Source organism: Macrotis lagotis, chromosome 4 (genome assembly GCF_037893015.1).
Source record: "Macrotis lagotis isolate mMagLag1 chromosome 4, bilby.v1.9.chrom.fasta, whole genome shotgun sequence".
Classification (NCBI taxonomy): Eukaryota; Metazoa; Chordata; class Mammalia; order Peramelemorphia; family Peramelidae; genus Macrotis; species Macrotis lagotis.
Window position 1 is genome coordinate 120,637,078 of NC_133661.1, and position 576,716 is coordinate 121,213,793.

General features: G+C 36.3%; 4 protein-coding genes and 2 long non-coding RNA genes across 8 annotated transcripts; 3 read left to right on the plus strand and 3 right to left on the minus strand.

Moving 5' to 3' along the window:
• Positions 1–50,815: 50,815 nt before the first annotated feature.
• Positions 50,816–80,977, plus strand: LOC141520010 (uncharacterized). Its single transcript, XR_012477503.1, has 3 exons — positions 50,816–50,892; positions 80,572–80,711; positions 80,798–80,977. It is a non-coding gene; the product is annotated as an uncharacterized LOC141520010 (long non-coding RNA).
• A 23,462-nt stretch (positions 80,978–104,439) lies between these two features.
• On the minus strand, positions 104,440–111,703 carry TLNRD1 (talin rod domain containing 1). Its single transcript, XM_074233998.1, has one exon. The coding sequence runs from the start codon at positions 111,064–111,066 to the stop codon at positions 109,987–109,989; it is 1,080 nt and encodes a 359-aa protein (XP_074090099.1). The 5' UTR covers positions 111,067–111,703; the 3' UTR covers positions 104,440–109,986.
• Positions 111,704–115,898: 4,195 nt separating this feature from the next.
• Positions 115,899–136,210, plus strand: LOC141521440 (uncharacterized). Its single transcript, XR_012477940.1, has 3 exons — positions 115,899–116,029; positions 118,141–118,267; positions 135,767–136,210. It is a non-coding gene; the product is annotated as an uncharacterized LOC141521440 (long non-coding RNA).
• Positions 136,211–146,679: 10,469 nt separating this feature from the next.
• Positions 146,680–166,134, plus strand: MESD (mesoderm development LRP chaperone). The gene is made up of 3 exons (XM_074233999.1): positions 146,680–146,905; positions 152,508–152,740; positions 164,708–166,134. The coding sequence occupies exons 1-3, from the start codon at positions 146,705–146,707 to the stop codon at positions 164,955–164,957; spliced, it is 684 nt and encodes a 227-aa protein (XP_074090100.1). The 5' UTR covers positions 146,680–146,704; the 3' UTR covers positions 164,958–166,134.
• Positions 166,135–177,614: 11,480 nt separating this feature from the next.
• On the minus strand, positions 177,615–408,008 carry CEMIP (cell migration inducing hyaluronidase 1). 3 transcript variants are annotated; one of them, XM_074234000.1, is made up of 34 exons: positions 405,652–407,773; positions 402,821–402,984; positions 374,203–374,365; positions 367,176–367,336; positions 331,294–331,408; positions 305,780–305,884; positions 284,765–289,477; positions 277,802–277,951; positions 276,687–276,825; positions 273,831–274,067; positions 268,168–268,347; positions 256,878–256,948; positions 255,661–255,756; positions 254,912–255,033; positions 252,717–252,849; positions 251,685–251,876; positions 239,472–239,647; positions 236,955–237,164; positions 226,777–226,982; positions 221,139–221,208; positions 220,221–220,349; positions 216,907–216,992; positions 215,064–215,195; positions 211,018–211,053; positions 209,926–210,081; positions 206,324–206,504; positions 202,897–203,112; positions 198,114–198,325; positions 196,836–197,021; positions 191,401–191,605; positions 191,060–191,146; positions 189,838–189,995; positions 182,288–182,388; positions 177,615–180,749 (listed from the first exon to the last, which is right to left on the minus strand). In XM_074234000.1, the coding sequence occupies exons 7-34, from the start codon at positions 284,961–284,963 to the stop codon at positions 180,622–180,624; spliced, it is 4,194 nt and encodes a 1,397-aa protein (XP_074090101.1). In that variant the 5' UTR covers positions 284,964–289,477; positions 305,780–305,884; positions 331,294–331,408; positions 367,176–367,336; positions 374,203–374,365; positions 402,821–402,984; positions 405,652–407,773; the 3' UTR covers positions 177,615–180,621. The 3 variants fall into 3 exon arrangements, with proteins under 3 accessions (XP_074090101.1, XP_074090102.1, XP_074090103.1); XM_074234001.1 differs by lacking the exon at positions 305,780–305,884; XM_074234002.1 differs by lacking the exons at positions 305,780–305,884; positions 331,294–331,408; positions 367,176–367,336; ... (1 more) ...; positions 402,821–402,984; positions 405,652–407,773 and adding an exon at positions 407,781–408,008 and having other exon boundaries at positions 284,765–284,883.
• A 40,659-nt stretch (positions 408,009–448,667) lies between these two features.
• Positions 448,668–520,123, minus strand: ABHD17C (abhydrolase domain containing 17C, depalmitoylase). The gene is made up of 3 exons (XM_074234003.1): positions 519,467–520,123; positions 456,445–456,624; positions 448,668–452,559 (listed from the first exon to the last, which is right to left on the minus strand). Exons 1-3 carry the CDS (start codon positions 520,063–520,065, stop codon positions 452,340–452,342), a joined length of 999 nt encoding a protein of 332 aa, XP_074090104.1. The 5' UTR covers positions 520,066–520,123; the 3' UTR covers positions 448,668–452,339.
• Positions 520,124–576,716: the final 56,593 nt, after the last annotated feature.

Consider the following 576,716-nt stretch of genomic DNA (forward strand, 5'->3'; position numbering starts at 1 on the left):
CCTGGAGGAGGCAAAGAACAAATAAACCTGAAATCTGCTGCAATTAAGAATTTTAGACAGTAAACCACATGGGCTTACCTGGAATTACTTTAGTGCAAGTTAGAAACATACAGTATAGGCCAGAAGAGATATTTTGCAGCCCTATCTAACTCAGGCCTCACTTTCCCCAGGATGAGATCACCTGGCATGATAACTTTTATTTTCTCTTCTTCTTCTTTCAAAGAGTTGAAATTTGTTCATTTGGTGTAGCCAGGAGATGAAAACATTTCCACCTTGAAAATTAAGAAAAGTGTTTGTTATTACCTCAGAACTTTTTGACAGCTGTTCTGACAGAAACACCCAAAACTGTTCTCTCCATCTCCTCAAATAATTTTGTAGCCCATATAAGGAGGTAGAGCAAGTAAGGCTATGAAAAAAGCTACAGTATCAGGAGGCAGATTACCTGACTTCTTGTCCGGGTTCTATCACAAATTAGTCACATGACTTTGGCCAAGGACCTATACCTTCAACTTGATCATCTAGAAAATAAGGGAAATAACACCTACCCTGTCTTACCTCATAGAGTTGTTTTAAAGATGGATAATGGAAGTAACAAAACTTTAGAAGACTAAAACCATATATGTGTACTTATATGGCACCTAGATGGTTCAATGGATAGAGCACTGGGTCTGGAATAAGGAAGACCTGAGTTTAAATTTGGCTTCAGACATTCACTAGCTGTGTAACTCAGGACAAGAGCCTTAACCTCTGTTTACCTCACCCAATCTGCTGGAAAGAAAAATTGCAAATCACTCCAGGATTTTTGCAAAGAAAACCCCATGAACATTATTAGCATGCTATTATCTATGGAGTCACAAAGAGTCACTGAAAAATAAGAATAATTTCAAGGGCTTGATGACCAATGCAAGGGAATTCAACATATACTATCCAAATATTTATTTGAGATTCTTGAGAAGGAAGGAAAGAACTTTTCTCTGAAGTCTTGCCTCAGTCATTTATGTTCTCTCCTTGCGTAGACCTATGCATGTATCTTTCAGAATCTTGCCTTCTTGAAAGTAGAGCTGTTTCATTTTTGGTTTTGTATTCCAATTCTGAGAATAGGGCCTTGAAAGTAGTAGACCCCTTGATAAATGACTGCTGAATAGACTTGTGTTGGAAGTCAAGCCTAAGTTCAGAGAGGCTCATCACCAAGTTGCCCAATTGGGAGAAGAGTAAAAAGTTTCAGCCACAATAACCTTCAATGATCTATCAAAGATTAAGTTCTATGCTCTTCAAACTAAAAGCAACTTGAAAATGCTTTCACATATAGTTTGTTTTGGTTTTTTTGTTGCTTCTTTTTTTTGTTTTGATGTGATTTTATTAGAGAAAGGAAGAAAGGGAAAAGAGGAAAGAAGGAAAGAAAGAATGGAAGGAAGGGAGGAAGGAAGAGAAGAGGAAAGAAAGGAAGCAGTGGGAAGGGAAGAAGACCATATTGTACATCTTTATCTTAACTTCCTGCTATCTTCTCAAACTTAATATGTACAAAATGGAATTTTTCATTTTCTCCCCTAAGTCCACCCTTCCTCCAGACTAGCTTTAGAATTGGAAGGAACTTTAGAAACCAACAAGTCCAACCCCTTCATTTTATAGATGGTTAAGTGACTTGCCCAAAATCACATAACTAATGAGTGAGGAGGAATTTGTAAGGACCTGTTCCTAGATCTGTATCCACTATTTCCCTAACTGCTTTCTTTTGCATCAATGTAATAATATAAGAAAAAGTTTCCTGTTTCAAAACCCAAATCATCTTTGAGCCTCCACTCCTTCTCTTTCACCTGAATATATGACAAATATGTCATGACCTATTGATGACAAGATCTATTGATACTACTGCCACAATATCTCTCGTATACATCCCTTCTTTTCACCTACATTGCTAACATTCTATTGTGTATGTTTATCACCTCTGGGCAATTACAATGTCTTCCTAATTTGCTTGTCTTTTTGCTTCCAGTCTCTTATACTTTTCAATTCATCCTGTACATAGGAGCTCAGTTTTCCTAAATCACAGATCAAACCATGTTGCCTATTAAAAACATTTAGTGGATCACTATTGTCACCATGACAAAGTAGAAACTCCTTACCCTAACCCCTCCCATTAGAACTACCTGGACTCTATGTCAGTGTCCCTAAACTCTAAAGGTGTTTTCAACTTTTCTCCACATCACTACCTGGTCATTTTCAAAAAATGCTACTATACATCCTCATTTCTATCTTCCCTTTATTATTGGTTGCCTTCCCTCATTAGACTGCTGCTTCTTGAGAGCAGAGACTATTTAAATTATGTGTATTTGTATCCCCAGAAATTTGAACAATGCCTGACTACCTATAAATGTACTTAATAAATACTTTATAATTCAACTTGAAGGAAAAAAGAGTTTGATGCAGAGGTGAGAAGGCACTGCATTCCAGTCATTGGGACAAATGATAAGGATGGAAAGTAGAAGATTATGGGTAAAGAACAAAGAGAAGGCCAATTTGCCTCCCCATTTTGGTAAAATGAGCCAACTCTCCATGAGGTCTTTCCTGTTACTCCTAGGTATTAATGCCCTACCCCTAAAATAGTATTTTATATTAACTTTCTCTATATATAGTCTTTTCTATTTGTGGGTTTTGTGTTCTCTCCTCCAATAAAACATGAGCTCTTGGAAGACAAGATTTCTACTTTTCTTTAAAATATGTGTATCACTCCCACCTAATATAGAGTCTGATACATGGGAAGGATTTCTTCAGAAAATTAAGGTGCTCTAAAAATAAGCTCTGAATGAATTTAAAAAGCAAATTTAAATTCAGATTTCTTTTCCCACTATAAAATTATGTTTAGTAATATGTTTGTTCTACTTAATAAATGCTTGTTGGTTGATTGATGGATTAATTACATCTTCTCTGTCTGCTATGACTTAATATATAAGTGTTGACTTTTTAAACACTTTGATGTAGTCTGATGTCCTTGGTTTTTAACCACTAATGACACACACCTAAAAAAGAAAATGTCACCATACCTCATAGACACATTCAGAGGAGAAGTTTAACTAAAGCTTTCTTTGCAAGTTTCTTCATTCATGAAGAACATCTGGAACTGAAGGGGAAGCATGGGGGAAAAATATTTCTTTTTTCTGATATTGGTGGCAATTTGGCAAGTTATATCTTCTTTTTTTTTAAAAGAAGCTTCCAAAAATAACTAGTGAATTACACATTTGGGATACTGCTATCCCTTTTTCCTCTTCCCTAGATAAGACCATGAAGAACTCCAAGGCCTTTTGCGAAGCTGGTTTAAACCAAGGGATTTACCTGGCATTGTGAATACCAGCTCTTGAATTTTCTGCCAAAACAAATGTTTAAAATTAATTCTGTTCCAGGCCATTGCAGAAACAGATTTTTGTTCTAACTTAGGAAGGAGTAGGTGTAAATGCTGAGTCAGAGAGGATGCCTTGGAAGTTGCCAAGAAGGAGATGGTACTAAAGCAAGAGATTCATATTAAAAATACTTTTAATAACACTTTGGACATTGCAAAACACTTTCATATATATATATGTGTGTGTGTGTGTGTGTGTGTGTGTGTGTATAATTTAATCCTAATAACAGTTTGTATAATTTAATCCTAATAACAGTTTGCATTTTTAATTTTGCTGTAGTTTAGTTGTTCCAGTTATAGCCAACTTTTCGTGACCCCATTTGGGATTTTCTTTGCAATGATACTAAAGTGATTCACCTTTCCTTCTTTGGGTCATTTTACAGGTGAGAAAACTGAGTAAAATAGGATGAAATAACATGCTCAGGTTCACCCAGTTAGTGAGTGTCTGAGACCAGATTTGAATACAAGAAGATGTGTCTTCCTGACTCTAGACCCAGCATTATATCCACTGGACCACTTAGCTGCCCATCCTTAACTTATTGATGGAGAAACTCAAGTTCAGAGGGCTTTACCCAAGATCACATAGCAGGTGGTAACAAAACTAGGAATTAAATCCCTCTCTCCTTTCCTGTCTCTATATCTATGTCCATTCTCCTTTTTCTTCTCTGCTAATATAAGCTGGCCTTCCTCCTTTCCAAAGTCCACCCTCTCTCCGGTGCGCCTTCAGTCCTATACCCTCCTATAGTTTTTAGGACTTTGTTCCCGTAGTCATCTCCCCTCTTCTCATTTTCAGGCTTTCCTTTTCTATTAGCTTTTCCCATCCATTTGTAAATATACTTAGTTCTTCCCTATCCCAAACAAAACAAACAAACAAAATAAACCTTTCCCTTGACATTGCTATATCTTAAGCTACTGCCCATTCTTTTTCCTCTCTTTTTCACTACCAAATTTCTTGAAAAATATTCTGTTGAAAAGAGATTACTCTAATTGACTATACAGAGGAGAATAACAAGCAATGAGGGAAGGAAAGAATCATAAATAAATAAATTTTAATTCAATATAAAGAAAATGTTCCTAATCATTTGTCCAAAAATAGAATAGACTGCCTGAAGATAATGGGTTCTCCAACATTGAAGGTCTCCAAGCAAAGAACAGATGATCACTAGTGGTCATGGGACCAGGGAGATGTTGTAAAGTGAATTCCTATTTAGATTAGGCTGAATGATATCCATTCAAATCAAATCTCTATGACTATCATTTTTCCCCCATCTAGAACCTTTAGCTAATGAAATTCTTCAAGGACTTGATCAGATTCTACCCACTCCAGAAAAACTTCTCTTTACACCCAAAAGAAGGTTTTGCATTTCAATGTAATTTATGTCCATAGCAAAAAAGTTGTCTCTCTACTATTTCATAGCACTCTAATTGACTTCTCTTAATATAGTCTAACTTGGAGTTATATACATTTCTCAATCCCTACAAACATGCACACAAACACATACACATAATCATCATCTAAACCCCTTGAGGGTAGGATCTGTGTAATCTTTCATGTTTGAATTCCAAGGATTAATTTCTGTATGGTACTTTGCATATGGTATCTACCTCATAAATAATTATGAACTCAAATTGAATCCAACTCTTCTAAATCCTTAAAGTTTACAATTGTCTTCTGCACCAAATTTGCAAAAGTATTTTGGAATTGATGCAGAATTTTTGTAGAAAAAAATATATAGTGAATATCTCATCACAATGAATTCAATGAAATTTTCAAAATCAAGTCAATAAAATTTACTAAACACTGAGTGATATACAAAAACAACACATCCTTACCCTCACAGATCTTGCAATCTAATCATCTATATAGCACTGAAGTTTTGCTAAAATAAAAGTTCCTATTTGCTTAGGTTTCTTGTTACAGACTTTTGTTGTAATTATATTTCTCATAATGATATTTGACTTTAATATAAATATGAGAATCATCTAGTCATAGATTTGTAGCTTTTATTTTTCTGTGTTATTTATAATGTAATATGTAATAATATATAATTTATTATAAAGAAATTCTCTGCTTTGAAGAGAGACCAGATCTTGGAGTCAAGAAATACAAACTCCAATATATAACTTTCTGGCTGACTCTAGACAAGTCACTCTCAGTTCCCTAAGGCAATTCTAAGAATAATTACAGAGAAGGTGCAAGCCTCTATTGATAAAAGGAGTTTCCTCATCTGAGAATTCCTTTTATCAATGAAATCACAGGTATAGTCCCTAGCCTTCTCTAATTTACTTTAAATCAGGGAAATGATGGTTTGCTGGTGTTCAGTCATTTCAGTCATATCCAACTTTTTGTGAACCCATTTGGGATTTTCTTGGCAAAAATACTGAAGTAATTTTGCCATTTCCTTCTCTGGCTTATTTTATAGATGAGAAAACTGAGGCAAACATGGTTAGCTGACTTGCCCAAGGTCATACAGTTAGTAAATGTCTGAGGTCATAAGAAATCAGATCTTCTTGACTCCCAGACTGGCATTCTCTTCACTCTGCCACCTACTAGCCCATAAATGAGGTTTAAGTAATGTCTTTGCTGGCAGAATCACAGTGGTGACATACACCACTCTAGATTGCTACTGCCTTAGTTCATCTGCTTACATTCCAAAGAAAAAAAATTTTTCCATGGAAAAAGATAGTCATATACTGTGAAACCTCCAGGGATCTCAGCTCCCACATTCTTGCTTATAGGAATTTTTCACTTTCACAACATATTACTTAGTCAATGATCAGAAGCAAGAGGTAGATTATTAGAAGTAAAAGGTAACCAAATCATAAGTCAACAAGCAAATAAGGACTAAAAGCAAGAGACAGATATAGCCACTATCTAAAAAGAACAAGTTTGAATTGTATATCAATCAGACATGCAAACAATGAACATGAACTTGGACAGACTTTGAAAGATAGTGGAGGAAAGAAGAGCCTGCCATGCTATGGTCCACTGGGGTCAACAAAGAGTCAGACATGACTGAACAGCAACAGCAGCACCAATTAGAGCCAAAGTACAAACATGGTCAAAGGTCAGGGAAGAAACCCAGAAATAAGTGTTTGTGACATTATACTCATTTTCTTCAAAGAGTGCTATCAACTCCAAACCCAATGTGAATAATGTCATTCTGCTTTTAGGATTTCCCAAAAAAAAGAAACAACTGGTTGTTGGTCTACTGATGAAACAAAAATCTAAAATGAATGTTCTGCCTTCAATCTTGTTTGCATTTCACATATATTTTGATGACCACAAGAATTTAAGTCTTTAGGACCCCTATTGTGTTGCCATCACTACACCTCACAGTTGCTATTTGTCTTAATTAGTTTCAGTGAACATGGGGATGGCCAAAGGGAAAGAGTAATCAGAACTCCTCTGTCTCATAGAAAGCTTCTTGGGAAGTCAAATGAGGTATTATTCTTCAGCCCATACCCAAAAAAGAGATCTCTCCCTATCTCACCTATTGTTTGACAGTTATCTCCACAATGGCCTAGCACTCTATTATTTCAACCAGGTTATCCTTGCTTTCAGCCTCTAGATTCTCTATTCCCATTTTGTGTTTGGCCTTGATCTGGTCAATTTTACTACTGTTAAACTGGTATTCCCCTACCAAAGTGATATCCCACTTGTGTTTGGTTTCTGCTTATTCCTTTGAATTTGAAATTTCCTGTGCTTGCCTGCCCTCCCCAGATCCCTGTTTACTCACCTGATTTCTTGTTGACATATTCTACAGTCACAACCTTCTTATAGGGGCTCTTCCAAGCAGGCAACCCAGATGCTAAGTATTAATACTTTGACTCCTACTATGCTTTGGCAAGGGTCCAGGGCTCAATGTAAGTTATTGATCACTGCAGGATCAGACAGATTGAAGCAGGTCACTGATGAAAATCTAGGCAGATTTAGTTGAAGGGAAAAAGGTCAGTGAGCCGAGCCCAGAGCCAGAGAACAGGGTAAAAAAGAAGGTTGCTGTGTCTTCAGCCAACAGCTGGAATCAATCTCTGAGAGTTTTATTGTACTACCTCAGGCAAATATACATCCTTTTCTCTGATGGGGCTCAGTAATCCTGTTAGTCAATAGAAAATTATAAAGTGTCTTTTTGTAACAGGCAAAGAGGCACTGTGCTAAATGATAAGAAACAAAGAAAGGCAAAAGACAGCTCCTTCTCCCAAGAAGCACACACAGTCTAATGGTGGAAAAAATATGGAAACAGTTATAGTCAAACAACCCATAAATAGGGTAAATCTACAGAGGGATAGTACCAACAGGTCTTAGTCTTAAAGATCAACCAGTCAATGGATTCTCCTCTCCCAGGTTAGTAGTCATACTCTGTGAATCTATGCTATAGAATAGAGCAGTATCCCCAGGGACAGATAGTGAACAAAGCAAAGAGTATATTAGAGGCTATTTCTTCCCAATCAACGAGATCATATAGAACCCTAGATTTTAGAGGTGGAAAGCAGACTCTGAAGTCACTTCATTGAGGATCCTCATTTTTAGAGTTGAAAGTCAAAAAAGGTTAGTTAGGTGATGGACTTTGAGTCAGGAAGACCTCAATTTGAAACCTGCCTCTGATGCTTATTGGGTGACCTTAGACAAGTCAGTCAACTGCACTCAGTCTGAGTTTCCTTGTCTGTAAAATGGGAACAATAAAACCACCATAGAGTTGCTCATGAGGATCAAATGAGATAGCAAAATTATACAGTATGAGTACTTCTATATATTTAACTATATAAGTCCTCAGTAAAGTGAGACCTGTGTTAGATGGGGCTGCAAATCTTAAGGTGAAGATAATCACAGAATTCCTCTGGAAGAATCAAAGGTCATGAATAACAAAGAAATGGAAAACATGTAAAGGAAGGTAAGCTTAGCTGCACCAGATCATTAACAGCATCATAAAGGGATAATTATCAAAACTATTCAGTGCTCCTAAGAATTAGAAAGGTGGGTCAGTGGCACAGAGTAGACATATAATACACAGCAGTAAATAATTATAGTTATCATGTGTTTGACAGATGTAAAAATTTAAGCTTTGAAAATAAGATATTTGATAAAAATTTTGGGAAGACCAGAAAACAGTCTGGCAAAAACTGGATATCTGGCACCATTTACCAAGAAAAGGTCAAAAATGAATAGATGACCTAGGTATAAAGAAAAATGTCATAAATAAATTAGATCAGGGAACATATTATCTATTAGACTTTTGGATAGAAAGATGTATGAATACATAAGAGATAGTAGTGTGAGATGTTAAATGGACAATTTTGATTACATTAACTTCAAAGGGTTTTGTACAAATAAAATCAATGTAGCCAAAATTAGGAGGAAAACAGAACATTGAGAAAAGATTTTATAAACAGTTTCTCAGATAATGGTATAACTCAAATAGATATAGAACTCTGTCAAATTTATAAGACTTTGAGTCACTCCCCAGTTGATATATGGTCAAAGGATATGAACAGATAGTTTTTAGATGGAAAAATCAAAGCTATATATTGTCATATAAAAATGCTCTAAATTATTATTGATTAAAGAAATGCAATTTAAAACAATTTTGAGATATCATCCCACAACTATCAGAATGGCTAAAATGAAAAGAGGGGGTAAAATGACAAATGTTGAAGGAGATGTAAAAATTTGGGTCACTAATACACTGTTAGTATAAACTATGAAGTGATTCAATCATTTTGGAGAGCAATTTAGAACTATGCCCAAAGAGTTATAAAACTGCAACTCTTTGATCCAGAAATATCACTATTAAGTATGTTTTCCAAGGTGTTTGGAGTGGGGCAGAAAGAAAAGAACCTTTATGTTCTAAAATATTTATAGCAGCATTCTTTGTGCAGGCAAAGAACTAGAAATTTGTGGAGGAGAGGTGCCCATCAATTGGGAAATGCCTAAACAAGTTGTGGTATGTGATTGTGATGGAATTCTACTGCACTTTAAGCAATGATGCGCTGTTTGATTTTAGAAAACATGGAGAAACTTGCATTAAATAATGAAGAGAAAAACAAGAAGAAGCAAGAGAATTCTGTATGTAATATCAGCAATATTGTTTGAAAAATAATTGTGAACAACTAAACTATTCTTAGTGCTGTAAATATTAAAATCAACTACAGAGGACCTATAAAGGAAGATGATATCCAACTCCAGAGAAAGAACTGACAAGTAGGTGTACATATATATATCTATCTATCTATCTATATATATATATAGATATATAGATATATAGATATATAGATATATAGATATATAATTATGATAGATAGATAGATAGACACACGCATATGTAAGTTGTCAGTCAAATGGTTGCCTTCTCCTTTATAGGGTGGGTAGAGAGGGAGACAGTTCAGAAAAAATTAAAATTTAATTTAAAAAATGTTTAAACCTTAAGGTACTATAAAAGCATATAATACTATGCTATATATATCATATATAAATATATAATTATGCATATATAATATAATGTTATATATAATATGCATATATTATACAAACATATATAATAGTACTGTAAGATACTATACTATAAGGTACCATAAACCTATCATTATTGATGTTGCTAAGTGACTTATCCAAGGTTATACAGCCAATAAACAACAAAGACAGAATTTGAACCCAGACCCTCTGACTCTACAACCAAGTAGTCATTCCATTATATCATTCTACTAAGTTTCTTCTGTTGCCTCTAGGATTATCTCCTTTTTCTCTCTCTCACACTCTCTCTCTCTCTCTCTCTCTCTCTCTCTCTCTCTCACACACACACACACACACACACACACACACACACACACACACCAGATCCATGACTCAGTTCCACCAACTGGACATTAATCAAGCCTCAACAATTTTAAGATGTCAAACAACAAAAATGATAGGGAAATATTTTGCTGTTTCTCCCCCAGACTGTGAAAGATGAAAATACTCCTGTAGCGTCTTGTTCAGCTCTCAAGTGCCAGTTTTAAAAATACTCAAATGTGGAAATTTTTTTTTAAGTTAATAACTCTAGTTTAAGACATTTAAGAAATGTTTCACCATAGTTAAAGTTCTCACGTATGGGAGTGATCCAGAACAGAGCTCTCAAAGGAACCAAGTGTAGAAATGCCCAGGAAAGATGTCAGATCCCCGGGCAGGCTCTTTTCCTTGCTCTGAGTCCAGTCTAAATTGCACCAAAAATGCAGGGCTGAAGCCACCAGGGTGATTTTACTACCCACCTGTTTCTGCTGACAGTGATGACTTCTTTCCTCTACCCTCCCTCAGGGCAGGGACTTGAACCCATCAAAGTACAGAAATGATGGTGACAAGGTTTTATATTTATTAAGTTTCATAACTGATTCCAGGGCAGGCGGTGCTCATTAATAGTTCTTTAGAGGGTGCCGTCATTTCCTCAGACACAGCTGGCTGCTGGAGTGGGAAGCCAGAATGTTCGAGAAACTTCCCATTCATTCATGGCTTCATTTGGAATGAAATTCACTAGACTTGCTCATTCCTGCTTTAATCCTTTGCCATGGGTCTCTCTGTGGGTCTCCAGCTTCCACTTAGGAGACAATTTGAATGTATAAATTCATTCATTCTTTCATTTAATAAGCATGTTTTGAATCACTACTTTGTACTGGGTTACTTTGGAGAATAAAAAATAGACATGGACTCTAACCCCAAGTCTTTTACAGTCTATAAGAGGGAATTGATCTAAAAGTATTGTAAGACAGGTGGTGGTAAAAAAGTCAGAAGACAACTATCAAGTACAAGGGGAGGTTCTAAGGAAGATTCCACCAGAGAAGGAAGATCAAAAGGAATAACTCACATTTCTATATTTAAGGTATGCAAAGTTCCCTCTATTTTGTCTCATTTGAGACTTACAACAAACTTTTATCATCCTTGTTTTACAGAGGAGTAAATAGGTCATCCAGCTAGTGTTTGAGGCAGAATGAGAATATAGTTCTTTGACCATGGTGACTCTCTAAAGGAAGGCTTCATGATGGAGGTGGGCATTCGAATTGGACACTGAAGACAATAATAGGAGTTTGATATGGCAAGAAAGAGAAAGAAGGACATTTAAGGCAAAGAGAGAGATAAGAAGACATTGGACAAGCTTTAATATGGTTGAAATAGGGTATTTGTAGGTTTAGAAAAGATTAAAATAGATTTGAACATGAGTATAAAGTTCCTAGAGGCAAAGAGGCAATATAATGAATAGAGCACTAGACTTGGAGTCAGGGAGACCAAGTTTGAATCTTCCTCCAGTTTCTTGAGCAGTATGGGCCTGCCCAAGCCTCCTTCTCAGTCCCCATTTCCCCATTTGTAAAAAAAAAAAGGGGGGGGGTAATAATAATGTTGAATTCGAAAGGATGCAGTGAAGATCAACTGAGATAACATTGCTCTTAAGAACTATGTAAACAGTGACTATCATTACTATCACTGAAAGCCAAAGTATCTGAACTTTACTTCATAAGCAATGGTCAGCTATTCACAGTTTTTGAGCAGAAGAGGGCATAATCAGAAACAGAAAGATTAATCTAAGGTCAAAATGGTGAATGTATTGGAAAGAGAAGAGTCCAAAGGCAGGTAGATCAGAAAGAAGTTTATTGCAAAAATTGGGGGGAGAGGTAGAATAAACATTTATATATACCTTCCATAGACTGGTTACAATTATTTTCTCATTTGATTCTGTGAGGTAGGTGCAGCTACATCCCTTTCTATAGTTAAGGAAATTTAGGCAAACAGAGGTTAAGGGCCCTATACTCAGAACCATACAACTAATAAGTGTCTAAGGTCAAATTTTAATTTAGGTGTTCCTCCAAGCAACATACTATCCACTGTGCCACCTAGCTTCCTCTGTTAAGATCACTGATCTCTCAGCTTTTGAGATCATATACTCATATCAGTAAAAAAAAAATTAAATAAAAGTTATTTGAATTAAATATTAAATGCTTAATAAAAATAATATAAAATTGTTATCCTCATTATTTTTAAATTTACTTACTGACAAATTATAAAAATTATAAAAAAGCACTTAGCACTATGCTTAGCAGATGGTGGGTATTAAAATCTTGTTGACTAATTATATATAGGTAATAATGCTATGTTAGTACTTATATGGATTATAAAACAGGATAATATAAATTTTAATGAGATTATTACTTTATATTCATTTATCTATTTAATAAATATTTGTTAAGCATCTTCTATGAGTACTACTATACTAAGTGCTGATATTTGATTCTAGAGTCAATAACAAGCCTTTCCTTGGCAGTGTCCTTTCCAAGGAGGTACCCATTGACAGTGAGGTTGACACACGCATTGTCAGAAATAGCTCAGTAGTTGGGAGACTCTGAAAGAAAGAGTGGGACATGATCCAGCAATACCACTATTGGGTCTATATCCTGAAGAGATCATGAAAAAGGGTAAAAATATCACTTGTATAAAAATTATGCATAGCAGCTCTACTTGTGGTGGCAAAGAATTGGAAATCGAGTGAATGTCCATCAATTGGGGAATGGCTGAATAAATTGGGGCATATGAACATTATGGAACACTATTATTCTATTAGAAACCAAGAGGGATGGAAATTCAGAGAAGCCTGGAAGGATTTGTATGAACTGATGCTGAGTGAGATGAGCAGAACCATAAGAACATTGCACACCCTAACAGCAATTTGGGGTTTATGATCAGTCTGAATGGACTTGCTCATTCCATCAGTGCAACAATCAGGCACAATTTGGGGCTATCTGTGATGGAAAATACCATCTGTATCCAGAGAAAGAATTGTGGAGTTTGAACAAAGACCAAAAGACTATTGCCTCTAATTTTAAAAAAAAGTTATATTGTTATGTAATTTTGCTATCTTTTATATTTTATTTTTTTTCCTTAAGGATGTGATTTCTCTCTCAACACATTCAATTTAGATCAAAGTATAGCATGGAAACAATATAAAGACTAACAGACTGCCTTCTATGGAGGGTGACGGGTAGGGAGAGGGAAACCAGATTAGGGGAAAAATAAATTAATTAAAGTTTTAAAAATAATAAAGTGTGGGACATAAGAAGTATTAGACTAACTACCATTGTGCTGACCTCATTGCTATTTGCCTGTGAAACCTGGACAGTCTGACAGCACCATGTCAGGAAACTGAATCACTTCCATTTAAATTGTCTTAGGAAGATTCTGAAGATCACCTGGCAGGAGGGGACCAGACACTAAGGTCCTTTTTCGAGCTAAACTGCCTAGCATTCCATCACTACAGAGAGTGCAACTATGATGGGCTAGGCATATTGTTGGAATGTCAGACATACGTTTGCCAAAAAAAAAAATTTTTTTATGGAGAACTCACACAGGGCAAGCACTCACAAGGGGATCAGAAGAAGCAACATTGAGACACCCTGAGTGTCTCCCTTAAGAACTTTAGAATTGGGGGGCAGCTAGGTGGTGCAGTGGATATAGCACCGGCCCTGGAGTCAGTACCTGAGTTCAAATCTTGCCTCAGACACTTAATAATTACCTAGCTGTGTGGCCTTGGGCAGGTCACTTAACCCCATTACCTTGCAAAAAAAAAAAAGAACTTTAGAATTGACTATACAGTATGGGAGACACTAGCACAGGACCACAAGCATGGCATGCCCTCATCAGTGAGGGTGCTGTGCTCTCTGAGGAAGGCAGAATTGAAAAGCTCAAAGAAAACATGACATATGTAAGTGAAGAGTACTCACCCCAGGTGTTTACATGGATTATTTGAGCCCGACCTGTGGTAGAGCATTCCAAGCTCATATTGGTCTGATCAACCACAGTTGCATACGCTGTCATTTGTCTCAAACATAGTGATGTTATTTTCGCCTTTTTCAATAACAAAGGACAAGAACCAACCAACTATGAGTTGGGCACCATGCTAAGTACTGATATTTAATTCTAGAGTCAATAGGAAGCCACCTGAATTTACTGACTAGAAGAGTGATGTAATCAGACCTTCATATTAGGAAAATCCTTTTGGAAGCTGGAGCAGAGTGAGAAATGATCATTTGGGGAGACTGTTTAGGCTTTTACAGTAGTTCAGACAAGAGGCCATGAAGGTCTGAATGGATAAAAGGGGAATAGACATAAGAGACATTGGGGTTATAGAATCAACATGATTTATCAAATGATTGGATGGGGGTGGGGAAGAAGGTAATGTTGAGGGTTGCCGCCAAGGTTGCAAACATGACCAGAAGGATAGCAGCACCCTTGACAGAATTAGAGAAGTTCAGAAGAGGTATGAATATAGGGGAAAAAGATACAATATTCAGATTCATGGTTCAGACACTATTCATCCAAACCTGCTCATCCTAGGCTCCTCACTCTGACCCACTGAAATAAAAGGGAGAAACTAGGCCAGGGCTCTTCTTCATAGGTCAAGGACCAGGAGGGTAAAACTGTTCCCAACAATAGTGCCTGACACAGCCATGAGTTGATTTGAGGGTAGGGTGTGGATTCACCAGGAAAGAAAAAGAAGTTGGGTCTGGGCAGCCCAGAAATAGGACCTGCTAGTGCAGGTGGAGTGAGGAAAGGGATTGTGATTAATCCCCTGAAAGGATTCCACTAGGACATAAGTTGGGGAACTTGAAAAGTCTCAGCAGGCAGAGAGTAGCAGCACTGGGTGACAAGGAGTGAAAGGAGGGTGGGGAGGGGAGCACTGACCCATATTCTTACATTCTTATAGGTTACCCTTGGGGTCATGTCACAGTCCCCTTGGAGCCACTAGAATGAGTGATGGTGACCCACTTTGGAGACTACTGACCTAGATGAAAGGTAAAGAAGTGCAATGAATCAAAAAAAATTTTAATTTCAAGGTTTGGGACTTATTCAATATAGTTGCCCTTTCCTTTTTGAAGTATAGCATAAGGTACAGAATACTAGATTTGAAATCAAGAAAGTTTAGGTTCAAATCCTCAAAATCTTTGATGTTTACTAGTTATGTGACCCTAAACAATCATAACTGGTTTGGAGTTTCCAGCAGTTCCCTAAGAATTATATACTAAATTATAGAATGAATATAGTCAATATTGTTGAAGGAAGTCTCCTCCTAAGAGGTCCCTGACCTGCCCCAATCAGGGATGCAGTGATTTATTTAACTTCCTCTCTATGCACATATCCATACAACACAGCTGCTTATAGACATAGAAAAGAAGTTTTTCAACTTAGTGAGGAGGATAAAATAAATTAACCTAACTACTCAATATGTAAATTTATAAAATAAAAAGTCATTTGACCAATTTTTCAACTACTTAAAATTTATTGTATTACATAAAGAAAAGTGCAAAGTATTGGTGGAAATAGTGATTTAAAGTACACACATCAAGACCTTGAAAAGGCTGATTATTGAAAAAGGATCACCTTCCTTTTTTAAATTTTTTTTAATTTAAGGCAATGGGGTTAAGTGACTCGCCCAAGGTCACGTGGCTAGGCAATTATTAAATGTCTGAAGCTGGATTTGAATTCAGGTACTCCTGAATTCAGGGCCAGTGCTCTTTCCACTGCACCACCTAGCTGCCCTATCATCTCCCTTTTTGAATTCACACATAGGAAGTTTGGGGGCTTGAGGAGTTGTTTGTTTTTTTAAGAAACCACTTTTGTTGAGTTAAAAAAGTGAGATTTCTTTTTATTTTTTGCTATGGAATTCAGTAAAAATATAATATTTTTTAATTAATCTTTCTATTTTTTAGTATGTAAACCAAACTTTTCCCTCTACTTGGTTAAATTACTATAATCTCATGTTTGAGCAGCAGGTATACCACATTTCCCCATGTATAAGATGCACCTTAATCTGGGGGCCTGAAATTTGAAAAAAAAAAGTATTACATGAAGTTGTTGAATTCAAGTTTTATTCATCATAAAATTCATACAACTCCTCATCACTGTCAAAACTCCCATCCATTAGTTTGTCCTCATCACTATCTTAGGAGAGACTCTGTCAGCTCTCCTGCCTGGCCCTTTACTCTTCAATCCATCTTTTCGATTCCCTCTCGAACTCAGGCTATTTGGCTGACTTGCTGCTCTCATGGCCTTCTGCCAAGGTATTTTCAGTAGGTTTCGTCTTCCCATAGTCAGTCCCAGATTGTTTTCTCAGTTGGAGGAGGACCAAACTGACATTCAGCAGCACAATTTCCATTCACTTTTGCAAACCGGATCACTTTGAACTTGAATTCAGCACTGGACAAAAATCTTTTCTGAGCCATTTCTGGGCAGAACAAGGCAAAAAGTAACTTAATATACTGGTTTAAAAAAAGAGGAAAATGCAAGTAAAAAAAATCTACAACTTAAGAAGACGTTCCCAGTTTTTAGATCCCAAATTATTTTTAAAAGAGTGTGTCTAGGGGTGGCTAGGTGGCACAGTGGATAGAGTATTGGCCCTGGAGTCAGTAGTACCTGAGTTCAAATCCTGCCTCATATACTTAATAATTGCCTAGCTTGGGCAAGTCACTTAACCCCATTGTCTTAAAATTTTTTTTAAAAAAGAGTACATCTTATACATGGGGAAATATGGTAACTTCCAGAGTACCTGCTCTGTCAACTCTATTGACCAGTCTTTGGTCTCCCACTCTATTGTCTGAATTCCCTTGTCATTAAAGGTTTCTTGGGATTGATCCCTCAATCAGCCATTGTCTCTAGATTGGCATGATGGACCTCTCTGGATAACACAGTAACAAATAACTCTTGACAATTAGTTCATTTCAGAAATAAAAATAGCATAAAATACTTCTGATGATGTCACCCAAGATCAGAAGTGAAAAGTCTACTACCTGGAACATTCTATTTTCAAACATTTTAATGGTGCATAAATCTGAAATATGCAATACTTATCATCATCACCACCATCAACATCATTCATCATAGTGTCTTCATAGTCATCAGTAGCTAGAGATAGCTACATGAGAAGAACATTGGACTTGAAATCAAGTCTGAGTCTGAATCTTACCTTAAATTCTTACTTGCGTCTCCCTCACCTCACTTTCCTTATCTGCTAAATGAAGATAATAATATCTATCCCTCACAGTATTGTGAAGACCAAATGAGAATATATATATACAATATACACATGTATATATGATCTATGTATGTGTAAGCACATATATACAAACATGTTTGTACACGTGTATGTATATTTATATGTATATATAAAGCATTATATAAATACTAGCTGTTTTTATTATACTATTTATCACACTTAATGAATAATGAAGCTATTAGTATTATTGCTGGCATTTATATAGTCCCTTGCAGTTTACTAAAAGTTCAACATCACATTATCTTTTTTGTTCCCCACAACAACCATGAGATAGGTACTCTCATTAGCCCCAATTTTCATGAGGAAATTAAGGCTGAGAAAGGTTAATTTGTCTTGCTAGCTAGGGACCAAGGCTGGGTTTGAACTCAGGTCTCTCCTGCTTCTAAATCCCATATTCCACTTGCTACACTACCTAGATTCCTCTGGCACAGACCATTCCATTCCAGTGATTTACAGGCTTTGGCTGTGGTTGGAGCCACAGAGTCCACAAGCATAAGTGTAATGATTAAGGTACTCAAAATTAACCAAATAAGTGAAACAAACCCTTATGAGTTACGCTTTGAAGAATAACCGACAAAACACTTTTGTGTTAATAATAATGGGTCAGGAAGGATAGTAAATTTCCATATTACCACCCGAGGTGAAGAGAATGACTTTTTCCTCCTTCAAAGTTATTTCTGTCTTCAATTTCTCTTAAAAAACCTAACAGCAATTTAAAATGTAAAACCTAGTTGAAAGACGACTTTCAGGCTAGCGTATTCTCCTGGGAGTGTTTTGGCATTAGACTTTATTAAATAGCTTTGATTTCTTTTCCTTTCTCTTTAAGTGGATAATGATATTGCCAATAAATACAGTGTACTATGTTTTCTGCCAAAAACTGTCTTTATGATCTTGTCTACCTCTTAATATTCATTTTAAAATATGGTTTAAAATGAATGTAGGAGCTTTAGTTAATTTAGATAGCAAAGATTTCTGTTTATAATAAAATTTTAAAGTGTCAAGAGACATAAAATTCAATTCAACAAACCCTTAAGAGTTTCCTGCATGCCTGGCATTGTGCTGGACACTAGGAGGAATAAAAGAAGTAAAATATATGTATATATGTGTGTGTGTGTGTGTGTGTGTGTGTGTGTGTGTGTGTGTGTGTGTGTGACTGGTATACTGAGAAGACAGTTGGGCAGTGCTGGGTCTGGGTAAATGGTGTTCCCTCTCTGGACTTTCATACCTTGAAAAGTTTGGGAGCCAAAGAGGGACCCTTAAAAAGGTCCTTAAAGTGAATTCCCAGGGATATTTGCACATCTGTATACCTACTATATATATATGTGTGTGTGTGTGTGTGTGTGTGTGTGTGTCTGTGTATATTCATGCAAGTATGTACACATATATGTGTAGATAGATATAGAAATATACTTGTCATTGCAAACTGGACATCTGGAAAATTTTTTAAAAAGACAAGAAAGATAATTAGAATTGTTGTTCCCATTAGCCTGGTATATAACTTAATGGGATTCTCTCTCTCTCTCTCTCTCTCTCTCTCTCTCTGTCTCTCTCTCTCTCTCTCCCTCTCCTTTCCTGTGAACTGGAGAGTTATCTACAGCCATGATGATGTAGGATGCCGAGAACCTACAGGAAGTTTAGAAATGCAGAGATAGGCATACCTATATGGCCACCTCAAGGAAAGGCTCTCCCAGAGCCTGCACCTAGGGAATTGGACCAGGGAGCTTCCTATTCTACTAGCCTACAGTGGTACACAGATCCTGATGCAAGTAGAGGATACGGGAGGTCTGAACAGATTGCAAGGAACAGTGGAGAAAAAGATGATGAGGTTTATGGGGACCAGAACTTACCATAGCATCCTGCATCTCAAGATGCAATACCTACTTGTTCTTGAGTTTATTGATTTAAGTGATTACTATAATAATTCCCTGTTCCAGCTTTATGTGGAGATAAGCAGCTTTTATTAAGGAAAGGAATTCATCCTGCCCTTTCTGTCTCTCTCTCTGTCTCTGTCTCTCTCTCTCTCTGTCTGTGTGTGTGTCTGTCTGTCTGTCTCTGTCTCTCTTTCTCTCCCCCTTTCTCTCCTTCCCTTCCTCCTCTCTTTCAGTTTCTTTCTAAATCTCTTTGTCTCTCTGTCTGTCTGTCTGTCTGTCTGTGTCTCCCTCCTTCCTTTCCTCCTCTGTCTCTTTATCTCTTCCTGGCATTCTATCCACTACAACTTCTGGCTATCTTATGTACCTATGTGCCCAGACACTTACTATCTGCTTTATAAATATTTTTGACTGATTGACTGTGGATGTAAAACAAATGTATTCTAGATGGAGACAAGAAGGGATCTAGTCTTAGGAGCTCTCTGATAAAACTCATAAGCTAAGTACTCTAACTAAACTTTCCAGAGATGGAACCCACAAAGGGACCCAGTGAGGCAGTTCTCCTACTCAAGGTAACCTGGAAAAAAGCAGAAAGGCTCTGCACCCTGGGGTCGGAGAGACGGCCTGCCAGAGGGGTGGCACGACAGAGCCAAAGAACTTCAGCCTCCTGGAGGCAGCCCCAGGGTGCTGGGAGCACCGGCTCACAGCAGAGGGGAAGTCTCCTGAGCTACACCCCGAGGATCACCAGGCACAAAGTGGGGGAACAGTGGGGGACCTCTGCCAGAGCGAGCACGTGGAGCCCGGCCCTCAGGGCACACAGAGAGCAGCATGGCCACCCCAGCCCAGATCCGGAAACAGAAGCAGACTGAGCCTGTAAGCAGGAACCTCCAGGGCATGAGCCTATTGAGCTGAGGGAGGGGAGTGAAGAGAGACTGCAGAGTTCTGTCCTCTGCCCCTGGAACAGGACTCTGGGGCTCTGACCACATTCAGATCCTGATCGAAGTCTAGGCCCCCCACATAGAACAGCAGGGCCCCCCCACCTCAGCCCCGTGGCAGAGGGGGGCGCTTATGGTCATTCACAGACCAGGAGGGAGGACAGAGCTTCACACACTGAGACCCTTGTGGGAGTGTCCCAAAAGTTCAGAAAGCACCCCCAAAACAGACCTAGGCTGGGAAAATGAGCAAGCAGAGAAACAAAAGGAAGACTATTGAGAAATATTTTGCAAATGAGCCCAAGAAGGATCAAAATACTCAGTCTGAAGATGAGGAAGCACAAGCTCCTGCATCTAAAGACTCCAAGAAAAACAGAAATTGGGCTCAGGCTATGACAGAGCTCAAAAAAGACTTTGAAAACCAAATGAGGGAGTTGGAAGAAAAACTGGGAAAAGAAAGGAGAGAGATGCAGGAAAAACATGAAAATGAAGTCAGCAGCTTAGTCAAGGAAATCCAAAAAAATGCTGAAGAAAATAGCATGCTAAAAACCAGCTTAGGTCAAATGGATAAAACAGTCCAAAAAGTTATTGAGGAGAAGAATGCTTTAAAAAGCAAAACTGGCCAGATGGAAAAAGAGATAAGAAAACTCTCTGAGGAGAACAAATCCTTCAGACAAATAGAATTCAGGGAGATTGATGAATTTACCAGAAATCAGGAATCAATACTTCAAAACCAAAAAAATGAAAAATTAGAAGGAAATGTGAAATATCTCATTGAAAAAACAACTGATATGGAAAACAGACTTAGGAAAGATAATTTAAAAATTATTGGAATACCTGAAAGTCATGATCAGGTAAAGAGTCTTGACATCATTTTCAAAGAATTACTACAGGAAAATTGCCCTGATATTCTAGAAGCAGAGGGCAAAATAGAAATGGAGAGAATCCACTGATCCCCGGCCCCCCCCCAATAAAGAGATCAAAAAAAAAACCAACCCCTAGGAATATTATAGCCAAGTTCCAGAACTCCCAAGTCAAAGAGAAAATATTACAAGCAGCCAGAAGGACACAGTTCAAATATCATGGAGCTGCAGTCAGGATCACACAGGACTTAGCAGCAACTACATTGGAAACTCATAGGGCTTGGAATACAATATACCAAAGGCAAAAGAGCTTAGAATGCAGTCAAGAATGAACTACCCAGCAAGGCTGAATGTCCTCTTCCAGGGAAAAAGATGAACTTTCAATGAACCAGGGGAATTTCAAATGTTCCTTTTGGAATGGCCAGAGCTGAACAGAAGGTTTGATGTTCAGAAACAGGACTCAGGTGAAGCATGGAGATTGGAGGAGAGGGGGGAAATATGAGGGACTTAATGAGGATGAACTGCATGTATTCCTGCATAGAAAAATGACACTGATAATACCGATGTGAACCTTCTCAGTTAATAGAGCAGGTAGAGGGAGCTTTTACAGTTGAAGCACAGGAGAAAGCTGAATTCGAAGACAAAATATGGTGTAAAAATGGAGTCAATTAAAAAAAGGGAAATGGAATGGGAGAAAGAAAAAGGAGAGGGGAATAGGACAAGATATTTCACACAATAAATTTTTTTATTACAGTGAGCTATTGCAATGATATGGAAGAGGGGAGGCAAGGGGGAATGAGGGAACATTTGCTCTCATCAGAGATGGCTAGGAGAGGAAACAGCATATATACTCAATGGGGTATAGGCATCTGGAGTAAGAAGGAGGGGGGAGCAGGGGGAAGGGGCTGGGATGTGAATAAAGGAAGAGAGGATGGATCATGGTGGGAGAGTGGTCAGATATAACACATTTTCTCTTTTACTTCTTGCAAGGGGCTGGGATTGGAAGGCCTGCCCAGGACCATGGGGCCAGGCGGATTCTGGGCCTAAGGGGTGGTATGGGGGCTCAGGGCTCCTTGGCCCCAGGACCAGGGATCTGTCTGCTGTACCACTCAGCGACCCTATGGCAGAGTCAGAGTGAAAGGAGAGAGAAAATATAGCACATGGCAGTGGAGAAATAAGAAAGGAGGGAGTTGCGATCAGCAATGGCAACGTTGGAAAAATATGGAAGTAACTTTTGTGATGGACTTATCATAAAGAATGTGATCCACCCGTGACAGAGTTGTTGATGTTGGAACAAAGACTGAAGCACATTTTTTGTTATTATTTGGGGGAGGGTGCAGGGCAAGTGGGGCTGGGTGGCCTGCCTGGGGCCACATAGCTGGGTGATCTTTGGGTGTCTGGGGCCAGATTTGGACCCAGGTGCTCCTGGCTCAAGGGCCAATGCTCTGTCTACCACCCAGCCACCCCTACTATTATTACTATTTTATTTTATTTTGGGTCTTTTTATTTCTTTTTTTTTTCTTCTTTTTTGGTTTTTGCAGGACAGTGGGGATCGGGTGGCTTGCATGTCACACAGCTGGGTGATTGTTGGGTCTATGAGGCTGGATATGGGTTCGGGTGCTCATGGCTCCAGGGCTGGTGCTTCATCCATTGCGCCACCTGGCCATACCTACAATTATTACTATTATTTTTTTAATGTTAATTTTTTCTCTCTCCCCTTTACTTTTTTCGCCCAAGCAAGTCTATCTATATTCATGGGGGGACGGGTATTTTGTTTACTTGTAAACAAGAATATTTTATTAATGTAAAAAAACATTTGTACAAAATGAGAATAAAAAAAATAAATTTAAAAAAATTTAAAAAAAACAAATGTATTCTATCAGACTCAATTGGTGTGTTGGTTAGTTTCACTAAACTGTATTTTTTCCATTGTAAATGTTTTGGTTGTTACAAAGGACAGTTACAAAGAATGGGGGAAGAGGATGAAATCTAACTGGAAAATCAAAAATTGTTAATGAAACTCAATTAAAAAAAAAAGAATTTTTAGGTGTCTCGGAGTCATCAGGATGGGCTTCAGTTGTTCCCATAAAACGGATGTATAGACCTGCTATAGAGAAAGAAAACTAACTGTACCAGTTAAGAATAGGGATTTCTTCAAAGCCACCAGGTTCCTGGTAAGCTCAGTACATATAGCAGAGGATGCCTTGAAAGATCTCCAGAGATAATGCTCTGAATCTGCAATCTGCCATAAGTCTTTCCCTGCCTGGCATGCCCAGGTCTGTTTCTAGTCTGTCATCACTCAGCCCCTTAACAAATGCCATCTAGAGGGACAACTGGGAGGCACAGTAGATCAAGCATCAAACCTGGAGTCAGGAGGCCCTGAGTTCAAATCTAGCATCAAACACTTAATAATTTGTCTAGTGTGTGGCTAAATCACTTAATCCCATTGCCTTGAAAAAAAAATACCATCTAGAAACTGAATTATCCTCAAGGACCTTAAGAATATCAGTTTTTGGTTGCATAGTACATGTCTGATAGGACTAAATACTTAAAGAGAATTGCCAGCGAGGGGTGCTGGAGCAAAGAAATTGTCTCCTTTCACATCTGGCTCCAGCTTGCTCCTGGCTCCATTCCCACCCTCTATGCCACCCTGCATCCCTTCAGCCTGTTTTGGGAACATGGTTCCTACTTTTGGATGGTTTTCTTGACTCACCCTCATAATCTTTTGTCCAACGGTCTTCCTGGCCTGGGGGGGCGGGGTGTAGTAAATGCTACCTTGACCCTTGTGACTTCTTTTTTTTTTAAATTCACCTTTCTCACCAGTTTCTCCACAGTCTGGTTTGGCTCTAAAGTACTTTGGAGCCTACATTGATTCCTCTAGCCCCTCCTTAACTCTGTGTGTGTGTGTGTGTGTGTGTGTGTGTGTGTGTGTATGTGTGGAGTGTTCAGGGAGTTCTAGAACCTCTGGTATGAAACTTGCTGAATCCTTTTCAGGGTTGCTCATCCACCTCTGTGGCTCCAGGAAGCTGTAATATGCCCAGAAGCCACATTCCAAGAAACCCATCTGACAGGTGAGCTGAACAAGGTTGAGGGTAACCAACAGGCCGCAGACTTGTCCTTGAGTTACGGGAGTGTCTACCCCCAAGCATGTAAAGACTTTCCTTGGAGGAATGGGCAGATGAGAACTGTTTGTTCCAATCCATGAAAGCAACTGGAGCAGGCACTGTGGACCACATAGAGCTTGGTCAGATATTGAAGATACCAAGACCATCCACTTTTGGCTTCCCATTGGACCAATGATTGTGGAAGAGAGAGTGAAAGTGATGACTTTGAGTGACTCTGCCTCCCTAAAATCCAATTTACACACAAGTTAAAACCTCACCCTTGTTGTCACTGATTTTCTTCAAGTCTTCAACAAAAGACAAACAACCATTTCACCAGAAGATTCTTAGAGTCCACTGTAGGACTGCCCAACAATGCCTGCTCCAGATTTAAAAATTGACAACCTACACATTTTGCATCTTTCCTAGAGTAGTGAATGGGTGGACCCCACCATCTTTGGAAACTTAGACCTAGATTGCTCAGTGGAAGCTATCCAGCTCTTGTTGCCAACACCAAGTTTCCCCATTCCCTGGATTCCAGCTGCTTTCTGTCCAGTTTTTTTTCTACTTTTACTTGCCAAAGCTATATTTTTATAACCCGGGCATCGTGGGGGATTTCTGTAAGGTTTTCACCTGCATCAATGGCTTGACATGCCCTCTATCTATATTCTTCCTGAATTGATCATGGGCACATGAAGATACTACATCTGCCCCCAAAACTACTGTATTTAGCTACCTGTGAGAATTTTATATACTTAGGTCCTAGCAAGGAAAGAAACTATAAACATATAGTAATCAGGGGGGGAAGCATAATTCCAGTATGAATGGTGGGGAAAAATTATATGCAAATTGATTTAAAAATTTACTCCTGGCCATACAAGAAATGATCTGGGCATCTAGGCAAAATAGTGAATACAACACTAGATCGGGAATCAGAAAGACATGAGTTCAAATCTAGTCTTATATACTCCCTCCCTATGTAACCCTGGACAAACCACTTGAGCATTATTTGCCTCAGTTTCCATATCTATAAAATAGGGATAATAATAATAATACCTACCTTCCAGGATTAATGTACAGTTAAAATGAGACCATTTGTGTGTATTTCTATATGCAACATTTTGCAAACCTTAAAGCACATCCTTAGGGAGGTGGCCACCAAATTGGTGCCAGGTTTAATAAGAACACCTACTACCCTCAGCTTAGCTCACTGAAATTTAAAATTCACAGGCTCCAGTAATCCATTAGCCTCAGTCTCCCTGATGTCAGGGATTACAGGTATGTATAATCAGACTAGTCCATGTGTCAGTAATCCAGGTCAGAAGCACAATAGGTCAAACTTCCCTTGTGATCACTATGGGAAAATAAGTGACCACTGCACTTGCATCGTGGAAGAAATAGAGAGACAAAGTTTCAAAAACAAGAAAACAAAAAATCTTAAAGTATTATAAAAGCTAGCCAGTAGTAGTAGTAGTACTCAATAGCTGTGCTTAGATAGATGTTTCATCCATTAGACAATGTCTGAAATTGTGCATGAGAAGGACAATCCTGTTATACATTTTAGTATTAAGATAATTCACACAGTCTGACTCTTTTTATGCAGAAAACTAGAGAGAATGTTGCAATCCAAAGAAAACTATTTAAAGTCCAAACAAACAGGCAGGATCTGAGCTTTCACCCAACTATTTTCCTTGGCAAAAGAGGGAGGGAGGGATTAATTCAGGGGAAAAAGAGAAATTAACTGGTGGTTCAAGTAATACCTGAATGGACAAGTACCAGAATCCTAAACTCAGAAACAAAAACTTAGAGAAAAGATCTCAAAACTTTGACCCATTTGACTTCAAGTTCCTCCATTAGATTGTGAGTTTTCTAAGAACAGAGATTGTTACTGCTTTTCCATTAATTTGATGAAAGTACAGGAGACACCACCCAATATACTTCTTAACTCTTTTATGAGAGGTTCACAAAGACTGAGGTTGCCTCCTAATGAATAGCTAACTAAAGCTTAGGAAGACAGACCCTTATTGAAGGAACCATGCTATATTTGAAGAGAGCTATTTAATAACTTAACCCTCTTTCTTTTTTAAAATTTATTCACATATTCCTTTTTATTTCACAGGATATATTTTTAAAAATTTGTGCATTTTATTTATTTATTACTATTGCTATTACCTTTATCCTCTTTCTTTTAAAAAAATATATTCACATTTTCCTTTCCATTTTATTTGGTACATTTTAACAAATGTGGATTTTCAGACAAGAGTTAGGGAACAGATAATGTGTAAAAAATGAATGACCATGAAGCCAGTTTTGGAAAAATAAAACAAAAAACACTATGACCCTCTCTAAGATGCCCTTAAGTTTCATAGCTTTACTATAGTCAAAAGGGAAGAATGATTTTTATAAAATATTTATACATATAAATATACTTTAAGATTTAATAAATTGGAAAATCGTTAACTGGTCATATAATTAAAAATGAAGCTTTATCTCCCTTGTAAAACAATAACTCATAAACATTTAAATATCTATTTTCTCTAAATATTTTCCTTTCAGCAAACTGATTTCCAACTTTCTAATTAATAGATTTTCATTTGATTAGGGGAATTGAATTTTACTGCCTAGTAAAATTTGTTTTCACTTAATGCTTGCAAAACTAAACTATGAAAACAGCTCTATCAACTATGGAATATTACTTCTTTTTTTGCTATTATGAAAAAGTTAATGATAAATGCTATGACTTTATAGTTTGAACTATCAAAACTTCATCACTTTCTCTGACAATCATCTCTTCCCAGCAGCAGATGTTCTGTGAATCTGTGAATTCTAAATTTCAGTGAGCTAAGCTGAGGGTATTAGGGTGTCCTTATTAAACCTGGCACCAATTTGGCGGCTACCTCTCTAAAGAGTTGTATTTAATTTTTGTATAACTACAGGTTGAAATATAACAATTCTTAGAAATTAGAAAAAATTTAATTTACAAAATTGAAAAACAAAACCCTTTGGTCAAAATGAGATGTGATATTCAAAGTAAATATTGAGATGATAATTTTTAAAAAATAAAGCACTTGGGGTGACTAGGTGGCGCAGTGAATAGAGTACTGGCCTTGGAGTCAGGAGTACCTGGGTTCAAATACGACCTCAGACATTTAATAATTGCCTAGCTGTGTGGCCTTGGGCAAGCCACTTAACCCCATTGCCTTGAAAAACCTAAATAATAATAATAATAAAAATAAAATAAACCACTTGTCATGACTTTACTTTCATATTTGCTGGTTTTTAGTCATGTATTCGGGGCGGGGGGGGTCTAATTTTGTTAATGTGGAATAGAAGTTGGAAATAAACAATATTAAGTGAAGAGTTCATTGAATTCTTGATTAGAGTTCAACCTAAGGCTTCAACAGGTTCAGCTGGACACTTTTTTGGAAGGAGAGAAAAGGGAGAAAACATATTCGCTTTCTTTCACTAATCCCTTTCTTTTTGATTTCCTCACATATATTTTCAATCTTCAGTCTGAAAAATTGCTCTATATAAGGCATCTCATTTCCATTTTCTTATTTCTTATTGATTTTTTTTTTTTTGCTTAGGTACTAAGGTAATGGCTGTAGGCTTGTATTGTGCCAGAGGAAGAAATGTCTTTTCTTGAGGTACCTGATCTAGTTTTTTCTTGACTTGTAAAGACGTCTCAGAGCATTATCTCTTTCCTGAATAACGTTATCTAAAGTATTCATAAATTCTGACTTTTTTCTAATCATCCTGGATTTGGTATTGGCAATCTTCAGTGTTTGGCCTGCTGTTCTAAAGTACTGGGTATATTTCTTTCTTTCAATTAGACAAACCAAAGTTTATGTCAATCTTCATAATTCTTGTGTTTAACTATCCACAATTCCATGATTTGACTAATTCTTCTCCCCCAAGTCTATGAATCATCATAAAATTCCTCTAGTCTTTTCCTTGAAAAAAGCATTAATTTAATCTATTTTAATGAATGGTGTAATGTCTCATATATTTTTAATTAGCAGAGGTCAGAGCTTACAGAGAAACAGAACCCCACCCCACATCTTTCATTACCTTCATTTCTTTCCAAAGTTTTTTCTTTCTTGTATTTGAACTTGTATAGCAATGTAGGAGACAAATTTCTCTTCCACCATCCACCCCACCCAAGAGCCGAAAATAACAGGAGCTGAGTAAGCTATACTTGTCCACATGAATCTGAAAGGGGAGTTCCTGGACTTTAAATACCTAGAGGTCTCTTCTACTTTTGTTTCCTTTGGAGTCAAAGTTGGGCCCTAGTGATCTTGAGAATGCCCATTTCCAGTCTTGAAATTATTTCCTTGCAGGTAAATTCCTGAGGACAAATATAATTGAGTTTGAAAGTCACCTACCAACTTCCCAGAATGAGATTTCCTCAGTAGAATAATTTTTTACACCATGAACCCCTTCTATAGAATACTTCTTGGAGGAAATAAAAGAATTCTCAATAGTGTATCACCATAGATGCCCTGTCACAAGGAATTAGGAACCTTGAATTTTGTCAGTCTTCCATATTTCTGGTCATTGCTCAGACAATGTAGGTCCAAGATAAAAGGGAAATATTTGTTCATTGTTAAATGCCTTTACTTTCCTAGGGAACTTAATGAGTATGATGGATTATTTTTTGTCTTTTTATGTTTCCTGTGTTTACTCATACACTTGTAAGTCCTTTGACTCATGCCTTTTCTTTTCTGTAGTGAAAGAAATGAAAAGCTATTCTAAATGCAGTACCCAAATTGTATATTGATCTGCAGACGAGGAACCTGTCACATCTATATTAAAAATGTCAGTTTTGTGTTTGAAACTTCCCAGGAATTTTATCTGGAGTGAACACAGACACAAGAAAAATGACCTTTGAAAAATGTTCAAAGAATATGAAAAGGCAATTCTCAGATGAAGAAATTAAAGCTATCTATAGTTATATAAAAATGATTTGAATCATTATTGATTAGATAAATTCAAAATAAAGCAACTCTGAGGTATCACCTTATACCTATCAGATTGACCAATATGACTAAAAAAGAAAATGATCAATGTTGGAGGGGATGTGGGAAAACTGGGACACTAATACATTGTTGGTGGAGTTGTAAACTGATTCAACCTTTCTGGAGAGCAATTTGGAATTACACCCAAAGGGCAATAAAACTGTGCATCCTCTTTGATCCAACAATATCATAACTAGTTCTAAGTCCCAAAGAGCTCACAAAAAATATAAAAAACCCACATGTACAAAAAATATTTATAGCAGTTCTTTTCATAATGGCAAAGAAATGGTGATTGAGGGGATGCTCATCAAATGGGGAATGGTTGAACAAATTATTTTATATGAATGTAATGGAACACTATTGTTCTCTAAGAAATCAGAAAGGGCAGGACCTCAGAATAGTCTAGAAAGATTTGTATGAACTGATGTTGAGTGAAGTGAGTAGAACCATTTGGATAGCCAACACACAGGATTGTACATACTAACAGCAATATTGGGTGATAATAAACTATGACAGACATGTTCATTTCAGCAGTATAATAACAGTCAATTCTAAAAGACTCATAATGGAAAATACCATTTATTTCCAAGAAAGAAGCTGTAGAATTTAAATGAAGAACAAAGCTTACTATCTTCAATTTTCAAAAGTTATCATGTTTTGTTCTCTTTAATTTTTTTCCCATTCCAATTTGATCCTTCTTTCAGAACATAATTAATATGGATATATCTTTAACATATTTTAACACAGTTAAACATCTATTATATTAGATTGCTTTCTGTCAGGGGATAGGGGAGGAAAGGGAGGGAAGGAGGAAAATGTGAAATTCAAATTTTTATGAAAAAATGGTTTTTGAAGATTATCTTTGTATGTAGTTGAAAAAATATTTTTAAAAAGAGGAAAAAAGAAAACATAAAAAAGAAAAGAAAACTGATCTTTCTAGAGTTAGGTTCTCTAGAATCAAGCACAGTACATATAAACCTAGAGCATTTGGGCATCAAGGAGAGGGAAAAGTAGTCTTAGCTTTCAAAAATTATACTCAACAACAGAACACAGCTTTAATGGCACAACTGAAAGATAAGGAGAATGTGAGGTTATACTATGCTTATGGCTTATTGACTATAAAAAGTACCTGATTCAGTAGGGCAAAATATTACCATAAAGCATATCCTCCAATGAAGACATTCTTATACATGTGTTTAAAAAATCATACAAGATTCAAAGCAGGGAAGAGTAGAGATAACTTTTTTCCAATGATCCTGTGGTTATTATTATTATCAAACAGGTCATAATAGAAGTGCACAACACTGCCATGATGGAAGGCCTATGTGGAATCTAAATAGATTTTCTATAGATGGTAATGTCTTATAATGCTCCTTTTTTTTAGTATGACATTGTACTGATTACATCAATCCTCAGAACATCAAAGGCCCTCCAAATGAGATCTATAATTACTCAAAATAATGCAGTCTAATTATCCATAATGGAGGGGGAAAAGTATCTTACAAATACTTGTGGTCTAGAGAGACTGAATTAATACATCAGTACACATATATTGGACAGGCATTGCATATGACTGGAAAATTCAATTAGAGGAAGGGAGATGGTTACATTGTTTTTAGGAAATTACACAAGTTTTTCTCTAAGAAGAGCATCTTTTTTCCAATACTGACATTCTTTCAGTAATATTATGTGACTATAAGTCATGAACTATTACAGATTTTACAGAATTAAAGTTGTTATGAATACATGCATGGTCAACATGAATATACTGCAACATATCATCGATAAAGAAAATGCACAGGAGAAAAAGTATAAAGACATATAAAATATTACTATAAATTTAATTACAGAGTATTCAAAAGAAATAAAGAATACCTTGGAAGAATTCAATACTTTTGGCTGAAGAAAAAATGAAGATGCTATCAAAGTTAATTTATGCTTCTAATACCAAGTCAATTAAATTACCAAAGGAATACTTTACTAAATTTGATCAAACATGAATAAAATTGATTTGGAAAAAAACAAAAGATCCACACTATCAAGGAAAATGATGAAAAGAAATAGGGAAGAAGGGGAAATAATATTTCCAGATTTCAAATTATATTATAAAGTAGAAGTCCTCAAAATCATCTAACATTAGTTGAAAAATAGAGATAGAACAATGGGACTGATTTTTCCTTGTTTAATCAGTCTCACTTATCTACCTCTATTTTTCAACTAATGTTTAAAACTAATTTTCAACTAATGTTTTCAACTAATGTTGAAAAATGGCCTAGAGTTTGACAAAATAGAAAATAGAAAATATAGATTACCTAAAAGGAGCTACTTACTTTATAAAACCTTCTGGGAAAACTAAAAAATAGTTGGGCAGAAATTAGGCTTAGATCAATACCTCACATCATATTTTATAACAATTTTGAATGGATACACAATCATAACTTTAATGTGCACTTAAATTTTCACTATCTTCTCAAGAAAAACATTTTTTCAATTAAAATACAAAATTTCATAGAAAAAAAAAAGATCTTGGATGAAAGGTAACACAACCAATTCTCAACTAAGCACCCTCCAACAACATGATAATAAATAGTCATCCAGCTCCCTCTGAAAGATTTCTGGCATAGCAGATAGATCACTAGACTTGAAATCAGAAAGACTTGAGTCCAAATCCTTGCTCAGATATTTATTAACTTGGCAAGACTCTTAATTTCTCTCTCTATCTCATCTGTAAAATACTGATAATAATAGCACAGTATTACTGTATGGGTCAAATGAGATAATATGTACAGAGTGCTTTGCAAATCTTAAAGTGATATATAAATATAATATCATTATTATTAACATCATTACTACTGCTGCTGCTACAGTTTAGAGTGCTGACTGGCACTGTATAAATGTTTGTTCCCTTTCCCCGTCCATTCCACTTGCAGATAGTTAATTGTTGGGAAATTTTTCTTTCAATAAAACCTAAATTTAACTCATGGTTACCCTTTGGTTCTAGTTCTGCCCTCTGAGTTCTAGCAAATTAACTATAATCCCTTTTCCATGTGATACTCCTGCATTTCAAATATGGGAAGATAGTTATCACATGTTCTTTAAATCTCTCCTCCAGGCTAAATAGGCCTGCTCTGAAGTCCCTCACTGTCTTCTCTGTTGTCCTGTCCAAATTGGTGCCAAATTGTTGTCAAATATATCCAGTATCTAGAATTCCAGATGTGATTTAATCAAGCCATAAGAGAGGACTATGCTCTTATTCTCTAATTCCAGGTATACAGTATTGATATCTTTATGCAGCCTTAGTAAGATTACATTAGAGTTTTGTCTTTTGGCCAGCCCTGTCACAAAGTTTATGTGTATTAAACTTGTGATGCATTAATGTTCTCAAAACTGCAACTTATTTACACCTCCCATATACAGTACTTGTGAAGTTGATTCTTTGAAAGCAATTGTAAGACTTTATATTAATATGCATATATGAGCCTTGTGGCTTCAGGCTGCAATCACCATCCTGGTCATGTTCTTTTGAATGACCTAGTTTCTCAAAGCATTTCCTAAAATATACCCAAAACTGAACATCATGCTCCTGATGTAATTTGAGCAAGATATAATAGTAGCAAGTCAAATAAAGTCAATAAATATTTATTACTCACCTACAATGTACCAGGTCCTTTGCACAAGCTAGAGATTTTTTTAAAAATTCAAAAAAAAACATTCTCTGCATTCAAGAAGTTCACATTTTAATGAAAGAGACATGTAAATTATCCATAGCATAGTTTGGAAGTGATCTCAGTAACAAGGCACAAGTGCTAAGGGAACTCAAAAAAGTCTTCTTACAGAAGGTGGAATTTTACTTGAAATTTGAAGGAAGCCAGACAAGTCAAAGAGGCAAAGATGAGGAAGGAGATAATTCAGCCAGTGAAGATGCAGAGTCAGGAGTCTCTGGATGCTGTTTCTATTAAAGCAACCTAAGATACTTTAGGTTTTTTAGATCTTGTATCATACTGTTGACTCTTTATAGCCTGTCTTCAGATTCCTATCCAAAATCCCACATCTCCCCTCTCCCCCAGCTCCATCAACAACAACCTGCTGGATAATATTATCTGAATGTGCTATAGGCATCTCAAATGTAACATTATCTTCTCCAAAAAATGTGTTTCTCTTTAAAATGTCCCTGTTTCCTCCTAGTTAGCATAGTTTACAAAGTAGGATTCATGTTCAACTATTCCATCTCCTGTTCATGACCTTCTCTCCCCTCAAAAGACCAATACTTTAGATTCAGTTCTCATCACCTCTACTTAATTATTTTTGTTGGTATTATTGTTAAAGTCATTACAGTGACTCCTTAGTGATCCCATTTGGGGTTTTCTTGGCAAAGACACCGGAGTAGTTTGCCATTTTCTTCTCTAACTCATTTTACAGATGAGGCAAATGGAGTTAAACAATTTGCCCAAGATCACATAGATGGTGTCTCAGATTATATTTATACTCAGGAAGAGGAATCTTCTTGAGAGATGCCCCATACTCAATCCACTGTGCCACCTGACTGCCTTTGTAGACTATGGTGATCTAATTTTAACCTCCCTGCCTCCAGGCTCTTCCCTTTCCAAACTAACTTTCACACAGGTATCAATTTGATATTCCTAAAGCACAGGTCTGAGCAAGGCATTCCCCTGCTCAGTGGCTCCCTACTAGTCTATGATAAAATATGAAATTCTGTCTTGTATTAAAAACCCCTTACAATCTTTCTTTAACATAACTTTGCAACTGATTCCACTTTACACCTTCTGGCACATTCCACATTCTCATTAAAAAATGCTATTTGCTACTCCCCCATATGTCCATTCCATCTCTGATCTTTGTACCTTTACGTAGACTATCCCCAAGATCTAGAACACTCTCTGGCCTCCTCTCTGCCTCTGAGCATCCCTAGTTCTTTCCAGGACTCACCTCCAGGGTATAGAGAAGGCTCCAGGAACCTGGGTATCTTTCCAGGACTCACCTCAAGAGCCATCTCCTAATGAGACCCTTCAAGATCCCTAAGTTCCTGAAGCCCTCTCTATAGCTATTTTTTTTAATGGACAAGTGATTTCATTGGTACAGAAAACTGTAGCAGGGTGGATCAACAACTACTCTGCAACCTCTACTATTAGAGAGTTCCCTACAGTGTGAGAGATTGAGGGACTGCCCCAGGGTCACACAGTCAGTATGTGACATTCAATCCCAGGTCCTCCTTGATTCCAACACAGTGTTCTTTCTAAAGCCTTGTATTTACTTTGGAAAAGGACAGACAGACAGACAGTCAAACAGATTGGATACCTATAGTTTCCCTTTTGTAGAATGCAAGCTCCTTAAAGGACTTTTAAAATTTTCTATATTCACAAAGTGTCACATAGTAAATGCTTAATAATAATAATAATTAATAAAAATAACTAATATTTACATAGTGCTTCAAGGTTTGAAAATTACTTTGCAAATATTAACTCATTATTAATTTTAATAATTAATATTAACTTTCATAACAACCCTGCTATTAGTTTTTCCATATGACAGCTAAGAAAATTGAGGCAGAAAGAGGCTACATGACCTATCTAGGACCATTCGATAATCTAAAGTCAGAGATCAGATTTGAACTCAGATCTTCCTGACTACAAGTCTGGGGTTCTATTCACTATGGCACCTACCTACCTCAATAAATAATAAATGTTTATTGAATTGAATTGAAATGATTCAAACTGAATTTATATAAAGTAAAACTGCAGTCCTTTGTCACATAAATAATCATATTTATGCATTTAATTGTTTGGACCTGAATAGAAAACTTTACATTTATTTCTATTGATTCTTATCAGTTTTACTCTATTTTTCCTATGAAAATCTTTCAAGATTTTCAATCTTTCCTCAAAGATTTTTTATCAAATTAATGTCATAAGCAAATTTTATTGATATTCTATGTATATCTTTATTCAAGTTGTCACTAATAATGTTGAAAGTGATAGTTCTTTTTTCAGCAATATCTGAAAATCATACTAGGGGATTTGTATAGCTTCAATCTAGAGGAGAAAGTAAGTGTTAAGTCTCTCCTCAGGGGCAGCTAGGTTGTATAGTAGATAGAGTACTGGCCCTGGAGTCAGGAGGATCTGATTTAAAATCCAGCCTCAGACACTTAATAATTACCTAGCTGTGTGACCTTGGGCAAGCCACTTAACCCTATTGTCTTGTAATAAAAAACAAAACAAAAAAAAAGCCAAAAACAAACGAAAAGTCTCTCCTCAAATCTTACACATTAGGAAAATAAATTGTATTATGCAGACTTGCATAATAACAAAAAAAAGGAAGTCTATTGCTCATTTTCAATTAAAATTCATTATTTAGAATGAATGAGGAAGCAGAGGTTGAGTTGTTTTCATATCAATTGATCTGGCAATCTATCTACTAAGTCTGACCATTATCTCAAAGTTGGTTAATTCAAGCCCATCTTGCTCTGAGACAAACTGTTTGATAATCTCATCTGTACAAATATCAACATTCTATCTACTACTTAAGTAAAACAAATAGGAACAAAAGATACATATTTAACTGGAGACTTAAATATGGCATTCTAAAAAATGAGCAGAACAAAGGACAGGTGATAGGACTAGTTATAAAATATGTTAAACATATTGACAATAATGGCATGATTTCAAAATTTATGGGATTCAAGTAAAGCAATCAAGAAAATTTATACAACTGAATATGTACAGCAAGAAAAGATAACTCTAATGAATTTAGGGACCTTAAAGATGATGTAGATCTAAAAGTTACTCTCACAGTTATTTAACATAATTATACATTGCTCCCTATAATGATAAACTATTTGAGCAACAAGATGGCACAGGAGATAGAGTGCTGGGTCTGGAGACAAGAAAACTCTTCTTCCTGAGTTCAATGCTGGTCTCAAACTCTCACTAGTTTTGTTATCCAGGCAAGTTACCTAACCCTGTTTGCCTCAGTTTTCTCATCCATAAAACGAACTGGAGAAGGAAATGACAAACCACTCTGATTTCTTTGCCAAGAAAACCCCAAAGGAGTCATCAATTGTTGAACATACATTGGAAAATGACTGAATAAATGAATAGTAATAAGATAAGAAAAATAAGTTAATGGAATGACCATTGGCAGAAAGGAGCCAAGACAATCAACATCAACAAAATTAATAAAAACAATAAATATCATTATCAAATTAGCACTGCTCACAATATTTTCAGAATTAGCACAGATTTATAAGCATAACTTTTAATCCCAATAGATCAATGGTCAAGGATCCACAAGCAACAAGTATATGAAAAGTGTTCAAAGTCAATAATAATCAGAACACTATGAATTAAAACACTGAAAACATGGCAAAAGATGAAAGAAAAATCAATTCTGGTGGAACCATGAAGGAAAGGTGATTTGACAATTGAAAAAAGCCAATATAGAATTATACACTTAAAAAATGCAATAAAATTGTAAAAAATATGCAATCAAAGATGTCTCTATTGGTTTATATTCCAGAGAAATTATTAACATGAAGAAAAATGTCTATATGTATTTATTATTTATTGATTATTTATTCATATTTATTCATAGCACAACTATTTCTAAAAAGCAATACGTGAAAGATAAACTTTGTCAATACATTGCAGGATGGCTGAGGAAACTGTAGTGGGTAAACATAATAAAATATTACTTCATCATATCAAATATGAAGTCAATAAATTATGAGATTTCTCTGAAATGGAGTAGAGTGAAGAAAGTAGATTCAAAAAGACAATATACACAACTATGTAAACAAAAGCAACATTAAATGACAACAAAATCCTATCAAACTCAATGGATGGCATCAGAGCTAACTAGTTAATAGACTATGACTTTGAACTATCTGGTCTAGAAAATGTTCGTCTAACCATTAATGGACCAATATTTCAAAGGATTGACAAAAACTGTAGGAATATCTTTGGCATTATCTTGTAAATCTGTGGCCAATTTTTTAAATGAAAAAAAAATTTAATTTGAGGACTATCAATTAATTCCTCCATTCATTCAATAAATATTATCTTATATGCAGCCTGTAAGGTATTTTGCTAGGCCTTGGGGATACAATGATACCAGACCCTGCTTTCAAGTAGTTTACATTGTAATGGAGGGAAAGACAAATTTACCAATAATAATGATACAAGGAAGAGTTATATAAGTGTGCTAAAAAGAAATGAAAAGAAAATACTATAAGAAATTGTAAGAAAGTAAAATACTTTTCTCCTTAAATGTTGAGGAAAGAAACATTGTAGAGGTGATATCTTTATTGGATCTTGAAGGAAGGAAATGAATCATTAATAGGAGGGATAGTAATGGCACTGTAATATTGAGTATCAGATACACATATTTCATAATCACAATATAGTATATTAAGATTTGTGAAGAACTTATAAACATTAACTCCTTGTACCTTCACAGCAACCCACAGCAGTAGGTACTATTATCATTTCCATTTTACAGATTAGGAAACTGAGACAACCCAAAGTTTAAGTGATTCACCCACAGTCACACAGCTAGTATGAGAGTGATGCTAGATTTGAACACAGGTTCTCTTGACTCCAGGTCAGGAATTCTTCAGTTATCTGACATGATAGGCAGAATAAACAAAGTCACAATTAAGCCTTATACATGTAAGAATTTTCCTCAAAATCTCTGTAAGACTTCAAATAGTTTGAATGTTTCTGTATATGAAGATCTAGGAATTCAACTCATAAGATGGAGAAAATAACCTTTCCCCTAGGTTTAGCATTCTAGCTTGCATTTTTCCCAGTCATATAATCTACATGTAAAAATGGAAAAGGCTTGGGGTTTAAAAATTGAAGAACTCCAAATACCCAAACTAGTAGATATCTATTGAGAGAGTAAATATAATCTGAGTTTATTTTTGGTTAGTCCCTAGCAACTATATCTCAATAGATACCTAAGTCATTCAATAAATAAATATTGAGTGACTTTTAATTGTGAAACACATTCTATGTAATGTATTTCCCTACATCTAGGGTATGCACATCTTATAGCCTGAACTTAAATTGCTTTAAGTTTCCTTCAAGGTTATATCTGTGAAGCTAGGTGGTGCAGTATAGGGAATGTAGACACTGAAGTCAAGAGGACCTGAATTCAAATCCAGATTCAGAAACTCACTACTTATGTGATCCTGGGCAAGTCACATAACCCTATTTGTCTCCATTTTCTCATGTGTAAAATGAGTTGAAGAAAGAAGCAGGAAACCCCCTCTAGTTTCTTTCCCAAGAATATGTAAAATGGGGTCGTAGAGTCAGACACGATTGAAATGAATGAACAACAAAAACAAAATTATAGCATAGTGGTATTTTCAATAATTCCTCAAGTACAGTATAGTATATTAGACTGCTGCTATACTGTCGAGCCATATGAAGAGTAAATCCTTGAAAAGAAAAGTTAAAGTTATCTTCATTTACTGCATTCTGTTGTTCTGGCTCCTAAAGTCAATAATGAGTAGCACAGGAGTTCTGGTTACATCAGAAAATACAGAAGCCCTTTTCTATTAATATATGTTTTGGATTTTTTTCCTTTTCAGTTTGGAAAAAGCAAAAACAAAACAACAAGCAAAACCTAAGATGATCTTCCATTTCTCTGAGGGAACATAAAATATCTCTCACTGTGGGTAAAGAAATGAAATAAACAGACTTATTGGAATCTTCTATCATAGTTGAGTAACAAAAAATAACTTTGCAAGATTAATGACTGCGTTTGGGGTGTTTTTGTTAGAACACTATTTGTCTTTGTCATAATTACTAAAAGTAATTAACCATTTCTCAGCTGTCAGTTTCAAGGCATACCATCAAGGGATACCATCACTGATTCCTATCACATCTGAACCAAAACTTGGATGAGTGACTCTTGAAATATTTTTAGTTGGCACAATGGGGAGATGATTACTGGATGAACATGTGATATTTAGTTTTTCCTTAGAAATTAAGGATAATCCATATATTTAGAATGTTAGCCAGGAAATGAACTAGAAGATAGCATATGACCTATGGAAATATTTATATTATTTATAAGAAAGCATGAATATATCATATCCTATAACAACATGCAGCCTCCATCTTATGAAATATCATTTGACTCATGTAGTTCTCTAGTTTTTATTCTAATGTATCTAAGTTATTCATTAAACATTAAAGGAACAAATCAGATGTTTCATACCTCAAGAGCCTTCTACAAATTCTTCCATTCTCTTTTTCTTAAGTGAATCAATGAACAAGCATTTTAAGTGTCTACTATATGCCAGCCATTTTACTAGACTGAGATCATAAGAACAAAAATTAAAAAATTCTTTATTTTAAAAAGTTTATATTTCTTCAGCAAAAGCATGTTCAGAATAATCACAAAAGAAATATATAGTAGTTTAGGGAGGGACACTATCAGCTTGGGGGAAATTATATGCATATGACCTGAAGGATTGTAACAAGAAGAGATAAAAATAGAATGCATTTCAGGCATGGGTAACAACCAGTACCAAGGTAAAAATGTGGAAAGCGGAGATGGAATAGGAACAAGAAGACCAGTTTGGTTGGATTGTAGATTTCAGGAAAGAAGGAGTACAATAAAATAAAAATGACCAATCTCTTGGTCCTCAAATTTTTCAGTATGTTACATGAAACTCTCTCTCCCACATTTATTTCACTTTTCCTTGTATCCTATTTTTATTTTCTCCATAATGCCTTGGAGGTAGAAGGTACCTTACTGAATTGTCTTGAAATTAAAAATGGCACTATCCCTGTCAAGAAATTTATAGTCTAGTGTAGATAAAACACATATGAAAATAACTTTAATAACTACTATTCATTTCTCACCTGTGACTCCAAGAAGCTGTATGTAGTATGCACAGTAGTCACACCCTGGTAATACTATCTTGGCAGATGAGCTAAAATAGATTAAAGGTAACCATCAAAAGGCATCCTGACTTTATCCCTGCCCCTAGCCTTTGACAACTCTAGAAGAGAGAGTGAGGTTAACAACTTTATGCAGCTCTGCCTCACTTAAATCCAATTCACCAGCCAGTCTAGATATCACTCCATGATATCATTGGTGATCTTCAAAGACTAAGTTTGAACAGCAATGATAACCTGAGTTATGGTGTAGTCTTCAGTAAATAAAACTGAGAGGTATTAGAATTGCCTATCAGAATCTAGAATATCTCTGATAATAGAATCAAGTCAAAAAACTATGAAATTAAGTCCAGTAAAAAATTAAGCATGAAGGCACCAGCTAACTGAGAGGCCAGCTTTTGTTTGTTTGTTTTGTCCATTTGTCAGTTTGTTGTTCTAAAAGGCTTGCTACCTGGAGCTGAGAATTTCTTGCTTGGGAGATGAGAGCTTCACAGTCTAAATGCTTAAGTAATAAGACATAAAAACCCAAAGGGAGGCTTATTGCTATTACCTTGTAAACATTTTAGTTTATTGTTGATTTTTTTCCTAAATGAGCTATAGCAAGAAAATGCTTCTGGTCTTTATAATGTTTTGTCTTTCATTTTTTTTTTTTAGGTTTTTGCTAGGCATTGGGGTTAAGTGGCTTGCTCAAGGCCACACAGCTAGGTAATTACTAAGTGTCTAAGGCCGGATTTAAACTCAGGTACTCCTGACTCCAGGGCTGGTGCTCTATCCACTATGCCACCTAGCTGCCCCTGTCCTTCATTCTTGAAGAAGATCATGACATCAGGGAGGTGATGCCAAGACAAGCCCATGAATTGGATTTAAGTGAGGGGTTTCTGGGTTTTAAACTAAAAAGAACCCAGCAGTATCCAGTTTTTCCCTTGAAGAAGCAGCAGCTAAGAATTTCAAATAGCCAGCATTTATAAAGTGCTTACAATATATGAGGCAACATGCAAGAACTTGGGATTATAAAAGAGGCAAAAGATAGTCTCTGTCCTCAAGAAGTTCACAATCTAAAGGGGGTGAGAATGTGCAAGCATTTATCCAAACAAATCATATATAAGGTAAATAGGAAATAATTAAGAAAAAAAGATACTAGAATTAAGGTGAGTTGGGAAAGGCTTCCTATAAAATATAAGATTTTAGCTGGATCTTGAAGGAAGTCATGAGGTGGAAATGGAGAGAGAGCTTATTCAGGCATAAGGAACAGCCAAAGAAAATGTCCAGAGTCAAGAGATGTGTCTTGTTTGTGGAACAAGATGCCCAGTGTCACCAAATGAAAGTGTATAAGGTGAAAGATAGATAAGGTGTAAGACTGAAAAGGAAAGCATTGGGTAGAGATGGGAGTTATGAAGTGTTTTGAATTCCAAAGAATTTTTTATTTGAGTCTGAAAATTATAGGTAGTATTGGAGGTAAAATAGATGAGACAGTTGTACTTATCCTTTAGGGAAATCATTTTAGTGACTGAATGGAGAACAGATGGAGTGGGGAGAGACTTGGGGCAAGCAGACCCACCAGGAACTGTTGCAATGATTCAAATATGAGGTGATGAGGACCTTCTCCAGTATCAGAGGAAAGGAAGTGTATTTGAAAGGTCTTACAAAAAATGAAATTGGCAATAGATTGGATATTGTGAGGGCTTGGGAGAGTGTGGGGGGGGAGTAAGGGAGACTGGAATTGAGGATGACTTAGGTTCTGATTCTATGGGGCTGGGAAGATAATGATACCCTCAATGATAATAAAGAAGTTTAGAGCCAGGAGAGTATTTAGGGAAAAGATAATGAAAAGAGTTTTAAACATGTTGAGATTAAATTGCCTAGTGGATATACAGATCTCTGACCCTAGCAGTACCTGAGAAGTTGTTACTTGCTGTATGATATAGAAATCTATATAACTTTTAGATCTTTTCAGTTTCCACAGGCTCTTTCAAAATTCAGAGCTAAAATGATGCTGAAACTCTTCAGTCAAGATGATCTAATGATGGATTTGTTGGTCTGTGACTTTTTATGAAACTGACTTTGAAGTATTACTTACCTTTGCCCTTGGAAGCTCTAACTTTGCTCTGTTTTGAACATTTTAATGCATTTAAATTGTCATGTTGTACTTGTTAATTATAATAATTTTTATTAATAAGCTTTGATCAAAAGTAATATATGCCCCTGACCTGAAATTCAGTTAGTCAAACCTGACTTGGCTGCTGTCAATGAATCATTAATTAAAAGGGAGGTTACAAGACACTAAGCAAGTTCATTTTTCCTTACTGGTTTTCTCCAAAGAGAAACATGAAGACCATATGTCTCTACTTTTTTCAGGATAGCTGACTACCCTTACACTTGCATCAGCAAAAAGGATGTTTGGGTTGCAAATCCCAAAATTTCATTAGTCATCATAGGATTTAGAATTGAAAGGGTACTTAAAGCCATTTTAGTCCAATCCTATCATTTTAAAAATGGCAAAACTGAGGCACAGAAAAGTTTGAATGATTTGACAAAGGTTGCACAAGTACCCAACAGCAGAGCTGGGGAATTCAAACCCATGTCATTTCACTTCAAATTGAGTGCTCTTTCCATTGTCCCACTCTTGAATGAAAGTCACATAAAAAATATCCAATTAAATATCTAACAGGTGTATCTGCCCCCACCTTAAAATCTGCATTTTTGTAAAATTGTCTATAAAGCAATTCATTCAGTTGCTACTGACTTATACTATAAACCCAAAGTTATTTCCAAATCAGAATAGGAATAGGAGGTTGGGAAGAGGTGTCCATAATGTAATATAAAACATACTTAATAATTCAATTACCCTTTCAAAAATAATCTATCTAAAGAAAAAAATTAGAAAGTTTAGTCTATGTATGTACTATACAGGACCAGAATATGGTTTTGGGGGGGAAGGGCACATAAAAACAAGTAGAAAAGGAACTTATCCTATACCTTCCTTATTCCTTTAAGATGGACCTCTATATTTCATTCTACTTCTTGAAATCCAAATCTCTCCTAAGGCAAATAATTCTTTTCTAAAGCTAAGGTTTTAGTTGGTTGCATGTGCTACAAGGTGTATCTTGTTCCTTTCTGGTATCCTTAAGGGTATGTTTATTTAATAGATCAGATTGAGCTGTTAAGGGGCATTTCCTCCATTTATCTGTGTGATATCCTTTGTAATGCTCCTTGAAGTCAGCAAAGAGAGCCAAAGACTGAGTCATCTGACTTAAAACAGGAAGGGACAATAGAGGTCATATATTCGACTCCATTTTATAGATGAGGAAACTGAGATCTGGGAGCAAGAAATGAGAAGAAACATCAAATGAGAAGCAGCAAAGCCCACATCTGAGCACTTAATCTAGATCTTCTAAGGTCAAATTTAGTATTGTTTTTACCACACCATGTGACTTCAAGAATCCTCTCTACAACTTAATACAATAGAGATTTCTTTTTTCTGTCTTTAAAAAATAAAGTAAAATAAAAATCATGTTCCTTTTAATATTTAGTGGATAGCCTAGGAAAGACCTGAGTTCAAATCTTCCTTCAGACACAATAGTTATAAGACTGTAGGAGAATCATTTGACCTCTCTGTGGCTCTATTTCCTCATCTGTAAAATGAAGATAATAATAATAGAATTTACCTCAAAGGGTTGTTTCAATGGATTACCATATGTCATTACTATATGTATGAGTTACTATAGGTAAACTACTTCCTAAACTTTAAAGCATTATCTATTATTAATAAATGTTAAATTAGCATAGTAATACCATGTTGCTATGATTGTATGGATGTATTGATATATGGATATGTATGTGTCACACTGATCTTCTTCTCTGGCCTCCTATGTATATTTTTAAAACTTTTTATTGATGCTCTTTTCACTTTTTTCCCTTCAACTCTCTCCCTTCTCAATAAAAGCCCTCCTTTGAATCAAAAGTATCATCAGGTAAAAAAAAATATGTTGCAATTATCATCTGAATATACATGTCTCATTTTGCACTGAGGATCACTCACTTATTCAATAAGAATCAGTAAATATGTTTAATCACGTCTCCTAAAGTCTTTATTGATCTTTACATTGATCAGAATTCTTTTTTTTCCCCTTTTTCAATGTTGTGGTCATATAAATAAATAGTTGTCCTGGTTCTGCACACTTCATTTTCCATCTGTATCAGGCACTGTTCATACCAGTCTTCCACAGTTTCTCTTCCATCAGGAAAGTGTTCATTTTAATCATTTTTATGACCATAAAATGGCATTATATTCTTTTTACCCATCCATTCCACTTCATTATTGGGCATCCAGTTCATATATGATCCTTTGCCGTAACAAAGTGCTTTTGTAAAGGCAATGTAACTGTAAAAGAACCTAGACAGAAGTAGGTTAGCCCTGAACATGGATCCTGAAGCCCAAAAGTTGTGACATATGATTTACCTCCTGAGTGAAAGAGTTGTTTCATTTTCCTGTATAGGCATGGTAATAACACTAGTAAAACAGATTTTTTGATCATAGAGATCAGCAATACCTCAAAAAGGCAAATTGCAGTGGATAAAATTGTTTCAAAGAATTTGAAAATGCAAACTAGTAAGCTAGGTATCTCAAGCCAGATTGTTTTGGCAACTTCTTTGATTCCTCATGAATGAATTTGGGTAAGCCAATAAAGAAGGTGGCTATTATTTTCCAAGGCTCTCTACTTTCATAAAATACTACTGCAGACTAGGAGCTAGAAACTTGAGTGTTTCTTTTTTTTTTATTTTTGGTGGGGAGGAGAGAGGAGGAAGTGTGTGTGTGTGTGTGTGTGTGTGTGTGTGTGTGTGTGTGTGTGTAAATTAGACTGGAAGAGATGTTATTCCATTTGCACGCCAAACTCCTATTGAGGAAGCCAACATAATTGTAGAGATTTGCCTGAGGCATTGAGATTTTCTAAGAACCATGCCCATTGCCACACAGTGGATATTGGGAGAGGTCAGGTCTGAACTCAGTTCATCCTCAGCTAGCTCTCTACCATGTTTGTAGGATTTATATAAAAAATAAAAATGAGGAAATGATACAGCATACAACTGAAATGACTTAATCATGAATTGTTTCTAACAAAACAAGTTTTAAATGCATTATGATTATGTTTAATTTATATCAGCCATAAAAGGATGGTTTAATATTAGGAAAATAATCAGCATATTAAATGATGCTAATATTCAGATAATTAAATCCATGAGATTATATCAATAGGTTTTAGGAAAGCCTTTAATAAAATACAGCATTCATTAAGTTTTTAAGAAAATAAAAAATTTAGTAGGAATGGAGACTCTTTCCCTACCATGGCAAAAAAAAAATCATCTATCTAAAATCAAGAGCTAGCATTATTTGTAAAGAGAAAACACTAAAAATGAGAGACATAATGCAGAAATTACTCCTACAATGATTACAGTAATTTTATACAGAAGCTTAGCCAATATAAATCAACTACCAAAAGAAGACAGTCGCCCAGAAAGAATTTTAGTCCACAAACACTTACTTGTCAAGTAGAGAGAGATAATATCCAAAGGCAAAACTAGTAAAAAATATGAATTTGTTTATACACTCTTGGGAAGAAGGCTGAAAGATGATTATGTGAACAGTATTACTTAATAAAACAGAAAGAAACAGTGGAGTCTAAAACCAGTTTAAAGAAAGTTTTTCAAGAAATGTAATTAAGCAAAGCCATCACAAGAGCATTTAAGGACAAAAACAGAATGAGGCTAATAAATAGGAGAAAAATGGAAAAGATCTATAAATATTATTATAACAAACTGTTCATAATCAAGGACACAGGAGCCATCACACTTAGACTCTGGTAAAATTCTTAGATGTACATATAATAGAAATAGTAATTATCAGACAGAGTAGATCAAGTGAATTTAAGTAGTTAAGTGGCAGGGTGGATAGAGTGCCAGTTTTTGCCAGGCTGGCAAGAATGAGTTAAGAAAACTCAGTTTACTGAATTCAAATCTGTCCTTAGACACTTTACTAACTATATAATTTCATAAGTCATTTAACCCTATTGGTCTTTTTCCTCCTCTGTAAAATGAGCTAGAGAAGGAAATGGCAAATCATTCTAGTATCTTTGCCAAGAATACCCTAGATGGGGACAACTGGGTGGAACAGTAGATAGAGCACTGACCCAGGAGTCATGAGAACCTGAGTTCAAATCCAGTCTCAGACATTTAATGATAACTTGGGTGTATGACCTTGGGCAAGTCACTTAACCCTATTGCCTTGCAAAAAAAAGCAGGGGGGAAGAATACCCTTAATGGGGTCATAATGAATGAGACATCACTGGAAAAAACTGAACAATAACAAAAGGGGCAATTAAAGTTCCTACAATCCACAGGAGCTTTTTAAAAGAATATGTTATATCTGCCTTTGATCATGGCAGTAAGCATATTTTGGAAATTACCATGAAGATTTTTATGAATTTAAGAAAGGTAATAATAACCAGGTAGAACAATCTTCTTCACTTTTCATTATCCTAAAGTACCTAGAAAAATGTATTTGTGTACATTTGTCTGCGTGTGTGTGTGTGTGTGTGTGTGTGTGTGTGTGTGTGTGTGTGTGTAGTTAGGTAGCCAGATAGTGAGAAATGGATGGAGCAAAGTATATAGGTTTAGTGGAGATCCCTAGTCCACATCCAAATGAAGTTCATGAATCCCTATTCAAAAACAGTTAAATGTAAAAAAAAAATTATACCACCAAAAATTGGAGAGGAAAGGAAGGAGGTACCTTTCACAATTATGACTAGTGGGAAAATTCTTAATTCAACAAGGAATAGATAACAAAAAAATTAAAAATGAAGAATTTCAATTTTACAATATTGATGAGTTCTAAACAGATATGTTGATAGCACCTAATATAAAAAAAGACCCACAGCAGGGCTTCTTAATCATTTTTGTAACACGGTCCCCCTTTTCAGCATTATACTTTTAAATTCATAAAAAAAAAAGAAAAAGGATTAAAAAGGAAATAAAAGGTTAGTAAAACTAAAGATGTATTTTTCCCCATCTAAGGTGAGAGAACCTCTGAAATCTAGAACCCTTGCTTTTTCATAGACTCCAGGTTACAAACCCCTAAGTTAGAAGTTTTTGTCAATTACTTATTTGATATGGGCTAAAAAGACAATACAACTGCTAAAAAAAATTTTGAAAAAAAAGCCAATGAAATCTTAGACTGTACTAAAAAGATAAGATACAGGAATGATTCAAATCAATTCTAGACTAGGCAGATCATATTCAAGTAGAGATATTATTTAAGGTCCAGTTAAATTTTAACTGCCTGAATTCATTTCACAAGATCTGTCTTGGAGTTTCTATGATTTCTTTATATCATGTCTATAAAAATGTGCTTTGCTTCCTAGAATAATGTAACTATGAGTGCCATTACTCCCCATTCTGGGAAATCACTACAACTTGCTAATAGATATTTATTTATAAATTTATTAAAAATAGGTCAATCAGTATTTTACTATTTACTATGTGCCAAACATATAATAAATAAGTCCTTGTTAGGATATCTGTGCTAGTTACCATCCCAAGAGAGAAAGCCATAAATACCCTTTTAATCAGACTTTTAATCCTACTTTGTTGGATTTACCAAGGTCATCCTCTTGGCATTTTCTACATAATTTAAGAGGCAGAACTCCTGGGAAAATTCATGACCTTATTAATTGGATAGCATCCCATAAATATTCATTGTTTCCTTAAAATCAAATCTCTTCCATCTTTATCAATAATAACTTAGAAGGAAACTAGCTTTTATTTAACATCTACTATAAAATAGGTGCTGTGCTAACCGTTTTAAAGATATTTGATGCTCACAAAAAGCTCATTAGATTTTCCTGACTCCAGGTTCATTCAGAACTCTAATCATACTGATAACTAAGAATTCATCTGGGTATTTTAGCCCCTGGCATTATAGTTAAGACCTTCTTGTTGCCAACATCCTCATATCTTTTTATTAGTTATTAGTTAACTCTAAATAAATCAGGTAACATTTCATTATCTTTAACTGCAATCAAAGATCTCTAACTGAATGTCTAAAAACAGAGATTGCAAAGAATACCTTGATATTTATCCATTTCTATCCTGTAAGAATGGAAGAAATTCACAAAGGGGAGAACATCTTTATTAACCCTATGCTGGAGATGAAATTTCTCCAATTCAAAACAAGAAAAGCCAGGGAGTCACTTTGGAGCAGGCACATGCACCAACCTGGACAGATTTGGAAGCAACATCATCCCATTCCTTTGCAATCTGCTTGTTAAAATTTAATGAATATTTTACCATTTTCTTTTGGATATGTTAAATATTATTATCTACTTTATCCCTTTCCATCCCTAATGCAGATGTTGAATTACCACACAATCATTCATTTGGATAGCTGTTTGCAGCCAAGTGAAGAAATTTAAATGGATAGGAGAAACTAAGTCTTCTCATTTTTTAGTTTCATACAAATGCTGTGATGCATAACCCTAATTTACATCTCCATCCAGAAACTGGTGATTTGGAACTACAGTTCAGGAAAGTCCTTAGCCTTGGGTATCTAGATTTAGGAAACATCTGCTTAAAAATTTTAAAAGATGAAAGCCCAGAAAACTGATCAGTTCAACTAAGAGAGAAAATGTAAAGAGAAAAGGAGACCCAGAAAAGTGTTTGGTAACAAGCCACAGTTAAAGAGTGGGATGTACATGATGATCCACTAAAAGAATGGGAAAGAAAAATCATGCCAGAAAAACAGATATCCCAATGCTCTGCACATAATAGATACTTAATAACTTTTCCCATTGAATTGGAAAATCAAAGAAGGAATGAATATTCAATCTAATTGCAATACCATTTCTTTTACCTTATTTTCCAGTAGTTATTTTCATAGGTTCTACTGTCCAGCCAAGCCTGTCTGTGAGATGTTGTTTGAACTAGCCATGCTAACCTCTCATGTCTCTACATTTGTGTAAGTCATCCCAAGTGCTTTAAATGCTGTTCTCCCTTTTCTCCACCTTTGAGAATCCTTACCTTCTTTCAAGACATTTCTGAGTTTCTTTCACTGATCTTCCCAATTGAAAATATTCTCTCCATCCCTAAAGTTTCCCTAGAGCATAAGATCAGGAAGATTGTCCAATTTTTCTCTTTATATTCCCAGCAACTAGCATAGTGCCTTCTACATAAGAGATAATAATCATGTGTTAAATTAAGTCAAATGAACAAAACTTTTTTCAATTTTATTATCTTTTCTCAAGTTGCTTCATGACATGAACTTGCCATTTTTCATTTCCCAACTTGAAGTAAGAATACTTTAGATTGTGCTTCAAGGTATTTTGAGCACATCTTATTTGGGTTAAAAAAGACAGAATTTTAGAATTAAGATGGACCTTGGAGATTACCTAATGCAATATTCTCATTTCTCAGTTGAGCAAATTAAGGCCCAGGAAGCTTGATAAACTCAACCAAGATTAGATTAGAGCCTGGGATTTTGTACTCCCAACCCAGTGGTTTTTTCCTAACACTCAGAGTTAATTAATTAGTTAACTAATCAATACACTCCATTAATTAGCCAGAACATCAAAAAGAACCCCGATTAAGCAAATTAACCTACTCACTATATATATATATATATATATATATATATATATATATATATATATATATATATATGTAACTAAACCCAGTTGAATTTCAGTAATAGTGAAATCAATTCCTCATGTTCAAGAAGAGAATAAACAACCATCTATTCCTGATAGTGTCATCATTTAATCTTTTTGAAAGCACAGGGTTAAACAAATAGATCTCTGGAGATCCCTTTTGACCCATTATTTTATGGGAATAAAATTACCACAGGGAAATTCTTGTATCTCTTTCTCTACAACTCATGAAATACTAAGTTTGTCAAACTGGAAAGGTTTGAGTAGAGAGATGGAAGAAGAGAGGAAATCTGACTAACAACAGTGGCACAGAATCAATGATCCATTAAGATTTGTTCCTACCTAACAAAGAATAATGATAATGGCTCTCCTCACGGCAAGGACCAATTGGAAAGAGGTAATAAGAGGTCTTTCAGTTCAGAAAGAGAAGTGTGAAACCTGGGTACCAGTGTGGCCCTTATTGACCAAGACAAGCTTAGCTCCTCTAAATATCACCAGTAGTGTTCTTTGAAAAGGTTGTCCATTAACCCTAGCACATCCTTTTATTATGTGTAAAGACCTCACCCTTTGTAGGAAGAGCCACACCAACTCCTAAACACAGGATGCCAGATTCAGTTCTGTTGAGGGAAAAGATCCATCTCTCCAGTGCAGAAGGCATTACATCACATCAGGGATGGAAACAAAGAGCTCTGAGGGACAGGGATAGGCAAATTTACCTCCCTTCACAGGAAATGGGTGAAGCCTTGCTTGAAATTATTACTCAGACGTTTTGTGCTGTGAAGGAAATGTCTCCTGATAGCACAAGCTATTGGTTTCCTGTTGTGAACTAACAGTTTCTGGCATACCCAAGAATGGACAGGAAGGGCAACTGATTGGGGTGTGGGGGAGGTCATGTAGGGAAAGGGAGGGTGTCCCTAGGAACTCCTTGTTAATGAAAAATCTATATCAAATGAGTCTGGAACATTGTAAGGCAAAGAATGACCAGGATAAAGGAAGTTGTAACAAGGGGTGATAGACATCAAGAAAAGTAAGTACAAGGATACTGTCACAAGTCTAATCTAAAAGAATGTGAGTAGCTATGGCCATTTTTTTGTACCTGAGACAAAAGACTCAAAATATTTTATGGAAAATATTATAAAAGATGCTTTCAAGTCAACTTTGCAAGACTTCTTCAGTTTTGCATTTTTTAAGAGGAAGATGAGAAAGGAGAGAAATTCCCTAGTCATTATGAGTTAAGGCAAGTAGGATTGACAAAACTGAAGAAGGACTTCACCTGGGGTGTGACTACCAGGGGGAAGACGGAAGCTGGCCATCTGGTAGCTTCTAATTTTAACTAGTTATGCTCGTTGACTGGGTGCTAAGTTCTTTAGTTTCTACTACTGCTCAAAGACCAGTTGTAAGTTCGGTAACATCTAAATTTCGATATCTCAGCACAAATTTCTAATCTCCTCTCTCTAGTTTCAGTTCTGATAAATAAGTAAGTATGAACAGTATTGAAGAGTCAGTGCTCATAAGAAGAAAATCTTGCAACTAAAGGTTTAGACTACACAGAATGTATTCCAGTTTCTGAACCATAAAGAACAATTTCTGGGAGCAAGGCCAAGTCCCTGTATACAGATGGAAAGAGATACTAAGAGCAAACTTTGCAAAAGCCAGACATTTTACTGTTGATTGAAACACTCTTGAATATTACATGTGTTATGCTACTGTTTTGTGGATAGAATTAACCCCAGAGAAAAGAATAGGCTTACCACATCTCTCTCCTGAATCTATTTTCTCACAAGTCTTATCAGCTACTGACAATCAGCTCAATATCTTCCCAACATGAAAACAAATTGGCCAAATTGAGAGGAGTCTTCCCTATAGCAGGTGGGAAAAGAAAAAGTTAGACTATGTGCTTTGGAAATTTTTGCATTCTGTTAAGAACTGGAGGGAGAGGGATAATGGCATCATCAAATCATCTTACTATGACTGCTTTTTGGAAATGGTGATATGGAAATGATTGCTTTAGAAATTTCAAACTAGAGAACTATCCAAGTCAACAGAAGTAAGATGATTTATGTGCTAATTGGTAAGCAAGCAAGAAAACCAGAACTTTTTATCCTCTCCCCACCAATGCAGGCAAGAATATATTTTTAAAATAAAGATTCCATGTCATTTTTAAGAACTTTCCAAAGTCAGGTTCAGTAATAAAATTTGGCACTACTAATTAGAAAAAAATCAAATTAAAGCAATTCTGAGATTATATCTATTGTGTACATGCATTTGTGCATGTGCACATGTGTGCGTGTATGTGTATGTGTATAGCTTTTTTGTGGTGACAAAAACACTGGAAACTAAGGCAATGCCTATCAATTGAGAAGTAGCTGAATAAGGTATGATATATATGTGATGGAGTACTCTTGTACTGTAAGAAATGAGGAACTATTGAGAAACCAGGAACACTTCAAAAATACAGGGAAAGACTTCTATGAAATGATACAGAGTAGAATAAGGGGAATCAGATTTATACTAATAACATCAATATTATTTTTTAAAAATTTTAAAGACTTTTATAACTGATAAAGAATAAAATAAGTAGAACCTGAAGAACGATTTATATGACAGCACTGTAAAAACAATTTTGAAAATTATAAGAATTATCATCAATACAGTGATTATTCATTATTTCAGAAGTATGATGGTGAAAAATTCTATCCACTAGGGGCAACTAGGGCAACTAGGTGGCACAGTGAATAGAGTGCCAGGACTCAAGTCAGGAAGTTTCATCTTCCTGAGTTCACATCTGGTGTCAGACAAAAGATCAAAGTCTAAAATAATTCCCTTTTTTTAATTGATAAGAAATTTAGATTCAGAGACCTAAAGTGACTTGTCCATTATTGGTACTTCCAAACTGTGAAGGATCTATGATGTCATTCATTTTAGAATTCCCTCCACTAATCCACTGATACATCCTCATTCTGAGCAATTCCTGTCTGTGTCCTATAAATTCTACATAAAGGATTTATAGGCTCTGAGGCACTAAGGGACTTTTTTCTGTATGTTTTATTAAATATTCAATATTCTACAGATCAGCCAACAGGCACTCATTAAGACCCTGCCATGTGCCAGATGCTATGATAGTTGGTGGAAACACAAAAGGAGGAGGGAGGAATTTCTGCTCTCAAAGAGCTTAATTCTACTCAAATGTGCACTTAGATTATTTTCATGCTTGTTACATGATTGGACTGCCATTTTTCAAGTCATTCATTTCTTGAATAATTTTCCAAGAGCAAGATCTAGAATATCAAGGGAACTGGTGAAAAGAAGTAGGGACAAAGAGAAAATAGCACTTCCAGATTTTATTTTATATTAAAAGCAGCAGTCATCAAATCATCTGGAATTGGTTAAAATAGACTAGACAACAGAGTAGACTCAGAAACAATGGGATTTAGTATTTGATAAGATGAAAAACAAATTACCTGTGGAAAAATTCTATATTTGATTAAAAATTGTTGCAAAAACTGCAAAACAGTTGCAATATCTTACACCATTTTCTACAGTACATTCTAAATAAATACTTGACCTTAATATTAAAGATTATATTTATTTAAAATTAGAAGAGAAATAGATATGCCTTTCACAGCTATGGGTAGATTATTCTTAACCAAACAAGATGTAAGAGTCAATTACAATTTTGATTATTTGAAACTGAAAAGTTTCTGCACAGATAAAATTAATGTACCTATGATAAGAAAGTGGTTGAATGGGGGGAAACTGTCAAATTTTTCTGAAAAGCATTTGAAATCTACACTCTATAAGCAATTAATAAATACATATATGACTGGGAAGCTTTCTGGCACAGTAAATAGAGTGTGAGATCGGGAGTCAAGCAGATTCATCTTCCTGATTTTAATCTGGCTTCAGACACTAACTGTGTGACACTAGACAAATCACTTAACCTTGGTTTGTCTCAGTTTCCTCATCTGTAAAATGAAGTGGAGCAGGAAGTTGCAAATCAACTCTAGTGTTTTTACCAAGAAAACCCTAAATGGAGTCATGAAGAGTCTGAAAAAGATGACTAAAAAAATGACTAAACTACAACAGGAAGAGCAACAATAAAATATAAGATTAATAGTCATTTCCCAAAAGAGAAATGGTCAAAGAATATAGAGAAACAGCTCTGAAAAAAATTGCAACATAACCTCAAATACATGGGAAAATATTCCAAATCATTAATGATAAGAGAAATATAAACCAAAACAACCCTGAGGTTTTACCTCACACCCTGAAAATTAACAAAAATAACCCCAAAATCGCAATAGCTAATATTACAGAGATTGTAGAACAATAAACACATAATAAATTATTGGCAGAGTTTTAATTTGGTGCAACCATTTTGGAAAGCAATTTAAAATTATACATATAAAGTGCCTAAAATGTCAATAAACTTTGAAATTGAAACTCCATTATTGGACTTAGACCCCCCCCCCCCCAAGGAATTCAATGATAAAAAAGAAAGTCCCTTTACACACCAAAAAGTACTTTTTTGTGATAGTTGAGATTTGGAAACAAAGTAAATGCCCGTCACTTGAGGAATGGTAAAATAAATTGTGGTACATATCTATAATGGAAAAAATCATTGTGCTGTAAGAAATGATATGAGTAATACAGAAAAGCATAGAAAGCCATATATGAACTAATGCAGAGTAAAATAGTCAAGAAAATAATATTCACAGTAATTACAATATAACTAGAAATAACACCAAATACACCAAAAAATCAAAAGTGAATGTAATAAATTATAAAGCTCAAGTATGACTTAAATGAAGATATATGAAATAATATTCTGAATTCACCTCTTCTTTGAGGATGAAAAGTCCATAAGTTTTATTCATATTGCATATTTTTCAGACTTTTTCAGTTGTACTGATTTTTTCCCTCTAAACAATATTATGTTTTTGTGTGAGATGCCTCTCTGAGAAGAGAAGGAAAGGGTTACATGGGATAATTATGATATAAAAACAGAAGATATCAATAAAACTAGTTTTTAAAAATAATGCACCTAAAATTAAAAGGAATTAAATAGAATTAAATCAATAAAAAATTAAATAGGTTTACCACTAATATTTATAATATTTACAACCAAAATCTAGAAGGAGTTCTCATAAATTTATAAGAGTTAGATCCATTTCCAAATAAATAAAAGATCAAAAGCTATACTAGGCTTTGAAGGAAAAACATAAATCATTAATATTCACTTAAAAATATTCAAACTTTCTAATAAAGAAATGTTACTGAAAATACTATTGGATATTTCACTCTCATTAAATTGACAAATAGCTAAAAATCATATAATTCAAGGTTAGTGGATAGTGAAGAAATTCATACACTGTTACACTGCTAGAGGAAATTTCTTTTTAAAAAAATATGATTATATAGGATAAGTGCTTTAAAACCGTTTATACCCTTAAGAAGCTATGATCCCATGGCTAGTAGTACCACAGTGAATAAAAGGTGTAATTATATAAAAACTACTCCTTTCAGCAAGATTCCTAATAATAAAAAAAAAATTCAACAGATTATGGAATATATTAGAATATTATTATTATACCATAAGGAATACTATCAGAAGACTGAAATGAAGGTATGCAAAATAAAGTAAAATCTAAACAATCTAAACATTGAATAAAATTATATAAACAATGATTATATAAATAAATAACAGCAGGAACAAAACCCACAAAAATTATACAGATGAAAAGGACAAGAGGAGATTTAGAAAACTAAAATATTTTTGCTATTATCTTGTTAAAGTTAATATATTTTTAAATTGTCAATAAAAGATACATGTAGTTTCATGTGCAATCTATTATTCTTACTTGCAAATGTGTTTTACATTTTATTAAAATTAAGGTTTTTTTAAGTTAGCAAAATATGTGGAAACATGTATATTCCTTTCTCATGCTTTCAACTTAATATATGGATAGGCCATTCTCATAAATATTTTATAGAAATGAAAAAAATGACCAGTTTTTGATAATGTCTTAACAAGGTACTTCTTGAAATACTAATACCACTCCTTCCTAGATCTCTCTGCATTGTCTCGGTGCAGGGAGATTTGCATAGCTCATGAAAACTATACCAAACTATTACCAAAAACAGACAGATCATAGTGAAGCATTCTGACAAGAAGGGATCATTTGGAGAAGAAGATGATAAACCACTCTAGTATCTTTGCCAAGAAAACTCCACAAGCAGTACTAAAATAATAAAAAAAAAAAAAGATGACACCAGAAGATGAGAGCCTCAGTTCAGAAGGTGTCCAAATGGGGAAGAGAGAAGGACAACTGCAAATAATTCTACAAAGAATGAAGCATCTAGGTCAAAGATGGAAAAAAGCAGTGTTGGAGCTATGTCTGATGATGAAAGGAAAGTCTAATGAAGTAAAGATCAACATTACAAAAGAATCTGGAACATAAGATCTATGAAGCAAAGTAGGCTAAATGTAGTCAAACAGAAGATGGAAGGAGTAAACAAACAGTGACATCTTGGGTGTCAGTGAACTTAAATAAATATGAATGGCTTAATTTCATTCAAATGATCGTTACATACACTACTGTGTTCAAGAATCCCTTAGAAGAAATGGAGTAGGTCTCGTAATCAATAAAAGGGTTAGAAGGGCAGGACTAGTGTATAATCTCAAAAATGGTGGAATGATACCTGTTTGAATTCAACCAAACCAGTCAACATCACAGTAATGCAAATCTATGCTCCAACCACTGATGCCAAAGGGGCCAGAGTTGATCAGTTCTATGAAGACCTGCAGCATCTAGAAATAACATCAAAGAAAAAAGATTTAACATTCAACATAGGGGATTGGAATGCTAAAGTAGGAAATCAAGAGATAATTGGAATAAGAGGTAAGTTTGGATTCAGAGTACAAAATTCAGCAGGGATTAGGCTAATAGAGTTTTGTCAAAAGAATCATAGTAAATAAATATTTTCAACAACCCTAAAGAGACTCTGTATGTGGATGTCACTGGATGGTCAATATGTAAATCAGATTGATTATATACTTTGCAGCCAAAGTTGGAGAAGCTCTTCACAGTCATTTAGAACAAGACCTGGACCTGACTGTGGCTCAGATCATGAGCTCCTTATTGCAAAATTAAGACAAATTGGAGAAAGTAGGGAAAACCATCAGACTGCTTAGGTATGACCTCAATAATATCCTTATGAATATAAAAATGTAAATTATAAATAGATTTAAGGGATTAGATCTGGTAGATAGAAGGCCTGAAGAACCAAAGACAGAAACTCACAATACTGTACAAGAAACAGCAACAAAAATCATTTCTGGGGAAGCACAGTGGCGCAGTGGATAGACCATCATCCCTGGAGACAGGAGGACCTAAGTTCAAATCCAGCCTCAGAGACTTAATAATTACCCAGTTGTGTGACTTTGGGCAAGTCATTTAACTCCATTGACTTGAATAAATTTTTTAGAAATTTCCTCCATTAAAAAAAGGAACAAGAAAACAAAATAACTGTCTGATGAGACTTTACAAATAGCTGTGGAAAAAAAGGAAAGCAAAAGGAAAAGTAGAAATGGGAAAGATATACCCAAATGAATGGATTCCAAAGAATAGCAAGGAGAAGTAAGGTTTTCATAAATGAGCAATGCAAAGAAATAGAAGAAAACAATAGAAGGAAAAGACAGAAAATTAGAGATATCAAGGGAACATTTCATGCAAAAATGAGCATGACAAAAGATGAAAATGATAAAGGACGTAAGAGAAGTGAAGAGATTAAGAAGAGGGAGCAAGAACATGCAGCAAGAAAGATCTTAACATCAATAACCATAATTCTGTGGTTACTAATCCAGAGTCATACAATCTTAAGAATGAAATCAAGTATGTTTAGCAATAAGACTAACTAATAGAGGAAATGAAATTCCATCTGAGCAATTTAAAATCCTCTAAGATGATACTGTTATAGGGTTGCACTCATATGCAAATATACCAGCAAATTTGGAAAACTCAACAGTGGTCACTAGATTGGAAAATATCAGTTTATTTCCTAATTCTAAAACAAGGGTAATGCCAAAGAATGTTCAAATTATTGAACAATTGCATTTATTTAGCATGCCAGCAAGATTATATTTAAGATCCTGAAAGCTAGGCTTCAGAAATATGTAAACTAAGAATTACCAGATGTACAGGCTGGATTTCAGAGACAGAGGAACTAGAGACCAAATTGACAATATTCACTAGATTATGGGAAAAGCAAGGGAATTCCAGAAAAAATCTACTTTTGTTCCATTGACTATATTAAAGCCTTTGACTGTGGATCACAACAAAAGTTGGCAAGTACTCAATTCAATTTGTTTTCTGAGAATCAATATGCAGATCAACTAAATATGAAACTGATTGGTTAAAGATTGGATGACAAGGTTGCATATCCTCCCCTTATTTATTTAACTTCTATGCAGAGTATATCATGATAAATGACAGAGTACAAAATCAGAATTAAAGTTTTCCTTCTATCCTTCATTCTCCCAAAGCCTGTATAGGCTCATGTTCATTACTACCATGACATTATCAGTCTCATCATCTGCCTTTTGCCTTCAATTTTTCCAAATATTAAGGTCTTTTCTAAAGAGTCTCATCTTCTCAATATATGGTCAAAGTATTTAAGTTTCAGCTTCAGTATTTGACCCTCATGTGAAGAGATTGAATTACCTTCTTTAAGTATTGACTGATTTGATCTCCTTGTTTTCCAAGGGATTGTCAAAAGTCTTCACCCACATTACAATTCAAAAGCAGCAATTCTGTGGTGCTCTGCTTTCCTCATAATCCAATACTTTACAATCATACATTTCTGGAAAATACTGGAAAAACCATACTTTTGATTTTACAGACCTTTATCAACAAAGTCATGACTCTGCTTTTTAGTATGCTGTTCAGATTTGCGATGGCTTTTCTTCCAATAAGCAAGTGTCTTTTAATTTCATGCCTGTAGTTGCCATCTACAGTAATCTTTGAGTCCAAGAATATATAATCGAACATTGCTTCCATTTTTTCCCTTTATTTGCCAGGAAGTGATGGGATCAGCTACCATGATCTTAGTTTTATAAAGTTAAGCTTCTTTTAATGTTGTCATCTTTTACACTCTCCTCTGTCACCCTCATCTAGAGATTTCTTAATTCTTTTTCACCTTCTTCCATCAGAGTGATATTATCTGCAGATCTGATATATATCCCAGTAACCACAGTTCTGGCATTTGATTCATCCAAACTCTCTATATAAGTTGTACTCTCTATATGAAAGTTCAATAAATACAGTGACAATGCACAGTTTTGCTACCTTTTTCTAACCAGTGACTCAAAGCTCATTTGCATTAAAACTTTCTTCTTTGTTTTGTCCCAGAAGGAAAAATTCAGTGTAATAGGTAGAAGATACCAAAAAAAAACAAAAAATGATTTAACCTTGATAAAAAAGACAAAATTGCTAATAATGAGCTTTCCTCAAAAATAATATGCTGCTTCTGATGCTAGAGTGTACCTCACTGTAGCTCATCAAGTGGGATTGGATCACCATATGTTAGGGAAGTGCAGATAAGATGTAGAGTCAGGTGAGATTTGAACTAGATGGTTTTTTGAAATCTCTTCCAACTCAGAGTCTGTGATTCTCTGATACATTTATCATCAGTTCTGGTCATTTTAAGCTCCCATTCACTAGATTCTCAGTTTCAGTCAAATTGGATTTCTTCTATCTGTTTTGGTCCCAGTCATTCTATCTCCTGACTTTGTCTTTTTTGCTTGGGTAGATAGGCCCCTGGTTCTCATTTCTACCTTCACAACAACATTTTAGGTGCCACCCACTAATTGGAACTTTTACTAAGCCTCCTGATTGAAATTATTCTCTCTTTTATATATATAGTAGTTTAAATTTACTTCTATGGGCTCATATTGTTTTCTCTAGTGGTATGTTAGGTCCTTGAAAGCAGGAACTGTAGGAGTGACTAGGTGGTTAGGTAGTTCAGTGGATAGAGCACTGGCCATGGAGTCAGGAGTACTTGAGTTCAAATCTGACCTCAGATACTTAATAATTACCTAGCTGTGTGGCCTTGGGCAAACCACTTAATCCCATTGCCTTGCCACAAAAAAAAAAAAACCTAAAAAAAAAGCAGCAACTGTTTTTTGTCTATCTCCCTAATATCTTAACAAAGCACCTAGAAGACACTTAAATGTGTTGAATTTAATTCTGGTTAACTTTAGCAATCAGACTCTAGCTGATTATCCTGAGAAAGTCATTTAACATTGCACTGTGCCAATTTCTTTATCTACAAATTAAGGATAAGGATAAGAATAACACCCACCTTATATAGGTGATAGATAGATAGATAGATAGATAGATAGATAGATAGATAGATAGATCTCCAGAGATTTAAATCACTTCACCAACCTAAGCATTATATAATATTAGTTATTGTTATTATTATTATTATGAGACTAGACCAAAATGTATGCTGAGGATTATCAAAATTTCCATTTCCCTTTGTTATCCAAATGATAAAATGTCAAATGAAGAAAAAGTATGAGCCAAAGAGAGACAGAGAGACAGAGAGACTGGAGAGACAGAAAGAAACCAAGAGAGACAGAGAGACAGAGAGAGAGAGAGAGACAGACAGAGCTAACCTCACAGTTAAGAAGACCTGACTGGGTTCATGCCCTGTCTTTAACTCATCCTGACTGCAAAACTAGTCATTTAATCTCTTAATTTCCCCACACAACTCTCTCAAACTATAAATTGCAAAGAAACTGATAACCTGCATAACTTAAACAGCAAAAATCTTGATTACTACTTATATGAATCCAAGTATAAAACATTCCCTTATAGTGATATTTAACCTTTAAACAACATAACAAAGGGCTATATATGTATATATATATATATATATATATATATATATATATATACACTTAATTGTTTTCCCTACTCTAGAATTCTTCTATTTGTTCACCACTGGTTTTCTTACCAGATTAAGATTTTCTTTTGACATTAATAATAATTCAGACTATGAAGTCCTGACAGAAGAAATTCTACACTGATTCCTTCATTTCCTCAGCCCTTGCTCAGGCTGACATCATCTCCCAGGCTAATGCAAAGTGACATTCTAAAGTTGCCTGCTCAGCATTGTTTTTTGTGATTTTCACCTTTCTTGGTTTGAAGAAGGCAATGGAGGGTCTTGGACCCAATTGCCTCTTATTGAGTTGCAAACTATTTGAAGACCTAGAGAGGAAAGAAATGATGTCTGTAGTCTCAAAGAATCACACACACACACACACACACACACACACACAGAATCCTTTCCTAATTATATCATTTAAAAAAAATGTTATGCGATATAGCAGGAAGTTTACTGGGCTAGATGTTAGCTGATTTAAGTTGGATTCCTAGCTCTGATCATTGTTAGTTGTGCAACCTTAGGCAAACCACTTGTCCTCTTCGTAATCTGTTTCCTCATGTATAAAACAGGGATAATAATACCCTCACTTCCTGCTTAACAAAATTGCAAGCCAAATGGGTTAATGGTAGCAAAAGTTTAATGCCAGGACTTCACTCTGCTTCTTCCTAGTCTGCCTCTCCCAAATATTGGTTGATGTAAGTTCATGGAATGTTAATTAACTTCAATAGTAGCCTAAGCAAAACATAATAAGGAAGGTGAATTTCCTGTCAAAGAACATTTTATTATTAATTCCAAAACTAAACCCAAATTATTTTTGGATTGCTCATGTGATATCTTTCTTACATTAGTGTAGTTGAAACTTCATCTAATTTCTTTGAAGACAGAAAAAAAAGTTATGTTTAAGGTCTTTGTGATACTTAGCATATTATTGATGACCATTCAAGAATTATCAAATCACAATATGTGTTTTTAAAAATTCCTCACATAATTTTTTCTATTCTATTCCTTATTCTCTAAGTAATTTAATGTCATATGTGTAAAATAATTGTGAGAAATGGAAAGAGAAATGAGGGAGAGGGAAGGGGAAGAGAGGAGGAGAGACAGAGAGAGAGAGAGAGAGAGAGAGAGAGAGAGGAAAGAGGACAGGGCAATAGGGATAGACACAACTTTTCCATGCTCTCCAGGCACATCCTTGTGCAAAGGATGTAGTCATATGAAACCATGGCAAAATTATATATCTTTTGGGGGGCAATAGAAAGATTCAAACATTCATGATAAATATAATGAAACAATGCAAGGAGGAGATGACCAGTAGCAACCATGTCACTAGTAAACTTGAATTAGGGTCACTTGGAGCCAAGATGCATTGGAACCACTGTAAAAAAGGTTCTTGGGTCAAGGTGAAATGATTTCCATGTCATTTGTATGGTATGTCTTTTGGGGGGAAGAGCAAAGTTGTCTCCCTACAACTGCATCCATGCTTGTGAATTAAATAAAAACAATTGGCATTGATTGGTAGATAAAAAGTTATGTTTTGGGGGGGCGGAGCCAAGATGGCAACATGAAGGGATCCAGTCTTGGGAGCTCTCTGATAAAAACTCATAAACTAAGGACTCTAACTAAACTTTCGAGAGAACCCACAAAGGGACCCAGTGAGGCAGTTCTACTCAAGGTAACATGGAAAAGAGGAGAAAGGCTCTGCTCCCCCGGGGCCGGCGGGGAAGCCTGCCAGAGGGGTAGCCCACCAGAGCCAAAGAACTTCAGCCTCCCGGGCGCTGGGAGCCTCAGCTCACAGCAGCGGGGGAGTCTCCTGAGTTGCACCCCGAGGAGCACCGGGCACAAAGTGGGAGAACAGTGGGGGACCTCTGCCAGAGAGAGCACATGGAGCCCAGCCCTCAGGGCACACAGCCAGCAGCCTGGTCTTTCTGCAGCCCAGACCCGGAAACGGAAGCAGGCAGAGCTGGTAAGCAGGAGCCCCCAGGGCATGAGCCTATTGATCTGAGGGAGGGGAGTGAAGAGAGACTGCAGAGCTCTGTCCTCTGCCCCTGGAACAGGACTCTGGAGCTCTGACCACATTCTGATCCTGATCACAGTCTAGGCTCCACCATAGAACAGCAGCCCCCCCCCCACCTCAGCCCCGTGGCAGAGGGGGGCACTTATGGTCATTCACAGACCAGGAGGGAGGACAGAACCTCACACAGAGACCCTTTTGGAAGTGTCCCAAAAGCTCAGGAAGCACCCCCAAAAAACAGGCTTAGGCTGGGAAAATGAACAAACAAAGAAACAAGAGGAAGACCATTGAGAAATATTTTGCAAATGAGCCCAAGAAGGATCAAAATACTCAGTCTGAAGATGAGGAAGCACAAGCTCCTGCATCTAAAGACTCCAAGAAAAACAGAAATTGGGCTCAGGCTATGATAGAGCTCAAAAAAGACTTTGAAAATCAAATGAGGGAGTTAGAAGAAAAACTGGGAAAAGAAAGGAGAAAGATGCAGGAAAAACATGAAAATGAAGTCAGCAGCTTAGTCAAGGAAATCCAAAAAATGCTGAAGAAAATAGCATGCTAAAAAACAGCTTAGGTCAAATGGATAAAACAGTTCAAAAAGTTATTGAGGAGAAGAATGCTTTAAAAAGCAAAATTGGCCAGATGGAAAAAAAGATAAGAAAACTCTCTGAGGAGAACAAATCCTTCAGACAAAGAATAGAATTCAGGGAGATTGATGAATTTACCAGAAATCAGGAATCAATACTTCAAAACCAAAAAAATGAAAAATTAGAAGGAAATGTGAAATATCTCATTGCAAAAACAACTGATATGGAAAACAGACTTAGGAAAGATAATTTGAAAATTATTGGAATACCTGAAAGTCAGGATCAGGAAAAGAGCCTTGACATCATTTTCAAAGAGTTACTACAGGAAAATTGCCCTGATATTCTAGAAGCAGAGGGCAAAATAGAAATGGAGAGAATCCACCAATCCCCCCGAGAAAGAGATCCCAAAAAACCAACCCCCAGGAATATTATAGCCAAGTTCCAGAACTCCCAAGTCAAAGAGAAAATATTACAAGCAGCCAGAAGGACACAGTTCAAATATCGTGGAGCTGCAGTCAGGATCACACAGGACTTAGCAGCACCTACATTGGAAGCTCGTAGGGCTTGGAATACAATATACCGGAAGGCAAAAGAGCTTAGAATGCAGCCAAGAATGAACTACCCAGCAAGGCTGAATGTCCTCTTTCAGGGAAAAAGATGGACTTTCAATGAACCAGGGGAATTTCAAAGGTTCCTTTTGGAATGGCCAGAGCTGAACAGACGGTTTGACCTTCAGATACAGGACTCAGGTGAAGCATGGAGATTGGAGGAGAGGGGGGAAATATGAGGGACTTAATGAGGATGAACTGCATGTATAGAAAAATGATACTGATAATATTCATATGAACCATCTCAGTTAATAGAGCAGGCAGAGGGAGCTTTTATAGTTGAAGCACAGGAGAAAGCTGAATTCGAAGATAAAATATGGTGTAAAAATGGAGTCAATAAGAAAAAAAGGGAAATGGAATGGGAGAAAGAAAAAGGAGAGGGGGAATAGTCCAAGATATTTCACATAATAAGATTTTTTTTTATTACAATGAGCTATTGCAATGATATGGAAGGGGGGGAGGCAAGGGGGGGAATGAGGGAACATTTGCTCTCTTCAGAGATGGCTAGGAGAGGAAACAGCAAATATACTCAATGGGGTATAGACAACTGGAGTAAGAAGGAGGGGGGAGCAGGGGGAAGGGGTGGGGATGTGAATAAAGGAGGAGAGGATGGACCATGGGGGGACAGTGGTCAGATATAACACATTTTCTTTTTTTACTTCTTGCAAGGGGCTGGGATTGGATGGTCTGCCCAGGACCATAGGGCCAGGTGGATTCTGGGCCTAAGGGGTGGTATGGGGGCTCAGGGCTTCTTGGCCCCAGGACCAGGGATCTGTCTGCTGCGCCACTCAGCAACCCTAAAGCAGAGTCAGAGTGAAAGGAGAGAGAAAATATAGTACTTGGTAGTGGAGAAATAAGAAAGGAGGGAGTTGCTATCAGCAATGGCAACGTTGGAAAAATATGGAAGTAACTTTTCTGATGGACTTATCATAAAGAATGTGATCCACTCACGACAGAGTTGATGGTACTGGAACAAAGACTGAAACACATTTTTTGTTATTATTATTTGGGGGAGGGTGCAGGGCAAGTGGGGCTGGGTGGCCTGCCTGGGGCCACATAGCAGGGTGATCATTGGTTGTCTGGGGCCGGATTCGGACCCAGGTGCTCCTGGCTCAAGGGCCAATGCTCTATCTGCCACCCAGCCACCCCTACTATTATTACTATTTTATTTTATTTTGGGTCTTTTTTTTTCTTCTTTTTGGTTTTTGCAGGGCAGTGGGGATCTGTTGGCTTGCATGTCAGATGGCTGGGTGATTATTGGGTTTACAAGGCTGGATATAGACTCGGGTGCTCGTGGCTCCAGGGCTGGTGCTTCGTCCATTGTATCACCTGGCCATACCTACAATTATTATTTTTTTTAATTTTAATTTTTTTCTCCCCCTTTACTTTTTTGCCCAAGCAAGTCTATCTATATTCATGGGGGGAGGGGTATTTTGTTTACTTGTAAACAAGTATATTTTATTAATGTAAAGAAAAACATTTGTGCAAAATGAGAATAAAAAATAAATTTTAAAAAAAGTTATGTTTTGTGTGAGGTGAATAATAAATAGTACCACTTCTCATCAATCCTTTTATTTTATTATTTTTCTATTAATTTAAACATTTATTCTAACTAGCCATGAAAGCTTGAGAATTAGAAAACAGTGGAGGTGGCAGGATGAAATAGAGTTGTTTGGGGTTTTTTTTTATTTGAATACAATAGGGGTGATATCTGATTGAATAATACACACCCAAACCCTAGATCAATGAGAAAAGAAGCAACATTATCTACAAAGGAATGGAAAAGGAAGTTTTCAGAGAGCCAGAGAGAGCATGTGGCTGACACCTCAGAGAATTTTCTGGCCTAACAGAAAGGGAGAAAACTTGAGTGATAGTATACAAGCACTGATAACAACTCCCTTATCTATTACATATATCCATTATTCCATTCCTTTGATAGCTTGAATTTTTCCTCTCCTAGTTTACCAAAAGAAAGTCAACAGTAGTACAGTGGAGAGAGCCCTAACCTGAGTCTCTTTGTCTCTCTGTTGCATTTGCACGTGGTAGGTGCTTAATGTATATTTTTAAGAGGATGAAGAATTAGATTTATTGTGCTTGGCCTCATAAAGTAGAGCTAGGAACTACCTATTGACATAGGACAGATGACATAAAGAGACAAATTTAGGATCAATATTAAAAAATATATTTCATAACATCTATCCAAAAATGGAAAGTAGTAGCAGTATGATCTCTAGCTCACTAGATCTCCTTTCCTTATCTGTAAATTGAGGGAATTATATTAGGCAGTACATAAGATCTTCTCCAGTCTAAGCCTATGAACTTTCTGTTCTATCAACTTGCTCACTCCATAGCTCATAAGCTGTCTTTAGCAGGTGGACCCAGCTGTTTACCCTAAAGGTACTAAATCTATTCAGACAGCAGGAAGTAAAATTCAAGGAATTATCACTTCATCACATAACCCAGGCAAACACATCATATTTTGCAATTTTTCAGCACACCAATTCCTAAGAAATACTATATGGAAATGTTCTAGTTAATTCCATTAATCTTTTTATTCAGGTTTTTTTTTTTGCAAGGCAATGGGGCTAAGTGGCTTGCCCAAGGCCACACAACTAGGTAATTATTAAGTGTCTGAGGTCAGATTTGAACTCAGGTACTCCTGACTCCAGGGCTGGTACTCTATCCACTGCACCACCTAGCTGCCCTAATTCCATTAATCTTGCATAAAATGTTCTGAGATGTTCCAAAGAAACCATCAGTGACAACATGACTAAAATACTTCCCTTCCAAACTTGCTTATTTCAGTTTCCTAATTTCATCTCTTACTTTTTAGTCTGATTTTTTTTTTAATTCTGGAATTTATCCTTCAGTGACATTGCTAATTTGAGAGGGATGGTTTAGTGGCACAGTGCTAGGCTGGGAATTAGAAAGATCTGTGATCAAATACAGCCTCAGACACTTTCTAGCTGTGGCAGTCTGAGCAAGTCATTTCACCATTTCCTCAGTCTCCTCATGTGTTAAATGAACTGGAGAAGGAAATGGCAAACCACTCCAATATTTGCCAAGAAAACCTCAATTGGGATCATGAAAAGTTGAACATGACTGAAACAACTGAACAGCCACAACTACATAAGAAGGTCGAGTAAAGGCTGTGTATGTGATGGAGAGAAAAACAAAGATAGTGAATAAAGGAGATGATTTGTGAAAAAAGGCATTAAATTTTACTGTATTAGCTCTTAATAAAGAAAATACTAAATAATATCCATAATTTGTTCAATAATATTTCATTCATTCTATTAAGTGGTTATTATATGCAAGGAATGTATTGTCAGATGGAAATATATCAAAGATGGAAATAACGTGAGGCACAAAGTTATATTCTAAGATAGTAGAAAAGAAAGAAGGGGAGGTCATGGCATTATGTAGTAGTAGTAGTAATAGGAAAAAATAAATGTAGTAGCAATAGAAAATAGAAATAACATAATAGAAATTATGTAGTAGGAACAAAAATATTGTTGCTAAATAGTAACTAAGATAAAGATGTGACTGATACAAGAAAAATAACATTGAGATCAATATATCCTTCACCTTTCATTCAGAAGTCAATATGCTAATTGAATGGCACTAAACACTGAATAACAGATCACACAATTAGTCCTCCTGTTCAGTCTAGACCTTTGGACTCATGTTTCAAAATAAAGCAAAACCTTGCTGCTTTAAAATATTGTTCAACCCCTGATATTTTGCTTTTCCTGTGAATTTCTGGTCATCAATACCTCATAGAGTTGATGGACATGAAAAACAACACAGCTTCCTGCCTCCTGCCCTCCAGGAAAAAAAAAAAAAGACTATCATTTCCCAGACCTATCACTGGCTCCTATCTTTCTTAGACATTGGGCCCAGAGAAGCAAGACCTGTCAGCACTTATATGTTGGACAGCACTATGTCAATCACATCTTCATCCTTCCTATCCTCACCCCTTATTCTTCTTCTATGACAAGAGTGTAGCCCCTATAAATTGAGAAATTTTTGTTTATTAAAAAAACACAACTAATTGCATGATTATAGGAGCTTCATTTTCATAGAATTCCTCAACTTGAAATATCATTGTAGAGGCAATATTCCAACTCTGCCAGTGAATTTCTTAGATCTCAGAATGTTTTTTCTAGAAGGGAAAAAAAAAGTTGTAGTGATGTTTATGTACCCAGTTAGCTTCTCCCATCTGTTTCATGTATAATATAGATGGACTATGGTACTAATATTATAAAACTTACTCACCATTAAAACATTGTTTCTATAGGGAAATGTGTTCTGAGTTCCAACTCAGGATCCCAAAAACACATGACCTCTAATGACAGCAGAAGTAGGAAGGGTTCCCAGGCTCTTATAACACAAAGCCCCAGAGGCAGGGTCTCCAGTTGTTATGCCTTTGGATACCTGAGCCCTGGATGACCATTCTCCCCAGGGAAGCCTATGTTGACATAGTACCCTATATCACTACCCTATATCATTAAGGGAGCCATCACTTCTCAAACCATAGCTGCTAAAGCCCTCAACATAACCAAGACTACACAAATCTGTGCTTAAATCTGGTTTTTGTGGTTACCTTATGGGTAAGCAAATAGTTAATACTTTAATTTAACTCTTTGTCTATGCTGGCATTAGCAGCTTCACATACATGGAATCTAAAAATGACAGATTCAAAGCAGCAGCTTCAGTCTCATCTTTTGACTCATTAGTATTTATAGTTAATTGATAAATTAGTTATTTATACATCTGAAACTTCATATTCCTTCAAGTTTCAGATTTAGGGATTATCATCTTTAAGAAAAGAATAAGGCAGCTACTTTCAACTATAACTAATTTCTATTCTCTCCCTACAGGGGAAAAAGTGTAGTAGAGACCAACACTGTAACCCAAATAGCAGTGAGTGAAAGGATGGGACATTGTGCATAATTCATGCATTCTTTCTGATTCTGTTCATATGATTGTCAATGGAAAATAGTTATAAATTTAATACTTTGTCTATACCAGAAAATCTGCTAAAAGAATAATTGAAATTATAGAATTTTAGAACTAAAGTGAACTAAAGAGATTCATTCATTCAATCAACAAAGATCAAGAGTGGGTAGGAGTTTCATTCAGTCTCATTATTTTATTAATTTAAAAAGTTAAAGGGTATTTAAGCCTAAAAAATTTAGATAAATAGTTGATAGATTAGATACATAGATGGATGGATGGATAGATAGACAGACAGATGGATGGATGGATACATTATTAACTGCACACACACACACACACACACACACATATAAAACCACCTCAGACCTTTGTAAGATGTATATGTGTTTATATGTATGCATACATATGTGTATGTGTGTATAATAAAGTCAGGGTTTGGAGATAAGGAATTAAAAGTTAAGTACAATGCTCCAATAGGAATAGCCTTAATACCTTTTGTCCCTCTTTCTATACCCTCTCATACTCTTTTACATAAGAAACCAAGAGAACCCTGCAATTGAGAAAACTGAAAAGACAAAGAAAGCCACTTTTTTTTTGGTAATGATTCTATATTTATTGAGCAGATATTATTCAGGAAATTTTAGAATGTTCTAACTCTAAGTCAGATAAAAGCTAGAGTCAGAGACTACCTTTGGTGAGGTTGTAGTTAAAAATACACTTAAACCCCACAGACACTGCTTAGCTTCCTGGTCTGTATTCCAAAAGCTTAACCTTTATGGAGAGCACTTTCCTTTTGGAGAGAAAATAGGTATCAGAGCCAAAATTCTGAAAAAACCAAAGTCAAAATTGGGGAGAGAAAAAAAAGTATTTAAGGATTTTTCCCCAAGGAAAAAATGAGTACGTGATGACCCTGCCTTTTTAAAAAAAAAAAAAAAGTTTTAAGTTAAAAAGAGGTTGCTAGAGACCATTCTTCCTCTTTTAACTCTAACTGAAGCCAAAAGCTAGAAGTAGATACATAACTTCACATCCAGTGAAGTTATACTAGGTATCAACCACAGAACCAGGGAACACCATTCAGCAATGGCCACCTGAGACCAGCAGGGAGCAATGCCCAGCAGAGAATTCATGTCACACACCCTTCTGCCTGGCAAAGACTACATTCCTGGCAGAGATTTCATGCCATATGAAACCAGTAGGGTGTAGGCAAGAACAAGACAGTGACATCACCAGCAATTATTGGCAGAATCGGAGATGTCAGTTATTCTTCAATGCATATTCCTCCTTAGACATATTTGTTCCCTAAATGTGAACCATGATCACATGTTCTCTAAATATATTCTCTCTGTGTGCCCGTAGTCACATATGCTCCTTACTTGTGTGTATAGATAGTTATACAGATAGATGATAGATAGATAGATAGATAGATAGATAGATAGATAGATAGATAGATAGATAGAGATAGAGATATATCTTCCTATTGGTGGCATATTTTGTAGGAATGTGGATTCCAAGTTTATGAGAGAAATGTTCTATTGCTACTTTTATTACCATAGCATTTCATTCAATGACTTTCATTTGATCTAATTATTTCTGATTGAATACTAAAAGTAAATACAGCTTAAAGTTATGAACTATGACTTTGAGTAGATATGGGTCCACAGAGTACCTTAAATGAGTAGTTTGTCCAGGAGACTTACGTGAAAGTTGGTGGGTGATACATATGTAGTATGTTGAAATGGGTAAGCCTAATTGGTCATTTCAGGTCAAGACCTTGGGAGTATTATATCCAGATAGGGTCAATATGGACCCAGGTTCTGTTTCTTGGCTTTAGAAATTCAAAAACTTATTTTTATCAATTCACCAAGGATTAATCCAGTTATATCAAATTTACAAGAATCTGATTTACTAATCCAAATGGCAGTTACTATTCCTCATTTATAGAGCAACAGCATGGTTGGTACACTGGAAAAAAGCACTGGCTTTCCAGAGATGATTTCTTTTACTATCTATGCCACTTTAAGCAAGTCTCCTAACCTCCCTGGGTCCTGTTTTCTCATTTATAAAATAGGGATAAGGGATGTTATTAAATGGCCATTGAGATTACTGCCACCTAAAATAATTTAATCTAAATGAACTGTGATATAAAGTAATACTATGATCTTGAGAGAAAGAGTGAGATGTAGTGGATAATCTTTCTGAAGGTAGGCAGATGTGGTTTCAAGTTCAACCTCTAATACATATTATCTATGAGATCACGGACAATTCATTTAACCTTTCAGTTTTCCAGATAACTCTGAAACATAACTTAGAGGAAGAGTTCTCCATTTGAAATGATGGAAGGATTACCTCCAGAGGGAATGTCTTATACCAACATTATATCCTAGTGAGATCCTAATGAAGTTTAGTTTACCTCATTTCTAGTTTTATTATTATTCTCTTTTCTAAAGAAGGCAAGAAATACAGGAGTAAAATAATTCTATTTTCTCTGTCTTTCATGTTAACATTATATTATCTGCCCCAAACATCAAGTCTCTCCCTCCTTCCTTAGTCTTCTTGCTCTAAAACTAAATTTAAACTTTTGTTTTGTTGTTTTTAGCTTTTTTCACAAAAATAAACTTATTCAGGACTTTAGCCATCTCAATATTTGTAAATGTTTGAAATACATTTCCGTGTGTATGTCACTTTTCAGTCTTCCTTGGTTTAGTATTCTTTTTTTATCTCCATCTCTTAAGTCTGAGCTCATTAGATTTCTTTTCCTGCCACACAGATGTTATACTTTTTCTTTCATCTAGATCATTCACAATTATATAGTCAAAATCTCATTTTCATATTTTCCTATTATGAAACTAGCCATCCTCCCTTTAAAATTCTTTTGCCATAAGATCACATCAATCTTTTCTTGCAATTTTTTGAAATCTGCATCTCTGAAATCTAGGGTTCATGTTTAACTATGCTCAGCATTCCCTTCCTTTGTTATGAAATTTAAGAAAATGTAGGGGCCTGCTTCCAAGGTTCCTACAATTACCACATTGCCACCCATTCTCTTCTATGTTTGCTCAGTTTTCCAGATCTCCCTTTTTCTAGATGTCATGTAAAACATCAGACTTATTTTTACTCTTACTTTTATAACTTTTTTCCATTTTTACTGTAACATGCTATTATTCCAAAATGTATAAATATATTTCGTAATATCTGATATGGCAGCTTAGTAATAATACTCAGGCATGCATCAATATATCCATAAACAATTTACAAAATATTTTTACCTACCTGTAAAAAAATTTCTTTCATGTAATTCCTTCCAATATGTATGAATTGTTGTCAATTCATACCACCAAGTGAAGCATTTTCTAATGTTGCTTTTAGAAATTGTAATCATTTTACTTTTTGGTCCTCTTCTAATTTCAATAGTCCAAGGAAGCTATAAGTTCACTAATAGGGACATTATTTCCAGCAGTGAAAATTGTAATCATTTGTACCTTTCTTATCCTGTGCTAGTCTTGTCCATATCTCTCAGATGGGGTACACTCAATGTGCAACTGAATTTAAGACTTCTCTGGGTCTCTTGACCATATATAGCAATCAAATCTCAAAATATGACCAAGGCATCTCCCCTTCTATTGAGAAATTTCTTTGACAATCTCTTTTATGTCCCTTCTCACTTGTTAGTCATTACTGATAATACATTGCAACCTGTTTACACTCATCATATATCTCTCTCCATTGTCCAGGGGACCTGCAATTCAGATACCCAAAGATGGTGATATTCCCTCATTTACAGTCATATAAAATCACCAGAAAAATATTGGTGTTAAAATGAGGTGGGGTTTTTTTTTGTTTGTTTTAAGCAGGAGTCTGGGACTGTCAAAAGCTCTACACAAATATCCTAAGTACAAACCAGCCCACTCTTGTTCCTACTTAATTCATGTACGCTATGTTGCACAGAGCTAGTCAATCTGTCCAAATGAGATTCTACAGATTCTTTTTCTTTCCCCTAATAGACTGGATACTACATTGTGACCAGCCTAGAGGTGAAGCAGAGGCTACTCCCACTAACTGATCAGCATGGCAACTTTAACTGCGTCCATTCCAACCTAACCAATCCACTCCTCCTCAGAGAGAATGGTCCCTCCTGCCAGGGGCTTAACATTTTGATGCTGGATTAGGGGCAGATACCAAACCAGTTTAACCCAACTAGAAACTGCCAAGCTCAAGAGACCTGTCAGCCTGAGCTTCCCCAGTATCTGGGTTTGCAGTTGTGTTCTACAAAGCCCCACTTCTACTGGAGATCTTCTGACCTGACACTGACAGATTTCTTTTGGAAACAGCCAGAGGCTGTTCCAGGATGGTGGGAAAATGAATAGATAGAACAGAATGACCTTCCCATAGAGTTCTAGGGCATTTCATATTTATCTGGGAAAAAAAAATCATCAATTGTTTTCAGTTATATGGAGCTAGTGTATGCAAAATGAGTCATTCCCCAAGATACTGTTATTTTAGACAGTGTGTATAATAGAGAAAGAGAGAGAGAGAGAGCTCAGTTTGACCTCAGAAAACTTAGATTTGAGTCTCAGCTATGTTATATATATATATATTGCCTAGGCAAATTTGTCAGTTGACCTTACAGCCTCCTTGTTAGTGAAATGGAGATTGTATTGGATGGTCTCTAAGATCCCTTTGATCTGATGAGATTTCTCATCCAACAATTGGTGAGACTGATAATACAGGTGTCTAGATAGTAGATCTAGGGACCATCAATAAACAAGGGACAGAACAGCTCCAAAAAGACAGAAGCCATGCCTTGTTTCTTTTGCAGCTCCCAGAAAAAGAGACTAGGTATAAAGTAAGTGATTGACACATTTTAACAGAGTATAGAAATACAGATGATTACAAATAATAAAACACATATCTATTATTCTTCAAGGTTTACAAAAGTGCTCTTATCAGACAGACAGACAGACAGACACACACACACACACACACACAGAAGTGTGAGGGAGAGAAAGAACACTAGATCTAAAGTTAAAGGACATGTATTGACTGAAGTTGATCAGCTGTACGATTGCATGACCATAGGCAAATTGCTTCAGTTCTCTGTGCTTCAGTTTACAAAATGATAGAGTTGATTCCAATCAGATAATCTTTAAGGTCTCTTCTAACTTAAGATTTTATATGTATGATGGTATGACTGAAGATGGAATTCCAAGAATGTTTGAATTTACTGGGAATAGAAACTCTTATGAGAGTGTCCATTAATCTAAAAAATAAATTATTTGGTAGAAAAAAGGAAAGGGCCAACACAAACATAATGTCCTGATCAATGTAGCTTATAACCTAAAAATAGACATTGTATATGCAGCATGAATATTTGTATGTGCTTTAAAATAGGTTTAGTGCTAAAGACACCATACATTCTATTACATAGTTGAAAGCACACATTCAGCATTGCTGCTGGGTATCTAGTGTTTCCTGTGTTTTCTTGTAGTGCATTTTAGGAAGGAAAGAAAAAGATTTTGATGCTGAATTTCTGAAAGGTGCTACCCAGAAAACTACGAAAAAAAAAAAGAATCTGGAAGGTATGGAAAAGATTGCGATTTTATCACAGTCTTTAATGGTATTCTTCACATAGCATCTTTTAGTTTAAAAGATTCTAAGCATTTTTGTCACAGGTGTGTTAGTAAGTGGGAGACAAGTTGCATCATCATTTCTCTTTCAAGAATAGAAAAGAACTAGAAATGGCACATCCACCCCCAAAATGGCAGAATTCTAAATTCCTCTAGTTGATTAGCAAAAAGACTGGTTTTAAACATTTGGGGAGGATAAAAGGAGAAGATCTCATAAGGTAATCAATTTATTTTATCAAACGTTTTTAAGGAAACACTATGAGTAAGGCATTGGTCTAAGAACTGAAGATGCAAAAAAACAAAAATGAAACAAAACAAAACAAAAAACCCAGTGTCTGTGCCCTTGGAGAGTTGTAATTCTACTTCTGAATAAAGTCTATAAATATATGAATATAAATAAATAAAAGCATGATAACATAAAGAGGACAAAATAACTATTAGGATCTGTAATTTCCTCTGGTCACCACAGTTTGGGGCAGTTAGGTGGTGCAATGGATAGAGTACCAGGTCTGAAATCAGGAAGACTCACCTTCTTAAATTCAAATCTGGTCTCAGACACTTATTAGCTGTGTGAACCCAGCTAAGTCACTGACCTACAATTGCCTCAGTTTCCTCTTCTATCAAGTGGGGTGGAGAAGGAAATGGTAAACCCCTTCAGGATCTTTGCCAAAAAAAAAAATATCCCAAATGGGACTCATGAAGAGTCAGACAACAAACAAGAAGAACAGAAAATATTCAAGAGGGAGTTGCCAACTTCTTAACAGTACAAATGATACATGTTCACAGACTTAGAATAAAAGGAACCTTAGAAACCATCTGGTTCAAATCTCTCATTTTGAAAGTAAGTAAACTGAGGCCCAGAGAGCTTAAATGATTTGCCCACAGTGACACATAGGGTACCTGGTAAAGTGAGCCTCTGAACCCAGGTTCACTACCTGAAGAGCTAGCACTCTTTACTGCATTGCTTTCAGAGGACTCTATTCTTCAGTGATCCACTATCTAACAAATGGATGCCACCATCATAGAGCTTGTAGATCCCTTTTTTCACCCCTGCTGAAATCCATGACTTGCTCATTTCTAACCAGGGATAAATCAATCCTCTTTGGTCAAGGGAAGTGAAGGATTCAATATACATCAGTACAATTACTAGACTACATCTCAAGGACGATCCTTAATAAGCCAATAATCTACATCTCTGATAATGATTTTCTAAAAGAAGATGTTTAATATGGTATGCAGAAGAGGGAGGTTTTGATATTATATTCATTTTTTTAAAATTTCCTATATTCTGTATATCCAAATTCTTCTGAAGCTTTATTAAGACATAAGGGTAATTCAAGATTTTCGATACTATGATACTCATTCTTTTTTTTTTAGTTTTTGCAAGGCAATGGGGTTCAGTGGCTTGCCCAAGGCCACACAGCTAGATAACTGTTAAGTGTCTGAGATCGGATTTGAACCCAGATACTCCTGACTCCAGGGCCAGTGCTCTATCGACTGCACGACCTAGCTGCCTCCTAATTCAAGATTTTCTAAAAGCATGCCAGACTATTACAGATTGACAGTGTAAAAAAAAGTTTCAAATAAATTCCTAGCAATATTCTACATTGCTATCAAAGGATCCACCTAGTTAGTACAAAGAGGTCCAGCATTTAGCAGATTGATATTAGATGATATAAATTCTACAGAAATGAAAATAGACTTTAAATCTTTTCTTTTTTAGTCGTATATATGTAGATAGATGGATAGATAGACAAATTTGATGACTGTATTAAAGGAATTATCCCTGGAGGATCTGAAAATCAATGTTTCTAGTGTTTTCAAAGAATATTAAGTCATGCTTGGTGGTATGTCAGTAGTTGCTGTTACTAGAGAGACTGAGGCTGATGGATCACTTTAACTCAGGAATTTTGAGCTAAAATAGAGATAAAGTTGATCTTACAGGATCTTATAGTGAGACACTTTCCTCCCTCCTTTCCCTGGAGGTATAGGGTAAAGGGAGGGGGTGGGGGGAATACCAAGCTGCCTAGGGAAGATCAAATCAGGTCAGAAACAAGCAAGATGAGTAACTAGGGCCCTGGAGTCAGGAGGACCTGAGTTCAGATTCAGCCTCAGACACTTACCTAGCTGTGTGACCTTGGGCTAGTCACTTAACCTTAGCCTTGCAGAAATAGAAAGAGGGAGGGAGGAAGGAAGGAAGGAAGGAAGGAAGGAAGGAAGGAAGGAAGGAAGGAAGGAAGGAAGGAAGGAAGGAAGGAAGAAAGAAAGAAAGAAAGAAAGAAAGAAAGAAAGAAAGAAAGAAAGAAAGAAAGAAAGAAAGAAAGAAAGAAAAGAAAGAAAGAAGAAAGAGAAATAAGCAAGTAAAAAGTTTCCAGATTGAATGAAATAGGAGAAGTTCACTCAAAAGGGAAAAAAAGGTGCATTAAACAAAACAATCCTTGACATTAACATGTTAATGTAATCATAAAATGAGAAGTGTCTTAGGCCACAAACATGGTTTGCTTTTGTTACAATTTTATGTAAAACCTATTTCAAAATTATTTTTATTCAATTAAAAGAACTGCATGCATAGAATACATGGAACATTTTTTTAAAAGCTGCATTTAATATTCTGAAAACTAATTCTTTTGTTTCTATGTATAATGCTTACTCTAGAGAATGCTTTCTATACTCCGAAAATGTTCTTTTTATAGCCAAGACCCTCACTGTTTTGGTCGCTTGCTTGCATATCAGATATCTGTTGGGTAAAGAATTCTGTCTCACTCTATTATGCCATCAATTATTCCTCATTCTCAATTGTCCCACAATACCCCACCCACCTCTTCATTCTAGAATACTAAAATTACAATAATCATGAGGATTACTGTAATAAATGCAACTGTGAGAAACTGGTTTGTCTGAAGCAACTTTCATAAGCTCAAGAGACATCTAGTTTTTGGTGCAGCTTGGGTGGAGCCCTACTTTGCTTATATTCTGGGAAAAGGGGAAAAAAACAAACTTGGCCTGAGAAACATCAATATATATATATACATATATATATATATATATATATATATGCATAAATGAAAGCTTGGATCCACTTTCAAAGACTTTTGGCAGTTTTCTAGTGGAAAGAGGAGTGGTCTGTTTTCTAAAAGCTTCATCACACATCTCTAGGAAAACCTTTTCAAGCAAAATGACTGTCAAGCTTCATTTCATAAAAATAAGATGTCACTTCAATTTGTACATTATTTGATCTCAACCAGTCCTATGATCTACTTTTATCCCCAGTCTGACTTCTCTCCTCAGTTCAGATCTTACTTTTCCAGTTGCCTACAGGATATCTTCAGCTAGATTTTCTTGATATTATTTCAAAATATGTCTAAAGCCAAAATCATTATATTCTCCCAAAACCTGTGCCTATCTCCTGACTTCACTGTTTCTATTAGTAGTACCACCATAGAGCCTGAGAGTTTTGCTCTTCCATTCTCCCTATATCTCAAGTAGTGTTGCTTCTTCTATCCAAGTTTGTTATATCTATCTCTTTCCCTTCCTACTACCATATTTAGTAATTTTTCAGTTGTATCTGACTCTTTATGAACTCATTTGAAGTTTTCTTGACAAAGATATTGGAGTGGTTTGGTATTTCTTTCTCCAACTCATTAGACAGATGAGGAAACTGAGGCACAACAGATTAAATGACTTGCCTGGGATCGCACAGCTAGTAAGTTTCCTTGGAACAGAGATTCTGTTGGGGCAGATTTCTAGTGGGACATCAGTCTCTATGCTCCAAGAGTTTTATGGTTTCTATACTTTCTACTAGGAGCCATGAGTAAATCAAGGATTGATGCTTTTGATTCAGATTCAGAAAAGCTGACTTTTCACTGAAGTTTATTAGAAAATGATAGGAGAAGAAAGGCTAATTTTCATAGAAGTCTGAGTCACCTGCTGATTGAATTAAGGCTATCATAGCCAATAGTCTTCTGTCTAATCATGCCCTTTTATAGGAAATAAAACATTTCATCCTCCAAGAAAATATCTTCTTATCTGGCAGGAATCCAAGATCTGTTTTCTTTGGTGTTTTATGAAAAGTTCATTTGAAAAATAAGTCTTTCTGACTCCATGCTGTACACCACCTAACTGACCTCATACTACAATAATTCTCATTTAGATTTGTCAACTCAAGCCAAAATAACCACATTTGTCTTTAAACTAGTCTCCCAACTTCAAATTTTCTCCTCTTCTAATACCTGCCCTGCACATCCCTACTGGATAGATCTTTCCAAAACAAAACTTTCACTGTATAGTGGGGGAAACATTGGTTCTGAAATCAAAAGACATCTGCATTCAACCCCACTGCTAAACATTTTACTACCTATGGGACCTTGAGCAAATCACTTAACATCCTGCGTCTTGGTTATCTCATCTATAAAATAAGGGGGTGAGACTATATAACCTCTGAGATCCCTTTAGAACTAAAATTCTATGATCTAAAATCAGGTTACTCTCCTGATCAAACACAATGTCTTCTCTATCCCCCTGCTCCATCAGTCTCCCCACCACCACTGGCTACACCATAAAGGCCAAATTCCTTAACTCCTTCAAGGATCTTAGCAAACTGGCTCCAATCTTATTGTCCATTCTTCTGTCCACTATTCCATTACAGAAACCTTGTACTTCAGTCAAATCTTGATTTTTTTCAACTTGTACTTTTGCCTACACTATTCCCCTCACCTAAAAAGTCTACCCCTTTCCTCTTTAATGAAAGCATACCTATCTTTCAGAATTCATTTCCTCCATGAAGCTTTTAAAAGCCATCCCAGTCTGAGTTACCAAACTTCCTATTAAAACTCAATAGTAATGAAGTCCAGCACTATAATCTCAGTTAAGTCGCAACCTCCCTGTGCCTCAATTTCCTTCTCTGTAAAATGGGGACAATAACATCTCACACTTACATAGCTTTCATCACAACAATGCTATTTGCTTGTGAAGCTCATGAGAGGATAAATTGTTTTGCAACCATAAAGTATTTTTGACCCAGAAGCTATCCTAATTATTAGGAAGAACATTACTTAATGGCTGTACTCTACTGGGCACTTGCTTTACCTTTCCCTTAAATCATCTTTAGGTTTCTATTTTGTTTCTCTTACTAAACCAAAAGTCCTCAACCTGGGGTCCACAAATTTGTGAACTTGTTTTATATTTTGTTTTTTTAAACTATTTTGATAATTCTATTTCAAAATAATTGGTTTCCTTTGTAATCTCACTAGCTTATTTTATGCATTTAAAAGCATTGCTCTGAGGGGCGGCTAGATGGTGCAGTGAATAGAGCACCGGCCTTGGATTCAGGAGTACCTGGGTTCAAATCTGGCCTCAGACACTTAATGATTACCTAGCTATGTGGCCTTGGGCAAGCCACTTAACCCCATTGCTCTGAGACATCCATAGGCTTCCAGACTAACAAGGTGGTCCATGAAACAACTTCTGAGACTAGACTGTAAGTTCTTTGAGGGCAGGGTCCACACAACAGAGCCTTTTCCACTGTAGTAAGTGCCCAATACCTATTTGATCAATGACAGTAGATTGATTCACCCCTCCCATTCTAACAGACCAAACTCATGGCTTCCCAATCATTTCTTTTTTTGTTGTTTTTTGTTTTTGCAAGGCAATGGGTTAAGTGACTTGCCCAAGGTATTAAGTGTCTGAGGCTGAATTTGAACTCAGGTCCTCCTGACTCCAAGGCCGGTGCTCTATCAGCTATGCCACCCAGCTCTCCCCTTCCCAATCATTTTTAAAGGAGGAATGGTAGGAGATGAAGGGAAGAGGGACAATGAGAAGGGGAGGCAGTTGTAAATAAAAACTTGAGCTCATTGTGTCCATATTAAAATTCAGAAAAAAATTTTAATATCAAATACCAAAGCTTTTGTGTCCATAAAACATAAAACAATGCTTGAAACCCAAACTGACAGAAATACTTTTGTTTTTCAGAGATTAAAACACTCAACTGCTCACTTACTCCTAAAGATGACAAAGTATGACTATTCATTACCTCAGACTGCACCATGGAGAAGCTGAGTAAGAAATGACCCTCACTCAGCTCTGTGGATTGAGATCACAGGGGTTTTAAGGTCAGACTGAAACTCCCTTTCCATTTTTTTCCTTATCCTCTTGGGTAAAAAACCACTCTGAGAAAATTGTGTTCTCCCCTAATCAGGATTTCAGAGTCACTGCCACTCACCACAGTTGCCGTTCCTGGCCCGACCGGCTGTGTTGGGAATTTAACTGATGTCTCCACCCTAGCAGCATGTGGAACCAATGTAACGGGAACAACTCAAGGATGAAAATGGAGCAACCCTGGCAGTTCCAGTTGCCTTGAGGTAGCCAATAAAAATGATCCCTGGTTGCAGTATTAAGCATTAAAGGGAAAACAAATTAGCAGAAGCAAGTTCTGGTTTGCATCCAAACAATGCAAGCAAAACTCATCTTCCTGACAGTTTGCACAGAGGATTACTGCTATGAAGCAAATTTGCAAAATAAGTAGAGAAGCTGCAAAATAAGTAGAAAATCAAAAGCCATGTAATATAACTCCTTCATTATAAAAATGAGCAAGCTGAGGTGCAGGGAGATTAAATAACTTCCCCAAGGTCAGACACATAGAGAACATAAAAAAGGCAAGATTCAAACCCAGAACTCTAACTCCATAATTGATGAGCTTCCCTCTACACTAAGCTTCCTCCCACTTAGGATATGGAAGCAAAATTCTGAATTTTACTTACACTTTTTAAGTTTTATGTAATAGAAGCATAGTGGTTACAATAATTGAAGTAATGAAGACCCACGTTCAAATTATGTACCTAATACTTAACTGAGGAGGGAGGGAGGGATGGATCTTGCTTATCTTCAGGTACTTGGAGAGCTTTATTTTGGGAGAGGGATTAGGTCACATGGATAGAGCTAGGAACAATGGGACTTTACAAAAAGGCAGATTTATAATGAACTTTGAGAACAATTTCCCAACACGTATCCAAAAAGTCCAATGAGCTTCCCCAGGAAGCAGTGGAGTCTCTCTTGCTAGAGACTTTCAAGTAAAGGTAGACTGACCACCTGTTGAGGTAATTGTAGGAGAAATTCCACCTCTCATAACTAGTAATTCTGTTTTCAGTACATCAGGTAGATCCTTGAAGGAGGATTTATGAAAAAACAGGAAGAAAAAAATAGAGGGATGAAAAGGTATAGGTGGAGGGGAAACTCCCAGGTTTATGAAAGCTTTGGTTTAACTAAGAGTTCAACAGCTTTCTTATATGCTGATTGAAATTCTAACAATTAAAAATTAGTTTTGAGTTTTTAAAATGTCTCTAGGAGGACCATCTGATCATAGATTTAAAATTGTAAGGAATACACACACACACACACACACACACACACACTAGAATCAACTACAATAAGGGCTTTGATGGAAAAGGAAAGAGAATCAGAGATTATTTTTGGTGCTAGAGTATATTTAGATATGGGCTCAATGAACCCCACAAGATCAAAAGGTTTCTGGGGGCACAAGGAGAGAAGTTTTAGGAAGTGAGAGAATGTCAAAGAAAAATCTCACTTATTTCAAAACTTTGGCTAGGACTAGCTTTAACTTCTTTTTTCTTATACCAGCAATGTCCTTTCTTCTAAGATCCAGAAATCAATACCCTGACTTGTGACAAACTAGAGATGACCTCTCCATTTTCTGATCTCACATCACTTTAAAATCCTATTATATGTTTATCAAATTCAGATTTGTGTTCTATTTAGCTTAGAAGAAGGACCAACTTTACAATACTAACATTTTACTGGTACTGCTATAACTCTGAAGTATGGACCACCACTGCCTCCAAAGAACTAAAATTGTTCATTACATAGAAAGCATTGAAGTGGTACAACATGGACCTGAGCAGACTGCAATATTATAAGGAACTCTAAAGATGTAACAAAAGCAAAGAATGGCATCAAGAATGTATATGATAAGGAAAAAAAAGTCTTAGTTTTGTGACCAGAGAACTGGATGACTGAAGGACTTCAACAATGTTCCTCTGGTTATGTAACCATATTGGGAGAAACTGAGGTCTTCCAGAACACTGGGTGAACCCCTTGAGGTGAATTTCTTGGGAGCAGGTCAGTGGAGACACACAGGATGACTGAGTAGAGAAGGGCAGATGTGGATGGATTGGAATATGTCTTGTTAAAGAGAAATCTCAGGCAGCTAGATGGTACAGTGGGTAAAGAGCTGACCCTGAAGTCAGGAGGACCTGAGTTCAAATCTAACCTCAGACACTAGTTGTGTGACCTTAGGCAAGTCACTTAACTCTGCCTCACATTCAGGCCTATCACGAGTTGTCCTGATCACATCTGGCCACTAGAATCAGATGGCTCCAGAGGAGAAATTGACCCTGGGGACTTAGCACAGAACCCTCTTGCTAAAATACAATTCACATGTTTGTCATGACATCATCTCCCTGATGTCAAGGTCTTTCTCAAAAATGGACAAAAAGACTAGTATTTTAAAGGGTACTCTCTAATAAGATCACAGATCCATTTGAATGTCCTTTCTACATTATTATATTGAAAACCTATAATGTCTCATTTATTTCAGTTACTTCTCAAGATCAAACATATTAGAGTAGTGCCTATGAAAAACTTAATGATGATTGTCCTTCATTTTCTTTCTTTTTTTTTTTGCAAGGCAGTGGGGTTAAGTAACTTGCCCAAGGACACACAGGTAATTAAGTGTCTAAGGCCAAATTTGAACTCAAGTACTCCTGACTCCAGGGCCAGTGTTCTATCCACTGGGTCACCTAGCTGCCCCTTGTTCTTCATTTTTAATGAGGACTGTGATCTCAAGGAGGTGATACCATGATGTACAAATGGGTCGAATTTGAGTGAGGAAGTGCTGTGCTAAATCACCAACCTCAAATTCTCCTCCAGAGCCATTTGGGTTCAGTGGCCAGGATGCTGGAGATGGCCCTGGATGAGAGGCAGAGTTAAGTGACTTGTCCAAGGTCACACAATTAGTAAGTGTCTGAGACCAAATTTGAATTCAGCTCTTCTGACTTCAGAGGCAATGCTCTACCCACTGTGCCATCTAGCTGTCCATGAAAAACTTAATGAATTGATGAACCAACTAATATATATAACATTCATAATTAGGGACTCAAATGCCTGTTTCCCTCTTATTCTTAGATATGAATGCTTATTAGGTAGAGTAAAACATACTTTGTGGGATGAGGTAGTGTATTTTTATTTCATTCAGAGAGAGTCTCTTCAATCTCAACTACTTAGTAGACTATTAAGTTCCTAGAGTCTTTAAGAGCAGGAACTATGTTTTGGGTACAAAGTGTGGCCATTCTCCTGATTAAGGTGATAACACAAACTTCAGTCCCCAGGACTATGAAAAAAAAATCATACTCCCTAATTTAGTAGCACTTTATTATGGAGGTTCCTCTTTATGCCACACTGCATTATTAAAATGAACTACGCTGGCACATTTAAGATAGTAGATGATGATATTATACTTTCAATATATGGGAGAATTTTGGAACTTGTATTAAGCTGGGGTCTACCAGTGTGGAACTTAGGAAAACATGAGGACACATTATCAACAACATTATGAGTTGATCAACCTTGATGGATGCAACTCCTCTCAGCAATTCAGAGAGCTAGGACAACCCTATTAGACAAGCTGTGGACAATGCTATCCCCATTCAGAGGAAGAAAAGCAAAACAAAACAAAAAGTCTTGAGAATCTGATGAACATTTTAAACATTGAACATTCACTTTTTTAAAAAATTTCTCTTATGTATATCTTTCCCTTAATCCCAATTCCTCATATTGAAAATGACTAATCTGAAAACATGTTTAACACTAATGTGTATGTACGATATTCACTTGACTGTTTGCCCCTGAGGGGAGGGGGTGGGAAGGAAAGGTGGAAGAAAATATGCAATTTAAAAATATGCATATGTATGTAGATGAATGTTAAAAACATCAATTAAAAATTAATTTCAAAAAATCAACAAAAAATAACAACATGAGGGCACTGAAAACCTAGAGGCTTGAAGAGAGAGACAAAGGGATGGGAAGTTATCCTATATCCCTTTTGTATTCATTAGCTGATATAGGGCTATTTTAATACCTCCCCTACCTGGGATGAAAAATTTTTTCCCTTAAGAATTTTGCATGCCACAATATGGAAAATTTCTAGGAGGCAAGAGAACTCACAAAATCCACATCAATTTGGAATTGTCTAAGGGCATTTGGCATCAGAAACCTAGATGATATGATGCATAAAACATTAAACTTGGAGTCAGGAAGACCCTGTATTCATTCAACCTGCCTCTCAGACTCTCAGATGAGATTCTAGACAAGTCATTTAACCTGACAACCTTAGTTTCCCTATCTACAAAATGAAAATTAATAGTACCAAATTGGCAAAGCTATTGTTGAATCAAATGAGATAACATTTATGATGTCCTTTGCAAACCTTAAAGCACTATATATGAATATTGGCTATTAGACAATATCCTGCACCTCGTCTAGAGAATTGTATGGAACTCATCAGACTGTTCCATGAAACTTTCCCTTAACATAGGGAAGCTACTTTCTGAAAGAGGGTGCTCTGGATAAATATGGATACAATTTCTGTAAAATGATGATTACTTTAAAATTTTTCAAAAAGAGTTATTGATAAGGGCAGCTAGGTGGCACCAACCCTGGAGTCAGGAGTACCTGAGTTCAAATGCAGCCTCAGACACTTAATAATTGCCTAGCTATGTGATCTTGGGCAAGTAACTTAACCCCATTGCCTCACCAAAAAAAAAAAAAAAAAAAGAATTAGAGTTACTGATAAAACCTATTTAAAAATACCCTTTGCATCAAGTAGGTAAGAAGGTGCCATAGTAATATAAATGATTTCATCTTTTCCTCTGGCAGAGTGAGGGGAAGCAAAATTTATTAGAGTAATTAAACCAGAAGTAATTCTGTTTTAAGAAGCTTATCTAGAAATGGTAATACAGCACAGTAAAATAGAGGGTAACCACAACATTCATACTTAGTTGTATTTTCTAGAAGGTGGAAATGTGTTGCTCATGTTCATCTTGAATTGCTGAACAAAAGCATGCCCATATACTGTGGATTTTCTTGATGTTGTATTTTAAATGATCACATCCTGCATAGAAAGGCAGGGAAAGAAATAGAAGTGATGTATTTCAATTCCTAGGCTGAAAATTGATGTCACCTACTGGCATTTCAAATAAGATCAAAGTTTTTCAGTTTTCAGTCACAATTATAAATTTCAGCAATTTGCATATTCTTCAGTACCAAATTTCTAAAACTCATAATTTTGCATGTCTTCACTATCTCCTTTTAAGTGTCACAGGGAAGTTAATTTATTTCCATAGGAAATGGACCCATTTTCCCCTTTAATTCTCACTTAATCTTAACAATAACAATACCAAAGTTCTTCAATTAATAAAGTCTACCAACAGCAGCCATGCACAAAGATAGAAATAATTCCAAACATGATTCGTCTCCCTTCCCCCTAGCATTCCCCTTTCCCCTTGAAAACAGGCCATACATAGTCATTACCCTCTATGATTTGAGCCACTAAATATAATCTCAATAATTTCTTGTGAAATTCAGTTAAGAGCTGGATGGATTGCCTAAAAGCCAAGGATTGTATACCTCTTTTTTGAATTAATAGAGACTGCTAACCAGGACTAATTTTATGAGTAGATGGAGCTGTTTATGTTTTAAGAGCAACTAATCAACAAGCATTTATCAAACACCCATTATATACAAGCACAGTACTAGGTACTAGGAATAAAAATAAAAAGTAAATAATCCCTACTTTCAAGGAATTTACATTCCAATGTCCTAATGTGCTAAGATTTGAGGTGGGTCTCAGACCAAATCCTATCCTCAAACATCTCTCCCACCTTGCCACAGAAACTAAAACTATAAAATTTGAGATTAATTCCTTTGGATCTTCAAAAACCCAAATAAATTTCAAGATGGGAATAACACTGTACACTGGAGGAGGGGGGAGTAAACATAATCTATAAAGTGGAGCAGATTGATTACAGATTGGCCCTTAATGACATGGTTTCATCTCTTTAAAAAAGGCTGGGATTTGATCATTTCCATGTTAAATTATATATCTTCTTAAGTGATCTTTTCACTTAAAAAAATGAAAGGTAGGTCTCTTAAAATATCTGGAGATCTGTCTTAAGTCTTGATTTCAATTTAGATGAAGAAGATAAGACCCAATGGTGACAGGCATAAGAAAGGGGGAAAGTAGGGAATGTTAGAGGGGTTAAAAAAATTGAAAAAGGAATCAAGAGGGTGCTAAAGTTAAACTTCACCAAACTTTCAATTATGCCTAACACTAATCCTGTTCTCATTGTTTCCTTCTTTAAGAGGACAGGATTCTTGGGATAGGATTGTGTGTCTGGCACATTTTCTTCAGTTGATGATACTTTAAACATTCATTCTATTTATCATTTATATAGTGCTTATAGATTTACTACAGGGGTACAAGTCTTTTATTTGTTCCTTGCATATCTTACTGACATTTTAAATCTACTTTCAAATATGAAAACAACAGATCCAGAGAAGTTATCATTTGTTGAATGTCCTACAATAAACCAGGATTACAATTCAGAGAACAGTAAAAATATAGATTCCAATTATCTTCAGGAATAACTATCAGAATGTCATTCTTTGCTGTCTTTTTCAGATGTCTCATTCAGCAACAGAATTTTATAGGTAACTCATTTCTCAGGGTAAGTATTATTAAAAAGTCAGAGGCGAAAAGTCATGAATGCTTGTCTTCGTGCCTCTTGTATTTTCAATTTCTTGAAAATCAGAGTTGAGAAGGTTGTTAGTAACCTGAGAGAATGGAGAAAAATATTAAATATTTATAAAGTAACAATAAAGCAACATTTTATTGAAATTGATAATATATGTATAGATAAATAGATTTATATAAGCATAAATAACACAACAGTTCTATATGCTTCACAAAGACACAATCAACAAAAATACGCATACAAAAATACATTCAACTAGTCAGGACTGAAGCCCAGAACTCCTGACTGGCAGTTTGTTGCCAGACAATGCTGCCTCTGAGAATTTCTTAGTTCCACCCTTTGGCCTAATTACATCTTTTCCTCATTGTCTAATTCTTTGGCTTCCTTCCTTCATTCATATGAATCTAAAGCTAGAAAGGTTAGAATTAGGTAAAGGTGGTTGCTTACCACTGTCACTTTATTTGCTCCCTATTGGTATTACACTGAACATTTTACCCTTATCAAAATGTGTTTATGGAACAGCAAGAGTGATCTTTGTGTTAAAAACAATGGGATAGATGCCTAGGATTTATTCTCAGGCAATTCCCAAGCCAAGTGGTTAAATGGTCACTTTGACTCTAAATGAACCCAATGGAATAGCTAAAATTCACTACGTGAGGAAAAACAATTCCCTTACCAGGTGGCACATCATTTCAAATCTCCCCACAAGGGTGCAAAAATGCTTGTTTGTGTTGCAGAAGATGTGGAAATAAATGATCACTCCTCTTACACGCTCACATCTAATCAGAAGTATCTTGTTACTGCTAGGACTCAATCTGATTTACTGTCCTGAGGAGTCTAAGGTTTAGAGAGAGAAAGTAGAGCAGCTCAGGGCTTCCCAAGAGCCCTCCTGAGACAATCTAAATCCTCCATGAACCTAATTAATCCAGGTCCTCAGGGGCTAGAATTAAGGTCAGCTGGACTTCTTGGAGACACATTTGGACTGTCCTAATATAAAAACATGTTCTTAAGATACCAAGAGCCAGGAATTTGTTAAGTTGTGCTAACAGACTGTCTTGAATATCAGTTGAAGCAATATCCCCAGGCAATCAGTAGTATATGCTATAGATATGTCAACAATTTTATTGTCCCCAGAGTGGAACTAGAATGTCTGGCTAGGTCTTCACTGTTGTAAAGAGTGGGGGGGGGGGGGGTTCTATTTAACTATTATCCATAAATAACCATTTTTACCTGAAAGTGTCTTATTACTGTTGCCATTATTCCCCAAGGCAGTTTTAAATATACTGGGGGATGAGGAAGGATTAGCTTTTTTTCTTTTCTACCCTTCACCCTTGCCATATTAATGTCAATTTTAACCCAATTTTAACCCAAATTTAACCCAAATTGAGGCCTGTCAAACTTTAAGCCATGAATAATGAGTGACAAAGAGGATATATTGTTGTACTTGAGAGTCAAAAAGGTCATTGAACTTCTGGCTGTTACTGGTTATATGACCCGGGGCAAGCCATTTAATCTCTATAAGCCTGTTTCCTCATCTTTAAAGGAAGGGAATCATACTACATGGCTTCTAAATAATATTCTAGTTCTAAACCTATTCTGTATCTGATGTACATTTAAGAAAATCTATCTATACATATATATATATATACATATATTATCAATTTCAATAAAATGATGCTTTATTGTTACTTTACAAATATTTATATTTTTTCAGTCTCTCATGTTACCAACAACTTTCTCAACTCATATTTTCAAGAAATTGAAAATATAAAAGGCATGAAGACAAGCATTCATGACTTTTCACCTCTGACTTTTTGAAGTCTATATTTTTATTGTAGGACATTCAACAAAGAAAAACTTCTCTGGATCTTTTTCATTTTTAAAAGTGAATTTAAATGTTAATAAGATGAACATTTCTTAAAAAACAACTTTGCTAACATTAAACTTAGCTTGAAAGAAAGGTCTTGGAGTACATATACCATATACTATGTATACTATGGACATACTATATACATATAATATATAGATTCTATGAATTTCTAGTTGGAGGCATTGGAATTAAATGACTGGCAATATACTTGACTTGGAGTCAGAAGACAAAGATTCCATTCTGAATTTGGCCACTTAAACTCTAAGCCTAAACTTTCTCATTTATAAAATTATAATAATACTTATTGTACCTGTTTCATGGGGTCAAATGAAATAAAAGATATGAAGTGCTACATGAGTCTGAAAGCCTAATAGAAATATAAACTGTTATTACCATTAGTTAGTCACCATCCCATCATTTGTAAAATGAGGATAATAATGGCATCCACTTCATAAAGTTTTTGTGAAAATGAGATATGTGCTTTGTGAAACCTAGAGCACTATATAAATGTAAGTTATTATTTTAGCATTATTAAACAGATATTTGAAAAATATAACTAAATGATGGTCTTGAGTAGAGATAGGAGGTATCGATTGACTAAATGTTGTGTAAATACCAGAAGTATAGCATATGAGCAATTTTCTTCTATTTGCTTATGAGTGATACCAGCCCTAAACTTAGGGAAGGGGCCTTAGACTACAGACATTGAGTTCAATCCTCTTCTTTTACAAATGAGAAAGCAGATCTAGATAGGTTAAATGGCTTGACCAGAGATACACATCTAGTAAGTGTCTGAGTATTTTGAGTCTATCTATCTATCTATCTATCTATCTATCTATATATATATATATATATATATATATATACATACTATATATATATACTATATACTCTAAATGAGACTTGCCATTTGGAACAGCTGAAAAACAATACAAAGTGGGTTGCAGAAAGATGCCAAAATAAGTAATAAATATAACTACTTTAGACCATCTCAGAAGGGAAACTGAACCAAATTAGAAAGGATTTATGGAAAATTTAAATAAAAAAGATTGGGAAAAGTTTTCTGGGTGAGCAGTCTGCTCATAGGTTCCAGAATGAGCATGATTTGTTTGTTGAATAATGGGAAGATAAGCATGAAATGAACAGAGGGCTGGTGTTGGAGGATATAACGAGAGATAATATTGGGTTGGTAATATGCAGCCAGATCCCTGAATGTTAAGTTGAAGAATTTACACTGTGGAGGAACTTTGGCATTTTTTAAGAAGGGAGTGTACCATGATGAAAGAAAGATTAATCTATGGTGAGGTATAATATGGATTAAAGTCAGAAAAAATTAGAAGAGAAAAACAGTTAAGAAATCATATCCATAATTCAGAAGCAAGATGATGGGGCCCTAAACCAAGGACTTTTTGAGTCATTGCCTCCTTTTGCAGCCTATGAATTTCTTTTCAGAATGTTTTTCAATGCATAAAATACATAGGATTGCAAAGAAAACTAACTATATTAAAATGTAATCATTGAGATAGTTTTTAAATCCATGAACCCAGGTTAAAAAACTCCTGTACCAGACCTCTGTAGTGACAGAAACACATTTCAAAGGAAATATTAATAGAACTTAGCAATTCTGAATAAAGGAAATAAAGGGAAAAGAAGGATCAAAGTATGTGCAACAATTTTGAATCTGGATAATTAAATGTCCCCTTTTCCAATGAGAAATTAGACTATGAGCTCAACCAAGTTGATGGAAATTTCTAGAAAAAATGACCTATATTTCTTCAAGTGGAGAAACTTCCCCAAGTTTCACTCTCTATATGGGATTGCAGAACCTTACAAGTGAAGGACAGCACCTATGAGGAAATCCACTCATATATTCAATTTCAGTCAAGATTTGAGTCAAGACCTTACTTGAGATCTTGAAACTTGAGGAAGATATGACCAACTTGAAAAAAAATCAGTAAATAATCTAAACATATACCATGTTGAATATGAGAGAGTCATAGACAGTGAGGAACACTATGTAAAATAATACTAATAATAACTACTATGTACTAAGCAATGCGCTAAGTGCTTTACAAATATTAACTCATCATTCCTCACAACAACCCGAGGTATTGTTGTGCTATTATTTGTAGGTGCTATTATTTATCCCCATTTTTATAGTTGAGGAAATCGAGGTTAAGTGAATTGTTTAAGGTCACACAGGAAGTATCTGCGACTAGATTTAAATTCAGGTCTTCCTAACTGTAGATCCAAAGCTCTTATAATACCACAATATCTAGCTGCCTATGTGCTATTAATTAGTAATAATTATGACTATTAAAGCTAGAAACTAAAAGGTGTGGAGGTAATTTATAATATAATTGCATTGGATAATTCATAAGAGTTTTAATTAAATGTAAAGGTTAGGGAAGGCTAGGTAGCACAGTGGACAGAGCACCAGCCCTGGAGTCAGGAGTACCTGAGTTCAAATCCGGCCTCAGACACCTAATAATTACCTAGCTGTGTGGCCTTGGGCAAGCCACTTAACCCCATTTGCCTTGCAAAAAACTAAAAAACAAAAAACAAAAATAAAATAAAATAAAATGAAAAGGTTGAGAAACCCATAGTGAGAGACTTCCTATCATAGATTTAGAGCCAGAGAGATCCTTGTTGTCCAACTCTCTTGTTTGACAGATAAGGAAAAAATACCATAAGATCATAGCAAGTAAGCATCAGAAGTAGGAATAGAACCCAAATACTCTGACTCCAAGTCCAGAGTTCTTAGTATAAAGCCATTCCCCAATTAACAAATAGTCAAAAGATATGCAAAGGCAATTTACAGCTGAGGAAATCGAAGCAATCTATAGTCATATGAAAAATTGCTCCAAATCATTACTTATTAGAGAAATGCAAATTAAAGCAACTATGAGATACCACCTCATACCTTTCAGACTGGCCAATTTGACCAGAAAGGAAAATGATCAATGTTGGAAGGGATACAGGAAATCTGGGACACTAGTGCATTGTTGATGGAGCTATGAACTCATCCAACCTTTCTGGAGAGCAATTTGTTGCCCAAAGGGCAACAAAAATGTGCATACCCTTTGATCCAGTAATACCACTACTGGGTCTCTACCCTGAAGAGATAATAAAAAAGGATAAAAACATCACTTGTACAAAAATATTTATAGCAGCCCTGTTGGTGGTGGCAAAAACTTGGAAATTAAGTAAATGCCTTTCAACTGGGGAATGGCTTAACAAACTGTGGTATATGTGTGTCATGGAACACTATTGTTCTATTAGAAACCAGAAGGGATGGGAATTCAGGGAAGCCTGGAGAGATTTGCATGAACTGATGCTGAGTGAGGTGAGCAAAACCAGAAAAACATTGTACACCCTAACAGCAACATGGGGGTGATGATCAACCCTGCTGGATTTGCTCATCCCTTCAGTGCAACAACCAGGGACAATTTTGAGCTATCTGCAAAGGAGAATACCATCTGTATCCAGAGAAAGAATTATGGACTTTGAACAAAGACCAAAGGCTATTACTGTCAAATTAGGGAAAAAAGCATTATATTATTATGTAATTTTACTATCTCATACTTTATATTTCTTCCTTAAAGATGATTTCCCTGTCATCAGATTTAACTGAGATCAACGTATAACATGGAACCAATGTTAAACACTAACAGAATGGGGGGGGGGGATTGTAAAGCTCAAAATGAATAAAATCTTTCTTTAAAAAAAAATGGAGTTCCCAGTATAAGGAAACTAGCCTTTCAGCTTATTAAAAGCCCTTCTAGAAAACTACAGAATAGAAAAGATTAAATAAAAGACATGCCAGAGAACTTGAATAGTCTCCCTGGTCATCCCAGGACATGTCTTCTCTTAGGTGAAGCCCATACCCACCCCAGAGAATCTGCTCCAATGCAGGCCAGCCTAACTTTAGGATGAGCACCAGAAAAATGGATTGGTTTTAGGAATTATATTTAATGACAAGCTTCTGCTCCTCATCTCTTCCTACTATAATTTTAGATTCAAAGATGGCAGCTTGAAAAGAGAGATCTTAAGAAAATGGGGAACTTTCAAATTTTTGACATAATTCTTGAAACAATTCAACCTCTGGGCAAATGTAAGATTAGAGAGGCCCCTCAGAAAAGTTCCAAACCAGTCTTATGAAGGCCTATAATAAGATTAATACAGATATCACCCCACCCTACTCCACCCTTTGTTCCACTCCCTCCTACCAGAACTATTTATCTTTGTACTTCTGATGTCTTGCACAATGACTTGGATATGCCAGGAACTTAAAAGTGTTTGTTGCTTGATAGAGGAAATGGAATTAGGAGATATGATCATCAGGAGTCATTGATCTAGACCTGGGTGAACCACAGAGCCCATCTAATCCAACTCCATTCCCCCAACCTATTTAACACATAAAGTTACTGAGTCCCAGGGAAGTATGTTGCCCAACATCACAGAGATAGCATCAAAGTTGGGATCTGAAGATGTCTTTGCTTTTTTAGTACATACATGAACCACCTGTATTTTCTGATTCAAATCTACCAATTTACCTTAACCCAAATTCCCTTTTCCTCAGCCAATGAGATGAAACTTACAATTCTATCTAGAAGAATATTGTCTGGTGGCAAAGAATGAGAGTATTCAAAGAACCTGCATGTTCAAGACTGGTTATTTATCTTGTATTGGGCAGTACCTTCCCAGAATTAGATTGTCAATGGCAAAACAAAAGGATCACCATAACCCTGCCCAATGGAAAAGATTTTGAACTGAGTTGATCTGTGAGACTTAAAGAGCAAGAAGAATGTACAATAGGAAGTACAACACAATTCTTAGGGTTATGAAACATGAAATGAACTTTTTAAAAAGAGCCTCCATGTGAAGTTATTTGAAAGAATAGGTTGAGCAATTCATCTGGAAGTTCCAAACCAGTTTTATGATCAATCCCTCCAATAAAGGACTAGATTAAATATTCCCTGAAGAATTTAGCCTAAGAAACTTTAACAATTTGTAACCATTCTCTATAACATCATGAGTCCCTTTAATTATTGACCCACAGGAAGAGACTGGATGTCTTTGATTTATTTCTGCAATTACATGCCTTTGCTCTGTGATATTCAGAAAGTCCAAGAGACTTTCAGTGGCCAAGTCATTAATCCCATAACTTTCTAATGTGGTATACTAATCTTAAAATAAATCATTGCATAATGTTTTACTTGTCTAAAGAACAAGCTACTCTGCCCTCTTTATATTGTCCAGGAAACTACATGCTAGGAATAGTTATCTCCTGAACAAAGAGCCATTAAAAATTAAAGATTTTTACAAGAGACAGTTTGTTTCAGTGTAAATATGTCTATTAACAAATATTTCTAGAAGTGATATCTGAATTTCCTTTACAAGATGAATATTTTTCAAAACTGATTTTTATTGATTATTCTAAGACTTTATCATATTTTATTTTCAGTTTTATTAAACCTAATAGCACTATCAACAAAGTGAATAATATTTAACTTTTGCTATTAACAAATTGAAAGTATAATAGAAATTCTTATAATAGAAATAAGTAGACCGGCTCAGTGCCTTTTCATTGGTCTTTCCATACCACCAAATTTCTGTGGTGAAACAGTGAAAACTACTTGGTTGTAGTCGAGGTAAGATCACCAACTCTTTCCCCAAAAAACTTTACTTAGCAAAATGCACCAACATTTAAGAAAATATCACGATAGGGGAAAGAATTTATTCTAATACTTGGTCTGCTTATCTAAGATTAGTCTGGGAATGATATAATCTGCAAAAATACTATCACTCAACAAACATTTTTTAAAATATATATATTATGGCTGGCACTGTACTATGCCTACAAAGAACTTATATTCTAATAGGAAAGGCAACATGTAAACAACTGTGACATAAAGTTATATGTACATATGCATATATACATCTCTCTATATATGACTGTATACTTATACATACCTACATATATTAGATTGGAGACCATCCCAGAAGGAAAACCCTAGCATTAAGGAAGAACAATAAAAGATAATAGCATAATTTTTTTTGTTGTTTCTCCTTCTTACTAGAAGATGGCCAATGACATCATGATGAGGGTCAAGGGACAGTGTGTTCAGCTGTGGCTGATCAGACTAATATGACCTTAGAAGACTCTACCACAGGTCAGGCACAAATAATGTTTGAACATTTGGGATTGAGATGTCTAGATATGCACATCTCATACATCTTTGTGCAGTTTCTAACTGAGGAATTTTAAACTGAGACTTGAAGGAAAAGGACAGGTAACCAAAAGATAGGGGTAGAGAGGGAGAGTAGTCAAAGCAGAGAGGAAAGTCGGTAAAAATACACAGAATTAAGTAACATCGAAAAGGCAAATAAAGTATAAAATGATTTGGAAAGTTAGGATTCAGAATAGAATTTTCTTTTCAGTAATGTGTGTAACCCTTTCCCTATGAATTACGATATAAAAAAAGAACTTAAATTATATTGACCCAAGATACAAACATAGGATGTTAGTAGGGATTTGAACCTTTGCTGCCACCACATTTGTACTCCTTGCCTGTGATCCTTGTCAGACACCTGCTTTAGCATTAACTATAAGTTATAACAAACTGCATAACACAGTTTGTGGATTTTAAAATTTTAGGATTGGATACCACCAAAATAGTAATCTAATTTGGAATCAAACTGATATTTAAAAAGTCAATAATAATACATTTATATAGTCCTTTAAGATTTGCAAAACACTTAACATTATCTCAAACCTCTCAATCATCTTATGAGGTTCCTATATAGTATTCTTTTTCTTCATCTTACATTAAAAAGAAATCTACTCCCACCCCCAAATCATTCTCCATGATCAAAAAACTCCATTTCTTGGCTCTGGGCATTTTCTCCTTCAGATCTAGAATGTTGTCGATCTGTTGATCTGGCTTCTATTAAGTCCCAACTTAAATTGGATTTTTTCTTGAATGCCTTCCTATACATAGCTTGCTTTGTATCTACGTTTGCACATTGCCTCCCCTGCTAGGTTGCAAATTCCTTGGGTTGGGGACTGTCTTTTGTCTCTTTTTGTAACCCCAAGGCTTAGCAAAAGGTTCTTAAGTATTTGATGTGGGTATATATGTATTTCCAAAGACTTTTAAGCTCCAAGGGGGAAGAAAAGGTAGTTGATTTGTTCTGCTTGGCCCCAAAAGGTAGAAAGAAAAGCAATAGGTGGTTGTCAGAAACATTAGAATTCATGAAAAGAAAAATTCTTCTAACAAACTAAAGTGAAATGAGCTACCTCAAGAAGTAGATCATAGGGGTGGCTAGGTGGTATAGTGGATAAAGCACCGGCCCTGGAGTCAGGAGTTACCTGGGTTCAAATCCAGTCCCAGACACTTAATAATTACCTAGCTGTGTGGCCTTGGGCAAGCCACTTAACCCCATTTGCCTTGCAAAAAACCTAAAAAAAAAAAGTAGATCATAGAATCATAGGCTCAAAGCAAGAAGAGACCTTAAAGTCCATTGGTTCCAATTCTTTAGTTTTATAGATAAAGGAACTGAGACCCAGAAAGGTTAGTTGATTTACTCTAGGTCCCATGATTAGTTGTCTCACAAGACTACATATGAACTACTCCAAATCCAATTCCCCCTATTGGAGGTATTAGAAGCCAATCCTAGATGATCACTTGTCTGCTATGTGGCAGAGGGGATTCTCTTACAGAAATGAATTGAATAATAGGTGATCCACTAAAATCCTTTCCAATACTGAAATTCCATGATTTAGTGCCTTATATAAGGTTTTTTTTCCCCCCCTAGAATTAGTCTTGACAAAAATGTGCTGAATTGAATGGAAATGCTTAGGTTCCTTTAAGATAAAAACAGGATGCTGATAATTATGGATGGAAAGTTAAAATGGAAAGGATTCTTTCCTTAAACATTGAACTGACCTAGAATTCTTATTACAGTACTTATTTTTAATTTCAACCTTGGGATTTCAGAGTCAAGTCTACATCTTCAAGAAAATCTCCAGAAAATGTAATAAAGGTAACTCATTGTTGTTCTTTCAACTGAACAGTATATTGAGTAACATTTTAAATTCAAATTAAAACAATGACAGCAAAAAAATGCCATTGTTTCATTAACAACCTATGCTTTCAAGAAAAGAAAATCATATTTACCATGTTTCATAGTATCATAACAAATGATTTTCCTACTTTCTGAAACAGGTATGTTTTTCACTCCAGTGTTTGACATATTACCTTTATTTTTGGTTCATACTTATAATTTCATCTCCAAAGGCTACTCACAGGATGGAATCCCTTCAATGATGCAGCTCTGCATGTACTCTAGAATTTATAGCTGTAAGAGAACTGCCAGGGCACTAAGATTTGAATAGGCTTGCCCATGATCACATAACTAAGATGTATAAGAGGCCAAGATTTGAACCCTGTTTTTCCTGAATCCAAGCCCAGCTCTTTTCCTACTACTCCATAATACCACCACCATAACTTGTAACTATTATATAAGGACTTAATGAAGAAACAATTTCAGTGTGTTTGTCCATTAATCTTGTTAATTCTCACATTAGACTATCTCCCAGCATGCAGAATAATATTTTATACCACACAGTGAGTAGTGATTTAATATTCCTACTACCCTACTCCCCACATTCAAATAGCTAAGGAAAATAGAGGTTAAAAATGCACATATTTTGTCCAAAGCAAATTAGCAGCAAAGTCATCACTGAATCAAGGACATTGTAATTAAATATAGAGTCATTTTATTTTTAGTTCTTTAAGTCTACCTTAAAGGGTGTATTTTTGGAGAACATGTACTATAGGTTTTAACTGATTTTTTTTCTCCCAAAGAGTCCTGAAGTGTTCTATACAATTTAAGTGCAGTTAACCATAACAGAAAAGGAAAGCAAAAGAAATAATAAAGATATGATGTTGGTATTTGTTGGGGTGGGGAGGAACAGAGTGGAGAGTGAAGGACAGACAAACACCTCAAAGGATTAGTTTTTGATTCAATAGTCCCTCACTTTTAGAGCACCTGAATAAAAGTTAACCACATTAAAAATAATCAGGAATCACAATACTCACTTTAAATTCTGACTTAGTTCAATTCCTAGTTGAAAAGCAGAGGTGTGTTCACACATACACACACACACACACACACACACACACACACACATCCACCACCACCTACAAGGGCAACAACAATCACAACCACCTACAAGCTATAACAAGAGTACAGCTTCAGTCACCCATACCTATCCAAACCACACACCCCCAAGGGGCAGGGGAAGGTTGGGGAGAAGAGAGAATGACTGGGGCAACAACTCTCTACAAATTTTTTTTTCTACAAATCGAAATTGTACTTGGGAGACAAAATGAAACATCCTTCAGTTACTACCATGGGGACAAGAAGGGAAACAGCCTATAAAAGCTCTGTAGGGGTCACTACAAATAGCTAGCTATAAACCAACCATGAAAAATGGTACTATTGTTCCATGAATTACTAAGCTAATAATGATGCAAAATTTTGCATAAAGCTTTATGCTTTCCAAAACACTTTTATATTTCCTAAGTCAAGTTAAGCTTTGAAAACACTCTGACAATCTATCTATACAATTTGATGATTATTAACCCTCTCTGATGGCATAGAATCAGCCTGGAGGAAAAAGTGGCTAGTCAGCCCCTTGGGTGACTAACCATTTATAGCAAAGAATGTAGAAAGTTTATTTTTTTATATTTATATATATTTTATTATATATTATAATATATAAATATTGCTAAAAACTATAATTGGGGTCACAATATAATAATAAATAATATATATAATATATTTATATATTTTTTTATATTTAACTATTGACTCAGTGGATAGAGCACTGGTCTTGAAATCAAGACTAATACATTCCTGAATTCCAATTTGGTCTCAGATACTTACTTGTGTGTGACCCTGGGCAAGTCATTTATCCTTGATGGCCTCAGTTTCCTCATCTGTAAAGTAAACTAAAGAAGGAAATGGCAGACCACTCCAGTACCTTTGTCAAGAAAACTCCAATTGGGATCACAAAGAGTTGGACACTGGGGTGGCTAGGGGATGCTGTGGATAGGGGTAGCTAGGTGGTGCAGTGGATAGAGCACCAGCCCTGGAATCAGGAGTACCTGAGTTCAAATCCAGCCTCAGACACTTAATGATTACTTAGCTATGTGGCCTTGGGCAAGCCACTTAACCCCACTGTCATGCAAAAACTAAAAAAAAAAAGAGAGAGTTGGACACAACTGAAATGACTCAACATAAAATGAACAGTATTTATTAGAATAAAATGTAATTTTATATTAAATTGTTGATATCATTCAGTAGAATGCTGAATTCATCCACAATAGAAGTTTATAAATTTCTTTGGAGGGTGTGTCCCAAAAGTCTTCATGCAGTTTAAAGCTTTGAAGTTTTTTTAAATCACTTCAAAAATGTTACAAACTTAGAAAAATATGACTTGAAAGAAAATTTAAACTTCATTTTCAATTTTGTAGTTTTATGAATTTTGAATAATTAACTTTTTTATTTTAATACATGGATAGCATCCTCTCATTATGCTTCTGGAAGATATTTCCTCAGCCCAGTGGAGGAAGAGACCTTCTTGGCCATCTATTTCCATTAGATTTCCTTGTGGGGTCACGTCAAACCTGTATATATGTATCAAAACCTCATTCCATGAATGAGACAAGGATTACAAAGGCAATATTTTCAGTTACTGGCAGCTGCTGAAGGTTTTGGTGAAGTTCAGAAATCAAAGAGAGCAATTTTGAGCCCAAGTCATGTTGAATTTTAATCATACATTTAATAAGAAATATTTTAAAATTGTAAATCACCTTTTAAATTTTGTTCTGTATGAGTTTGGAACATTTATTTTGAAACTATTAAAGCTTAATATTTCACTAAGACTTTTTGAATACTCTGCTTTTGGACAGGCAAAAAATTTTAGAAGCAACAAGGATTATTACTGTTTCCTGGGGTCTTTGTTGTTTGTCCTTCATTCTGGAAGACTATGACATCAGCGAGATGATGCTATGACTTTCTGGGTTCAGGTAAAACTGAAACTACAAATCATCATTAGAATTTTCCTTTGTTATGTTATCAAATATCCTTTTGGAAATGTTCAAAGGAGGACCAAGCATTTATTAATCAGACACTTTAAAAATATAGAGATATTATCTCATATATATTATTATATATATTATATATATATATATATATTATCTCATATATATGAGATATTATCTCATTTGTTCCTTACAACAACCTTGGGAGGGAAGTACTATGATAATACCCCAATTTTACGTTCAAGAAACTGAAGCCAGTAACTTGCCCAGGGTCACGCATCTAGCAAGTGACTAAGGTTAGATTCAAATTTAAGTCTTCTGATTCGAGGTCCAAAAGTCTATACACTGGGCCATGTAGCAGTCTTGTAGCTTTGTCTACAGTAAATATCTGCTGATCAAAGTCAAGATTTTGACATAACCAATTAGTCTAGAACTCCCAACTACTCAAATAATTTTTGTGTAATTGTTGCTGCTCAGTTATTTTTCAGTAATATACAGCTCTTCGTAGGTCCATTTGGGGTTTTCTTGGCAAACATACTGGAGTGGTTTACCATTTCTTTCTCCAACTCATTTGACAAATGAGGAAACTGAAGCAAATTGGGTTAAGTGACTTACCTAGGGTCATGTTGCTAGGCTGCATTTGAACTTGTCTTCCTGACTCTAAGTCCAGCACTTTAACCACTACATCACCTGGCTGCCCATTTTTGTAGGGCATTTGGGGCTCTTAATGGCAATTAAGTAGAATACTGGATGGAGTACTGAGTCTAGGTCAGGACAACTCATATTTAATAATTTTGTGACTCTGGGCAAATCACTTAGCCCCATATGCCTTAGTTTCCTCATTTTAAAATGAGAAAGAAATGGCAACCCACTCCAGTATCTTTGCTAAAAAAAAACTACAATTGGGGTCACAATAGCTGAACATGATTGAAAAATAACTGACCAAGAACCAAATAGGACTCTAAATAGAAAAAAAGTTTCTTTATTATGTAAATAGACATATGTTGGAATAAAGAGAAAAATATATGCCTATTTCATTTTCAAGGAACACAGAAAGTTAAAAAATATTAACAATAATTCACACTTCTTCAGTGTTTTAAGGCCAGGTTATAGAGCCAAAAAGTACATCAAGATAAAGAAGATCAAAATTCCATTTTGTCCTCAGTTACCTAAATTAACTTAATCCCAACTATAGCTATAGCTATGTAGCTCTGACCATAATGTATTCTTTGTCCTAAAAGTGATCATGAAATATGCCCAGCTCTTCCATAGTCAAGATTACAATTTTTAAGGACACTGTTATTCCTTAAGATATCTTGGATTTATTTTTCCTTATTTAATATTTTATTTTTCCCAAATTGCACATAAAAAAATTTAACATATTTTTGTCACATTTTTAATTCCAAATTCTCACCCACTGAGAAGGCAATTTGACATGTGTAACATATTTCCCCTATAAGCCATTCTGTGAAAGAAAACAAAGAAAAATAAAAAAGTAAAGAAAAAGTATTTTTGATCTGCATTTAGGCTCTATCAATTTTTTCCTCTGGAGATTGGCAGTACCTTTCATCATAAATCCTACAGATCTCTGATCATTATATTACTAAGAATATTTAAATTTTTATAAGATCATCATACAATATTGCTATTACTATATACAATATTCTCCTGGTTCTGCTCGTTTCACTTTGCATCAGTTCATATAAGTATTTCCATTTTTTCCTGAAAGCATATTGCTTTTTCTTTTTCATCTTTTTTTGGGGGGGGAGGGGGTTAGGGGTTGCAAGGCAATGGGGTTGTGACTTGCCCAAGATCACAGTTAGTTAAGGATATATAGGCCAGATTTGAACTCAGGTCCTCCTGACTCCAGAGCCTGTGATCTACCCACTGTGCCACCCAGTTGCCGTGCTCATTTCTTAAAGCACTTAATATGGCATCACAATCATATACAAATTTTTTCCCTATTCCTAATTTTTCAATTCTTTGCTCACTAAAAGTATTGTAGAAATATTTGTGTACACATAGGTCCTTTTCTTTTTTGCTTTTTTTTATCTCTTTAGGATAAAAAGTAGTACCTAGTAGTGGTACTAAATGGTCAAAGGGTATGCTTGGTTTTATAGCCCTGAGGACACAGTTCCAAAATGCTCTCCAGAATAGTTGAATCAATATATATCATCACCTGAAGTACATTAGTGTCAACAGGTGTAAAGTAATAGCTCAGTTTGTTTAATCTACATTTCTCTCATCAAAAGTGAGTTTAGAACATTTTTTCTGATTACAGATAGCTTTGATGACTTTTTCTGAAAACTACCTGTTCATGTCTTTGGCTATTTATCAGTTGAGGAATGGTTTTTATTTCTATAAATTTTTAATTTATTTTTATTTATTTAAGGCAATATGGTTAAGGTGACTTGCCGGAGGTCACACAGCTACGCAACTGTGAAGTGTCTGAGGTCTGATTTGACCTCAGGTCCTCCTGACTCCAGGGCTGGTGCTCTATCCACTGTGCCACCTAGTTGCCCCCCCCTTATTTCCATAAATTTGATAGTTTTCTATTTTTGAGAAATGAAGTCTTTTTCAAAGAAACTAACATTAAGATTTTTTTCCCACAGGAATGATTACTATGTATTCCCCTCCATTCTATTTTCTCCTTTTACCTTGTACATTGTCAAAAGTATTTTGCTTCTCACTTTGCTTCTGACTGCCCTCCCCTTTCTCTTATCCCTTTCCCTTCCTACTTTCCTGTATGGTATGATAGACTATACACAGGAAACTGTATATTATTCCCTCTTTGAAGCAATTCCAATGATAATAAGGTTCATCTGCTCCCCTCCCCTGATTTCATCATTTTCTCCTCCACTGTAAAATCTTTCAGGACTCTTATATCAGATACTTTTTCTCATTCTACCTCTCCCTTTCTCTTTCTCCTAGTGCTTTCTTCTTTTTCATCCCTTATTTTTTAAATCATCATACCATCACATTCAACTGATACCTCTGCGTTCTCCCTGTGTGTGTGTGTGTGTGTATGATCCTTCTAACTACCCTAATAACAAATGGTTTTAGGAATTATATCATTTTCCCATGTAGGAATATAAAAGTTTAACTTTCCAAGTAGAGTTTAGTATTTCCTGTTCACCTTTTTAATGCTTCTTTTGCATCTTGGTTTTGAAAGTCTTCCACTTTATTAAATTTCCTTTTTTCCCCCTGAAGGATTATACTCAATTTTGCTAGATAGGCAGTTCTTGGTTGTAATCCTACTTGTTTTGCCTCCTACAGTATCATATTCCAGTCCATCAATCCTTTGATGTAGAAGCTGCTATGTCTTATGCTATCCTGACTGTGGTTCCATATTTGAATTGTTTCTTTTTGACTGCTTTACAGTATTTTTACCTTGTTCTGAGAGGTCTGCAATTTGTCTATAATTTTCCTGGAAGTTTTCATTTTTGGATCTCTTTCAGGTGATCAATGGATTCTTTCAATTCTGCTTTACTTCCTGGTTCTAGAATATCAGGGCAGTTTTGTGTGATAATTTCTTGAAGGTGATGATGTCAGACTCTTTCGGATCATGATTTTCAAGTAGTTCAATAATTCCTAAATTATCTCCCCTGGATCTATTTGATGGGTCAGTTGGTTTTCCAATGAGAGTTCATATTTTCTTCTAGTTTTTCATTCTTTTGATTGAGGGGGGAGAATTGTTTCTTGATGTTCTATAAAGTCATTAGCTTTCACTTATCCAACTCTTAACTTTTAAGGAATTATTTTTTTGTGTCACCTTTTCTATTTGTCCAAATCTACTTTTTAAGGAATTCTTCTCTTCATTAAATTTTTATATACTGGGGTGGCTGGGTAGCATAGTGGATAAAGCACTGGCCTTGGATCAGGAGTACCTGGGTTCAAATCCAGTCTCAGACACTTAATAATTACCTAGCTGTGTGGCCTTGGGCAAGCCACTTAACTCCATTTGCCTTGCAAAAACCTAAAAAAAAAAATTTACATACTTTTTCTCCATTTGTGCATTGGTTTGTGAGTAACCACAAGCAGTCCTCTCAATCCTGGAACTGTGACTGGGGTCCTTGCTCCCCTGTGGCAGCAAGTTTTGTGGTGCTAGTGTTCCTTCTTTCATTAAGAGAGACAACCAGAACTGCAACCCAAATCCAGGCAAAGGCAATGCAACAGAGTCCTGCCCTGATGCTGGTAAAAGGGATCCCTGTAATGTCCTGCCCTATTGTCTGATCCCTTGCAGGCTGGGAGGTCTAGAAGCTGCTGCTGCTGCTTCAGTTGCCTCAAGATCTGCTCCTAGTTTGCTGGGTCCTAGTCTGCGTGTGGACTGCACTGAATTGGGCTTCTTTCTCATCCTGGTGCAACAGACCTTTTCTGCTAACCTTGTAAGTTGTCTTAGGCTGAAAAAAAATATTTCATTCCCTTTTTTTGTGGGTTCTGACAATCTAGAATTTGTTCAAGGTCATCATCTCAAGGTATTTGGAAGGGTTTGGGGGACAGCTCGAGTCCTTTACTCCATCATCTTGGTTCTGTCCTCTGAGACCTCAGATTAAACCTCAATTCTGCCAAACCTATCTTTAGGTTCTTAAGCAAATGATCTTAACCTTCCTGGCCTTTGGTTTCCTCATCTGTAAAATGAATGAGTTGGATTACATGGACCACCAAGAAGACCCTTTTAGTTCTACACTTATAATTCTATTAATGCATCGATCTTGTAATTCTCACTCAAACAGTTTGAGTTTTATTGGAGTCTTTTTTAAATTAAGGTAATGCAAAGATAATGCAAGCCAGAACTAGAGAATCTTAGACAAGTCCAGTGAATGTTACTGATAGGGCTATCAACTGGTCTAAGTATTCTGTAAAAGTCTGAGATTCTTGAGAAGTCATTAAATGATTCAGGCCCCCTGATCCATAAATTTACAAGTTTCATATACCAAGAAAGTCAAATCCAAGGAAAGTTGTATCTGTTGATAAAAAAAAAATCTCAACAGTGATTTTTGTGACACAAAAATCGAAAACAAAGTCAATGCTCAATGGATGAACCAACCATAGTCATTAAAGAAATAGACTCTGTGTAGTTAACAAAAATGAAGCAGGAATTCAGAGAACTATGTATTTGAGGTGTGGAATGTTATATGTAGAAGCCTGATTTGTTTAACTGTTTTTGTTACTTAGAGTGGGGAAACAAAGTGGGGGTAAGGTAGAGGGTGCTAGGGTGTGTATCAGGAAAACAAAGGATTAGCAATAAAACTTTAAAACAAAAACTCAGGAACAGCTTAAAAAAATAAAGTATGTATTCTTTAGCTACAGGAGTGCATCTGAAAACAGCAAAATAACAAAAGACTACACATAGGGAGTTTTCTCTTAGCAAAGAAAAGGGCACTTTGAAAAATAGCAATTCACATTTACATAAGGATCTTCAACATGGGTAGTAAAAGTATTACCTCCACTTTACAGTTGAAGTTCTGAGGGAAAAATGATTTTGCTTCAGATCTAACAATGTATCTATGAGGCAGCCTAATGGATGGAGAGCTGACCTTGAAGCTAGAGAAGATCTGAGTTCAAGATCTGGCATATAAAGGATTTATGACCCAGGACAAATCACTTAGCTCTAAATATCTCTTCCAAGGTGCAGAGATGTTGACCAACATTGATGGAAAGAATTTCCTCACCTATGCAAATAATCTAGCTCCTATGCCTATCCCTATCTCATATAGCCAATAATTTAAATCTATAATTTGAACCATATCCTGACTTGAGGATTCCAGGATTTATCCATCATACCACAGTTGCTTCAGACAAGTGAAATACACCAGCAAATTTCATTCTAAAATACCTGTTGGAATACTTCTCTATTCATAAGAAAATCCCAGTGACATAGAGTAGTACATCTATTCCAAAAACAAAATTTCAGAAAAAAAACCCTACTCTAATTCTTCAACAGAAAAATTTAATTCAATGGAAGAATCTAAAAGTAAGCTTTTCTCAGTCTCTCCAGTTTTATCTCAATTGGTTATTTTTCCAGCTGAAAAGGATGTATGACATGCTTTTTGTTCAGATACAAATTCAGGGTTTAGGTATATACAAAAATATATTTAACTTCTCTGTCTCATTTTATTCATGGCTGGGAATGAATGGTTGAAATGGGAAGATTAAGTGAAACGTATGAGTGTTGTAAATCTTAAAACATTATATAAATGCTGTGTTTAAAATTTATCTTTATTAGAGATACTATGAATACTTGTGAGAAATATCCTCTACCTGAAACATTTCTAATGACAAACAATATAATGGAATAAAATAAAAGCTTTTAGTGTCTTAAAGTTTCAAGTAAACATTTTTAAATAATACAAAGTGATATAGAAGTTGGGTAATTTTCTAGTTAATATCAAAAGTCCTCAGTAAAGGAGATGCAAATTGTAGTGCTAATTGCCTCAAGACTCCTCAGTATGGTCTGTTTGCACTGAACTGGCAGATGGCTTATTTGATTCATCTAGTCATCCCATATTGGCTAATGCAAGACTAGAGCAATAGAGGTTTCAGACTCGAAAGCCCTAGTCTTTGCCAGAAGAACCTAAATTAACCATATAATTGCTAAACTTGTTTATCTTTTGAAGACTTACTCCCAAGTAAAAAGAATGGGTAAATACTTAAATATAGGTAAAACACCATCTTTTGAAACCATTTTTTACAATATGTGGAAATGTAATATTTTATAAAGAAAACAAAATCCCTTATCCAAGTATGTTTTCATGTTTAAAAAAAGTTAAATGATGTGTCATCAAACACAAAATAAAGTAGAAAAACAATTGGAACTAATGTGAAAAATGTCAAAGAAACCCATCCCATAGACATTCTCTCACCTTTCCAACTAGTATATTCTGTCACTATTAATAACAGAGTCTTAAATTCAGGGCACAAAATCAGCACCATTTTTACGTAACCATACAGTTTTAATGAAGTTTTATGTATCAAGGGCCTGTTTTTCTTATGATGACAGTACTTACTAAGACCTCATTGGAGAGGATGAAAAACACACACACACACACACACACACACACACACACACACACACACACACACAGCCTTTTATGGATAGATGGAATGCCTACATATACATACATATAACATGCATGATATTTAGAAGAATACATATATGCATATCACCTTTGGATGGAAGACATATGTAGCATGTCTTCCAATCAACAATTTTAAAATTCTTTCTAATGAGCTCTCAGTAAGAGCTATCATATACACATATATGATTTTTCTGTCTTCAAAGGCATAATACAGTGGGATCTTGTGAAAATTTACTTTTACACCTAAAAATATAATTGGGATTTTTAACATCACAGAAATCTTAAAGGAAAAATAAAAGTAAACATTTGAACAAGCCTAAAAATATTGTATTCATATAGTTTTAACTAAAATGTAATAGACAACAAGGATGAAGTTAATCTGAATTTTTTTATGTATCCAATGAAAAAATGTTTAAAATATAACCCAGGTTCACTGAAACCACATAATCTCTTAAATGCCATAAAACACAGTAACTTCTAAGTTAACATAAGGAAAAATACATACTGTACTCACAGTCCTTATTTAAAAGGATCCTAAATTTTAGACCTTATAAGTCATTTACTCCAACCTCCTCATTCTGAGGATTAGAGTTGAAGTGATTTGTCCAAGGTCACAGAAGTTGTCAATGGCAGAGTGGGCATTTTTGAATCTGGTGGTCTGACTCCAAATTGAGAACATATTCCACTACCTACCTAGCTAGCTTGCTAGCTCAGTGGATAGAATGCTGGGTCTGTAGAGAAAAAAAAACTTGAATTCAACTCTGGTCTCAGATATTTAATAGCCTTGTGGCCCTGGACTACTCACATCAAAATCTGTTTATCTCAGTGTTCTCATCTATAGGATGGATTGTGATAACAGCACCTACCTCCCAGGGCTGAAAATAATTTTTTGTGAGATAATAATTATAAAGTGCTTAGCAGAGTGCCTAGAATATAGCAAGTGCTCCATAAAAGTCAGCTATTATTTTTTTATCTCAGAAGATATTCTTATTAAGTCATTTAAATCTATATTGAATATGTTTTTATGCCACAACCAAACACTTGACTACTCTTATGCAGTAGTAAGCAGCAAATTCAGAACATTCTGTAACTCCTCCTAATCCATAATTAAACAGTTTGGGATATCTCAGTTGTTCCCAATCCCCAAGCAATTGTGCTTAAACATATGCACCAAGAATATTTCCAAGTTTTGTCAGTTTGAACTCTGGTTCAATCTATGGGTGTCTGTGTGCAAAGCACACCCATTTTGAATGAAAGGAAAACACAGGTGCCAAACAGAATAATACACAACATGCCTTCATTTGAAAGGCAACAGAAGACAGTCAACAGGTTCTAATTGTCCAAGACCACCCTTGATTAAAAGCAGTTAAGTGTCAATTATCAATCCTTCTATTATTTCAAATGAGGTGGAAGAAAATGAGGGTTAGGAGGAATAAACTTAATTTCCCACAGAAATTAGACTTCAATACTACACACAAGACAAGTATCATTCAGGAGCTATAGAACTAAAAAAGCTAGAATCCAGAAATACTGATCAGTCTTCATTTTTCCACACGGACCTTCTGTACCCAATTTGGCATTCTAAAGGAACCATATGACCTCATTTTCACATAAACTCAAAGGGAAAAGTAAAAATGGGTGAGATGGGATACAGGCAGAAGAGAAACCAATTCAAAATTCTTTGCTACTGCAGCTGTTGAAAGGGTAAATTTCAAAGATCTCACCACCTGCGCTTATCACCAAAAAAAAATTATTAAAGAGGTAACAAGAATGGCCAAAAGACATCTGAGAAACATAACATTTTAATAGATGAAATAAATACTCCAGTACATGCAAGATAAAAACTGACATTGGGAAAAAAAATCACTTTTGTTATAGTGTAAATTTTTGAAAACACACTCACAGTAGCTTTCCCCCAATTCGCAAATCACATGGTAAAAAAACTCATAACCTTCACTCTTTCCACACCAAGTGTACTTCTAACCCAACATTCAATTAAAAAAAAAACCACATACAAAAAAAGGTAGCTACATCCATGTCTAATGTGTGAAACTGAGGTAACCTTTAAAACAAAAAAAAAAAAAATGAACAAAAAAATCTATAATCTCCTTCCTGCACAATTTAACGTTTAAGATGTGGATGGGAATTTCTGAAAGAATGGTGGCAGAGATGGGAATGGGGGTGGGGGGGTGGCAGTAAAGAAACGAAACCGCACCCAGCACGGTTAGAGCTCTCCCACGCCGGGGCCAGGGCCAGGGCCAGGGCCAGGGCCAGGTCTCCAACTCCCCGAGGCCCGACTCCCTCACCCGGTCTCTCTACTGAGGGTATTTCTCTGGTGAATTTCAAATGAGGCGGAGAGGGAGGGGAGGGGGTGGGGAGTGAACCTCATTTAAGCGATCTCTTTGGTATAAAATGGGATGGGGAAGTAGTTTTCCTGTAGTCACAATCGGGGGTGGGGGGGTAAGTGGAGGAGGGGGTGCGGGTCGGGGGGGGGGGGGTTAATTCACAGAATTAGAATTCACTGGCGGTAAAGTCCTGGGCGAAGACCTCTCCCTTAGTGCCTGAGATAGCAGGTTGCAGCCGTCCGAGACGGCGCAGGCCGAGTTCCTCAGCCTTTCCCTGTGGTCCGTCATCTTGGCGCCCCCGTCGGGGTGCTGGGCGATATCCCTGAGGCATTGGGTCAGGAGCACGCTGGCCGACACGACGCTCATGGCCCCCCCGAGGATGGCGGTCTGCACCGCCTTGCCCTCGGGGCTGACGGAGGCGGCTCGGCCCAGGAACTGGGGCTCGGTGGCGAAGCCCACCAGGGCGCCGACGGCCTGCACCAGGGGCCCGCTGAAGAGCGCGCAGCGGCTGCGGGCCAGCTCGCTGGGCGCCGCCTTCACCTCGCGCACGCAGGCCAGCAGCGCCGACGCGCTGGTGCTCATGCACTTGACGCCCAGCTTGAACTGCTCCCGGGCGAAGCGGTCCCGGGACTTCTCGCTGGCCAGCGCGCAGGCGTCCGTGAGGAACTTGAGGTTGCGCGACAGGCTCTGGGACACCTCCAGCAGCAGCTGGGGCGTCATGTCCGCCAGGGGGGTGGCGCGGAGCAGCCCGCAGCCCTGCTCCACTTCGTGCCGGCAGCGGGTGACTCGGTAGCGGTCCACCAGGCCCGGCTGCGCCGGCTGCGCCCCCGGGGTGGCCACGGCCGCCAGGTAGGCGGCGTGGGCCGAGCACTCGGTCAGCGAGACCACCAGCTCGCCCAGCTCCGCCAGGCTGTCCCCGGCCTCGCCGAAGCGGCCCATGTTCAGCTGGCTCTGCACGTCGTGAGTCAGGATGGACAGCCCTTTGGTGCGGGCGATGATGGTGTCCCGGCACTTCTCGAAGGACTCGCCGCCGGCGCCCGCGCCCTCCGCCAGCACCGGCCGCGCCTCGCTCGACAGCAGCAGCAGGTCGGCCACCAGCTGCATCCTGCCCTTGCAGTGGTCGCAGACGGACACCAGCCTCTTCCTCGGCTGCGAGCCGCCCCCGACGGCGCTAGCGGGAGCCGGAGGGGAAGCCGCCTCGCTGGTGGCCTGCCCCGAAGTCCCGCTAGCCATCGCGCCGGGGGGGCACTGGCATGCCGCTGGGGAGCCCGCTACCGCCGCCGCCGCCCCCGGAACCGTCCCGACCGAGCTGGGCAGGGCCGCGCTGCCTTCTCCGCACCATCATGCCATCCACCGCCGCGGGCGGACGGCACCGGGGCTGCGGCGGGCCGGGCAGCCGGCCGAGGACGGGGTGGGGGGGGGGGAGAGGTGGCGCTCGGGGAGGAGGAGGGGAGGGGGGGGTGGGAGACGAGAAGAGCCACAGTCAGCGCTCCCCGCCCGCCGGGTTCCGGGAAGGTCGGCTCTGGTCGCGCCTCCGCCGCGGGGCCGCAGCCGCCCGCTTCCTGGGCATGGCCCGCGCCGAGCCGGCCGGGGCGGGGTGGGGGGAGAGGCTGGGAGTTGTCCTTCCTTCCTTTCTTTGAGATCCGAGTCCCGCTTCTCAGGGCGGAGCTCCGCGGACTGGGCACCGGCGGGGCCCGGCTCGGGCGCCTAGGCAGCGCACGTGGGTCTGGCAAGGCTGGCGAACGGGAGGCCGCCGGGCAGCCCCAGGGGCGGCGGCGCGCGCGGGCCGCCCCACATCCCTCCCGCCGCGGGCTGCTCCGGCTCTCAGGAAGCGGCGGCGGCCCCGGGCCGAGGGTGTGGCGGGTCCGCGGGGAGCGGCGCGCGGCTGGAGCGCCGCCGGGGCCGGGAGCGCGCCACGCCCGGGCGCGCCTTCCTTCCTCCGCGCCTCCCCAGCGCCCCGCACCCGGCCGGCCCCGCTTCACTGCCGGCGGCCGCGCTGGGCGGCGGCGCCCCTCTGCGGACCGTGCACCAGACCTCCCCGGGCTCGCGCCCGCGCCGACTGCATCCTCTCCAACGGCTGCTGCGGCTTCCTCCCGAGGCCCCGGCCCAAGCGCATCCCCCCCGGAGGCGGCTCCCTCCGGCGGCGACGGCCTCTCCCAACTTAGAAGGTCCCCGCGCGCAAGGGAGGGGTCTCCGGGTGGCTGCGGGCACCAGCGCGGGCCCCGGCTCCTGCCATTTTGGGCCACCACCAACTTCCGAGAGAGGGATGGGAGGGGGCCGCGAGGCCGGGCGGACAAACAGCACGGCGGGCCGCGGCCGGCGTCGGAGCCCCCGCGGGCGCAGTCCTGGGCGCCCCCGCCGCGCGGCCGCCCCAACGCCGCCCGGGCTGCAGGGAGGCTTTTCCTCTTCCCTTCCCCCGCCCCGCCGCGCTCGCCCCGCTGCCTTCGCCGTAACCTCGCTGGAGCCTATAGAAATCTTTTGTGTGGCGTCACCGCCCTTCGTTTAAATCCGGCTTCCTCCTCCGGCCCGCCCCGCCCCGCCGGGCATCTCCCGGACGCCTGCGCGATCAGCCGCCGCTCCTCCCCTGCGCTCGGGGCGGGCGGCGCCCGGGGCGGGGGGACCGCCCGTCCCATTCATTTGGGGCTCATCCCCAGGCTCTGCCGATCCAGGCGGCTCTGTGCCCCGCCCAAGAGCCTCTCCCCCCCAGAAGCAGGGAGAAGGAAAAAAGGGGGGGATGGCGGGGGGCAGGTCCTCTAAGACACTCTCCGTAGGAGGGGCTGCGGCTGCCCCTGCGCGGGAACCCCGCTTCAGCCCGGCCAGAGTCGCCCGGAGAGGGTCCCGCGCTTCCTTCAGGCGGAGGGACCCGGAGAGGGTCTCCAAAATGCGACCCTTGGGAGGGGGGGGAGTTGGGGGAGGGACGGGAAGACCGCAGCAGGTATCTTGCCCCCTGGATCCATAGTGGCCCAAGTCTGCCACATCCCTGGGTTCGAATGATCTAATCAGACCTGATGGATGATGCTCTGCTAGAGCCCTATGGGGAAGCCTGCGTTTCTTCAGAGGGTCCCGAGCTTTCAATTAAGATGTTGAATTGAGTTCCTAACACATTCCTAATCCCATTCGAAATAATCCGGACACAGAGGTTCTAAACTGAAACTGGGGAGGAAGAAGGAAAGAATCTGGATGCTTTGCAAACAAGCAGCGGTGTTGCAGAATAATCCAAAGACCTGAATGAAATGAAACTACTATTAGATGAATTAGTTAACTTGGTAGAAGATTAAAAGACAGACCCCCCACCCCGAGAGAGATTCCCACCTCTAAAATTTCTTTAGTGGCTACTCCTTACTGGGAGGATTTTTTTTTCTAAATCCAGCGCCTCTGTTATTCATGATCTTTCTTTTCCTCTTTTACTTCTAAAGAGCCTCAGTTCTTCCGGTGTCTCCTGCAGCAGTAAGAAGAGTCTGCACACGTATGGTCTAAAGAATATGTGCTCTATCATAAAAATCTCTCTCTACACACACACACACACACACAAGTATTACATATACACACACGATTTTTGCATCTATATATGCTATATTATATTGATATATTTTACAATATGCAGAATGTGAGACCTATTTGATATATTGAAGTGGTTATTGTATAAAGTTCAAATTCAATGTTAAGATATCGTATACAGTGAAACATTAGGGGCAGCTAGGTACAGTTGGATAGAGTACCGGCCCTGGACTCAGGAGGACCCGAGCTCAAATTCGACCTCTCACACTTGCCTAGCTGTATGACCTTGGGGAAGTCACCTAATCCCATTGCCTTGCAAAAAAAAATACACTGAATCATTATAGAGTTAGCAGATATACCACAGGTGCATATATGGTGAGATGTATTGTTCTATTTCTCATGTATCTGTATATGAGAAGTAGATATTACAGGTAGAAGGTTTCTCATTCTAATATCTTATTTTGGTAAAGGTATTGAACTCTCTCCAGATCCCCAACACCACCATCTTGTTTACTCTTTTAAATAAGACATCCCTCCTGACCTAATTTTTGTTTTTTGCAAGGTGACTGACTTGGCTAAGGTCATAAAGCTAGGCAATTACTGTTTGAGGTCGAACTTGAACTCGGGTCCTCCTCACTCCAGGGCTGCATACATTGATTCACCTAGCTGCCTCTTACCTGATCTTTTGAATGAAGATCCCTTACCTCCCCTCCTTTGCTAATTCACTCTTACTATTTAATCTTAGCCCAGAAGAATCCCCACCACCACCACCACACCGCTTCCCCACATCGCTGGGACAGTAAGGGGTCTTTTCTGCTCGAATAAATACAAAAACTTCAGTTCAAAATTCCTCCGCTTGAAACTTGAACTTTGGAACTGAGTAGACAAAAACTCTTTGAACTAGTTTCTCTTCTCTATTTTGGTCTATTTAGTGTGAGATCAGCTTAAAGGGAAAAGGAGACAATCCAGACTCTCTAAGCATCAAGTAAAATCCTTTAGGCATTGTTCCTCCCAATCGTGTTAATAGGACTATAGACAGGTATTAGCTCTAGCCTGGTGCCCAATCAATCATAGCTGTATCCCGCCACCTTACCTTTCATCTCTTTTCTACATACTCATTCCTATGGAGTTGATTTCCAGGGGTCTATTTAGTTACTCTTCACCTAGGCTGGGTATCCCCTCCCTGGGGGCTCTCTATCCTGCTCTAGAAATTCCAAGGTCTTTTACAACTCTGCCCCCAGGGTCACCACGCAGGGCTCCCAACTTCCTATCCTAGATCACCACACCCGACCCTCAGGGAGTCACCTCTCAAGGCCCACACCTCCCGGCCATTGTCTCTTTATTGACCTCAAACAACAGCACATCTCCCATTCAATTACACTTCATTCCTCTGACCCCACCCAAAATTGAGAATGATTCAAATAACAAAATTTTCTGTGAGTTGTGGAATTGTTCTTACCTTCTCTTGCACCTTCCATCTTTTTTTTTTCTCTTAAAGCTGTGGTTTTATACTGCCTGGGAAACCTTGGTTTATCATGTAATGTTGTGTAGTTAGGAAACCAAGATTCTAATCTCAGTTTTGCCCCTAAAAAAAACAAGTCCTGCTGAGCAAATTAGCCATCATCTTTGTGCCTCAATTGTTTCTTATGTAGAATGAGGGGACTGAATCAGATCCTTTCTACAAGTTTCTTGCTGGTCCTAACCTAATATAAATCCAGAAGCATAAATGGTTTAATGAATGGTTTAATCTACACTTCCAGTACCATCAACTTAAAATACTTCACTTTAAATAAGCCCTTATATTTGACTCTGTGTTTCACAATATGGCAATACTCAACGATGGAGATATTTTAAGCTTCTTGAACAAAGCAAATGGAAAGGAAAGCCTATAATGAAAATGTGCTTGAGAACGAATAGAGAGAGTCCCATCCTTTCTTTATCACTCTATAACAGGCAGGTGCAAAGCAATCAACTGAAAACTTCATTCTCTCAGATCTTCCATTGAGTAGGGGAGGTAGTAAAATATTTAGCACAGGGATTGCCATCAACACTACTCATGGAGGAAGACCCCTTGCTGCTAAAGAACCAGAAAGACACTGCCATCACCATATGAAGTGCCCAGCAGCCCACTTTTCATTGGGATTAGGATGAAAAGTGAGTGTAAAGAAGTGGCAGTATACTTCCTAGAAACCACAGGTCTCTACCACAACACCTTTCCTACTGCTCTTAAGATCAAAGTTCTAATAAGAATGGGATAATTAGAGTTTTGTCCAAGGATGTTGAGTATAAAGAACCTCAATAAAAATTTCAGTCTTTCAGAAGTATAGAATCAACAAAGTTTAATATCTAATACAAGGCTACTAGATGCCTGCATGATAAGGTCCACTATTCCTTTCACCATCTATCTCATAGACAGGATCTGTTTCTCTACCAAACAGTAATACCTCACCCCCTTTTCCTAACTATACCTCTTTGGCCCACCTCAGTTCGAGATACTTTCTGAGCACAAAAATTCCTTATTTTGGTTCTGATTGCTTTTATTTTTTGTTCTTAGTTTGAAGAGAACCAATGACATCACAGATGATATCTTAAGTTGTACATAAATTGGATTTATGTGAAGGCCATTTGCACAAAATCATCAGCCTCACTCTTCCAGAGTTATTGAAGTCCAGTGACAAGATGAAAATTAGGATGACAGGTGATGGCCCAGGATGCAATGAATGAATGATCTTGATTTCTTCCATGTCTGGCCAAATTCATCTGTTCATTCATAGTATTAGGATAGACATTCCCCTGACTCACACAGGTTTCAGGCCCACCAGTTCCCTTCAATCTAGTTTAACCTGTCAGCCAAGACAGTTTCCACTGGAGTGTGTCTATGAGACCTGCCATAGCTTCTTCGAGCCATGGGTGAGAGTTAGGTGAAGTTGGACACCAAAGGTTGATGAGCAGCCCTGAAAAGGACTCAGTAAGCCCTCACACCAGAGCCACTAGTCCTCCCTGAACACCCCAAACACCCTTGATTCTGATTACTGTCAATCCCAACATCCTTAGGTACCAGCCTTTCAGAAAGATTGTCCTATCTCCTTTTTAAACTAGCGAATAATCAGAAATTCAAAGAGATTAAGTGATTTGCCAAAGACTACACAGCAAACAAGTAGCAGAATAAGGGTTGGAAACCCCCCCCACACACACACACACACACACAAATGTCCCTTAAAGCAAGCCTCTAAGACTTGTACTACTATGTGACCATCCTGTTGTTACTACATGTACTTAAATATTCTACAATTTCGTTTCCTTAATTAACCTAATCATCTTTCTGCCATTCTCTCCTTCCCCATTAGCATGAGTTAAAATCCCAGCAGACTGTGCTGGAACCATGGTAACACTTTAACATATTTTTGAGAAAAGTAGGAATTAGTTATCGAAGCAGAAAACTGTAGGCAAAAAAAAGCCTAGAAGTATGTTTTGAAGGTAAGTTGCATTGTATATAATCAAATGGAGCTGACAAGAAGGAATTAAGACCAAATGTGAAAATACAAAATAAAATATTAGCAAAGAAGCTATAGTAACAGTCAGCATTGGTTCAGTATTTTTAAAAACCATAAATATAATCAACCATATTAATAAAAAAAACCCAAAATTGATTATATATCAAAAGAAGTAGAAAAACTTTTAACAAAATAAGATTGTTAGACACTTTTTTTAATGCCAAGAAATTAACAATCATAGGATAAATGAGTTCTTCCTTAGTATGTGATAAATAATTTCTAAAACCAAGAGCTAACATCTGTAATAGAGAAACACATGAGGCCTTTCCAATAAGTCTGGGGGGGGGGGGGGAAGAGTGTCCATTATAACCACTAAAAGGTGATTTAGGTCTGAACATACTAGCCACAACAATAAAACATGAACAAGAAATTGAATAAGCATTGACAAAAATGAGATTTTCTTGCAAATGTTTATTTTATTTAAATGTCAGTGTTCTAAGAATATTGAATTTTAAAATTTTTTTCATTGCCAACATACAGTCTTTCTACTTTATCCCTAGAAAAGGAAGTGAACCAAGTAAGTAGTGAGAGAGCAGAATGTACCAGATGGATAGCTCAATGGTACATTAGTATCCACAAAAAAACTAAAAGACTTTCTAGGGAGGCCTTCAGTGTTAAATAGATCTCTATCTATGTTAAATAGAATTTGTGGAAGGAAGTGGGCAAAGATCAAATAGGATGAGAATACATAGATTGGTTGTAAAAACCTAGATTTACCCTGGTGAAAGTAGTACCCACATCTGATAAGGTCAGTAATCCATTAAAATATCAAAGAAGGATGAGTCAACAGGGCCTTTCTTTTTCTTTTTAAAAATACTTTCTATACATTTAGTTTCTTTTTCTAAACCACCTCAAAACAATTGACAAAACCTTTTGAAACACAAAGCTTATAAATTGGACCGTTTCTGTGTACAGAATTAAACTCTTACTAGCTACTTTAATAAAAACAGCATTTCTAACAACCTATTATTCTATATTAATAAACAGCCCATACTTACATAGTACTTGAAGGTTTACACAAAAAAAAGCTTTCTCCAGAGTACTACTATAAGATAGAGAAAGTCTATTATTAATCCTTTTTTTTTAATCTGTGATTCACTATCTAAGCGGAAGTACAAAGACTACTCATAGACCTGGCCTCGCTTTGACTATCAGTGGAGCTTGACCTTCTCCATTTCTCACCTGAATGGGTTCGATCACTTTTTAGATTTATGTCTCTTATTAATACTGAATTTAATGATTTAATTCATTACAGCTCAGAACTTCCAACTTCAAGAGATCTACCAGCCCCAACTCGGATGCAACCCCACTTGCAAGCACTACGGTATTTGCTGGTATCATTATCCCTATTTTACACATGAGGAAATTGAGGATAAGAAAAGGTAAAGTGACCTAAATATTCAGACCTGGTTTTGGACCTATTCCAATGCTTTTGACTATGTCAGCCTGCCTTCTCACTATAACAATGGCAATATTTTACTGTTCTGAATAATTGTGACCTTAGCAGCAACTCTCATCTTTGTCTAATTCACAATTCAAACTGTTAAGTGTCTTTATTTTCCATTGATCTTGCCTGCAGTAATACTATGAGAAGGGTATTGTTCACTTTTTTGATCTTTTAAGGGATCCACAGTTAGAGAACATAGATGAGCCAAACACTTAGGTAGAGGAAGGGTGGAACCCAGCTCACATTTTATGGAATATACCATGTTTTTTTCTGATGTAATCCAGACAAGTGGTTGGAGGGAAGAACTAGGATTCCTGTTTATGTTGAGCCATTCTTATCAATTTAGTTCACCTTAACTCCTCTCTAGTCATTTGGAGTTATGAGCCAATTGAAGTTAAAGTAAGAGAAACAATATCTTCAGCAAGGGTAGAGACTGAGTGCCAGTATGTCTTCATTATTTTTTTCTTTCTCTCTACTAGCCAAAGCATGCTTTGGTAAAGCAAAAGTAGTTTTCCAGGTATCTCAGGCAATAGATGCATTTTTCCTCTTAGAGAAATTCAAACCTCTTTTCTGAAATATGAAAGCAATTCAGAATGTAAGATAATTAACTTAATCTGTTCACTTTAACTAGACTCATACCTTTCACTAGGGTCAGCTTCTCTTTTTTTTTCCTGTATTAAATGAGTAAAAATATTTTTTGGTAATCAATGTGCTTTAGGCAATGTCAAATGCCTCAGTTTTTAGATATGCTTCTCATTTGATCTACTTAGAAATTGAAATCAAAGAGTAAAAAAAAAAAGAGAATTAATCCTCTTTTAGACTTACTCGGGTCTAAGAAATCCCAGAAAATACAATGCTTCATAAATAAAATCATCCACAAAGAACTTACCAACTAACTTGAATTTTAAAAGACATTTAAAGAAAGTAAAGTGAGGGCAAGTAGCAGAATTAATATGAAAACATGCCATGGTACTTTAAGAATAGGAGAGCAGGGGACAGCTAAGTGGCACAGTAGATAGAGCACCCGTCCTGGTGGACCTGAGTTCAAATTCTACCTTAGACACAATTATTTAGTTGTGTGACCTTAGGCAAGTCACTTAGCCCCATTGCCTTAAAAAAAATAGGAGAGCAAAAACATGGAATGAACCTCAGGATTGGCAGAGAAGACCAAGATAACAATGTGATTTTCATTGAATATGTATATATTTGTATGAATATGTTTACATGTATGTCTATGTACACACATGTTCATCTTGTGTACATATATATCACATGAATGTTTAAATTTTGCTGTGTATTTGCATATTTCTAGAAATATACAAAAAGAAGAGGAGAGTATCCAGGTCATCTTAAAGGTTTTATTCACCAGACCCAGACTAACTATATCCCCAGGGCACTGAAAAGCTGATGGATTTAATTGATGATTAACAGTTAACAATGGTTGAACAATCAGGGATAATGGGAAAGTTGTGCAGGGCTGAAAGAGAGAAAGTGGCATGGATTTGGACTTATAAGATCTGGCCATTACTTACTATTTCTAACTTTTATCAAGTCACTTCACTTGTTAGCCTCATTTTCCTGGACTTTAAAATGAGTCCAGAAGATCTCTAAGGTCTCTGAGCTCCCTAACTACTGTATAAGAGGATGTTGGTAAAATATCTAGCATTGTAATTGGCCAATAGGAGTCATCTATGCTTCTATGAACCTACAACCACTAGGGACCCAAATGATCAATGTGGATTTATCTATTGGCTAAGACTGACCATCCTAACAATGAAAGCTAACAAAGCCCATGCTATCATTACTTTGTAGACACAGGAAATCTCATCTCTCTAAAAGTAAAGTCAAGTACAAAACAGAAATTATAGGATCAAGAGATGGGAAGAGCCTCAGTAATTATCTAATTGAACTCTTTTTTTATGTTACCATTTGAGGAAATGTGAAATACCCTGTTTTATCAATTAGTATGAGTCAGTTACCCAAATTATGTAGATAATTGCCCATATTCTCCACTTTCCCTAGCAGTCTCTCAAATTAAACCTTTTAATAACTTCTTGAATCATTACTATTATTGTTGATTAAAATAGACAAATGATCATCTAAATACACAAAATGATTATATGAAATTTCAAAATTTAGTTGGTTGTTGGGTTTTTTTAAATAGATCTTTGAATTCATGGAAAGTTTGGGGTCATTAAGTGAATTTTGTAATTTCCCAACAGCAATTCAGCTTGCTCCCCTCTTTCTCCTGTTTAATTCTGGCTCCAACTTGTCTTCCATAAGTACTTTCTATTCCAGGTGAACATACTGAGCAGAAAAATCTACAGGTTGCTCTTCCAAAGGCATGTTGAAATATAAGCAATAGATCTTTCCTTCTATATAGTCTTTCCTGTGTAGAGAGGGACATAATGCACCTTTAAGTGATTACAGATAGCTTCTACAAGACTCTATAATGTTCTGGGGGTTTAATGCAATCAGCATATGAACAGAAGCATCTGAAGGACTTCAGAATCCATAAGAAATTGTTCTTTGATCTGGACATCATTTTTCTGATTTATGCCTCAACATATTATCAGGAAGTCATTTGTCAGCATTATTTTCTGTTGCTATATCTTCTAAGTATAGTGTTTCCTTAGGGGCCTGACAGTTTCAACTATTCAACCAGTTTTTCTGAGACTTAGACATTCCTCTTAGTTTTATCCACCTAGTAGAGACTCAGTTTAAAAAAAAGTTTCCATTAGTCTCAAACAAACTATGCTATGTTTTAGGAATTTTGTCATGGAAGGATCTTAGCTTATTTCTGCCCCTCAGTGTTCATTGTTGAGGCAAGAGAAATAATATGTTCATAAAATGAAGTAGATGATTCCAGTATTAAATGTTTTTGTTCCTTGGAAAGGTGTTTTAATTTTATTTTGTTTGCTTAGGTTTCTAATTGCTTCTTCTCTTCTCTTGGAGTGAGCATGCACAGTCTACCACAGTCAGGAGCATCTAAGTTCAAATATGATTTCAGATACTCAATACTTACTAGCTCTATGACCTTGGGCAAGTCACTTAACCTTGATTGCCTTACTTTCAGGGTCATCTCCAATCCTCCTGATTCATATTGAACAATAGACACAGATGACTCCAGAGATGAAAGTGAGTTTGGTGACTTAGCACAGCACCCCCTCTCTCATATCCAATTTTTTTGCTTGTTATGGCATCAATCCCTAATATCATGGTTTTCTAGAACGAAGGAGTAAAAAACATCATCACCAGGCCACTAAACTCAATAGCATGATTGATTGAGTTCTTTTGTTGTGTTGCATGGTCAATAGCCTTTTTAAGGGATGTCACGGAATTCAAGAATTGAGAGCTCAGTTGCCATCTAAGCCAACTTCTACTTCAAAGGAATCACTACCATGAGATATTTGATAAATGATGACCTCCAAGGATGGAGAACTCATCACCTTTGTTAGCAAATTTCTTCTAACTTTAAACCAAAAATATTCTCTTTGCCTACCAGAGTTGAATGTAGCAAGTGTGATATCTCCTGATTGATCCGGTCTTTCAAATACCTGAAGATAACTATAATATATTTATTCCCCACCACCACCACCATGCACACACACATATACACACATAACACAAATTCTTCTTTTCTCATCCAATTCCTACAAATAAATCTTATATCAAGGCAATGAAGATCTCTATTATCCTGATTTCCTTCCTCAGGTCCTCTCCAGTTCATTGATGTTCTTCTTAAATCATGGCAAACAATACTCCAGATGAGGACATCATGAAGTAGAACCATGACTTCCCTGTTCCTGGAACTATACCCTACATGGATGCAATGCAAGATCACATTAACTTTTCTGACTGCCACATAATATCACTAATTTATACTGAGCACATAATTCACTAAAACTTCCAGATGTTTTTTCAGAGCAATTGCTAGACTATGTCCTAGATCATCCCTGATGCAGATCTTTCCCAAAATCAGGCAAATATTTACTGAGTCCCTTCTTCCATCCAAGAACATATCTAATGATGTCATTTCCATCATTTTTATAATGTCAAATAGACAATGCTTCTCACTTTGCTTATATTACCTCACAAATCGTCCAAGAGATTGTTTTTAGCTATTATTGTTAGAATCTCCAGAGATTTGGCAAAGTACAAACAAAGTAATTACCTATACTATATCAGATAACTTACCATCTCAGAAATGGGATTGAGGAGGGAGGGAAGAAAGAATTTGGAGCTAAAAACTGTTTTTAAAAAAAATTTTTGCTTTTATATGAAAATTTGGGGAAAAATAAATTATTTTGAAAATTGATTGGTATTAACCATTTACCATTCACCCTATATATATAGGTATTCCTGCTTATAGCACTGAAAATCAAACTATTTCAATCTCCACAGCTATCCCTGGGTTTGGTATTAATAAATTATAATAATATATTGCATTTATGTCATTTTTAATGGTTTCCTAAACCCTTCTATTTCATGTTTATTTCAGAGTAGTAAACCGTAGTTGTGAAGTCCAAAAGATAAATTCGTTGGACTAATCAATGTTTATTAATTTGAATGAAATGAAACTAATTTTCCTCAGAAGATGGACTTAACAAGAAACTTGGGGAATATTTTGACAGTGTTTCATTTCTCAAATACATAGGGAACCACCAAAGTACAAGAATCAGAGCCATTCCTCAGTAGGTAAATGGTCAAAGGATATAAATTGTCAGTATTAGGGGAAGAAATTAGAGCTACTTCATATCAAAGTGCTTCAAATCACTAATGATAAGAGAAATTCAATGATTAAAAGAAAAAATAACTCTTGGCTAGGTGGCACAGTAGCTAGAGCACTGGTCCTGGAATCAGGAGGATCTGAGTTCAAATGTGAGTTTAGATACTTGATATTTAATAGCTGTGTAATCCCTATTGCCCCACAAAAACAAAATTAAAAAAAAAAAACAAACAAACAATTCTGAGGTACCACCTCCTACCCAACGGATTAGCTAACTTGAGAAAAGAGGAAAATAACAAATGCTAGAAGGAATGTGAGAAAATAATGGAGCTATGAACTGGTAGTTGGTCCATTCTGGAAAGCAAATTGGAACTATGTCCCAAAAAAGCTTTTGAATGGTATCTTAGCAATACTGCTACTAGGTCTGTGCCTCAAAGAGATTTAAAATAAAAAATAGAGGAAAGGACTCAGATGGTCAAAAAAATATTTATAGCAGCACTTTGGGTAGTGGCAAAAGATTAGAAACTGAAGAAATGGCATTAATTGAGGAATAGCTGAACAAATTATGGTATATGAATGTGATAAAATATTGTGCTGTAAGAAATGATGAAGGAGATGGTTTCAGAAAAACCTGGGAAGACTTGGATGAACATACAAAATGAAGTGAGCAGAATCTAAAGAGCAATCTACAATACAACAATATTGTAAAGATAATCAACTTTGAAAGACTTAGTAATTTGTTCAATACAATGACCTACAACAATTCCAAATAACTAGTGATTTTATATATAATTTATTAGAGTGCAAATGGAAGCATATTTTTTTCTTTTTTCTGGAATGTGGATAATATGGAAATTTGTTTTGCATGATTATATATATTCATATATATATGTATAGTTAAATATTTACTATTTTGTTTTTCTTCTTTACTTAGTGGATTGGTGAGGGAGATAAACTAGAACTAAAAAAAAAGTTTCTGTGATAGAAGAAAAACAAAGAGGGATTTAAGATAGCTTCAAGATATAGGGCAAAACATTGACAATGAAGCCAAAGAAAAAGTTTGTTACATTTGCAGATATTTGTGTGCAAATGAATTGGTATGTGTGTTGTATCTTCCTCAGAAAATGTATGCATTACTTCAACTAAGCCAAAAACCTATGTTAGAAAGGCATATAAGTTGCCACAGGTCATCTTGAAGGCAAGTGATCTTATTTTTGACTGTATACTTTTTTCAGATTTAAATATTATTCAAATGATCTTAAAATGTTTCATACTGTGCAACTGGCTTCAGGAAAGGAGCAAAATAACAATGGAGAATCGAGGGTATTTTCTAACATATTGCTGGGGTTTCATTATGTTAATGATTCATTAGGTCTAGACAAGTCAGTTAACCTATTTATATCCTTTTACCAGTCCCTTAATTAGGAACACTATCTCTTTCCTAATAGCAGAGGGAGAAAATAAGGTAATAAAATGGATAATGAAGAAGGGGAGAATATAATGTTACTTAGGCATCAATGGGATAACAGGTCAGTCAGCTCTCCTTCCACTCCTACAATGATACACCTATCTATAGTCAATGTTTGATTTCCTATATATTCTTGCTTTTCTTTTTGCCTGATTTCTTCTCTAGTCTTTTCTTTGTTATTTGAAAAGTTAACCATCCTCCAGGAAGGGAAATATGACTGGTCACAGTATGGAAAAAAAAAATCTACATTTATAATTAGAATGAATACCTCTTTAGGGTTAGGGACTGGTTTTTGATTCATCTTTTTAGCCTCACTGTCTAGCATTAGTGTCTTAAATATGGTGGACATTTAATAAATTCTATATGGATTGTTTTGGGCTTCAGAAATCCCCAAATGAAAAACTTTTGAATTATCCACCACAGAGCTCTTAGATATAGAGCAAAAAAATTTTATTAAATACTTAAGAGTTATGTATGGGGCGGCTAGGTGGTACAGTGGATAGAGCCCTGGCCCTGGAATCAGGAGTACCTGAGTTCAAATCTGGCCTCAGACACTTTAATAATTATCTAGCTGTGTGACCTTGGGCAAGCCACTTAACCCCATCTGTCTTACAAAAACCTAAAAAAAAAAGAGTTATGTAATTGTTTTTTCTTGTCATCAGTCTGGGACAGGCTTAAGGGGAATTGAGAAGAAGGGTAAGGTCTTTTTCTAACTCTTTCCTGTTTTGGTCTAATCATATTCACTTCTTCTCACTTCACCTGTTTCTTTTCTTTAAATCACAATCTGCAAATCAGTTCAAGGACCCTAGTTCAAGGACCAAAGTTTTCACCCAAACTGAGGAAGATGCTGAGGAATGTGGATGGCCAGTTTGGTTGTCTGTGCATGAACAGCCTGTAAAACTAAGAAAAAAGTTAATATTAGAACTCAGAGAAATTCAAATCCCACTAGAGAAAGATATTATGAATGATTAGCCTTCATTTTGCTATGTCTACACAATGCCAAATGTCCAGATAAAAGTGAAAAACTTAGTCAATCCAGATGTTCCCAGATAGTCATAAACTTAAATGATAGACTAAATCCATTTTTAAAAAATAGTTCAGATGACAGACAGTTTTGGGCGTTTCACACAATTCTGAAATTCTCTGTAATATCAGTAGATGACTTCTAGTTTATACAAGCAGGTGCAATAGGCTTACAGTTCCAGTAAATCTGTACCTTAATTTAGAGGCCAGAAATTTGGATTACAAATATGACCTCTTCCAGCAGTACAGATGATCAGCCACAGCTGTACATGTTTTCTAGTATGACTGCAACTGGATAGGGCTTGGAGCCATTGGGTGGAGCATTGAGTTCAGGGGAGAGAATGTGATATTTTTCCCTATGGTTTCAGTAAAAGTCTCTCATTTCCTTATTAGTTGATTCTGCTCTGCACTAGAAATGGTACAATTAGAAAATGTTGGTGCTGATGAATTTTTTTTTAAAACAACAAAAAATGTTCAATCACTCCGAACAAACCAAAAAACTGTCTTGGATTTTGAAAAAAGTTTCTGAATCAAAATTTAAAATATACAGAAACCAGTGGACTTCTCATAATACTGAGTGTCCTGAAAGTCTTAAAACAATGTTAAAAGCTACTAAACCTTAGAAACAGCACCAAGACTTTTGAGATATTCCACATAATTTTCTTAGCATAGTAAACCCAAGGTGCTGGCCATATAATATTCAGCATTTAAACTTGGTGGTGTTTTTGAATTGCTGTCTTTTACATTACATATTTCACATGAGAGGTTCTAAAAGAGGAAATATATTGAAAACATTTTTTAAAAATTAGACAGGCAATAGCTGATTTATAGGGGAAAAAATGAGAGACAAAGGCAAACCAAAGATGTAGAGGAAAAGAACACTGAATAATCCAGAAGTTGAGGGATTGTATTGTTGTGGTCAGTTAAACCAGAAGAAATTCAGTCGGATTGGTAACCCCTCTTAGAGAGTTGTATGTTCAAATATATTGTGATATATGAAGTACTAGTATAGTTGTAGTCTTATCCATCCTTAAAGGGAGAGTAAATCCTTTCTTTTCTTTCTTTCTTTCTTTTTTTTTTTTGTAAGGCAATGGAGTTAAATGACTTATTGAAGGTCACACAGTTAGGTAATTATTAAGTGTCTGAGGCCAAATTTGAATCCAGGTCCTCCTGACTCCAGGGCCAGTGCTCTATCCACTGAGCCACCTAACTGCCCCAAAATTTTGTCATGAGAGTAAATTATTTCTAGAAAAACTCAATAGCATGAAAGATAAGGATTATTTTTGAAGACTTCTATCTCCATTATTATTTTTAAAATAAAAGTATAGATAACTGCATCTTCAAACTTGACCAAATTAATTGATTCATGGTTAACAAAACAGGTTAGCCAATAGTGTATTTCTAGAATAATTACCCATGGCCCACACTGTAGCTTTTAGTTTCACATGTCTGGGTTTTAATCTTGAGTGAGATCACTAACTTTTACTCATTTTGCCCTCATCAATGATTTCCTTTGGGAACATCAGAATTTTGACTTCCCTTTATAAAGAAGGGAAAAGAGAGTAGGTTTCTAGAGATGTTAGAAACTAAAGGGCCTAGAGGAATCTGAAGTAGATGCAAGATCACATAGGAATCACAAATTAGTCTTGGTTTGTTAAGATGTCCCTTGCAAGCATTCTGGTTAACAGTTCTTCAATGAAGGACAGATTTATTTAATCCAACCAAAAAAATGGCATAAAATGCATGGGACTCAATCCCACATCTTTTTCTTGCTCTCTTGTAGGACACGATTTCTCTACTCTAGGAGAATACCACTCTTTCTCTAGCAAGGAAAAAACATTCAGAGTTGCTGGAGAATAAAGTAACTATAGTGAGTCCCACCTCCAGGAAGGACCAAAATGATTAAGTGATTTGCCCAAACCATACAAACAGTAAACAGGGATTCAAACACAAGTCCTCTTTCTCCAAATTCAATGATAGAATTCCACTCCTTGTCAAGGAATTTCCTACTGTCAAATTATCCACAGCCCTCATGGATATTTCTGAGTTTACTCTTTTCTCTTGTGAATAGCTTTTTTATTGTTCTTCTGTTGTTTCAGACTAGCTTGGTTGGACTGGATTAGTTTGCTATTTCTTTCTGCAGTTCATTTACAGATGAGGAAACTGAGGCAAATAGGGTAAAGTGATTTGCTCAGGGTCACATAGCTAGTAAGTGACTAAGGCCAAATTTGAACTCAGGAAGAGGGTCTTCCTGATCCAGCACTCTATCCACTTTGCCACCAAGCTGTCTCTGTTGAAGTCCTGCCAGTGGAGAAAGTCAGGAGGGGGGAGGGGAAAGTAATAGAAAATTTATTGCCTTTTTGCCCTTTTCACCCTCAACCCACATCGCCTCTATATTTCACAATATTAGTGGTGAGCAAGGTTGGGATTAGCTCTCTCTTTTTTATTATACCATAGCTCTAGCTCCTTCTCCCTGGTTTGTTACTCTTTTACTTGGTTCAAAAATTTGGTATTGTCCAGGAACTTGAGTTCCTCTTTCAGAATTTCTTTTCTGGGAATACCTCTTTTATGTCATCAAGACTTGGTCCTAGGATTCTTCTGCTTGTCCAGGAATTCCTGTACACTCCATCACTGTCTCTTTCTACTGTTATCTATGAGACTATATAGTCCCTCTTCTCCAGAGAACTATGTATCTATGTATAACCTTTCTTCAGTCTACATATGTCAGTTTATAACTTCTTCCTATCTCTAGCTTTCCTTTTTAAGGGCCTAGTCCAAGAATATAGTCCAAATTCTCTGCAGTTGGCCTTGAATTAATCATTTATCCTGATCAGTGGACCAATGAGTAACCCAAGTGAAGAAAATTTATACTCTATCAAGGAAAAATCATTTGCAGGAGTATGTGTCAGTAGGAATGACTAGGGAGAAAGTTTCAATTCAAGAACAAAGGTCACATTTTGTCTTCTGGTTCCAGGATCCTGTAGCAGTATGGTCTCTAGAAAAGGCTTGCGATGTTACACCACCCTTCTTGACCCATTAAGGAGCTATGATTGAGTGGACTCTGTGGTCCTGATTAATTCTTCCTTGTTTGGAGTGAGAGGAAAGTTTCAGACATGAAGATCCTATATGGGGAAGGATCAGAATCAGTGGGGAAAAGCCAAGATTAAAAACTGGACAGAGAGGTCTCAGAGATGAAAGGTCTAAAGTTGATGGAAGTGGGAGTTAATTCAAATAGGAATTATATACAGTAAGGTCTAGGTTTAGAGAAAAATGGAAATAGGAATTAAGCTTTGAGATAACTGGGTTCAGGGCAGTTAGTGTATTGAGCTAGAAGAGTAATTTTAATTTGTTACAAAACAATTCAATTCAACAAACATGTATTATTTATTTATAATAAACTAGGATCTCTATTGGATATGCGTGATACAAAGATTAAAAATTAAATAGTTCTTACCCTCAAGGAGCTTATAGTCTAGTGAAGAAGCAACAGGTATTCAGACAATGCCAATATAAACAAAGTAAAGTAAATGTGGAGGGGATTGGGGGAGTAGAGGTGAGAGTACTAACCTCAGGTATTAGAAAAGGCTATAGGAAATGGGAGATGGTAAAGAGGGAAAGTGCTATAGATATAGAGGACTTGTGTAAAAACTACACCTAGGATGTGGTCAGGTATGTGATATTATTCCCAGTCATGAGTTAGTTTCTCCTCATGTCTCTTGTTGCTGCCTTCATCCTCCACAAAATAGTGGTTGAATTTTTAGGAATGTGGGTGCACCTAACAAGTCAACACATTTATTGATAAGTATTATATATATATATATATATATATATAGTCCAATTATAGCATTTTAGAGCTATTGTCATAGAATCTCAGGATTGGAAAGTATCTATACCTGACTTTTCTACTCAGCCCACCCAATCTCTACTTATAGGCCTTTGGTGATAAGGGACCCACACTCAGTGGCAAGTCATTCTACTTTTCAAAAATTCAAAATTTTTCCTTACATCAAATCTTAATTTTCTTCTCTAAAAATTTCAGAAAGAAGCTATAAACTAAATTGATATGAATTTTAACTTCTGAGGCTGTGCAGGAAAAGTCTCTCACATTTTCTTCAGGATAGTTCCTTAAATACTTGAAGACATCTATCAAATCAATGCTAATTCTTCTGTCCTACAGAATAAACCTTGGGCAGGTTAATTCAACTCTCTGGGCCTCAGTTTCCTTATTGGTAAAATGATGGTATTGGACCAGAGAAGCCCTTAGGCAGCATAGTGGCCTACTACATTCCCCACTGTATGTCAATATGTGATTTTATAATTCAACATGCAGCCCATTCCATAAAGATCCTTATTTGTGGTTCAGTAGCTACATTTCTTTTTTAATTTTATACTACTGCATTGGAGGGCCTTCTAAGTTTCAACCTTCCATATCTGATATTATAATGCCTCATTTTGAAAGTAAGAAAACCAAAACTCAAGAATGTCAACTGAATTGTCTGGTTCCCCTTGTCATATCATAGAACTATTAATTTATTCAGAAACCTGATTTAGGTAATTATCTCCTTAGGGGCAAAGATAATACCCTATTACTGCTTTTGAATTGTTTTTCAGTCCTGCCCAATTCTTTGTGGCTCCATTTGTTTTTTTTTGTTTGTTTTGTTTTTGGCAAAGATACAGAATTGTCTTGCCATTTCCTATTCCAACTTGTTTCACAGATTAAGAAGCTGAGGCAAACAGGTTTAAGTGACTTGCCCAGGGTCACAAAACTAGTAAGTGTCTAAGCCTAGATTTGAACTCACAAAGGGGAATCTTCTTGACTCCAAATCTGACACACTGTTTCCTGTAACACCTAGTTGCCTTATAGTTAAGTATCCTCACAATACTTATGGCTGGAGATCTCCAATATATCCTATGATAGATACCACCACTCCTCTCCTGTCCCCATTCCCTCTGGGCTCAGGCCTTGATCTACCCACAAAATTTATACCTTATTTAATTCCCTTCAGCCTGCTCAACCAGGTAAAGATGGATTAGAATTATTCTGCTTTATTTCAGATAGCAGAATCCAGAGTAACAATTAAAAATTGAAGAGGAAGATTGAGGAGTGATGTAGTATAAACCTATTTTTATTTAGAGCTCCATTTCACTACAAGTCAAGTAAAGTCTGTGTTCACTTGTCAATTTTGTTGGGAGACGGGATGATAGAGTAAAACAATAGATATAGAGTCAGAGGACCTGGGTTTATGTGTCCTGACTCTGCTCTGTGTGACCAAGAGCAAATCAAGTAACCTCTAATATTCTTATTTGTAAAATTAACAGAATGAACCCCATGATTTTTAAGGGTCCTTCCAGCCCTAAATATAAGCTCCTATGTTATGTTGTACAGATGATTCTCTCAGGTCTTTTTATTCCTCTCCTAGCTCCATCCCAGAAACCTTCCCATCTGAAAGATGCTCCCAATATTACAGCCCTTGGCGAGTTCCTCCTTCCAACCTCCATTTGAGGAAGTGCCCAAGTCAGTCATTCTTCCAGTGGCTTGAAGACTGATTGTAGGGGCTTCACTTTACCACTCCCATTTCTCATCTCATTTTTTATTTCTTGCCTTCTTTCATTAGGATGCAAGCTCCTCAAGGGCAGGAACAACTTTTGTGTTTCTATTTGTAGAACTAGGCAGCTAGATGACAAGAGGATAGAGCACTGATCTTGGAGTCAAGAGGATTGGAGTTTGAATTCTACCCCAGACACTTGATATTTACTGTGTGACCTTGGGCAAGTCATTTAACCCTGATTGCCTTGCATCCTGGGTCATGTCCAGTCATCCTGACTCATATTTGGCCACTGGACCCAGATGACTCTGGAGGAGAAAGTGAGGCTGGTGACTTAGCACAGCACCCCCCTCACTCAAATCCAGGTCAATTGCTTGTCATAGCATTACTTTCCCTGATGTCATGGTCTTCTTCTAGAACAGAGGACAAACATCATCATTTGTAGCACAGGCACTTAAAGTGCCTGAAAGTAGAAACAGAAAATAAATGGTTTATATTAGATGACCCCTGAAGTCCAGACCAACCAAGTCTTTGTGATTCTGAGCTAAGGGCACCAACTATGATTATGGGAAGGGAGATGAACTTCTCTCCTATTCCTCTGTTTTGGAACTGGACCCTGCAGATATTCTGCTACATAGACATAAGACAGAATAAGCACTGAGGGAAGATGTTCTTAAATCAAAGAGATCTTAGAGTATAGTGCAAGTCCTTCATTCTAACCAATGAAGAAACATTCAGAGAGAAGTGACTTATTCCAGGTCACACATTCAGTTAGTGGAAGTCAAAATTGAAATACAGTCACTTGATTCCCAGGTCAGTGTTCTTTCTTGCTCCTAACTCTATGAACCCTCCGGGTATAGAAAGCATGAGTGACTCACAAAATAAAATATTATTGAATTCTCAATTTTATAAGTTGAACAGAGGAATAAAAACAAATTTGATAGATTTCCCCCTTAAATTAATTGCAAAAGTCAATCTGATCCTGATTATATGTTACAATTGATGGTATAAACCTACATCAAATAATCATTATTTAAGAAAATGAGTACATTCTATATAAATAAGCTCTTTAAAGTTGTCCTGGTGAACTTGGATTTTTATCTGCAAAATTATTAAAATAAGAAAATGCCATATGAGAATAGTCATGTCACCCACTAAATACAAAACACTGTCTCCATAAAGAACTAATATCAAATTCACTAATTAAGTTCTTGTTTATATGTGCTATTAAGACCAAATTACTTTCCAAATGAAGTACAGTTTTTGTTTCAATTAAATTGTTCAGAATTTCATGTTTATCTCTACACCTGTTGTGTGACATTCCCAGAATAAGTTGACTCACTTTGACTTAATTTAGTGAGAATGAATGGAAAGGCATTCATGAACTGCTTGTAGTATACAAAGCACTCTATCAAATATTGGCTGTACAAATGGAAAAGCAAGACAATCTCTGCTATTGAGATTCAGCATATAGAATTTCAGTGCTGGAAAGATCCCATGATTCTTAGACTTTAGCATCAAAGATAATGGTAATGAAAATTTTTAATGTCATTTATGCTGATGATCTTACTAGTTTCTGATGCTGAACCATTTGACAATGCCAAGAACTTTGGTGGTGAGAATTATTATCTATATCTTTAGTAGTCAGGGCTGCTGAGGAGACAGAGCCTCTAGTACCACCACCACCACCCACCCACCCACCCCCAACAATTTCCAGGACACATCTCAGAAGGGGTTATTTCCTAACATGATGACTCTAGGGGCTGAAGTTGAAATAAAACTGGAAGTCTGGGAGTGGGGACAGGAAGGATGCTGCCATGTCTGGGACTCTGGGACTTACCTGCCTAGGAGTAGCAGTTGGTCAGCAGATGGTGTTGGTGATAATTTGGCAAGTAGGATCCTTCTCCACAGTGACTACTCTCCTCAGTGATGGAATCCTGGGCTAATGTATTTAGAAGTACTGCTTTTCCCAGTGGGTCTTGGGTTTAGGATCTGTGATATCTCTGTCAAAGTCTGCAATTAGATAGTGATAGAGAGAGTGGCAGTGGTTTGACTTGCCTGGCACCTGCCATTCCTTTCTCTTTTTCACTTCCTTCTTCAGCTAGGCTAGCTTGTTTGCCCTCTAGGAAGCAATTATCTAGTAGTTGGTGAGGATGATTAGTCCCTTCTTCACAGGATTATTGTTTGCATGACTGGGCTGAAAGTTAGAAAAGTTGTTTGGGTGGTAGAAATGCTATTTCTGTTCCTAGTGTCCTTGGATCGACCTGTATAAGAGAGATGTCTTGAGGTCAATGACTCAGTTGGCCTCCAGAGACAAACTGAAGAGAAAACCCTCCAATTACACTCCTTCCTTGTTCTCTATACTAACACATCTAGATTGAGTAGAGGACTTGCTTTCCAGTAGCCAGTGGGACCATATCATATACCTGACAGCCCTCTTTGCTTTCTTTCTTTCTTTTCTCTTTTCTTTTTTGCAAGGCAATGGGGTTAAGTGGCTTGCCCAAGGCCACACAGCTAGGTAATTATTAAGTGTCTGAGGTCACATTTGAACTCAGGTACTCCTGACTCCAGGGCCGGTGTTCTATCCACTTAGCCACCTAACTCACTCTTTGCTTTCAAGAGAATTGAAGAGATTAAGAAACTCAAGGAGAAACCAAGAGCTTTCTAAACAGCTAAACAATCCCAGACAATTCTTCCTCTCTTCATATTACTTAAGGTTTATAGGATTAAGAGCTGGAAGGAATTTGAGAGATCACTGAGATTAATTCTTCTCTGCCTTTTTTTCAGGTTAAAAAACTGAGATACAGAGAAGTTGTGTGGAGAGTAATTCTAGGAGTTCCTAGAAAAGCCAGGATTCAAACCCAATTATTTGATTTGAAATCTATTGTTCCTTCTGAGTAATTCAGAGTTGGAGAATTAGGTTCCAAGCCACTTACATGTTATTATGTATTTAGAGCATTTCTACATTTACTTTTAGAGTTGGATTCCTTTAACTGGTGACTAAACTATCCCTATGGATAGTCTGTATATAAATGTTTTTAAGCTTATGTATAATAGGGCCCTGAAGGGTGGAAAATGTAACCGACACTGACACTTATTGAAAAAAGCTATTATTGTTCCTTGGAAGGGGAAAAATATTTTTTCACATATAGAGAGGAAATGTTAAATATATTCATGCATTAGGTAGGGATGCAGCAGCACATTCTTTAAGATATTAATGGAATATTTTTCCATTGATGAGTATAATTTTAGAAATCTATAAAACTTTCTAAACTGTTCCACAACTTTGTTTGTCATATCTCCTGGAATGAATTCAAAGCAAGTACAATTGAATTGCCAAAGTTAAGTAACTATAATTGATAGACTGTCACCAATGTAATATTATCAGATATGTGGTTATATTATATTTCTACAAAGGAGGGTTGAGTATCAACTAAAAAAGTGTGAGAATGTGGCCTAAATAAGCAATTTACACACATTCTCCTGGATAAAATGAGCACATGCCAAAAAAAAAAATTTTAAGCAAGGAAAAGCTGACCTTAGGAAACTTAAAATGATGCAATCTCTAATCTGTCCTAGATATTGCCAGAAAGAGGGTTGTTTGGTTATTTTGGGTTTTTCCCCATGTTTGTAGCCCCTGTTGAAAAATGGGTATTCACAGAAGAATGCATAAGACCACAACAATTGAAAGAACACTAGCACTAAACTGTATAAAGAGCTGGATGGTATCTTTCTTCTAGGGAGATTCCCCTTCTCTTTACTGCCTGGGATGTGAAAACTCCTTGATAAAAGGTGGGAGAATGAAGGGAATAAGAAGTTATTGAACAGGCAGAGTACTAAGTACTAGTTTATTTGATAAAGACATATAATATTCAAGACCAATTGGAAGGGAGCCATCAATTAGATCCTCTAGTTTTGTTGGAGCTATTAGATCCTCCAGCTTAGTCCAAGCTTCATGTCTAATAAAGATTCCCTGATTCCAGAGAGATTACATTACTTGTCCAAAGTCACATAGTTGATTAATGACAGTCAGAACTAGAACTCAAGTCCCTAAGTTCCCTATTTCCACCTGATCATGCTGCCTATTCTCTAATTTCAACCAAGACTCAGTTGCTTTTTTTCAAAAAGAATTTTTAGGGGCAGCTAGGTGGTGTAGTGGATAAAGCACTGGCCTTGGAGTCAGGAGTACCTGGGTTCAAATCCGGCCTCAGACAATAATTACCTAGCTGTGTGGCCTTGGGCAAGCCACTTAACCCTGTTTGTCTTGCAAAAACCTGAACAAAAAGAACTTTTACTAATTAAAAAAAAACCAAAGATGTTGAAACAGGCAACTTTACAGAATATAGTTTTTAGTCCTTATATTCATTACATCTTATTATTGCTCAACTCAGGAACCATCCAGACCCCCCACCCCACCCCAGTTCCTTTCACTCATGACTGTCAGTCTTCTCTTGTGGTATCTATCTCCCCAGGTGCAGGTATGACTTCCCTTCTTCAGTAGTTTTGAACAGCCCCTGTTTTTTGTCAGACTACTTTCTCCTTGGTTGAAATGCAGCCATGGTATAGACATGTGAAGGGTCTATTGGGTGTACTGACTGTACTAGGCATTGTTGTGGAGACCAAAGAAACTATAGAAATATAACCCCAGCCCTCCATTCTTTGCTTTAGGGTGGAGATATTCCTGTGAGAGGGACCTGAGGACATACTGATTCATCTTTCTGGTCAGCTACTACCCCCCTGAGACTTCTTCCTGGCCAAGTCTATGGGTGATTTGGCTCAATAACTTACTGGGTTACAGCCAGCTAGGCTTCTGACCAGTTCAAAGAGCCCATCCCTTCCTCCCTCATGTAAAGTTGTAGGAATTCTGGGGAGTGAGCTATCCCACCATCACATTTACCTTCCAGGATGTTAAATGGATTCTAATCCCACTTCATTCCCTGACAGATAACAACTAAGCAGAAATACCACTTGCCACTTTGAGGTTCATCCCCATTTGGCCCAGAGGTTAACCTTCTACAAGTCTCTCTCTTCAATTTCCACAGACAGGTTTTCAGCTCCTCATTAAAAATTGACTACCTCTGTAGTCTTCCTTTTCTTGTTTGCTGCTCTATTAAAAAGTAACTCCCTGGGGCGGGGGGGGGGGGGGGGGGGGAAGCAAGATTAGGAGGAAAATTGTAAAACTCAAGTAAATAAAATCTTTCTTAAAAAAAAGTAATTCATACCCCCATTGTTTATTTGGTTGCATGACTTACCCTATTCATCTCCTTTAACATCCTGACACTCAAGCTTGTTCTCAGAAGCAAACTGTTTATATATCATAGAATCTCAGGGTTGAAAGATACCTTAGAAGCCTTGGAGACCAAATTGTAACCCAATAAACATTCTCTTTATCGGATACCTAACAGTCCTTCATAGATAATTTTTGTTTAAACACTACATTAAGTACAGAGAAATCTATTATTTTCCCAAGAAGTCCATTCTTGTTTTGGGTAACTCTCATGTTTAGGAAGTTTGTTCATGTTTCAGGTCTAAATCTGTCCCTTTGCAAGTTATATCTATTCAGTGTTTCTTGATGAGGTGAAATTCCTGACTTCCAACAGAAACACTTCCTTCAAATCTCACCAAGTATTTGACACTTTGTCTGGTACACATAGTAGACACCTAACAAAGTATTTAAAATAAGTATAAGATATATTCTTTAAAATAAATTCATTGTTAATTTAATAACTGCTTACTGTAACAAATATTCTTTGAATAGTATCAAGATAATTGTTGCCATTCATCTGTCCATCAGGTTTTGAGTATCAGGAAGGGACAAGGGAGCCTGGATCACAGACTTAATACTGTCTTTCAATACAAATATTTCAATACAAATCAAAAAACCATTATTAAGAACCCTTAGTGACTTTACACTAGCCATATTTGGAGTGTTTCCCTCTTCACCTCCAACATATCAAACCCTGGGTTTCCTTCATAACTCATCTAATGTCAGCTTCCACATGAAATCTTTCCTGGTCTTCTCTAATAGCTAGTACCTTCTTTCGCCAAACTACTTTGCATTAATTTTGTACATATTCTCTTATGTTTTGCATGTTTATGCTGCCTTTTCCTCTATAATGTATCAGTCATGGGAGCTAGGTGGCACAGTAGATAGGACACTGACTTTGGAGTCAGGAGGATGGGAGTTTGAATCCAGCTCAGGCACTTGCCACTTACTAGCTGTGACCTTGGACAAGTCACTTAACCTTGATTGTCTCACATCCAGGACCCTCTTCAGTCATCCTGATTCATCTCTGGCCTCTGGACCCAGATGGCTCTAGAGGAGGAAGTGAGACTGGTGACTTAGCACAGCCCCCCTCACTCAAATCCAATTCATGTGCTTGTCATGGTATCACCTCCCTGATGTCATGATCTTCCTCAAGAATTAAGGAAAAACATCATCAGGCACTGCAGGACCCTTATATTTTCTCATGTGGCATCTTTACAATTCTCCCACCAGGGCAAATTATTTGTTGGACAAATCTTTCAGATGGTTTTCCTAGGCCTACTTTTCTTTTGAGGCTCAACTTGACTCTGTCCTTGACTCTCTGGGTCTGCCTACTGCTGGTTGTTAGATTTCTTTCTTTTTTTTTTAGGTTTTTGCTAGGCAATGGGGTTAAGTGGCTTGCCCAAGGCCACACAGCTAGGTAATTATTAAGTGTCTGAGGTCAGATTTGAACTCAGGTACTCCTAACTCCAAGACCACTCTATCCACTGTGCCACCTAGCCACCCTCTGTTGTGAGCTTTCTTTAGGGAAAATTGTTCTGCTGAAAAAAGTCCATGATGATAGGATGGATGGGAAAGAAGTTCTTTCCCTTTCCCAAAACCAGCCAACCCTAATTCCACTATATTTTGCAACATGGAAAAGATAGCTAATGAAAAAAATCATTCCCTTCAAAGAACTGAACATTTCTTCCATAGTTAGCTCTCAACTGCCAAGGATCAAAAATTTTTTGTTCTGTTTAAGAATATTGGTGTGGGGTAGGAAAACTAGAACTTCATGCTTTCTAAAGAAATGAAGAATTATAACTTTCTTTATAAGATTTATCTAAATCTGAAACACCTGAATGATTTACAAGGTGTGAATGGGCAATTGTTAGCTTCACATCAGGGCATCTAGGTGTCAAAGTGGATAGATAGAGGGTCCAGTCTGGAGTGAAAAAGACCTGAGTTCAAATCTATATGCTATCTGTGTCACTTGACCCTGTTCATTTCAATTTTCTCATCTGTAAAATGAGCTGGAGAACAAAATGACAAACTATTCTAGTGTGTTTGACAAGAAAATCTCAATCAGGATTACAAAGAGTCAAACATAACTCAACAAAAAATCTTTTACATTATTTATAACCTGAAATTGGTCAGTTAGGATATGAGTAATTAAAGTTTTCACCCTTTTATAATCTATGAATGCTAAAGTCTCATTGTCTTTGTTATCTAGTCCTTTCATCATATAATTTAATCAAGGGATTTGGGGAGTCTCAATGGATGAACAGAACCTAGGTCAACACAGTTATTTTCATGATTCAAAGTCTCCCATTCCTATAATATGGAAATATTAAGATCATTGAACAATAAATGTAATTTGAGTTATATTGATATATTTGTACTTTTAACCTCTTCCACATTTTTGGCCATAGAGCAAATTTACTATATGTTATATAAAGTAGAACTTTTTTTTTTGGTTTTTACAAAGCAATGGGATTAAGTGACTTACCTAAGGTCACACAGCTAGGTAATCATTAAGTGTCTGAGGTTGGATTTGAACTCAAATCCTCCTGATTCCAGGACCTGTGCTCTATCCACTGTGTGCCATCAACTGCCCAGTAGAATTTTTTTATAACTCTCCTAAATTTACCTCTCAAATTCTAATGGATGAGCACTGATTTTAGAATTTTTGAGTTTGAGGAATAAAAAAAACCTCATCAGCATTTAGTGTTTATTACTCAAGGAATTGTAAACATTCATATTTCTTTATAGACTTTGTCTTATTAAATAATCTTAATCTCTCTTCAGATGGAAATCCCCTTCTCTCTAAATCCATTAATTAATATGGTTATGTCTCAGTGCCTTTCCCAGTTGCATTATTTCTCTCTTATAGCCTGCTCAACTTAAGTTTATGAAAGCATGTTTTCTTATTCTTAAATTTCTCCAAAGCACATTTTCTAGGGAAATATATATATATGCTATATTTTCTAGTATGACCAACCCACCTAATATTATAGTGTTGGAAACCATTGAACCTTGAAAATAGCTTGCTGAGAATTATATCTCTCCAATAATAGAATGGGCTGTCTTGAGAGGGAGTTTTTAATCTTCCATTGAAAGTGTTTAGGGCCAAAAACTTGATCTCTCAAGGATATTGTAGAGGAGAATTTTGCATTTGGTAAGGAGTCAGAATAGATATCACCTCAGAGTTCTCTCCAAATGCTAAAAGCATTTTATTTATTTTTTTAAATTTTTTTTAGAAATATAAAATTTAAAACCACACACAAAGTTTTCTGTGTAATCAGGAATGATACAATTTGCAACTCATGACAAGATTTAAAATATATTTAAAAACTCATGACAAGATTTAAAATATATTTTCAATTACAATATTTGTTTAACCTTATTTAGTTAGGACAATGAAAGATGAAATTTAACTTTTTAAACATGAGACACACAAGAAAATAGAACAGAACAGACAGATTCCACAATAACTATCTTTACATGTATGTTTCAATACTATTATCAACATTTAAACATGGAATCCTGTACAACTGTTGTGCACCAAAAAATTTAACTTAATTAGATCTTTCAAGTAACATGCAGTAACAACTCAAAAGTCTTCAAGTACTGTAAAAGCATTTTAAATTAAGAAAAATATTTCATACAACAATGAAAAGCAGTAAAGGTAAAACAAAATTTCAAAAACCCTGGTAAAAGACCTAATTAAACCAAATGATAAGAAGAATATTTAAAGATGAAACTGGAATCAAGATATCAAACAAATGAGAGATGGTGTTATAAATGGTTAATATTAATAATATTAAAGTATTCCTCATCAATGATAGAGTTGCCATATTTGAACTGTTAATAGGACTAGAACAAGTAGAACAGGGATGATCTAGAGTATTAGGATCCATCACTTTTCTGACTTATGTTAGATCTGGATCTAATATAAGTTAGAAAAATGACAGAGTCTAATACTATTTTTTTTAGTTTAGTTTTTTTTTTTGCAAGGCAATGGGGTTAAGTGGCTTGCCCAAGGCCACACAGCTAGGTAATTATTAAGTGTCTGCAGCTGGATTTGAACTCAGGTACTCCTGACTTCAGGGCCAGTGCTCTATCCACCTACTACTTTTAAATTGATCAAAATATCAAAATTAAAATATTAAAAATGGACTCCCTAGTTCTCATAGGCGGGTTTTCACAAACCTATTTAAGTTGGGGTTTTTTTTGCAAGGCAATGGGGTTAAGTGACTTGCCCAAGGTCACACAGCTAGGTAATTATTAAATGTCTGAGTCTGGATAATGCCACCTAGCTGCCCCCACAGACCTATTTTTTAAAAAACATATCAATCTGTTAAAAGAAAATTTATTTTTATTCAGAATTACAATTTCATGTTGTAAAGTGAACTTCCAGTAAGGAAACTTCCTCTATTAATGCAGATATTCAGTTATTATGAAATTTAATGTTTTAGAGAGTTGTCTGGAGATCAAAAAGTTATTTGACTTGTCCAGAAACAAATAGCTAGATGTATCAGAGTTGGACAATCAACAAGCAATTATAAAGTGTCTGCCATACCTCAGATACTGTGCTAAACTCTGGAGATATAAGAAAGGCAAAATACAAGCCCTGCTTTTGAGCAGTTTTTAATTTAATGGGGAGGAACTTACAATCAAATATGTACAAATAAGCAATAAAGAGGATAAATAAGAAATAATCAGCTGAGGGAAGACACTAGAATCAAGAGGGATTGGGAATCCAAGTCTTGTGATAGTCTATATATCCCACTATCTCACTACAGTTATGTAATTGACAGAAATGGAGAGAGAATAAAAGATCCCACTGTGCTTATTTATTGACTACGTTTACAAAGAAAAAATATATTCATTTGATTTAACAAAAAGGCTCCTCAGAGGCTGTCATCATACCAGATCTCTTTGGAGACATAAGTCAGAATCATTAAAGATTCCTTAAAAGAAGTGGCAGCAGAAATGTAGTGTTGTTCAGTGACACTGATTACTATTATCAAGGGAGGCCTGAAACAGGGACATGTCAACTTACTAAAGGTATTTGAGTGGCCATATTTGAACTGATGTCACTGACATGGTGCTGACTGCATTAACCTACAGAAATGCAACACTTCTTAAATAAGATATACATTCTGATGGAACAATATTATTCTACAAGAAATCATGAGGGATGGGACTCCAGAAAAACCTGGAAAGACTTGGATGAACTGATGCTGAGTGAAATGAGAGTACTAGAACAACATTGTAAACACCAACAAGAATGGATGATGATCAACTATGATGGACTTGTTCAATTCAGCAGTACAATAATCAAAGACAATTCTGGAAGACTTGTGATGGAAAGTGCCATCCATATCCATAGAATGAACTGAGGAATTTAAATACAGACCAAGGTTTACTATCTTCAATTTTTAAAAGTTATTTTATGTATTATGTCTCTTTTTCCTCTCTAATTTTTTTTCTTGCATTTGGATTTGATGCTTCTTTCATAACATGATTAATATGGATCTATGTTTAGCATAGTTGTACATGTAGAGCCTATATTAGATAGTTTTCTTCTGGGGAAGGGGAAAGGAAGGAGTAAAATGTTACACTCAAAACCTTGCAAAAAAAAATGATTGGTGAATACTACCATTGCATGTTATTAGAAAAAAAAAGGAAAACCATTAATTGTTTTTTAAAAAGATACACATTCGGGGTGGCTAGGTGACAAAGTGGATAGAGCACTGGCCCTGGAGTCAGGAGTACCTGAGTTCAAATGTGACCTCAGACACTTAATAATTACCTAGCTGTGTGGCCTTGGGCAAGCCACTTAACTCCATTTGCCTTACAAAAGCCTAAAAAAAAAAAAGATACATATTTAAGAGAATTTGACTTATCTCTTCCACACAGCAAACAATAGATGAAGAAAAGGTTATTTTCCAGAATAGTGTAAAGCTAGAGTTTATAATTGATTTCAGCATCCTTTCTCCTATATATAACAAAAAGTAAAAGGTCTGGAAATAGAAGTAAGGAGGCATTATGCTAAAAAGGTGCTGAGCTATAAGAATGTTGCTGATCAGTTGTTTTAGTAATTTCCAATTTTTTGTGACTCAGTTTGGTGTTTTCTTGACAAAGGGGCTTGCTTTTTCCTTCTCAAAACTAATTTTACAGATGCTCTGCTTTGGAGATCATCTTCTAAGTTCAATCCCCTTAATCTTTTATATGAGAAAACCAAGGGCATGGAATTTAATTCAATGTCACACAGGTAATCATAAGATCATAAATTTAGATCTGAAAGGGACCTCAGAGACCTTTGAATCCAATCTCTTCACTTTATAGATGAGAACAAAGACCTAGAGAAATCGATGCATTCTTCCACCCACGCTACTTCTGCAACTATTTCCCACACATACATGGAGGTAGATTATATGGACAAATATCTGCACATATTTGGACTAAGCTACTTTTCTTGCAAAGTACAGAGGAAAAAAAGATAATTGATTCAGGACTAACTAAAGGATGTTTTTTAAAATGCCAAAAACCTTTTAACATTCAAATAAAAATGGCAACTTTGAAAATGTCTATTTAAAATAATTTTTCTTCCCGTGTAGATTATGAAATTAATAAATTACCCATTTTTTGAAGAACTAATAAAAAAAGCAATAACTGACTTTTAAAGTGAGTTAGTAATTTTTTTTTTTATCTTAGAGACATTAGGGGAGGTTTTTTGTTTGTTTCCTTTTTAAAAAAGATAATTCTGCTCAAGAGTAAGGATTTCCTAAGTGAAAAGGTACTTTTCTAGATGTCAGTAATGTGACTGAATCAATTTGTAGTTGGTGCCAACTGCCTGTAAAATGAATTCTCAAAGTCTCATTCTACTATGGGCCAGGCACTGTGCTAGGTCTTGTGGATTCAAAGAAAAAAAATGAAAACAATCTTAACATACAAACAAAAAAAGGAGATGGTTTTTGTGCATTCTATGGTGTAATACTTTCACAGTTAAATACAAGGTAATTTGAGGAAGAACCAGCAGGAAGAATTGGCATTAGAACTGAAGAAGGTAAGATTTGGGAAAGCATAGGGGGTATAACTAAACTGAGATAACTAAAGTGAATTTTTGGGGGGGGGGTTACAAGGCAGTGGGGTTAAGTGATTTATCCAAGGTCACACAGTTAGGTAATAAGTGTCTGAGGTCAATTTTGAACTCAAGTTCTCCTGACTTTAGGGTCACTGCTCTACCCTTAACCTAAACTTTTAGGGAGAAAAAAAGGTTTCTAAGAGGCTTAAGATGAAGAGTTAGATAAGATAAACTTTTAAGATCCACTCTGGAATAAAGAAAATTTAAAGCAGTCAAGTGATTTTGGTTGAACCTTATTTTAGAGATGAGGATCATATTTTATAAAGGAGTAGCATTCATTGATGACATGTTCATGTCACTATTTTGTTTTACATAAGGCAATGGAATTAAGTGACTTGCTCAAAGTCACAAAGCTAGGTGATTATTAAGTGTCTGAGGTTGGATTTGAACTCAGGTCCTCCTGACTCTAAAGCCAGTCCTATTCACTGTGCCACCTAGCTGCCCCCAGCCATGTCACTATGCTATTTGGGGGACATAATTTAAATTGTTAGGGGGCAGAGCTTCAAAGTTTCCAAAGTCTTGAATACATTATTTCTTTTGTACATTGAAACAAAACTGTGAATTAGGTATGATAGCATTACCATCTATGCTTTACAGATTCAGCGACCACTGCTGAGAAACAAAGATTATGATCCTAAGGATGAGTAGCTCTACATGGATAGAAGGTGTACCCTCAGCAATGGCATTACAACTCTATTGAAGGGATGATTTCCAGTTGGGACCTTGTCTTGAAAAAATTCAGAAAAGCTAGTCAAGGTTTTGTTTTTTGTTTTGTTTTGCTTTGTTTTGTTTTTTACCTAGTAGACCACCTCCTTAATATCCATGTAGAAGAAACAATGGGTGCTTTCCTTCAATCAATTGAGGAGTATTAAGTTCCTACTTTTGCCAGGTACTGTGTTAGTTTTCAGGGATGCAAAGACAGAAACAACCCCTTTAGTCAAGGAGATTATATTCTTTTATTTATTGTTTTAAATTTTTATTTATTTATTTTTCTTATTTTGTACAAATAATGTTTTTTTATTCATTACTAAAATATTTTTAAGAGTAAACATAATACCCCCTCCCCCAAAAAATATAGACCTGCATGAGGGATAAAGGGGAGAGAAAAAAAATTAAAATTAAAATAATAATAATTGTAGGTATTGCCAGGTGGTGCAGTGGATGAAGCACTGGCCCTAGAGCCAGGAGCACCTGAGCCCAAATCTGGCCCCAGACACCCAACAATCACCCAGCTGTGTCACCCTGGTCACGCCACCCCAATCCCATTGCCCTCCAACCCCCCCAAAAACGATCCAAAATAAAAAAAAATAAGTAATAATAATAGTAGGGGTGGCCAGGTGGCAGACAGAGCACTGGCCCTTGAGCCAGGAGCACCCAGGTCCAATACGGCCTCAGACACCCAACAATCACCCAGCTGTGCGGCCCCAGGCAGGCCACCCAGCCCCATTTGCCCTGCAACGCCACCCCCCCCAAAAAATAATAATAATAAAAAATGTGCTTCAGTCTGTGTTCCAACACCACCAGCTCTGTCACGGGTGGATCACATTCTTTATGATAAGTCCATCACAAAAGTTACTTCTATATTTTTCCACTGTTGCCATTGCTGATTGCAACTCCCTCAATTCGTACTTCTCTACTACCATGTACAAGGAGATTATATTCTAACAGAAGAAAAAACATGTGTGTGTGTGTGTTTGTGTGTGTGTATGTGTGTATACATATATATATTTTCTAAATAGTATATACAAAACACATAATTGGGGGATGATGATGCTTATCCTTCCTTCTCAAAGAAGACTATGACATCAGCGAGGTGATTCCATGACAAATAGAACTGGATTTGAGTGAGGATGTGCTGTGCTAAGTCACTAGCTTTATTTTCTCCTCTGGAACCATTTGGGTCAGTGACCAGTTAAGAATCAAGACCACTAGAAATGGCCCTGGAAGGAAGGTGATCAGGGTTAAGTGACTTGTCCAAGGTCACACAGCTACTAAGCTTAGTGTCTGGGATCAAATCTGAACTCAGGCCCTCTTTATTCCAAGTCTGCTGTTCTATTCACTGCACCTTTGAAGGAAATTAGAGATTTTAAGAAGTTGAGGTGAGGACAGAATGTATTCCAGCTTGGTGGTACAGCCTATGCAAAGACATGGAGAGAACACAGAAACAGGTTTGAGGAACAATATAAAGGTCAGTTTGACTGAGTGAAGAGAGGAATCCAATGCAATGAGTGAAGATTGTTGGCAGGCTGTGCCTCACAGAGAAGGTTGCATTTGATCCTAGAGCATGGACATTTACTGAGCAGGGGAGGGATACCATCAGACCTCTCTTTTAGGAACATACTCTTATCAGCTATGGGGAGGATAAATTGAATAAGGTGCTCAATGAATGTTATTGACAATATTGTCATTATTGTCGAGTCCTGGCTTCTCCTGAAATACTTTCTTCTTTGTCTTTATCACCTCTCGCGGTGTCTGTGTAACTGTGCCCCTTCCTCTGTGCATGAAGAAGTATTTTCTCCTTCAAAAATCTATTTAGGGGTAAATATTTCATTTCTATCTCTACGTAACCCTTCTGAGCTAAGTATTGTGGATACAAAAAAAAGGCAAAAAGGATCACAGTTTAATAGTGTTTAAAGGTGTCTAGCGACTTGTTTGTGTGATTTCATTTGATCAACAGCAAAGAATGCCGAAGAAAGTTCATTCCGGCCGGCGGACCCTAAGGTTGGGGGGCTGCGGAGGGGGAACTTTTGTCTTTTTTTTTTAAGGCAGCAAATTGGAAAAAAGAATGAAAAGTCATTGGGCGGCAAGGAGGAAGCCAGAGAGGAAGAATGGATGGGCGGGTGGCCTAGAGCGGGCTGAAAGAAAGGAGGGAAGGGAAGGGAAGGAAGGGCGGGGCGAGGGAGGGAGTGGGGGACGTGGGGGTGGGGCCGGCGTGGGGAGCGGGCCCGGCTGGGAATTGGGGAAGGGGGCGTGGCGAGTGGGGGGCGGTGCTCTGTGGAATGTGGGCGGGGAGAAGAGCGGAAGGGACGCGGGAGACGGGCTAGGGAGGGCAGGCTTCGGCCGGGGGCTATCGTGGGGTGCGGTGGGGGAGCGGGCGGGGCCGCGAGCCGGAGGGAGACAAACGGACCTGAGGGAGGCGGGGCGAGGGGCGGGCCCAGGCCTCGGGGGCGGGGCTTCGTTCGCGCGGCTGCTCAGTCCGGCCCCGAACATGGCGGCCTCCAGGTGGCTCCTCCTGGCGCTGGCTTTCCTCTGCGCCTCCGACCTGCTTCCGCGCTCGGACCCGCGGCCGCGCCTGGCCGAGGCGAGCGAGGACACGAAGCCCACGGCCACGTCGCCTCCCCCTCGGAAGAAGAAGGACATTCGCGATTACAACGATGCGGACATGGCGCGGCTGTTGGAGCAGTGGGAGGTCCGTTGCGGCCTCGGCCCCGCACTTCCCGCGAGACCCCCCCCCAACCTCCCGGCCCCTTCCCTCCTTCCTTTGTGTCCTTCTCTCCATCCCTCCTCCTAAGCCTTCTCCTCTCCTTCCTTTCGGATCTGCCCAAAGAGGGAGGAGGTGGTCATTGTTCTTATGCCTTTTTCCCCTCGCTCCCCAGAAACGTGTTTAGAAGTTGTCCAGGTCCGTACTTTGTTCTTTCAAGTTCAAGGCAGCCGCAGGTGATCTGTGGAGGAAGAGAGATGAGCAAAGGAAAGAAAGTTGTTGCTACATTGTTTCTCTCCAGGAGTGCCCGAGCATGTGTCAGAATACATTGTTTCTCTCCAGGAGTGCCCGAGCATGTATCAGACTTCATTCCAGAAGGAAACCCGCACCTCTTGCCAGTCGTTTATTCTGACACTGGGTCTGGCTCTTTCTTCCTCCCTCTTGTTCTCTCTTTTTTAAGTCCTCACAAATGAAAAAACAAACAAACTATTGACTTGTGGGCAAGTTATTTCACTTTTCTGCTCATGAAGGGTTCTGAGTAAAGCTTTAAGATCCTTTCCAGTCATAGCACGCTTTGATTCTTTCTTGAAATATGCCACGAAAATATGAAGATATAAAATTAAGTGTGCATGACTTTTGGACACTTGTCATTTGCTAGTTAAATGTTGGAGCATTCTGGAGGGTGGCATGTGGAAGCATGAAGTTCGCTGACTTTTCACTGAAGCTTCTGTCCACTTTATAGGAAACTTCTTCTTAGCTGGTTTAGCAAAAAAAGGATTGTACCTTGAACAGAACCTACCTTGTTCTTCTCTAAATAGCTATGTGATATTAAGCATTTCCTTAGCTCTAGTTTCTTCATCTGAAAGATAAGTTCTTAGGTTAGATAATGTCTAAAAAAATTTTTGACTCCAAGGATCTGTGATCCACGTGATTGTTTTTCAGTAGTGTTATAAATAATAACTATGAACTTCTGATAACTTTGCAGGTAATAATGTTAATTATTTAGTGTGCCTTGTCCAGTGAGATTAGACTTCTCTTAACAGAATTTTTTTTTCTTCACTTAGCTGCCAGTGAGTTGATATGGATAAAGTTAATTGTAGTATAGTTTGGGACTTCTAACTAAAATATAAGGGTACTGTTTTTTAAAAAAAAAAACATAGAGGGGCGGCTAGGTGGCGTAATGGATAAAGCACCAGCCTTGGAGTCAGGGGTACCTGGGTTCAAATCCAGTCTCAGACACTTAATAATTACCTAGCTGTGTGGCCTTGGGCAAGCCACTTAACCCCATTTGCCTTGCAAGAAAAAAAAAAACCTAAAACCCCCCCATAGAAATGTGACCAAAAAAATTTATGTGCCTGACTGAAAAATTTTCATATATATGTATATATATATATCTGTGTGTGTGTGTGTGTGTGTGTGTGTATATATACATATATGTGTATGTATAAATACAGGGTGTTATAAAAATCTTAGTAGAGTTTTAAGCTACTAAAGCTTAATCAGTGCCTGTCCATACACATACACATACACACACATGCATACTTGATTAGTAAATGTTTCTAGTAGTATATATGTGTATGTAGAAATATATGTCATATACAGCAACAGTATGTATATATATATATATAGATATGCTTTTGTTGCCAAAGATAGATATTTTTATGTATAAGTAAAATCAAAGTAAAGACCAGCTTTTCTTTTAGTGCCTTTTTTTTACCATCTGCATCTGTGACGGAAAATACATAGCCAATCTTTGTTTGCTGTTAAAATACAAAATCATAGGATGTAAGGACTGAATGGAAACAAAAAGCCTTTTACTCCAGAATCCCCAAGTTATTTCTCCTATGCCATATAGTCTTCTAGAATGTCAAGGACCTTTGAAATCATATGGTACAATGCAATTATTTTTATGCATGAAAAAAAGGTAAGGTCCAGAGAGTTTAAAATTTAATTGGTATTTACTCAGGATTACAAGGATAATGACTTTAATCCCAGTGTCCTAACTGCTAGGATGTGAAAAATCATGTGTTTACATTAATTTATGTAGAATTCTTTTTCTTTCTAAGACTCTTTATGCAGTATAAGATCTAATAAGAGCATTTTCTTTTTCATGATTACAGTTCAGGTGTTAGAGACTTGGAAATTTGCATTAAAAGTTTTCCATTTTTGGGCGTCTAGGTGGCGCAGTGGATAAAGCACCGGCCCTGGAGTCAGGAGTTCCTGGGTTCAAATCCGGTCTCAGACACTTAATAATTACCTAGCTGTGTGGCCTTGGGCAAGCCACTTAACCCCATTGCCTTGCAAAAACTAATATATATGTTTACCATTTTTAAAAAGTTATATCCCAAGTATAATATTATTTCATAAAGAAATTTTTGCTCTAATAGAAAGTAAGTTGCTATCCTAAAAATACCTGGGCAGTTTTCAAAGTTGAAACTCTTGTGCAGATGTTGTAGGTTATTTTCCTCTGCTTTATTTATTCATGCCTTTTGTAGGTTAACCACAATAACTTATATCAAAAATATTTAGAAGATTCAAGACAGACAAAATCTAAATGATAGCCAAAGACCCTATTATCTTTGCCAGTCTACAAGTAGTTAATTAGATCACAATCTGACATCCTTGGCCTGGATAAGTATTTTTCAAAATATTTTTATTTCTATTTCTATTTCTATTCTTTTAAAATCTGTGTCATCACTAGATTCTATTGTGTATCACAAAGAATATAGGATTTGGAGTCAGAGAACTTGGATTCATTTCTCAACCCTGCTACTTTTGCTTATCTCTGTATACATGGATATTGTGGTCTTCTGATCATTAAATTAGGTCTTTTCATTTTCCTTGAAGAATAAGCTTTCACCTCTTGATCACATTTAGCTTTTAATCCTTCTATATGTTTAGCACCAGAGATCTGATCCACTGGCAAGGTTTCAACTGACACCTTTGGTCCAAATGGCCCTGAGATTTCTTTTGAGCTCTAGTCATCTGTTTGGATGTCATTGAATACCTGGATAAAAGTAGATACTTCCATGTCAAATTTTACATTTTAAAAAATGAGCTCATTATTTTCTTCCTTCTATCCTACTTTAATGTTTCCAAAGTCTTCTTGCTTTTTCCCATCAGAGATCATAGACTTCTAGCTTCAAATGCCTTTAAAGGTCATTGGTCTAAACCTATCACTATATTGATGAGGAAATTGAGACCTTAAAAATCGTTAAGTATCTGATCCAAGTTCACAGAAATCAGAAGTAAAAGGTGAAATTTGAATGCAGGTCTTGTGATTCTAATCCTATGTCCTTTGACTGCTACCTGTCTGGTTTTTTTTTATAGGTTTTTTATAAAGCAGTGAGGTTAAGTGGCTTGCCCAAGGCCACACAGCTAGGTAATTATTAAGTGTCTGAGACCGGATTTGAACTTAGGTACTCCTGACTCCAGAGCCAGTATTCTATCTACTGTGCCACCTAGTTGCCCCTACCTATCTGTTTTTATTTTTTTCTCCTCCCTCATGAGAATTCATTTCTGTGGTCATGTTTTTTATTGCTCCCATAACAAGCTTGTTCCTTTCATATTTTCCAAGTCTTTTAGCCTGAAATGCCTTCTCCTCATTCTTCTTGGAATCATATCTATTCTTCATGGCCCAGCTTTGGTCCCACATCCTCTGTGTAGCTTTTTCTCATAACTCCAGCTCATAATGATGAAATGATCTGAATGAATCTAGTACCTTCTAACACTTGTTTGATAGTTGTCTTAATTATATCTTTAATGCATATGATTTGTCTATTTTGCTATACTGTAAGGTCAGAGATTACATTCTATATGCTTTTGTGTCCCATACAAAGTCCCTGTATGTAATTATTCACTTAGCAAATAGTTACTACACATTGTTGGTCACTATGTGAAAAACACTTGTTAGACTCCGAGAATACCTTTCACAAGTTTATGTTCTGCTGGTAGGGATGGACAGACATAAATAAACAAAGTAATTTCAAGAGGGAGAATGTACAAGTGATGAGGGAATTAGGTGTTCAATAAATATTTGTTGATTGAACCATGTAAAAACATGATGGATTTCATGTTATAATTAAATGAGAAATTCTGAACAATGCTATGCTTTCAGACTTTATAATAAATATCTAAAATAGATTTTCATTTCAAATCCAAATCATTTCAATTTGTATTCACAGAATGTTAATGTGTACTTTGCTTCATAAAATTATCATACTGACTTTAGACCATTGAGAGACAGGTTAGCTTTACCATGTTGTCTCAAGCTTGTCACCATAAATAACTTTACAGGTTCTCTGCCTGGCATTTATGGAAAATGGGTAATGCCAGGGTGCCTCAACAATATGAGAAAGACTCCAGCCAAAAGACCAAGGTCTCCTACTGTATCCAGACCATCACAAGAAGTCCTATTTGCTTTTAGAATTGGAATGAAGACCATTCTGGATGAGGCAGTAAGAAGGATGTCTTTGCACAACACTCTGTACTATAATCAACATAGTGTACAAGTCATGCCATTTCCATATGATGTCATAGTCTTTGAATATGAAGGACAACCATCAATCAATCTTTGCCAATTAGTTCCAGATGCCTTGGTGGCTCATTCTTCTATTTGTTGCCAATATATGCTGCTCCTTTTTTGCTAGGGTGATTTTTTTCTTTTGTAAATTGAAACTTAAGTGTCATGCTAAAGAGGGGAAATCTCTGCTGTACTTTAATCATTTAAAGGGTAAAATGGATATAGATCATATAACATTTTCCCTTGACTAGTGATTTGATAGTAGTTTGAACTTGCCTCTGGTCATGATTCTTGTTACCAGCTTTTCCTTCCTCTATATTTTCTCAGTCTCTTATCCTGGAATGTCTTTTCCTCACTGCCTATCTGAATTGTTTTCTTCTCATAGTGTGAAAAATTTCTCATACATTGTTGAGGTGTTTAACCAATATTTTTAGAATTTAACATTACACAATAGGATTGTAAAATATCTTTTGGATCCAGTCTTCAGGAGACTCCAGATTACTCTCCTGAAATTTACTATGGGTTATGAAGTTAGACTCCCTGAAACTTGGCACTGTAAAGCTAAACTTCTTTTTTTTTTTTTTTTAAGGTTTTTGCAAGGCAAATGGGGTTAAGTAGCTTGCCCAAGGCCACATGGCTAGGTATTTATTAAATGTCTGAGACCAGATTTGAACCCAGGTACTCCTGACTCCAAGGCCAGTGCTTTATCCACCTAGCCGCCCCAAAGCTAAACTTCTTAAGAGATAGGTTTTCCACCTTCCCATTATAGTGTCAAAAACCCTTCTTTGACCTTATGCGGAAGTGGGTGAGCAATGCTAAATTTTTTTTTTAGGTTTTTGCAAGGCAAATGGGGTTAAGTGGCTTGCCCAAGGTCACACAGCTAGGTAATTATTAAGTGTCTGAGACTGGATTTGAACTCAGGTACTCATGACTCCAGGGCCCATGCTCTATACATTGTCCCACCTATTTCCAGCAATGCTAAATTTTAAAAAGAAAATAGAATCAATAAGGTTTGAAATGGTAGTTCTTGATAATACATTTAAAGTTTTCCTATTTTCTTCTTAACAGAAAGATGATGATATAGAAGAAGGGGACCTTCCAGAACATAAAAGACCTTCAGCACCAATAGATTTCTCTCAATTTGATCCAGGCAAACCGGAGAGCTTATTGAAAATGACAAAAAAAGGAAAAACCCTTATGATGTTTGCAACAGTGTCTGGAAATCCCACAGAAAAGGAGACTGAAGAGATAACCAGCTTATGGCAGGGGAGTCTTTTCAATGCCAACTATGATGTGCAAAGGTAAAGTATACAGATTTTTATCAACTGTATATATGTGGTTTACCTTTTATTTCTGCCTTAATATTTTTCTTCCCATTCTTAAGTAGTGTCTACCCAATTCCCCATTTCCACATTGATTAAACAAATATTTTACTAAGTGCCCACTATTTACAAATACTGAGTTTATATTCTTGCAGGGTATGGAAAAATATTTTTTTAACTCTTCCTTCTTTTTTTGTCAGTAACTTATTTAATAGAAAACTACCTTTTATTGTCTCTTATCTCTCCTCTCCTCAACGTAACTCTTTGAGAAAACCATTTGCAGTAGTTGCCTTCACTCCTTTTCTCACTGTATTCTAAATTTTCTGCAGCTAGCTTCCTACTACATCATTCAACTGAAATCTCCAAAATTACCAGTGATCTTTTCACTGCCAAATCTAATGATCTTTTCTTAATCTCCAACCTTCTTGACCTTTCCACAGCCATTGACACATTGACACACCTACCAGACACTTCTGGGTGGACTCTCTTTCCATGTTCATTCCTATTTGTCTGACTTCTCCAGCTCAGGCTCCTTTGCTATATCTTTATCGAGGTCACCCATAGAAATATTCCCCAAAGCTCTTTCCTGGGGCCTCTTCCCTTCTCCTCCTATACTGTCTTATCTGGGGAACTCATCAGTTAGTCAGCTAGCATTTACAATGTACCAGGCTCTGGAATAAGTGCTGGGAAACAAAAAAAAAGGCAAAAATTTAGTTCTTACTATTAGAGAAATCACATTTTAATGTAGACCTAGAGGATGGAGAGAGAGTAGATGTGGTGAGGAGAATAGAAAAAGGCTGCCATGAGTCCAGTTATCAATTCTTAGATCTGGATATTCGAATCTGACCTCTCTCTCCTGAGCTCTAGGCTCTCTCATTGCCAGATACCTTTTAAACATCCCTATTTGGATATTCTCTTGGCAACTCAAACTCAGCATGTCTAAAATAGAAATTATCTTTCCCCACATACCCTTCTCTCTTGCAACTGTCCTATTATGTCCAGACATCCTCATCCTTCAGGCCTCAACTAGGCTGCATCCTTGGTCAACTTCTTGACTCCTGCCTCAAACCGAGCTCAAATATCCAGTCTCTTGCCAAGGCTTGTTTTGACCTTCACATCAGCTTTTAGATACATATCCTTTTCCCCAATTGAACAATTATCATCTTGATACCAAGGTCTTATCACCTCATGCCCAGATCACTTACTGAAATTACCTTCTAGTTATTCTCCCTGCCCTGGTCTCCCAGTCTTATTTTACATTCAGAACCTTTCACAACCTGTCCTTTCACACTTTACTGTCCATCTCCAAATCGCCCTCCCTCCAAGTCAGTGACACCAGCCTTCTTTCTTTTTTTTTTTTTAATAAATGACATCCCATCTCCTTTCCTGGAATTACTCTCTTTTCTCACTTCCCCACTTTGTCTGGATTCATTCAGGTTTCTGCTCCAGGCCCACTCTCTGCAGGAGATAGTAGTCCTCTGCAGCTCCCCCATACCCCATGCTTTCTCTATGCCTGCACTGTACATATCCCATATGTACACACATTTATTTGCATACATGAAATCCATGAGGGCAACGACCATGTTTTTACCTTATTTGTATTACTAGTACTAAACAAGTGCTTAATGACTGGATACACAATAAGAGATTTAACAAAATGCTTATTGATTGACTTTGGTTTCTAAACCAGTTCTTTTAAAAAAATCTATTCAGTTAATAATTGTTAAGCACTCTTATTTTCAGTCCTAAGAAAGATATAAAAATAAATAAGACTTTGTCCTCAAGGCATTTATATAACTCTTATCATTTGTATTTGTAAAAAAAAAGCAAAATTAAAAACAAAACTAAAAGCTAAAAATCTAGACTCCCTTTTCTAATTCTATTTGTTCTTATTTTATTTCTCTCATGTTGTTCAATGTCTTTGTATAACCCATGTTAAATTCCTTAAGAGTTAGCAGTTTTCTTTTTTCTTCTTTTAATGTCTACATAACAAAAATTGTCATGTTTTTCATTCTAGTTATTAAAGTTTTTATTCTTTTAATCATCTACATTCTCAACCTAGGAACATCTATCACCCTCTTACACTTCTTGGAGCTAGTTAGTCACTGAGCCATGATAAGTCCTTTTCTCCAGTCTCTATCTCATCTGGCCTTTTGATACACCGCAGCCACTCTAGTTCACATTATCTTCATCTTTTGTTATATTGCTGCTGTGCCACTTGCTCAATGGATTCCCACCACAAAGCTTAATCAAGACTGAGCATGTCACTGCTCTGGCCAAGAAGTGGCTCCTCATTACCTTGGAGGTAAAATACAAATTCTTCTTTTTGGTTTTTAAAGGCCTTTATAACCTGGTTTTGGAATGTCTTTTCAGGATAATTACATATTATATCCTTGTCATAAATTCTGAATTCTAGCCACACTGGCTTGTTTGCAGTCCTTCTTTTCCCCTTCCACTTTTATAGCTTGATTTAACTCTTTAGGCTTTTACAGTCTATCCTCCTTATATAGAATATCTTCCCTCTTCCCCTTCACTTTTGGGATTCCCTAGCCTCAAGCTCCACCTTCTATAAAAAGTCTTTTTCCTGATTTTTCCTCAGTTAGTACCTAGCTCTCCCACCTCCTAGCCCCGCTCACACTTTTATTTATATCCTTCATTGCTTTGCACTTAGTAGGTCAATACTTGTTGATTTCAGTTTAGTTATAACTTTAGAATTTAAAGGATGTTGATCTTTTATGGTTCTATTAAATAAAGTACTAGTAGATAGAATACTGAAAGTACTAAAATTTAGTCTCTTTGATGTGTCCTAATAACCTGAAACAGAAAGGCCGTTAAAAATAATTGAGCGAACATTTAAAATAGTATATAGTGGCAAAAATAAGAATTTACTGGAAGTATGGGAAAATGATGTCAAACCTGTTTTGAGAACTAAAGAAATAGCTTAGAATTGTTTGTAAGGAATTGTTCTAAACAAATCACTAGGTACGACTCAGGTATTGTATAACTGTAGGAATGACCAAGCAAGGACATCATCCAGGTCAATCTTCTCTCCCCTTCTGTTTCTATGGGACATGTTGTGTAAGGACCACTGGGGGATTTATTCCAAAAATATTTGTAGGTTTCCTTTTTGGAATAACACAGGCTATTCTTGTTTTTCTGATGCTTTTTGATTTCCTTTACTGTGTGTTTATATAATAAGAATCTGTTTCTGTAGTTTTTAGCTTTGTGATCATGATCTTTTTATGGTCTTTTAGTTCTATTTTTGTTTGTTTTGCACCACTTCTTATATCCCCATATTTCTTTGATTCTCTGCCTTAGTTTCTTATGGAATAGCCTATTATTATGTTTATATACCATGTTTTGTTTAGCTTCATTAGTTACCTACTTGGGACATAACTTTAAGAAAGTAGCAGGAAAATGGGGTGTAACATGGGACATGTTTTTATTTCTTACTGAGTAATTTAACTAGTTGAATTTATGGTTCATAACTTAGTAATTTGTGTTTTTTTTTAACCACAGTCACTCCAGCATTGAATTGTTATCTTTTATTATCTTTACCACTTAAATAATCAGATAAATGAAAATTACAATAACTACAACCTCCATCACAACATTTTTTATGTGGTTGTTGATTATTTACATGTTTTCTTCTCAGACTTGTTTATATCCTTTGACTTATCAGTTAGAGAATTTTTCCTTCTGACAAATTTCTTTGTAAGTTTTAGATGTTATATTTTTGTTGGAATAGTTGGTACAATATTTTTCTACAGTTTGTTTCTATCCATTTTCTCTCTCTTAATTTCTCATTGCTTAAGACTGTTCCTTCTGTGTAGTTATAAAAATATAATAATTCCTTGTCCTCACATTAAAATAATGTTTTAAGAACACAGAGATTGTTGGTCCATCATCCATTTGGAATTTAATGGGGTTTTTGCTGTGAGATTGATCTATTCCCATTTTTGGTCAAACTACCATCTAATTTTGTCAACAATTTTTTGTGATCCAGTTTGTATTCAGTTCCACTACATATACTTAATTCTAGCTTATTATTCTAATATATTTCAGTGATCGTTTTTTTTATCCAATATCAGATAGTTTTGATACTTAACTATTTACAGTATAACTGAAAAATGTTATGGTTCAAGTTCTCCTTCTCTTCTGCCTCATCCCTTAAAATATTTTTCCCTTTGATATTTTTGACATTTTGTTCTTCCATATAATTTTTCTGAGAAACAGCATGACTTAGTGGATAAAGAGACCTCTTTTGAGGCAGGATGAGTTGGATTTAAGCCCTTCCTCTAATTTATATTGACTGTGATCATGGACAAGTCACTTAATATTTTAGTATCTCAAGCAAATTTTTATAACTATGAATTATAGAGATTTGCTATCTTCTTGGTATTGTTTAGATTAAATCAAATCTGGGCCCCACCCTTGAGTTTTGATATTTATATAATAAAGAATGTCCTTGATATTTTGAAAGCTATCCCAGAAAAATCTGTAGATTAATTTGGGAAGTTTTATTATATTATATCAGTCCAATCAATTCTCTTGTTCCTTTACTTAAAAAATTGTTTTATTGTTGGTTTTATATAAGTATTATATATTTTGGTAGGTTAATTTCTACATATTTTGTCCCTATTTTAGTGTATTTTCTCTTACTTTTTAGACTTATTGGTGATATAATCTCTGATGAATTTGTTATGAGTTTAATTAATATTAAATTTTACTAAGTTGCCTATTTTAAATTAGTGTTTTTGTTGACTTTTTGTTTAGTTTTTCTAAATAAACTATTCTATGATTCATAAACAGAACTATTTGAACTTCCACTTTAATAGTACTTAGTCTATTTAATTTTTCTTGCCTTATTGCTGTAGTTCGTATTTCTAGATTAGAGATTTGTTTAATATATATTCTGAGTAGAAAATTTTAAAGTTTATTACATTGTAATGTTTGTGAGTTCAATTAATTGTTTTTGTGTTAAGGAAAATATCCTTCCATTCCTAAACTTTTTTAGTATTCTTCATATTAATGGTATTATATTTTACCAAAGGCCTTTTCTGTAGCTGTTGATATAATCATATGGTTTTTGTTATTTTTTATTGTTAATCTTATTTATTGTACTAATTATTTCCCTAATAGTTAACTAGGAGAAGCAGTGTGGTGTAATGGTTGGAAAATTGTTTGGAGTGTCAGGAAGACCTTGGTTCAAGTCCTACTTCTGACACATACTAATTGGATGATTCTGGGCAGATAAATAACTTAACCTCCAAGTGTCCCAGACAACTCTCTTAAGACCATAAAGTATAGGATGGTTGCAGATCTTCATTGTTTACAGATTTGCATGGCGCTTACTTATTAGAAATTCCTTAATAGTTAACATTTATATAGTGCTTTAAACTTTGCAGAGCACTTCACAAATGTTATCTTATTTTTGTCTTTAGCAACAATTCTATTAGGTGCAATCATTATTATATGTTTAAAAGAGATCCATTTTACAAAAATGGAAACTAAGGCAGAGAGTAAAGTGACTTGCCCAGGGTCACACAGGATGTGTCTGAAACCAGATTTGAATTGAGATTTCCAGATATCAGGATTAATACTCTATCCATTGTGCCACCTTGCTGCCTGTTCTAGTAGTGTCACAAGGGGTGAATCAAAAATGTATTGAACCTTATTTGTATACCTGATAAATAAGGCAATTGAATTAAAATGGATCTTTTGTATTTCTTTTTTCTACCAGAATTTTACTTAATGTATATACATTGATGTTTACTGATGATTTTTTTTAATAATTCTCCCTTTGCTTTTGACTTATACCCACTTGGGAATCAAAACCATATATGTCTCAGAGAATTATTTGATAGGTTATCATGTTTCTTTACTTTTTAAAATAGTTCATGTATATAATAATTTGTTTTTTAATATCTTATTTTGTCAGTGTTGTATTTTATATTTTTGTAGATATTTATTTACTTAATAGTCTCATTTTCATCTGTATATCATTATGTATGATATTCCCTAATAACTATTTCTTCATAGCTTTTTATAATTCACCTCCATCAATTTTATCTCTTTTCTCTTCTTTTGTTTGCTGGCTAATATTTTATCTATTTTATTGCTATTTCTAAAAATTGACTCTTTGCCAGGCAGCTAGGTGGCACAGTGGATAGAGCACCAGCCCTGGAGTCAGGAGTACCTGAGTTCAAATCCCCCTCAAGTCACTTAACCCCATTGCCTTGCAAAAACTTTTTCAAAAAATTGACTTTTTGCTTTGTTTTTCATTTTCTTTCTTTCTTTTTTTCCCCCACAAGGCAGTGGGGTTTAAGTGGCTTGCCCAAGGCCACACAGCTAGATAATTAATAAGTGTTTGAGGTCAAATTTGAACTCAGGTACTCCTGACTACAGGGCCAGTGCTGTATCCACTGTGCCACCTAGCCGCCCCTGTTTTTCACTTTCAATAACTTCAGTTTTAGACATGCTAATTTTTCTTCTTTTTTTAAAACAACAAATTCAGTTCAGGTCCTTTTCATTTTTCTCTTTCTTGATGTGTCTGTTATTTGATACTGTTGACTACTCTCTTCTTTTCTGTATATTCTCTCCCCTGTTTTTTCCAGAAACCTTTCTTACTTGTGTCTCCTCTAAAGTATACTCCAATGTTTTGTTCTGGACTTTCTTTTTCTCTCTCCTTTATTTCTTTACTATAAGTTCAGTAGTCATCTTTCCTTACTCCCACATTCATTCTTCCTGAGATTCTCCTGAGTATCACATTTTGAATTAGATGTTCCATAATCTTCAACTCAGCCATGTTCAAAACAGAACCCATTATTTCTTATCCATGCTACAAATTAACCTGCTTTTTTTTAATGTTTACCCCTTAGTGACACATTCATATAGAAGTAAAATATATTTTATTTGTTGCCAATTTTTGTTTGTTTCACCTCTACAACATTGTTGCATCATCTGCCAAAAGGATGTTCATAAAGCACAGATCTACTTAGATATGCTACTTTCTTGATCAATAAATTCCAGGGATTGAAGATAAAATACAGATTCCTCAGTAAGACATTCAAAGCCCCTCACAACCTGGCTCCACATTACCTTTTCAGGGTTATTATTCATTACTCTACTACATGAACCCTCATCCTGCCAAACATTGCTTATGCACAACATTCCATCTTCTGGTTCAGTGCTTTTGCCTCCGACCTTCCCTTATGCCTTGAATGCTTGTCTTTCTTCTGCTTCTCAGACTCTCTGGTTTCTTTCAGTTTTCACCTGAAATGCCGCCCCATAGGTGAGGGCCTCTCCTGCCCCCTGCCCTCTGCCCCATCCCCCGGAAACTGTATGTTTATTTCTTGAAAGCTTCTCCAGGGCAAGGATGGATCCCTAGTACCTAGTGAAGTGCCGGCACAGGGCAGATTCCACTAAATGCCTGTTGATCGATTAGTCCCTTCATCTTTTATTAATAGGATCATTCAGAGAAATGCATCTGCCTCTGAGCTCTGCCTTAGTCACATCCCACAGATTTCAGTTTGTTATTATTGTGGTTATCTCTGCTATGATTTTAATTTGGCTTCAGTTTGGCCTTTGGCTCAGTCATTCCTAAGCAACTAAGTTTTTGTTTCTAGTTAGGCCTTCATCTTTTGATCTTTTTTCCTTCATTGATTACTGTTCTATTCACTTGATTGTGTTATACAGTTTTTAAAAGTTCAGTTACTCTGTATTAATTTATAAACTATCACCTAAGAGTATAATGATTATTTTTGTAAATGTTTCATGAATATCTGAATAAAAAGTAAGTTATATAATAAATTATTTCATTTTCATCATATAGCTCTCATTTCTGTTTTTCATAGTATTTTGTCCAATCTTTTAACTTTTCTTATTTCTATTAGAAATAAGGTCCTTTTAACAATTTAGTTAACTTTTTTCTAAAAATTGAGTACCCTTATTAGGTACTTATATATTGAATCTTGATAACTTGTCAGTGGTTCAGTTCAATTCATCAAATATTTATTAGTGCCTACCTTAAACCAGGTACAGTGGATACAAAGACAAAAATCCTCTATTCTCTTTCTCTCAGATACTTGACATTTACTTACTAGCTGTGTGACCTTGGGCAAGTCACTTAACCCTATTGCCTTGCCAAAAAAAAAAGTTAGACTTATGAACTTAAAAATTAAAAGATGAACATTTCCATATATTTAGAACACAAGAAGAGTTTATGAAATCATGACTCACTATTTTATACCACTTGCTTTAAAATATATGCATATATGCATGTATGTATGTACATACATGTATACACACATATACACATATATGCATAGATTTTAAAAATTCAAAAATATATTTTCAGAAATGTTTGACTTATCTCTCACTTATATCTTCCATGTCCCCTTCTCTCTTCATACAACCTATACCTACTTTAGGCCCTTACTATTTCTTGCCTAACACTATTTCACTGGTCTCCTTTTTGGTCTTCTAAGCATCAAATGTAAACTTCTTTTTTTTTTGTTTTACATTATTCCTCTCCATAGTTAGTAAATTCAGTGATACACAAGCCTTCTTGTTCTTCACACACAATGCTCCATGTGCCTAGCTAGAATGAACCCCCCCACTCCCCCACCCCCCACCAACTGCTTTTGGGATCTCAGATTTTCTTTAAGATTCAACTCAAGCATCATCCTCTCCTTGAAGCCTTTTCTGATCTACTTCAGCTGCTAGTAAATCTATACTTCCTCTCCCCCTCCCTAAATTAACTTGAATTCATGTTATATTTATTAAGAATATGTCATTTCCCAATTGATATTAATATATTTGATATAATATGGTATCAAATGATATTAACTGCCAGTTTTCAGATTAAGAAATTAAAACTGTCTACAGTCATGAAAAAATGCTTAAAGTCCCTACAGATTAAAGAAATACTAATTAAAACAACTCTGAGCTACTACCTCACATCTATCAGATTAGCCAATATAACTAAACAGGAAAATGATAAATGTTGGAGGGGACAGAGGAAAACTAGTCCACTAATGCACTGTTGGTGGAGTCACAAACCAATCCAGCTATTTTAGACAGCAATTCAGAACTTTACCCAAAGGACTATAAAACTGTACATACCCTTTGATCCAACAATATCTCTACTAGATCTGTAGCCCAAAGAGATTATAAAAAGGGGGGAAAGACCCAAACTGCACAAAAATATTTATAGTAGCTTTTTTGGTAGTGGCAAAGATTTGGAATTGAGGGGATGCCCATCGTTTAGGGAATGGCTTAACAAATTGTAATATATAAATGTAATGGAACTATTGTTCTGTAGGAAATAAGCAGATGGGTTTCAGAAAAACCTGGAAAGACTTACATGAACTGATGTTGAGTGAAGTGAGCAGAACAGAACACTCTACTTATCAGTAGCAATATTGTGTAATGATCAACTATGATAGACTTAGTTCTCAGCAATGCAATGATCAAAGACAATTCTAAAAGACTTGTGATGGAAAATGCCTTCTACATATAGAGAAAGAAGTAAGTCTGCTTGCAGACCAAAGCATACTATTTTTACTTTTTTAAAATTGCTTTTTTGTGCTTTTTCCCTTTCTCATTATTTTTTCCCCTTGTGTTCTGATTCTTCTTTCACAATATGACTTATATGGATATATATTAAACAAGATTGTACACTATAACCCATATCAAATCACTTGCTGTCATAGGAATGGGAAGGGCAGGAAGGGAGGTAGAAAAATGTGGAACTCAAAATCTTGCAGCAAAGGATGTTGAAAACTATCTTACATGTAACTGTAAAAAAATCAAAATTTTTTAAAAGATCTTTTTATTAGTATTTTGCTCATTGTATTTGAAGCTTTTTCCTACTATTTACTAATTTTCTTTTTCTTTACTTTTTCTTAGATGGGAGAACCCATTTAATTACTCCTCTTTTTTTCTTCTTCCCATTGATTTAAGAGTATTTTTATTTATTCATGGTGGAGATGGAAAAGAAATTGAGGAAGATGACCTCTTCACTCCCACTGTCATTCTGAAAATCCCCCTTATTTTTCTTTTTTTAAGGAATATATTAAAACTCATTCTAAAACTACCGTGTTAATATAATATACTAAATTCTATATGTTTACAGGAAATGCAACATTTTAATGTCTGTCCTAATTTCTATTCCATGTTAAAATTGGCTCAACAAATGAATACTTTATTTTTTCAACCATATACAAAGATCATTCTCAACAGCCATTCCTACAAGATCCTGGGTTAAATTAATACTGTATTTCCCCATGTATAAGGCTCATCTTTTTTTCAAAAAAGTTGGGGTCTAAAAACTGGGGGTGTCTTATACAATGGTTGTAGATTTTTTCCTTGCATTTCCTGCTTTTTTGTACTTGTTGTCTTTGTGGTCATTGTTTTGCATTTGTTACCAGTATATTAGGTTATGCTTTGCCATGTTCTGCCCAGAAATGGCTCAGAAAAGATTTTTGTACAGTGCTGAATTCAAGCTTAAAATGATCCAGTTTGCAAAAGTGAATGGAAATCATGCTACTGAACATAAGTTCAGTCCTCCTCCAACTGAGAAAACAATCTGAGCCTGGCTATGGGAAGAAGAAACCCTACTGAAAATGCCACAGAAGAAGAAAGCCATGAGAGGCAAGTCAGCCAAATGGTCTGAGTTAAAGAGGGAATTAAAGAGATGGATTGAGAGCAACGAGCCATTGGAATTCCTGTATCCACCAAGATGGTTCAGCAGGAGGCCAGAAGAATTGCTGGTGAAGAAGAAGTGACTAATTTCAAAGGAGAACACAACTGGTGCTTCAGGTTCATGAAACCAAGTAGACTAAGCATACATCAATGCACCAGACTTGCCCAGGGAGTGCGTGTGGTCAACCACAGACCAGAGCACATGCAGGAGAGCAGGCACAGCCTCTACTATGACAGTGCTGAGGAAAAGCTAATGAATGGGAGTTTTGACAGTGATGAGAAGTTGTTTGAATTTTATGATGAATAAAACTTGAGTTCAATAACTTTATGTAATACTTTTTTTTCAACTATTGGGCCCCCAAATTAAGGTTCGTCTTTTATGTGGGTGCATCTTATACGTGGGGAAATATGATACTTTTTAAGATTTAATTTTTGTTTCTGAATTTAATGAATGCTCCAAACAGAATATTTCCATATACAAAGTAGAACAGAAAAAGAGGACATATGTGACAAAGTAAATTTTTTATGCAGTTTGATTTTTTAAAAAGTATATAATAAATATAACATGTTAATTTCAAAGCTGCACTGCTTGTGTTTCTTTCTGAACTTTCTTCCAGTTTCCTTAGGTGCATTTTAAAAAATATTCAATTACTTTTTTCTTTCTTTGCTTTTTTTTTTTTTGCACTGGTCCTAGTGTAGCTCTTCCTTTCTTTTCTCCAACCAATACAAAAAAAATGCAATACTTGTCAGAAATATGAATAGCCACTACACATTTATTTCCTCTGTCAAAAAATTCTCTATGTTGCTTCCATCACCACTCACAGAAGGTGGGTAGTGTGTGTCTTCATCAGTTTTCTGGACTCATGTAGTTAGTCATAGCATTGAGCAGGATTGTTAAATCTTTCCAAGAATAAACTAAATTTCAGATATGTTGTATCCTCCATTAAAATGTAAGTTCTGGAGGTCAGGGACTTCATTGATTTATCTTTATACTCCCAAGACCTTTGAACTCCAGCTTGGTTCCTTGCACACTGTAGGTTTGTAATAAATGTTTGTTAAATCAAATTGATTCATATGTATTTCAGTAATTAGAATCTTTAGTAAAAGACTTTAAGATTATACATTTTACTATTTTCTAAGGCATATGCAATATTAAAGGAAAAACTTTGCCCTTTGCATTAAAAATTCACTATAACTTGTTAAAACCATAACATTAATTGATGTTTTCTTTTTCTCTAGGTTTATTGTTGGGTCAGATCGTGCTATCTTCATGCTCCGGGATGGGAGCTATGCTTGGGAGATCAAAGACTTTTTGATAAGCCAAGAGAGATGTGCTGATGTAACTTTGGAGGGGCAGGTATACCCTGGCAAAGGAGGAAGTAAAGACAAAAATAAAACAAAGCCAGAAAAAAAGAAAAAGGAGGGAGATAAAAAAACTAGTTCCTTTAAAGAAAGTAATCGATCTTCAAGGCAGAGAGATGACCTATGACAAACACATTAATGGAACTTTGAGAGGAGCAATTAGGAAGACATAAGTATTTCTACAGTAACATTTGAGGATGGGGAAATAAAACAACATGGCTTACATTTATTTCTATGAAATTCTCAATGAGTCAACAAGGATTTTGTTATTTAAGGACTCTAGTGTAAAGGTAGAAGTTTTGAGTAATTTTTAGTCACAGAAAGTTAATAATATAAAAGTCATTTAAATTGTGACATTTACATTCCTTTTACCTGTTTAAAATTGATGTCACTGTCTACTGTGAACTTCCCTCCTCAAAAACAAGAGAAAACAAGATCATTACTCTTAAGTATTACTTTGCTTGCTCTAAAAATTACTACTGGAATCCATCAAACCAATAATTCATCTTTACAGTTAGGAAAAAAAGATTTGTTAGAAGGTTTTGTTTGCATAAGCCATTAAAACTTTATTGACTTAATTGAGTGAAATTTTTAATGTTACATACTCCTTTCTTTTGTTGCTTAGAGACTTTTGAGATTAAAAAGTGTTCTATAAGGAATTGATTATCAAAGTACTGTAGCTTGGTCTTTATTTACATTCTTGGGAAATAAGTGATTCTAGGATTCTCAGAGGGTTTAATACAAGAGAATAAAGGTTTAAGTTTGTTAAAAGAATCCAGGATACTTGCATGTAGACTGCTACTGATTTGTAAGAAGAGGCAGTAAAAATGATAAAGCCTTGAAGTTTCTTTGCAAAGTATAAGAAAGGTTTCTCTTAACTTTGTTTAATTTTTCCTTTTTTTTTTTTAAAGAGATTATGGTCTAGGGTCAGTATTGTCTGAACTGCTGTGGATCATTCATATGCTTCTCTTGTTTCCTCAGCATTTAGAAAGTAACTTTGAAATTTGTCATAATTAATGAACATTCATATTTCTACAAAGTTGGGAAGCTTTTTAAAAGCCTGTAAATATTCTTGAACAGCAAAGTCCATTCCTGGATTCAGCACAGTATTGTATTATTTCATTTGTTACTAAAATGTTTGATTTTTTTCAAAGTGCCTAATTCTTTTTTTTTGTGGTTTTGTTTTGTATGGTACATGGTACTTTGTTATTGGCTGGCTTTGCTGTTGATGCCTGCTCATGAATAAAATGTGAGATTTATATACAATTGTAATTTTTAAGAATTAAAATCATCTGAAGAACCTGGAGATTGTCTTTTATTATTTTTGTATAACTTATGTCTGACTTAATTTCTATTTCAGTTAAAGTTTGTTTTTATGTATATCATAAATATATATATATATATATATATATATATACACATATATAATATATATATGTAAATTGGATTGTATCTGTGCTTTGTTAAAGGAAACCCTTGGTAAACATTTCCCCTCTATAAATGCAGAACTCCATCTATCCTGAAATTTAAAATTTTTTAGTCTTATAGGGTTACTTTTAAGAGGTAAAATGACTTTTCCTAGGTCATATGAGCTAGAGTGTCAGAGGTACTAGACCTTGAGTCCAGGTCTTCCTGACTTCTGTGAGCTATGCTAAGGTTGTGACTTCAAGATATGTTACTTATGGAGGGAAACTTGACATAATCTATAGTAATCTCATAATTTGAGTTCTCAGAGTAAGGCTGACCCCATCTCCCCATCATATTCTTAAAAGTACACCTGAGGGCTAGTGGGGTTCTTTTAATGTTTTCAACATGAGATCATATTCCCCTGTGTTCCTCCCCTAATATCTTCACCAGGAATTAACACATCAAAACAATTTAAACCATTGATAGCCAATCCATATCAAGTATCTTTTACAAAATGTTATTTACCAAGAAGATATAACAAGAACTGGAGCTAACATAGTACATGGGGAAAAGTGAACTCAAACACTACTTGCAAACATTTCCACCAAAGAATTCCCATCTGAGGGCAGCAAAGCCAAAGGACAAGATGGACTCTTGTTTCCTAGGCTCTTCTAGTCTCACCTAGGTCAGGTCAGTTCTAAGGTCCCCTAGTTATGACTAGGTCATAACCTGGTCTGGTTTGTCTTCTGCACTCATTCGTCTAAGAGTGAAAAGAATGAGCACAAAGAATTAAAGGAATGTAAATGCTATTTGTTCACACATCACTGTCACACGGGGAGATGGGGATGAAGGCTTCTAGTGTATCTTTCCTTAATCACTACCAGGAAACAATTTTCTCTGATAGTCTCCTGTAGGTATTCTCAAATTCTCAACAGCTAATTGAAAGGTGCTGCTTCACAATGCAGGAAAGTGTCTATAGGCAGGGCCCTTTATTTTCATTCTGAGAACCGAATACTTATTAACCAGTCTTCTGAAACTCATTTCTGTAGCATTTCAAGGCTCACAAGTACTTTCCTCACAACAACCCTGTGAGATTGGTATTAATAACCTTGTACTTAATGAAGTTTAGGTTCTGGAAGACTGACAAATCACATTCATATAGCTAGTATGCTCTTCAACAGAATTTGAATCCAGGACTGTTGAGCTCACTTTCAACCCTTTTTTCTATATCATATTTATGCATTCTCTATTCTGTATAAATTGCTATGATATTCTCTTTTGAGAGATTGGGAATTTCACTGATATATCCCTTGATAAGTTCAATGCAATGTCTGTCATCAGGAACTTTTGTAGAACCTCTCCATCAATAGTATAAAAAGTATGCTGCTTAATCAGGGTTGAACTCATTGGGGGCGAATGTTCAAAACAGAGTGGAGAGATTCAAGTCATGACTGCTATTTTTTGCCACTTTTGTATAATTGATCAATAGGCAATTATAAAGCATCCATTATATGTTAGGTACTGTGTTAGACATTGAGAATGTAAAGACAAAAATGAAACATGCTAGTTTATCAGCCACAATATACTTATCTGAATTTGGCAAAATCTAGGCTTTGTCACTTTAATACCTGTGTGACCCTGAGCAAACCACTGAACCTCTTTGGTCCTCAGTTTCTTCATCTTTCAAATGATGGAATTAAACATAACTGAGGTCCCTTCCTGCTCTCTATATATGATCCTAACACTTAACCTACCAATATATAGCAGCTAGATTTAGAGTTAGACTACTTGGGTTCAAACCCCAGCTCTACCACTTGTGCAACTTTGGGTCATCTATTCACTCTTGGGTCAGCTATTCAGCATCTTTGAAGCTCTGTTTCCCCACATGTAAAATAAGGAGATTGATTCACATGACCTCTCATGTCCCCATTAGCTCAGAGATCCTATGAGTCCATCCTATGAGTGAAAACAATTTACTGAACTTGAAGAGAGAGGACCCTGAAAAACGAACTCACCAGTAGATGGCAGCAGAGAATAGGGAACAGTTGATAGAATAACAGCCCTAAAATGCACCTGAAAATGGAATTCCAATCCGTTTACTTTGGAGCAAAGAAGTATTCCCTTCCATGGTTCATATCAATTGATCAGTATGATTTATATTAGCTTCTTAGAATGTGATTTGGATTTAGGCACTCTGCATTTTTTTTCTGAATTTTTTTCTTGAAGCCAGCAGGTGCATTGCATGCTATGAGTGATGTTTAAAGAAGAGAGTTTTGAGCAGCTAAGCCATAATCCACACATTATTATAAGAAATGATTTAGAAAGTCATGACTTTATTTTTACCAGAAGGGAAAAACCAAGACCAATGATGAAGGATGCAAAGAGGCAAATTCAGTCTTGATGTCAGGACTGAGTTCTTGATAGAGTTGTTCAAAGTAATGAAACTCTGTAAAGACTTGCATAATGATATTGAGTGAAGTGAGCAGAACCAGAAGAACATTAACATATTAACAGCAACATTGGGTGATAATCATCTATGATGGACTTGTTCATTTCAGCAGTATAATAACCAAAAACAATTCTAAAAGACTTGTGATGGAAAATACATCCATATCAGAGAAGAAACTATGAAGTTTAAATGTAGACTAAAGCTTGCAATCTTACTGTCTTCAATTTTTAAGTTGTCATGTATTATTTTTTCTCTATTTTTTCCCATTTTGATATGATTCTTTTTTCACAATGATTAATATGATTTATGTTTAACATAGTTATACATTTACAACCTATATGAAATTGCTTTCTGTCAGGGGTGGCTAGGTGGTGTAGTGGATAAAGCACCAGCCCTGGAGTCAGGAGTACCTGGGTTCAAATCCGGTCTCAGACACTTAATAATTACCTAGCTGTGTGGCCTTGGGCAAGCCACTTAACCCCATTTGCCTTGCAAAAACCTAAAAAAAATTTCCTTCTGTCAGAGAGAGAGGGGAGAAAAGGAAGGGAGGGGGGAAAATATGAAGCTCAAAACCTTGCAAAAATTGATTGTTGAAAACTATTGTTACATGTATTTGGGAAAATAAATAAAATATTAAAAAAGTTTATGTTTAGACAATAACAACACAGAGACAACAGACTGAAGACCGTGGAGAGTTAAGAGAATTCTTTTTCTCCTTCAGTGATTGTGTTTCTCAATCCCAGGGAAAACCTGAATTTTTTTGTGATTCACGATGTTATCCTGGGTAAGGTTCCATCAGGGGACAAGATCAGGGTTTTCTTCTCCACCATGGACCACAGTCTGATCAACATTTTGGCTCTCTCCAGTATTGCTTCATCTCTCATTAGTTCTCCACTGTCTCTCCAACTCTAGGTTGCTTCTTCTGCAGATTCTCTTCAGCAATTGCTCCTGATCCCCAGGAGATGGTGCCAGTTCTTAAGATGTGGGACTAATAAGGAATTTCACTGGAGTGTCAGTTGACAGGTTACAGCTTTTTCTTGGATTCTAGGACCAGAACAATTCTTTGATATTGTCTTCTTCTGTTCTTTACACTAGACTCTGCAGTCCTAACCTACAAACAAGGGGGCCTCTACAGACCTTGTAGGAGCCTCCTTCTATTCACTTGACCCAAGAAACTTTCCATTACTCACTTCCCCACAGCTGAGATAGGGGAATCAATCTCATGTGCTTCCTCCTTCACTAGCTTCCTGGTGGGAGTGTCTCCTCTTCATTCAGCATCTCCCCCGGGCCTAATGAATTCCTGTTTTTCTCACCATTTGTCTATTTCCAGTTTTCCCTTGGAAGAAGGGAGTGAGAACAGTATCTTGTTGCATCAAAGAATCTTTGTAACTTTTGCACTTTAGTCTTTTAAGCTACTTCCCCTCCCCATCTTTCCTTTTAGTGCCTTAAAAATCAATATTCTTTTAAAATGGAAAGGTGGTTTTGTATAGAATAGTGGGAAAAGCAATAGATTTGTAGATAGTACCAGATCACTCAACAAATATTTATGAAACACTATATTCCAAATACTGAGAATATAAAGGACCACAAATAAGCAGAGACCCCACTTACATTCTAATGGGAGAGATAGCACACAAAGAATGACGTTAATATAGAATATATAAAGTGCAAGTGGCAGAATAGAATTTAAATCCCAGCTTTGATATTTATTAGGTGAATGACCATGAAGATGTCACATGGGGAACTCTTTGTGCCTCATTTTCCTCATCAATAAAAAGAACATCACCATGTACTTCAAAGGGTTTTTTGTGAGGAAAGTCTTGCTCTATAAAATGTTTGTTCTTAAAGTGTTCCTTTGCTCTTAAAGTACTTTATTTGTGCTACAGTTGTTTTCATTTGTGTCTGACTCTTGATGATCCCATTTGGGATTTTCTTGGAAAAGATACTGGAGTGGTTTTCCATTTCTTTTTCCAGCTCATTTTACAGAAGAGGAAACTGAAGTAAACAGGATTAAGTGACTTGCCCAGGGTCACATGGTTAATACATGTCTGAGGTCAGATTTAAACTCAGAAAGATGAGTTTTCCTGACTCCATGTCTGGCACTCTATCCACTATGCCACCTAGATGCCCAAAGTTATTGTTATTCTTTGCAAAGTAAAGAAAAGAGAGAAGAGAGAAGGGGAAGGGAAAGGGTGAAAACCTCAGGCTTTTCCCCTTTGAAAAAATCCAGGGAAGAGAAAGAGAGAGAGAAAACTCAAGATCAGAAGAGAAAAATCAATAGATGATATTGGGATTGGCTGGCACCAAATTGTAATGGAATAAAAGGTAGAGAGAGACAGGTGATGTGATGTGATGGTGGCTTCCTCCTCCCAGGATAAAGAATTGTGTTTCTTACAGACAATAAAAAGTAAGATGAAGGAGAAGGATGTAGTAAGTCTGTATGCTAGATCTAGGAGAGAATTTGTCATCACAAACTTGTTGAGCATAGAATAAGTTCCTGAGGAAGCTGTGAGACTCCTTTATTGGAAAAGTTTGGGACATGCTTGCCAGGAGACAGGTGGATAGGTGAAGCATAGACTTTTGGGAATTGCTGTCAGATGTATAAGTATCCTCACTTGAAGGACTTTTTAAGATTGAGACACAGAGCAAATCCAAGGCTATAGACAGAGTTTCAGAAATAAGAGAGATTTTAAGGGAATTTTCTGTGGCTCTCCTCTGAAGCCAGATTTATCATTTTCCAAGCAAAGGTTCTGAAACTGCAGAATCCACTGCTCCTGGTAGGCCAGTGGAGAGTTTAAGCTTAGAGGAATTTTTGAAATTCATGAGGATTTCTGTTTGACTTTTTTGTTTGCATTTATAGGACAGGCCCAATTTTTATTGTTGATGAATGTTTTTGAATACATTTAGCTCTGCCTGTCTCCCAGACTGGAAACAGAAGGAAATTTTTCTTACTCTTAGCTCAGTCCAGACTCTTTGACCTTAATGGAATGACTTTGCTCCCCTGAGACTCTATCTCCAGAAATGAAAGAAAAAAAGAAAAAAAAAGACACGTAAGACCTGATTTTTGAACAGATTCAGACTGCCAGCTCCAGAAGAAGAGCACTTGGGTCTAAATCCCATTTCTACTATTTACTCCCTCACTTGGGCAAGTCACAACTTCTCTGAACCTCATTTTCTTCATTTGGAGTTCTAGGGTTGGACTGGTTTTCTAAGGTCCCTTTGAGCACTAAATCTATGTTTCTCTTTGATTAGAAAAGTACCTGGGAAGAGGACAAGTATGACCAGAGATTCCCACAGAATGATCAATTAATAGAGGATTTCTCCTTAAAATTGGATTAGACTTCTTTATCCAAGATATAAGATATTAGGTCTTTTCCAGGAAGGGACTGAGCTTTCTTCATTTAAAGTAATTAAATCAATAGTGTTAATTTTAAGTGGTAATTATTCCTTATATCTATATACTACTTTATACAGTATTTTCATACTCATCATCTCATGTCCTCATGACAAAAACCATGAGAGCAAAGTAACTTTTATTATTTCCATTTTAAAGATTAGAAAATTGATACTAAGGAACTAGGTCAAGTTCATGTAGGTAACAAGTAGAAAAGAAAGATTTCAAGTCTTGTTCTCTGCATGCTGTGCCCAGTGCTCTTTCTCTTGTGTCATACTCCTTCCAATGATTGATTTACCACCTATATGAAGTCAAAGCTCTGGGGTTTAAATAAAAGGAAACTATACAGAGAATTGAGATTGTATAAAGTCTACCTAGAAAATTCAGTTACTTTCTCCCTCTCCCCCCCTTCAAATATTCCTCTTTATCCTCATTCTTCTCCATCTTTCCCTTTTCTCTTGTTTTTTTCATCTTAACTCATCCATACTTCCATACTCCATTTATAGACTTTTCCTTCAGTTGTCTGGATAATTCAAGCAAACATTTCCTCCTCTCTTCTCTCCTTAAATGATTTAAGCCAATATCATTATGTGCACATGGAAGGGCCTACTTCAGAGAACAATAGTATATTCAAAGGGTAGTGCCATCTTAGTGGCCAATTTGAATTCATTTTAGAAGACATTTTTTTCCATTTCCTTTTGCTAAAATATATAAACTTTCTCTGGACTTGAGGCCTGCTGTCTATGTGGAGAAGAGGGCAGTACAAACCTGCTAGCACATTTCCAAAACTCACTAACTTATGATTGGCAAGTTTCTCTGGCCCTATTTGGTGTTTTTAGCATATGATTAATAGAGAGAACAAGGCTTTCCCTCTAAAGCCCAGAATGTAGCCTGTGAGCAAAGGAAGAGAATGCTCTGTTCTCTGGTTTGACCATTTTTCCACTTGCAATCTCCAGCACTGGCTTGTCCAACCTGAGACCAAAACGTGGGGAGAGATTTTTGTAGCCAAACTGGGTCACCCAGCACCTGCCAGGTGAAGAGTGATACTGATTAGTGAAGAGTAGGCCTAGTGAGCCAATGGCTCTTGAACAAAGGGGCATTCTTCCTGAGGAATGAGGAGGAGTTTGTTCTGCTCTGTAGTCTTGCCCATTACTCATAAAGTTCTGGCATTAGTTAGCTTGGGGAGGACAGCCTCCAAAGGTTTGGGTGTGTATTTACCCAATTACATCTTCATTTTAGGCCCCATCTGCCTCCACAGTAGAGGAAATAGCAGGCTCTAGGGTCAGAGAGGCTCTGGGTTCAAATGTTACCTCTATGCCACAAAGCCCTGGATGCCAGTCACTCTATGGACCTTTATACATGTTCCAAACCCTCTATTATTCTCAGTTTCTCTTATTCTTGCAAAAAATAGAAGCTTTTCTTTCCTTTAAGGCTCTGTAGTATAAATGAATGGGGGGGGGCAGAGGGAAAGATCCAGTCCTTCCTGGGGGGGGGTGGTATTAAACCCATAGTTTCAGTGATCTCTTCCAAAAATATAATTTCAATGAAGTTTGCCCTATGTGTGATTTCTCCCACTCTTCCCATAGACTGCACTATTAGCCTCTTCCACTGTGTCTTATGGAATCCTTATACATTTGGAAGCAAATTCCCCTTTATTCTCAATCATCACCTTCTGTCTCCTCAATTTCCTGCTAATGATAGTATGCATGTGCTTTGACACCATTTCCCATGGGGATTTTGGCTTCCCAATTCATGTCAATTCAGTTTTCTAAGTCCTCACAATTGTCCTCCTGGAATCTAAATATTCTCCTTGCTCTGTAACATCCTTACTTTTTCCTTTCATTCCATCCATTATCAAACATGGAATGGTCTCTCTTTCTCTGAAAAATCCTTTGCTTAACCCCCAAACAAGTCTGATAGGAAGTTTAGACCATACAGCTGCAGCTTCAGTCTACCTGGTCTGGGAGCCCTTGGAAGAAGCCGGTTCTAGTAGAAGATATCAGTGGCCAAGAACTGTATTTAACATTTTCTCCAAAACTAGAATTCAGCTTTCTTAGATAGTGTTTTCATCATTTTCTCACCCACCCAGGCTAGGGATCTGACTCATCCCTGCCCTACCATTATCCTCCTCCTTCCAATTAAGTCTTGTTGACTTTTCCTTTATAATACCTTCCATATCTATCTCTTCCTCTTTTTTCCTCTTTTTACACACACACACACACACACACACACACACACACACACACACACACACACACACACACACACACACACACTCACAGCACTTCCACCTTCCTTTTGCTTGTATCCCTAGACTATTGCAACAGCTACCTAACTGGTTTTTCTGCCTCCAGTCTCCTATCATCAATATCACTATGAGATGAATCTTCCTAAAATTATGTTCTCATGAGGAAACTCATTTAAAATTTTTTAGTTAAAGCTTATTATTATTATATGGTAAACAACCACAAAAGGCAGGTACTTTCTCTGCCTTTCACCTCCTCCCTATCTCCACTATCCTCCATTTCCTGAACCCCTTGACAAAGAGAAACAAATAAATATTACAAATATATATGAATAGATATTCTATATACTCCATGAAAAGATATTTTAGTCTTCCTGCATTGATCATGTTTAAAAAAATATATCAGTCTACATTGAGTTCATCAGCTCTGTGAGGTGATTGGTGGCATGCTCTATTAAAGTTTTGGTCATTGCATTGAAAAATTTCTGTTTTTCAAAGGTGAAACTTTTTTTAAGAAATTCTTTCTTTTACTCACGATGGAGAATGCTATCCACATCCAGATAAAGAACTAATGAAGTTTGAATGAAGATCAAAGCATACCATTTTCACTGTCTTTTTTTTTCTTTTGTTCTGTTTCTTCTTCACAACAAAAACATGAATATTGTGAAAATATGTTTAACATGATTGCACATGGATAACCTATATCTCTTTGGGAAGGGGGAGGGAGAAAAATTTGGAATTCAAAATCTTATAAAAATGAATGTTAAAAACTAATTTTGTATTTGATTTAAAAAATATCATTTACATAAAAAGAAATTCTTTCTTTAAAAAATTTAAAATTTGCTTTTCCTACAAATCCAGGTCACATAGTTTAGTTGGACATTCAAGGTCTTCTGCAGTCTGGTCCTAATGTCCATTTTCTACACTACCCAAGTCAGATTAGTCTGTTCATAATCCTTTAGAAGCATTTAAGAGTGCCTCCTTTATTAGTCTCAGCTAAACCCTTCATTGACCTGAAATGCCCTTTTCTGCCTTCTCTGTATCTATTACATAAAATCAAAGTTAAAGTTGAATTTAGAACTTATCTCGTTTAATACCCTTGTTTTACAGATGTGGAATCAGAGATCTTAGAGAAGTGGTAACTATGACCAAGGTCACCTAAGATAATAAATTAGACTCTTTTCTCTGCTCCCCTTTCCCACTTTTCCACCTCAACAAAACCCAAATTTGAAGCCAGGATTCTTTCCCCTACCTTTATCCTACCTCTCTATCTTAAATTTTATCTTCCATTTAAAACCTTCCAGAATCTCTCCAGAAATAGGATTAATTCCCAAGGTTGTTATGAAAATGAGATATTTGTAAAGTGTTTTATAAACCTTAAAGTTTATATTATTATATTATTATTTTATTAAAGTCTGTCCTACTTAGTTGGCATTCATGTTATCTAATATAGTTAGCATTTATTTACCATTCATGCTATCTATTCAAGTAGAATTCAAGGGTTTTGATGTCAGGAACTATGTTCTTATATATGCATCATTGTACAAGGCATGGAATCTATAACAGTGCAGGTGTTGAATATTTGTTTTCACTAATAAGCACTGATGATAACTTTAATAACAGTTTATACCAAATATTTTCTTGAAATGTCATGTAATTGGGAGGATGGGTCATTAAGTTAGTCCATCAGCATCACAGATCTGCAGCCAATGACCATGGTCCAGAGTTGACTAGAAGGAGAAATCCATGTGGAAATCTTGAAGTGTTTTTAAGGATCCCAAGCTCTTCTCTGGTGCAAAATATGCTTCTTTCCAATGCAAAACGTTCTTTTAGGGATTCTTTGTGGCTGTGAATTATTTCTAAAATTCAGGTGACCCAAAGGACTTTAGAGAAATGGGTGATGAGTGCAAGAAAGCTACAATGTATTAACAAAAATGACTTACGTCATTGTCAAAGATATCAAGGAAAGAGAAGTGGGCCTGTCAAGAAAGATAACCTGAGTTGCTTTATGGGTATCCATGAAATGTTAAAAGACACAGAGTAGGGGTTTTTTAACCTGGAATATGTGAACTTTTTTTAAATAATATTTTGCTAACTACATTTTGATGAAATTCATTTCCTTTCTAATCCCATTTACTTTGTGTTATACATTTTAAAATATATTTTTTAGAAAGGGTCCTTCAGGTGTAACCAAATTGTCAGAGGTCCACAAATCCCTACCTAGAGGTAGATTTCTAGCATGTTAGACTCGGGGAAAGACATAGACAAAAATTACACTGAGAAGGCATGGGTAAGCTGTGATATGTACAGGGAGAAGGGATATTCCTTTACTTGTGAATCTATGGATGTATCAAAATAAAACTTTCTGGAATTCACCAAGAAAATTAACAACATTGTCATTTAGGATTGATAGTGTATATTTAGGTTGATGTTAGGAAGACATGGGTTTGAAATTCATATTTATAGTTGTGGGATCCTGGGTGAGTCACATAAGCTTTCTGGGGCCTCAGTTTCCTGACCTTTAAAACAAGAAGATTGAGCTCCTTGACAGCTAAGGTCCTTTACAGCTTTAAATCTATGATACTCTGATAATTTTATTTTCTTTTATTTGCACCTACTTAGAAATGTGGAAATAACTTTGCTGGATCTGGTTCCAGTTGTGTTTAACTATTGAAAGCTCTAAAGAATGAGGACTCTGTGTATATGTTGGGGGTGGAGAGATTAACAATCTGGGGGTTCCCAACAAAAAACACAAAAAATTAGTTTCTATCAATTGTTTGTCCACTAAAAACCTGGCTTCACTGTACCTCAGAAATGGGACCACTGGCAGCAATGACACTCCCAAGTATAGAAAACAGATTAAAATGTAATTGGGAAATATTTAACAAAATAAATATTCTGCAGAACATAGATAATATTGCATTTTAAAACTAAACTAATAGGTGGCCCTCAGAGATCTTCAAGTATGAATTAGTTGTCCCATTTCTATTTGAGTTTGATAACATTGCTGTACATTGGAGAATTATAATGACCAGTCTTAGAGAAAAGGTGGAATAATGTGCCATATTCTTTCTTTGGAAAAATGGGGCAGGGGTTATCTATGAGTGTAGAATCTTGCACTGACTGTCCTGTGATCTCTCTTTTGGTTAATTTTGTTGAATTCTTTACCTTTAGTACAATGAAATGTCCAATAGGTGGGTGGGGTTACTTGTGAATGAACATTATATAAAAATAAAAGGTTCCAAAGGCGTTTTATTGTAATGAAAAATGAAAGGAGACATAATCATGATACAAATTTGAATATTTATTATGCAACAATTATTCCAAACTATAACAGGGTAATTCTCTTGTAAACTACCATTTTTAGAACAATGAAGTCTTCAAATGGGTTCTTGTATTGTGGTCCATGGAAAACTTTCAAATGAATATTCATCTGACTGAATGTGAGTGACACAAAATTTAATACAACTTCATTTCTTTGAAAATGACTTCTAGTAGTGCCTTTATAATAAATAAATAGAAAATATATCTTTCTTCTTGTGATGTCTATAAGAAATGTTTACATACAAAAATTATACATCTACTTCCGAAAAAGGACCAGCTATTTCGGGCAACATGAAAGAGAGGAGGGTTTTAGAAGAAATTTTTTTCTTTTAAGGAAAAGACCTAATAAGTTGTATACCTTACTATTGGAGATGAAAGGAGGAGGCCCTTTCTGGGAAATTAGGAATAAAATATGAATATTATGAAAAAGATGCCCAGATATCTGGTCTTTATGAGTCGTTTGTGCTAGTTTAAACAAACAAATGCACAATCATCCACTAGTTACTATGTGCTACATACATGCAACTCACTATTTTCCCAATATCTACTCTTGAAAAGACTGACATAAATTTTTTGAAGCTATTTATAATTTCTGGCCACTTTATAGGGATCACATCCCAAGTAATTCACAGTGGGAGACCCTTTTTTAAAAAAAATCTGGAAAATAAAGAAAGTGAAACCATGAAGGAACAATGAACTTTCAATGTTTTTAAATGGTATTTGTTCACCCTTCCTCTTCCCCCTCAAAAAAAATTTCAAAGACACATAAGATTTTACCCTGAGAACTTGATAATTGTTAAGAAATATTCATCCATGCAGATAACTTTCTTACTGGGTGAGCTGAAGCAATGGTTGAGATTTGATTGTATGATCCCCAGTGGTTGACAAATGCTTGGGGAGGTGGCTCACTACTGTAGTCTAGAAGAAACAGTTTATACAGGGGTGTGACCAGCTCTTTTCAAAAGGAGTAGAGTGTAGTTTGGAAGAAGAGGCAAAAAAGTCCAGATATCAGAATTTAGGGGGAAAAAAAGAACATTGAAGGTTCTTGTGCCCACAAATACAGAACTCAGAGATAAGGACAGTTTCAACCACAGCTGAATTTTTCCTTCAACAGGTTCATTCTAAGGTTCTTTATAAAGAAAGAAATTAGGGTGAGAAGTGGGTAGAAGCCCCCAGGCGGAGACAGGTGCATTTAAGACATGGCTTATCAACCCTTTGAAATCCCCAGATATAGAGTCAAATGACTTATAGATATATTTGGTCCCAGAGGAATGCCCTAAAGCAGAAATGTCAAAATCATGGCCCCAGCCTAGAGCATGGAACAAATCAGATTAAAATATAATTGGGAAATGTTTAACAAAATAAATAAAAATATAACACAAGACAGATAAAGTTAATTTGCGATTTCATGAACATGAAGTCTGCTGGCAGAGATCTTTCTATTTGTATTTGACACCACTGCCCCCCCCCAAAAAATCTTTCCTTGCTGAGTCTACATATCAAGAGCCCTTGAAAGCACCAGATGAATTCCTGAACAAAATATGGCATCTGAGGCAGAACAGATAAAAAGGAAGAGGACAAGCCCTCTCAGAAACCGAGAATACTTGTTTAGTATCAGGCTTGAAGGTGGAAGAGTGGTGCTTGATCATTGGCCTTGCCTGGGCAGTGTTTCTATGTCAGAAGGACATTGAAAATCATTTCAAGATTAGAAACCATTTCAAAGTTCCATGAGAACATTCAGCACTAAAGTTTGAGGCAATGAGAGGACAGATCTGGGTTCTAGTCCCAGTTTTGCCACTAACTAGCTGAGTGACCTTGGACAGTGACTTCCCCCCGCTTCTGCACCTCCCTGTTTTAACCATTTGTAAAAGGGGGGATTATATTGGATGATGTTTATAGTCCTTTGTAGCTATAAAATTATACAAAAGCATTCAGTAGTTTCACAGGGTGATTCCCTATTGAATATCCTAGGCCACAAGAAAGCTAAGGCACCATTTTAGGAAACCTAAAGCACCATCTCATGGGGTCAGTAGTGGTGGTGAACTTTAGATTCCTGATATTCAGTGCTCTGGTTATTCTTTATTTCAGATGCTCAGCCTATACCAAGTGACCTTTCCTATGGTACAGAGAGCCAGACTAGAGTTATCCACTAATGATGAGTAAATACTAGGGATAAAAGTTTACCCTCCAAAAAATAATCTTCCTCAGAACATGGGATGAAAACCCCAATTTTAGAGTACAAATGTGGATTGATAGGTATTTGAGGGGCTTTTGGGTGGTCATTAATGCTCCTCCACCCATCTATTAAAAATATCAGAAAACAATCATTATATGCATTTCAGCTACTGCAACTCTACTGACTGGTGCTCTGAAAGTTTTTGCTGAGAAAGATGCTCTTAGTATCAGTATTTTTTTAATATATCCAACACTCTTGGACTGCTTATTAGAGAAAATGATCATCAGGGGTGTATTGCCTTATTCCTATCAGCTTTGAGAATTATTACAAAGCTCTTCTTGCAATTTCCCATTTGGATTAGGGTAAAGCCCAAAATTGACCTTTCAGGTCAGGATGATCCAGAACCTCCTTTCTATGCCACCAAAAACAAACAAAAAAAACCAAAACAACCCTCTTGAGGCACAGATAGGAAGAAGAGAGACGTAAAAATGTACAAGAAGACCACAGTACAACTGCAAGTCTCCCTCAGGAAAGAAAACATATCCAGCATTAATCAGCTTCTAAGGAGCAGCAGTCAACTGGCCTCACCAGGTGGGCAGCACTGAGAGTTTTGGTTCCTAGTGGCCCCCTTGGTCCATTGGTGATAAGACGTGCCTATCACGTGTAGCTCCTGAATAGGCCACATCTCTCAAGGGCTGGAAGAACCAGCTTGTTTCATCCTCAGGAGGGTCAGTAGTAAAAAGTCCACTCAGGTAGTGATAACAGCAGGATCACAAACATTGACAGAAGACTGGTCTCACAGACTCTTCCTCTTCACCACAGGGATGGGTACCACTTCAAAGACTTTGGCTTTGTCTTCAGCAGTGTTCATTGTTACCCATGTTGGCCGGAAGTTGCCCTTGAAACCCACAAAAGCCATTTTTTCTGAAAGGCAATGAATTAGAATTGTGTGAACAGAGGGAATATCACCTTACAATCATATTCCCTTCTCTTTTACACACATACAGATTCTGGGGATGAATTCCTTCTACCTCTTATATAACTGCAATCTTCTATTTGGCCCTAATTTCAAGCCCAGGTCTTTGTGAATTTTGCTGACTTCTTCTCCTTTCTCTTTTTATACTTCTTCAGCCTCTGTTTTTGGGTAGTTGCCCTGATAGCCATATCTAGTTTTTCTATAGGGGAAAAATACATAACTTTGTGACTGCAAGGCTCTTTTGTGCATACTAGAGTCAGTATCTTTCCTTAGGAAGCACAAAATAAATTCTATACCCCAAGACCAACCTGATTATATATCTATGAGTATTTTGCTGATTAACAAATTCAATTTTAAAGAAGTGTTAGCAAATCCAACATACAGCTATGATGTGGCTCTATGATGTGGCTCTTGATTCTCTATAATTGGAAGAATGGGGTAATAGAAAGAGAAATTTAAAATGGGGTAATAGAGAATCCTAGTTCTTACATTTTTACCAACTAGACAACCTGGAGGGCTCTTAGAGGCTTCACCTCTAAAAGACTGTAAAATAGCTAAGTTCACACATTTTTATAAAAATCAAATAAAATTCCTTTGAAACTTTGAAATATTATATAAATGAAACATATTGCATTATTGATCATTTCTTTTATGAGTTCTAAGTTCCCTTACAACTCTACAATTCATAGATTCATGTTCTTTGAAGGTATGCCCAGATATCTTTAGGAAGTAAACTTTCTTTCATGAGCCCTGAAGCAAATAAAAACAGTGAACCTTTTTCTTCTTTGGTCATTTTATCACCTTTCCTTAATCTTTTTAGTTTTACAGGTTTTCTTTGTTAACAAGGGTTATATTTTTTTCAATTCATGACTAAAACTTCTCAAGGGTGGAGATGGCATCTTTGTGTATTCTTTGAAAGTTTTCCTAGTGACTAGGTCATAAAAATAGTTTAAATTCTATAATACTATAATATTTTTGTACTTTCTTAACAATCCAATTATAGAGATAATATAAAAATTATCACTTCCATTTTAAGATGAGAAAGCACAGGTTAAGAGAGTACAAGTTATTTGTACAGTGTTGCATAGATGGGATTCAAATTTAGGATTCTTCCCACTGTACTACCCTGATCCTGACTTCTATTTACTCTATATTGTACTCAATGATAGCTTGATTAACATGATTAAAATGATTAACATGATTAAAAAAAGATGATACTGACATCTCTGGCATGGAATGCCATTTTATTATTAGGTGAAAAATGTTGGACTACTCACTGATCAGTTCAGAAATAAGAAATGGAGGCATGGTAGGTAGAATTCATTTTTTAAGTAACTATTTTCTTTATCATGGGTCTATTTGGTAAGTGAGTAAATAAATCTGTGTTTTTTTAATGGGTCTTCATAAGTTAAAATAAAGTTTGTTTCTCTGTGTGTGTGTGTGTGTGTGTATGTGTTTTGCTAAAAATCTCAATCAAAATCATTACCTTTTAATCTAAGATTGTTTTCTGCTCCCATCTTTTCTAGAACTGTAGTCCATTGGCCTCTGGAAACATATCTTCCCTTTGATGCCACCAGCACTATGGAACTAGAAGGAAAAATTATTTAGTTGAATATATTACTATTTTTTAGTATTTATTATCAGAGTAACAATAAGGTAATTGACATGAGTAGTCATAGAACTGGGAAAGGGAAGGAAGAAGACATGACAAAGATAAGCTTAACATTCTTAGGACCATCTCAATAAATTCAATAAAACTCCCCCACTCATCTGAGTGTAGCCATGAGACTACGCAAAAGACTCCACCAAAATTGGAACTCATCTAGCTCTTATCCTTTTCTGGGCTCTTTCTCAAATTGAACTCAAATTGAACTGAATTGAACTCTCAAACTGAGCTCTTATCATGTAGCACATAGATTGTAAAACTGGTGATACTGTACGCTGTACCTTATGGTCCCAGACCCTTTTTACACAAGGTTCCATGAACACAATGTCACATAATAAGTCAAATTTCTAACCTAATTCAGAATAGAGGAAGAAAGGGAAAGAAAAGGAAGAACAGAAGGAACTGGAAAATTCTTATATAATCTTTTAGACTGTAAAGTGTAACAAGAGCTCTGTAGCTTAGTATCTTTTAACTGACTACTCAGTGAACCTAAGATCTTCTAAGACATCCAATAAATACAATAAAGAACAACACTTCTGAGGCCAGTTATAATTGACCACTTATTTCTCCCATTTAAGGTCATCTTTTGAGCCCACATAGTTTTGGAAGGAATCTAGCCCCAGCTCAGCTACTTATTTCTCTTATAATCTCCCTTAGGAAATAAATGAGTGAAATTTCCACTACCATTTCTCAGGGATACAGTTAGAAATAAATACATGGGAAAGGAGAAGAGCAGTCATCCTATTAGTCTGATGTGGATGGTTCTACATTGCATAGCCCCACCCTTTGGCATTCTTTTTCACTCCATAGCACAAAGGGGTGCTTCTCTTCTGTTCTAAAAGGGAATCCTCCTATTCCTCTGTCAAACTTCTAGTAGTGATCTGCCTTTCATAATTCAATTATTTTCCTACAATCTCACTTCCATTACCATTTTGCATTTCTCATTCTTATCTATCTATCTATCTATCTATCTATCTATTTATTTATTTATTTTTAGCATGCTATCTATGGTTACTTTGACTCTGATTCCTCCTTATACTTCTGTTTTTTACCATTTTTTCTTGACCCCCTTTTCACTGGGTTTTCTACTTCTTTCTATTCTCTAAGTGTGGGTATCTTGCAAAGTTATGTCCTTGGCCCTCTTTTCTTCTCTCCAGGAGCTATATTGTTCTGTAATCATATCTACTTACAGAACTTCACTAATCACTTCCATGAAGAGGGTTCCCAAGATTACCTCTTCACAAGTACCTGATGAACAGTTCCAACTGGATGTCCCATCAACACTTCAAATTCCATGCCTCTAAAACTTAATTCATCTTCTGCTTATAACAGACTTGTTACTACATGTAATTTCTGTAGATGCACAACTTCCAAATTCATTTCAGTATAAAACCTGGGCATCATCTTTGACTTTTCCCTCTTTCTAACTTTATGGATCCAGTAAGCTATAGTCTTGATTTTGTTTAGGTAACATTTTTTATAAAATACCCACTGTTACTGCCCTCATTCAGATCTTCATTACTTTTAATTTGGACTCTTATAGCCACCAGAATGTTTTCCTCATTTACACAATCTCCCTTCAGTAATTCATCCTTCACATTGTTGCTAGGGCTGATAATAGCAATTCTTCACCATGGTTTCCCATCCTCTACACTGGCATTCATATCCCTCCATGGTCTAGTCTAGGCTATCTTTCCAGTCTGGCTTCCCCTCTGCTTTCCTTCCTTCCTTCTACTGTCCAGTGAGATGGACTAATAATTCTTCCCTGATTTTCTTCTGTGCTCTCCCATTTCTATATATTCACACATGTTATATTCTGTCTTTGGAATATTCTCTCTCCTGTCTCCAACTAATAATATCTTCTTTACTCTAAAACCCAGCTCAAGTGGGCTCTGCCATTGTAGAACCTTTCTCTGATTCCCTAGCTAGAGGAGAATCTTCTTTCCTCATTCTTCTATGTCTCTCTGACTGTTTCTATGTATTTTTAAAAATTTTAATGTATATTATTTTGATTTATGTACAAATCTCATTTCTCCCACACGCTCCATTAGACTTCAGGCTCTTTAGAAATGGTGTCCTTTTCCATCTTTGTCTCCTTGGTAACCAGTATGGTACTTAACCCAGAGTAAGCGATATTTAATAATGTTTGATGGATTGAAATAATAATGAAATTATGTGCATGGGTACCTATCATATGATGTTACATATTTATGCAACATGGTACATGATAACAAGACATCTTGGCTCTGAGTCCTCAGGGAAGATAAGACTTTTCAAATGCTTGACATCCCTTTATATGAATGAAGCTGCCTGGTTGCAACAGATGTCTCCCTCCCTTCTCTATGTTTTTCCTTCAATCAGAACTTCATACAATCAGAAAATGAAACTTGTTGAAATGTTACTTTATTCACATCACCCTTGTGCTTAAAACTCAAGATGAGTCTCAATGCCTAAGGATCATCAAATGGGCTGTCATTCAAGACTCTGCTTAATTGGATTTAATATACTTTTTCAAATTTATTTCCCATTTTTCTTTTTTTTCTGCAAGGCAATGGTGTTAAGTGACTTACCCAATATCACACAGCTAGGTAATAATATAGTGCCTGAGACTCAGATATGAACTCCAGAGGCAGTGCTTTATCCATTGCACCAACTAGCTATCTCCCATTTTTCCTTTATAGAAACTTCTTGGTTCACCAGAGTATTCTTATATTTTTTGGTACATCAGATTATTCTTACATATTTGTCTCTAAGCCTTTGCTCATGCCATTTTACTGCCTAGAATCCCTTATAATCATTTCTCTCCCCCTCCCCCTCTGCTCATCTTAATGATACTTATCTTTCAAGGCTCAACTCCTTTGTGAAACCTTCCCAGATCATCTCAGACCTCAGCAATTTCATCAGTCTTTGAGCTCCTATTTTCTGTGTCACTCAAATATTTTCTTGTATCTGGGATTTATGTGTATTTGTCATCAAACAGATTGTAAGCTTTTGGCTCAAGAGGAATCTTAAGCATCTTTGTATCCCTCAGAATTGCCAGTACTGTGCTGTGAATGTGGTAAGTGCTCAGTTATTATTTGATGATCAGATTATTGTTGAGGTGATTAAAGTTTCTATTCAAAATTTTCAGAGAATGAGCAGCCCAGATTGGTAGGTAAATGAAGCGAAATTCAACACTCACTTCATCTAGTTGGTCCCAGACAACATTTTACATCCTGTCCAGCCATCCACCAGGAAACTAGAAGTTATCCATGCAAGCATCTTGCTTTCTGTCCTATACTACCTTGCCCTTCCCCTGACAGTCTCCCAGTTCTAAACCAATGCTTTCATTGCAATGGAAAGGGTATGACAATTGACTGCTTTCTGACTCCACTTGTCCCTGAACCTGGAACTCCACAAATTGGAACTCTTTTCCCCAGCCATCACTCCCCCAATCTGTTATTTCTTCTACTGAACATATCAAAATGGTTGAAACATCTCAAAGTCAGGAAGATCTGGGTTCAAGTTCTACCTTTGATACACACTGACAAGTCACTTCATTCCCTAGATAACTCCCTAAGTTGCAGAAAAGGTACCAACTGCTTTGGTAGGAGGGTCTTCATGTCTTTCTGAAGTCATAGATTCAGTTACTATCCTATCACCGTTTTCTTACCAGAATGGAAGATTCATGATTATTCTAACAATAGACAGGTCAAATTCAGTTCTCTCCTAAGGCCTCACTAAGATGGAACAATGACTTTCCTCTTCTGCAAAGAGGAGAAAACTATATCATCGTTCCTTCTCTGTAAAATTCTTAGTTGCTTTCATGGTTTCTTTTGGGATCACAGAATTAGAAAGGGACTTAGAGATCATTATTATTAACAGTTGGGGAAACTGAAACCCAGAGAGGTTAATTGAGTGATCCCAAGTTCAAATAGAACTGGCTTTTGAAACCAAGCCTTCCAGTGTTTTTTCCTATGCATCATGGTGCTGAATATGAGTCAAGTAAAGCATGGGCTCTGGATCAAGATACAGAGATAAAGCACAATAGTCCCAAATGGTTATTTATACATTTCCTAAGACTAGTGGATTGCAGTTCATCTGTCTCTTAGCTAGTTTTCATTTATTAATTTTGTGCCTTCCTTTGGACAAATCTTAAACTCTCAGAGTCTCAATTTACTCATCCCTTAAATAAGGTAAATAACTTTTGTATTCTTTGCCACATAGGACAGAGGATAAATTGAGATAATTTATGAAAAGTTCTTTGTAACTCATAAATTGCCAAATAAATGCTAGAAATTGCAACTAACAACTATTGTTTCTACAACTACAGTTACAATTGCTACTATTGTCTTCCAAGTTGATGTTAATGAAACTCATAGTTAAATCTCTCCCTTAAGGGGAAAGAGAACAAAGGAGGGCATTGGTCAGGAAAATTTCCAAAGCTTAAAAAGGATTTTTGGGCAAATTTCTCAGAAGGGCTGAAATAAACAATAAAAATATTTCAGTTGGTCCCATTTCTGGCTAGATTAAAGTTATCCTAAGGATAACATCTCTGTTCTTTGTAAAGAATATCTATTTCTATGCTTGTGTAATTTGTTTTGTTTTGTTAATTTTCACAGAAAAATCCTTTGGAAAAATGTCATTCTTCTCCTGATTCAGACAAGGGCGAACCCTTGTTCACCCATACCTAGGCCAAGAGGATTGGGGAGAAATATCCTAGACTCTCCAAGCTGGCTATGGTAGTGTTAGTGGCTATCTTGGTTGCTGGGAAGGAAGATAGGTAACTGGGTCTGTAAAGAAATGATAACTGTGGAGAGGAATAGTTAAAGGGTCAGTTGTGATTATTGATCTCTCTGCCATTGTGTTCTAATAAAGTGTACTATTGAGTGTATACTTTAAGGAGAGGTAGATGTTAGACTTCCCTACATACATGTTATATTAACACATGTTGAACATTTGCTGAGGGGAACAATTTAGGTTCTATATCTCATGATCTGTCTCTGAATTGCAGAGAATTAGAGCCAAGTATTCATTGGGCTGTATGATCTGTGAAATCCCTTTCAAGTCAGAGAATATGGAATTACTACCATTTTGAATATGAGGAAACTGAGGCACTAGAGGCTAAAAGTGAGTAACAAATACCTTGGCACATATGCAAAATTTCCCCTGATTGCTCAATAGTAACTTTGGATTTTAGTTGTTATTACTGAGAGAGAGATTTCCTCATACATTTCACTTTTTTTTAAAGAAAAGGAGAAAAAAATGCTTATTTTTTTTCCTTCTTGTCTAAGTCTTTCCCATGAGTGAAGCTTCTAAAACAAACAATAACTGCTATGTACTCCGAATGGGGATTTTCTGAAATTTGCATAGTCAACTCGGTTGCTTTTAGGACCAAAGGTCTGGACCCTGTCTAGGGAAACAACAATGCTCTTTTCTCTCTCTCCTCTCTTTCCATCCCCATTCCCCTACATCCAACCACTAAAGTGAATACTCCCTCTTCCTGACAGGCCCTCATTGCCTGACATTTGCCTGTCCCATAAAGATGGCATATCTTCATCTCTCTGCATCCACTTCAATATCTAGTGGGCAGGAAGAAGGCAGAGGACCTGGGAAGGTGCCAGAGCAAGGATAAAGAGACAGGAGGAGTGTTGCCCTGGAGGTGGGTGGTGGTGGAGGGGGGATGTGGGGGACTGCAGGGGGTGAAGGACTGTCTCATGGTTTCCCTGATCTGAATGATTTGGCAAAGGGAACAAAGAGATGGGAATGGCAAGTTGGAAAATGATATGGCTGTGTGGTCCAAACACCCAACTTGCCAGCACTGAATCTCAGATGAGATGATGGGATAGAACAGTTTCTCATTTTTGAGACTGTTGGCCTCACAAGCCTTTCTTTTTAGAAGAGTGGGCCTACCCCTCTCCCTTCTGTGGCGAGGAGTTGTGGCCTCCCCTCACCTGAAGCCTCATGATTGAAGAAGATGATTATGATAGCTCACATTTTTGTAGTGCCTACTATGTAATCTCAATTGATCTTCATAACAACTCTGGGAGATAGGTGCTATTATTAACATCATTTTATAGATGAGGAAACTGAGGCAGACAAAGGTTTAAAATGTGGCTTGCCCAAAGTCACACAGTTATAAAATATTAGGCCAGAACGATTCTAGATCTAGCATTATTTACTCATTGAGTCTTCAAGCTAATGCCGATGTTATGAACTAAGCATTTGGATAGATTTTGACCCTATAGTCATTTATTCCAATAATCTTTCGGATCAGTGTTTCATTCTCAAATTAAGAATCACAGTTAGAGAATAATTTACTAAAACTGAGCGTATCCCATGAAGTGAAATAAGACATAGGAAATATTTTGATTTATTTGAGTGAGGGCTTTCTAAAGCACAAGTTTAATCAAGTTCCTCTGGTGCTATAGTAACCCCCCACTGACCTCAGTTTATAAGACAAACTCATTTGTTTGGCATTTTAAACCCTTCATAATTTTACCAGAATGAGTCTATACTACCTTCCTCCCCATCTCACCTCAGTTTTATTGACCAACTTAATCTTCTTTGTAAATGGAATTCTGTAGCCTGTCCGTCCATTCTTCCCTGAGGCCTTTTCACCCTGGATTACTCCTCTACCACCCTGATTCCATTTTTCCATTGGCAAGTTTCTTTCAAGGTCCCCATTTTAGGAAGGGACCTAAGCATTGCAATTTCTAACTTTCTGGCCACTTTGATGTCCTAGCTACTGGAAGAAGCTGAAATTTTCCTCAGAACCTGGGGGCCTCCTCTCTCTAGAACATGTTATCTAACCCTGGAATGTCCCTGGCATTCAGGTGCCCTTCTCTCATTGCTGAGTTCCTCCTGGGGCCTCCATTTTGAGGAGAAAAGCCAAACTTTATTTCCCTCCTGGATCTGTTTCTGATTTTGACATTGTGCTGTTGCATGGTACTTTTGCCAATTCATTGTGTGTGTGTGTGTGTGTGTGTGTGTGTGTGTGTGTGTGTGTGTGTGTAGAAAGAAAGATCTTTGGGGGGCAAGACTGTTTAATTTCACCAAGTACCTACCACAGAATCTGGCATATAGTAGGAACTTAAGTTGATTGGCTAATTCTCATTCTTAGCAAGTGACCTATTTTGTCACAGGCTAACCTATGTTTAGAGTTTCTGAAGTCAACCTATGGTTTAAAATTAAGGCAATTGTTCAGGGCACAAACTAGTATCCAAACTAGGCTATAGCAGACTCCTAAATAAATATCCCAAGTTATGACTGTGGTGAATAGTTTGATGATAAAAGAGTAGAAAGCCATATTCTAGAACAATGGGTAGGGCTTCATAATATTAAGAACAATTCATAAGGTAGATGAAGTTCATGGAATAGGCCACACTTACTTGTCAGGAAGAGCATCCACATAATTGTGAATCTGTGCTGGAATTCCTTGCAGAATGGTGTTCCTGAAGTGAACACGACCCAAAATTTTCCCTTTGTTCCCATCAATTATGACCATTTGGATACCATCTTCAGAGAGAGAAAACTTTTTACCATTAACCTGCAGACCAAAGACAACAAAAGCATGTTGAGTTGAAGGGTTGTGATAATTTAAGCCTATTTGTTCACCTTTAGGAGATTGCTCCCACTTGGATTCATGTTGAGATATGTCCAGATTGTATGAAATCTTACACAGAAATTTACTCTTTTACTGTCTTCATGCTTCCCTGAATATGTCTAATCTTGTCTAATCTAGCAAGCTAAGCAAGGATGTCCTGGTAATTAATTTGAGGGGAGCCTGCCTGGGAACACTGGGTACCATAATTAAGGCTTGGATTAGATGCCTATGAGGTTACTTTCAGCTCTGAAATTCTGTGACTATTTTAATCTACCTCTGATAACAGATTTGTTACCATTTAAAAGCCCCTTCTCTCATGCAGTTTCCACTGTTCACCTAGTTTATATTTAATGTTCTGCAGACTAATGAACTGACAGATAAACTGATTTTTTACAACTGAATAAAAAAGAGTAATCTTTTGTAGTTTATTAAATGTGTTTTTTGGTCAACTAAAAGAATAGGACAATAGATATAACATGTGCTTCATCTTCTGATTTTTACTAAGTCTCTATATTTTAAAATTTTTTCATTCCATGGAGTTTGGAGATGATTAGTACTGATTATGATGATATTGACAAAGAAATATCTTATTTTTTATCATTGCTTTGCTCAGGAGACTATGGACAATAATTTTCTCTATGAAAATATCCCAGTTTAGTATATTTTATTTAATGAATTCTCAAGAATATTTCAGAGTTTGTACTTGTCATAGAGATTTGTCACCTGGTAATATATAAACAAGAACACATTTATTGTTATGATTATGATGGCTTGTGGTTTCATTATTGTACACAACTCATGAGAGCTGAATTTGGAGAGAAATATTTTCAACTTGGTTCTGCCACTTACTGTCTGTGTGACTTGGAAAAATAACAATCTTCCTGAGCTTTAGTTTTCTCATCTATAAAATAAGCATCTTGGCCTGGATATCCTTTAATATCCCTGTCAACTTCAAATTATGATCTTTGGATCAATCCTGGTTATGTGGAGTTAAAAGAGTTACTTACTTCAATGTAGGCAAAGTCATTCAGAAGATGAAAGAATCTGCTTTTAGAGGTTTCTATCTTTACTTCCAGAAAGTGGTCATTCGTTTTCTAGAAAAAAAAATCCCAACACAAAATAGAATTATATGTAGCTGTTAGGTTGTGGTTGACATGATTTTAGGTGTGGTAGGTACCAGACTCTGAAATTCCAAGTTTTGTTAGACTTATCAGTGGCTGAGACAGGACTTTTTAGGGTTAAGCAGGTTGAGGGGGATGTTTTTACTAGCAAACACATAGTAGCTAACATGATTTACAACTAACTGGAAGAAGAGAGAACACACTGAAAAATCTCAATTATTCCTTACCAGCTGAGCACCAAGAAGTTTCTTTGGCATGGGTACATCCACAACAGCTTTCTCAGCATACTTTGGGTAAGCTCTGACTTCACAATCACTGATGACAGAGTTCTTTGGTATTAATGCTTTAATCTTGATCCTCTCACAGCCTCTCACAGAGCAAAAGGCAAACTTCTCTCTCTCATTCTGGGCTTTTAGTTTCAGGAAAAGCAGCCTAAAGAAAGCAAGTAGAATTGGTACATTTTACATTTATTTTGAGATACTAGGAAGAACAGATTTTAGCTACAGATGGATAAGCCCAGTTTGGACTGAATTCATATAAACAATTCAACAAAAATTGATGAACTTCCAAAGTTTCATCATTTCCTTTGTTCCCTGAAATTCTCATGGATAGCAGAATCTAGTAAAGCCCTGAAAGTAAAGGGAACTCAATTATCCATAGTTTGTCTATGATAGTTTCCCAATTCCAGGATAGTTTAATGATGAATTCTCAAGGAGTTTTTAGGGTTTGCTATATAGGAATTTGCCATCTGTAAGTATAGGAATAATATCAAGTTTACTGTTATGATTATGATGTCTAGATTTAAAATTCAATTTATCTAAACTGAACCAACTGAAGATGATGGGTTATCCCTAGCTGAATTTCATCACATAATCTTTCCTATGAAAAGTAGTATGACCTAGTTAATTGAGAGTCAGGAATTGCCTTGGGGCAAGAAAACTTTTGTTCAAGCTCCTTTTTTTGAAAACATGTTGACAACCTGTTCAAGTCACTTCCTGGAGGTATCTCCTGAAGATTGTAAATAACCATAAAAGTTATAAGATCATGATCTATATTAGCAGAGGAAGTAAAAAAATAAAATCCTTGCTACATTATACTTAGAAGGTATGCTCAGAAATATAGTAATGAACCATGACAGAAAAACTGTTTTGGAGAGCCTAGGAAAAGGTTTTAGTCTTTAGATGAGTGAAGGGTTGTTTTCAACTTGTTCTGCCTGAGCTCACAGTACAGAATTAGGAGCAATAAGAGGTTAGGAAGGGATAGATCTTATTCGATGTAAAGAATAACTTTTAGAGATATCAATAAATAGAATGAATATAGAATGAATTGCCTTGGAAGGTAGCACTGTCCTCCCTACTGAGGCCTTTTGTTCCTCCCTAGATCTGTAATTTCCTTGGTGTAGGGAACTCCAGGTGAGGAAACTGTCTCTACCAGTGCAGATCAGAATAATTCATCTGTAACTGAGAGAGAGAGAGAGAGAGAGAGAGAGAGAGAGAGAGAGAGAGAGAGAGAGAGAGAGAGAGAGAGCACCTTGGGGCTCTAAGAACTAAATATTTTCACACAAATGACTACCTGTCATGGATATTGTAGAGAAGATTTTTATTCAGGTGGCAACCGGACTAGATGAACTTTGAGATCTTAGATTTCAAGCTGGAAGGGGTAATCTAGTTCAAAATTTTCACTGACAGAAAAAAAAAGATAAGACCTAGAAAGAATCTGAAGTGATTGACCCAAAGTCACATAGATACTAAGCAGGTATGTACTGGTAAATGTTTAACAGTTAGCTTTCCAAAAACTGTGACATATTTTAGCTTAATATGCACTATTTTTTCTATCATATTTTGAGCCAAGACAATCAACAAAACAATAAATCAAGTCTTGATTTATCACATTTGAGATCTGCAAAGTATAATTATTCGTATTGAAAATTTAACAATTTATTCTCTTAAGCCAGTAAAAATTGGTTCCAGCATATTCCTGAGGAACATACCCTGAGCCCCTTTTAAGTTTCTGTGATTCTGCAGTAACATTACTTCAGTAATTTGAATGAATAAGAAATGTATTTCCTGGAGGTCTTCAAATACAATTATACTTCTGGTATTCTGTCCTATTCCCTAATTACCTGTTAACATTGAGACTGAATATTTTACTGAATGAGCTGACATCAAGGCAGGAAATAAAGGAAAGATGTTATTAAGGAAAGTGTAGACCCATGGGGCAGTCAACCCTAACATTTTCTTGCTCTATTATTCACTCTCAGTTGGAGCCAAATGACATCAGAGGTTTTTTAAAAATGATGTTGGAGAAGTTCATGCAGGATTCAACAGTCCTAAAAGTGTATAATATAGTTGGAATGGTATGTAGAAGTGGTAGCATCTCATGTTGCTAATCCAGTTAATTAATGTTCCTACAACTTAAAACAGGTAGGGCTGATTTTCCTTAGTTTTCACTCCATGAAACCTTCTAATAACTCCTTCAGTCCAAGTCACTTGGCACAATTGGGCGGTATTTGGAAAAAAATGACAATGCTTTGATTTTTCTAGTGCAGCTACTTGCTCTAACATAAAAGAATCATCCTGATCTCAAGTCATGGAAACTAGTGATTTTCTTTAAAAAAAAATAATACAAAAGAACAGAAGGTACCAGGTTTGAGTAGCCAAAAATTCAGTTACTGAATGACCCATACATGACTCCAAGGAATCACAAACATGATTAAATTTACCAGCAAGGTTTCCTCTCTCCTTACATAGGAAAGGGCAGTAATAAAAGGATGTTTGTGTTTTCTAAAAAAAAGGATCAAAGAGTCCCAATTCAAACTTCACTTTTTAACCAGAGACCTTGAGTGTTCCTAAATGTTCCAATATGATTAAGTAGATACATGCCACTAGAGGAAGAATCAAAAAATGCAAGTGATAAGGAGTACTTCCCAATATTCTTGGGGATGGAGAAGTAAGGTTCAAGTTGGGAGGAGAAAAAGCAAAAACTGAAAATCTAGGTTGGGTTCATACCAGTATACATAAAGCAATTTGGTGTCATTCATTTTAATTCAACTCCTTAAGCATTATAAAGATGCTTACTGTTTACCCAGTGTTTTGCTAGGTGCTGAGATATGAAGAATGAACCAATCCCTGCCCTCAGGGAGGTTACTTTCTACTAGCTGAGCAGAAGTATCAAGTTCTCAGGCAGAGATTCAGAGTCAGAGGAATTGATATAAAACTTAGAAGTCAAAATATGACACATGTCAGGGAGAGGATTGTTTGTATGACAATATGATTCCTCTAAGTTTCCATATTTTTGTTGTGGTTGCTGATTTTTCTTACTGAGATATTAGTGAGGTTATGAATGGGTTACACCAAACTTCCTTCTGACTCAGCTATCCCTATATCTAGCCATGTGCACACACATTATAACCTACATACATTATCATCCACTACATCAGCCTAGTCTTTTGTCCTGAGGTATACCAGCAAGACTAAACAATATTCAGAAGTGAGGTAGACAGGACTAATTATTACATAGGAATATGAGGAGGAAAAGGTCATGGGATCACATAGTTCTAAAGTCAGAAGGAACCTCAGAGACTTTCAGTTTACAGCTGACAAAACTGAGATCTAGAGAAGTTAACTGACTAGAACAAGGTCTTTTTTTTTTGGTTCTTTATCCTCAAAGAAGACCCTGACATCAGGGAGGTGATGCCATGACAAGCACATAAATTAGATTTGAGTGAGGAGGGTAGGGGGCTGGGCTAAGTCACTAGTCTCACTTTCTCCTCTGGAATCATTTGAGGCCAGTGATCAGATATAAATCAGGATGACTGGAGATGGTCCTGGATGCAAGGCAATCAGGGTTGCCCAAGGCCTCACAGCTAGTTAATGTCAAGTGTCTGAGCCTAGATTTGAACTCCTGTCCCCTCCTAACTCTTAAGGTTAATGGAGACAGGATTTGAACCTGACTCCAAAATTATTGTTTGTTGAGTAGTTTCAATCATGTCCAACTCTTCATGCCTCCATTTGGGGTTTTCTTAGCAAAGATACTGGAGTGATTGGCCATTTCCTTCTCCAGTCAAAGAAACTAAAGCAAACAGGGTTAAGTGACTTGGTCAGAGTCACCTGGCTAATATGAGCCTGAGACCGGATTGGAATTTAGGACTTCATTACTCCAGACCTGGTGATCTATGCACAACATCACCTAGCTGTCCCGACTCCCACTCCAATTAATGGTGAAGAAAAAGAATATAAGACTATGAGAAAGGGGAGGAGGAATATGAGGAGGAGAGAGGATAGGAGGGGGAGGAGAGAAAAATGAACACAAAATTTTCCAATCTTTTAAAAGTAGGTAGTACTCAGTCATGATTATCACCATTACTTTTGAGGAGGAATTCTACAGTAGGACTGAAGTCAATCAGGTGACTTCCTCCTTCCCCAGGAGGAAGGGGGTATCTGACAGTCTAAGGAGGGGCACCTCAGACCTGGTTGGAAGCAGGACTGGTCAGAGCTTCTGTGTGGATCAATAATGGGATCAAGTCACTAACAGCTATTGAATTTCCAATCTGGGTGAGATGAAGACCAAGTCTCAAAAAAAGAGGGAGCATAGTATTCCTCCTTCTGTTCCCTCATAGCACCAAAGAAACTGATTATTATCTGACTTATCAGGTTATCTTGGATCTCAAGTAGCAGAAAGTATAATTTTGCTTTTAATACTCATGGGGAGTTGATTGGCATTCTGTAGAGATCTTGATCAAGGGACAAGACACTTTCCTTTAGAACTCTCTTATGCATCATCTGACTAGGTCATAAAGAGATGAATATTACAACAACAGTGATGATGATGACATCTCTATCTTACTCTCCCCTCTCCTCTCTTTGTTCTATCTCACATATTCACACATACGCATTCCTTTTCTCCCTTCCTCTCTCTCTTTCTCTCCCCCTTTCCCTTGCTCAATGTGGAATGAATAGTTTCCTGATGTGAATGTATAAATGAGGTAACAGTACGCTTACATAGTTTATGTCAGATTTTTAGCTTGATCAAACTAACAATTAAAATTTAATTCTAGCTATTTAATCTTTAATTTCTCTTTTTATCAGAGCTAAATCTATTAAACATATCTTTATCTTAATAAGTTTTAGAAGTCACATGAGGCTCAGAGAGGTTGAATAACTTGTCTATGGTAGCCTAGTAAAGGAGGCAGGATTTGAACCCAAGTTTTCCTGTTTCCAAGGCTAGTATTATACCCACCACTGCCTTAGATTTTTCAACATTTAGTCTACAAAAGGCACTTTATGCTTTTGCTCACATCTGTGAATTTCCACTGATTTCAAGAATTAAATAGAAATCAAGACCACAAGAAAAACTTTTTTTTGTATTTCAAAGGATTTAAAATAGATAGTAGCAGCATCATTTTGTCTTCCTTACCACTATAAAAGTTACAGCCCCTAAACTTCATTCCAATTAACCATTTCCCCAGAATCAAACTTTCTGTTTAGTTTTTTTTAACTTTTGAGGCTCAGTGGGCAAAATGGAAGACTCATCACTGACAGTCAGAAAATGAAAGGTTGGTTTAGATAACTATTTGTAATTGAGTTTTATGGTTCCAAGGAACCCAAGGAATTATAGTTTACACTGTCATACATGCAATTTGAGAGGGTCTGTATTTTTTTACCCTGTGTCTTCATCCCAGTAATAGTGATTCCTGCCAGGATAGCTCTGTTCCACTTTTTCCATCTGCATGGTCCTCACAAAGGTACCTGTCTTAGAGGTTCGCTTCAAGAGACGATTATGGACATCTGAGAGAAGGGAAAAAGTTGTACCTCTGGGATAGCAAAATCCAACCCGGATCCAGTCACCCCTAAAGAAGGAAGAAGGGTTCCAATGAGAATCATGTCATTGAACTTTCTGGATGTCTTAAAATATTCTAACTGCAGAGTTAATAATATATAAGGTGACCCAAAAGACTTAGTGAAGATTTAAGCTACTAAAGCTCAAGTAGTTGTTCAGTCATCTCAGTCATATCCAACTCTTTGTGACCCCATTTGGAATTTTCTTGGCAAAGATATTGGAGTGGTTTGCAATTTCCTTCTCCAGCTCATTTTACCAATGAGGAAACTGAGGCAAGCAGGATTCAGTGACTTGCCCAGGGTCATACATCTTGTATGTGTCTGAGGTCAGATTTGAACTCAGGTCTTTCCGACTCCATAGCTCAAGCTATGAAAGCTTAAAATCTCACTAAGACTTTTGTTTAAACTTGCTAATGGTTCAAAAAGGTAGCAAAGATATAAGTTTCAATCAGCTTTGCCAGCTACTTGGTATCTCAGGCAAAGTAATACATGTGGTAGTGTCTGGACATAATTATAAGCCAAGACAAGTAATTTACTAGGAATTGTCTTGAATGATTTAAAAAATATAATTTTTCACTTGGTAATGACTCCATCTTAGATAAATCACAAGTGGGCATATTGGACACAAATAGCCAAAATGCAAGGAGAGGCATAAGAGATAAAAAGGACAAAAGACTTGAAAATGGAGATAGCAAGGGATGGGGTAACAGATGAGCATTCCAAGGGTTGTTCCAGAATTTATAAAATATCAAAAGACTTAGAGGAAGGCCTTCAGTACAATGGGTAAATCTTCATGGGAGATTTATGGAAGGATACAGATAAGTATGGCAGAGAACAAGAAAATTGGTTGTAATTTGCACTGATGGAAGAAATGCTGAAACCCATGAAATCCCAGATTCATCATATAAAGTGAGTTGTGGGAGAATCTTTTATCATCTGAGCAAGGTGAGTGATCAACTTTCATGGAATAGCTCATGGGGGAGATAAGACCAAACAAGGATACATAAGGAGATTCTGTCCTAAGTGAAAATTGGGAAGATTGTCACAGTCATTAACTTAAGGTCCATTACCTAATTAAATTCAAAGGAGTAAAATTAACTTACTTATTGAAGTTGATGAGCCAGATGGTTAATTCTGCAGGTGCTGTCTGATTCCAGTGGATGGTATAGCCCTTCTTCAGGGTGATGACTGGTTGGTACTGCTGATAATGAGTGCTCTTTGTTAATGCCCCTTCAAGGTGGAGAGGATGGTCATGGTTGTCATTTTTGATTATTTTCATTCCCAGATTATTGGTTTTATAGGCTTGGATGTAGATCTTTTTTTTTAACAAACAAAAAAATCAAAAACAAAAGAGAAATTATTAGGATAACTCTAAAAGCTTCTGGTTATCAACTATGTATATTCTTTGCTTTCAACCAAGTTTTCTCTTAGAAACTGAACTACTTAAGATATTAAGCAAAAGGTCAAATCTGAGGCATCTACTATTTTGAAAGTAACCAAAGCTTTCTCTGGTTTACATAATGGCTGTGATATATCATCCATCTTCAGCATTGTGTATATCCTGGATAACAGAGTACTCAGATTTGGAGCCATCAGTGACGCCAGGAGGAGTCTGTTTAACATTCAATCTATATGTTTTGAAAAAGGGAGTCAGGCTCCTTTTAAAATTCCATCTGCCTTTGCCTGAGAGTGGGTTCACCTGAATTCTTCAAACTAATCCCTTTTTAGGTCATTAACATCCAAACGGCATGACTGGGCACTCTATGAAGTTGTTTTCAAGAGAAATAACAGAGTAAAGCTCAGTTATTAGACCCCAAGAAAGGATTTAAGAGAAAACTAAAAAATATGGAGGGCAAGAAACAACTCATTACAGAGGGGCTGTGCCTGCCTAGTAGATAAGACCATGTGTACCATAAGATGTATATGACATTCTATATCAAAATTATTATTCCATAGAGAATTGAATTCCATTACTGACATCCATTAGTGAATGGAATCACAGCTGGTACCTCATAGAAGATTCTGTGTCTTTGAGCTACAGGTTCGATGTGATAACCAAAGATAAGGAGGAAAGATAGGAGCTTCTAGCTAGTATCTAAAGTGATCAGTATATGACATAGTATATAAAAATACTCAGTAAGGATGGAATGAGATAATGATTATAATATGCTTAGTACAGTGCTTAGTAGGCATTTAAATGTTTACTCCTCTTCTCTCCTTTCAATATTTGTTAAAATTAATTTAATTAAATATCAACTTTCATAAAGATATATGATAGGTCATTGGACCTGTAATTTTATTGGTCCAGTAAATTCCCTTGAAAAAATTCTTTCTACCCATGCAGGTCACAGTAACTTAAACAGTTAAAACAATTATATAGAGCACTAAGAGGTTAAGTGACTTGCTAGGGTTACAAGGCTTATATATATATATATCAGAGACAGAACTTGAACTCAGGTCTTTCTGGTTTAGAGACTCCCTTTCTATCCCCTACATCCTGTTATAGCAGCTAGGAGGCACAGTGGAAAGAGTGCCCCACCTAGAGTCAAGAAGACTCATCTTTCTGAGCTCAAATATGGCCTCAGACACTTACTAGCTTTGTGACTCTAGGCAAGTCATTTAACCCTATTTGACCTGTTTTAAAACTTCAATGTCCTCATTTATAAAATGAGCTGGAGAAGATGGCAAAGCACTCCAGTATGTTTGCCAAGAAAACTCCAAATGGGGTCGTAAAGAGATAGACATGACTGAACAACAACACACCATGTTGCCTCTTACTTAGGATATAATGCATTATATTCTAGGCAGTAATAAAAATGTCTAATGTGATTTACAAAACACTTAGGAGATCCTCTCAAAGTTCTTGTAAGATAGGTAGAGTAAATATTGTTATCCATATTTTACATGTGAGGAAACTGGGGACAGAGAAATGAAGAGACTTGTCTAAAATGGTTGTGAAAGGAGGTAGAGAGAGGATTCCAGATCTGCTGACCCCAAATTCACATCACTACTTGGCCCTTCATTCTAAGAACACAATGGATATTCATTTCTTGATTAGGAAAGGCTTAAGAAATCAATTGGGGGAATACTTATATCTATTATTTAAACATGCAGAATTCTAAAATCAAAACTGAAGAGAAAAAAGAGATTTTTCTTGGAATGTCTCAGTTTCTTTATATGTACGAATTCAGTAATTGGATCAGTGGGCTTTTTTGTTCCTTCCAGTTTTAGAATTTTGTAATAATCTATCAACATGCTATCTGTGAAGTTTAAGAAACACATGCCTCTTACAATTGAAGGAAACATCCAGAAATCTCAGTGATGTTACAAGACTTTTCATCATTTATTACAGCTCAAGAATATTAATTTATTGGGCTTAACTATGCCTATTTATTCAATTTTTTCTTTTAAATTGGGGGTGGGTAATGCTTGTTACTTGTAAAAAATGCTTTTTTTTCTTTTTTACAAGGCTATGGATTAAATGACTTGCCCAACAGCTAGGTAATTATTGTGTCTGAGTCTGGATTTGAATTCAGGTCCTCCTAACTTCAGGGCTAGTACTCTATCCACTGAGCCACCTAGCTGCCCCTAAATGCTTGCTAATTGTGAAGTAAAATAAAATAGATAAATAAATTTTTCCTTTCAATTAATTGATATTTAATATTAAAGGTGATCTGGATTTTATACCTGACTATATAAGTCACTTAAGCAGTTAGGTAGCATGATAGATAAAGCACTGGACCTTGAGTCAGGAAGATACCTTTTCCTGACTCAAATCCACCCTCAGTCAATTACTAGCTGTATGAGTCTGAATAAATCATTTCATCCTCAGCAAAACAAGTTGGAGAAGGAAATAGCAAACCACTCCAGTACCTTTGACAAATAAACCCCAAATGGGGTCATATAGAATCTGACATGACAGAAACAACTCAATAACAAAAGCAACAACATAAGCCACAGCATCAAAACTAAGGTTAGTGAAAGTTCAGAATTTGTTACTAAAGTGTTCTTAGAATGAAGGGCCAAGTAGTGATGTGAATTTGGGGTCAGAAGATCTGGAATCCTCCCTCTACCCCTTTCATTTTATCTTCATATCATCATCATCATGGCCATGAATTAGAATGGTTAAGTAGCTTCAGTGGCAGTGTCCTTAGAAGACTGAAGCCTCACCCATCATTCACTAAGTATGAACAAAGGAGAATTTCTTAGCAGTCAAAGAATCTCCTAGACCATATGCAGTATGTGTCTGATACAATTGGAAAGGTTTTGGAAGAAGGGGAGGACAATCAGTAGGCTGCAGAGAGTAATTGCCTTCAGAAGGCTGAGAAGTGATTTGGCCAGGAGCACAGAGCTAGCAGAGGTCAGAGATGGGACTTGTTCCTATTCCTCTGTCTGTCTGTCTGACTGACTGTCTCTCTCAGTCTCTCTCTCTCTCTCTCTCTCTCTCTCTCTCTCTCTCACACACACACACACACACACACACACACACACTTTAGATACAACAACCTAAAGTAAGCATAAATAGAAATGTGTGTATGCATTGAGGCTGGAGGGGAATTGCATCACAGAGCATATCTTTTTTTAGTTTTTTGCAAGGCAATGGGGTTAAATGGCTTGCCCAAAGGCCACACAGCTAGGTAATTATTAAGTGTCTGAGGCCGGATTTGAAGTCAGGTACTCCTCACTCCAGGTCTGGTGCTCTATCCACTGAGCTACTTAGCTGCTCCGCAGAACATATCCCTTAAAGAAATGCAGTTTAATTGGATATTCACTGAGGACAACTTTTTATTGTAAATGAGGGCAAGCAATACTAAGGTAGACATTTTGACTAAAGCTGCTGAGATAGGAAGAAGGAGATGGAGGAAGAATGTTAAATCCTAGCATTAAATAGTGTTTGAGAGTCTGCAAAGCAATATACATACTATCTCATTTGAAGTTTATAACTTCCTAGTGAAGGATGTGCTATAGGTATCGTTATTCTAATTTCCATAGGTAAGGAAACAGTGGAAAGAACACTAGCTCTGGAGGCAGATATTTTGAATTCTGCTTCTGAAGCTACTTATATAAAGTGAAGAAAATTATTTAAACTCCATGGACCTGTTTCCTCACCCATAAAATTAGGGGCTCTAGGTGGCTCTAAATCTATGATCCTCTAACATATTCATTCATTTATGGCCAATTGGTCATGGATTTTTAGAAATGGAAGGTACCCTTGAGGTTATCTTGTTCCAATAGACCTAGAAATGATTGTCTTCATCATAAGGAAATGCATAAGGGGGCAACTAGGTGGCAGTTGTGGATAGAGCACCAGTCCTGGAGTCAGGAGAATCTGAGTTCAAATTGGGCCGCAGATCCTTGACTTTTACTAGCTGTGTGACCTTGGGCAAGTCACTTAGCCTCATTGCCCCCCCCACAAAAAAAGTAAATACATAAGTCACACAAGTTATAAGTGGCAAAGTTAAGTTCTCTATTGTATGATGCTACTTCCATGTTCATTCAAGAAATTTGTTATTTTTTTAGATGAGAAAATTGTATTTAATTTCTTATCCATTATTTAATAATATTTTGTTTTTCTCTCAATTAAATGTCAAAACAATTTTTAACATTTTTTTTTAAAGTTTTGAGTTCCAAATAATATCTTTCCCTTGTTCCTCTCCTCCTCACTCCTGAGATGGTAAACAGTCTGACATAGCTTACACATGTGCATCATGCAAGATACAAGAAATTAATTATTAAACAAGACACTGTGCCAAACAATGACAAACGATATATCATGCAGTCTGAACCCCTCTTGCAAATGATGGAATGAGAGGCTTGATATTATAAAAGAAAATAAGCAAATAACCCACCCCTATGAAATGACCATGTGAAAAAGATGCTTCTCACCTGTGCATACCGTCCACTACAGATAGCACCTCTCCAGTCTGGGACATTGACACAATCAGGATGCTTGATCAGCCAGTTGTCCTCCTTAATGATATAGGACCCAGGATATTCTGACACAGAGCCATCAACATCATGAAACACGGATGTCTTATCTCCATCCATATTCAGCAAGTTGAACCACGGCCCAGGTTCCCCAAAGAACACTCTGGAAGTAATCTAAACAAAAAAGCCAATAAAATTATACTTGGAACTTTAGGTGAAAGATGATTGCAAAGATTATTGGGTCTGGAAGACTCAGAAGGAAAGTTTCTGACTTCAACTGACATTTTAAAAAGTCTCAGACCCAAGAAGCTATTTGGCAATTTAGAAACTCACATGACTGACCCACAGCCAGGCAGCCATATGAGACCTTGTTCTTTTGAACTCTCTAATCCAGAAAATTCATATTCACAAGATCAAGTAAAGAGAATTTATTTGTGCATCTGCTCACTATATATTATTTCATTCTGTTCTGTTGTTGCATGTTACCAAAAAGGTCCCAGGGTCACTTGTTTCTGAGGTCAGATTTGAACATATTTAAGAGTGTTCTATACATGTTAGTTACAATTATAATTTGGAAATTTCATCAATTTTCCATTTTCTAGAGAGAGATAAAACACTTTAGTTCATGTTTTATAGCGTCAGATTGTTAGGAAAATGCCATTTAAATACTGAAATCACCTGGAGTATGCCTGGGGAAAATCTCCTCTGGAAAATCCTGTCCTCTGCCTTTTATCACATTAATTTTGCTAGAGGAAGCACCCTTAGTCACCTGACTTGATAAGACAATGCCAAAGTATGATAGAAGAATGGCATTTTGTTTATTGGAATCTTGACTTTGAGTCATCTAAGTTTTGAAAGAGTTTTCTTACAGGCTGAGATAGAAGAAACTAAGTACAAAATTATTGCTAGGTTTCTTGAAGGTTTTTTACAAAGTAACTTGCTTAGAAAAAGACTGAGGGAAATTGAATAATTTTTTTTCAGTGACCCAGATTTATGAAATCCTATTTTGGTACTATTTTCTCTTCTAAGAAAAATAATCTTTGCACTTATGTAAGAACAAAAATGATTATCAGGAATGGAAAAACTAAGACAGATGAGGAGATGGAAGAACAGAATCTCTGTCTCCTAAATGAACCTAAATGGTGAACCAGCTTCTAGGGTACCAAAAAAAAGAAAAAAAACAGTTGACAGTTGGGATTATTAAACTGTTCTGCCAATTATCTGTGGAATCCTTGGAGAACAGGAGAGCTGCCACCAGTCTGGAGAAGGGAAGTGTTCCAGTTTTCAAAAAAGGGAAAAGGTTAGAGTCTGACCAACAAATTTGACTTTGATTCCTGGCAAATATGTAGAATAAATTAAGGGGATGATTTGTAAGCATTTAGCAAGGGAAACAGGAGTCACTAAAAGCTAACATGTATTCATCAAGCCACAGTCAGGTCAGACTTAGTTTTTTTCTTGTCTTTTGGACAGAATATTTAGACTAGTAGACAAGGACAATAATGGAGAAAATGCTTGAATTTCAAAAATCTTTCATTTTAGTTAAGATGAGAACATGTGCTATATGATAATGGAGTTAAATGGATTCATAGAGGAATGTCCATTCCAAAAGAATAGTCATTATTAGCTTAATAGCAACTTGGAAGATTTTTAATGAAATACTTCTTGATATTATGCTGCTTAATATTGTTTTTAAAAAGTCAGTGATTTGGATGAAAGTATAGAAACTATAGATACAGTTATCACACTTGGAATTGATGTGGAGATGGGAAGGATGATGAAAACATTGAACAACAGTCATGATATAAAATAAACTAGAAAGGGAGGGGGAGGGTAAATTTAGTAAGATGAAATTTAATAGGTCTACTATTTAAGTTCTATTCTTGGGTTTAAAAAAATCAGCATCAGAAGTTAAGGAAAGGCTAGGCTAGACAAATTTCTGTGAGAAATACCAAGGAATTTTAGCAAGCTCACTATGAGTCAACAAGGTGATGTGTGAGATACAGCAAGGTTCATACTATCCTGGGTGGCTCACTTCCCCTAAAAAAAGGAAGTGTTAATTATTTAAATTTTAAAACCATTGTGATGTTTCTTATTAATATTCAACATACCACTGTCTGGTGCCATACGACACTCTAAATGATTTTCAAATGATGTAAAAAAATTTTGTTAGCTGTCTCAGGGATTGAGGAGAGGCATAATACCCAGATAAAAAAGATATTTTTTAAAAAATATATTTCCTTAGTTGAACTATATCTGAAATACTGAATTCAGAGTACCATATTTTGGGAGGAGAATATAGGTAAAAATGAAGTTTTTCTAGATTACAATGAGCAGGATGGTGAGACAACTGGAGTATATGCAAGCAGAGTACTGACTAAAGGAAGAAGGGCTGTTTAGGTAGAAGGGCCTTAGAATGAGCATAATTGTATAAGTATTGAAAAGGGGTATCATGTAGAACAGATATCAGATGATCTGTTGTGCTCCACAAGGCAGAATAATGGTTAGAAATTTCAAAGAAGACTTGATATAAGGAAAAACTTTCCATCATTTAGAGAGTGTTATCAAAAATGAAATGAGTCACCTCACAAGTTAAAAAAAATTCCCCCTCACTTGAGTTCTTTAAATAGAGACTAGATGATCACTTGTCTTCATAAGTTAGAAGTGAATACTGGTCAGTTATGGTCACTCACATCTCTTTGAGCTATAATTTTAAGTAAGGATCCTAGATCTGGAAGGAATCTTAAAAACCATTCAATTTTCAAGAAGTTATGTGAATTTCCCAAGATCACACAGGTAGTCAAGTGGCAGAGTCTAAATTTAAGCCCAGATTTTCTGACCCCCAAATTCAATGCCTCTCATTTTGTAGAGGAGAACATGAGCTAATTTCTAGTCTATTAGCATGTTAACTAGATACTAAATGACTATTGAGAAAAGTTTACAAGGCAACTAGATAGCATAGTGGATAGATAGAGCAACTTCAGACACTTTCCTCATTATCTGGGTAAACTTGGTAAATCACTTAGTCCTGATTGCCTTGCCAAAATAAAAAAAGGAAAAAAAAGAAAAAGAAGAAAGGAATTTACATAAATTAGGGACATATGGGCCTTAGATTCTGGATTCTAATCAGGTCAACTTTCTACTACCCCATTGTGGGATAGTATGTAATATTTCTTTTTTCCCCCCTAGTTTAAAAAAAAAAAGCAATAGCAATGGTCTTCAACCCCTTCAAATGGGGTCAACTGGTCTGCTCTCACAGGAAACTATTCACTCTGTCTGGACACCCTGCTTGGATCAACAATAACCTGTGTTATAGGATTTGAGGAACTTCTCAAATATTAACTACATAGTGGATATATCTCAGTCAAATCCAACCCTCCAAACTCACCGGGACATCTTCAAAAACAATATTTGACACATTGTTATTGGGACAACTCTGCCAGGCATTATTGAGGCGAAATGCCAGGGCACTTGTATGCCGACCATCCAGAGCTGCAAACTTTCGGAATGTACAGTTTTGAATGTTGATGGGGCCATCATAGAATTGAATTCCTCGGATTGGAAAATTCCTACAGATTTCAGAAAGGGAAATGTTATTCTAAGATTAGTCCTGAGACATCTTATTGTTCCTACATAAGAGATACTGTGATATGACTTTGACGTGTTACCAGTATAATTAAAGCCAATAATATTTTATGGTCAAAAAGGACTTTCACATGCATTAAATCATTCGATTATACAATATTCCTTTGAAGGAAACAGAGCAACTATTATTGTATTCATTTTCTAGAGAAAGAAATGGAAACTCATAGACATAAAAAATTTGTGCAAAATCTCACAACTATAGAGTGGTAGTAATTAGATTTAGTACAGATTTTCTGAATCCAAATCTCATAGAGATAGCAACAGCCAGAGTTTATATATTGTTTTATAATTTCAAAAAGTTTTATATGTTTCATTATACTTTATACTTATAACTTCCCTGTGATAACAGAAGAAATACTGGTATTTCCATTTATACATAATTAATAATAATAATAATAATAGGGAAGACAATAACTAACATTTATATAGAGATTACTGTATACCAGATACAGCATTAATGACTTTAACAATTATTATCTCATGTGAGGACACTAAATCTCAGAGGGATTAGGTGATCGCCCAAGGTCACAAACTTAGTAAACAGTATAGTCAGGACATGAACCTAGGTCTCCCTTTGCCTGCGTTGTCTCCACTATCCTACACTGTATCTCAGACTTCATTCATGAGTTTGAGTAGGGGTACATGTAGTAGTGGAATAAATGTAGTCAGTACAGTTTCAGGAGAATTTCAGGAATAATCCCTGTCTGCAGACTTAACCTACTCTCTTCCCAGCAAGGACTTTTTGGATTTACTAGGCCTCACTGCAAAAAGAAAAGATAATTATTTGAGTTTGTTGATTTCATGTCTTTTACACTTCAGTTTGAGGAGAATAGTGGGCACCAGAAGGCAGATTGCTCAGAAATGTGGTTCCCTCCCTATCCCTTGTGGCATTTTGTTTTTATATAAAATTTTATTAGCATCACTGCCTTCTGTGCCCCAATATCCTCTCAGAAAGTCATCGGTATGAAGAAGGAAAAAAATTCTGAAAGTCTAACATTAAATAGAGGAGGATGACACTTCCATGATCTCCCACTTCCATGAAGAATTAGGGGCAAAGGGACATGTGACTTTGTTGAGATCAGTCCTTGTGTACAATTTTGCAGCATTTTGGTTTAATTGCTCTGTTGTTCTTTCCATTTACATTAGCCATTGTATATAATGTTTTCTTAGTTCTGCTTACTTTACTTTGCATCAGTTCATGTCTTTCCATACTTCTCTGTGCTCATCACATTCATACTTCTTAGAACTCAGTAATACTCTACTACTTTTATATACCACAATTATTTGAAGCCATTATTCAGTCCATACATACATACATATATATATATTTTATTTCAATATCTTTGTTGTTACAAAAAAGGGTTTCCATGAATACTTGAACAAATAAGGGACCTTTCTTTTTGTTGTTTTTGTTTGTTTTTGCTGTTTTTGTTTGTTGTTGTTTTAAGCTCTTTGGGTGGGCAGCTAGGTGGTGCAATATATGGAGCATTGGCCCTTAAGTCAGAAGGACAGGAGTTGAGTTTGCCCTTAGACACTTGACTCTTACTAGTTGTGTGATCTTGGGCAAGTTACTTAACCCAGACTGCCTCCCATCTAGGGCCATTTCCAGTTATCCTGATTCATTATCTGGCCATTGGTCCCAGATGATTCCAGAGGAGAAAGTGAGGTTGGTGACTTAGCATAGCCCCCCTCACTCAAATCCAATTCACATGCTGGTAATTGCATCACTTCCCTGATGTGGTCTTCTTAGAAAATGAAGGCTTTTAGTTACTTTAGTTACTTTCTTTGCATAATTACAAACTGTTTTCCAGACTCATACCACCAATTTTGTTATTTCTGCCAAATAGAGAATCATAAATTAATGGGTGTCTCTTTTTTTCCAATCAGTAAGGACTACTTGCAGTTCTTTCTAAATAACATCTATTTCCATGCTTTTACCCCATATCTAAAATGCTCTATCTCCTCATCCCAGCCAAAGTTAAGTTCAAATGCCACTTGCTTCAAGATATCTTTCTTTATTCTCCCAGCTGTTATCACTGTTTCTCATTCTTCTACCACCAGTTATTGTCAGTGAATTCTAAAATAATGTGAATCAAAGTGAAGTTTGGTATGCTGGGCTTTAGAAGACTCAATGCATACTCAGTGCTTCATAGATCTATAGACATGTGAAATCAACACAGATGCCCAATTGTTGATATAAAAATATGAACTGTCTGTATCAGTCAGGTTAGAAATTAAACAAAACAAAACTTTCTGGTGGAGAGGACTGTCTGGCTCCAAAAAGGATTACTAAGGGAGGCTGTGACATTGCCCTTCTAAAGACTTAAAAATACATAAAATACTTTAGATCTACATTTGTCTGGAATGGGCAAAATGCTTTCATGTAATTTTATTACAAGGCAAACTAAGCACTGCAGAGGTAAAACTTTTTTTTCAGCAAACCATGGGGTCTGTCCTATGGTGAGAGAGTAGTGGGAAGGTAGTTTGGACTTAGTAAAATTTGGTTTAAGTCCAATCCATTTTGCTATGTGACCTTAAGCTAGTTGTTTATACCCCTGAGACTTGATTTCTTCATTTATAATATGGCACAGTAATACACTACTCAATTTACAGGGCTATTGTGGAGAACAAAAGAAATAATAGATGTGAGAGTTTAAGTGCTATATAAATCAGAACTATTTCAATATGTAAAAATATGTTATGTTCAGAGCAGATATTAGATCTTTGATAACTTTGGGTTTTTTTTGATAACTTTGTTTTTATTAGATTTTTCAAGGCAATGGGGCTAAGTGGCTTGCCCAAGGCCACATGGCTAGGTAATTATTAACTGTCTGAGGTCAGATTTGAACCCAGGTACTCCTGACTCCAAGGCCGGTGCTCTATCCACTGCACCACCTAGCCGCCCCCAGATATTAAATCTTAAAGAATAACAATCCTGAGTCTAATCTTCTTGCTACCATTTATTTATACTTAGGATCAGAAGGCTTGAATAAGTTCCTGTCATCATAAGGAAGATTGGTTCTTTTTCATCATGGAATAGGACACCCTGGTTTTGCTGGGGAAGGGTTTCCACAAAGCAAATCTCTCTAAAAGAAGACACATCTTTTGGATAATTTCCTAATTTCTCCAGTTCACCTTGGGTATCAGGCACTGCCACTGTGTGGGGGCCATGTTACTGAGTTGGTATTATGTGAACTTAAATCTTTTTACTGGAATCATTGACTTACCTTAAAAACTGGTATCATTTTGATGCCTTAAATTCTACACAATTCTACTAAAGTAGAGGCAACCAAGAGCACAAATCAAAAGAGAGAAAAAGGATGCTACAATAGCTGCAGAACTTACTGGCCTATTGGGAGTGTTCTTCCACTGTGATCCAGCCCTCCAGGTCCCCAAATTCTATTATCCATCATCTCTGTTCCTACATTGCCACTCTCTCCAACAAACAAACTATTCTTTATTTCTTGCTTTGAACCATCATCATAAGGGAATGTTCCACCACTGAAAAAAAGAGGATTTGAGGTGAAATTTAAAGATTGAATCTAAAATTTAAAAATATATATTTTAACTGATAATTTTTGTCTTCAAATAAACTTCATTTCTGAATCTCTGCATTCCAACTCCTCTCTATTTAGTAAGCTTATATTCCTTGTAACAAAGATTTTAAAAGGAAAAAACAACTAACACATCACCTGTGTTACACCTAACAGTTTAAGCTATATTTCACATCTATAGTTGGGAACCTTTCTCTCTTCCTTCCTGCCCCTAAGAAATAAAAAAAAAACAGAATAGCAATACCTGTACCTTCTACTTCCAACTTTCATTATACTATTTCCCTATTTTCACCAAGAGCAGTATAAGGATTTCTATGGCCAACTGGATGCTAACATCCCAGATTACTATCTAGAAGATACTTCAGAGCCTCAAGATAATCCTTGAACTCATTTTTTCTTTGTAGGAAACTATTTGTCCTGCCATTAATTTTTTTAAAAAAAATTTATTTTGAGTTTTACAATTTTTCCCCTAATCTTACTCCACGCCCCCCAAGAAGGCAATTTGCCAGTCTGCCATTACATTCTAAGACCCTCTGGACCTTGTTACCTACCCTGCTACTCTCCCTATGTAAATAGTACCTCGCCTATCTATAATCCATGAGCAGAATATGGTTATAAATCCTCTTTTATGTATTCCATGCCTCAATTAGAATTAGAGGTCATTGAGAAGAGGGTCTCAATTTTCTAATTTTATCCAATGCTCAGCATAGTACTTGGCTCACTGTGAATGTTTTAATACTAAATGCTTTTCTATTTCATTGTTGTCCCCTTCCCCTACCCACACCTTTTGTAACATAGGAAAAGGGAATATTTCTGAACTCTCTTACAATATGATCATAATGAACCTCAAACTAAAGAGCCCAAATGAAAGAATTAATCATACCTGGCCAGGGTCAGGCCAATTCCATTGTCAGCAAACCTGAGAAGAACAACAGATGTTAAGTTACAATCTTCCCAACAATCATCCATGTCCACATAAAATGAGAAAATAATTTATAAAGTACTTTGCAAACCTGAAGTGGCATATATTATTACATGGATTATTATTACATGTGGATTCAAGGATTATAAAATGCTTTGTATATAAAAAGTAGTGTGAAATAAACTAAGGAAGGGAGAATGTCTGAATGGTGAGGGTCTGGAACATCAGGATATAGAGCTTTAATTTTACTTGGCAGACAATAAGAAGCCATTGGAGGGTTCTGAGGAATGTGAACTAATCTCTGCATGTGGAAATAAAAGCTTGACAACTGGGTAAAGAATAGATTAAAATCAGAGATATCTAGATGTAGTTATCACAAATTTACTGACAAGACTAAATCTAAAGTAATATTTATTTGTCATCTGTTCTATGAAATTTATATAAAAATATGGTCCTAGGCTGATGTTTCTACAAGCAAAACTTTGGGTTCCTCTCTAGCTAGTCTCCTTCCCAACCACCCTCATTTATTTCATAGTCTCACCCCACCTTCTACTTGGGTCAGTTGTATATTGGCACTGGATGTGGTTGCATCTTGGGGGCCTCCTGTATCTTCAGATTCCATCTTGTGTTATTACAACATCCATCCAAGGCAAAAGGCCAAATCCTGTACTGGGTGGAGGGACCTGCCATCCAGTTGACTCCACAGTATTCAGAATGGAAGTCACACTGAACTCCTACTCCCATGGAAATGTCACTGAGATAACACACTGGGGGATTAATTATATGATGTCACCTCCATCTGATAATTTTAGTTTATGTTTCAAATTCCCTTCAAATGAAGCTCAGGCAATGTATGCTTAAGAAAATAAAATGTTCACCATTTTCAAAAACCCCAAATTGAGACTACCATTGGGGAAAATTCTAAGATTTTTTTTTTACTTGACCCAGTGAGGAAATTCTCTGTTAGTATAGATCAATATCTAATTCTTCAGTTTATATTCTAATGAGTCCTATAACTGTCTGAATAGCCAGGATATTGGAGGAAGAGCTTGAATACAGGTCTAACTGATTCCAAATATGGATCTCTATCCATTACACCATGCTGCCTCTCACATCAAGAATATGTCAAACCCTAGAAGATTTGGTGGTTAACTTTTAGGCACAAAATAATGATTCTAAGTTTCCTTCCAATGCTGAATCTTGCCTTAATATCCTAATCTTATATGTCATCTCTCCTTTTATTTCCACTTGAAAAAAAATTCTATCTATCCTACAAGAGTACAAAATAACCTCTTCCATGAAGCTTTTATGGTTCATCTCTGGGGGAAGCACTTTCTCCTTGATGCTATCCATATTTTCCTAGTCTGCCTTGGATTCTATTTATTTGTATACACTGAGGTGGCACAGCATAGTGGATAGAGAGCAGAACTCAGAGTTCATATAATTTGGGTTCAAGGCTCAGTTGACATTGAGGTTGTGTGAGCATGGACAGATGCTTATGGACAGTTTAATTTTTTGATTCCCCAGAAAGTTCTCTAGGGCTTTAAACTATAGAATAGTTGCTGATTTGAATCAGTAAAGGAGGTTTCCTTGCTTGGAAACTCCCAATACTAATGAGATCACAGATCTATTGAAACAATCTATCTTATCTCAACCCTGCTCAGTTATAAATCCAGAGATCATATCTTGGTCATCATTGTGGTCTGCATTTTACCTAACTATAGGCCTTATATATAATAGGTTCAATAAATGTTTATTGAATTAAAATACTCATAGATATTGATCACCTGTTAGGGATGCTGGATAAGAGATTTGTGCATTGAATAAAATGTTCAATTAGATGACTTCTGGGGTCCTTGCCTACTCTGAAATGGGAATATAGAATAGGTAGTAGAGTGCTAGGAGCACTAGAAGGCAGCTAGGTAGTGCAGTGAGTAGAGCACTGGCCTCTATTAGGAAGATTCATCTTTATGAGTCCTGAATCCATTCTCAGACACTTATTAGATGTGTGATCCTGAGCAAGTCACTTAACCCTGTTTGCTTCAGTTTCCTCATCTGTAAAATGAGCTAGAGAAGGAAAAATGACTCCTTGCTAAGAAAACCCCCAAAGGGGTCACAACTGGAAAAAAAATGACTCAACAACATCACCAAGACTTGGGTTCAAATCTTGCTTCTGATACCACCTCTTCTTCTTCCTCCTCTTCCTCCTCCTCCTCCTCCCACTACTACTACTTCTATTCCTCTATTTCTTCTTCTTAGCTAAATATATGCCAGACATTGTACTAAGTATTTTATAAATATTACTTTATTTGATCCTCACAGCAACTCTGAAAGGTGAGTGTTGTTACTATACTTATTTTATAGTTGAGGAAATGGAGGAAAACAGAAATTAAAGAAGTTAAATGACTTCCTCAGGGTCATACAGCTAGTAAAATAAGCCAGATTTGAAATCAGATGTTCCTGACTCCAGGCCCAATACTCAATCCTCTCTGCCACCTTATTGCTGTCACAATGGGAAAAATCTTTCAACCTCTCATCCACACTTTATTCATCTACAACCAAGAGATAATAGCATCTGTTATCTATCTCACCTAATTGTTTTAAAGTTAAAACAAGCTGTCCAATGTCTGTAAACTTTAAAGTGCTTCACACATAAGCTATCATCATGTTGATAAAATGTTGGAAATATAAATTCAGGTCCATGTTTCCTTTTGACAGTCTCAAAATTTTGATTCAGGATAATCTGGTCACATATCAAATCATCCAAGACAAACTGTTATTGTTGCTGTTAATCATTGGTTTTTGAAGAGGACCGATGGCATAAGCAAGGTGATGACTTGTTCATGAATTCTGGAGTCCAGTGGCAAGATGACTGAGAAAGGCTAAGGTTCATGGCAGGGAAACAAAGGTAAACACTATGTCTCTAGCACCAGGGCTTGGTCAGGGGAGTTCAATAAATGTGTTTAACCTTCACAGTCTCATTTCAGTTCTTTTTGTAAAAATGCACCAATACTTTAAAAGTCCACAAGGCGGTGATATTGCTTCATGGAGATGTCTACTTTATTGCCCCCGAATATCTCTATTTTTCTGTATCTTTTTCTTTGATTCTTTGAGTGTGTGTTTTCCAGGGTGTCTCTGTCTTTTCTTCTCTATCTTTGTCTCTGCATTTATCTCTTTTTTTTGAATCTCTGTTTATAATTGTTGTCTCTATTTTTCCCTTCTCTATTTTCAACATTGTAGAAGTGTCTCAACAGTCATCCAACTCTTTTTGTGCCTGTTTCAGTATTATCTCCTCTTTATTTCCTCCATTCCTCTCCAATTTAATTTTTTCTTATCTTAGATAGAGTTGACATGATGATAAATAACATTTCATATTTTTTAAGTAAATAGGTCGAGTTGCTTTTTTACATAGATTGTTTTCCACGGTGGTTGATCCTCTTAAAGGGGGAGACTATTTTTGAATCAAGCTCTTCTTGCCTGAGTAAGTTAATTAGTGATGGTATTGACTAGATATTTCCATTTATATAACCACATACATATATATATATATATATATATATATATATATATATATGCCAGTTAAACATCTGAGTAGGATATCTTCATTAACATCCTACTCAGATGTTTAACGGTGGCATATATATATATATATATATATATATATATATATATATATATAAAAAACAATAGGAGGATGACACTGAGTCACACCAAAAAGTACTGGACTCCAGAATTAGTAAATATATTTTCTAAGTCTTTTAAGGGGATATTACAAAAAGCTTTTTGTTTGCATTGGTTCTGTTTCAACCCCAATAATTTCCCACTTCTACTCTCAAGTTTCATCAGAAATGGAACATAAAAAAATTAAACAGGTGGTAATCTTCTATTTACTCTCTCTGTACCTCTCCTTTTCACATAGAGTAGATAAAAAGTATAAATCTTCATTATTAGTCTTAACACCAGGAATAAGTGTGCTAGATGAAGGGAGGAAAAAAATCAAAACTCACTGGCAATGGTCCATCCACACATCTCCTCCTCGGAGCCATGCACCATGATCCTGGTTTTTGTAAGCAATAAAGTGCTTAATGATGGCAGGTTCCCTGGGCTTCAGAGGGTCAGCATCCTTGTGTGGGCTGTATCTGTAACATAAGAACAGAGAGAACTATTTTTGGCAAAGAAGCTTTCCCTTTGGGATTCCAGAAAAGGCTTATTTGTTGGGTTCCTTCTGTTCAAAGTCTTCCAAAAGACAAGCTGTTAATATCATAGTTCTAAAGCTAGAAGGCATTCCCCCCCCCCATTCCCTTCATTTTACATATGAGGAAACTGAGGCTTATGGAAGTTTAGTGACTTGTCTAAAGTCACAGATATTAAGTATAGGAGGTGGGGTCTGAACCCTGGTCTCTAAATATAGAGCTTAACTATACCAGGCCATATATGTATATGTATATGTATAATGTATGTATGTATATATAGATAATGTATAATGTGCATAAGTATAATGTATGTATTTATATACTTGTCTGTGTATATAAGCACACACACATAAAATATTCACTCATTTGTATATATATGTTTATGTTTTTATCTAGGCACATGTGAATCATCATCATATATTTTGTATACCCCAAACCCAAGTATATTTGCAATATATACCAAATATGTTGTTTCACTACCCAAGAATATTTTGCATACAATAGATCTCTATACACACAGCATATATATGCCAATATGTAGGCACATGCATATGTTGATGCACCTACATAGACACAATGGTAAAAAATGCTTATGCTTTGTTTAATCCTGACCCCCTGACATAAGATTGGATCTCAAATTTTTATGATTAGTCATAAAAAAACAGACATTAAAAAAGTCCACAACAAAATGTCCTGAATGGAAGCCCTAAAAACCCATTTCTACAGCTGATGCTTATCAGCAAAGGCTTGGGAACAAACTACAGACATCTGGCTCTCATTCATTCCTATTAGTGGAAAGGTCTCAGGTTGAAGAGCAAAATGGAGAGACCAGGAAGTTCATTCCAGGTCATACCTGAATGGCATGGAGACTTCAAATCATAGTTTTGAAATATGGAAAAGAAAAAAAAAGGACAGAGGGAATGTTTTCCTGGATTTAAAGATAGAAGATCTAGATTTATGTCCTAGCTATGCCTCTAATGAATGTCTGGTCTTGGTTAATGACTACTTAAGCTTTTTTTTTAAGTTTTTTTACAAAGTGCTTTATAAATATTCTCTCATTTGATCCTTAAAACTCTGAGAGATTGATGCTATTTTTATTTCCATTTTACAGATGTGGAAACAGGTATAAAGAGGGTAAATAACTTGCTTACACACTAGTAGGTATTTGAATCAGCATATGAACTCAAGCTACTCTAATCCCTCTAATAATCCAATAGTCAATCTTACTTTTCTGCTTATTTCAGGAAAACTTTCTCCAGTATTAGAATAAATAGCTTAATCTTTTTCAGTGCCTTTGATCGACATTACTGCCCTTACCCAATTTTTAAGGGACATTTCAAACAAAGCTAAGAGCCCTTGATAAGAGATCTTAGTCCATTCCTTCCCAGTAGGCTTGTCTGCCCCAAGAATTTACCTCACCCTCAAATTATTGGATTAATTTAGATGGACAAGGAAGATCGACCTGACTTGTACTTGATGATTCTGTTTTTCTTGACCCCTAAAAGATTTAAAATTATACAATTGAGATATAGCCTCCTTCTTCACAAAGGTAGTCTTGCTTTAACATGGAAATGTATTAATGAGAAAATGTCTGAATCAAGTAAAACCTGTCAAGTTCAATCTGTCCTTCATGGAATCAAACTGGGTAGTAAATTACCTGGCAGAAATGATAGAAAGGAAAGGCCTCTTGTCCTTGGCAGATGCTTCTGTGGTTTTGACTCCATTGTCGATGATCATGCCAGCCTAGGGAGGAAAGAAATTTGGGGCATATTATATAAACTTTGCTATGTAAAATAGCTCATCTCAACAAATGCTCGTTGAAATGCCTCTTTGAGGAAGTTTTGCCATCCTAATCAAGTACTTAATAAAAGTTTCCCAAGAAAGATGTAGGACATGAGAGTGTCTGAGAGTGATGTGTATATCAATATGGAAAAAGAGAAAGAACACACTAACTAACCAAAGGTATCTATGACTTGGTTTCTTCAAGTGTAAAATGAAACAATTAAATTTCCAGTTTTGATTAATTTATGATTCTAGGTACCTAGAGATCTAATTAGAAGTTCCATAATCCTAAATTTTATTTTACTTTTAGATTTACATTCTTTCTATATCACCTTAGCCTCCTCAATTGAAAAAGCAAGAAAAATTAAACTGTTATCTCAAATTTTTGTCTTCCTTTTATGGTTCAATTTTTAAAATCACACGGTCTATACTTATTATAACTATTGTTTCACTACCGAATCTCTCTTTGATTCTCTTGCAATGTATCTTCTGTCCATTTAACTCTACTGGAACTATTTTCTAGAAAGTCACCAATGATCTTCTAACTACCAGATCTGATAACTTTATCTTTTAATATTTATCTCTAGAACTTCTCTGAAGCATCTGGCACTTAATGCAAATTCATCCTTCTTTTTTATTACTTCTATGATAATGAAGTACTTGAATCTTTTCTTCCCTTTTTGACTACTCTTTGTCTTTTTCACTGGATTTTTCATACTATCCTAAATCCTAGTCAGTGATACTTCCCAAGGAGCATATCTGGCTTCCTTTATTTCTCTCTTTATACTTTTCCCTTTAGATATAGTCACTTTAAACCTTCAACTATCATCTTTTGTGTGGATAGCAGATTAACTATTGTTGTGACCATTCTTGTAATCTATAGTTTTCCATGTCTACTAGTACCTCAAATTTAACATGTCTAAAATTAAATGGTTCTAAATTATCTTCCTCTCCAAATCAGCAATTCCTTTTGACTCTCCCATTTATGTCAAGAATATCATCTTCCTAATCTTCCTTTTACTCAGCTTTGAAATTTTGGAGTTGTTTTTGACATTTCCCTCTCTCTCTCTCTCAAAAAGACCCATGACTACCAGAGGCACCCCCCCTTGCCATCTTCTTGCTCCCTTCCCATAAATATTGTCCCATATGCCACTAGTTGATCTGGGCGGTACCCCCTTGCTTTTATTTCATCCCCTTTCTCAGCATGGTGACAAGAACCACCACTAATAAGATCTCATCCAGTTCACTTGATGGATCTTACAGTTTGGTTGACATGGGAATCACCAATTCTGTCCCTGCTAGTGAGATGGAGCACCACCAGATCTTACCCTCTTCTCTGTCAATGTCTACTAAACTCCTAGAGGCCTTACCATCCGTCCTGTATCTATGGCATCTAGACTCTTAGGCACTGTCATCTGACTTAAAGATGACATCTAAAGATTCTGGATTTAACCATTAGCTTTTACATTAGTCATTTCATTGTTATTTCTAGTGCCACAACCCTAATTCATACCCCTTTTACCTCATATGAATAGCTTTCCAATTTATCTTTTTTTTTTTGCCTTGTCTCTCCTCTCTTCATTTTATCCTACACCCTGACACAGATGAGTCTTTTTTTTACAAGATTTTAATTGTCATTCTTGCCCAATGATACTAACTGGCTTAGAAATTTACAGTGGGTCCCCTTTGCCAATAGAATTTAGCACAAATAGATCAGTCTGGTATTCAAAGTCCTCCATAAACTGGACTAGTTTTCCTTTTCTAGTCTTATCTCTTACAAATCCCCTATATGAAATTTATACTTGAGTCAAACTGGTCTATTCAGTGTCCTTTCCTGCCATCAAGCAACACATCTTCATTAAATACATAGAAGTTGTACTGGGTGCGGAGAATACCAGTGAAAAAATCATGGTAGTTCCTGCCATCAAGCAACTTATACTTTGTTACTATTTCTATCCCCATCTATTGAATTTTATACATCTTCCAGGGTCTTATTCAAATGCTTCATCCTATGAAGCTTTCATTGGTTTCTCTAGTGAGAAGTAATTTCTTGCTTTTCTGAACCCTTAGAGTACTTTGCTTATAGCACTAATGTGTAATTGAAATGCTTTATCTGTGTCTTGTATATTATTCCCTTTGAAACTATAATCTCTTGGAAGGCATGGACTATGTCTTAAATATCCTTTTATTCTACACTCTGCCTTATAGAATAAATTCTTGTGAAAGAATGAATGAGTAAATAGTTATTTTAAGAATTAAAAAATTACATTAAATTTATAACAACTTTTCAAAATGATTAGATCACAAAAATATTATTTGCCCAAAATATACATTTGGCCTTTCCCTTATTTCTAGCATCTCATTCTTCTTTTCCTGGAAAGAGGGAAAAAATTAGACACTGGAATAAGAGAATGTAATTTTTTTAAATCTATGTGTAGGTATACCTGCAGAAAACATATACACATGCAGAAATTATATAAAACATCCTTATGAAACAATCACTCACATGTTGCTATGGATTGTCATTTGTTATATATATATGTGTGTGTATATATATATATGTATATATATATATATATATATATATATATATATATATATATATATACAAACATCTGGTTGGGTGACTATTCTGGTTTTCATCCAGCTGTTTAGGCTTCATAGGTATATTTATAGATTCCTATGAAACCCAAAACAGACAAGAACAAAGAAGAGAAAGAAATGTATCCAATTTTGTTTCAACTCATTCCCTTTAGGGTTGAGGGATGTGGGCCAGTGCTTATTTCCATGGATGGCTTACAATATTCATCTCCTTCAAATGAATCATGAAAAGGATCTCAAGACATTACTATTCCAGAGAAGGAGAGGTGAGTCTTGTGCCAGTAAAAAGAAAAGACAAGCATCTTTTTCCTTATTTGGTTTCTACCCAAATCTTGAGCCTGGGATCAACAGTTTTAAATTCACAGTTTTACATCTGTTTGATTCAAGAATAGCTAAAGAAGTCTAGAGGGGAAATGGCTTCAAACTGGGATATCTCCCAATATGTCGCCTTATTTTCATACACAAATTTAGGGAATAGAATTGTCATTACCTATGGCAGAAAAAAATGATTATTATACTTCCTAAGAAAAGTAAATGGCAATGTGAATTGTTTTTCTGGGACAACTCTTTATTCTCATAAAAACTTACCCTATAGTTGGAATGAGCCCGGTTATTAGAAAATTTTCCCAGTGGGATGTGCTCTGAATAGCCTGGGGAATACATTCCTTCTGAAGGACCTGTAGGTACGTGGTGAAAAATAAACCAAAATCCAGTTTCCTGTTGGGGAAGGGAGGAAGAATAAAAGGGAAAAATCCATATAAATGTTCATTTTTAGGTCAATTAAATCAAATCAGGAAAAATATATTACAGAATGTTGAACAAAGGAACTGTTCACAAATACCTATACCCTCCCTCCAGAAACACACTTTGTTTTCTTTCTGAAGATAAATACTAAAAAGTATCTTGAAGCAAGAATAATTTTCAGAGCCATCAAGTCAATTAATTTAAACAGATCCATAGCTAGCAATTTTTGTGCCATGGGCAGGCAACATTGTAAATGTCCTTAAACACAGCTTGAAGAGATTGCTTTATGCTATAGGAGTGTGCATGTGACCCCTAGAAGCTAATGAGGAATATAGTGGGAGAGTAGTATTAGCAGTTTCTAATTTTAATAAATTATTCTTGCTCTTTGCAAAAATCAGTTATTTATAGCTTCTGAAGGATTACAAGTGTTTTTTACTATTCTCTTAATTCAGCTCTGTAGGACAAACTTGGTCAAACTAATGTAGTTAGTTTGAAGACTTTGAAATTGAAACATCCTAGGCTTACCATTTCTAAGCCCATGGTTCTAACCTTTATAAACTTTGGGGATATCTATTGCTTGAAATGAGTCAATACAGTCCTGGTCTGGAAACCTTCCTGAGAACAAATGGTGAGTGGATTTATTTAGCAGTGAGTGAGAAAGCTAGCTAAATTTCTGAAATGTCCATATCTCAAAAGGAATGGTCAGCTTTAGCTAGACTTAATCTTTTTCTTTTTTTTTTCCAGAGAAGCTTTTATACTTACCTCAGAACCTGCTGCAGCACAATTCACAAGGTTGTTGTTGGGATTCGCCATCCAGAAGGTGGACACAGCACTGTAAATATGAAAGAAGATATTCAATTTTCATAGGGAATGACTGAAGGATTTTATAATTCTTTGAGGAGCACCTGATAGAAATAGCCACATGTGGAAAAGCACATCTCTAAAAACTATTCATTTCCTTTCAAATACATTTTTATTTAAGAATTTAAAATATTTAGAAAGAAAAAGGACCTAGACTTTTGAAGAAAGAAACCATTTTTTGGTAGAGGTACCTGAATGTTTGGGCAACTATTTGGCAACCAGTAAACAAATGAAATGAAATGAAATGATTCTTCTGAATAACAGGCATCCATAGGATAAAATTTTAGTCCTTAGTAAGCTAGGGAACACTTTTGATTGCAAAGAGACCATTAAGGGATCTAGAAATCAGGGGACATCCAATAGTATTCTGTCTCTTTCAACTTGTGAGTGTGTAGGAGGTGATGATCTTTTCCTTATTAAAAGAAAGCTGAACAGAATAGGGAAAAATTCTAGTAAAACAGAAAAAAGGGGAAAAACACCCCATTTCTTCTTGGGCAGAGAAGATGCATGAATAGGCAGAATCAGTTAGAGATTGATGGAGCAAAGAAACACTTTCTCTTTGAAAAGTCAAAATCAAGTAGTTTGAGGCATATATGCCCTTTGAGAATATGAAGTAAGTCTTAAAGGGCTAAAACCAAAGAGTGAGGGTTTAGAATTAAGCCTTAGAGGATTTATGATGCAAATAAAAGATTCGGGATGACTTTGTATTTAGTCTTGTTTGAGAAATGTTATTATGCCACAGTATTTAAATTTAAGTATTTCCTTAGTTTCAAAAAAATCCACTTAAATATTTTTAAGAGAATAAAAGCAAAGAGAGAACTGAACATTTTTGGTTTAAGTTATAGATCAAATAGATAATTCAAGAAATTAAATCCAAGAGTTTTTCACACAAGCAAGGATCTAAAGAGAGGGAGGACTTTGGAGCTCATTACAGTTACTAGGGGAAACAAAAGTAAGCTTTATCTTGATAGGTGGTGGAGTAATACTGGATGGAAGTCAACCCTATTTTATTTTTATTGAGAGCAGAATTTTAAAGTGCAAAGTAACCTTTAAGATTATCTTAATCTAATCCTACTTATTTTACAGTTGAGGAAATTGATACCTGGGGACGAAAAATTTCTAGTAAATCCCCAAATTCAAGCAAGAAGAATTTTGTTACATGTTGATAGTGGAATTATTTACCTTTTTTAAAAATCTATATGCAAACAGTGTAAATGACAATGACACATTCTTCCCCACTTTCCTCCTTATTCTCCCCCACCCCAATAAAGTACTACTTCATTGCATTATTAAAGTAGGGAAATGATTGATTTTAGGTTCTGAAAGGTTTTTCCAGGAGTTATTTAAAAAAAATGTTGCTGTCACCAAAGTTATTCATAAATGTTGAGATATTCATTACTAGAAGATTGTCCATTGGCAGTGAGCTTTAAGGAGGAGAGTTCCAGTCGCTCATTAAAAAATACATTAAGGCATAGATGGTTTATAATCTTTGTCAATAGAAGTGTCCACCATTAACAAAATCCCAGATCTTCTGAAGTATCAATGATATTATTTGGCATTGCTCTAGATTTCCCAATAGTAGTGCTTAAGTAAATTTCAGTATAGTGGTCTGTGTATTGGACAGATGATAAGCCTCAGAATTTGGAAGACAGTCCTGCTTCCTTAATGCATGCTAGAGGCATGACCAAGAGTAAATCTCTAACCCTCTCCATGTCCCCAGACAATTCTTTAAGGCTATAAATTACATATAAATTGTGAATCAGCATTTGTAAACATCTTCATAAATTCTCTGTAAGGATGAACTCACAGGACTGGACCAAAAAAATCTTAAACTTTCACAGTATCTCTTTTTTTAAAAAAACATTTATTTATTTATTTCTCTGATTTTGAAAATTTATTCTGCATTTTATGAGTAGAGAGGGCACATTTATAGCTGAAGTCATGTCACAAGTCAAGGACTAAAACTTGCTAGCAGAACTGAATGAATTTTCATTGTTCTCAGTATAGAATCCACTAGCAGAAAAAAAAATCCACTACTGTCTACTAAATCTTTTTTGCTTTCTTTTGGCTTCTATTTTCTTAAGAAAAGAAGGCCTCTGGACTGATGACCAGAGACAGGGTCCAAGTTAGGAGTTATTAAGAATAGAATAAACCTGTTTTCCTAATTTGTTCTATAACTGACTATATCTCATCATTGGTAAAAACTTTATTTTTTTTTTGAGGAGGGAAGGGGAACAACATCACTTATGAATCAGACTAATCTTACTACTCCCATTTTCCTCATGGAAAAAGTAAATTTTGAAATAGAAAAGTAAAATCATGGAGTCAATGGCTGAGCCAAATTTTCCATTACAGGTCCTTTCATTCAGGGTATCTCAATGCCTCTTATTAATACAGAATATAAGGAGAATAGTGGAAAGAATAGCTTTGGAGTCATAAGAAGACAAAGATTTGAATCTTTGCTTGGGTTCTATTTCCTTTATGAGCTGGAGTAAACTGCTTCACTTTTCTTGACCTTGGTGACTATAATAAGAAGGATTTGGACTAGGAAATCTCTAAGATTTCTTAACTTCTATTTATTTCTAGATATAATTTCATTGAGAAACAAACTGCATTTTTTCATTTTCCTATCAGACAATTCTGTGAAGGAAGTAGCTAGGAATCAAGATCACTTAAATGAATGATTTCATGCTTTCTTGGAGAAATGAAATAAATTTTAACATTATCCCATACTTTCTGTACTTCTTTTGTGGTGGTCAAAACAGCAATGATTTGCCTTTTCTTTAAACTTTACCCAACAACCTGGACAAGTCTTAAGCATTTATTTATGGTCCAGTCCAGGGAGAGTGTCCAGCCCTGGCAACTGCCTCTACAATTGTGTCAAAAGAACTCACATAAGTTATTTCCTTCCAAACTGACCAATGAGACATGTGGACAGATTTGAATACAATCTGTAAGCATCAATTCTACCATCTGGTGCTGATTTCTGCATCTTAATGGTGAGAATTTTCAGCTAGAATCATTGCTTTGCTTTTGAACTTTTCTGACAGATGGCAGGAGGTGACACTACAAAATCATTGGCAGAAATTTCTCGAAACTTGTCCAAATCACTCTCTATATTAGTAATCCATGAAACTCATGATAATAGCCAATAATTTCATGATGTCAGTATTTGATGCTTGGCTGTTATAAGGTTATCCAAATTTTTATACTATATACTTATACTTATTATTATTATTACTATTATTATATTATTATATACCAATTCCTTATGACCTATGTGATGTTAATCTTTGAATTGGAGAAGTAATAAGTTAGAGTCTCCCTGGGTATAAGTTTTTCCCATGAAAGTTAAGGGTAGTTGAGAAATTGCTTAACTCTTCCATGCCAGTAGGGGTCTTATTATTTTTGTGGTTCCTCTAATAAATTTGGAAAGTGACTTAGGAATTATAGTTATGTATGTATTTTGTTCCAAATCACTTATTTGATTAACTTTTGAAGCCAGATTCTCTCAACAAAAATCATAAAAAGATAGTCTCAATGATAAATTTAGAATAGAAAGTCCCTATAGTTACATTTAGCCATGCAGCCAAACCCTTAAATTCATAAATGAGGAAAATGTTGTCCAGAGAAGTTGCCCAAGTCCACATGGGCAGTAAGTAGCAAGTTGAGATTCAAATCCAGCTCCTGAGACTTTAATACTACTGCCATGGGTCCTGATCACTGTATTGGGTCGTTTTCTTATACCATGTTTCCTCCAAGAGCCTAGCTTCTTTAGAAGTGAACTGGGTTTAGAAGATTCTCTAAGTTTCTTTGTCCTCCTTCCCATATTACTAGCTGAATTCCAAGGAGAAGATCATGTCTTATGAAATGCTGACTCAGGCAATAGAGAGATGATCACATAAATCATTCATAGAAAGTCATCGCAATTAACTTCTATTTGGAAAGCCACATTAAGTTTAAGCCAAAAAAAGATTAAAAACAGCTATGAAAAGGAGTGTTATGCTCAATCCCACTTCTCGCTTTGCAAAATTTAATATTGGACCCTCAACATTTGGAATTATAGCTGTAAAACTGCATAATCATGTCTTTGATTTGAAGAGGAAGTCTTGGTACATTGCAAAAACCAGAAAAGTCAGTTCTGACCTGGTAAAAGTCATTTGCTTTAGAACAAAATGTTAAACACACAGGGAGTGTTTGATAAATATTTGTTGAATGGTTTACCTTTTATAACTTTATTACCTTCTCAAGATATCCCAAGGCAAATCAGAAGGTGATGTTATACATAGTGAAGGCTTTTATAATTGAATTGATTTAAAAAATCTGGGATCTGAAGTGTTGAAATACTTAAAGTGATAACCATTTGATTTAGGTGGAATTGGTCAGGTCTGATATTAAACTAAAAGTGTGGACTTGATACACTAATTGAATCAAGACTTTTGAACTGGAAGGTACTTTCAAGATTATTTTAGTTAATTTTCCTCATTGTTTAGATAAGGAAAAGGAGGCTCAAAGGGATGAGTAATTAGGTCATCCAGCTAGATGATGTCCAATAAATGATTGGGGGTGTGTTGATTGATCCAATGGAGATTTGAAACTGATTTTCCTTACTTAAAAGTCACCACACTTTCCATTCCATCATTAATTATAATGGGTTGTACCATAATCCCAAAGAGAAGCGACATAGTTATGCGGTTTAGAATTAAATCACAGAGTAGAAACTCTGTTCTATTTTCACTCTTGCCACCAACTTCCCATGTGAATTTTGGCTTGTCTCAAACTTTCTATTTAATGCACATTTTACAAATGGCATAGAAAAAGCAAGCAAAGCCCTCACATTTGAATATCAATTTCATTCTGTGAGTTACAATATCTAACTATAAAAACTTGAAATTACACATTGTCTGACATGACACAAATGGATAAAGGAATAAATGAAGCATTTATTAAGCCCTTGTGGTGTGCAAAGAACTGTACTAAGTGGTTGGGATACAAATAGAAAAGGAAGACGGTCTGTCTCTCAAGAATCTCACATTCGAAAGGGTAAGAAAACATGTGGAAGGTTTCAACTGAAGTCAGATAGAAAAACCCTATGGTCCTTAGGGTGCAATGGTTAGGCAAATAGTAATGACCATTTTAATGTCATTAAATTATAAAATTGTATTATGATGAATATGTTGGAAGAAATCATATAAAATGAAAACAGATTCTTTGCTACAAAGTAAGTCATAAATTTCTTTCCTACACATAGTTTTAATACTTCAAGCTCTGCTACCTTTATGAAAGTTATATGCTAAGTAAAATGGACAATGGATTTAGACCCAATTGTATTGTTATTTTGGCTAAACATGCATTTAGGATTTTGATGAATTCAGTACTAAACCTATAAATATTTACTTTAATTATGCAAACTTGCTTAAATCTCTTAAGAGGGCAATCATGGTGTGACCTCCCAGAAGCCATGTCTCTTATGATATTTTAACCATGAGGTATTAGCCAACATTGTAGATGCCAAAAACTCTGAAGCAATGGGTCTTACTTGCAATCCTGTCTGGGTTTAGGGATGTATCCTGGGTAAGAATCTTCTGTAATCATTCTACACATTCTGCTGTCCCTATCAGAGGGGAGGAGGGTTCCAGCCTTGACCAGCAGTCCAAGGCAGTGATCGAAGGTATTCCGTTCCTCAGGTCCATCTTCAGTAAAGAAACAGTGGCCCAGGGAGTCATATCCCACGACATCTTTAACCTTTAGAAATCAAGACAAAGTCAACATTTCATTTACTATTCTTAGTCACTTACCCTTTAAGATTTTAATAGTTAATATCTTCAAAATATTAATATTTAATATTGTATCAAATAAGGCAAAGTATCTATCTGCAAAAAGGCAGCAAAGTAGTTCAGCAATACCATAGAAGTGAATGTGAATCAATAGCATGAAAGGTCCCTTTTGACTCCCTGAAGAAGAACTGGGCCTGTCCCAGTTGAGAAGTTGAGAAGTATTTACCCTGGTTGCGACCTCTTTGATATTCACTGGGCTGTCAGGTTCCTATTCCATTCTTCCTTTTTCTCTAAAGGATTGTTATCCCCAAAGTGGTTAAGGATAGCACCCATCTTACGCATTTGGTCAGATATCAAATATGTGTGAGTCTGGGGATTTTTATACTTATTTTTATTTCCTGGAGGAAGGAACTGAGTTCCCTAGAAGAAATAAAATTGATCTTGGGTCCTTCAATCTAGAATTCTATACCCAAACTGTCAAGTTGTTGAGTCCCAGTCTAGTTCTATGTTCTCTACAACTTATTATCTTTCTTTAATCCTCTTCAATAGGTGTTATATTAAATTAATATTTATCATACAATTAATAAGTATTTCAATAAATCCAATTTATTTCAATAAATCCCAGATCAATATGATGTGCTAACTTTTCTCCTTGTGAATAATTCAAAGAGCTATGAATGCTTAGGAAAACAAGCAGGAAATAAAAATATATTCCTTATACAAATTCTACTTTCATATGCTATTTTCTGGGTGGAATTCTATAACCCTATCTTCTTTCTTTTAAAAGGCTTCCTTTTAACCCCTTAAGAAATGTGATATGCTATATATTAGTTAGATGGAAGATTCTGGTTATTCCTTTTTTTTTTGTTTAGGTTTTTGCAAGGCAAACGGGGTTAAGTGGCTTGCCCAAGGCCACACAGCTAGGTAATTATTAAGTGTCTGAGACCGGATTTGAACCCAGGTACTCCTGACTCCAAGGCCTGTGCTTTATCCGCTACGCCACCTAGCCGCCTGATTCTGGTTATTCTTTCTTAAAGTTAGTATGGGTTTTTTTCTTGGGTTGCTTTACCTTCTCATTCAGAATGAGAAAAGAATTATGAGAGGAGTGGGATGAGGTAAAAAAAGAGATTTAGATCATCTAGGAGAGTGACTGAGGAACTAGAAAAAAAACATGGAATGATGAAAAGATTTTGTATCCATGATTAATCTTTTTGGTCATCCTCCTAATCTTCCCTTGGATATTGATAAAATGTGGATATGAAGTGTCAGTAGTGATCAAGTCAGAGATGAAAGCACATTCATATCTCAGTGCTGCTCACCTCATCTGCCTATACTCCAGTTTGATTGGAAGAATGACCAGTCAGTGATTATATTTGATAGTAGAGGGTCCTAAAGCCAGTCCTGAAGATTCTACTTATTAAATTTGAATTACCATTGATTAGTCTTGTCTACTAACTCTGTGGTTCCATTTCAAGCTCTGGTGTCTGCTTTGCTTTATTTAAACCTTCTCCTTAAATCATTTTTTCCCCAAAAATCTTCACCTTTAATGCAAACACTTCCTTCTTCACTGTAATCCCATGCCCAATCTGAATATTAAATTATTCTATTTAATTCTCATGAGTCTAAATGCCCTATCAAGCAAAAAGTCTTACTACAAGTACCTGTTTAGGTTAGAACTTAAATCTCTGTGAAGAGATCCTCATTTCTAATATACTTTTCAGCATACATATAATTCTATATAATTTCAAAATACATATTATTCAATTCCATATAATTGAACTGAATGTAATATAACCATTGACTAATAAAATTCAAGAGAGATAAAAATACAATCTTATACTTGGATTTAAAAAGTTACCTTCACAAGTACAAGATGAAAAATGTGTGGTTAGACAATAGTTTGACTGAAAAAAAAATGTTTGTCTTCACTGGATTGTAAACTCAGTATGAGCCAAAAGTATGATATGGCAGTCAAAAAAAAACCACCAAAAAACTAAAATAATCTGACTGCAATAAGAGAGCTATAGCCTCCAGAAATTAGGAGATGATATTATCATTGTATATGTTAATTAGTGGTTTTCTAAATTTGAGAAAGACTACATCTAGAGTATGTTGTTTTATTCTGGGCAATATAGTTTTGAGAAGCTGGAAAATGTCCAAAAATGGATGGGGGAAGAGTCTTTAACTCATGATATGAGGACTGGTCACTAGTACAAGGAATGCATGGGGTGGGGCAGGGGTAACACAATCACTGTCTTCAAGTATTTAAATAGTTGTCATATGGAACAACTTTTTTTTTTTGCTTGGTCCCCAGAGTGCAGAACTTAGAAGAGTTTTAGAGGAATAAATTTAAACTTCATAGTAATTCTAATAGAAAGTGGAAGAATCTTCAGAAGATAGGGAGGACTCCTCCAGGAAAATCTTTAAATAGAAGCTGGGGTATTACAATGGGGACTCTTATGTAAGTATGAATGGGGATAGGTGTCTACTAAGGTCCTTTTCAAATCATCTAAAACGCTGTGATATGCATGTACATACCCTCAGAGGAAGTTTCACTTGAACCCAAGTAACTCCAATGGTAAAAAACATCTGTTGCCTATTATAACCAAGAAACTACAACTAGTCCATTGTTGGTCTGCCATGTCAAATGAAATGCAGATCGAAGCCTGTGAATATGGTACCTGGCAGATGGTCTTCCATCTCTCCCACCAGATCTCTGTTGCTTACTTATGCTTCTGATTGGATTTTATGCTACTTGACTAAAAGGTGATTCATAGTAAAACAAGCTACCAAAAGAGGCCATGCTGTCTGCAAAGGAAAGAATCTAGTCATGTGGTTTCCTAGTTGTGGTTTTGGGGAGTGCAAACTCATGTCAACCAAGTGTGCTTTTTCTCATGTTGTTCCCTCTTTCTGGAATTCTGTTCCCTCTCAAAATCCTATCCATCCTTCAAGGTTGAGCCCTCATCTTATATGAGATATTTGTAAAAGGATTAGCACAGTGCTTGAACATAGTAGGCTCTAAATAAATGCTCATCTCTTCATTGCCCCCTCTCTCTCCTCCTTTAAGAAGGTTGTTTTGATTTCCCTAGTCAGAATTCATTTTTCCTTTTTCTATAGGTTCATCAAATTTTGAGCTCTCTTTTAGCTCTTATCTCATTCTATATCATATGATTTTTTTGCATGTCTTTTACTTCCCCAGGGACACTCATCATCTCAGTGATAGTAAAGAATATGTTTTATCCAGCTTTAGATGATACAGGGCCTGACACATAGTAAACAAACACTTTTCCCATTTATTTCTTCTCATTCTCTAGGAGGTTTGAATTTAGTTCTATTTTGGAACTGGTGAAAATCATTGTTGGAACTCGTAAAAATCATTGAAGGAATAGTCATTTCTTTGCTTTTCCTTTATTTCTTCTTTGGAGCAGATAAAGTAAAGGACAGTGAAGTAATCTTTTCTATCTTTTTATTAATCTTAAAAAACTTTTTAAAATTGGGTATTTTTATATACCCAATGGTATCTTTCTTTGTTTTGGGGGGCATTTTGCAAGGCAATGGGGTTGCTTAAGCTCACATAGCTAGGTAATTATTAAGTGTCTGAGGCTGGATTTGAACTCAAGTCCTCCTGACTCCAGGGCCAGTGCTCTATCCACTATGCCATTTAGCTGCCCCCAATGGCTTCACTTTTAAGTTTAACCTACATTATTAATTTGTACTGATGCTCTAAAGGCTCATTTGTACTGATGATCTAAAGGCTCATACTGAAAATTTAACAGTGGACTTTTCTAAACTTGTCCTCCAAAATTACAGGTAAGCAGATTAAAATGTAATTGGAAAATTCTTAACAAAATATATAAGAATCTAATATAACATAGATAATGTTAATTTTTGGTTTTCTAAGTCAATATGTAGTGCAGGAAGGATAGTTCAACTCTTTCAAATCTCCCCAGAAAGGTGAAGAGACTAACCCATTATTACAAAGCTAGTTGTTAAAATGACTAAGGAATCAATATAACTGTTACAGGAAATAGAAAGGTTAAAGAAAAATTGCTGAAGCAGTTCATATGCTGTCTAAATTCTGGAGTATTAGAATGGTATACAAAGATAAAGAACAGTGAAAGTCATTGTAGGGAGCAGAGTAAGCAGGGTTTAGAGAGGTATCTCAGCAGCTAGATCCATATGAGTATTATGATTCACAAAAAGGATTCTACGATCTAAGATCCAGGGTCTCCTAGTGATCATTTGAGAAAGAAAGTGTTTCCTAGTAGTTAGATAGAAACACACAAAGTTAAACTGAAGAGACATTGTTAGTAAAAACGTCAGATATATACCCAGAAGGGCTGGAGAGATGGGGGAAGTTAATAAAGGCAGAAATTTGTTTTCAGAGTAATATTCTTTATTTGAGATGATGCCAACAATTCTTGATTGCAATTCAGTGGAACTATGTATAGATTTTACTCACTCTGAGTCCCAGAGAAAAGCTAGGGAAGACAGCATGGTTTAGGATCAGATCAAATCTTCAGTACTGTCTCTAGGTCTTTAGCTCATTGTCTGCACATGGGTGATTTTAAAAAAGCTAGTTGACTGACAAACTGAAGGCAATTCTTGTTCATAGAAGTCAGATCGTAGAGTAGAGCTTAATGATATTTCAGCAGTCTTTTAGTCTAACCTCTTTATTTTACAGATGAAGAAAACAAGGCTCAGAGGGAGTTGATTTGGACCCAGTCTGCTGAAGCCTCAAACCAACACTTTTTGTTCCAGAGCTCTCATTCTTACTCTGCAATATGCAATGCTGCAGTACAAAAATCTCTGACTTAGAAATCCACAGATATGTTTCAGTTTTTACCCTGATAAGAGAGACATTTCATTTGCGCAAATCTGAGTTCTCACCCCTGCAAAATGAGGTAGGTTATGCCCCAATGATTCTTTCTCCTTCTGTGATTCAAAGGTCATTTGTATTACCTGGCCCAATAGTTACTAATTATATTCCTGTTATAAGGCATAATCATATTCTTTAATGTTCATTCTCTTGATTACTTTTATCAATAAATAGGAGGAAATGAAAATATATTTTACTTAGAGGAAATTGCAGGGCATAATAGAAAGTTCTAGATTTGGAGTCAAAGTACTTGAGTTCAAAACTTGGGTCTATTGCATAATGCTTATGAAATCTTGGACAAGTCATATGACTTCTCTGGAGCTTAGTTCCTCATTTCTGAGGGAGTTGGGCTAAATTAACTTTATGGTTCTTTTCAGGTATAGATCTATGAATTTGAATCTGTTCTTACATTTTATTATAAAGACATGGCAACCAGAGGCTTCCTGGTGTTGATCCCTTTAGTCAGGCTATAAACTCTTAAGCTAACAAATGTTTATCCCTTTCAATGGGAAACATAAACAGAATTCGGATCCATGAATTTACTAATTGTTTCCCCTTGAGAAGGGTGTTGGCCATACCTTAAAGAATAACTAGGATAATAAGTACATTTGGAAACAAATTTCTAATTCAAACAAAGAAAGTTGTCTGGGAAAGTTAGCTTTTTCCCAACATTTGTGCTCACAAGCTTGGTTGCAGAGAAAGTCTCACATAAGGAGGACAATGCTGTTTCTTATTAGTATGCTATTGTCCATTTGAGAATTGCTTCAATTCCAGCTCCTGGCATGGAGGTAGGAAAAAAGGCTTACACAATTCTGGTGGAATGTGTCATATATTTTAATATCAGAGTAGAGCATATTGTACAGGAGACCTGAATTGATTTCTTGACTGCTGTCAACATAGAATGGAGTTTTCAAAGTGGCAAGGTCCTTTAATAAGAAGTATAAACCCAAAGGAAAAACACTAAATGTAAAATGGAGCAAATGGATTCCAACTCCTAAGGCAGCTTTCCAAAATTTAGAATTCTCTGCTGGTAATGGAGTCCTCACTAGTCCCAAAGGGTAAGATGCCAGACAGAGGAAACTTAAGAACTCTTTGTAGGGTATGACTGTTGGGTGTTTACTCTTGGGTAAGACCCCCCCCCCCCCACCAAAGCGTTCTCTTTTCATCAGTTTCTTCATTCTGTCTGCATTTCATTGCTGCTGTTTTGGCTGAGGGAGCTGGTTTCTCATGGCATTTCAAAGTTATAACCAAGTAAGTTGGATTTCACTAGGAAGTACCATAAGGATCTCTAGTTTCCAAATATAAGCCAATCTTTTTTTGGTGCTCAGAAAATGCCAAAAGCTGAGTTTTTGAATTGGCATGAATCCCTGTGTGGAAATCAAGAAGGTTTCCTGAAGATAGGCTAAAAATCAACATTTCTTCTGGGCTGTACTCACACATAAGCACATCTATGCCTGTACTATTCAAAATGCCACTGAAAGATGGCATCCTGTTATTCATGATGCCTCTCTATTTTAAAGACAAATATTATTCATTTAGAACACATGTACTTGCATAATACTCTATTGAAGATATTAAATTCATTCTGCATAAGCTCCATCAACTCTGCCCCTCAAAACTTGTTTCTTTTCACTCCCACCATATCTCTTATATTTCAACTGATAAAGTTTCTCTCTTACTTTCACAGGCTAATATGTGCCATTGATCTCTTCCTTTTCACATTCTTTCTATATCCTCAAGGACCTTGCTTATAACTTTAATCTCTATAATTCCGATTATAGCTCCTTCCCTTGTCTGTTTTTCATCACACATAGACAGACAGACAGACAGACACGCACACACACACACACACACACACACACATACACACCCCAAAACTTTCTCACCATTGTTATTCCTGAAACCTAAAATCACAACTCTAAGGTAATGAAAGAACAAATGTCATATCAGAAATGCAGGCAAAGCTGACTCTTAAAGTCTTTCTCATTATAGCTTTTACTGAATACTGATCCAGGATTAAGACTATCAATTCTGGTATCTGGGACAAGCAGTATGAATTATGGTCTCACGATAGCTTTTTTTCATTTTTTGCAAGGCAATGGGATTAAGTGACTTGCCCAAGGTCACAGAGCTAGGTAATTAAGTGTCTGAGGCTGGAATTAAACTCAGGTCCTCCTGAATCCAGGGCTGGTGCTCTGCCTACTGGGTCACCCTAACCCTCTTACATTAACTTTTAAAGACAAATTCAGTTGAGGGGTGAGAGATACTTGTGGAGGAATAGAGAACCCCAAGGGATCGTTCCAATGACAGAAACTCCAGGACATGAGGCTGCTTCTGGTAAAGTAACTGGAAAATGGATGGGAAGGGTTAGGTTAGAGAGTTCATTTGGGATTGAAACCTTGGGGAAGGTCTCCTTTTAAAATTAACAGCTTCTTATTTTAACTCTATTTTTAAGTCCTAGGCTCAAAATTTTTTTTCCCTATGATGGTCAAGTGACTTGTCCTGGGTCACAAAGGTAAGATTCTAGGGCAGAATTTGAACTTGATCTTCCTGATTCCAACTCAATAGCTCTTTCTACCTCAATACTTCAACTTATGCCACCAAAAGGCATGAAAGTGGATTAGCAAATGATGAGCCAACAACAGTCCTTTCTCTTTAAACAATTCAGATAATGCTACTCAACTGCTTAGTTCAGTATGTGGAATGTCTTATGGACTTCCAACCCTCTCCCTATCTCTACTTGTTGAAATTTATCCTGTTCTTTAAAGCCCAGTTAAAATACTACTTTGTCAGCCTTTGTGACTTGTGCCACCCCTACCCAACAGAAAGCTATCTCTCCTTTTTTCTTATTTCTCCAAGTACTTAATTCATATTTCTCTTATACTTTTTTTAAAAAAGTAATGAGGTATGAATTAAACATGCAACAATAAAATCAAGAAGTAAACTTGACACTTACATTTATTATGTATAATGTTAAACCTACATTATCTGTTCTTTGGGCAGTCTCACTTGAAATCTGTTGATTATATAAGTCAATTAGAGTGCATGCCTCTTGGAGACAGGCACTGTGTTTCATCTAGAAATCCTTTGTTTTTAGTATAGGATCTTGTATTTAGTATTTATTAGTGCAGAAAAGTGAATTGTGATGCTGCTATAAAGGAAAACTTATTCTCATAAAAATTTGAAAGTCTATTACTGTTGGTCTTGTTATTTTTTGGTTCATTGTCAGACAAGCAGATGCTAATGCATCACATAGGAGTTCTGAGTAATTTCCTTTGCAATGTGACCAGCACTTCTGCCACCCTAGCTCTCCCTGAGTGATCCGGGCGCAGAGAAAAATGGCATTTCACAGCACTCAACTCAAACAAGGCTCCAGCTTATGCTGGGAAACAGAATATCCAGACAATAGCAAATTAGATACTGTGGGACACCAGAGACATGTCAGCACTTACCAATTTAAGTGGCTGAATGGTCTTTGGTATAAGATGGCAATCAGCAATCCCTGATTTCAACTTCCAGTTCAGTCAATGACTTTTTTTCTCAAGTCTGGCCAATGACTTTTTTTCCTCAAGTCTGTAATTAATCATCACCTCTCCAGGGGCCCAGATTTCCATTCTCTGAACTAAGGGCAGACTCAGCCTACCCCCTCACACACTCCCCCCAAGATTATGAAGATTACGTAAGTGCCTGGAAGATAATTAATGCCACACCCATGGTAAAAGATTTTTAATAACAGTTGACTTTTATATAGTGCTTTGAGGTTTTCAAGTATTGTATGTTTGTATATTTAATCCAGGACCATAGATTTTTTGAGTCTGAAGGAACCTTATAAGACCATCTAGTCTAACTCCCCTCATTCTTCAAATGAAGAAACTGAGGCCAAGAACAGCTTATTGACTTTACTGAGGTCATTTTGGGGAGCAAGGAATTTGGTCCTAGGTCCTTTGATTCTATTCTTCCCCACTGTTACATGATTCTTCTTCATTTTATATCTCATTCTCAATATTTAACTTTTAATTGCTTGGGGATAAGCTTAATAGGGAAGGGAAGGGACAAGTAAATCTTTTCAGTCTGAGTTCCTTTCCCAGAGGAAGGAGATCTTTGTTGTCAAAAAATCGTCAGTGGCTTATTCTATAAGCGACAAACACCAAAGAAATAATGTCAACCCAGGCCTGCCTTCTTATCTGGATTACTTCTGATTGGTATATACTTAAGTACTTGGGATTTTCTTGCTATGGATTGGTGCATTTGTAAAACATGTCTGAATATCTTGTTTACTCTGGGATATAAAAGAATATGCTCCAGAGGGAGAGGACAGTGAGTCACTCCATCAACTATTCTGCAGAGCTGATTGGTTCCTGGTTAGGTTTCTTAGGCACTATGAAATGTCCTAGAATCAGGACAAAAATGACCCAAGATGGCTATATCACAATTTAGCCCAAGTCTTCACTGTATCCTTTGCTTTCCTATCAAAAGATTTAAATTAGATTAAGTTCCCTGCAATCATGAGTAAGGTCTTGAATCCAACAATCTAATTGTTACAGGATAGATGACTCAGAATCTTCGAATCACACAATTTTAGAATTGTGAGGAATCTTAGAAAGATAATGAGTGCTTGAGGCCACAATGATATCAGCAAAGCAGAGCAAGCAATGGGATATGGTTGGAGTGGAGCTGGAGATCTAATAGATCAGTGCCTAGGCTGGGGAAGTCATATGAGAAACTTTCATTTCTTTGTTGCCCGGTGTTTTCTTCATAATGCTATCCTAACTTATTCTGCGCCACCTCACTGTCTGAATTTGGACCATTTTACTGAATTTGTTTATGTTTCATGTCTGACTCTTTAGATCTGAACTTTGACTTGACCTGGAATGACACTCTATTTACCATCTCAGATCATAACTTGAACCTCTGTTCTTAGAGGGGAAGGTTGATCTCTTCTGTCCTATGCTTCACTCCTAATTGCTAGCATGAATCAGCCCTATTTCCACAGAGGGTAAGATTGGACTATAACGTTCTAAAAGCTGCTAAGGAGTAAATTCTTCAGCTATCATTTCTTACCAACAAGCCATTGGAGCCATGGACTGTGACACAGCGGGAGAATGTATGGTGGATGGAAAGGTCTTTCACATAAGTTGGTGGGTCATAGCCTCCCTTTTCATCAACATCGCCAGCCAGGTGGAAATGAATTGGATACTGCCCCATGATCTGCTGACCCATATGTTTCAATTCAATCCCTTCGAGATGAACTGCCTTGAATCCAGGTCCAAACTGGAAACAGAAAAAAAAGAAATCAGAAACATTGAAAAAAAGTGAGCTAAGACATTTAAACAGAAAAAAAAGACCTGGCAGAATGAAATTCTAGTTGATGCTCCTTAGTATAAACAGTACCTTTTTGCCTCTCAAAGTCCTCTATCAATCCCCATTCTGGTTCCCTATAGTTGTGATACTAGAGGCTGAATTGTCTTTTCCCCTTTTCTGTATCCTCAGTGCTTAAAACAGTATCTGGCACATAGTAGGAACTCAATAAATGCTTGTTAACTAGATGACTTGGAACTTGATAAATTTTCCCTTTTGTCTCTTGTCTGGAAGTCATAGACGTCATGTAACATAGATTTTTATACATGGTTTTAGTATTCAGTGACATTCTATGAAGAAAAGATGTTATATGTTATAAATTATGTTAGAACAACTAGCTCTCATTCTATTTCATAGCAATGCTGTTTGTGTACATATATCTTATTTCCTCTATTAAAAAATGAACTCCTGGAGGACAAAATATATCTTGTTTATCCTTGCATTTCTGTCAGAACCATACTATAGGTAGTTAGGTGGTTTGGAGGATAGAGCATTGGTCCTAGAGTCAAGAAGACTTGAATTCAAATCTAGTTTTAGACCTTTATTAGCTGTGCGACCTTGGATACCTCATTTAACTTCTTTTTCATTTGTAAATTGGGAATAATAATAGCACCTATTCTGTAGGATTGTTATGAGAATTAAATGAGAATCATTGCAAAATACTTTGAAGAGTGCCTAGTACATAGAAAATGCTATATAAATGTTACCATATTTCCCCATGTATAAGACACACCTTTTTTCAAAAAATTTATGATTTAAAAACTGGAGCCTCTTTTACAGTGGTTGTAGATTGTTTTACTTTCATTTCCTGCCTTTTCATGCTTGTTGTCTTTGCACTCATTGATTCACATTTGTTACAGGTATATTAGATTATGTTTTGTCACATTCTTCCCAGAAATGGCTCAGAAAAGATTTTCATGCAGTGCTGTGTTGAAGTTCAAAATGATCCAGTTTGCAAAAGTGAATGGAAATCATGCTGCTGAATGTAAATTTGGTCCTCCTCCAACTGGCTATGGGAAGAAAAACCTTACTGAAAACACCACAGCAGAAGATGGCCATGGGAGGCAAGTCAGCAAAATGGCCTGATTTAGAGAGGGAATTGAAGATATGGATTGAAGAGCAAAGGGCCAATGGAATTCCTGTGTCCACAAAGATGGTGCAGCATGAGGCAAGAAAAATTACTGATAAAAAGAAGTTACTGATTTCAAAGGAGGTCACAATTGGTGCTTCAGGTTCATGAAATAGAATGAACTAAGCATGTGTGCATGCATCAGACTTGCCCAAAAGATGCCTGAAGATCCTTGATGAGCAGAAGACCTTGAATCATGATGAATAAAACTAGAGTTCAATAACTTTATGTAATACATTTTTTTCAAATTTCAGGCCCCCAAATTAAGGTGTATCTTATACATGGGAGCATCTTAAAAATGGGGAAATATGGTAATTATTGTTATTATTGTTTGAATGTTTATTATTATTTTTTTAAATCAGACCTGTGTGGGGCAGCTAGGTGGTACAGTGGATAGATCATTGGCCCTGGAATCAGGAGGACCTGAATTCAAATCCAGACTCAGACATACAATAATTGCCTAGCTGTGTGACCTTGGGCAAGACACTTAAGCCCTCTGCCTTGTAAAAACTAAAAAAAAAGTCAGACCTGTGATTTGATTGATGAAGGTCTGTGAAGAAACTTCCTCTATAAAGGCATTGTCAATAACAAATTTACAATTATTTTAGAGAGCTGCCTAGTACATCAAGAGATTAAATGTCTCAATCACATTTCCCATAGTCAATATAGTAAGAGACTAGACATAAACCCAGGTCTTCCTGATTCCCAGGTTGGTTCTTCATCCACAATACCACAATGCCACTTCCAATTATATAGAGTATTACAAAAAATTTAAGTGTAGCTTGATATTATTACAAGGTAAATACAAAGCAGAAAAATACAAAAGAGAAGGAACAATTGAGGGATGAGTAAAGGTGCTCGAGAGAATCAAGGATTCTAAGAAGAGATGAAAAAAGAGCAAGAGCGACAGTCTGTTCAAAGGCATGGAAGTGGGAGATGAAAGATTGTTTATAAGAAAAAGCATATGATACAGTTTGGCTAGAGAATAGTGTACATGCAGGGAGTTCAATAAATAAAGATCATTGCAAAAAAAAATGGTGCACACTAACATTCCACCATAGTTAAGTCAATCAAGATTGGAACACACTTACCTTGATATGTCCACCAAAGGTATCAAAATCAAAGAAGTTACAGATCTGGTTTTTGTAGGGATAGCATTTTCTCTCTGTCTCTCCCATGATCAGAATGTTCCGACTTAGGAGTCCCACTTCAGCTCTCATGTCCACACCATCTATTTCTTCCCCAATGTGGAGATACATTGGTTTTCCTGTGGAAAGAATGGCCAAGGTGAAGGCAGTTTATATTATTGGATGGCAAGTTGGCTTCCAGACTTATCATTCAACCAAAATTAATCTTCTCAAAATTATTAAAGATTTCTTAATTGCAAATCTGATTTTCTCAATTCTCATCCATCTCATCTTCCCTGTAGCATTGCATCTGACAATGTTAACCACTCTTTCCTCCTAGACACTGTTTTCTCTCTGTGTTTCCATGAGTTGTTATCACCTACCTGTCCTCCTACCTGTCTCAATGATCCTTTTTAGTTTTCTTTGATAGATCATTATCTATATCATGTTCTCAAATTGTGGGTATACCCAAAGGTTCTTTCCTAGGTTCATGTCAATTCTTTACATATATACTTTCATTTGTGACTTAGTTTGAGCACCATTTCTATAAAGATGACTGCCAAATTCCAAATAGGAACTCTTCTGTGTCACATTCATCACCATTTATCTGATATTTGAAAATGGAGATCCCATGGGCATCTCAAATTCAACATATTCCAAACAGAATTCATTATCTTTTATTCCAAATCTTTTGTCTCGCAAATTTCTCTTTTTCTGAGCTGGGCACCAGTACGCTTCCAAGCACCCAAATTTTCAAGCTTGTCATTATCCTTGATTCCCCACTTTTTCTCACCTTGCATATCTAAACAGTTGCCAAATATTGTTTTTGTACTCACACATCTCTTTCATCTATCCTTGTCTCTATTCAGTCATCAACCCAGTCATCACCATATTTTAGCCTTATTCACCTACTGCCTGAACTATGACAATAACCTCCTAATTGATTTCTCTGCCTCAAGTCTCTCTTCCATTTATCTTTCACATAGCTGCAAGAAAAAAACAGCTGTTTTTCCTGAAGTGCAGATCTGATCATGTCATTCCCCTATCCAATAAATTCCAATGGATCCCTATTGCCTCTAGAACAAAAAAAAACCTGCTCCTTTGTTTGGTTATTAAAGTCTTCCACAACCCATCCCCATCTACCACTAAAAACTTAGACATTTCTCCTTATTCTTCAGTCTAGAAACACACCATCCTGCTCCCTACTCTACATATAAGGATGGTCCATCCTTCATCTCTTTACTTTTGCTCTGGCTGTCCTCTAATGTCTGTCATGAATTTCTCTTTCACCCCCACCTCTCAGAATTCCATATTTCTTTTAAAATCCTGATCCTTCCTTACTCCAACTGCTGTTACCCTCTCATATCCAAATTTGTCTTACATTTATTTTGCATTTATTTCATATATTCATATTTATACACAGGCTGTCTCCCCTGATAGAGGACACACAACAGGTTCCTTGAGAGGTATTGTCTCTTTTTTGGTTATGTATCCCTGATACTTAGCACAATACTTAGGAAGAAATCCATTACTCCTAGAGTTACAGGTTAATGAAGCAGGAAGGAACTTTGGACATCATAAATCCAATTCCCCTCAAAGATGGTTCAGAGTAATGACCCTCTTGAGGGTTAATTGACTTCTCCAAGTTCATTTCTACTACTTCTAACAGACACCTACAGTGTCTCCTCCCTGGTTTGCTATTCTACGAGATGAGTAGCGAGTCAGTTCCATAGACCACATTATTCTACTTAAAAACAGATTGTAATCACTGTGTAAACACTGTATCTGTATAGTGAGCTTATAGATGACATAGGGAGGGAGGAAGGAAAGAGAAGTGGATGATGGGGTCTGGATGGGAGTGTAGGGAACTCCCCTGTGTGGATTTATCCTTTATTGATATAAATGGGCAACCAGTTTATAACATAAATTCTTTAGAAATTGTGAACTATTAAGGCAATGACTTCAAGATTTGTGACACTAGCAACTTTTTTGTGGTGGTAAAGAATTAGCAATTAAGGGGATATACAATAATCAGGAAATGGCTGAACAAGTTTTGGTATATGATTGTGATGAAATACTACTGTGCAATAAGCAATGATGAGCAAAATACTTTCAGAAAAACAAGGAAAGACTAACATGAACTGTTAAAGAGTAAAGTGAGCAGAACCAGGAGAACATCACACTATAACAACAATGTTATACAATAAACCGTGAATGACTTAGCTATTCTCAACAATACAAAGATCAAGGATAATTTTGAAGGACCCCTGTTGAAAAATGATATTTATCTCCAGAAAAAGAACTATGGGAATCTGAATGTAGATTGAAGTACACTGCTATTTTACTTTCTTTTTCTTGATTTTTTTGGTCCATGTTTTCTTTCACAACATGACTAATATGAAAATATGTTTGGTATGACTGCACTTATAAAATCTATATCAAATTGCTTGTCAGCTCAATGATAAGAGAGAGGAACACAAAGGTGGAAAAGAATTTGGAACTCAAAATGATAAAAACAAAGGTTAAATTTTGTTTTTACATGTAATTGGGAAAAATAAAACATTCAAATTAAAATTTAAAAAATTCACAGATACTTTACATATGTAATGTCATTTAAGACTTCTCACAACTTTAAGAAATAGGGATTATTATTATTATCTCAATTAACAATCAAGGACTGAAGTGCAGAGAGTTTTGGTGACTTTTCTAGGGTCACACTGCTAGTAAGCCACTGAGGTGGGATTCAAACTCAGGTTTTCCCATCCCAATGGCCAACCAGACCATTTATGTTTCTTGACTTTCACATGCAGAACAAGCCTCCACTCAGAGAATATGTTGGTGCCCACAGAATAATACCTATATTATTATAGCTATAACTAATGTTTCAAGAAGTTGTCTCATTCCCTTGCCACCACTGAATTTACCCAAGTTACTACCCACAGGTATAGTTGGACCATTATGGTTTAGCAATTAAAACTGGAGTACATCTTGTGAGCTTATAGTATTGGGGATGAATCCACTCTGGTTGTACTTTGCTAGTGATGGAAGGCCGTAACAAATTCCAAACTAGTGTGTGTTCAAATTAATACCAGCCCAAATCAGGAAAATTATCAGTAAGAATGCTAGCAATGTGCCTAAAGAGATTCTAAATATAGGCCAAGTGATGTTTTTCAATTTGAAGACTCGGAACAGTAGAAGATATGAAGGATTCCTTAAAGTTCTTTGTACAGGGAAACCAACTTGGTTCATTCAGCCTAAAAAATATCCTGTTAAAAAAGTCTCAGGTTTAAATAACATGAACTTTCCAAAGTATTTGTTATCTGAAGGGAAATTCTAACCTTCCTGGCCAACTTTTTGGTTTCAGAAGTAGCTGTTTAATATATAAAAGGGAAAAAAAAACAAGTCTCCTCCAAATGGCAATATAATTGAAGGCAAACATCAGAGGTGGTTCTTTTTTATAGTCACTGAGTCTTTTGACATCCACCAGAGGAACAGCCCTGAAATTGGACTATGAGGTAGGATTGTTGTGCTCCACCTTTTTCATTCAGTCTTTTTCACCTTTCCTTTCTCCTACCCCACCTCTACCTTAGCTATGGCTTAAGTCCCCCTGAAGCAAGTTTCTTTACAATTAAAAAGATTGGAAGCAGAGTCTCGCTCAAGAGGCCCAGTCAGGTCAAGTGTTGGTGAGGGAAAGTTTCCATGTGCAGTATCCTCATAGACACTCAGACTTTCCTTTTCCTATGCTCCTCAAAGGTCATAAGGATTATACCAATGATAGCCATGAAGTATATACAGAAAGAGACTGGAAGTAACAAACTTGCCTGAGCATTCAAAAAGATCTTGTGGGAGGATAATTTTAGAAAATTTTTCCTCAGCCATGACTCTACTTGCTAGGAAGGAGAAAGAAAAAAAGGGACTGGGATGACAAATAAATCTTTCCTTAGAGCAATTATAAGCAGGTCTGTTCTGCAAATGGGAGAATAAAATTTGTTCTAGTGTGAAGGATATCAAAAATATATCAATTCCATGAACCATGAATTATTATATAAATGTTGATTCTGGGGAGGAGATCCCTGGTTTTTTTTTTAGGGACATAGTTTAGCCAAAATGGAGTCAGTAGCCTGGAGTCTTCACTGTCACTGATTCACTTCCTATCTCAAACTCCTTAGCTATTTTCCAGTTGCTGAGAGGTTTCATGGACTGCTTGAAAAATAAGTTCAAAAATTAGTTTTGTTATCATTGTTGCTGATTTTATTATGTATAGAATGATACTCATATGAGAAGTAGCATGTCAAAACAAAGAGAGAACCCCAGTCCTAGAGTCAGGAAAATCTGGTTTCAAGTGTGACCACTGATAACTATTGGCTATGCAACAAGATCTCAGTCCTCCAGAAAAGGCTCAAAGACAATTAATTGCAAAATAGATGCTAATCAGTGTTGGTAAAGCAATTTTTCTCTCTCAAAGTTTCTTGCACTGATGAAATCATAGATATCAGACTCCCCTTCCACCCCTCCCAATCCTTATGGATTTTAAAAATCAGAATAGCCATTTTAAAATGCCTCATATTCCTAGGTAATTTAACTTTCTTGCATTGTGATTCCCTCTTTCCTTTTCTACTGTTTTGAATATTTTATATTATCCTTAGTTCATTAACATTCCTATTTTCACATAGAATTTTAAGTCAGAAAAAATTCCAGTTCTTTCTGGTGCTTTTAGAAGCATATTCCAACTTTCTCCATGATGATAGTCTTAAGATTTTGTTTTAGTCTAAATTATTATTTTCTATTTCACTCTGCTTTTATATACATTTTAATGTATATTTTCTGAATATGAAGGAAAATTTTCCTTCAATTTTACCTTTGTATCACCAGAACCTAGCATATTCCTTGCACAGAATAAATCTTTTAAAAATATTTGTTGAATTGAATTTCTCTAAGAAAATATGTGATATATTCCATATAAATATCTACTATGATATGTTAATATATCTCAATTCCTAGAGATATCTTGTATTATGAAGAAACCACATTGCATTCCAGTTTAAATGCTATATAATTATAGAAAAGAATCATTATTATTCCTTTAAAAGCAGAAGCATATTCAGAGTGAAGTGAAAATCTGTGGCAGTGTTTTTCAAGGAAAGAAAAATTTTGTATTCATGTCAAATAACTTGATCTGTAAGGTAAGATGGAAAGCAGGATTGTTAGAGCAGTTTGCAAATAAAGTAAACCTCCAGACAAAAACTCTGGAAATGAATACTTATGGAAGGTATATAGCATGTTAGTAATCTTCTTTTCTTTTCTCTTCTCTGCAGACCAAGAAAGAGGATGCAGGGAATGGGAGAGCTTGAAGAGAGAGGGCAAATAAGGGTTTCCCATAGAGAAGTTGTAAGCCAAGCTGTTCTGCTGTTGGGAGGATCAAAGGCTGAACCAAAGCCACCTGCAAGAACTTTTTGCCAGGAGCCAAGAAAATGCCCTGATCAGTTTTTGATTCTAATAAAAGGTTCAGAGTAAGTTTTAAAGTTGTTTTCTACTTAAGCCTGGGAGCTAGAATTAAGATTTTGTAGATTAAGTAATGATTTATAACAGTTGACATTTGGTGAATTGTACCTAAGTGGTTTTTACTTCCCTAAATAGAGTTTAAATTGCTTATCACTTTTTTTCATGTAGACATTAGAGAATCAGTATACTAAATTTCTAAAGTAAAAAGAAATTAATAATGTTTTGATTTTATATAAGGTATGTTGAAGAAAGCACTATTGATTGAGAAAGAGTGCTAAGATTTCCTCTTTCTATTATACAACGGCTATAGAAAATCTGTTTTCTCTGATCATATAGCAATTGCCCATGTACTGAAGTCCATTGGATACCACTTCATGTGAATTTCAAGCATGATTCCTAGAGGAAATAAAATCTCAAAATGTTCCACTTTTATATCCTAGGCTATATTAATAGTTATAGGGATAGCTCAGTATTCTTCCACAGTCACAAGATTTGAAATTCCCAATAAATGATCTATGAAATGGCACTAAGTATTGATGTATTTTGTCTTAAGGGGCTATATTCCTTAGTCAATTCTATTATTGAAAAGTTTTGCTGCGTCTTTAAGAGATTTTCTGAAGTTTTTTTCTTGACAACTAGACCCTGTTTCTTTCACTTGTGTGAACAAAGAGAAGTCTGTGTCTCTTTCTAAATAAGTATTACAAATAAGTATTACATGTTTCACGTAATTCTTGCATTTTGTAGTTTAATGGCTGTCCTCTATAAAAGTTTGAGGTCTGTCTTCTTAGAACCTCTTATTCCACTCAATTCTCTACTCCTAGGTTATTAAAAGATTAACTGCTTCAAAATCGAGAGGATCAAATATGTCAACTCATTTAGAACTTGAACTGCTCTCATTTCTGTCCTTTTTAGTACTCTAAGCACTAAATGTGTAGGACAAAGTATTTTTGTTCTCCTCCCTTGCTGTTCTCTATTGCCTGACCATCCATGCTGTCCCTGACTATCAGGAACTAAACCAAAATGCCTTTGGCTGAGAAGCAGGTCATTAAGAAACTTGCAGTCAAACGGAGAAACATTTATCATTTTAATTTTCCTGAATTGGAAGATCTTTCCTAAGCAATCTCCCAGATTCCAGGGCTACAGTCACCCAGATTTTGCCCTGAACATAGACACGATGAACTCAAAGTTATTTTTCTTAAGTAACAAATACTTCAGTGGAATGTTTATTTTCTTGGCACTTTATCCAGCAAAAATCTCTCCTAGAGCTTTCTCAGCAAAATAGTGTTGTTCCTCTGGCTGCTTTCTGTTATTGAGACAGCAAGTCTGAACTACAGTGAACTTCAGATGCCATTATGTCCTTCCTAAAAACATACTATTAAACCAATGTGCCAATAGACTTTCCAGTAGTTAGAGTGTCAGAGCAAATCACAGAGTGATGTGACTTGAGACTGAATATTCTAGTAGTCCTAGATGGGGATGGTTTGTCACTACATACTGATAATACTTTTACACTATTTTTCTAGTCTTAGCATAGTGAGAATAGAAATATAATGAGGCAGAAGAGATAAGAATTGGTTGGTTGATGGTAGTGATTTCACCCAGTAATTTGGGATCATGGAATTTTATTATACATAAAGTATCAAGTAGTGGGAATCTATGGTCATAGACTGAAAATTCTTAGGAGTATCAAATCGAACCCTCTTATTATACAGAAGATATTGAGGTTCAAAATATCTGCAACTGAAGACACAGTAGTCTCCTATGAAGGGAATACTAGTAGTTTGCCTGGGAGCTGTCCACAGCTGAAACCCTCACATTAAAAATGAGGGTGGGATTATATCATATACTAAGGGAAGTATGGCCATTATTTTCAATGTGTCAAGTCACTTATGAATTCTTCAGGCAGGGTCAATCTTGGTCAAATATCCAGCTTCATGAACACATGCCTTACCTCAAAACACGTTTTTTGCATTCCATAGGTTTCATAACACTGATTTATTCCCCTGGACCCTAGACATATTCTTTGTCTCTGACCCCTGGTTGCTTTACAAATGATTCTATTTATCTTCTCCAAATGGCCCATCTCTTATTTCTGGTCCCTTATGAACTTCAGTGTTTCATTTTTACAAATAAACTTTTGGTCTGCCACCATTGAATAGAGGGGTTTTCACCTATAGTTTATAGATGGGACCTAGGATAATTGTTTATGTCAGTGGAATAACTTGGTCAAATTCAGGGGTTATGCTGTAAATGTTGAACAAAAAAGAACCCATGACACACTTTTAAGTTTAAACTGCATTATGACATTTTTCTTCACCATTTTCTTCACCATTTTCACCCAGATTCATAGTGTTTGTTGATTTCCAAAGTGTAAATGCTTATCATGAAAATTTAACAATGGGTTCTTATGAACCAGTTCAAGCTAGCTCCAGCATGCCCCTTTTAAGATCCTACAGAGAGACTGTGGCACAGCCAAGACTAGATAATGGGTCTTCAGATTCTTGGTCAACAATCATCATTACATCATGCTATCTCTCAGGGTAATTATAATAGAGGGGAAAAGAGCATAGGGCTAATGTCTACAATGTTTTTCAGGGATGTTATTCAGGCCATCCCTCCTTTGGGATGTTTTTCTGACTCCCCTCTTTTCTCTTTCTTTTCTCCCATAGATAAAAGGATTGACCTATTTATTCCCATCCAGCTGTTCTTGCCAGACCCACTGAAGAATAAGATTGTGCCTTGAAACTTCTGACTGTGTTACAGGAACATAGACCTTTGGAATTTTAAGAGCATTACTCTTAGTTACATCACATTGCTGACCTGTTCAAAATAATAGTAAACATGGGAAGAGTTAAAAAAAGACAGAATCTTCTATTCCAAGGAATTTGGGTTAAGCAAACCAGAGACTTTATATCAGGATTTAAACAAAATAGATTATAAGAGTGGAGAGGAATGGTAAAGATCATCAAGTTCACCCTTATTATTTTACAGAGGAGGAAAGTGAGACCCAGAAAGGGGAGGAGAATTGCCCAAGGTTCTACATTGGAGGAAAAGAAATAAGCTTTTATTAAACATCTACTATAGGACAAGTATGGTGTTAAGCATTTTACAATTATGATCTCATTTGATCTTCATAACAGGCCTAGAAGGTAGGTGCAATTTTTATCATCCCCATTTTCAGATAGGGAAACTGAGGTAGATAAAGATTAATTGACTTTTCCCAAGGGTCACATAGCTAGTAAATGTATGAGGTCAGATTTGAATTCAGATCTTCCACACTCCAGAACTCCATCCACTAGGCTATCTAGGTGCAAAGCAAGGGTTCAAATCTGTCTCTTGAGCCTCTCAATCCTGTTTTTCTATTACTTATCTCCTTTAACATCATATAATAAAATATTTCTCCACCCAACCCACACTGAGTACTTGTTGAACTGAGAATGGAGCTTGACTTAACCTATCTTAGTTTCTCTTGGTTCCTTCATTAAGTCATTTCTTTTTCTCCAGAACCAATTTTATTTAATTCAATCCACTAGGATTTATTAAACACCTACAATGTACTATAGTACTTGATATGTGAAGAGAAATAAAAACTTTCCTACTCTCAAGAAGAATACCTTTTAAGGGTACATAGAATAGGTACATAGAAGATATATACAGAGTAGATGAAGACAATCTGAGAGAACTTTTATATAATATTTTAAATTTTAGAAAATACTTTCCTTGCCATATAGAAGTGTTAGGATACTAGCAATTCCAGGGAAGAGGGGAAATTATTACTACTCCAAGCTGAAGTGCACAATAAGTATCCACCCATAAAGTATGGTATTACATGGCCTTTTCAATAGGACCATCACAAGAGACTCTTCAGGGAGAGGTGGTCCAAAAGGAAAACAGGAGTTCCAAGGGGAACCAGGATTAAAGAATCACAGACTGAACAACTGCATCAACACATGCTGTTCTTAAGTGATAACCAAAGGGATGGGCATGGGAACAGTTTACAGCACTTAGTCTCAGAGAAAGTAGTAGTTCAAGGGAGAATTACAGCACTCAGAGTAATGGGATCTTAAAAATGATCACCAGAACTATCAGAGAATGAAATGGTCTCTTAGGGAAGATAATAGAAATGTAATTATTTGTGATGCTTGATAGAGTTATCATGATGGGGGAAAGAGCATAGCATAAATGAAACTCTAAGTTCTATAACTTTGTCATCATTTTTCTCCCCCAGATCTTCTAATTTCTGATAAGATTATACTGGGGAACTAAAAATTGATAAGTATTTCTCATTATCCAAGTATTTTCTCCAGATATTTTGGTTGTTCTAAAATCCTGTATCTAGAATCCAACTCATTTATCAAGCATTCTTCTAAATATGAGCAGTAGAAAAACAGAGATTTATCCAAGTTACTATTCTATTTATTCTCATGAGCCTAGAAAGTTGAAAAGAGATGAGTGCTATCTTTTTCTAAGTCATAAAAGGTGTTTGTGTGAAACAGAGTTGGGGGGTGAGGCAAACCCAGAATTTGGAATGAAAAGACATGAATTTAGATGACTTTAAACATATATCTGGACCTCAGATTTCCTGGCTATAAAGTGCATATAATTATTCTTGTTTTACCAGCCCTAGTTCATTAGGCTGTCATGAGAATGAAATGAGATGATGTCTATGAAGCATTTTGTAACCATAAAATGTGAATGATTCTTCTTCTTCTAAGAAATAAATTGAGATATAGAAACTTAGGGTGGTTTTCTGAAGATCTCACATAGTCATTAAATTTCCTGTTTCTGAGAAAATGAAGGAAAACCATTTACCTGAAACTATGAGTCACTAAAGTCTATAAAAGATGTGCTAGCTCAGGAGAATTACTCCAGTTCATCCATTCTTCTCTCCTTAATATTGCATCAAGGTATCTAAACGGAATTTTGCCATCTATATCTCTTGGGGGGGGAGCTTGTCAGTTCTCCTGGTATGTTCACATAAAACTTCCACAAAACTTGCTTTAATGAGATAGATTTCATTGTATCCCAGCCTGTTTAACTCTAGCACCACAGCCCCTCTTCCTTCCTCTTCTCTCTGTACTGATAAAAGGCGTCCAGCTACAAAACCAACAAAACATCAAACACTCCTAATCCATTTCATACCCATGTAATCTAGAAAGAAAACATTAACACCCAGGGAAGGGCAAGAGCTGAGTATTATGTGACCAATTATTGTTTTCCTACTACACATCTCTTTTAAAAATGCTTGAGCTTTATTCTCACAACCACCCTCCTTTTAGCCTTTTTTTTTCAGTTAAAGTAGGTGACTTCCATGTTACTTTTGGCAGGAAGTTCTAAGTATCAGCAAATATTGTTCCCAGAAACCCAGAATTTTAGTAGATTCATGAAAGAAAAAGATCCCATTATTTTTGAGAGATATTTATTTGGGTCATGAACTAAATAGTTCAAAAGGGCTCAGGGATTTCAACTTTACATTACTAATTGGATTTAATTGGCAAAGTTAAAAATTTGTGCCCTTTAAAGGGGACTAGTCACATGATAGAATTCAGGCAAACTGACTTGATTGATAACAATAAGTTATTTTTAAATATATTTTTAAGAGTCCCTTGTTAATGTATTTCTGATTTCTTTTCTCAGTCACTGGAAATACTAACACAGGGAGAATCTGGCTTATTTTCTGACTATATGCTCACATTCTGTATTACCAATGAACCAGAAATACTCTCTGGTTATGAATCAGGAATGTATAGAAATAATGGACTCTTTTTCAGAACCTTACTTCTGTCCCTGCAATCCTGAGATATAGCATAGGGGAGGGAACAGTCAACAGTTAGGAAGATCCATGTTTGAATTCTATTTCAGACACTTACTAGTTACGTAACCCTGGGCAAATCATTTAATCCCAACTTCATTTTCCTTTTCTGTTAAATAAGGAAAATCACAACACTTTCCTCACAGAGTTGTTGTCAGGATCAAATAAGATGATATAAGCAAATATTTTTACAAAACTTAATTATATAATTGTGAGCTATTATTATTAATCATTAACCATTAGCTACTCAGGGTCCTTTCTCTGAGACCATCAATGACTATAACTGTATATTATCCAGAAGGATATTATGCAATACTCTTAAGACATCAAGGAGAATTTACAAAGGACTGTCAGTCTTCTCACAATAGAGCAAGTCAGATTTTTTTTTTGCAAACAATGAGATTTGGTTCTCTATGTAATGTTGCCAAATCAATTGTCAAACTTAGTGTCCTACTATATTTCCAATTTATTGATCAACCAAACAGTCAACCAACAAACTTTTACTAAATTCTTACCATGTATGCCAGTCACTGTGATCTGCAATGATTAACAGAAACTAGACTTCAATCTCCTTATCCAAAGCATAGATGAAATTACCCTTGAAGGATGTTTGTTCTCATTTTAAATTCTGTGAGGATACAATTTGAAGTGAGGCCAGTGCTATTAGAAATTACCATCACACAACATAAATTCCAATTCACTCAAGTTGAGGCATAGAAAGTAAAAGCTAGGGAAGGAAGATGGAAAACCACAGTGATGGAAAACTCTAAAACAACTACATCACTTTTGGGTAATGTTTAGTCGATTTGAGACCTTACACATTTCATTTCAACTAGACCCAGAGAAGGCCAAATGAAGCTTACCTGCCACTTTGACCTCATAGGCAGTGCAGGTTTTGCAGGGCAGTATCTGGAATTCCTCAGCTTGATACATGGAGTAGTCTGTGCTAGCAATGACGAGGGTATCTCCAACTCTCCATGATTCAACATTATCTGTGAGCCTCAGGATTGTGCTGTTCACATTGGTGTCAATGGTGACGGTGAGTTTGGGCCTCACTGTAATCACATATAGAATCACATCCTTCATTTTTTGTTAACTCTTTATCACCTCTCAAAATGCCCTTCCCACTTTCTCCCATCAATACAATTATAGATTCGCAAATCCAAAACAGAATTATCTAGTACACCTTATTGTGGTCTTGGTGTAGGCTTTGTGAAGTCAACAAATACCCAACCAAGAAAGATCCATTCATTAGTTACTGGCAAGGGAATTTTCCACTAACTTCTTAAGTTCAAGTTAAATGTGGCTTTCAGTGGGGTTATTTCACCACACCCACTTAGCTCCATGACTTTAAAAAAATATAGTTGCTCTGAACTGTTATTTACAGTAGCAATAAATGTCTTCCCCAAAAAGGAGATGTTTTGCTTAATGACTGCTTTTTGGAGGATGCTGAGTGACTCTTTTAACAAACCAACCATTTAAAATTCACTTATAATGATCACCTTTGGGAGCAATGTTGTTTGAAATGAAAACTACAAAAGATAGAATTGCATCTGAAATCTTAGTATTATGAGGGTCATTTCTGCACATCAGACGCCTGATTTTCTTGAGGCCTGGCCCTTCCCCTTCCTGAAAGGTTTGTGTGGATGGGGTGGAGTTCTCAAAACCCCTGCCAGCTCTCTGCACTGTCCTGTGATGGCTCAAACAACGACTGTTGTCACAAAGACTGTGCCACAGAAAGGGAGCCCAGGAGGAGCCATCTGACACTGGAAGGAGCTTGAGGTGGTTGACCCCAGCTTCCTGAGGGCTGCCAACACAAAAATGCCAGCTTAGGAAACAGAGCTGTAATTGACTTTTTCCTTCCAAAGTCCAGCTTCACAAAACAGAGCACTTACCGGATTTACCACATAGGAACCTTACTCGGTAATTCTGGCAGGCTTTGTTCTTGCTGTAGCACACAAACCTGTAATCCTGACCACTTTTGTAGACGACCTCAGTGGTTAAGTTAATTCCATCCACTGTAGTGGCCTAGAATAAGGATAAAAATTATAGTGTACAAGCTTTTTTTTTTCTTCTTTGAAAAAAGAAAATTATAAACATTAAACAGATATGTGTCAAATTGTCCTTTGGGAAAAAGCTATTTACTACTGCTTATTTTTGTTATCCTTGCTAGTATTCCTGGGAGGGTGCAACCATAAGATATCTCTACTATATACAATTGAAAGATGAAGGTACTCAATGACTGAAAGACATGTATAGGTTCACATACAGCCATCAGTATTGAAAGAAGAAATGTGTTTGAATTTGGTCCCATGATAATCTTGGACATGTGATTTTTGAAGCAGGGTTGCCAGCTGTTGCAGTCTTTTATATGTAAATCAAAAAGGCTGGGGTGGGGTGATATGGTTAAGGAGGAGAAGTGTAACAAGCCCAGATCTAAAATAAGATTGTACTTTTGGGGAAAGATTATTTTGAACTCAGTGAATGTCTTCCTCCCCACCCCACCCCCCTTTCTTCTCTTAAAAGAAAAGCACATTCAACTGAGGTCAAATGAGATTCAACTCTGAAAGCCTGTCAAAAAGCATAAAGAGAGATCTTAAGGCCATGATATCATAAATACCAGCCCTCCTAGTCCCCAGTCTTGTGAGGAAGTCATGAATAGCTATGGGGCAAGGTGACCCTTCTTTATATTGGAGACTAATTTATTTTACAGCTAATGAAGGGTAAAAGAATTCTTTCTGCATTTTCCTCTAGAGCCAGAATTTAAATGTACGTCACGTAAATGAATGTTATAGAGACAAAAACCATCAGATACCTGTGACCAGCATGCCTCCCTAGACTATCTCCAGTCATATCCCTAAGACCAAAATGCCTCTCTAACCTACTTCCTATCATACTTGTTTCCTGATTTCAGGCACCCATCTCCTCTTGAATGTTGAGTCCTATTTATAGTTAACTGATTCTTCCCCCCAAAACAACAACATAACAATAACTTACATTATACTATTTTTAAAATTTTCCTCATTACTCACAATCTAATAAAATAGGTAAATAGACAAAATTATGTCATTTTATAGATAAGAATATTGAAACTTTGAGAGGTTAAATGAGTTCTTGGTGGTTATAGTTAGTAAATATTTGAAGGAGGATTAAAACTCAGATCCATTTCAAAGGCCAGACATTTTCTTCTATTCTACAAAATTACTCTATACCCATTTAATAAACATTATTCCTTTTAAAGCTATGATTCTATTATATAAATGAAAAAGTATACATAAATGTATGTAAGTGTATATAATATGTGTGCTATATATGATATACATCCCATATGCATACACTGTGCATCTGCACATATACACACACACACACACACACACACATATACACACACACACACACACACACACACACACACACACACACACACACAAATATGGAGAGGTGGTGCAACCCCCACTGTCATGTAGTATATGTATATGTATGCATTCATGTCTATATGCATATGGAAGTTTGGTCTTTTTGTATAGAGATCTGGAAGCCAGGAAGATCTGGATTCAGGCATTTATGATTGCTACATACTGGCAATGTGACCCTGAGCAAATCACTTAAACTCTCAGTTCCTTAGATGATTTTCTAAGACTTTAAGTAACAGAGCAGAGCAGGGACTAAGCTGTGTTGGTAGAGAGAGAATTTCCTCACCTCTACACACACACACACACACACACACACGCACGCACGCACGCACGCACGCACGCACGCACGCACACACACACACAAACACAAACACACTACATCTATACACATATACATACATATATATTACAAATATTATTATATTTTAAAAATATACAGATACAATATATGCATATATTATATAGATACACAAGTATATATACATATTCCATATATATATATATAAATGATATCACTCCTCATCTCTCTATATGTATGTATGAACATATATGGATGCATGAGATTTCACAGTTTCTTTCATCATGCCACACTAATTCTCAGTGGAAGCTCTCAGATCACACATTCAGGATTATTTTCTTCTTATAGGAAGGCTAGAATATTGTTTTGATCATCATACCTGGATGTCAATGGGACGAATACAAATTTTTCCTGGATGAGCCGCCCTGAGGTCTGAAATTTTCTCCCCACCTTTTGATGGAGTCACTTCATGTTTGTCAAACCACTCTGTCCACTCTACATCTAGAAACAAGAATGAGATTGGACAGCAAAGGTCCCCTTAGTGAAAAACCAAGCCTGATCATTTTACTGACAAATGCTTTCAGCACAACTTTATGCTAAAACATCCAACAGTTGCTTTGTTAAGGACTACCCATTAAAGGATTTTTGTTTGAGCTTGTTACTTTTCTTGGTGAATATTATACACATGAGCACAGTGTTACCCAAGTCCATTGGTTGGGCATTGGGTACAGTAGTTTCAAGAGTTTTGAGTAGTTTCCTAGATTTCTATAAAAAAAACCCTCAAATTAAAATAATTTTATACTGAATTATCAATTGAAGTTTTGACTGTTACTTGGAAGAGAAAAGGTCCCAAAGGAAGACTTTTGTGTGTATTAAAACAAGGAGAGATTTAACTCTTTGCAAGGGAAGAAAACATTTGACTTGTACTGTGGAGTAAGTATGATCTTGACAGAAATGATTCTGTTGGCAAAAGAAGGTTTCTTTTTCAATTTGTAATGACATGAAATCTTAGTCTGTGGCCTTTCATTTAATGGAAAAATACAGTTACAGCAAAAACAACTCATTTCTGTGGTTGAATTATGCTGTCTGTTGAGGCTTCCTGAGTTCTGAAATATATAGGTTTCTTACCTTGTACCCACTCACTGGATGAAGAAACATTGAAATGTTCCCCAGTTTCAGTTCGGAATAATTTAAAAACTCTGGCCGCAGCTGAGCCTCGGTGTCCTATTAAAAGGATAAGATAGTTTTGTAACTTTGAGATTTTTTAAATATTGAATAGAGTATGACATTAAGAGTGATGAAAAATCTGTTAAAAAACGTCCTCAGTCATTTGAGCAGAGTCATCAATTAGATCATTCATTTTTTATAAACATTTTTAAGCATCATATGTGCTATACTCTCACCACCTCCACATTCTACCCTTTATACAACTACCAGACATATCCTTATGCATATACAGGATCATGTCACCACTGTCTCTTTATTGTCCACAGAAGTAAAGTTCATACTTGTTCACCTTGCATCCTGTCTTCCAAACCTGCTACTATTCTGTCTCTCCTATCTTGTCTCACATTCCTCCCTTTCATTCCTTTGATATTCTGACCAAATTGAGCTATACATTTCTTCTCCTTTCCTTTTCTTATGCTGTTCCTTGGGCTAAAAATGTTCTTTCCTCTTCTTTATCTGTTGAAATTCTTTTCATTCTTTAAAAGTCCAGTTCAAATGTTTGATTTGTGAAGTCTTTCTTTACTCCATTAGTAATGACTTTTTTCCATAGGACCTCATGTAATATTTTTCATTTGCTTCTTTAATGCAAACATTTATTAGAATTATCTGTTTTGGGGTTTTATTTCTGTTATTACAGCAGATTTCAAACTTAGGTTATTCTGACTCTGTTCTAGCATTCTATCTGCTATGTTATCCAGCTACCCACAAAGATAATGAAATAGTTCCTGTTCTCAAGAGGCTTATATTCTACACGCTAAACTAAAGTAACAGGGCAGCTAGGTGGTGCAGTGGATAGAGCACTGGCCCTGGAGTCAGGAGTACCTGAGTTCAAATCTGGTCTCAGACACCTAATAATTACCTAGCTGCGTGGCCTTGGGAAAGTCACTTAACCCCATTGCCTTGCCCCCCCAAAAAACTAAAGTAACAGTAATATACATTAAAAAAAACAAATTCTCTTTTACACCATCCTACTTCCCACAAAATCCTATAACCCAAAGTCAGGAGACAGTGAAGACTGAAGACTTTCTATTGAAACTTTCATATTTGCAGCTATAAAAAGTAATCATAAAGACTCAATAGGAAGACAATCTCACCATCTAGCCAGTCTCATGACTTACCGTGATATTCTATATGGTCTTCAACAGAAGATAAAGGATCTCCTTTCACAGTCAGGAAACTCCAAGGATGCCTGGAAAATAATAAAAAGAAATCTAGCATACTCTTATATTTGGAGGAGCTGAATCAGGGCTTCAAAATAAGACTGAATGGTATCGGGAAAACTACTGGATTTGGAGGGAAAAAACCTGGATTCAAATTCTGATCCATGATAACTATATGATCTTGAGAAAATTACTTTCATTTCCTGGGTCTTTGTTTCCTCAAATATAAAATGCAGAGGTTGAAAGAAATGATCCTAAAGGTTACCCCCAGGTCTAAATCTATGATTTTGTGACCCAGTCTTCAAGAGTCTCCTTGGATAATTGACTTTCTTCTTCCCCTCCTTTTCAGAAAGAAAACTCAGTAATTACATTTCTTCAGAACTAAACTTTGACTGCTCTTTCACTTTCTTCTACTGTATTAGCTTTCCCATGAATCCCAAAATTCTACTCCTGAGTACAAAGGGTGAATTAATACTCTTTACTAGACATTGGAATACTAGGGGTTATGCTTGCCACTCATGAATATCACCTTAATGAAAATACAGAAAAACTATATTGTGTTTTTAACTTTTGCTAGAGTTCTGCATATAGACTGATAATTTGGGTTGAATTTGGTAGTTCTAAAATGGGCCTAAGAGCCAAAAACAAAACAACAAAAAAGCCATGGTTTCTACTCTTGGCCTCTTGGCTCTTACTTTGTGACCTTGGTCTTTTGAGTTTCAGTTCCCTTACTTGTTATACCTGCTACCATCTATTTTCTAGAATTGTAAAGATCAAAAATTAAGGTGTCAGTCTTTTGGAAAGCCGGAAAATGCCAATCCAGGGGAAGCACTGAGAAGTGATGCTCCTTTGGGTCTTGTGCAATGTTCAGAGATTCATTGATTTTCAGTTGAATCCAATGAGAAATAGGCTCCACATTTTTTAACCACTTGAACACAGTCTGGAAACCAAGGAAGATTAACGAATGCCCAAAGTAATTGTAGAAATAGAAGAAAGGTCATCATTGCTAATTGTGGAGAAAAGGCCCACACCCCACTTTCCTGAGGAAATAATATTTCAAACACTCCTTTTAACCTTACTAGTGATCCCAGATCAAAGCTTGGTTTCTGAACTAACTTCACACCAAAAACAGGTCCTTTCTAAAAGGTGCACCTCATGGCCCAGAATGCACCTGGCAGGAGTAAAGAAGAAGCAAGAACAATGTCTTTCATGATGTCGGCCTCTTTGAGACTATTTATTTGATGTTAACAAATCAGAAATCTCTCCATGGGATTTATATAGCCCCAGAACCCTTAAGGAGATATTTTTAAAAATAAGGTATTGATGTTTTCCTTTGTTCTTTCTTTTTAATGATTTCTTTTAAACACCCCAACCTTGAATTCCCTCCTTATAACAAAAAAATCCATTTAAACAAAACCATCCAGCATAGTAAATATGGTATGTGCTACATCTAGAATCACACATCTCTCAATTAGGAGAAGAGAAATGTGTTTCATTATCAGTTCTTTAAAACTGAAATTGTAAATCAGAGTATTTTTAAGGAGGAAATTAGGAATAGGCCATAAGTGTAGGTCAGTTCTTTGTATGGAAGAAGTCAACCTGGCTCTTATACAGTCCACCATGCTCCCTTGTTGGATAAGAAAGAGGGCTAGTTCCTCCCTATCTGGCTTATGTATCTCCCTGACAATCTCCAATTATTCCCCTTTACAAAAGTTCAAGACTTATGTTATAAACAAAGAAACCCTGTTAGTAAAGGGAAAAATAGTTTTTCCCTGGCCCAGGGCCGGCCCACCAGCTTACTAGCAGATTAACTCTAGGACAACCCAAAGGGAAATTACTGACCACCAACATAACTCCCCAAAGAGGCTGCCAGGATGCCAGATGTGTCAACTGGAAAATTTTCTGGCACATCCAGAGCCAAAGGCACTGGGAAACTGTGATCCATCTCCAAAAAGAAGTGGGACAGCAGGGTGGGAGGAATGATTCTATCGTAGTTAGTGAGCTATTTGGGGGAGGGGGTAGGAGAGAGAGAGAGAGAGAGAGAGAGAGAGAGAGAGAGAGAGAGAGAGAGAGAGATTTCCAAAGTAAAGAAAACCATGATCAAAATATTTTTGAAAAACAAGGTTGAAAGGCATTCTTGAGAGAAAAAAATCCAATGAAGACATTTTTTGTTTGAAGGCATGCTTAATGTTTTTGCTCGTTTCATTCATTTGAGTCTCTGAAGGCTTATTACTAAAGAATGATAATCATTTCTGTCCCAGGAACAATGGGAAGCAACTATTTTCATAAAACCATTCAAGTTTGGAGTTGAAAGGAACCTCACAGATCATCAAGTTCAAACTATATCTGAATTGTATTTCTATTTACAACTTCTGCAAGAAGTTGTTCAGTCTTCCATTGAAGATTTCAAATGACAGAGGGAAATCATGACCATCTGAGGAAATTCATTCCATTTTTTGAACAGCTCTAGTCCTGAGAATAGTTTCATGCAATGTCAGTCCTTAAAGTGACCTCGGTATAGTGCTTAGCATGCTCTTAATAGGCTCTTAATAAATGTTTATTGACTTGAATTGAGATCATCTCACTTTAGGCATGAATATAAGAGAGGTAAAGCATCTCATTCTTCATTCTGAGATTGGTTCGTGGTAGAGTCAGAATGAGACTCTAATTCTGGCAACCAGTCTGGTGGTCTTTCCATCTCTAAATTAAACATTTTAATCTAAGACTCAGAGATGAATCTTACTCAATTCATGAGTTATATGTCTTTCACATATGAGAAACTAAAAGCATACAGAAGTCGGTAAGTAAGTGGAAGTTTCGAGGATAAGAATCACAATTGTCCTATTTAAAGACCATGGTGCTAATACAATAACAACCTTTAAACTAATATATCTATACGAAACCCTCATTGAATATTATAAACAGAAACATAGCCCTAATATGAGTTGAAGGATGCCTACTCTCAACTATTTTCCTTACCATTTGGTCATAGAATAGCCTTCCACTAATCTGGTTTTGAATTTCAACTAACAATTCATGGAACTGAGTTGGGAAACTGTCTCCAGAAGGCCATTAGTACTTTCCCATTATCATGGGTTAGTTTAACATACTAAATGGTTAATACTTGAAAAGATTTATAGAACAAAAAAAAGCCTATATAAAGGAGAAAGAACACTAAGCCAAATGCCAGGAGACTTTTAGTGTTGATTCTGCCACTAAATTAGGAGCCACCCTATCACAGAAAGAACAATGAATAGAGTTAGAACATGAGTTCCAGTGCTATGTAAATGGATTAATCACTATGAGATTCATTTTCTTCATCTGTAAAATGAAGGTATTGGAGGAAGTTTCCTTCCTGCCCTAATATTCTTTGATTCCATGTAAAAATTTTTTCTAGGTCTCTCTGTTCTTGTTTATGAAATGAATGGTAGGAATCAGATGATTTCTAAGTCTTAACCATTCTCTGATCCTGGGTGCCCTTTCCACCATTTTGTTGGTATTAGTTGTTGAGATGAGTGGATTTTACAGTAACAGTAAGTGGAATTCATTTTTTAGTGTGGCCTGATAGAATTATCTAATCTACTATATTTATCTATTGCTATCTTTTAAAAATTCCAGCATGAGTATCAGCAGTTGCCATACAGTAGAATAATCTGAGATCTTGCACTAGAGATCTCTTTCCTGTTTTCTTTTTCATAATTTCTCTTAATTTTTTTTTAAAGAAATTGTTCTTCTAAGTTTTTCCATGACTATCTTAAATGTTTTTTTCTGGTTCTATGAAGTACTTAATTGGGACTCAAATTGGTATACCACTAAATTCCTAGATTAATTCTAAGTTATGGCTTTTTTCCTTTTTTGGATAACATATTTGGTATCCCACAATGTTTGTCTCATCCCAAATCAGTCCCTGCTTTTGTTCACCTGTTAGCAAATTTAGTGCATACTCTGTATGGGAGGTGACATAATACAGTAAAAAAAAGTGGTAGGGCTTCAGTAAGAGGACCTGGGTTCAAATTCTATCTCAGATCTTTAGCTGTGTGGCCTTGGGCAAGTCATTTATTGTCTTTGGGCCTCAGATTTCTCATATATAAAATGAGGGGGTTAGATTAGCCAGCCCATGAGGTCCCTTCCAACTCTTTATCTGTGATTAAAATGATTTAGAGAAACTCCTGGAACTGATGATGATAATTTTTCCTTCTTATTTTTCTCTCTTAGCTTCTTTTAATTTATAATATTTATATATTACATATAATAAATATACAATCTACTTATATATGAAAATATACAATTTATTATTTACAATAAATTAATATTCTAAAATTTGTTGTGGATATTCCCTCTCCCCCACTTTTTGTTGTCTCTGACCATTCCATTTCCTTTCCCAATAAATGCTTCTTTTAAGGTTTTTCTTTTTTTCCTACTTTTTTCAGTCAAGGGATAGCTTTTTCTATTCTTGACTAAGTATTTCATGTTGGACCTTTTTTATAATTTTTTTACTCTGCAACTTTACTTTTTCTACTGTTAGAAGTGGCAGCAAAGCCCTACATACTAATCTGTAAGATTAAAATTTCCCCCATCATGAGGTTTCCTTCTCACCTAGTGACAGGATCCTCTTTTGAATCATGTGAGAAAGAACCTTTTTAAAGGCTCTACGACATTTGGATTCAGGGAAGCAAATTGAGTGACATGAGCATCCAATAATACACATGTTCAAAGACTGTGCCCAAGAACTGTCCTTCTGAGAATGAAAGATTTATTGGGTTTCAGTGCAGAAAGCAGTGACAGAAGGGAAAAGGTACTGAAATGTCCTCTAGTCTACTTTTCCAACATACACAAATCTTCTTGCATCAGGGAACCACCCTGGACTTGATCAACAAAAGTTAGGCCACTGGCCTTTGAATTCTTTGATTTAGAGCTAGAAGAGATTTTGATGATTATGGAGTTTAATCCCTCATCTAAGAGTTGAGGCAACTGGTTCCAAGGCAGAGGATGTCACTGCATATCAGAGAAACTTGGGCCTGAAGACTTCAATGACCATCTGGTAAATGAAATGTTTATGCATCATGTCTAACATATGGTCATCTAGCCTTTGTTGAAGGTTTCATCTGAGTACATGTGCATGTGTGGATGGATGTGTGCTTGTGAGTGTGTGTGTGCGTGTGTGTGTGTTTATGTGTGTGAAGGGTATATTTCTTGGGGAGAATACCTACTGAGGATGTGTTTTTCACTTTTGTAAAGTTCTTGTTTGGGAAATTTTTTTCCTGACAGTAAGCCCAAATTTATTTCTCTGTAACTTCTACCCCTTGCTCCTAGGTCTCATCCTCTTTTCCACAAACCCTACAACTATCTGAAATTAGTTATCATATCTTTCTATTGATTCTATTGATTCTTTCTACTGATTCTCAAAGAGCATGAACCAAAGACCCTTTCTCAGGTCTTTTCCTCTTTGTGTTTTCCAGTTTATCAAGTATTCTTCCTAAAGGATTCAAAATATGGTTTTATCTGGCCAGGACAGAATACAGTGAGATTATTGCCCTTCTTAGTTCTGCTCATGGTATTTCTCCTAATGTAACTTCAGATTCATTAGGCTTTGAGACATCCATATTACATTGTTGACTCACATTGAACTTGTGGTACCATAAAATCCCTAGATATTTTTCAGATGAAATACTGTCTAGCCACACCTCCCCCATCCTGTTATTTATGAAATTTTTTTAAAACCCAAGTATAACACTTTTCCCTTATTATTAAATTTCATCTTATTAGATTTGACTTAGTCTGAGAAGATCTTTTTGGATCATTACTGAGTCATTCGGGGGTAAGTTATACTTCCTAGCATTGTATCACCTAAAAATGCAATTGGATTTCTTTCTAAGTCTTCATCAGAACCATCAATAAAAATATTAAATGGCACAGAACTAGAGGTAACAAAGGTAGAGTGGTACCATTATGATGTTCTTCTCTGTCTAAGTAGATTGGGGAGTAGACTACCATTAACATCAAGCACAATTTTCATAGTACTATTTCAGCCTACAGTGGGAAAGTTGGATTGTATTGACAAAGTCATATGAAGAGAAAATCCTGGTGTACGGCACTATCTTTTCATTATGTAATGGGTTGAGGTTTCAGTACTGTCTGCCACTGGCTATCTAGCCCAGGTCTAGAACTTCATCCATTTGTAAAGCAAGGGGAGCAATACCTGCCTCTATGAAAATAAAGAACGAGATAATACATCTGGAAATTGCCTTTAAGTTCTCAAGAGGGAAGGAGATAACAAGCATTTTATTAAGCATCTCCTATGTGCCAAGCATTGTGTTAAGTGCTTTACAAATATCTCATTTGATCCTCATAACAACCCTCAGAAGCAGATGCTATTATTCTTCCCATTTTATAGTTGAGGAAATGAAGGCACATTGAGATGAAGTGATTTGTCCAGTATCACACAGCTAGCTAATATCTGAGGCTGAATTTGATTTCAGTTCTTCCTGACTCAGTGCTCTTTCCACTGGACCACCTAGCTGCTGCCATGTATGAAAAGATGAAATTAACTGAGCTCAATTCTTACTTCTTCTGGTATGTCAAGGAAAGTTTGCAAAATTTCTTCTTTTCCACATTCCTTAATGTGGACAAGCACTATGGACAGTGAACTCAAAAGTCTGTTCTATCACCACCCTGCCTTGTTTTGTCTTGGAAGCAGCTAGGAATGTTTTCAGTAGAAATGCAGCTTTCACTCTGGCAGGATCCCTTTATCCTATAGCAATACAACCTCTCAAAATCCCATGCTCACATTGTTCCAAGTCCCCAGTCAGATTTCAAGAATTAATTCAGGAGCCCAGGAACTATGATTAAAAGATCTATTCAGCTGTACTGGCTTTGGGAAAAATTATGCTTTTTCCTTTTTTCACATCATTAGATCCTGCATTGGAAAAGTCATTCTTTTGTATCTTTTGGTATTCATGTCTCTCACAGTTTTAATTCTCCAAGTTTGATAGGCAAAAATTATATATCTCTCTAGTACATATTTGGATGTTTATCATCTTAAATTCGAGATATAGTAGAAAAGAATGTTTTTTTCACAGCATTCCCCAAATACCTTCATTTCTTTCAACTTCCCTATTTTTATCAATGATACAACCATTAAGCTAGCAAATCAAAATAAAACATTTAAATCATAGAGTAATAGAATTTTAGAGTTAGGGGATCTTAGAGATATTTGACCCCTCTCTGTCCCCAACCCTTTCACATTCAGCTGGTCACCAAGTCTCATTTTTCCCCCCCTCAAGAATGCCTCCTATATTCTTCCTTTCCTCTCCATTTCTATTGTTACCACTATAGCTCAAGATACCATTACCTAATACCTAAACTGCTGCACCAGAACATTAGTTGGTCTCTCTCTTTATTCTCTACTCTTTTTAATATAAGCTTTATACTGGTCACTGCCAGATTAATCTTTCCAAAGCACCAATTTAATATTTTAGCTTAAATTCCACTTTTCAATAAATGTTTAGTGATAGCTATTTGTGTAAGTATTTTTCTAGTCACTTCAGGATACAAAGATATATAAATTCTTTATGGGCTCCCTATTTCTTCTAGAATAAATGAAAAGTCTTTTCTTGATTTTACAAACTTGTTTCTAACCACTTTTTCAGGTTTATTTCACATTATTCCCCTGTAAACATCAAACTGAACTACTTACTAACCATTCCCCAAGACTTAGCATGCCATCTCCTAGAAACATGAGAAGGCATGGTCATCTTCCATAGAGGGAAAGCACTCAGTCCTCATCTCCATCTTTCAGAATTCTTATCTTTCCCCAATACTTAGCTTAGGTGCCACTTAGTCTGGGAAACCTTTCCCAATACCACTAGCTGAAAGTGTCCTTTTCCTTCTCAAATTTTCCTAAAGTACTTTGACTACATCATTCCTTTTCCTTTACCACTCTTTACCTTTTATTATATTTATGCAATTACATTAATTTATCGTTGTCAGCAGACATTTATTAAACCCCTATGATAAGCCAGGCACTGTCCAAGGCACTAGGGATAAAAAGATGAATTCTTCTTTCCCCCCAGAAATTTACATTTATACAGGAGTAAATGACATCCACATATAAATAAATAAAATTGAGGAAGGCACTAGCTTCTGGGGGAAAGTAAGAATGACCTTGTGAAGGAGGTGGTGCTTGAACTGAGTTTTTAAAGAAAATCAGAAACGCTGCATATATAAAGGAAATGCAGTCCAGGAGTGTGGCAAAATCTGGACAAAGCCAAGGTGATGGGAAGTGGAATGTTATGTTTAAGAAATAGAAAGTAGGTAAGTTTAGCTGGATTGGAGGTGAGTGAAAGGGAATGCCTTGGGATAGAGTCAAACAGACTGAAGGGCTTTCAATGACAATCAGAGAATTTTGTATTTTATGCTAAAAGCAGTAAAGAGAGCCGATTATTTCTAAATGTAATAGTCCCTGAGGACCATGTCATTTCTAATCCTTGTATCTCTAGTGTCCAGAAAAATGCCTTAATATAGAAAGCACTTAGAAAGTACTTGCTGAATGATGAATTTAAAGCATAATCCTCACCAACTAGTAGCTTATTCATTCAGTGGGCCCCTATTTTTAATAAGCTCAATCTAAACTGTTCTTTAACCACAAGTTCAAGATGGCCTAGGTCTAGAAGAGGTTTGCAATTTTATTCCCAATAAAAGCCCAGCCCCAGTTGTTCCTGTTGTCTCCTAACATACTATATATATTCTCACTCTGGACATTCCTATTTCTTCTGTACCTTTCCCCACCAATCCCCATCTTTCTGTGGAAAGCTTATTTTTACTCCCATTTTATAGTTGAGGAAACTGAGGCAGAAAGTGATTAAGTGAAGTTTAATAATCCTTCAGAACCCAACTTCTCTAACCCGACTACTCATTCAATAGTGAGCTCCAGCTAAAGAAATCTTATAACATTCATTGTCTACCTATCTTGTTTGGCATTTATCATATACTACTTCCTAATTGTTTATCATCTTCTTCTGTGTATAGATATTCATGATAACAATAGCTTGTAATTATATAGTACTTTTAAAGTTTGCAGAGTATTTCATACACATTATCTCATTTGACCTTCACACCAACCTGTGAGATAGGTATTACTATTGTTTCCATTTATGAAATGAGGGGAGTGATGTTGATGGAGGTTAATAAATTTTCCCAGAGACCCATAGCTTATAGATATATGAGGAAACATTTGAATTCAGATCTTTCTGTTTCCAAGTCCAGCATTCTAAACATCATGATGCTTGTTTACACAGAGGTAGTTAGATAAAACATTTTCTTATTCTTCTTTGAATCCTCCAGAGTACAATGCACCACCTTTCATAGAGTAGGTTCTCTGATGCTATCTGATTCTATTTTCAATTCAGTACAGTTCTATTCTTTGTATTGAATTACAAGCTGTTATACCATGATGCCAAGCTGGTAACCACAGAATCACTGAATCACAGAATCTCAAACTGGCAGGGTCCTCAGAGGTCATATAGTTGAACTCATACCTGAATGAGAATTCTTTATCTAACATAGTCATCCAGATTGAAAAACTCAGTGGAAAGGAAGTCAACCATTGGCCAAATTAAATCATTATATTTTGAAGCCAGAATTCCAAGGCTCAAGTCTTATTATCCCCTAATAATTAGAGTGACCATCAGCAAGTTTCTGTCTCAATTCTTCCATATGTAAAATAGATATAAGACATAATACTTTTCCTTTTCCTACTTTGCCTATGAGATCACAATTTGACTGTTTGTTACAAGTACTATGTAATGTCATGGTATGGATAACATCATGATACAGAGCTATCTTAATGGTGAGTATTTTAGTCTTGGCTTAGTGGCTAATTAATTATACAAGTTACTTGTCAGTATCCTCATTCATGTAATAAAGATTTTTAGGGTTTCTAGCTTTAAAAGTTTATGATTCTAAACAACAAATATTATTTTTATCATTATTCAAACTTTAATCATTTCAAAAACATAATACCTGTCTGAGTATATGATCTTTTAACTTTCAAAGGTAATGCACCATTATATGGAATTACCCTCTTTTTTAGCTATTATTTCAAGGTCTTTCCCTTTGATGACTAGTAATAGACCTTTGATCTTGACTCAGAAAGTCACCATGTCTATAGCTTATCATGGAAGGGGTAGGAAGGATGCTGATGGTGGCCTCCAGGTGTCTAAAGGATAAGATTCCCTCTCTAACTTAAAAGTGATGAAATTCAAGCCAAAGATAAAATATTGTGGCAATCATTGGATAAACAGTGAACATTCTCAATGTCAGGTCACATGCCAAAATACACAGACAGGATATTTTACAACCTGAAGGGTAAATATAATGCATGGCAAGTTACATATAAGGCCTGCTTTTTACTGTGTTTCACTGAATAAATACTTTTTGCATAATCTCCAAACAAACTTTTTTGCCAATCCTCAAAGCATGGAACTATTCTGAATGTATATTTAACAAAAAAGAAAGATAAGCTTTAGTTATGTGTCTATAAGGATAGAAATGTAAATTTCTCTGTATCTGGGGATAGTAGGGTTCAGTAGGAAAAGATCTAAATTTAGACCTAGAAGATCTGTCTTATATCTCCCTTGGTGGCACAGTGTTTGGCACATAACTTATTAAGGAAATGTTTATTAAGGAAACATTACATATGTGATTTAGTGAATGAGGGAATATTTTGTGAAAGGTGCTATAGCAGTTAAAGAACTTTTCAAAGCCCAGTTCTGCTATATATCTTCTGTGTGTCCTTGAGTAAATCATTTAACCTCCATAGGTCTCAGTTTCCCCCTCTTTCCAAATGACCTCTAAGATTTTTTTTTCCTGGCTTTAAAGTCTATGGTCTTGCTTTGATGCAAGGTCACACAGCTAAGAATTTCTTAGGTAGGATTCAAACCCAGGTCTTCCCAACTATTAATCTATAATTTATCCAGGCTACTTTTCATGCTCAATGTGAATCTGCAATGTGCTTGGATCATATTAATTTGCTATTAAATATGGGTATTTGTGTGTGTGTGTGTGTGTGTGTGTGTGTGTGTGTGTGTGTCTGTGTGTGTGTGTATCAGGAGACTTGCCAGAAAGGCTGTGCTATTTATAAAAAGGTGAGTTTTCCATGTGAAAGGACTGTGCTATTCGGAGTCTTGGGGAAGATCACATACATAATAAGAGCTCTGTCCCCTGCTTTCCTGGCAGAATGGACACATACCTAAATCCCAGGCGCAGGAAATGTTTGCTGCCCAGTTTGGTCATGGCTTTCCTGGCCGTGTCATCTAGGTTTTGAGATCCTTCATCATTCACAGCCACTGAAAGGATCATGCCATCAGCCACTGTGTTCAAATACTGTGCCAGACGTTCACTTTCTCTCTTGGATTTGTAAGTATCAAACCTAAAAAAGAGAACAAAAGTTAGGACTCTGAGCAATGAGAAACATTTATGCAGGTCAATTCCAAATGTCCAGGAATTTATATTGTTATAGCTTATAGAACAGGAATGCACACTGTTCACTGATAACAAAAAAAAACTGAATTTTAAGGAATGCATAGTGAAAGACTTTTTTTAAACTTAGAAACTATTCATGGTCTCTTTCATATATGAGTATTCAGGTGGGGGGGGGGGGGACTCTTATTTCCAATGTCCAAAAGGGAAAAAAACTCTCCATTCCATTCCAATAAACTTTTTTTCAACTTATTTTTATTTTTTTTTTTGCAAGGCAATAGGGTTAAGTGACTTGCCCAACATCACACAGCTAGGTAATTATTAAGTGTTTGAGGTCAGATTTGAACTCAGGTCCTCCAACTCCAGGGCCAGTGCTCTATCCACTGTACCACCTAGCTGCCCCTCCAATGAACTTCTTGAGCCTAAATTAATAGAAAAATATTTTGTATTAGATTCAGGGGAAGCTAGGTAGTGTAGAGGATAGAATGCCAGAACTGGATTTAGGAAATCTCATCTTCCTGAATTCAAATCTATCCTCAGATACATATAGACTTAGCAAGTCACTTAAAGCTGTTTGCCTCCATTTCCTCATCTGTAAAATAAGATGGCAAAGACCACTCCAATATCTTTGCAAAGAGTCAGACATGATTGCACACTAAACAAACTCGATTCAGGAAACCTTATTCTACTCATAGTTCTAACACTAAGCTGAGGGGGCATGAGAAAGTCCCTTTACCTCCTGAGTCTCAGTTTTCTCCTCTGTGAAATGAGAATATTGGACTAGATGATCTCAAGAAGAAGTAGCCAGTTCTGACATCCTATTGTCCCCAGCATTATTATTTTTAGGAACACTGGAAACTTATCTTAAGAGGATAAATGAAGCATTTTATCACAATAGAGTCTCACTTAGAAAATGTTATGAAAAGAAAATCCATAAGGTTCTTGAAGTGATTTATAGAAAGTAGGACAGCAAAAGCAGAATCTAGGATCTTTGGCTATAAAATGGGATAATTTCATTTATAAGGAAGAACTCCTAGATGAGAAAATTTCCTCTTCCAGTGCAAGTTGGCAACTTATCTTAACAAAAAGAGTTGACCCAAACATTGGATAAGTGACTTGCCTAAGAGCATGCATTCCTGACTCTAAGACAGTTCATTATCCACTACTCCATGCTAAAGGAGAAGATAAAAAAGGTGAATATTCCAATATAATGTTTATCTTTAAATTTATACCCTAATCCAATCCTTTCTTAGCTCATGAGGATTTTTTTCTCCATTTTTCTCTACTTCTTTTTCTGCATCTTCAAAATATTCCTTTCTATTGGCTTATATTCCTCTGCCTTCAAGTTAGTTTAAGTCTGACCAACGGGGGTGAAAGGCCTTCATCTGACTTATTCTTCCTTTATTTAATAACCAATTAATTTACTTTTCACCCTGAAGACTCCTATAATTATATATCTAAAGCCAATTCTTCCCCCCTTATCATTCATTATTAGCTCTGTTAAAATTAATGTTTTGTAAAGTGAAAAGTTTAACTCAGAGTATTTTGTCCATTTTGGTACTTTGCTTGAAATTAGGGGACGGTGCCACCAGGTGGCAGCAGGTGCCTTATTCACATGAAAAGTCATAGATGCAATTTGCCAGAGATGGAAATAAGCTTATTTTTCTTTAAAAAAAAAAAAGACAAAAGAAAATAACAACAAAAACTCAATTCTTTTAAAATAAGTCAAGCAGTATTGTAGAATATTATGATAAAGAGAAATCTAAAAAGACCAAACTTTTAAAGAAAAAATATATATCATTTGGTACCTTTCTCCCTTGTCCTTATGGTCTTATCCCATTCATGATTAAAATACTTTAAAATGCTTCCTTTCTAACGCATCCTAGCTTTTCCCATGACTTTAGAACCTTTGAGAATTTTAGACTGGCATTAAAATATTGTCCCTCCATTTTCAGCCTCCTCAAAATCCCTCCTTTACCCAGTAGAAGTACAAGGTCAAATTTCTGCATATCACTGAAAACATAACAGTTCTCCCCAGTCAGAAAGAAGTAACTTTTTATATCCCTTTTTAAGAAAGAGAGCACTTTCTACCTCTTCCCAACAGATATTCTCCCCTATTAGATGGTAAAAGCATCTGGTAAAAGCAGGGTAATTCTCTTTTGTCTTTTGCTATATCTCTAGTACATTTTTTGATTGACTCACTGAGATTTTTACTATTGCTTATTTTAGTATTACTTTAATTCATTACTGGATGGTAAAAGAGATGCCTTACATTTATAAAGCACTTTGCAGCTTGCAAATTATTACCTCATATAGCATTCATTTTAAAAAACCATGAGAAAATGAGGTTGGGGAAAAAAGACTTGTCCAAGATCAAAAGGCAAAAGAGCAGTTATAACCTACCCTTTCTGCCTCCCTATTATGCCATGAAGATCATCTCTTGTATCATAAATTGCTTCTAAAGCAAACTGCTTTCTGAAAAACAAGTACCTTCTACTGAAGAATGTGACATTTTCACCATAGAACTTGGAAGAGTTTCATCAAAGCTTTTGTGACAACAATTTGCATTCTGCCCCCCATCACACTATAAAAACTGTATTCTCAAAGGTTACCAATGTCAGTCTTGCCAAATCACACAATACTGTACAGAGGCAAAGAATCATAAAGATCATTTCTAGCTTAATTTTCTAATTTGCACCTGAAACCCAGAGAAGTTAAAAGAGATAGAAATTAAGATTGAGATATCAAAGATCACTAATGTAACTAGGGGCTGAGCCAGGGATTTCATTTTGGTGGACTCACTACTACACTATGCTGCCTTCAATGACTTTTTTTCTTATGTCAATCAAGCAATAAAATAATTAAGCAACTGCTATGTGTAAGTGCTTGGAAAACAAAGAAAGGCAAAATACAGTCCCTGATCTCATAATCTAATGGGGCATATGCACAGACAATGCATAAAATGAACCTGACTAATAATAATTTAACATAGTTATACATGCATAGCTTATATTAGATTGCTCTCTAATAGGGGAGAGAGGAGGACAGCAAAACTCAAAATCTTACAAAAAATGATCGTTGAAAGCTATCTTTGCAGCTAGTTGGAAAAATAAATAAACAAATAAAAAGTTTTAAAAGAATCTGAAAAAGGGAGAAGGATATCCAGCATGGGGGCAAAATGAATTCCAGAGGAGTGCAACCATCCAGGTTAGCCAGATGGGAAATGATAAAATGATTGCCCTGGGTACCTTCCTTAAATGGAATGGTTCTCCATTGCCCATCCCTTCTACCTTCTCCATTCAGAGGAAGGGAGGAATCCGAGGAGCAAGGGATATAGAAGAGGTTGGTGTGAGTTTTAGAGTGCATATAATCTTAAAGGATTATGAGATTCCAGAAGACAAGATGAAATCCAGAAGATCATCCAGGTGAGAAATAGATGTGCTCATTTTGTTTAGCTTCTTCATCAATGGCATGCAACCTTAGTAATTAACTTTCTTTTCTTGAAACTCATTGACTTCCCTTATAATATCCCATTTCACAATGACTATTCTGATTCCCTTGCAGCCTCTCTCATTATTTCTCTTCTCATTTTCTCATCTGCTGTACCTGCTTTTATCATCTAACTGAATATTACAAGAAGTTTTATGCTTCATCTGCTCTTCTCCTTTTATGAAAACGGGTATCAAGACTATTTTTTCCCTTTGGACAATTTCTCCACTCCTTTCATCTTGCCCTGCTACCCCATCTACTTCAGGCAACTAAGTGGTACAGTGGATACCTCTGGAGACAGGAGGACCTGAATTCAAATCCTCAAATCTCAGACACTGTGTTTGTCACTCTGGGCAAATAATAGCCTGCGTCGGTTTCTTTAACTATCGATGAGAATTATAATAACACCTATCTCTCAGGGTTGGTATAAGGAGATAAATGAGATAAAGCACTTTGCATACCTTAAAGTACTACATAAATGTCAGTTATTATTATCATTTTATAAATGATTATGGCAAAAATCTTTGAATTCATTTTATTTATTGAAGTCTTTTCCCTCTCTTATATATCTTTATCCACTTTCTCCCATAGTAAATTGACTTTCTGATATTGGTTAGAATGTTCATCAAAATGGACACTTGAGCCACATGCATACTATCTGACTCTCTCTGCAGATCATAATTTTTTCTTAGACCCTTTTCATATCTAATGATTCCTTTAGAACCTTCTATTGGTTTAGGGAGGTCCAATTCCTCTCCCAATTTTGAAAAGTTTTCTCTTGGGCCTGTTAAATATACACCTCTGTTTCTCAATGCCCTATCCATATTTATATCATAAATAACAGTCAACTAAAGAGAAACTGATTAAGTGGCAACTCAGGAGCTTCTTGGGATAATAACTGAGTAACTGTCCTTTGCTCTATCTGGCCTCATTGGGAAATTCTTCTCTCTTGGTCTCATTCTCTCCTTTAAAAAAATTGTGTATTTTTCACTTACTCTACTTTCACTTTTTCTCCCTTCTGGAAGTAATTTCCATTTGACTCTGGGATTATTTTATTGTATCATTAAATCAAATGTTTCAGATCACTTCAACAATTTTCAGTTTTCTAAGAAAAACAAAATATGTAACTTGAGGTGATTTACTGACTATTAGAGGATTTATCAATACCATTTATAACTTTTACTAATTCACAATGATACCTAAAAATAGGGCAACTATATGAGTTCCTTGAGAGTAGAGACTTTTATTGTCTTCCTTTGCATTTCTATTGCTTAATAGAGTGCCTGCTCATAGTAGGTGCTTAATAAATTCTTGTTGATCTTACTTGACTTGATTTGACATGGGCAGAAGACAAGACTCTCATTTTTGACATTTGTTCATAGGCTGAGATCAGAGACTTGCTTAATGGGGTCCAAATAGATGTCACTGATGGGAGACACCTAGGGCTCTATTAAAAAAGGTTTACTGAGGCTGCCATATTAGGAGGTAGATACCACATGCCTTTGCTTAAGGAGAGCTGGATCATTAGATAAGTAACAAAAAACAAATGAAGTTGGAAGGGCACTGGATTTGGTGAAACAGAAGACTTGGGTTCAAGTTCCAACCTATGGCTTACTCTGGATTTCAATTCCCTGGTCTATAAAACAGGAAGAATAATTGTTGCAATCCTAGGTTTGTAGTGAGGAGAAAAAGAAATACTATATATGTCTTTGTAATGAGTAAGAAACACATTTGTAAGATATTGTGAGTGTTTCCATAGTACATTAAGTAAATAACTTCAAGATTGATTCCTAACAGCAGATAGGGAAATTGAGGCACACAGAAAACTTATGAGACTGCATGTCTTTGTGATGAAAATTGAACTCAAGTAAGAACATTCTTAACACTGAATTTAAGGTAAGGATGGGGCATTGTATAAAAAATAAATATTCAAGTAAACCATACCTGTCTGAATGAATGACTGTACCAAGTTTGGGATTAATGACATGAACAATGACACCACGATGGCCCCAGCTCCTTTCAAAGTAGTAACCTCCTTCATTCATCCCTCCCGGGTGGAGAGTCTTATTCAAAAAAGTCCAGGAGAGCTTCTTTTGTCCATGCATCTCCAGAGTTCCACCTTCACTTACTCCAATGTATTTTAGTCCATAGTAATGGTCAGACTCACTGCCATCATCAGCTCTAAGAGAAAAAACAACAGCCAAAACAAACTTGGATTTAACAATTAAATCATTAAGGAAATAAGCATTTACATAGCACCTACTATGTGTCAGGAATGTGCCAGGCACGTTTCCGAACTCATTTGATTCTCATAGTCTTGTGAGGCAGGTACTTTTACTATTATTTCTATTTTACACTTGGGGAAACTGAGGTGAACAAAGAGGTTTTTTTTTAAGTGACTTACTCAGGATCATTAAGAAATTATTCCAGGGACTTTCTGAGGAGCAAAGTATTGACTTGAAGGAAAGTACTCATATATGATATATTACTCTCAGAACATAAAATGTTTCCCACAGCTTAGTGAATGCGTCAAATAGTAGATAATCAATCAAAAGCATTTACAAAGTGCAAGGCACAATTTTGGGAATTTATCAGAAATGGAACTTCTGAGATAACTCTGGTACTAGATGTACCTTGGTTACCATGCATTCTGAATATAACACACGCAGCTAGGTGGTGCAGTGTCGAGTACCAGCCCTGGCATCAGGCAAACCTGAGCTCAAATTTGGCCTCAGAAACTTGACATTTAATAGTTGTATGATCTTGGGCAAGTCACTTAACCCTGATTGTCTCCCATCCAGGACCATCTCCAGTCATCCTGATTCATTTCTGGCCACTGGACCCAGATGACTCTGGAGGAGAAACTGAGACTGGTGACATTGCCCACTACCTTCTCACTCAAATCCAATTCTCCTGCTTGTCATGGTATCACCTCCCTTCTGTCATGGTGGTTTTTGAGAATGAAGGACAAACATCATCATCATCATAATTATGAATAGAATACAAGTTTAGTAGCACACAACTGTCATATGCTAAGGATTATGCCCTAGTTAAAGGGCTGATCTTCCAAGTGGAATGAAATTTCACTCCTTTAAATTTTGTCTTATTTTACTCCCAATTTTATGAAGCCCTTTTTAAAAATCCTGTTTTGATGATTCACTGTTGTATTGAAGTAATTCTGGGTTTTCAAAGGCTATAATTATAAAAATTGGATGAAATCTCTGGCAGGTCTCACTATGGTACAATGGAAAGAACTCTGACTTTGAGGTCAGAGGATCTACATTAAGATCCTTCCTCTGAAAACTACTACCAATGTGACTTTGAGTAAATTTCCTTGGTTTCCTCATTGTAAATTGAAGGGGTTAGAGAAATTGGCCTTCAATTTCCTTTCCAACTTTATCACTATGATCTTAAAATGTCCTCCAATATGGGTCTGATGAAAGATCATTGATCTGAACCCACCCAGTTAAATGTTAAATATTCATTGCCAGAAAGTTGGTATGAAAATGGCCTATTAAGGGTGGATGAGGTGATCCTTGGAGGAATGAACATAATGAAATAATGGGTATTTTGAATGACTGTAGTCTCCATAAATTAGACCATAATTGGAAGATACTAAAGAAGTATGGCACCTAAGGTTATAGAAATTAAAATTACTTGTGAATTACACATTTCTTCAGCATTACAGTGACTTACTTTAGAATAAAAGTTGCTTGTGAATTTAAATTATTTTATTTATTATATCTTTATCCTGGCACTGAGGTAGTGCCTACCATTTGATTGGTGTGTTTATGGGGTAGTTATTGATTGATTATTTGTTCGTCATCAGGCAAGAACTGTGATTTCTTTCTCTTTTATGTAAAACATTTCCATATAAGTCAAGAAGACTTAAATAAAAGAAAAAGAATGAAAGAAAGAGAAAACAGCATGCTTCAGTCTGTATTCATTCACTATCTGTTCATTCTCTGGAAAGATAGTATGCTACATCATTAGACCTTTAGAATTGTTTTGGATCATTTTATTACTGAGAATAAAGGCATTCATAGTTTTTCATTGATCAATATTGCTGTTTCTGTATACAATGTTCCCCTGGTTTTGGGAGTTATGACTTCTTTTATTACTAATCATGGCTTGAAAACTTAGGTTCTCAAATTTATGCCCCTATAGCATACATTTTGTTAGATCTCATTGATCTGAGAAGGTTTCGAGTATGAGCCAAGCAATCCCGCCCAAGAACAAAATTAGATATTGAGAGAGGCTCATCTTCTCATCTTTGGGGAAGTTAGGAGTTTAGTGGATAGAGGACCAGGAATCAGGAAGTCTGGGGCCAGGAAGAGCTGAGTTCAATTCCAGTATTGTGACTCTAGGCAAGTCACTTAACTTCTGTTTGCTTCAATTTCCTTAACTGTAAAAATGAGGATAACAATCGCATCCACCTCCAGGATTACTGTGAGGATTAAATGAGATCATAATTACCAAGTACTTCGCATAGGATCTGGCTTATTGTCAATACTCTACACACAGTTATGATTATTGTTATTATTGCTGTTGTTGTTAATCACCTCTGGTTCATCATCTGGATCAATGAATAAATTCCTACAAAATGAAGGAATTGTTGTCTGGGTTAATGGAGGAAATATCTGCAATGATGAAATTGTGGATTTTTCAAAGTATTGAGATATTGAAGACTTTTATAGCTGATCTCTCCCAAGCAGAAGGGAGCCCATCATATCTTTTTCAGAACTCTCCCTTAAATCCAATTTAAAATTGTAGTGCAGTCCAAGAAGTCTATTTACCTACCTTCCAAACAAGATGATACTGAAATTACTCTGGAAAAGGCACATCTCACTCCCAACATGCATTTCTCCGCCATTCTCAATAAGTATATGTCGAGTCCGCAAAACAATTGGCCCAGTGTTATCCTTAATAACTAGTTTTCCTAAACAAGAAGAAACAGGGTGACGTTTGAGCAGAAATGTGGGGAGATGAGCATAAAAGAAATTGAGAGCTGGAGGACACTTGAGAAGTCAATTAGTCCAACCCCTTCATTTTATAGGTGAGGAAACTAAGACCTAAGGCAATAAAATAAATTGCTGGAAACCTAAACTAGCAGCAAATGTGATCTTCTGGAAGAGAGTGCAGAAAGACATACTATGGCATGACTGTGAGCAAACTACTCCCCTCCCTGGACCTCAGTTTCCTTATTTGTAACAAGAGGGGGAGGTTGGACTGAATGACTTCTCAAGTACCTTCAAGATTTAAATGTAAGCTCTCAGGAATGTTCTCCCAAGAAGTATTTTTTCTCTTACTTGGTCTTACTTCCATTCCTCTTTTCTTTGGTTTAGACCTGTGATTTCATTAGTATTATAGATCTCCTGATTAAAAAAAAAACAAACTCCCTCTAACAGTGAAGATTAGCAACTTCTCTGTTATTTAAACCTTAAAGCAGGGCACTAATACACTCTATGACTTTTCTATGGTCACATCAAATGTATTGCAGACAGAAGTTGAAATAGAACTTTTTAATAAGAGGGTCATCATTATGCCTGGCTGCTATAACACCCTATAAGTAGCATCACATTTGTTTAATATGATTATTATCATCCACTTTGCTTGGAAGAGAAATTGTTTAGGAAGGAAATTACCAGACTCAGTAAGCATTTCACTAATGATTTATTTTTGCAAAACCTCCAACAAGGACAAGCTATAAACCAGTTCTGGACTGCACAGAGTTGATGATTAGCTCTGAGAACCAGCTGCTCTGATTGATAATAAACTGTTGCTAACTACATGTGTTATTTGTTCTATCTGAACACATGGCAGAAACTGTCCTAGTTCTCTATCTTATTAGAGGGAATATTAGGCAGGGAAGGAAAAGAGAGGAGGGGACTTGCTGAAGAATACTTTAAGCTTACCTCCATTTGTAATGTGGATGGAGTGGACTGTAGCTGAAGATATGAGCAAAAGTCTTCTGCCCTCACCAATGTGAACACGATGATTTTCATCATGGCCAGGGGCCCAGGGATGTAAGTCAGGGCTGTGGTCAGGACAGTTTGCTAATGCTCCTAGAAATGAAAGGAAGTTCTATTTATCCAGAATCCATAAAATACCAATTTCTTCTATATGGGCCTATCTTCAAAATGCTCAAAGTGCCTGGAGGGAAACCCTAATTCATCCTCACCACTCACCCCCACCCCCACAAAATGGGAGAAGCATCAGAATAATCCTCACTTTACAGATGGTAAATCTAACTCAAAAGAAGATACTTCCAATTTTCTAGGCAAGTTAAATGCTAGAACTAGAACCTATCTCACTTGTTTCTTAAGGATCCTTCTGTTCTTTGGAAAGTAATATTGGCCATAATGAAGATACTACTTCCCAAGCAGTTGTTTTTGTGTTATCATAAATTCCCAGATAATAACTTGTTGCAACATACTAGATTTCTAGTCAGGAATCTCCGGATTCAAATTTGACTTCAAAAATTTGCTAGCTGTGTCACTTAACCTCTATGTGCCTCACTCTCATTCGTAAAACCAGGGGGTTGGGCTTCATGTCCTCTGAGGCCAGCTCTAAATTCATGAGCTTTTGTTTCTGTGACTTCCTACTTCAGAGAGCATAGACAGAGAAGGTTGGAAGCAACTTGAGAAACAATAGCAATATATACTAATTATTTTAGCAGTGCACAAAATTCCTGTCCATAAATATTTGAACAATAGCCCTACACTAAGTAAAACAGGGACAGTAACAAGCTCATGGGTGAAAGGAATCACCTATAGGAACTTAGGGTTTGTTTTTTTAGTTTACTATAAGGAATAAAGCTTTTAAAGTTTCATATAAAATGTCAACTATGATTAATATTATTAAATCATCTACTTTCATTTTTCAGATGAAGAAAGTGAGGTCTAGAGATAGTTTCCATAGTTTGTTAGTCTATTCCCACAGTATTGGGACTAGAACCCAGGTCTGCTCAGTCTGGTTCTTTTGCCATGAATGACATAATTGCTTTGGAGACTAGGCTTTATTCATGACTTCCTCATGAATGCAGTCCCATTTAGTAAATGTGAATGTTGTAATTAAAAGATGTCCTTAAATAAATACTATATGTTGGACTCAGCCCTTTAGAATAAAGCAACTCTGTCCCTGATAGTGAAACTGATTGGATGATGTATTCTCCTTTTACTTTTTATTTTTTCTTTTAAAATAAATTTTATTGATGCCTTAATTTATATTTTAGTCATTTCTAAACATAAAGTCCATCCTCAAACCATGTCCCAAGCATCATATAATAATGCTTTCTCCTCCTAAACCTACACATACCTGACTTGAATTGAAAGATCACATTCAAGTCAAATCTATTATTCAATTTTTTTAGCATAGGAAACCCTTGGGGAAAAATTCATTCTAACAATTTAGTTTGGCAACATATTAATAAACTTTGCAACTTATTGCTATAAAAGTTGCCTAGATCATGAAAGGTTGTGAGTTCTCCAAGGACACACAGTCCATATGGATCAGAGAAAAGATTTGAAGCCAGGGTTTGTTTGTTTTTTGACTACTACTCCATGCTGACTCAATTTATATTGAACTCATTTCAAAAAGCATTTATTAAACTCATGCTAGTTGTAAGACCCTTTGGTAGGTGCTTGGGGATACAAAAACAAAATAATCATTGACCTCTAGAAACATCCATTCTATTAAGGAGATACAGGTGTGCACAGATAATAACTTCAAGCAAATTTGGTCAGGTAAAGTAGTACATCCCTATAGTTCCTGTCAAAGGAGGCTGATGCTAGAGGCTCTCTTGAGCTCAGGAGTTTTGGATGGCAGTAGGTTAAGTCAATCCAGTGGCTATACTAAATGTGGCATCAATAAGATGATACCCCAAGAATGGGGGACCACCAGATTGCCTATGGAGGTTTGAACTGGTACAGGTCAGAAAATAGAGCAGGTCAAAACCCCATATTGATATATTGATATATGGTGTGATTGGGTCTCTAAAGAGTAATGTGTATATATAGTCTGAGTATGGGCTGGAGGAGAGACAGAGAGAGAGAGAGAGAGAGAGAGAGAGAGAGAGAGAGAGAGAGAGAGAGAGAGAGAATCAAAATCCATTCTTCTATACTTAAACTTAATCACTGGACCTGATAGAATCATCAGCCTGGAAACCCTAGCTACCATTTAAGACTCAAATTATTTCATTAAGAGAAGGGAGTTTGGGGCAGCTAGGTGGTGTAGTGGATAGAGCACCAGCCCTGGAGTAGGAGGACCTGAGTTCAAATCCAGCCTCAGACACTTAATTACCTAGCTGTGTGGCCTTGGCCAAGTCACTTAACCTCATTGCCTTGCAAAATCCTAAAAAAAGGAGGGAGTTGAATTCAGGGGAAATTTAATGAAACATTTTCTGCTTTTGCAAATTCAGAGGGATTCATATTAGTGGTCATCAAATGGAAAATGCAGACTAGCTCAGCAGTGGGATCTTTATCTTAATGTAATAATATTGTCTTTCCAAATATGTGGCAAAGCTGCCAAGATGTGTTCGAGAAAATTATTTCTGTTGCAGTATCCAGAAGATGAGAAAAGTAAAGGGAAAAATGGCAAGAAATCCCAGGAACTATTTCTCCCCTAGGGAATTTGTGAAAAGAAAACTGACAATTCATAGTTTGACCTAAATCTGGACCGTACTCTTAGCTTGCTTTCAGTCTCATAAATAGAACTAGAGACCTGAACAATGCCCCAGAGAGGGATCTTCACATATCCCTTCTATCAAGACAGAACTGAGACAATTATCCAAAACCAATGAGTCACTGTTCATGTATATAGTATATATCCTGCCCCAGAGACAGTGTTTTTCATTCCAGATTCATTTAATCCTAACTCAGATAGTCAAAGAAGTTCCCCAACTATAATCTAGGAAGGAGAAGTTCAGACATGGCCCAGCAACTTGTAGGTCAAATGGGAAACTATTCTCAGATTAACCCATGAGGCTAATATGCTCCTATTTGTAAGGTTTAAGGAGAAGGCAAACAGCATCCATCTCTTATTCTATTCAGTCAGCCTTAACACCACAGATATTCCTGTTCCTCAAATATCCTTGACATTTTAGCTTTGAGTGGAAATTTTTTTTTTGTTTTGAGCCTTGATGCTTACCCTCCATCAGGGAAATTTGGTATTCCCGTTGCATGATTCAGATTCAGTGTTATTAAATGACTTCCAGGCATGGATCTGCAGCACATTTGGTGAAATATTTGTGGGGATTTCTGCCATTTTTTCAGGCCAGAGGTAGAGTAAAAAGGGTAATAGACTGAGAGTCTGGAGAGACTGATGTTCAGACTACTTCTGACAGGTCATAGCTGTGTGATCTTGGACAAGTTATTTTCTCATTTGCTAGATGAAGACATTAAATCTAAAACACTTCTCTCACAGGACTGATGGGAGGATCACATGAAATAATATATATATATATATAAATTCCTTTGCATACCTTAAAGCATAATGCAAACTTCAGTTATCAATAATAAAGTGACCTAAAAGTCTTAGTTAACTATTAAACTACAAAAGCTTCAAGTGCATTAAACTTTCAAGACACCATTTTAGACAAAGAATAGAGGTCAAGTTTTCATAACCTAGTTTCTGTTTATCTCTGGAATCTGAGATAGACTATGAGAAAGAGAGAGACAGACAGACAAACAGAGTCAAACAGAGACACAGTCAGAGACAGAGAATAAGACTGCTAGGAAGAGAAACAAAGACAGACAGAGACAGAGACAGACAGAGACAGAGACACAGAAGTGTGTGATGTGTTGTAGACATGAAGAGTTTGCTGTCCTTTTCACAGGATCTCAGAGTTCAAAGGAATTTCAGAGACTATTGAAATCAACTGAATCTGACCAATCCCTAATTTTAAAAGAACAAAGTGCCATTTTTAAGAAGCTTGAAATTCAAAAGCAAGAGAGAAACTCTCAATCCATCAAGAAATGATCAGGGAAGAATCTTATTTCTTCACCCCAAATACCAAAAAGAAATGAAGTTTTGAAGTTTTTGAAGAAATTTTGTTAAATCACATCAGCAGAGACTACATAAATCAGCCCAGTGATATTCTCAGTTAACTAAAGTTTCAAAGTTACTTGCTTCCATTTAAGTCACCAAAAAGAAGTTTAAAAATTTATGCAAATTGCATCAGCTATCCTCAATCCCTGAAATGAATTTCCATCTTCACTTCTCAGAATCCTAATCTCTTCACACCTCATTTCAGGTGCCAATTCTTGCATGATCCTTCCTAAAACAGGTATCCTTTCCACAGAGGTAGGGCCATTGGTACTCCCCCATGACCTAGAAAATCCAGTAAAAAATTTTAGCCCTGTCTTCATATGAAAGAAGTCTGAATTATTATGGCATTTAAAGATAAAATGTGTCATTATTATGTATTTCTGAGTTTCTACACATTTTCTGTGTTATCTGCTGGTCTTCGCATGTCATCTCTGGCTTCCACAAAATTCCCCAAAATTCCCTTTTTCTCATGCTGACCTGCACTACATTGGAATTGTAATGGGAAAGTTGAGATGTGGAAGGTATAGCTGTAATAAACGTTCTGTCCTTCCATTATCTTTGTACTATTCTTATTTGTCTACATATTATCTCATTAAATGAGAGTGCAAACAGAGTGCTTGGTATATAATAGGTAATTAATAAATTCAAGACAGTTGTATGTCTCAGGAGGCTGTACATGGGTAAGGCAGAAACATCTGATGTTAGGCAAGAGGCCACAGGTCAAACAAGTCAGTGATTAGATCAAGAAAGTTGACAGAGGCTCAGACCTTTAGAATTCTAGGGAGAGGTAGGAGGTAGAGACAAAACAGGCACATAGCACATATCCTAGAGATCCAGAAGCAGGTGACAGAGAAGTAGCCCAGAGGGACTTCTTCTCTTCCCTTTCCACACATGTCATATCTTGACCACCCCATAACCTCAGTGGAATGAAGGACTCCTTTAGAGAAGAAAATGGTTTTTTTGTCTTTATATATCTGGGCCTGGTCCCCTGCAGGTAATAGGTGCTTAATGAATGTTTGTAGAATCATAGAATTTTAGGTGACAGGGATCTCAGCAAACCATTCCCAACAAGGGATCTTGCAGCCTCTCCTTCAAAGATTTCCAATGAAGAGATGCTCATTGCATCTGGAGGCAGCCCATTTCTTCTTTGGTCAGTATTAAATACTCTTGACATCAGGTCCAAATTTGTCTCTTAGCAACTCCCACCAATTGCTCCTGGTTCTGCCATCTGGGGCCAAACAATATCCAATCTCTCTTCCACATTGTACTTTAATTCAAAGGCTTGAATTGCATTCATATGCACTCCACAATGCATTACCATGTTCTATCTGTAGCTCTCTGATGTTATAAGGATTATAAGTGACAATATGAGAAAAACACATTGAACTTATTGAAGAAAACCATCACTTCTAAACTTGAAGACAATGATAGTAAATGAGACAGAAAATTGTTTTTTGTAAATCTTCATCAACATTTAAAATGTACTTTCCTTTACAAACTTTGATTCTAAACTTGATTTTTATTGATTGTATCAATTGATTTTGTCTTTTGACTCACAAAATATTCTACTTTTGCTCTGAGACATTAAATGAAACTGAAGGGGATAAGTTGGATATATTTGAGCTGCCTAATCATTCTCTCTAGTAACTTCAGCAATGGGCTCCTTTCTCCCACTGGAATAATTGGCCTGGATGCCTGACCCCATATCACCTTCAGTTCTCAAATTGATAATTCCAGATTTGGTGACAAATCTGGTCCCAGGGTAATAGGAATAAAAGTAGGCATGATTTCAGAGATCAAACAATTGTATTCTGGTTGTGATTTCAAACCTAGAATACTCATTTCCAGAGATAGGGCTCCAATTTTACTCCACTGTTCCTGAATCCCTTCCTTGAAATATTTAATAGCCCAGGTCACAAGAAACTAGAATCCCACCTAATTCCCAGGTCCTCTGGGCTACTTCTCTGTCACCTGCATCTGGATCTCTAGGATGTGTGCTATGTGCCTGTTTTGTCTCTACCTCCTACCTCTCCCTAGAATTCTAAAGGTCTGAGCTTCTGTCAACCTTCTTGGTCTAATCACTGACTTGTTTGATCATTGGCCTTTTGCCTAACATCAGATGTCTCTGCCTCACTCCTGTACATCCACCTGAGACATATAGCTGTCTTGAAAAAGTGTTTGTCTGAATCCTCACCTGTTATCTAATACTAAATTACTCTGATATTCAAAGGGAAGCCCACGTGATTTATATATTTATATAAACAATTTATATAAAATCGAAACTTAATTTTTAATCCAATTTATATATAATTAAATGACTATTAAAAGGTTATTAGTCTATTTTTCTTCATCTACATTTAAATAGGTTTAATTTTAAAATTTTGCTATCTCAGCTGAGTTTCTGGACAAAGCAAAAAAACAAACTACAGAAGTCATACATGAAAGAATGACTAAATAACTTTTTGTTAGAATTAACTTATTTTGGAAAAATCTTAGAGATGATATAAATCATACCTCCCACCTAATTTTAAGGTACAGAAATAGAAATACAGTGAAGTTAGTCAAACTCGTCATTTACAGGGAGTAAACAGAAGAGATTTTGCTCAAACTCAAGTATTCTGATGGCAAGATCAGTGTTCATTTCATTCTTTCACACACGTCTTTCCAGACTTCCTCCTTTCACCCTTTTGTTAGAGGTTACCTCATTCTGGTAATTCTCTTGAATCTCTGGGTCACTACCACTAGAGGTCTGGACCATCCTGTAGACATCAAAACCTTAGTTGTGAGACCCATGATCCTTTATCATCACTTCAGCATTGGAAACTACTCACCTGGGAATAGAGCAGGAGTGAAGAAGACAAACCCAAGCCTGCTGACTGCCAGTACCATCTTGAGAAGAGAGGGATACTTCCCAGCTTGTCCAGCTTTCTCTTTCATTCTGGGGAAGTAGCTGAAACCAAAGTCCATCAGTGGCAGAAAGTCAATTGTTTCCTGAAGTTTACTAACCAAGTAACCCTTTAACTTTCCCATATAATTCAACTATGGCATCAATGTAGGATTTCAATTCCCTTCAACTCGATCCAACATGAAGAGGATGGCAAACACAAAAAGCCAAGTAATGAAGGAATACAGGGTAGACACATGGCAAGAGGATCCAAGAGCACTGAACAGTAGACACATAGGATGCACACTTGCTTGCTCACATAAACACTATTGAAAAAACACAGCCAAGACTGAACACTCAAGGTTCATATATGGTTCTGTATGAACGGGCTTTCTGGTCCCACCATAACTTGGGTAATGGCTTTTTTGCTAGAGTCCAACAGGAAGGCTGGACTTCACCACTGCACTTGTCCTGCTGCACCAGAGTTTGAATCACAGATGAAATTTCATCCTTAGCCCTGAACCTCCTACCTAAAGAGAGAAGTAAATCAACCCTCATTGGAAGTAAGGTGGTGGGGGCAGCTAGGTGGTGCAGTGGATATAGCACGGGTCCTGGAGTTCAAATCCAGTCTCAGACACTTAATAATTACCTAGCTGTGCAGCCTTGGGCAAGCCACTTAACCTCACTTCCTTGCAAAAAAAAAAAACACCTAAAAAAAAGTAAGGTGGGAATTACTCAAATGAACAACACTACATTACCTCACTTAGGTTAGACTGTTAGAGGCAAATATTCATTTTTAATTCTCCCTCTTCATCTCCCAGTACTTATTATGCAAAGTGGTGGCAGAAGATGAGGAGCTAGGGGACTTTAAAAAGACTCCATTCCTTTATAATTAATTGTAGTTCTTTTTTAAAAAGTTGTCTCTGATTCTGTGACTCCATTTGGGTGTTATGTTTTTTTTAGCAAAGATACTGAATGGTTTGCCATTTCCTTCTCCAACTCATTTTATAGATGAGGAAACTGAGGCAATTAGGATGAAAGGACAGAGTCACACAGCTAGTAAGTGACCAGATTTAAAGTCAGGAAGATGAGTCTTCCTGACTTCAGTCCCTGAACTCTATCCACTTTCCCACCCAGCTGCTCCTCCCTTATAATTAAATGTGGATAAAAATGCTTTTATTTAATCAAACAGCCAACACATATTAACAATCAACTGTATTCAAAGCACCGGCCTAGGCCATTTAAGTCATGTTTCAGATGAACTTTCTCCTTTCAATACTTGCTCAGATAAAATAAAAATTATCCCTAACTCTTCAACTTGAAGTAAAGACCATCTCTCAAATGAGGTTGTACTGGTCAGTTTTGAAGATCTCTTGTAGCTACATAAATTAAAGTTTAAAGTTTGAATGGGGGAGTAGGTTAAAATTTGAGTCAGGTAAATGAATGATACAACAAAGATTTATTTGGCCTGATCTTTTCTACCTGCATGATATTGAGTGGATGTGTTAAAGGAGAAAAATGTTATTAGGTGACTGATTTTAAAATATATGCTATATATCAATACTAGTAATGACATCTTAATAGTCATTCTGCCTGAGGTGGCATCAGTTATGTCAGACATAATGGAACAAATTCTCTTTGTTTACTTCAAATTTTCAGAATCACACGTCACCTGATATAGTAATACCTTTCCTGAGGCATCCAGAGCCTCGTCAGTGAGAAGTAGGGAAGAAGATGAGCAGATGAAAAATTTGCTGTCCCCAGGATAAAAGATAGAATGTCTACTCAGCCCTAAGAAGGCCAATGTGATCACATAGACTCTTGGGAAGAAAGTATTTCTGTTCTCTTTTGATCCAATAGCCCGAGATTTGTGTTGTAGATATAAAGAACCCATAGGATCCTAGATTTTAGAAATGAAGAAATCTTAGCGATCACAGTTCAGCTCTTCATCATACTGATAAGGAAACTGAGAGCCATTAAATGACTTAAATGGCATGTCCAAGGTCAAACAGGTGTGAAGTGTCAGAGCTGATATTTGTACTCAAATTTTCTGACTCTAAATCTCATTCATCTTCTACCAATCACACTGATGGCATATGGGAGACTATATTGTAAAGAGCACAGGACTGGGTCAGATCACCTAGCTTTCTGGTCCTGACTCTGTGAACTTGGGCAAGCTATTCAACCATTTGAAGAAGTCTCTATCTTCTCCTTTGCAAAATTAGGAGATGTTATCACTAAAGTCCCTTCTAGCTCTGAAACTCTATGAGTTAAAATAATATTAGGGGGCAATTAGGTACTATCTACTGATAGTTCTGGGCCTGGAGTCAAAAAGATCAAAGTTCAAATCTGGCCTCAGATACTTACTAGCTGTTTGCCTCTGTTTTCTGTAAAATAGGAGTAATAATGGCACCTGCCTCCTAGGGTTTTGGGGGAGATCAAAGGAGATAATAAATGAGAGGTATTTAGCACGGTGACTATTAATGTTAGCTATTATTATTAATATTATTAGTTACCAATGATAATTATGTTTGTAATAATATTTGTTTATATATCACTTACATTTTATCACTTTATTTATCACTTACATTATCATTTTACATATTTTATTTTATTGGATCCTTACACAATACCTTTATAGAGTATATTTTAGGCAGAGCTCAAGTCTCCCAGTTCCTGGCCCAGTGTTCCTTTCACTATTGTTACTATTTCAAATTGCAAAGATCTATAATTTTATCAATTTTAGATCTATTCCCTCCAAGGGTAAAAATTATGACACTTTTCCAGTGCTTTAATAGTTATTGTAACCAGAAAAAGTCTTCATCTGGAAGCTAGCCATCTGGTATTGAGTGTATCAGAATACTGTTAAGTTGACTTTCAAATGACAATATATCATTTCAGGTTCATATTTGAAACCCTGACAGGCTTGGTGGACCCTGCCAGAGCTTGCAGTCTGCTAACATAATTCAGGTTATCTCCAAGGCACAAAAAAGGCCCAGAGTAGGACCTTATCAGAGGCTATATCACATCAAAATCTCAAACAAAATACACAATAGGGAAATGAAGAGGGTCTTAATCCTTTTTGTGTGTCATAAACCTTAACAGCAGTCTAGTAAAACCTATGAACCTCAAAGTAATGTTTTTTACATTAAAAGGACCAGGTGAGCCAATAGGTACACTAATTTGAAGTGCTTTTACTATAATTTCTTCTATGCAAGTACATAGATATGTTTATGTATGTAAATCTATTTTAAATATGAACAAACATTTCATTTCACTCTGAAATAAAAAATTTTCACCCTACTATCTCTATTTTCCTTGCCTTTTGGATAAAAAAATGCACTGTATCAGTTGACTCAGCTTGGTCTGTTGAGGTATCCTTAAATTTATGTTCTTTTAAATTCAAAACATAAGATATATAGGATTATGAAGAAAACTAATTACACTGAAATACAATTAGTATAATATAAAAATAAAAAGTTCACAGATTCTTGCTAGAGGGAATTAAAAAAATTTTTAAAAATTTAAAAATTAAAAAAAATTCTACTTTGAAAAAAAAACAACTTTTTTTTTCTATCAGTAAGGAAAATTTCTGCTATCTCAAAATTACATTTATAAAGTTAGAGTTGCTGGTCCCTGTGGACCAAAGCAATTGTGCTATCCACAGGAGCAAAATTCATGTCATTGAATAAAAACACAGGGTTGCTTTTTTTATAATGCAGTTATTTTTCCTCACAAGTGGTCATCTTTACATTAAAATTCCAATGTTTTGAAAGTTTACATGCTATGAAGTATTATTTAAAATAAAGGTAGAAAGTAAGTTACTCAAGGGCAGGAACTGTTCAACATTGTCTTTGTGTGCCAAGTGCTTTGCAGAGAGTAGATGAATGCCTAATGAATGCTTGTTGAATTGAAGAAAGTTTCTCTATCTAATCATTGAATTCTCTCCTAAGAAGAATTTTTTTGCAGTTTGCCATTAAAAGCCATCTGGCAAAGGGAAGTAGGATTCTAATCCCCTTTGTCTGGCAAGACACACTCTTTGAAATAGTTCCCAGCTGCTGGATGCTTCCAAAAAGTGAATATTAGCAAACAATGCTAAAAAGTCAATGCAGGAAGCCATTAGCTGGTGGCTGGCAGCTACTGCAAGTGTCAATACCCATGATATATCAGAAAACACATTCTCTGAAGTCTGATTAGGAGCCTTGGATCTGTCAGGGTTCTAACTTGATGAAGATGATTCCAAAGGAATGATGAGGGTATGTCTTCCTTTGTGGGAGGAATGTAAACACGCATTTAAAAAGTTTGGCACTCCAAGATCATCTCTAAGTCATCAGACTAATGTACCATGATTCTCAATATGTTTTGGATACTCTGTTTTTTTCAAGTCCACATTCAGTTTGACCTATTTGTTAGCTAGGTCTGAAAGTGTTCTGGAAAAAGGCCGTGGCTGTATGGGGTTATAAAGAGAATCTCCAGAGTCATTGCACTGTTGAAAATGAAGTCAAAGCTGGGCAGTATAATAAAGTTCACTGCAGCACCCCCTATGTTCGCCTCCTTTCTTTGTCTTTTCTTCTGATCCATTAAACACGAGAGTCATTTGTGTTTTTCCTCCATCTTCCAAACAACTGGGTTGAAAGTTGTCTTCATATCCCACTATCACCTAGAGAGGAAAAGGGGAAAGAAGCAGAATTTTATAGTCACCACCCTTGGAAAAGTTCATAGAGTCACTGGAAAACAGCCAACAAAATCTGTACAAAAATGATCCCAAGGCCTCTTATGTCTCTATAAAATGAGGTTGAGAATACCTGCATTCTCGGTTCCTTAAAGGAGTATGGAGGCTAAGTGCCCTCCGTAATGTACTTTGTGAGCTTTGAAAGGGTCCTAGGAAAAAAAGCATGGTTTTATGTAAAGAGGTAACTGGTGATATGGAAAATACATTCAATTAGGAATTTAAAAATCTGGGGTTTGATTCCCAGGTGTTCCATTTATTAGCTCTATGTCCTTTGGCAAATCATGTGAACACTTGGTGAATCCCTGTTTCCTTATCCGTAAAATAAGGACATTAATATATTTCCCAAGAGGAAGCATGAATTAATAGATAGATAATTGGCCTCAGAAATCAGGAAGACCTGGACTCAAGCCTCAGCCTCTGAAACACACTGGCTTCATGCCCCTAGGAACAATATCTAACTTTCCAAGGCATTAGAGGCCTTTCTATAGGCATTAGAGATTGCAGAGTAAATCCCAAAATACAAAAGTAAAGGAATTTTCTTCACTGAAGAGGAAACATGAAATGCTGAACAAATGTAATGTTACTATTTAAGTGTATCTTTACGGATCATAAGGAGAGGAATAGGCACTATTTCAAGACCTCCAGCTAGAACATATTAGAAGCCCAGAGGTACAATTGGGGAGATCTTTTCCTGGGGTAAGAGAAAGAATGAATAGACAAGTCTTTCATTGTCATGACAAGGGAAAAAGAATTCTCATTTCAGAATAAATGGATATTAGCTTTAATCAACAAAGAGCAATAGCCAACAGAATGAAGCTAACCCTCTACCACAAACTATCCATCCTCGAGATAGAGAAGAAAAAGAAGTTCTTGCTACTCAAAATATAATTTTCCTAGGTCTAACCTCTACGCTACTTAAATTGCAACTAAAAGACAAGACTCAGGGGAAAATAGTGTTTCTACATAGTCATTTTCTTCTTTTTTTAAACAGAACACCAAACAGCAGCCAATGAGATGATGCCAAATGTGTGCCAGCACTCACATGAAAGGATCATTATGGAAATCTGGACAGGAGAGCCTTTATTTTGCTCTTTCCAATATCCTCTTTGCCCTCCTCTCTCCTGTAGGTCTGTATAAAGCTCTTTGCAAATCTTACAGCACTTTATTAATGCTAGCAATAGTTATTATTTTCTCTTTGTCTCTGTCTCTCTCTCCCACTTCACTCCCCAACTGTAGAAACCGTCTGTTGAATGAACTTACATTATTTTAAAAGGTCATTTCACACATATAGCTGCCTTCTGAATCAGATCATCCCTGACTGTACTTAGAACTGGCAACAGAAGTTTCTGAGCAAATGGGAAGTAGAAAAGCAAAATAGGATTTGGAGAATGGCATGTTAAATTCATTTTTCACCTCCTTTGAGGATGATTCCTCTACCATTGCTCTAACTTTCTCCAGCCCTGATTAGATGATTTCTACCCCAAGTTAGACCATGGCAATGACCTGTGAGTAGATAACACAGCTACTGTGACACAATGGTGCACAACTTGTTAATATTAGGTCTTGCTCATATTCAGTTTATATTTGGGTGGGGAAAAAGGAAAACTTGAGCTGCTTCTAAGCTCAGCACAGTAAAAACTGACTGGTCAATATTATGTTAATTATTTATTTTAATCCACATTTTGAAAATTCTGGGAGGCAGAAAAATGCAAGTATTATTTGACAGGGTGGAAACTGAGTCTTTGAGAAATGAGGTTATTTAGCTAAAGTCACAAAGCTTAGTAAGTAGTAGACCTGAGACTCAAATGTAAAATTTTAGCCCTCTTTCCTCCACACCATACTGTTCTGTTCTTTCTCATTCTTCACATGGAATGGCCCATATGAAATCCAACTCCTTTCTAGGAGTGTTGTTTTGATCTTCTTTATCACCCTATTCTGAACTTCCTGCTATTCTTCCCAGTTTTTCTTCATTTATTTACTGAAACAGAGAAAATTGGAGGCATACAAAAACTCCCTATCCAAAGTGATATGAAAAAAATCACCCTTTGCCTAATGATTTAGAAACTTGGATAAAGTGATTTTGGAGCCTTATTTTTATGGCAGTTTTTTAGAGACAAGCAAGGCTGCAGTGTATAGAAAACAGCCTGGCAGAGTCATGAAAATCTGAATCTAGAACTAGTCTCAGACACGTCTTACCTGTGTGACCCTGGGCAAGTCACTTTACCACTGTCTGCTTCAGTTTCCTCAACTGTAAGATATAGATAATAATAGTAGTTACCTCTCAGTGTTGCCATGAGGATCAAATGTGATATTTATAAAGGGTATAGAACCAGGTCTGACACAGAGTTATCTACTTAATAATGTTCTCTTATTCTTGGGGCTAGTTCTCTCTCTCTCTCTCTCTCTCTCTCTCTCTCTCTCTCTCTCTCTCTCTCTCTCTCTCTCTCTCTCTCTCTCTCTCTCTCTCTCTCTCTCTCTCTCTCTCTCTCTCTCTCTGTCTCATTCTTTGTCTCTGTCTTTGTCTCTCTATCTCTCTCAGCATTACTACTTTACGTAATTCAAGAATTAAATGTATTTTCTCTAAATGAGAGCAGTGTTGTGGATTCTAGAATCTGTTCATAAGAATCACTTATTTCCACAGTGAATTCACCAAAGAAGAGGTAAGGTTGTTTTTCTATCTCAGACTACAAATCTACCAATATTAATAGACCTAAAGGGGAGCAAGGGGGACTGAAGTTCACAAAGATAGCTTTTGAGAAAAGCAACACTAAGATATTCTCCATTAGTAGCATGGAAGCCACCCCATTTAGGCCTCTGTCATTGATATAGGGACTTTTGAGAGTTTCTTATTCTTCTCTCATGGCAAAATAGAAGTTTTCCATATGATTTCAGCTGGTATGCAGCTCTTCTTTCAAGTATCCTGTCTCCATGCTGGCATACTTTCTTTCTGCCTGGCACCTGGAAAGGTTAATGATTTCCTTCTTTAATCACTTCAGGTGCCACCACTGCCAATCCTTAGTCTCAAATTCCAGTTATGGCTGAGAAACTTGGGTCTGACTGAAGTTGAAAACACAGAAGTCCAAGTTAAATAAAATCTATATACAACCAAAGCTTTGACTTTATGCTGTTCCTTTTTTTTATCCTAAACTTTGGCTTTTCATTATTTAAGAAATATCCAAAGAAATTCAAAGCATTATTTGGATAGTTGACCTTTTTTTTTTTAAATGCCACTGACTATTCTAATCTGCCTCAATTATATGTAGGCAAGGTTGAAACAAAAGAAGAGTGAGAATCTTCCTTCTGAGACCTTACTTTGATAGAAGACTGCTTTAAAGTTAGAAGCAGCCTGGTACTGAATACAGGAAGAGCTTAAATCAATGATAGCTTCCTACCTGGAGGAAAGGGCAGGACTCACCTGGTTTTGTTAAGGGGAAACACCCTATCAGCTCTGAATGTTAATATTAAATATAGTTATCTCATATTGCTGGAATCAGAGATGTGGAACCCCACAATCTGGAAAATCTGGGTTAAGTGAAGTAACTTTTGTGTGTTTTACACTGGCTTTAGAGTTCTTTTCGTAAACCTTAACTTTTCACTTATTATAACTTTAAAAAAAGAAATTGTGTGTATATATTAAAACTTAATATATGTTGATATATTATGAATATATTTTATGCATTTTTGAGTTTCTAAATTTTTTCTGTGTTGTTTGCTGGCCTGTGTGTATTGTCTGCAGCTTCTGCAAAACTTACCCCCCAAAATTCTGATTTAATTTCTTATGCTGACCAATGATATATCAAAACTGCAATGGAGAAAGGCTAACTAATATTTGCAGTCAAGTCCTGGGGTTTCCATGTGAAAAACCACATGGCTTAATAACCTATTAATAACCTTAATAACCTAAAGGTTATTTAAGTCTAAAAGGTTTTAAGTCAGAATTAATCTCTAATTTCCAAAAAAGTAGATGGGTGGTACAGCGAATCTAGTGATGTGCCTGAAATTGGGAAGACCTAAATTCAAATTCAGCCTCAGACATTTATTTGCCTTATTACTTTGGGCAAACCACTTAACCTCGGACTTTTTCAGTTTCCTCCATTATAAAATGAGGATAATAATAGAAACTTCCTCCCAGGATTGTTGCAAAGATCAAGTAAGAAAACATTTGAAACTCACTTAGTGGAGAATCTTATTTCCTTCCTTCAGCTTGCCATAATACTTTAACAAATTTCATAAAGGAAATAATACAATCAAAAAGTAATGTCCATGTAGAAATGCTGCCATCACCTAATATAAAATACATCAATAATTATGTATACCTTCATATAGAAACAATATTTCCTACCACCCAATCTAATTAGAAAGAAGAACCTAGAGGATACTTGTCTTTTCGCTGGCCACAAAGGAAAAATGTTACTTGTTCCTTGAGCCTGAACTGGTTCTTCCTCTTGAAATTACTAATATCTCATGTTTCTCTTATTATAGCAAAAACACATCCTAGACCATCTCCAGTCATCTTGATCTATATATTGTTACTGGACCCAGATGGTTCTGGAAGGAGAGTGAGATTGGTGATTTTACCAGACCCCCCCCCAAATCCAACTGATTTGCAAGTCAAGGCGTGACCTTCCTGATGTTATGGTCCTCTTGGAGAAAAAGGGACAAATAACAAAAGCAAAGGGAAACAGCATGAAGGAAATACAAATTGGCTTTTGCTTTCTCTAGAAATACTCACTCTAGTTCTAGGCATTCCATAGCTAATGACTGCCCCATGCACTGTTCATTTACATTGATTAGATGGGAAAATGATGATTTGTTAGGGCGACTAATAGTTAAAGAGCTATTTGGCAACATTTCACATGGTGAGTTGTGGGTATTTTTTTTTTTTGCCTTTCCTTCTGCTCTGTGGAGGAGAGAATTTCCTGGCTCATTAATTACTGCTTCCACTTCAGTTATGCCATTAGTTAAAAGTTACAGTTTGTATTACAAACACTTTCTTTATACACACATTACACACTCCCCACATTTATTTTATTATTTCCCCCAAATTAACTATAATGTCTTAAATGGGAAATTCCCATCCTGATGGCCACCTGCAGACCTAAAGAGGCTCAGATCTTTTCTTATAATAAACAGAAATGATGCACATTATTAATACCTCTTTGGGCACATCATAGTAAATCCTGTTCTATCCTGCTCTACTAGTAAATCCAAATCCCTTTATCACTTGCCTGGCACCTGGTTAGGAATTCAGGGAGTTCCAAAGGCTTTCCCAACTGCTGCCAAAATTGAGACTATCAATGAAGATGGAAGGTTTAAAAAGGTACCTCTAATTTCTTTCAGCACACTGAACCTCAAAGAGAAAAGGCCAAGTCTCCTCTCTATGGCAAAAGATTTTTCCCAATAAATATTTATTTCTGAAACAGTTTTTTGAGGGGAGAGAGTTATGCCAAGATTAAACCCACTAAGGAAATACTCTGAGCATGATTTGTCAGAGAAACTAGTTTTTTCTTCTGTGTAGGAGACTCAAGACCAAAGGAGGGAGCCTAGGTTTAGATTTTTAATTTAATCTAAAAATAGATTTTAGAACCCAGTCATTAAATTTCAGTCATGAATATTAATTTATCAGGCAAAATCAGCTGCTAGTTCTGCTCCCAAATTGCTACATGCTGCTGTACATGCTGAAACCAACTGGCAAGATGGGCTCATTAATGGGTATGCCTTCCCTGACTAAGGCGACTTTATACCAACAGATGAGACAACAGATGGAGTCATATAAATGGAAAGGAAGGATTTTCAGAACCTTGTCAGTGAAGATAGAAAACCTGGGTCTTTACGCATGAAAATCACCCACACTGTATAATGCATTTATTGACTGACTTGGTGGGAGTTGGTGAGAGTAAAGCAGGGATGGGGGCCAGAGACAAGCAGGAAAAAAAATACAATCCCTTTGACACAATCTCCATGCTATGATTCTGGATAAAGACTTGGCCTGGCTGATATCACATGTGGTAGGATGGTCCAGCCAGGGATGCCTGGTCTTTGAGGCACTACACTGTAAGTGGTCCTGAAATAGGAAACCTAGGGTAGTCCAAAGAGGCAGCTGTATTCCCTCAAAATCAAAGTAACATTGTTGTGAGAGTCAGTTTTCTGATCTGAAGCTTAATCACTTTTAATCTAAGAGAGGTTTGCTTGTTCTTTGCAATCCAAACATAGCAAAACACCCTGAAATAAAAAAGGCAAAGAACTCAAGTCTACTCTGATAGGTCATAGCTCTATGTGTGTATTAATATTGTAATAATATTTAATACGTAATAATATTTAAATTGCCTGCTTCTTAGATATTTCTGGGATGGTTAGGAAAGACAAAAGGGTTGTAGAACTTAGAGCAGAATGATGTTTTAGAAGTCACCCATTCTGCCTTAAGAACAAGGATTCAAACCCAGATCATTTGTCTCCAGATCTATCAGTTTTTCCCACTGTACTGATATTAAAAATTTAGAGGCATCAGTTATTGTTTTCATGCTCACTAAAGACCTAGTTCAAAATCTGTTTTTTTTATGAAGCCTTTCCTACCAAATCCCAGTCTAGCATAATGCCTGGCCTGATGGATTGATATTTTAGCCCACAATAATATATCTTTCACTTCTCTGAAGTCAATTTAGGTGGATAGAGTTCTGGGTTTGAGTCAGAAAGACTCATCTTCCTGAGTTCAAATATGGCCTCAGACACTTACTAGCTGTGTGACCCTGGGCAAGTCACTTAACCCTATTTGCCTTAGTTCCTCATCTACAAAATAAATGAAAAAAGAGATGACAAACAACTCTGGTAATTTGCCAAGAAAATCCCAAGAGGGATTCATGAAAATTTGAACTGAAGAATACTTCTTTGAATTTTTCTATAAATACATATGTATAACACATATATGGATTTTTCTACCTATACAGTCAATTCTATGTAGTTCCATATTTATTCTTAAATGACTTCATTAATGGAGTGGCCATCTTGCATTCCTGAAATGCACTACTTCCTTCCCTCTCACAGAATCCCTGTCTTCCCTTTAAGATACCCCTTTTTCTTTGATATAAGTAATGGTTCTGTGGAAGGAAGTGATAGAAGGATGCAGTCTGAAATGAGCTGGTAAATGTTTAACAACCAGTTCTCCAGGGGGGAAAATGTACTTGTGGCATTTTCTCCATCAACAACAGAAAAAGAATCAAGACCTGCTTTGTAGCATTTGCTAATTTCTGAGGTGTAAATGCTCACATTGAAAATTTAACAATCAGCTCTTGCACAAGTTGATGTAGCATACTTCAGAGTTTTTTGGGGGGAAATTAAATGGTGTAAAAATAAAATATATCAATAAAAATCCATATTTAAAAAATATATAGCTTACATATAATCTATACCAAACTTTTTCTGATACCCCAACTGCTGATGGTCTGCCTTCCAAATTTGTTTGCATTCAACTACTTTGTATTTATTCACTTTATATTTATATGTGTGAATATAATATATACATATATGTATCAGTGTGTGTATAAATATATACATATATATTTATACAAACCATCATCTTCCCCAAATGAAATGTTAGCTGCTTTTGAGAAGGGATTATTTCATTCTTTGTACTTACAACCACAGTACTTGATACATAGAAAGTGATTAATAAATATTCATTGAATATATGCTAAAGTCAGAGTTAGATACATTTAAGAATGATTGAGACATTAGTGGTATGAGAGAATCTAAGGTTGGAGTCAGATACGGCAGAATGACTAGGGAATTGGAACTTGGAAAGATCATAGTTGAATGTTATGTCATTCATCAGTTCTGTGATTTTGGAATTGCATGCTCTCAAGGACTTCAGAAGTCTCTTTTTGCTCCAAAATAAGTAGGTTGGTATAGAGGATATAGTTTTCACATCCACTATATATGAAGTTGGAAGAAATGGGATTCAATCTTGGTTCTGATTATTACTCGGTTTCCGCATCTGGTTGTAAATGATACTTCTACTCCCAATTTACCAGGGTTGTAGTGTAGATCAGATGAGATAATATATTTAAAAACATTTGACAATCAGTCACCAAGTATTTATTAAACATCTCAGTCCTGGGGACATGTGAGGCACTGGAAATATAAAGACAAAACTGAAGCATTCCTCACTCTCTCAAGGAGCTTGCCTTTTATCAGGGGGCAATAGCATGTACATACATAAACATATACAAAATAAATACAAGACAAATTTATGGGAGCATAAAGCATTCAGGAAAACTTTGTGTGCTTTAAGTAGGGTTCTCTAGGAAACAAAGGATCCTAAGAGTTAATGTGAGAATGCATTTCTGACATGTCCATTGTAAAGACAATGAGATGGGAGATGGAGTTCTGTAGGTAAAGTATGGCAAAAAAAACCAGTCTGGATGGACTGTAATATGTAAAAAAGGTAAATGATTTCTAATAAGAATGAAAATAAGAGAAGAGCTTATATTTTATTTTAGAAGCAATAGGGAACCATTGGAGTTTCTTGAGCAGGGTAAATGCTATATAAGTAGATTTTAAAAATAATTATTACATAATTGTTCTAATTCAGTTGATATTAGGGGAAGAATGTACCCTCCCACGGAATATTCCTTAGGACCTCTGCTCGCTGTTTAGTCAACATTTGTTATCCATCTGAGGAGTCCAGATCAGGACAAAAACAATTGAACATACAATCCCATGTGCTCTTATCTAAGCATCAAAATACTGGTCCATATAAAACAAATCAAAAAGAAATAAAGTTTGCAATGGGAAAAATGACAGTGTAAATATTTTTTTTGTTAGGATAAATGAAATCAGAGGTCAAAGTTGTGTTAAAAGTTGTCTAGTCTATGATGGGAGAAGACTTATGATAAGTCCCCCAGCAAGAATCACAGCCAATAGATGGTCTGACTGGCTAATAGAATAGATCTCATTTGACCATAAATGGCCAACTGTTAAGCTAAAAACTCAGTTGGCCAAGACAATAGGCATGCTATATAGGAAAAGAGGAAACAATGATTATCTTTTCTGGTATTCAGTAGAACTTCCATTATGACAAGTAAAAGATTAAGCTATGAGAGATTATGGTTACAATATCTTTGAGGATTCAAGAGAAAATTAAACATCTTTCGCCCTGGCTTCTTGAAAACTTCCATGAACAGGCTTGGTTTCTGAGAAGAAATTGGATGAAGAGAAGCAATGTCATCTTTGACACAGCCACTGGTTGAAATTTGGGCACACTAGGAAAAACTTGGATATATATATATATATATATATATATATATATATATATATATATATATATATATATATATATATATGTATACACTCATAAAAACTTAATTGATTTATAAAGCTGAGCTAAATTACAACCTTCACATATATAATCTCATTTGGATCCTCATAACAAGCAGTGAGATTAGCAGGACAAATATGATAATCTCCATTTTACAGATGAGGAAACTAAAGCCACAAGAAGTCAGGTGACTTCTCCAAGCTATAGTTAGCTTGGATAACTGGTATATATTATTGTTTTTGTTGTTCATTTGTTTCAGTTTTGTCTAACTCCTTGTGACCCCATTTGGGATTTTCTTGGCAAAGATACTGGAGTGGTTTTGCAGCAGAAGAAATATTCGGCAGAGAAAAATGTTATGCTAATGAATAATTAATCTATTCCCTCTGTCCTGACCATAGTTCATCTAATTCCTTCTGTGCTGGTCTTGTATGAACAATATCATTTAATGAGTCTGACTTCCAACCCATTGCTATATAAATAGATCACTCTTTTTGTTATCTAAATGGAAAACACCTGGAGTGGAATATAAAAGCTGTCTTTACCAAAGCTGGTTGTTGGGCTCCCAGCCTTTATCTCTGGACCTTCAAAAAGTTACAACTAAATATATTGAGTTAGACCCTGAAAATGATTCCTCAGGTCATGCACAGTAAACTTAGTCTTGGTCTAAATATTACCCACTACTAAATCCTTCCCTAGCAATCTCCTACTTCCTCCCAGAACAGATACCATGCCATGCTTTCCTTTAAAGTTCTTACCTTTATCTCTGCCTACTCATTATCCCATTAGTAGATCGGTCCAGTTGCAATAACCTTATAACTGTCCTCACTTTCTCTCTTTACTTTGCTAAATTTCCCTTAAAAAAATCTAGCCTGTATTATTGTTTAATCCCTTTAATTAACCCAAACCCTGTTGTCTTCATCTCTAGTATCAATTTGCCATTTCCTTCTCTAGATCATTTGACTTGCCCAGGGTCACACAACTAATACATGCCTAAGGCGCATTTGAATTCATGAAAATGAGTCTTCCTGAATCCAAGTCCCCTGCTCTATCTACGTCACCCCGTGGATGCCCTGGAGCCAGTATGTAACAGCTAAGAATTGAACCCAGGTGTTTTAACTCTCTAAGATTCTTTCCACAATGCCCCACTGCCATATTTAAACAAAGAATCAAAGACATTTAAATATAGTGGCAATTCTTTCTAAACAGTGGCCCAAATTACTACATTCTATAAAAGGAAAATCTGGAGCTCTCTCTATGAACTACTCTTAAGGGAAGCCAGTATCAAGCGCAGATGGTTGGCTGGCTGGCTGGCTGGCTGGCTGACTGGCTCTTATCAACAATGGCATTACTCTACGAAAGTGGAACTTGGCAGGGCCTCCTGATTCCCACAGGGCTCAATCTGGGCCATCAGATGAAAGGCTATGCTGTGCCATGGCAGGGCTGTGTCAGTGAACACAACCCCACAATCTGGGAACCTTAACAGGAAGAATTCAGCTGAAACTCAATGATAATTCAGAATCTTCAACCTGACATGGGGCACTTTCTTCATGATCTGGCTCATCATCTTTCCATGTTTGTATATTTTATTGACAGGTTAGGTGATTTGTATAAATTGAAATGGAATCATTTTTATTTTCATTGTAGTCCGAGGTAGATCCATGAAAATTTCACACTTTTGGTTTGCTTGATTTCTCTCCAGGCTCCTCAAGTTGCTCTGATTAGGCTCATTTGTCTATAAGAATTTTGAAAAATTCCCCTAAACTATTTTCATATAAGTTGGTAGCCAAATGAGCAGCAACATGAAGACTCAATCAACCAATACATTTCCTGGGATGGGTAGTTTGTAGGGAGAAGAACTGAAACCAAGTCCCAACTTCACTGTTTATTAGTTTTGTGACCTTAGACAAGCCATTTAACTACTTAGAGACTCAAATTACTTATCTGGAATGTGGATAAGGCTATTTCCACTACTTTATTGATTTCACAGTTTTGTTTTAAAAGATTCAATGAAATAAGGAGTGTGAAATGTCTTTATAATAATAAAACATAACAAAGATATAAAGTCATTTCTAATATGATATGCCAATGGCCTGTTAGATATAGGGGTAGGTAGGGAATACAAAGAAAGAAGAAGACATGAACTTTTGATTACACTGATCAATACAATGATCCATGACAATTCCAAAGAACTCACAATGAAATATTCTATCCATCTCCAGAGAGAGAGAACTGAAAAACTCTGGGTACAAATTGATACATATTTTTCCACTTTATTTTTCTTGCTATTTTCCTCCACAACATGGCCAATGTGGAAATGTGTTTTGTACAGTTATATAGCATATCTATGTATATATGTGCTTCTATACATAAACAAATTAAGTATTATATTTCTTGCTTTCTGAATTGGTGGAGGGAGAGAGAATTCGGAACTGAATATAGAAATTAAGAATTAAAAAAAAGACAAAGACATTGACTTAAAGGATCTTGTGATCTAATTAAACAAAGAAACTAACACATAGGAAACAATTACAAGAACAATTAAGTTTGAAATGCATTGTGTGAGCTACAGTGCCCAGATAAGCTCAATTAAAGGCAGGGAAGATTATAATAATGTTTGTCCATCATTTTCAAAGAAGACCATAGCATCAGGGAGTTAACGCCATGACAATACATGATTAGGATTTGAGTGAGGTGGTGCTATGCTAAGTCACCAGCCTCACTTTCTCCTTTGGAGCCTTCTGCAGATATGAATCAGGATGACTGGAAATGGTCATGGATACGAGGCAATCAGAGTTAAGTGACTTGCCCACAGTCACACAGCTAGTAACAGTCAAAATCTATGAGGTCAAATTCAAACTCCTATCCTCCTGACTCCAAGGCCAGTGCTCTATCCACTGTACCTACCAGCCATGTGACCTTGGGCAAGTCACTTAACCCTGATTGCCTTCCATCCAGGGTCATGGACAGTTATCTTGATCTATGACTGGCCACTGGACCTAGATGGCTCTGGAGGAGAAAGTGAGGCTGGTGACTTAGCGCAGCCCCACCTCCCTCAAATCCAGTTCATGTGCCTGTCATGGCATCACCTCTCTTGATGCCATGGTTTTTTTTTTGAGAATGAAAGATAAACATTAGGAGGAGATTAGTAGACTTATGTCATCCAAGAAGAAAGAGGTGGGGGGCTTGGGCCTCCAAGGATGGATAAGATTTAAAGAAAGGGAATGGCAGAAAGAGAAACAGCATTGTTGGGATTGGTACAGTTTTATAAAGACCTCCCACCACCCCTGCACTGCCACATTTTGCTGAATGACATCTAAAATTCTCTAAGAACGAATGCTTTCCTTTCCAAAGTTGTATTAAAAACTTAGCATGTTAATATTCCTGGTACAGGCCCTGTCTCAATCATTCTAAATTCCAAGTATCTGATAACATATCAATTATAGTTTTGATAAAAGATGGAATGAACATGTTAATTCACATTCCATAGTTCTTTATAATTTGCAGTCTTTAGATACATCATTTAACATGATCCTGACAAAATCCTGAGTAGATGCAATCATTAGTCCCATTTAACAGATAAGGAAACTGAAGCTCAGAGAGGTTATGACTTGCTTATGGTTCCACAGTTAATGAGTTTTAGAGGTGACATTCAAATCCAAGTTCAACTCACTTAACTATACTATACAAAGGGAAACACAGAATGTAGAAAGACAAGGCTGAGATGTGAGGATTTCAGTCAGTTTTACAATTTTACCTGTCTGTTCTGTTTTTAAGTATTTGAGGACATATAAATCCGAATGGAGAAGGAGGTATTGGGGTCTGAAGGTGCACAGTTTACACTCAGGAAACAATTCTGATTCAGAACTAAAGGAAAGAATGTCTGAGAGATAAGAAACCAATTGGAATCAAAGAGGGAAAACAAAGGCAGTCTCACTCTGTTTGTTTCCCATCAAATTCATTTGTCAACAAGCTTATCCACATAAAGTAAGGAAATGTCAGAACCTTACACTTGAATCTTTGCAAAGCTAGTCTTCACAGAGGCTGCATATGATGATGGAAAGAAATTGAACTGGGCAGCAATATACCTGAGTTCTAGTCTTGATTCTGCCAGTTGTGTAGTCTTAGAATTTGGTTACTGCTTCTGTAAATATAGTCACTGAAAGCTACCAGATGGCTCCCTAACCTACCTCTCAACTTGCAAAATCTATGAATCTATAATTTAGCAATTCATTTTTACTATTAAAAAGTACCAGTGAAGCATACTGCATAATTGTGAGTATGCTTAGAGTCCTATATTGTGAGGGTATATTAATTAGTAGATTGGGTCAAGGAAAGAGAGGAACTGATATGTATGTCAATTATTTTTATTTTATTTTTCTTTTTTATTTATTTAAGGCAATGGGATTAAGTCACTTTGCCCAAGGTCACATGGCCAGGCAATTGAGTGTCTGAAGCCAAATTTGAACTCAGGTCCTCCTGCCTCCAGGGCCAGTGCTCTATCCACTTCGTCACCTAGCTACCCTGTCAATTATTTTTAATCCTCACCATGTACTAGTAATAATAATATTTTATATTTCTATTGTGAGTTAAAATTACTCACAACCATCCATGGGGGTTAGATGATATAATCATTGTCATCCTCATTTTATAGATGAGAAATTCAAATCTTAAAAAGATTAAGTGGCCTCATCATGGCATAAGAAGAGTTGGAGACAGGATAGCAGATCGGGTCTCTTGACCCAAAGTCATATTTTATAGATCTAGAACCGGAAGGGACCTAAGAAGGACATCTAAACCAATTCTCTTATTTTACAGAGAAGGGAGCTGAGGCCCATAGAAAAGTGATTTGCCTGATGTCATGTAAACTGTGAACAGTAAAATAAAATTTGAATTCAGATCCTGTGATTTTTTAAGCTTGGCACTTTTTCTGCTACACCAAATTGCTTTCTAATAGAACAAAGCCAAAGCCCTCCAGAATATTTGCTGGAGAGTGGGAAAGGAAAAGGAGGGTTTCAAGAAGTATAATGAAATCTGATGAACAGTTTCTGTTAGTTTAATTCTATTTCTTAATTGAGATTGAGTAAGTCATTCTCTTATTCTTGGCAGTTTATAATATAAACAAAAAGATGTACAGTTTATAATTATAGTTTATAAATTATCATGAATTATATCATATATGTGTATATTTATAAAATTATAAATATAACATATTACATAATATTCATATATAAAATATTGATAAACTCAATGATAATCTAGACATAGAAAATATAGAAATCATGACAGTTTGTAACTAATCATAACTGAAGCAGATTTATATTGTGGATAAATCTAGAGTCTTCACCATAATTAATGGAGGTTTTAAATAGTTAGAAATTGAACCATCAGTTATAGAACTTTTAAAGATTTTGAATATCATCTGAAATGTCATGGGTCCAAATGCTAAGTCACATCCTCTCTGGTTCTCATTTACTTCATTTCTAAATTGGGGTGAGTCTTTGGCCTCTGATGTTCTACTAAGTTCTACAATTATGATTCTTTGATTCTATAGATCATCCATATTAACAGGAAACTGAGCCCCAAAGAGGATAAATGATTTACTCAAGATTATATAGATAGTAGGTAAAAAACTAGGTTTCATATCTGGATCTCCTGGCTCCCAGTCTAGTGAGCTTCAATCACTATGCTACATGTATTTTCATTTCCTTTTATATTATCTATCTGCTATAGAGCCCCAAAGATGATAGATGCCTAGAAAAACAAGGGATGAGCTTGTCACCTTATTTATTTCTCCTTTTTATCCCCCACCTTCATCTAATCCCTGATTCCTACTCTTAACTCCTCCATAGTTCATCTTTTACAAAGGGGTTGCAAAACAAATCTCTGTTTAGCTACTACAGGCATCTTTGGTCAAGTTGCATTCTTGAAAACGAAATGAGAAATCCCCTAAACTTCTGTTTTTATTACTGTACTTGAATCTCAGAAGGATTCTGACCTTTGGCTCCCACCTGTAGGAATAACAATAGTACCAGCTGTACTGTATTCTGAGAGTCTGGCAGCAAAGAGAGATTCATATACAGGCAAGTCTTTCACTCTGTTTGAAAACGGAGGTTTACAATAGCCAAGGGGACAGTAACTGTAGCAGCCTCAACAGTGGAGCTCAGTGGGCCTACTGACCTTCCTTTCCTTGCTTTCCTTTCCCCAACCCTGCAAGGAGAACATTAAGTGATCCCATAGGACCATTGTAAGAGTTGGGGTGGAGCAGGGAGAGTGAATAAAAGGAATTGCATGTCACTCAGCAAATAACACAGGGCTACTGAGCTCCTGGTAGACTTCTTTACAACACGATGGGTTTGGTTCAGACAAGATGAGAATCTAATTTATTGGCACCTTCTTTGTCTGGAAATCAGACTGGAATCTCATGAGGCAAATTCTGGCTAAAGTTCAGAGCAAACAGCTTTCTTCATGGGGCTGCTCCTGTTTCCAGGTTCAGACAAAACCAGGAAATGTAGAGGCATGTGGATATTTGTCCTGTGTATATTCTATCTACTCCAACCTCCCCTTCTTGCCCCCACCCCTGATTTTTTTCTTCCTATTCCCTTTTTTTTCTCCCACGCCCAACTCAGATCGGAGCAGAGAAAAGAAGGGACTTGATTTTGGTTTAAGTCTTGGTGAAGGGTTAGGGGAGTGCTTGTTTGATATACTAAGACTGGCCTTTCCCTAGATTATTTATTTGCAAAATTCACCATGTTTGCTGATACTTCCAGGCCTCCAGGAAATAAAGATTATCAGGGGTTTACAAGGCATGATTTTACAGCCCATTATGAGAGCAATAGAGAACTTGGTCATGACCTTCATTGTGTAGCACAGGTATTTGAGTCATTTTTACTAAGTCAAAGAAAATGAAATAAAATCACCTTTTCTTTCAAAGGGGCTCAAAGAGCCTAACCTCATAAAATCATACATCAACAGAAGACTTCTCTCTTATCAATATCTCTCAAGTGCACACCAGGACAATCAATCTGAAGAAAAAAATCAAAAAGAGAAAAACAGACATTATTATATAACCAAAAAATCCCAGCCTGGCACATCTCTTTCAATTCCTGCTGTTATGAAACCAGTCATATGCATTTCAATGGGCAGCAGCAAATCCTTTTTAATTCAGACGCACATGAAAGGCAATGTGATTTGTAGCTACAAATGTATATATTGGGCCCTGAGAGCTTTCAATCCATACATACATGGACTCCTTTAAACATCATCAAGTTTGTGCCTGTTGTATGGCTACTTGACCTGTTCCCACTCTGGCAACTCATTCTGCTCTTGAATTTCAACTTGAATTTTTGTTTGTTGAGTGATTAAATCTGATGGAATGTGGAATGACAATAAGGGACTGGTTGCCCTTGACGGTACAGAAAATCCATCTCAGCTATCACAGGAATTTTGTCCAATAATATAGGCTTCTATATCATGAACTGACTACTTAGAGAAAAAAAAAAATCACTGATGTAATTGCACATAACTAATCAGATTGGTTAGAAACTTAAGGGAGAAAAATGGAAGGGGAGAGAGGAAAAGAAAAAAGAGAGAAGTGAAAAGACAGAAGAGAAAGAGGACGTGAGGAAAAAGAGAGAGAGATGAAATGAGAGAATGAGGAAAAAAATGAAAAAGAGATAGGGAAGAAGCAAGGAGAAATGAGATTGGAGAGAAAGGAAAGAAGAAAAGAAAGATGGGGAAAGGAAGGAAAGGAAACAAAGCAAGAAAAATGAAAGAGAAAATGAAGACAAAAGAGAATAGTGAGAGGACAGATCAAGAGCAGGGGAAGTAAAAGAAGGGAAAGAAATATAAAAAATAGGAAAGGGCAAAAGATAGAAAGAGAAGGAAGAGATAAGGAAGGGAAGGGTTTTGGTTTTTAGTTTTTGCATAACTGAAAAATTAGTCACCATCTGCCAGGGAGTAACTGGCATTTCTGACTTAATTACTTCTTAAAGACACCGACAATGAAATAGGCAGGGTTAGGATCAGGAAGTTTGAGGGTGACAGGGTGGACTGCTTACAAGAGGACTCTTCCCTTCTTTACTCCCCTAATTGGCATCTTCAAATCTATGGGAAAGGATTTTTTTTTTTTTAGGATTTTGCAAGGCAATGGGGTTAAGTGGCTTGCCCAAGGCCACACAGCTAGGTAATTATTAAGTGTCTGAGGTCACATTTGAACTCAGTACTCCTGACTCCAGGGCAGGTGCTCTATCCACTGCGCCACCTAGCTGCCTACTGCACCACCTAGCTGCCAAGGACTTTTAAAAAATTAGATTTTGAGCCACTATTCCTTCACTCAAGTCTTCTTCTGATGACTCATTGTTCCTTGAAGATAAATTAAATAACTTAGACTAAATCAGATTCCCCCAACTCTTGGAATCTAACCAAACCTTCCCTCTGAGTCTATATACATACATACATATATATATATATATATATATATATATATATATATATATATCTTATGTGTACATAGTTATTTTGATATTATCTCTCTCATTAGAATATCAGCTTTTTAATAATAAACAATAATTAATAATAATAAGTTAACTTAGCTTCTTGAGGGCATGATCATGCATCTGCCTTGCTTTATGTTTTTAATGCTTATCAGAGTTCCTGTCACATACAAGTGCTTAAAACCACAAGGACCATGTCTATAATTAATGCAAAAAATTTCATTAAAATTTTATTTTGAAATAAAAATTTTTCATTCCATTTCTATTTTTTGCTTTATAGATAAAAAAGCACAGAGTATACATTGATACAGTTTAGTCCTTTGAAGTATTTTGAAATTCCAATTCTTTTTAATAAACTCCTACTGATTAATTCCCAGTTTACCAAGACTTCAAAGTTGGGCCCAATCAAGGACTAGGAGATAACAAGGCACTGATACCAGATTTGGAGTCTGGGTTTAAATTCCCATTCTTTGACTACCAGTGGAACCTAGGGGAAGTCACTTCCTGACCTTCATTTCTCATCTGTAGATGGGGAAGACTAGATGAGATGACCACTAAGATTTCTTACAGCTCTCAAGCTATGGTTCTTATAGGTCATATCTGCTGTCTAAGAACAAGTAAGTTAAGAGAGCCTGAGCAGCAATCAGATTATTAGATTTTTTTTTGACCATAGTAAATCATGAAGTTGATTCATTAAGGCCCTGAAAGGATTGTGATCTTGAGTGAAGGGAGGACCCACTTAGATAAAACCACAAATCGTTTGAAGTATTGCAATAAGAGCCACTGTGTGATTACTGACGCTATTTGAAAGGAGTTCTGCCAGATGGCTCCCAGAAAAGTAGGTTATCTGGTTCTTTGGCTGTTGTTAACAGGTTGATACGTGAAATTGATTTTGGCTCCCTGTTCTCAGCTTCCCTGCCAGGCTCAGATGAATGAGGTAACTGGTTATTGCTTTGTCAGTGGGCATGGCACGTGGTGTGTCAGAATACTACAGTTTTCACAAGGGTTTTTTGACATAAATTCAGTACTAATAAATAATAAATTCAGTTGTACCTCATTAAATATTGAAGAACACCTTCCTCTAATTCAGAGAAGTAATAGACTCATGTAGGAATTGTTATTCCTATTTTACAGTGAAAGAAACTAAGACATAGGAAAGATAAGAGGGCCTGCCCAGAGCACCACAGATATTGAATATTGTTGGGGAAGGGTCTCAGAAATCAACTCTCAAAAAGACTAACCCCCATCCTCCAAGCTGGGTTCTCTCATTTATTCCATCTGTTATGGGGCAAGCCACTTCACTACCCTGAGTCTCAATTCTCTCATCTATAAAAAGAGTATGTTGTAGCAAGCAGTGCAGTACAATAGATCTAGTGTCAAAGCAGCTGCATCCAAATATGGCCTTGGACATTTACTCATGCTATGACGATGGGTGAGTCCATGGGCATTACTTTCATGGGCATCTGTTTCCTCATCTGAAAAAAGGAATGGGTTGGACTAGATGAGCTCTGAGGTTACTTCTAGCTCTAGGATTGTGACTCCAAGGTCCCATTTAGCTCTAAATTCTATAGCTTCGTGATGATTTAACAATCATGAGTTAGGAGAAATTGACTGAGGCAAGTGGGAAAAGTAGACTACTTTGGGAGATGGAACTGAACAAAATGTGTGTTGAATTGAATTGAGTCTAAAGACTTGGGTTTTGGCTAGAATCAACACTTAGCTATTTGGATTTTGACCCTCTGCATTTCAGATTCTTTTTTCCATTTCTCCCACATCTCACAGGGTCCCTTGCTTGAGAAACTGACAGTTCCCATCTACTTAGTATAAAAACCCTATGAAGAGGTTAAATCAAATATTAGAATTCATTTTCTAGGTGGGAACACTAAGGTACCAAGAGGTTAAGTAATTTGCCAACAGGCATAGAAGTAGTGGAGTCTAGACTTGAATCCAAGTCTTTAGATTAATCCAACAGTGTTGTTTTTTCCCCCATTATGCCAGACTATCCCAATTTAAAGTCCCAGGTGTTAAGTTTCCAGGCATAGAGCCTGGAAGTACCAGTGCATCAGGCTGCAGGGAAACTATAGTGTTCCAAACCACAACACAGACCAGTCCCAAAATATAAGGTTAGAAAAGGAAAGATTCAGGAAACTCCCTTCCAGTGGTCTTGAACTTTGAAATTCCCTTCCCTAGCCACAATCTCCACCTTCTATGTCTCCTGTTTCTCTCAAATCATTTCTCTGACCTTGTAATGACTTACATCCCATGATTCCTTGATATTTTCCTAATCTGTTGAAACCCATTCTGGGCTCATTTCCCTCTCCTGTCCATTTCAATAATATTTTCTCCTCCAACTTTGAATTCCTTCTACTGTTCCTGCTTCATGACCCCCAATCCTAGGCAGCTTCTACCATGCCACCCCACTTCCCTACACTCCTGTAGCTTCTTCATCTGACGGTTAATCCCTCTCAGATCCTCCATTATAAAGAAAGGGCTTAGGATAGTCATGTCATTATTTCCCTCCAGGCTGCTTCAGACCTGGCTCTTCAGACCTTCTCAACCATTTTGTAGAGAAATGCCCTACCATACCACACAGTGGGATATCGGAAACCTTTGCTCAACTTTCTGTAATGTGTTGTCTTTCTCATTAGAATGTAAACTCCTTGAGGTGAGGGATTGTATTTCTCTTTTATATTTGTATTCCCTGGGCTTACCCTGGGATATAGGCTATGAAAGGAAGTGATCAATGTATGTTCATTTGATTTGAGATGACATTGTTGAAAAAATCTATGTAAAATAGGTGTGCATGTATATGTGTGTATATAATTCTTTATATCTTCTCATCTCTACTCTCACCCCCCCCACAGGTTCACAGGTTTACACCAACACATACAACATATAACACAAATGCACACATGTCTACAGTTTACACCACTATTTTTTTTTTAGTTTTTGCAAGGCAATGGGGTTAAGTGGCTTGCCCAAAGCCACACAGCTAGGCAATCATTAAGTGTCTGAGGCCGGATTTGAACTCAGGTACTCCTGACTCCAGGGCCGGTGCTGTAACCACTGTACCACCTAGCCACCCCAAGTTTACACCACTATTGATAATACACAACTCCCTACTTGTCTTAATCATCCTTAACAAACCTCTGGGCCAATCACTCCTTGTCTCAGAACACTTTCTCTCCTGTCTAGTTTGTTACATTATTGGTTTTCTGGCTTATACTCTTGTATTAAAGCAGCAGGGGATTTTGCTTACCCCCAACACCGTTTTTCCTTCCAAGTCTGTTTACTTTTTTCCAGGCCTGTTCATCTCAGTTGGGAATAAGTACTAGATAATAACTATATATGTATTTATAAATATAAATGTTTATATATATATATATATATAGAGAGAGAGAGAGAGAGAGAGAGAGAGAGCACAGTTCAGAAAGATAATAAAAGCAGCTCATATTTATATAGAGCTTTACATTTTACAAAATACTTTTCCTCACTGAAATCCTATGAAGTTGTTGGTGTTGTCATTCAGTTGTTTCAGACTCTTTGTGACCCTATTTGGGGTTTTCTTGGCAGAGACACAGGAGTGATTTACCATTTTCTTCCCCAGGACATTTTACAGATGAGGCAACTAAAACAAAAAAGGTTTTATGACTTGCCCATAGTCACCCAGCTAGTAAGTGTCGGGTCAGATTTAGACTCAGGATGATGAGTCTTCCTGACTCCAAACCTGGCACTCTATCCACTGTGCTACCTAGTAACCTATAAAGATGAAGCTTGCCATCACTTAACTTATCTGTAGGAGAAGGTCAAGCCTTCCCTGATCTCAGTTCTATGACTACATGAAACCGAACTTTTGATCCCGATTCTGACACTAGCTAACCATGACTAGGGGCAGTTGGTGTCACAGTGGATAGAACACTGGGTCTGGAGTCTGGATGACCCTAGTTGAAATCAAACTTCAAGATTAACTAGCTATATGGACAAGTCACTTAACTGCTGTTTGTCTCAGTTTCCTCAAATGCAAAATGGAGACAATAATTGTACCTTTATTGTGAGGATAAAATGAGATAATATTTGTTTTAAAAAACCTTCCCTTATCTTAGTTCCTGGCATATAATAGCCACTCTATAAGTGCTTCTTCTCTTCCCCTCCTTCTATGGGCAACTTGGACAGCCTGTTTCACTTCTTTGCATGCCTAGTTTCCTCATATATAAAATCAAATGGTTAGATTAGAGGATCTCAAAGGTCTTTTCTGATTCTAGCATTTTGGGGGGTGAGAGGGGGGAGTAACAGAGAAAACCTAACAAAATTGTTGGCCTGGTCAACATTTGGAGAATACTACTCTCAATCAATATATTTTTTGCTGATTTCATCATTTCCCAGAATAATTATGATGGAGAAGCTAAAAGAGTTGCAGGATAAAACGGACAATAAAACTATACTAATGGCCTTCCCCTCCCAGAATTAGATAAATGTAACCACAAAATAAACAAGAAAGAAGTTAAATAGAATGAAAGTTGAATAGAATTTAGAAAAGTTATATATGCTAGGCCTCTGAAGAAAATTGAATAGGAATTGAAAAGAATATAACTTTTTTTCTCAGTCCTGTATGGCACTTACACAAAAATTGTCCATTTATTAGGGCAATCAAAATGCAATTAAAACTTCACAATCAAATGCAGAAAGGCAGAAATACTAAATGCATCCTTTTCAGATCATGATACAATAAAATAACATTTAAAAAGGATCATGGAAAAAGATTAAAAATTAATTGTATTAATTGGATAAGAGATTAATAATTAAAAATGATGAAAATATAAAAAAATCAAAATCCTATTTAATCTGGAACCTGACAATTACACAGAGGAAGTTTAACTTTTCAATTGATGACTGTTTTGCATTTTAAGGTCAATTAGTATACAATAAAATCATCATCATAAAATTGGAAGGGATTTTAGTAGTTATCCACTCCAACCATCTACTCCATCATATAATTCCTTCTAAGACATCTCCTATACATGGTCATCTAGCCCATTTTAGCATTTCTAGTATCAGAGAAATAATCATCAAAAAGAGTTACAGATTTAGAGCTGGAAATAATCATAAGGTTCATCTTGTCTCAACTCCTCTAAGACCTTAGAAAGGTCAAGGAATTTGACTGATTTACATGAGCAGTAAGTGAAATTTAGATATAAAATGTGGTCTTCTAAATTTAAACCCACAGCAATGTACTGCCTCCTTTTGGTAGAACTTTCAGTATAACTACAAGTCTAGCTACTAGGTAGCTTTTCTTTCTGTAACCCAAAATTTGCCTTTCTATAGCTTGCATTTATGAATCCTAGCTCTTCCCTCCATGGCAAAACAAAACCTGTTCAATACTTTTTCCTTATGATGTTTTCCATATGTTAAGAGGTAGTATTATATAATGGAGATGACACATCAAGAATATGAGTTCAGCTATTGTTCTATTAGAAACCAGGAGGGATGGAAATTCAGGGAAGCCTGGAGGGACTTGCATTAACTGATGCTGAGTGAGATGAGCAGAACCAGAAAAACACCGTACACCTTAACAGCAACATGGGGGCAATGAGCAACCTTGATGGACTTGCTCATTCTATTAGTGCAACTATCAGGGACAATTTGGGGCTGTCTGCAATGGAGAATACTATTTGTATCCAGAGGAAAAAACTATGGAGTTTGAAGAAAGACCAAGGATTATTACCTTTAATTTAGGAAAAAAACTGATATCTTATAGTCTGATCTTGCTATCTCTTATACTTTATGTTTCTTCCTCAAGGATATGATTTCTCTCTCATTACATTCAATTTGGATCAATGTATTCCATGGAAACAATGTAAAGACTGACAAATTGCCTTCTGTGGGGGGTGTGGGGGAGCAAAGTAAGATCAAGGGAAAAATTGTAAAACTCAAAATAAAAAAATCTTCAATTAGCTTTAATAAAAAAGAATATAAGAGTTCAAATTTTCTTTCAGATGCAAACTATTTTGGCAACAACTTCATTGGCTCATTATGAGGAACAAGTGAGATAATAAATATGAAGTACTTTACACATCTTAAAGCATTATGAAATGGTATCTTTACAGAAGTTGATACAGTAGATAGATCTCCAGACCTGGAGTCAGGAAGACTTATTTTTTTTCAGTTCAAATCTGGCCTCAGACAGTTATTAACTGCATGACCCTGGGCAAGTCACTTCACCCAGTTTGTCTCAGTTTATTCATTTGTTAAATGACTTGGAGAAGGAAATGACAAGCCATCCTAATTATATTTGCTAAGAAAACCCCAAATGAGTTCCCATTGATTGAATAACAATAAAATATTATCTTATTATTTGAAGATAAGTCTTATTTTCTCTTTCCTGTCTTCTTTTTTTTTTAACAGGAGGAACATCTCCAGTTTCATTCCTTATATTATAGTTTCTAGAGTCATTATCACCCTGATCTCCCTTTTCCAGATGTGCTCTGATTTATTACTATCCCCTCCTAAAATGTTGCACCTAAAATTGGACATAATAAACCAGATGTGTTGTAACCAGTATGGAGAACAGTGAGGCTATTACCTTCCATATTCTAGACACTCTATTTCTAATAATGAAACTTAGGTCTGCTTTAGGTTTTTTTTGGAAGCCTTTTAATTTATTACACAGGGTGAGCTGAATTTGTATATGGAATAGCTATAATACCTATGTTCTGCAAGAGAAATCATCCAATGGCCATTTGGCATTTTTCTCCTTGCTAAGGATCTGAGTCACTGCTTCTCTTCTATTTTAAACATTAAAACCCCTTCCAAGTCAGTGATACAAGTAACCTGATGATAGTAATGGGATTTGGTAATAATATTCTGTACCTATTAAGCTGGCCATCCCAGCAACTCGTGGGCTCTATTCAACAAAACGTAGGGGATTTTTCCAGCCAATTTGGAACATGAAAAGTGGAGTAGAAAATCCTCATCATTTCACCTTCAGTCTTACCACATATCTATCTTACCACATATCCATCTAAAGCAAGTTCATTTGTTCCAATGGACCCTAGCTGTTTTTGTCCCTGCTCTCACTTCACTCTAGATGCTCAGATATTGGTGGTTTCTTCTCTTTCATTTGCTAGAGAACAGTAAAAGCAGGATTGTTTTCCCAAATGTCTGCACCGCTCTAAGACTTATAAAGTAACTATAGCAAAAGCAGAAAGACCACTGGATTTGGAGTCAGGAGACACTACTTATTTATTGGATCTAAATTTAATTAGCATCAAGAATTTATTAAAGAAAAGGAAGCCAAACTCTGAGTAAACATAATGACTAATCTTGGTCCCAAAGAAAAAATAACAAAAGGTACCTCCCTTTTTATCTATGGCCCTCTTGGCAGAAAGGTGGTGGACTGGGGATAGGGGTGGGGGGAACAGGATATTGAATACATTGTCTGATATAGTTATCAGTTATTTTTGCTTAACCGTTATGGTAGGGTACTACATCTGAAAATGATGGTGATATAAAAGCAAAAGGGATAGATAAAATAAAATAGTTCATTAGTACCTTGCTTTATCCAACTAACTCAATGATGTGATTGTTGTAATATAGCACACTGCCAATTTGGGAAGTGGGGGAGGTAGTTATAGAGCGCACACAGTCACAAATCTGAGCTGTCGCCTCTGTGGTCATTAAAATTGAAAATTTTGCTTTTAATATGTCATGAAATGAACTATTGATTTAACTCTAGGATTTGCTTTTAATCTATTAAGGTTTTTGTTATTAACTATTCAGAAATCATAACCTAGTTGTTTATAATCTCCCCAGTCTTCCTGCTGAAAGATTTCATTTTATATAAGACTAGAGAGATTTTTATAGCAATTTTTATGGAAAAGCTGCCTGACATTTTAAGACAGGCCCACAGTCTACTGCAAGGAATACAGATTTGAAGAGGCAGATCAGTTTAATGGAAAGTACACTGACCATAGATTGAGATATGTATTCAGGTCCCTATTCTTATATTCATTCCAACTGGGGCCAAATAGCCTCCCATTTCCTATTCTACATAATTCTGAGGGAAGTAGATCTTGAGTGTTTACTTACATAAAGCTTTTCATAAATTCAATTAGTCATAGATCTAGAGCTTAAAGGAATCTCAGGGATCATTTCTCTAACTCCCTTATTAAATAAGAGGAAATTGAGGTCCATGTGAGGTAAGTCAAATCAACAAGCATTTATTAAACACTATGATAAGCCCGGGAGCTACAAAGAAAAGCAAAAAACAAAACAAAACAAAACAAACAGTGTCTGTCCTTGAGGAATTCACAATCTGGTAGAGGATGAGGGCTACATGATTGCTAAATAGCCCAACCCTCTCATTTTACAGATGAGAAAATGGAGGTCCAGAGATGTTTTACAGAGAGCTTTATCAATGTGACTTGATATTATTGTCAGGAAGTGAAGGTAATCTCACTGTGACCTTAAAGCACAAACTCTGGAAAGTCCTACCTATCTAGAAAATCTTTAAGAACCAGACTGTGATAGACTCTTAGTGTCTGACATTTGGCAGACTCTTAATAATGTTTATTGACTTGACTCTATATTAGTCACCTGTGGACCACTAACACTAAGTCAGGTAAGGTTCACTTCTTAGAAATCAGACCAAAAACCAAAGTGATGAAATTAAAGATGCTTGAAGTAATGGAGCAATTATTATTAAGTCAGTCCTCCTTATGTTCTGGCAAGAGAGTTATCTGTTAATAATAACTCATGTTGATGTAAAGATATATGTAAAGCAATTTACATATATATATATAGTGGTTTAAGATTTGTAAATTACTTAATAAATATTATCTCAATTTTTCTTACAACAATATTGGAAGGTAGTAGAGGCTGTTTTTCTCCATTTAACAGTTGAGGAAACTGGCAGAGAAAGGTTAAGTGACTTGCTCAGGGTCACATCACTTTAAGTACTTAAATCTAGATTTCAACTTAAGCCCTTCTTATTCCAGGTCCAGAGCTTTAGACACTGTGTCATCTTACTGCCACATTATCTTATCTAATCATCCTAACAACTCTGTGAAGATGGTTGCTACTATTCTCCTCTCATCCTCATTTTGCAGATGAGGAAACATGAGATTAGAAAAGTTGTATCTCATCCAAGGTCACACAGTTAGAAGTATCTGAGACAGGATTTAAATTCAGAAATCTCTGATTCCAAATCTAATATTCTTTCCACTAATACCTGGCTATTCCCATGTACAAAAAAATGAAGAGGTGGATACTCAAGAATAAATGAGATTTTAAGTATAGTGTCAGGAAAGTTAAGCCTAGAATGAGCTAAAACTTGTGAAAAATCAATCCAAAAGGAACATTTTTAAAAAGCTATCTTTAAAGGAAGAAGAATAAATCCAGAATGGAATGGTAATGAGAAGACAAATGACAGCAAGAAGCACAATCAATTGACCTGTCAGTGTTAGTCATCACTAGCTTAATATGAAGGACAGCTAGGAGGCACAGTGGCACAGTAGCACAGTGGATAGAGCATTGGACTTGGAATCAGGTAAGACTCTTCTTCATGAGTACAAATCTGACCTCAGATATTACAGTGTGACCCTGAACAAGTCACTTAACCATGTTTGCCTCAGTTTCTCATCTGTGAAATAAGCTGGAGAAGGAAATGGCAAACCACTCCAATATCTTTGCCAAGAAAATCCCAAATGAGGTCACAAAGAGTCAGACATAAAAAGGGAAAAGGAGACTGTTCCATTTCTACAGGAGCTCACATTCTAATTATGTTAAAAATGCTTCAGGCAGAACAGACTCAAGGGTTCAAGGCTTTGGAGGAGTCAGTATGCTGGAAGGTAGTGAGTGCACAGTGCTCTAGTAGATGTAAAGATAGGGCACCTGGTAAGATCTGGAGAAGCTTAGGATACATTGGGAGGGTAGATGATAAGGTCTGCTGCTCTTCCACCTAACAGATTAATTATAATTGGTGACTCCCATCTAACCTAAGCAAGCAAACATTTCATTCCTCTTGCCCCATAAGTTCTATTTGGTCCAGGATTAAGGAAGGAGGGTAAGGGAAGGCAAAGGAGTAGGTACCCTTGATGGCAGGAAGATGGACCCCATGAGATCTATAAGAACAAAAGGAAGATATGAGAAGATAGCATTCCAACTCCTGCTTTTGATTGCTTTCATCATTAATAGAAGAACTTAATTAAAATTTGAATAACAACCTGCTGGAAATATTATAGAGGATATTCTTTTCTAAAGTAGAAGGTTGATCTTCACACCTACAGTACCCTCCAACTTTAAGATTCTATAATTATATCACATTTTTTCATCAACTAGTAATATTCTGACAACTGACCTTCATACATACAAGTGGGGCAGCTAGGTGATACAATGGATAGAGTCCTGGCATTGGAGTCAGGAGGACCTGAGTTCAAATCCAGCCTCAGACTTTGACACTTGCCAGTTGAGTAACCTTAGACAAGTCACTGAACTCTGATTGCCTCACATCCAGTCATCTTGATTCATATTTCGCCCCTGGACCCAGATAGATCTAGAGGAGAAAGTGGGATTGGTGACAGCACAGTATCCCCTCACTTAATCCAATTCACGTGCTTGTCATGGCATCATCTCCCTGATATCATGGTCTTCTTTGAAAGTAAAGGGCAAACATCATCATACTTACAATTAGAGAATTTGGAGGGGTTAAGTTTTAAGGTACCAAAGAAAAAACCATTGTGTGAAGGAAGAGGAGAAGCTCATCATCTGGTATCTATTCCATATAATGCACAATTTCACTGCATTAAGCAAAAATTCAAAGTGTGATAGATAGGTATATCAGTAAGTTTTCCTGGTCATATTCTCTCCTTCTGATACTCCCTATCATATATTTATAGACTATCAAAACTGGATTGGACTTTAGGTATTACCTAGTTCAAATTTCTCATTTTCCACATGATAAAACTCTAGTTCATGGACAGGTAGTAGTTAAGAACATACTGTCATTTGCCTTCACCAACTACATCTGAGTTCCCTACAACACAAGATTCCTATGAATACAGACTACAAAAGAAAAGGGAAGGGAATTGATTTGCTATCCTTTAGGTCTAATGGCTGATTTTCTCTGAGTCCACCCTAAATTCTTTAAGTCCGATTCTAATTTCATGGCTGGGAGGACCAAAGAGTTAGAAGAGCTCATTAAAGATGCCCTGGCAGTGTGTTTGCTGGGCTGAAATTAGTCCCAGTGTGCTGGATGGAGTTCAATGAGCGTCAGTTGCATTTGTCTAAGATCTTCCAATAGCTTCAGCTGGAAAAAGTTATTCTCTGCTTTTCCTATTTAAAACTGGAATGAGTTGTCATGGTTGTGGATCAGCTGCTGCATTTCTGAAGCAGGGAAGAGGAATTCCTAATTCTCAAACTTATTCCACTCTAAAGGAGAAAGTGAAGAGAGAGAGAGAGAGAGAGAGAGAGAGAGAGAGAGAGAGAGAGAGAGAAGGATACCAACCCAGGGTGACTGAAACTAGACATATTGAGGGATACCTTCATCTGGGAAAGGGATGGTTATTACTTAACCAAAGATTACTTGAAATAATTACCTTTTCTAAAGATGAAACTATTACAGAATAATCTATTGAGAAAATTTGGTCACCTTAGCAACTTTATAGAGATGGACACCTCATCATTTAGGCATTTAGGCATTTCTTATTAAAGAAAGATATTTATCGTCAGTATGAAGAGGTGTCAATCAGATTGCCAATTTGATTATAGTTTTTTAATTTGATTTGATGTATTTTTTATTTTTTTAAACTCAAGGGAGCAAAATGTAGTCTTGAAGTCTCTCAAAGATAGCATCTCTCTATAGTGAATTAATATAGAAAATACATTAATATGTCACATATATTAAAATTATAAAAGACTCTGTGGCAGATTATAACTTTGTTCAGTATCATGTCAAACAGAAACAAAAGTTAGGTGAATACCAGAGAGACATATGTTCACATAAAAGTGCTGGCCAATGTCATGATGAATGTCCTACACAGAATACAAAAAAAAGGATTTTCTATTAAAGGTAAAAATCCCTTTTGAATATGGCATTGTAGTAATTCATTGAACTATAAAAGACTACCAAACCTCCTCACTAAAAACCATAATAACATGAAGAAGATTCATCTAACCCATCCATTGAAAAAAAAACAAAGTGTATAAAATCTATATATTCCCAGATTATGACATGCAACTATCTTCAGATAGGTATTGAAGAGGAAAAATGAACTGGTACAGAATTGAGTAGGAAAAGTAAATTTCACTGGAGTAATTACATATAATTTAGAGTGATTCCAAACTACTTACAGTCACAAAAACAGCAATATTCTTTTAGTAATAATTATATGGTTGCAAATCATAAAATGCAATGACTTTGGGAAGAGTCAAAGTTACAAGGAAGTCAAAAGACAGTAGACAGATGGGTGATGATGTAGGTTGTAATATATGGCTAAAAGATATTACTAGAGACATAACCAGAAAAGAAGGTAAATTGATCATATAGTGAGAATAAAAGATAGCAGATTGACAGCTCAAGTGATCATTGGTTCCTTTGAGACATTAAAGAACTAGAGAAATTTCTCTAGGTCATTGAGTTCTCTAGATTCATATGGAGGATTATTGAAAAAGATCTGGAAAATTCATAGTTTTATATACAATCTTCATTTTGTCCTTTGTATGTTGAAATGTTCTTTTCTGCTTATGCTTCAGTACATAACAAAAAAAAGAAAATTTCATTTAAAAAGGAAGATATAGTCAAGAAAGGCACAGGATAAGGTGACATAGGTAGATTTCTGTTTGTATTAGCAGAAATGAGGAAATTGAGGTATAAAATGTGTTTTCTCTTTATTACCTCAGTTTCTTATCTTCATTGGCTTCCTTCAGTTCTCTACTAAAAACAAACAAACCAAACAACCCCACCAAAAAACTTTTCCAGTACTTCCAGGTACTAGGTTTTTCCCCCTTAGATCATGTTCTGTCTCTTCTAGTTATTTGTATTGGTGTCTCCCCATTAGAATGTGAACTCCCTGAGGGCAGGAACTGTTTTTTATCTTTTTTATGTCCCCAGATCCTAGCATGTTGCCTGACAAGTTATAAGCTCTTAGAAGTGTCCGTTTGCTATCTGATAACAGTTAATAACAGATCTCTTTCAACCCCTAGTCTGCTCTACCACTGCATTACATTATCTCTTCATTGGTTAGCAATATTTAATATTTACATTCTCACTCCCCCTCAAGAAGACTGGAAGTGGTTTTCTCAATAGATTAGAACTATGATTGTCTGATGCTAGAAGTTTTACATTCAAACTTTTAATCAAAAATGTAAAATTTCACTTTTCTTCTTTGACCTCCACACAGTTTCCTCTGAATCAATTAGAGATAGCCACTGGTTTTCTACTTTGAGGCATAGACTGAAAAGCAGTGGAGGAAGCTGTCATCATCACCATCATCATCATCATCACTGTCACCATTGATCTATCTAGTCCAACACCTTCATTTTACAGTTAAGGAAACTGAGGTCTAAAGAGATTAAGTGCCTTAGACAAGATGATCCAGGGAATAAGTGGTTGAAGCAAACTACAAACCTAAATCTACCTTTCATTTCCACTCAACATAATTCTCTCTTCTCTGTGTGATCTCCAGTATAGGCAGTCTTTGTATCTATCACTTGGTAGTACTGAAGCACTTATCAAGGCTAGAAATTAATTGTTGGGACCATGGAGAGAGGCATTTGTTTTTCCTCAGGTGTTGATGCATATTTTGGTAGCTCTCCTAGCATGTTTTCAATTTGGTCCTCACTGGAACAAAGACAAGAAATAAAGTACATGAACAGCTCCTGGGGCCTCTAAAACACACACAGTTTATAGATGAAGTCTGTGCTTCATCCTTCTCTGCAAAGAATGGAAATGAAATAAAAACAACCTTGCTTGGCTCTTCTCCAGGGTCCTAGTACAGAGAGAAAGGGAAAGGGGCGGGGGGAGAATCCCACAAAGTATGTCATGTCATGAAAGTTTAAAAATAAAATCCTCCTTCAGACTGGAAAAAAGACAAGTTTCCACTACAAGAGAAACAAGTCTCAGAGAAAAAAAAAAAAAAAACATGAACCAGGTTAGAACCAGGTTCTCTTCTTATATAATATAATATAAAAAGTTGTCCTTAGTAAATGCCATTGTGATTCACCAGATGAGCATATTTCTTTTTCTTTTCTTTTTCTTTTTGCAAGGCAATGGAGCTAATTACTTGCCTAAGGCCACAAAGAGAAATATTATGTGTCTGAGACTAGATTTGAACTGAGGTCCTCCTGACTCCAGGGTTGGTGCTCTATCTACTGCCCCACCTAGCTGCCCCCATGATGAGCACATTTCTTAATGAAATACTTCTTGTAACTAGGGAACCATTTTCTGGAGATAGATTCAATGATCCATCTACCTATAATACATTTCTTGGGGATCTTCTGTGCTATGTGCTCTGATAGAGAACACAACCCCTGTCCTCAAAGATTTTAAAGTTAAACAAGAAAATGGCAAATAATAGATCATACAAGTGAGAGGCAGAGTAAATAATGCAGGAGTTTAAAAGCTTCTATGGTCATACAAAGTTTTAAGGAAAAGATAGGACACGAGTTACACTTTAAAAGATGGGATTTAGACCTATGTAAAAAAGGAGAGAGAACTCCAGAAAGGGGTAATAGCATGTGCAAAGATATAGAAATAGGAATATGGATGAAATTTTAAGGGGAAAGTGACCATACCAGCCTTTCTGGACTGAAGGATTTATGTATAGGAAAAACAAGCAGATAGCTTTGGAAAAGCAGGCTATGTCTATTATGTAGGAACCCACTGAAGACTTTGGAATGGTTGAATGATAAAATAAAAACTTACATTCGCATAGCACTTTAAAACTTGCCCATTTGCTCTCTCTCTCTCTCTCTCTCTCTCTCTCTCTCTCTCTCTCTCTCTCTCTCTCTCTCCCATCCATCCATCCCACCTTCTTTCTTTCCCTTCCTCTCTCCATTCATTCATCTTTCCTTCCCTCTCTCCCTCCCCCCTCACACCCTTACACACAGATATACCTACATTTGAGCCTCACAACAATCCTTTGAAGTAATTATAGTATATAATTACAAGTATTATTATTATTATTATTATTCCTATTTAACAAATGAAGATATCTCTGTTGATTTAACACATAATATTTACAATTTAGGGAAACGAATCTGGGAGTGGCAAGTAGTATCCAGTAAGATAAAGAAACATGAGGCAAGAAGAAAAGTTCAGTCTATAGAAATCATCTAGGAGGGAAGTGCTGAGAGGCCTTATGTCATAGCACTAAAAATGGAAAAAAAGATATGAGATACATTAAAAATAATCAACACATAGTCAAACATGCATCAATAGAGTACTGAGCCTAGAGTCGGAGAAGATCTGAGTTCAAATCTGCTCAGATATGAATTAGCTGTATGACCCTGAACAAATCACTTATCTCTGCCTCAGTTTCTTCATCAGTAAAGAGATAATATTATCACCTACTTTTCAGGGTTGTTGGAAGTATAAAATGGGAAAGTATGTGCTAAATTATTACCACAGTCTAATACATAATAGGTACTGTATGGTTATTATTTGTTTAGGCTTTAAGGAGGTTGTGGAAATGATATCAGCTTTGACTCAGGAAATTGGAAGAAGGAGCAGTTGTGGGAGGGAGATTAATTTGATTTCAGACCTTTTAGATCTGAGAGGATACATGTCATTAAAAATATTGTCAAATAAACTAGCAGCATAGTGGGAAAGTGATATAGTCTGCAGAGAAGTGATCATCAGAATCTCAAGAATACATAAATTTTTAAAAAGAGAATATTAAAAAGGAAGGTTAAAGGACCTTGTTTTTGACCACTGTTGGGGACAGGACTTGGAATAGGATGCATTGAGGGAAACTATGAAGAGTCAGAGGCAACAGGACTGGAGTCCCATAAAGTTCAAAATGGAAAAAAACAAGGTCTGGTCAGGGATGTCGAAGATGAAAGAAGTATCCTGAGAGAAAAAAATCAGCAGACTCAACAGTTAGGAGGTTGACAAGATGTAAGAATGTAGCTTCTGTAAATTAATAAAGAAGATAGATTACAAGATATTAGGAATGAATGGGTTGTGATGTATTAGCAGCAAATGTTGTAAAGCAGGTGTTGAAGAGTTTGACCCTTCATTAAAGGAGAGAAATAGGAGGATGATTTGAAGGAGAAGATATAGGTTTAGACAAAGGGTTTTTTTAAATAAGGATGCCTGTAGGTATTATAAGAATCTGAATATTGGGCATATGCTGCAAAGAGTCAATGACAAAAAAAAGGTTTCATATACTAATGTATTTATAGCATTAGTTTTTGGAGAAGCAAAGAAATAGAAACAGTACTGCCCATTTGACTAGGGAATGGCGAATATGTTGTGATACATGAATGAGTCAATGAATGAAGAAGCATTTATTGAATGTTTACAATGTGCAAAATAATAAACTAAGAGTTGGAGATACAAATAGAAGATCATAAATGTAATGAACTATCACTAGATTGTATGAAATAATGAAAGTGATGAACAGAGAAATGATTTAGACAAATTTATACAAGAATGAAGTAAGTTGAAATAGGAAAACAATCAATCCAATGATGTAAATGGCAAGAACAATAATAACAACAACAACAACAATAATAATAATGATACAACAGAAACTGAATACTATGACATTTTTAGGACCCAGGTTGAGTTCAGAGAAGAGAGAGGAAAATCTACCTTCCCTAGCTTCTTAGTAGAAGTATGAAACATTAAATAACATTAAACTTTTTGGATATGTTAGATGGTTTTCTGAAGTTGAATTTGTTTGGATCTTCTGTTTCAATGGATTGCTCCCTGGAGGGGGAGGGAAAAGCAAAACACTGGGAAACAAAGGAGATGAAAAAACAGATTATAGATATTAATAAAATTTATTTTTTAGTAAAGGAGCTTCTGTAGGTTTTTGTCTGTGTGTGTACATTTGTGTGCTCATAGATACATATGTGGAGGACTCAGGAAGATAAAAGATGAAGTGTACACATGGATTATATTAGGCATAGAAATGAGGGAAGGATAGGAGATAAGTTTATATTTACATATAAACATGCAAAAATTTTTTTGAAACTAACAATTTCATAACACCAAAGATATAAACAATAGCTGTGGGAATTTTGGAAAATAAACCAAATAAGCATAATTTATATTCCAGTGCAGCAAGGAATAGGAAAAAATGTTTCTTCCTGGTACATGAGTCATAGTTCCTCTCACCTCTAAATCTCATTCCCTTCTCTGGTCATACCCTGAAACAGACCTTGGTAATTTGAAGCCAGTCCAGCTGGCCCCAGAGGGAATTGCATGGCTACAGAAATGACTGGAGAGGAAGAAGCTAGGGCCCTGAAAAACCTTTAAAATGCTAGGGAAGTGTTGATTTGGAGGAGAGAGGACCTCAGGCTATGCAATTCATTTTTACCTAACCTGGTGTGAGGAATGGAAACTTCTTGCAAGATGCAGGATGTTCCAGATCACTGGCCAAACATCTATGAAGCCAAAGGTTGGCAGAACAAGAAGGAAATCCAAAATGGGTTTGAATAGTGCTTAAAATTATTATATGACAGTGGTGGTCGTAGTGGTGGTGGTGTTGGCAGTAGAAGTGGTAGTAGTGGTAGTAGTAGTAGTAGTAGTAGTAGTAGTAGTAGTAGTACTAGCAGCAGCAGCAGCTAATAACTAGTGTTTAAATAGTTTTAAGGTTTGAAAAGTGTTTTACAGATTGCCTTACTTTATTTTCACAAAAAATTTGGATGGTAGATACCATTATTATCCCCGTTTTACTGAAGAAGAAACTGAAACCCAGAGATGTCAAAGGATTTGTCAGGTCACTCAGGTAATAAGTATTTGAAACTTCTTAACTTCAGGTTCAGGAGTCCTTTGCACCATCAAAGGGCAAGCAGAGAGATGTAGAGACCTAGTGTCTTGGGGCAAATTCAGGCACTTATTAGCTGTGTGACCCTGGTCAAGTCATGTATTTACTATCTAAAAAAAAAAGAAAGGAGGGGAAATGATCATAGTATCTACTTCCCAGGGATGGATGTTGTGAAAATAAATAAAATCAGATTATATCATAAAGAACTTTGCAAGCCTTAAAAAACCAAAATGAATGTTAGCTATTGTTATATTATTATCGTTGTCCTCAAGTCAAGACAAGGGAGCTTTCCAGTTTCCCCTGAAGCTGTGGGACAGACCCACCTAAGGAATTCCACTGCTAGTTCACTGCCACTGAAATCTGCATAAGAGAATAATATTAAAAAATAACTCCTTTCACTTGTCAGAGAAGCCCAGAATTGAAGGGATTGGAGAGGTCTAACCCTTAGCCAAAGAATCTATCTGACTCTCTTCCTGCTACTTGACTTCCATCTACAAGTAAACATCTATAATACTCCTAACAAATGATCATAGTTCACTACAGTGTCATTTGGACTCTTTGGAGAGATCCAGGGACAAGCAACTCACTGTTTCTTGTGGAGGTCCATTTCATTTTGGGGAACTAGAAATTTTTCTCTTATATTGAGTCAAAATCTTTTTCATGTTACTTTCTCCCATTGGCTCTATTTCTGCTCTTCAGAACCAAGCAAAACAAGTCTAAACAAAATTCCAAAGGTAGACAGCTATCATGTTCCCCTAAGTCTTCTCTTCTCTAAAACAAAAATCCCAGGTCCTGCAATCTATAATTATATATCCTTTCTATTCTAGTCACCCTCTTCCTGGATATTCTTCAATTCATCAATCTTAAAATGTGGTACCAAGAACCAGATTTAATATTTTAAATGTGGGCTGACCAGGGCAAAGCACAGTGGGAGTATCACCTCCCTCACTGTGAACACCATACATACATACTTAAATATAACCCAAGTTCCTTATTAGCTGTTTTGGCTGCTATATCATCTAGCTGACTCAGATTGGGTTTGCAATGCATTACACCCCCAGATTTTTTCCTATGAAGTGCTTTCTCTTTGGTTATTTCCCTTTCATCCTGTACTTACATACAGTTGACTTTTGACACAAGACAGCAGATCCACAACCTCTACAGTAAGTGTGAATAGTTAAGTCTTGTTTTTTTAATTTCATGGATATGTTTGATTTGGGTTGTCTCAATGTCAGTGACCCTTCTGGCTCCAAAGTTGTTGGGATTGGTAGAAATGGTCTCTCAAATAACTAGCATACACATAAGCAGTGACTTTTGGAAGGGTGGGAGCCGGACAACCTTTGGTTTTAAAAGTGTTTTCTTTAAAAGCTACCACTTTAGGTCGATAAGAAAAGTTGGCTCTGGGAGACTGAGGAAAATCTAGCTAACATCCAAAAAGTCTCTAATATCCCATAACCATCCTGGAAAGCTCTTCTCCTTAACTTTTGACCTTCCTCTCTTTACAGTAACAGCTTAATCATTCCATCATGTTTCTAATATAACCTTTCAGCGCACAGAATGGAGAAATAACTTTTAGACCTACAGGTTCTTAAATGTTAGAACTCATCCGGTCCTTCTAGATGAGGAATTTGAAGCCTGGTGATTTGACCAGGATACCAAATTTAGTGTAAATCTTAGTCTGTTCTTTCTTTTATTTCCTATCCTTTTCCTTCTTCATCACTATCCAATGTATTCTATTATACTTTGCTGTCATTCTAAAGAGCTAAGGCGCTAGGCATGGTGGTATGTCTGTAATTCCTCATGTCAGAAATTTTGAAGTTGGAGAATTATTTGTGCTTAGGAGTTCTGAGTTGTAGAGCTAAAGCTGATAAAATGTCCTCACTAATCCAGTGCTGATTTATCAAGGAAGGGAAGCAGTCGGAAAGGGAGGAGTTCAAAGCTTGCCAATTGACAATGGAATCAAGCCTGTGAGAGGCTGCTATACTCTAGTCTGGGCATAGCAGGAAGAAGTAGCCTTGAAAAATAAATAAGCCAACTAATTAATTAATAAAAACAAACCCAAACTAAGGTATTCTGAGAAAACAAAAGTCTTACCAGACTAAGTGCCCCCTTCCACCTAACATGGTTTTTCTGGACCTCAATAAAGATTGCTGAGGGATTGACTCACTCTGACTTATGAAGGAAAGATGGAGAAATATGGTATGAAAAGGGTTAAGGAACTCATAATCTTTTTGATTTTTCTATGCTGAGATTGTTAGAAAACACAAATTCCCCCAAACGTGACACTGCAAATCATAATATCCTAATACTAACTCCTTTAAGATGGGAACTGTCACAAACCTAGGCTTTGCAAATACCATAGCAGTCATTTCCATTATATTCAATCTAAGGAAGCTAAATCAACACTACTGTCAAGAAAGAGGTGGGAATCATATCCTTGAGAACAGAGTTACTGCCCAGCCTCCATCCTTGGGCTAGTCACAATAAATATTAAACTGTCAAAGGTAGTAGGAGCAAAACTTTGACAAGTGTCTATTAATCATAAATAGTGATTGTTGTTGATCATCCTTCACTTTCAAAGAGAAGTAAAGACATCATGGCTTGTGTGTGAGTTGGACTTCAGTGATAAAGAGCTGAACAAAATTGCCAGCTTCACTCTTTCTTCCAAAGTCATCAAAATTTAGTGGTAGAACAAAAACCAATAGAATTGATGATGGTCTGGGATACAGTGGATGACTTTAGCATCCTAACAATATCTGACCGAGTTCTACGTGCTCCATAGCAGCCTATTTCATGGTTATTGGAACAAATTATTATCATTCACCCACTGGGCCAGGGAAAGCCTTTACATCCTTGGTGAAAACATCCCCTACTTCACAGTTTAAGGACTGTCAGTTATCCTCAACCTGGATTAGCCCGTCTGCCCAGATGGCTTGTTGGGTGTGGTTGTTGATTTCTTGGAGCCATAGGCACTCTATACAGCAGGGAGAGATTCAGAAAGGGGGGAGGGGGGAATTTCTGCTTATAATTTCCTAAAAACTAAGCTTATACATCTCCCTGTACCTTTTTTAGTCTGAAACTTAGAGTTCAAGTTCAAGGTAAGTTATTGTTTCAATCATCCCAGACTATGCAGCATGGAGAATAAGAGAGAGGATAAGCAAAGGGTATGTATTGGGTGGCAGGGGATGGTAGGATAAATGCAGATGCATCAGTTGCCATCGGTTTTATAAGCTTAGAAACAGATTGGCAAAGTTAAAGAATTTGTAGCATAAAGGTACTTCAGATATTATGGAATCTACTCCCTCTGTAACAGATGAGGAAAATGAGGGATGAGTTAAAGTCCAAGATTCTAATACAGGTCCTCTGAATCCAAACTCAGTGTCCTCACTGCTCTCTCATACTGCCCAAGGTTCCTTGGTTTGCATAGGAACAAGTCCCAAAAGAATTAAAATTCTATAGCTTTTCAGTTTCAACTTTCTTGACTACTCAAGTATACTCAGCATAATCAAAATCATTTGATTAAAAACGAAGATTAAGTTCATTCTTGCTCCAATTTTTTGTCCAAGCATGGAATAGGACCATGAATCTTTTAACCAGGATATTTAACTAGGAGACAGTTGTGTAATATTCTCAGGCATTCACCTTTCTGCCCAGGGTAAAGACTTAACAGTGAACCAAGTATCCTTAAGTGGATTGTATGGAGCAAGGAGAGAGGAAATGGAAGGGAAAAGATTTGTAGTCTTGAAGATGTTCAAAGCACTTTGCAAGTCAATAGTCATATTTCCATGTTAATTAGCTCTGAATACATTGCCTTATGAGGGTTCAACACAGACCTTTCTCCTTATCTCCCCTAAACAGTAGGATGCTATGGCTATTGCTATGAGAAATTCTGGAAAAGAGATCATTTTACCTTTTGTAGAAGCAATGACTTTATTGATGAGGGGAACTGATTTCAGGAAGATATGAACAAGACAAAATTTCAGCCCAAGTTGGTTATCTATGAATCTGGTGTCATGAGCCCTATTAAAAATCTCTGAAACATGATCTACTGAAATCCTATACATTTGTCAAGCTTCCCCTTTTCCCTGAAGGTGGAAATAATTCTTCCCTCTTGGGACATCTCATGGTTCATTAATACATTAATCAGGTACAGAATTATTAAGCACCTAATGTAGGGCAGGTAGGTGGTGCAGGGGATAGTGTGCTGGATTGGAAGTCAGGAAAACCTGCATTTGGGATCCAGTCTCAGATACTTTTAGTTGTCTGACCCTGGACAAGTCACTAACCATTACCTGCCTCAGGTAGGTTATCCCCAACTGTAAAATGGGGATAATAATAACACCTACTTCACAGATTTTGTAAGAATTAAATGAGATAATATTTGTAAAATGTTTAACATAGTACTTGTTACATTAATAGCCTGGCTCATAAATACTGAAAATAAAATAATTATCATTATTATCTAATGTATACACAATGTCCTGGTTGGTTGGTTGTTGTCCTTCATTCTCTAAGAGAACCAAAATGGTATCATTATGCTAGAGACAGGTTGCAAAGTGTTTGATTGTGGCTGATCAAATCAATGAGAGCTTAGAAAGTTCTACCACAGGTCAGGCACAAGTAGTCTATGTGTAAATTTGGGGTATAATCTCTAAATTGATACATCTCCACTTTCTTCAGAGCTGCTGCGATTCTGCTTTGCTCATAGACCACAACACCTTCTCTGATGAGGGCATGACATGCTGTGTAGTCCTGTGTCAATGTCTCCCATGTCAGAAAACATTGTGCTGATAGTAGGGAAAATACATAGTGTAAATAAAACAAGATACAAGTGTATCAAAAATTCTTGCCCTCATGGACTTTAGAATCTAGGGGAATGGATAAAACAAGGGGGACAGTTAGCTATAACTCAATAATTACATAACAAACCCTTTAGAGTGGCATCAAACAAAGTGCTTTGTGAGGGGAGAAAAGTTACTGAGTGTGAGGTTCAGGAAAGGCTTCAGGGGAGAGATGGAATTTAAAGACTGTGGCTTTTAAAGTATGAATAGGAATTGACCTGACAAAGAAGTAAAGGAAGGTCATGGAGCAAAGTCAGAGAAGTGGAAGAGCTCAGTGCAGAGTGTAAAGAAGGATATCTTATAAAATAAGGCCAGAAAGGTAGAATAGCTCCAATATTTTGAAGAGCTTTTAAGTGCCAGGCCAAAGAGTTGGAACTTAGGAGGCAAGGGAAATCAATGATAATTTCTCCTACATACTCATTCTCTATTTTATGTCTTAGTTAATTGAAAAAATTTTATTTTTACCTATCTCTTGTCTTTACTACTAAATTGTTCATTCCCAAGCAGCAGGAGCTGTCTTATTCATCAAGCCCTACTACTTTAATATATACTTAATATATTTGTTGAAACATTGATTTTGAGGTCAAAAGATAGGAACAAGCCATTTTTAGATGAGAGATTAAAACTATAGTCATTTGAAAAATGCTCTGAAACATTATTCATTAGAGAAATGCAAATTAAAGCAACTCTGAGGTACCATCCTACACCTATCAGACTGGTCAGACAGAAAAGGGAAATGATAAATGTTGGAGGGGAAGTGGCAAAAACTGGTACACTAATACATTGTTGGTTAAGTTGTGAACTGATCCAGCCTTTCTGAGAACAATTTATAGCTACGCCAAAAGGGTAATAAAAACTGTGTATACCCTTTGATCCAGCAATATCCTACTACTAGGTCTGACCACAAAGAGATCACAAAAAAGAGGAAAAGACCTATATATACAAGAATATTCATAGCAGCTATTTTTGTGGTGCAAAGAATTGAAATTGAGGAAATGTTCAACATTTGGGAAATGACTAAAGTTGTGGTATATGAATATAATGGAATAATATTGCTCTATAAGAAACTGTGAGCAGATAGATTTCAGAAAAACTTGAAAAGACTTACATGAACAGATTCTGGGTGAAGTGAGCAGAACCAGGAGAATTGTACACCTTAACAGCAACATTGTTGAATATGACAGACTTAGCTCTTCTCAGCAATACAGTGATCAAAGACAATTCTAAAAGATGTACAATGGAAAATGCCATTAACTTCCAGAGAAAGAAATATAGCATCTGAATTCAGATCAATGTTTTCACCTTTTTAAATATATGTTTTTGCTTTTTTAAAAAAAGAGAGAGAGAGAGAGAAGTAATATTGGGCCTCGACTTTAAAGAATGGATATAAACTCAGCCAGAGAAGGATGAACTGTCGTGTCAATTTTTTTTTCTCTCTAAGTTTTCCTCTATAAATAACAGGTCACCAGGTAGACTGGAATTCAGTTATTAGGAACTGAAACTCTGCAACCTACTTTCCCTTAATTTGAAGTGAATACCTCATATGCCTAAATAAACAAATTGTTCAAGCAAAAAAAAATGATTTTTGCAGAAGGCAATGGAGACAGGGCCTCCCTCTGCTCTCCAGTGATGAGTTTTTTGAAGCATAAGAAAGGCATTTTCTTCCCTACCTCCTGAGACCTCATCACTTTAGAGAAATCCAATGATAAGATCATGGGCTGAAAAGTATTGGGTGCCCCAGTCCTATTATGTAAAAGTACCTAAGATATCTTAGTGAAGGAGCTTTAACCCTCAGGTTCTCAGACTATCCCAAGGAGACAATGAAGAAATGATTTTCTTTTCTTTCATTCTTTTTCTTTCTCCCTCAACCCACACTAAGCAGATATGGTCTTAATGGTCCTAATCACAGGATTAAACTTAAACAGCTCCTTCAAGATCCTAGTGTAGAGTATTCATTTTATAGAAACTGAGGTTCAGAGATATTACATGATTAGCTTAAAGTCACTCAAGTGCCTTTAGATAAAAACCTACTCCTTCTGACTTCCCAGATTTAATTAATATCATTACTTTTCTAACTGCTCTGAACTAAAACCCTTGGAATCAGCTTTTACTCTTTCCTCCTCCTTCATCTCCATATTTAACTGGTTAATAAATCCTCTCTAGTACCAATGCCAGGCTAAATTTGGAGTCATAGAATCTGGGTTTGAATCCTGACTTCACAGTCACTTTACAGTGCCTCAGTATCTGTAAAATAAAGGAATCAAACACAACAATCTCTAATATTTCTCTAAGCTCTTGGCTGTATGATTTGAATAGAGGTCTTCTGTGTGTTTGTGTGTGTGTGTGTGTGTGTGTGTGTGTGTGTGTCTATGTGTAGTGGTTTACAAGTCTGAAAACTCTATGTAAATATTTGCTATTATTATAATTATCTTCTAGACTTTGGTTTATTTATCTATAAAATGAAAGCATTAGCCTAAATGATCTCTAAGAACCCTTCTAGCCTTGAGTTCTATGATTCCCTTCCAATTCATCATATAGACAATCACCATGCTGAAGTACAGTGGTCATCATGTCAATGTTCAACTTAAAACCCTTCAGAGATTTCCCCCATTACTTATTGAATTAAGCCTTAATTCATTAACCAAACAATTAAATCACCCTCTACCTCCACTACGACCTCCATGGAGCTGAATCAGAATTCTGAATTCTAGAAGGCTTTCACAGTGTGCCAGCTCACTACATCTGGAAGCTCAATTCCACTGGTTTGAAGACTTCTCCCCTCTGGGCCAGTAAACTGACCAGAGCAATTGAAATCCCAGCAGGATCCTAATTCTCCACTGAGTCTGCCCAAAATGAGGAAGCAAACTAAGCCTTTCCTTATGGCCTGGAGAGGTGTTCAACTTGTTTTCAAGCCTGTTGCAATTGTCAGAGTAGCTTCACTTTCAGATAGACAGCTTCCTGGGCCCAGAGCCTCCAAGGGATGCCAGGACTTCAACGGCTCAGGCAGACCTATTCCTCTCCCTGCCCTCCTGACCGATGCCTTGCTAATGATGAGTCTTAAGAAAACATAGCTCCTCCTCTCCAAAATGAACTTACTATAAACAGGGCAATGATGAAAGGGATTTTATTTCTCTTCTCCAGGAATTTCAGCCACTGTACTGGTTAAGATCAGGGAGGGAAAAAGTCCCACTGGGCTTAGATCCTGGCCCTGCTCCTCTAATGGGGCAAGCAGTTCCATAAACATGTTACAAGGTGCTGGATGGCCTGCTTAAGGCCAACCAAGGTGTCAGCACAGTTCAGAAAAAGCAAAGAGAAAGCTGTCCAGGAATCCAGTCTCTATGTGGGTCTATTTCCCAGAACTTACCGGGTCTCTGTGGCTTTTCTCTCAGACAAAGGAAAGGAGCAGGGAGTTGCCAAAAGGCAGGAGCCAAAACAACAAGAGAAGGTTTGGCTCAGCATTTTGCTCAAGCTTCTGAAGTTCATTCTGGGTACCAGAATGTGGACGTGCAGTTTTCTACAACTATTTCACCTTTCCCACCCAAAAAAGAAAATGATATCTGCCTGGCACTCTGATTCATCCCTTCCTATAGTCCAGGTAAGGAGCTGCCTCATTTAAAGCAAAATGAACATAGGGCAATTATGTACTTTACAAAATTATTTTTGAATCAGAGAAGATGCTAGAGACATAGGTCCATGGCTCTAGTTTTAGAGTCAGAACTCTAAGATTTAAATCTTGGATCTGTTTCTTCATTAGCTCTGTATAAGTCACTTCACAAAATATGTTTCAAATGAGATGTTTGGACTAGATGATCTCTGAGGTCCCTTTCAGATTTAAATCTCTAATTTTTATGATCCTTCCCTACTCAACAATCCATCTCCCTTCACTTCCTCCTTCCCCACCCCTCACTCATAACTTCAATTTTGGATTTGGATATAACTGTCATAGGCTATATTATTTTATCTTTTGTAAAAACTTAGTTATGATTTTTCCAAAAGTAAATTAATATAAATAAAAATATAAATAGGTACCTGTTTATATGTATCATTGGGTTTCTCAGGAGATTCTCCAGCTCCAGATAAGAACATCTCTATGTCTGATCTAAGAAAAGGCATTTCTAGCATAACTTGAAATGTTTACTCTAACTTGTACCTCACCCATTCACTATTCCTTAGCTTTGCCTTCATCCTACATAGCAGGAAAAAAGCCAATTTGTGTTGAGTCCATGGAATGACTAGGGTGAGTGAGTGGGAACAGTCTAGGTGAGGTTGCCAAGTAGAAGCTATTCCCCAGTGCTAGAAGCCTGTGGGAAGGTCTGGGTGAGAAAGTGAGTAGAAGAATGTGATCTGGCAGGAGAGACATGGACAGAACTGGAGAGGGATGTAGTACTGGTGGGATCCAGGTCCTCTATGACCATATGTATTGAAAGGACTAATAAAGATGAGAATTAACACTGAGTGGAAAAAACAGGGAAAAGGAAAGGGCAAGGGGCACCCACATGAGGAAGATGGAGGGAAAAGGTTCCATCCTTGGAATTTTTTCTAAGCAAAAATTAATCAACAATACCTTTTCTTGAGATTCCAAAACCAAAGCCTTTTTACCAATTCAACTCAACAAGCATTTATCAAGATCCTACTACTTCCAAGGCAATGTGTTAGAGACTAAAGATACAATGACATATTGGCAAAAAGTCTCAGATCTCAAGTTCACAATGTCATTGCAGGATGCAACTTGTAAACAAATATGTATGAAAATGATCATTTTTGGAGGAAAAGACTATAATAACTAGAGGAATCAGGAAAATTTCCTAGACCAGGTAGCAGCTGAATTGAGAGTTGAAAGAAGATAGGGATTCTAAGAAGTAGAAATGGAAAGGGACTGAGTGTACTCTAAGCAAAGAGTCACAGCTTATAAAAAGGCATTGAATTGGGAATGGAATACTACCAAGTTCGGGGAACAGAAACTGGATTGACTTGACTAGGAAAGAAAGCATGTAAAGGGGAGTAAGGTGAAATAAGGACCTAAAAACCTAGTTTTGCTTAGCATCACAGAATAATGAGATTTCGTAAAGGAAAGGGAGTGAAGACCATGAGAATATTGTAGAATTCCAATCTGCATCCCCAACAGATCATACCATATGCTTTAATCTAGATTTTAAAAGCTTTCAATTTGAACTCAAGCAAAGGTAATGAATTCAGACATATCTTGAACTCTTGAATGAATATAAAATACAATTTCATTATTCTATATCAACTTACTAAAATTCTGTACCATTTAAAGCAATTGTCATTTCTCTTCTTAAAACCATTATTAATTTGAACTTGATTAACTCATCAGTTGGTCTTGGCTTTTGGAAAAATCAGATTTATGAGTTTTTACTGTATTTCTTACCTTTATTCCCCTTGTCCTCAACAATATTTTAATATTTTTCAATATTAATATTCATTATTTAAAATATTTTAAGGCCCAATCTATTCTCCATCATGACCTAATCCCAGTTCAGTCTCCAGAGATGAAGTCCTAGAAATTTGTCAACGCCTGTTCTGGGAGCTGCTTTGTAATGCAATCTTGCTTCATTTCGTCAGTCCCTCTCTCTAGGGACTGACAACACTAAATTGGAAGAAAGAAGGTGGGGAAAGGGAAGAAGGACAGCTGACACTCAGCTTAATGACTCAATTCTCAATGCAGAGAACAGCTGGCCAGTCCATCTCAATTCATTTGGACCTGGTTCCATTGAAATATGTATAAATTTCAATTTTGACTCAAGAGCCTCAAAATGAGCCACCTGTGATCATGTTTGTCCAGAAAGTCATCACCATCCAGAATATGCCCACCAGAAAAGTGCTGAAAGCATAGGAAAGGGGTCAGGTCAATTACTTAGCTAAATTTGGAAAGGCACTGGTCAGCTGTTTCCATGCTCCCTCATCCTGCCCCCACTCTCTGGCATTTTGCTTATTTTAATAGCTTCATTCTTGGGTACTTATTCTTGCTTAAGCTCCATCAGCTATTTTCCACAGGAGATGCTCAATACTCTTCAAAAAAAGGGATAAAAATTGGCATGTTAGAGTACAAATAGTTGCCCCAGCAGCTGTGGACAATCTCTCAGGCGGGGGCGAGAAGGGTGTCCAGAGACATCAAAGCAGGAAGTCCCATCCCACTCATCAGTTGCTTTGCTAAAGGAGGCAGCTTGTGTTGGGAATCATACACTGGGAAGTTTAGACCTGAGCTCTAAGTCTCATTTGACTAGTCACCCATAAGCATATCATTTCTTTATGCTCAAAGCCCCTGTTTCTCCAGCTGTTCAATGAGGAAAGAAATGCACAAGTGGCTGTTTGGAAGAAAACCCCATGTAACCAGCCAACCTCTATTCACTATGAGTAGGTTCAGGGTAGTACTAAGAAGAATGAATATGATTCTTTGTATATGGAGGCCACAAGAAATGTTTGTCAAATGGAACTACTTTTCAGAGGTTCTCCATAAGGAAAGTCTTCTTAAAGCCCAACTCAGACCATGTCATTCTGTAGCATAAGGAACTTCAGTGATTCTTTATTAGCTGTGGGATAAAACAACCTCCTCTGGTCATCATGAACCATCTTTCTTCCAGTCTGTTTTTCTAGGCTAATGATATATTACACCCTTTCCTAGGTTCTGCCATTCAAATGTACCTGTATAGTGTAACCTCAATTCTCTTTTTTTTCCATGTCTTTGCTCAGGATATTAGCACTTGAGGGTTTTTGCCTCTCTTTGCAACCTCAGTGATTATAATAATATTTGCCCTTCATTCTTTTTTTTTTTTTAGTTTTTGCTAAGCAATGCGGTTAAATGGCTTGCCCAAGGCCACACAGCTAGGTAATTCTTAAGTGACTGAGGTCAGATTTGAACTCAGGTCCTCCTGGCTCCAGGGCCAGTGCTCTTGCCCTTCATTCTTGAAGAAAGACCATGACATCAGGGAGGTGATTCCATGACAAGCATGTGAATTGGATCTGAGTGAGGGGATGCTGTGCTTGTTACTAGTCTCATTTTTTCCTTGAGAGCCAATCTGAATCTAATGTCCAGATATGAATCAGGATGCCTGGAGATAGGGCAATTAGAGTTAAGTGACTTGCCCAAGGTCACATGGCTAGTAAGGGTCCAACTAGATTGGAGCTTCCTCCTTCTGACTCCAAGTCCAGTGCACTCTCTACTGTGCCACCTAGCTGCCTCTGTCAAATAGTAGGTGCTTAATGAATGTTTATTGATTGACTGATTTCCCCATCTGAGAATTCCCCATATTCTTTTTTTTAAAGGTTTTTGCAAGGCAAATGGGGTTAAGTGGCTTGCCCAAGACCACACAGCTAGGTAATTATTAAATGTCTGAGACCGGATTTGAACCCAGGTACTCCTGACTCCAAGGCCGGTGCTTTATCCACTATGCCACCTAGCTGCCCTCCTTTAAAAAAAACCCCAAAAAACCTTGTCTTTGTATTCCCAGCACCTTAAATAACATAGTGTCTTGCTATTTAGGCACTTAGGGACTGGATTGGTTGAATGACAAAATTAGTTGGAAGATCTTTGCCCCTTTAAGAAAACATAATATATAAATGAGCAGAGAGGGTTCTCTTTCAGATAGTCCGCAACACCCGCTGGACTATAAACTGCATGAGATCAAAGGAATGATTCATTCTTTTACTTTATCCCCATGCCCAATTCCTACCCTATCTGATTGTGGATCTTATACATTGTAAACGTTCAATATTTGTACAAATGACTTGATCCTGGCACCAATCAGCAGTCATCCTAGACCAAAAAAAATCAATTTCCTTTGGACTCAGTTTCTGTATCTACAAAATATAACTTTTCTAAAAATGTGATGATTCTGTAATTATTAATCAGAATTAAGAGTTAGGAGACTTAGAGTTTCTCTCCTTAGTTGATGAAAAGGTTCTATGATGAACTGGGTTTCTGTGCCTCATGCATGGAGAGATGTTAAACTGTTTGCTCTTACTAGATCATTTCTGATCATCTGAATAAGCCAAACCATCCAAGGCAACATTAACCTAAAATAGCTGAACTATGGGGCAGGTAGGTGGTCCACTGGATAGAGCAGGTTTAGAATCAGAAAGACATCTTCATGAGTGAAGATGCCCAGTGACCCTGGGCAAGTCACTTAGCTCTGTTTGCCTCAGTTTTCTTCATATATAAAATGAGTGGAGAAAGCAATGGCAAACTACATCAGTATCTTTGCCAAGAATACACAAAATGAGTTAATGGAGAGTCTGACAGGACTGAAAACTACTTAACAACAACAAAATTAGTATATGCATATATATATGTATAGTAACCGAATTCCATATATATATATATATATGTATATATATATATATACATATATATATATGTACATAACCAATTTCCATATATATATGGAATATATATGGAAATATATATATATTCCCATATATATATATTTCCATATATATATATTTCCATATATATATATGGAAATTGGTTATGATAAATAGCAAGACCTAAATGGAGTAAAGATATGTAGAACATACCACAAGAATGAATTATGGCAGCCCAAAAGAAATGTATGGAAGTGTTGAGGCAGTCATCTCAGTATGTTGGCAAATACTCAGATACTCAGAACAGAAATATATGTTAGGGCTACCTCCTTTTCCCATATCATTGTCTCATTGGAGCAGGTCCAGCCAATCTCTTAGTCCTCCAGTTTGGATGAGGAAAGTCACAGAGTGGGAAAGGCAAGGATGAAAAAAATGGCAGTCCCTCTCCCAATAACTTTATTACCTAGGGATTCTGTTGGGGGGGTGGGGAGAAGAGGAGAAGAAGACATAGACTTGTGATTTCATCAGGACTGAGAACTCCCAGAGAAGAAACTCCCATCAGCCAATTCAGAGAGCAATTCCCTATTACTTATATTCTTTAGAAGGAAGGCAAGAAAACAAGCACTTGTTAAATGTCTGCTATGTTCCAGGGACTGTTTTAAGTGCTTTACAATTACCTCATTTGATCCTCACAACATCCCTGGGAGGTAAGTGCTGTTTTTATCCCCATTGTACAGATAAGGAAACTGAGGCAGAGAGTGACCTGTCCAAGGTCACCCATCTAATGAGAGTTTGAGACCAAATTTGAACTCAGGTCTTCCTGTGTAGAGATCCAGTGTTCTATCCACTATGTCATCTAGCTACTTCTTAAGAAAGATTTCTTAATCCTTTGTTGTATCATGGACCCTTTTGGCAAACTTAGTGAAACCTACAGATCTCTTCTCAGAATAAGAGGCTTAAATGAATAAAAAAATGAAAGATCATGCATATATATATTTATGTTTATATAAATGTATATCTATAAGTGTATTGGAACCATTTCCAGACCCTAGATTAAACTTTCCCTTACCCCTCACATACCTGTGTGATTTAAAGGATTGCTTGAGAGTACTGAGACTTTTGAAGATCTACCCATCATTTTACAGCCAGTATGTATTAGACAAAAACAGACAAAAACAACTTCAGGCCTTGCTGATTCTAGGACCAGCCCATTTTAGGGTTAGCTCTGCAACAAGTACAAACTGTAAAAATCCCTAGAGGCTCTCAAAACTTTGTTGATGTTAATTGTGTCAACCTTCCATTGACTGAAGTAATACAAAACAATGGATGTCATTTTCTCTATGGTTTTGACATGAATTAAAGATTTTCCCTCCCTTTGGGATTAATAATTCCAAAAATTAACTTGCCTCTCCTGAGTACCCATAAATTGGCAAAAAGAGTAGGCAAGGGTAGTGAAAATATATTAGGTGGCAAGAGAAATAAGGTTTAGGTTAAATATTTGCCATGGGATTACTAGAGGATAGAGCATTGGATCTGCCTAGAGTCAGGAAGACTCAATTTTCCTGGGTTCAAATCTGGTCTCACTTAATAGCTGTGTGACCCTGGGAAAGCCAGTTAATCCAGTTTACCTCAGTAAAATAAACCAGAGAAGGAAATGGTAAACCATTCCAGTATCTTTGCCCAGGAAACCCCAAAAGAGGTCACAAAAAGGACCAGACTGAAAAACAACTAAACAATAAGATCTAGCACATCCTTTACCCTGGTGTCTGGAATGACCTAAATACTCCACTACCCCAGATGCTGAAGGAAAACCACCCATCCCCTCAAGCTTGATTTATTATATTTGAAGAATTAAATACATTTCTAGAGCCAAGGCTATGCAATGCTATCCAGCTTTCAACACAAACATATGCAGAGGATGGGGGCAAGGGCAATAAGCAAAAATGTATAGTAACTAATTCATCTCAGGTTGCAGGTTACTGACCCAGGCACACTAATGATTGCTAATTATTTTCTATCAATCATCTTACAATCTTAAATTCGGGGGGGGGGATTCCCATTTTTGCTTCTAAAAAATGGCCCAGGAAACAACACAGAACACCCAGTGATTCTGAGACTGAGTCAGGGACACAGGTGAGACCTCCCAACTCTTCATCTGGTCCTTCTTTCCACCAGACTCTGCTCGACTGGCAACTGGATGGTGATACTTTTAAAGTGAAATAAAATGAGTTGCTTTTTTGGCAATGGACTCAGCAAAGCTAAATATCAGCCATCCCCACAATGCAGCTTAGTCTGTCCTTAGCAAACTTCTTCAAATACCAAAGAGTTGAAAGCCATCTGTTGGCAGTGATGTGCCATCTCATCTCCCAAGCTGCTACTCCAGCTACACTGCCATTAATCAACAATCCACACAGTATGACTGGTACATTTTATGAATTTATTTAGCTCTGTTTACTTCCTTAGGGAAATGGCAGAGAGAAACAGCTCCTTCTGACTATTTTGTGGGCATTTCTTGACTGCTGTGTTGATATTTCCATTCCAACTTCAAGAAGCACCCAAAAACCCAAGCAAATATTTGAAAACTGTTGCCTTTCCACTGTCCTAGAGGAGGAGCCAAGGGAAAAGGCAAGGCTGCCCCTGAGATAATCATAACCAAGAGACAGAGGGAACTAGACAAACAGGGGAGACCCTGAGATTCTGCTAACTGACCTTGAACTAACACATCCACATTCTTATCAGCAAAAAAGAATCTTATCAAATAACCATTTCCTTCTAACTTTTTGCTAAAGTTTATCCTCTTGAAGCCATTGCCTATGATGGCATTGCAACTCTGGCCCCAAGCTGGGGATTTCCAGGTCCCAAACAGAAGTCCACTCCCATCTTGTAACAATATAAGTTATAATTACCTCACTCTCAAATACTTAATATCCTAAGGTTTTAAAAAGTTCTACCTTCACAACAAACCCTCAGGGTAGATACTTTCCATTATTCCCATTTTATTAATGAGGAAATTGAGCCTTGGTTTCTGAGGGGCCAATGTATAGTAATATACCTCATAACAATTCTTAAAATAATTTTTATTATTATCTTTTCTTTAACACACCTACATTTCTCAATATATCCCTCTCTCTTTTCCATCTCTTAGCAAAGAATAATAATGTCTAACATTTATATAGTATTTTAAAGTTTATAAATCATTGCAAATTGTTTTTACATGTAATTGAGAAACACATTAAAATTAAAAATAAAAAATTGCAAATCACTGTATAAACAAATTTACATATATATGTATATTTGTGTCTTTTTTGGTTGTTACAGCAACTTTGTGAAATAGTTGTTATTTTCATACTTATTTTACAGATGTAGAAACTGAGGCAGGGAAAAAATTTAAATGACTGAGAAAGTTCAGCAAAACTAAACAACATATTGAAAAAACTTAATATTTGTGCTTTGTTCCATATCCACAGTCCTTTACCTCTGCAAAGCCTGCCCCATAACCATTTTTAGGGTCTCATCAAAATCTAGAAAATTCTTACATATAGCCCTGTTCAAACCTCTGCTTGACCCAGGATCTGCTCTAAGTATGAAGGATGTTGCCTTTACCATACAACCTTGCTACCACAGGCATGAGAACATTCAGATCAGCTCAAAGTATGAATTGCGGATGTTGTGACCCCAATGTATCACGTTGATTTTTCTATCCTGGGGCTAGTTTGTGCTAGAGGAGAAAAATCTAAACCCATAGGAGGCCACCTTGTTTTCTTCTATTCATTCAGAGCATGTCAGAGCCAAGAATGCCACCTGGTCTGTTTGCTCTGACCTGATTCTTCTAGCAGGCTTCCCTATGCTGAATAGGGGACAGACCAGCAAGGAGGCTAACTAAATTCCTGGCTTTTTGCTCCCATTTAGGAGACGAGACTATAAAAAAGAGCTGAGTTTGTGGCTTTCAGTAGGGGCCTGAAGCCAGGTGGTCTGGCCTCCAGTGTGGCACCAAAGTTGCTATGATGTTCCCCCCTGGAGCTTTGCTCTCTTTAGGAGTCCTCCTATGGAGAAGGAATGTAGAGACTTGGATTTTCAGGCTAATGAGTCCAAAGTAAGGGAAGGAGGGAGGTGGGGTTTGGGTTTCTGTTCCTTAAAGAGTTCTGCCCCTACTCCATGATAAAAAGATACTAGCTTTTCTACCTGAGGTCTAGTTGTCCTGTCCCTCATAACAAGCCTCCTCTGTTTCTCTAATTCATTCTTAAGTCTGGGTTCAGACTGAACCCACAAATTCAAACACACATACACACATTTGACATTGCAGTGGTTTTTCTCCTGGCTCTCCTTTTTAACAGTAACTTCCTGTTCTTTGGAAAGCATATAAGGCTAACTCAGGAGAGCTTTGGACTGGAAGGAGCTCCTATCCTGGGGATACTGGGGTCTATTAACTTGTTATAGTCTTACTGTGCAACCTTAGGCAATTAACTTCCCCTTTCTGGGTCTCAGTTTCCTCATCTGTAAAATGAGGTGTTGGACTCAGTGACTCCAAAAGCTCTAAACTGTAATCCCCTACCTGTTTCACTTACATCTCTAGTCATCCCATCCATATTTGTATATCCTCCTTTGCCTCTTTCCCTCCCTTTTCAGTTCCCTTTTACATCGAGTCTTTTCCTATTAGAATGTAAGCTGTCTGAGAGTAGGGATTGTCTTTTTTCCTCAATTTTGTAATATAGTACCTGGCCCAAGGCACCTGCTCAGTAAATGTTTTGTCTATCTTGATTTACCAGGTATTACCCTTCTTCCCAATCTTATCAGGAGGTAAAAGTCTGGTCTCAGACACTTGACACGCACTAGCTGTGTGACCTTGGACAAGTCACTTAACCTTGATTGCCTGGTATCCAGAACCATACCAGTTGTCTGGCCACTGGACTCAGCTCTGGAGGAGAAAGGGAGTCTGGTGACCTAGCACAGCCTCCCCTCACTCAAATCCAGTTCAAGTGCTTGTCATGGCATCACCTCCCTGATGCTGTGGTTGCCTTCCAAAAGGAAGGATAAACAACAACAACCAGCAGAGACCAGGGTATCCCAGCCCCAATTTAAAAGTTTGGGAGAGATAAAGAACCTCCTTTAAGGGTAATCTAGAACTGCAGCCTTAGGATCCATCCAAGTCTGCTTACCAGGAGTCTAACACATTGTTAATGCTCCCTAGGACCAGCCTGAAAAAGTGGCTTCTCTCTCTATGGAAGTCTTCAATCAAAAACCTGGATGATCCCTTTTGGGATTAAGTTGCGATGGGAATTCTTGAGTTAGATCTGAAGGATCTTTCAACTCTGAGATTCCATAATTCTACAAGTAGAGACCCAGGCTTCTAAACTATTCTTTCCTCACCCCACCTTCATTCCAATTAAAATTCCAAAGGTTTTAAATGTTCAACTATTCACCCTAAGGTTCTTTAGTGTGTTACCTCTACCAGGAGGGTATTGGCATTTTCAAAAGGAATCCTTGTTAATGCAAATGAACATTCAAAGATGGGATTCCAGGCAATGAGACAAGTTTGGTTAGCGGGTCCCTCTCATCACACCTCTCAAAGAATCATCTATTCTACTCATGTTTAAGACTAGCCTTGATTCAGCCCAGCACTTTGTCTGTTGATGACAGACTTTAATAGATTTCTCTCTCCTAAATATGAAAAAAGGATAAAGATTGTATTCATTTTTTGAAGTAAATCACAGTCACAGTGTTCAAACTGAACAGGATCTTTTTTTCATATAATTCAACCTCTTTGTTTTAATACTAGCTGACTCTATAGTAACACTTTTGGGGGGTTTTTTTTAGGGTTTTTTTGCAAGGCAAATGGGGTTAAGTGGCTTGCCCAAGGTCACACAGCTAGGTAATTATTAAGTGTCTGAGACCGGATTTGAACCCAGGTACTCCTGACTCCAAGGCCGGTGCTTTATCCACTACGCCACCTAGCCTATAGTAGCACTTTATAAGACATCTCACCACATCTTTACAACAGCCCATTTAGGAGATTATTGTAAGTGTTATTATCCCATTTTACAGATGAGGAAACAAGATTGGAAAGATTAAAAGATTTGCTTATGGTCACCTATCTACTAGGTGTCAGACTCAAATCCAATGTTTTTTCCAGGTTTCTTTCATTTTATGTATAAGGTATCTGAAGTCCAGTGAGTTGGACAATGTGAGCTTGTGGCATAGTTAAGAACGGAGGGCTTGGAACCAAGGAAAACTGCTTTTAAATATCATGAGCAAATTACTTGACCTCTATAAAACAGGGGTAATAATGCCTGTACTACCTTTCTTAATGGTTATTGTGAGATTTCAAATGAGATAATGTGTGCAAACCAAAACCACTCTATGCATTAGCTCTTGGGTATTATTATTGTTCTATGTCTCTATTGTTGGAGTTGTTAGAAATCACTTTGGAAAAAGTTGCTGCTTTTCTTTTATATTTAATAGGTTTTTAATGAACTGTTGCAAAAGAGAAAGAAAATGATTGCTTTTTGAGATTAAATGAAAACTTTTAGTGTATGAGCTCATGTTCTATAGGTTTACTTCAAGTATTTTTGTTAAAACAACAGTTATAGACAGGCCTCTAGTTTTTGAAAGTTTTTCATTCCATGCAGGTTGGAGATTACTAGTATTTAGCATGATGATAAAATTATTGTTGTGGTTATCTTGTGTTGTCTTAAATTTTATAGAATTCAGATAGAAATGGTCCTGGAGTAAGATAATGATGTGATGAGAGTGATGATGGTGACGATGGTGTTGATGATGATGATAGTGGTGGTGGTGGTGGTGGTGGTGGTGGTGGTGGTAGTGGTGGAGGCAGAGCTTGTATTAGAATCTAAGGGCTCTTAATTTATAGATCAGACCTCCTTTCACAATACCACACTCTTGCCAGAGTCATTTTACAGCTGCTTTTGTTTACTTTCAATGGAGTCAGTAATACACATGGTGTATCTTTGACATTTGCCTTATTATGTTTTCTTGGCTTCTTGGAAGGCATTTTTATAATAACCTCTATTTATGAAAGTGTCTTTTATACCAATGAATAACATATGAACAAAACAAAAAAATTGGAGATGAGGTTTGAAAGAACCTGCTGCAAATATGTGCAATCTCTTACCATTCAAATGACCAAACATTATTCAACAAAGCCTGCCATCTGCTCCTATCATTAATATCTTCTCTGACAAAGGCAAGAAGGTAGGAAAAGAATGTTTCATTTTGAATCTGATCCCTTCCATGTATTTTCAGAAAAGTATTTCAAAGTCACTTTTCTACCACCTTCAACAATAAACTGACCTCCACATCCTGGAAAATTGAAGATCAGTCTGATGGTGCAATAAAAGATATTATCATTTTTTCCCTAGGGGTGTCAGCATGGTTTCATGGAAAAAGCAGGAGATTGATTACTAGTCCAAAGACCGGAGTTTAAACCTCAGCTTACCACGGACGAGCTGTGTGAACCTAAACAAGTCATTTTACTTTTGTAGGCTTCATTTTTCTTTGGGTAAAATTGGGATGGTAATTCTGTACTATGTACTCCAGCAGAAAAGTGCTTTATATACTATAAAGATAAACAACTGGACTTTTTTTATTATTTTCCAAGTAATCCCATGTCCAAATCAAGGCAAATATACAAACAACATAGCAAATTGACAGAAACAGGGATAAGGACTAGAATTCTGATTTAATTGGTATAGGGAATTCTTATATCAGGAAACTCTATTACCAGTTCAAGGAGGCCTCTTCTCTGCAATTTATAATCTTAGAGTTACTCAGTACACTGAGTTATCTCTCTAGGGTCACAAAGGTAGTATACGTCAGAGATATGACTTGAACTCAGTCCTTCCTGACTCCAATTCCAACTCTAGCTACCATGCTAATTTTAACTTTGTCTTGGCCCTTAAAAAGGACAAATTGTCTCCACTTCTCTGTTCAGATTAGGCTAATTCGATAGATAAGAGACTGTCAGTACCTTCCCTCTGAGATTATCTCCAATTTACCTTGAATGTTTTGTATGTTCATAGTTGTTTGCATATTCTCACTCCCACTAGAAAGTGTGTTTCTTAAAGGCAGGGACCATTTTTACCTTTCTTTGTATTCTCAGTGTTTGGCAAATAGCAAGTGCTTAATAAACGTGTTTTGTTTTGTTTTGCTGTTGCTGCTAACATTCTTTGCAAAGTGGAATATTGCAGAGGAGCAAATACAATTTTGAGGATCAGGATACCTTGGATTTAGTTTCAATTCAACCACTAATGTCACTTGATATTGGTGAAGTCTCTCTCTCTCTCTCTCTCTCTCTCTCTCTCTCTCTCTCCCTATCTGTCTGTCTGTCTTTCTCTCTGTCTCTCTGTCTCTATCTCTCTCTGCCTCTCTCTGTCTCTCTGTCTCTGTCTCTGTCTCTGTCTCTGTCTCTGTCTCTCTCTCTCTCTAAGTTTCTTCTCTGGGAGTTCTAGTTCTTATGAAATCACAAGCCTTCTCTCCCATGGTTTTCTCATCTATCAAACAAGGGAGCAGGTTATTTCTAAGTTTCTAGATCTACCAATTTAATTGACAAAACTTGCAGGTTTAACTATAAGTATCCTATCAGCTGAAGGTTTAACTAAATCCACAGAATGAAATTTCCCTGATGTATGCCAACCAGCTGTTATACTCACAGATAAGACAAGCCTGAAGAAGAGACAGAAGGCAGCATGTGTCAAGTAAGTGAAACTACCACCTTAACCATTATCTCCCCTCACACTTCAATGAAAGGGAGTCCAAGGAGTCCAAGAGCCTCAGGGATAGAAATGCCCCATAAATCACTGACCTGTATCCTAACCAGTGCCCTCCAGCCATCATCCTTGGAAGAAATCCTGGTAGAAATACATTCTGACTACTCCTACAGGTGCTGTGGTTACAGTTACTAAAGACTCAGAAAAGAAATTGTCCCCACCTAAGGTCTTGGTTCTGTTCATTAGAACCTGACATGATTTTATGATTAGTAATGACCTAAGAGAAGAGGTCTTAACAATTGCTTTTTGTTGTTAATATTGTTCAGGCTTTTCAGTCATGCCCAACTCCTGTGGTAGCATTTAGGATTTTCTTGACAAAGATACTGGAGTAGTTTGCCATTTCCTTCTCTAGCTCATTTTATAAATGAAGAAACTTTAGCAAACAGAGTGATGTGACTAGATCACACAACCAGTTGAGTCTTACTGACTCCAAGTCTGATTTTCTTTTTATTTTTTTAGGATTTTTGCAAGGCAAATGGGGTTAAGTAGCTTGCCCAAGGCCACACAGCTAGGTAATTATTAAGTGTCTGAGATCGGATTTGAACCCAAGTACTCCTGACTCCAAGGCTGGTGCTTTATCCACTACGCCACCTAGCCGCCCCTCAAGTCTGATTTTCAACCCACTGTGCTACCTAGTTGTCCATTTGTTATAATATCAATGGCTGGATTCCTTCCCAAGCAACAGAAAATTATTTATAAGACACAAAAGTTTATAATTTAGGAAACTACCTTTGCTATAAAATATAATATTAATGTAAATGTTAATTTAATACTATTTTGCATATCAACTCTAAAATTAAGCTATTATTTTAGCAAAACATAAAGAAATTTAATGGATAGACACATATTAGTACACAAGTTACAAATATCCAGAGCTCATGCCTCCAGTAATAACCTATTCTAAGTACAATAACAGAAGCAAAGTCAGGTGATATAATTTTGATAAGTGATGGCTATGTTTTTACAACTCTATCATCATTTGTTCCCTATACTAAGATATATTGAGGGTGTAGATTCTTTAACAATTCAACATATGATCTGAACCAATACTAAAATTGAAAGCAATTCTCTTGCCCCTCCTTCTAGTTAAGATGGTGGTATAAGACAAAAATATCATAGGTCAATACCACGAACTTCACTGCCCTTGTGTCTTCCAGCCTCTACCAATCTCACCCTATCTGCTCTCTAACATATATAAAGATATGATGGTGCCAATTAACAAAGTTTCATGCTGATCTCTAGCTACCAAATTATTTATATATCTGCAGCTTTCCTTCTTCTTGACCTTACTAAATACTTCTGTGGAAATATTGTTAGAATCCACTGCTCCCAGCTGCTCCCAAAGTTGTGAGAGCTACATTAGAAATTTCCCTTCTAGACTACTCAAATATGTTCATCACCTATGTCCACCTTTATGTCCAGACAGATACCAATCCTGGATATCATCTCTCTAATCTCAACTGAAGATAATTCCTACTAAATCTATTATGCCACAGGATCACACAGACCAAATGTATCAAAAAATAAAAAGTTGTAGTTACCTTGAATTTACCTTGAATATTTTCTTGTATTTTAAATTAGTAATTATAACTTTAAAATTTTATACATATAAGAAAATGTTAGCATATTTTGCTATTCTAAAATGTAAGAAAACATTAGGAAAATAATATCAATAAAAATGACAGAAATAAGGATAACAAAACTATCCTAATAATTTTTTGACTATAATACTTGTAATTCTTTAATAGTCAGCTTTTAATGGTGAAAATAAAATAATATGGTCATAGGTAACAAGACATAGGGAAAATAAGTTACAGAATTAAATGTATACTGTTTAAAGAGTTATACACAGTGTTTCCGATTTTCAAAACCTCTCACTCCAGCCTCCTCTCATTTCCTTCCTCTAGGGTATCAAAAAGTTTTCAATAAGTATGCTTCATCACAGATCAAATACATATAACTCACTGATCATTTTAACTACCTATCTAGGTAACTTGGATCATTGCGTGCGGATTTAGTCATGGAAAAAAGTCAATATTGATTTTCTTCTCTGATCTTTCTCCTACTAAGTGTATCATGATTATCACTGGCCATTTGTCAGTTACCTATTCCCAGCCTGGCTAAAAGCTTTTCTGCATATAATATGCTAGAAAAACATAGTTATTTGGAGTTAGGTGAGCTAAGAGGTATCAGCTTTATGAGCTTGGTTAAATCCTTTAGCCTATATGCATTTGTTTCTTCATAAGGGAAATGATAATGATTGTGGTATAATAATACTATTATAAAAATAAGTGGCTCAATCAACTAAAAGGGTTGTAGTGAAGACAGTGTTTGTACATTTTAAAACATAATATAAACATTATTTTATAATAAAATTATTAAGCCTAAAATCACTAATTTACTCATCCCTACAGTTCCAGCAATTATTTTTTTTAAATTTTAACCATTTATTTAAAACTGGTTTTCCTGACCAAAATTATTTGAAAGTAGTCTGAAATTTTTTCCCTGCTGAGCATTTTAAACATTTTGGACAAAGTTTTTAAATACAACAACTTAGTCACAGCTCTGTTGATTCTGACCTCTTTCAAAAAAAATTGCACCAAGGAATTCAGCTGAATTTCTTTGTTTCCTCTTTCTGTAATCTGTACAATCTCAAAAATGACACTTTTTTCTACCCCCTTCAGTGAAGCACTTTTTAGTACCCATCCTTAGTGTTGCTCAAATGCTTATGTCAGCCAGATTCTACCTCTCAAATTTTCTAGTTTAAGTGGATAATGAAACCTGCTCTTGGTGCTCTAGTTCATATCTACTTTATGAAGTCTAAAAACAACAAAGGGCTGAAAAGGAAAATGAGACAGAAAAGATTACCCACTTGCAAACTGTTTGTTAACCTCAGAGCCACTTTCCTCCTTGGCAAGAAGGCAGTCGGTTATGTCTGGGCTTCCACATGTTATCCCCTGTACAGGGTTGAATAGCTTCCACAAAGCAGACTGGACTAGTTTCTGGGGCGGCAAGCCACTTAGCTGAGATTCCAAAGTTTCCTCCTATTTTTAGTACCACTTTAGATACACAAGGGTAGACCATTGCTGCTCTCTCTCCCCTCCCTGGAAAGTTCCCAAAGTGCTCTATCCCCCACATACCCTTATGCAAAGAAATCTAATTGTCCTCAGGAGTCCACTGAAGTAGACTAATTAAATTTACACTTGGGTTTGTACTTTGGTTTTCCTTCTATCAATGAAAAGTCCTTCAAGGTCAGACAATCAGTTTTCTGCCTCCTTGGTCTCTTCCACGGTATACCCAAAACAGAACTCTACCTATTGGCTATGTTTATGGAATTCGATCTGCAGTTAGTTAATAAGACACTCTAAGTAATCTTGACTGTGGACACAAGCATCATATCCAAACCAATCATGCAGAAATCCCAGCGACTGTTCACATGTCCTCAAAAGTTTGCATTTCCTGTGTAGACTGGATAATTTCCTGATTATATTGCATCCATCTCTACCATTAAATTTGGTAACCCATATAATTTGGTTGTCTGGGTTTGTCTTTATAGTAACCCACCAGAGTGGAACTCCAGAGTTTGGAAGCATTGTCCTACTTCTAAAATACCTTCTACCATATGATCTTGAAAGGTTTTTTGCTTATTTCTATGACTCAGCTCGCCTGTCAATATTGTAGAAATGCTTATTAGTAATAAGATATTACTAAAATATAAAACAACGACAAAACAGTGAATAACATACTCAAATAGATTACAGGTCTGCATTCCTTTTTCTCCTGAATTATTGCATATGCTCTCTCCTACTACATATTCCCTACTAATTTTTCAATGGCCAGGATTCTAAGATGTGGAAGCACCACAGCGTGGTACTCATCAGCTTTGCCAAGAGCAAGCTAGAGATTATTATGAATTGTTAAGGGATTTTGAGAAAGGAGAGTAGGATCTTGAGAACAAATAGAAAGGAGAATTACAGAGAGGACAAAAATAAAGAGATAGTTTGACAATAAATCTAAATTTAACTCTAAAATCTTTCTAGGTGGAGCAGTGGATAGAGTGCTGAGTGTGGAGCCAGGAAGAATCTACTTCACAAATTGCAATCTAACCTTAGACACTAGTTTTGTGATCCTGGGCAAGCCACTTATCACCGTTTGCCTCAGTTGTCTTATCTGGAAAATGGCAAACTATTCCAGTATCTTTGCCAAGAAAACCTCAAATGAGGTCACAAATAGTTGGATATGACTGAATATAACTGAATAATACCAACCACTAAAAACTATTATATGTCAAAGGAAAATGAATGCAAATATAATACAAACCATAAACTCTTTGAGAGCATGGATCTGACAATCAAAGATTTAAAAGAAATATTAAAAATCACTTATTCACAGGATCATACAGTCATATTAAAGGTGATATCAGAGGCCATTGAATCCAACTCCATCATTTTATAGACAAGGACACTAAGGTCAGAGAAGTTAAGGGAATTTTCCAATGTTATTCAGGCAGTAAACATCAAAGCATTGTTCTTTCCCCTGCCTTTTATCCATATGCATGCATGGAGCACATGGACTAGTTATTCATGGTTGTACCAATACTCCCTCAAGTGAGCATCACCATTAGCCCTTCACCTTTATAGACATGGACCAGTCTTTACAACACATGCTCCTATCTTTGATCCCAACACTTGCCATCTGGGGTCAAACAAAAAAGTCTAATCATTGTATGATCTGACAACCGTTGGAAGATTTGAAAACAAATATAGCTCCCCCACAACTAAATGATTAAGAGGAGGCAATGGAAATTTTCTATAGTAAGTAATTTTCTATAATAAGTTGCTCATCATTCTTTAACACACACTAAGAATCCTGGTTCTGCCAGATTTTAGTTGCATTATCATAGCCAAGTCAGAGCTCTCTGATCCTTATTTCTCTTCTTTGTAGAATGAAGAGGTAGAACAAGATGATTTTTAAGATTACTGTCAATATGATTGTACATGTACAATCTACATCAGATTACTTGCTGTCATGGAGAGGAGAAAGGGGGTAGAAAAGTTACAAAAAGATGAATATTGAAAACTAATTTGCATTTAATTAAAAAAATAAAATTACAATTTAAAAACATCACTGCAAATTCTAGTAGTCTAGAACTCCATAAAAGTGAATGGTGTGAAATACTGAAGGATGATTCCCATCTCTTTTATTTCCTACAGGTATGTCTTTGTCAAGTCATTTCTCCTCTAGGGGTTTCAGTTTTCTTCTTCTGTAAAGTAAGGAGGTTGGCCTAGATCAATGATATCAAACTCAAAGTGAAATAATGACTTAGAAAACCATAAATCAACATTACCTATGTTGGATTGCATTTTTATTTATTTTATTAAACATTTCTCAACCACATTTTAGTCTGATATGGGTCTTACTCAGGAGCTTTGTGAGTCTGCAACTGCTGAAGTGAGTTTGACACCTCTGAACCAGTGACTTGCAAGGTCTCTTTCAGATCTCAATCCTTTAATCCTGTGATCCTATGAGTCACGTAAAGGGAATTGGGCCATATTTGCTGATAGTACAAGGGGGAAAATAAAGTGACCTGGGAGCTCTAGTATGTATTGTTCCAAGGTGTACTGCTTGAGTCCATAACCTTTTTTAAGATCTTAAGACCAAAGGCTTATGATGGGGAAAAAAAATATAAGAGGCACAGATCCAAAGTTGGTGAGGAAAGTACATTTAGGCTCCTCAATTTCACACAGAATCCCAAAAGAGGTGGGACCCTGAGTCAGAGAAATCTGAGAAGTCTGAGTCCCAAGTCAGAGATTTCTCTAGAAGTCAAAAGGGAGTTAAAAGAAGCAGCCTGGCCTGGGGGATCAAAGTAATTGTTGTTCAGTCACATCCAACTCTATGGGACCCCATATAGGATTTTCTTGGCAAAAATGCTGGAGTGATTTGCCATTACCTTCTCCATCTCATTTTACAGATGAGAAATATGAGGCAAACTAGGTTAAATGACTTGCCCAGGGTCTCACAATTAGTGTCTGAGGCAGATTTGAACTTTCAAAGATAATGATTCTGACTCTTTATCTATTGCACTACCTATCAGATCTAGAATCAAGGCAGAATAAAAAAAATTGAAACCCCCAAGAATCAGGGTCAAACTAGGGTTGAAGGGTCTGGGAACTAAAGCCACCCGGACAACACTGAGTTCCTGGAATGGACTTTTAGTCCATTGGTTCTGTGTGTGTGGTTTACCTCAAAAGAACAGTCTGCTACAATTCCCCACATACTGTGCAAAATTTGGTTATACCTTTGACTAAGTGTTACTAGACAACCAGAGACCTGGTGGAGAATATGAAAGCATATGGGGAAAAAGAGACTATGAGGAATAGTCAAATATAGGGAAAGTCTAGGACTTCAGGGCAGAGTCTACTGGGGAAATCTCACCTTTTTCATTGTTGGGTCATGGTAACCAAAAACTAACTTAAGATCCCTTCAGATGGACTGTTAAGTAACTGCTATATCACTGACAGAGGCTGCATGAGGAGAAGGGGGGTAAGAGGAATCTACAGATACTCAGCTATTCCTATTCATTCAATCTGAGGACAAATATTTACATATTTAGACAGACAGCAAAGTTGCCTGAACATTTCAGTTTTCACCCGAATGCTTTGCTTTATGTCAACACAACCTTTGCCACAGAAGGGTTAGGAAGCTTGCCCAGGGTCACATCAAAAATGAGTGGCCGTCCTGGAATGAGAATCCCTCTGGTGTTACATTTCTGGAAGGATTTGTAGACTGCTGAGCCAAGCTCCACTTCTTGAGGGTCTGTGTGCATGGAATGTCTGGGTGAGTTGAAGGTTATTAAGTGTCTAAAGACTGGACCTGAGGGGCAGTTAAGTGGCACAGTGAATAGAACACTGGCCCTGGAGACAGGAGGACAAGAGTTCAAATCCAGTCTCAGATACTTAATCATTGCCTAGCAGTGTGAACTTTGGCAAGTCACTTAACCCCATTGCCTTAAATAAATGTTTTTTAAAAAGACTGTATGTGAAGAGGCCATCTCAATTTCATATGATATAATTGACTCTGAACTTTACGTGAATCCTAAGAGCTAAAGTATCCACATTCCCCATATTCTTCATAAATGACTTTCTCCCAATTGATCAAAGGGTATTGTTGACATTTTCTTTGTCATCACTTTCTAACACCCTCCACACCCTTCCCCCAGTTGTGATCCCCCAAATCCCTTTCCACTAGTATCTTAAGGGTCAAGTAAGGAGCAGGTGTCCTCATTCCCATTTTATCACTGCATTGAAATTTTCTTCCTTGGGAATGCCACTCTAGCATACCAGGTACTCCTGAAGCTTTGGATGCTTTTCAACTCTGCTTATGTCATCCACATTTTTAAAAGTATCATTCAGACACATGCTTACACAAATGTGCTATCCTAAGGCAGTTCCAAAAGTGTTTCTGATCAAGTGTCTGTTAAATTGGGCTTTTACATTAAGACAGGACCCATCTCGCTTTTCCATCAAGATCATTTTTCAGAATAAAGAAACTGAGGCCCCCAAAAGCTAAATGACTTTTCCATCATCACATAGACTATAAATGTCAAAACTGAGCTTCAAATCTAGTTTTGACCCCAATGTTTGGGGGTCATGAACTTCAAAATTCCATTTAAGTAGAGAGCTCTTCTTAGAGATATCCTCATTTCTCACCTGACTGCACTACTTTGGCTTCTCTAATCATGCCTCTGCATCAGGTACCTGGTTCTCATCCTCATCCCCCAACCTTTCAGTCCCTCTGCCCCATACCCTGCTTTTCAGTTTCCTTTTGTCCTATCTTCCTTAATTAGATTGTAAGCTCCTTGAGAACAAGCATTTTTGTTGGAATGTCTTTCTTCTAAAAAAAAAGAGATTGGAATGGGAGTAGGGGTAAGTAAATACAGATGCCAAGATGAGGATACACCTTCAGACTTCCTTAGGTGCTAGTTTTCGTTGCCGGCATTTCTAAGCAGAGGGGAGACACTGGGAAATGCATATGATAGAATTAAAAAAAAAACAAAAGGAACCAATAAGATTTAAAAATAAAAAAGAATCATAGGATATGAGAACTAAAGTAGATCTTAGAGGACCATTGAGTCCATCCATTTTTTTCATTTTACATAAGAAGCATTAATGCTAATAAGTTCAATGATCTGCCCGAGGTGACGCAGAGTTGATTCCCCGAGTCTTTTGATTTCCAACTTATTGCTCTTCATTTTAATGAGACTTTTTTCCCTGGATACTATTTTGCTGTGCAAATTTGATAATTACTTCCTTTTTTTTGGTTCTATTACAACTGCCAAAATTTCTACCATGGCAAAAACTATTGGGACATGTTCTCTCGGGACTCAAGACTTCATCTTGGTCAGTATAAAAACTCTCAGATTTGGAATATTGTATGGATCTACTATGATTCTTCTGATATAGACATGATCAGAAGCACAAATGTGCTTTGTTTAAGACTGTTCATGATGCCCCAAGGAGGCTCATGCAGCTAACCAAATATAGTTAGGCTATTTCTGCAGACCAAGTCAAGAAAAACTCTCTTATGTGACCTTAAGCAAATCACACATAAATATCATAAGAAAAAAAATTTATAAGGTTTCCTCCCTTTCCAAATCTCCCTAGAGCTATTTTTTTCTGCTTTGAAAGTTCAACCTCTGCTTCAGTCCCAAGTAGCTCCAAGTTGCCACAATGTTAGGAAGATAAGTAAGCATTTTGTCCTTGTCAGGGCAGACAAACTGGTAAATAAAAGAAGCTGTTTTATTGTTTCTGTCTAGGGTGAGAGGAGAGGAGAACATCATTCCTCTCTGTCTCCATCCAGATGCCTTTCACCTCTCTCTCTTTTTATCTTTATCTTTTTCTCTCTCTTTCCTTCCTCAAGATGTGGGTGAAAAGTTGAAGATGGACCCTTGCTGTACCCCCAAACCTGAGGTAAGATTGGTGCCTTTTCAACTGGGCTAAGGTACTTAAAACACCAGAAGTAAGACATTAAAGTTAAGAAAAATCTGAATTTAAACACCACTTTGTAAAACTTAACTAAAAATGGGAAGGAAAGGGAATAAATATCTACATGACTCCCATTCTGTGTGAAGACTTGTGCTAAGTTGCTTTGACAATACTATCTCATTTGATCCTCTGGCAGTTAGTTGCTAGGATGCTCTTCATTTTACAGTTGAAAAAAAAACTGAGGCAAACAAAAGTCAAATGACTTGCCCAGAGCACCATGACTAGTGTCAGAGGCCAGATCTGATCTCAGCTTCTTGACTCCAGACCCATCTCTCTTTATCCACTGCACTGCCAGCTGCCTCACAAATGATCATTATTTGCCCTCCCCTCCAGACACACTGTCTCTCTCTCTTCCACACAAACACAAAGCAAATCTATGTGAGTTTTTTGAGGGGCAGGAGGAGGAGATGTTTGTTTTTGATAGTAAAGACCTAATGAAGGGCAAGAGCATGAAGTCATTATATTATTAGTTCAATTAATCATCACTGATTATCATGAGACTCGGGTAGGCTATTGCTTAGGAAATGGAAGAAAAAACTCAAAAATAAGTGAAAGTTGTTAAGGGCACCAATAAACTATGATTCAAATATTTGCATGAAAATCTTTATGAAAAATGAAGACTGATTTTTCAAAAGTTTAAAATCAAAGCAAATGGGAATGAAGAGCCCTGATGAAACTTTATAGCAGTTATTTTTGGTCCCCATGCCCTTTGCCTTTCAGTAAACATCAGTAAACATCCATACATTCAGAAAACATTCTGGAGTTTACTATGCAAATGTCCATAAGAAATTTTAAAAAGGTTAAATTAAAAGTGTGTATGCAAAAAATTAATTTACAGATTAGAAATCAAGTTAGAGTTTGTAGAATCTTTCAGTAGGATAATATGGTTATTTATCAAGTATTCCTCAGATTACCTTGATAAACCTACTGTACTCCTTGATTAAATTGGAAACACCTATTGTAGAGGAAGTGAAATTATAACAGATTATAAGATCCAAGATGATCATTAACTATGTTGATGATTTACCCACTCAAATAATTATTGAGCATTAACTATACTAGGTGATTTAGAGGATACAAAGAAAATGGTGAGAATATTAATAATATTAATAAGTCACATTCATACAGTGCTTTAAGGTTTGCAAAGTATATTACATTTGTTAATTCCTTTGATCCTCATAAGAACTTTGTAAAGTAGGAGTTACTGTTATCCCCATCTTACAGATGAGGAAACAGGGCAAGAGAGGTTAACTAACTTGTCCAGGGTTGCATGGTAAATGCCTGAGGATTTGAATTCAGGTCTTCCTGACTCCAAATCTAGTACTCTACTTTGTCACCTAAGCGATTTATACAAAGATGGTGGCTATATGAAGAAGCTTCATCTCAGAGACTGTTTGGGTATAATAAATGTTAATTTTAGCTACTGGTGATGAGCTGAAGAGTGAACATTAAGCCTCAGAAAACACAGAGGAACAAAAATTTGAGGACAAGTCACAGGCCTGAAATCTGAAGCAACTTTGTAAGAAAGACTTATTTTAAACCATTTTGAATAGCAACAAAATTGGTTAAACTTGCTTAGTCACTATTAGCAATTAAATAAATGAAATTCATAGAACATAGATCCTGGGATCTGAGTTGCCATCTAGTCCAACTTTCTGATATTACAGATTAGGAAATTGAGGGCCACAGAGATGAAGAACCTATTCTCACAGAATCAAAGTCAAAGGTGGGGGAATTCAAACCCAGGTCATATGACCCAAATCTAGTCCAGTTTTCACTAGCTCCTGTTAGACCAGAGCATAATTCCTTTCTCTCCTGTTTTATGGTAAAAATATTCAAGAGAGGAGGGAAATTTTGCAAACAAATATGACAAAACGCCAAGTATTGTTTTCTGAAAAGTTAATGTCTAAAGCAGAATTTCAGACGTGGTCTCTGAGGCCAAAAGTAGAAAGCATGTAATTTGAGTATTCTACATTGTCTATATAAAATGAGGCCAAATGGGATTATGATGAAAAATTAGGTCAGTCCAGTTTGCAGCAGTTCATCAAGTAGAGTTAAGTTGCATGACTAGACTGGAAAAGTACCAGCCTGGAGTCAGGAAGATCTGGGGACTGACTAACTGTGTGACCCTGGGTAACTCACTTACCATCAATTGACTTCAATCAACTAAAAGAGGAAATGGCAAACCATTCCAGTATCTTTGCCAAGAAAACCCAATTTAGGGTCATGAAGAGAGAGACATAACTAAACAACTGAACAACAACAGACACATTTAATCTCTCAGTTTTCTTAACTATAAAATGGGGATAATAAGTGACATAATATTTGTAAAGCATTTAGCAGTGTTTGCATATGCTATGATGTGACCTGCCCAAGATCACTTAACTATCTGACAGAACCAAGAATAAAACTCAGGTCTCTTGATTTTGCAATTCAGTATTCTCTCCACTCTTTTGCACTGACTCAATTAGTATCACCTTCTTCCAAATTTAACCAGAACTTCTAAACAATCATTTCAAGAATCAGACAACAGGGGCAGCTAGGTGGTGCAATGGATAGAGCCAGTCCCTGGAGACAGGAAGACAGGAGGATCTGAGTTCAACTCTGTCCTCAGACACTTAATAATTACCTAGCTGTGTGGCCTTGGGCAAGTCACTTAATCCCATTGCCTTGCAACAAAATAAAACAAAAAAAGAATCAAACAGCAAAGGGCAAATGAGCAGCCTGGAACAACTGTCTTCTAGAATTCAATCAGGGCATTATTACCCAAGAGCAAACCTCAGTAGCAAAATGAGTCCAAACTGGAATTGTAATGGGACCATTAACTAGAACACAGCAGAAAATGAAAAACTGTGAGGTTTCTAAAATCCGGTCTTCTTTATTTCAATTATTTTTGAGTAAAAGGCAAAGAATGCAACTACAAAGTTGGGGTCTCTACTTAGGACCCTTTGGGATTCTTCCATAGTTTATGTGCAAAGGTTGGGATCAGGGCAGGAACTAACAAAAACAAATAAGGAAGGCACATCAGTCATTGGTAACTCAACCGGAGCCTCAGAAAGATCCCAAGAAGAGGAATTTGGCCTGTTTTAAGAGACCTGACGCCTGGCACTGCTGAGGTTTGGTTTGGAAAGGAAAAGGAAGGGAAGGAAAAGAGTGATGGTCCAGCACATCAAAGGGCAGCCAGATCCCTGTGAGGTAATTACAGATATCAATCACTCACATCTCACTGTTAGGGCAGTCTGAGATTTCGTCTGCTCAGGGGCAAAACATCACATTAGGATACATTTAAACTTGTCCTTTCTCAAGTACCTGTGAAAGCCAGTTGAGCAGAGAGATGGTATCTTTGAATACTACCCCATATCTCTGAAGAGTAAAGTCACAGAAATTTAGATTTTGATCTGGAAGGAACATATAGTTCATTTAGTTCAGCACTCTCTACAGGTATGGCAATTGAGACTCAGAGAACCCTTGCCCAAGGTTACACAGACTGAGAGAGCCAGGATCCAAACTCAGGTCTCTCCTCATCCCCAATCACTTACTCTGCCTTTTGCTAAATAGCTTAGGTCTCAGGACCAGTTGCCCACCTCAGGTTATTACCTACATCCCTAGCTGTATCAAGAATATTGTCTTTTACATGTGGTAGGAATTTAACAAATGTTTGTCAAATAGAATTGAATGTCATACTCTCAAGATGATGGATTTGATTTTAAACCTTCAAGGGTAAGAAAATGAGAATGGAGATTATTCTTCTTCTAGGGTCTACTGATGAATGGCAACAATCCAAAGGTTTATTATTGAAAGAGTCAAAGGATTCAGAAAGTCCCTTGAGCCTTTCCAAATTTTTATCATGTGTATTCAGAAAGCCCCTAAAATTGTTCCAGCTCTCCTAAAAATGAGTCATAAGGTGCTCGAAGTAACTATCCTAAAAAAAAACCAAAAAAAACTTATTTTTTCAGCTAATCCCCAGACCTAAACATAAAGACAGACTAGTATTTCCATTCAACTCTGTCTCTGGTCCCTTTATTCCACCCAGGCCATGAGCAGGCTTAAGTAGTCCCTAAGAGGTCATTTCTTGGAGATAAAAGGATCAAAACTGTTCTAAATGCCCCCTTTCACCTTTGCAATTGCTGTTCTTCATCCATCAGACTTTCTTCTATAACCAATCACTCTCAGTCTCCAAGATTTCTCAGATTTTCTCACTAATGAACCAGAGAAGGACAGAAAAGAGCTGCTCTGTCTCTCTTCTCTAACAAATGTTACTGATAAAACTTATAGATGTCATGCTCTATGCTACATCTCTAAGATAGCTGCCTAACAACAAGCTGTCTTAGAAATCAGAAGTCTTTTTTGAACCTCAAGATAGAAGTCTTTGAAGAACCAGGTATCCATCAATGCCCAAATTCAAGCCTACCTTCCTGCACTGAGATTAGGTTCCTTACTTAAGAGTTCTGGTTTATTTAGCTCAAGAAGTCTTAATGTCGGATCTGCGAACTTGTTGAGTTTTTCAGTATATTTTAATAACTACATTTCAAAATCATTGATTTCCTTTCATTATAAACCTGGATCCTCCCACAACTTTTTAATGTTGTCATAGATATAATATACCTTTGGGGTGGCTTTGGTTCTTATTGAATCAGGACCTATATAGTGACCAATTTCTTTCTGAGAACTGTGCTTCTTGATAACTTTTCCTAACATTTCCACTATCAAATAATACTTATAAAATCTAGAAGAATCAAAAGATGGCAAAACCTTTCATTTACATCCAGTGAGGAGGAATGATGGGAACAGAGGAAAGATTCACAAGCTGAGATCCTTTTTACTTAATGACTAAACTTCCTAATGTAATTTGAAAGGTATAGAACCCTAGTCCATCTTTCATTTTTTTTCCAGTTTCTTGAGGTTAAGGCATTACCTCCAGAAATATTTCATTCACATTCAACTGTAGTGCCCTAGATGAAATAGAATATCAACCCATTTGTATATCACTACATTATCTTGGGGGTTAGTTTAGTAGTACAATGAATAGAGTCCTGGTTCTGATATTGGGAAGACCTGAGTTTGAAACTGGTCTCAGACACTTAACTAGCTATGGCACCTTATATGTTTGCCTCAGTTTGCTCATCTGTAAAATGGGGATAATAATATGACCTACTTCCCAGAGTTGTGAGAATCAATTGAGATAATACATATGAAATACTTAGCATAGTGTCTGGAATATAGTAAATGCTATCTAAATGTTTATTGTTATTATTATTATAATTATTATCTTTTTTCTTAAGTTCAAATATGGAAATGGAACAAATAAATTTGAGCAAGGGGAAGTGAGAGAAAGTACAAATCATGAGATCCTATTAAGGCTTTTAGGTTTATAGGAATCACTATGAGGTAGAGGACTTTAATCCTAGGGCTTGTGAATTTGTTTGCTAAAAATATTGAGATAATTCCATTTTAATATACTTAGGTTTCTTTGTAATATTTAAAAACTTTTTTCTGAGAAGGGATCTATTGGCTTCACCAGACTGCCAATGGAATCTACACACAAGCTTAAAAAGTCCTTCTCTGCCTCATCTAGATGATCTGTATAGACATGCTCCTAACTTTATACTCAGGATGTTGTTACTTAAGACTTAAGCTTGGAGAATGTGTGAATAGACTCCTAGACTACTTTTCTCCTTCTGGAAATGGAAACTTATGTCCATCAATCAATCAACAAGCACTTTATAAAGTGACTTCTATGTGCCAATCACTGAGATAGATGTAGGATGTACAAAGATTGATTTCAGCCACATATCATGGATGCCTTCAGTAATGCAGAAAAATAAAGCCTTCCTCTTGGTTCTTTCAAAATACAACAAAGTGAAGCATAAGAGGTTTGTTAGGTGAAACCCTAAATCTGTACTGCTCATCTGCAAGGTCATGTCTTGAGAAAAGGGATATCATTAGTAACACACCTGCTAAGTAACAAGCCAGGGAATGTGTCCTAAAAAAATAAAACTACAATTTTGCCATTGATGACTACAACATTTAATCACTGCTTGTTGGGCATTTCCTTTTGGATGGATGCCTTCTGGAAGGTCTTGATCCATTCATATTAATAGTTTATTACAACTTTGCAAATACTGAGGAAAGATACTCTGGTTTTCAGGTGGACTACTTTCCTTAAATATAGAAATCCTGGTGAAGACTTACTGATAAAGTTTTGCAAACCAAATGTCTGCAAATCAAAATGCCTCATTATAAGCCTTAGTCCCCATAATGAATTATATAGGTCAAATTCATGAAGGACTGGGGCTCTGGAAGAATATTTTTTGGCAGTTTGGAAGAAGACACATGACTCACAGTATTTATAAGGAACAGGCTGCCCATTTTCCTCTGACTAGCCCTGGATAATCCAAGAGAATTCCAGAATCAACTTGCAAATGGAGGAGAATCAAAGAGCAAAACCCAACAAATGTACTGGAACACCCCCCCCACAGGATTTGGGGGAAAATCAAAAGCAGGAGCTATTTCTGAATGCCATAGGGGAAACTGACATTCACAGTGATGGAAATTGTGGATCTGTCTCTGCTCCTGTCACAACCCCTTTGTAACCTTTTCTTTTGCCCCCGTTCACAAGTCAACTTCTAAGAGAAAATGTTTCATGTAAAAGAATATCTTTTTTCCCTTATAAAACAATATAGAGATCTAAATAAATCTCGTCTCTCTAAATCTTAGGATGGGGAGGTCCTTGATCCCTGATTCTCTTTTACAAAAGCTTTGACAATGTAGGATAATCCATATATCATGTGCTTATTTTTCCTAAGGTCTTGAGAGCATAAAAGAAATAATAAACAGTGTCAGTATGACTGACACAATGTGGATTTGGATTAAGGAGACTGGGTTCAAATCCTGACTCTCTTCCCTGCTACCTGTGTGACTTTGAAAGGATGTTGGATCAGATGATCTAATGTTCCTTCCACCCCTAAATCTTTGATTCTCTGAAGTTAAAAGTATTTCACTATTACTGTTTGTACAGAGTATATCCAATTACAACTAAAAACAATTCTTCAGTGTAACTAAAGTATTTCTAAACTCTATCTGCTAACCTACCAATTTCAAGCAATGTTCTACTCAGCAAAATCCTAGTCAAATAAAAATAATTTAGGCAATCTGTTGGAATTAGTTGTAACAGATATAGGTGCCTCATGAGCTCAAGAAGACACAACACATACAAGGGCATCTCTGGTCCATTGTGCTACAGACCTAAATCCTGCTCATCTCCACTAATTTTTCTCAGGATTCCAACCTCCTGGTGATAGTTGCCATGTCTAGGCAGGAAGGGAAATGGGTGAGGCCCACTTAGGAGTTATATAACCTTCTGTTTTTAAGAACGAAATAAAAATAGGAATGTGTATTTTAGGAAAGAACTGGCTAGGAGAATCATGTAAAAACTTTCTGGAAAGCCCAGGATAACCATGAAAGTGGACTCCTCACTGTGCCTCTCTAGAAAGCTGGTTTGCCAAGATTTAGTCAAAGAACAAAGATGTCTGTAATGGGTTGAACTATCAGAAAAGTGGCATCTCAAACTATAGTAAAACAGATAGAGGAGATAGTTTTATCCTGTACTATAAAGCACTGGTCATTCATTGACTCATATGTTCACTGAGGTTAGATGATTGAATTTGGTGTTGGAAATTCTCCTGATGGATGAATTTGTGTAGGCACATACATTTGGCACTGTTACAACAACCACCAGACAGCACACTAGGCTGGGAGTTGGGAAACCTCTGTTTCAATCCCAATTAAAACACTGACTTTCTTAGACCTGTGGTCACTTTTGGAGTGAACTGACAAGATATCCTGGCATCATCCACACACAGCCTGAAGGTAAAACTTTCAAACTGTGTCTATATGATATAAATACAACCAGTTGAAATGTGAAAACATTTTGTTAATTAACTGGTTGCTTTACTTATATGGTGCCAAGTAACCATTTTGATTTCTTTTAAAAACTGGATTGATTTTTATTTTGATTAATTCAAATGAATCAATCTTTTGTTTTCCCATTATATAAACAGTACCTCAATTTCCTCAACTGTAAGATGTGGGAATACTGAAAGATTAGTAAAATAATCTCTGTGAAGTGCTTGGAATCCTTGAGGGAACTCAGTTTTGTAAAATGAAGATATTCTATCCAAAGAGCTGTTCTACCAAGTTCAACTTCAGACCTAGTGTTTTGTCAGAAGTTGAATTTATTTTCACCAATTTTATAAACAAAAAAGGGAGAAATTGTAACCTTTAAGGAGAGTCAAGCATTTTCAGAGGATGAAACTCCAAGTTCTGATAGACTTAGATCATAATCTTCTAGAGAATTGGTATTTTGTGATACACATTTCAAAATGACACGCAGTGTGATCACCCTGTTTCCCTTGGGACAGTGGTCACTCAATACTACTCTCCCCTTCCCAGTATTCACTGTACTGCAAAGGGGTCACCAGAATGCCCAATTTCTTCTGAAAAACAGTCTTTATTCCAGAGGATAAGTAATAACTTTGCATTGTATCCTATATATGGATTTTTTTTTAGTGGAGAGGGGGGAAGCCAAAATCTTTTTGCTAATAAAAGAGAGTTGGATATATAGATACACTGATATCTTGAGATTAACTCAGAAAAGCAAGGTACATTTTTTTATTTCACTCCATACCAAAGTTTTCATCCATCTCCCTTAGCAAGTTACCCTGAAGATGATGGTAGAGGCATGCTAGGACCTTTTATCTTAAAAATCTGACATTTCACTAAAGAATCTGCACTCTCTTATCTGGGACTCCAAAGAAACCATTAAAGAATTGAGGGATCATCCAGGAACTATCTTCTCATCTGGGGAAGCTAAATGGCACAGTGGATAGAACACTGTCCTCAGAATCAGGAGGCTGGGAATTTGAATTCAGCTCCTGACACTTATTAGCTGTGTGACCTTGGGTAAGTTACTTAACCCTGATTGCCTAGCATCCAAGTCATCTCTAGTCATCCTGATTCATAACTGGTCACTGAACCCAGATGACTCTGGATCAGAAAGTGAGATTGGTGACTTAGCACAACATCCCCTCACTCAAACACAATTCATGTGCTTATCATGGCATCACCTCCCTGATGTCATGGTTTTCTTCAAAAAAATGAAAGACAAACATCTTCTCATCTGAAACACTAAAGCTCATGGTTTAAAAAAACCCTATAGCCAGGATTAAGTCTACTTGGTCATTTCCTCAAAAAAGAGAAAGAATAATATCTTTCTGTCCTTGGTGGTCATATGAACTATGTGGGGAGATATGAACTACGTGGGGAGAAGCAATCAACTCACTTGCTTCATATTATCAAATTAATATCAAAACAGGCATGACTTCTTAAATAAAATTAATTCAACTAAATTTTATTAATCATCTACTATGCATTGTACTAAGGTCCAAGGACATCATACAAAGATAATTCCCTTAAGGAATTTATAATTCTTGATACTAGAGGAAGTAATATATAGTCACAACTAAGATTGATCATTAGTATAAGGATTAAGAGTCAGCATAGCCTAGTGGAGAGAAGGTAATTCTTGGAGTCAGAAACACTTGAAGTCAATTCCTGCCCTTGACACATCCTAGCTACCTTCATGGACAAGTGGCTTAACTTTCAGATTCCCAGAAGATCCCAAGACCAAAAATTATAGACAAATGGCCAATGTACACATTTCTGTGCACAAATGAAACCCCAGATCTAAGCAAGAAAGAAGACTATGATGCTGTGGATAAAGGACCACAGTTCTATGTGAAATATAAGGAAGGAGATATACCAAGTGCAGCTATCAGGGAAGACTGTGAGGAGGTAATGACACTTGAGCTAGCTCAAAAGAAAGGAAAGCATTTCATCTAGTGATCAGATTAAGAAGAGGGAAGATGAATTTATGGTAAGAAAGGAAGGGGGGAGAAGAGATACCTTGCACCTAGGAAATACTTATCAAGTCAAGTTGAAATACACAGAGAAAAATAACCTGATATAGTTTTGTTATACTGTATGATATATAAACTGATCATTGTATTGTTACAATTAAATATTGGATTATTATAATTAATCATCCTATAGTCAAAAGAAAGAGCAATATTATATTATAAGAGCCATGGATTAGGAATCAGAAGACCTAAATTCAAGTTTCTGCTCAGTCACTAATTGTCCATGTAACTTCTCAAAACTCATAAATCATTATCTCTGAAAGGCAGTTTTTAAGTTCAACACTCTCAGAATTACAGAACCTCAGAATTCAACCATGCAATAAGCATTTACCTTCATGTGCTAATAATATGCCTTTGGATTCACAGGTTTAGAACTGGAAAAGACCTTAAGAATCATCTAACCAAAGCTTTTCATTTAACAGATGAGGAAATTATGGCCTGGAGAAAGATGAAATGATTCATCCAAGGCCACAAACTTGTATATAGCAAAACCAGAATTTGAACCTGAATCCCTTGACTCTCCTTGGTGGGATAGCTGCCAGCTTTAATCCTCACACTCTACTCAGTAGCATCGATGGCTAGATCTTCCTATCCCTTGAACTGCTCCTGTTCTGCTACCTACTTTTACATGACCCTTTAATAATTTGGACAGTCTGACACTGTAATTGCCTACACCCTGAATCTTGGTGACTCAGACTATTAGTGAATGAGGACAGATTCTTAGCTCCTAGCTTACCAGTCTAGACTAGACAGCTGTAGGGAGAGGAAAAAGAATTTGGAGTTTTGGCATTTTATCATGATATCATCTAGGGCATAGTGGTGCTGGTATATAGCTGACATAAAATAGAAAGGAAGGCCAAATACCTTGTGATGCCTCATAGAGTATCAAAATGGATCTTGAAATCACAGAAACGATGAAAGAGAACACAGAGACAAGGAAGTATGTGATCTAGGTGCAGAATTGGTCTGGAAGGGTAGAGTCCTGAAGAGTGGTGGACCACAAGTAGCAAAGACTTCACATTATCCTAGAAACACAGGAAGAGAACATAAAAGAATCTACTCCATTTTCCAAGAGAGAAATCCATTCTATGTTGTTCCCAACAGCTGTTCACCCAAATAAATCCCAGTTCTGCCACATATTATTTGGGAGGTCATTTAGCTCTTCAGCTTCAATCCCCTTGCTTCTAAAGAATCTGGTATCTAATTGGAATCATTGTAAGTATCAATTACAATAATGTAAATCAAATTATTTATTAACTTTAATGTATTATATTAAGCTAAGATATTATTAACACTATGAATACTTCCTCTGATGGGGAGCCCAGTGTCTCAACAAGTGGCTCATTCCATGTTGGATAGCTTTAGAACTTATTATGACATATTCATAGTAACTTTTTTGTTCAATCATTTTAGTCATTTTTTAGTTCAATCATTTTAGTTTAATTCTTTGTGACCCTATTTATAGTTTTCTTGGCAAAGATACTGGAGTGATTTGCCATTTCCTTCTGCTCAATTAACAGATGAAGAAACTAAGGCAAATAGGGTTAAATGATTTGCCCAGAATCACCTGGCTATTAAGTATGAGACTGGGTTTGAACTCAGAAAGAACAGTTTCCTGACTCCAGACCCAGCACTCCAACCACTGTATCATCTAGCTTCTCAATAGGTTATACATTATCTTTAATGGTCATCTTTAAATGAATCCTGTTCAATACAATAGCCAGAAATTAATACCAAATAACTTTTATTGCTCTAACTGTTCATATATTCAGTGCTTAAATCCTCCTAGAGAAATAGTAATTTTCCAGGAAAAGAAAAAAATCTGCTTAAAACCTTCCTTCTGGATGGGAAATCTCTCTGTTCAAGCTAATCTATTTTATTTGATCTACAGAACACCATTTTGTGGTGCCAAAGAAGAGAAGGAATTACACTGTCTGGAGTGTGAAAGATAAGAAAATGTGGAAGATTTCTCTCCCTCATTCCCCAGTTTCTGGTCTGTTATCAGAGAAAATGTCTTGATATTCAATCAAGCATGTATGGTCTTTGGAACTGAAATCCGTAGTAATCCTACACTCATTACTGAGCACTTTTCAATGCAATATATCAATGCAAAGGCTTTGTGTTAGGAGACTGTTTCCTCTCCTCATTCATTATCTTATACCCTGAATTTTTAAGCTTGTATCCAATCTTGATTATTGGAAAGAGGGCATTGGTAATGGACACATTCCAGGAAAAGTGTTTATTTGTCCTTCTACCAAGCCAAGGAAAGTTTCTATGGTGGAAAAAAGTGCTTCACTATCCTACCAAGTCATAATGGGAAGATTATAAATAGAAATAAAAAAAACCATTTCTACATATTTATACATCTACATCTAACTCCTAGGGCTCCACAATCCCCAAAGATACAGATCCATTTTCTCTCTCTTATAAAATTTCCTCAGGAAAAAAAATGTTATTTTCTGATGTTCCTCAAATAATCTTCCCTACAATAAAAAAATAAACAACTGACTTTATAAGGCAATAATGACAACTCAGATCCTTTAGACTGAAAGGAATCTTAAGGGGTCATCCAATCACATGTTCTCTTTTAATAGTTCATGAAATTGAGGCCCAGAGAAGGGCAATAACTTTACCAAAATCACATAGCTGGGGCCACAACTAGAAACTAAGAGCTATAGATCTCAACCACCAGTTTAGATTTGTGGGACTTGTCCAGTCACTGACTTTTTCTTAGAGTCCTAGGATTTCTTCATAGCTAGAAGCAATTTTGAGCACCTTGCAAATAACAAAGCAGGCATAAACCTAGCAAGGTACACTGTATAATTGTATATTGGAAGTGTATTTCCAACATGGATATCTATGATACCATTGAAGGTTGGTACACAATAAAAAGTGTGGAACCTTACCAGTAATTATTGATCTGGAGAATACCAATGGATTGTGACAAAGCAACATAGAAAGAATTTTCAGTATACTTGAAAAATACCTGTTTTCTACAAAGGATAAGATAGATCAAGAATTCAGAAGTAGCAGGAAGGTGCCATGACCTGGGTCATGAGGCCAATAACCAGGTTGAAAGATAATACTGTGGGAATGAAAAGTGAGGATATCATTTATCCAGTGTTTCCTGGTATAGGGTAGCATACTACAGTCAAAAGAGAGTGGCACCTTAGTATAATTTATAGGAGTTATATCTTATTTAGTTGGGGATAAAATATAGCTATTATCATGCATAGAATGCTCCAGAAGGAATCTGGGCAATCTCTCTTTTGTTCCCCTTATGTCTCCTTAAAGTGGAACAAGTTATCTATGGTAGGTGCAAACTTCACTTTTCCCCAAATTTTATAGCACTATTAAATCTATAACTTAAAGCCTTTCTACGATTTAATTCATGTTCTTGAATGATGACTTAGGTTTATACTTTTTTTTATTTTTAAAATTTTCCTTTATTTTTATTTTTGGGGGGACTTATCTTTTAAGAGAAAGGAAAGACTTATACAAGTCATAAGAAAAAGAGGCAAAGAGATTGTGCATATGTCATAGAATGAGCTCAGTTCCCTGACCAAGATATTCATGTGGAATCTCCTGGGTATTTTATATATTATAGAATCACCATCAAATACAAACATTTACCAGTGGGGAGACTGATAAATGCACATGTACAGTAATACACAGAAATACATATTCATAGGGATCATTCACGAGATAAGGAGATCTCATCAAATCAAGATACAAGAAAAGAAGATAGACCTTTACTAAGAGAAGGGAAGAGAAGATGCAAAAGCCTTGCCTCACTCAGGTAAGAAAGAGACCTACCCCACTTGAGTGAGAGTTACTTGAAACGTCAGTAAATATTATATAAGGGAAGGGGGAAGGGGAACCTCACCTCTATTATAAATTATAGTGAACACATAAAATCTCTGAGGTAGGTAGGACCCACCACAGGACAACCTTGAATTTTTAGAAATCCTTTAAAGTTTTGTGTCATACAAAATAAGACCTGTTTTATATTTGATGTCTTTTTAGTTTAAGTGTTGCCTTAAAGCAAAGAACCTCTTTAAAGAAAGATATAAGCTAAATTCTGATGTTCCCAGTGGAAAACCTTTATGGAAGTATAAGCCAAAGAGATTATTATTAGAAAGAAGCCCTAAGAATGAACTCAGTCCATCTGTTAGAAAAAGAAAGTCTAAAGGCTCCACTAACAGGTGGGTTACAATAGACACACAACACCGATTCTTAATGCTGGGATTTTCCCGAGTCCTTTGGAGGTACCTTTAGCAAAGAACAGTCTTAAATGGCTTAAGTAGGATTTAGCTCTGCATTATTCCCTGAGTTTGTTTTACTGCCTACCAGAGGCATGAGGGTACAGGATAGGATACACCAAGCATATTAGACTCTTCAAGATTTTGTAGAAAATATGTTTTCAATAGACTGGATCCCTAGAGTATAGAAATTGGAAACCAAGGACCTGCATTTGAATCCTTGCTCTCTCCACTGACTTTATAGTCTTTGGAAAGTTATTTAGCCTCAGTTGCCTCAAATGTAAAATGAGAGTGCTGGAATAGAATCAGAGGTATTTAACTCATGGTCCTAAGTAGACTTCAGGAGGGGGAACCATATTAAATATAATTGGAAAATATGTAGCAAATTAAATAAAACTATAACACAAAATAGATACGGTTAATTTATGATTTTCCAAATCAATTTATGAGCAACAGGGAACAATTTCTATTTGAGTTTGGCACCAGTGGACTAGATAATCTGAAAAGTCCCTGTTATAAATCCTATGCTAATCACCTGAAGGCAACACTATGGGTTTAGTTGGCACTGATCTAGGGATAAGGAACTCAGTCCTACAACAGATTAAAGAATTCTTCTAGTATTATCTCCAGTTAAATGTAAACATTATTTTAAAGTTGATTTTCTTTCTTCAGAACAAATTCTGTCCTATATCCTTCTCTCTATTAGGCTTTCAGACTTAGGTGCTAAATAATTTTTTCTGCCTGTGAAATATTTATTATAAATATGACTACATTTTTTTAACCTAAGGAGAATCTTCAGTGGCTTTAATAGAATATAAACTCCTTGAGGGCAAGGTTTTTTATTCTATTTTTGTATCCCAAACCCCTGAACTAGTGCCTTGAACCTAATAAGATGCTTAATAAATACTTGTTGGAACAGATTTGTCATAATATTAACTCCTTGAAAAGGAAAAAAAAATAATCATCAGTCACCTTAAGAAAGAGGATAGAGATAGGAGAATGTGACTAACTGGTTATGGCAGAAAGTTTAGAACTGTGAAGGAGTATGCAGGCAAGGGACAGCTCCATATGGATAGTTCCCCTTCTCACTTAGATAAGAGGAGAAGAAAACAATAATCATTGCCCCTTACAAGACAACAGACCATTCTTAGGTTTCAGAAGATTTTAGAGCTACAAGAAAAGGTTATCTTCTCCACCACCACCCCCCCTTAGGTGACAGATGAGGAAACAGACTTAAAGAAACAACAGGACTTTCTCATAACTATACAGACAGTAAGGAGCACAACAAACCCAGATTCCCCAATTCAATATCCAGTACTCTTTCTACTGCATCATACTTCCTTGTTTATAAAGTTATGTGATAGAAGTAGGGAAATGGAGGTAACAGAACCCAAAAAGCTATGTCTCTCACCTAAAGCCAAGTGAAGTTTTCCAAATAGAATGTAAAGGCAAAAGAAATGTTTCTGTTGTTTCATCAAATATTCTTATCTTGTACAAAAAAAAACCACCAAATAATGGGTTTTGTGCTTTTTTATGCTATCATTTAACTTGGCTTATTTGAATGTTTATTTTTATCAGCAGTTGCTAGGTTGGAACTTTTAAGATTGATGCCAAGTACCATGTAATTTATGTATTAGGGCTATTTATTGTATTTATTAACTATAGGAGCAAGACATCTCCAATGACTCCTAGTTGACTAATGAATGAAGTCCAAATTCCTTAGCTTAGCAATTCTCAGTCCTCCATAATCTGGCACCACCTGACTTTCCAGTTTTATCTGTCACTTACTATTTCACCTACATGCTTTCTACTCTAGTAAAGTTATACAAACTCATTCATAATTATGGAATTCCTAAGTGCCCTACCCTTTCCACTTTAATGGCATTGTCCACATCTTCAGTGCTTGGAATGCCCTTCCTCATCTTGCGTATTTCAACCAACCAGAGAACTTGGTGAAAAAAAAATCCATTTTTTTAAGCTGGTTTGGATTCCAGTTTCCCTATGAAGTCCCAAGCCAAAGGTGAGATCCTCTCATCTCTAAATCCTCATAGCACTTTCTTTTGAACACTCACATTCACAATATTTTATTTCTAATTTTTTGTGATTTACATTATGGTCATAATCCTAATTATTAATAATGATTATCAATACTTAATATAATTATTGATACTTAATAGTATTATCTTGCTAATTAGTTACCAAAATTTTATTAATATTAATACTAATAATACATTTATATGATGCTTTAAGGTTAACAAATACTAATTAATACTAATAACATTTATATGATGCTTTAATGTTAACAAATTGTATTCCCCTGTAGAGGAAACTATACAAGCTCCTTTTAGGTAGAGAATTATATTTTGATTTCTTTCCTAGGGTAAGCATTTTATAATGCCTGTTGAATGAATTGTGTTCATTATATGAGAAAGGACTTGAGCAGAGTATATTAAACAAGAAATGAGATATTCTTTTTTTTATGTCCAGGGATTTGGCATCTAGATACTATGGCTCTTAGATGTACAGGGGAAGCCCACAGTCATTCTTCATGACTTCTTATGCTTACTGAAAATTAGGTATGTGAAAGGGATATAAGTGAGGAAGAGTCCAACAGGCACAAGTGAGGTGGAGTCTTACACTGGTGATAAGTATGAAATCTGTTTGTCCCTTCCCATGCTCTTGATTGGACTAAAGGACTCTAACAAGGTCATGAACCAAAATCAAACTTACTCAGAAAAGGGACCACACCTATTCTGGTCCTGAACAGCAGGACATTCAAGAAATAATAGTGTGCTCAAGGGCCTTAACAAGAACTACAGTCAATAATAAAATATGAGGCAATAATAACAATAATCACTGAAAATAAACACTTGGACTTCTTGGGAAGGAATCAAGATGAAGGAGTAGGGAAGCCCTCAGCTCTCCCAATATCCCCCCCTCCAAATAATCCCTTAGATCAAATTCTGGCATTGCAGAGGCAACAAAAATTCTAAATGAGATGTTCTCCCGCTCAAGACAACTTAGAAAATCAAAGAGAACTATGACCCAGGGGTGGAGGCCAGCCTGGGACCCATGTGTATGTAAACCCCACCAGTGATGGAAGTAGGCAGTGGTGACAAAAGCAATAGCAGTTTCAGGGGCTCTCAAGTCAGAGATGATAAGGGGAGACAGATATTTTTGAAAGCCAAGTGACCAAAATTCATACTAATCTTTTTTGAATTCTTTCTATAATATATCAGTTCACTGAGATTCTGTAGAAGGCAGCAATTTAGAAAGCACAATTGATGCCCCATCAAGGATATAAAGGGTCAAGGATAAGCTCAAGTTACAGACTCTCTCCATTACAGTGAGAGTGTCACAGTACACTACACACGAGTTGTAGGATAAATTACACTATGATGAGTTGACCCACACTATTCCTGAAGATGTCAAATAGGAAAAAGCACTTTATAGTGAGGATTTTTTCCTGTTTATATTGAACAAATAAAGAACTTTACACATTGACTTAAGTCTTTCTCAGTAACATAAGAGAGTTTGTGATCAAGGGTATTCAAGATAAGCTTGTGCTCACCATTACTAAAAAATAAAAAAGCTTATCAGTAGAAAAGAGAATATAGGGACATTCTTACTTTGGGGTTCTATCTGTAGCATATCATTCCACATCATTGTGAGGCAGCCAGGTTACCAAAGTGACCTACAAGATATCTGGGTGCTTAGCCAATGACTCCTTCAGATCAGAGAATGAAATCCTCATCACTTTCATAATCACTGCAGTTGAATTACTGGACCAACCTGTCAAAAAACAAACAAAGCTCTAAGTCTAACTCCTCAAATAGAAAAAATATCATTAGAAAAGCTGAAGCATGGCTCACTCATTGATGACTAGAATTTGTTTCATGAATGGACTGTTGGGTCCATTTCTGCAACTATAAAATTTAATGAGTCTATGAAATGGCAGGCATTTATTAGTAGAATTTGTGAAGGAACAAGAGACGGCTCAGAGAACACAACCTTTTCTGGATCTCAATTTCTTCATTTATAAAATGTAGGGTTGAATTATATGATTCCTAAAGTCCCTTCTGGCTCTTAATCCCCAAAATATATGACAGAATTTGACTCTGATCAGCTAACATAATTTTAGATTAGATCGCATCTTAATTTTATTCCTTTAACTCTTGTTCTGTAATTCAGTGGAATATCTGAGCTCCCCTCCAGTTCTAAAATCTGCATTAAGTTTGTTTCAATTCAGAGGGAGGCTCATTTGGAAAAGGACAAGAGGGTGTTCTGAAGACAAAAGTTCCTTTTGCACCAGTGGACTTTAGCTTTAATTAAATTAAAGACACCCAACCTACCTGTGAACACCATGACCTCACATTTATATACCCACACTAACAAAGAGAGAATCAATAGCTCACTACTTTGGGCAAACATTGGGGATTTGTACCAACTTGCCTCTCAGTTCAAGCCCAAGTAATACTAAGATGACAAAGCCTTTCCATTTCAAAAGCAATATGAAATCACAGAAGAGAGGGGGGAAAAAAACTGTATATCACATGAAATCGGAAAAATAGTGACAATGTAAATATTTGGGATTCATACCTGCATGTTTTTTCCTCCCTTCTCTCTTTTCCTAATCATTGAAAACTCTGAGAGGGGTTTCTTTTTATCTTGTTTCTACCAGAATACGTATGGGCACTATGTTCACCTATTTTCATGATGGATTTCATTAGATGTATGATTATAGATGTCAAGCTGGAAGGAACTCCCAAGATCATTCAGCTTAATGCTTTCATTTTACAATAGGAATACCAATGATGAGAATGGTAAATGACATGCAGAATGTCATATAAGATATTAGAAGCAGAGGGGAAATTGGAACCCAGCTCTTTTTATTCCAGAGCAGTATTTTGTGCTCACCATTACTAAAAAATAAAAAAGTCAAAACTTGATAACAGTCACAGAGCCAAATATTCTTGTAAAAAAAGCATTAAGAATTCTTTCAAAAGGTGGAAAAAACTGTTTTGGGTGAAGGACATGATCATGAGGCAGTAGACCAACCCTAGGTAAAGAAAAACTGGGTGAGGAAAGAGTGTTCAGGTGTCCAAGTGAGCAGGACAGTGCAGCATAGGACAGTGGAGAACTAGAAGCAGAAGGAACCAGGTCCTGGAAATACTGATACCCAGAGAAAATGACCTTTCTGTTCCATCCCTTGATAAATATTTTTAAGTATCTTGCACAGGCATTGTTCAGTGTCAGGGGGGGAAAAGGCAAAAGATAGTAGCTGCCCTCAAGGAGTTAACATTCCAATGAAGAAGACAACATGCAAAAAAATACAAAGTGAATTATATTCAAGACGAGTAGGAAATAATTAAAAGAAGGAAGGCACTAGAATTTAGAGGGTTAAGGAAAGGCTTCCTATAGATGGTTGAATTTCAGTTAGGACTTAAAAGACAAGGAGGTCAAATAGTAGGAGCTGAGAAGGGAGAGTGTTCCTAATTATAGTTCTGCTAGATCTCTGGCATAGCCTAATGTGGGGATCTTTGGAAGAAATTTTGACAGGGAAAATTTAGTGGAAATTGACAGGTAATTATACCCTTGGTTTTTCCTTCCTGAGGTCCAAAGTCCTCATTTCCACAAATCTGATAAGAAAAGGACATGTCTCAAAAGGGAACCTTCATGATAAGTTACACATATTTTCCCACATATAAGCTCTCTTTGTCAGCAGAACCTACCAGTATTTTCTTAGACTGTAATGTTAGACTTAGCAATTTACTTTCATGTTCTAATTAAAGACTTGACTAATTTTTTTTTAAAAAACTGCTTCTCCAACCAGAAAACTGGTTAGTCTAAACAATGAGCTAATTCTTACTCACTAACAACAACTAGCTCAATTGTATTCAGTTTACAAATTTAATAATTTTTTATTCATTCTTTCATTCATCATTCATTCAAGAACAATAAAAGAACTCTTAACATTCAACCAAGAATACTTAATGACCCTGTCATTCACTTGAGGGGAAGGAGGGATACCTTAAGAAAAATCTCCTTGAAATCATTATTCAAAATTAAATATAGTTGGTTGTAGACTGAAATGCAGTCAAGTGACTTGTAAATTTATACTCCAAGACCAAGCCGGACATCAACAAATAGAGACCCTACTAAGGAGCCTTCCAAAAGCAGCATCAATTGATTTGGATTGAATTCAGAGAAAGTTAATGCAAAATGAAAAGTATCTTAAATTCATTGTTTTGCACAAAGTATGATATTCATAGATGCTTGGTGAATTAAAATTGTTAAATTCATATAGTCAAAGTACCTATTTGGCACCCAAAGCTGGTAACTAGAAGAAATTCATGATATTTTCTGGGAAAATTTAAATAGAGAGTAGTTTTCTGATACGATAGGCCATCTTGGCATACTTCCTTTCATTTCAGTGATGTACCATACAACAATCTGTCTAGAAAACTATGCCTGATAGTTATACTACCTGAAAATGTAAGTCAGTCAAACACCATATAGTGAATTTATATAAACACAGGTCAAAGAAATATCCGTGGTGTCAAGAAGATCTATGTTCGAAACATTGCCTTAGACTCATAACTAACTGACCATGAGCAAGTCATTTAAACCCAGAAAAGGATCTAAATCTAGAACTATGCGGCCTAGACAAGCTGTATATCTACATTAATTAGAGAAGTTTCTACATAGTGAATTCTCCTTTGCAAATTATTGATTTAGACAAAAAAATCAGGTGTGAGAGGAGATGGAGTGGAATTGTACTAAAAGATATATAGGAGTTAATCCCAAATGAAATAATCCCAGTCCATAAGGAACTTCCCAGTGTAATATTAATGAATTTATAGCCTATGTAAAATGCATTTAAACTTTATGGACTCATCTTAAAAATGGGACAATAATCCTAATACTAGCTACTTTCTAAGGCTTTAGTAATTGATTAATGCAATCATAATGCATGTATGACTTCACATATACAATGTGTATCATTTTGTTGCTTTCTCAGTGGGTTGAGGAAGGATTTGAAGAAAGGAGAGAATTTGGAACTCAAAATAAAAAAGAATGTTAAGGAAAAACATTGATCTGTATATTACAATTTTCAAATTTGTCATAAAATGATGCTGATATTTTAACTCCTAAACTGATAGTGAAAATTATGTGACTGAAAAAAGAATAATAATAAAAAGAAATTGGTAAAAATAACAATAATAGTCATGCATGTAAAGAATTTATGTCTATGTCAAGAGTCTTTCAAATGCAAACATTTGAGTAAGGGAAAGAACACTGGATTTAGAATTAGAAGACTGGATTAAAATCCCATTACGAACATTTATTAGCTGTGTGGCTTTGGGCAAATCAGTTTTCTCAACTTTAAAAGCGGTAGTAATGATGTTTATATTACCTACCTCATGGGGCTCAGGAAAATGCTTCGTGAACTCCAAAGTAGTTATGAGCATAATAATAATTGTGATTACTATCAGATGTCATCTACAAAGTTAAGTGAGGCTAGTGGAGTTTCCATGAATAGCAAGCTATATACTGCTACTTCTTGATAGATTAAGTACAAAAAAAAAGAGAGAGAGAGAGAGCCCAGTTCTGGTTTTATTGAAATCAAAGATGAAGAAATACCTATTATATGATTTTCAATTTTTGAAATAATCAAGTGATTTGATACCAATAAATGAACTTCTGTACATCTTTATATTTTAACAAGTCTTCTAAATTCATTAGTACTCATTAACAACTAATCAATCTTTTTCAAAGAAAGAATCCAGAAAGGACATTTTTAAAACTAAAATCTGTACCTTTCTACTGGAGTAGATGTTTGTAGTGAGTCTAAAGTCAACATTTCTTTTTTCTTTTATTTTGCCCATGCTATAAGTCCAGTAGCCACTCATGGTCTCAATCTTACTACTGATTGGCACAGTATGACCTCTTTCATTTCCAATCTGCACCAGTCAAACCATCCTTAGGCAGCCAGATGCCCCTGCTTCTACACTCTGATTCTCACCATGTCAGTGCTAGACCTAATAAGTTAGTAAGTACTTCTTTACATAAACCAAAATCTACTTCCTTATAATTTTTTCAAATATCTTCAGAAAATTCTTAAAGTAAAAATGATTACCTACCCTATTTCTCCAGAGACAAAAGGTAATGTCCTGTTCAGAAAGAAGATGCCCAGTTCTCCCAACAGTGGTGTTCTTCTAGTAGTGTGCTTATGTCTATGGATTCCTTTCTTTTCTTATACTCTCCTCTCTTTAACCAAACATTCTTAATGAAATGTACAATCTGGAGTAGCTCTTCCCAATAAGATCTGGAAACCTCAACTTAACTTGGAGTGGCATCAACAAGGCAAAAAGGACTTTAGAAATCATTTGGAAATTAACATTATTATCCCCAAACCAAATCTAAAGTAATTTTCTCTGCCAAATATTCAGACAAGGCTGAGCCATGATCATGTTCTCTCTTAATTTTAATGGTCAACATTCTGCTTTTCTGCTTATGTTACTTGAAGAAACATCTCTTTGTCCCTTCTTCCTGATCCCAGCCAAACATGGCAATGCAACACTTACTCAAGAAGTGGTGGTTTCTTCCTTGTACCATTCAAACTCTTTGTTGCTTCTTTTCCCTCCTGATGCCTGTTTCTTTACAAGAGTAGGGTGGGAGAAATCAGAAGTATCAAATTCCAACTATATAAATATTGTTATGTGTCAGACCAGCTCTGGTTTAAAAAAAGTTTTTTTAAAGGTTTAGCATGGGGAAAGGACACAGCAAGCATTATAGCCACAGGGACATTTATGAATTTCTAAATACTGCAATATATTTCATCTTTCTGCCAGACCAGTAATTAGGTTAGGTCATTAGCTCAGTCAAAAAGGGACCCTGGTGTTTAGACTTCTTTATATTTATTTTTAGATTAAAAATACCTTGAAAGTCTAACTATACTAGTAGTGGGTTATTGTCTTTGTTGGTGCAAAGGAACATGGGAACAATAAATTGTTCCTCCCCTTGCACATCATTTTCCCATAAAAGAATTATTAGGTAACAAGACCTATCTTTATGAATAATAGGTTTTAGATCTGGTGTGAGAGGAGATGGAGATGGAGTGTCTAAATCAATAATTTGCAAAGGAAAATTCACTATGTAGAAACTTCTCTAATTAATGTAGATATACAGCTTGTCTAGGCCGCATAGTTCTAGATTTAGATCCTTTTCTGGGTTTAAATGACTTGCTCATGGTCAGTTAGTTATGAGTCTAAGGCATGTTTCGAACATAGATCTTCTTGACACCATGGACTCTAGATGACCCCACTAACTCTAAATGATTCATTTTATAGATAAGGAAACTAGGGTCTAGCCAGAGGAAGCAACTAATTCAAGATCAAAGAGCAAAATAAGTGAGGGAACCAGGTCTTCACCTCCATACTAGTTCCACCATACTATGTTTCAATTTATCTCTGGAATGGTTCTAGATTGCCAGTATATGATGAAGTTGTATCCTAGGTTCAAAAATACAGAATTTAATTGAAGTTTCTCAACATCCTTGGACAGGCAATGTGGTATAACAGATATGAGTGACTGACCTAAAGTAAAGATGATGTTCAACTTCTGCCTCTAATATTTATTTAGATGGGTAATGAGCAAATAAATCACTTTACTTCTTTGAACCTTAGCTATATATACATATATATATACATATATATATATACATATATATATATATATATATATGACCATGTACACAATATCATTCTCCTAAAAGCTACAAAGGAAGAGCTGAAATGTTTCCATTATAAAAAACAGTGTAGGTCAGATAATCAACAAATAAATTTATATGAACAATTCAAAACACTGAGGAAAAGTTCTGGAAGGTACCCAACAATGAGAAAAAATCACAGTCCATAACCATTCACAAGTGAATAACCTGAGATATAAATCCTCTATTTTTTCTTTATGATTCTTCAAAACTTGGCCCCTTCCCATCTTTCCAGTATTTTTATTTCCTTCCAAGAATGCTACAATATTGCTCTACTGGTCAACTTGCAGCTCCTCTAACTTAATACTCTTTTTCTTGTCTCCATGCCTTTTTATTTGCCATGCACATGCTGTAATGATCTCATTCTTCACTTCCCTTCCCTTCACCTCTGGACTTCCCTACCTTCCATAGGAGGCTTTTCCCAGTCTCTATCTCAATTCCCATTCAGACTCTTCCCTAAGATGACCTTCCTTTCTCATCTTTGTGTATCTTTTCAAGCTGAATTAGTTGTGAGAATAAACTATGCTCTTCTCTCTTCAAAGCCCTATCTCTTAACAAGTGCCTATTTGGCATATAGTAAGTGCTTAATAAATGCATATTGACTTGACTTGGTTTAGATTTCTGATCTAAGAAATGAGTTAAGAGATTACTATTTGGTCTGTTCAGCTATATAAAGTCGTGAATTATATTTTCCAAATGAGCATACTTTAAAAGATGCTTTCATATTGCTTTTTAAAGTAGTCTGGCCATTTCTTACTACCATCTGTTTTGGTTTGAGAACTGCAGCAGTTTTGCCTCTGTGTAAAATATTGACTAAATTCTCTTCAATAAGTAAAGAATAATATACCAAACAATTTGTAAATTCATTAATTCTTTCAGATCATTAAATATTACTACTAGTGAACTGGAAGGAGCCTATGTGCCTAATGATTCAAGTGCAGAGAGTACCCATCCAGATGAATACTCTTTATTATTACTTCCTTACATACCTACATCTTCTCTTTCCTGCTATGTATTAAATTCCTTAAAGACAAGAATTGAGTCATATCTATGACAATACCATGCATAAAGTATGTATTCACAAATATGGTTAGTTGATTGATATTGGTACTGAATATAAATAATCTCAGATTCAACAGAATTACAAACAGTAGTGTCTTCTTAAAATTGAGATCTATACTTGTCAAGGGTGGCACAAGTTCAAAGTTTCTCTGGTTCATCTAGCAGCATGCTTACTGAGATTTTCTGACTTAGTTTAGGTTCAACTTTGTTTTTTTTTTCCATTAAACAGATTAGCCCAAGAAATATGCTGACTGAGTCACACAAACAAGAGGAACCCACAGTGTAAATGCTCCAAAAAGTCAAAGGTTTAGGGAAGAGGATATTTAGGTAAGAATGCCATGAGACCATTTTCTCATTTACTTTCTATTCTACCACAGGTTTCACTATAGTGAAAGCTACATATCAAGTTCTCAATTAGATCAAGGATAAGATAACACAGAAGCTTTATGGTGAGTGGTATTGAATTTTGCTAGAGTATCATCTGTTTGCACAGCACTGAACAATATGGAATTACTAATCTTCAGAGCATTCCCCAGGAAGATTGATGATAGCTTATGGTGAAATCATTTTAACTCTCCATTCAAGACATTGCTAAATACTATGTAAATACAGAGATCTAAGTGGACTTATAACTAGTGCTTTACTCTAGGGTAGAAACTACAAAGGACAACACTATCTCGAAGAGTAGGGGAATCCCTTTCTCCAAAGCCTCTCCTGACTCCAGTAAATATCATAAACCTTATCCATTTGTGTCCCTACTTCCCTGATCACTCTTCAGCATAGCATGGTTTCTTTTCCCAAGTAATCACACTTTTCAATAAGTTTAAACTTTCAGGGTCCCAGGGTGTGTTTTCTAGTCCTTACAGTTATGTTCATGACTGCTGTGACTTGTACCTTCCTCCTTTCCTTTCCCTCTTCCAGTAGACTTATTCTCCCTGTTCTAAGTCCCCTTTCCTTCAAGCAAAAAACAGTGTTAGTAATGACCCTGCTTAGTCTTTTAATTCCTAAAATAAATTATCCTTTTATTAAAACAAAACAATTTCTGCAGTTACCTTTATAACTCAAAGATGAATTGGAAACAAGTTTGTACTTGAGTCTATAATAGAGATGGTTGCTAAGGAAAGCACTATATTTTGACTAATCACTAAGTTTTAGCAACTGGTAATCAGCATCTGACTGGGAAAAGAGAAAGCTTCTCTCTGCCTTTGAGTCAATCAAATGGAGAAAGTTTCCTTTGAATAGGTGAAAAACAGTCACAGGAGTTTTTGCTGCTGACCTGAGAGTGATAACAGAAAATTGGGTTCATAAAGAGATATGTAGCCCTGAAAACACTTTACTCAGGAAACCCCGTGAGGTAGAATTAAGATGACCAAATAAGCTCAGGGAAATGAAGTGATTTGGTCAGTCATACAAATTGTGAAGTCCTGGTTCCAACTCCTGATGTCTTTCCATAACACCACACTACCTTGTTCTACATATCTATCATCTTTTCTCTTCAGCAGCCAAGTGTGAGAACGCAAGAGCTAGTCAGAATTGCTGGAAAGGCAAAAGACAGCCTTTTTTTTAAACAACATAAGAGGTGGTTTGCAGCAGAAAAAATACTGGCCTTGGCCCTGAAACTAATAACTTGCGTGAACTCAGGCAAGTAACTTAACCTTGTCTATACTTCCCATTTATCTAGGAGGAGAGAGAGGAAAGATATACTATGTGCCCCTTTCTAGCTATTTAATTTTAATTTAATTGTAATCTAAATGGATTATCTGTGATAGGAAAGGAGAAAAGCCTAGAGCACCCAAAAAATTGTTGATGGCTATCTGTGGGTGCAGATGGGGAAAGAGAGAGAGAGAGAGAGAGAGAGAGAGAGAGAGAGAGAGAGAGAGAAGAGAGAGAGAGAGAGAGAGAGAGAGAGAGAGAGAGAGAGAGAGATAAAGGCAGGAAGGAAGAAAAAAGAAAGAAAAGAAAAATTATGGTGAAAAAATTTGCCATATGGATAAATAGTTGATGGTGCTTTCTCAGTCACCCTTTTTGTGATAATATTGCCATTTGTGACATTTTTCGTTCTCTTGGAATTTCTCTCTCTTTGAGCTCTTTAAAATTGTTTACTGAAAAACTTTACAATTATGTCATCTCCAGCCTGGACTTCAAGTATGTCACAGGTTCATAAACTCTTCCTGACCTTATCTTCTCAAGAGTTATTTCTACTTCCTCATATAACATATTGAGTACTTGGGTGGTGGAATCCAAATGTGATTACATTGTCATCAATGGTAAGAATAGATCTCCATTAAAAGATACTCAAAAATCTGTTCCATTTCATGTTTATTTGTTGTCTTTCAGTTTCATCTACACATGTTTTTGTGATGTTCTGGTTTAGTTTGTGATTCATGCCATGTTTTTATGAAAGTTTATTTTCCCTTCTACTTTTAGCTATTTGGGGAGAAATACTATTCATAATTTTCCATCATCCTTCTTCATAACATTTTACAAGTGAACTTGTACTCTAACTAGTGTTGCCTTTGGCTTCAATATTCCTCTATTTGGCAAAGACATCAAGTATTTATTTCCTTAAGTTGTTTCTGGGCTCCTTTGGCCTCATCATTGTGGTGACTGTTTTGTATCAGTTAAACTTCAATAATTAGTCAAGTGATTTTATCCATTTCTCTCTTTTTTTCAGAATCAACAGCTTATTTAATTTGGCAAGTTGGAGTTGTTGCAGTTGCATGCAATATTGGCCCAACTTTTTACCTTCTAATTTGGCTAGAATTTTGACATTCCAACCTGAAAAGGATCAGGTTGAACAGTGACAGCAATCCAGAAATGACATTCACATAAAAAAATCAAAGGTTTTCCTTTTGTTAAGATAATTGATGTCATATTATAGTGTTCAGTGATCACTATTTCTTACTTAACACTGACATATTCAATTATTTTCCACAACATCTTCTGAATCTGTTTCCTCTACCACTCATTTACCCATCACTTTAGTTCAGTCCCTCATCACTTTTTTTTTAGATTTTTGTAAGGAAAATGGGGTTAAGTGGCTTGCCCAAGGCCACACAGCTAGGCCCTCATCACTTCTTACCTAGAATAACCTCCTAATTGATTGCCTGACCTCTGATCTCTCATATCTTCAATCTGTTCTCTGAATACTGCCAAAGTGATATTCCTAAAGCACTTAGTTTCTTATTTGAAAAACTACATTGACTCAAAGATAAAAATATAAATTCTTCTGTTGGACACTTAAAGCCTTCAAAATCAGGTCCAGTCAAACCTTTCCATGTTTATTGCACACCATTCCCCTACTATACATGATTTTTTTGTTCCAACATTCTTCACACACAAAAATCCATTTCCCATCCTCATGCCTAACCCTAAATATCCCCCCAATGTTTGTAATGCATTCCTGCCTCACATCAGTCTCTTGGAATCCCATGTTTTCTTCAAAAATTAATTCAATTTTGAATTGCATGATGCTCTAAGCTCCCATAACTTCTTTCCTTATGTCCTAAGTGGATAGAGCATCCCACCCAACATTATTATTATTATTATTATTATTATTATTATTATTATTATATACATATATATATAATTTCTCCTTAATAGAATGTAATGTAATCCTCTTAAAGGCAGCTACTGTTTCATCATTGTCTTTGTACCCTGCCTAGCATTTCATAGGTAGTTAAGAAAGGCTTGCTGAGTGATTAATCACCTCCTCAATTCCACTTAGGCAGGTCTTCAGAGAATTTTACTTTATGGAAAATGTTAGTTCCAAAAACATGAAAAATGTGAAAGTCATTTCAAAATATTTTTGTATTGTTTGCTATTTTAGACTAATCCCACCATTTCTTCTTCTCATTAAGGTAAACAACCAAGAATTGGCCATATAGTATTATGAAAATGCTTTGAATTAAGGAGACTTTTTTGACCATATGAACAAATAAAAGTACTCTCTCTTGATAGCTTTTCCTGTATTAGAAACCAAAGGTAACTTTGAGTCCTAGGCACATATTATCAGGAAGGAGCTTGCATCATCATCATCACTATTTTCTTGGTGGGGGGGAAATTGCAAAACTACTCCAACAAACCACAATTAAAATTAAAAAGGATATTAAGTCAGATTAAATAGAAGCTTTATCTTTTGACTAGCTAAATAGAGCCTCTGAGTTAAAGTAATTTCCTGCAGACTTTATAAAAAAATCAAATTTAATATAGCTAAATTGTTATTCATAGAAGTAAACCTCAGGAAATCTTGGGACATGTTTATGCATTAACACTCTATAGGAGTTTGAGGTCAAACCAATGATTTTATAGCCTAAAATGATTTGATTTCCATTCCAACTGCTTGGAAAACATACATGCATGGACCTTGATTTGATTATAAAAGGAATTTTTAATATTCCCCAAAGCTATGAAAAAAATAAGACAGCAAAGTATTTCCATTTTCTTAAATCTGTATCCTGATTTGACTATTGGTCACATACAAGTAATAGCTATTCTTTAAATATCCTACTGACATTTTCTCTATGAGTTGATAGAATAGTGGAAAGTGAATATCCTGGCACTTTAAGACATCTAGGTTCTGAACCCAAAATGTGCTACTAACAAATTCTGTGACTTTGAGTAAATTGCTTAACCACTCTGAGCCACACTTTACTTGACTCTAGAATGGATATAATCATACTTGCATCACTTCCCTTTCAAGGTTGTTATGAGAGTTCCAAGAGAGAAAAAGCACTTTTTAAATCAAGTTTGAGTCATGTAAATAAATTTCTATCATTATTAAGCAGACCTCATGAATGTTAGTCTATTTTTCTTGAGGAGTAAAAAAAAAAAAAGAAATCTTTGACTATTGCATCTAGAACTGAACAAACTAAAATTGCATATCAGTTTCTCTCTTGCTACCAGGAAGGGATTTAAAATCTATCCAATCAAGACCCAAGATTATATCACTGAGAAGCCTAGGAAGCCTCAAAAATAAGGATCAGACTCTTTGCCTAGTTTGTAGAAGTTACAAGGTATTTTATGTGTACACAAAGACAAAAAGAAAGGAAAAGAATTAAAGAATAGAATAAAGTATAAAATAATAAATAAATAAATAAATAGAATAAAGAATAAGTAATTTATACAGCAAACTGACGGTGGTGGGGTCTGGGATTGAGCTTCAATTGTTCACCCTAACTTCCCTGGACCAAGAAACAAATTTACAATTTTAAATAGGAACTCAAAGCATGCTTTCGGCTCTCCACTAAAGTCAATAAAAGCCACATGCCATATCTCTGAGGTTAGTTTTGGCTCAAAAAGGATGAACACATCAGAACTGACTCAAGTCTTAGATGGATTTTTTCATTTCAAACTAGACTTAACCCTGAAAGGCTCACACTTATTTACCTCTAACAAAAGGAAATTAGTTTGTGTAGTCTGTCAGTCTGTGTGTGTGTGTGTGTGTGTGTGTGTGTGTGTGTGTGTGTGTGTGTGTGTGTGTATGGGGGGGGTGGGTATGGGTGTGGGAATGGGGAAATGTGAGGGTTTGTATGGTTCATAATATCACAGGATAGAGAAAAGTTCAAAATTAAAATGAGAAAAAAGAAATCCTAAAAACTTGGATATGCTATTGCAAAATAACATTTTGATGAGTTACATGGAAATAAACCCAAAACATATGGATTAAATTCCTCCAAAAATAAACATGAGTTTAAAAGGAAAGGAAAAGTGCTTAGCCACTGTGTTTGAGGTTTTCCTCATCCCAAAACTCTGGAAAACTAGGATCAGACATTCAATGACCCTGACACACAGTTAGCTTTAAAATGTGTTCCTGTCATATATCCCCAATATCAACATCAGCTTTTAAAAGTCAGCTTTTTAAAAACTGGCTAGCCTAATCTATTTCTTTTCTTTTCTTTTTTATTCCCTTCCACCTACCTTCAACAGGAAAGAATTCAGCTCACTAAGTTATCTCTTTACCCCAAATAGGAATAAAAAGAAAGCAAGAGATTCTCAACAAGAGGATTTGAATCCAAAATCCTGCTCAGTTTCCACCTGCTTTTGTTGTCTTAGGCAAGTCTGTTAACCCTTTTCGACCTCAGTTTTCCCATTTGTAAAATGATATGGTGTGATTATTTCTAAAGTTCCTTCTAGCTCAGAATTCCATTATTCCAAGAGTGGAGAATTCTGTACTCATACATTTTATTGACAGCACTCAAAGATGCTGGGGCATGCCAAGAATAGGCTACAGCAGAATCCTTTGAATGCTTACTCTAGTTGGGCTATGAACTCAGTAAAATTCTTCACATCATCCTTCTTGGGCAACTAGTGGAGTACAACAGAGGCATCAATTATAGGCCTCTCAGCACCCCTCAGGGCAACTCAAGCTAGTTTGAAATGAAATTGGGAAATATTTAATAAAAACAAAATTATAATAATATATAATTTTCAAATTAAGCCAATATGTGACCTACAGGGATCCTCATGTATAGACTAGTATCCTCCACTTCCATTTGAGTTTGATACCAGTGGGGCAGAGTAAGAAAATGAATAGAGAGAGGATATATGTGAAAAAGAAACAATTCTCCCTTTGAGTTAGATCTATGCCTTGCTTCAGAGGAAAATCTGGGAATAAATCAAAAGATTTTATCCAAAATACTGAAGATAAGTCTTTTTTTTTTTTTAGGTTTTTTGGAAGGCAAATGGGGTTAAGTAGCTTGCCCAAGGCCACACAGCTAGGTAATTATTAAGTGTCTGAGATCAGATTTGAACCCAGGTACTCCTGACTCCAAGGCCAGTGCTTTATCCACTACGCCACCTAGCCACCCCTGAAGATAAATCTGATAGAAAGAACATTAGACTTAGAACCAGAAAAATCTGTGTTTAAGTTCTGGCTCTGATATTTATTACATATGCTCTCTCTAGTGAATCATTTCCCATCTCAATGACAAAGGTTAGTTTAGATCAGATGTTTCTTAAGCTTTTATGTATCCCAGACCCCACTGACAGTCTAGGCAAACCTATAAACCCCTTCTCTGAATAATGTCTTTTAATTCATTTAAATATATATATATATATATATATATATATATATATATATATATACATACACATACATATATACATATATCCAATCTCTAGTTATACCCTGTTGTTACACGGGTATCACCAAAAATTATACACAGTGCTGCTGGAGCACCATGGTACCTCAATGATACAGGAAGGAAACCACATCCATAAGACCAAGGATTTCCACAGTATCCAGACATCACCAGAAGTCTTATTTCCTATCAAATCAGGCTAATGGGAAAACTGGTTCTAGAAAAGGCAGTGAGAAGGAGTGCATGGTCCTCTTTAAATACAAAGGACAACTATGAACTAAAATAAAGAGGAAACAAAGGAAACTAATTAAGCTGAAATTAAATATGTAATTTTTCCCATTCAACTTCACAGATCTGAAATCTCAACAAAGACCTAAGATCCTGAAACCTTCTTTGACCAAGGTTGATGTCAATGTTTCCTTCCAATCCTGAATCCTATAAGTTCTCCCCTGACTCCTAGTAAAATAGTAATTGTAAGGATGATACAGTCAATGAATAGATGGATAGTGAGTTAGGTGACATGGTATTTTCTTTCTGCCTCACCAGTGATTTATACTTCTCTATGCCATGGTTACCTATCTTTGCACGGCCACCTGTTTCACAACTCCCCCACAATGCAGAAGATATATGAGCTCTTAGCTGTAAGAGTACATTAGCTTACAGAGCAAAAGAACACTGAAATAGAAAGTATTATCAGGGCTTTATCCCTGTCCCCCACACATTCCATGCTAGTGAGAATTCAATGTCTTCAGAACCTTCCTCTGAAGGTTTTAACATGCAGTCTCTATTTTGACACAGGAAATAACCATTACATGCAAGGGTACTTACTATGAGGCTCTTGGCTTCACTAATCAAAGTCAATTGGCAAAAGTGATACAGATATAGCTCAGTCATCCCAAGTCATGATGCAGTCAGTATTCCTTTGTGAAAAGGTTGACGTAAAAGCTAACTTGCTACCTCTCAAAGATGTTGGAGAGGAAATTTCTCTTACATAGCATTAGGACTCTTTATTTGAACCAAACATGCAGATAAGGGGAGCATTAAATGATAAAAAAAACTGCCAACCATTTACATGATGGAAGGGAAGATATAACCTGTTGGAGGTCAAAGTATAATTTTCTCCTATTCTTTTTACCCAAGCACTGAGCACCATGTTTCATAATATAGTTGGTATTTAACAAATACTTGCTAAATGGAACTGAGTCAGTTTTGGAATGAATAAATAGATGAGAAGTTGTTTTTAAAATTTTCCTAACACTGTCCTAAACATTAGGATGATGAATAGAAAAATAAGACAATCCCTGCTCTTGAGAAACTCAACATAGATAGGAGAATTTCATGGAAAGTCAAATATAAAGATGTCTCCTCCCTGCCATATTTGGGGTTTTTTGTTGTTTTTGCAAGGCAATGGGGTTAAGTGACTTACCCAAAGTCACACAACTAGGTAATTATTAAGGTAGGATTTGAACTCAGTTCATCCTTATTCCAGGGCTTGTGCTTTATCCATGGTGCCACCTAGTTGCCCCCTCCCTAGCTGCCCCCTCCATATTCTTTAGGGTAATACATCTTCTTTAATGTCATTTCCTTGAACCAAACCATATAGCATCTGATATTGAGCCATATGACAATGTTTGAGTAATACCAGCAGCTAATATTCAATAGTTCGTATTTTCATATAACATTATTAAGCTTCATTTAAGGTTTTATTGTTGTTACTGAGTTGTTTCAATCATGTCCAACATAGACCCCATGAGTGGGGAGGGTTCACTTGGTAAAGATATTGGAGTGGTTGTCATTTCCTTCTCTGGCCCATTTTACAGAAGATAAAGCTGAAGCAGATAGGGCTAAGTGACTTGTCCTGTGTCACACAGATAGTAAGTGTTTAAGGATGGATTTGAATTCATATAGTTGAATTTATCTACTTCTAGGTCCAGTGTTCTAACCCTATGCCACCTAGCTGCCCTCACTTTAAGGTTTACCCATTGAAGTTTATTACGAAGTAGGTGACAAGTATTGTTATACCTATTTTACATATAAGAAAGAAAAGGGAATAGCATGCTTTCAGTCATACAGCTTGTCTTACACTAGAGTAGGCTATCAAATGAAATAAAACTTGTAATGCACAATAAGCCTGGCACAAAGTAGGTGGAATCTAAATGTTTATTCTCTTTCCCCTTTCCTTATAGTCCAGGTCTTTTGATTATAAGGTCAAGTTCAGCTCTCTTTCCACTCTACCATGATGTCATTCTGTAAATAAATCAATGACAGAAAGAATACCCCTTTCTTTGTATGAAAAAAAAAAACTTTGTTAAAGAATATAATTTAGGGGCGGCTAGGTGGTGTAGTAGATAAAGCACTGGCCTTGGAGTCAGGAGTACCTGGGTTCAAATCTGGTCTCAGACACTTAATAATTACCCGGCCGTGTGGCCTTGGGCAAGCCACTTAACCCCATTTGCCTTGCAAAAACCTTAAAAAAAAGAATATAATTTAGAACAACAAAACTGCTTTTGTCAACTTTACTCATCTTGTAAGAAGACTGGATGATATTACAAGGTCTTCTCCAGTCTTCAAACTTGATATAAGTATGTTTACTATATACACCCAAGGCTACATCCAATTTACTAGGCTATAGTTACCCGAGTTCTGTTTGTTGTCCTTTATAAATATTGGGAATATAATGCTCACTTTCTGCCTGACAAGAAAAAGTTCTTGTTCTAGTAATTTGTGCCACTAGTTTGGTAAAGTTTGGAATTCTCTAATAAAAGAATTGTTTGATAAATCATGGGGGCTTACAGAGTCTCCCATGATTCCTTGCCTGGGGAAAGAGATACAAAAGGGCCTTTGTCATGACTGGAGCCCAATTCAGTGTTAATTAGGTCTATTAAAACAATTTTGGCTACAAATCCAAGAGTGATCCCCAAAGATTTTATTGTAATTATTTTTCCAATCAAATGCAACAATTAGGGGTCTAACTTTGTTTTGAATGGGTGATACTAGATTCTAGATTTGGGATTTATGGTACAATTAAACTTAGAAATTTAGTTGAAGAAGACCTTTTGAGGTCATTTGGACTAAATGACCTTCTACCCATAACAAGAATTTCCCTCTACAATATTCCAGGCAGGCAATCATTCAGCCTCTACTTGAACACCTCTGGAAATGAAGAGTTTCCAAAGCAGTCCATTCTATTTTTGAATACCATCAATTATTTAAAAAGGTTTTTTGCTAAACAATGGACTCATATCTTCTATGAAGTAGATTCTATGCCAGCAAAATTTAGGTCAAAATTAACATCTAAAAATCCCCTAAATTGCTCAAAGAGTTTAGAAGGATATCTTTAAGCAGTTGTATATAGAATGGGAAAACATCTCTCCAAAAAGAAGAGTGTGTATATATAGAGTGGATTGCTCTAAGATGGTTGTGTTATATATGGATAGATAAATACATATATATATATATAGATATAGATATAGATATAGATATAGATATAGATATAGATATATAGATATAGATATATAGATATAGATATGAATTTTTTTTACTACACCCAGTAAAGTTATTCCTCAGGAAACAGATAAAAACTAATGCTTCTCAAATAGAATAAAATTAAAACAGGCAATGTTCTAGCTGGCAAGAAAACCAACAATTAGGTGAAAAAATGCTCATTCAAGGCCTTTACACATAAGTATGATTATTTTTGAGGATGAGGACACCATCACAGAACTCTTTCTTCTTCCTGATGTATCACAAGAGAAGGGAAAAGTTATGGTTCCCTGAAGCTTCCACCTTATTCTCTCCTTCATGATCTACACTGAAGACATACAATCCCTCTGCTAAGAAGCAACACTTCAAAGATCTGAAGAAAAATTTAACTTGCCCTTCTTTCCTTTTTTCATTGTTGCCTTTGCCATCTCTGTGTAAGTGTGCATATGTAAATATACACATACATATATGTATATTTTATATTTATTTACAGTATAAATGTATGCATATTTTATATATTTGTGTGTGTATTTCAATATAATTGATTTTTCCCTGGATTCCCTAGATTCTCCGCTAAACCCTTTTAAAAGGTACTACAGTTCAATATCAATAGGTTACAAGAACTAATAATAGTGGTCTCAGATACTGGATAATATAGTCACAATATTTTTCAGAGATTGCATTCATTGGTCACACCATTTTCACAGAATGGACTGAAAATATGACTATCTAAAGTTTTGGCCATAAAGGAATATGATAGAACAGACCATGAATAAGGAGCATAATTGATAGATTTCTAGACTTAGAATCAAAGGATTTGGGTCCAAATTCCTTTCATGATCTTGAACTTAATCTCTCTGGGCCTCAGTTTCCTCATCTGTAAATGGAAGGATTTGGACTACAAACTAACCCAGAAGTTCTTAACCATTTCTTTGTCAAAGACCTCTTTGACTATCATATAAAGCCTTTGAACTCCTCGTTAAAATGTTTTTAAATTCAAAAAAGATAAAATATAAGAAAGACAATTATAATAAAATAAATATGCACTTTCTTCCCCACCCAAGTTCATGTACCTTCTGAAATTTATTCATGGACATTGGGACTATGGACCCAGAGTTTTAAAAAGTCTATTACAAGATAACAGAGGTTCCCTTCAGTTGTAATTCTGTGCTTATAGCAACAAGGAAACTTTTTAGTTCTAAGAAACAAGAGTATAAGGGATTTACCTCATTTTAAACCTGGGGGACAACAATAAGATATCTCTTATGTGCTCCTTTCCTGAATTCTTCTTTTAATACACTTAAAATAATTAGGATTACAATTATACGGAAAATATACTTTGCAGTTTTCAAAGTATATGTAACTTTGAGGTAAGCAGTATTAGTATTTTTGCCCATTTTGTAGATTTAATAATTATTATTATTCCCATTTATAGAGTGATTTCGGGTTTGCAAAGTACTTTACTATAAGTTCATAGATTTAGAGATGGAAGGGACCCTAGAGGCCATCTAAGCAATTCCCTTCCTTTTGTAGATGAGTAAAATGAGGCAAAAAGTAAAGTGACTTCTTAAGGCTCACTCAACTGGTAAGTATTTCAAACAACTTTTCAACAAGGTCTTCCTCACTCCAATTCCAATTCCCTGCCCATTGCATCAAATTGCTTTTTATAAATTCTTTCATTTGTTCTTTGAGATGTCTCCATAAGGTAGGTGTTATTTTTATCTCCATATTACAGATGTGGAAATTGAGGACAAGAGGTTAAGGGATTTTGCCCAACATCCCAGAGTCACTAAGTACCTGAGGGAATGTCCCAGTCAGGTCTTCCTACTTCCAAGTCTATTTTCCTATCCACTACACCATGCTGTCTCTCTTACATTTATCACATTTACTAATTGAGATGTGTGAGCTGTAAGATGGATATTCCAAATACAGCATTTCATTCATTGCTGTATATTCTATCCCACCAATAATAAGGACACTGAGGATCAGAGAAGTTAAAGGTCTTGTCCCAGATGAAAATGCTGGTCTTAGGGAGTAGACTGAAGAATAGTTGTACCTCCACCCTGTTCCGGGTGAGTTACATACACTTTGGGTGGAAAGAAGGAATTCTGTGTACTATGCTGTAATTACTAAAAGGATAAGGGTTAGGGTTAGGGTTAGGGTTAGGGTTAGGGTTAGGGTTAGGGTTAGGGTTAGGAGAATAAGGAAAGGGAGCTATATTACCTTCTCCATCCCCAACAAACACAAGTACAAATTTGGCTTGCATTCATTTGTGTTAACCTGATCCCTTGAGGCCCAGAAGTATTTAGGGGAGTAGCTTAAAGGAGGGTAATTGGACTTTGTTTTTCAGGTTGAAAAAGTTATAGGTCTTCATTGTCAAGCAAAACTTCAAAAAATATAAATATATATTCTCTCTTCCATGAATGAAAATAAAATGAAATCCCCCCAAATAATTTTTAATATTGACTAAATTGCATTCAACTATCTCAGTCAGGCTAAAAAAAACTGCCATCTGCTCCATGATTTTACACTTATGTGAAACTTGGATGGGGCCCTCAAAGTATTTATTTTAACAGGTTATGTTGGAAATTTAAAGGCAGTGTTTCCATTTAGTCTCCTGAGGAGTGGCAATAATTATCTTCCAATATTTGCTGGGTCACCATAAAGTTATTAGGGGGTGCAGACCAGGTGTTCTATATCTCCAACTACGAATTTGGCTTAAATTGAAGTTACAGAGCATCTAGTTATTAAACAAAAAGGAGAATTCCTTGATAACAAGGATGATTAAATAGGACTAGGCTACTGAGTAAGGTCATAAACTCTCCATCTCTGGAAATGTTTAATAATAGAAGAGACAATTGTCTATCATTGTGACTTAAGTAAGTGGCAGGAGGAAGACTAGACTAAAATATCTCAGCAGTTCCTTTCAGCAAGTGGAATGCATCATTCAATGTATAAGATTAGGGTCTACAAAAATGGCAAGCAAGCAGTCTGACTTGTTTTTGGTTCAAGTCAATGGCTGACATTAACAGTGACTGAATTGTCTCCTGCCTGTTTGGATATAGCCTGAGAGTAATAAATGTGGCTCTCATTTCCCAATAGATAATTGGTCAAAGGACATTAAAAAATCTCTAAAGAACTATTGCAAACTATTATTAATCATGTGAGAAAAGTTCTAAATCAATAATAAGAGAATAAGAGATAATAAGAGAAATACAAATTATAACTATGAAGTTTCACCCTATATCAAGAAAAATGGTAAACATTTAAAAATTGTGAATACCCCAGTGTTTAGAGTGGTTGTGGAAAGATGGAAACATTGCTAAATTATTGGTGTATCTATGGATTGCTGCAACTGTTCTAATGCAATTCAGAATTATGCAAAGAAAGTAACTAAAATGTTCATAACCCTTGCCCTCAAAATTACTGCTAATTACATAGTCTGATGAGATCAGACACACAAAAAAGAACCCTGGATATACCATTTTATTTATGGCTGCATAATGATAAAGAACTAGAAATAAATATGAAAAACACAGAAAAGCATAGAAAGACATATGAACTAACATGAAGTGAAATAAGTAAAACCAGAAATATATATATATATATATATATTAAATATATACTGTAATCGTTACAACATTATAAATTGAAAGAATAATAATAAAATCAAAATAGAATGTTGTGAAATTATAATGACCAATCAACCCTAAAGAAGAAATATAAGAATGTACTTCTCATTTCTTTGCCAAGGTGGAGAATTATAGGTTTGAACAACACACATATTTTTAGGTCTTTTAAAAAATGTTTTGGTCAGTTTTACAGAAGATTTTTCCCTCCTCTCTTTTTAAAAATTCTTTATTATAAGGGAATTCACTCTGAGATGGAGAGAAGGGGAGGAAATGTAGATCTAACAGCAAAAGATAGCAATATTTATTTATTAGAAAAACAAATTATGTTTTAAAAAGTATCACATATACTAAAAGAATTAAAGAATCACTTTTTTGTGGTAGAAAAAAATTACCTTGCAAAAAAATAAAATAAAATAAGCTTTCTTGAGGGTGACATGTATAAAGCACCATAAATTATCCCAAATAAATTTTATTTATATCTTTTGTTTTATGCCACCTATTTTTCTCAAAATCATCTAAATTTTTTTTTGTTTTTGCCAGACAATGGGGTTAAGTGACTTGCCCAAGGTCACACAGTTAGGCAATTATTAAAGTGTCTGAGGTAAAATTTGAACTCAGGTCCTCCTGACTTCAGGGCTGGTACTCTATCCACTGTGCCACCTAGCTGCCCCAATCCTCTAAATGTTTAATTTTTTTCTTTATTTAAGAAAAATTTCATAATCACATTTATACAATGCTTTGGTGAACTGAGTCCCAGGTTTATTATACATTTTAGGTCTGGCAGTCAGGTGGCGTAGGATTGAGCACTGGCCTTGGAATCAGGAGGATGGGAGTTTGAATCCTGCCTCAGACACTTCTAGCTGTGTGATCTTGGCAGGTCTCTTAATCCTGATTGCCTTATATCCAGGGTCATCTCCAGTCATCCTGATTCATATCTGACCACTGGATTCAGATGGCTCTGGAGGAGAAAATGTGACTGTGATTTAGCACAGCATCCCCTCACTCACATCTATTTTAAGTCATATTAAATGGTTCTTCAACATATATCACTCCCTTCTGGGTTTTGAAATAGCTATATAGAAATGCTGTTGGGTTTTGTGGGTTTAGTTTGTAATCTGCTGTGTTGCTGAGGACATTTGGTATTTAATTAATTTCTTTGGGAATTCTCTAGGATTTTCTGAGTAAGCCATATCATCAACAAGTAGGGATTGTTTCATCTTTTCATTATCTATCTTTATACCTTTACATTCTTTCTCTTGATTTATTGCTGTTTCTAGGATTATATCAATTATTAGAGAAAGAAGAGTATCCTTACTTTACTTCTATGTATGAGTTTGTGAGTTTGTTGAGTATGTGTTTGTATGGGGGGGGGGGTCCAGTGTTTCCTTAATGGGTATCATTCTTACTTTTGGTTAAAGAGAGATACTTTAAATTCTTAAGTTTTAATTTTATTCCTCTACAAGAACGTCCCCCCCACCAGTTAATTTGACTTTATTTTAGTGATGAGTTTAGACCCCCATCACAACAGCTATCCTAGTGAGTCTCCTCTCATCTCGTCCCCAAAAGTTCAGTGGTAAGAAGCCAGCAACATTAACAAGGTCAAGTGTAGCAACAACAGCCTTCATTCAACTGTCAGAAGGAGGGAAAGAAAGACTTTTGAGGGGCTAGTTCTTGCTTTCAATAATCAAACTTCTTGGGGCAAAAATTCTTTATTTCCTTCAAATACAAATCATGGCAGGTCAGTAAGGACTGGGGAGGAATAGATAGATGTCTTTGGATGGGAGTAAGAATATGATTCTAGTCCTCAACCTACTTACTGAGGATGGAGTTAAAAAGGCTATGATAAGAATATGGCTTATTGTTTGTGTCTTACCCAGTGTATCTTGTATACAGTTAGCACTTAGTGTTAAAAAAGTTACTTTAGTCTCTGGTCAATATTCTTACCTTTCTTCTCTTCCTCTTCAAGTCCACTGCTGCTAAATTAAGTCTGGTCATATTCTTTCTCTGCTCAAACTCCCCATTGCCTAATGAACAATGTTCAAATTTCACTGTCTGACATTCAAGGCTCTCTATCATCTATGATCTTTCTTTTCAGTCTTGGCTTGAATACTTACTCTCTTCCAGTTCTATACACTATACATACACATGGATTTATTTAGTGGGAAGAGAAACTAGAAACCATCTAATACAATCACCTATTCTTACAAATGAGGAAACAATTCATGCTTCCCTACCCCCCATGAATGCTCATGGTTATCCTCTGTATCTGAAATTCTATCCATTCTCTTTCTCCATTTACTGAATTCCTACCCATCCAGGCTTTTGTGAAGATCAAATGTGATAATTCTGCATTTTTTCAAGCCTTAAGAAATAAACACCTTAGCATAACAGGTGCTTAACATTTGTTTATTGCTCTTTTGTTAATGCATTGCAAGATGAGATAACTCTTATAAGACATTAAAAAAACTATTTTCAGTCAGAAAAAAGTCAGAAATTTCAATATTGCATAAGGAAAATTAACCTGATAGCAATGTCAAGAAGAGAGGTAAGGATATTGGCCAGTGACCAAAGTATTTTTTTAAGGTTTTTGCAAGGCAATGGGGTTAAGTGGCTTGCCCAAGGTCACACAGCTAGGTCATTATTAAGTGTCTGAGGCCGGATTTGAACTCAGGTACTCCTTACTCCAGGGCCCATGCTTTATCCACTGCACCACCTAGCTGCCCCCAAAATACTTTTTAAACTACTATCACCTGTATACAAGATATACTGGGAAAGACAAATATTATTGAAAAGACCCAGACTGTCTAATTAATAAACTAGAAATTAGAGATGTATAAATCCACAGAAAGCAACATAACTGTAAAACTGAAGCAACATTTCTGACAACTTTCTACTACTTCTTGCTCAAAGACTCACCCAAGGAAAGCAACTCTTTCTTTGTTTCAAAGAGAACTCTAGGATAGAATGTGGAAAGAGTCAAATGGTCTTCTCTCCTCCCAAAAGCTAGGGTTGGGAAAAGGGGAGGGAATTAAGCAAGACATGAATATGTATTTGAAAACTTATTGCCCTGTGTGGCCCTATAAACTACCTTCTGAAAAACTAAAGAGCCTTTAAGGAGACGCTTCTACCAATCTATTTTAAAAGCCATGATAAGTTTTAGATGATGTAGGCTGTGTAATCTTTAATAAATCAGCTATTGATCCTCTCTGCTTGTGGAGAAGAATAATGTTTAGAGATGGTTTTATATGATGCAATGTCCAACTCCCTTTAGTTTGCTTAGGAAAATAAATTTCAGAAAATGGTAGATAGTGGGAAAAGTGACTAAGAAGTTGTGAGCAGCTGAGATACTTTCAGAGAACATCTAAGGATAATGCCTTAGGATAGTGCCTGGTACATAGAAGTAATAGGGAACCACTAAAATTTATTAAATAGAGGAGAAACATGGTCAGATTTGCACTTCTGGAAAATCACTGAGGCAATAGTGTAGAGAAAAATTTAGAGATGAGAATTTAAAGTCAGGAAGACCAAATAGAAGGCTAATATAATAGTTTAGGCAAGAGGTGATAAAAACCCAAATAGGAGTGGCAGCTATGTGAGTAGAAAGAAGGGATCACACTTGAGATGTTGTGAAGGTAGAATTGCTAAGATGTGGCAACTGATTAGAAATGTGAGATCAAGGAAAGGGAGGAGACAAAGATACTACTAAGGTTGCAAACTTGGATGCCTGAAATGCCCCCCAAAGAAATAAGGAAGCTTAAAAAAAGGGTCAGTTTGGGGGAAAGATCATGAGTTCTGTTTTAGACATGTTAAATTTGAGATGGCTACAGCACTTCAGTTTGATTCCAATAGGCAGTTAAGATGTACAAACTATAAAGATATTTGAGTGTGGGTGTGCAATGCATTAGGAAATTTAATCTGACAATGGTATATATAGTATGAATTGGAGGAAGGAATGGAAACTGGAGAGAAATTAGTATGAATGTTATCTCAATATTCTCAACCAGTGGTTGGCCAAATCTCACTAGTAGACTATTTTGTAGGTCCAGAGTTTTTATATTTTTAAAGAAAGTTTTATTGTCTTTTTAAAATTCAAAAACTATTCTTAGTTCTGACATGGGCAGGATTTAACCCACTGGCCACAGTTAGTCTACTTAGAGTCTATACAAAGGGTAATGAACCATATGACTTCAGGTCTAATGAGGCAATAAAAATGCAAAGTACAGTAAAGGTGGAAGTGGATGCAAGAAGAAACTAAAAAGGGAGAATTTACAGTACTGAAAATTAAACAAAATGTAGAAGATGAGAAAAAGATGACCCTGAGGTTGGACTCTGGCTGGAGGTTTCAATGGGACATCCAGATAGAGTTAGCAGTTCCCCTGCTAAAAATAAAGATTTTAAAGTCTTGTACATAGAGCTGATAGATAAGTTGTGAAAGAGAATGACCTCCCTTGGGCAGAAAGAAAAGCTAGTTAAGTATAAAACTTGGAAGGAAAGCCTAAATATTTAAAGAATATTTTTAAAAGGCAAAAGAGATATAGTGGTAGTCAGAGAGGCATAATAAAAAGTTCATATAATAAAATAAAAGTAAAGGAAGAGAAAATTTTTGCTAGGAAGTGATATTGAACAGTCAGATGCTACAAAAAAGAAGAGTAAGAGTACTGAGAAAAAGACTATTAGTCTTAATAATTAGAAAGTATCTTAAAGCCCTATAATAGTGCAAGTTCAAATCCCACAGGATCTACTCAGCACTTCCTTTTGCAAAAACAGTTAGTTTTATTTATTATGCATGTTATTATGTGTTCAGTCAAACTCTGAAAACCATTTGGCATTGACAGTGATGATTACTATTCTGTTTATCCCCATGACTTCAATTTTGTCAGTTAAAAACCTAGAAAATAGTTCATCTCTATTGTGTTTAACAAATAACAAACAAGTTTCCTTTAGAAATAATATATTATAATTTTTTAGTATCATTCCTAAGTATAAATGGAGGAATAAAATTTGTTAAATAAATTTTCCACTGTGAAAATATATTTCTCAGAAATCAACAAATGTTCCAAATAAGAGCTTGATTTATTGTTTTGTTGATTATATACAACAATGATGTCATTCAGTCATTTCAGTCATGCCTGATTCTTCATGACCCCATTTGCGGTTTACTTGGCAGAGATATTGAAATGGTTTGCCATTTCCTTCTCAAGTTTATTTAATAGCTGAGGAAATGAGGCAAACAGGGTTAAGTGCCTCGTCCAGGGTTACACTGCTGGTAAGTATATGAGGCTAAATTTGAACTCAGGTCTTCCTGATTGTGGGGCTCAAGTAGTCTATCCACTGTGCCACCCAACTGCCCTAAGAAAGTATTAATAATGTAGATTAAACTTAAATGTGTGTCCTAGTGGAGAATTAATTGTTAAACACATAGCATCACACGGCTCCATCAGGCTCTAGGCTACTGAGGGAAATTCTTAACATGGAGAGGGAAAAGAGGGGGAAAATGTTAAAGGAGAACATTAGGCTGAAGATTAACAATCCTTTTCAAAATTATCTATTTTGAACAGTCTCTAAACAGAGCTACTTTCAGTAATTTGAAGAATGGCATAGTTATTACCTAAAGAAGAGATATAAGAAGCAGAAGGGACTGCCCTTCCACTTAAATATACAAATGACACTAAAGAGTGTTTCTAAGATAAAAGAAGGCAGGTGACAATCCAATATAGTCCATCATCATCCTGATGTTTTAAAGCAACTACAAATCTGGAATTACGTTTAAAAATAATTCAGATGAGAGATTGAGCTTTTCACGCTCATTCAGCATCAAGGTCAGCATTACATAACTTTCTACCTTGGAAATCACAAAAGGTCATTATATTTTTTTCCCTTAGTTTTAGGACACTGATACAATTGTAAATATTTTTTCAGCTATCAAGAGTATAATTGCTCATACAAAACCAAATACTTTGTCAATTAAAGAGATTATGTTGTCTGTTGGTTAGATAAAGGGAACTCTTAAAGTTGGTTATTTAATATTGAAAGTATTTGAATTCACTAATTCCATCCATGGATTTGCTATCATCCTAGATTCCTCTATTCAGTACTCCTCTTGCTATTTGATCTCTCACACCTTCTTCTTTTAGCCATGCTAATTCTCTCCTTTATTCATATAAATAATCTAGAATTTGATATATTAAAATATTTTCCCTACCAAAAGATCATGAATAACAACATATGAAATAGTCAATTACTAGGTTGTCAAAACAACTTAGTGGTTCGAACCATTCCCCTTCGACACATCTCTAGCCAAACTGAAATTTACTGGGTAATAGCCTAGAATTTCTTGGTCCATGGATTTTTTTTAAACTGCCTTTCTGTTAGATGAACTATGTTAAAATTCTTATAATCTAGTAAAACAAACAGGGGGAAATGGGAAAAGGCTATGTATATATATATATATATATATATATATATATATATATATATATGTATGTATACACACACACACACACACACACACACACACACACACATATATATATATATATATATATATATATGACAAAATGAGAACACCGGCCTCAAAAAAAGTTCTATTAGAAAGATGGCAATTTGTACATTGGTTTCTCAAATTTATCATGCAATGTACCCTAAATTCATAGTACCATATATTCACAAATGAGATGCAGCAATTTTTGCTTAAGGAAGCTTAAGGAAAAAGATGCTGACCTGAGGTAAAATAAACTAAAGAGAGTATGAGTATAACATATTTTGAGAGCATTTTCTGAAATAATACACCATTTCCAAGAGTTAACTGATTTCTTCCCTGCCCCAGATATTAAACTGGACTAATGACTGAAAGCCAGGAATAGGGAAACTTTTATCTCTACCACTGCCTGGGATTAAGAAATTCCTGTTCTATTCAAAGCACTGTCCTCAGTACTGGGGAGAGGGCACTGCAAAGATAAATAAAAAAAAATCCCTTCCCTCTAAGATCTGATAGCTTAATGAGGGAAATAAAACATTTACACAAATAATTGTGATATTAAATTAACATAAATACATAAGAGAAGCAGAAACCTGCTATGGAAGCAGAAAAGGGGGGAAATTCCGCCCACATAAGGGAGAATTAGTTCTAGTAAATATCATAAAATTCTTTTGAGAAAGAAAATAAAATTTCTTTTTTTCTGAGTGCATTGAGCTATGTGAATAATAAAATACTTACTTTAATGTGTTGTCCAAATGTTTCATGTAGGGAGAACCTGGCACTGGTTTTGTCCATGACAAAATTCTTCCATTTATCCCTGAATATGTATATTTTTGGTAAGAAGTACATCTGTTTACATGTTAATTCCATCAGTAATTTTTCCAATATGAAGATAAAGTGGCCTGCCAGTCAAACATAATTATTATATTAGTAGAGATACAATTCTCCATGATTCATAATGAATGTTCAAATAATTTAAAATTAGAACAAAAACAAAAAACTTATTTGAGTTGTGTATGTGTACATATGTCAACATTATTCCATTCACTGATAAACAATGGCCTGGTATAAATTCACTCTTCCTTTCTAATCTCAGTTCTAAAGTTCTGTGGTTCTATATGTAGATAGATAATAACCATCAAACCAGGGTTTGTTTTGCTGATCCAGATCTGTGACTTCATCCATGTAGGAAACTCTTAGTAAAGAAAATCCTTTATCTGATGCAGATCAATAACTGGTCTGTAATTTAGTATTTTTTTAGGGGTTTTTTTTGCAAGGCAAATGGGGTTAAGTGGGTTGCCCAAGGCCACACAGATAGGTAATTATTAGGTGTTTGAGATTAGATTTGAACCCAGGTACTCCTGACTCCAGGGCCGGTGCTTTATCCACTGCGCTACCTAGCCACCCCTGTAATTTAGTATCTTAAGAGAGTTGTCTGAGGCACTAAGAATTTAAACAACTTGCCTTTCCCCACATAGCTAATATGTGTCATAGGCAAGTCATGAATCCATTTCTTTCTAACCCAAAGACTAGTTCTCTATCCACTAAACCACACTGCATTTAATATGAATTTAGAGTTTTAGGGGTTTTTATTTGTTTACTTTGTTGATTCAACCTAACTGCATGCTTCCTTCTGCTCAAGTACAGATAACTACAGATATTGTTTACCAAAGAATTTCTCTTACTGATGGTTTAAATATGTATGTGTTTGTGTGTGTGTGTGTGTGTGTGTGTGTGTGTGTGGAGAGAGAGTCACAGAGAGACAGACAGAAAGACAGATGGAGAGAGGAATAAGAGTTGTTTATAATTAAAAAAGAAATTGATTGCTTTCATATTCAAGGCAAAGAAAAGGGTTAACATCTTCAGTTCACTGCATAGTGCATAGGATAATTAAGACTGATTGTGACTATCTAGTTTTGAGGATATCCACTAAAGTTAAGTGTTTTAGAACTTTTATTTTCAAGCCATTAGATTGGTTACCTGAAAAATATTCATGATACTACTTAATAGTGTATTTGGATATGTAAAATAATACATTTGTCATTTAACGAGCATTTATCAAGCATCTGTTATTTGCAGTGCATTGTGCTAAGCACTGAGAGAGATAAAAAGATTGAATAAGATGACTCCTACACTTTAAACAATATTTTATTTTCTGTAAACCATTTTAAGTATCATATCCTTTTCTAAAAACACATATATTTTATATCCAACTTCTATAATGTCTTTTTGTTTTGATTTGGTTTGGTTTGGTTTTTGCAAGGCAATGGGGTCAAGTGACCTGCCCCAAGGTCACGCAGTTTTGAGTGTTTGAGACTGGATTTGAACTCAGGTCCTCCTGACTCCAGGGCCAATGATATTTTCACTGGGACCCCCTAGCTACCCCATAATGTCTTTTTAAAGTCTAAGTTGCTGTTCACCCATAATGATGTCTTTAAAAATTCTTACTACTTTAAGGGGTAGCTGGGTGGCACAGTGGATAGAACACCGGCCCTGTAGTCAGGAGTCCCTGAGTTCAAAACCAGCCTCAGAAACTTAATAATTACCCTAGTTATGTGGCCTTGGGCAAGCCACTTTAACCCCATTTGCCTTGCAAAAACCTAAAAAAAATTCTTCATGCTTTGATATTTAAGTAAGAGAACAAATAAAATGAGTTAAACATCTAAAAGAAAGAAAACTAAAGCTTTTTCCTATTTTTGAAAGCAGTATTTCTATATTGGATACCTTCTTGACTTATAAATTCTTTCTCCACTCTTGGACAACTTATTAGTTCATTCCTCTGATACTTTTCCCTCCCACTTCAGCTCGGTAATACTGATTGCTATCTAGCAATTGTACTACAACTTTAGGATCACAACAACAAAACAAAAACAAAGAACAATCTAGGATACTGACAAATCAGGAAAGCATACTGTTCTATTTTTGAGAAGTTTGCTCCAGAATCTGATACCTATAAATTGATGCAAACTGACATTGAATTTGATCACATATTACTGAAGTTTCCTCCATAAAATAAATGTTACAAACTTCTTTATAAATTTAGATTGCCTCTGCCCCATGATACCCAAGAGTCTGTTGCCTTTAGCGGCCTCAGTCATACTTTACACTCCCCACCCCAACCCAAGAATGCTCACTCATGCATGCACACACACACACATATCCTCAAATCCACTAAAACAGGTGAAAACAATTGGACTCTCCTTGAGACCCGGGGTTACTTTGGCCACAGACTCTGGAAACTGCTGGGAGCTGTCCATGGTGGAAAGGCAATGGACCCCGCCCTCCTGTGAAGCCTTAGTGCCCCGGGGGGTGGGTCTATGATTCCTTTAGTGACTAACTGGAACCCTAGATTGTGCGGACAGAGTCCTTCAGAATACTAAACAGAGGGGAGAGGGATGAAACTTATGAAGACTTAGCGACTTTGAGAAAGACAAAATTTGCCCAGTCCAGGGGGTACACATAGGGGGAGGGGATGAAAAGGAAGGCAAAATATTAAAATGTGCTCTGATGTTTGAAGGGAGAAAGTCTAGAAAGTGTCAAAAGAACAGAGAAGTCGGGAGGTCTCTCACCTGTAGCCGGAGTGCACGGGATGCAGACTGAGCAGTTAGTTGTTCCTGCAGTTGGATCCAAGTCCCTGAGGTTCAGACTTTGGTCTGTGGAGTCTCAAACAGCAGCAGTTCACAGCCTGCCTCAGACCTGATGTGCCAGGGAAGGTCTCGATCTTGGTCTTCCAGTGCCAACAGGTGCGTATTTTCCAAGCTAAAGTGTTCCAGTTCAGCAGCTTGAGTCCCCAGTCACAGGACTGGGAGCAAAGCAAAAGGGGGGAGGGGGATTCCTGCTCACCACCTTTCCAGAGAGTGGGAGGATGTGCAGCTTGGCTTGCGGTCTAGTCCACAAACTTTCTCCAAGAAGCCCAGCTCGCTGCAAACCTCAGCAGATTCGCAGAAAGAATGTGGCCTTGGAGCCAGAGCAACAGCTCAGGGCCCTACCAGTCAAGGAATAGCAGGAATCTCTCCGGTAAAGGTCTGCAAATATCAGGAGCTCTAACTATCTGAAGATTTGGATCCAGATTCTGGAGTTTTTTTCTCTACCTATAATCCTAACAGAACAGATCGCCTCTGTTCCTTCCTGCTGACAAGACACACTATTCAAGGTCTCTGAGAAATATCTATTTTATCCCGACAACCACTCAGGATTTGATCAGTCGGACAAGGGCAGGATGATTTCCACAAAGCAAGCAGCATAAATTCCCCAAATGCAAAGAGCTTCCTCTGTGTCTATCCTCTGATGAAAAAGTTACTCATGACCGATATAAACTAATTCCCATTTGGTCTCAAAACTTTCCCAGTCTAGCCCTGGGGACAAATCTTACAATTCCACCTGGGGAAGGGTACAAGGGTATACATCTAAGCAGTAGTCAGTAACAGATGACAGTCCTCTTCTCTACGCTGTACGATCAGGGAGCCCAGAAGGCCAAGTATTATTATCATACAATCATCATAGAGAGAGGATTGACCTAAGTCCAGTGCCAGCGAGGCAGGTGTTTCTTGGGTCTCAATCTGCAAGATAGCTTAGTAGCCTGGACAGGAACCGAGAAGAGAAAAGGAGTAGGGGGAGAGGAGGAAAAATGACCAAGGGGCAGGGTTGGGTACGAGATAAAGAAAGGAGAGACTGGAGAGGTAAAGCAGAAATACCCACCTGTTGTTTTCCGAATGACTAAATGTGTCAAGTCCTGTCTGTACCGACCTACCTGCAAAACTCCAAGGGGTCAAGATGAGGTAGAAGCTGTTGAAGTAAGGCTGCCCCTTGCCCTCAAGGCAAAGGCTAATCTGGGTACGTTTTACAGAGCACGCAAGGACCCTGCCTTCGAAGGCAGAAAAAAATCATCTTTCCCGAATCCGCATAGATTCTCCCAGATGCTCCTGGTCATCTGGGTGACCATTTCTGAGTTTGTGAGAGTAAGCATCCCAGAGGAGACCTCCTCCAGGGTCCCTCTCCCATGCTTGCATGCACACGTGCACACACACAGAATCTATACTCAGTATACACACACTCCCGAATCCACAGACATAAGCCCCGTCAGGGTATCCCCACCACCAACACCGGGGGCCCCTCTCATCCTTTCCTGCCCCTTGCAGTATCGGGGTAGAACCTGACTCATGTATAGAAGTGTCTCCCTAGCACACAGGCAAAAGACAGTATCTGAGTAAAGTGTACTGTCTTTTCAAAAAGGCAGACGGAAGAAAAGATAGACGGGACACCGTCTAGACAAGGACAGGGAGAGAGAAATCAGAGCTCGCAATTTCTTCCCATTCTTTCCATCTCTGTCTCCGTCTCTGTCTCTGGTTTTCTCTCTCCATATAGATGTATATAGAATATAAATCTTCATCACATGCATGTGTACATATACCCAGACACAACAGACACCCACTCGTCACCTATCTTTCTATGACCCAGGCCGGCAGGATGGGCGAACTCCTGAGTGGTCCTGGGAAGGAAACACCTGTAACCCATAGCCCCATTCTTTTTTCTAACTTTCTATAGAAAACTCTAAGCCTCCCTTAATCAACCAAAGTTTTGCAGTCAAACCAACCCCCCCCCCTTCTTTTGCCACACACACACGCGCGCGCGCGCTGCATCCCCACGTCCCCAAGCATCTCAACTTTTGGGACATTTCCCAGGGCTTTAAGGGTCTCACCTCCCTAGCAGCCACCAAGCCACCAACTTGATTCCGATGGAAACGGGGCTCCAGGAGCTCTCCCTGCCCCAGAGTGGGCAGCGAGGCAGCCGGGCAGTGGGAGCCGGCTCGGTGGCAGCGGGGCTAAGCTCTGCGCGCCAGCCCCACAGCTCCACGCCGGACCGGACCCGCGGGCGCCCACTCTCTCCCTCTGCGGCTCCGTGCTGGCTTTCCGCCTCCTTCCTCTCGGCTGGGCGCTACGTCTGATCTGCTCGGAGCGCGAAAGTGCCCTTCTCCACTCCTGCACGACCGGCCTGTCCCTCCGCATCTGGGGCTCACCTATTTATACTTTCTCTGGCTCCCCTGTTCCCAGTTCTAGGAGATACCGCGCCGCTTGCCCCATCGGGACTAGCTCCTCCCTTTCTCCCGTGACGCCAGCCCTCCCGCGGGCTGCCCTTAGCCGGGGATCCAGAGGCTCCTCCCGTCCCCCCCTCCATCCTTCCATCTCTTCTCCGCCTCCGTCCCCGCCCACTCGGCATCTTTCGTGCCCTGAGGAGGGGGAGGGCCAGGGCTAGGACCCGGGCGAGCTCTGGTGGCAGCTCCGGGAGGCGCAGGGCTGACTCAAGCTGGTCCGCCCGCTGCTCTCGGACCCTGGTCTAGGGGCAGGGAGGGTGTCTGCGAAGCCAGCCAACGGAATCGCACTCTCAGATGATGCCATTTCGAGCCGGAGGGGACTTCAGCCCAGCTCCCTGGTTATTTTTTTTTTTTGCATATTAGGAAACTGAGGTGCAGCGATTCTAAGCTGCTTGCCCAAGATCACAGGGAATATCAGAGCTGGATGTCGAATCTAGAACCCCTGACCAATGCCAGTAGCTAGATAAATTTGACTCATTCTCAGAGCATGGAGTGTTTACATTAATATTATTTGGTTTCTGAACCTCTCAGCTTTGAGGTCTTCGGATGGAACCGACATACTCTTATTTTCCAAGGTTGATTAATGGAACTCTGAATTCACGGAATGAACATTTCACAAGATTAGAACTGCAAGAATATACTCCAGCTCTCTCCACCCACCCACCCACCTCTTTTTTTACAGAGGCGCGGAAAAAATCAATTGCTTGCTTAGTACGACCAAAAAAAATAAAAAGCAGCAAGGTCTCACTCGATTCACTCCAAAAGCAAACTCAATCGCAGGATGCTACAGCACTCCTTGGCCGAGGGTGGTGCCCGGGCTAAGCAGTGCCAGTGAGTGTGTGTGAGACCCGGCGGAAAATAGAAGCTGCAGGTGTCCTAAGCAGTTTCTGCTTTTTTCAAACAGGAGCTGATCCATGATCAGCGTGTAAAATCTTCTTCCCCAGAAGAGTGAGCCAGACTCAGGGGCCGAGGTCCGATAAAGACCTTTCTCCCGAGACCATACTTCTCTGCCTCTTGCACCCAGGGAGGGGCTTCCTCCCCAGTCTTTTGGCAGCATTATCTGCTTATTTTTCTGAGCTTCTGGGAGATGAAAGAGAAAGACTCAGCTGGAAGGAATCCAGCACCAGGGCAGCACCCTCCTCCTATTCCCTTTATCCTTTGAGACAAAATAAATGGGAGAACCTAACCACTCTGGACCTCTTCTTTGATCCTTGTTTCCTTGCCTTGCTTCCCCTCCCTTTCCACTCCTCAACAGTCTTGAGAACAGTAGAAAAATGTATTTGGGGGAAGAACCGCCTTGTAATTTTGAAGTTCCAAATTTAGATCAAGATTAATTTTCCTTTGAAAGACAGTATCTAAGACCTGGAAGGGATCCTAAAGATGGCCAAATCTCTCTCTCTCTCTCTCTCTCTCTCTCTCTCTCTCTCTCTCTCTCTCTCTCTCTCTCCCCCCTCCCATTTTACAGTTAAGGAAAATGAGGCCTAAAGTCATTTTACCCAAGACCATGTAACCAGTAAGTAACAAAACTATGCTCCTGAAGACTCCTGATTTCTCACTCAATCTACTTTTTTCTGGATTATGTTATTACTTCTCTATTGTAAAAGAGATTTTGTTTTATTTTTTCTCTCATCAGAAGTGAGTGATTTTGTGCACTAAAAGGTGAGAGTTTCATCAAAGAGTTCTGCAAAGACCTATAACTTCATGAAACAAAAAGGGAAAAAAGAAATTTGGGTTTGATGATGGATCTGACATTATGCCCAAAGGAAAACATTTTCACAACATACAGAAATATTCAGAAAATGCCTATCTAAACTATTGAAAGTATCTATCTTAATCGTCTAAGAACTCATCCTCTTTTTTCCCCAAAACCTTCCCCTCAACTACCAACATTCTTATTTCAGTCAATGATAACCATCATCAAACTCAAAAAATGGAAGTCATCTTTGACTTTCCTCTTTCTCCTACTATTTCACATCCAATTGGCCACCAAATCATTTGTCTAGACTCTCCCCTTCTAATGAGGAAAGGAAGGGAATGATCATTTATATAGTATAGTTTGCTAAATGCCTTATAAATATTATCTCATAACACTACATAAAAAATGGCCCAATTAGATTTCCAAAACACCACTAACCCAGACTTTAAAGGATCCCCTTTAAAGATGAGGATGGGGGGCAGCTAGGTGGCACAGTGGTTGGGAATCAGGAGGACCTGAGTTCAAAACCTTAGACACTTAATATTTACTTAGTTATGTGACCTTGGGCAAGTCATTTAACCCCATTGCCTTGCCAAAAAAAAAAGAAAGATGAGAATAATAAAAATTTTTAAAAATAAGAAATTAAGGAAATAATATATGAGAAATAATATATAAATGCTGGCTGACACTATTATTAATGAGTAGCAACATTTAAGGTAATGACTAGAGTGTTGACTCTGGAGTTATGAAGATTCATCTTTCTTAGTTCAAATTCAGATATTTACTAGCTCTATGACCCTAGGCAAGTCACTTAACCCTGTTTGTCTCTTCTGTAAAATGTGTTGGAAAAGGAAATGTTAAACTACTTCAGTGTGCTGGCCGAGAAAATTCTAAATGGGACCAGAAAGAGTTGGACATAACTAAATAACAAAATAGTATTTAACTATGATTATATTTATTTTATTTATTTTTATTTTGCAATTCATATATATATATATATATATACACACACATACAATTCATGAAGTATATTCATGTGTGTGTGTCATAGGTGGGTATACACTTACATATGTGTGTGTGTGTTCTCTCCCCCTTTTCAAATCCCCCTTAAGAATATTTCCATTCTTGGGGGTGGCTAGGTGGCTCAGTGGATAAAGCACCGGCCCTAGAGTCAGGAGTACCTGGGTTCAAATCCGGTCTCAGACACTTAATAATTACCTAGCTGTGTGGCCTTGGGCAAGCCACTTAACCCCATTTGCCTTGCAAAAATCTTAAAAAAACAAAAAGAGTATTTCCATTCTTCCAATGCTTAACACACAATCTGTAACTTAAAGATGGTTAATAAGTGTCTATTAATTGATTACTGAAAGGCAGAATGGATATAGGGTCAGCCTCTAGAGTCAAGGAAAAAGATAGTTCAAATTCTGTCTGTGTGATTCTTGGGAAGTGTCAACTTTAGTTACAGAGGAATTATTGGTTTGCATATGTCAAGGGTGTCTCCACACCAGCTTTCTGCACTGATGAAATCTTTATCATCTGAGTTTCATAGAGTTCAACAAAGAATTCAAAATTCTTAATTTGACCTCTATAATCTGACTTAAATTATCTTTACAACTTTATCTTCTATGACTCAGTTACTCAGAAAAGGGGATTGAACTAGCTAGCTGTGTGACTAAAAGCAAGTCACTAAATCTTTCTACCTAAGCTTCATCTGTAAAATGGGAATAGTTTTGTACTACCTATTTCAGAGTACTATTATGAGAAAAATATTTGTAAACCTGAAAATATACTATATAAATGTGTTTTTATTTACTGCTTTGAATTCTCCACTAAAACTATTCTTATGATCCCCACAAAGATGTTTTGCATCTCTTTCACTCAATAGATGTTTTTTGATTGAATTAATAAATAAATGGAAAAACAGGCATGTAAAACTAGGAAATTGTATATTCCCCTAACACTCAAAATCATGACAATCCACTGTGGACTGACACCAAGAATAGTTTGCCACTTAAAATGAGTCCACCTTGGGTCCATTAATTCTCTTGCAGGATTCATTGAAGCTGATGAAGCTCATTTACTCCAAGAAACCTCTGAAGATGTCATTCTCCAAACTGGCTCTTTGACCAACCTCTTCCTTCAATGTACTTTGTTAGGCATAATTATAGAGATTTTGGTTACCTTTCTGTTGCTCGTTATCAGATCCTTTATTAAATTTTAACCTCCTGGGGGCGGCTAGGTGGCACAGTGGATAAAGCACGGGCCCAGGAGTCAGGAGTATGGGTTCAAATCCGGTCTCAGACACTAATTACCTAGCTGTGTGGCTTTGGGCAAGCCACTTAACCCCATTTACCTTGCAAAAAAAAAAAAACCTAAAAAAAATTTTAAACTCCTAAAGGGAAGTTCTCTGTTTATTAAGATACAGTTCAATAACTAGAACCCAATTAAAGTACTTCCTCGTATAATTTGTTTATTACCATTAAAAAATTGGTCCCAGCAGAGCACAAAGTGAATTAAAAATTTGGCACCTTTCAGGTTAACTTCATTAATAATGGTTAATGTAAAGACAAGATGTCAGGTGCAGAGGCTTCAAACTCAGGTCCTCAAGTTGTATGCAGTCCTCCACAGTCTCCCAGGGAGCTTTATGTGACCCCTGATTCAATTTGAATTTGACACCACTGTAGTGGTGAGTATAGTTCTGGACTTGGAGTCAGGAAGTCCTGAATCTAAATCACATATCTACTACTTTGAGCTGCATAGCCCTGGATACAATCTCTGTGGGCCCAAGATAACTCTCGAAGCCGAAATGTGTTTTAGTGGAGAGAATTCTTCCATGTCCTATAACTTCCCTTCATCCCTACCTTCCTTTCAATAGTAGGTCATAACAGTCAGACTATAAACTAGGTCTATTTTGATCCAGTGTTAAGCATTTGATTATGATCAAGAAAAGAAAAAGTCTGGTTATGTAGTGAGAAAATAGATGGAGAACCAAGTACATACTATAATGAAATATTGAAAGCAACAAGAAAGGTCAGTAGCTAATTGAGTGAACCTACTCTGGGGGATTAATGGAAAGATATGGAAAGAAATAAGAAGGAATACCATCTGCATAGGTAAAGGGAGGACTCCACAAATGAACTTACAGAACTATTTTATAAGGTAAAGAAACCAAATTAACCTGATCATTATTCAGAGGTCTTGCTCAAATTCATATATAAATATATATATGTGCATGTGTGTATATATATGTATATATATATATATATGTATATATATACGACTATTACTCAATCTCCTTTCACCATAGTACTACTCACACACTCTCTCTGTGTCTGTCTCTATTCTCTCTCCAGACACACACATATACACACATTGATGAAGGGATTATTTCCTCAGTCAAGTGAAATCAACTTGTGATTACACTGATATCTGAATAATTCCCTCTACTGATGCAGATCAGTACCCTCTCAACCACTTCTAGTATGAAAAAGTTGCCCAGAGAAAAGAGATTAAATGTCTTCCCTGAGGTCAGATAGTGAGTATATGTTAAAGGTGGAAATTTAAATCCAGGTTTTCCTGACTCTTTTCTCAAGTCATGCTACCTTTATATTTCTTGACTATAGTTCCTTCAAGGATGGGTTTTACAGTATAATAGAAAAGTTTAGACAAGGAACAGAGATTTGCAAGAGATCTCATTGCCCATCTGGTCTACCTCCACATATTCCTCACTCCCAAATACACACTTATTTTAAAGATTAGAAAGCTGTAAATTTTCAGAGACATTAAGTGATAATCAAATAAGCCATCACTGAAAAGCTGATGTTTAAACCCAGATTCTCTAGTTCCAAATCTAGTATTCTTTTCAATGTACCACAGGAATAAGATCTGAAACAAAATCTCTGTTAATGCTGTTCCTTCAGGAAAGTAACAACTCCTGTTTATTTATATAGAATTTTATTCACCACACCTGTGTAAGGTGATAAAAGAATTGTTGAGACAGCGAATTGGCTCAGTGGAGATAGAGCACTGGGACTGGAGTCAGGAAGATATGAGTTCAGACCTGTCCTTGTACACTTACTAGCTATGTGACCCTGAGCAAGTCACTTAACCCTGTTTACCTGGAGAAAAAATTTAGCAAGCCATCTCACTATTTTTGCCAAGAAATGCCAAAGAACATTGCAGTCTATAGGGTTATGAAGAGTTGGACACAACCTGAACAAGAATAATTACTCCCATTTTATATATGAGAAAATTGAAGCTTATAAAAGTTATGTAGCTCAAACTTAAATAACTTAGAAGGAACTCTTATAGGATAAGAATCTACCAGACTAGAAAGTGTGAAGGTATGAGTTCTTTGGAGAGCAGGAAGTATATTTTATTATTTTAATTTTGTATTATACTTCAGTAGCCTACCCTGTTTCACATAGAATAGACTTTTGTAAGTATGACTTGATTGAATGATTTTTAATAGCTAAATATACTGCTTATCCTGGCCCTGGGATCTTTTTAAAAAAAAACAAACAACTGACAATTTAATTTACATCTAGCTCTTTGCTCCAGGTCCCTCAATATCCCCTGATAGCAGCTTTCCAGAGAGATTGCCTCCACATCTATATCCTTACACCTTAATATTCCATGCCTCCCACCATCAATTCCACAGAGAGATCAGTTATATTATTTTTAGCCTGTTGGCATGTTTCCAAAGTCTGCATGATCCCAATCTTTCCTAATGTACTGCTGGACATGACAAATCCTGGCATGTCCCAACAAGCATGAGTCTGCTTGCATTCAAATCCAGCTTCCCCTGGGCTTCTCCCCTGCTGGGGGGGGGGGAGGGAGCTGATTCACTGACTGGTGGCCAAATCGCTAAGAGACCTCCTGCCTCTCCTTGCCCTGAAGGCATAGCATGTTTCCTCCCTACTGAGCACTGATGGGAAGCCGACTGAGTGTTGCCAGTGCTTGCTCAGTTGGAAAAAAGGCTTCAGGCAGATGCCAATTAGAAAAAATCCACTGGGTATCATCTCTGTGTGCACCACCCCATGGGGCTCTAAAATAATGCAATTTCATCTGGATCAGCTTCTGTATTGAGACCATCTGAGTCCATCCTCATCCCCTTAGTTATCTCTCAGAAATTCTCTAGTCCTCTTGGTTCAAATTAAACAGCACTGAAGGCTAATACATCAGGACTGGAATAAACTGTTAACTCAATATTCCATCAACAGAGGTCGCCCTTGGACACAGAGCACATAATTCCCAAACCAAGTGGAGAAAATTCTCCTTTTAGACTAATAGTTAACTTTTTAGTAGGGGAGCTATCATGTCCCATTTGAGAGACAATATTTGCAAAGTGCTCAGCACAAGTCATAGCAAATTCTAGAATGAGAGCTGTTCACCAAAAAGAAAATCGTTGAATGTCATAGAATCTACAGCTGAGACTGCTTGGTCTAACCCTTTTGTTTTACAAATTTACAAATAAGGAAACTGAGTCCCAAGTAGATAGAGCAACTTGCCCATAGACAAGAGGGAATAAACAGTTGAGGCAGGACTGGAACCTAGCTCCTTTAAATTGACAGCCAGCACATACTGCATTGTACCAAGCTTCTGGAGAAGGAGGAAATATATACTATAATATACAGCATAAGGGCAACTGATTGCTCAAGAATACCAAAAGGATATCAAAGATGCAGTGTACAGAATCCTCTTTCTGTGTTCAAATCTGGTCTCAGATATTTATCAGTTGTGTGACTCTGGGCAAGTCATTTCGCTCTGTTTGCCTCAGTTTCCTCGTCTGTAAAATGAGCTGGAGAAGGAAGTGGTAAACTATTCCAGTATCTTTAAGAAAACCTTAAATGAGGTCATGGACAGTGGGATATGACTCAATAACGACAACAATTCTTGGCTGACTGCTGCAGCCCCTGCTAGCATGAGCCACAGTACTGAACCTCTCCCAAATAAGTGGTCAATAACAATGTTAGAGCTGGACTAACATCCAACTCTCATTTTTTTTTCAGATGAAGAACCGAAAGCTCAGAGATAGAAGTGAATATGTCTAAGGTTGCACAGCTTTATCAGTGACAGAACTGGGACCACAACACAGAAATCCTGAATCCCAGAACACTGTTTTTCCCATTGCATCCTGCCCCATTTTAGCATTGACTCCTATTGTCACCATCACTACAAAGCCCAAGATCTCTTACCTAGCTGTCACCTGATCCCCAGGACATACTTGTTCATAATAGGTTACTCTTCCCAGGATAGAGATAAACGATCATGCTCTTCACTCCTGAGATAATTGTTGTGAGAGTCAAATGACCGTCTCAGATAGGAAATTATTTTATAAACATCAAAAGATGTGTTATTTATTTGCATTTAAGACATGCAAAAAAGGCCTCCCTGTCCCATATCATCTCTCCCACATCATGCCATGGCAACTGAAATTCTGTCATAGTGATACATTCTTTTGTTTTTCATTTAAAGCTCTACATAACTTGTTCCCTTCCATCCTTTTCAGTCTTTCTACAATGGACTCCCCTTCATGTCCTCCATGATATAGCTGTACTGGCTTTGCAGTTATGGACATTTCCATTTCCATCTACTAGTGCCTTCTCTTTTCAGACTACCTCCTATCTTCCTTATAGATATCTTCTATGTCCCTAGCTATTTATATGCTGTCTTTCCTATTAAAGTGCATATGCCTTGAGGTCAGAATTATTCTCTACCTTTTTTTTTTTGAATCTACAAAGTTTAGCCTAAAAAATGCTTATTTACTGACTAGCATAACAGTGACAAATTTGCTACACCCCTTTGTGTCTTCAGCAGTCTCCTAAGTATGTAAGAACATATATAACTTCAGAAGATCCAAAGGAGAGGTAGTCATAAGATTTAGACTTGGAAGAGACCTCAAAGGGTACATAGAAAAGGAGAGCCCAGGAGCAAGAAAGTGGAGAAAGAGTAGAGACTCACTTGAGCTTCTCCATCAAAATAACTTTAAATATTGCCTGAAACAAATTTTGGAGTAGCAGAACCCACAAAAGGACAAGGTGAAAAACAATTGTCCGGTATCAGACAAGATTGGCAGGAAAGATCTGTTGCACCAGGGTGAAAGTAGAGGGGAATCCAGCATGGGCCACACCAAGAAGGTCAGACAAGTGGTTAGAAGGAGATTATGGGCCTCCTTTGCTGACCCTGGAGGCCTGGACTCTGTTGCCTTACCCTATTCAAATCAAGTTCGCAGTCATGGGTCTCAGTCCAAGGTCAAGGAAGAGTACTAACATACCAGAGTTTATAGTTGCAGGGGAACAGTGACCCTGGTCACAGTTCCAGGGCTGAAGAGTGCTTGTGGTTACTCACAGAGCAAAGCACAGGTCAGTAAAGTAGTAAAGACACCTCTCCTTAGATCATAACATCTTGAAAGAATAAAAAACTAACAGATCCCCAGAATTAGCTCTGAAAACAAGTGTACCACAGAAGCAAAGACCCACTTTAGCACAGAGTTAAAAGTCAAGAAATAGACTAGAAAAATAAACAACAACAAAAAATCCTGACCCTACAAAGATACTATTGTCAAAAGGAAGATCAAACTGCAAACTGAGAAGAAAACAAAGTCAAAACTAGTTTATCTAAAACCTCAAAGAGAAATGTGAATTGGTAACAGGCCCTGGAAAAGCTCAAAAAAAGGATTTTTAAAAAATCAAATCAGAGAAAAAACACAGGAAAAGAAAGGAGAGAGATGCAAGAAAATCATGAAGATGATGAATCTTTCTGACTCCTGATCTGGCACTCTATCCATTGTGCCATACTCTTTGCTTATGGAAAGGAAGAGGTTGGCCTAGATGAAATAATAACTCAAATTTATATATTACTTTAAGATTTTAAAAATTCTCTCCTCACAATAACCCTGGGTTGTAGTTTATTTTCTTTATTTTATAAATGAGGACACCCAAGCTCAAAAAGTTTGACTAGCAGAACAGTCATATAACCAATAAATGAAAGAACAAAGATTCAAATGCAAATCTTTTCAGTCGAAGTTCTTCACAATCCCACTGTCTCCCTTCCAACTCTAAATCTAGAATTTCATATTCCTTTAAAAGTAAAGAAAAAAAAGAATTTACCTGATAATTTTATGTTAAGTGACTTATATAAAGCCTCAAAACTACTAACTCAGTTGCTTATGGCAATAGTGCCAAACTCAAATAGAAACAATATGGTCACATATTGGCTTAGAAAACCATAAATTAACACTATCTATATTGTATTATGGGCAGCTAGGCAGTATAATGAATAAAGCCCCAGGCCTGGGACCTCATCCTCCTGAATTCAAATCTTATGAACCTGGGCAAGTCACTTAACTCTGGTGGCCTCAGTTTTCTCCTCTGTAAAATGAGCTTAAGAAGGAAATGGAAAATGACTCTGTTATCTCTGCCAGGAAAATCCCAGATGGGATCACAAAGAATCAAACATAAATGAAAAACAACTCAACAACAAATGTATTGCATTTTTATTTATTTTGTCAAGCATTTTCCAATATACCTCAATCTAGTTCCAGCTATGCTCTGGCTGCTGGTGAGTTTGATGCCTCTGACATATAGGATAGCAAAAGTGGTACAAGGTCACAAGCTATGGATTTCCTGGTATTCCTTTACTTCAGCATTTCTGAAATAGCAATGCATATTTTGTATCCTCAGTTGGTATCCTGGGATCTTCTTTTTGTTGAATCAGTGGAAGGGAGAAGATTGGGGGATTTGGGGTATAGGGAGTAATTTATGGGAAACCACAAACCTTTCATTAATAAGCACAGCTGTCCATCAATATCAGATCAGAGAACTGCAATTTAACCACTTTAAATTCATCCTCTCTAGTGTAACGGTGATGTCACTCAAAGAAAGAGCATACTTTTTTCCTGTTCTTCATAACTATTACTAGGGTCCCATTAGTATGGGACTCTAATTATACTGTTATCTCCTTTGTTACCTTTGTTTTTCTATGTGCATACAGTTTCATCCAGGAGTAGCTTGAGGATGGGTGGCATAGCTTGATACCATTATGTTTCAAAATATTTGGGTTATTATAAGAACTTTCTTTTCTACCTTCCATGGAGCAGAATGTTTAAAAAGGAATCTCTATTTAATGTAAGGAGCCAGTTTCCATTGGCCAGTCATTTAGTCAATAAACATTTATTAAGCAGCAACTGCATTGGTGCTCAACACTGTGAATACAAAGAAAGGCAATAGAAAGTCCCTCTTCTTAATGAGTTCACAGTCTAGGGGGAACAATATGCAAACAACATTGAACAAATGAACTATAAACAGGATAAATTGGAAATAATCAACAAAAGGAAGAACAGGTATGAAAGATCAAGAGGAGAGGAGACCATGGATGACCACAGAATAGAAGAGTACCCAGGACAAACCTGACCTACTTGCTAGCCTACTTAATTTCACCTTTCTCTGTCCTCATTCAAATATACCAGTCATTTTTACTGTGCCCTTTATTTCCCAAAGAAGAGCTAGATCACAGAAAAATAAAATGACTTTCATTTACATCAATCATCATCATCAACATCATCAAATCCAACCTCAAAAAAGTGACTGATTATTTGTCATGCCACCTACTACTCTGTTTTGCACCAGACCTTGGCAATATTCCCTTCATATTACTATTTTGGTATGAACATAAGCCACATTGCTCACTCCCCAGTTCCCAAACCTGGTTTTTATAAAACTTGATCGTGGCCTATGATCAGAATTACTTTTCAGGGTGTACCTCTATGTGTGTGTATGCATATTTTTTCCCTTTGAAAGAGATTTTAGGTCAGTGGCTTCTATCCAGGGTGGTCTGTATCTGAACCAATACAGTAAGTATTTATTTCTTTAGTAAGGCAAATACTTTAGATTGCTGGGCTTATGCCAAGATCTCCAAGTCCCTGAGGAGCTTAAGCATCTGGTACCATAAAAAGAGATTCACAACGATTTGCATGAACTGGAGAGGAGCCATGCAAATACGAGGGTAGGTTGACTCCCTGATCACAGTTATGAAATGGAAATACATTCCAGGTCAGGCTACATCCAAAGCAATATGTTATAACAGAGTCGAATAATTTAAAGAGGGCATCACAGAATAAAGCCCTCTCCCTTGGATCTCAAAGCTCAGTTATGGTTTGCATACACATGGGTGTGTTGGAGCCAGGTCAAACTGGCTATTGAGCCCAATGTCAAATTTACACTTTAGCAAAGCTACAAATTAGAGTTTAATTTAATTTTTTGTTGATTGTTTAAGAAAGTGATATAGATAAACGTTAATAATGCTTCCTGAACTTTAAAAGTTTGATTTGTGTGCAATTTTTCCCGAGAGCTAGCACATTCCATTTACCAGTATATTCTGATTATACCACTCCTACACACCAGCATCTAGATTCTGCAGTTAGTCAAAACTTAGAGGAGGCTTGAATTCACGCAGTCCAATTCAATAAACACATAGCACCTATTTTGTATCTTATAAAATATTAGAGGGGCAGCTAGGTGGTACAGTGGGTAAAGCACCACCCTGGAGTCAGGAGGACCTGATTTCAAATCTGACCTCAGACACTTAATAATTGCCTAGTTGTATGACCTTGGGCAAGTCACTTAACCCCATTGCCTTAAGTAAATAAAATTAAAAAAATATTAGAGGCTGATGGAAGAAGAGAGGAGGAAAATAGTAGTAAGAAATCATGCCTACCCTCATGGAGCCTATAATTCACTGGGTGGGGGTAGGTTTATGATCCATATGTAAATAAGCAAAACACAAAATAGGAATAGTGAATAAAATAAAGTTTTCTTTTTTTTACTGGAGGAATCAGAAGAGATTGCATGGAGAAATGTAGCATTTGAGCTTTGTCTTGAATAATAGAAGTACAATTTTGAGGTGGTTGGAAGATAGTGATTGCTGGCATAGTCAATTGTGACTATGGACTAATTTAAAATTTCAACTATATTAAGTAGTCAATAGGATGCCACTGAATGGTTTTGAAGTGAAGAGAGAAAGCTTGACACCATATAGCTACAATCAGGGAAACACAGTGACAGAAAAGAGGATCAGTGATTCATGGAAGACAATATCCCAGAACACAGTGAGCAATAAATTGTTATATCACCATAGAAATAAAGATATTGTAAGTAATAACCAGGATGAAGCAAAGATTCTAATAAATGTGAGCTACCATTGAGACTGAATGTGATCATAATCATGACTGCAATATGTTTTGGAAAGATAAATCTTAATTGTAAAGAATAGAATAGATAAAAAGCAGAATGGCAGAGTAGTATTGTTTATTATTATTAGTGATAATAAGCTAAACTTTATATAGTTTTAATGTTTGCAAAGCATTTTTTTCAATATCTCATTTGATCTTTGAAACAACTCTGAAGCAGATGGCATAATTCTTGTTTTATAGATGAGAGACTTGTCAAGAGCCTTCTGACTATTGCCTGAGGCAGGATTCAAACTCAGATCTGCCTTTCTAAGGCAGATATTTAGGTATTCTAAAACCTTCTACTAATATAGCTTCAATATGTATTGAGATGAAGAAATTTAGAAATCCAAGATGATAAATATGACAGAGAGTTTGAACAAGGATCATTTGAGGAAGAAAAGGAAGTGATGTTTTTATCCAATAAACTAATATTTCAAAAGGAATATTACTACTCCACATACATCCCAACAGGAACAGGAACATCTTATGAGCAAAATTCTGAAGTCATAAAGAAATAATTCCAATGAAGAGAAAGTGGGAATTTCTAAAAACATCAATGTTCATGACCAATTTAGATTTTTAGAAAATGGGGATATAGGGAAAGGTAACTGAGAATACCAGCCATAGATACAAAGGCACAAATACAAATAGGGTTGGTAATGCTAAAGTTTTGTATCTTTTTAATAAAGATACAAAAACAACAATACAAATAGTAACACTAAAGTTTTTAACCTTTTTTGAAAAGTTACAAAAAAACTTTACAAACAGTGTCACTAAAGCTAGAGTTCTGAATGAGCAAAGCGTCAGACAAAATGAATGATAAGAACAACAGCAGTAAGTGATATCAAAGAAGAGACAGGGACTATTGTTTGAAAAATAATGAACAATAGTGAGAAAACTAAACTTCTTAGAACTTATTTAGTTTCTACTTTCTTGGATAAGGAAAATGATCATTGGACAGGGAAAAAAGATAGGATAAAAATTGTTAGAGTTGAAGTTCAGGGCGGCTAGGTGGTGCAATGGATAAAGCACTGGCCCTGGAGTCAGAAGTACCTGGGTTCAAATCCGGTCTCAGACACTTAATAATTACCCAGCTGTGTGGCTTTGGGCAAGCCACTTAACCCCATCTGCCTTGAAAAAAAACTAAAAAAAAGAGTTGAAGTTCAAGGTAACTGAAAGGATGGTAAGAGTTTAGATGAACTATATCTCAGCATCCTAAAAAGGCCTGAAAAATATGTCCTTACAGATTCTTTAAAGATCATTTATATATCACAGAAGGTCAGGCATAGTGGTGCAAATTTGTAAGCCCTGCTATGGGGAGGTTGAGGGTGGTGGATCACTTAAGTTCAGGAACTTCAAAATGCAGTAGGACAAAAGTCAATTAGATGTCTTTACTAAATCTAGGACCAGTTGAGGAGGAGGAGGGAGAACATAGGTTACCTAAGGGAGGGTAAATGGACTTTGGTTGAAAATGGAGTATATAAATATTTCCATGTTGTAAGTGATGGGATCTGACCCTTAATTCTTGGCAGTTCACTTCCAGCCTGGAAAGTCCCAGTTTCTGAATAAAGAGAAAGAGGGGAGGGAGGGAGAGGGAGAGGGAGAGGGAGAGAGAGAGAGAGAGAGAGAGAGAGAGAGAGAGAGAGAGAGAGAGAGAGAGAGAGAGAGAGAAATCATGGAGTGTTGGAAGAATGGCTACAGACCAGAAAAAGGCAAATGTGATGATTTTCAAGAACAAATGAATAAAAGGGAAGAACATGAAGTTTATAAACTACAAAGCCAGTGTGCTTAAGTTTGATTCAAGGCAAAATTCTAGAACATAGTATATGATTTGTAAGTATTTAAGGAAAAAATTTTCAGTGGGAGATAAGAAAAACATAAAAACTCCACCTGCAAATGCTACTATGTGTCTGTCTTATCATATCACATCCGTTTTGTGTCTTGGTAAATCAAACTAACTTCTTCCTGTGACCGGATAAATCAAAGGAAACAAATGAAATCTTTTTTGAGGAACTTTGAAAGTCTTCAGAAAGATAGTCTCTCTCTCTCTCTCTCTCTCTCTCTCTCTCTCTCTCTCTCTCTCTCTCTCTGTATGTCTCCACATCTCTCTGTATCTTTCTCTTTGTCTCTCTAACTCTGTCACTGTCTCTCTCTTTTTTGGTTGGAAGTCAGACAAGAGACCACAGATAAGAGGGAAGGTAATTGCTTCCCTCAGTCTGAAGGAATCTGTGGAATTGTAAACTAATTAGAGACTAACTCTGACAGACAAGCTTTGGGGAAAGATGAGGAGTGTACACATCCACACATTTAAAATATAGGCTAGATAAAGAACACAAAAGAATTGCTTTGGTTCTTTGGGTGATTTTAAGTGATCTAAAAGCACTATATAAATGTTAGTAAATGTAAGTATTGTATATTTGTCTTGAACATGAACAGTTTAAAATGTTAAAAGTGACCAAATAAATTGTTTTCTATGTGAGATAATATGAAAATGCCTTTGACTGAATTGATGTCACCTGACTGATAAATTTTGTTGTGTTTTTAAATACATGATATTGAATATTATTGTATTCCTAAATTTTTTATATTGTCAAATTTGAGAAACCATTTTATAAAAAATGCTATTAGAAAAGTAACTGCCCTTTTAATCTGGATGGTATTAGACATGAATTTAGCTCTTAAAGAATGTGATAAAAATGTTTGAAAATTATTAAATATTTAATTGAGCAGATTTTTCTTTAAAATGAATAATAACTTACTGTTTTAAAATAGCAAATGTCTCCTTTTTACTTTAGCCCTTGAACTTCCATACAACCTGTTTTCTACATATTTATTATGCACCCACAATATTGATACTTGGGGATCTTATGCATAACCATTTATTAACAATAATTCAGAAAAATGTTATAGATACTGATATGTATATCAAATATGCAAATAATAAAATTTATCACAGTACACATTTAAGCTAATCACATTCTTCCACCAATGGCATTCAATGGGAAAGAACAGTATGGTAAAAAATGGGCAAACCTTGGGCAGCTAGGTGGTGCAGTGGATAAAAGCACAGGCCCTGGAGTCAGGAGTACCTGGGTTCAAATCCGGTCTCAGACACTTGATAATTACCTAGCTATGTGGACTTGGGCAAGCCACTTAACCCCATTTGCCTTGCAAAAAAAAAAAACCTAAAAAAAAAAAGAATGGGCAAACCTTTATTGGAAACTGCAAGAAAATACATGAATAAGAAAAATTAACAAGTCTTTATTGCCACATAGGAAATAACATTTTGGTTCATCAAGAGCAAAATTGCTTTTCTGCTCACTGCTTGATTATTGATCCTCACCATTTTCACCTGGAAAAATCCTCTTCTCTTTTTTACTAAAACATAGCTTTTATAAACTCTTTCAACTAATCATCAACCTTTAAAGGGCCTTTAGAAAGAAGCTCTTAATGTGAATAGTAGTTTTCTTTTAAAAAGACAACTGCCAATTTCATGAAAATGACTATTGCCATTTTATAGATCAACTCAGGTAGCTATCCACACAACTGAATGCTAGACTGTCCAATGAGAATAAAACTCAAAGAACACAAGAGTTCACTCTTGAAGCCAGCTTACCAGGATATCAGCAATTGCAAAACCATCTCTGCTTTTCATTATGGAACCACAGGTTGCTACAGGAAGCAAAAGTCTATATTAGACAATAACTATCAATGGAACTCTTGACCAATAAGATCAGTGCCCTCCTGCCATTCAGGAATGATTAATTTAACTAAAGCCTTCTCTTACCTGATTGCTTCTATTGCCCCAGCTTCAAAGGAGTAACTTTTTAGTACCATATCTCTACTATGCCATTAGCTTGTCTCACATTCCCTTTTTTCTTTAGCTGTTATCTTACATGATGTCTCTTGTTCTTCAGGATTCATTTTTAATGCATTAAATTAGAGCCTCCTGACACTCAATGACTCAAATTTTACTTGAAAAAACTCATTAGTTTTTTCCTATGAAATTTTTAGCCTTTTAAAATTATGACTCTATTAAAATATTTATATAATTTCTCATTTTCATAGTTTTTAGCAATATGTATATATATAAATTAATTGATTAAATTACCTTCATGCTTAGCAGCTCTCTGAATCTTAACTTTGGTGTCCTTGAAACTTTGTTCTTCACAAATGTGAAGTTTTTTAATAAATTTAGTTTTTAATAAATAAAAGATCTTTCTTGCATTCTCTAAAATGTTAAACTGTTTTCTCACAAGCAAGATATCACTCCACATTGTGAATGAAGAGATCTCAGACTTCAAAAATATATCATGAATCATTTTCTCTCCTAAATCATTCAAATCCTATATGAAAGTTATGTTTTTTCAAATACATACTTTGGTAGTATATAATAAAATAAAGCTCTTTTCTGCATATATTAGGTATCAAAATGTTCATACAGAACAGTGGTACTATTCTGTATCATTTGATGATCAATATAAATCTTTAACTGTTGTTCTTTATGAAAAAAGAAGCCTTAAAGAGTCACTGTGCATTATTTATAGCATACTTAGATTTCAGAAAAGCAAGTGAAAAAGTTCTTTGTATTATATGCAGGTCGGACCATATCACCTTCCCCTCAATAAACTCCAATGACTCTTTATTGCCTCTAGAAGAAAATGTGAAATGCTTTGTTTGGCCTTCAAAGTCCTTTGTAAACCAGCCCCTTCCTATTGTTCAAGTCTTCTTATACCCTCTTCCCCATCACATGCTCTTCAATCTAGTGACATTAGCCTTATAGATTCTCCACAAAGAAGACATTCCATCTCTTAGCTGAGCGCTTTGTCTGACTGTCCTCCATGCTTAGAATGTTATCCCTTCTCCACTTAAATTACTTATCTCCCTTACTTTTAAGTCTCAACCAAAACCTCATGTTAGGAAGCCTTCCCCAATTTTTGTTGATTTTAATGCTTTCTCTCTTTTATTTATTTCCTATTTATCCTTTATATAATTTGCTTTGTATGTATATATATATATATATAATATATATATACATATATAATATATAATATATATATATATATATATGTTTCCATGTTGTTTCTGCCATTAGATTGTAAGTACCTTAAGGGCAGAGAACAGATTTTGCCTCGTCTTTTTATTCCCAGTACTTAACTCTGGAGGGAAAAGTGAGGCTGGTGACTTAGCACAGCACCCTCTCCCTCAAATCCAATTCATATGCATCTTATGGCATCACCTCCCTGATGTCATGGTCTTAGGACAGCTAGGTGGCATAGTGGATAGAGTACTGGTCTTGGAGTCAGCACTTGGACAGGAGTTCGAATCCAGTCTCGGATACTTGCCACTTACTAGCTACTTGACCTTGGGCAGTTCTGATTTATATCTGGCCACTGGACCCAGATGACTTTGGAGGAGAAAGTGAGGTTGGTGACTTATCACAGTATGCCCTCAGCTCATATCTAATTCATGTGCTTGTCATGGCATCACCTCCCTGATGGTATGATCTTCTTCAAGAAGATGTTTCAAGAAGGAAGGACAAGGAGCAGCTAGGTGGTGCAGTGGATAAAAGCACTGGCCCTGGAGTCAGGAGTACCTGGGTTCAAATCCTGTCTCAGACACTTACTAATTACCTAGCTGTGTGGCCTTGGGCAAGCCACTTAACCCCATTTGCCTTGCAAAAAAAAAAGCAACCAAAAAAAAAGGAAGGACAAACATCAGAAAGTTTGTCACACAATAGGTGCCTAATAAATGTTAATTGATTGACTGATTCATGAACAAGATGGAGTAATGTGAGCCAGATCATAGTATAGCTAGTTAGATTGTTAGAATGAATGGTCTTAAAGAATGGTTATTAATAAGTAGATAACAACTTGGTTCTCTGTTTAATAATAAAAACAATTTCCATGTATATATAGTGATAAGACTTTCCCATCAGAGTTGATTCTATGATTCTAAGGGAGAGAGACTTAGATCACAGGTGCAAGGGGTAATTGGTTCTAGCTTTAGGTAGAGATAAACATTTTTGTCTGTGTATGCAATCCAGGGTCCTGGTCTTAATCTCTCTAGACTAGAGCTACTATTCTAAGGATGGTGATGATGAATTCCAACAGTTGCTGTATCAGATTGTCATGGGTCTGAACTGTTAAGAGGATCCACATGGGAAAAGAGGGCACCTATGGAGGGGCCAATAGTAATAGGCTCTAGAAGTAACACGAATTAGTGGGAATTGGTAATGTTTTTGAATATGTGGAATGGATTTATGTTTTGCTGATCCCCTTATTTATGGCAAAATTTCCTCTAAGAGTATTGTGTATTTTCTTTATTTTTGCTAATTAAATGAGAACCTTTGTTCAATATTTTTGACATATGAAACAATGTATTTTAGTATCAGCTAACAGCATTTTGCTTTTTCAAATCCACTTTAATTAAATTGGGACTGTATGCATTTTTGATTCTACAAGATGATTTAGACGCTACTTGAAAACTATACTGACTTAGCATTTTATAGAATTTGGAATTTGGAAAATCCCATCTAGTTCAATGCCCTCTATAGCATACTTAAAAAATATGATTGTAGCTCAAATAATTCCTCAAGTAATATTCATGGTGTAGGGTGGGGTGGGGAGGGTGGAAGAAAATCGAACACATATATTAGCTACTGTTTTGGATAGCATTTATAAACAAGAGGTACATGGAGGGTTCAGCTATTAAAACCAACTCTAATTTGGAGAAAGACTTGCAGTTTCTTAATTAATACTCGAATTCCCAGGAAACAATAGTGTAACATCTACTTATGACATCAGTTATGATGTACACTTATCTTAAGATTCCAATGGCAATATATTAAGGCAATTGAAAATATCATTACTTCTTCAAATTTTCCTTTGCTTTCTTTTTAAAGAAAGTTAGGTGGCACAGAGGTGAAAAACCTGGATGTGGAGTTGGGAAGATCTAAGTTTGAATTTTTTTCTTAGATACTTAACAGTTGTGTGAATTTCACTGAATCACTTAACTTTCTGTGTCTTCTTACTTTACTCATCTGTAAAATGTAAAACCTACTTTCCAGGGTTGTTTTGAAGAACAAATGAATTAACATATAGAAAGGCTTTGTAAATCTCAATGTTATATATAAAGTTAGCTATTATTATAATTATAATAGTAATGATTAGTGACCAAGACCACCAGAAAATGGTATAATAGAAAAAGTCCTGAAGTTGGAGTCCAAAGACTTGGGTTCTAGTTACTAATGAGGCAAGACCTTCCTCTCTTCTGCTGGGCACAGTTAGATGGGTTAGATGATCTCTAAGATCCCTTTCAACTTTAAAACCACAATTCCATTAAATTAAAGCCATTTCAATTGCTGGATTTTATAGAAGTACAGAATCTATTCTTTAAATAGTTTGTTAAAAAGTATAACATGAAGCCCAGGGGTGATCTATCAAAATATACCCTTCTTAGTTTTTGGCCTTAACATTTAACAACATTTTTCATTTTCAACCAAATACTCCTACTCATGATTTATATGCTATAGGAAGTAATAGTTAAAAATCAGATTAATTTAGAATAATTAACTTTTCCAGTTCTTTTAAATTAATTTGCTGTAATGACTTACATTCTTCAGAATCCAATCTAATTCAATTCAACAAACATTTATTAAGCAACTACAATGCTTTAGGCAGAGAAGATTCAAAGCCTAGCAATCCTAGCCTGCAAGGATTTTCCAGGATTATAACATATAAATGGATAAACACAGGGGAGGCAGGGAGGTGGGGCAAAGGAGAGATCAGACAATGTGCTCAAGTAATATTTGAGGAATGAAGAAGCATTAATAATAGCTGCAGGGATTAAATAAAGCTTCTTGAAGGAATTAGAACCTGAGTTGTCTTGAAAAAAGATTCTAAAAAGTTAAGTTGAGAAAGGTATGTATTGTAGAGGTGCAAGGGCACAGAGGTAAAAAATGGAATATTGAATTTAGGAAAAAGCAAAACTACAATAATTCAAAATAAATTCTTTGAATTTCTGAGATCTTTCCTGCTTAAATGTAGGAAATTATAGTGAAAACATTTTTTGGCAGTAATTATACCACAAAAATAACTTGTTCTAAAAAAAAATCAAATATACTATTATGTAAAAAACCTTTATAAATATATATAATTAGAGTCTTTTGAGATTGTGTCAGTTTGATATAAAATCTCAAGATGCTCTTGGAGCCAAAATGGTGACATGAAGGGATTGAGTCTTAGGAGCTCTCTGATGAAACTCATAAACTGGGAGTCTCCTGGGCTGCACCCCAGGGAGCACCTGCACGGAGTGGGGGAGCAGCGGGGGACCTCTGCCTGGGCAAGCACGTGGAGCCCAGCCCTCAGGGCACACAGCCAGCAGCCTGGTCTTTGGGCAGCCTAGACCCGGAAACAGAAGCAGGCGGAGCCGGTAAGCAGGAGCCCCCAGGGCATGAGCCCATTGAGCTGAGGGAGGGGAGTGAAGAGAGAGAGACTGCAGAGCTCTGTCCTCTGTCCCTGGAACAGGAATCTGGAGCTCTGACCACATTCAGATCCTGATCCCAGTCTAGGCCCCCCCCCCATAGAACAGCAGGGCGCCCCCCACCTCGGCCCCATGGCAGAGCGGGGCACATGGTCATTCACAGACCAGGAGGGAGGACAGAACCTCACACAAAGAGACCCTTGTGGGAGTGTCCCAAAAGCTCAGGAAGCACCCCAAAAAACAGGCTTAGGCTGGGAAAATGAACAAAGAAACAAGAGGAAGACCATTGAGAAATATTTTGCAAATGAGCCCAAGAAGGATCAAAATACTCAGTCTGAAGATGAGGAAGCACAAGCTCCTGCATCTAAAGACTCCAAGAAAAAACAGAAATTGGGTTCAGGCTATGACAGAGCTCAAAAAAGACTTTGAAAATCAAATGAGGGAGTTGGAAGAAAAACTGGGAAAAGAAAGGAGAGAGATGCAGGAAAAACATGAAAATGAAGTCAGCAGCTTAGTCAAGGAAATCCAAAAAAATGCTGAAGAAAATAGCATGCTAAAAACCAGCTTAGGTCAAATGGATAAAACATTTCAAAAAGTTATTGAGGAGAAGAATGCTTTAAAAAGCAAAATTGGCCAGATGGAAAAAGAGATAAGAAAACTCTCTGAGGAGAACAAATCCTTCAGAAAAAGAATAGAATTCAGGGAGATCAATGAATTTACCAAAAATCAGGAATCAATACTTCAAAACCAAAAAAATGAAAAATTAGAAGAAAATGTGAAATATCTCATTGAAAAAACAACTGATATGGAAAACAGACTTAGGAAAGATAATTCGAAAATTATTGGAATACCTGAAAGTCAGGATCAGGAAAAGAACCTTGACATCATTTTCAAAGAATTACTACAGGAAAATTGCCCTGATATTCTAGAAGCAGAGGGCAAAATAGAAATGGAGAGAATCCACCGATCCCCCTGAGAAAGAGATCCCAAAAAAAACAACCCCCAGGAATATTATAGCCAAGTTCCAGAACTCCCAAGTCAAAGAGAAAATATTACAAGCAGCCAGAAGGACACACTTCAAATATCGTGTAGCTGCAGTCAGGATCACACAGGACTTAGCAGCAGCTACATTGGAGGCTCGTAGGGCTTGGAATACAATATACCGGAAGGCAAAGGAGCTTAGAATGCAGCCAAGAATGAACTACCCAGCAAGGCTGAATGTCCTCTTCCAGGGAAAAAAGATGGACTTTCAATGAACCAGGGGAATTTCAAAGGTTCCTTTTGGAATGGCCAGAGCTGAACAGAAGGTTTGATCTTCAGATACAGGACTCAGGTAAAGCATGGAGATGGGAGGAGAGGGGGGAAATATGAGGGACTTAATGAGGATGAACTGCATGGATAGAAAAATGATACTGATAATATTCATATGAACCATCTCAGTTAATAGAGCAGGTAGAGGGAGCTTTTATAGTTGAAGCACAGGAGAAAGCTGAATTCGAAGATAAAACATGGTGTAAAAATGGAGTCAATAAGAAAAAAAGGGAAATGGAAAGGGAGAAAAGAAAAAGGAGAGGGGGAATAGTCCAAGCTATTTCACATAATAAGATTTTTTTTTTATTACAATGAGCTATTGCAATGATATGGAAGCGGGGAGGCAAGGGGGAATGAGGGAACCTTTGCTCTCATCAGAGATGGCTAGGAGAGGAAACAGCAAATATACTCAATGGGGTATAGACAACTGGAGTAAGAAGGAGGGGAGAGCAGGGGGAAGGGGTAGGGATGTGAATAAAGGAGGAGAAGATGGACCATGGGGGGACAGTGGTCAGATATAACACATTTTCTTTTTTTACTTCTTGCAAGGGGCTGGGATTGGAAGGCTTGCCCAGGACCATAGGGCCAGGTGGATTCTGGGCCTAAGGGGTGGTATGGGGGCTCAGGGCTTCTTGGCCCCAGGACTAGGGATCTGTCTGCTGTGCCACTCAGCAACCCTACAGCAGAGTCAGATTGAAAGGAGAAAGAAAATACAGTACATGGTAGTGGAGAAATAAGAAAGGAGGGATTGCGATCAGCAATGGCAACGTTGGAAAAATATGGAAGTAACTTTTGTGATGGACTTATCATAAAGAATGTGATCCACTCACGACAGAGTTGATGGTGTTGGAACAAAGACTGAAACACATTTTTTGTTATTATTATTTGGGGGATGGTGCAGGGCAAGTGGGGCTGGGTGGCCTGCCTGGGGCCACATAGCAGGGTAATCATTGGGTGTCTGGGGCCAGATTTGGACCTGCGTGCTCCTGGCTCAAGGGCCAATGCTCTGTCTGCCACCCAGCCACTCCTACTATTATTACTATTTTATTTTATTTTGGGTCTTTTTATTTTCTTCTTTTTGGTTTTTGCAGGGCAGTGGGGATCGGGTGGCTTGCATGTCACATGGCTGGATGATTATTGGGTTTATGAGGCTGGATAGGGACTCGGGTACTGGTGGCTCCAGGGCTGGTGCTTCGTCCATTGCGCCACCTGGCCATAGCTACAATTATTACTATTATTTTTTTTAATTTTAAATTTTTTTCTCCCCCCTTTACTTTTTTGCCCAAGCAAGTCTATCTATATTCATGGGGGGAGGGGTATTTTGTTTACTTGTAAACAAGTATATTTTATTAATGTAAAGAAAAACATTTGTACAAAATGAGAATAAAAAATAAATTAAAAATAAATAAAAATAAAAATAAAATCTCAAGAAATAGCCATCATCACACCTCTTCTACTCTATGGATCTATTAATAGCATTGAAACCACTGGTGGTGTGCTGATCAAAGACCACAATCTTATTCTGATACTGAAAAATGAAACTGCCACCCCAGAATTCAGCGCTGCCCTGAACTACAGGCTGGTTGAGGATGGCCTAAAGTGGAGGCTAGCACTATTTGGGGGGACAAAAGGAAATGAAATCATTTTCAAAAATGCCAATTTAGGATAAGTAAACTCCAGACATCTATGAATACAATAATTATTAGTAGCTTTGATAAGGAGGCAACGAGGTGCCATAGTGAATAAAGTATCAGATTTGGAGTCAGAAAGACTCATCTTTCTGAGTTCAAATCTGACACTTCCCAGTTATGTCACTTGAGCAAGTCACTTAACATTATTTGACTCAGTTTTCCCAGCTGTAAAATAAATTAGCCATTTCAGTATTGTGGCCAAATGGGGGCACAGAGAGTTAAAAAAAACTTTAAAAAACCCCAAATATATCATTTTAGATAACTTTATAAATAGATTTTTGAAAAACTTTTTTTTCCTTGTTGGTGGAGTTGTGAATTCATCCAACCTTTCTGGAGAGCAGCCTGGAACTATGTCCAAAGGGCAACAAAAAATGTGCATACCCTTTGATTCAGCAATACTACTACTGGGCCTATACCCTGAAGTGATTATGAAAAAGCATAAAAATATCACTTGTACCTGTTTGTGGTGGCAAAGAATTAGAAATCAAGTAAATGTCCTTCAACTGGGGAACAGCTTAACAAACTGTGGTATATGTATGTGATAGAACACTATTGTTCTATTAGAAACCAGGAGGGACAGGAATTCAGGGAAACCCGGAGGGATTTGCATGAACTGATGCTGAGTGAGATGAGCAGAACCAGAAAAACATTGTATACCATAACAGCAACATGGGGGTAATGTTCAACCTTGATGGACTTGCTTGTTGCATCAGTGCAACAATCAGGGACAATTTGGGACTGTCTGCAATGGAGAATACCATCTGTATCCAGATAAAGAACCGTGGAGTTTGAACAAAGACCAAGGACTATTACCTTTAATTTAGAAGAAAAAAACCTGTTATATTGTCTGATCTTGCTATCTCTTTTACTTTATGTTTCTTCCTTAAGGATGTGATTTCTCATCACATTCAGTTTGGATCAATGTATACCATGGAAACAATATAAAGACAGACAAATTGCCTTCTGTGGGGGCTGGGGGAGGGAAGTAAGATTAGGGGAAAAACTGTAAAACTCAAAATAAATAAAATCTTTAAATTAAAAAAATATTTTATTAATTCCTTTTATTTTTATACCATTTCTTTCTTGCTATACTTGCCTCTACCTTACTACTTTCCTCCTTCCCGAAAATCCACCTCCTTTAAACTCTCCTCTGTAACAAAGAGAAATTATTAAGCAAAACTAATTCAACATCTAACAGCATGTGCAACATTTGGTAACCATAGTTCCCTAATTCTTTATTGATCTTGGTTATTATACTGCATTTAATCTGAGATCCCCTACTCTCAGAGTGATTTCTATCTGCATTATTGTTTTTTCTTTTCTAGCTCTATTCCTTTTACTCTGTTATCACTTCATACAAATCTTTCCATGCTTATGAATTCTTCATAATGTATCTTAAAGCATAATAATATTATATTACATTCATATATTATAATTTGTTTAGTTATTCCATTAATCAAAGGGCATTCCTTTTTGTTTCTAGGCTTTTGCTAAAATAGAAATCGTCATATTAATATTTTGGTAGATATGAGATTTCCCTTTTTCTCTTTTGCCTGTCTGTATCTCCTTTCTAATCAAATCAAGTCCACTTCCTCCTTGCAACAGTGGTAGGGCCCCTTCAGGCTCCCTTTCTGCATAGCAATCATGGCTGTTCACATAACTTGGATGACCAAAAAAGAGGACATTACAATCCTTCATGGAAAATAGGGGGTCTTACAAGCCTTACCATTTGCCCAGCCACTGCATCCAAATATCTCCTTGGCATTACCATTTTACACACTTTGATCCTATGACCCCATTTGCTGACCTGCTAATGCACCCTAAGGACCCCAACACCTAGCCATCTACACCACTGTTGAGCCCCTAACCTTCCAGGCATGTTCATTCACCCAAAGGTGACCTCTCATGTGTCTCCTTCAATAGGCTGTCATTTCCTTGAAAACAGGTTCTGTCTTATTTTTTAATTGGTGTCTCTTGAGTTTAACTGAGTGCTTGGTTCATAGTAAACACTCAATAAATGCTATTTATCCATTCCTGAATTTCACATCTACCAGCTAGGTGGTGAAGTGGATAGAGCAGTGACCCTAGAGCCAGGAGGATCTGAATTCAAATTTGACCTCAGATAGTTAATAATTGCCTAGCTGTGTGATCTTGAGCAAGTCACTTAACCCCATTGCCTTAAATAAATAAAAAAAAATTTAAAAAGAGACCAATTCTCAGCTCTATCAATAGTGTAATGATATGTCTGTCTGTTCAGAGTTCCTCATAATTGGCTAATATTATTTTTGTTATCTTTGTCTATTTGAGTGCTGTTAGGTGAAAGCTAATACATTTATTTGCATTTCTCTTATTAGTAGTGATATGGAGCATTGTTTTGTGTGGTTGTTGATGATTTCTAACCCTTAAACTTTATTGAGTACTATCTTTTAAAAACTTATTTCCTGAGGATTTATACTTACCCTTGTCCCTTTATATTAATTCCCTCTATAGCTTGGATATCACTCTTATCCATTCATCTCTTTCTCTTCTATTACTGCTAAAGTGCTATAGGGTGTGTTCAAGGGAGATTAGTACCTTTGGTGTGAGGGCTGCTTTCTCCTTTGATGGCCACCTAAGCCATCTAACGCTCACCTGTGGTTCCAAGAAGCTGTAGTATGCACAATGGCCATAACCCGGTAAACCTTTTTGGCAGGAGGGCTAAACCAGGTTGAGGGTAACCAAGGGAGTCTCAAACTCATCCACTACATCTAGAGCCATAATCACCAGTTCTCTCACCATTCTCTTGCTATGCTGGATCATGATGGCTTTGGAAGAGTGAGGCCAATGACTTTGTGCCACTCTACCTCTACTTTAAATCCAATTTACACATGCATCAAAAAACATCACACATACTTTATCATTCCTCACAGTCCTGTGCTGACAGGCAAGTGATGAAGCAACAGGTGCAGGTCCCAGTGTATCTTGCACACAGGTAGCCCAGGTCATAGAGTTGTTTCCCCACTGAAAGCAGCAGTGAGATTTGGCAGCCCCTGGGTAACTGAGCAGGTTTTTTTTAAGGATTGCACTGCTTACATCCTGATGGGAGGGACTGAAAAAGGTGCCCTAAAAAATTATTTGCTTCCCCAATCCTGGCAGGAGACTTCCACAGTGTGGTCGAGACACACACAAAAAAATATGAAAACTTCTTCAAAGAAGATTTCACTCACCATTGGTGCATGGAACGTGGGCACACTCATAGCACAAGATCTAATAGACCTGAAAGATGAACAGTTCTTGTTCTGAGAGAACTCAGTAGGTATGGTACCCAAATAGCAGCCCTGAATGAAATAAGCTGGCAAATGAAGGCCAGCTTACTGAAGCTGGAGCTAGGTACATATTTTTTCTCAAGTAGTCTTGGTCAAGGGGAACACCATGAAGCTGCGGTAGGTTTTGCAATCAAAACTAATCTAGTCAATATTCTTGAATGCCTACCAAGGAGTGAATGACAGGCTTATGACAATGAGATTGCCATTTCCAAGAAAATGTCATGTCACCATCATCATTGCCTATGCTCCCACCATGATGAATACTGATGAAGTTAAAGAAAAATTTTATGAAGACCTGAAGAACCTTTGCATCAATGGACCAAAAGAGGATAAGCTCATAACTGTGGGTGACTTTTAATGTTTGAGTAGGCTCCGATTATCAGATATAGTAGGGAGTCCTTGGAAGGAACAGAGTTGGAAACAGCAACAGTAATGGCCACCTACTATTGAAGACCTTCTCATTACAGTCTTCCATTTACTTAAACATAATAAAACTTCCTGGATGCTCCCTCATAGAAAACACTGGCATCTATTACACTATATGGTCATAAGGAGAAGAGATGGACAGGATGTGAGTGACAAAGACAATGTGTGGTGAAGAGTGCTGGACTGTTGACAGACTCATCCTTTCTAAGCTAAATATTCACATTCAACAGGGGGCAGTTAGGTGGTGCAATGGATAGAGCACAAGCTCTGGAGTCAGGAGGACCCGAGTTCAAATCCAACCTCATTGTCTTGTAAAAATAAAAAAAATCACATTCAACCAAAGTGGTGGCCCCAAGGCAAAATGACTACTAGATGAATTAATGTCAAGAGATTAGAGTATCTCTTTGAGTGGAAGCAGTTTGTTGTTAACTTGGAGAGAAAACTGTGCCAACATCCAGTTGGCAATAGTGGAACAGAAAGAGCGGGCAGCTTTCAGAGTTCTGGTCTATAGAACTGCATTTGCTCAACTGGATCAGAACACTGGCAAATATCATGACTGGTTTGATGAAAATAATGGGGAAATACAGAAACTGTAAAAGAAAAACAAGAACACTACAGGATTTATCTGCAGGATAGTTCATCCATTTCTAAGAAGGCATCATTTAATTCCATTAAAAGCAAGGTACAAGCAAAGCTTAGAGAGATGCAGGACTTCTGGTTCAGTAAGAAGGCACGTGAAATCCATTATTATGGAGATAGCAACAAAATAAAATGCTTTTATGAAACCTTGAAGGTTATTTATGGACCAAAGACATATGGTACATCTTAACTACTCAGTGCTGATGGATTCACATTGGGTAATGATAGGGACGTGATCCTAGAGAGATGGGCTGAACACTTCCATAGTGTTCTTACAGACTATCATCAATCAATTCAGAAACCACTGACCTTCTACCTCAAGTTGAAGTCAATCAGTTCCTAGCTGAAGTTCCAACTGAAGAAGAGGTTTTGAATAACATTAGGCCCCTTTCAAGTGGCAAAGCACCTGTTGCTGATTTTATTCTAGTTGAAATCTATAATGTGGGAGATCTACTGCTCATATAAAAGTTGAATGAAATTTTCTAGGTTATATGGCATTAAGAGGTTATCCACAGGAATTCAAGGATGCCTCATTGTCCATCCCTATAAAGGTCAAGGGAATAGATTATCCTCTGACAATCACAGAAATATTTCTTTTCTTTCAATGCTGATAAGATACTTGCCGTCCTGAGAGCCAGGATGGCTTCAGAAAGGATCAAGGAACAGTCAATATGGCCTTTGCTGCCCAACAACTCCAGGAAAAATATAATGAACAGAACCGAGGTCTGTGTACAATATCTGTAGATCTTACCAAGGCCTTTGATACCATCATTCATGAAGGTTTATGGGAAATTGTGTCAAAATTTGGTTGCCCAGAGAAGTTCATCAATATTGTATGTCAATTCCATGACAGTGTGCATGCCTGGGTTCTAGATAGTGGACAATACTCTCAAAATTTCCCAGTCACCAGTGGAGTAAAACAAAGATGTGTCCTTGCTTCCATGCTTTTTAGCATGATGTTTTCAGCCATATTATCAAACCCCTTCACTGAGGATGAATATAGCCCCAAGGTCAGCTAATGCACTGATGGCAAAATTTTCAACTTGGAAAAACTACAAATCAAGACCAAAGTAGAGGGAGTGTTGGGACATGATCTTCTGCTTGCAGATGATTGTGCACCAGTGCAACTCTGAAGCTGAGATACACAAAGTATGAATTGATTCTCTGCTGCTTGTGTTAATTTTGGTCAAACAATTAACATCAAGAAAATACAGGTAGTTCATCTGCCAGCACCACACCATCCATATGTGGAACCATTTGTTGTAATCAAATGGAGAAGTTTTGAGTACTGTGAACAAGTTCACTTAGCTTGGCAGTGTTTTTTTTTTTCCAGGGAGGTACACATTGACAATGAGGTTGACACACACATCTCCAGAGTTAGCTCAATATTTGGGAGGCTCCAAAAGAAAGTGTGGGAGCAAAGAGGTATTAGATTGACTACAGAGCTGATGTGCTGATCTCATTGCTATTTGCCTGTGAAACCTGGACAGTCTACCAGTGCCATGTCAGAAAACAGAATCACTTCCATTTAAATTATCTTAGGAAGATTCTGAAGATCACCTGGCAGGAGAAGGTACCAGATACTGAGGTCCTTGCTTGAGTTAAACTGCCTAACATTCCAACACTAGTACAGAGAATGCAACTATGATGGGCTGGTCATATTGTTAGAATGTCAGAAGTACATTTGCCAAAAAGATTATTCTATGGAGAACTCACACAGGGCAAGTGCTCACAAGGAGGTCAGAAGAAGTGATACTGGGACACCTGAAGGTCTCTCTAAGAACTTTAGATTTGATTGTTCACATGGGAAACAGTGGCAGAGGACCACCCATGATGGTATGCCCTCATCAGTGAGGGTGCTGCACTCTATGAGGAAGGCAGAATTAAAGCAGCTCAAAGGAAACATGACATATGTAAGTCTAGAGTACCACCCCAAGTGTTCATATGGACTATTTGTGCCCAACCTGTGGTAGAGTACTCCAAGTTTGCATTGGACTGATCAGTCAATTGAACACACCATAATTTGTCTCAAGCATGGAGATGTCATTTTGATCTTCTTCAATAACAAAGGACAAGAACCAACCAATTATACCATAGAAGTGTATAGAAAAAGAACATACTTCCTTACCTTTATACTTACTGGAAAAGCTTTGTCTCTTCACTGTAAAAAATGTTAACTTTTTAGTTTTGATCTATGGTTTAGATCATATTAAAGAAGGTCCCTTGAAAGCCAATATATATAAACATAAATTAGTGCTTTGTTTTTTTCAAAAAGTTTTTTTTGTGCATATTACTATAATCATATCAATTTGTGGGGGTTTTATGTATTTGCTTTTTTTCTACTATTTTCCTAATAGTGACCTTTCCTTGTATGTCTGATATAAAACTATCCTAATCTTAATGAATTGTTGTAGAGCTCTGAAGTATCTATAATTTTATTTAAATTTTTGTGTCAAGATTCATTAGTAATATTGGTCTATAATTATCATTTCCTCCCTAATTTGGGTATCAGGTCATCCTTATCTTGTAAAAGGAATCTGGTGGAGTGCCTTTTTCCTTTGTTAACAAGAGATGATTATCAGTTTCTTTTTAAGTGGTTGACAATTCTTTTTTAACCAAATATTCAATTTCTCCATCTGAAATTGGATTATTTAGAATTTTCTTTCTTATTAATGTGAGATTTTTTTAAATTATCATCTCCTTTAAGTTTCCAGTTTTGCCTCCCTATTAAAGTGCATATAGAATCAGGGTAGTATAGAGGATAAATGCCATTGAAATTAGAGTCAGGAAGTTAGGGTTCAAATTCCAATTCTTTATCTGCTTAACCCTGGACAAAACAAACCTAATGTACCTCAGACTCTCTCTAGGAATGATATACTAAGTTACAGATGGGTTGTAATCTACTTTGGTAGAGAAAGCCCTCTAAAAAATCAGATATTTTCATGTGATCAACTAATTGTGTATATATTTTGTACAAATTTTCCTTAATTCCACTGTATTCAATATAAATCAATAATTTAAATTTTATTTTAGCAATTTCATTCTTCTTTTTCCCATCAAATTAACTTTCATTGATTTTCTTAGTATTCTTTATTTTTATCTATTTTAAAATTTTTTTCACTTTAGCTTGTTAGAATTTTAAAAAATTTTTGATTTATCTTACTTATTTTTCCAGTTACATGCTAAGAAAATTTTTCAACATTCATCCACTTGCATAATTAAAAGTTACACAATTTTCTTTCATCCTTCCTTCCCACTCCCTTCCCCTTTGAGGCAAAGACTTTTGAACATTGAACATGTACATTTGTGTTTAACATATAGCCATGAAAACAAGATACAAAGAACATGGTGCTTACAGTCTAGGTGGTAGCATGTTATATGAAAACAATTCATTAGAAAATGATTTTTTTTTTGCTTGAATTAGCATGGTGAACAAGCATTGAAATGGAAGTCAGAAACCTTGAATTCAAATCTCAGCTCTGCTATTTACTTTGTGACTTGAGCAAGTCATTTTTACTTCTTTAGACCTCAGTTTCAGTCATAAAATGGGGATGATGATAATATTCATATGGTCTACCTCATCTATTTGTTGACAGGAAAAATGCTTGATAACCTTTAAAATGCTATATAAATATGAGTTATTATTATGAGGTATATGAAAAAAGAGGTACATCAAAGACTATATAAATTCTGAGATGATAAGATAGGTTATCACCTATTTATTATAGGTGATTATGGGGGCCAGAGGAGGTAGTTGGGGGGAAGGATCAAAGGGAAAATAGCACTTCCACTGGAATTTAAAGGATGTTACTAAGACCAAATACATAGATTTGAACCCTGTGTGGTCTAGTGTCAGTTTATTCCTAGAGAAACTATTTGGGATTCTCAACTTCCATCTCAGTTGCCAAAAAACCAAATTATCTACTACAATTATTTGGTCTCTTTTGGATCCAGTGGACCACACTGTCACTGAAGATGTCTTGGAGTTGCTTTGTGTTAACCTCAGCACACATACCTCCCTGGTCAAATACTTTATCTGCTAGTTTGATTGATTGCATTCATTCTGAATAGCTAGGAAGCGGTTCCCTGTATTTGGGACTTCACTAATAAATTAAAAAGACATCCGGAACAAATGAGCCAGCCTGGTGTGGTCCATGAGCTGAAAAGGCAGCAGTTCTTTGTAGTATGTTCTCTGATCTCAGCACAAAAATGGAGCTCTTCTGTTCTTCCTTTTGGACTCTCAGTTATTCCTGTACCATTTTTAATAGACAGCCATTCAAAAGCTGAAGAAAAAATAATACCCTCTTTTCTGCATATCAGTTCCTTGCTTTTTTCACAACTGTGGCATGTGCTAGCTGGGATTAATAGGTTACTCATTTGGTGGGTTCCAATGCCCTTTTGAAAAGGATCGTAGTTTCCAAAAATGAGTCTGGCAGGTTGATAGTAAGCATTCTGTTCCTATCTACTTTTAAAACATGCTGCTGAAGGTAACTTCTCTCTAACACCATGCTCATCACAGGATCCTCAGTCCATCTTTCTCTCCCCAGGACTATAGTATTTTTGCCTTTATACCATTTCTTGATAGTAAGGCTAATTAAATAGTTTCTGCACAGTTTTATTAATAGTTCTCTCTTTGTGAATGGTGGAACAAAATGTTTCATTTTACAAATTTTATAATTTTGAAAATTTTTACAAAACGCAGACATTTTACAATACACAGTCACTACTTTTTCTTCTTCCCTGTATATCTTAGCCTGAAGTCTACATTTCCCAAAGAATTGATATAAAGGTATAAAATAATTCTTTACAATATCACTATCCCTAATATCCATCAGTATCCATTAAATTAAAAATCTTTGATGATGATCAAATCCCAATAATGAGCACTAGCTCTCTAATAACTAAGGAATGGTGACATAATCATTCAAATCCCATTGCCCATTGCCTGCTCCCTTATTGCCATTTCCCTCAATTCACTCAGGCTCCACTGTCCCACTTTAAAGCAAATCACCCATATGAGAAAATACAACCCATTCTAAATCATCTCCAGAATACTTACTTTCTTTTAAAATCTCTTCCTTTCCCACTCCTTTCATATTCTCTAAGGGTGACTTGGCATTCTGATGACCCAGTCTCCATGACCATCATTTTCAGCATTGGTTGAATTTTCACCTATTCTGTCAGCTCACTAGTCAAAGTGGGATGATTGGAATATCTCTTGCTTCCCCTTGGCACTTTTCAGGTTCTCCCCCTACTCACATCCCTCAAAACCTCTCTTCCTTTGAGATTCACTCAATCCCTATCTATCACCCAATAAAAATTCTATCAACATCCAAGAGAACTCCCTTTTTTCCTTACTGAGTTTACTACTTGTTTCAGTTTCTCTCCCTTCCAATTCCTTTCCCGAGAGCAGGGGACTTCACATATTGATATTCTTTCAACCACATCAATATTCCCTTACCTCCCTGTTCCTTGATTTGTTCATTTGCCATGACTTATCCATCTGACCTCAGCTATACACAGATGTTCATACTCTTGATCCTGCCATCACCCAGGAAAATTCCATTTCCATGTTGAGAGATTCTGGAATTCCTTTTCTGATCACACTCTATTGTCCTTCCAACTCTTCCTCTATCTTTGCAATCCCAACCCCTGTTCTTCCTCCTCATTGTGACTTAAGACTTGTCTTTCAGAGGATATCAATTCTGTCCTGGCACAATCCCTTTAATTCTTTCAATTCTTCTGCACTGGCTACATTCTCTTCCCTTTCTCATCTAAATACCTTAGTGAACTAGTTTAACTATATACTGTCTTCTCAGATTTATTTAACCAGCCCTAATCTCTCCTGTCCTCCAGTCTCACATCATCTATTATCTATTGGACATCTTGGACCAGATCTTAAACCCAACATGTCCAAAACTGAATTTTTATCTTTCCTCCTACTTCCTAACTTCCTTTTATTGTCAAGGGTACCATCACCTAGGTTCACAACCTAGGTCTTATCTTCGATGTCTCATGCCCCCACCTCCCATGTCTAATCTCTTGCCAAGGCTAGTAGATATTGAATTTATAATATTTCTTTTATATACCCCCTTCTCTTTTTCCAACACTGCCACTACACTGGCACTCCCCTCAGCACCTCATGCCTAAATAAATTCAATAGTCTGCTGGTTTTCTCTCTCCTTTCTTAGCCATTCCCATTTAATTGCCAAAGCAGAGAATATTCTGAATTTTCCTGAAACACAGATTTATGTTACCACAGTGGCTTTAACAACATTATGAGTTGATGATGGATACTTCTCCTCTCAGCAATTCAGAGATCAAGGACTACCCCGAGAGACATGTTAAGAACAATGCCATCCATATCCAGAATTTTAAAAAAAGCACCACAGAATCTGAATGCATACTGTGTTCACTTTTTAAAAAATTTCTTATGTTTTTCCTATCTCATGATTTTCTTTCTTTCCCCTTAGTCCTAATTTCTTACAAAAATGATTAATATGTAAATATGTTAAATACAAATATGTGTACAGTTTTTACCAGATTGCTTGCTGCCATGGGAAGGGGAAGGGAAAGGAGAATGGTAGAAAAATATGCAATGTATAAATTTATACATGAAAGAATACTGAAAAACTACCACAGCATATAATTGGAAAAATAAATATCAATTTAAAAAGTAAACTCAAGTGGTTCTCTATTACATTCAGAATCAAATAAAAAAATCCTCTGTTGGGTATTCAAAGCTTTTCAAAACCATTCTCTCTCCTGCTTTTCCAGTCTTCTTGTACTTCCTACTCAGCCACCTACTCTGGAAAATATGACACCAGCCTCATGCTGTTTTTCCTCAAGGCAACCCATCAACAGACTGTGGGCAGCTTCATTGGCTATCCCTAGGATCTGGAATTCTCTCCTTCACCTCTGCCTCCTGGCTTCTCTGACTTCGAGTCCCTATAAATTCCATCTTCCACAATAAGCCTTTCCCAATTCCCTTAATGGTACTGTCTTCTTTCGATTATTTTTGCTATATGTAGCTTGTTTGTAGTTTGTGCGTGGTTGTTTACATGTTGTTTCCTTCCACCAGACTGTGAGATACTTAAAACTGGGACTGTCTTTTGCCTCTGGATCTTCACAATGCCTAACACTAAAGAAATGCTTATTGATGACTGGTCTTACACATGATAATCAGGTACTTATAGTTTAAAAAATAAATTGGCATGGTCAAGAATAGTTCCAATGAGAAAAGTCCTTTATATTATCCATTAAGGCAAAGAAAACAGGAAAAAAAATTAATGGTCTTTGCTTTGATAGAGGAAAGCAGTTTGAACTTGAATGCCTCAAATGGCCCTTTAAATACAAAAAAAAAAATGAAAAAGAATTTTCAATTCCTCGATAAGATCCCAAATGGATGCCTAAATGTGACATGGGTTGCTAGAATTTGGGTTTTGGATCCCTAATTTTATTAATTCCTATTTCCCTCCTGAATCTCACTAAAGGTGAACACAGCACCAAAAAGGAGGGTGAAATACAATTTACTTAAATTAGAAATGCAAGTTAATTAACAGATATGTAAAATAGCAAAAACTGTCAAACTACAAATATTCTTCCTTCAATCTCCAGGTTGCAGACCTCTCTCCCTAACTCCCTTCACTCTTCCCTGAATTTACAACACAATGGAAAAGGGACATAGGTAGTGGTAGTATTTCCTAAACTGACCTTTTGGTCTCCTGATCACAAGGAAGAGAAATCAATCATTCTTGGGGCTGCATTTAGGGTGCTCTGGGTTTTTCTGCACAAACTACAGATACTTAAGGATCTCTTCTTTCTTATTGGCTCCAATAATTGAGCTGTTCTCCAGTCTTTTTGGGGGGTGGAATGACAGCCTTACCCTTCCAACACTTTTACTAGAAATACCAGCACTAGAATGACTAGCTGCCACTATAGGTCAATATGCCTCATGATCTAGATTAACTTCAGTGATGGGGAAAATTCCTAAGCTGCACGGGTGTCTCTTCAAGACCTTGGTTTTTATTCCTTCTCTTTTCTCCTGCCTTTTCTGCCTTTCAGTCTTCTAGTTTCTTTTCAGTTCGTTTTCCGGTAATTTCCAAAGAACCCATTTGGGGACACAGATACCCCCTTACATTGACTCTGCTCATCAGGCACAAGTATTCTCCCTTGTAGAATGACTGACAGTTTGGCAATTGCAGAACACTAGTCACAAAGTTGACTGGGCAAGAGAAAGCATCGATATAAATTCAAAGTACATGAGCAATTAATGATGGTGGGGGATAATCTTCAGATAAGAGGTGCAGCCTCAGAGTGCAAAGAACATGAGAAAACCTGAGTTCTAATTTGAATTCTATCATTAAACTCTACAGATCCTATTTTAAATGCATGATTCAATATGCAGCTATACAACCTTAAATCCTAGCCCACATACTAGGGCTCTGTTGCTAAGTACATATGAGAAGGGGTAAGATCTGTAAACCAGCTGCTAAAGAGCTTGGGTACATCCTAAGGACGGTGGAATAGCACCAGGCTAACAGGTACAAAGGTGCCATTGGTCAGCTTCCTAGCTATTCCAGTGTATGGAGGAAAGAGTTTGATTCTAATAATGTATAGTGTTTTACAGCTTTCTGTAAGGTGCATTCTTCTTAACAATCCTGTGAAATACCCTGTGTCAGTATTATCCTTAACAGATGAGGAAATCATAGTGATGGAGAAGTTATGAAATAGAATGAACCTCAGAGGTTGTTATCTATGAGGATAGCAAGAGCTAGGTAAGGTAAATGACTTTCCCAAGGTCATTTGAACCTGTCATCCAATTACAAGTCTTGTGATCTTTTCACTCTATACATGAATAAATGATGTTTGGGCCCACCAATTTGGGAATAATATAACAGCAGCACAAATATAGTCATGGTTCCTGGAGGATCATAGGTTTGGGGGCCAGAGGTGACCAGAGCTATCTAGTTCAACATCCTTTATATTGACAGCTACACTTTACCCACAGAAGTTAAATGAATTGTCAAATGTCACACAGGAGGAAACTGAATAATGGGAATGAATGAAAAGTCATACAATGTGCTAAACATTCAGGACTCAAATACAGACAGTCCCTATTCTCATGGAGCTTATAATAGGGAAAGTTAACATATATAGGGGAGTGGTAACCAGATGAATCACAGGGATGGAGAACTGGTCTATAAGGGCAACTGACAGCATAGCTGTTGGGTGGTCCCAAGGATAGAGCTAGTCTAAGAGTCAGGAAGACCTGAGTTCAAATTCAGCCTCAGATACTTTCTAGTTGTATGACCCTAGGTAAGTCACTTATCCCTGTATACTTCAGTTTCCTTATCTGTAAAATGAGCTGGGCAAGGAAATAGCAAACTATTTCAGTATTTTTGCCAAGAAAACCCCAAATGGAGTCATGAAGTTAGATATAACTAAAACTGACCAAACAACAACAAAAATTTATATGATCTTTCCAGAGAAAATGGTACTATTGATTTAATTAGTGAAGCCAGAGCAAGAGGTAGGGCAAGGGTCCACACGGATAAAAATGGCAAATGGCAAGACAGTGAATGGATAATTGGAAGATGATGTATGGTCTGAAGCCATTGAGCATTTTTTCATTTAATCATTAGAAAAAGACAGATCTAGAACCTGAATGTAATTGAGAGGACTTAGAGGACTCTACAAGAAGTACCTACTTTTTGCTGTGATTTCCTGCAAGAGCACATTCTAACTGCCTATGTTCTGTAAACTCTAAAACTCACTACAGTCAGATACAGTAATGGTGGCATGAGCACTGATTTGCAATGAGAGAGCTTGGTTCAAATAATACTTCCCACTGGACCACTCACCTGGATTTCACCCTAGTCTCCAGCAAGATCCAATCAACTCAGAAACTCACCCTGACTCAGTACCCCTTGGACAGCCTCCCTCTGACTGGTGAGGGTCCAGAGCAGATGCCTCATCATTTGGCAATGGACTGGAGGCTTCAAACTCTCTTAGCAACTTAACAGTCTTAATAGAGTTGCTATTTAACTCCTCTGAATTTGCTCTTAACTGTTTGGGGAGAAAATCACTATACAAATAACAGGAAGATGAAGCATGTTAAATTTCAGACAAGTCTAATTTGAACTTTTCTAGTATTTCCATCCCTCTCCCTTACCCCAATGGTGGGGAGACACAAATGTTAATAATCAGTGCCCAGTGGTATCATGAATATCTTTTCTAATTATTACATAATGAACCATTGGCTTATTTACAGTTCTGGAGCTGTTCTCAGACACGCGTACCTTCTCCACTCATTCAATGTTGTCTGACTTGAGCTTGCGTTCACTGACAGTTAAAAATCATTCTTATCTATTTACTAGGGTTATCATATAGAAATAATTCCCATGTTTTTAAGTACAATCCTGAGGCCAGAACTCCTCAGAGGATAATGCTGGTCCCTTCTAGGGATAGCCACTCTTTTTCTTCTTTAGTTACAAAAGGATGTTTTTTGATAAGCACTGCATTCACTTTTATTTCTGAATAAATTTTGCAATTCTCCCTTAAATTTATGAACAAGAGACACTACAACAGAAAATACATTGGATTTAAATATTCAAATCCTGTCTCTGCTGTTTACATATGAATCATCATCTCTTGCTCCTCTCCTAACATCCTAATCTGTAAAATGTAGCTCCCTAACCTTCTACCTCTAAATCTGTGATTTTATACTAAAGAACTTAAAACATCAGTCAGGTATAACCCATTTCTCAAATGGGTTATATTCTCAAAATCAAATTATAAGGCTTGAAATTTTCCCAATAAAATCATCTTATGATGGTTAGACTCCCATGCTAATTCACAAAAACTTGTTTAAATTATTAGCTGGACAAGTCATATACTTCTGGATTTATTTGTTCACATGAAAAGAGGGGGGGATTTTGGGGGGGGTGCGGAGAGGGGCCTATGCAGCTCTAACAATTTATTGTTCTACAAGATCAGCAATAGTAACCCAAGTTCGGGATTCTAGCAATTGGGGACTACTGTATATAGTAAAGTATGAAGGAATTTTATCCCCTTTCATGGGCAGATGGCCAGCCTTGGAGAAGATCTAGGAAGATCTCTTTTTTGCTACCTTCCTCTTTTATCCTATTTTCTTAATGCCCCATTGCAGCAATTCACCCAATTACTTATTTTCTCTAGTACTCTCTTACCTTCTAACTTTCACTCTTTCAGTGACAAAGATATTATATGGAAATTTAAAGGAAAACAAATCAGATTAGAATACAACATATAAATGACAATACATGTAGAACTCAGGTCTATGTACTATTAAAGGATAAGTTCTCTAGTTACATAATACATTAGCTATCCTCTGAGAACTAATATATGTACATTGACCCCTCTCTCTCCAATTAGAATAGAAACTCCTTGAGAACTTGCAGTATTTCATTTTTGATTTTGTATACTCTGTACTTAAGCATGACATCTGGCTCATAATAGTTGCTAAGTTTAACAGAGGCTAACATCTATCTATATACACATACAATTATATATATATATATATATATATATATTATGTGACATGGAATATATAAATATCCATAACATATATTTAAAATATTAATATATTCATTCTTAATTATATATAATTATATACATACACACACACTCACACATAGAGACGGAAAAAGAATGAAGCTAGGTGGTAGAGAGAACAGTGTTCCTCTTATTATACTATCTTATATATTATACTACAGTGTCCCAGGTGGGCCTGGAATGTGGAAGACCTATGTTCAAATTTGGTTGCAGACACATATTAGCTATGTGACCCTAGGAAGTCATTTAACTCTATTTGCCTGTTTTCTCATCTGTAAAATGAGTTGGAGAAGGAAATGACACACCATTCTAATACCTTTGCCAAGAAAAAACTCAAATAGGGCCACAAAGAGTTGGACACAATTGGAAAAGATTCAACAACACTGTGTGTATGTATGTATGTATGTATGTGTGCATATATTCATGCATATGAATGTGAATATTCATAAAATACAAGTAATTTGGGGAGGACAATAGTTGTTGAGGGGATCAGGAAAGGCTTACTATGTAGGGGGTGACTGAATCTTTTTTTTTTTTTTTTTTTTTTTTAGTTTTTGCAAGGCAAATGGGGTTAAGTGGTTTGCCCAAGGCCACACAGCTAGGTAATTATTAAGTGTCTGACACAGGATTTGAACCCAGGTACTCCTGACTCCAGGGCCATTGCTTTATCCACTGCACCACCTAGCCACCCCACGGGTCACTGAATCTTAATAAAAATGGAAGAGATGATGAACAACTACATTGCTGACATGAAGGAAGCTGTGAGGAACTAATAGGTCAGTATGATTCGCCCATGAAATGCAATCACATTTTTAGAAGATCTGAAAGTTAGTGAAGGGGTTCAGTTAGAAAAGCTTTACATACCAAAGGAATTTACATCTGATCAAAGAGTTAAGAGGAAACAACTGGAGTTGAGTGGGGGGTATACTATAGTCAGATTCATGCTTTAGGAAAATCATGTTGGTTAGCAGTATGAAAGATGGATTGGTGTGGGGAGACATTAAAAGGAGGAAACTAATTAGGAGGTTGTTGCAAGAGTCTGGGCAGAAGGTGATGAAAGATTGAATCAGGCTATGTGAAAAAAGAAAGAGATTCTAAGTAAGATATGCTCTGAAGATAGAAATGACAAGATTTGGCAAATGAATGGATATGTGGTATAGCTGTAAGGATGATGGTGAGATTGTGAACATAAGTGACTGGAAGGATGGTGGTACCCTCAACAGAACTAAGGAAATTCAGAAGAATGGGCTGTGGGATGAGTGAAGAAGTTTTGACTTGGATACTTTGAGGTTGAGAAGTCTAAGGAAGGGATAGCCAGTTTTCAGTATTTAAAAGAGCTCAGTGTATAGACAACACAGGCTAGATAAAGACAACTTAACCAGAATTAATAACTTATGGTTAATAAAAATCTGGAAAAATGGAAATACAACCTGAACCTCTCATCTGAAAAGATGCTAGGAAAAAAGATATTCTTATATAATATTTTACTTTACTCATCTTTTATACATAGGGTTACTAGATAGCTAAAAAAGGGAAGTAAAAAAGGGTGCAAGAATACAAATTAAAGAATACACTTTAATAAGAATATTTTCAGTTCTTTATATTCCAATTTTATTAAACTCTTCCTCCTCTGTGAATATTCAAGATACTTAGAGACTCTGAATTTTTCTTTCACAAGCCAAAGAGTAGGTAAAATATTTTGAAAAAGAATATTTTTGAGTTTTTCCATTAGTCCCGACAAGTATCAGTTGGAAGATGATCTTCTGGGATCTAGTTGTCTAATTATACTATCTTTTCTATTATCTTCTTTAACTAGAAGGGAGTGGCTTAAATTTTCTCCAGTAAGTACAGTAGCTAATATCTGTAACCAAAAAAAATCATGAGAATTGTCATTATATTTTCATCAGATCCTGAAATGAATGCCCCTCACAGTTCATTATTATTTATAATTAGAAATACCAAGATCTTTGAAGATGATTTACCTAATACATTAAGTTTTGTTTATTCTACCCAGAGGTGTTTAGCATCCCTTATATAAAAACAACTCTATTTTCCTTCTAGATTCATAGATTTAAAATAGCAGGGAGAAGGGGGTGGCTAGGTGGCGCAGTAGATAGAGAACCTGCCCTGGAATCAGAAGTACCTGAGTTCAAATCCTGCCTCAGACACTTAATAATTACCTAGCTGTGTGGTCTTGGGCAAGCCACTTAACCCCACTGCCCCCCAAATAGCAGGGAGAAACCAAGCATTTAAATTTATACTGTGCTATCTGTTAAGTCCTTTCGATTGATACTTGAGTTGGTCAGAGGCCCCATCATAAACTATCTGAAATAACGAAGTCTGAAAGTTTAAGGGACTTTCCTCAGAAGAAACAGAAACAATAGAAAGCTTTGACTATTTTTCCAAATCCAACAAAATGTATTCTTACCTTGTCTATCATTTTTTAAACAAAGATAAAGAAAAATCACACAAGTCAATATGCTCTAATCCATGCATCCTTTATTCCATTACAACCACTGTGTTGCATTAAGCAACAGTACACGAAGTGGCAATCAACCCGAATCAAATGTTACAACATTCTGAGGCTTGCTTACAGTACATTTAAGGCCTTTGAATCTGGGGAAAAACACATACAGTAACAAAAATTCCCAAACCCCAACCTATGAGTAGTGTAACAATTTTAAATGTCTTGCATTTCTGATGCATATTCTGTGCCATTCCAGTGTCAAAAATCAAATGACTTCTAAACTAAGATTAGTTTAGTGAAACTTTTAATTACATAAATCCATCAAAACATAAATGTATAATTTCTTTTTGTCTTGGAAATATTATAAAAATTTTAATAGCAAAATAACAGGGATAAAAACATATTAACAAAATGTATTCAATCATTTATAAACAAGAATTTTGCAGTTTGTTGTTGTAACTAGACAAATGAAAATTACCAATTAAGAATCTATGCACAATGTAAATTCAAATATGTACAATCCTTTTAAAAAGTCTACAAGGAATGCTTTACAGAAGGAAAGTCTGCTATGGCTCTTTGTCAGACCAATCAGACAATTTGAATATTAAAACTGTTTGCTAGTAATAAATTTACACTTTAAAAAAACATTTAGTTTCAATATTTTTTCTTTAAGAATATTCCAGTTATATTTATATGTTACAGTTGATAAAATCTGTTGGTGATACCTCCATTATGTATTTCTTATGTTTTAGGAAAAAAAGGAAATATTTTGAATGGTTTGCTTGGGGGAAAAGATCAGTATGTTAACAAGGATTACTGAGAGAGAAAATTTCATCCTGATAAGCTTTCCAGTTACAATACCACAGCTAAAAAATTCACAAATTAAACACTACTCTCTTAGACCAAAGCCAAGAATCCTTTAAGTAGAGCTGTAGTTAGACAAAAGCAGTGTTCCAAAAACTGAGAACATTAGATTTAAAAAAAAGTCTTGCGTGAAAAAATCATAAATGATCAGACATAAGAGAAAACTGATCGTGGGATATTTCAAATAGCACTAGAAAAGTGTCCCCATGTTCAGCTATCATTTCCACTTTCTCCAAGGTAATGAAGCTGAAAAGTTACAGCTGTTAATCACATTATGTGCATTATAGACTGATTTCCAAATACAAAAGACTGAAATTTTATCAGATATTTGATTAGAATACCCTAAAGATTGGGCATTTCTTCATAGTTATAAAGCCATTACAGCTATCCAGTTTAAAGCGTGTGCAAAACATAATTCTTCCATTCACAGTAAATGAGGTAAAATCAAGTATCCTTCTTCAGGAATTGGGGAGTTCATGAGAGATGAACTGTTTGAGTCTTTCCAGATATTGTGCATAAAGCTCTATGTCATTATGCCCTGCCCCTTCTACCCAAAGGGGTTCTACTGCTCGTGGGCATCGCTCATACATTGCTAGGCCATGAGAAAAATCTATTACCTCATCCTCTGTACCATGAATTACCAAAACAGGAGAGGTTACTTTAGATATCTTGTCAATGCTGAAAAAGAGAGGAGAAAAGAAATTAGTTCTGCACAAAGAGAAAATACTTTATTTTTAGTTGCAAATTAACATATACTCAAAAGAAATGTTTTTTCTCTTGTGAAAACTTCTAAAGGTTGTCATAAAAATAAAGTTGTAAAGTGATTACCTTGGGTTTATTGATACTTGTTTTTATGCAATACGACTACAAGGTAATAAGACTGCCTTTTAAATAAACATACAAATTATTTTTACATTCAAATGAATGTTGTACCCCTATAATTATTTCAACAATGTTACCCCCCCCAAAAAAACCTTCAAAAAGTGAAAACAATTTTAGACTTCCTCTTTGGAATTGCCTTTAAAGCTTGATTATGAAACATAGAAGAAAATCAGTGCTGATTATAATCAGGCCTCATTTCAGATCCCTGAGTGTATTAACAATTCAATGTACCTGATCTATTAGATTTAACTCCAAATGATTTTTGGCTATTTCCAAAAGTAAAAACCAAATTCAAAAGTGAAAATTTGCTTCTGTTGAGCCAAGTCAAAAGCATATGTGTCACATGCCTTAAAACCATTTGCAATAGAGGTGTTCCAAAAATTATTTGAGAAACGGTAGTGTTATTGAATTAAGTCTATAGCTTCCCAATGGGACTACACTCTTTGTAAAACTAGTATCATTAACTAAATCACATTTTGCATAAATCAAAAAGAGAGAATGACTCCCTAACAGGTTCTTCTCTTGAGTTCTGCAGAGAGCAAATCTATTACAATTTACTTTTTTCATCTCTGACCTCTCCAAAGCTACCAGAAAGGGTGTTAATCTCAATCATCTGTGTAGATAGTACTTGCTGTGAAAGTATTTAGTTGAAAGTGGTCCAAGATGAGTCCTATTCTCTAAAGACCTATTAAAAACCTATCAGGGATCCTTTTTTGCAAGGCAATGGGGTTAAGTGACTTGCCCAAGGTCACATAACTAAGCACGTATTAAGTGTCTGAGGCCACATTTGAAGTCAGGTACTCCTGATTCCAGGGCCAGTGCTTTCTCCACTGTGCCAACTAACAGCCTCCATCCTTTTCTAACTACTCACAAAATTTTGGTCACTTTTTTATATAGTACTTTGAGAAATCACAACTGGGGCAGCTAGGTGGCACAGTGGCTAGAGCACCGGCCCTGGAGTCAGGAAGACCTGAGTCCAAATCCAGTCTCAGACACATAATAACCTAACTGTGCAACCTTGGGCACGTCACTTAACCCCACTGCCTTGTAAAAAAAAAATCATAATTAGTTGCCACAGTTCACTAATCTCCATCAACTCTACTGCCATATAAAAACCAGACTTGTCCTACATTCATAGCTACAATTTGGAAATAGGTTTGCAAAATTTACTTCTATTTCTAGAATTCTCTATTCATTTCTAGAAAGTCCTAGAAATGCTACGTATTAGAGGTATTGATTCTGTTCATTTCAGAAAGTACTGATTGAGTTTATCCATGAGTTTATTTACTCATGATAGCTTGGTCATATGGGGTAAGGAATAGAGGTCCTATGGGACAAACAACTGATATGAAATGGATATAACTGCTACATGATTCTAAACCTAAGAAAAATATGAAAATTAATAAGACAATTAAAAATAAGTTCTTTTTTAATAAAACTAAATTTTAAATTATCTTTCTAAACAGAATTGAACATTCAGACATGTATGTGTATATACACATGTGTGTACACACAGAAAACTGACATAAAGAAACAATTTGAAATTAAACACTGGCTAGCAAGGAATACTAAGCAAATTATCAAAAGAAAACAAAAATTGGGAAATTAAATTTAACTTTTAAATGCTTTGAAGTTTTACCGCTTTGGAAATTTATGGTGTTATTTATAAGGAATTAGTCTATTTTCACTTAATATGGCTGAAAGAAGCAAAAGTTCTAATATGAGGAGAGGAAAATGCTTAAAAAGTTAATTGTTTAAATTTAAAGGAATAAGGACCTTGAGAATAATTACAAAGATAAAACAATGTTTATATTCATTATAATAACATTTTTAAGTTAAATTTTTGAAGTGAGAAAAAACTGGTCATTCACATTTAGAAAGTTAATGACATTTCTTCATAAAGACATTTTATGTAGTATTTATTTTTTAAAGAATTAGCTTCTAATTATTAACTTAACAGCACATAAAGCTGTTAAAATGAACATTAGTCTTGAGTATTCCCAGCCACACTACCCTAGAGTTAGAAATCTAAAGATTCTCATTAAATTTTCATCAATCCCAGTGTAAACTATACATACATACATAATTGAAACTTTACATAATTGAAATTCAAAATTGAATCCAGAAGTATTGCTATTATATGATTAAAGTAGCTTGAGGTCTATATATCCATATAACTAAATAATTGATCTTTAGTAACTCATCTCACAGTGATAATTATTAATGAATCAGTTAAAAAAACCCCACCAGCTATAGATTACCATAAGATTTAGAGTTTTTGCTTGTTTTTAAGCACGGTACTTTGATATACCTAGCTCAATTATCATAATCTTGAGATAAATGAAAGAAGCAAAAGCTTCTAGTATGAGTAGGGGGGAGAACTCTAGAAAAGTTTAATTTGAATTTAAAGGAATAAGGATCTTATGAGTCATCATATTGAAAATTTCAAGGCAATAAACTATTTTTAAAAATATTAAAATACATCTCTTATTCTAGACAAAGAGCACACTGTAGTTTTGAACCATATGACAACTACTCAAAACTTTTTTAAAACTGGCACCTTTTTAAGGTTAATTAATTATTTTTTTTTTTGCTCCCATTAGTTGTCAATGAAAATAGAGTAAGGTATTTATTTCCCTTGGTACAAGATACAGGTCTGTGGCTGCCCAGTGGTTTTAGTTCTATATCACAAAAGTACATGGGTGGGACAAAACAAAATGTGAGTTCAGGAATTCTCTGAAATTTAATCTGACCTGAAATCACTCCTTTCCCAGAATATCTCTGGATAATCAAGTTCATTATTGATCAGCAATTTGGGATGAATGGGTGGTGAAAAACCTACTAGTCAGTAATTATGATTAAAAAATGTAGAAAGAAGGGGCAGCTAGGTGGCGCAGTGGATAGAACACCGGCCCTGGAGTCAGGAGTACCTGAGTTCAAATCCGGCCTCAGACACTCAATAATTACTTAGCTGTGTGGCCTTGAGCAAGCCACTTAAACCCACTGCCTTGCAAAAAAACAAAACAAAACAAAAAAAGAACTTAAAAAAATGTAGAAAGAAGCTGAAACTAACAGTTTAAAAAGGTTGGTATACATATAAATTATAATAATAGCAAATTTTTTTAGTTTATCCACTGCGCCACCTAGCCACTCCAATAATAGCAATTTTTGATTATATAGTATGCCAGCTATTTAATCAAACAACTAATCCTGCAAGCAATGGCAGGATTATTATGTCTATTCTACAGATGGGAAGTCTTGAAGAAGTTGCTTGCTTGAGGGTAAACAGTAAATGGCAAAAAGGGAATTCAAAGGAATTCTAACAATTATTCCTATCTTCTATTACCAATGTGGTTTATTATGTCATTTAAAATTTTGCCTGTTCTTTAGTATAAAGCAGGATGTTGTATTTTCTTTTGTTTATATTGCACTGAAGTACAAACAAATTGGTATAGGTGTGATAAATAGTGGGTTTGGCTTTACAATTTATACACTGGCAACACATCACATAATATCTAAGTTTTCTTGTAATTCTGTCTTTCCAACTAAAATGTAGGATTCTTAAGACAAGGCTAGTATCTTCTACTTCTTGGAATCCTGTACAGTGCTTTGTACATATCAGGTGTCAAATATGTGCTGGTTAGTATATTATTAGAATCTAAATTATGAATTCAGACTCACCTTGGAAAAGCATCAAAGCAGTATGTTTTTCTGGTGTCAGGAAAAGCCACTCGTAGACCAGACATCAAAGGGGAATGGAGGATTACAGCTGCACATTCATATCGTGATGCCAAGTCAACTGTAGGGACAGTTCCAATACTTTGACCATACAGGATAATGTTCTCTGGACTTACACCATACCTGAAATTTTTTTATAAAATTTAAATTAATGAGAATAAGAAGAAAATACCCCCCCACCAAATTCAGTCATAACCACTTATGCCCACAAATTGTATTAAATTCACAAGAACAATTCACAAGACAATTTTTACCTATTCCTTGGTCATTTGCTGGAGTTAACCCACCACTTTCCAGTTCTGAAAGCTATTATTAAATCAGCTTTGTCACTGTTCCTGGAGAGGGAGAGTCAACTGACTCCCCTCAAAGCCACACTCATCATTCCTATAATTTTCTAGATCAGTGTCACTCTCTCTTTCTCTGGCCACCATTATTCTTTTGTATTGTCTGCCTCTTGCTTTTTTCATTTCTATCTCCAGTAATTAACACAGTAATAGATATTTTAAAATTCATTTTAATCAGCAACTGAAATTTATATGTAGAAACATGAAAACAAATTTTTTAACTTCTATTTCAATCAAAATGGAGTCATAAAATATTATACAAGTCAGACACAATATCTCTTTAAGACCATCTCAATAAAAAATGCATTATTTTCTATTCATCTCTACGTTTTCCAAAATGATAACAAACATTTAATACAAAATAAAATAAGGCTAACAGAAGTCTAATATACTGTTTTCTAAGGTGGACTGCTAATAAAATACTAATATATAACAATCATTTGTTTAAAAAAAAAGTGAAATAGGGACATCTAGGTGTCACAGTGGATAGAGCATCAGCCCTGGAGTCAGGAGGACCTGAGTTCAAATTCGACCTCAGATACCTAATAATTGCCTAGTTGTATGACCCTGGGCAAATCATTTAACCCCACTGCCCCTTAAATAAATTAAAAAATAAACAAACAAGAAAAAGTGAAATAGATTTTATTTTTATTTTTTGGTTTTTGCAAGGCAATGGGGTCACACAGCTAGGTAATTATTAAGTGTCTGAGACTAGATTTGAACTCAGGTTCTCCTGATTCCAGGGCTGGTGCTCTATCCACTATGGCTTAGCTGCCCCTGAAATAGATGCTTTTTGAAAACAGAAGTCATGTGTCCTAAACAAACTCAGATTCTTCAACCCTGTGCACATGCTTGTCTGCTCAACTATAATCCATCTTCTTGAGGAAGGGACCAGACCATTTATTACTTCTGGACTACTCTAAGGCACATAATTTGTTGCTAATTACACAGTATGTATTTAAATGACAACGACTTGCCAACCTAGTCTGAAGGTAGGGAATTCCAGTTTCTACTCAGAACTGTGGGACAACTGTAAGTGTTCTTAGGCTTTTGGGAAAAATAGAGATTTGATATTTGTAAATAGGAAACAATGTTAAGTTCCATTATCCTGGAGATACTCTTAAGCATCTTAACCTGTGAAATTATATCCCATCACAATTTCCTTCTTTTTTTTAAATTTTATTTATTTAAGGTAATGGGGTTAATTGACTTGCCCAAGGTCATACAGCTAGACAATTATTAAGCATCTGAGGCCAGATTTAAACTCGATTTCAAACTCAGGTCCTCCTTACTCCAGGATCGGTTCTCTAACCATTGCACCACCTAGCCTCCTGGTTTTCTTCTTAATGTAATGCTTTCTACAGGTATGGAAGGGGACCACAAATACTACAAAGAATAAAATGTGTTGTCAATATATATTTTAGACTCTACCAATCTAAATAAGTTAAGTTTTCCTTTAATACTCTGCCACCCAAATAATTGGAAATTGAGGGTATGTCCATCAATTGGGGAATGGCTGAACAAATTGTGGTATATGTATGTGATAGAACACCATTGTTATATTAGAAACCAGGAGGGATGGGATTTCAGCGAAGCCTGGGAAAACCTGTATGAATTGATGCTGAGTGAGATGAGCAGAACCAGAAGAAGACTGTATATCAGATTGTCTTCAGTTGGGGAAGAGAGGGAGAGGGAGTGGGGGGGGGGGGGAGCAGGGAGGGGAAGGGAGAGAAGGGAAGGGAAAGGAAGGGAAGGGAGGAATTGTAAAATTCAAAACTTTGCAAAAAAATATTGGTAGAAACTACTATGTATATAATTGGAAAACAAAATATTTATATAAAAATATTCTGCTATCAAAGATGAAACTATGGTATAAGATAAAATTATTTAGCATTTACAAGGCAATTTTCACTTTTCAGAAGAATCACCTAATATCATTCCTTTACAGAATTTTCATTATACTTTAGAACCCATTGAATGTCAGAGCTAATTAAATCAATTCTAATGAAGGAAAGATTCTTAGTGAAACATTATCAAACTATTAAAAAAAAATCCCACTAATTTAAAATGGATTTGCCTTTTCAAGGCAAGTATTTGTTAAGACAAGCCTTGTCAAGTATTTTTTAAATGTTTTTTTGTTTGCATGTGGTTAGTTTTAATTTAAAATTTTAGGATGAAATAGCCATGTACTTAAAGGCAGGAAGACCTCCACCTTAAGAATTTCTTAAAAAAAAAATTCCTTACTATTATTCCTATGCCAGTAGTATGATCTATGCTAATCTACAAACTGTGTTCCTTGTCAAGGCATAAGAATAACTACAACACACTAAAACTATTTTCTAGATAGTATATGCAGGTAAATTATAGGTAAACCTATGGAAAACTCAGAAATCATTTTTAGAAGTAAAATCCAATAGGTAGATTTCTAAAAAGGCAATATCAATAACTCTCTTCCAAGACCTGGTTCCATCGATTTGCTCTAATTGTAATGAACAACTGTTTCAAATTGGTAATACAGTCAATTGCTCAGAAAAAAAAATTATATCCATCTAAGTTTGAATAGTTAACCACTACATTGTTTTTCCCCAATCATCAGAGGACAGACTTCACTCATGAGTTATACATACTAGCATTTAAAAAAAAAAGAACCAATGATGCCACTTTGAAATATAACCTGTCAACTAACACTTCCATTTCAACCTTCCCTGCTACAATAGAATAAAAAAAAGCAATTAAGCAAAACCTACCATTGCATATAATAGAATATACCTCATTCTGCACCATCAGCCCTTAACCCTTTAATGAGAGGGAACTGCATCGCCTTACCACTTCTTTGGGGTCAAACTGGCTCATTATAATTACACAGTATTGGGTTTCATTTCATTGTCATCATAATTTAATTATTGCAGTCATTTTATATTCTTTTCCTAGGTTTTATTATTTTAGTATTGACCACTTTCCCCATAGCATCCTAAAAAGAGATGGCAAGCATTGATTTTTATCAGTCATGAGAAGGTATGGGAAAGAAGTTCTTGGATGGAAACAAAAAGATGAAGTGAAAATAAGGGAAAGGTATAACCAGAAACTCAAAGTGGTCCCCCACACTATGCTAAGAGACTGAGAACAGTTTTTGGAGTTTGTGGAAAGAATTTCTGATGGAATCAAAGCTTCATGGAATCTCCAGAGATCATGAAACAAGAGAAACTTCAGAAGAGTTCAGAAGAAGCAAAATCTTTTAAGTCAGAGCTCTCAGTGCAGAATTTAAAGTCAAAAAGGTTAGGGGAAAAATTAGAAAATAGCAAATGATATCTGGAACAAGAAAAATTCAAACAGAAGGAAATTTGGCAGAAGATTTAGCATATTTCTCATTCTTTCTTTGAAAGAAAAACTGAATTCTCAATAAGTTTGAGCAATTGATAATAGAATGTGCAAAGATTACAGTGATCATAGATCTTCCAGAAGAAATGCTAAATCCTCAAAATTAATTATCTACAGATACATCTATTAATATAAGAAAATTATCCAGAACTTTTGAATAAAGATAATAAGCACTCATTAAATTCACAGGTTGCCAATTAAGAAAAATCCCATACATAAAAATCCAATGAACTACTTTATTAAATTTCATAATTTCTATAGCAACGTATTTTACAGTCACAAGAAAGATCTTGATCTATGAAGTAAGACAAGAAGAAGGAAAGAACATCTCTAATAAATGTCATGAATTGTGTAAGCACTGAATAAATAAGCAAAGTCCTTCCTGAATGAAACAGAAGGGGAAAAAAGGGAAAATGAGGTTTGATCTACAATTATTATATCATAGAAATTAATAGAGAAAAGTGATACAATTTGTTATACCAAAAGTTCCACTATTGTGAGAGATGTAAAGAGAATAAAAAAGTAATTAAGAGGCAAACTAAAGAACTGGAGAACAAAATTTGGAATAGACTAGAAGAAAAGGGAAATCAATCCTTCACAATTTGGCTTTATCTTACATCACTAAGCTCATTGCATCTTACTTTCTCCTTCACACATGCTCTATCATCTAGCACAAAATACCTGTTCATTCCTCATATAAGAACATTTTATTTTCTATCTCTGTTCCTTTGCGGAGGCTGTTGCCCTGCTTGGGAACGTTGTTCCTCTTTACCTCTGCTTCACAGAATCCCTTGCTCCTTCAAAATTCAGTTCCTGTTACCTAACTCCTACTGGAAGTCTGTCTTGATCCCCACCAGCTACTAGTGCTCTCACTATAAAAACCACTCTGTATTTTATTTTCTATGTACATATTGCTCCTGCCTCCTCTCCTTCTCCCTAAGAGAACACAAGCTCCTTAAGGATAGGACACAGTAGGTGTTTAATATGAAATGCTTGTGGATGAATTGAATAAAGCAAACTAAAATGTTTTGGAAGGTAACAAATAAAAAGAGAGTAGTAGCAACATTCAACACCAAAGAGAAGAGGATAGATAAACAAACTTAAAATTTAAGGAACTTAACAGAGCAGGTAAAAGGGAGGGAAAGGAAGTGACTAGGGAATGAGGAGAGGGATGAATTCTTACAACAAAGTACTTTAAGCAAACTTATAGCAGGGACAAAGTTCGGATTTAAAAGAGGAAAGGGATTAAAAACCCGCATACAAGAAAGGAAATACAAGCTTAATAACTAAAAATGTAATTGTGAATAGATCAAACAATTCAATAAAGCAAAAGTTACAAAATAGATAAGAAAATTAACCAACAATTTGCTCTTTATATGTACATGACACTAAATGTCTGTATGAACTTAGGAAAATCAATCAAGATCCCTGGCTTCAGATTTCTCATCTATAAGAAAAGGAACTAAACCCTAGTTCATTCTAGCTCTAAAATCTATGATGCTATCTATGATTAAAAATAAAGACACTTACAAAATGAAAATAAAAGACTGGAGTGACATTTACTATGCATGAGATAGATGATTTCAAAATAATCAGGATTTGCAACCACTTTATTAGCCAATGAAAATAAAAAGTCAAAATGACACAGAGAAATTCCATTAAGCTTAAAGCAACAGCAAATAATGATATGCAACAGCAATACTAAATGTATAGGCAACAATGGTATCACATGTAAATTAATTAAGAATCAACAGAATTTTAAAAGCCAATTGTAGGTGACTTCAGTGTTCCTCTCTCAAAAAAAGTGTATAAACTTAAAAAAAGATAAACAAAGATAAAATTAAAGACTAGAACAGTAGAACTTAGATGTTAAGGATTTATGGTATTTTTCTATAAAGATCATTAAAGAAAAGGCATATTTCTCAGTACCCATTTACCAAACAAACAAAAAAAACCCACCAAAAACCTACAACCAGATCATGGGACAAGGATACAAAGCAATAAAAATTAAAACAAAAAAATACTTACCTTTTACCTGATTAAGATAAATAGTTTTTAAGACAGAGGGTAACAGAAGAAAAAGATGAAGATCTAAACAAAGAATGACAATCTGTGTAATGAATGATGCAAGGTACAAATCAAACAAATTAATAATAGTGAAAAATAATGATGAAAAACAGTACAATTTTGAGAATACTACTAAAGCAGCCCTCAGAGGAAAAATATAACTGAAACCATAGATTAACAAAATAAAAAGAAAACATTAATAAAATAAGTACACAAACAAAAACCACAAAGGACTGAATCAAAAGAAGGGAAGAAATTACTAGGAAAATTAAAAGCTGGCTCTCTGAAAAAGAGTAATACAAAAATCAACAGACCATAGGCTACTCTGATCAAAGAAGGAAAATAATGTATCAAAACATGAATAAGATGACAGCAGGATAGATATGGAATAAAAAGAATATCATCAACTCAGAAGAATTACATGCTAACAACTGATTATGTAAAGGAAATAAATTATCATTCACAAAAATATAATACTGAAATGAACAGAACACGGAATGTATGCCATAAGCAACCTCAGAAAATAAATCTGAACAAATCATAAATAAAGGGGCTAAGAAAAAATTGTTAATTTAGAAGGTTTTTTATAGATGAATTCTATCAAATGTTCAAAGAACAATGAATATCAATGCAACCTAAATTATTCTCCAAAATTAAAAAAAACACTTTACTCATAAAAATAAATATTGATGCAAAAAATCTGAATAAAATCCTAGAAAAAAGACTACATAGCAACATATCTAAAAATTACTTAATATTATTATTTTGAAGCTATACAATGATGGCTCAACCTTATGAAAACTATTATCTAACAGTAATAACAAAACTACCAAGACCATAAGTTTATACTGATAATTACAGGAAAATACAGCTCTCATTTATGCTAAAAATCCTTTTAAAAGGATTATAACTTAATAATAAAAAAAATCTAAAATCAAAATTTTACACAACTTGCAAGGGGGAAATAGAAGTTTTTGCAATAACCACAAGGATAAAGGCTCCTTCCCTCCCTTTTACAATTGTCAGCAATAGGCATGATTAAAGGCACTAATTATTAAAAATTATAGGCACAAAAACTGTCAATGAGGAAGACAACAAATTTACTCAGAAAAGTCCTAAGAATAAATATATTGAGACAATAGTTTTAATAAAAGTAGCAGTATATAAAATAAATCTACAAAAATCACAGGCATTCTAAATGGCAATCATTAAAGACACCAATAAAATGCATAAAATATATGCTAGTCCAATTATCAAGTTATACTCAAGACTAAGCCAGTTACAATTACAAAACACACCTTTAAAAATAAAGAATGAAACAAATAATTGGAGGGATATTCACTGCTGGGACATGATAACTGATTTAGAGCTACTATCCATCAAATTACAAAGCATTCAACAAAACAACTAGAAAATTCATTTGGAAAAATCTCAATTATTGGGGAAATAATATTTCTAGATCTCAATGAATGAAATAGACTAGAAAAATGAGAATCAAAAACAATCAAATTCTATCCCCAGGGTGTGGCACTTTTTGTTATGTTTTGGTCGTGATTTATTTCATCAATGTAGGCGACCCATACTGAAAAAACTCTTCTGCAACTACATAGGGTCGTAGAGTCAGCTGTCTTTGAGTAGCAAGAGACCCAGGAGTGACTTGGCCAGAATCAGTAAGCCAGTCATGTGCCTGATGAAACTTGAAGTCAAGTCTTTCAAACTTCTGGATCAGTTCTATATCCAGGATACCACATTCTCTCACAAGTACTAGCATACAGTAGATGCACAATACGTGCCTGTTGAACTTAACTGGTGTCAAGATCCTTCAGCATGACCAGCTACATAAAAGTCTTTCTTGATTTCTCCATCTATTTTCACACTCTTCTATTAGAAATTTCTTTGTATATACATTTCTTCAGGATGTATTCCCCCCTTCTACCAATAGAATGTGAAGTCCTTGACCAAAAGAACCTCTTATATTTCCAGTGCCTAACACACTAGAATTATTTAATCCCTAATTGCTGATTTTTTTTTTTTTTTTTTGGCTATAAGCAGGCTATTATTGAAGGAGCCCTGGAGAACTCTCTGGGACTGTAGGTCACAGAGCAGGTACCAATCCAATTGCTGAGGGGAGAGATACAGACAGAGACATACAAAAATGAAATCTCAGGTACAGTTTTTTTAAAAAGCAAAAACAGGGGCGGCTAGGTGACACAGTGGATAGAGCACCAGCCCTGAAGTCAGGAACACCCGAGTTCAAATCTGGCCTCAGATGACACTTAATAATTACCTAGCTGTGTGGCCTTGGGCAAGCCACTTAACCCCAGTATCTTGCAAAAACAAAAACAAACAAACAAACAAACAAAAAAACAACCAGATGCTCATTATATGAACTTCAAAGTATTAATGGCATGCAGTAATAAAATATTGGAGTTCTCCAACACAGTTCAAGGACTGAATTAACTTCAAAATGGTTTCATCAATCTCATTGAAAACTTGTGCGTGCTAAATATTGTCCATAAGACTCCACAGTTTCTCCAAATGCTGTACTGGTGACTTATTTTTCTATTTTGATATAAGTATTTTTGGTTTTATAAAGCATATTCTCTAACTTTCAATTGCCAAAGTTATTGCGAAGTACTGAAGAGTGTGAGATAGAAGGGAGAATGAGGGACTTGGCACCAGGAGGGCCTTGGCTCTGGCATTGACTAGGTGGGTGTCAATGCTATCTCTCAGCGTCTCTAAGTTTCAATTTCATCAGCTATCAGATGAAGAGACAGGATTCAAAATCCCATCCAGCTAATGACTTTATGTAGCCTTCAGAGTTGGAAAAGCCATCTTAAGGATTATCTACTTCCTCCCTTTTTAGTCTTCTTAGGTATTCCTTCCTTCCACATTTTTTTAACTGTCTTTACTTGCTATCCTTTACATGTGAAATTTTATCTCGGTGCTTTTGCACAGGCTATCTTCCAGGCCTGGAATATTTAACCTCTGCTTCTTGGTACATACAGTTTCCTTTAAAACTCAGCTCAAATGTTTCTATAAGAAGCCTTTCTTGGCTATTAGTGACCTCTCTAAAGCTACCTATTTTTTTTAATCTCTCTCTCTCTCTCTCCCCCTCCCTCCCTTCTTCCCGCCATTACAATGTCAGCTCCTTGAAGACAGGGATTACTTTGATTTTGTCTTGTATCCCTATTGCTTACCACAGTGACCAACAAATAGTAGAGGCTCAATAAGAAAGCTACGGTGTTTTTCTGATTAACGTACTTCAATCCTTTCATTTTACATCTGATGATACTGAAGCCACAAAGAAGATTCTTTCTCAAGATCACACAATTGTAAAATAAGGTAAAATTTAATCCTAGGTGTAACAAGGTTAGTAAGTGAGAGAATACATTTAAAGAACTGTACAAAATTTTAATAATATGACTAGATTTCCCAGTTTAGCTTCAATAATACATAATCTTCCTTTAAGTTTGTACTATACAACATGATTCCAGAAATTCCATCCAGAGAATTGAATATTCCCTTCTATAAAGAGCTAAAACATGACTTGTCTCATATTAGTTCTATGTCATGAAAAGGATCTTGGTTTCTAAGTCATTTGATAATGTACCAATAAAACCAATAAATTATTTTGTAACTTTAGTGTTTTTGCAGCTCAGCTTAAATGTGATGGACAGATATGCACACACTACTATATCGTAGTTCATAGTATCACTTTCTGTGTATCAATGCAGCACTAAAACTACATATACTGAGAGGGAACTAGTATAGTAAATAGTCTTGAGGTCAAGAAGAACTGGGTTCAAGTTTCTACATTCTCCGTCACCACTCCCCTCAACAACACTTAACATGCACATACACACATACACAGATGCACACGCATACACGTGTGCATACTGTATGATCCCCTGCAAGTTATTTTATCTCTTATTGTCCCAGGCAAATGAAAATTTTAACTGTTTAATGACAGCAAATATGTTTAAGGAATCTTCCTAATATGGATTTATAAAGTTCAGGCCAGTTTTTATATGTAGGCAGAATAATCAGTCACCTACCTGTTAAGATTAGAATACCCACGATACCTAAAAGTGTATCATTAGAAATATATCCTTTTTAGTTACAGGTTCACTCCATTTTTACATTCAATGCCTTTTAGACTCTGCCTTAAATCAAACCATACAGTAGGATCAGAATCCCTATTGACAAAACTGAAATGAGTGGGATAGGATAGTTTATAAAGTATAGGTCTTCATTTTAGGCAATGTCAAATGATCAGAGGTGAAATGCAATGATAGTGAAAACTCTATTAAGAAATCACACCTTTTTTATGTAAGAATAAGTTTTTTCCTAGATTGTAAATCAATTCACAAAAATACATAACTTGCTAAAAAAGGGAGGATTTTAGATGTTCCAAATGGCTGTCTTCATATCTTCACTTACTCATCTTTATATTCCTTCTGGAATCTTGTGGTTTCACTTAGTTTATATAATAAATAAATACTGAATGAGTCAGAGAATAGAATAACGAATTAAAAGAACAAAACATACCTAAGAACAAATTTACCTTCTTTATCAGTTTTATATCTGCCTGGCCTTGAGTTCATAACATATCTTAAATCTCAAGATTTGTGAAAGAAAGTAAATTTAAGGAACAAATATATGACTTGTTAATTATAAGTTCTGAAATAAATACCCAAAATAACCACAAAAGACCTTAGAAAGATCTGCATCTAGAGGAAGAACTGATAAACAGAAGCATGTATAGTATATACATATATATACATATATATGCATATACATACACACACACACATACACACAAATACATATTTGTGTCTAGTGGTAGCCATCTCTAAAGTGGGGAGAGGGTGGAAAAGAAAGATACATGATAACTTTATTATAGATTTAAAACACAAAGCAACTACTGGAAACAATTAGCAATTTTAGCAAAGTTGCAGGATATAAAATAAACCCTCATAAATCCTCAACTTTTCTATGTATATGACTAGCAAGATACAGCAGGAAGAGTTAGAAAGAGAAATCGCATTCAAAGTAACCTCAGACAATATAAAATACCTGGGAGTCTATTTGCCAAGGCAGACTCAGAAACTTTTTGAAAACAATTACAAAATACTTCTCACACAAATTAAATCAGATTTAAATAACTGGGCAAACATCAACTGCTCAGGAATAGGTAGAGCTAATATAATAAAAATGACAATTCTACCAAAACTAAGCTATCTGTTTAGTGCCCTACCAATCAAAATTCCAAAAAATTACTTTAATGAGTTTGAAAAAGTGATAAGTAAATTCATATGGAGAAATAAAAAGTCAAGAATTTCTGTGGATTCAATGAAAAAAAGCACAAAAGAAGGTGGCTTACTTAGCCTTACCTGATCTAAAAATTATATTATAAATCATCAGTCATCAAAACTATCTGGTATTGGCTAAGAAATAGAGTGGTGGACCAGTGGAATAGGTTAGGTGCAATAGCAGGAAACAATTTTAGTAATCTGCTGTTTGATAAACCCAAAGAGTCCAGCTATTGAGATAAAACTATCTCTTCAATAAAAACCGCTGGGAAAATTGGAAGTTAGTACGGAAGAAACTTAGATTAGAGCAACACCTCACACCCTATTCCAAGATAGGATCCAAATGGATATAGGATTTACACATAAAAAACAATATTATAAGCAAACTAGAAGATCAAGGAGTGGTTTATGTCAGATCTATGGAAAGGGAAGCAGTTTATGACTAAGGAAGAGATGGAGAACATCACTAAAAACAAACAAGATGGTTTTTATTACATAAAATTAAAAAAGCTTCTGCACAGACAAAACTACTGTAACCAAGATCAAAAGAAATGTAGTAAACTTGGAAACAATCTTTACAACTAAATGTTTTTGACAATGGACTCATTTCTAAAATGTACAGAGAACTGAGTCAATTTTTTTTTTAAAAAGCCATTCCCCAATTGACAAATGGTCAAAGGATATGCAAAGGCAATTTACAAATGAGGCGAGCAAAGCAATCCATAGTCATATTGAAAAATTGCTCTAGGGGCGGCTAGGTGGCGCAGTGGATAAAGCACCGGCCCTGGAGTCAGGAGTACCTGGGTTCAAATCCTGTCTCAGACACTTAATAATTACCCGGCCGTGTGGCCTTGGGCAAGCCACTTAACCCCATTTTCCTTGAAAAAAAAACTTTAAAAAAAAAATTGCTCTAAATCATTACTTATTAGAGAAATGCAAATTAAAGCTTTTCTGAGTTACTACCTCACACCTCTCAGCATGACCAATATGACCAGAAAGGACAATGATCAGTGTTGGAAGGGCTGTGGGAAATCTGGGACACTATTACATTGTTGATGGAGCTATGAACTCATACAACCTTTCTGGAGAGAAATTTGGAACTACGTCCAAAGGGCAACAAAAATGTACATACCCTTTGATCCAGCAATATCACTACTGGGTCTATAACCTGAAGAGATAATGAAAAAGGGTAAAAACATTACCTGTACAAGAATATTCACAGCAGCCCTGTTTGTGGTGACAAAGAATTAGAAATCAAGTAAATGTCCTTCAATTGGGGAATGGTTTAGCAAACTGTGGTATATGTATGCCATGGAACACTATTGCTCTATTAGAAATCAGGAGGGATGGGAATTCAAGGAAGCCTGGAGGGATTTGCATGAACTGATGCTGAGTGAGATGAGCAGAACCAGAAAAACACTGTATACCCTATGATCAACCTTGATGGACTTGCTCATTCCATCAATGCAACAATCAGGGACAATTTGGGGATGTCTGCAATAGAGAATACCCTCTGTATCCAGAAAAAGAACTGTGGAGTTTGAACAAAGACCAAGGACTATTTATTACCTTTAATTGAGAAAGAAAAAACTGATATCTTATTGTCTGACCTTGCTACCTCTTATACTTTATGTTTCTTCAATTTGGATCAATGTATACCATGGAAATAATGTAAAGACTGGCAAATTGCCTTCTGTGGAAAGTGCAGGGGAGGGAAGTAAGATTAGGGGAAAAATTGTAAAACTTAAAATAAATAAAATCGTTATAATGAATTGCAAAAAAAAGGCAAAGCAAGTTGTACAAAAGAGATTTGCAACTTCATATGAAAAAATAAAATATATTTTTAAAGTGAATAAAGTAGCAGACCATACTTGGAAGCCAATCAACTGTGATGTACAAAATAAGCTAAAGCAATGTACCTATGCTGAATATCAATTAACAAGTAATTTACTCCAACTGTATTGCAAGATCCTTATACTTATAGTTAGCCTTATACATCTTATACTTGTTCTATAATCTTTGTGATGATAAATTAGTCCTGAGCATACTGCAGGCCTTCAATAAACTCTATTAGTTATTTGAGCTCTCCTTCCTGGCTTTGCTGTAATAAAAAAAGGCAAGCAATGTGTACAGCTATCTTAGTAATGTTTTCTTTGTATTCACCGACTCTGAAACATCACGTAGAAGGAACCAAAAGACTAAATTACATGAGGACAGTAAAGATGAAGCTAGAAACCTCTCCACAGCAAAAACAAATAAATAAATAATGATAATAGTAATAATTAACATTGTAATTGATTTTCCCGCTTTCACTTTTTCCCTTATGTTTATTTTTATACTTTTTTATACTCCTCTTCATTACCTTTTACTATCATCTATTTTTTCCTTCTATGCTCTGCATGATAGTTTTATTTTCCTATCTTCCTCCCCTTCTCCTTCCTATCTTTATTACAGAAAGCAAATATCTACTTTTCCTTTTTATTTATTTTTAGGTTTTTTTGCAAAGCAATGGAGTTAAAGTGGCTTGCCTAAGGCCACACAACTAGGTAATTATTAAGTGTCTGATGCTGGATTTGAACTCAGATACTCCTGACTCCATGGTAGGTGCACTATCCATTGCACCACCTAGCTGCCCCAAATATCTACTCTTCAAACTGTTCTCTCTATATGAAATATCATGAAAAATTTTAACCTCGGGGATAAGACATCATGTTGGAAAACACTGGTGAAACAAAGACAATAAATTATATAAATAACATTCTATAGATTCAAGTATATATATCCTAAATTATAGAAACTAAGATAAAAGTAGAAATTTTGATAAGATTCTCCTACATATTGTTCTATACCCAGTGATTTCTTGGACTCTTGGTTGTTATATCCATCCTCTATCCTCCCTTTTACTAGGTTGGCTGGACCTAAAAAGAGTCTTTTACAATATAACTTTGGAATAGTAATATAAAGTTAGAATTGGTACATAAAATCACACATTGAAGAAACCAGATTAAGGAAAGAAAGATTTCAACACAAAAAAAGAAAAGTTATTACTATAAGCAATCCTAATGGTACAGGAACTAAGTCCTATGTTCAGATTCCAAACTGGTCAAATCAATTCTTTTGAACTCTTAGACTCCTGGTTTTTAATGTATGTATGAGTATATACATATATGTATGTTACTGAAGGGGTAAGAAATGAAAACTGTTCAGAAAGTATACATCTCTTAATTAAAAAAAAAGTAACCTATTAGGTAGGATATTTTAATTAATTCAGCAAACATTTTTAAAACAACTTCTATGCCTAAAATTTTATCCTATATTCTGGAGGGAGACAGAAATTGAATTTGTTAAAAATCTAAGGACAAAATAGGACAAAATAATTTCTCTGTTTAACCTCCAAGAATCTGGCCTTTACCACATTTTATACCAGATAGCCCAGTAAATTCCAGCTCAATCAAATCCATCCATCATAGAAACAATTCTAGGGGAAGAAAATGAAATGGAGTATGTCTCAATTATGTAAGGAGAAAAATTTTTCTTATGTAAGGAGAAAAACTTTTTTTAATTCAATAGCTAGATGGCATTTGGGGAAGACAGATATCTGGACCATGCTACAATAAAATTATCTAAATAAGGATAATTAAAATAAAAATAAAAGTCTTGAAAAATATTTGAATACATATTACAGATGATTTTGCCCTATAAAATAAAGAAATGCTTAAATCACAAAAGCAATTCTGTTATTAAAAGATAAATGATCAGAAAATAAAAGTAATCTTCAAAAAAGGAAATATAAATTGTCATTAATCACTTTTCAAAAAAATGTTCAACCTCACTAATAAAGTCAAGAGGTTCAAATTTAAAACACCAGGTACCACCTCACACCCATCAAACCAGCATAAATAAGTAAAAGCAATGAAACTCACTGCGGCGGGGTTGTGGAGAAACAGGTACATTCATTCATTGCTGGTGGAATTGCAAACTTGTAGAATCTTTTTGGAGAGGAATCTGGCAGTACGCAGTAAAAGTTACAAAAATAATCATACACCCTTTGACCCAATAATTCCATTGTTGGTAAAATACCCTGAAAGTGTTATCAAAAACAAGAACAAAAAGAGATATCTGTTCAGACTGTCATAGCATTAAGTAACTGCAAAAAAACTGGAAGTAAACTAAATATCCAAAAATAAAGAAATGAATAAATAAATTATAGTCCATTAATGGGATCCTATAATGCAATTATGACTAACAAGTATGAGGAATATAAAGAATTATGGAAATAATGAAAACCAAAAAAGCATAACTAAGGGAATGGAATATATACTAAGTTTGTATAAGAAAAAAGTATATGAGAACAAAATGGTAAAAAAATTCTGATGGTAAAACCGAGGAAGTGATTGCAATGATAGTTTAAAGCATTAAAGTTAATTTAAATACAAACAGTTAAGTTCAATGTTAAGTTTCTAATAAAAACATTTCATCAAAACATGTAAAACTCATAAAACTTTAAAAAATAATTTGTCCCTTCAAAAACCCCAGAAAGAGAAGATACTGAAACCATTTCACCTTAGGTGTCCCAAAATATTATGTTCCTAAATTTTCCCAGGCTATTGCACTTTATTGTATGACTGGAGTTTTGGGGCAAAAGTTCATTTCAAGTCATGAGAGACACCCATTCTGGTACAACCTAAAAATCAAGGTTCCCCTGAGGATTCCAGAATTCTTCTTAGACAATTAATATAATATTATCAGTTTCATACCATTGCTGGTGTAATCTATTTTAATTACCTCCTCAAAAGTTTCATGTACAAAACATGATATTTCTTCATGATGAAATGATCCTTCCAACAACATCACCCTCACCCCAGGGCTTTAAGGGCTCCTTTATTGTTCATTGATAAAACTTGTTTATTTCACTTCAGCAGTTCCTATTAAGAATTCAGATCAGCTCTTACTAATAACCAAAGAAGCCTACCAAGGGAAAATTTAATTCTTGCTCAAATTGATTGAGCTTCTTCATAAGTAGAGCGGAGAGAAGTGGATTTAGGACAAGGGAAGATGTAAAGGAATAGAGCAATCCATTAAAAATCACTTACTATAAAGACAGCACAAAGAAATGTTATGAAACAATTATTATGACCACAATGGTTCCCCAAAACACTCTTATTATCAAATGTAACCTAGATAACTACAGCATTATTATTAGTCCTATAGAGTTGTTACTGGTAATTTATAACATTTATCAATGTTCTAAATTCTTTAAAGCATCAAGCATTTATTTATTTGGCTCTTATTGTATACAAAGAATTATACTGGGAACTGGGAGGGGGTGACATAAAAGAAATGGAAAATCAAATTATGAACCCTAAAGATCTGAAAATATAAATACAGAATATGTATGCATAGAAAATATTTTTAAAACATTTATAAAATGTAATTTTAAATGAACATTGTACAATTTATATAAGGGGGAAAAGTAAAAAGTAGATTACTTATTAGAAAAATATGGCTTATAATAACATAGAATAAAATAAGAAAAGAGGGACAAGGAACATTGGGTAAAAGTTTCCTTGATCTTTGAATTCTCCCTACTCCCTACCCCCCAATACCTAAAAAAGTATCTTACCTTCTCTATTCCCTTTCAAATAAAAATGCAAGATTAGCTCTACCAATTTACAATAGAACTGGAGAAAAAACAGACCTGGAAAGGTCAAGTATATACCTGGAGTCACAACCTTTATCACTGACAAAGCCTGGACCAGAAATCAATTTTTTTTGATCTCGTGGCTCCTTATAATGATTTCATTGGGGAAAAAGACTCCTTTTGGGTACATTTATCAATAATTGAAAAAGTCAGCAACAGAACACTTGAAAGATGCAGCTACCTTCTTAAAAGCACACAGAAATAATTAGTTTGCTTTATAATTTTCTAATCTCTAAGACTGCTGCAACATATAAAGCAACCCCATTTGCCTGAGAAATTAGGCAGGTGATGATTTTAGGGACATATCCATTGGTGACTTCATGGTATACTGAAAACAAAAATCATCTTTACTGATATTTAACAATGGCAATCAACTAATGAATGACATTAAATTTTAGTAGTTAAAATTTCCATGAGAAGCAAAGAATAATCTACTCCTAGATTATATAAAACAAACACAAATCACCTTTGAGAGAAATGGTCTTTAATAACTAATCCAAGAATACAAATTTATAGATATTAACTACTAAAAAAAAATTCCTTCACATAATAAAAATGGTATGTCTAATCACAAAACTATGGTTTGGTTTGGAATTTTATGATATGAAATTATATATGAAGTTCACTTGTCACTGCAGAAAAATATTCCTCTAAACCATATTATGCTATTGAATAAAAATCTACATAAATCAAATTTACCTCAAGTAAGTAATATTGTAGAAGTACTGTGGGGTAATAAGACAGTATAGGAACTTGAGATAGGAAGTACTGGGTTCATATCCCATCTCAGGCACTTGCTGTGTGACCCTTGGGCAAAAATATTTAAAATATTACCTTTTATAGTACCAAAGAAAAAGAAAATATAAAGAACAATTGGAAAACAAAGACAGACTAGCACTGGGAACTATAAATAGTATTTTCAGAGAATTTAATGGTGAAATACACCCTGCACCTTTCTGCAAAGGAATAGTAGAAATGGCTAAAAATAGGGCATTTGTTTTCAGACAAGAGTTGCTTTGTTGTGTTGGTTTAAGAGAGTTCCAAGGAGGGATGGGGAAATGATAAGAGTACTGGAAAGTGACAATTCTGCTGGTAGATACATAAAGGGAGAATATAGAATGGTTTTATGGCATATCACTATGGTTCTTAAGTTGAGAAGTAACACAATCAGATCTATGAATTAGTAAATTTAATCTCAATGTTGCTAGTAAATGAAGGTTAAATTTTAAGAGAAATTCAGGAGATAGCTAAACTGACTAAGAAATAGGAAAGAAGGCTCAAATGCAAACATTTTAAAAATCACGATGGCAGAATCACAAGGCAACTGCAGTAACATGGAATTATAAGGAAGAGAAATGCTTTTGGGACCAAGTAACTTGGAAAATGATGATGCCATTAGCAAAAGTAAGAGGAACAGGTTTTCGAGGGAAACTACTATTTAGTTTTGGACATAGTGAGTTTGAAATACCAAACTGGGATGTCTACTAGTAAGAAAAAAATATAAGTTTGGAATTCGGGGAAGAGCTCAGCTTTAGAAACAGATTTGGGAAATATTTGCAAACAGATTACTGTAGAATATAGGTACATTTAAGCCATATGTGATGCTTAAATAAGATGATATGACTCCATAAATTTCAAAGAATCACATGTATATGTAATCTGAGTCAGTAGGTAAAGGAGGAGTATCAATAATCAATATGTATTTAATAAGCGCCCTATGCAATGTCCTGGGGTAAGTGTCCTGTCTTAAAAGAGTATACAACCTATAAAGTATGCAAAAAGCTTTAAATATGTTCTGACCATTAGTATTCTTGCACATCAGTACAGAATGTCTATTTGGAAAGTATTCTTCAAGCTGTAAATAGTCATTTCCAAGAAAAAACAAATCACAAAAGGCTGTAGTAATTACCTACAAGAAAGCTTAATTGGCAGCTTCCCTTAGTCTGAGAGTAAGTATTAAGCCTTAGTTAAGAGAGTCTTTTCACTGGCCAGTATGGTCATCCATTTTAAGGGGTAAGTTGTATAACCTCTGTTTTCCAAAAAAAAAAAAATCTCAACCACTGGCTCAGTGAGGCAACTAAGTAGTATATTGAATAAAAAAAATGGCACCTAGAATATCTCTGTTCAAATTTTGCCTCAGACATTAAATGAGCTGTGTGAGTCTGGCTATGTCTCTTAAATCTCTCTAAGCCTTAGTTTCTTCATTAGTAAAATGGAATTATAATAGCCTATATATCACAGAATTGTTTGAGGACCAAATGAAATTATATATGAAAAGCATTAAGATAGTTATAATTACTATTCTAGATAAACCAAGAGAAGATAAAGGGGAAATTTCGATTTATAAAATGTTTTCAATATTCCATATTGATATTGGGTAAAAAAAATACCTAGGAACATGACATGGTTTCTGTCCTCAAATAATTTATAATCTAGTATAAAGCATATCATTTACCAGGTTTAGGGCCCTAGATTACCTGTATTTCTTAGTCCAAACTGGGTAGCCAGGAAGGGGAAGTCCCTCAAGTACACATAAAGGACAAACTATTGACCAAAGAAGGGTAAAAAAAGAATAGCAAACCCAATACTGCTGAGTCGGAAAGGCAACAGAATGCAATTTGGGGACTTCATTTTTTGGCATTTCTAAACGTCATCATCTTGAAAGATTGTTTCATCCTCGAAATTCACTCCTTGGAAATAAATTCCACCCCTGAAGTCCCTCATTCTGATTGGATGGCTCACTCCTGAATCTCCATTTAAGAAAGGCACCAGGTCAGACATCTCTTCATTTCTCACCAGGCTACAATTTGGACTTTTCCATGCCTGTGCTAGGTACCTTCTGCTCTCCCCACACTCGCCATCTTTTCAGTTCCTCTTATATATTGATTTCTTCTCATGAGAAAGCAAGCTCTTTGGGAGTCAAGAGTCTTTCCTTTTGTTTATATTTGTAATCCTAGAGCTTAGAACATAGTAAATGCTTAATAAAGCTTTGTTGATTAATTGACTTGATAAAAACCAGAATGGGTAATAGAGAGTAGGAATTCAAAGTAGGGACTATGGATACAAGCAGGAAAAGTGGACGTGGGTCAGGGAACCAGACAGCATGATTAGGCAACAGGAATCAAAGAACTAGGAAAAGGAGACTGGCAAAGGTTTAGAAAAGAAAAAGGATCAGTAAATATGCAACATCAACAGTAAAGAAGCAACTCAATACTTCACCAAAGTTTGTCATAAAGATTCCCTATTTGGGGGCAATTAGGTGGCACAGTGTATAGAGTACCAGCCCTGAAGTCAGGAGGACCTGAGTTCAAAGTCAAACTCAGACACTTAACACTTGTTTAGCTGTGTGACCTTGGGCAAGTCACTTGATACCATTGCCTTGCAAAAACAAACAAAAAAAAAAGATTCCCTACTTCTTTCCTATTAAGGAAAGGAATTTGTCAAAAAATGCAGATAGATCTGAGCTCACAAGTGAAGAGTACCTAGATGGAGCCGAGAGTAAGGTTTAGAAATATAAGGCAGTTCCTTAAAGTTATTTCATGTTCATTCCCCTCTTTTCATCCAACTTGTTCCCACCCTATCAGTATCTTCATCATGCTTGAGGTGTGCCTATACATAGTAGATTAATTTTCCTTAGCAAAAACTTCATTTACCACATCTGATAGAGGTTCAGAACACTATTAACTTCTGTTCTCACATGTCAAACTCTATCAGGGCTCTCAGATTTAATATGGCACAAGGGTCTCTAGACAAGTTTGGAATTAAAATTTGAACCTATGTTGACTCAAAATAGTATTTTTTTGGTATTTTTTTCCTAATTTGATGCGTATAGTCAGTCTATAGCAGAGAAGATGCTTCATCAGTTTTACTGCTTAAAATTTGTGGGTGTGGTGATATTTATTATGTTATGTTTAATCTTTCTTACAGGTTCTTCTATATTGACCTTGATAATCTTATGCATACAGGTAATAGATAAAGCTATTAAGAATGGGTAAGCTCAAGGTAGGAGATAATATAAGTAGAGAAGAATTTACTAAGTAAATTTTTCTTAAAGTTCTAGTTAAGTTTCAGGGGAAGTTTCAGTCTTTTTATGGATAAAATTAACATACTGTGGTCATTAATCATATAGTCAAGTTTATCAAAAAAGTTCATTAAAGGTAATCAGAAAGATCTCCAAGGAGGGCTGACTGACAGAATGGGATGAGAAAGAGATGCAGGTCGGGGAACTATCCAGACAGACATAGAAGATCCCAAATCTTTCCAAAGAGGAGAGGAGAAATCAATGATCTGAAACCTTAGGAGAAGTATGTTCTAATAAAAGATATGAATTTTTGATTCTTAAGAATACCAGGGAAAAAAATTATCCAGGGAATAAGGAGGAAGATCTATGTTCTCAGTGCAGGTTCCTAGGATAGTTGCCATGTTTCTTTTAAATTCATTCACATATTTTGAGTGGATCGAGTATACTCAAACTGCAAATAGGGTATTCATTTCATTCACAAAAGCTAAATGCCCAGAAACCTGATGTTACCAGTCAAATGTGTACAGGTTGATCTACACAACTCTTAAGTTTTGACAATGAGAGATAGGGACTAAAGATGCATTATGGTGGTCAGAGTGAAAAAAAAAAATCACGGCACGTAAATCAAACACATTTTGTGAAGTTATAAAAGACTTCACACATGAAATGCAAAAGAAAGGATTCCTTATTATGTGAACTTCTCTAGATTCTTTGTGACAATATCATATTGATTTAAATCACTTATAAAGGAATTAGGATTTTCTTTAATGGTGAGATTTCAGATGTTCCAATTCCTGGGTGACACTGGACTGAATAGAGTCTTGGAACATCGCCAAGTCTCCTCAATGAACTTCATAGTCACTCAAAAAAAAAAAGATTGTTTTACTTAGGAAAAAATCAAGTGAATGAAGTACATTCATAAAATATATCCACATGACATGTTCATGTGGTCCTTCAAGTTGTTACTTTTAGCACCTAAATCTCGAACAGACATTGTAGAAAGGTAACAAACTGGGCCCACAACTGAATAGGAATAGAGTGGGTTATATGACATCTGCAAAACTATGCAGCAGTTTCTAACAAAAAAAAAAACTGTGCAGTAGTTTCAATGAGCCTGAGTCTACCATAAAAAATTCATTTTCTACATTGATATATATTCCTCACAGAGAAGTACTGTGGCACAGTAGAGAGAACCAGATCAGGTGTAAGAAAAACTTGAGTTCCAGTTTCACTCCTAACGAATGTTGACTGTGTGGTCCAGGGCAAGTCCTTCAAATCTCTTAAGTGTCTCAAGAAAGTCTAAGACAATGATTGCTAAATATAGTAGATACTGATACAATGTTAGTGGGGAGAATTTCTGTACTGAGAATTCTTTAAACTAATGAATTTATAAGACCAGTTAAAATGAACTCTTGCAAAGAAAAAAAATTCTGATGATTATTTATGTCTGCAAATGATAGAAAATCACAATCTCAAATTAATAAAACTTACAAGTGACCCAAATAGCAGTCATATAATGCATGGTAAATGTAAAGAGATTGGAGTATATTATCAATGGTATATAAAAAGTGGCATAAGATTCATCATCTAGGACAGTTTTTTTATCTGAAGACTGAACTTTTAAAAATGCTGATAACAGCTTCAATATAATTTTTATATTTTGTAATCCTATTAATTTTATTTGATAAATTTAAAAACAGTATTCTGAGAAGGGACCCAGACTGCCAAAGGGGCCCATGATACAAAAAAGTTTAAAACCCCTAATCTAGGACATATATATTCGGAAGAAAAGACAGGTCAGCCTATGAGTGATTCATGGATTTACAGATGGACCAACTAAGTGCAACAGGAATACTAAATGATATCAATTTAGCCAACAGCTAACTAAGAGTCAGAAGAAAGTCTTCAATGCACAGGAAGAAAGGTGCTATGGAAGGACATGCAAATTGTGAAAAGGCAATCTCAAAGGATGGCTTTCTGACCATCTACATCAATGAGGTCAAGCATTCATCCAAATACTGAAAAAAGATGTGCTGAAGGCCAAGATCTATGGTCACAGGTTCACAGATCTCAGGCAAGGGAAGGCCTCTGGAGAACATAATCCAAAGTCATCATTTTATATTTAAGGATAGTTTTTTTTTCCCCTCAGTTAACAGAGTAAATATTAAAGGCAAAATTTAAATCCATATAATCTTTCCATCAGTTAACTATTATCTGCCAGGCTGGCTGGCTGCCTGTTTCTGTACTGTGAGCTAAGAATGCATTTTATGTTTTAAAACAAAGTTTTATTATATTTTTAACAATGTAAAAATTTAACAATGTAAAAAAGTTAGCTCACAGTACAAAAAACTGGCTACAAACTAGAGCTTCATGGTTTGCCAATCCCCCTAGCTCTATTAGTTTTGTTTGTTATGTTCAAACTGACAGTAGTCATACTTGATACTCTCTGTAGGTACTATTTAAAGTACTGTGGAACTGGCATTTTCTAGTAAAAAATAGATTAAATGTTGGATAAATTAAAAATATTCCAAATATTATGTCATGTCAGATGATACAATGAGATAAGCCACATCTTAGAAACAAACATTAGAAAGTACAGAATGAAATGATTAATTGAACAAGGGAAACAGGTGTTGCAATAATTATGAACTTTCAAAAAAGATGTCATCTCCCATATAGAAGACCATTTTTTTGAAAGTTCCTAAGGTAGGGTCTTTAAAAAGTCTCAGTTTGACTGAGGTAATGCCATTCAGTGATTTAGGATAGTTAAGAAAGAAATATAGCAAAGAATGACCTCTTTTACTTACTGTCTTTGTGTGTGTGTGTATGTATGTATGTATATATATACATGTACACACATATACATATAACACATACATATATATTACTAAAATAAAAAACAGCACAGCAAAAATAGTTGCCCATTTTTGAGTAGTAGCTCAGATGCTGAATTTATTGAAGAGTTTAGAAGGTTTTGGTGAGAAAATATCATAATCTAATGCAATCCTTAATTTATCATAAGCTTGTTTCATAGCACATTTTAGAATAACATTTTATCTGCATATAGTGAGAATGATCAAAATTAATTTTCATTTCAAATGTTTAGAATCCCTCTGAAATGTGATTCAAGTCTGAAACTTCAAAGACAAATGAACTGAAAGTTAAGTGGAAATTTATTTCTTCAATGATCATGAATTGAGTGCCTAATATATAAAAATCACCTCTGTTTAAGGCAGTTTGCCTTAGAATAATTTAAAAATGCTCAAAGTACAATTTATTCAATTCAGTCTAATGCTAGAAGGAAGAATAATTTTATTTCATAACTTTCTTCAAAATTAGATTTATTATGCTAATATTAAAATATTACTTTTTATGCCAGTTTAAGCATCAATATTTGCTTCCAAGATTTGTTTTCTCTCTTATATTCAGAGATGCTGTAAAATTCCTTAAAAACAAACTACAATCACTTCTTTTAGATTCATTCCAAGTCAAATAGCATTTTCTAATTTTGAGTCACTTATCCCTAAGACTATAGTCAATATAACACTGTCCTATGGCAATGAAAATTTGGCTTAATCCAAATAACTACCAATAAGCTTTTATTTGGATCTAAGACAATTTTAAATGTTTGATCTAATTCATTTACTCTAACATTATTACTAAAAATAGCCCCCTCCCCACAGCTAGAATTTATATAGCACTTGAAGGCATGTGAAGTCTTTTACAAATATTACTTCATTTTTATCCTCACAACAATGCTGAGAGATGCTTTTATTATCCCTATTTTATGGATGAGAAAACTGACAGAGAGGATAACTGACTTGCCCAAGGTCACACAGCTAGTACGAGTCTGAGGTTGGATTTGAACTCAAATCTTCAAGTTCAACACCTGTCTGGTGTTTCATCCTCAGTGCTACTTAACTGCCTTAACTAGGCAACTACCTTGAAGACAAGAAAAAATTATTTGTCATTTTATTGCAGTCTAACATCTGAGATGAGTCAATAAAATGCTTTCCTAAATAACACCCCCCCAACCAAAAAAAAAGAGAAGTGACTCTAATTTAAATCTACTGTGTCTTCTTTTTTAAACCTTCTCTTCCAATCACTCAGAGAAATGTGATCAAAGATTAAAACCGAGATTTAAGGTGACAATGAGAACAGTATTAAAGTGGAAACAATTTTTTTATGTTTTTTTTTTTTTGCAAAGCAATGTGGTTAAGTGGTTTGCCCAAGTCTACACAGCTGGGTAATTATTACGTGTCTGAGGCCAAATTTGAACTCAGGCCCATGCTTTATCCACTGCGCCACCTAGCCATCCCTGGAAACAGAATTTTTAAAGCAAAGAATTCAACTGCATATTACCTAAATATTTTAGAACACTGTACAGTGATCCAAAGAAGTTACCTGCTTTGGGAAGCTAAGTGGTACAATGGATAGCGAGCCGGGCCTGGAGTCAGTAACACATCTTGAGTTCAAATCTAGTCTCAGACATTTATTAGCCCTCTGACCCTGGGCAAGTCATTTTGGTCTCAGTTTCCTCATATATAAAATTACCTAGAGAGAGAGAGAGAAATGGCAAAAAAAAATGCCCAAAAGTTCCCAAATGGGATCACAAAGAGTCAGACACAAGAAAACAATTGAATAGATTTTTCTCTTCTTTTGGGATTATGCCACATGTTTACATTTTGGTTTCCTGGCTCACAATCCCATTTCAGTTTCTGCTACACTCATAAGAACTAAAAATTTAAACGTGATAATTAGGATAACTTTTGGACAGCAAAGTGGCAGCACTGAAAAGCATTTTAGAATTCCTGCCCCATGTAACAATGTATATAAAAAGTATTTACAGGAAAAAGGAGAGGATGCTAAGAGTACCCTCCCTCTTCCTCTTCCTCTTTAAGCTTCCAAGATTATCCTTATCCTCCTCTCGGGTTCCCCTCTTGTAAGATTCTTTGTACCCATATTATGCTTTTTTAATCATCCTTCATTTCTTCCTCCTGAATTCAGTATTTTTGACTTTCCCTTCTAACTAGCATAAAATGTCCATGGTAATCATTTATGAAAATAATTTTTAACAGGTGGATAATAACAAGCACAAAAAAAAATGCCAGTAATCTGGGAAAAATCTGGGTCATATAATTTTAAAGTGATATTACTTTTAAGTTTCTGCTATAATTCTAACTACTGGGGCGGCTAGGTGGCATAGTGGATAAAGCACTGGCCCTGGAGTCAGGAGTACCTGGGTTCAAATCTGGTCTCAGACACTTAGTAATTACCTAGCTGTGTGCCCTACAGCAAGCCACTTAACCCCATTGCCTAGCAAAAACCTAAAAACAACAACAAAAAAAAAAACAAAGAAAACTTTCTAACCACTTACAAAGTTACTGCTATATTAGAAGTCTATCTTTAGAAATAAAAATGAACTCTAAGTACTGATTATATCAAAGCAACAGTTTAAGCAATGTTTATATTGATGAAAAGGAAAATTTTAAAGTCTTTAAGCAAAGTTTATTCATTTAGGCCTGTAAATATTTTCTTAATCAAGCCCACTTTCTTTACAGGTATAATCCTGGTCAAATATCACTTTAGCCTTTCTCCAACTACTACAAATTTTTAATTAAGTTCTAATTAAGGATGAGATGCTGAGTGAAATTAAAATATATGGTTGCTTCTGCATCTCTGTTGTGATATATGTTACTTTGAAGTATATATGAAGAAAATTCGGCCTCACACATACATAGTTGGAAAAGGGAGTAATATTTTAATGGGTAATGTCATAGTATTATTATGACAACTATTATGACCTTGAGAGAACCCCCTGAAAGGATCATAAAGACCTCCATGAGTCAAATGACCAGTACCACACTTCAAGAACCACTACTTTACCATAGAACTACTTAAAAATTTCTACAATCATGTCTCTAGGGTACATTTAAATAATCAAATATCTCAGGGAAAACTACATTTCTTTTGCAGAGAGAAAAGAGTCTCTGACAGTCAATATTCTGGACTGAAAATAATTACAAATCTTTTAATTTCCATTCCTGCTTCAATTCTTGCCCCTGTCCTGTGTTTTTATGCTTCTTATTCTGTGGCATTTCTTTTTCTTTGTCAGTATACATAGTATGTTTTCTAATTTAAATTTTTTTCAGAAACAGAAAAAGTCAATAAAGGCATATAACAACAATGCTATATCTCATCTGAATGCAGAATCTGTCAGAGGATCAAATATAAAAATGAAATAAATTCCTGCTAAAATTTCAATGAACTAGAATTCCTTGATATGTGGTATAAAAACACTAGCATACCCAAATATATTTGGACTTCATATCCAACCTAGCTCAAAAATTATCAATATCAATATTGCCTGTGGGGCTACTTCCATTTCCTTCCCATATTCTTTTTAAACTCCTATAACCTAATTTTTGTTTCTAACAAAACAGACTTAAACATCTGAGAACTTAAGCTACTTCATTCCTTAAACTCGACTGACTGATTCTCACTATTAACTTTCTCTAAATCTATAGGATTTCCCATTTCACCTGGGCCTGGTAATACTCTTTAAGAAATAAAGATGTTGTTAATGTTGTATTTTTTCTTTTTCTACTAATTTTGGTGGCAAAAACTTGTTTTAAAAGTTAAATTAGAGTTGCCTCAATTGAATGTCATAGTTTTCTCTTATTTTTAATCTTTCTTCTAATTTGGTATTTTTTGACCTTTAACCTAATAAACAGACATTAATGGAAAGTTGATTTGAAAATAAGTACCATATTAGAAATATTTTGCCTCTGAACTGTTGAAATGTAACTTTTGCTCAAATGAATCTATGATGTCACTGATTTGATTGTTTCCTCTAGAATTGCAATAATACCCCATCCATAATCCTCCTTTTATAACTCTTAGCTAAGTCACCACCTATTCACCACAGAGAATCACCTAAAGTGCTAGACATTTGTCCTCATTTTCTACTGAAACCATGTCCCACAGTAATGATAGTTCTTTTTCCCACCCATACATTTTCCTGATGACATCTTTTATGCCAGTTCTTATTCAAGTTCTTTTATGAATATTTTGTAACTCATTCTCACCATGCATCTTTACATTGCCCTATGTGCTATATGTGTTTTAATTATTTGGAAATAACTATCAATACTGCACAGCATAAAATACTGGTGAAATAATGGTATTTTAAAAACAAGACTTTATTTCAGGGAGCTGTCTATATTCATTAAAAAAGCTTTGCAATTTTCTAAGGCAATCCATTCTACTTTTCTTTTCCTCTAGAATTCTGGTTCCAATTTGTCCATTAATATGGGGACAGGCAGACAGACACATATACAGATACACACACACACACACACACACACACACACACACACACACACACACACACAATCACATACTCACTCTTTTTTAACTTGGATCTCCACAAAAAGAGGTAAGCACCTCTCATGAGCTTATTTATCGATTTATATTACATCTGATATTTCTGGTCAGAGGGTTGTTTAAAAATATTGCCTTTTTTGCTATACTTTTCAAAGAATTCTAAATAACCCTGATACGTGGATGAGAGATAATTTTAAGGGGGTGGGGGAAGACCCTTCATTTTTAGTTGTTTTTTTTTTTTTGTAAGGCAATGGAGTTAAGTGGCTTGCCCAAGGGCCACACAGCTAGGTAATTATTAAGTATCTGAGTCCGGATTTGAACTCAGGTACTCCTGACTCCAGGGCCAGTGCTCTATCCACTGCACCATCTAGCCGCCCCCCAAAAAACCTTTTACAATGGCTCTTTAAGACATATTGTTTTATAAATCAAATATTTTTAGAGGCAACTTAAGTGGCACATTAGATAGAGTGCTGGATCAGATTCAGATAGTTGGTTATATGGCCTCAAATCACTTCTTCTCTGCCTCAGTTTCCTCTTCAGTAAGACACGGATAAAAAATGACACATTCCTATAACAGCTGCTCTGAGGATAAAATGAGATAATACTTGTAAAATACTTTGCAAACCTTATAGTGCTAAATAAATGCTAATTATTATTATTATTATTATATCACATTCTCTGTATGTATAGTCAGTGGTGGGTTGGCAAGAATGTGGTCAACCAGTGAAAACCTGTGCCCACAGGTTGGTAGTTATTGCTTTTTCTCAGTCACCTTTTTTTTTTTAATAAGATCTGAAATTTTGTTCACACTCTGGGTATTTTCCCCCCTTCAAATACCTTGTGAATCAATCACACTATAAACATTACAATTATATCTCCTTCAGTTTTTTTTATCTTCTCTATGCACATTTGGTCTATTTCAGCTTCTTTTCCTATCTTTTTTTTTCAGTTTATAATAATCTGGAGCCCAGGAACTTAAAAATAAATTTGATAACTTATAGAATTGGTTTGTTTTTTAAACCTCTGTATTTTATGCATTTTGAAAGTTATTCTTGCTTTCTTGGCAAACAAATGATGGCCTACAGAAGCAGAATGATATACATTATTTTCTTTTTTTTTGAGATATATATTTTCAGACAAATAATGGATACATTTGTTTGACTACACTTATTTCTTCCGGGAGGGAGGATCTGAGTAGGAAACAATTAATTTAAAAAATAAAAGAGTTAACAAAAACATTTTTTTTTAAATTACAGAAGTGAGCATAAAGAAGTTCCAAAGTAAGCACAGACAAGCAAGAGTTGAGCTGAAAGTATCATGCTAAATTTAAAATGCACAGAACTACATAACTTATATTTAGTTTCATATTCAATTCTTTCCCCTTTTGTTCTATGTTAAAATATTACTGTTTGCTAATGTTTATTAAGTTTATAAGAAAAAGGAATTAAAAAATAAAGAAATCATGGTGGAGCAATAGGAACAAAAAAAATCTTTGCAAATCTATTCCATTTTTCTTGCTTATTGTTTTCCTTCCATTTTCATCCTTCAAAGTCCTTAGGATGATTATATACCAACAGAGACATTTTGCTTAGCTAAGTCTCTTTCTAACTTTCTTCAAGCAGCTTTTTTCAAACCCTCCCACTGCTTTTGTTTTATGAGGTAAAATTGATCAATCTTACAATGCCTTTAATCCATAATATTTTACAAATGAGATTATAATTTAAACTATGTTGCCTTTAGGTATCATCTCCCTCTGGTTGGCAAGTATGCCCAAACATGTACTGACTGAGGTGCTTTTTAAGTCACCTTTGGTTGACTGACATACCTTTAGATTATGAACTTCACTATGAAATTATTATCTTGAAAAAATTACTCATGCTCTACAGTGTAGCACACAGTATGGCACATGGGAGACAGTCAACAGGAATTAATGACCAAGGAATGAGGCTTCCGTGTGTGCAAATCTTTGACCCCTCTTCTTTGCTCATTACTGTTTTCCTGTGTCATCTTTACCTATTTCTTCACCTTTATACTAAAATCACAAGGTAACAAAATGACATACAGGGATCTTAGCAAGTTCTCTATAGAATTTCCTTACCTTTACCTAAAATAGATGTTGACATATAAGCAGCAATTATTTTCATGCAATCTTTTTGAACATACTAATCATGAGAACCATTAACACAAAATGGCCAAACTATGCCAGTTCCTTTTCTTTCCAATAAGAGCCTTAGAGTCATTCTTCCACTTAATTGCAATTTCCTTTGTGTTTTGGTTTTGTTTATATAACAATTGTAAAGAACAATGCAATTTAGTTCTATACATTTTCATTTGTTGACTGTTGGATGGGGATGATCTCATTTGGGGTTTTATTGGCAAAGATACTAGAATAGTTTGCCATTTCCTTATCCAGCTCACTCTATAGATGAGGAGACTGCGGCAAACAGGATCACACAACTAAGTGACTGAGCCAGATTTGAACTCAGGAAGAAGAGTCCTGACCCCATGCCCAGCATTTTATCAACCCAGCCAATTAACTGCTTCTAAAAAAAGTACAAGCAAGTCAGTAAATAAGTAGGAAGAGTAAAGATTAACTAATGAAAAGCCTTGGTGCTACATAAGTATCCACATAAAGAAATACTGAGAAAAGTTCCTAACGCAATGGTTGGGTGTCCTATTGAGAATATACAAAATAATAGGGACAAAGCGATGCTCTGGCTGAAAAATCAAATTTTTAATGACCTATACAATTGAGAGGGAGTACTCTCACACATGATATCATAAATCTGATTAAGTATATGTAATTTAGAGCAACACTTAAACATAAATACTTTATTGTTCTTTTTCATTATTACCCATCTTGATTACAATTTGCTGCTTCTCTCAACAAAGATTTAAAAAGAAATCCCCAATTTCTCTCATCTTTGTGGTATAACAGATAAAACTGGGTTGTGTGGTTAGTTTCCATCTCATATATATGATCTAGGATGAGTCAATAAAGGCTCAACATTAAGCAAACAATTAATGTTAAAAATTAAAACCAAAACCAGAAGATTATATACAGATAAAGAAAAAAGAAAAGGCCTTTGACAAAATACCACACCTATTTATGCTAAAAATATTATGCACAGAATAGCCATTTTAAATATAAAAATATTTAAACCAAAAGACAATATTATTTGCAGTAGCAATTTTAATCCAGGATTCCAAGACCAGTCTTCTATTATAAGATGCCAATGGTTTACTTAGAAATTGCCAGAGAATCAGCAAAGAAACTAAACAACACAATTAATAGCTTCAATAAAATAAAGCCACAAAATTATATACATTTTTCTCAAGTATACAAATACCAGGAGAAAATAACAGAATGAGAAATCATATTCAAAATAATTATAAAATACATAAATATCTAAGTCAATCCACCACTCAAGACTTACATAAAAATAATGACAAAACCCTTAAAGAAATGAAGAAAGACAAATAATTTTAGGGACAATCACAACTCATGGCTAGGTTGTGCCAATACAATAAAAATGATGATAGCATCAAAATTAGTTTATAGGGTGCTAAATTATTACAACATTCTATTAATAGGTCACCGTGCCAAGTTAAAATAATTCTAAGTGTAGATTTTACCATTATCACTTCTTTTTTCTCAATCAAATCAGTGATTTTGATTGCCTCAAAGTAAAAATATATGCTTTGTTTAGCTTTAAAAACTCTACAAAATATGACCCCAACCCATCTTTCTAGTCTCACAGGACATTACTCCCCCTCCTATTTCTTGAACCTAGCCAATGTGTCATGTCTCCAGAGATGGCTGTCTCCTGACTCTTTCTTATCTGAGCCTTTGCAATGACAAAATCATCGGTGCTTAGAATATCCCTCCTTAGCTCTGCCTCTTAAAGATTCTTTCTTCTTTAAAGGTGAAGACACTTTCTAGTGCATGAGTCTTTTCCTAATTCCCTGCTAGGGCCCTCTCTTCTCAAACTATCTTGAACTTAACTATATATATATATATATATATATATATATATATATATATATTATATCATGATGTGTATACTTTAAACTTATTTATTTGTCTCATTAAAAAAGCTCATTGCAAATAGAAATTTTTTTCATTATTTGTATTTAACATCACTACTACCTAGCATGGGGTCTGACATAAAGCAGATGTTTAATTAATACGTGTGGATTGACTGATACTTTATAAAACTAGGCAAATGTAACAAAAAATGCATTTGGAAAAAGACAAATAGTTCAGAAACTCAAGAAAAATAATTTTTGTGTGTTGGGGGGAGTTGGGATAGTACTTCTCTATCTTATACTATAAGATACTACTTGTGAAAAAAAGAAACATAAATCAGTACAACAGTCAAGATTATCTATCAAACTCAATTGCTCCATGTTGAACAGATCCAAAAACAAAGTACTTGGGGAAGGGCTTTCTAATTGATAAGAACTGCCAGAACAGGAAAGGAGTTTAGCAAAAAAGTAAGTTTCAAGTTACTATCTTATACCAGATACAACAATATATTCCAAATGTATACATGACTAAAATAAAAAAGTTTACATTAAAAAAGATAAAGGAAAATGACATTATTTTTCACAACAATGGCTAAGAAGAGATCAAACAAGGCACAGAGAGAGAGATCACAAAAAATTTAGGTAACTTTGGTTATTTGAATAATCACTGAACTAAAACTTCTAGTCATACAAGTTTATACTTTCTCTAACTCTGCTCCCATATCAGTTTGGTTGCCAAGTTCCTTTTATCCAATCTCACCAACATCTGTCTCTCCACTTCAGTGGAGAGATACTCATGACTATTATAGTAGTCTCTTAATTGGTCTTTCTGCTTTTAGTATCTCTCTTTTCCAAACTATCTTCTACACAGATGCACTAGTGATATTCCTAAAACTTAGGTCTGATTAGATTACTTCTCCAGCTCAAAAAATACTTAGTAACCCCTAGGATAAAGTCCAAATTTCAATTCTGATATTCTGACTCGCCATGTATTTTTCTTCAGACTTATGTCAAATAACTCCCCTTCACATATTCTACATTACAACAAAATTGAAATAAAAATTATTCTTCAAACTCAGCATTACATCTCTCATTTCTGTTTCTTCCTATAAGCTCTCCTGAAAACTTGGCATATATTCTCTTTTAAATGTTCCATTTAAGGATCCCTGGCTTCCTACAAAGCTTAGTTTAGGCAATACTTCTACACGAAGTCCTTCCTTATCCTGGTTTATGTTTTCTTTTCATTCAAATTATTTTGTATGTTCTTATTGGTATAGAGGTTGTATTAACCTCATTAGAAGATAGGAACTCCTGGAAGGAAAGGGATTTCCGTTTTTGTCTTTCTAGATACATAATCAAATACAGTACACATTTAATAAAAATTTGTTAAATTAAATTTAATTATCTGGAGGTTGAACTAGATTATCTCTTAAAGGAATTTCCAAGTTTTAAAATTTTATGTTTTTAGAGAATTTCAGTATAACAATTCCTCAAGTTTTAGCACATAATATTTTGGAAATAAAGCTCCTGAGGCCCTTACAAAAATGTGTCTCTATTATCACTTTCCCCTAAAACTCTAATAAAAAATCTTAGGTCTTCTTCTATGTAACTTAAAGACTGAACTCTGAAAAATTCATAATTCATGCACCTTTCTTAGGGAAAAGAAATGGCAAAGCCACATATTACTTGTCCTTTTCCCATAAAGGGAATTGCTTAGTCTCTTTAAACTTAGCTCTTTATCATTTTTAAACTATGGCTATTTCAAATTTATCTTTGAAGATTAAATATACTCATTAAAAATTTCCCTTAGTTTCTGCAAATTATATACACTCAGGTTTTGGACATAAAATGACAGTTTTAAAAAAGAGATAATGTCCTTTTTCCAAAAACACATTTTAGAAACTTTTCATACATTCCAACTCATACAAATCATCTCTGACCTATAAGATTTTTATCATTTTTTTCCCATAATTCAACAGTAAAGAACGTCACTATTTTTTCTAAAGACTCTCTCTGGTTCTTTAGTATTTCATGGATACCAATGTAATACCCAAGTACCATCACCCATCTCTTTTTCTAGTTTAACACATCTGTGATAGTTTTTCTACCAAGGTATGTCATTTAAAAGAGATACAAATGGTTTCCCCCCACCTGCTATGAGAGCAATCTTCGTAAAAATTGCTTTCATCTTGACTCAAAATTTCTTTACTGCCTTCAACCCTCTTCTTTCTGATCATTTGCAGTTTTATTGGGTCTCACATTCTTTTTTGAGGCAAATTCCCTTTAGAGCCTCTGCCTGAGAAATAAATTTTCCCTTTTCTATGATTTTTTGGAATCTGTTTTCCTATAGCCCAGGAAATGCCCCATATTACTTTTCCTCCAAAGGTGTTTTGTTGTTGATGTTGCTATTGTTTTTCAATGGAAGCAAAATCAAGAAAATCAAATAAAGATTAAAAGATCACTGCTTGGAATGAGCAGGACAACCAAAAATGAAAAAAAAGCAAAAGCTAAAAGAATATCTTATGACTCAGGGCAGCCTTCTGGTAAGCATATACTCCAATGAAGTTAAAGACAGAAAGGTCCCATTTTCACCAAAATTTTCAGAGCAATAGTTTTTAAAAGTAGCAAAGAATACAAAACAAAGTAAATACCAGTGGATTGTGGAGTGGCTAAATAAGCTATGGTATATGAATGCAATGACCAAAGGAAACAATATTAAAAATCAGAATCATGTAAAGACTTAAATTTTTTGCTGAGCAAATTAAGCAGAATCAGGAAAACAACAGGCATTACTGCAACAATATAAACACAGAAACAGTTGAATAAAAATTAACTATCTAATTATAACAATCAACCTGAGCCCCAGGGAAGAATTAGGAAGGGATTTTGAAGGTAGAATATTATCTCGAATAATAAATCAATATATTGGCTAGTTTTATTTTTTTTCCTCTTCTTCAATCTTTGTTCAAGGGGTGGCTTACTGTGTAGGGCAATGACATGTTAGGAAATGAACTTGTAACAAAAAAAGACATGACCATAACAACATAAAAAAATTAATGATTATTCTATGAGAATGTAAATATGCAAATAATCCCCAATACCAAATTATACTGGGTGTCCCAAAAGTCTTAGTACAGTTGTTAAAACTAAGGATACAAAGACAAATGGAAGTCTAAAAACACAAAAATATATACGTATTAATTCTGAGGAATACTAAGCAGAAGAGGGATTTAGGTAGGGATTCATACAGAAAATTCTGTCTGAACCAAGATTTGAAGTTAAGTAGCAATTTTAAGAGTCAGAGGTGAGGAGGAAACTTACTGAAAACTAAAAAGGAGTCACAAAAGGTAGATTGGAGTCAAACACATAATTATTTAATTCTAGAAGTAATAGGGGGTAGATAAACATGGTCAAAATTATGCTTTGGTAATATAATAATTTACATACCACCTTAAAGTTTGCAAAAACAACCTTCTGAGGTTGAGGAAACGATGTCAGGAGAGGATTAAATGATTTGCCCAGGGTCACAGATTGAATGTCTATAGAGTCAGAATTTGAACTGAGGTTTTCCTAACTACAAGTCCCACACTCTAAGTACCACCATACCACCTAGTTGCTGTGGAATAGGGTTCAGAGAAGACAAGAGACCTTATGCAAATCAATAAATTAGAAAGTTACTTTATAGCAATCCAGGTAGACTACATGTCAGATTAACTTCATTTTTGAAATGATTAATAAACTGACAGTTTAGGAAAAATGATTATAGCAAAGACTTCTTGTGGACAAAATAGAAGGATATGAACTAGACAACAGCACAATTAAATGGATTCATAAGAGATCATATATAGCAGTTATTGGAGCAGTTAGATGGAGCAGTGGATAAAGCACTAGTATTGGAGTCAGGACGATAGGAGTTCAAGTCCAGCTTCAGACACCTGACACTGACTAGCTGTGTGACCTTGGGCAAGTCACAACTCTCATTGTCTCACATCCAGGGTCATCTTCAGTCACCCTGATTCATATCCAGATGACCCTGGAGGAGAAAGTGAGGCTGGTTACTTAGCACTGCAACCCCTCACTCAAATTCAATTCATGTGCTTGTCATGGCATCATCTCCCTGATGTTGTGGTCTTCTTTGAAAATGAAGGACAAATATCATTACTACTACTAGTAATCATTAATGGGTGGTACCCAGTATAGTATCTCAGTGATCTGCTCTTAGCTTGATTTTAGTCAACGTTTTTTATGGAAGACTTGGACAAAGCTATAATAAGCATGCTAATCAAATATATAAATGACCCAAACCTGGAAGAGAGATTTAACATATTGAACAACAAAACTGGAATCTTAAGAGATTTGATGGGCTAGGTTATAAAGTTATATAGGTTATATAAGCTATCTTAAGAGTACATGAAAGGGGCGGCTAGGTGGCACAGTGGATAGAGCACCAGCCCTGGAGACAGGAGTACCTGAGTTCAAATCCGGTCTCAGACACTTAATAATTACCTAGCTGCATGGCCTTGGACAAGCCACTTAACCCCATTGCCTTGAAAAAAAAATCCTAAAAAAACAAAAAGAGTACATGAAAGACTGTCATGTGGAAGAAATATTTGACTTGTTCTGCTTGGTCCCATCAGGCAGAAATAAGAAGAAAGGTAGTAAGTTGGAAAGAGAGATCTGCAATCAATACAGGAGAAAACTTATTAGCAATGAAAACTTTTCAAGAGTGAAATGAGCTGTCAGGAGGTAACTGGTTCTCCCTCAATGAAGGTCTTCAAGAAGCTAAGGCCTAGAAAACTTAAGTCATTTGCCCAAACTTATACACTAAGCAAAGCAAAATCTAGGAATTCTTTCATCTGGGCAAATTCAATTGGAGATGGTGATGAGAGGTAGAAGAGAGGGGAAGGGATTTAGACATCAGCCTAACAGCAAATGCAGCTATATGGAAAGAGGGAGCCTATTCTAAGAGAGTCCAAATGGGGGTGGTGGAATAGCCAGGTACTAGAAGAGTACTACAGCAAGAGAAGTGAGGATAAAGGCCTAGAAGCAACCACACCACATAGCAGGAATGGATAGCATAGATTTACAAGATAAAATTCGGAAATGTCAGTGATAAGTAGATAGCATACCCCCATAAGTGGTGGCACCTCAAGAAAAAGCACCTGTTATTTTACACTAGTCAGAACTAGTAGCTAACTTGCAATATCTAGATTAGAATTGGTCCTTCAAGTTTCTGCATTCTTTCTACTGTCCAGTGTGAGAACTCTTCAAAATATAAGCTATATAAAAATGAAATTTGGTTTGTTATGAATATTCAGACTATTATTATTAATGATATAATTTTAAAGCATTCAATATACTTGATCCTTGATTTTTCAAACTTTCTAAGAACAACTTTTTTCTAACTCTATCCTTAATATCAATTTCTTTTTAGACAAACATATGAGACACTGAGAATACAATTGGAAAGAATGAAACTATTCCTTTTCAAAAAGCTTATATTCTAAAAAAGAAATATATATATGAATGCAATTATATATAGAATATATAAGTCTCTAGATCCCTAGATAAGCAGGTTCCTTTTCTTTATATTTTTAATCTTTTATTTTTATATCATCTTCATTTTCAAATCTAGCTTTTCTCCTCCCTTACCCAGAGACAGAAGAAAAGAAAAAGCAGTTTAGCAAAACTAATCAATTCATCAATCAAGTGTGACAGTATATAAAATAGACCACACCCATAGTTTCCCACCTATTCAAAGATTGGAGGGATGTTTATTTTCTTGATCTCTTCTTCCAAAAAGGTTTTTTAAATTAAATTCAATTTAATTTAATTCAATAAATTCAAAATTTTATTAACACTTTTTTGTTGGAAAAGTTGAAATTAATTACAAATTCAGATTGTTACAGGCTGAAGGGATCACACTGTCTATTTAATCCATCCTTTTCAATTTTACAGAGAAAAACTGAGGTTCCAAGGGGTAAAGGGACTTGCCTTACATGAAGATTGTTACTGTATAAAATACTGAGAAGATAAACTCTTTGCTCTTATAATCATTGTTATCATAGCACAACAAACATCTCCTCCAAACAGTTACAAATGACTTACTAGACTGAAAATGGTTTACATTCCTGTAACTTCAAACATTTGCTTCCATCAACTATAATAAATAATATAAACAAATTATGATTCAGTCTCCTGAAATAGCTACAAAAGTAATCTGAAAAAATACAAAAAAATGAATCAATATTTTAAAATATACAGCAAGAATCTTCTAAAATGATATCTATATACATCAGAATTCAATTCAATTTAAAACATGCACTAATATTTCAACTCAACAAACATTATGTGTCCGTATTAATAGTTGTGGGACACTAGAAATTCTAGGGGATACAAAGATGAAATAAGATTAAACTCCTGGCCTAAAAGAATTCACAGTAAAATTGGAGGAATGAAATACAAATAACTCAAATAACTGTAATGCAAAAGTGGAAGAAGAGGAAATGTCTTTTTAAAAAACATCAACATTCTTCTAACGATGCAGTATGGCTGTGAGTCATGGAATATACATACATATATATATATACACATAATATATATACACATACATATATATACATATATACATCCTGTCTCTCCAAACCAATTACAAGCTCTTCCAGGGCAGGAACAAGTATCTTCTATTGATTTGTATCATCAGTGCCTTGTGGGTGATCAATACAGATTTGTTGTTGATGATGAAAGTTCTGTACTGAAGAATCTCAGAGGTCAGGACTAAGGAACTGATTTGGTATGCCCTGAAATCTGTACCTCTGTAGTAGAAAAGAGTTCAGTAGGTAGCTTCTGGAAACAGGAGAGCTCAAACAGGTTGAAACTGTTGCAAATAGCCCTTCCAGGAGGGAGAAGGAAGGAACTCCTAGCAGCTACAAGGATATAGAAGCTTGAAAGTGAGGCCCTTCCTTCTCTCCAGTAGGGAAACCCAAAGAAGTAGTTTTCTTTATGCTCCATGATGCTTTTATAATTAAAAACAGCAGCAGTTGCTTGGCCTGGAGAATGCCATTAGATGATAGCAGTATTCAATGCAGATATGGATACCAAACATATTTCTTTTGTATCTTAAGTTAAAATGCAAATATTTCTGTTTAAGCCAAGGAAGAATGACACTACCCTAGGGATTTATGCTTGGATCTACACATTTATATTCATGACATCACTTCTGTGATGCCTTCCTTGTCAGTGATATCTAGTAGTTCATTGTTAAGTCTGACATAATGAACTATCATCATGTGGAAGTTGCTATCAAGCCCTTCTTGTAATGTACCAAAATATCAAAAGGTTATGTATGCATCGAAGATGCATGGTGGAGACATAGCTTCCCTCACCACTGACGATCCTTGAATTGTTATATTTAAGAGATGACAAGTGAAAACTCTTTGAAATAATTCAAGGAACCATATAAATAAATGGTAAATGTAAAATATAAAATAGTTCTGAGTAAAAAATTTAGAAAAGAACATTCTAAAACTTTCTACTTTACTATGAATTAAATTACAAATGTACTGGTTTAAATTCAGAAAAATCTGAACTTAAGTATTTTTTTTAAAGAGAGAACATGTTAGTGTCCATAATATAATTCCCATGTAATATATCCATACAATACAATATAATAAAATATTCATGTAATAATTATGTATTTCTATAAAACGTTTTATAATCAAACTAAGATTTTTTTTAAGTACCTAAGACATGCAAGACATTATGCCAGATGCTGGGGCTACAAAAAAGAAAAACAATACTTGATCTTAAAAAGATTACATTCTATTGGGGGGATACAAATGCATACATATACATATGAACACATATATGTATATACATAATAAGATACAAAATCAATACAAGATAGGGAGGGAGGGCACTAGGAATTGGAATGGTGAGGAGATCAAGAAAGATTTTTTCATGTAGAAAAGAGCATGAATTGCATCTTGACCCAAGGGTCCACAAGGAAGAAGTGAAAAGAGAATGCATTCCAGATATGGGAATTGGCTATTGCAATAAATTACAGCAAGTGCAATTTATAAATGTAATGTATTAGCATTACTAGAAAGTATTCTGTATTAATATTACTAGAAAGTATTCTCCTATCACAGTACTAAATTGGACCAGGATCTAAAAATGATGTCAGTATTCCAAGGAATAAAACCCTTGACTTGCTGGCACTACATTGCAGGTAGTTCTATTTATTTTGGGCTGTGAAGCATAAAACTACAAGAAAAAAATGAATTGCCTAAAGTACCAAAAATTCAACCCATCAGAAGATTCACAAATGAAGGAGAGAACCACTAACTTATAGTATTTCCCTTATATCAACTTTGTAGCATTTAGAATATCTTTCTTTATATTATCATTATTTACACAAATAATAATACAAATAAATATCTTACCTTTCCTAAATTTAAGCTTATTTAGTTGGCAGGGATTATTCTTTATCCACCTTTGTATATCCCTCAATATACTAGGTACTCAACAAATATAATTAAAGTGTTTCCAATAAACAGAATTAGCAAAATCTGTTTATAAACAATTATAAATTTATAAATTGAAGATTTTATGTATTTGGACTTTCAAATAGGAAAAGACTAGAAAGTCTCATACAAAGGTAGTTCAGAATGTATGGTTAATGTTATCTAGTCTCAAAAGGAAATATCCATTCTTTTGTTCAAAAAGCATTTATTCAGTGTCTACTCTGGGTCAGGAGCTAGGAATACAAAGACAAAAAAAAAATCCTTGAATTCAAGGAGCTGAACTCAGTTGAAGACAAACTACCTGTATGTATGCATGTATGTATGTATGTGTGTATGTATGTATATATATTTATATAAATATATATGTACATACAGGGTTGTCACTTTCCTTTATTTGGGCTCCTACCTCTAAAGGAAATCTTCCCAGCATTAGAAATTGCAATCTATCAACAAGCATTTTTTAAAATGTAATCTATGTGCTGGTGCTAAGAATACAAGTATAAAAATGGCACTTAATTTTAATGAGGAGACAACAAGGGCATATACAAGTATACACAGCATAAATAAAAAAAAGATTAAATACAAATAAATACAAAGTAGCATAGGAATGAAGAACATATAACCATTTGGGAGGATCAGGAGAGAATTTGAGGCAGAAGTTGGTGCTCAAGTTCATCATACAGGAAGGGAAGAACTTTTACAAGGCAGAAGTAAGGAGGGAGTGTATGAAGGACAGATAGTCAGAAGTGCGAAGATCAAGTTAGGAGACATGAACATTCAAGAAGAACAAATAGAAGGTCAGCTTCCTAAACAAAGTTTAGGAAGGGAAGTAAAGTGCAGTGAGTCTGGAAAAATACATTAGGGTCAGGCTGATAATAAGGAAACTGAGTGAACAAAGAGGTCAGATGAGAAAAATGTTTTGAGAATGGAGAAGGCAAGATCTGGCAAAGATTGGATATATTGAGTGAGGGAGGATGAAGAGTTTGACAAAATCAAAGTTAACAACTTGGGAGACTGGAAGGACCTTAGATTCCAACAGGAATAAGAGAATACTTTCCCTTCCACAAAGATATCAAAGACTTACAACTAACTCTACCATTGGCTCGGTGGGCAAAGGAATTTGCTGCAAATTTCTGACATGTCTCTTATTCTAACTGTCCCGAAGATGGAGAACAAGCAATGACTAAGTCTTAGAACAACAAGGATTCAACTGCTTATGAATAGATTTCACCATAAGGAGCATTCATTCCTACAAAGCAAATTAATTCCATTTTTCCCTTCATCTGGCAAATCTGTCATTGCTCATCTATCACTATAAAGCACAGAAAGACACCTATCCAAAATAACTAGAGAGAATGCTTTTCTTTCCCTGTCTTGATTTCAGAAGTTTCATGAGATAGAAATGATTTAACATTCACAAGATTTAAGTTGGCATGGTAACTATAACAGATTCTCTTAGTTCTAAATTCATAAACTCATGTTTTTATACTGTGATGAAAAAAGCAAATATCAAATGCATTTCTATTTGAAAGAAATTCATTTATCAAGAAAAACACAAAAAAGCTCCCTCCCTCTTGTAGACTTCCCAAATGTCCCTAGGTTATAGGCACAATAATCAATTTACTTTATTTCTTGCATTACAATCTCATACATGAATTATAGTTTGGAATGCTGTCACTATGGTTAACTAACTAATGATAATATTCATTCTGTGACCTTTTAAACAGATTGTTTAGCATTTATCCATGTTAATAAACTACATTTTAGTATAGCAGTAGAAAACCTTTTGTTTTCCTTCCAAGGAAGGGGCTTCTTCTTAACTCCTATGGTATTTGTGAATTATACAGATTTAAACTACGAGGTACTTTAGAGGTTATTAGGTCCAGTCCCTTTATCTTACAGATAAGAAAACTGAAGCTCACAGTTTGGTTATGTTACTTTTAAAAGTGAGATAGATAAATAAAGACAGAGGATATGTGCTTTCTTGAGGACAAAGATTACAGGATAATTGTGTTTACTGTTCAGTTGTTTCAGTCTTGTCCACCTCTCCATAAACCCATTTGGGGTTTTCTCTGGCAAAGATACTAGAGTAGTTTGCAATTTCCTTCTCCAGTCATTTTACAGATGAGGAACTGAGGCAAAGAGAGTTAAATGACTTGCCCAGGACCACAGTTAGTATTTGAGGCCACATTAGAACTCATTCCAGGGCCTGCAATCTATTCACTGTAACCACCTAGCTGCCCTTTATCAGGTAATGCTCAATATTTAGCCCAGGTCCTTAAAAGCTGACATTCAAATGCTTATTTTTGATGATTACTATGAAAGATGAAGATGTCACTAGAAAGTAATTCTTCAAAGAGATGACAAATTGGAAATTAGACATCTTGATATATGGCTGGTGTGTGACTTTGCTTCGCTCAATTGTTTTTATTTGTTATAATGGAAAGCAATTTATTTGAAGGGAAGAGTTGTGTGGGGGGAGTGGGTAGGGATGCAGAAAAGAAAGATTAACACCATGAATATTACAGACATGTTCAGAAGGATCACTAACAAACAGCAGTGTTTAGTACTATCATGTAAAATTTAGTACTTAATTAAAAAAAACTGCAGCTGATAGAGATTCTTGGCTTCATATGTGATTTTCTTTTCCCACCCAACTACTCTCCCCAAAATAACTAAGGATCTCTTCTCTCTCTCTCCTGGTCTTCTACTTGAATGTTCCTTCTCTGGTGCTCATGTTAGTCCCTTTCTAGATTGTAGGTGTCCTTCAGGGCACTATTCTGGACCCTCTCTGCTTCTCCCTCTACACTATTTCACTTGATAATCTTGCTCCCATGCTTTCTATGTGGATAATTCTCAAATCCACCTTTCCTGCCCCAAACTCTTCTTCAAACCCTCATCGCCAAATGCCTATTGGACAGGTTGAACCCACTATGTTGAAAACGAAACTCATTCTCCCCCCCTAAATCTTCCTCTCCTAGCTTCCCTATTATTTTAAAGGACAACATCATCTTTCTAGTCCCACAAATTTAAACTTGGGAATCACACTGGACTACTCACTCTCTCATCCCCCATATGCTGCTGGCAAGACCTTTGCTATATATATATATATATATGTATATATCCCTTTGTCACCCCTAACAGTGGTAATAAAGGTTCTCAATGCCTTGCATCCTGGACTACTGCAAATGCCTGTTGGTGGGTGTGCCTACTTCAAGTCTCTCTCCAATCCAATCCATCCTTCATTAAGCCATCAAAATTATTTTTCTAAAACAAAGGTTCAATCATGTCCCCTCCTACCAATTCAATAAATTCCAATGAGTTCTGATTGCTTCCAGAATCAAATAAAAATGCTCTGTTTGGCATTCAAAGTCCTTTATAGCCTAGCCCTTTCTTATCCTTCCAGTCTTCTTATGCCATAATCCTTGACATGTTCTCTTGATCCTGGGACACTGGCTTTCTGGCTGTGCCACAAACAAGATACTCTACCTCTCACAACTCCAGACATTTTTTTCTGGCTATTCCTATGTGTAAAATACATAGGAATATGATATATGGCTTAATTTAAATCTTAACTAAAATTCCATCTTTTACTGGAAGCCTTCTCCAATTTCTTAATTCTAGTGCCCTTCTCTTTGTTAATTATTTATCTGTGTATCTAGCTTCCTTTGAATATATGTTTTCATGTTATTTCTCTATTAGACAGTAAGTTCATTGAGAGCAAAGACCGTCTTTTGTTTCTTTCTATGTCCCTAGCACTTAACATAGGTGCTTAATGAATGTTTAGTGATTTGATTTACTAACATTTAGGTTTAGTGAAAAAGATAGATTTTTTTTAACCAAAAGTCTCATTTTCCTCTTTCCCAGCACTACCTGCCTTCTCTGGCCTAGCAGCAGAAATAAATCTCCAAACGCTACAGGAAGCTCTTAGTAGCCATAAATGGCTCTGCTTTCTTTCTCTAGAAGAAAAGCTGTGAAAGATTCAAACTTGAAATCCAAAACTACAACAAATATTTATTAGGTATCTACAATGTATCAAAAGAGAAATATATTTAGATAAGAAATCGACCCTGGTCTCTTGGAGTTTATTATTTATCAAGCTAAATATAAATATTTATAAATATAAATATAATATATAAATATAAATATAATATATAAATATAAATATAAAGCTAATATAATGAAAAATAGTACATGGTCATACATTTATAAGGTATAAAATCCTAGTTCTCAAGGGAAAACTGATTGGGAAGATTAGGGGAATCTTCCTGGAGAAGATGCAGTCTGAGCTGAATTTAATGTACTGGAATTCAAAAAGGAAAAAAGAAGAATTCTAGGAATTACACTGGCAAAGGTACAGGAGAAGCAAAATTGAGGGCATGTATTATGAAAGAAAAGTAGCCTAACGTGGCTAAAGAATAGAGAACTTGTATGGTATAAGTCTGGAAAAGAGGACTAATTAAAAAATAAAGAAATTCAAATTAAATCATCTTTTATATGTCTTTCTTAAATAGCTATCTTTCATTCTAAAAGGTCCTCCAATAAGCTATAACACTGAAAGAATAGGGATTTTAAGAGATTTAAATTCCATTTGACTTTGGTTGTTTAGTTTTTGTTGCTGTTTGTTGTTTTAGTAGTCTTTGGTAAACTAGGGTTGGATGAAGCAGAGGGAATGTCAAAGACTGTATACAGATAATATTGAAGAGTCAATGTATGGCAGAAATAACATTTCTTAGAGTAAAAAGGCCTGTTAAAATTCCAGGTTCACTGTGTTAACAACTTATAATCCTGGCCAGGTCATGTTACCCGTTGGATCTCAGTTACCCCATCTATAAAATTAAGAGGCTAGATTGATCTCCAAGGTCCCTTGTTCCCATTAATTCCATGTTCCTATACGCTACCAACTTTCCTTTGTCCTCCCTCTGCAGTTTAAAGGGAACAAAAGTGAAGGCAAAATAAGAGAATTATTCAGGTCATAAGAACTTTTACAATATAAACTTATAAAGCTATCATCTGTTCTAAGTATACCACCTACCATAGTGTTAATGACTTTAGGACTTTTGAATCAGATAGCAGGTTTGGTAAGTTAAACAGACTCTTGAGCTCCTTTACTTTGTTCTAATTCAATATATTGCATATTGCAGTGATTTGTGTAAATTGATTAAAATTTGAATAAAACTCCTTGAAACAAGATCTGTGCTATCTATCTTTGTATTTCTTTTAAAACCCTGCTGTACAAGATTAGAGCGTAAAAGAAGTTGTTGAATTATAATAATTCTAAGGTCCCTTTCTAGCTATTATCTCAAAAACATGAGATATTTGTAAAGAACTTAACACAGTGCCAGGCACCATAAAAATAGTTATATCCTTGCCTATTTCCAAATCTGTTCTAGAAAGACTAGATTAAGTGGAAAACTTGGGATGAACTGGAAACATAGAGACAAGAATTAAAGAAACAAAGAATATGAATGTTGTCAGAGTAATTTAGACATAAGATGATCAAGAAATACCTGAGACATTTTGAAGGAAGAAGGTGATGGGGGGAAAGGAAACATCAAGCAGACAAGGTGAATGATTTTGATAGGGGGGTAAAGAAGAAAAATAAGAAAAAAGTTAAACGTTGAGACCAGAAGAATGATGATATTATTAACAGAAATAGAAAAAAGAACAAGAGGAGTCAGTTTAGAAGGGACTGATTTTAGATGAACACAGAACATTCTAAAGAACAGTCAGAAGGCATTTAGAAATATTAGAATCATTAGAAATGGAAGCAGCTGAAGTTATAATCCATATTCTGTGATCTTTGACCAATATAACTTTTTTTTAATCTAAATTCCTTTCTTTGTATGTGTATAGGGGAAATGAGCCGTATAGAAGAACTAGGTTGAAATCCCCACTTCTAATGTTTACTACCTGTGTGATTTTGATCACAAGAATCTTAACTTCTTTTGGCCTTAGTTTCTATGGAAATGGACTAAATGGCTTCTGAGGATGATCTGATCCTCTAATCCAACAATTTAAATTGAAAAAAAATTGTTTTTTTTCTCTTAAATCATTGATTTCTGTTCACTTTGGCTACAAAGTGCAAAATTTCTTCAGGTGAGAAAACAGAGAAATCTTATCTTTTCCTACCACCCATAATAGCATATTAAAATTTTAAATTTCATATATTTTATTTGAACAAAAGTATTAATTTGGTATTAAAATAAGAAACAAGGTCTCAATATTGTGATATTTACAAGCCATACAAAGATGAATTAACATGTGCATGGCTTTTATAAAACAAGATACCTAATTTTAGTACAAATATCATAGAATCTGTTCAGCATATCATTATCGCTGTTTAATTATAGGAAAACTAAATAGAACAAGCTTTATCCAATTTTTTATATTATTATTTCAATTATGAGGTTTTAGTAGGCAGAAATTATAATTAATATAATTTATAATTAGCAAGTATCTGATTTTAAAGAATTTTATTTAGTATTTCATTGTAATCATGTAAAAATCTAAAATGGAGGAACAAAAAATTGGGATCTTTTTTCTCTTAACTGAATTCTCTGAACTCTTTTGGTTTAGAAAAAGAGTTCTTTGTAAATGATTTAAGGAAGGTTCTTTTTATGTTAATGATTTGGCAAGTACCAGATATTCCTGTTAGAACAGTTAAATGATTTGCTATAAGCTCACCATTGAACATTCTGAAATTAATCAAACATTAAATTTTTATCAATAAAGTTTATCACAAAAACCTTGAAAACTCAAGATGGATCATGGATCCAAGTGAAATGGCATTATGGAAGCTTGTTTTATTTTGTTTTAAAATAAGCTATGGCCAAGATTCCTTGGTCAACTTAATAAAAAACACAGCTGTAGCTTTCTGAGGATAACCCCATTAATATAAGGTGACCAGATGTCCTAAATGGATTTCACCCTCTCATCCCCAGGGGCCATTCATCCCAGATTCTGTTCTGGATCACATTTCTAGCTCTTGTCAAAAATCACCTATGCCTTCCCTAAAAAAAGCTGAGATTAGAAAGGATGTAAAGAGAAATGACTTACAAAGTGATTAAAAGTGGTGATTTTCTTTCCTATAATTGAGCTAAGCAATTTAAGATACCAAAATAAATAAAATAAATCAGTCCAGTGCTATATAAAAATAGCATAACTCTGGGTTCCTCAATGGACCTCAAACAAAAATTTCAGAAAGGATCCCTTTGTCATTTCTTTGTCCCCATATTCATTTCCCTGAAACCTCACGAATTAAAGTTATTATCTATATGGAGTTTAAATCTATAAAGAAAGAAATGGGAAAACTAAAAGAGGATTTCCTCTTAATGCTTACTCCCTCTTCTTACAATAGAGTTGCTTTACCAGCAGAGTAGATCTTTAGCAAATTAGGTAATTTAGTAAATGATCAAATTCTAATTCCCAAATAACCAGTAAGTTACTTTGCAGATTCCTATTAGTAAAACTCTTGAGAGAGCTTTGCCTGGGTCACTATGAAATGGTAGTAACCCCAAAGGCACCACTCTCCACAGGTCCCAGTCCACCTGCTTATCAATTCTAGTTCGGCACTATTAAATGCAGCTACAGAGAAGCCAGCTGTCACAAACCATTTATCAAGGCAAACATAACTGTTATTCTTCTGATCCTTTTCTCTTTCCCTGCCTTCTATTTCATTAAGCAGCTTTCCCGTTCCACACTGGTGATCTGAAATATGATCCTTTTACAAACTACTTTCTGAAGATAGTTCTAATTTTCCCTATGTGCTGAAATACAAAGTCTTCTATAATTTGAATATATCCTTGAAAACTGACCATGAGCAGTAACAGTACTTATAAGCTCTTCTTAAAACTAAAATAAGGCATGTCTAAAGTATCTTCCACTGAAGCTATGTCATTCATGACTTAAGGGTTTTCCATAATGTGTCTATATATCATTGAAAGAGGAAGTTTAAAAAATCCAGAAAGATTAAAATATACTATTCATTTATTCATATATCTAAACTTCTGTTTCAGATTTTTCATTTTTACTGAAATTAAACAGAGAGTTCAGGAAGTAATGGCATAACTAAGCACATTTAAGTCTTTTGAAATTGGTCTCTCTTGCTATCTTTGTCTCCCTTTCAATGAGGCTATGACTGTCTCCAGTTTTTCTTTTTTATTATTTTTTTCCTCTCTGCCTTTCCCTTCTGCATCTTTCTTCCCCAATCTATGTCACAGAAACCAAAGACTGGAATGCTCTTAGAGAAACACAAGCAAAAATTATCAACACATTATAATATATGTGGGGTTTTTTTCCTTCTTTGTGGCTTTTGTAATAAGCTTCTCACTGGCTGTCCCAATTCTCACTTTTCTCCAATGAGGTAAAAATGCTACAGTCTAAATAATTTTTTGCCTGCTTATATTATTCTTTCTATCTTCCCAGTTTTAATTATCTTTACTTTCCATTAACCAAGTCTCATATTCAAGCACCACAAGCAAAAAAAACTTTACCTCCTGTTTACAGGAGAAAATTTCCCTTTAGGAGAGAAAATTTGCTCATTACATTCTTCAGTGTAACAGTATGGTAGAAAGAACATTGATTTGAAATCAGAGGACCTGGGTTTCAGGTTGTGAAAATCAGGTAAGTCACTTTATCTCTCTGGGCCTCAGGTTTTCCATCTGTAATAGCAAGGGGTTAGACTAGATGTTCTCTTGCCTTTTTGGTGACATTGTGATTAATTCTAAACAGGACAAAATTCTTTACTTCTACTCACAAACTAATGACTAGCACCTAAGAATGTTTTCCTACGCAGATTTTTTTAAAGCATTTGAATAAACATATCATAATCTTCAGAGCTCTCCCATTCTGTTTACATTCTTAACTCTTCTTCCTATGCCAACTTAGTTTCCCTTGTAAACCCACTTGGAAAGAGATCTGAACCAGGAGTCCAAAAATCTGGGTACAAGTCCCCAGACTCCATTACTTACTAGTTCAGACAGACAAATCCTTAAATCTCCTTGAGTCACAATTTCTTCATCAATGGATTGAGGCAAATAATATTTGAACTATCTCCCTTTGAGGTAAGCAATGGGTTGTTAGGAGCAAATGGGATAATACAAAATACTTTGTAACCAACCACAAACCTAAGCCATTTTTTGATCTTTCTCTCAACTCTATATATCCTTACTCCCCCATCTACCTGCTCTTGTTTTTTATTCCATCACACCATTCAGGCTTCATTCGCTTCCCTAATCAATCTCTACACATGATTAGCTAGTTCATTAATAAGCTTGCTATCACTTAAGAATCTCCCAAACTCCCCTAGATGTTGACCAATTCCCAAACTCTGTATCACTTCCCAGTGTATCTAAAATTATTAAAGACACAAAAGTTTGCTTATTATAAAGCTACTATAAATTAATGTGCTATATAACTCCTCATTTTTAATACTGATATTAATACCAATTAATACCAATGACTGAGTTATGGAACATTATATACCTAGAACATAGTGTTGGTTAATACTTTTTCATTCATTCATTCATTCATATCTGAAGAAATGAAACTGAAAATCACTAAGGCAATGGGGGCGTTAGTTGGCAACATTTTACAAATAAGGCATTACAAAGGAGATAGAAAACTAAAGTAAATATAAAAAAAACATGCAAAAAAAGATGGGGGGGCAGCTAGGTGGCACAGTGCATAGAGCACTGGCCCTGGAGTCAGGAGGACCTAAGTTCAAATCCAGCCTCAGTCACTTAATAATGACCTAGCTGTGTGGCCTTGGGCAAGACACTTAACTCCATTGCCTAGCAAAAAAAAAAAAAAAGATGGGCTAATCATGTGGTAAAAACGAAAAGTAACCTTTAGGCAGTAAATACACTCCACTAGTAAGTTCTTGATGCCTAGAAAACGAGAATTAAGCCCAACAGTATAACTGGTGGACGCGCTGAGGAAAATCTTATGAGAAGACATAGACTAGAATAGCATAGAATTCACAAGCACAGATGGTTGCAATCTGCATCATTGAAGAGAATACCCATAAAAATGAGATCAAAGATAAATTTGAATATTTTAGTATAACATCTCTTCTTTACCTAAAATTTTATAATTATAAAGTGCTTTCTCATTCATTATCTAATTTCCAGTGAGATAAGTAAGGTGAATTTTATTATTTCTATTTTACAAATAAGAAAACTGAAGATTTTTGTAATTGTCGACTCTTTCCTAAGAGTCGAATTTTTGAATTTAGGTTGTCTAGCTATAAATCTGCACATATTTCACTTTAGTTAGTATGTGAAAGATTCTCAATTGCCCCCCCCAGCTGTTCTATATGTTTCTTAATCCTTTTATTCATTTCATAACCTGTTATCATTGCCACAAGGACTCAGTCAGGCCCCATGGCACCCTCAGCAGATTTAGTTCATTAAAAATTTACTGTTCACTATCTGCAAAGCACTGTTCTTACCCTTGAGCAAAGGACCCTTGCCCCTCATGGTGCTTACTACTATTCTACTTGAGATTCACAGCAACATTTCTAAGTTCTCTGAATTTTCCTTCCCTCCACCTCAAATTTTTTCAATCACTTCTTTTTCTTTGCTTCTATAAATGCAAATAGAGGATATGAATACTTAATGGAGGGCAAGTAACTCAACAACTGTGATATTTAATGTAGGCATTAGATTTCCCTAACGAAGAGAAAAAAATATGTAAGAGCATAGAGAAAAGTGTAGAAAGGGAATTCAGAGACTCTCCAGTCCAACTCCATCATTTCAGTTGAGGAAACTAAGTTTAAGAAGGTTAAATAACTTGGCCCAGGTTAGAAGGGAGCAAGAATAAGAGAAAAGATTTAAAACCAAGTCTTTTAATTTTATTCTTATGCTTTTTCCACTATATCATACATGACAAAATGGAAAGCGGTAGAAGTTCAAAATGTGGTAAAGTTGGAGTCAGAGGACCCTAAAGCAATTCCTGTATGACTCACGTCATCTTTGTGACCTTGACCAATTCCCTTTGGCTCTTTAGGAATTAATTCCTCATCTGTAAAATGAGGGAGTTGAACTATACACTAAGATTCCTTCCAGTCTGGGATCAATGATCCTATGATTCTAACAATTTATTGCAACCCAGAAATCCATTTGAAAAATAAAGACAAAGAATGAAAAGGAAAAAATGGATGATCATTATGCTGCTTCAGGCAAAACAGAAGAAGTGCAAATAAGATATCAGGTGACAATAAAAGCTGATGTAATCAAGAGAGACAAACAGCAAAATTATTATGCTTAAAGGTTCTGAAGTAGGGGAAATATTGGAACAAAAATGTTTTATAGTTATTAATCTGTACCCTCTATACTGGCCATGTGCTTCCCCATCCCACTGTCCAAACTATGAGAGGTCAAGGAACTTTTAGACAAGTCCCTAGCCCCTCCCCTGAAGGATTCCCCATAAATCCCTGCCCCCAGGTTAAGAGCTGAGGTCAAGAAACACTGGTACCTAGTTCCAAGCAAAAGACAAGCCTCTATCAACAAAACAATGGATTCCTGCCTTAGCAGGAAAGGATTAAGCCTCAGACCTAATTACCCCTTATTTCTATACCTTTTATGACCTCATCTCTGTCCCTCAACATCTCCGCCCTTACACAAAGAGGCAGAGAAAGACATAGACACACACACACACACACACACACACACACACACACACACACAAACCCCAGTCTCTTTAAAAGCCCAGTTCATTCCTCAGTTGAGCAACTCCACTGCCTTTTAAGGACAAGACTGCAAGAGCATCCCCCAAAACTTTGGTACCCTTTTGTCTTTCTCTACTACTTATCTTGTCCTCTATTTGCTATTGAAGTAAAGGCGATTTACCAAACTCTCCCTGCTTCTCTGTAAACTCACCATCTTGCTGCTTCTCCAAAGAACCTAACTTATGAAGCCTTTTGTAATAAGATGTGTTTTTTTGTACTCACCTATGAATTTTTTGTATTAGTTTGTGGGCTTTCTGTGGTCAATTGTAAACTATGCAATCTCTGAATTAAAAGTCTAAGCGTTCCTTACCTGCAGGGCCAGATGGTCTGTGAGTTTTTCACTTAGAAATAACCAATATCCATCATCATACAGCAGCTAAGTGTGGTGTAGCTAAAAAAGCACTGGCTCTATGATCTGGAAGACTTGGCTTTAAAATCTGACTGATGACTACTACCCATGTTACTATGAGTAAGATGTTTAACCTCCAGTATTTTCAATTTCCTTCTTTGTAACATAAAAGGAGGGATAGGATGGAAGATTGTCTAAATGAACTCTGAGGTCACCAAGAAAAAAAGTAGGCTAACTCCCATGGAAAAAATAAGCAAGAAGAAAAAAATTATTGGAAAAACTAGATTTGACTTATGTTTATTTCTAAATGGAAATACTAAAGAGCAAACATGTTCGGCATCCCCAGAGTACTTTCACAAAAAGAAACCATGTAAAAAGATCAATGTCACCTCCAGCATGTCCAACCACAAGAAGGTATAGCTCCCAATGTAAGGTGGAGGCAAGGTGCACAAGAAAAGGAGGGATCCAAAAGAAGTGGGGAGAAGAAATTTTCAACAGACCTTCAAGGCAAATATATACCTAAAGGGGCTTTGGATGAATGAGACTAAAAGGCTCACCATGCCTTCAAATGCCAACTGGTTTAATTACCAGGAGGAATTTGACTGGACTTCAAACCACTCCTCTGTTCCAAAATTTGATCAAAAGGAGGTTTTTATGAAATAGGGAAATTTCCAGCGACCTGTTACAGAAACATTAAGTTTAAAACTCAATCACTTTTGACAGACTAGATAAATGGTTTTCAAAAGAACAAAATGGATAAGTCATTAGCCAACCTAATAAGAAAAATCTTTATTATTAAATTATTATTAAATTAAATTAATTAATTAAATTATTAAATTAAATTATTACTATTATCTTTATTATTAAAATTTATTTAGCAGAAATTATACAAAACAATACAATATACACTAAAAATCTAAGAATACAAAATAACTTATGAATATTACCAAAAATATATATAAAGTAACAAAACAAGAAATAGATATCCTAACCCTATCCCATAAAAATAAATTGAACAACCTATGACCACACTTACTGGAAGGGGAAAAAAAACCCTGGGTCAAATGAATTTAGAAGTGAATTATTTTTAAACATTCAAAGAGTAATTAATTCATGTTACAATTTTTTTTCAAAAGTAAAAACTCAATTTAAAAGAAAAATATGGTCCTGATACCTAAACTAGAGAGAAACAAAGCAGAGGATGAGAAAAATAAACTCATTAAAGAATACTGACAAAAAAAAAACCGCAAATAAAAAAATATAAACTTATAGCAATATATCTATAAAATAATTCACTGTGACTAAGAAAGGTGTATGTCAGGAATGTAAGATAATTCAAAAATTAAGAAAAGAATATGTACAATGATATAACTATAATGGAAAAAAATTCGATAGTGCATTAATTTACTCACTCAATCATTCATTGTTTGGCATTTATCAAGTGTCTATGTGTACCAAGCATTATGATTATGATAGGAGCTACAAATTCAAAGACAAAAATTAAATTGCCCCTATCCTCAAGGAATTTCATTATTCTCAAAGGAAACAATTTGTAAAAAGAATATTAAATGTGAAATAGCTACAAAATATTTTATGTTAAAAAATTCTAAAATGCATAAGCAAGGAAGGGTAATTTTAAATACAATAAAAGCAAGTGTTTATAACTAATAACTAACTTTTTTGTAATGGAAAACATGAAAAATTCTTATATGAACATGAATATTCACACATGACATAGATCTAAAAATAACTACGTATTAATATGCAAAGAATTAAGTTAATAATAGTTAACAGTTATTAGCACACATTGTACTAAATACTTCATAGTAATTATTTTATTTGCTCATCCTCACAAATCCTGGAATGCAGGTACTAGTTATTATCCCTATTTTACAGATGAGGAAATTGAGGCAAACAGTTTTAAGTGACTCACCCTGGGTCACCTTGTTAGTCTAAGGTTGGATTTGAACTCAAGTCTCCCAGTCTGCAGGTCCTGAATTCTATCCACTGTGACATTTGCTATCTCAAGGCAAATTTAAAGCATAAAATCTGGCCAAAAAAAAGGTTAAATTATCTCTATTTGTAGATTCCACGATGGTGGTCTAAGACAGGGCTATCCAAAATTCAGCTGCAGTGTGGATTTTAGGTGTGATTTTATGTGGCCCGCTATGGTTTACTAAATAATTTAGTAAACGAAGCCCAGCTACAGCAGAGCTCTCACTAAAATGGCAAATCAAAATGTAATGTCTATTGCTTCAATAAAAACTTTTAAAAGTAAGATAGCCTTGGTTTAAGAAAATCCCAGGGAATAAATGAAGAAATTAACTGAGATGATTAACAATATCGAGATACTAAGATACAAAATAAATATGTAAAAATCGTAAGAATTTCTAAGCAGAACAATCGTAAATTTAGGAATTAATCAAACAAATGTATTAAGTACTCACAGGCCATTCAAGATACAAAGACAAGCTAAGAACTCTAATTTCCCCCCCTAAGGGGATGTTTACAACTAAGTAAATATTGTGTCTATGAAAAATAAATAGTAGTCTTTTTTTTAAGGGAAGAGCACCAACAGGCAAAGATGATGAGGGTAAACATGTCAGGCATGAAGGACAGTCTGTGCAAAGGCATGGAAGAGGGTAGAGTACAGAATGGTTTGAAGCTTGAGCAAAGTGCATGATAGAGAGTACTTCACTATCAGACTGTCCCTGGGATAAATTAACCACCTCCTAATGATAGTTCTACATCTCTTCTGTTCTTTGTAACTAAACTTGAAAAGGCACATGTCCATTTCCTTTACTTCTAAAGCCCGTTTCAGAAGTCATCATTTTACCAAACTACTTACTCTCTTTAAAAGCACTCACATTGTCTTAGTTGCCAAATATCACTGTCTTTTCTCAAGCCTCCTTATTCTCTTTGTACTCTCTTCCTGAAACTCTCTTCTCTTTTGGCTCTCTCCAGGTTACTTTGCTAAATATTTATCCAAGCCATGCACAAATCGCCATCGGTGTCCAAAGGGTTTTCTTCTTTTCTTCCTATATACTCTTTCATTTGATGTTCTCATCAGCTCCCAAAAACTCAATTATCATCTCTATGTTAATGATTCTCAAAGCTATTTGGTCAGCACTAAGCTCTCTAGTGACCTTCAGTATCATAGCTTGAACTGAATGTCTATCATTCAACATGTCTAAAACTGAACTCATCTTCTCTCTCTGAAATCACCCTTCTTAACTTTCCTATTAGTACTGGGAGGTACAACTGTTCTCCCAGTCATACAGACTTACAACGAAGTTCAGTTCTCCCTCTCTCTCATCCCTAATTCCTACGATATCTAATCTCTTGCCAAGACCTATCAATTTTACCTTCAAACAACCCTTGCATACTCTTACTTCTGTCTTCTGATTCTGCCACCACTTGGTACAGTGCTTCATCACTTCACACCCAAAATATTAGAATAGCTTGCTGCTTGTCTCCCTTGCCACAAGTCTCTCCCACTTCAATCCATCCTCCCTTCAGTAGTCTCTGATCTTCTTAAAGCATCAATCTGATATCACACCTCCTTACTCTACCTCCTGGCTTCCTTCAAGTCCCACTTAAAATCTCACCTTCTATACTACAGGAAGCCTTTCCCTGATCCCTCTTAAGTGACTTCTCATTGTTGATTTTTTTCAGTTTATCTCACTTAAAGCATGTTTGTACATGCTCGCTTGCATGTTGCTGCCCCCCCCTTGTTCTTTTTCCTTTCTTTTTATCTCCAGTGCTTACCAGTTTAGCAAATGTGTCCACCTCTGCATGACCCAGTGAATCATACCATACTAGTCATAGGATTGGGGGTGGGGGGTATAAATTGGAGTCATTTGCCATTTTCTTCTCTAGTGAATTAAGGCAAACATAGGTTAAATGACTTGCCCAGGATCACATAGCTAGTATTAGTATGTAAAGTCAAATCTTAACTGGGGTCTTCCTGACTCCAGGCCTAGGGCTCCATCCACTAGGGTAAGGCTGTTCAACCTTTTTAAAGTTTTTATTGAAACAATAGACCACATATTTTGATCTGCCATTACAGTGGGAACTCTCCTGTAGCTCAGCTTCCTTTACTAATAAAACTGCACTGCATTTAGTTAGCCCTGCACTAGGGCATCTAACTGCCCTATGTGCCTAGTGGATAGCAGATAGCAGATAGCATGTAATATATGTTTATTGACTGAATGAAATGCCAAACAGAGGCATTTATATTTTATACTAAAGGCAAATGATGAGCCTTTTTTTTGAGCAGGAATGATATCACTTACACTCCAGCAGTGTCCATTTGACTGCTGTGTGATAGGGAAGAGTGTTAGCCTGGATGTAGAAGGACCAATTAGGAGACTATTACAATGGTCCAGATGAGATTTGATGAGGACCTGGCCCAGAATGGCTGTGGAATAAGAAAAGAGGAAAGATGAAGGAGATGTTGAGAACATGGCAACTTGTTCCTGGCAAACTAACTGTATATGGAGGGTGAAAGAAAGCAAATATTAGGTGTAGGAGAACAAATACTAGAGAATGAATATTTGCTGATTTTTTTTTTCCTGTTCCTTGGCCCCTCACATCCAACTACTGCCCTGAGTCATACAAATTCCAAATTCATAAATTTCCTTGTATTTATCTCCTAATTCCTATTCTTACTGTCATCACCTCACTACAGGTCTTTGTTACTAAAAACTTTAAAATTTTAAAGCTGGATCAGTTCAAACATGATTTTGTCTGTCCTCATTTTAGATGAGGTAGTGGAGATTCTGAGATTAAAATGATTCACTAAAAGACACAGAGCTATTCGGAAAGGGATACAGAACCAGAGCCCTGGTTCCCAATTTCCAAGTATTTTTTCAAAGACATTGTCTTCCAGTTTCTTGCCTGGACTACCAACAACTTGGAATATAGAAAGGTGGCAAGGTGGTTAAAGGGCTGTGCTTGAAGTCAGAAAGACTCATCTACCTAAGCTCAAATCTGACCTCAGACACTTACTAGCTGTGTGGCCAGTCACTTAATCCCCTTTGCCTCAGTTTCTATAAAATGAGCCAAAAAAAAGAAATGGTAAAAATATCTTTGTCAGGAAACCCCCAAATGAGTTCAGGAAGAGTTAGATATGACTGAAAAACAACATAGTGAGGGCACCAGAATTGTGTCCAATTATGAGGACTATACCTTAGGAAGCACATAAAAAGTGACAGCACATCCAAAAGAAGTCAATAAAGCAAACAAAAAGTTTGAAGCCATTACATATGATTTGTTAGAGACTAGGAATATTTTGTCAAGATTACAGGGAAAAGTGATCACTGATGTCAAGGGCAAGATAGGTTGTCATATGGAATAAGATAGACTAGTTCTATTAACCTCAGAGGTCAAAATTAAGAACAACGAATGGATGGAAGATGCAAAGATGCAAATTTCAGGTTGATAAAATGAAAATTTTTCTAACGATTAAGAGTTGTATAAAAGTAGAATTAGATGCTTTAGAAGGGAATGAGTTTTCCCAATAATAAGGGTCTCTATAAGCAGATAGTGGATGACTACTTATTATACAGGTGATGCTTAATGAAGTATGAGTTGAACTATATTATCTCTAAGTTTCCTAACTGATCTATCAATTTTATATCTCTCCCCTTTCTATATATTCAACTACCAAACTTCTTTTTTACTAAGCCTGCTCTGATATATATGTTCCCTGCTCAAAGTGTTTCAGGGTTTCTCAGTGCCCATCAAATAAAAATTCCCCAGCCTGGTTTTTACATTCTTCCATGTTTTCTTTGCACTCCTTATTCTGTCAAAATTCTACCTATCTTTCAAGAGATTGATCAAATGCCAGCTCCTCCATTAAGGCTTTTCTCTAATCCACCCAGCTGCAAATGCTCTCCTCACTCTCTGAAATCCTTTAGCACTCTTGATCCCTTTCTCACAGATTTTATCACTTTTTTATAGTCCATCTCCATTTCTAGAGCATATAAGCTCACTGAGGACAAGGTTTTTTGGTTGTTTTAATCTTGAATATAACAGGCACTTAATGAACATCTTTAACATTGACTGCTGTTGTATTATAGTTCTTCATGTACTTTTCTGAACCCCCTCACCATACTATGAAGTCCTTAAAAGACACAGGGAGGTATATTCATCTATGTTATTCCCTAAACTGTATAGTGGATGGTCCATATGATATTAATGAACATTTTAAAACTAATACCCCTATGCCTCAAATCAAGCTTGTCTCTAAATTCACTTTCTTAAAAATTCTATATTGAATTACTTCAATCTTTTTCTTCTGAGATTATTTACAACTATTCCCTGTATGTGTCTATACAGTTTATTTCTAATATCTCCTTTGTCTTTAAATCTAGTTGGATGGGAATTAACAATAAACATATTCCTACTATTACGTCCAATTAATACTGGTTCTTGAATGTCACATCATTCATTTACTATACAATATACATTTAAGATAAAAGGAAATATTAAGTACTGGAATGAATTATGTTTGATACAACTAACTGAGAATTACAAAGTTAAGACCTGTGGATTGATTTTTTTTAGAAATAAAATACAATCGAATTCATTTTCTAGAGGTTTGACTTAGTAAATAGTTATATTTACCTACTTCATCCTACAAATATTGATTGTCTAAGGGAAACAAGACAAAATTTCTATTCTCTGGGTGGCAATTGATGAGAATGCCAGTTTAACTGAGTATATAAGATATATTTAAGTAATTTAGAACTGACAATATATTAAGTAGTATAGTACAAAGAGTCACTGATTTAGAAATTTAAGACTGCCACTTACCTGTGGCTGTGGGTAGGTAAGCTAATTCACTCCTCTGGTTTCAGTTTCCTAATGGCTAACATGAGTTTGATCAGAAGACATACTTTCAGGGTCCTTCCTGCTCCCTAACTAACATTCTCTGAGACTTTGACTCTGACTCCTCAAATCCCAAGGGTTGGATAATCACCATGTCCCATCTTCACATGCATTTTTGCACAAGCCTCTCCCTCTAAGACTCTCCTCTCACCCAGAAACCAGAATTTCCTATTTCCCTGCAAAATGCAAAGAAATCTTAATCTGATTTGCCTCCTTAAATTACTAATCCACTCATCCTCCAAATTATTCTATATCTACTTCAGCTATATTCAATGTTTACTTTTCATGTTTCTGCCCGATTGAATATAAGATCTCTGAAGACAGAAACTATCTGTGTCTGCAGAACTCAGTACAGTGTCTAGCACCCAGAAAGTGTTTACAATCTACAGAATGAAATAGTTTACTAAATAGTGTCGTGTGAATGTTATATAAACAATAACTGAAATTGGAAGAGATGATTTTTTGGTTCAGTGATGGGGAAGATGTTCTGGAGGAAACGGGATTTGAGTTGTAGAGAGGATTAGTTAAGTTTAGTAAGGGCAGAGATGTAAGCAACTTGAGGTGGAAAAGAATAAGGCGTATTTCAGATATGGCAGAAGAGGCGGGAATGTCTAAGACAACAATGAAAGATAATATTTTAAAGGCTGGGTGGGCTAGATTAGCTGGATGGCTGAGTAATTCATATGCAGTAAGGATAAGTGATTTGTACATCAAATAGAAAATCCCTTAGGTAAATCAATGCCTTAGTCCTGGAATCTCCAAATATTTTCTAACTGCTACTTAAATAACAAGGCAATGAAGATGGAGGATTGGGAGAAGGGAAGAGAATGAGAAATGAGGCCCAAAGCTTATAAACCAAGCCATGGGTAAAAGGGGGGTCTAAAATTTTGGAAAACTAACTTTCTATCCAAATTGGTGTAAACTGCAAAACTGTCAATTATTTTACTTTAGCTAGCTAGCCCTATATAATGCCTATACAAAGATCAGGTGCTTCAAGCAGAGAACTACAAAACCCTCAATTTATTCAGATGGCGTTTTACTACTTGAAGATTTGTATCCAACATAGCTATAGGTGATCCAAACATCTGAATCATTCCAAAAAACCTGTAATCCAAATGATTACATCACCTTCAGGATTTAAGGTTCTTCCTTATGTCACACTGTCATCAAGAACATGAGTAAGCAAGCATATGTTAAATATGAGGCACACACTTCCTTGTTTAGAACTATTTCATTTAACCAAAGATGCAAAGGAGTTATTTATGAACATCAGAGAATATTAACATATAACTCCTAATAAAACCCAGTCCCAAATAAAGGGTTACTAGCAGGAACAAGAATCTAATTCTGTACTAATATACCATAAACAGCCCTTTCTTTTTTCTTCATATAGGGAATTCAGGGCTCAAAAAGATTCATCTTCACCATTGCTATTTGTCCTGGGGTTAGGTGGAAATACACACACACAAACACACACACACACACATAGATATATAGAGAGAGGTAGGGTTAGGTGGAAATATAAGTACATATATAGGTGGATTAGGTGGAAAAAATATATATATATGTATATAAAGAGAGATAGGTAGGTTAGATGGAAGTATATATATAAATAGATATGTGGGTTAGATGGAAATATATAAATATATATATAGAGAGAGGTAGGGTTAGGTGGAAATATCAGCACAAATATATAGGTGGGTTTGGTGAAATATATACATATGTGTATAAATATATAGGTGGGTTAGGTGGAAATATATATGTATATAGAGAGATAGGTAGTTAGATGGGAATATATATCTATATACATATATATAGATAGATAGGTGGGTTAAATGGAAATATATATATATACATATATATGTATATATAAATAGATAGGTGGGTTAGATGGAAATATATACATATATATAGAGAGAGGCAGGGTTAGGTGGAAATATAAGTATATATATAGGTGGGTTAGGTGAAATATATATTTATATAGAGAGAGATAGGTAGGTTAGATGGGAATATATATCTATATACATATATATAGATAGATAGGTGGGTTAAATGGAAATATATATATATATATATAAATAGATAGGTGGGTTAGATGAAAATATATATATAGAGAGAGAGGCAGGGTTAGGTGGAAATATAAGTATATATATAGGTGGGTTAGGTGAAATATATATGTATATATAGAGATAGGTAGGTTAGATGGAAATATATATCTATATACATATAAATAGGCAGGTGGGTTAGATGGAAATATATAAATTATATGCATATATAGAGAGAGAGAGGTAGGGTTAGGTGGAAATATAAGTACATATATATATATATATATATATAGGTGGGTTTGGTGAAATATATGTATAGAGAGAGAGATAGGTAGGGTAGGTTAGATGGAAATATATATCTATATACATATATATAGATAGGTGGGTTAGATGGAAAAATATAAATATATATATATGTATCTATAGATAGATAGGTGGGTTAGATGGAAAAATATAAATATAGATATAGATATAGATACATATATGTATCTATAGATAGATAGATAAGTGGGTTAGGTGGAAATCTATTGCTGATCCTATTACTGATGATGGACCTGGGGGCCTGAACAGGTCATTTATTCCACTTACAGAGGTGGCCTAGACCGGTATAAACCCAACTTCCCCGCCAGTTGTAAACACAAACCCCCGGGTCTTTTCTTACTACAGATGTGAATGCTAACTGAAGGACACGAGATCCCCCACCCACTAATGTCAAATCCAAAGAAACTGAATTAACGAGTCATTTAAAAGGAAAAAGGGCTGACAGCCGGGCTGACCGAGTCAGCACCATCCCTAGCGCGGCTGGGCTGCTGCAGGTTTACCTGGAGGGGCTGCTTCAAGGACACTGGAGGGGAGTCCACGTCCTCTCTTTTAAGAGCTCCACTTTCGGGGGGGGGGGGGGTTGGGGAGGCTAACACGGCTGGGCCCTGGGCCGGGCTCCGAACACCAGCCCCCAGACTCGGGGGCCCCTGCACCCCGCCGCGGGGCCGGGCGCGCGATCCGCGTGTGTGTGTGGGGGGGGGGGGGGTGCATCCGGCCAAGCCTCGAGGGCCCTGATTTTCTTCAGAACGGGGCGAGGGGGGCCAAGGGATCGACGCCCGCGGTCCGGGCCGGCCCTCCCTCCGCCCGCCCGGGCTCCCGGCCCCGCTCCCGACCCGCCGCCCCCCGCCGGGCCCCTCACCGGGTGCGCAGGGCCTGCCAGGCGGCGTCGATGTCGGCGTAGAGGTTCTTCTCCGAGGGCTTGCCCGAGCTGACGCCGTAGCCCGAGTAGTCGTAGGAGAAGATGTTGCAGTTGATGCGGGAGCCCAGGCCGATGTAGAAGCTGCACATCTGGCCCAGGTCCACGGCGTTGCCGTGCGAGAAGAGCAGCGTGTAGCGGCTGCTGGGCGCGCAGCGCACGAACATGCAGCCCAGCCGGTTGTCGCGGGCCGTGCGGGAGAAGAAGACCTCGACGGCGTCCAGCTCGCGCTGCGAGTACTGCCAGTCCGCCCGCTCGCTCAGGTGCAGGCTGCACGCCCCCGGCGCCGCGGCCGCCGCCTCCTCGGCCGCCGCCTGCTGCCGGGGCTGCGGCTGCGGCGGCGGCGGCTGCGGCGGCGGCGGCGCCGGGGCCTGGGCCGGGGGCTGCTCCCCGCGCTGCTCCGGGGCCAGCACGGTGTAGGTGGGCTCGGGCGGCAGGAAGGCCAGCTTGGCGGCGATGCGGCTGGGGCAGGGCGGGCAGCAGAAGAGCCAGCACAGCTCGCCCAGGGAGAAGCCGTTCATCCTGGGGCCTGGCTCGGGCATCGGGGCGGACGGCCGCCCGCCAGCCCGCGCGGCGGAGGGGGAGGGGGCGGAGGACGAGGGCGGCTGGAGCCCTCGGGAGGAGGGCGGAGGCGGGGCCCGCCCGGCCGGCCCGGCCCGACCCGCCGCGGCGCGGCGCCGCAGGGAGGTCAGCAGCGGCGGCCCCGCGGCGGGCGCATGGCGCCGGCGCCTCAGGCCCGAGAGCGGGAGCCGGAGCGCGAGCCGCAGCCGCGGCGGCACACAAAGCGGGCGGCGGCGGCCATGGCCGGCGCGTCGCACTCGCACTCGCACACTCACACTCACACACCCCCTTCCCGCCGCCGCCGCCGCCGCCACAACTTCCGGGTTAGCCCGCGGTCGCCGCGGCACCCCCTCCCCCGGGAGCGGCCCCTCCGCCGGCCCGGAGGCGCTGCAGGCGGCGGCCCGGCCCGGGGCGGGGCGCAGGGGCCGCGCTGCCCGAGGCATCCTGGGGGATCCGAGCGCGCGCCCGGGGAGGGCGCCGGGGGGGTCCCCGAGTGGGGGCACGGAGGAGGCCGAACCCCCGGACTGTGGGGGGGCGGCGCGGCCGCAGCCTGGGCCAGGCCCCGGGCCGGGCCCCGGCCTCCCGGCCCGCAGAGCTCACCCAAGTCGACACTTGAACCCCAAAGTGTGGCGGAGCCGCCGGTGATCTAGACCTCGGGAATGCTCTAGGGCAGCCCCCGACTTGGCAAAAGTGAGGAAAAGCCGAGAACGAGCGGCAAAGCCAAGCCTGGGAGGTATAATCCATGCTATTTAAACCACGAGGTAGCTCAGGGCTCATGTAATTCAACCCCCATAATGAGAAAAATAAAGCCCAAGTGGGGTAAAGACTTCAAGGTCACACAGAGAGTGAATATTGTCAAGTTCAAACTTCTGTGTCTCTAATAAGTGACTGGAAACTCCCCTGTTGATCACATTTGGGCATGGAGAGGAGGGAGCAAGGGCCAGGCTGGAGACCCAAAGTACCCACCAACCAGCATCTGGAGAGGGTACTCGGAGACTACGCCTATAATAGTAAAGCAAAGCCACAGGATCATCTTCTACCTCCATCACTAGGGCCTCAGGGTATAGACCCTCTTTTGCAGGAATACCTCTTCTCCCTGCCATCCTTCCCTCCACCTCTTTCTGGACTTCCTCCCTTCCATATCTTTGGGGTTTTTTTTTTATTCTTTAGGTTTTTGCAAGGCAAACGGGGTTAAGTGGCTTGCCCAAGGCCACACCGCTAGGTCATTATTGTGTCTGAGACCAGATTTGAACCCAGGTACTCCTGATTCCAGGGCAGGTGCTTTATCCACTGGGCCACCTGCTCCCTTCCATATCTTTTGTTGGGGGCAGTGCCCTTCCTTAATTAGGGGAGCTTTCGGATCACACCTCCTAAATCAGAACATCCTACCCATCAGTAAGGGATCTGGCCCTTGGGTTCCACCCCTTCAAGCTAAAGTAATTCTCCATTCAAGAAATTAAATTAAATGTTCCTGTTAACCTAATTGTATTTTCCTTTTTCTTTAGGCCAAAACCTGGAGTAATTTTTATCTCTTTAGGACAAACTGGGAAGATTTAACACATTTCTTTTCAACCAGGCCACACTCAACCAAGAACTCATCATTTTGGAGAGATACATTTTTTTTTGGCAGATCAATGGGGTTAAGTGACTTTCCCAAGGTCACACAGCTAGATAATTATTAAGTGTCTGAGGTCAAATCTGAATTCAGGCTCCAGTGCCGATGGTCTATTTACTGTGCAACCTAACTGCCCCCAAAATACATCTTTTACAATAAAACAAGCTGAGATTAAGATTACAGTTCTCAGATTGCCACTTCTACAACCTTTCAACACTGAGACTCCATTGTGCCATGCCATGAATAAACTCCATGGTTAACAGGATCACAAATATAGACCTTTAAGGATATTAAAAGTCACCTTAACTCCCTTGGATTTTCCAAAAAGAATTGAGACCCAGAGGAAAATTTGCCCAATATTATGTAGGTAGTAAGAATAGGACCAGGATGGGAAAACAAGTCTTTGAACCTCAAAGCATACTCTGTACTGGTTCAAAAAACAAAGTCCAGTGTGAAGCATGAACTCACAAACCTGTATTTGATAACTCATGCCTGAACAAACCAAGCAAGTTCAGAGTTCTTTTCAATACATCATACTGCCTTTCCATGAACCCAAAATTTGAACTATCTTTCTCTCCCTAGGGATTAGGGGAGGGGAGAGGGCATAAAAATGTATTCCTACTTCATGGAAAATTATAAAGGTTGTTTGTTTTTTTTTTATTCAGTCATAGGATTGTGTTTTGGGGTACATGGAATGACATCCAGTGTATCCTAAACTGTATAAAAACAGAGTTTGTTATATTTAATGATTTGCCAAATTAAGGATGACATTCTACCCAAATCTGCTAGAAACTAAGAGTAGTTTGCTACAATACTGTTACGCACCTGCCTTTCTGGATTTTCTTTTTTTGTTTCTAGCATTTCTAAATGTGGTTTTCATTGTTTAAATATAATATCATGACCTTTTGCTCTAAATATTAATTGCAGGGTTATACTTTTTTTTTTAAATGTGCCCATCCATGCTTTGAAACTTTCTGTGTTCTTGTTGCCAACATGAGGGCTTCAACGCTTCCTTGTTTCACAGAGCTGGCAACCCAGTTCTCTTTCAGGAACTGACAGGAGGCACTGTGCCCAGTTACAAAGTCAGGGCAGTTAGGGACAGTGAAGTTGGCAGGATCATCACAGCTAAGGGGGGGAAGAAAACACAGGTGTCCAAAAAAGAAAATTGGCTTTTATATTGTCATTTGATGATTTCTTCTGTTGACAAGAAAATACAATTGGAGTGTTTTGAACACAAATTACTTTACAACCACCATTTATGATTACCTGAAAAACTTGGGAAAACATCTACATCCCCAAACCCTACTTCACTAAAATCATAATTGCATAGATTTAAAGCTCTCTTTTGTGAAATAATTCAACTCCCTGATTTTATAGATGAAGAAACTGTCCCAGATGTTAAACTACTTGTGTGTCATCATAAAATCATGTGTCACTTAAGAAAATGACTATAAAAATCTCACTAGAATTAAAGTTGGAAGGAACTTAGATTATCCTGTCTAGTCCCTTCATCTATGATTAAACAAAGAAAAGATTAGTAAGAACTATTTAGATATGCTTTAACATATTCATATCTGATAAAAATAAAAAATTAGGTTACAATAATGAATTATCTATAAGTTTAAATAATTTTATTCAATTTTACTCCCATCTCCCATCTTCTTGCCTCTCTTAGAGAACATTCTATATAACAAAATAAAAGAGGTTTTTGTTTGTTTTTAACTAAGAAAAAATGTTTTGCCTACTGTTAGGTTTTTGAAATGTGTCACATTATGGATGCAATGTGGAATAGCAGAAAGGGCATGGAAACAGGAGTATTAGAGAACCAGATTCTAATCTTTACTTTGCATTAATTTTCCACATGACCTGGAGCAAATCACATAAACTCTATGAGTCAAATGAGAGAATTGTTCTAAAATCAGCAACCATATTTTTTTTCTTTTCAACTCAACAAGCAGTTCTTTAGTCAAGTATGTGCAAGGCATTTGATTTCTAAATTCCTTTCCAGCTCTAAAATCCCATGATACTCTGTCATTCCAGAAACACATTTAAAGTCCTAAATGTTTTCTTATTTTGTATTTGCTTAAGAGCTCATAATCTGCATCTGTTATAATACCAGTGTATACCAGCATAAGTGGTTCAATATTCTGATGTTTGTAAGTTCCTTATGTGGTTCTACATTTTTAATTTACCAAAAGGCTTGTCTTTGTTTAAGTGGATATTTAAACATAGAGGTGAAAGAAGATAACTGTCAATGCTCAGTGCAAATAAAGGATCAACACAAAACAATAGATAATATTATTTGTATAAACTAACCTTTCAGTACATGACCTTGCCATCCATAACATTAAAAAAATAATTATGAAGCCTAACTGGGGAAGAGCAGAATGATCTAATTTCCCCATCTAATTTTCATTTCCCACGATTCCACTCACCCAGATAGCCTGTGGTGGTGTCAGTCACCTCACAGTTACCCCACATATACAATCCATTGCCAGACTTTGTCATTCCCATCCCCACAACATCTCTCAGAACTGTCCTTATTTCCACTCACACATTCCCCATGCTGGTTTGAGGGTCTCTTTACTTCTCATCTCGACTATTGCGACTATTGCCATAACTTTCTGGTAGGTTTCTTGTCCTCTAACCTCTCCTCACCCTGATCCAATACACCACAGTGTTGCCAAAATGATTTTCCTAAAGTACAAGTCTAACCTTATGACACCTGCCTCTCTCACCTCCATATTCAAACTCCAAAGACTTTCTATCATCTCTAGGATCAAATATAAACTCTTCAGGTAATTGAAGTTTTTTGAAATCTGACCCCTCCCTACTTGGAAAGTTTTCTTTCACATAAACCCCCTTCCATACATCTACAATACAGGCAAACTGAGCTATTTGCTATGCTTCACATTTGACACTTCTTACATTTGCTTAGCTGTCCCCCATGCCTGGAATGCTCTTTATTCTTTCCTTTGTTTGAATCTTTGATTTCCTTCAAAATTTGGCTCAAAGACCAGCTTCTTCATGAAGTCTTTCCTGATCTGTCCAGCACATATTGCATTCCTCCTCCAACTAGCTTGTTATTCATCATATGTATATATATATATATATATATATATATATATATATATATATATATACTTGTATGTACTTTTCTGTGCTCATATTGTCTTTTTTGAAGGCAGTTACAGTTTTATTTTTGTCTCTATCTCCAGCATGTAACAGCCCCTTGCACATATTATATATTTAATAAATGTTTAATGATTCTCTGACTGATTCTATTCTTTCTTGAGATGAGTCTCATTTAGAATAAAAAAACTAACTGCTGGGGTAGAAATGATAAGAACCATGAGTAGAAGTAATCATTCCCTCCTAGAGCTTATGATAAAGAAGGAAATGAAATCCAGGTATAATCCAAGATGCACCCTGAATTTTGAGAGTAAATGTCAGAGTTCCTAGAAAAGTTAAGTAAAATTCCACCACCAAAGGAAGTCAGCCCTGGAAAGATGTGGCTTGTTCAAGAAAGAAATTGTTAACAACACAAAGGAAAACAATACCAATGAGGTTAAATTGAATTTGTTTGAAGAAACCAATATGAATGCCCCAACTTAGATTTTTAAAAAGAAATAAACATGGGGATGATGACCAACCTTGATGGACTTGCTCATTCCATCAGTGCAACAATCAGGGACAATTTGGGGCTATCTGCAATAGAGAATACCATCTGTATCCAGAGAAAGAATTATGGAGTTTGAAAAAAAGACTATTACCTTTAATTTAGAAAAGAAAAAACCATTATCTTATTATGTAACACTGCTGTCTCTTATAGTTTATTTTTCTTCCTTAAGGATATGATTTCTCTCTCATCACATTCAACTTATATCAATGTTACCAAGGAAAAATGTAAAGACTAACAGACTGCCTTCTGGGGTGGGGGGGTGGGGAAGGAGGATTAGGGGAAAAATTGTAAAATTCAAAATAAAATCTTTTAAAAAATAAACAGAAGATAGAAATAAGGCTGTATAGCAGAGAATGAATATGTGTGGCATTGTCCTATAAAAATATTAACAAATGCTAAATCTCAGATTAAGCTGAAGCTGCTGAGAGAGCCTAAGGACAATAAAAAGGGTTCTGCCTTGAGGTTTTTGAGTTTGTGGGTATGTTTTCTTTTTATTAACTATATTAGACAAATAAGAAGGGCAGCTAGGTGGTGCAGTGGATAGAGCACCAACCCTGGAGTCAGGAGTACCTGAGTTCAAATCTGACCTCAGACACTTAATAATTACCTAGCTGTGTGGCCTTGGACAAGCCACTTAACCCCATTGCCTTGCAAAAACCTTTATAAAAAAAAAAAAGAAGACAAAGAAGGATCAAAGAAGGCTTAGGGTCCTCTGTTTGGGATTGATGGGACAATGATAACTGGCAATAGAAAGAATGTGGAGCTGTATTTTCTCTGTTAAGGAGAATGAAATTTCTGAGTCACACACGTACATGCACATGATCAAAAAACATTTTTCAATTTTTTAATATTTTCAAGAAATTGTGTTAAATGCTGAGAATGCAGAGAAAGACAAATCCTATCTCCAATACTTAGCACAGTACTGATCCCTCAATAAATATAGTTGACTGATTTACTGTTATGTGGAGGAAGCCTTAGACTTGCTTTTTTTCACTCCAGAGAATACAACTAGGAACAATGGGTAAAAGTTGAAAAGAAACAAATTTAGACTTAACCTTTTTCTTTTTTAAAATAATTTTTATTTATTACATTAAATATTTCCCAATTACATGTAAAAATAAGTTTAGTACTTTTAAAATTTTAAAATTCCCTCCCTTCTCTCCCTTCCACCCCATTCCCTCTTTGAGAAGGCAAACAATTTGATATCAGTTATAGAAGTGGGGTGTCTTCCATAGGTATATATGAACTTTGGCCTTTAACTCTCCTATCTCTACACCCTTTCTTCTTGCAAACTCTTCCATTCCTGTAACTTTAATTATCATATCTTTGTATATTGCTCACATCCATCTCTCCAGGACTAATTTCTCCCCTAAACTCTGTCCCTGTATTTGCATAATGACTTGTGAAAACTCTGGATCCATATAATCCATTAACTTTGTCAAAGTATAATGAGTTTTTCTAAACTATATTCATGGTCAAAGGTTGACTTCTTAGCTAAGGGGAGGAATGGAACAGTCCTATTTTAGACTTAGAAAGAAATATTTGTCCTGCCCTCTTTATACTTTAATCCAGGAATGAATTCAAACTCCTTTAGACAAAATAGAATTGTATAAGAATGGTACTCTGATGAGATTTTGTGCAGCCTAATAGAATGGCCTTCAGAGAGGTTTAAGGTTTTGTTTATCCTTGCTCATGCTCATTATCATGATGGCCTCCACCTTTAGATTTCATGGTAAATCCTAGAGAATAAACTTCATGTCTAATCTATATTTTCTGTCATTTTATTTTAACCCTAGAATTTTAAGGTTTACAACTGAAAACTAAATTCTCTTGAATCATTTCATTACAAAACAATCTTCCTAATGCATAGGTCTGATCATACCATTCTCTTGCTTCACCCTTCAGTAGTTTCCAGTTACCTATGGAATAAAATACATATTCCTTTCAGAACTTTCAAAGTCAGACTCCAACTTTTCTATCCTTAGTTCACACTGTTCTTCTTTCACATGGTCTGACTTCATACTATATTGTTTTTTATATCCTTATTTCATTTCCTACCCATCTTTGTACATTTGTGGATTTCTTCTATTGGATTTAGAAATATTAATAGGGTAATAAGAAGAGTGAGATGAGAGAAAGTAGGGTCACTTCCATTCCTGCTAACTATAAATCTCTTTTGCTCTTTTCAAGGAGTTTAACTGCAAAGAGCAAAAGAAATTTATAGTTAGCAGGAATGGAAGAAGAACCCTGTGGGAGGAGTGAAATGTAATATACCTAGCTTTCAGGCAGTAGAGGCCAGGGTAGTTCATATTACATGTGAAATATTGAAATATTAATAATCTCTTTTTTTCATTTTTGCAAGGCAATGGGGTTAAGTGACTTGCCCAGTTTCACACAGCTAAGTGAGTACTAGTGTCTGAGGTTGGATATGAATTCAGGTCCCCATAACCTGGGTCTGTGGCTGTGCCATCTATCTGCCCGCAATATTAATACTTATTACTCAACTCAAAGGATAATTAACCCTCCAACATCCTTGGTACTCAAAGGATAATTTATCCTCCAACATCCTTGGTACATACTTTACACCCCCACATTGTTGTTCCTTTTGATCTTACCCTCATAATAATTACATCAAATAGGTTTAATATGAGCCTCAAAGTCCATTGGTTTGGGACTCTTTCCTTTTTGGTAAAAATCAATGCCCTGTGCCTGTGTGAGGGGCAGAGCCAAGTTGGTGAGATGTGGGAAGGAAGAAGGTTCCATCCACTCTTCACTCTCACCAGACTCTTCAGGTTCTGCAGTTGTTTTAAATGCTTCTGGCTTTTGAGAGAGAAGATGGCCAATCCTACTGCACATTTTTGAAGGGAAAATAAGACTGTGGAAAGAAGCCAACATGAAAAGAGCTGGCATTCTCCATCATCGCCCATCTCTGATTTGCTGCCCTAGAAATTTGGGGGAATTTCCCCTTAAGTGAGAACTGAGATTCTCTCTTAATTGAATTTAGTTACCTCAATCCCAACAGGAGAATGCCTTTTTAAAAATATTTTCTGGTATATATATTCTCCTATATATGCCTTCCATGATTTCTGCTATGTGAGCAACTTTTTAAAATATGGTTTCTTTGTTATATGCTATGCATGTTCATTGTGAAATGGGTATTTGATGAGAATGATATGAGGACTCGGATAAAAAATTTGGGACTCTTCTTTCCCTACTAAAGGATAGAGATCAGAAATTTAGCTTAAAACTGACAATCATATCCCCTAGACTAAAAATGTTTGCAAGGGCAGGTAGGTACAATTCTAGCCTGGTATCCACCTTTTCTTTGAGGACAGCAGAGTGGTCAAGCTTCTGGTCCCAACCACATTCCCTTCCTTGCAGGAATTAGTTTCCTTTGGAGAAGGATAGGAGGAGGAGAATCTAGAAATGTCTATTCTGCCTCCTTTGGAGCCACACAATATCCCCATGTTACACTGGAGATGCATAGGAAATCTCATTTATTTGAGTAGAATTTTCAAAAGTAAATAATGATTATTTGTTCTAGGGATCTCACAAAATAGTTGTGAGTAAATAACATTTATTTTTTTTCTCCATGTTAATGATCAACAAGTTCATACTTGGTCATTCTCTTCCCAGCTCAATGATCCCTAATGCCAGGCTGTCATTGTTCTATTAATGAATAATGTTCATTAATAGAATGTTCTCTATCCCCCCATGCACATTCACTAATTCCAACCTCCTTCAACCCAATACCCTCCAATGTTTCACAATTTCCAACACTAGTTGAACTTTCACTCCTTTCCCTCAACCCCACTGATCAAGATGGAAGAGTTGGTACTCTGCTTCTCATAGCCACTTGTAGACTTTCCTTTAACTTCTAACCCTTGATAAACTCTACACTTTGGAGTTTCATTCATTACAAATCTACTAATCAATCAATTTGGAAACTGGAAGCTACCAACCTCCAGATCGCTTCCATTTTTTTCCTTTCTGAATTCAGTGCCTAACTCTTTCTTTCCTCTTCAATTCCAACCAAACTAGAAGACCTCAACATATATATTGCTACTCCTTCAAACATCTCCATACTACTTTACCTTCTAATTCCTCTGCTTGCTCATTTCCCATGCTTGCTCCTCCATCCCTACCCACAGAAACAATCACCAGATCCTTTTGATCTTGCTATCATCTACAAATATTCCTCTTACAAATTTATGAATTCTGAAATTCCCTTATATGATCACAATCTATAGCCATTCTTCCTCTCCCTTTATTTGCCCATACTAAACCCTGATTTTTGTCCATACCATGACTTTTGATCTCTTGACTTTTACTGACTTCCCAGGTAATTGCTTCTACATTCTTTTTTACTTTCCCTGTCTAGACCCCTTAGTAAATAAGTTCAATTTTTCACCATCCTCTACTCCTGAATCCCTTCCTTTCCTTCTTATGCTGTTGCCAGTCTTAACCTGCCAAGTCACACCCCTGGCTTACTCCTATCATCTTCTGCTTTCATTCTTACACGCTGCTGAATGGAGTCAGAGAAAAACATGAAATGATGTTGATTGAAACTACCACAAAACTGATATGTAATCTCAACTGGTCTCTTATTCTTTTACATCACCATAATTAACTCATTATCCTATTTAACATGGCAGGTTTCCCAAATCTCTCAAACTTCCCATAGCTCCCCCCCACCCTCTCAAGTAAGAACCACCCCCCCAATCCAATTCATGTGCTTGTCATGGCATCACCTCCCTGATGACATGGTCTTCTTTGTGAATGAAGGACAAACAAAAAGAACAGAATACAGAAATATAAGATGTTTGTTTGGCACTAAAAGGTCTTTACAATGTAGCCACTTACTACATTTCCTGTGTTCTTACACATTATTCTTTAACTCTGTTCCAGCTAGGTGGTGCAGTGGAAAGAGCACCAGCCCTGGAGTCAGGAGGACAGGAGTTCAAATCCGGTGTCAGACACTTGCCACTTACTAGCTGTGTGACCTTGGGCAAGTCACTTATTCCTTAATTGCTTCACATCCAGAGCCATCTCCAGATGTCCTGATTAATATTTGGACACTGGACCCAAATTGCTCCAGAGGAGAAAGTGAGGTGACTTAGCACAGCACCCTCTCACTCAAATCCAATTCATGTGCTCATCATGGCTTTATCACCTTGACGTCTTCGTCTTCTTCAAGAATGAAGGACAAGAAAACAACAAGATTTGTTCCACAAATAAGATATTCTATCTCTTGCCATGGGCCTTTTCTCTGACTGTATATATTCTATGTTTGGGCCTCCATAACTCCTTTTACATCCCAATTAAAATCCCATCTTCCACTGGAAGCCTTCTCCAACCTCTCTCTTTTTTAAATTTATTTATTTATTTACGCTAAAATTACTTTTTAAAACTAAAATAGTTCTGTTGTAAGAGTAAAATAGTCCCTTCCCCCCACAAAAATAGAAAAACTTCATGAAAAATAAAGAGAAAAAGAAAAAAATTTACTTCAGTCTTTTTTTTGGATGTCATCAGCTCTGTCTCTGGAATGGATTGTAATCTTTATCAAAAGTCTATCAGAGAAGTTGCTTCCATATTATCCCCCCACAGTTGTTATTGTTAATTGGATTTCCTTCCATCCATTCTCCCCCTTCCCGTTTATTCCATTTTCTCTCTCTCCTTTCACTTTGTCTCACCTCAAAAGTGTGTAATGGGGCAGCTGAGTGGCACAGAGGGCACTGGACCTGGGGGTCAAGAAGACCTGACCCCAAATCCCTCCCCAACATCCAACAACAACAACAACACAGCTGCAAGGTGCCAGGTACCCAACCTTACCATCTTGCATAAACAAAAAAGTTTGCTGTATCCAAACCCTCTTCCTCTATAACCTAGTCCCCGCTCCCTATCCTCTTTTTCCCATCTCCTTCCTCTCCTTTTCCCTCCAGGGTAAGATAGATTTCTATATTCTATTAAATGCATCTGTTGTTTCCTCTCGGGGCCATTTCCCCCACCCCTTCCACTTCATTGCAAATGCATTTTCTTGACTCTTTAATGTGGAATATCTTAGCTCCTTCTACCTCTCCTTTCCCTTTCTCCCAGTACATTCCTTTTTCACCATTAACTCCATATTTCATTCTGGCTGCTTGTAATATTTTCTCTTTGACTTAAGAGTTCTGAAATTTGGCTATAATATTCCTGGGAGTTATTTTTTTCAGATCTCTTTCAAAAGATTGGTGGATTCCCTCAATTTCTATTTTTCCCTCTGCTTCTAGGATATCAGGGCAATTTTCTCATAGAAATTCTTTAAAAATGAAGTCAAAGCTCTTTTCCTGGACATGACTTTAAGGTAGCCTAATAATCTTTAAATTGCCTCTCCTGGGTTTGTTTTCCAGGTCAGTTGTTTTTCCAATGACATATTTCACATTTTCTTCTAGTTTTCCATTCTTTTGATTTTGTTTTATTGTTTCTTGATTCCTCACAAAATCATCAGCTTCCCTTAGCTCCATTCTACATTTGAAGGAATTGTTTTCTTCAGAGAGTTTTCTTGTCTCCTTTTCCATCTGGACAATTCTGCTTTTTAAGGCATTCTTCTCTTCATTAATTTTTTGGATTGCTTTTTTCCATTTGACCTAAACTGGTTTTTAACATGTTTTCTTACCTATTTTTTTGTATCTCCTTGATCAAGCTGTTGACTTTGGTTTCATGATTTTCCTGTAGTGCTGTCATTTCTCTTCCCAATTTTTCCTTGATCTCCCTTATTTGATTTTCAAAATCTTTTTTGACCTCTTCTATAGCCTGAGACCAATTCTTATTTTTTCTTGGAGGCTTTGGATACAGAAGCTTGGACTTTGTCATCTTCTGAGTATGTGTTTTGATCCTCCATGGTATCAAAGCTATTTGCTATGGTCAGATTCTTTTTTTTTTCTTTTTACTCATTTCCCAATGTTATTGGGACACCCCTGCAAATACCTCAGTTCCTTCAGCATCTTAGGAGATGTTCTGATTGCTCTCCTGGCTTGTGCTCCTATCTATGTATAACCGAAAGCACTCCCCTCTGTCCTTGAGCTAAAGCAACGGGGCCTCCAGCTATGATTAGGATCTGAATATGGAAAAGGCACTAAAGAACTGTCCCAGGGATAGTGGTGAAACCCCCAAAGTCTCCCTCCACCCCCTTATCTTCTGTGGACTGAGCACTCTGGAAGCAGCTGTTGGGCAGCTCCCTGCTGGGCAGCTCCACAGTCCTGCTTCCATTTCCCAGGATGAGACTGTGCTAGTGTGGGATTCAGGTTCACTCTGGCTGATTTTCCACTGATCTTTCAAGTTATGCTTGGTGATCTCTGGATTGGTAGGTCTGGAAACCATTTCCACTGCCACAAGCCTAGGCACCCCAGGGACCCAGGTTCCCTACAGGATGTTCTTGGAAGACTGGAGCTCATTTGCTCTAATGAGGCATGACCTAGGGTGTTTTGCTGCCCCCTTCTGACCCTGGTGGAACAGAGAATTCCCACAGATCTTCTAAGTTATCTTGGGCTGGAAGATTGTTTCACTGGGTTCTGTGAGCTCTATCTCTCTAAAATTTAGTTAGAGTCATAATTTTAAAGTTTTTTTGGAATGTTATGGAAGAGAGCTTCTGGGAAATCCTGCCTTCACACTGGCATCTTGGCTCTGCCCCCATCCAACATCTCTTTATTTTAGTGCCTCCTTTCTCTTAATTATTTCTTAATTAATCTGTATGTATGGGGCGGCTAGGTGGCGCAGTGGATAAAGCACCAGCCCTGGAGTCAGGAGTACCTGGGTTCAAATCTGATCTCAGACACTTAATAATTACCTAGCTGTGTGGCCTTGGGCAAGCCACTTAACCCCATTGCCTTGCAAAAACCTAAAAAAAAAAATCTGTATGTAACTTGTTTTGTATATATTTGTTGCCTTGTCTCCCTTATTAAACTCTAAGTTCCTTGAGGGCAGGAACTGTCTTCTCCCTTCTTTGTAAGCACTTAGATGATCTTCCTAAAGGGCAGGTCTGCCCTGCTGTGCCCTTACTCAATATGACTCTGCATCAGCTTCAAGTTCAAATATAAATCCTGTTTGGTCTTTAAAGCTTCATTCATAACACCCCCATTATCACTTTTGCAGTCTTCTTACACTTTCTACTTTCTACCTTCCATTACTAGCAGTCCAGGAAAACTAGCCTCCTTGCTTTTTCCTCAAACAAAACACTCCATCTCCCAGATCCAATAGTTTTTGGTACATGATTGTTTTCATGTTGTCTTTCCCTTTAGACTGTAATCTCCTAAAGAGTAAAGACTATTGGGTGGCTAGGTGGTGCAGTGGATAAAGCAGGGGCCCTGGAATAAGGAGTACCTGGGTTCAAATCCAGTCTCAGACACTTAATAATTACCTAGCTTTGTGGCCTTGGGCAAGCCACTTAACTCCATTTGCCTTGCAAAAATGAAAAAAAAAAAAAAAGAGTAGAGACCATTTTTTGCATTTCTTAGCCATATCTGGTATATAGTAGGCACTTAATAATGTTTAATGATTGATTGATTATCTTGTATATTTTCTCCTGTACATGTAACATTGAAAGGACTTAGCTAGTTAAGATTTCTTTTTATAGAGCTGTACAAATCTAAATAATCTTTATATATTATATCTTTCATATATTATATATATTTACTACAGAGAAGGTTTACAAAATAATTTATAATAAAATCTATGAAAGCCATCTATTCTCTTTCATTCTCACTCCCCATGAAAGTAGAGCACTTGTGTTACTGAACTGTATTTAACACAATCTCTAGAATAATGTTTTTTAGGAGGAAAAAATAGATTAAAAAAAACCCTTTATTTTCCAAAACTGTTTGAAATAAATTTTATTCACTTGACACACTACAGCTTAAACAAGGAATCTCTAACTTCTGATCTGATGGTTAGCAATTCATAGACTAATAGATAGAATAATGTCTTTAATAATGGCAATTAGTATATGTGTATTCAGTATTCAACTAATTTATATTGTTGTGATAAGTGAGATGTTACTTTCTGTTGTTGATCTATATGAAAAGGATCTAGAATCACTGAACTCATCTCTTATACAGTGGTAAGCAACAAATATAATTTAGCACATTTTTCAATTCTTGTCTGAAATTGTCCTATTGATATAGGCTTGACACCTAGGTGGTGCAGGGATAGAGCACCACGCCTGGAATCAGGAAGGTAGTTCAAATCCAAACTTGGCACTTACTAGCTATATGACCCTGGGCAAGTCACTTAACCTCCATATGCTAAAGTTCTTCATCTATAAAATGTAAACACATTAGAGAAGGAAATGGCAAACCAGTTTCTTTGCCAAGAATACATGAACAAGTCCATAAGGTCACAAAAGAGTCAGATTGAATATTTGAACAATAACAATTGAAATAGCCTAAGCTATTGATCTATGAAAGATACATTAACTTTGGGTCACCAGAGTACTATTTAATATCACTAATCAATAGTTTATTAAAGGCTACTCAAGTTTCAATCAAGAGTTTTAATACTTTTTTGCAGAAATATGTAGCTTGCCATACTGTAACATTGAAAGGACTTAGCTAGTTAAGATTTCTTTTTATAGAGCTGTACAAATCTAAATAATCTTTATATATTATATCTTTCATATATTATATATATTTACTACAGAGAAGGTTTACAAAATAATTTATAATAAAATCTATGAAAGCCATCTATTCTCTTTCATGAAAATCTGTTTATCAAATAAACTTCTTATTGAATTAGGAAATGTTATACTTGGAGCATAAATGACATTTTAAAGTTAATTGATAGTCTCTTTTCCTTACTGTGTCAGTTCAGATGATGCTTAAAGTAATATATATTGTCAGTTCTCATCAAAATCAATGACTAGACTCTGTCATATATGCTGAAATCAAATGATCCAACCTCCATTTAATTAGGTTGTCATTTTAAAAGTTTGATAAGGTAGTATCTTGTTACATTTATTTATGTTATGAATAACTTCAAGTGTTAAACAAAATTCAGAATAAGTGAGGTGAAGACTATAGCCTCACACTTCGAAGTCCCACTTGCACCATGGTTCTTTTTCTTTCTATTTTAATGCTATACAGAGTTAAGTTTCATTCTTTTTTTCCCCCCTCTGCACAATGGGTCTTCAAATATTTGAAGCTAGCTATGATATTACCTCCAAATCATCCTTTATTTCTCCAAGTTAAATCTCCCTAGTTTATCCAACTGCTCCTAATATGACAATTTTCAGATTATTTACCATCCTGGTTGCTTTTCTTTCTCTGGTTTGTCAATGGTCTTCTAAAAAAGTGGCAGCCAGAATTAGATAATCCAACTGTGTACCCACTGGCAGAGAAAACAGTATGATTTTTATTTGTTTTGAACTGGGCATTACTCTTTTATAAGGTAGAATGGATTTGGCCTCCTCCCTACCCCACCTCCATCTCAGTTGAATTAGTTGCAAGATATAATCATAGATAATGAGGTATCAGTGAACAATGTATGTGTGATACTAACTAATGACTAAATTTGGTTAATTATTATTTACAATGGTTCATCAGTACAGAACAAAATACCACTAATTCTCCACAAAAATACAATGAAAAACATACCATTAACCCAATGCAACCTAAGAGGAAAATTTTCCTGTATGTTTAGAACATAATCTTGTGGAGGGTAGAAATCTAAAGTATGATTTTTTTCTGTACAATTATAGCACTATAGGATTAAAGACAATTTGAAAGCTACATTTCAGAGGGGCAGGCTTGGACTTGATGTAAGAAAAGTCTTCCTAATAATAAAGACACACAGGAAAGAGATCATTGCTTTTGAGTGACTCTGTTGTTCAAAACCTAATTCAAATTTATAGGTATGCTTTTACTTTTTTTTATTTAAGGCAATGGGGTTAAGTGACTTGCCCAAGGTCACACAGCTAGGTAATTATTAAGTGTCTGAGGCCAGATTTGAACTCAGGTACTCCTGACTCCAGAGCCAGTGTTCTTTCTACTATACTACCTAGCTGCCCCTTATAGGTATGATTTTAATTCAGAGAGATTAAAAAAATGAAAAGGATCCATAGAACAATATATCCATATATACATGTGCATATGTATGTATATATATATATACATGCCCATATGTGTATGTATTATGTATCAGCTTTCACATATATATGTATATACATATATATATGTGTATATACATATATATTATGTTTGTCTTTTGTTCTGAAAGAAGACCATGACATCAGGGAGGTGATGCCAAGATATGAATGTGAATTAGATTTGAGTGAGGAGAGTACTGTGCTAGGTCACCAACTATTTTTGTACTGGCAAAGAAGTGGTAATCATCAATTGAAGAATAGCAGAACAAAAAATACTATTGTAGTATAAGAAATGATAAAGTGGGAGGTGTCAGAGAAACCTGTACATATAATTTATGCAATGAGATGAGCAGAAACAGAATAAATATAATAACAGCATTGGAAAGACAAACAACTTTGAAAGACTCAGAATTCTGCTCAATACAATAACCAGCTATGATTCTAGAGGACCCTTGAGGAAACATGCTGTCCACATCCTGACAAAGAGGTGAGGTACTCAGAGTGGAAACAGATTTAATTTTTGGATTTGACCATAAGGGAATTTGTTTTGCTTGACTATGCATATTTGTTATAATGATTTTTAAAAATTTTTTTTTATTTTTTCACTTTTATTTTTCTCCCCCCAATAAGGAAGAGTAGAGAACATGGATTTTTATGGGTTAGAAAAAATAAATTTAATTTAAAAAAATTTATAAGTAGTCTTCTACCACTCATATATCAGAATCTTTTTGTTTTGGTAATGGATATTTGGGGATTTATATTATGGTTCTAAGGAGCTTTGTATTTGGAAATTAGCACTGATCAACTCATTTCTTCTTCATTATTTCACTATCTATATTAGGTTGGATTTGTAGAAAGGGAAAATTGATGAAGGTCTGTGATAGACAGTCCATGAATTTGAAATCAATTGTACTATGATTTTCAGAGTCAATTTATTGCTTGAGATTCACATGTCATAACCCTTTGCTTGAAAAGGTCAAATACTGTCATTTTAGTACAGTACCATGATTTTTTTTTAGTGGCACCAAGAAAATGATTCTCATGAAAAGACATGCAATCACTTTCTGACTAAAAGAAATAACATAGAGATAAATAAAAACTATTAGATTTAAAAGAGGATATTTTCAAATGTAGTCCAGATGTCACAGAAATAATCACATTGGCAAAACCATATAGAAAAGAAAACAGAACCTATTCTTTCTTAAAGAATTTATAATTTAGATAATTTTTAAAGATATATTAAGTCCAAAATCTTCATATAAGATTTTAAGATATTAAATGAGTACAAATTCCTTTTTATTTCAAATCTTGATTATCATAGGGTAAATTTAAAAAATTGTGATATGAAGATACTTCAGTTTCACAGTCTAGTCATCTGACTAGTTCACAGTCTAGTCAATCTGACTGAGAAATCAAGTATTCTCACTACATAATGTTTCATTAAAGTCTGTTTCTTTGCTTTAGTGCATGATAATTTATATTTTTGCTACAACTGTATTTAGAAAGAACATAACACAGAGAGTTATTTTAATTATTGTTAAAAACTATTGATTAATGGAAGAATGTTTTTATACTCATTCATGTAATGTGGTTCTAAAAAGGCTAAAAGGCAATACTAAAAACGATTAGTGGCCCCATGCAACCAAAGGTCTACTATTTATAAATAATAGTGAAGTCATTCTTCCTTAAGAGAAAGTGGGGCCCACCTGAAGATGTAAGATGAAAATCTTAAGTAAGAGATTCTTCCTTTTGTAACTGAAAACAGAAGTAACCTGGTTATTATATAATTCAACTTATTGAGTTAAATGAGGCACAGGCTCCTTCTGGTTCAAATAGTAGTTCAGGTTTGAAAGTAGGTACTCCTGCATTCCTACTGACATAAATTAGAAGTGTAAATGATATGTATGTATGTGTATATGTATATATGTGTATATATGTATATAAATAAGAATTCTTAGAAAAGTTTCAAGATGAGCCCATTGGGGGAAATATGAATATAGATATCATGGGTGGACTATTCTATACTTTTTCAAACTTGTATTCTCCCTCTCAAATATCTGAAAAAAAAACCCCCAACATTTATCTATTAATTTAATGAAATTGACATATGGGATGAGAACAAGCTAATATGTCTTCAAGGGAGTTCAAAATAGTTTGTCCTTTAACCATCCTTAACAATCAGTCTTAGAAAGGTTTAGTCACAGATTTTTTAAAAATTTATTTATTTAAAGCAATGAGGTCAGATTTGAATTCAGGCCCTCCTGGCTCCAGAATCCGTGCTCTATCCACTGCCCCATGTAGCTGCCCCTCAGTCACAGTTCTTAATCCCAAATAGCTCACCATACTGAAAAAGGCCCATAAATCTTTTCCCTAGCTATATGTTTTGACCTTCCCAGGTGATAATCAATAAAACTAGAAGCTACATCATCAGCCTGGCATAACAATAGATTCTCAATTACTTTAGTGAGTAGATATATAATGGTGAATTTCTTGTCCAACTATCAAATATTTTAAGATTTATTGTACCCTTTAAAGTTATTTATGTACTTTTAAGAATTAGTATATCAATAGATATTTAAAAGAAAAAAGAATTATTGTTCAATCATTTCAGTTGTTTTTTGACTCTTCATGACCCTATTTGGGATTTTCTTGGCAAAGATAATAGAGAGAATTGCCACTTCCTTCTCCAGCTCATTTTACAGATGAAAAAACTGAAACAACAGGTTGAAATGACTTGCCCTGGCTCACAAAGTTAGTGTCTGAGACCCAATTTGAACTGAGGAAGATGTTTTCCTGACTCTAGGACTTGCACTCTATCAACTGTGCCCCCTAATTATCATAGTACAAATTATATGAATCTAAAAAAAAATGGAAGAAGGAATGAAGGAAGAATCAGAACCATTATTGGGCTTTGGATAAGTGAAAGAAAAGAGGAACAGGGGGAAAAGAAGCATTATTTGCCTCAGACTAAAACATAGCTTGTGCTCAAATTCAACTAAACAGATCTCAACAACGATGAGTTCACCACATTGTTCAATTACCAAATGTGTGTTTGCCAAAAAGATCATGTTATGGAAAATTCACAGAGGGCAAGCACACACACAGAGGTCAGAAAAAGTGATACAAGGACACTATGAAGGTCTCTCTTAAGAACTTTGGAATTGATTGTGTAGCATGGGAGATATTGGCATAGGACCACCCAGCCCAGTGTGTCCTCATCAGGGAGGGGGCTACACTCTATGAGGAAGACAGAATGGAAGCAACTCAAAGGAAATGTGAGATGCCTAAATTTAGAGTAAATGGCCCAGGTGTTCACATGGGCCTGTAGCGGAGCATTCCAAGCTCATGTTGGTCAGATCAGCCACAATCAGACACACTGCAACTTGTCTGTAACAAGGTGAAGTTGTTTTGTTCTCTTTCAGTAACAAAATACAAGAACCAATCTTTGACCCAAAGGTACTGCCCAAAGTGATCAAAGAAAGAGGAAAGAACCTCTATCTACCAAAAATACTTAGTGCTACTTTTTGTATTAGCAAAGGATTTAAAAATGAAGGAGTACCCAGCAATTGGTAACTGGTTTAACAAGTTATGAATATCTTAAGATTTATTATGATGAAATACTATTGAGTTATTGGAAGTAATGAAGGAATGGTTTCAGAAAAACCTGGGAGGATTTATATGAACTGATGCACAGTGAATTGTGCAGAATTAAGAGAATAATTTACCTAATAACAGCAATATAGTAAAGACAAACAACTTTGAAAGGCTTAGGAACTGCGGACACCAACATGATAATCATGATAGCAGAAGTCTAATAGCAAACCAGACTATCCATCTTTTGATAGAGACCTGATGAACTCAAGAGCACAGACTGAAATATACTTATGGGGTTGCGGAGAATGACCAATTTGGGAATTTATTTTGCTTAATTATATAAGCTTATTCAGGAGTTTTGTTTTGGTTTTTGCTTTCTCAAGAGAGGGATTAAGAGGAAGAGGCAGCTTTGAATAATTGAACTAACAAGTGATACCTGTTCTAGACCCAATAGGGTTTGCCATGAAATTAACTGAATATTGAAGATTGTTCCTTTGTTCACTAGGGAGAAAAAGTAAAGAGAATAGTCATCTTTCCTAGTTGCCATACAGAATAAAGAACATAGATGCTATTATCATGATCATCTCAAAAGGGAAAGAGATGAGACAGGGAGGAAAGAGAGAGAGAATAGGGAAGGAGGCAAGAGAAAGAGAAGAAGGGAGGCAAGGAGAGGGGGAGGGAGAGAGAGACAGAGATAGAGACAGAGAGAAGAAAAGAACAACAAATGCAAGAGCAAGAAGGAGGAGAAGAAAGATTAAATAAACAACATAAGTGTGGAAGGAACCTTCTCACATGGAGAGAAAAGAGAGACAAGGATCAGAATAGAGAAGACCTGACTCCTGAAGATACCTAATATGCTATACCTCTAGTCAAGTCCGTTCAGATGTTAGGATCTTCCCCCAGAACCTTTCCTAGAAACTTGTTGAAACAAATATCTGTGTCTAGGTTCTGCCTTATTCCAAGTTGTGAGTGCACATTATCTCCCTCTACCCCCTCTTTTCCTTTTTTCTAAAGAAAGACTCAATTTGGATCAAGAGGCTACCATTCTCCCTATTTGTTCCAAAAATTTGCCTCTTCAATCTATTATCTACTAGAGATCATTCTTTCCTTTTGTTTGGATTGGTATTCTGTCTTTCTTTGTCATAATTCTAAAAAGGTAGAAGGCAACCTGGTATTAGATATTAATTACAACATTTCTGAGGATGACAGAGTAGGTAGAGTATTAACAGTAGATGTTGCCAGGTGCGCAAGGAATATTTACAGAATATTATCAGAGAACTCTGTGATTCAAACATTCTATTTTAATGCTATTCCAAGATACATTCATTTACTGCTACAGGGATCAGTTCTTCAACTTGTTTAAGTCAGTCACTTTGTTTACTATTTTTCCTATTTGTTTTATCCTAGTGTTCAGCCTTGTACTTTGCATATAAATATTTGCTGAATTTAATTGAACTGACTTTTTTCCATCAAGAGAAAATGAAAGAGTAAAGAAAAGAAAGCTAGAATTAGAGCAAGGAAGATAATAGGTCACCTACAATTCCATTTCCATAGGCATAAATATTTTCCTAATAGCTTTCATCTATCAATGGGAATAGAGACATATTTGTTTTGTAACTAGCAAAGAGCAAAAATATTCCTTTAAAAACTTACTTAGGACTCATATATTCCAAGTACAAAAACATTATAAATTACTCACTGATCTTTTCAGCCATTTTAGTAGTTACACTTCCAGCAAGAACACATGAAAATAAAAGATAACACTGAAGTTAGTGCTTTTGGGCCAAAATCACATGCTTTTAATTACCTTTCTTGTCAGAAGTTAATCATTTGCAAACCACTAACAGAAGTTTGTAGTCACACTTAGGGGTAAAAGCATTTTTCTCTCTTCTAGTGTTTTGACAGAAAGAAAAAGAAGCTTTTCCAGTTCTTCTGGCTATATTTGCATACAAAAACAAAGAATGTGGTTGGACAGGTTGAGGAGCCCCATGACTTTGCCCTCTTGTCTTAGCTTAGTCATTGTATCTCTCCACCACCCACTTAAATATACGTATAATGAAAAAGATTTGAAGTTCAAAAATTGAGGGACCTGGAATCTCAGAGTTGTTTGGTGATTAAAAACAAGAGACAAGAGTAGCCTAGATTTCAGATGTTAAAATCAGGAATTAGCATTCAGCATAAGCAATAAAGAGGTCTTAGATCAAAGAGTTGTGTTCCAAAAAGATCATTTCTATTCCTTGTTCTAAAGAGCTTATTAGTAGTCCATCATGAGAGAGTTTAGTTTTTACCTTACTGTCACAAAAGACTATTGACCATCCCAAAAAAATCATTGTACTGGTAAATGGATCATGGAGAAATGGTTTAACTTTACCATATTATCGAGTTTATCATCATAAAATTACCATACTGATGCTTTCTGCCTGATATCAATAACATGGGAAAGACTCCATCCAAAAGGCAAAAGTCTCCAATTGTATCCAGACCATCATCAGAAGTCCTATTTTAAGACCAGGCCAATGACAGTTCTGGAAGACTCAGAAAGATTTCTTTGCACATTTTCCTCACTATAATCAACATAATGTGCAAGTCATACCAGGTCTTCTTCATTTATGAAGGACAACAATCATCATTGACCCTGGAGTTAAAATCTTTATTAGAATATCACTCTTTATTAGCTTGTAAGCTTCAGTTTACTCATCTCTAAAATGAGAGAGTTGGACTAAATCATCTCCAAGGGTCATTCTATTTCTAAATATATTATGCTGAGATGTTCAAGAGTGTTGCAGAGATAACCCCATAGCTGAAGATTTCAAATGAAGCTAAAAGCAGAGAGAGGCTCCTTGAGCAGGTTCAAGAGAGACTAAATATATCTATAACCAATGTCCAATATAGATAAAGTAATAAGTGGAGCAATAAAGTAATCAGTAGTAGACTGCAGAGACCAGTTGGGAATCAGAGAAGTCGGGGCAACATGATGACATTGGCAGGTTTGCCATATCTGAATTGTGAATTGCCCTTCTCCAAATACACCTTGATTCTTCCCTGCCTCCAGGGATAAGAGTAAATGAAACAGTGAGTAAATGAATTAAGAAACATTTATTAAGTGCTGTATGTTGAAGATTGAGTACTAGGGATACACAGCAAAAAAGCAAGACTATCCCTGTCCACGTGGAGCTCATGCTCTATGGGACACAAAAAGAATTCATATGCAGGGTACATGAAAAAGAAAGAAAAGATCAAAACGACAATTCTGAAAGATCTAATAGATGTTGAGGAAAGACAAATGGTTCTCTTTCTAAATGATGGTACTCCATGTAAATGGAAGAGTTTGAATCGATGCCTTCTAGATCATACAAGTTATGCAATCATTCATTTCAATCTTGCTACCTGGCTGAGAAGCCAAGTCTATATCTGTATCCCTACTGGGACCTAGATCAGAGAAGGCAAAAGAGAAATCAAGGAAGGATACCCCTTTTCTCACTCCTTGGTTGCCCCATGAGAGCTGGATAACCCAGGGAGCTTAAGATTTGAATATTTTCCAAAATTTTGCAATCATTTTTCAAATTCATGGTAAGTAGAGGATATATTATCTTGCAGTTAATGAAGAGCAAAAATACTTCTTGGAAATTTTGTGCCTGTGTTTATGGTGATCAGTTACACAATGATCTCTTAGTCTGTGTCAGCAGATAGAGAAGTGGTCACAGTAATACTGCTAGCAGAAACATACAAAAATATAAGATAATAATGAAACTATTCTTTCTGGACTAAAATCACATATTTTTAGTAACCCATTTTATTAGGAGCTAACCATTTGCACAGATCATTGAGTAATCTTTGAGAGGTTTGTATTCACATCTAGGAGTAAAAGCATTTTCCTCTCATTTCTTTTTTTTTTTGTTTTTTGCCAAGAGCAAAAAATAAACAAATGCCACTTTTCATATTGAAAATAGTAGAGGAAATACTTCTTTCCTTGCATAACATGCTGTACAACATCTGTTCATGGATATTAGGTAACTTTTTAAAAATGTGCTTACAGGAAAGGACAGCTTTTGAAAAAATAGAAAAAATGTTTAAGCAATTTCTTTAGACTTTATTAATGTTCATTGAATTTTTCAATGGCTTCTGTGACCTGCTATATCATCTTGATTCCACTGTTTCCACTTTGCACGCCTCCCCTATGCAGTCACCCTCTCTTCTACCTTGTCTCTCTCAGCTCCCATTCCCAACTTCTGTGATGTGCCAAGTCTCAATTCTTAGCCTTCTGGCAATCTCTGTGCTCTCAATTGCAAAAGGCCCATCTATTCCTATGGCTTCAAGTATAATTTTCATAATCATAAAATCAATCAAGAGCATTTATTTATACCTACTATGTACAAGGTCAGAGTAATGCAAAGACCAAGATAAATGAATCTGCTCTCAAAGAATTTAAATAATGATAACTGATATGAATATAAGTATTGCTTTTGTCAAGTATTTAACAAGTTCTCATGTTGAGGGTTCACTAGGTGATGATTATCCCAGGTTGAAGATTCTCTATTGGTTTGCTCTTCTAAAAGTGTGGCTTACCAAATACTACTAAGGTAATTACCTTTTCTCTAATCAGCTACACCAGAGGTGTCAGAAATATTGTCCACATGCCACAAAATGGCCCACAACATTCTGGAGTGTGGCCTGAATCAGATTAAAATGCAATTGGAAAATATTTAATAAATATTTTATATTCATATCACAAACATCTCCACTTAAACAATTATGATATTATAGTAATAGTATATATAATATAAATTATATTTATATTATAAAAATATTTAATAAATAAAATATAATAATACTTAGATAATTACATTTTAAAATTAAATAAATATATGCATATTAGTGGTCCCCTTTTTATTTGACATCAATGAACTAGAGGGCAATTAGCTCAAAGCAAAGGCATTTATTGAAAAGGCATACTAAAAAAAGTTGCAATGTCTCCTTTAAACTCTCCCACAAAGAAAAACAATCCTAAAGGGGAGAAAGGACACACTTAGAAGTCCTTAGTAGAGTCAAACATGTAGGAAATGCGTGTGTCCAAGGCAGTTTATACTTCTAGGGTTACTTAGCTCCTTAACACATGTTATCCCAGGGCATTGAAATATGGTGGGTGGGGTGTTTCTTCTGCCATTCTTTCCTCTAATATTGTCACCCTCAGTACAAGACTTTATTACTTCACACTTGGACTATTGCAATGGTATACTAGTGAGTTTGCCTGTCTCAAACCTCTCACTTCAATTCATCCTTCATTCAACTGCCAAAGAGATTTCCAGGTCTAACCAAGTCACACAGATACTCTTACTCAATAAATTGTAGTGGTTCCCTATCATCTCTAGGATCATATACAAAATCACCTGACATTCAAAATCCTTCATAACCTCATCACCAATGCCCACTTAAACAATCTTTTTATATCTTATTCCCCAATACTTATTCTTTGATCCTATGAGACCAACTTCTTGGATGTTCCAAGAATTAAGACACTACATTTCTTGGTTCTGAGCATTTTCTTTGGCTGTCCCTCATGTCTGGAATGCTTTTCTTGCTCTTGGCTTCCTTGGCTTATGTCAAATTCCCCAGAAAATCCCATTATCAAAAGGAAGTTTTACCTAATCCTTCTTATTTGTTTTTCTTCCTTCTGAAGACAGGAAGAAATTGATTTTGGGAAAATGGAGTTTAAAGATTGATATATGTGGGGTTATTTTGTGAAAAATTCATCAATCTCTGACTCAGGGAGGTAAGAAAGGCTTAGACTAATTCTCAGGTTGTTCAAACAGTTTACAAAATACTACAAAAAATTCAGATTAGGTTCTTTGGAAAAACAGCCAGATAGTGAGTTTCAATAGAACAAAGAAGAGGGTGAGAAAGTTTGGATAATCACACTCCCCCAGAGTAAGTTAGTTTTACAGCAGGACAAGCAAAATAAGTAATAGGGAAGGGGAAAGGGATAGGAGAGTTTGGGGGTGATGTTCCCCCAATTAGATTATTATGTTCCCTTTATTAGATTATAATTTCCTTGAGGGCAGGGATTTCTTTTAACACTTTTTGTATCCCAGTGTTTAATAGAGTGCCTTGTACATAGTAAGCACTTAATATTTATTGACTGATCACTATTTTTCTGCCACTGTCCCTGATCCTTGTGGTCCTCCACTATTCTGTCCTCACTATTCTATTTCTACAGTCAGCTTTGGGTTACCATTCTCAGAGTTTTGTCATCTTGACAACCATTTCCATCCTTAAAAAAAACAACTTTCACTAGAACCTATTTTTCCCTCAAGCTATTGCCTTATGTCTGTCTTCTTCTCATTCAAACTCCTTGAAAGAGTTATATATATATATCCTCTCTGCCTTTACTTCTTTTCTTCCCAATCATACCACACTCTTTGCAATAAAGTTTTTCAACTTCATCACTCAATTGAAATTGCTCTCTCTAAAGTAACTGATAATCTATTAATTGCCAAAACTGACATTCTTTTCTGTTTTCATCCATTGTTATGGATCTGAAGCTTTGGAAGTAGTTTACCATACTCTCATTCTAAATGAATATTCATTCCTTCCCTCTGGTTTCCTTCCTAACTCTATAATGCGGATAGAAAGTCTCAAATCCTTCAGATCCTTCAAAACTTTCAGGGTCACTCTCTATCCAAGGTTGGGAGCAAAAGCTTAGACCAGAGCTCTCTTATTTATCTCCTCTCCCACACATTTTTTTCTCAGGTGCTTATCTGTAAAGTTTCTCCCCTAAGATTCCAGATACTTTAATCTCTTTTTCTGGAACTGCCTCAATATTTTGTAGACAATCCACAGGACATCAACAGCTTTCCTCAACCAATTTGATCTGTCTTCTTATCACACCATCACTCTAATATACTCAAAGGCTTTCAAGATTTTTTCTTTTTACACACTCTAAAGTCTTTAACTGAGATATGTTCTCACTGGTTAAGCATCTTATTGCTTAGCTTAAGTAAAGATGGTGGTGATTTGATTTGTTTACTTAAGCCCTACACTTGGATGAGAAACACTCTATCTTTGACCCTCCTCCCACCATCCTTCAATTTTCCAGAAACTTCTGGAGACTTCATGCCCAATACTTTGTACTACTAGCTTTCTTAAGTAATTCTCTGGTTCTTCCATTCCTGTGAAATCAAAGCTGCGCCTATGTGAGACCCTACCCCTTCTCTTTTAATCCTATGATTCTTCCTTACATTATCAAGTACCTTAATTATATTATTTCATAATCCTGCTGTAGAGGTATAGTCTAACTTATGGGAAACCACTCTAATAAATGAAAGTTTTGGTCATTATTCTGATGTGGAAATTTCAGTTGTTGCCCTTCTTTCACTCTTTCACTCTTGTCTCTACTACTGTAATAGTCTCCTAATTGATTTCCTTGCTTCAAGCCTCTCCCATTTCCTCTCTATCCTCTATGTGACTGCCAAGATATTACTAAAGTACAATTATGACTGTTATTCCTCCTGCTGAGTAAATTTCAATAGCTTCTTATGATCTCTAGGATCAAGTGCAGTTAGCTATTTAGTGTATATATATATATATATATATATATATTATACATATATAATATAAATTTAAATGGGTTTTATATTATAATCATATTTACTTATTGCATATATCTCATAGACTTATTATATATAGATTATCTATATATCGATATCTATAGATAGATATAGATAGGTATCTATCTATAGATATCGATATATAGATCTCCCATTCACAAACTCTTCAATTTTGACAACCTGACTTTTTTATATTCCTCAAACATGTCACTCCATCTCCCACATCCCCCATCTCTGGAAGTGCTTAGTTTCCCTTTATAGTTTAACTCAAACACCACCTCCAGACCTTTCCTTTTCTCTCAACTATTGTAGCCTATCCATCCTCCCTCAAATAATTACCATTATATTTGTAAATAAGTATGTATTACATGTAATATGCATATATACATATTTACATACACATCTATCTATCTATCTATCTATCTATCTATCTATCTATCTATCTATCTATCTAACTACTTATCTATCCTTGTGTATATATCACCCCCATCCCCAATAGACTATAAGCTTTGGTGGAGAGTAGGAACTGGCACAGAAGAGGCACTTAAATAAATGTTTGTTGATTGATTATGTTGCCCCTGTTCTTGTATTTGCCTCATCCTTTCTTCCCCCAATTTTGCTTTAAACTTTAAGTCTTTCCTTTTGAGAGTGAAATTGTACTATAATGATGTCCTACTACTTAGACATTCACTGAATGGTCTGATTCAATTCTTACACCTCCTTGAATTCCTCATACTCCTTTGACTGATGGAGACAGAAGATGATTCTAACTAGGGAGCCTTTCAGTAGTTTGGGTAATGGAAAGAGGAGTGGGATTAATTTGAGAGGCTTTGGTTTTAAATCCCAACTGTATAACTCTTAGATTGCAAAAGTATCCTTCTTAGGCACATTGGGAATACCAAGATAAAAAATGACACAGAACCTGTTGTCATGCAGCTTAGCATCTATGGGAGATAAGACACATGCATGGATAAAGATAATTCAAGATAAGTGATACTGAGGGCATAGGAAAGGTCCAGACAAATTGTAGTAGAAAAAATTGAGGAGGGAAAGAGCCCTTTCAGCTGGGAGGTAATGGGGATCAGAGAAGGCTTCATGGAGGAGGTAAAACCTAAGTTGAATCTTGAAGAAAAAGGAAAAAATTTGAAAGGAATATATTCCATGGAAAGGAAAAATTGCTACCAATGTTCAGGGCTGCATATCAAATTCAAAGAATAAATTTAGCTGGAAAAATAGACTATGTCAAGGAAATAAATATGAAATAAATCTGTCACTGTAGATCATGCTGAGATTTAAATGGAAGGCTAAGAGACATACTCTATTCTAAAGATAATAGGGAGTCATTGAAGTTGTGTGTTTAAGTTTTTTTATTGTTTTAAAAATCCTTAGATTTGTACATTAAGAAAATTATTAGGGGAGTTATATTTGAAGCTTGGTTTAGAAAAAGGCAAGATCAGGAAAAGGGACATTAGTTAGGAGGCAATCATCATGAAAATCCATGTATATCTATATCATCTATATCTATATCTGTATCTATATCTATATCTATATCTATATCTATCTATATCTATATCTATATCTATATCTATATCTATATCTATATCTATCCCCCATTCACAAACTCTTCAGTTCTGACAACCTGACTTTTTTATATTCTTAAAACATGACACTCCATCTCCCACTTCCATGCCTTTGCTTGTCTCATGTGTGGAATACACATCCTCCATCTCTAGAACTGCTTAGTTTTTTAATTTTAATTTTAATTCAAACACCACCTCCAGGTCTTTCCTTGTCTCTCACCTACTGTAGCCTATCCTTCCTCCCTCAAATAATTACCATTATATATGTAAATATGCATGTATTATGTATAAATATGCATATATAAATACATATACATACATATACATCTGAATTAAGATGGTAGATACAATTGGATAGAAAATGACAGATGTAGGTGAAGTAAATGTGGAATCATCAGAATTTCATAGGAAATGTCATCTTTGACATTTCCATCTCCCAACCATTTCAATGATGTCTGGCTGTTTGAACCAAAAAAGTCAAAGTACCACTTCTTAGGTGTTGGGAGCAGATGATATTAGTAGGCAAATCACTTACAAGAAAATACACACAATCTAGTGCTGAACTTGCCATTCAAAATACAAAGGGATGACAACAGCATTATACCATCAATTCAAGCTATTTATTGCTCAACTTTCTCAAAATAATGCAGAGTAATATGGGGGAACGTGATTGATTTGAAATATCATCCTCAAAGTCTTTAATCCCAAAAGAGAATTTGAGAGTATGTCACAGATAACAAAGTTAAGGAATATTTTAATTGGGTACTTTATATCAACAAACAAATCTTGTAATGGAAATTGTATATGGAAAGCAAAATTGGCACCTCTGAGAGAAGAAATCTATGTGTTATGTTCACTAAAAGCTGTGAAACTGTCTAGGCAATATTTCTCTGGTTTTGTGTTTCACTGCCAACATTGCCAGTAAATCTACCTCTTCTGCATTCTTTCCCTCAAATAAACAAATAAATAAACATATCAAACAAATAGATAAAAAAGTAAACAAATAAATAAAGGAATTTTAGTCCCCCAGAATCTAGGAAGGTACTTACAATTTGGTGCTCATTACCTATGCCTTCTTTTTTTTTTTAGGGTTTTTTTTTTTGCAAGGCAAATGGGGGTTAAGTGGCTTGCCCAAGACCACACAGATAGGTAATTATTAAATGTCTAAGACCGGATTTGAACCCAGGAACTCCTGACTCCAAGGCCAGTGCTTTATTCACTACGCCACCTAGCCGCCCCCATACCTATGCCTTCTTAGAGAAGCTTATTTTTCTTTAAGTTGGACCTAAGAAAGGCTAAGCACTCATTTGTTTTTTCATAGAATCAGAGATGGATTTGTAAATAGAATTGTAAATTATAGAGATGAAAGGAAATTTAGAAATCACTTGTTTTACAGAAGAGGAAACTTAAGGGGAAGCATTTAATAAATGCTTGATAAATACTTAATAAATTACTCATTGAAATAATTTGGTTAGATTCATACAAGTTGATAGCAAGTAGCAGATCAGGAATTAGAATTCAGGACTGGTAAAGTGATGTTGTTCTAATCCATGTTCTGCTATAGACTTTCTGGATAATCCTGAACAAAATAGGATGACAAAGAGGTACAGTTTGGGGACTCCTTATCATTTAGCTTTTAGGGCTATTGTTTACTATGCTTTGGGGATATTTTATATTAATGATTTGTTATATGGGGAATTCCAGGTAGGGAAATCTGCAATTTATATGGTTTTAAAGAGGGGACAGATAGTTTTCATACATCAGTTTTAAAATTAAAACCTCACATGTACAAAAATATTTGTAGTAACCCTTTTCATGGTGGCAAAAAATTGGAAATTAAGGGGATGTCTATCAATTGAGGACTGACTGAACAAATTGTGGTTTATATGTTTGTGTGGTTTATGAATGTAATTGAATATTATTGTTCTATAAGACATGATGAGCAGGGCAGATTTTCTGAAAATCATGAAACACATGAACTGATGCTGAATGAATTGAGTAGAAGCAGGAGAACACTATATACATTAACAGCAACATTTTGTGATGATCAGCTTTGATAGACTTAGTTCCTTTCAGCCATACAGTGATCAAAGATAATTCCAAAAGACTTGTGATGGAAAATGCCACATCCAGAGAAACAAGTATGGAGTCTGAAGGCAGATCAAAGTATACTATTTTGATTTTTTTTAATTTTAAAAAATTTTTTTCTTTCTCATTTTTTTAACCTTCAGTTCTGATTCTTCTTTTACAACATAGCTATTATGAAAATAGTGGCAGCTAGATGGTACAGTGGTAGACCTTGGAGTCAGGAGTTCAAATCCCACTTCAGACATTTGACTGGATGTGATCTTGGGCAAGTGACTTTACCCTAATTGCCTCACATCCAGGATCATCTTGTTATTTTGATTTATATCTGGCCACTGGTTCCAGATGGCTCTGGAGGAGAAAGTGAAGTTGATGACTTAGCACTGCACCCCTCACTCAAATCCAATTCAGGTGCTTGTCATGGCCCCACCTCCCCTGATATCAAGATTCTTCAAGAATGAAAGAAAGGGGTGGCTAGGTGGCAGGGTGGAGTCAGGAGGATCTGAGCTCAAATCCGACCTCAGACACTTAATAATTACCTAGCAGTGTGGCCTTGGGCAAGTCATTTAATCCCATTGCTTTGACAAAACCTAAAAAAAAAAGGACAAATAATATCATCAGTTTCAATATGGAAATACGTTTAACATGATTGTACTTGTCAGATTACTTGCTATCTTGGAGAGGAGAGAGGGTTGGGAGGGAGAGTTACAAAATGAATATTGAAAACTATTGTCTATTTGGGGAAAATATTATTAACTGAAAAACAGCAGCAACAACAACAAAAACTTTGAACCAAGAACTTCTAGAATCTAAGAATGGCACTTTTTCTACATTGCCTTGTCCTCTCTGCTATTCTTTAAATCTTTGACTCCAGGTCTTAACATTGTATCCTTCCAGGGCATTATCTCAGAACTTTGGGTTGAGAAGGGCCTTTCTTATACCTCAAAAAGCCTTGCCTGGCCATCTAATTGTATAATGATGGTCCCAATCTTCCCAATTCTATTCTTAACCTTGGATTCTTGACCCTCCTAGATGTTATGACAAACAACGATGAGACTAGGTAATACTTAGTTGGCACCAGTGTCTGACTTCTCTAAGCACAAGAAGCCCAAAGTCATTTATTCTGACTCTTCTTTATTTGAAAAAATTCAGAGAATAACAACTTATATGATAAATGTAAGGTAAAGAATAGTTTAATATAAATTACACAAAAGATTTCAAAGTACTTTGCAAATGTCAGATATTATAAATATGAAATAATAAATGAGAAATTAGTTAATTGAATTGAAAACTGAGAGTTCTCACGAAACTATAAAATGAGAGTAGCTGGAAGGTGTAGGTGAGAATTATCATAAATCTATTCAAGTTCTTTTACATAGCCTTAACTTCTGAGATCAATTGTGCACTGAGAAGGCTGCTGAGGTGGATTCTCCTTGATCTTGGTGAAGGACTGAATGAAGTGCTTCATTAACAAATTTGTTTTGACTAGACTTTTGTCCTCAACTTTTATGTATCCACTGCTTGTGAGGGAATAATGGTCTTCAGATTGACTATTTCTTGGCAGTTAAGTGAAAGTCTGAGTCACTCAGTTTCACTTCTGGCCCTCAATAATTTTAGCTGGCCATTAAGTGACTAGAAACACTTATTTTTGAGCATCCCATAACCTGGGCAAGAATATCAATAGTAAAGGACATAGATGATCTATCAAATATCTTTTAAGATGGTCAAGATTCTAGGTGGCTAGGTGGCATAGTGGATAAAGCACGGGCCCTGGAGTCAGGAGTTACTGAGTTCAAATACCAGCTCAGACACTTAATTACCTAATAACCTAGCTGGGTGGCCTTGGGCAAGCCACTTAACCCGTTTGCCTTGCAAAAACCTTAAAAAAAAAAAAGATGGACAAGATTCTCCTGAATTAATGAGTGTCAATCTTCTTGAGTGTCAATTGATAACAATACTTTCTTTTTAAAATTGCTAATAGATACACACCTTCCTTCTAAATTGCTAATAGATACACACCTTCCTTCCAATTACATTTTGCTATTTGACTTATCAAATGGAGACACAAAAAGTATTAAGATTATTGAATGAAACTCAACACTACAACACTTTAGTAAGATTATTTCTTTGGGACAGAGGAAGGATACTAACAGAATTGGTATTTAAACATACTTTTGGATTCATGTTTCATGAAACAGAAGAAAAACAAAGCTATAGGAGTTTAAAAAATTCAAGCACTATAACTTTTTCCTTTTTTTCTTTGTTTTCTCTGTTTTCTTCCTCTTTTTTATTTTCTCAATGGAAATAGTCAACCTAAGACATTTAAACATTGCATGGCAATTGTTAGTGATTATGGTGCTACAGTGTATAGAGAACTGGACCTGCAGTCAGTAAGACCTGAGTTCAAATCCAATCTTCCTAAGTTGTGAGATCTTGTACAAGTCACTTAACTAGTGTTTGACTAGTAGATTGCTGTGAGATCACAAGATAATATTTGTAAAGTACCTTGCAAACCTTAAAAAACCATATAAATGCTATTATTAATAATCACCTATATTTCTTCTGTCTTCTCATCTTCCTATAATGTTGACATGTTATCTAACAATGAGCACTACTTGGACCTGTCCATAATTCTCAGGCTTTCCATAACTAAAGAAGTTTTTGCCAAGATCTGTTTGGAAGATTTATTTATCTAAACATTGGTGGGGGGAGGGGGAGAGAAGAAGAAATCCATGTAGCTTTGCAAGAAACATAGGGCTTTTTACTATTATAACTCATCTTCCATAGTGTTTATCACAGCATATCTCTCTCACTTTATCTACCCTCTGTCTCCTCAATACTCAGGTATCCCTTTTCTTCCCTCTAAGTTGACCCTTCTAACCATCTTCTTTCCTCTCAACTTTTTCAAATAATAGTGAAAAATTTACATTTTGTAGAAATGATTACAAATACAGGACTTGGACCCAAATCTTGCACTCAGTCTTCATTCCAACCAACCAATCAATCAATAGGGCAAATTAGGTAAAGAGACTTTCTTATAATTTCATTTCAATATGTGATCAAATCCTTCATTCATTTCACAAGATCATGGAATTTTGAGCCACTGAAGGAAAGGCAGATTGAAACCTTAGAGGAATGTCCCTGAAAGGAAATTGCCCTTTGGTGATGGTGGTGGTGGTGGTGGTGGTGATGACAATGATGGTGGTGGAGAATCTCTCTCTCTCTCTCTCTCTCTCCTCTCAGCAAATATCAGTTCTATAGTATAAGAATTTTGCTGCACCATCCCTGAGGTCACGGCTCTTCCTGTTCTATCTATTGTCTGTAGACAGCTTTAGAATAGGACAGACATTGATGCTACTTTAGAGCATCAACCAATACATTTTCTTTATTTGTTATGTCAAAGTGTAAAGATAATTGATCTGAAGATGTAAAAGATCAGCTTAGTTAATATTTGATACATTTGCATAAAGAGATGGTTAAGACACATAACTAAGAAGGTGGCAATAGGGATGTGACTGGTAAAAATGGCCAATTTCTTCTTGTTTTCTCTTTCACTAAAATAATGTTGTGACAGGGCACATAATTGTAGGGAGTGGTCTTTAAGGAGTTATACCCTATCAGTGATGCAATTATGGAATAGAACTGTTATAAGAGTAAATAGGTGGGGCAGCTAGGTGGCTCAGTGGATAGAGCACCGGCCCTGGAGTCAGGAGTACCTGAGTTCAAATCTGGACTCAGACACTTAATAATTACCTACCTGTGTGGCCTCGGGCAAGCCACTTAACTCCATTTGCCTTGCAAAAAAAAAAAAACCTAAGAGAAAAAAAAAAAGAGTAAATAGGTGGCTTTTTTGTCACAAAAAAAAAACCATGACTTATCATGGATGCTCAAAAACAATGATATAAGGGATTTAGTCAATAGCTTTTCATAAAAAGACTGTTTCATGTTCTCCTCTCCCACCCCTGTCCTTCCCACCAATACTGAAGGAATCTTTACCTTCCTCTCCACAACTTTGATTGAAAATTCTTCAACTCTTATTAAGAAATAAGATATGAAAAAAAAAGAAATGAAATATGATGCGTATTCTCTACCTGAAGTAACTATACTGATTAAGGATGGGAGTTGGATAATAGAATTCTTCCCAGAAACACAATTAACTCAACAGGTCAGTTAAGCATCTGAGACTCTAGCCAGAAGATCCTTTTAATTCTTGAATATTATGTGTGGTTTTCTGATCAGAGTCACAATTATTCGAGGCACCATAACAGAGGATGAAGAAGGGGTTTGGTGAAATGGTGGTCAGAAGTCAATAAGAGGGGGCGGCTAGGTGGCGCAGTAGATAAAGCACTGGCCCTGGAATCAGGAGTACCTGGGTTCAGATCTGGTCTCAGACACTTAATAATTACCTGTGTGGCCTTGGGCAAGCCACTTAACCCCATTTGCCTTGCAAAAAAAAAAAAAAAAGAAAGAAAGAAAATGGTCTTAATGTCTTTTTTTCCAGGAAAATGTGATGTGTTGCTAAGAGCTGAGAAGATAGGGACAGAAGGAACCATAGAAGGTTTGAGAAGAGGTAAAAAGGTTTAGGAGAGCCACTGTAGTAAAAGGGAAAGAGTAAGTCAACTAGTGAAGTATAAAAGGATACTTTTGTAGAAATGATGGCCTAAGAGGTCATGCAATATAAATTTGTAACATACTTAGACCACAAAGTTTGAGGATTTTCCATAGCTTCATGCAGAAGCAGATATGTATGAATGAAGGTTGCAAATGGTGAGAATGATACTTGACAGGGCAAGACTGGCAATAGCATTGCGGTGCAAGGGACTCAAGATAAGAAGATAAAGTAAAGTTGAGTAGGTTCACCAAGATGGGGAAAGAGCAGGGACAATGATCTGAAAGAGGACTTAAGGATTAAAGGTCACAGTGTGGATAAAGAAGAGAGTTTGGAGTTCCAAAGCAGAAGGAGAGGTGACAGTAGATTGTGATCAGATAAGGGAATTTCAGAATTCACAATCATGGAAGTGGAGCATTTGAGTCAGTAGTGTGCTATGGGGGGCAGCTAGGTGGTGAAGTGGATAGAGCGCTGGCCCTGGAGTCAGGAGTACCTGGGTTCAAATCCGGCCTCAGACATTTTATAATATCTAGCTGTGTGGCCTTGGGCAAGCCACTTAACCCCATTGCTTTGCAAAAAAAAAATAGTGTGCTATGATAGTCTAAAAAGTTAATTCCATCTTAGTTAATAATCATAGAAATATAGTGTTTAGAAGACAGAAAATGATCATTCCATTTTAATATGCCCTGGACAGAACATAAATGAAGTATTGGGTTCATTTCAGTGCAATATACCATTGAAAATTTAGAATAGATAATATATAACACACTTTGAAAACTTTAAAGCTTTATTATAACTGTCAGCTATTATAATTAAATGAGAGAATTAATTAAGAAATGCTTTTAAAAGAGCTATACAAATATGTTTTGCCTTGAGGAACTGCGGCTGAGTCACTATAGGGGCTGGATGCCTACTCTCTATTCTCTATTAGGCATATAATTTGATTGGGTTCAGTCCTGAGGGAGTTTGCCTCTAATGAGATGGGGCTCCATTTTTCACCCTTTTTTGCCTGCAAAATCCTCCATTGTGTTGTCTCCAGGGATGATTTTACTTATGGTTCACAGTCTAGGATCTTCCTCAACATTGCAGAATAAGCAGGTACTCAGTGTATAATACAAATCAAGTATGGAACAGGTTATTTATTACAACACACACACAAGACAAGTTAAAATATTAAAAAAAAACCCAAACCCTCTTGAGCATTCATTAACAGAACAAGGATTCTATAATTTACCTTATAGTACTGTCACAGTCTTTAGGGAAGCTAATATTCAAACCTTACTAGAACACAAGGCAATCAATGTTACTGCTAATTAGGTATTTTACATTTAACCCTGGTATTGCCTATCTAGATGACTCCTTTTAAATTTCTGTTGATCACTTGGGCAAGTCTGGTCAGATCTTGTCAGTAGCCAACCTCTCTGACACATCCTCTGCCATTAGCTAGTTTCAACCTTATGGATCTCAACAAACCTTCCATACCTTTTGACTCTCAAGATTATTCCCATATCAAGGTACTTATTGTTTTAAGAAAAGATCAGGGGGAAAAAAACAACCCACAAAAAGGCAGTCATCATAGACTCAGGCTTTTCTAGGAAGGTCATGTGTTTTAATTGGCTTAATTAATTGTATAAGCAACTCATAGTTGCTTAGAGTACAGGGTGGAGAGAATGAGTGATGTGCATTATCTCCACCTGACTATTAGGTTGTCTCTAAAGAGTTTTGTATAAACTATAGCCAGATAGGTAGATAGGAGCTTCTGTTTTTTTGTATATACTTTGAGTCATCAGCTCTTCTGACTCCACAGTGTAAATCCCCCAGGGATGAGTTATTTGTGAGCAGTAGTATGTCCCCTATGTTCCATATGATTTCTCAAAACAGACAATGGCAACTCTAAGTATAAGATACTTACATTTTTACCTCACAGGATTGTTTTGAGGAAAGCATTTTGCAAACCTTCAGGTACTATATAAATATGAACTATTAAAATCACCAAAATCTACAACATAATTGACCTCTCCCAACTCTAAATCCTTGCAATGCTTCCCTCTTTAGTTACATACCAGCAAAACCAACTCCTAGATCCTAAACTTAGCTGGCAACAACTTTCTATTCTTCCATCTCTTTAATACTCTCATCCACATTAAACCTTGTGGAAATGAAGAAGACTGGGAGGACCATGAATCTTCTTTTCAAATATTTGAAATCTTGTCACTGGGAAAAGAAACTAGATATATTCCATGTAGTCCCAGAATGGGCATGGGAAAAGAGAAAGGAGGATAGTCCCTGATATATAATGATTAATGATGCATTAGGAAAGATAGGAGGTAGGAGACATAGAAAAGATAGGATGCATAAGGAAAGTATAAAGAAGTGTGGGGGGGGGGTTGTCCAATAGTGTCAAATGCTAGTTAATGAAAAGAGATGAAGATTGAGGAAAAAATACTGAGGATCCCATTATGCTTTCCAAATTCATTCTACTTCTAATCTTCTTCCACAAACTCAATGTCTAGGTAGATTTTTACTGTCAGAATGAATTAGTGGCTTTTACTGATTTTGTTTTAGGTATATTATAGGATCAGAATAAAACTACTTTGACCATTAGTCTCCAGCTCCTAGTGCATAGTAGTAAATATAAGAATAATGAAAATGAAAGAAAGATTATCATTCCCATTGGAGCGGTGGTTGATTGATGATGAGTATTAATGGATACCTAATGAATTGAAAGAGGAAGCTGATGTAATTCCGTTTAGTAACAATTCCATTTAGAATGTTGGTTTCAGATTTATTAGGAGAATGAAAATTGACATTTGACAAAGCCAACAGAAATGGCAGTTGTCATTCACTGAGTTTTTCTGACAGTTTGCAAAGTGCCCAGACACTAGTTGCCTAAATTCTAAGAAAAAAAGAACTGCTCCTGTAACTGCTACTTCTCCCCCTTCTCCCCCGCCCTTTTCCTGTCCCCACTTCTATTCTTGTCACTAAAGAAAGAAATGTTTAGGGGAAGAAGGGTACTGGATCAACATGCTTCTCCACATTGATCAGTAGTCTCACTATCACTAAGAGAAATTGAGAATGGTTCTAATCTTTAGATAGTTACTCTGGGACAACAATTTTACACCACTCCTTGCCCAGATCTCATCTCCTCTCTGATGCTTCAGCATAGTGTTTGCGCATTTATAGATTCTACTTGATGAATTATGACTGGGTATGGTTATGGTATAAACAGATAGTTGTATTACCAACATCCAGTTCACTCACAGAAACTATTTGCACAAAGTTCAAATCCTAAGCTTTTTAGATCCCTACTTTTACCCCTGGTTTCTGATGAGGTCAAATCCTTTCTACATAGTCTCTAGATACAGCTCCCAGCTGTAAGTTAAAATCTCATGTTCTGGAACAATATGACAGATATCTAATTTTGTGTTGACTTGCTTTCCGTGATCAAAACTTCAACTAGTCTTTTTTCCCAGGCCCACCCAGTCCAGATTAGTTTCTGGAGGCTGATGAATTCTATCAGCTTTTAAATGATCTCTCAGGTCACCTTCCTGTTCAATTAACTGAATCAATATCCCCTCTCATCCTCTTGTTTTGTCAGATTTTCCCCCAGAGATGCCTCTACTACCTCTTCCAGAAACCTCATTCTTATCAGATCAGCCCTACTCTTTCCTAACTCAACTCTCACCTGGCTCGCTCATTCTCTATTCCATTCCAATATTCCCTTTGGAACTCTTGCTATGTCAGAAACAAACTTCCTCATATACTTGAACTTGTCAGGCAACACTTCCATTTCCTTGATTTTTCCCTGAAGATATCTCATGCAACTAATGGAGATTCCTTCTCCATCCACTCCCCTTGACTCAAAGAGCCACTACTGTTTCTGCCATTCCTCTCCCTATATTCTAGGTAAACATTTCTAAGAGAGACAGCATGAGAAGTGGATAGAATTCTGAACTTGGAGTTAGGAAGACATGGGTTCAAATACTGTTCACACACTCATTAGCTATGTGACCTGGAACAAGTCACTTAACTTCTTTGCCTCAATTTTCTCATCTATAGAATGAGTGTATCGTATTTGATAGTATCTGAAGTTCCTTTTAACTCTAAATCTATAATCCAATGATCTTATGTATTATCTCTTCATTAGCCTTGTTACAATCCATCTTACTCTAGCTTTCCCAATGATTCAGAATATTACTTAAAGCTTCTCTTGTTACCTCATCTCCTGCCTTCATAGAGTAGCAGCACAGAGTAGGAAAAAGAGCATGACAGTCAGAGGAGCCCAAGTGTTGATTCTCAACTCTGACATTAATAGGCTATGTGATTAGCAAGTCTTTTAATCCCTTTGATCCTTAGTTTCTTCAACTGTAAAACTGGATTAATACCTATATTCTTACCTTTCAGGATTGTTTTGAGGAAAGCATTTGGCAAACCTTCAGGTACTATATAAATGTGAACTATTAATATCACAATATATTAAAATCTCTGCCCTCTAAATTCCTCACAATTCTTCCCTCTTTAGTTACAGTCATCTCAAAGAGCTATTCCAACTCCTAGATCCTAAACTTAGCTGGCAACAACCTTCTTTTCTTTCATCTCTTCAACACTCTCATCCACATTAAACCTTGTGGAACTGAAGAAAACAGGGAGAACCATGAATCCTCTTTTTAAAATATTTGAAATGTTGTCACTTAGAAAATAAACTAGACATGTTCCAGGTAGCTCCAGAATTTTAACTAGAACCAATTAGAAGTTACAGAATATTTTTGCTATAATAAAGAAAAGCCTTATATCAATAGAGCTTTCTAAAATAAGCATGAGCTTCCTCAAGAGCTAGTCTGTCAATAAACATGAATTAAGATCCTACCATGTTCCAAGCTGGGATTACAAAATAATGCAGAAAAACCTGTCCCTGTTCTCAAGGAGTCTAGTAGGGAAGATAACATGCAAATAGCTATCTATATAATTGTCTCACAGTCCAATGTGGGAGATAACATACAATTACATAGAGATAGAATATATACAGGATGAATTGGAGATAATCAACAGAGGAAAGACCCTAGAATTAATGGGGGTTGGAAAAGACTTTTTGTAGAAGGTGGATGAGACTTGGAGGAAGCCAGGGAAACTAGGAGACAAGAGAAAGACAAGAAAAATGCCTGGAGTCAAGCAATGGAGGACTGTGGGAGGAAGAAGAGTAAGGTCATTGTCTCAGAGTATGTGAGGGATAATAAGTTTTAGAAGATTGAAAGGCAGGAATAGACCAGGCCAAGAAAGGCTTTGAATGTCAAATAGGATTTTATAACTTGATCCAGGAAGTAATAAGGAGTCACTAAAGCTTTTTGAGGAGGGTATATCTGTGTTTTCAGATCTGTGCTTTAGGAAGATAAATTTGATAGCTACAAGGAGGGTTTAACGCAAAAAGAACAACAGTAAGCTACTGCAGTAGTCCAGGCAAGAAGTGATAAGGGCCTTTATCTCCATAGTTTTCTACCATAGTCACCATTTTAATGTATCCATCAGTCATCCAAGGGGTTCTTGACACCCCGTCCCTTCAGTCCTTTGTTAATTCTCATCTCTTGGTAATGCCCACCAGCCAGTTTCACTGCTTTTGTTCCTAGGCTGTTACAAAACTGGAAAAAAGCTATGAAATTGAGTTGATGCTACCACCCACTACAAATTAATGGCATACAACCTTAGTTGGGTTCCTACTGTCATTCAGTAATTCAACTCTACCATTGACTACCCATCTCTTCAAACAGCACCTGCTGCAAATATTTTTCCTTTCTCCTCTGTCCTTCAAGCATAAATCAACTCTTCATAATGAAAGAAGATTGATTCCCCCACCCTCTCAAGAAGCTTGAACCTATTCATAGGAAATTCCTTTAGCTCCCTTCCTCCAGTCTTCAAATCTCAGAAGCAGCAGCAGCCACTCTTTCTTCTTTTGTTCTGGTCACAAAGGAAAAAGGCACCACTAGTCTTCACTTTGCTTCCTCTCCATCTCTCTTACCCAAATAGAAAGTAAATCCTGTCCATTCTACTTGCATAAATAATATCTCTTGAATCCATCTCACTTTTCTCTATAATCACTGCTTTGATGTTGTTGTTGTTGTTCAGATACATCCTACTCTTTGTTACTCTAGAGACTTGTTCATGGGGTTTCTTAGCAAAGATATGAAAATGTTTTGCCATTTATTTCTCCAGGATGTTCCCATTTTATAAATGAGGAACTGAGGCAAATAGTGGTTAAATGATTTGCTTAAAGTCACACAAATAGTAAATATCTGAGGTTGGATTTGAACTCAGATCTTCCTGACTCCAGGACCAGCTCTTTCCACTGAACCACTTCGCTGTCACTATAATCATTGCTACCACCATCATTACCACTTACTCAGACTACAACGATGACTTATAATAGGTCCTAACTCTTCTTTCAAGGAACTCACATTCCGATTGTTGTTGAATTAAGTCATTCTAAGTATAAACTCTTTAGACCCTATGGAGTTTTTTTGGCAAAGATGTTGAGGTGGCTTGTCTTTTCTTTCTCCAACTCATTTGACAGATGAGGAACTAAGACAAACAGGGTTAATTTACTAGCCCAGGGTTACACAGGTAGTAAATGTCTGAATCAGATTTGAATTCATGGAAAGGAGTCTTCATGACTCTAGACCTGGAGCCTCTCATATTCTAATAGAGTGAGACAAAATATAGATTGAAAGCTTTAAGGATAAGTTAAATGGAATGGTCCTGTGGTCCTTGGGGAACAGAGATAAAGGAGAGGAAGTTGTCAGACACATCTGTACCAGGATGGCTTCCCTAGATTATGGCTTTGGGAAGTAGTCTCGTAGCAGTGTCAGTGGATTGGGAGCAAAGTGTCATTCTTACTGTTCCCCATGTTCTTGGGTTTATTTACCAATGGCTAGCATTTGTAGTAGTAAGGCAGGTAGTAAGGAGCCATGATATATAGACAAAGATTGTTTCTTTATAAAATGGTTTCAAAGATCAAGTAAGAAGCAAGGATGATGATCTAGGAAGAGGAGGGCATTGTGCTTCCTAGCTCAGGATCCTGGGCTACCTTCACAAAAATCTGGGAGAAGAGGGTTATTGAAATGAATTGGCTTACCTGGCACAAGGCACCTCTTGTCTCTTCTTCAGGGTGCTTTTGCTTTATCTATGTTATTGATTTATCTCACCAGTGGCTGTTGATGGTGGTTGTGGTGATGGATTATGATTGGGTGAGATGTGAGGCCTCTTTTCCACAAGGCTTGCTTCCCTTAATGATGGTATGGAGGCCAGATTGAAAGCAGAATCAGTGATCTGAGTTCTTCTCAATCTATTTTCCAGGTCAATTATTTTTTCCTATGAATTTTCTTTTCTTTTTTTTTTTTCTTTTAACTTGGTTTTATTGTTTCCTGATGTCTCATGGAGTCCTTAGTTTCATTTGACCTCTAATTTTTAAGGAGTCATCTTCTTCAGTGAGATTTTGTATCTCTTTTACCATCTAACTCTGATTTTATTTTCATCACTGTTTTTGTACATTCTATTTGATGTTTATTTTTTTTGTTCTTTCTTTAACTTTTCTAGGAATTTTAAAAATCTACATTTTCTTTGAGATGTTGCTTATAGTTGTTTTCAAGTCAATATCTTCTGAGTTTGTTTCTTGAATTTCTCTCTCAATCCAGCAATTTATATTTGCAGGAAAAAATACTCTGTTCATTTATTTTTCTAATAACATGCAATGGTAGTTTTCAACAATTACTTTTTTGCAAGGTTTTGAGTTACATTTTTTCTCCCTCCTTTCCTTCCCTCTCCCTCCTCCCTGACAAAAAGCAATCTAATGTAGGGTATACAGGTATAGCCAACACAGCAACATATTGTGATCATTTTTTTGTTTTGTTACTTGCTCATTTCTTTCTAACCCATTTCTTGTCTTTGGGCTTTATATTAGAAACTTATCTCTGGGATGTCTGATCTGAGCTTTTGTTTTTTATGAGCTTCTCTTACTTTCAAAACTCTGTGGGGGCCTGTAAGTTTTTGGTGCTTTCAAATAAATGCATCTGTGAAGAGAGGTCAGATCACTGTCCTCTTGGTCCTTATCTAGGGAGAACCCCTACTCTCTTGTGACTGTGCCCAATCCTCTCTGTTTTGGATCTTAGAAACTAAATCTGGCAACAAAATGGTTAAATCCCAATCCTACAGAATAGGGAACTCTTAGAATCTCTTTCTAGGTAGTATTTACTCCTTATCACACCTAGAGTCCTGTGTCCCATAGGTGACCATGTTACTAATCAGCCACCTCTCCAAGGTCTACACACTTCCCCTTCCATCTTCCTAAGCTACCTTTGGATGGAAGATTGACTCAATGTGACTTTTTGCTAATTATTTTCTTCTTAGAATCCAACTTGATGTATATATTTTTTCAAATTGCAGGAGAACTAGCAAAAATGCTGAATTCATCTCATCATTTTAGCACCACTCCTCTAAGCATTATGTTTGAAACACCATGAAGTCATTCCTCAGAATGTGAGTAGTAAGGGAGGTAGTACTATATTTTATTTTCCTGCTTTAACTTTTTACTCTTGCTAAATAGGTACAAAAATCTATTGTTTTCACCTGAGAAGGAATCCAAGTCCTATCAAGATCCTCCAGCCCATATAATTTCATGCTATTTATGACTTTGTAGCTATATAATCTTAAGCTACTCCTTGACTTTTCTATGCTTCAGTTTATCAGCAAAATGATAGTTTTTGACCTAGATATCACTTAAATCCTGCCTAGCTCTAAAAATATATGATCCTATATGAAAAAATACAAATTTTCCATATTCTGACCTGAATTTCAGGTGTTGAACTTGTCCCAACTCTTAGTACCATAAAGATCCTTAAGCTTGATCTTGCCTACTTCATGCTTTCTGGCCCCTTTACAGTGGTCTGGAAACCATGAGCTGTTTTTCAGTTGTATCTTCATGATCCCATTTGTGATTTTCTTTTGGTTTGTCATTTTCTTCTCTGGCTCATTTTACAGATGTCCATTATCCATGTACTTTTCTCCTACTATGTAGGAACCATCCCAATTCACTGGAGGAGTTCTCTCTCTCCTAGCTCATGAACTTTTTCAAGCTATCTAAGTGTTCTTATTGCTCTCCCTAAAAATATTGGGTAGAGGTACATGACTAAGCTGGAAGTTCTCTTTCTGGTTTGGTCAGTAACTACACTTATTTTCTCAACAGGTTCAGTGCTGACAATGAGAGGTGCCAGATAACAGGCTTTCCTTCTCCCAAGGACACCATATATGTTTACAGATTAATCCTTTCTGGATATAGAGAGATTCATCATGGTAGAAACTCATTGTATCTTCTCAAGGTAAGTGACTAGCATCAAGTAATACTTAGAAGAACATAAAATTTTAGAAATAGAATAAACTTTGGAGATTATTTAACCCAAGTATTTAATATGAGGAGCTCTAGCTGGTACGTGGAGTGCTTAGAGTGCCTGGCCTTGAAATCAAGAATAATTGAGTTGAAATCATACTTCAGACACTTAGGTGACTGCATGACAAAGGACATGCCAATTAACCTCTTTCAGCATCAGTTTATTCATCAGCAAGAATAGTACTTATCTGGCAAGGTTGCTTTGAGGATCAAATGAGATCATAAATGTAAAGTGCTTCATAGACCTTAAAATTCTATATAAATGTTAGCTTTTTTTTTCAGAATGACAATAACCTGCTTTAGAAAGATGATGAATTGAAAATACTATATAATGTTGTTCATTATGAAAGAAACAAAGTGCAGAAATATAAAGTATTTGAATTTGACCCTGATCTTCTACCTCCAAATCCCGGCTTCTTTCCAATATGTTACATTGAATCTCTGCAAAGAACTTTGAACTAGAAGTTCAAAGACCTAGGTTGGAGTTTCATATGCTATTTGTTACTTAGGGGGAAATCACTGAACTTCCTTAAGACTCACTTTCTTTATGTGTAAAGTAGGAATAATACCTGCCCAACCTACTTAGCTGTTCACAGGGTTTTTTGGTGGATATAAATGGAATAATGCATATGGATGGCCTTTGAAAAAAAGATAAAAGCACTATTCAAATATGAAATATTAATAATTATTAGTGTTTATTTAATCAATAATATTAAGTTTGGAAACCCTTGGGTAAAGAAACCAACAATGGACATGCTACTGCTGTTATCCACAATCAATCATTACCCACCAGGCTATGAAAGTGCTCCAAGGCATTTTTCTGATGCTAGCAATAGTTGTTTGTTGTAACAGGATGACATGAGTCCCTGTGGTGTTTGTGATTGAGTGATTATTGAGAAAGAGAAAGGAGGAGAGCAGAGTGAGGGGGAAGATAATGAAACAATCCTTGAGTATATATGGGAGTAAAAGGCAAATACTTGGAGAATAAGATGTACAAAGAGGACTGGATCAGGCAAAGCTAGTAATCTATAACAGAATATTAGAATAGGACTTAGAAGGAAGAAAGGTAATCAAAGTAAATATCCTAAAGCTGATTCTCCCTTCAGACTGTGTGAGCCATGGGGCAACTAGGTGGTACAGTGGATAGAGCACCGGTCCTGGAGTCAAGTGGACCTGAGTTCAAATCTGACCTCAGACACTTAATAATTATCTAGCTGTGTGACCTTGGGCAAGTCACTTAACCCCACTGCCTTGCCCAAAAAAAAAAGAATATGTGAATCTTAAGTAGTAGGTATATAGATTGAGTGGATTCTAAGTCCAAGAAGAAGGAAACATTCTCTAACTGACTAAGTTGGCAATCTGCTGAGGCAAGAAGTGTCAGATAAGTTAAAATATCATCACCACCTTGACCATTATTTCAATCAATAAACATTTTTAAAGAACAATTGTATATTCCAGGTATTCTGCTAAGTGCTGGGGATACAAAAAGAGGCAAAAGACAATTCCTGTTCCCAAGGGGTTTACAATCTAATGGGGGAAACCATATGCATACAGATGAATGCAAATAAACTATTTATAGAATAAATAATTAAAAGAGGAAAGGCAATGGAAATAAAAGGGGTTAGGGAAGTCTTCCTTTGGAAAGTTAGATTTTATTGGGGACTTAAAGGAAGCCAGGGAGGTCAATAGTTAAGAGTGGAGGAAGACAAACATTCCAGGCATGGGGAACAGCCAGAGAAAATGCCTTGAACTGATAGATGGAGTGTCATGTTCTTGAAGGAGGTTGGTGAACTGCATTCAAAAGTATGTATTAGGAAATAAAGTGTAAGAAGACTGTAAATGTAGGAAGAACTTTGAATGCCAAACAGAGCATTTTTTGTTTGGTCCTGGAGGTGTTAGGGGGTGGAGTGACAGTCAAGTTTGTGCACTAGAAAAATAATTTTAGGGACTGAGTGGAGAATGGATTGGAGTGGGGAGAAACTTGAGGCAAGCAGTCCCACTTACAGGCTATTGCAATAATCAAGGCATGAGATGATAAGGGCAGTGTCAAAAGAGAAAAGGGGTCAGCTTCCATTCCCACCCTTAATACTAATTACCAGGCCAGGGGCATTGGTCTTTCAAGTGACTTAATCACAGAAAAAGAGTTGGATTATAAGATGTATATACACACATGTATATATGTATTTATTTTATTAAATATTTTCAAATACACGAAAAATTTTAATATTCATTATAAAAAGTTCCAAATTCTCTTCCTAAATCCTTCACACTTGAAAATTCTTACAAAATTGCTGTTTTTGTGTACAATGTTCTCCTTATTCTTCTCACTTCACTCTGCATCAGCTTATAAAAGACTTCCCAGGTATTTCTGAAATCATTCTGATCATCTTTTCTTATAGGATAAGTATAAGGAGGTTTCTTAGAATTGTTTTCATTGCATTTCTCTAATTTTTTTCATGTGACCATTGATAGCTTTGATTTTTTTTCCTGAAAATGATTTGTTCACTATTTCTACATTGGGAAATGGCTTTTGTTTTACCAAATTTGGCTTTTTCCTATATATTCAGTAATGAGTCTTTATCAGATAAATGTGCTGTAAAATTCCACAGAAGTCCCATCCTACCCCAATTTTTTTGTTTTCTTTCTAAGTTTGGCTGCATTAGTAATTGTTTTTAATTTCACTTAATCAAAATTATCTATTTTACTTCTTGTGATACTCTCTATCTCATTTAGTCATTATCTCTTTCCTTACCCATAGTCTGACAAATAATTTTTCCTTGCTCCCCTAATTTACTTATGATATCACCTTTTATTTCTAAATCATTCTGGATAATGAGGTGTTAAACTAGCTATACTGGCAACAGGTTTAGATAGGGGATTGACCTGTTATATCCCTGGTTCAGGGAAACCCCAAGATGAAGAACTTTTCTTTCTCCTAGAACTCCTAAGAGTTGCCTAGAACATTGACAATTTAATTGCTATCCTCCAGAGGTGGAACTTGAACCCAGGCCTTCCTAATTTAAAGTCTAGTTCTCTATACTCTAGGTAGATTCCAGGAGCAGGACTAACCATAATACTCCGTTATATTGAAGGAGCAATTTACAAGTATGGTAATCCATCTCCTCCAGCTCCTACCTTTTCAGAATCTCTAAAATATCAGATACCAAATTTTAAAATTAATTTATGCAATAAAAAGCATTTCCTTATCATAGTAAACTAAAAGATGATTGCTTATGAAGCTGCAAATCTGTTTTCTTTTTCTTTTTTTAGTTCTTTTTGCAAGGCAAATGGGGTAAGTGACTTGCCCAAGGCCACACAACTAGGTAATTATTAAGTGTCTGAGACAGGATTTGAACTCAGGTACTCCTGACTCCATGGCCGGTGCTCTATCCACTGTGCCACCTAGCTGCCCTCTGCAAATCTGTTTTGAATAATTTGTGATTCCTTTTAAATATATAATAAAATTTTTATGTAAATATCTTTTTTCTTCCCTCCCATCCTCACTCTAGAGATGGCAATCATTAGACAGAAATAAATATGCATGCATGTATATATTTATATATAATCATTCTTTTATTTATCAGTTCTTTCTGGATGCAGATATAGTCCATATGACCTTTAAAATTAATTTAGGCATTTATGATATTCAAACTATATCAGTAGTTTAAAGTTGTTCTTAAAACAATATTGCTGTTACTGTTTATAACATTCTCTTGTTTCAAAAAGACATGCAACACCTTTGAAAATTTGATTTCTTCTCTGAGGTACTGAGAAATAATTAACCTTGACTTTATACTCACCTATAGAAACCTTCCTCCAATCCTGGGCAGACTTCCGGCTTCCCTAGAGTGGTGTTAGAAACCCCAATTCTACAATATTCCAGTTGTCTAGAGCCTGGCAGTATATTTTCAATTATCACATACCTCTTTTTTTCCTTTTTTTTTTTTAAGGTTTTTGCAAGGCAAACAGGGTTAAGTGGCTTGCCCAAGGCCACACGGCTAGGTAATTATTAAGTGTCTGAGACTGGATTTGGACCCAGGTACTCCTGACTCCAGGGCCGGTGCTTTATCCACTATGCCACCTAGCCGCCCCCACATACCTCTTTCAAATGTTATTAATTTTACACGGAAGAATTTTGAGAAGGCAAGGAGTAACCTCTCTAGCTATATGATCCTAGTCAAACATTTGTTTCTAGATCTTTCTTTTTCTCTCCTTTAAATAAGATGGTATCCAAAACTCTACCTACCTGTGTTGCTTCTCTAGCAACTCCAAGAAAAGATACTGAAACCAAGAGGTGGAGATCCTAGCATATTGTGCAGTGGTCCTAGATACTTGTTCTTAATGATCCCATGACAACATTAAGGACTGGGACCTTGCTGGATAGAACCCAACTCAGTTTCATTTCCCACTCAGAATTTATCCTGCTAATTCAGGAGCAATGCCATTCTCTTGGCTTCTTCTCTTCTAATCCTATCAGTTAATGTTGCTGATTATTACCAATGTTCTTCACCCTTCTCTCATAGTTGACCTCATTTCAGGAGTGACTAAGGATTCTGCACACACACACACACATACACACATACTTATTGAAATATAGTAATGAAAGAAAGCCAATTACTGAATTAGGTCACATCGCCCTGTGTCAGACTACATTAGCATTTGGAAGATTTCTAGGAAGTGGAAACTAAACTTTTTTTTTTGTAAATTATCTACTATAGAAGCTAAGAACATGCTCATCTTGGGAGTAAGATGGTAAATATGGTAAATCACCAGATTTGGGTAGAAATGCTCATAAGGAACCTTTTACTTTATCAAAAGCTAATAGAAATCATTAAATCTGTTTCTTAATGCTTATCTAATTTCATAGAACCAACTATTAAGACTCAGAGCTGTAAAGGACTACAGTTGAAATTTGATCTAACTTTCAATCAAAGCTTTAATGCTATCCCCAGCAAGTTATCATCTGAACTCTTTGAATTCCTCTCAGACATGGGCAGGGAACATCCAACCCAAAGACCTTTTGGTCTGGCACTGCCATAGCAACCACAGGCTGGACTGGAAATTCAATAAATTTAGGAGTTCTTAAGGATGAATTAATTAAATTTTTGACCAAATAAAGTAGGCAAATGATGTTATAAATATCCAAATGGTCCTTGGCAGACAAAAAGTTCCCTATCTCTGCTTTAAGAAATGATAATCTTGGGGTGGCTAGGTGGTGCAGTGGATAGAGAACTGGCCCTGGAGTCAGGGGTTCAAATCCGGTCTCAGACTCTTAATAATTACCTAGCTGTGTGGCCTTGGGCAAGCCACTTAACCCCATTGCCTTGAAAAAACCTAAAAAAATAAAAGTATAGATGTTAAGAAATAATAATCTCACTCCTATTAAGACAACTCATTCCATTTTTAGACAGCACTAATTTTAGAAAGTTTTTATTTTTGCTAAGTTTAAACAACTTTTTTTTTAGGTTTTTTGCAAGGCAAATGAGGTTAAGTGGCTTGCCCAAGGCCACACAGCTAGGTAATTATTAAGTGTCTGAGACCGGATTTGAACCCAGGTACTCCTGACTCCAGGGCTAGTGCTTTATCCATTGCACCACCTAGCCACCTAAACAACTTTTCTACAAGCACATTTTAACTAATTGATTCTGGTTCTATCATATTACTCCTCTAATGCGACATATTAGCCTCCTTGATGTTCTTCACACATGGTATTCCATATCACATTTCTGTTTCTTTGCACTAATTATCCTTTATGTCTGAAATGAACTGCCTTCTCACCTCCATCTCCTGGAATCTCTGGTTTCCTTGAAAACTATGTTCAAGTATTACCTTCCTTTTTTATATATATAAAAGCTTAAGGAGAAAACTGTAAGATTTTATTTATTTTGAATTTTACAGTTTTCCCCCTGATCTTGCTTCCCTCACCCCACCTGCCATAGAAGGCAGGTTAGTCTTTACATTGTTTCCATGGTATACATTGATCTAAGTTGAATGTGATGAGAGAGAAATCATCTCCTTAAGGAAGAAAAATAAAGTATAAGAACTAGCAAAATTACATACTAAGATAATGGGGTTTTTATTTAAATTAAAGTCTTTGTTCAAACTCCACAATTCTTTCTCTGGATACAGTTGGTATTCTCCATCACAGATACCCCAAAATTGTGCCTGATAGTTGCACTGGATGGAATGAACAAGTCCATTAAAGTTGATCATTATTCCTATGTTGCTGTTAGGGTGTACAATGTTCTTCTGGTTCTGCTCATCTTGCTTAGCATCAGTTCATGCAAATCCCTCCAGGCTTCCCTGAATTCCCATCCCTCCTGGTTTCTAATAGAACAATAGTGTTCCATGACATACATATACCACAGTTTGCTAAGCTATTCCCCAATTGATGGACATTCACTTAATTTCCAATTCTTTGCCACCACAAACAGAGATGCTATGAATAGTTTTGTACAAGTGATGATTTTTGCCTTTTTCATAATCTCTTCAGGGTATAGACCCAGTAGTGGTATTGCTGGATCAAAGGATATGCACATTTTTATTGCCCTTTGGGTGTAATTCCAAATTTCTCTCCAGAAAGGTTGGATGAGTTCATAGCTCCACCAACAATTTAATAGTGTCCCAGATTTCCCACATCCCTTCCAACAATGATCATTGTCCTTTCTGGTCATGTTGGCCAGTCTGAGAGGTGTGAGATGGTACCTCAGAGAAGGCATTACCTTCTTTATGAAGCATTCATGATTCCCCTTCTCCTTCCCCACATATAAACCAATTGTTAGTATTCTATACTTAGGCAGTAAGCCCCTTGAGAGCACAGGGAACTTCCTCTATGTCTTTGAATCCCCAGTAGTTAGCTTTGGCACATAATATTTAAATGTTTATTATCTTTATACAAGAGTCTAATCTTTCTCCTATATGAGAAGCTCTCAAATATTGTAAGATAACTTTTGTTCTTCATGAGTCTTCTCTTACACAGAATAAAAACATTTGATCCTTCAATCATTTCTCATATGATATAATTACATAATTATAATATTCCATAGGGTATTGAGTTTAGACAGCTAGGTGGCACAGAGAATAGTGCACAAGACCTGGAGTCAGGAAGACCTGAATTCAAATTCAGCCTTGGATAGCCTTACTAGTTATATGATCCTGGACAAATCACTTAACTTCTATTTACTTCAGCTTCCTCATCTGTATAATAGGGATAATAATAACACCTATTTTTCCCCTTTTTTGTTCTGATTCTTCTTTTACAACATGACTTATTTGGAAATATGTTTAACTTGTTTTTGCATGTCAAATTGCTTGCTATCTGAGGAGGAGGGAAGGATGAAAACATGAACTCAAAATATTACAAAAATGAATATTAAAACTATCTTTACATGTAATTGAAAAAAATTAAAGTAAAAAATAAGTTAAATTAAAATTTAAATCAATAATAGTACCCACCTCCCAGTGTTGTTGTGAGGATCAAATGAATTAATAAGCACAAAATAAGAGTTATATAAATGCCAGTTATTGTTATTATTATTATTAATAGAATCATAAGAATTTACTTCAGTGATCAGGGAAGTACTTAGCACTGCTAGGTGGTCTAATTTTTAATTTACATTTTTATTGATTAGTCTTGTTGTAAAGGTAAACGTAATTCCCCCCTCTCCCCACAAAAATAAAAATCCTCATGAGAAATAAAGTGAAAGAAATGTGTTTCAGTCTGTGTTCCGATACCATCAGTTCTGTCTCTGGGATGGATTGCATTCTTTATCATAAGTCCATGACAGAAGTTACTTCCATATTTTTCCACATTTGCTGCTGTAATTTCCTCCATCTATTCTTCCCCACTACCAATTATTATATTTTCTCTTGCCTTTCGCTGTCTTTTTTTTTTTTTTAGGTTTTTGCAAAGCAATGGGGTTAAGTGGCTTGCCCAAGGCCACACAACTAGGTAATTATTAAGTGTCGAAGGCCAGATTTGAACTCTGCCCCTTCACTGTCCATGTTCAAATGTGTGCTGTAGGGCAGCTGAGTAGCACAGTGGACACAGTGTTGGCCCTGGGGCCAGAGACCCAGCAATGCTGGGTGGTCTAAAGAAGATCTAGTAGAGGACATCAGGCCAATGAGTTGGTACAATGACAGAGCTTGGTTTTAGGGAACTAAGGCAACAGGCAATTATACTTCTCAAATAAACAGGCAGTTAGCATTAGGCAGATTTACTAGCAGGATAGGGCAGAATAACTCGTTATCAGAGGGCAGTTTAAGGGAATGCTTTAAATATAATTCAACATATACTAATTAAAGGTCCTACTGTGTGCAGAGTTCTATTCTAGGTTCTAGAGGAAAAGAGAGAAGTTAAATAAAATACAATCCCTATCCTTATTCAAAGTATAACCTAGGAGGGAGATAACAATATGTGATAAGTACATCAGGGAGGAGAAAAAAAGTGTTATTCAGATGTGGAAACTCACTTCAAGCAAGTGGTATGCAAGGCAGATAGCATTTAAGCTTTTAAGAGTGGTTAGGAAGTCAATTAATGATGGTAGGGAGTAGGTGAAACTGCTAAGATGTTTTGAGGAATGGAAGAGCTGAGCTATGTATATACATGTTGGGTATTCTTTATAAATCTTGAAGTACCCTGAGGATTTGAATTAAATTACTATTATTAGAGCAAATCAGAAAATAGTTTTTGAAGACTCTTAGGTAGGCATAAAATCCAGGCTAGAATAAGTTATTAGGAGAATGGGACAAGGACTATTATTAGCTTGGTTATGGTGGGGGGGAAAAGGTTATGATCAACATAAATAGAACCAAGTTATGAGGTCAGTGAAGAATTATTAGCAAAATTAATTTAATTTGCTGAATTTTGAATCTAAACTTAATTTAAGTCGCTGTACTTTGGATCTAAAATTTTTTTATTTTTCTCCTGTCTACAAGCCAGATGGTCCCAGATCTTCAGGTAGGACTGAGTATTCAGTGATCACAGTTGTGGAGACTTGAGGGATACTAAAACAGAGTCATGTAGAGCCTTTAATCTGTTTGCTATACTTATTAGAAAAGATTTAAAGAAATAAATCTTCTGAACATTTGACCCATTTATCTTTAACTGGGTATCCATTGATGTTTAACTGAACTGATATTTTTCCCTTTCAAGTTTGAGTGGAATGTAGTATTTTAGGAGGCAGCCAGGTGGTTCAGTGGATAGAGTACTGGTCCTGGAATCAGGAGGAGCTGACTTCAAATGCAGCCTCAGACATTTAATAATTACTTAGCTGTATGAACTTGGGCAAGTCACTTAACCCCATTATCTTGAAAAAAAAAAGAGAGAATTTTTTTTTGGTCCAATCTTTCTTGATAATCAGAGAGTGCAGTCAACCATGTTTTAGTTAGTTTTTTTTTTATCAATATCCCTTATAGATACGTTTCCTTTTTTTAAGAAGCTTGCCTGACTAAACTTTCTTGAAAATGTTTCATCATTATCACCTACACCATGTTATCTTCTAACCATTAGAAATGGAGGCATAATGATTCAATACTTCCAATCCAGATCCATCCAGAATAATAAATCTGGACAGTAGATAGCAAGAATCATGTGACTTGATTGACAAGATGGTTTTCTATTGTTAACAGGATAGGATGGTCTTGATTCAAAACTGCTTTTGGCTTTTAAAAAAAGTGCTATCTTCTTTGTCTCTGTGCTATAGGTTTTGCCACATAAATGTACAATATTGAACAAGCACCTCTAACAAGAGTGTCCCAAAATCATTGTGTAGTTTTAAGTTATTCAAAATCCATTAAAGTTTAGAACTGAATCATTTCTTTTGGGACACCCTATCTGATTAGAATGGAAATAAAGAGAAGTAGAATTATGAACTTGGAACTTGAAGGGACTTTAGAGGTTTCCTAGGTCAACTCTTTATTTTATGGGAACTCAGGGTGAGTTTCACTGATATAAGAATTTATTTAAATGATAGGACCAGTATTTGAACCAATGAAAGTTGTTTCCCCACTGTACCATGTTGTCTCCTCAGGTATCTTAAGGTTTAACTTTTCCTTTTCTCACCATACCCTCCCCCATTCTTCTCCCCCTTCTGGTGCCCAGGAAAGTGGGTAATGAGCAGCAGCACATCTCTTGGTCAAAGATGTTTCCATTTGAACCCTACACTGTAAGTGGAGAATTCAGTCCCTTTTTTTCCTATGTCCAACTCTCCAACATATGGAGGCATGAAATTTCTGTATTTTTACTAGGTTTCATCCCATCAAATGTCCTATGGACCAGTTCTGAAAACACTGGGGCCCTGTAACTCTAGGAGACCTCAAAATTATTACAATCCACCAGTCATATCTTAAATACAAGTGAACACTTACAAACCCTCTGAATGCAGTTGGTCAGCAATCTCCCTCTGTATCAAGATATGCTTGGGTTTGAAAACCTTTTGGTGAGGATGGGCCCTATGGCTAGATTTGTTATTTTTTTGAAAAGGAACAAAGCAGATAAATTTCATTTACATGTGATAATATTTTAAAATATATTTTCACACAAAAGCCTTTCCAACTATATATTTTCTCTGAATACTCATTCCTCATAAAATTGAGAAGAATCTGGTGCTTTTCCTCCACAAATGCTTGTAAAAGGGAATTGTCTGCCCTTCCCTAAAAGCTAAATGAAATATAGTTGGATATAAAACCATATTCAAGCCATCTTTTTCATCTATGAAAACTGCCCAGTGCTACCACCTGTTCTCTCACTGAATGAAACAATATAATAAGCAAACAGATAAAAATATTACCTCACATATTGTGAATTATGTCTTTCAAAATATACATAGATACTGTTGTGAATATAACACATTCTTATTTAAAAAGCATTACTAAATCACATTAGCCTGTTGTCATGTATTTTATCAACAAATTGATATTCAACTAGTATTATATGTATGAAGGCTCTATAAATTTTCTTATTTAAAATGATATATTACTGGGACAGCTAGGTGGTGCAGTGGATAGAGCACCGGCCCTGAAGTCAGGAGGACCTGAGTTCAAATCCTGCCTTAAATACGTAATACTTACTTAGCTGTGTGATCTTGGGCAAGTCATTTAACACCATTGCTTTGCAAAAACAAAACTGAAAAAACAATACAATACCAAAAAGATACCTACTTTGACATAAATTTTGACTTATAAAAGTACAATTATCTTATTTTATGAGAAAATTAACAAAGAGTTCATCCAATCCTCGCTCCCTCTGAAAAAAAAAAGGCTTTGTTCAAAGAGTTCATATAATTTACCCACTACCACAGAAGGTTTATTGCCATGA

Excerpts from the sequence above, each read along its gene's own strand:
- TLNRD1 (XM_074233998.1), bottom strand. The coding sequence starts at position 111,066 with ATGGCTAGCGGGACTTCGGGGCAGGCCACCAGCGAGGCGGCTTCCCCT.
- MESD (XM_074233999.1), top strand. The coding sequence starts at position 146,705 with ATGGCGGCCTCCAGGTGGCTCCTCCTGGCGCTGGCTTTCCTCTGCGCC. Across the intron at positions 146,906-152,507 it reads GGCTGTTGGAGCAGTGGGAG|AAAGATGATGATATAGAAGA; the intron begins GTCCGTTGCGGC and ends TCTTCTTAACAG. Across the intron at positions 152,741-164,707 it reads GCCAACTATGATGTGCAAAG|GTTTATTGTTGGGTCAGATC; the intron begins GTAAAGTATACA and ends CTTTTTCTCTAG.
- CEMIP (XM_074234001.1), bottom strand. The coding sequence starts at position 284,963 with ATGGGAAAGTTAAAGGGTTACTTGGTTAGTAAACTTCAGGAAACAATT. Across the intron at positions 277,952-284,764 it reads CACTCCTGCTCTATTCCCAG|GAGCATTAGCAAACTGTCCT; the intron begins GTGAGTAGTTTC and ends TTTCATTTCTAG. Across the intron at positions 226,983-236,954 it reads ATGGCTCCAATGGCTTGTTG|GTTAAAGATGTCGTGGGATA; the intron begins GTAAGAAATGAT and ends TGATTTCTAAAG.
- ABHD17C (XM_074234003.1), bottom strand. The coding sequence starts at position 520,065 with ATGCCCGAGCCAGGCCCCAGGATGAACGGCTTCTCCCTGGGCGAGCTG. Across the intron at positions 456,625-519,466 it reads TGGCAGGCCCTGCGCACCCG|GTATGGTGTAAGTCCAGAGA; the intron begins GTGAGGGGCCCG and ends AAAAAATTTCAG. Across the intron at positions 452,560-456,444 it reads TGCTTTGATGCTTTTCCAAG|CATTGACAAGATATCTAAAG; the intron begins GTGAGTCTGAAT and ends TCTCTTTTTCAG.